Source organism: Pseudophryne corroboree, chromosome 4 (assembly GCF_028390025.1).
Source record: "Pseudophryne corroboree isolate aPseCor3 chromosome 4, aPseCor3.hap2, whole genome shotgun sequence".
NCBI classification, from domain to species: domain Eukaryota; kingdom Metazoa; phylum Chordata; class Amphibia; order Anura; family Myobatrachidae; genus Pseudophryne; species Pseudophryne corroboree.
In genome coordinates, this window is record NC_086447.1 from 81,436,460 (window position 1) to 81,886,276 (window position 449,817).

General features: G+C 46.6%; 1 protein-coding gene and 1 long non-coding RNA gene across 3 annotated transcripts; one reads left to right on the forward strand and one right to left on the reverse strand.

The window, feature by feature from the left end:
* Nucleotides 1-38,424: 38,424 nt before the first annotated feature.
* On the reverse strand, nucleotides 38,425-39,442 carry LOC134911126 (uncharacterized). The gene is made up of 2 exons (XR_010176335.1): nucleotides 39,339-39,442; nucleotides 38,425-39,202 (listed from the first exon to the last, which is right to left on the reverse strand). It is a non-coding gene; the product is annotated as an uncharacterized LOC134911126 (long non-coding RNA).
* A 57,182-nt stretch (nucleotides 39,443-96,624) lies between these two features.
* On the forward strand, nucleotides 96,625-367,831 carry LOC134908939 (cytochrome P450 2K1-like). 2 transcript variants are annotated; one of them, XM_063915201.1, is made up of 10 exons: nucleotides 96,625-96,685; nucleotides 229,989-230,193; nucleotides 237,782-237,944; nucleotides 276,177-276,326; nucleotides 282,061-282,221; nucleotides 292,873-293,049; nucleotides 305,364-305,505; nucleotides 310,888-311,072; nucleotides 311,661-311,802; nucleotides 366,298-367,831. In XM_063915201.1, the coding sequence occupies exons 2-10, from the start codon at nucleotides 230,011-230,013 to the stop codon at nucleotides 366,474-366,476; spliced, it is 1,482 nt and encodes a 493-aa protein (XP_063771271.1). In that variant the 5' UTR covers nucleotides 96,625-96,685; nucleotides 229,989-230,010; the 3' UTR covers nucleotides 366,477-367,831. The 2 variants fall into 2 exon arrangements, with proteins under 2 accessions (XP_063771271.1, XP_063771272.1); XM_063915202.1 differs by lacking the exon at nucleotides 96,625-96,685 and adding an exon at nucleotides 145,139-145,175.
* Nucleotides 367,832-449,817: the final 81,986 nt, after the last annotated feature.

Consider the following 449,817-nt stretch of genomic DNA (forward strand, 5'->3'; position numbering starts at 1 on the left):
TTCCAGTCGAGTTTGGATAACCATGCACGGGTCAGTGAGATCTGTGCATGGTTATCTATGGGAAAGGGTCTGTTTAGTGTAAAATCTGCAAAAAAAATTGCGTGGGGTCCCCCCTCCCAAGCATAACCAGCCTCGTGCTCTTTGAGCCTGTCCTGGTTGAAAAAATATGGGGGAAAAAATGACAGGGGTTCCCCCATATTTAACCAACCAGCACCGGGCTCTGCACCTGGTCCTGGTTCCAAAAATATGGGGGACAAAAAGCGTAGGGGTCCCCCGTATTTTTGAAACCAGCACCGGGCTCCACTAGCCAGGTACATAATGCCACAGCCGGGGGACACTTTTATACTGGTCCCTGAGGCCCTGGCATTACATACCCAACTAGTCACCCCTGGCCGGGGTACCCTGGAGGAGTGGGAACCCCTTAAATCAAGGGGTCCCCCCCTACAGCCACCCAAGGGCCAGGGGTGAAGTCCGAGGCTGTCCCCCTATCCAAGGGCGGCGGATGGAGGGCTGATAGCCTTGTGAAAAAATGTGAATATTGTTTTTAGTAGCAGTACTACAAGTCCCAGCAAGCCTCCCCCGCAAGCTGGTACTTCGAGAACCACAAGTACCAGCATGCGGTGGATAACCGGGCCCGCTGGTACCTGTAGTACTACTACTAAAAAAATACCCCCAAAAAAACAGGACACACACACACCGTGAAAGTATAAGTACTTTGCAAAATAATAAAACGGAAACCCGACCACGCACGCCGTGGCACCCTCCTGATTGGCTGTGTGCTCGGTCAGCGGTTGACCGAAAGTGAACCTCACTGCAAAGTTCCCACCATCGGCTACAATGGAGCGCATAGGCGCTACATTGTATCACTGCCGTGTGCTGCCTGACAGACACTACAGGAGCACACAGCCAATCAGGAGGGTGCCACGACATGGCGCTCCCTGATTGGCAGAAGGGACCCTCTTTGACAGGAGTCAGGGGGGGTCCCGGCAGTCGGGGAAAGAGGTCCCATGTGTAAACATGGGACCCCTTTCAGTGCGTGGTCGGGTTTCCGTTTTATTATTTTGCCAAGTACGTGGATTATACAAAGGACAGATTCTACACTGGATTATGTGAGTATAATTTTTTTCACAGGTACCCCGAGGATTCTACATGGAGAAGAGGACCGAGCCTCGTGGGAACATAGGTAAGTATGTGTGTATGGAGGTGTGCATGTATGTAATAAATTTATACTTTCACGGTGTGTGTGTGTCCTGTTTTTTTGAGGGTATTTTTTTAGTAGTAGTACTACAGGTACCAGCGGTCCCGGTTATCCACCGCATGCTGGTACTTGTGGTTCTCGAAGTACCAGCTTGCGGGGGAGGCTTGCTGGGACTTGTAGTACTGCTACTAAAAACAATATTCACATTATTTCACAAGGCTATCAGCCCCCCATCCACCGCCCTTGGATTGGGGGAACAGCCTCGGGCTTCACCCCTGGCCCTTGGGTGGCTGGAGGGGACCCCTTGATTTAAGGGGTTCCCACTCCTCCAGGGTACCCCGACCAGGGTAGACTAGTTGGGTATGTAATGCCAGGGCAGCAGGGACCAGTATAAAAGTGTCCCCCGGCTGTCGCATTATGTACCTGGCTAGTGGAGCCCGGTGCTGGTTTCAAAAATATGGGGGACCCCTACGCTTTTTGTCCCACGTATTTTTGGAACCAGGATCAGGCGCAGAGCCCGGTGCTGGTTGATTAAATATGGGGGAACCCCTGTCATTTTTTACCCCATATTTTTTCAAACAAGACCGGCTCAAAGAGCCCGAGGCTGGTTGTGCTTAGGAGGGGGGACCCCACGCAATTTTTTTCAGATTTTTTAAGCTTTTAATCAACTTTTTAAGGTACACAATGAAGCCCTGCATTGATCTCACAGATCCGGCGGGGATTCCTTGTGTTTTGTCAGGCAGTGTTTTACTCATCACTCCCGAAAAACACTGCCTGATATTACGAATCACTTCGACATCTGAAAAATCTATTGTGCAAAACTCGGCAGCTTAGTGAATGATCGTATCAGGATTCAAAAAGTTGCAGTAAAATGCACCCAATACCATTCGAGTTCAAACACCCTTCAAAACGGCCTAAACACGAATCTTTGTAAATATACCCCCATGTCTATTGTATGTCAAATGTATTCCAGATTTAGCAAAGACATAGGAAAATGCAGAGGGGGCTTCCAGTTGCCTGGAAACCCCCCCTTTTCCACAACTTGGTCAGTGGCCTGGGCATCTGAGTGCTCAATCACTGCACCAGAGAGAGAATCTGGTAATTGGCATACCATGATCATTAGGTCTGACATACTGAATTACATAAACTGCACTTTGGGGCAGACTATAGCTAATTATTACATGCTAATTATGCATCCCTTGTGGGCTGGCGACAATTGCATTAAATTCAAACGTTTGGAAAAAAGACCTCCAGAATTTTTGCATTTGCCCCTGTAAGGGTTCATTTTTTAATGGAATACTACCCACTCATGCTTGCTTTAGCTGCTTCTAAGAGATGGCAGCACTTTGTTAATTATGCTTTTTGGTAATCTTGTGGCAGGGAAAGATCTATCCGGTAGCAGGTTTCACCTTGTTTGAAGTGGTCCTGTTATTCATTGTCATTCCCTCCAAATTCCATGACAGCTTTGCTTTTTGGCTTCTTACATTGCTTCCATTATCTTTGGTGATTCCAACATCCCTATGGACACCCCCACAAGATACCCTGCCTCTAAACAACTTAACCTCAAATCGTCACTTGGTCTTTCCCAGTGGACCTCCTCTCCATGTCATGTGAATGGGAACTCGCTAGACTTAGTTTTCACTCAGAAAATACACAAATGAAGTGCGCTGTCAGCGGCAGCCTGTACGGGGAAGGTCAGTTCCCTAGGAAATACAGGTAAAAAGAGAAATATGTACTGGCACCGGCCGAGATCGAATGTGAGATAAATAACTCAATTAGTAAAGTTATAAAATGTTATTATTATATTTAATAAGCATTCATCAAATAGAGGTTATATCACCCCTCAAAAGGTAAAACATAAGCAATTGCTGTACAGAATAAAAAGCACTTAGTTTTCACTCACCTCTCTGACCATCAACTGCTCTATTTTAACTTAGCTTTCTCTGCTTCTCCGTCTCTAAGGCTACCATCACTAAGTGTAGCATTGAAGCTATCGACGCCACTTCCCTTTCCTTCCTGTTTGGCTCACTTCTCTCTACTATTCTCTCTCTCTCCTGCCCTGAACAAGCTACTTCCCTATACAATGCATCCCTTACTTCTGCTCTTGATTCTGTCGCTCCACTGACCACCCTCGCAAATCGACACTCCAAATGAACAGATATCTGCAACAATCTCACGTACCGCCGAGTGACAGTGGAGGAAATCACACTCAAAGGTACAAATTTATCCTCTCATCCTTCAGTGCTGCCCTTTCCCTCTCTTAACAGTCATACTTCAAGAACCTTATCTCCTCCCAGTCTTCAAACCCTCAGTGTCCCTTTGCCCCAGTCATCTTGCTCATCTGCCCACCCCCGCCTCAACTCCCCTCTTCACTCTCTGCTCTTGACTTTGCTACCTACTTCACATCCAAACTTGACTCCATACGACAGGGCATCACATCCCACCAGACCCTGAGCAGTCCTCATCCTCCATTCCATGACTTCCCCCCTCTTCTTCCTTCAAACTGACTTTGACATCTTTCTTCCCTCTATCTGGTGTGAAAGTCAATGCCCTCATCCATTCTCACCCCCTCCACCTCCCCACTTGACCCTATCCCCTTCCTCCTCCTCCGCTACCTCTATTTCTGCATGTTCTCCTCGGCCTTCAAGCATGCTCTTCTCTCCCCTATTCTTTAAAAACCTAACCTGGATCTAACCACTTTCTCCAAATACCATACCATCGCTCTCCTCCCTTTTGCCTCCAAACTGCTTTAGCGTATAGTATACCACCGTCTCACTGTCTTTCTTTCCACCAACTCCCTGCTTGACCCATTCAAGTCTGGTTTCTGACCGTTGCTTCTCTGTTTTCTTTCATGACTCCACCTCCCACCCCATTTTCTCTACCAGTGGGTGTCCCTCAAGGTTCTGTTCTTGCGCCTCTCATTTTCTCTCTCTAAACATCCTCTTTAGGTGAGCTCATTAGCTCTTTCGACTTACATACATCTATATGCTGATGATATTCAAATCTACCATTCCTCCCCTGACCTCTCCCCTGCTCTTCTCACTTTTATCTCCAACTATCTCTCTGCTATATCTTCCTGGATGTCCCAGCGCTTTCTTAAACTTAACATGTCTAAGACAGAGCTGATTATCTTCCCTCCTGCATAATCTCACCTCCCACAATTTCATTATCTGTTGATAATCTATCTCCTCTAATCCCCAAGTGTGCCATCTTGGAGTAATCCTTGACTACTCCTCTCCTTCAAACCACACATTCAGTACCTTTCACAAACCTGACGTTTCCATCTTAAAAACATTTCCAGGATCAGACCCATTCTCACCAGGGACGTGTGGTGAGGTAAATGGCTCAGGACGCACTGGTTAGCACCAGATTTACACACAATATATGAGCCAAAGTGTACATTTGGACATTATACCCAGGTACAGCACTATAAACTCTTGGAAATTTGGTGAGTTTTGACTAGAGAAGTGCGGAAAAGATAGGTGCCTCACCTGTCATAGATTTTTTTTCTCCAGAGTTTTGGCTTTAAAAATTATTAGAATAATACAAAGAATATATTTCAAATACATTCTTTGTATTTTTCTTTGAATTTGTATTTTTCCTATACTTTATACCAGGGGTGGGGAACCATTTTTCTAGCAAGGCCCATTTAGATATTTATAAATCCATCGAGGCCAATACAAAAATGATCAACTTAAAAATTAGCCTGCCCCGCAGTTGTTCTGCCCCTTAAAGGTACTGAGTGTACGCTCGCCAAAAAATTGGTGTGGCCAATTAAAATGGGACGTGATGCACATATGCCCCCAATAGTGCAGTACCAGATACACAAATGCCCCTGCAGTGCCAGATATACAAATGCCCCCACAGTGCCAGATATACAAATGACTCCACAGTGCCAGATACACAAATGCCCCCACAGTGCCAGAAACACAAATGTTCCCACAGTATCAGATCCACAAATTCCACCACAGTTCCAGACTCAAAAATGCACCCACAGTTACAGATCAACAAATGCCCCCACAGTGCCAGATATACAAATTCCCCCCACAGTGCCATATATACATATACCCCCACAGTGCCAGGTATACAAATGCCCCCACAGTGCCAGGTATACAAATGCCCCCACAGTGCCAGATACACAAATGCCCCCACAATGCCAGGTATACAAATGCCCCCACAGTGACAGCTCCACAAATGCCCCCACAATTCCAGATACACAACTGTCCCCACAGTGCCAGATACACAAATGCTCCCACAGTGCAAGATACACAAATGCCCCCACAGTGCCAGGTATACAAATGCCCCCACAGTTCCAGGTATACAAATGCCCCCACAGTGACAGCTCCACAAATGCCCCCACAGTGCAAGATACACAAATGCCCCCACAGTGCCAGGTATACAAATGCCCCCACAGTTCCAGGTATACAAATGCCCCCACAGTGACAGCTCCACAAATGCCCCCACAGTGCAAGATATACATATGCCCCCACAGTACCAGGTATACAAATGCCCCCATAGTGCCACATACACAAATTTCCCAACAGCGCCAGATCCACAAATGCCCCCCCTCCCTCCCCCCACTGTGCTACTCACCGCTGCTGCTCCATCCGGCGGCATGTCTCAGCTGCCAAGGGGACAGGGCAAGTAGAAGAGTGTGGCTATGTCGGGCGGGTCGCGGCGTGTAGGATATCAAGCCAGCCGCCAGTTCATGAGCCAATCAGAGCTCGTGGACTGGCAGCGGAGGTTCCTGATTGGCTGCCGGTCTGCGAACTCTGAATGGCTCACGAACGGGTGACTGGTTTGAGATCCTACTCGTCGCTGCCACCGGACATGTAGCTGCACTTTCCACCCTGCCCTGACAGCTGAGACACACCGCCGCTCAGTCAGTAGCTGACACAAGCATGTGGTCCAGAACAAATGGCTTTGTGGGCCTTATACGGCCCGCGGGCCAGAGGTTCCCCACTCCTGAACAGGAATCAAGGTCACAACACAGGGTGATTCCACATCACAAGTAGGCCTTCTAGGAGTGAGAGGGATGGGAAGGGTTTGGCAAGTGGTCTACGTACAGGGTTCAAGGCCAGGATCTGCATCCAAGGTAAACCTGCATGGGTACAGAGGACAAGGTTTAAAAAAAAGTATTCTGAACAGTGTTAACCACCCAGCAGCAAGAGTGGGCCTGATACCTTGGGGAAATGGCAAGTGTCATCACCATGTAGGAGTGGGGTCCAGCTACTCACCTGAATAGGCATCCAGGTCACAACACAGGGTGATTCCACATCACAAGTAGGCCTTCCAGGAGCGAGGGGGGGATTGGCAAGTGGTCTACATACAGGGTTCAAGGCAAGGATCTGCATCCAAGGAAAACCTGCATTGGTACAGAGTACAAGGTTTCAAAAAAATAGGATTTTGATAACCTACCGGTAAATCCTTTTCTCCTAGTCCGTAAGGATGCTGGGGACGACATCAAGACCATGGGGTATAGATGGGATCCGCAGGAGACATGGACACTCTAAAGACTTTTCATTGGGTGTGAACTGGCTCCTCCCTCTATGCCCCTCCTCCAGACCTCAGTTGTAGGAACTGTGCCCAGGGAGACTGACATTTCGAGGAAAGGAATTACTTAACTAGTGGTGAAGTATCTACCAACTCACACCCTCAACCATGCCGCACACAATGGCATTCAACATAACACATGCCAACAGGCATGAACTAATTGCAGCAACATGCTGAAACCAAGATAACACAACTTGTGTAACTGTAATAACTAAACTGCAGGTAAAGTACGCACTGTGACGGGCGCCCAGTATCCTCTACAGACTAGGAGAAAAGGATTTACCTGTAGGTAATCAAAATCCTATTTTCTCATACGTCCTAGAGGATGCTGGGGACGACATCAAGACCATGGGGTCTATACCAAAGCTCCAGTACGGGCGGGAGAGTGAGGATGACCCTGCAGCACCGATTGACCAAACTTTAGGTCCTCATCGGCCAAGGTGTCAAACTTGTAGAACTTAGCAAATGTGTTTGACCCTGACCAAGTAGCTGCTCGGCAAAGTTGTAATGCCGAGACCCCTCGGGCAGCCGCCCAGGATGAGCCCACCTTCCTAGTGGAGTGGGCCTTTACCAACGTTGGTAATGGCAATCCAGCCGTAGTATGAGCTTGCTGAATCGTATTTCTAATCCAATGTGCAATAGTCTGCTTGGAAGCAGGACAGCCAATCTTGTTGTGATCATACAGGACAAACAGAGCCTCTGTTTTCCATATTCGCTCTGTTCTAGCAACATAGGTTATTTAAAGATAAAACGGAGTGAAAGGAGCGCTTAAGATGTATGAAAAAAAAAAAAAAATAAGGGAAAAAGAAAATAATAATAAATTTAAATGAAAAAGAATTTTTCTGCAAACACCTGTGAAAAGAAAAAATGGTTAGTGAGAAATGTTTACAGCACTTTCGTGCTAATGTGAGTAGTCCTGTGTGGGAGTCCTTTTTATAAATGCCGGCACTTTTGTCCGTACTGCGGCTGCAGTTGGGACGTCTAGCTAACTATCCCTATTGCTGCCTACCTTTCAGTCACGTCCAGACTGTAATTCTTTCTTGCAGATCGCGTCCTGCCGGCTGGTCCCAATGCTGGTGCACGCGCTCCCGTCTTTACACCTGTTCGGCGCAGGTGGGATGACGTCAGGGCTTCACTCACAGATTGTTTTCCAACGCGTTTCGGACTTGCTGGTCCTTAATCCTGGCTGATAGAGACACTTCCCAAAAGGTTCTCTTTATATAGCTTTATTGTTTAATTGGCTTGATTGGAGAAGGCTCGTTAAGTTAAAAACAGCTGAATAAAATTTGTCAGAAGCTTTTTCTCACTCATTTGACACAGGTGTTTGCAATTTTAAAGGGAAAAAGGGTGATTGTATAAAATAAAGGTTATGAGAAATAATTTAAATCAATCAATTATGAAATTAATTATAAAAAATTCATTATAAAAAGGAATTAAGCTCAAAATCTATATTGAGACCAGTGGGTTCCAGAGTTTGTAACATAAAAGTCCATTTTGCTTCTGCTCTTTTGAGCTTGTCCACTATGTCTCCTCCTCTCTAATTGGGTATGATTCGTTGAATCCCCAAAAAAGATAAAAGTTTGGGATCTTTGTTGTGTTTGTCCGCAAAATGTTTAGACACACTATGGGTTTGTAGTCCTTTTTTAATATTATAAATATGCTCTGCTAATCGGATTTTGAGCTTTCTTTTAGTCTGACCAACGTATTGTAGGCCGCAAGGGCATTGCAGGAGATAAACTACTCCCTCTGTTTCACAAGTTATTCTGTCTTTTACTTTATAGCTTTTATTTGTTGTATTGCAGGTAAATGTGGTTTCAGATTTAGTTGATGATTTTTTCGCTGTCCTGCATGGTAAACATTTTAAACATGAGAAAAAGCCTTTAGTTTCTTCTCTTTGTCTGGTTTCTTCAGGAATAAAGCTTTTTACTAATTCCTGCTTGATTGAAGTTGCTCTTTTATAAATGATGCGTGGTTTATCTTGTATCATGGGTGCTAGATCCTTGTCCAGTGCTAAAATGTGCCAATGTCTGTTTAATATTTTTTCAAATGCTAAATATTGGCTGTTGAACTGGGTGATGAACAATAATTGAAAGTCTTTTTGTGTTCTTTGTTTATACTTCAAAGTCTCATTTCTGTCTATATTGGCTATCCGGTCAAGATGAGTATTCAATGCTTCTTCTTTGTAACCACTTTGAAGAAATCTCTTTTTCATCTGTATTGCTTGTTCATTAAATGTTTCTACCTGTGAACAGTTTCTTTTCAATCGTCGAAATTGCCCGCCTGGGATATTCTTTATCCAATTGATGTGATGATTGCTACATGTGGAGATGGTGTTATTGCCACTAACGTTCTTTGTATGAGTTCTTGTTTGAATAGTATTGTTTTGTATGAAAATCTCCAAGTCGAGGTATATGACCATGGTGTCACTGGTGACTGACGAAAACTCCAATTTGTAAGAGTTATTGTTGATATATTGCAGAAAATTGTGAAGTTCTTGTTGTGGACCATTCCAGATGAAAAACAGGTCATCTATGTATCTCTTCCAAGTTTGTATATATTGTAAATAGGGGTTGTTATTCCAGATATGGTCTTCCTCCCATTTTGACACATATAAATTCGCATACCCTGGTGCGAAAGAACTACCCATCGCGGTCCCCTGTATTTGGTTATAATAGATTCCATTGTTCCAGAAAAAATTGTGATGTAAAATGAAGTTAATGCAGGTTACTAAAAAATTAACTTGTGCATTAGGTAGTGATGTCTCTGTGGAAAGGAAGAATCTTATTGCTTCACACCCCTTTGTGTGGGGAATACATGTGTACAATGATCTGACATCACTTGTGCAAAGAATGAAATGATTTTCCCATTGGATTTCTTTTAGTATCTGTAAAATGTGTATTGTGTCCCGGAGATAGCTTTTTTGTGATTGTGCCACCTCTTGCAAAAAGGAATCTACATATCTGGATAAATTTGCAGACAGTGAGTTGATACCTGATACAATTGGACGCCCCGGAGGATGTTTTTGGTCTTTATGTATTTTGGGTAATTGGTAAAAAGTAGGTACGAGCGGGTGATTTATATATATAAAATCATATTCCTTTTTTGTTAATATACCAATTTCCAAACCTTCGTCCAATATTTCCTTTAATTCCTTCTGATATTGTTCTGTTGGGTTCCCTTTTAGTACTGCATACGTGGAATCGTCCTTTAGGAGGTCTGTGATTACGGCTTCATAATCTTCCTTATTTTGGATAACGAGGCCACCCCCCTTGTCTGCCGGCTTGATGATGATGTCCTTATTCTCTTTCAGCTCCCTCAGGGCATTTTTTTCGGATATTGTGAGGTTGAATTTCATTTTCTCTTTGCCGGTCATGGCTCTGATGTCCTTTTCCACTAGCTTTTGGAACGTTTCTATATGCGCACCTTTAACGTGATTTGGGAAAAATTTTGATGTGGTTTTCAATGTTGTGTGTTTAAATTGGTTTTCTGAGGATTGTACTTCAGTGTTATTTTCTTTGCGGGCGAAGAATTTCTTAATGCAGAGTTTTCGTATAAACCTGTGGGTATCGATGTATAGATCAAATTGATTTGCGCTTGAATGGGGGCAGAATTTGAGACCTTTCCGTAATAAGGATAATTGTTCATCTGTAAGAGAGATTCTGCTCAGGTTGTAAATCCCTTCATTTATGGGACCTTTCTTCATAAGTTTCTTCGACTTGCCACCCCGGACACCCCTTCTCCTGGGGAAAACACTGTTCTTTGTTTTTTCTGGCAGTTTGTTGGATTCAGTCTCTCTGGGGGTTTCTCTATGTCTGTGATAAACTCTAAAAAACTTTCCTCATCTTCAAATTCATCTTCTTCCATTGTGTAGGCTCTCTTCTTTGATCTTGCTCCATTTTTCTGTTCTTCTTCGGAGTTTCGTGATTCTATATTTTGCATGAGGGCCAGTGCATGAGATTTTTCTTCTGCAATGGCTGAGTTTATTCCTTTCTGATATGAATTTCTAATAAGATGTGCTCTTGGAGATTCTCTTGAATATGTGAAGTTCTTTGGGTTGTATGGTAAATAATCTTTCCTCTGGGATGATGAATGTGGGTATTTGTCAATTAAGGGATCTTTCCCCTTTCCTTGATTTGTCCTTTGAATATTTTGTTTTGATTGAAAATTCTGTTTAGTGTTCCTAATTTGATATTGATTCTGCGGTTTGAATGTTTTTCTGTATGTATTTCTATTTGTTTCCATTATTTGATTCATTTTTCTTCTCTCATTTTTTTGTATAGTTTGGTTTTCTATATGGTCTCTTTGGAACTTCCTTTGCTTTTGGCTAATGATGTCTTCTTCAAATTTTTGCATTTTTGCATTGGTTAATTTCATTAAATTCCTATAATCCTCCATTGATTTTAATGGTTCAAATTTGTCCTCAATTTTTTTGATATTGTCATTAATCCGTTCCAAAGAAATTTTTCTATCCTCATCGGCCAAGGTGTCAAACTTGTAGAACTTAGCAAATGTGTTTGACCCTGACCAAGTAGCTGCTCGGCAAAGTTGTAATGCCGAGACCCCTCGGGCAGCCGCCCAGGATGAGCCCACCTTCCTAGTGGAGTGGGCCTTTACCAACGTTGGTAATGGCAATCCAGCCGTAGTATGAGCTTGCTGAATCGTATTTCTAATCCAATGTGCAATAGTCTGCTTGGAAGCAGGACAGCCAATCTTGTTGTGATCATACAGGACAAACAGAGCCTCTGTTTTCCATATTCGCTCTGTTCTAGCAACATAGGTTATTTAAAGCCCTAAACCAATAGCTTGGTTTATGTGAGAAGCAGAAACTACCTTAGGAAGAAAATGTTGTCGAGTTCGCAACTCTGCCCTATCTTCATGGAAAATCAGGTAAGGGCTCTTGTGAGACAAGGCCCCCAATTCAGACACCCGCCTTGCGGATGCCAATGCCAAAAGCATCACCACTTTCCAAGTGAGAAACTTCAACTCTATCTTTTGTAGAGGCTCAGCCTCAAACCAATCCGATTGAAGGAACTGCAATACCACGTTAAGGTCCCATGGTGCCACTGGAGGCACGAATGGAGGCTGGATGTGCAGAACCCCTCTCACGAAGGTCTGAACCTCTGGAAGAGAAGCCAATTGTTTTTGGAAGAACACTGACAAGGTCGAAATCTGGACCTTGATTGATCCCAATCGTAGGCCTGCCTCCACACCATCCTGCAAAAAATGGAGAAAACGTCCTAAGTGAAACTCTTCCGAAGGAGCCTTCTTGGATTCACACCAAGACACATATTTTCTCCAAATATGGTGGTAATGTTTTGACGTTACTCCCTTTCTGGCCTGAATAAGGGTGGGATGACCTTCTTAGGAATACCCTTCCTGACTAGGATACGGCGCTCAACAGCCATGCCGTCAAACGTAGCTGCTGTAAGTCTTACTACACACACAGCCCCTGCTGCAGCAGGTCCTCCCGAGGAGGAAGAGGCCGAGGATCTCCTATGAGTAACTGCTGAAGATCTGGGTACCAAGCCCTTCTTGGCCAGTCTGGGGCAATGAAGATTGCTCGAACCCTTGTCTTTCTTATGATCCTGAGTACTTTTGGGATCAGCGGAAGTGGAGGGAAAACATACACTAACGGAAACACCCACTGGGTCACCAGTGCATCCACTGCTACTGCTTGAGGGTCTCTCGACCTGGAACAGTATCTCTGAAGCTTCATGTTGAGACGAGACACCATCATGTCTATTTGAGGAAATCCCCAAAGACTTGTCACCTCTGCGAACACTTCTTGGTGGAGGCCCCACTCTCCTGGATGGAGATCGTGTCTGCTGAGGAAGTCTGCTTCCCAGTTGTCTACTCCCGGAATGAATATTGCCGACAGAGCTTGTAGATATTTTTCTGTCCAGCGGAGGATTTTTGTCGCCTCTGCCATTGCCGCTCTGCTTTTCGTTCCGCCCTGCCTGTTTATTTATGCGATTGCTGTTACATTGTCCGCCGGGATCTGCACGGGACAGTCTTGAAGAAGATGTACCGCTTGTTCAAGGCCGTTGTAAATGGCTCTTAGCTCCAGAACGTTTATGTGAAGGCAGGCTTCCTGTTGTGACCAATGTCCGTGGAAGTTTTCTCCCTGAGAAACTGCTCCCCAGCCTCGGAGTCTTGCATCCGTGATTACTAAGACCCAGTCCTGAATCCTGAACCTGCGTCCCTCTAGCAGGTGAAAACTGTGCAACCACCACAGGAGTTAAATCCTGATTTTTGATGACAGTGTTATCTTTCTTTGCATGTGTAGGTTTGACCCTGACCATTTGTCCAACAGGTCCCACTGGAATACTCTGGCATGGAACCTGCCAAACTGTATTGCCTCGTAGGCCGCCACCATCTTCCCCAACAACAGAATGCACTGATGGATCGACACACTTGATGGTTTCAATATCTGTTTTACCATTTTCTGGATTTCCAGAGCCTTTTCCAGCAGAAGAAATACTCTCTGAACTGTGTCCAGAATCATCCCGAGGAAAGACAACCTTGTCGTTGGTTCCACCCGTGTTGTTGGAGTATCGACAGAGAGAGTGAGATGTTTTGTAACAACTGCTCCCTGGATCTCGCCTTTACCAGGAAATCGTCCAGATAAGGGATTATATTGACTCCTTTCTGACGAAGAGGGACCATCATCTCCGCCATCACCTTGGTGAATACCCTCGCCGCCGTGGAGAGACCGAAAGGTAACATCTGGAATTGGTAATGGCAATCCTGAACCGCGAATCTCAGATAAGCCTGGTGAGGAGGATAAATGGGAACATGCAGGTAAGCATCCTTTATGTCCACCGTCACCAAGTAGTCTCCCTCCTCCAGACTGGCATTTACCGCCCGAAGTGATTCCATCTTGAACTTGAACCTTTTCAGGAAGATATTCAGATCTCTTAGATTTAAGATCGGTCTGACCGAGCCGTTCGGCTTTGGAACAACAAAGAGGCTTGAATAAAAACCCTGCTCTTGTTGTGACAACGGTACCAGGACTATGACCTGGTCTTGACATCATTTTTGGATTGCCGCTGTTACTGCTTCTCTCTCTGGCGGAGAAGCTGGCAAAGTCGATTTGAAAAATCGGCATGGGGGAATGTCTTGAAACTCTAGTTTGGATCCTTGGGATACTATTTGCAACCCCTAGGGGTCCAGGCCAGATGGAATCCAATCCAGGCTGAAGAGTTTGAGACGTGTCCCCACCTGAGAGGCCTCCCGCAAGGGAGTTCCAGCATGACGCTGGGGATTTGGCAGAATTAGGGGTAGACTTTTGCTCTTGGGAACCTGGAGCCAGTGTGGGCTTCTTTCCCCTTCCACTTCCCCTTCCCCTACCTGCAAAGAAGGGGAAAACCTCTCGTCTTTTTGTATTTATTGGGCCGAAAGGACTGCATTTGCGGGTGATAGGTCTTTTTTGCAGGTGCAGGCGCAGAGGGAAAAAATTTTGACTTACCTGTGGTAGCCGCCGAGACTAACGCATCCATGCTATCGCCAAATAAGATTAAATGAAGAGGAGGAAGGTCGCACAAGTCTTCTTTGTTATTTTGAAATAACCCCCTTAGGTATTTTCTGTTTTATTCATATAAATAGTCTTTATTGGGGGGTGCTACCACAGGCAAGGTAAGATAATATGTATATAGGAAGAAAACAAGATTGCCATATAGTGGTGCACGTTATTACTCATAATAAAATGTAACTTTTAATTCATATTATTAAAAAGAACATTGCGAAATATAGGATAAAATAAAGAAGTGAAAGAATAGAAAAAGTGTTTAAAATATGTGACTTCCCACACACAGGGCGTCCACAAGCTATAGTTCTGTATGCCTATTATAGTATGTGTATATCCTTGTATTTTCTTGTGCTTATTAATAAATATTATTCAATTATCAGCAATTGTTTGTGTCTTGTTCTTTGTTCCCTTATTAGTACATATCCTAGGGTTCCACAGAGATTTGTATATTGATTCTTATTTCCAGTATAACCACTGTAAGGTATATGTTACAAGCAGTGGCGTCAGAACATTTTTTGGTTGGGGGGGCAAGATCTAATTTCAGTTTGGCGCCCATAATTATCTAAATGTTGCCCCCTCTGTTATACCTAATAACAAAAATGGGGAGAGACATGGCGAGAGAGAGACACGGAGAGAAAGAGAGACCTGGAGACAGAGACACATGGATAGAGAGAGATGGGGAGAGAGACACATGGATGGAGAGAGAGAGAGGTATATCATCATCAGCAGAATGTGTGCCCAGGACAGCAGTTACCTGGAGGTCTTCGGGAGGAGGTTGCAAGGTCTCTCCGGCCAGGCAGAGGTTCTGCAGGGGCTATGGCGGGCTCTCAGGGCGTCACTCACATGCAGACAGTGGTCCAGCAAAAATTTGGTGGCCTTGGGGGGAAGGGGGGGGTGTAGGGAGGAGGAGGGGAGGATAGGCAGTGACAAGGCGGATGATGTAGGATGGTGTAAGGCAGGGCGTAACTACAACTTTGTGGTTCCCATAGAAAAATCTTGACAGTGCCTCCCCTGTCCCCCGCCGTTGTCACTTCAATGCCCCTTAGGGGAGCAAGAGAGAGAGCGAGAGTGAAAGACAAAGCAGGTATCAGGGGTATAGAGAACCCCCTCACTAGGTGAGGGGGAAATACTGGCGATAAACGATATAGCGATCAACGATATAGTGCGTATACACTGATCGTTATCGTTCAACGATAACAATCAGTGTCGTCACTGCCGGCATTTCCGAACATGCATCTCAGCCAAACATTGACAGGTTAAGCTACATGTCAGCTCAATATTGATGATTGCTGAATGGCGTGCAGGAGCGCGCATCATTCATCGGTCACCAATATTGCCCACATACACACTGGATGATATAAGTCTAAAAATAAATGATTAAGACTTTGTCGTTTACTTTTTAGGCTAAAATAAAGTAAAGTAGCTAAGGTAAAGTAGTTGTGAAATAATTGGCATAGAATAGTTAATTTGGAGATACAAATGGCTTAGGGTTGCTGGTGCTTGTGCAGGTATGTGATTGTTGTGTGTTTGTGATAATACTCTATGAAATCTGTAATGAATTGGAACATTAGACAATCTGTAGAATAGCATCTATGGCAGGGGTGGGCAATTATTTCAGCTGGAGGGCCGCTTAACACTTCCAGTGAATGTTCGAGGGCCACACACAAGGGTGGGGACTAATATGAATAACAAATATTTGTAGGAGTAAGTCCTGGGCTGCGCAGAGACTGCACAAAGTAGATTTTTGCAGCTCTGCGTACACATACGATCGTACACTTGCACGGGTGAATTTACACTCCTCCTGGGGGCGGCGACTACCCGAACGCAGGACAGCAAAATTTGCAGCACAGTGATCAGGTCTGAATCAGCCCCTTAGTCAGCAGTTGCTGCAAAATAAGACCCGTTATAGGGCCCAATTCAGACCCGGTCGCTGCTGTGTATTTTCGCACAGCGGGTGATCGGGTCTGAACTGCGCATGCATTGCAGTGCGCAGGCACATCGGTCCGCCGCGCTGGGGAGCGTCAGGCAGTGATGGGATGGTGCGAACAAAGCGATCGCACAGGTGATCGCAAGGTGATTGACAGGAAGAGGCCGTTTGTGGGTGGCAACTGACCGGTTTAGAGGAGTGCACGGAAAAATGCAGGAGGGACCAGGCGTTTGGAGGGAGGGTTTCTGACGTCAGCTCCGGCCCCGATCATCGCACTGGAAGAGTAAGTCCTGGGCTGTGCAGAGACTGCACAAACTTCTGTTTCTGCAGCTCTCCTGCACATGCGATCGCTCCCCTGCACAGCGATTACCCCCTCCCCCTGTAGGCGGCGACTACCTGATCGTAGCAGTGCAAAAATCACACCCTAGCGATCAGGTCTGAATTAGGCCCATAGTTTTATATATATATATATATATATATATATATAACTATAACCATAAAAACATAGTATTATATATATATATATATATATCTATAAAAACACACACACCACAATATACATTACACCGCATACGTAGTTTTTTACAGGCAAAATACAAATGTCTAAAGGGGGGTACTCACGGAGCGATATTCTAAGCAATCTGACTAGATTGCTTAGAATATCGGCATGATCGCTCCGTGTGTAGCCCCCTCAGCGATAGCGATGCGCGGCCCCGCACATCGCTATCGCTGCTGCTAGATTGGCCTGCATGCAGGCCAATCTAGCGGGTCGCTCACTTCACCCGCTGGGTGAAGTGAGCGCCCCCCCCGTCTCCCCCCGCACGCTCAGCACAGATTGCGCTGTGCTGAGCGGCAGGAGAGATGTGTGCTGAGCGGTTCGCTCAGCACACATCTCTCCCAAATCGGCCCGCGGGTACTGGGCTTAAAAAACACATCCAGTAATAAAAAAATAAAAATAAAAAACTGCTGAAAACAAACAAACAAACAAACAGCATCCTGTGTAATGCTGTTATCAATCGTATTCACAGCTGGTTACTAGCTCCCCCCACCCGCTTCCCTGAACCCACATAGCAGTCTCAAACCTCCCCTCTCCCTTAAACCCATATAGTAGTCTCTACCCCCCTTCCCCCACCCCTGAACCCATATAGCAGTCACTACCCCCCTTCACCCCCTCCCCTGAACCTGTACAGCAGTCTCTCTACCCCCCTTTCCCTGAACACCCCCCCCCCCCCCACCCCCACCCCCGGACCCATATAGCAGCTTTACCTTTGATGTTTTTATTTCACTGTGGAAGATCTGCTGCCCAGATTATCCACCGCCTTCTCTGCCAGATCCGCTGCCCGCTGCGCTGCGCAGAGCCGCTGCTGCTACCCGCTGCCCTCTGCACTCTCTTGCCGTGGCTCCGCCCCCTATGCCGCCCAGCGCCTGATGTCACAGAGGAAATCCCGGTCAGCAGACCGGGTATTTCCTCAGCGGCGCCGCATCTCGGAGCTTCGTAGCGCAATGACAAGCGGCTCAGCCGGGCCGCTTGTCATTGCACAGTGGTATGGGACAGCGGGCCAGGCAGAATCGGTTCGCGGGCCGCATCCGGCCCGCGGGCCGCATGTTGCCCACCCCTAATCTATGGTATACATTCCTGGTATGGTGATTTATTACAGATTGTAGTGGTTTTGTATGGTGCATCTTGCTGAAGTATAGAAGTTAACACATACTTCCTTTTGTTACTGTTGTCATGTGCTTGTAGCAATGGCAAGCTGATACTTGTGGTTACCTGGTGATCTGGTCTTGTGATGGTTCATATAATATGGACAGCATACAATATGCTCTGGTTATTGAGATACTGTTTTGGCTTGGAATTGTGAAAGGTGATTAGATGGCTTGGAATTGTAATATCAGCACATATGCATTATGTTGAAGCTTATACGTTTTGCAATATAGTGGAGTCTTATGGCTTCTGCTATGTGATTATGATGTAGCAAAGAATGCCATGTGTTTGGACTTGCAAATCTAAAATGGCTGCTGCCATTCCCTTTTGAACCATATGTTACAGACTTTGGAATCATGGGAGTTTTCCCAAAATGGAGTCTAGCTTCTGTCCCATGCGGTCTGTGGACAATGCAGCCACATGCTGCCCCTCCACACACACACACACACACACACACACACACACACATACATATACCAAAACCAATTCCCTAAGATATTTCTTTAAGATATATATTGTTTCCAATATATATCAATAAATCTAGGATTTAGCCGAGTGCTTTGAGTAATATCTCCCCAGCAATAAATACACACATACAGTACAGTACATACATCTCTCACACTTCTTTCATCCTATTTGTTTCTTATATAGTTTGAATCTGTAAAACTATTATATGGTGACTTGCATTGTATTTGACCAATACTGTTTAATGATTAAAGTGAATTCTATGAGTAGCAATTGTTTGTTGAAATACATTCTTATGATTTACATTCTATATGACTGGCGTGCATTCTTCTATGAACAGAATATTCCTAATGATTTAAAGATATATATGTCTAGATGCAACCTCTGCGGGTTTGCTTATAAAAGGTACACAATTAGTGATGAATTATTATAAATCACTAAAGGGTTAAAATTATACATTTGCTTCAAAGATATGAAATATAGTTATATAATACAAGCAATAGAATCAGACAGCGAAAAGGAGGGGAATAGAGAAGGAAAAAGTATACCCCTTTTCACGACCCCTTATCATTGGCGCCCGAACAGGGACTGCTTTCAATTTAAAAGCAAAAAACCCATATTAACAAAAAAATTCTGTTTAAATCACTTGTATACAAAATATACTTTATATCTCTCCGTGCAAGATTTGTTTTTTTTTTCAGCACTAAGAAGTTTCCTCAAGACAAAGGATTTACACTGAAGTAACCAAGCAAGTATGGTTTTAATTTATAACTTTTATTTGTTACAGCAAATCCAGTTATCAAATGTATTATAGACTGTAGCACTCTCCCCAAGTTTATAAAGCAGACATTTTTCTGTTTAGATCATTGTGTTCACAGTTAATACAGCCAGAAATTATCACCATTGTTCTAATTGATGTACAAACAGTTCCTTTTCTGGCTGGTTGCGTGGAAATTAAGTCCTCAATTCTCTATAGAATCTGTGAATTTATTTTGCAAACCTGGAGTCACCCAGCATATGTAATACTCGGAACGTTAGACATGTAATATGCCCTTAGTACTAGGCATGTTATATGATAAGCAAAGATAAGGCGATCTGGGTCTGTTATGTACATGTACATAAGGAGACGTCTTTTTGTAACATTATTGACAGATGATAATGGATTCAACCTTTCAGTTTATAACAATGTTTGAGATACATATAATTGTTCTTAAAACTGTATATGGTAATATATGGGATACAAATAGACAGGTGGTATTAAAATCCTGCTCTTTGTGAAATCCCAGGTATATACAGGTATTTATAATGGAATATATATGTATATATTGGAGGAAAATATCCTCAAACCACCTAGTGGTAGTAAGCATGTATTGCAGCCCTCTGATCAGATTCTTAGGAATTGGAAAATGGGTGAGACAAGGTTCTTTTGGAAGATCTGGAAAAGTTTAATAGCTGACATATCTCTCATAAGGTGACACAGTATTGTATAAACATCATCACAACTGTTGTAACAGTACATATGGAAAGGTTGTATAAATCCCAAGTGCTTGTTAAGAGCTGGCACAAATGTGATTTTATTTTTTGTGTTCACAAATCTCTGTAAATCCTAGTTAAATTAAAATGTTCAGAATTAAGGATAATCCTGATGTTTATGGTTTTATACACCAGGACAGGGGGATGACCATGGGTCATAAAATATGAACATCCTGTTTAAACTGTCACAGTAATGATTGAAACGGTGGGAAGGTAAGTTATCCTTAAATGCATATAGTGGTAATTTTGATTTTTTTTTTTTTTTTTTACCTCTGGTGACCAATAGGGACACTCCCATACTTTAGGAGTTTTGGAACTCCAAGATATTGATGGTGTTAGATCAAATGGTAGGACAATTTGTGGCTTCTGTTAACCAGAAAATGGAGGAACGCCCTCATGTTAGAAAAGTGGCTTTGCAGAACAGGCACTGGATCAGCTGTTTGCAAAGAAACTATAAAATCATAATCACAAGGTAATCATAAGATATTGAGCTAATGGTTGCCTAATATCTGATATATGATTGGTCTGTTAACTTGAGTTGTTTCATCTCATCATTACCGGTCCACAGCAGGTAACAGAATGGTCTCATATTTAAATAGGTTCTACAGGACAATGTTGTGTTATTGGTAATCTATTTGGGTAAAACTTACTAACAGTTTGTGTGTTTGCAATAGATAGGAAAGACTTTAATTTTGACAGTAATTGTATTATGTATGCTAATGTTTCTATTTTCTCAGAACATCAAGGAACAGTCCAAAAATTTGTCAAATAGCCCAAGACTTCCTTGATTCTCCTTCCCAATTAATATACAGATTATTGGACAGGAGAAAGGGGGGGTGTTATATGAGTTAGTTCAGGATAAATATATGTGAAAATCCTGAATATCGGGACATTTTTGGAGAAATGTTTTATGAAAATGTGAAAAGCAAAGGCATCCTAGGATCTGGATGCCATCTAGTGGCTAAAATAATGTGAAGTTCAATCTGTAGCACTAGCAAATAGTGGCAAATGTGATTTGTAAAAATTTCAGAATGGAGTATACAAAATCATAAAGTATCATAGAGGGTGGGGAGGGACAACTAATGCTCTGGAAGAGTTTCTGTTTCTCGCATCTACAGGAAAACAAGTCAACAGAAGGATATCAAAAGACTACAAGTGGATCGGATGGAAGAGAAGACATCATGGGTAGGTAGAGAGACATCCAAACTGATACCTCTTTATTTCCTATGTAGATACAGATGAGAAGGACGAGCCCAGCTGTAGACAGACGATATATCCAAAGATGACTGCATGGACCCTTAGATGATCGGAAAGGACACAGACCAGAAGTACCGGACACAGATGACCTGAACCAGATGGTCCAAGGGATGATGACACCTTCAGAAGACCCCACCACACTATGAGAAGAAGACGTCAAAAAGAAACAACTAGGCCTTTAGTTTCCATTGTTGAGGGATATTAGGAAAGGGCTTGCCCACATATGCAGATTTTTTTGTCCTTGCATAATTATGCATAAATATAAAAACAAGGTTTTTTTCCATCTACCTATGGCGGTGCAAGGGAGAAATGCCTCTTCTCAACCCCTTCATTACTTTATACTTTGAACTGTAAAATGACTTTGTTGTAATCTTTTCCAAACTAAATCTTTTCTTTCTTTAGACACCTGTACTAACACAGAACACACACTTACACTAAAATGTTTTTGACTGTATGTCAGTTTAATCTGTCGAATGCCAGATCACTGTCAACAGGGGGATATGTTACAGAGTAACTCCATTATATACATTTTAGGGACATATATTGGCTTCTGTAACCTGAAGCCGAATTAACATCCTGTTAGGGTCTCCTGCCCTGTGCTGCCACGTCGTCATGGCAACCGGGAGACAAGTGCTAGCGGAGTAACCTGAGCGCAGCTGATACTCCGGTTCGGGTCTTTTGCTGTGCAGTGGTTATAGGCTCTGTGCACGGCAGGGGATCCGGTGCTGGTTTTTGTGCTCACAGTCTGTGAGGTCTGAGTGGGGCGTGGACAGCACCTGCTTTATAAGGCCTCTTTTCAGGTTAAGCAGATGCTGCTGAATCTTTGTTGGTTAGTCAGTTCCTGAAAGTTAACCAGTACTGTGTAGCTTTGTATTTGTTTGTTGCTTACTGCAAATAGGCCTGGGGATTTGGTATTACACTCTGCCAATCCAGACCTAGCAGTAAGACTGGAGTCAGTCGTTTAGCTTGCTGGGGTTCTGTTACTACTCTGTGAACTTAGCAAGTTTGCGGCTGTATTCTAAGACTTGCCTGTCTAATCCTGTCTCACTGTGCTAGGTGTCAGGGGTCAGTTTAGTGGCAGTAAGCTGAACCTGTGCACTGCAAGTGAGAATTAGGATTGTGGAGACTCTCCTTGTGTCTATCATTCCATCTCTGACCAAGGAGTTTACTGCCACACCCGTTGGTAACCCTTTAGGGTTTTGCTGTTGCCCTTAGCAACAGCATTTCGGGTTCTCTACGTATTAAAACACAACATCTTGCTTTTCCCATCTGAGCATTTCTAATACAAGGGAGATACCCAGTGCCTTAGCCTCTGGGCTTCTCTGTTCACTTTGTGTGTATTTTGTTACCCTATCACCTTCTGTGTACGTTATGTCATATTCCCCAGTCTGTCTGTGAGTCCATTTGTTTTGCATAACAGTTCAAACACCAGTACATTCCTGCAGGCACTGGTGTGCATAACATATTCAGCCAAATACTCCTGTTGAAATTTTGTGGGAATATGGAGCATACCCCTCAAAATACGTTGCAACAGGTGGTCGATCAGGTGCAGGTCCTGACTCGACAATTTAATGATTTGTCCATTAAAATGCACACCTCCCAGGCTGCTGGCGGAGCTCCCGCAGCAGCAGCACCTGCAGGGGTTAAGGAGCCGAAAGTAAATCTCCCGGATCGTTTTTCTGGAGATCGCTCGCAGTTCTTTTGTTTCAAGGAGAGCTGCAAGCTATACTTCCGGCTTAGGCCTCAGTCTTCTGGGTCGGAGATTCAGCGGGTGGGCATAGTGATTTCCTTGCTACAAGGAGACCCACAGGTCTGGGCATATGGGTTGCAGCCTGACTGTCCGTCGCTTAAAAGTGTTGATGCTTTTTTTACGGCACTGGGCATGTTGTATGATGACCCTGACAAGACGGCCTCAGCCGAGGCTCAGATTTCGATCCTTAAGCAAGGGCGAAGGCCAGTTGAGGTTTACTGTACGGAGTTTCGGAGGTTGGCCCATGATACCCAGTGGAATGACCCAGCCCTGAGACACCAGTACCGAAGAGGTCTTTCTAACCAGATAAAGGACCAACTGGTATAATATCCCTTGCCTGATAGCTTGGATCAGCTCATGCAGTTATCCATCCGGGTGGATAGACGGCTGAGAGAGCGTAGGCTTGAAAGGGAGTCTGAGATTTCCTTCCTTCCCAAGGGAACCTCAGACTCTGAGGAATTGTCCGAGGAGCCTATGCAGATTGGGGCTACCCGCCTCTCCTCGCGTGAGAAGACGCGGAGGAGACAGCAGGGGTTGTGTTTGTACTGTGGGAATAAAGGTCATGTGGTAGTATCATGCCCAGAAAAGCCGGAAAACTTCAGGGCCTGAGGGTGATGGGAAATATCCTGTCAGGCCAGAAGTCAGAATTTCCCAAGAAGACTTTTATCATTCCGGTGACCTTGAAGATCCTCGGTCAAACTGTCAAGACTGAGGCCTTTGTGGACAGTGGGGCCGACGGGGTTTTTATGGACCGCCAATTCGCCCTGAAACACTCTGTTCCCTTAGTACCCTTGGCGTCGGAAATTGAGATTTGTGGGTTAAACGGGGAACCATTATCCCAAGGTAAAATTACCTCTTGCACTAGCCAGATTTCTTTGTTTATTGGAGCCACACACTCTGAAAAATTGTCCTTTTATGTGACTGTCTGTACTTTTGCCCCATTGGTGTTGGGGTTACCCTGGTTAAGGGCCCACAATCCTCAATTTGACTGGGTCTCTGGGGAGATTCTTAGTTGGGGTACTGATTGTTTCAGGAGTTGCTTGAGCCTTCCAGTCAGGCTCTCGCAGCTAAGTTTGCCAGGATTGCCAGGGTGTTATGCAGATTTTGCGGACGTGTTCTCCAAAAAAGTTGCAGAGGTACTACCTCCCCATCGCCCCTATGACTGTGCCATTGTATTGTTGCCATATGCTAAGCTTCCCAAGAGCAGGTTGTACTCCCTGTCACGTCCTGAGACTCAGGCTATGGCAGAGTACATTCAGGAGAACTTGGCTAAGGGATTTATCAGACCTTCACAGTCTCCAGTTGGGTCGGGGTTCTTCTTCGTGGGTAAAAAGGACGGTTCGTTGCGACCCTGCATCGACTTCAGGGAATTGAACCGTATCACGATTAAAAACTCATACCCACTGCCTCTCATTTCGGTCTTGTTTGACCAGCTTCGTACTGCCACCATTTTTTCTAAGATTGACCTACGCGGTGCGTACAATCTAATCCGAATAAGAGAGGGGGATGAATGGAAGACTGCCTTTAATACCCACTCAGGGCATTATGAATATTTGGTGATGCCTTTTGGGCTCTGTAATGCCCCGGCAGTCTTCCAGGATTTCATGAATGATGTGCTCAGGGAATATTTGGATAGATTCTTAGTGGTATACTTAGATGACATCCTAATCTTCTCCCATTCCCTGGAGGAACATCGGAAGCATGTACGCTTAGTCCTCCAGAAACTCAGAGACCACCGGCTTGGGGCGAAGCTGAAGAAGTGCGAATTTGAAGTTCAGCAAATCGCATTTCTAGGATATATTATCTCCCCAGAAGGTTTCCAAATGGAGGGTTCCAAGGTGCAGGCAGTCCTGGATTGGGTGCAGCCCACTAGTTTGAAGGCGCTTCAGCGTTTCCTGGGCTTTGCGAATTTTTATAGACGATTTATCGCTGGATTTTCGTCTATAGTGGTGCCCTTGGTGGCACTCACTAAGAAAGGGGCGGATGTTGCTCACTGGTCTTGTGAGGCTAAAGCGGCTTTTGCCCGTCTCAAAAGGGCATTTGTTTCGGCCAAGGTGCTGCGACACCCAGATCCAGAGCGTCCTTTTGTGGTGGAGGTGGATGCCTCTGAGATGGGTATTGGGGCAGTGCTTTCTCAGATGGGAGTGTCTGATAATCGCCTTCATCCCTGTGCTTACTTTTCCCGTAAATTTTTGCCTGCCGAGATGAATTATGACGTGGGTAACCGGGAATTGTTGGCTATTAAGGATGCACTCGAGGAGTGGAGACACTGGCTTGAGGGGGCTAAGTTTGTGGTCTCAATTCTCACTGACCATAAGAATCTGGCATATTTAGAGTCAGCGAAGCGTCTCAATGCCAGGCAGGCACGATGGGCTTTGTTTTTTGCTCGCTTTAATTTTTTGATAACATATCGCCCTGGGTCAAAAAACATCAAGGCTGATGCGCTCTCGCTGAGTTTTGCTCCAATCCAGGAGACCACCGAGGAGCCGTTGCCCATTGTTTCCCCATCATGTATTAAAGTGGGCATTACCCAGGACCTCTTATCATTAGTCCTTAGAGCACAGGAGCAGGCTCCTCCAGACCTTCCGGTAGGTCTTTTGTTTGTGCCTCCTAGGTTAAGACAGCGAGTGTTCCTGGAATTCCATGCCAAGAAGTCGGCAGGTCACCCGGGTATTGCCAGAACTCGGGAGTTGCTATCTAGGGCGGTGTGGTGGCCCTCGGTGGCTAAGGATGTGGATCAGTGGGTTCGGGCATCTGACGTCTGTGCCCGAAATAAGACTCCTAAAGGGGTTCCTGTTGGCCCATTACATCCACTCTCTATCCCATCTAAGCCATGGACCCACATTTCAATGGATTTTGTGGTGGACTTGCCCAAATCCTCGGGGATGACAGCCATCTGGGTTGTCGTTGACAGGTTTTCGAAGATGGCGCACTTCGTTCCACTGGTTGGGCTGCCATCGGCCAGACGCCTGTCTGAATTATTTATGCTGCATGTTGTGCGTCTCCACGGGTTACCACTTGATGTGGTCTCTGACCGCGGATCCCAGTTTGTGGCCAAATTCTGGAGGGCATTTTGTTCCGATCTCCAGATTTCTGTCAGCTTGTCGTCAGGCTACCATCCGCAGTCTAATGGGCAGACTGAAAGGGTGAACCAGTCCTTGAAGCAGTTCCTCAGGTGTTATGTCTCCAAGTGTCAGACTGACTGGGTTGCTCATCTGTCCATGGCGGAGTTTGCCTATAACAACGCAGCTCACTCTGCTACAGGGATCTCTCCCTTCCTTTGTGTGTATGGGCATCATCCTAAGGCCAATTCTTTTGACCCCCTGGACTCCACACCTGGTGGTTCCTCTGTGGTTTCGGTCCTTAGAGGTATTTGGCGGAAAGTGAAGAAAGCCCTTGTGTCTGTGTCATTAGTGACCAAAAGGGTTTTTGATAAGCGGAAAAGACCCTGCAGCTTCAAATTAGGAGACTTTGTCTGGTTGTCTACCAAGAATTTGAAGTTGAGACAGCCATCTCATAAGTTAGGCCCCCGGTTCATCGGCCCTTATAAGATCACCAGGGTTATCAATCCGGTGGCATTTCAGTTAGATCTGCCCCGTTCTTTGGGTATCAATAAAACACTTCATTGTTCCCTTTTAAAACGGGCGATTAGTAATCCTTCTTCCAGTGGAAGACCTTCCCCTCTTCTGATACGTGGCCAGAGGGAGTTTGTTGTTGAAAGGATTCTTGACTCCAAGGTGGTTCGGGGTCGGCTGTCATTTTTGGTGCACTGGAAGGGGTATGGCCCGGAGGAGCGGTCGTGGGTGCGCAGTTGTGATCTCCATGCCCCCAGACTGATACGCTCTTTCTTCTCACAGTTCCCCGATAAACCCGGTGGTAGGGGTTCTTTGACCCCTCGTCAGAGGGGGGGTACTGTTAGGGTCTCCTGCCCTGTGCTGCCACGTCGTCATGGCAACCGGGAGACAAGTGCTAGCGGAGTAACCTGAGCGCAGCTGATACTCCGGTTCGGGTCTTTTGCTGTGCAGTGGTTATAGGCTCTGTGCACGGCAGGGGATCCGGTGCTGGTTTTTGTGCTCACAGTCTGTGAGGTCTGAGTGGGGCGTGGACAGCACCTGCTTTATAAGGCCTCTTTTCAGGTTAAGCAGATGCTGCTGAATCTTTGTTGGTTAGTCAGTTCCTGAAAGTTAACCAGTACTGTGTAGCTTTGTATTTGTTTGTTGCTTACTGCAAATAGGCCTGGGGATTTGGTATTACACTCTGCCAATCCAGACCTAGCAGTAAGACTGGAGTCAGTCGTTTAGCTTGCTGGGGTTCTGTTACTACTCTGTGAACTTAGCAAGTTTGCGGCTGTATTCTAAGACTTGCCTGTCTAATCCTGTCTCACTGTGCTAGGTGTCAGGGGTCAGTTTAGTGGCAGTAAGCTGAACCTGTGCACTGCAAGTGAGAATTAGGATTGTGGAGACTCTCCTTGTGTCTATCATTCCATCTCTGACCAAGGAGTTTACTGCCACACCCGTTGGTAACCCTTTAGGGTTTTGCTGTTGCCCTTAGCAACAGCATTTCGGGTTCTCTACGTATTAAAAACAAACAAAAGGATGCTCTGCGCTCTGATATCTTGTATTTAATTAATCAATTAATTAATTGATTAGGTGCAGTCTAGCAGGGTGAATAATTGACTCAATGCAATTCAATTTAAAAAGCAGATACTTTTATCACAGAATGTATACACAGTTAAAACACGATAGATACATAGAAACAATTTAAATAAGAAAAGAAAAAAAGAAAGAAAAAAAGGAAACAATAGTTGCAACTTCTTACAACCACACTGATTAACGATATTATATCTATCTCAGAGATAGAGTAAAGGAGCAGTATGCAATATGTAAATATTAATAAGAACAAAGCTCTCACTGGATTTAATTAAATAATAGACAATAGTTTGTTATAATATCGTTAATCAGTGTGGTTGTAAGAAGTTGCAACTATTGTTTCCTTTTTTTCTTTCTTTTTTTATTTTCTTATTTAAATTGTTTCTATGTATCTATCGTGTTTTAACTGTGTATACATTCTGTGATAAAAGTATCTGCTTTTTAAATTGAATTGCATTGAGTCAATTATTCACCCTGCTAGACTGCACCTAATCAATTAATTAATTGATTAATTAAATACAAGATATCAGAGCGCAGAGCATCCTTTTGTTTGTTTTCAATCCAATATATTTCAGTTTAACCAACTGCTTTTGCTCAGCAGCTCTATAGTGCAATACCCATGTTTTGTGATTATTTTTGCTTAATATATACATCAACATAGCGCCGAGGTTTACAGTTTGAGCTTAGTCTCTAACTGTATTCATAGATCTCTACGTATTAAAACACAACATCTTGCTTTTCCCATCTGAGCATTTCTAATACAAGGGAGATACCCAGTTCCTTAGCCTCTGGGCTTCTCTGTTCACTTTGTGTGTATTTTGTTACCCTATCACCTTCTGTGTACGTTATGTCATATTCCCCAGTCTGTCTGTGAGTCCATTTGTTTTGCATAACAGTTCAAACACCAGTACATTCCTGCAGGCACTGGTGTGCATAACACATCCCTACACTGTAGCCTTGGCCAATTAGCATTTAAATAACCAAGCTCACATGGCCAGCTCAGCTCACTGATACAGCTAGCCCACATGCTGTGAAAGACACACCCACAGGTATGAATATACTGTACCCACTTGAAATCAGAGCTCACTCACACAGAATCAACCTACGGTAGCTCTCAGAAACATGGCTTGCTCATCACCAGGACTGATCTCCTTACTAAGGCTAAGTATCATACTCTCAATATCTCATAGATAATTGGCATAGAATAGTTAAATATGTGTTTGTGGTAAAGTAGTTGTGAAATGATTGGCATAGAATAGTTAATTTGGAGATACAAATGGCTTAGGGTTGCTGGTGCTTGTGCAGGTATGTGATTGTTGTGTGTTTGTGCTTATACTCTATGAAATCTGTAATGAATTGGAACATTAGACAATCTGTAGAATAGCATCTCTGGTATACATTCCTGGTATGGTGATTTATAACAGATTGTAGTGGTTTTGTATGGTTCATCTTGCTGAAGTATAGAAGTCAACACATACTTCCTTTTGTTACTGTAGTCATGTGCTTGTAGCAATGGCAAGCTGATACTTGTGGTTGCCTGGTGATCTGGTCTTGTGATGGTTCATATAATATGGACAGCATACAATATGCTCTGGTTATTGAGATACTGTTTTGGCTTGGAATTGTGAAAGGTGATTAGATGGCTTGGAATTGTAATATCAGCACATATGCATTATGTTGAATCTTATAGGTTTTGCAATATAGTGGAGTCGGGTGGTCTTCTGTTTGCCGGCGGTCGGGCTCCCGGCGCTCAGTATACCGGCGCCGGGAGCCCGACAGCCGGCATACCGACAATTATTTTCCCTCGTGGGGGTCCACGACCCCCATAGAGGGAGAATAAAATAGTGTGGCGCGCGTAGCGCGCCACCGTGCCCGTAGCGTGGCGAGCGCAGCGAGCCCGCAAGGGGCTCATTTGCGCTCGCCAAGCTGTCGGTAAGCCGGCGGTCGGGCTCCCGGCGCCGGGATGCTGGTCGCCGGGAGCCCGACCGCCGGCCACCCGTAGTGAACCCGTGGAGTCTTATGGCTTCTGCTATGTGATTATGGTGTAGCAAAGAATGCCATGTGTTTGGACTTGCAAATCTAAAATGGCTGCTGCCATTCCCTTTTGAACCATATGTTACAGACTTTGGAATCATGGGAGTTTTCCCAAAATGGAGTCTAGCGTCTGTCCCATGCGGTCTGTGGACAATGCAGCCACATGCTGCCCCTCCCCCCCCCCCCCACACACACACACATACATATACCAAAACCAATTCCCTAAGATATTTCTTTAAGATATATACTGTTTCCAATATATATCAATAAATCTAGGATTTAGCCGAGTGCTTTGAGTAATATCTCCCCAGTAATAAAAACACACATACAGTACAGTACATACATCTCTCACACTTCTTTCATCCTATTTGTTTCTTATATAGTTTGAATCTGTAAAACTATTATATGGTGACTTGCATTGTATTTCACCAATACTGTTTAATGATAAAAGTGAATTCTATGAGTAGCAATTGTTTGTTGAAATACATTCTTATGATTTACATTCTATATGACTGGCGTGCATTCTTCTATGAACAGAATATTCCTAATGATTTAAAGATATATATGTCTAGATGCAACCTCTGCGGGTTTGCTTATTAAAGGTACACAATTAGTGATGAATTATTATAAATCACTAAAGGGTTAAAATTATACATTTGCTTCAAAGATATGAAATATAGTTATATAATACAAGCAATAGAATCAGACAGAGAAAAGGAGGGGAATAGAGAAGGAAAAAGTATACACCCTTATCACGACCCCTTATCACCGTGCCAGGCTGGTCCCCCCCTCTCCGGTTACATACTGCCTGGCTGCAGGCAGGGTCGGCCCGAGCCTACTTTTTTGGAAAGCGAAAATATATTTTGGCTTCCCTTAGTGGAATTTATCGGAGCGTGGTTTCATGAGGAAGAGACGTGGCCACAGAATAGTACCAATTCACATTACATCTCACAGTAGTGTCAATTACGCACGTTACACCTCACAGCAGCATCCGCTAGTCACATTACACCTCACAGCAGCATCCGCTAGTCACATTACACCTCACAGCAGTATCCACTAGTCACATTACACCTCACAGCAGCATCAATTATGCACGTTACACCTTACAGCAGCGTACGTTAGTCACATTACACCTCACAGCAGTATCTGCTAGTCACATTACACCTCACAGCGGCGTCCACTAGTCATATTACACCTCACAGCGGCATCCGCTAGTCACATTATACCTCACAGCGGCGTCCTTTAGTCACATTACATCTCACAGCGGCATACGCTTGTCACATTCCACCTCACAGCGGTATACGCTAGTCACATTCCACCTCACAGCGGCATCCGCTAGTCACATTACACCTCACAGTGGCATACGCTAGTCACATTACCCTTCACAGCAGCGTCCACTAGTCACATTACACATCACAGCAGTATCCGCTAGTCACATTACACCTCACAGCGGCGTCCGCTAGTCACATTACATCTCACAGCAGTTTCTTCTAGTCACATTACACAGCACAGCGGCGTCCGCTAGTCACATTACACCTCACAGTGGCATACAATAGTCACATTACACCTCAGAGCGGCGTCCGCTAGTCACATTACACAGCACTGTGTCATCCGCTAGTCACATTACACAGCACAGCGTCATCCGCTAGTCACATTACACAGCACAGCGTCATCCGCTAGTCACATTACACAGCACAGCGTCATCCGCTAGTCACATTACACAGCACAGCGTCATCCGCTAGTCACATTACACAGCACAGCGGCGTCCTCTAGTCACATTACACAGCACAGCGGCGTCCGCTAGTCACATTTCACAGCACAGCGTCATCCGCTAGTCACATTACACCTCACAGCGGCATACGCTAGTCACATTACACCTCAGAGCGGCGTCCACTAGTCACATTACACAGCACTGCGTCATCCGCTAGTCACATTACACAGCACAGCGTCATCCGCTAGTCACATTACACAGCACAGCGTCATCCGCTAGTCACATTACACAGCACAGCGTCATCCGCTAGTCACATTACACAGCACAGCGTCATCCGCTAGTCACATTACACCTCACAGCGGCATACGCTAGTCACATTACACCTCAGATCGGCGTCCACTAGTCACATTACACAGCACTGCGTCATCCGCTAGTCACATTACACAGGACAGCGTCATCCGCTAGTCACATTACACAGCACAGCGTCATCCGCTAGTCACATTACACAGCACAGCAGCGTCCGTTACTCACAAGGGAGAGAGAGAAGCCTGTATCCAAGGGGATCCGGTCTGAAGATCGACAGTGCCTAGGTCGACAATGTTTAGGTCGACCACTATTGGTCGACAGTCACTAGGTGGACATGGATGGAAGGTCGACAGGGTTTCTAGGTCGACATGTGCTAGGTCGACAGGTCTAAAGGTCGACCGGCACAATGAATGGAGGTTTCCATGACCGTCAGACGCTGAGGACGCCTGAGGAAGCAGGAAGTGAAGCAGCCGGCAGCGGTATTTTACCTGACCGTCTGCCGCTCCTCTGCTGCAATTCTAGGTGCCTCGCACATTTTTGCGGGGGGCGACCTGCCCCCTTCCCCCCCCCCCCCCCATTCCGACGCCACTGGTTACAAGGTATAACTATATTTGATCCCTATACTGAAGAATCATCACGAGGCTCCCTAAGAGACCAATTTTATCATAAAGATCCCCAAAAGAATCAGTCTCAATAATTATATGACAGCAGATCTGGGTGACCACATTCACCTCGTATTATGTGTCCTTCCTGGAGGATTAAGCTTTGGTATAATCAAATATGATAAATGTTATGAAAAAGGTGTGTATTCTTTCACCCCAAAGACAGTCACCAATGAGTTCAATAATTTATATATGTATAGTATGACTCATTAGGGCTGGTGTGTTCCAATGGGATGAACAGTCTTTGCTTGACTATGGCCCTCATTCCGAGTTGATCGGTCGCAAAGCGAATTTAGCAGAGTTACACACGCTAAGCCTACGCCTACTGGGAGTGTATCTTAGCATCTTAAAATTGCGACCGAAGTATTCGCAATATTGCGATCACAAACTACTTAGCAGTTTTAGAGTAGCTCCACACTTACTCTGCCTGTGCGATCAGTTCAGTGCTTGTCGTTCCTGGTTTGACGTCACAAACACACCCAGCGTTCGCTCAGACACTCCCCCGTTTCTCCGGCCACTCCTGCGTTTTTCCCGGAAACGGTAGCGTTTTTATCCACACGCCCCTAAAACGCTGTGTTTCCGCCCAGTAACACCCATTTCCTGTCAATCACACTACGATCGCCGGAGCGATGAAAAAGCCGTGAGTAAAAATACTATCTTCATTGTTAAATTACTTGGCGCAGTCGCAGTGCGAATATTGCGCATGCGTACTAAGCGGATTTTCATTACGATGCGATGAAAAAGAACGAGCGAACGACTCGGAATGAGGGCCTATGTTCTTAAGATAAATACTATCCAGCTAAATACAGTTCGTATTTCACAGACATCCTGCTGCATAAAAGGAATCATTGTGAGTCATTTTGTCGTGTCACCAGTTAGAAAAATATATAATGCAGTGCTGAAATTCTATTAAATATTATTGCACCATATATGTGTCCTTTATTAATAGCACGACTATACAGTCTGGCTGTGGCTCATATATTACTATTATTATAATTACTTCGATATCATGGCTTATAAATGGTGTTATACCACATTTAAATCCTCTATCAGCAGCACAGTTCTACGGTTTAGTTGTAACTAATATATTGTTACAAATGTTTCAATGTTGTAGCTGGTTCCGTGGGATTAGTTTCCATCAACACAGAGCAAACAGCTCTTGAGAGATGCTTTCATAACGTCGCTGTATCAATGATTAGCAACATAGGGGCAGATGTATTAACCTAGAGAAGGCATAAGGAAGTGATAAACCAGTGATATGTGCAAGGTGATAAAGGCACCAGCCAATCAGCTCCAATATGTAAAGTAACAGTTACCCCATAGTTACACATTCTGCCTATGACTCATAACTTGCTGCGAGTGTTTCAGTATTGTAGCTATTTTGATGAAACCTGTTTCCATCAACACAGGCAGCTATTTGTGTGTATATTTACACCATATTAATGTTCTATATTAGCCACACGATTTGCTATAAGTATTTTAATGTTATAGCTGCTTCTTGTAATATTAATTTCCATCAACAATAACAGCGGCTGTTAGTAAATATTTTTGTTTTTATTTTTTCACAACATCCATGTCATTTACTGGTGACACCATTGTATAGTCTGACTGTAATTCATGTGTTGCTGTTACTATTATGACTCCTTTAGAAAAAGTATATACTTTCCATCAGCATAAGTAGCTGTTATATTCGATTTTATATTTAACTTCAGGATATAATCTATTGTTAAATGGTCCGTGTAAGTTATTTAGTATATTCCTTTTTTAACTCACAGAAATATACATATATCTCTTCCAACCTAATGGTTAACACAATGTTTTGCTTCTGTGGACAGAGCTAAATGCGGATATTCTGTTATATGTGTAATGAGTACTAAGTATCACATTACCATATGTTAAGTGCAATAGTGAGGCCATTAGCACATTGAGCCCCTACTCATATATGAGACTATCTGGAAACACACAATGTTTGAAACATTTGTAACAATATATTAGTTACAACTAAACCGTAGAACTGTGCTGCTGATAGAGGATTTAAATGTGGTATAACACCATTTATAAGCCATGATATCGAAGTAATTATAATAATAGTAATATATGAGCCACAGCCAGGCTGTATAATCGTGCTATTAATAAAGGACACATATATGGTGCAATAATATTTAATAGAATTTCAGCACTGCATTATATATTTTTCTAACTGGTGACACGACAAAATGACTCACAATGATTCCTTTTATGCAGCAGGATATCTGTGAAATACGAACTGTATTTAGCTGGGTAGTATTTATCTTAAGAACATAGTCAAGCAAAGACTGTTCATCCCATTGGAACACACCAGCCCTAATGAGTCATACTATACATATATAAATTATTGAACTCATTGGTGACTGTCTTTGGGGTGAAAGAATACACACCTTTTTCATAACATTTATCATATTTGATTATACCAAAGCTTAATCCTCCAGGAAAGATACATAATACGAGGTGAAAGTGGTCACCCAGATATGCTGTCATATAATTATTGAGACTGATTCTTTTGGGGATCTTTATGATAAAATTGGTCTCTTAGGGAGCCTCGTGATGATTCTTCAGTATAGGAATCAAATATAGTTATACCTTGTAACATATACCTTACAGTGGTTATACTGGAAATAAGAATCAATATACAAATCTCTGTGGAACCCTAGGATATGTACTAATAAGGGAACAAAGAACAAGACACAAACAATTGCTGATAATTGAATAATATTTATTAATAAGCACAAGAAAATACAAGGATATACACATACTATAATAGGCATACAGAACTGTAGCTTGCGGACGCCCTGTGTGTGGGAAGTCACATATTTTAAACACTTTTTCTATTCTTTCACTTCTTTATTTTATCCTATATTTCGCAATGTTCTTTTTAATAATATGAATTAAAAGTTACATTTTATTATGAGTAATAACGTGCACCACTATATGGCAATCTTGTTTTCTTCCTATATACATATCGCCAAATAAGGCCTCACCTTTATATGGGAGAGACTCCATGTTTCTTTTGGAATCTGCATCCGTGTTCCACTGGCGAATCCATAAGGCCCGCCTAGCCGATACTGCCATGGTAGCGGCCTGTGAACTAAAGGGTCCAATATCCTTCATTGCTTCAGCATGTAGGTGGCAGCGTCCTTGATATTCCCTAACTTAAGGAGTATCTCATTCGTGTCAATTTCTGATGACACGCTTTCTGACCATTTTTCAATAGCGCGACTCACCCATGCGCAGGCAATAGTGGGACTGAGCAGTGTACCATTGGTAACATAAATGGATTTCAATGTCGTTTCCATTTTGCGGTCTGCCGGCTCTTTAAGAGAAGCCGTGCCAGGAGCAGGAAGAATTACCTTCTTTGTCAACCTGGAAAGTGCACTATCTAACACAGGGGGTGACTCCCATTTTTTCCTGTCTTCAACCAGGAAAGGATAAGCTATCTGAATCCTTTTGGGAATACGAAATTTTTTATCAGGATTCACCCACATCCCTTCAAACAGAGCATTTAGTTCGTATGAAGGAGGGAACGTGACTTTGGATTTCTTTTCCTTACATAAATAAGCTTTCTCCTGAGGTACAGGAGTGCTTTCTGTAACCTCCAACACATCCTTTATAGCCACAATCACATATTGTATACTTTTTGCCAATTTATGATCTATCTCTCTGGATTCACTATCGTCGACACAAGAATCAGAATCCGTGTCAGTATCAGTGTTTACAACATTTGCAAATGGTCTCTTATGTGACCCAGAGGGGCTGCCCGCATAAGGAATAACAGCTTCATGAAAAATCACATCTTCCACAGATTTTCTCCAGCATGCAGCCTTAGATTCAGACTTATCCAATCTACGGTTAATCAGATGCATACTGCTCTTTCACCCATGCAGGCTCTTAGTGTGCCGGTAGTGCCACCACATTACAACTCTGTGTCCCTAAAATGGCTTCCTCCAAAGAGGAACTCCCTGCCTCAGACATGCCTCACACTTGTACAAACTGGGACTTATTTGGGGACAGACCCACAGTAAAATCGGTCAGAGGGACACAGTATAGGAGCAGCCAGCTAACAACCCCAGCGCCTGTATTTAATGTCTGTGAACACAAAATGCCCACTGACATGCAGCGCTCTTTACACAGTAAAATACATTTGTAAAGCACCCAAATCATTTTGTGCCCCCCTTATTTACTCCCTGAATACTTGTAGTCAGAAGTGGAGGAGGACCAACTATATCTCTGCAGCCTGAGGAGAGAGAGAGAAAATAGTGCTGAGCAGTGTGCTGGCTGCCTGAGGAAGAAGCTCTGCCCTTTTTACCTCAGAGACTGTTTGTAATATTTATACTGGCGGGGGTAGGGCTGTGCCTGGGCATCTTTTGCCACCTATTAGCCAGTTTATAGAGGTATAGAGGGCGGGGTGTGCTTCATTTGGATCTTTCCATGCAGGGTATAGCATACGCCTACACACGTGTCAGTTCTCCCATACATGCATTTGGCCCCTGTATGGCTCATCTCCCACTGTGTAACCTTGTAGTGCGCCCAACATGGCTGCCTTATCTGGTGTGCTTGTGGATGGGATGAAAAATGCGTGGACCTGATGTTTCTATTGGAACCCTACTCTGAACTTAAGGACTCTGCAATCTCCCCATTTTGTGTTCTCTTCTAGGCAGTGGCAAACGCAGGATTTGCATGGGGGGGTTTCAAGAACTGGGCGGAGCCAATCACGGGGGTGGGGACTGAGGTGACCCAGTATAAAACTAGTGTGTGTGTGTGTATATATATATATATATATATATATATATATAAATATCCCAAATGGGACTGGCACTCTCCTGTCTGGCGTGAGGGTACCCCGGTGCCTTCTGTAGTAACAACGTAGAAATCCAGAAAAAACAGCGGCACTCGAGGATTTTAGTGAAGCAAACAAAGTTGTATTTAAATAAAGTTACAAAAAGCCGACGTTTCGGGGCTTACATGCCCCTTTGTCAAGGTGTATAACGTTATACACCTTGACAAAGGGGCATGTAAGCCCCGAAACGTCGGCTTTTTGTAACTTTCTTTAAATACAACTTTGTTTGCTTCACTAAAATCCTCGAGTGCCGCTGTTTTTTCTGGATTTCTATATATATATATATATATATATATACACACACATACACATATACATATATTTATGTGTACACACACATACAGTACATATATATATATATATATATACACATGTATATATATATATATATATATCATATGTGTGTGTGTGTGTTTATATGTATGTATGTATATACATGTATATATATGTATGCACATGGATATATTATTATTATCCTTTATTTATATGGCGCCACAAGGGTTCCACAGTGCCCAATTACAGAGTACATGAATAATCAAACAGGAAAGCAGCAACTTACAGTTGATGACAGTATAGGACAAGTACAGGGTAAATAAACATAGTTACATCAGCAGATGACACTGGAATAAGTATCAGATGGCAGAAGACTGCTGGAGTTGATGCAGTTCAAGATTATTAAAGAAAGGATAAGCACATGAGGGAAATATATATATATATATGTACTATAATTAAAATAAACTTTTATTGCACTTACAAGTGCCACCAGAAAGACAGCAGGCTGCAGAGGACGCTAGACAGCCATTAATAATACTCATGCAGCTAAACAAAACAAAAAAAAATATTTTTTTTAATGGAGGGGGGTTTCTGGGTGCTCGGAAACCCCCCTTGGGTGCGCCACTGCTAGGGGTGGACTATTCCACCGTGGGTAATCGTACGCAGTGCGCCTAAGGTGGCTGCCGCACCTGGTGCCTTGTGATGGTGGAATACACAACCCCTGGAGGTTATTACTCAAAATGCCTACACCAATCATGCATTATTATTTCTGTGTCTTTGTCTGTGTGGTTTATCTTTTGATGTAATGCTTAAATCTTCTGTATTATGTGCATTGTGTGAGTTCTAGTTGGCCCCGCGGATGGCTGCCTCGGTGCTGCTCTGCCAAGCAGCCTTAGTTTTTAGTCTTAAATGTATAATATGTCTACTGTACAGTTGCATATGTGCAGTATGAACTCATATGTGTAATGTTTGTAATGTATGCTACGTTTTTTCCTCCATGTTGCTGCTTGGCGATGCATTGTACCACAAAGAATTCCTAGTGTACGTGAGTACACCTGGCCAATAAAGCTGATTCTGATGATTTTTTTTTTTTTTTTGCTGCCCAGGGCGCCCCCCCGTGCCCTGCACCCTGCAGTGCCTGTGTGTGTGGGCAGCAACGGTGCGCTGCGCTCCTGCCAGCCGCGTCATACCTCAGCCATCACTTACTTGATTGAAGTTCAATCTTCTCATACTCACCTGTCTTCTGACTTCTGGCTCTGTGAGGGGGGTGACGGCTTGCTGTGGGAGTGAGCATCTAGACACGGCTAGCGTTCAGTTCCCTTCAGGAGCTAATGGTGTCCTGTCAGCCAGAAGCAGAGCCATGAAACTCTGAGGAAGTTGGTTCTGCTTCTGCCCCCTCAGTCCCACGAAGCAGGGAGTATGATGCCAGCAGATCTCCCTGAAAATAAAAAACCTAACATAAGTCTTTTCAGAGAAACTCAGTAGAGCTCCTCAGAGTGCATCTAGTCGACGTGGGCACATTTCTAAAACGGAGGTCAGGAGGAGGGGCATAGAGGGAGGATCCAGTTCACACCCAATGAAAAGTCTTTAGAGTGTCTATGTCTCCTGTGGATCCCGTCTATACCCCATGGTCTTGATGTCATCCCCAGCATCCTCTAGAACGTATAAGAAAGTCACAAGGTCACAACACAGGGTAATCCCACATCTAGGAGCGTGGGTGGGTTTGGCAAGCGGTCAACGTACAGGGTTCAAGGCCAGGATCTGCATCCAAGGTTAACCTGCATGGGTACAGAGGACACAGTTTAAAAAAAGTTATTCTAAACAGTGTTAACCACCCAGCAGCGAGAGTGGGCCAGATACCTTGGGGCAATGACAAGTGTCACCACCATGTAGGAGTGGGGTCCAACTACTCACCTGAATAGGCTTCCTGGTCACAACACATGGTGATTCCACATCACAAGTAGGCCATCCAGGAGTGAGGAGGGGTTTGGCAAGTGGTCTACGTACAGGGTTCAAAGGCCAGGATCTGCATCCAAGGTTAACCTGCATGGGTACACAGGACAAGGTTTAGAAAAAAGGTATTCTAAACAGTGTTATCCACCCAGCAGCGAGAGTGGGCCCGATACCTTGGGGCAATGACAAGTATCAACACCATGTAGTAGTGGGGTCCAACTACTCACCTGAATAGGCATCCAGGTCACAACACAGGGTGATTCCACATCACAAGTAGGCCTTCCAGGAGTGAGGAGGGGTTTGGTAAGTGGTCTACATACAGGGTTCAATGCCAGGATCTGCATCCAAGGTTAATCTGCATGGGTACAGAGGACAAAGTTTAAAAAAAGGTAATCTAAACAGTGTTACCCACTCAGCAGCGAGAGTGGGCCCGATACCTTGGGGCAATGACAAGTGTCACCACCATGTAGGAGATTTTGGTCCAACAACTCACCTGAATAGGCATCCAGGTCACAACTCAGGGTGATTTCACATCACAAGTAGGCCTTCCAGGAGTGAGGAGGGATTTGGTAAGTGGTCTACATACAGGGTTCAATGCCAGGATCTGCATCCAAGGTTAATCTGCATGGGTACAAGGACAAAGTTTAAAAAAAGGTAATCTAAACAGTGTTACCCACTCAGCAGCGAGAGTGGGCCCGATTCCTTGGAGCAATGACAAGTGTCACCATCATGTAGGAGTGGGGTCCAACTACTCATCTGAATAGGCTTCCATGTCACAACACAGGGTGATTCCACATCACAAGTAGGCCATCCAGGAGTGAGGAGGGGTTTGGCAAGTGGTCTACGTACAAGGTTCAAGGCCAGGATCTGCATCCAAGGTTAATCTGCATGGGTACAGAGGACAAAGTTTAAAAAAAGGTAATCTAAACAGTGTTACCCACTCAGCAGCGAGAGTAGGCCCGATACCTTGGAGCAATGACAAGTGTCACCATCATGTAGGAGTGGGGTCCAACTACTCATCTGAATAGGCTTCCATGTCACAACTCAGGGTGATTCCACATCACAAGTAGGCCTTCCAGGAGTGAGGTGGGGTTTGGTAAGTGGTCTACTAACAGGGTTCAATACCAGGATCTGCATCCAAGGTTAATCTGCATGGGTACAGAGGACAAAGTTTAAAAAAATGTATTCTAAACAGTGTTACCCACTCAGCAGCGAGAGTGGGCCCGATACCTTGGAGCAATGACAAGTGTCAACATCATGTAGGAGTGGGGTCCAACAACTCACCTGAATAGGCATCCAGGTCACAACTCAGGGTGATTCCACATCACAAGTAGGCCTTCCAGGAGTGAGGTGGGGTTTGGTAAGTGGTCTACATACAGGGTTCAATACCAGGATCTGCATCCAAGGTTAATCTGCATGGGTACAGAGGACAAAGTTTAAAAAAATGTATTCTAAACAGTGTTACCCACTCAGCAGCGAGAGTGGGCCCGATACCTTGGAGCAATGACAAGTGTCAACATCATGTAGGAGTGGGGTCCAACAACTCACCTGAATAGGCATCCAGGTCACAACTCAGGGTGATTCCACATCACAAGTAGGCCATCCAGGAGTGAGGAGGGGTTTGGCAAGTGGTCTACGTACAAGGTTCAAAGCCAGGACCTGCATCCAAGGTTAACATGAATGGGTACAGAGGACAAGGTTTAGAATAAGGTATTCTAAACAGTGTTAACCACCCAGCAGCAAGAGTGGGCCCGATACCTTGGGGCAATGACAAGTGTCACCACCATGTAGGAGTGGGGTCCAACAACTCACCTGAGTAGGCATCCAGGTCACAACACAGGGTGATTCCACATCACAAGTAGGCCATCCAGGAGTGAGGAGGGGTTTGGCAAGTGGTCTACGTACAGGGTTCAAGGCCAGGATCTGCATCCAAGGTTAACCTGCATGGTAACAGAGGACAAGGTTTAAAAAAAGGTATTCTAAACAGTGTTAACCACCCAGCAGCGAAAGTGGCCCCGATACAAATATGCGCAGCGAGCACAGCAATATATGTTAACACACGCATTTACACGGACATGGCACAGAGATGGATTCGACACTTATTTCATACAGTACATAATTATAATAATATCAAGCACCAGACATCATGGAGATTTAAAATTACTTAATGAATTAATGTCATGAATGTGTATTATTGGAACGGAACCAGATACACCCGTCATGTTTACTATTGAAACAAGCAGATTGGTGTGTAGATTAATTTGATACTTGTTGTGAAGTTGTGGGACATTGCTGCGGATAGTTATGATTATATGTATAAAAGCTAAAATCACTTTGTTAGAACAATGAATGATACAGTGAACAGGGAACTGAAGCCAACCCTTTTTAGCAGTTTTCAGGGCTGGACCTGATCAAAAAAACAAACAAACAAAGTGGGAGCGCTGCTGGAATTACTACAAAATAAAACTTTCTTTAATCGTATAATTAATACTCATTAGCGGTGTAAAAAATCAATGAACTTTTAATTATTAACATGAAAAAACAAAGATAAAAGAAAAAAAAGAAAAAAAGAAAATAAAAAGAATAACAATATTAATGACACCAATAATAAAATTCTTTGGAGAAAGGATCCCTTAATCACACAGTCTCTATAATAGAGTTACCTGGGTCCCACGGCACTGGTGCTGTTCCTCTATTTAACTCCTACTGGACCTGCCAGCGTTTTTCAACAATGGAGGAGGATATTTTTCCGTATGTGCTCCGTGGTCCCGTTCTCTTCACTGACGTCAGTACTGTGTGTGGGTGATGTGCTCAGCGGCACTCCGGTGCTCTCGTGTTACGCGTTTCTCCGCCTTTAAGCTCGGCGGCTTCCTCAGACATTCTTCCAAAGGACATTCTATTCAGCTGGATCCGTACTGCTACATTGTGGTACATGTGGACGATAGTGTATCAAATGATTTAAATCTTCATGAAAAATGGAACTATGTTTCTTTTTGGCTAGCAACAAGTAACCATCTGAAATACCCTATGGGACTATGCTACTAAGCGAGGGCATTGTGCAATACTAATATAGCCTGCACAGGTTTTTCATATGTTTTATGTTAATTAGACAAAACAATTCTGATCTGGTATTCCATCTCAGCAATATATTTTATTATTGGTGTCATTAATATTGTTATTCTTTTTATTTTCTTTTTTTCTTTTTTTCTTTTATCTTTGTTTTTTCATGTTAATAATTAAAAGTTCATTGATTTTTTACACCGCTAATGAGTATTAATTATACGATTAAAGAAAGTTTTATTTTGTAGTAATTCCAGCAGCGCTCCCACTTTGTTTGTTTTTTTGTTTCTATCATAATCACGAGGGGCGCAAAACATCCCTCACTGTGGGTAGCAGCAGCAGTATTACTATTAAAATACCCCTGAAAGGGAATTGTAAGAAAGCAATTTCTCCACCGGTGAGTCAGCGCAATACCTTATTGTTTTAAAATATTCTTCTGGACCTGATCAGCATATACAAAGAGAATAGTAACTGAATCGTGCAGGAGAGACCCCTCCCCCAGGAACTAGTCAAACAGGAAAGTAGTTTCTGGCTAGAGAAGAGGTCAGGGTTCAGTTGCTTGTGATCTCAGAGGACAGATGTACTGTAGCTCACACAGCTACTTAGCACCCAGAAGCATGGCTGGATCATCCCCAGGCCCCTAGCGAAAGGCTACGTATTGTATACTCATGGCTTAATGGCATAGAATAGTTTAAATATGTGTTTGTGGTAAAGTAGTTGTGAAATGATTGGTATTGAATAGTTAGTGGAGATACAAATGGCTTAAGGTTAATGATGCTTGTGCAGTTATGTGATTGTTATGTGTTGGTGATAATACTCTATGAAATCTGTGATGGTAGCTGGGACATTAGACAACCTGTAGCATAGCATTTGTGGTATTTGTTTGCCTATGGTGATTTAAAATAGATTGTGCTGGTTTGTTATAATATATCTTGTCAATCATGAATACCGCCATGCAGTTACTTGTGAATATGGGTCTTGTAGCAATGGCATGCTGGGATGTGTGGGTTACATTGTGATCTGGTGTTGTGATGGTTCATATAACATGGACTGTATGCAATAAACTGAGTTTGTTTGGAATGTGAAATTAAATAAGATGGTTCTAGGAAGTTGGATTGGAATGTGGAATATAATTAGTTGGATTGGAATGTGGAATATAATTAGTTGGTTTGTAGAAGATGGCTGCTGCTGGGTGTTTTCTCCTCCCCCTTTGAACCATGTGTTGCAGTCTTTGGAATCATGGGAGTTTTTCCCAAAATGGAGTCTAGCTTCTGTCCCATGCGGTATTGTAGGGACCATTGTGTTGTTGCTGGGTGTTGTGTATATAGGGACAGCCAGCCTGGGTAAGCTCAAGTATTCTCTCCACAATGATTCTCAGCATTGACTAACTGCGCAGCGATTGTTTCTCACATGTGTAAGTTTCTCTGCAACCATATTGTCTTTATTGTTATTATAAGCCATTCTCTCTCTCTCTCTCTCTCTCTCTCTCCCTCTCTCTCTTTCCCCTTAAATGTAATTGTGCAGCTATTGTATTTTATGTGTAGTGATTCGGTTAGGTATTCTATGTTATTTTGGTAGTGTATAACTTGTATTGTTTATTCTTTTGCAATTGAACGTTCATTCTCTTCCTTAAAGGCGTTAGAACCTTAGAACGGTATTTGATTGATTATTATATTACTAAAGGGTTCTCAGAGCATCACAGCCGCTCATACAGCTTTTAAGCTAACAAGGTTACACTGCATTACATCTACACATTATCACTGCACAAAGGTTTACATTATAAGTACATTCCTTAAGGTATAGTTATTCTAGTTTAATTCTGTAAGTATCTGCAACGCCTGTGTTCACACCCTGTGCACAGCGTCTGCTACGCTAAGGGCGTACCCTTGCGGTACTTTTTGCGCCAATTGCGTACTGTGTACCCTAATCTTTTAGAGTGTTTTAAATAGGATAAATATATAGGCTTTATCACAGTCTATAGAGAATCTCGTTTTGGTTTCGTGAGTGGCGGCTCTGCCGCGTGCTGCGGCCTAGGCCGCTTCATATTGTTTTCTGGTTTTGGAGCATTTGCGGAGGTATCCGCTTCCACAGTCCTCTCCAGTACTCAGCGGTGCCGTTTAGGAGAGTGAACAAGTGGAGTATTTTGGTTGTTCTTTTCCCTGGCGGTAATCCGCGCATACTTTAGTTTTAGGTTTGTTAGTAGCCCCTGGCCTTGTTGTTTAGTTAGAGGGCCCCTTGTTATCACCCTGTCTCGGTTCACTCTTTGTCTCTCATTAAGACCTGAGGGGGCATCGGAGTTGGGCAGATGTAATCCGCCCTTCAAACGCGGCTGCCATGGGCTCAAGAAACCATAGTCTCGCAAGAGTGTACTGACAGCACGGGCGAGACAACGGAGATAGGGTGCCAGGGGCTATTCTCATTCCTTTCCCCATTCCCAGCATTACGTTCTTGTATTCAGGTCCGTTCATATAAGATCACCCCAGACCTGAGTATTAGAATCATAACATTATCACCGGCCCAAAACTTTAAAAAAAAAAAAAAAGGGGGGGGGTTTAATTTTTCCCCATTCTGTTTTGGTGAAGAGTAAAAACCGGCTTCATGAATCCGGCAGGGTTAGGACCAAATCCCGGTCAGCTTTTGGTTAACCAAATTCAAGAACTAACTCAGATGGTTCAGGACCTTACTCTTCGGGTGAGATCGCAGGAAGATCTTTTGCGAGCCTCCCCGAGGGTGGTACCAGAACCAAAGATGCATTTACCCAATCGTTTTTCGGGTAACCGAAAAGATTTTTTTAATTTTAAAGAAGCTTGTAAGCTATATTTTCATTTAAGGCCTAGTTCCTCTGGTACTGAATCTCAGCGGGTTGGGATTATTATGTCATTGCTCCAGGGGGATCCACAGACCTGGGCGTTTGGGTTAAAAGCTGAAGATTCTGCTTTGTTATCAGTAGACACCTTTTTTAAATCATTAGGTCTGTTGTATGATGACCCAGATAGAGAGGCGTCAGCTGAGAGTCACCTGCGTGCTCTTAAACAAGGTAAAAATCCAGCAGAGGTGTATTGTACCGAATTTCGCCGTTGGTCAAACGACTGTGGCTGGAATGACCCGGCCCTGCGCAGTCAGTTTCGCCTCGGTTTATCTGAACTTATTAAAGACAGTCTCCTTCAGTACCCCGCTCCTGAGACTCTCGATAAACCCATGGAGCTTGCTATTAAGATAGATCGTCGTCTCCGAGAGCGGAGGGCTGAAAGAGGAACAACTTTTAGGCCTAGTCCTTGTGTTTATACCTTTCCAGAGGACGTCGAAGAGCCCATGCAGATGGGTCTCTCCCGGCTGTCCCCAGAGGAAAAAAACAGAAGATTAAGTTCTGGTCTCTCTTTGTACTGTGGTGGTAAGAGAGATATTGCTCGTAACTGACAAAAATGGAGTACCATCAGATGAGCGCAGTACTGAAAATAGTGCTGCCTAGGTCCAATAAAAGGAGATAAACACTAGTCTCCAACCAATGCAAACAAAAAAGAAATGTCATTGGACCCCTGGCGCACCATAATCGTGGATGCTAGTTAGTACTTTACGTTCTAAATAATGGAACCAACATGTGCTATTTTAACACAACATTCTCAATATTTATTAAGACACAATCCCAGACTGGGTAGATAAAATAAGATTTTACTCACCGGTAAATCTATTTCTCGTAGTCCGTAGTGGATGCTGGGCACTCCGTAAGGACCATGGGGAATAGCGGCTCCGCAGGAGACTGGGCACAACTAAAGAAAGCTTTAGGACTACCTGGTGTGCACTGGCTCCTCCCACTATGACCCTCCTCCAGACCTCAGTTAGGATACTGTGCCCGGAAGAGCTGACACAATAAGGAAGGATTTTGAATCCCGGGTAAGACTCATACCAGCCACACCAATCACACCGTATAACTCGTGATACTATACCCAGTTAACAGTATGAACTATAACCTGAGCCTCTCAATAGATGGCTCACAACAATAACCCTTTAGTTAGGCAATAACTATATACAAGTATTGCAGACAATCCGCATTTGGGATGGGCGCCCAGCATCCACTACGGACTACGAGAAATAGATTTACCGGTGAGTAAAATCTTATTTTCTCTGACGTCCTAGTGGATGCTGGGAACTCCGTAAGGACCATGGGGATTATACCAAAGCTCCCAAACGGGCGGGAGAGTGCGGATGACTCTGCAGCACCGAATGAGAGAATTCAAGGTCCTCCTCAGCCAGGGTATCAAATTTGTAGAATTTAGCAAACGTGTTTGCCCCTGACCAAGTAGCAGCTCGGCAAAGTTGTAAAGCCGAGACCCCTCGGGCAGCCGCCCAAGATGAGCCCACTTTCCTCGTGGAATGGGCTTTTACTGATTTAGGATGCGGCAGTCCAGCCGCAGAATGTGCAAGCTGAATTGTACTACAAATCCAGCGAGCAATAGTCTGCTTAGAAGCAGGAGCACCCCGCTTGTTGGGTGCATACAGGATAAATAGCGAGTCAGTTTTCCTGACTCCAGCTGTCCTGGAAACATAAATTTTCAAGGCTCTGACTACATCCAGTAACTTGGAATCCTCCAAGTCCCTAGTAGCCGCATGCACTACAATAGGTTGATTCGAGTGAAAAGCTGATACCACCTTAGGGAGAAACTGGGGACGAGTCCTCAATTCTGCCCTATCCAAATGGAAAATCAGATAAGGGCTTTTACATGACAAAGCCGCCATTTCTGATACACGCCTGGCCGAAGCCAAGGCCAATAACATGACCACTTTCCACATGAGATATTTCAGATCCATGGTTTTAAGTGGCTCAAACCAATGTGATTTTAGGAATCTCAACACCACGTTGAGATCCCAAAGTGCCACTGGAGGCACAAAATGGGGCTGAATATGCAGCACTCCCTTTACAAATGTCTGAACTTCAGGTAGTGAAGCCAGTTCTCTCTGGAAGAAAATCGACAGAGCCGAAATCTGGACCTTAATGGAAGCCAATTTTAGGCCCATAGTCACTCCCGACTGTAGGAAGTGCAGAAATCGACCCAGTTTAAATTCCTCTGTTGGGGCCTTCCTGGCCTCATACCAAGCAACATATTTTCGCCATATGCGGTGATAATGTTTTGCGGTCACATCTTTCCTAGCCTTAATCAGCATAGGAATGACTTCCTCCGGAATGCCTTTTTCCTTTAGGATCCGGTGTTCAACCGCCATGCCGTCAAACGCAGCCGCGGTAAGTCTTGGAACAGACAGGGCTCCTGCTGCAGCAGGTCCTGTCTGAGCGGCAGAGGCCATGGGTCCTCTGAGATCATTTCTTGAAGTTCTGGGTACCAAGCTCTTCTTGGCCAATCCGGAACCACGAGTATAGTTCTTACTCCTCTCCTTCTTATTATTCCCAGTACCTTGGGTATGAGAGGCAGAGGAGGGAACACATACACCGACTGGTACACCCACGGTGTTACCAGAGCGTCCACAGCTATCGCCTGAGGGTCCCTTGACCTGGCACAATATCTTTTTAGCTTTTTGTTGAGGCGGGACGCCATCATGTCCACCTGTGGCCTTTCTCAATGGTGTACAATCCTTTGGAAGACTTCTGGATGAGGTCCCCACTCTCCCGGGTGGAGGTCGTGTCTGCTGAGAAAATCTGCTTCCCAGTTGTCCACTCCGGGAATGAACACTGCTGAAAGTGCTAACACATGATTTTCCGCCCATCGGAGAATTATTGTGGCTTCTGCCATCGCCATCCTGCTTCTTGTGCCGCCCTGTTGGTTTACATGGGCGACCGCCGTGATGTTGTCTGACTGAATCAGTACCGGCTGGTTTTGAAGCAGGGGTCTTGCTTGACTTAGGGCATTGTAAATGTCCCTCAGTTCCCGAATATTTATGTGTAGGGAAATCTCCTGGTTTGACCATAGTCCCTGGAAGTTACTTCCCTGTGTGACTGCCCCCCAGCCTCGAAGGCTGGCATCCGTGGTCACCAGGACCCAGTCCTGTATGCCGACTCTGCGGCTCTCTTGAAGATAAGCACTCTGCAGCCACCACAGCAGAGACACCCTAGTCCATGGAGACAGGGTTATCAGCCGATGCATCTGAGATGCGATCCGGACCACTTGTCCAACCGGTTCCACTGAAAAGTTCTTGCATGGAACCTACCGAATGGAATTGCTTCGTAGAAAGCTACCATTTTTCCCAGGACTCGCGTGCAGTGATGCACCGACACCTGTTTTGGTTTCAGGAGGCCTCTGACTAGAGATGACAGCTCCTTGGCCTTCTCCTCCGGGAGAAACACTTTTTTCTGGTCTGTGCCCAGAACCATTCCCAGGAACAGTAGACGTGTCGTAGGGACCAGCTGTGACTTTGGAATATTTAGAATTCAACCGTGCTGTTGTAGCACTTCAGAGATAGTGCTACCCCTACCAACAACTGCTCCCTGGACCTCGCCTTTATCAGGAGATCGTCCAAGTATGGGATAATTAAACTCCCTTTTTTCAAAGGAGTATCATCATTTCGGCCATTACCTTGGTTAATACCCTCGGTGCCGTGGACAGGCCGAACGGCAACGTCTGGAATTGGTAATGACAATCCTGTACCACAAATCTGAGGTACTCCTGGTGAGGATGGTAAATGGGACATGCAGGCAAGCATCCTTGATGTCCAGATATACCATGTAATCTCCCTCGTCCAGGCTTGCAATAACCGCCCTGAGCGATTCCATCTTGAACTTGAATTTTTTTATATATGTGTTCAAGTATTCCAATTTTAAAATGGGTCTCACCGAACCATCCGGTTTCGGTACCACAAACATTGTGGAATAGTAACCCCGGCCTTGTTGAAGGAGGGGTACCTTTATTATCACCTGCTGGAAGTACAGCTTGTGAATTTCCGCCAGTACTACCTCTCCTTTTTCCGAGGGCAGCAGGCAAGGCTGATTTGAGGTAACGGCGAGGGGGAGTCGCCTCAAACTCCAGCTTGTATCCCTGTGATACAACTTGCAGAACCAGGGATCTACCTGTGAGCGAGCACACTGTTCGCTGAAGTTCCCGAGATGCGCCCCCACCGCACCTGGCTCCACCTGTGGAGTCCCAGCGACATGCGGTGGACTCAGAGGAAGCGGGGGGAAGATTTTTGTTTACCTCTTCCCTTGTCTCTGTGCAGAAAGGAAGCGCCTTTGACCTGCTTGCTTTCCTGAAGCCGAAAGGACTGTACTTGATAATACAGTTTTCTTAGGCTGTGAGGAAACCTGAGGTAAAAAAATTTCTTCCCAGCTGTTGCTGTGGATACGAGGTCCCAAAGACCATCCCCAAACAATTCCTCACCCTTATAAGGCATAATCTCTATGTGCCTTTAAAGTCAGTATCACCTGTCCACTGCCGGGTCCCTAATACCCTCCTGGCAGAATGGACCTTGCATTAATTCTGGATGCCAGCCGGCAAATATCCCTCTGTGCATCCCTCATATATAAGACGACGTCTTTTAATATGCTCTATGTTAGCAAAATATTATCCCTGTCTAGGGTATTATATTATCTGACAGGGTATCAGACCACGCCGCAGCAGCACTATCCATGCTGAGGCAATTGCAGGTCTCAGTATAGTACCTGAGTGTGTAAATACTCAGGTACTATACTTCAGGATAGCCTCCTGCTTTTTATCAGCAGGCACCTTCAAAGTGGCCGTATCCTAAGACGGCAGTGCCACCTTTTTTGACAAACGTGTGAGCGCCTTATCCACCCTAGGGGATATCTCCCAACGTGACCTATCCTCTGGCGGGAAAGGGTACGCCATCAGTAACTTTTTTGAAATTACCAGTTTCTTATCGGGGGAACCCACGCTTCTTCACACACTTCATTCACTCATCGTATGGGGGAACAAAACACTGGCTGCTTTTTCTCCCCAAACATGAAACCCCTTTTTTAGTGGTACTTGGGTTAAAGTCAGAAATGTGTAACACATTTTTTATTGCCGAGATCATGTTACGGATGTTCCTAGTGGATTGTGAATATATATCTCAACCTCGTCGACACTGTAGTCAGACTCCGTGTCGACATCTGTGTCTGCCATCTGAGGTAGCGGGCGTTTTTGAGCCCCTGATGACCTTTGAGACGCCTGGGCAGGCGCGGGCTGAGAAGCCGGCTGTCCCACAGCTGTTACGTCATCCAGCCTTTTATGTAAGGAGTTGACACTGTCGGTTAATACCTTCCACCTATCCATCCACTCTGGTGTCGGCCCCAGAGGGGGCGACATCACATTTATCGGCATCTGCTCCGCCTCCACATATCCTCCTCAAACATGTCGACACAGCCATACCGACACACCGCACAAACACAGGGAATGCTCTGACTGAGGACAGGACCCCACAAAAATCCTTTGGGGAGACAGAGAGAGAGAGTATGCCAGCACACACCAGAGCGCTATATAATGTAGGGATTAACACTATAACTGAGTGATTTTTCCCAATAGCTGCTTGTATACACAATATTGCGCCTAAATTTAGTGCCCCCCCTCTCTTTTTAACTCTTTGAGCCTGAAAACTACAGGGGAGAGCCTGGGGAGCTGTCTTCCAGCTGCACTGTGAAGAGAAAATGGCGCCAGTGTGCTGAGGGAGATAGCTCCGCCCTTTTTTCGCTGACTTTTCTCCCACTTTTATATGGATTCTGGCAGGGGTATTTATCACATATATAGCCTCTGGGACTATATATTGTGATTATTTTGCCAGCCAAGGTGTTTTTATTGCTGCTCAGGGCGCCCCCCCCCCCCCCCCCCCCCCCCGCGCCCTGCACCCTTCAGTGACCGGAGTGTGAGGTGTGCATGAGGAGCAATGGCGCACAGCTGCAGTGCTGTGCGCTACCTTGTTGAAGACAGGAGTCTTCTGCCGCCGATTTTCCGGAACACTTCTTGCTTCTGGCTCTGTAAGGGGGCCGGCGGCGCGGCTCCGGGACCGAACATCAATGGCCGGTTCCATGCAGTCGATCCCTCTGGAGCTAATGGTGTCCAGTAGCCTAAGAAGCCCAAGCTACCACCAGTTAGGTAGGTTCGCTTCTTCTCCCTTTAGTCCCTCGCTGCAGTGAGTCTGTTGCCAGCAGATCTCACTGTAAAATAAAAAACCTAAAATATACTTTCTCTTTAGGAGCTCAGGAGAGCCCCTAGTGTGCATCCAGCTTTGCCGGGCACAAGATTCTAACTGAGGTCTGGAGGAGGGTCATAGTGGGAGGAGCCAGTGCACACCAGGAAGTCCTAAAGCTTTCTTTAGTTGTGCCCAGTCTCCTGCGGAGCCGCTATTCCCCATGGTCCTTACGGAGTGCCCAGCATCCACTAGGACGTCAGAGAAAACACAATAAAACAGATGTGCAAAATATGGGGTGAAGTGGATGGGACCCAGGTGACTTCATAAAGTGCTTAAAGTGCTAAGAGTCCTTCTTAAATGGTAGACAATCTCTCACCATCATCCAATGTTGCGGTGGGCTAGCTCTAGAAGGTAGCTGCAGTCCTAGGCTGAATGGCCCAGCACCACCGCACTGTGCGTATCAGCTCAAAGTCTCCTGTCCCAAGATGCACCCCCTGCTTCTCCTCGTCCAAATAACGCGTTTCGGTCCTTTAATGGCCTTTCTCAAAGATGGATGAGGAGTATTCATGAGCCCTGCTTTTTATACCGTCACCAATAACTGTATAATCACTGGTAAACTGTTTATCCTGTTACTTCCGGATTTATCAACGGAAGTAAAGCGCGTGCGTTTCAGGATCAATATCCTGAAATATCATGTGTGCGTTCCACCGGCGATTTCCCAATGGTCTAACGCGACTTCCGGGTGTTTCCTCCGCAAGTCACGTGTTTGCGGTTCATACGTAACCGGAAGTGACGTACTTGCGGTCCAGACGTCATTTCCTTCACAACGAATGCCGGCTTACTGTGCGTTCCACCATATGTAAAACGACAGATGGTGATCATTTCGTATCCATTATTCCATGTACAGATTAGTGACAGTAAAATACACCCCATCTATACCAAACTAGGTGGTACTTTATATTCCCAACCTGTCCATCCCTATTACCAAGATGGGGTGCATAACTGTCACATATATATCAATCCAATGGGTCCATATAATAGGTGAAAAAGAGAGAGAGATAAACATAAACATAAACAAAGGATTAATACATCATAGATAAAACATATTTAAAATTTCATATTAAAAAATACTAAAAAAGAGACTTCCGCTTCCGGTCTCAAGCAGAACGCAGCCTAGCACCGCTGCTCCGTTCTGTACCCGACGAAGAAACTTTTTCAAGGCGATAAAAAGCCTCTACCACCTCTCGCTCAGCAGCACAGGGGATCAGTGAGCCCAGATGGAGAAGTATTTGGCTTCTCCACCCGCTAACAAGCCGCCGCTGCCCCGCCAAGAGAAGCGCCGCGCTGATCCCATCATGGCGCCGGACACTGACACAGCGCCCAGCGTCCCTGCACACAAGAAAGCTGCAGCCGCAGCATCAGAGGACCCTGACTCTCCTCAGGTAAGGCGCTCCCCTGACTCCCCTGTTACATACAGGGATATAGTGGAAGCAATTCAAAATACTATGACACCTTTACTGACACAAGCAGTGTCAGAAATTACACAGCAATTACAGCATCTACAGGGCCGGGTCTCTGATGCAGAAAATCATATAGGCACTATTTCTCATGACCTATCAGAAGCACAGTGCCATATTATACGATTGCAAAAAGAAAACCATCAGCTTTGGAATAAAGTTGATGATATTGAGAACAGAACACGAAGATGCAATATCAGAATAGTAGGAATCCCAGAATCGGTGAAAGGTGCTGATATAACATCCTTTATAACTATCACCCTCCCAAAGCTCCTGGAGATAGAAGCAGAATGTAAAGACCTAGTAATTGAAAGGGCCCATAGAGTGGGTCCCCCCCCTAAACCTCATGACAAAAGGCCTCGAGTTATCATCTTCAAATGCCTAAGCTATTTACATAAGCTTGCTATTTGGAAGGCATCCAGACAGATTCCAGAACTGATATGGGAGGGCAAGCGTCTACGTCTCTTTCAAGACTTTTCGGTCGAACTTTCCAGGGCAAGGAAAGCCTTTTCCCCTATCTGCTCAAACCTTGTCTCAGAGAAAAGAAGATTTGCACTTATGTACCCAGCGCGCTTACGCATCTTCTATGATGATAAACACTATGATTTCAACACCCCGGATGATGCACGAGCCTTTCTGAGAGAAGAGAATCGTCGGACACCTGAGGATATCTCTGACCCACCATCTTCACAAAAATAGACGTTGCTTTCCCTCCCATGCTCAGCTAGATCCTGTTACCTTATAATGTATTAGGCGAGTTTATAAATTTGAACGTTATCAGAGATGTACACATTAGGCAGACTACCTCCCTTGCAATTCAGTCACCAAATCTTCTAACCATATAGGTCACACACATAACTCTCGCTCCTTCCTCTCTTCCCTCACCCCTATCCCCCCCACCCTTTTTTCTCCATGCACCCTCTCCCCCTCCCTTTCTTACTCTTTCTTATATGAAACACTCTCCTACTATAACTGACTTCACAGTATGTACTACACCATCATCTCGCACCATGATCTTTATTTTTTTTTCTATTGCTGTCAGACACTTGCTTTCACACTTCAATACACAAGTTACACCTATATTAAACCCAGAGAGGTAACATGAATCACCAATTCGGGTACTAGAACACCTGACATGCTCCGTTACGTCCCGTTCTAGTTACACAAGCACCTTAAAAAGTGCTGTATGGTCTTTATTGTTTTTTCCCATGCTGCGGAAGCAATATACCACAAGGTATAGGAAAGCATTACTTATCATGAGGAACACACTCATGGAAAATTTGTTTTTGATTGTTGTTACGTTGTCTTGTCTCCCCCTTCCTTCTTGTTCTCCCTCCTTATGTCTCCCCATTGTAGCTAGGATTGCCAGCAAGTTTATAAAAGTATACAGTGTGCTGCTGATGTTGTCCAACGTCGAAATCACATGTCTACACTAAAGATTGGGTCGGTCAACATGGGAGGTTTCAACTCTCCAGCAAAGCGACGTAAGGTATTGGTTTATCTAAACAGACAGAAATTAGATATAGCCTTTATTCAAGAGTCTCACCTCACAGCAAAGGAAACAGCCAAATTACAGATGCTCAATTGGCGGCTCCTAGCATCTGCACCTTTTAATTCTAAATCCAGGGGAGTGGTCATTCTGATTTCTAAAAATATCCCATATGAAATATTATCCACTGAAGTAGACCTAGATGGCAGGTATGTTATAGTCTCGGTTAAAATATACTCCACCACTTATAGTCTATGCTCTTTATATGCCCCTAATTCTAAACCCAAATCTTTCCTCTCTACATTAATACAGAAGCTCTTACCCCATGCCTCCTCTAAGATAATTCTAGGAGGTGATTTTAATTTAATATCTCATCCGTATCTAGATAAATCCCAAAATAAATTATCACTCCAGCCATTACCTAAATTGGGAATACCATACTTCCTAAATTTGCTCCGACTGGTTGACGTGTGGAGAGCCCTCAACCCTACTGAACGTGAATACACATGCTTATCCTCCGCACATAATACCCTTTCCCGTATAGACTATATCACGCTATCTGATACCCTCTTTACCCAGGTCATAGACTCGGGCATTGAGCCAATAATAATATCAGACCATGCCTTGGTTTGGCTCACATTGAGGACCCAAAATGAAATGTCTACACACAGGACTTGGAGATACGCTACTCACCTAAATAATTCACCCAAATTTGTTGCTTACCTTCACCAAGCTTGGGAAGAATACCATGAGCATAACACACAATTACTAGCAACAGACCCGTCACTTTATTGGATGTCTGCAAAAGCAGTCCTAAGAGGTGCCATCATGTCATACGAATCCCAGGTGAAGAAAAGAAATTCTGAACAATATATATCACTCCAGCAATCCCTCTCTAGCGCCTACTCTACTTATAGCCAATACCCCTCTCCTACCAATAAATCCTTATACTTATCAGCTAAAATTAAATTTGATGAATTGCTACAATTACTGTCAGATAAATACCAATTCTCCTCTAATTTCCGCTATCATAGATTTGGAAATAAGACTAGCAAATTCCTAACTAATATACTAAATGGCACTAGACCCCCTATGAGAGTGCATCCATTACTCCTCCCAGATGGAACACACACCACCTCCAACAAACAAATCACTCATATAATGAGAAATTTTTTCGCCGATATATATGCCTCCACCCAATCCTCAGTATCCCCTAGTCTTCCTGAAAAATCTTCTGAAACACTAACAAATAACACTCCCTGCAGCTCCGATGACCCCCATACCATATGGCAGGAACTTTTATACCCCCAGATCCCCCGAGATCTAATCCCACCACTAATTACGCCAATCACAGTAGAGGAGGTTAGAGAGACCATCAAATCCTTAAAACCAGCAAAAACGCCTGGTCCGGATGGATTCTGCTGAGAATTTTATAAATTATTTATTGATCGTCTGTCCCCAATATTAACTTCATTCTATAATAACATTTTGTCTAACACCTCACTTCCTTTATATTTCAATTCAGCAATAATTAAATTACTACCAAAACCAGGAAAAGATCCCGCCCTCCCAGGTTCCTATAGACCTATCTCATTATTAAATTGTGATTACAAACTTCTCACAAAAATTCTTGCAACCAGACTAAATCCCCTCCTTCCCGCAGTGATCCACCCGGACCAGACAGGATTCATTAAAGGCCGACACTCAGTCACGAATATGAGATCGATGGAAAAATCATCCTTTCTATAGATGCCGAGAAGGCTTTTGATCTAGTACTGTGGCCCCATCTGTTCCTTACACTGGAGCGCTTTGGATTCTCCCACACCTTCATAACCTTCCTTAAGACAATATATACACTTCCATCCTCACAAATTGCATGTAATGGCTTTCTCTCTCCCCCGTTCCCAATACAGAAAGGTACAAGGCAGGGATGCCCTCTATCCCCCCTCCTCTTTGCCTTGGCAATCGAACCACTCGCAATTGCACTCCGATCAGCAACGCAATTTTCAGGTATACGCATTTCCACCTCAGAATTAAAACTCTCATTATTTGCTGATGACATGATCCTCTTTGTATCCAATCCGATAAAGTCAGTACCAATAATCCTAGATATCATTACCTAATTTAGCCCCATCTCAGGATATAAAATAAATATTTCCAAGTCTTTAATCCTACCCATCCACCCATTAAGCACCACACTAAGAGCTCATGCAGCCCTATCCCAATTTCAGATTCAACCCTCGCAAATCACATACCTAGGAGTCCAAATTACAAACACCCCCTCGACACTCTACCCAGCTAACTTTACCCCTCTCTTCTCAAAAATCTTCACTCAATTAGAGTCCTGGACTAAACTTCCTTTATCACTGTTTGGCAGAGCAGCAGTCCTAAAAAGTGTTATCTTTCCAAAAATATACTATGTTTTACAAATGCTGCCATGCCTACTCACAAAACAAGACAATCGCAATCTAGAAAAAGCCTTTTCTTCCTTCCTATGGAATGGTAAGAGATCGAGAATTGCAATAAAAAAACTCTATAAACCAATGGCCTCAGGTGGCCTGAATCTCCCTAACTTCTCCCTATATGCACTCACAACTCATTTCCGTTATATCGCGGACTGGCTTATGGAAACGTCCGTTCATTCAGACAAAACTTTGGAACAACACATTTTCCACCCATATTCTCCTGGGGCACTTCTCCATACGCCAACCAGTCTCATACCCAAGCACATTTTACAACATACTCTATTTCGTGATACATACAATAGCTGGATTAGAATAAATAAAATCCTTAAATCATCCCACACCAGATCCTCATTCATCCCGCTCTGGGGTAACCCTAACTTCCAGCCATCCATCTTAAACAGTAAATTTCATCAATGGTCTGAGAAAGGACTCAACCTAGCAACAAAGTTATTTGATCCAGGAGGACTCATTCTACCCTTTTCTTCTCTCAAAGTGTCTTATAATCTACCCAATTCCCATTTTTATTTATACCTTCAAGCTCGTCACTTTGCATTATCCCTTAAAATATCCAACTCAAGCCACAGAATGACACACCCCCTGGATACATTACTTAACTCACTTTACAAGAAAAGTCACTTTATCACATTCTGACTACTCCCCAGAAGGAAAATTATCTAGAAACTCTAACTCGCGCCTGGTGTGCTGATATTCCCCCAATTTCTGGAAAAGATTTATTCAATAATCGCACTCCTCGAATAATGAGCATTCTCCAATCAGTATATCTGCAGGAAGTTCACTTCAAATCCATACACAGAATATATATAGCTCCTGCCCAAAGAAGGTATATGTCAAATTTAGAATCAGGCAGGTGCCCGAAATGCACTATGTCAAATGCAAAGTTTTTCCACTCCTTCTGGTCCTGCACAAAGATATTAAAATTCTGGAGAAAAGTTCTAGCTTTCCTTAATTCCTCCCTTAATGTTAAATTAGAGATGAACCCCCTGGCTTGTCTTTGTTTGAACTTGGAGAGTTGGAGCCTTCCCACATCAGACCATAATCTCACCATGGCAAAGAAACTCATCCTTATACACTGGATTGAGAAATTCTCCCCAACCATTCAGGAACTAAAGCACAAATTATTGCAATTGATCTATTTTGATAAGAGAGCAATCTCTCTCAACTCCAATGGCCAAGTGAGGAAATTCACACAAAAATGGGGAAGATACATTACATCACTAGATGATGAAACAAAAAAAGATATCTGGTATAATCTGACCACTAATACCGACAAACCGCAAATAGGTTCTTAATCATTTCTGTAAATACTAAGCACTTATATACTTACTATTGTATTTTGATTCTACAGGCCTCTCCCTTCTCCTCCATCCCCCCCTCCCCCTTCAATGTCTTCGTTTGTACTCATGTATCTCAGAGAAACGTTATTGTTACCCTGATTATGATTCTTTACTGTTATTCTATCTTGCTAAAACATGCAATGATTTAGAAGTTTGATAATAGTTTACACCAAACAGATACAACTACTATAAAAATTGCATAAGAATCTGAATGTAACCCCTCACTGTTTATAATTATATTGTATGACGATTGTTCAAGTTGCAACGATAATTTACATCAGTCCTCATGGACAAATCAATATTGAAACTCCCTTTGTATTGTTATATGCGATATATATTTGTTAAAATTGAATAAAAAAACCTTTAAACCAAAAAAAAATTACTAAAAAAGTTAACTTTACATATATGCTAAAATGTACACAGTACGCTGAAAGAGAACAAAAAGGGGGGGTCAGAGATCATAAAAACCATTTCAACTCGAAGTCGACGTTGAGTCCATTTGGTTTTAAAGTATTTAACATGTAGATCCACTTCATCTCGCACTTCGCTAATCTGGTTTCCACATTGTTACTTCTCCAATTGGACCTGATCTGCTGTATACCCAGATACCTCTTAATCTGGCCTTCACATTTACCGTGAACGGTCCTAAAATGTTCTGATAGAGGGTGGGAATCCAGGCCTTTCCGAATGTTATATACGTGCTCCGCTGCTCTTGTTTTCAATGATCTCGATGTTTTCCCTATGTATACATGCCCACACCCGCACTCAAGCAGGTAAATTACATTTTTTGAGTGGCATGTGATAAAATCATTGATTTTAAACACTTTGCCCTTATATTCGAATTCTGTAATCTTTCTTACTATGTCTTTTTTTGTGGAGGTTCGGCACATGATGCAGGACCCACAGCGATGAAACCCTTTATTACACGTTCTCACTTTGTTTTTGTCTTGTAGACTACTTTGTACTACATGGTCCTTGATGGATTTGGCTTTCTTATAAATGAATACCGGTTTGGGCGGTAAATACCTTCCCAAAACGGGATCATCTAATAATATACGCCAATTATTTTTAAAGATTTTTTCTATTTTTCTGTAGTTTCCACCGTACTGGGTGATAAAAGCCCATTGGTAGGGATTATCTCCTCGGGGTTGTGTCTCCTTTACTTTCAAAAGATCTTTTCTTTCAATTTTTTCGACCTTCCTCTTTGCTACTTCCAATACTGATGGATCATAACCTTTTTCTAAAAACCTATTTGACATTTCCTCTATTTGTGAATTTAAAATGTCAGGATCTGTGCAATTTCTCTTCAGCCGTTTGTATTGGCCTACAGGAATATTCTCTAGCCATCTGTGATGATGTTCACTATTTATATGAAGATATGCATTAGAATCCGTAGGTTTACGGTGCATCTTAGTGCAAATGACCTGATCTTGAATGTATATCCTTAAATCTAAAAATACCAGTTCTTCTTTACTTTGGGTGTATGTTAAAACAATGTTAAACTGGTTGGTGTTTAAAATTTCTTTAAAAGATTCCAAAGATTCATCATCACCATTCCAGATGCAAAAAATATCATCAATGAACCGCCACCAGCAAACCAGGCCCGCCCCCTGCCCTCTCTCCTGATCAATGGTAAGGCTCTCCCAGTAGGCCATATAGAGATTGGCATAACTAGGGATGAACCTGGTGCCCATGGCGGTTCCCCTTATTTGTAAGTAATAGGATCCATCAAAATAAAAATAATTATTTCGAAGAATAAAATCAATTGCTTCCAACAAAAAGGACTTTGTTTCCTCTTTAAAATCGCTCTTATTTAAAAAATATTCGATGGCTATTTTACCTTTTTCCCAATCGATGATTGTGTATAAGGTACTCACATCCGCACTAATTAAAGTGCTATTGGTTTCCCACGGTATCTCTTCTAGTTTCCTAAGAATATCTCCTGTGTCTTTCAAATAAGCACCAGTGGTTACTACCAGGGTCTGTAAGAAGGAATCTACCATTGCAGAGAGATTAGACGTTATACTATTGGTTCCTGTAATTATTGGTCGCCCGGGAGGGTTTTTTTCATCCTTGTGCACCTTAGGTAGCACATAGATGGTAGGAGTCGAAGGATCACTCACATTGATAAACTCCTGCTCGCTCTCGGTGATCGCTCCACTATCCACTGCCCTTTTTGTTAAAGTCTTCAAATTTTCAATTATACTTTTTTGTGGGTCAGATTTCAATTTCTTATATGTATTCTGATCTCCAAGCTGTCTATAGATCTCCTTTAGATAGTTTTCTTTAGTCATAACGACAACTCCTCCCCCCTTATCGGCTGGCTTGATTATGATTTCGTCATTAGATTGTAATGACTCCATCGCCTGAAATTCTTTTTTTGTCAGATTCCTTTTCTTTGACCGTGGTATAGTTCTAAATTTAAGCCCCTTTGAAAGTACGCTTTGTTCATGAGGGGTCAAAACATGACTACTGAGATTAAATATTTTACTCTCAGTGTGACACTGAGAGTAAATTTTTAATCGCAGTAGTCATGTTTTGACCCGTCATGAACAAAGCGTACTTTCAAAGGGGCTTAAATTTGCCCCATCCAGTGACCCCAACCCATTTGATCTTTTTATTGACCTTCAAAAATATATTAGGAAGATCACTTTGAAAAAAATCTTTTTGGATAAGGAGCAGTCAGAAAAGGAGGAATCCACTGAAGTTTCAAAATTTAAGAAAAAGTCCAGCTTCTATTCACAGCATATAAAAGGCGGGAGCATTAATTGCTTTAACTCCATCGAATCTAAGGAATTTAGAACTATACCACGGTCAAAGAAAAGGAATCTGACAAAAAAGAATTTCAGGCGATGGAGTCATTACAATCTAATGACGAAATCATAATCAAGCCAGCCGATAAGGGGGGAGGAGTTGTCGTTATGACTAAAGAAAACTATCTAAAGGAGATCTATAGACAGCTTGAAGATCAGAATACATATAAGAAATTGAAATCTGACCCACAAAAAAGTATAATTGAAAATTTGAAGACTTTAACAAAAAGGGCAGTGGATAGTGGAGCGATCACCGAGAGCGAGCAGGAGTTTATCAATGTGAGTGATCCTTCAACTCCTACCATCTATGTGATACCTAAGGTGCACAAGGATGAATAAAACCCTCCCGGGCGACCAATAATTACAGGAACCAATAGTATAACGTCTAATCTCTCTGCAATGGTAGATTCCTTCTTACAGACCCTGGTAGTAACCACTGGTGCTTATTTGAAAGACACAGGAGATATTCTTAGGAAACTAGAAGAGATACCGTGGGAAACCAATAGCACTTTAATTAGTGCGGATGTGAGTACCTTATACACAATCATCGATTGGGAAAAAGGTAAAATAGCCATCGAATATTTTTTAAATAAGAGCGATTTTAAAGAGGAAACAAAGTCCTTTTTGTTGGAAGCAATTGATTTTATTCTTCGAAATAATTATTTTTATTTTGATGGATCCTATTACTTACAAATAAGGGGAACAGCCATGGGCACCAGGTTCGCCCCTAGTTATGCCAATCTCTATATGGCCTACTGGGAGAGCCTTACCATTGATCAGGAGAGAGGGCAGGGGGCGGGCCTGGTGTGCTGGTGGCGGTTCATTGATGATATTTTTTGCATCTGGAATGGTGATGATGAATCTTTGGAATCTTTTAAAGAAATTTTAAACACCAACCAGTTTAACATTGTTTTAACATACTCCCAAAGTAAAGAAGAACTGGTATTTTTAGATTTAAGGATATACATTCAAGATCAGGCCATTTGCACTAAGGCGCACCGTAAACCTACGGATTCTAATGCATATCTTCATATAAATAGTGAACATCATCACAGATGGCTAGAGAATATTCCTGTAGGCCAATACAAACGGCTGAAGAGAAATTGCACAGATCCTGACATTTTAAATTCACAAATAGAGGAAATGTCAAATAGGTTTTTAGAAAAAGGTTATGATCCATCAGTATTGGAAGTAGCAAAGAGGAAGGTCGAAAAAATTGAAAGAAAAGATCTTTTGAAAGTAAAGGAGACACAACCCCGAGGAGATAACCCCTACCAATGGGCTTTTATCACCCAGTATGGTGGAAACTACAGAAAAATAGATTTTTTTTTTTAAAGAATTGGCGTATATTATTAGATGATCCCGTTTTGGGAAGGTATTTACCGCCCAAACCGGTATTCATTTATAAGAAAGCCAAATCCATCAAGGACCATGTAGTACAAAGTAGTCTACAAGACAAAAACAAAGTGAGAACGTGTAATAAAGGGTTTCATCGCTGTGGGTCCTGCATCATGTGCTGAACCACCACAAAAAAAGACATAGTAAGAAAGATTACAGAATTCGAATATAAGGGCAAAGTGTTTAAAATCAATGATTTTATCACATGCCACTCAAAAAATGTAATTTACCTGCTTGAGTGCGGGTGTGGGCATGTATACATAGGGAAAACATCGAGATCATTGAAAACAAGAGCAGCGGAGCACGTATATAACATTCGGAAAGGCCTGGATTCCCACCCTCTATCAGAAAATTTTAAGACCGTTCACGGTAAATGTGAAGGCCAGATTAAGAGGTATCTGGGTATACAGCAGATCAGGTCGAATTGGAGAAGTAACAATGTAGAAACCAGATTAGCGAAGTGCGAGATGAAGTGGAGCTACATGTTAAATACTTTAAAACCAAATGGACTCAACGTCGACTTCGAGTTGAAATGGTTTTTATGATCTCTGACCCCCCCTTTTTGTTCTCTTTCAGCGTACTGTGTACATTTTAGCATATATGTAAAGTTAACTTTTTCAGTATTTTTTAATATGAAATTTTAAATATGTTTTATCTATGATGTATTAATCCTTTGTTTATGTTTATCTCTCTCTCTTTTTCACCTATTATATGGACCCATTGGATTGATATATATGTGACAGTTATGCACCCCATCTTGGTAATAGGGATGGACAGGTTGGGAATATAAAGTACCACCTAGTTTGGTATAGATGGGGTGTATTTTACTGTCACTAATCTGTACATGGAATAATGGATACGAAATGATCACCATCTGTCGTTTTACATATGGTGGAACGCACAGTAAGCCGGCATTCGTTGTGAAGGAAATGACGTCTGGACCGCAAGTATGTCACTTCCGGTTACGTATGAACCGCAAACACGTGACTCGCGGAGGAAACACCCGGAAGTCGCGTTAGACCATTGGGAAATCGCCGGTGGAACGCACACATGATATTTCAGGATATTGATCCTGAAACGCACGCGCTTTACTTCCGGGGATAAATCCGGAAGTAACAGGATAAACAGTTTACCAGTGATTATACAGTTATTGGTGACGGTATAAAAAGCAGGGATCATGAATACTCCTCATCCATCTTTGAGAAAGGCCATTAAAGGACCGAAACGCGTTATTTGGATGAGGAGAAGCAGGGGGTGCATCTTGGGACAGGAGACTTTGAGCTGATACGCACAGTGCGGTGGTGCTGGGCCATTCAGCCTAGGACTGCAGCTACCTTCTAGAGCTAGCCCACCGCAACATTGGATGATGGTGAGAGATTGTCTACCATTTAAGAAGGACTCTTAGCACTTTAAGCACTTTATGAAGTCACCTGGCTCCCATCCACTTCACCCCATATTTTGCACATCTGTTTTATTGTGTTTTATCTACCCAGTCTGGGATTGTGTCTTAATAAATATTGAGAATGTTGTGTTAAAATAGCACATGTTGGTTTCATTATTTAGTACGTAAAGTACTAACTAGCATCCACGATTATTGTGCGCCAGGGGTCCAATGACATTTCTTTTTTATATTGCTCGTAACTGCTCGAACAAGTCGGGAAACGCTCTGACCAAGTGAATTGTGAGGGGGTTCACTTAGGTCTGCAGCTTATCTCCTCAAATGACTCTCTCTTAGTTCCTGTTAAGATTTCCTTTGGCAGTCTCAGTTCATTGGTGTCGACCTTTGTCGACAGTGGAGCTGCAGGAAATTTTATGGATTTAACTTGGGCTAAGGCCTTAGGCATTCCACAGATACCGTTGGATAAACGTATCACCATGCACGGGTTAGATGGGGGTCCACTTTCCAATGGGATAATTACTCACCGCACACCTCCAGTATTACTTACCGTAGGAGCCTTACATTCTGAAGATATAGAATTCTATCTTACACATTGTCCAGCAGTTCCTGTAGTTTTGGGTCACCCTTGGCTTGCCTTTCATAATCCCACCATTGATTGGCGGTCCGGGGAGATTTCCCAATGGGATCCTTTTTGTGTTAAGGAATGTATTTCTTATCCAGTCCGGGTTGCAGCAGTCGTCCCAGAGCTTATTCCTGTGGAATATCAGGATTTTGCCGATGTGTTCTCTAAAGGCAATGCGGACATTCTGCCTCCCCATCGGTCCTACGACTGTGCAATTGAGTTAGTACCAGGTGCCACTTTGCCTAAGGGGAGATTATATGCCCTGTCAGGGCCAGAAACCACGGCCATGAATAATTATATTCAGGAAAGCCTTAAAAAAGGTTTTATTAGGCATTCAAAATCTCCGTTGAGTGCAGGATTTTTCTTTGTTGAGAAAAAAGATGGGTCGCTTAGACCATGCATTGATTTTAGGGCTCTGAATAAGATCTCTGTGAAAAACACCTATCCTTTGCCATTAATTTCAGTGCTTTTTGATCAGTTACGCTCCGCCATGATCTTTTCTAAAATTGATCTTAGGGGAGCTTACAACCTCATCCGAATAAAATCTGGGGATGAGTGGAAGACGGCTTTCAGCACTCAGTCGGGTCACTATGAATACCTGGTGATGCCGTTGGGCCTGTCTAATGCTCCAGCGGTTTTTCAAGACCTCATTAACGATGTTCTCCGTGACTTCCTTGGGAAGTTCGTGGTCATTTATTTAGACGACATTCTGATATACTCTGAGTCTATGGATCAACATGTTACCCAGGTGCGTCTGGTTCTTCAAAAATTACGAGAGAATCATTTATATGCCAAGCTTGAGAAGTGTGATTTTCACATCACAGAGGTGTCTTTCTTGGGGTACATTATTTCCCCCCAGGGATTTTTCATGGAACCGAAAAAACTCCAGGCCATCCTTAATTGGGTGCAACCCACTAATTTAAAAGCAATTCAGCTCTTTTTAGGGTTTGCTAATTATTATAGACGGTTCATTCATACTTTTTCTGACCTGGTCGCTCCCATAGTAGCTTTGACTAAAAAAGGAGCGGATCCCTCCAATTGGTCGCATGAAGCTGAGTTAGCCTTCCGGGCCTTGAAGCAGGCCTTTGTCTCGGCTCCTGTCCTCAGACATCCTAATCCGAGCTTCCCTTTATTGTGGAGGTTGATGCCTCAGAGGTTGGAGTGGGGGCTATCCTTTCTCAGGAAGATCCGGAGTCTCAGGAGTTACATCCTTGTGCCTTCATGTCCAGGAAATTCTCCTCCGCTGAATCCAACTATGACGTTGGTAATCGGGAATTACTGGCAGTAAAATGGGCTTTTGAGGAATGGAGGCATTTGTTGGAGGGAGCTAGGCATACTATTACTGTTTTTACTGACCATAAGAACCTGCAATATATTGAGTCAGCTAAACGGCTTAATGCTCGGCAGGCACGTTGGGCGTTGTTTTTAGCTTGTTTCAGGTTTATAATCACCTTTAGGCCTGGTTCCAAGAATACGAAAGCTGATGCCCTGTCACGTTGCTTTCTTCCGGTTCACAATAGCAATCCTGTTACTACCCCCATAGTTCCATCCTCAGTCATCCGGGCAGGCCTCACACAGGATTTATTTACTCAGTTAAACCAGCTTCAACACCAAGCTCCTAGACTTACTCCTGCTGGTCGTCTTTTTGTTCCTGAAATTTTAAGAGGCACTGTTTTAACTGAGTTTCATGACAACAAAGTGTCGGGGCATCCGGGTATCACTAAGACCTTGGAGTTAGTCTCTCGCTCAGTGTGGTGGCCTAGTCTTTCTAAAGACGTTAAGGAATTCGTCCATTCCTGTCAGGTTTTGTGCACAGCATAAGGTTCCTCGTTCGTTGCCTATCGGGCAACTCATGCCTTTAGCCGTTCCTCTCAGGCCATGGTCTCATATTTCCATGGATTTCGTGGTGGACCTTCCTCTTTCAGCCGGATTGCGAGTCATTTGGGTGGTAGTGGACCGTTTTAGTAAAATGGCTCATTTCATTGCTCTTCCCCGATTACCCTCTGCTCAAGGGTTGGCAGTTTTGTTCCTCCATGTGTTCAGGCTCCATGGTTTGCCCACTGATGTCGCCTCTGATCGGGGTCCACAATTCATCGCACGATTCTGGAAACGTTTTTGTGCCTCTTTGAAGATGAAACTGTCTTTAACATCTGGTTACCATGCACAGTCTAATGGTCAAACCGAACGAGTCAACCAGTCATTAAAACAGTACTTACGCTTGTATTCGGCCAAACTCCAGAATGATTGGTCCGAGTTTCTTCCTTTGGCCGAATTTGCTTATAATAACTCTTGTCATTCCTCAACCAAGGAGTCCCCTTTCTTTTCAGTCTTTGGTTTTCATCCTAGAGCCAACTCTTTTTTCCATCATTCTCCAGTTTCCTCGTTGACCTTAACCTCCCACCTCAGAGCAATTTGGAGAAAAGTGCACCTTGCCCTCAGAAAAGCGGCCTTCCGAGAAAAGAAGTTTCTGATAGGCTCCGACGTCCTTGTACTTTTAAGGTGGGAGATAAAGTATGGTTGTCAACTCGCAACATCAAGCTTCGACAACCGTTGGTTAGACTGGGACCCAAATTTATTGGACCATTTCTTATCATTAAGAAGGTCAACCCAGTTGCTTTTCGGCTACGCTTGCCAAGATCTCTCAGAATTGGAAATACTTTCCACTGTTCCCTGTTGAAACGATATGTTTCTTCCAGGAGATTTCCTCAGAGGACCTCCCAGGGTAGATCTCTAGTGGATGTGCAGGGACAACAGGAGTTCCTGGTAGAGAAGGTTTAAGATTCAAAAGTGTCCCGGGCCGGCTTTATTTTTTGGTTCACTGGAAAGGCTATGGTCCGGAGGAAAGGTCTTGGGTCCTGGATAAGGATCTACATGCCCCTAAACTCAAGAGGTTATTTCTTCAGGAATTTCCTCAGAAACCTGGCTTTAGGGGTTCCTTGACCCCTCCTCAAGGGGGGGTACTGTTAGGCGCTGCGTTGCCCGGCGCCTAGCAACTAGGGACGCCGTACGCGCTGAGCCGCCGGGTCCCTAGCAACGCTAGGACGCTGTGCGCACTGAGCCGCCGGGTCCCTAGCAACGCTAGGACGCCGGGCGCGCCGAGCCGCCGGGACCTTAGCAACGGGGACTCCACAGGCGGACCGCGTTCCCCGTTGCTGGGTTAATTAATTAGTGTGCACACATGTTTCTCTGGTCGTGCAGCAAGGCAGCTGCACTACATTTATTGTAATCAGGTTCTGTACTCTGATTGGAGGATTTCCTGCTAAATGCCTTCTCAGGATCTCACACAGACACCGGTGATAGTTTCCTGCATGCTGCTCATGTTTGGTGAACGTCTGTTCCTGGTCTGCTGTGCCCGGTCTTTCCAGTCCTCTGAGTTCCTGAGTCTTGGTGTTTGTCATCTCATCCCAAGGAGTTCTCCTGGTCCTCAGTTACCTGTGACAGTCTATAGAGAATCTCGTTTTGGTTTTGTGAGTGGCGGGTCTGCCGCGTGCTGCGGCCTATGCCGCTTCATATTGTTTTCTGGTATTGGAGCATTTGCGGAGGTATCCGCTTCCACAGTCCTCTCCGGTACTCGGCGGTGCCGTTTAGGAGAGTGGACAAGTGGAGTATTTTGGTTGTTCAGTTCCCTGGCGGTAATCCGCGCATACGGTAATTTTAGGTTTGTTAGTAGCCCCTGGCCTTGTTGTTTAGTTAGAGGGCCCCTTGTTATCACCCTGTCTCGGTTCACTCTTTGTCTCTCATTAAGACTTGAGGGGGCATTGGAGTTGGGCAGACGTAATCCGCCCTTCAAACGCGGCTGCCATGGGCTCAAGAAACCATAGTCTCGCAAGAGTGTACTGACAGCATGGGCGAGACAACGGAGATAGGGTGCCAGGGGCTATTCTCATTCCTTTCCCCATTCCCAGCATTACGTTCTGGTATTCAGGTCCTTTCATATAAGATCACCCCAGACCTGAGTATTAGAATCATAACACCTGCATGGGTACAGAGGACAAACTTTAAAAAAAAAGGTATTCTAAAAAGTGTTAACCACCCAGCAGCGAGAGTGGGCCCGATACCTTGGGGCAATGACTAGTATCACCACCATGTAGGAGTGGGGTCCAACTACTCACCTGAATAGGCATCCGGGTCACAACACAGGGTGATTCCACATCACAAGTAGGCCATCCAGGAGTGAGGAGGGGTTTGGCAAGTGGTCTACGTACAAGGTTCAAGGCGAGGACCTGCATCCAAGGTTAACCTGCATGGGTACACAGGACAAGGTTTAGAAAAAGGTATTCTAAACAGTGTTAACCACCCAGCAGCGAGAGTGGGCCTGATTACTTGGGGCAATGACAAGTGTCACCACTTGGGAGTGGGGTCCAACTACTCACCTGAATAGGCATCCAGGTCACAACACAGGGTGATTCCACATCACAAGTTGGCCATCCAGGAGTGAGGAGGGGTTTGGAAAGTGGTCTACATACAGGGTTCAATGCCAGGATCTGCATCCAGTTTTAATCTGCATGGGTACAGAGGACAAAGTTTAAAAAAGGTAATCTAAACAGTGTTACCCACTCAGCAGCGAGAGTGGGCCCAATACCTTGGGGCAATGACAAGTGTCACCATCATGTAGGAGTGGGGTCCAACTACTCATCTGAATAGGCTTCCAGGTCACAACACAGGGTGATTCCACATGACAAGTAGGCCATCCAGGAGTGAGGAGGGGTTTGGCAAGTGGTCTACGTACAGGGTTCAAGGCCAGGATCTGCATCCAAGGTTAACCTGCATGGGTACACAGGACAAGGTTTAGAAAAAGGTATTCTAAACAGTGTTATCCACCCAGCAACAAGAGTGGGCCAGATACCTTGGGGCAATGACAAGTGTCAACACCATGTAGTAGTGGGGTCCAACTATTCACCTAAATAGGCATCCAGGTCACAACACAGGGTGATTCCACATCACAAGTAGGCCATCCAGGAGTAAGGAGGGGTTTGGCAAGTGGTCTACGTACAGGGTTCAAGGCCAGGATCTGCATCCAAGGTTAACCTGCATGGGTACACAGGACAAAGTTTAGAAAAAGGTATTCTAAACAGTGTTAACCACCGAGCAGCGAGAGTGGGCCTAATTACTTGGGGCAATGACAAGTGTCACCACCATGAAGGAGTGGGGTCCAACTACTCACCTAAATAGGCATCCAAGTCACTACACAGGGTGATTCCACATCACAAGTAGGCCATCCAGGAGTGAGGAGGGGTTTGGTAAGTGGTCTACATACAGGGTTCAATGCCAGGATCTGCATCCAAGGTTAACCTGCATGGGTACAGGGGACAAGGTTTAAAAAAAGGTATTCTAAACAGTGTTAATCACCCAGCAGCGAAAATGGGCCCGATACCTTGGGGAAATAACTAGTGTCACCATCATATAGGAGTGGGGTCCAGCTACTTATCTGTATAGGCATCCAGGTCACAACACACAGTGATTCCACATGACAAGTAGGCCATCCAGGAGTGAGGAGGGGTTTGGCAAGTGGTCTACGTACAGGGTTCAAGGCCAGGATCTGCATCCAAGGTTAACCTGCATGGGTACACAGGACAAGGTTTAGAAAAAGGTATTCTAAACAGTGTTAACCACCCAGCAGCGAGAGTGGGCCTGATTACTTGGGGCAATGACAAGTGTCACCACCATGTGGGAGTGGGGTCCAACTACTCACCTGAATAGGCATCCAGGTCACAACACAGGGTGATTCCACATCACAAGTAGGCCATCCAGGAGTGAGGAGGGGTTTGGTAAGTGGTCTACATACAGGGTTCAATGCCAGGATCTGCATCCAGTTTTAATCTGCATGGGTACAGAGGACAAAGTTTAAAAAAGGTAATCTAAACAGTGTCCCACTCAGCAGCGAGAGTGGGCCCAATACCTTGGGGCAATGACAAGTGTCACCATCATGTAAGAGTGGGGTCCAACTACTCATCTGAATAGGCTTCCAGGTCACAACACAGGGTGATTCCACATGACAAGTAGGCCATCCAGGAGTGAGGAGGGTTTTGGCAAGTGGTCTACGTACAGGGTTCAAGGCCAGGATCTGCATCCAAGGTTAACCTGCATGGGTACACAAGACAAGGTTTAGAAAAAGGTATTCTAAACAGTGTTATCCACCAAGCAGCAAGAGTGGGCACGATACCTTGGGGCAATGACAAGTGTCAACACCATGTAGTAGTGGGGTCCAACTACTCACCTGAATAGGCATCCGGGTCACAACACAGGGTGATTCCACATCACAAGTAGGCCATCCAGGAGTGAGGAGGGGTTTGGCAAGTGGTCTACGTACAGGGTTCAAGGCCAGGATCTGCATTCAAGGTTAACCTGCATGGGTACACAGGACAAGGTTTAGAAAAAGGTATTCTAAACAGTTTTAACCAACCAGCAGCGAGAGTGGGCCTGATTACTTGGGGCAATGATAAGTGTCACCACCATGTGGGAGTGGGGTCCAACTACTCACCTGAATAGGCATCCAGGTCACAACACAGGGTGATTCCACATCACAAGTAGGCCATCCAGGAGTGAGGAGGGGTTTGGTAAGTGGTCTACATACAGGGTTCAATGCCAGGATCTGCATCCAGTTTTAATCTGCATGGGTACAGAGGACAAAGTTTAAAAAAGGTAATCTAAACAGTGTTACCCACTCAGCAGCGAGAGTGGGCCCAATACCTTGGGGCAATGACAAGTGTCACCATCATGTAGGAGTGGGGTCCAACTACTCATCTGAATAGGCTTCCAGGTCACAACACAGGGTGATTCCACATGACAAGTAGGCCATCCAGGAGTGAGGAGGGGTTTGGCAAGTGGTCTACGTACAGGGTTCAAGGCCAGGATCTGCATCCAAGGTTAACCTGCATGGGTACACAGGACAAGGTTTAGAAAAAGGTATTCTAAACAGTGTTATCCACCCAGCAACAAGAGTGGGCCAGATACCTTGGGGCAATGACAAGTGTCAACACCATGTAGTAGTGGGGTCCAACTATTCACCTAAATAGGCATCCAGGTAACAACACAGGGTGATTCCACATCACAAGTAGGCCATCCAGGAGTAAGGAGGGGTTTGGCAAGTGGTCTACGTACAGGGTTCAAGGCCAGGATCTGCATCCAAGGTTAACCTGCATGGGTACACAGGACAAAGTTTAGAAAAAGGTATTCTAAACAGTGTTAACCACCGAGCAGCGAGAGTGGGCCTAATTACTTGGGGCAATGACAAGTGTCACCACCATGAAGGAGTGGGGTCCAACTACTCACCTAAATAGGCATCCAAGTCACTACACAGGGTGATTCCACATCACAAGTAGGCCATCCAGGAGTGAGGAGGGGTTTGGTAAGTGGTCTACATACAGGGTTCAATGCCAGGATCTGCATCCAAGGTTAACCTGCATGGGTACAGGGGACAAGGTTTAAAAAAAGGTATTCTAAACAGTGTTAATCACCCAGCAGCGAAAATGGGCCCGATACCTTGGGGAAATAACTAGTGTCACCATCATATAGGAGTGGGGTCCAGCTACTTATCTGTATAGGCATCCAGGTCACAACACACAGTGATTCCACATGACAAGTAGGCCATCCAGGAGTGAGGAGGGGTTTGGCAAGTGGTCTACGTACAGGGTTCAAGGCCAGGATCTGCATCCAAGGTTAACCTGCATGGGTACACAGGACAAGGTTTAGAAAAAGGTATTCTAAACAGTGTTAACCACCCAGCAGCGAGAGTGGGCCTGATTACTTGGGGCAATGACAAGTGTCACCACCATGTGGGAGTGGGGTCCAACTACTCACCTGAATAGGCATCCAGGTCACAACACAGGGTGATTCCACATCACAAGTAGGCCATCCAGGAGTGAGGAGGGGTTTGGTAAGTGGTCTACATACAGGGTTCAATGCCAGGATCTGCATCCAGTTTTAATCTGCATGGGTACAGAGGACAAAGTTTAAAAAAGGTAATCTAAACAGTGTTACCCACTCAGCAGCGAGAGTGGGCCCAATACCTTGGGGCAATGACAAGTGTCACCATCATGTAAGAGTGGGGTCCAACTACTCATCTGAATAGGCTTCCAGGTCACAACACAGGGTGATTCCACATGACAAGTAGGCCATCCAGGAGTGAGGAGGGTTTTGGCAAGTGGTCTACGTACAGGGTTCAAGGCCAGGATCTGCATCCAAGGTTAACCTGCATGGGTACACAAGACAAGGTTTAGAAAAAGGTATTCTAAACAGTGTTATCCACCAAGCAGCAAGAGTGGGCACGATACCTTGGGGCAATGACAAGTGTCAACACCATGTAGTAGTGGGGTCCAACTACTCACCTGAATAGGCATCCGGGTCACAACACAGGGTGATTCCACATCACAAGTAGGCCATCCAGGAGTGAGGAGGGGTTTGGCAAGTGGTCTACGTACAGGGTTCAAGGCCAGGATCTGCATTCAAGGTTAACCTGCATGGGTACACAGGACAAGGTTTAGAAAAAGGTATTCTAAACAGTTTTAACCAACCAGCAGCGAGAGTGGGCCTGATTACTTGGGGCAATGATAAGTGTCACCACCATGTGGGAGTGGGGTCCAACTACTCACCTGAATAGGCATCCAGGTCACAACACAGGGTGATTCCACATCACAAGTAGGCCATCCAGGAGTGAGGAGGGGTTTGGTAAGTGGTCTACATACAGGGTTCAATGCCAGGATCTGCATCCAGTTTTAATCTGCATGGGTACAGAGGACAAAGTTTAAAAAAGGTAATCTAAACAGTGTTACCCACTCAGCAGCGAGAGTGGGCCCAATACCTTGGGGCAATGACAAGTGTCACCATCATGTAGGAGTGGGGTCCAACTACTCATCTGAATAGGCTTCCAGGTCACAACACAGGGTGATTCCACATGACAAGTAGGCCATCCAGGAGTGAGGAGGGGTTTGGCAAGTGGTCTACGTACAGGGTTCAAGGCCAGGATCTGCATCCAAGGTTAACCTGCTCGGGTACACAAGACAAGGTTTAGAAAAAGGTATTCTAAACAGTATTATCCACCCAGCAGCGAGAGTGGGCCCGATACCTTGGGGCAATGACAAGTGTCAACACCATGTAGTAGTGGGTTCCAACTCCTCACCTGAATAGACATCCGGGTCACAACATAGGGTGATTCCACATCACAAGTAGGCCATCCAGGTGTGAGGAGGGGTTTTGCAAGTGGTCTACGTACAGGGTTCAAGGCCAGGATCTGCATCCAAGGTTAACCTGCATGGGTACACAGGACAAGGTTTAGAAAAAGGTATTCTAAACAGTGTTAACCACCCAGCAGCGAGAGTGGGCCTGATTACTATGGGCAATGACAAGTGTCACCACCATGTAGGAGTGGGGTCCAACTACTCACCTGAATAGGCATCCAGGTCACAACACAGGGTGATTCCACATCACAAGTAGGCCATCCAGGAGTGAGGAGGGGTTTGGTAAGTGGTCTACATACAGGGTTCAATGCCAGGATCTGCATCCAATTTTAATCTGCATGGGTACAGAGGACAAAGTTTAAAAAAAAGGTAATCTAAACAGTGTTACCCACTCAGCAGCGACAGTGGGCCCAATACCTTGGGGCAATGACAAGTGTCACCATCATGTAGGAGTGGGGTCCAACTACTCATCTGAATAGGCTTCCAGGTCACAACACAGGGTGATTCCACATCACAAGTAGGCCATCCAGGTGTGAGGAGGGGTTTGGCAAGAGGTCAACGTACAAGGTACAAGGCCAGGACCTACATTCAAGGTTAACCTGAATGGGTACAGAGGACAAGGTTTAGAAAAAGGTATTCTAAACAGTGTTAACCACCCAGCAGCGAGAGTGGGCCAGATTACTTGGGGCAATGACAAGTGTCACCACCATGTAGTAGTGGGGTCCAACTACTCACCTGAATAGGCATCCAGGTCACAACACAGGGTGATTCCACATCACAAGTAGGCCATCCAGGAGTGAGGAGGGGTTTGGCAAGTGGTCTACGTACAGGGTTCAAGGCCAGGATCTGCATCCAAATTTAACCTGCATGGGTACAGAGGACAAAGTTTAAAAAATTTATTCTATACAGTGTTAACCACCCAGCAGCGAGATTGGGACCGATACCTTGGGGCAATGACAAGTGTCACCAACATGTAGGAGTGGGGTCCAACAACTCACCTGAATAGGCATCCAGGTCACAACTCAGGGTGAATCCACATCACAAGTAGGCCTTCCAGGAGTGAGAAATGGGGTTTGGTAAGTGGTCTACATACAGGGTTCAATGCCAGGATCTGCATCCAAGGTTAATCTGCATGGGTACAGAGGACAAAGTTTCAAAAAAGGAAATCTAAACAGTGTTACCCACTCAGCAGCGAGAGTGGGCCTGATACCTTGGAGCAATGACAAGTGTCACCATCATGTAGGAGTGGGGTCCAACTACTCATCTGAATAGGCTTCCAGGTCACAACACAGGGTGATTCCACATCACAAGTAGGCCATCCAGGAGTGAGGAGGGGTTTGGCAAGTGGTCTACGTACAGGGTTCAAGGTCAGGATCTGCATCCAAATTTAACCTGCATGGGTAAAGAGGACAAAGTTTTAAAAATGTGTTCTATACAGTGTTAACCACCCAGCGGCGAGAGTGGGCCCGATACCTTGAGCCAAAGAAAAGTGTCACCACCATGAAGGAGTGGGGTCCAACTACTCACCTGAATAGGCATCCAGATCACAACACAGGGTGATTCCACATCACAAGTAGGCCTTCCAGGAGCGAGGAGGGATATGGCAAGCAGTCTACGTACAGGGTTCAAGGCCAGGATATCCATCCAAGGTTAAACTGCATGGGTACAGAGGACAAGGTTTAAAAAAAGGTATTCTAAACAGTTTTAACCACCCAGCAGCGAAAATGGGGCCGATACCTTGGGGCAATAACTAGTGTCACCACCATATCGGAGTGGGGTCCAGCTACTTATCTGTATAGGCATCCAGGTCACAACACAGGGTGATTCCACATTACAAGTACGCCTTTCAAGAGTAAATGTGGGTTTGGCAAGTGGTCTACTTACAGGGTTCAAGGCCAGGATCTGCATCCAAGGTTAACCTGCATGTGTACAGAGGACAAACTTTAAAAAAAGGTATTCTAAAAAGTGTTAACCACCCAGCAGCGAGAGTGGGCCCGATACCTTGGGGCAATGACAAGTGTCACCACCATATAGTAGTGGGGTCCAACAACTCACCTGAATAGGCATCCAGGTCACAACACAGGTTGATTCCACATCACAAGTAGGCCATCCAGGAGTGAGGAGGGGTTTGGCAAGTGGTCTACGTACAGGATTCAAGGCCAGGATCTGCATCCAAGGTTAACCTGCATGGTAACAGAGGACAAGGTTTAAAAAAAGGTATTCTAAACAGTGTAAACCACCCAGCAGCGAAAGTGGGCCCGATACCTTGAGGCAAAGAAAAGTGTCACCACCATGAAGGAGTGGGGTCCAACTACTCACCTGAATAGGCATCCAGGTCACAACACAGGGTGATTCCACATCACAAGTAGGCCTTCCAGGAGTGAGGAGGGATATGGCAAGCAGTCTATGTACAGGGTTCAAGGCCAGGATCTCCATCCAAGGTTAACCTGCATGGGTACAGAGGAAAAGGTTTAAAAAAAGGTATTCTAAACAGTGTTAACCACCCAGCAGCGAAAATGGGCCCGATACCTTGGGGCAATAACTAGCGTCACCACCATATAGGAGTGGGGTCCAGCTACTTATCTGTATAGGCATCCAGGTCACAACACAGGGTGATTCCACATTACAAGTACGCCTTTCAAGAGTAAAGGTGTGTTTGGCAAGTGGTCTACATACAGGGTTCAAGGCCAGGATCTGCATCCAAGGTTAACCTGCATGGGTACAGAGGACAAACTTTAAAAAAAAGGTATTCTAAAAAGTGTCAACCACCCAGCAGCGAGAGTGGGCCCGATACCTTGGGGCAATGACTAGTATCACCACCATGTAGGAGTGGGGTCCAACTACTCATCTGAATAGGCTTCCAGGTCACAACACAGGGTGATTCCACATCACAAGTAGGCCATCCAGGAGTGAGGAGGGGTTTGGCAAGTGGTCTACGCACAGGGTTCAAGGCCAGGATCTGCATCCAAATTTAACCTGCATGGGTACAGAGGACAATGTTTTAAAAATGTATTCTATACAGTGTTAACCTCCCAGCAGCGAGAGTGGGCCCGATACCTTGGGGCAATGACAAGTGTCACCACTATGTAGGAGTGGGGTCCAACAACTCACCTGAATAGGCATCCAGGTCACAACACAGGGTGATTCCACATCACAAGTAGGCCATCCAGGAGTGAGGAGGGGTTTGGCAATTGGTCTACATACAGGGTTCAAAGCCAGGATCTGCATCCAAGGTTAACCAGCATGGTAACAGAGGACAAGGTTTAAAAAAAAAAGGTATTCTAAACAGTGTTAACCACCCAGCACCGAAAGTAGGCCCGATACCTTGAGCCAAAGAAAAGTGTCACCACCATGAAGGAGTGGGGTCCAACTACTCACCCGATTAGGCATCCAGGTCACAACACAGGGTGATTCCACATCACAAGTAAGCCTACCAGGAGTGAGCAGGGATATGGCAAGTAGTCTACGTACAGGGTTCAAGGCCAGGATCTCCATCCAAGGTTAACCTGCATGGGTACAGAGGACAAGGTTTAAAAAAAGGTATTCTAAACAGTGTTAACCACCCAGCAGCGAAAGTGGGCTCAATCCTTGGGGCAAAAACAAGTGTCACCACCATATAGGAGTGGAGTCCAGCTACTTATCTGTATAGGCATCCAGGTTACAACACAGGGTGATTCCACATCACAAGTACGCCTTTCAAGAGTAAAGGTGGGTTTGGCAAGTGGTCTACTTACAGGGTTCAAGGCCTGGATCTGCATCCAAGGTTAACCTCAGGGTTCAAGGCCAGGATCTGCATCCAAGGTTAACCTGCATGGGTACAGAGGACAAATTAAAAAAAAAGGTATTCTAAAAAGTATTAACCACCCAGCAGCGAGAGTGGGACCGATACCTTGGGGCAATGACAAGTGTCACCACCATGTAGGAGTGGGGTCCAACAACTCACCTGAATAGGCATCCAGGTCACAACACAGGGTGATTCCACATCACAAGTAGGCCATCCAGGAGTGAGGAGGGGTGTGGCAAGTGGTCTACATACAGGGTTCAAGGCCAGGATCTGCATCCAAGGTTAACCTGCATGGTAACATAGGAAAAAGTTTAAAAAAAGGTATTATAAACAGTGTTAACCACCCAGCAGCGAAAGTGGGCCCGATACCTTGAGGCAAAGAAAAGTGTCACTACCATGAAGGAGTGGGGTCCAACTACTCACCTGAATAGGCATCCAGGTCACAACACAGGGTGATTCCACATCATAAGTAGGCCTTCCAGGAGTGATGGGGAGTTTGGCAAGAGGTCTACGTACAGGGTTCAAGGCCAGGATCTGCATCCAAAGTTAACCTGCATCTGTACAGAGGAAAAACTTTAAAAAAAGGTATTCTAAAAGGTGTTAACCAGGACAATGTTTTAAAAATGTATTCTATACAGTGTTAACCTCCCAGCAGCGAGAGTGGGCCAGATACCTAGGGGCAATGACAAGTGTCACCACCATGTAGGAGTGGGGTCCAACTACTCACCTGAATAGGCTTCCAGGTCACAACACAGGGTGATTCCACATCACAAGTAGGCCATCCAGGAGTGAGGAGGGGTTTGGCAAGTGGTCTACGTACTCTGTACCTCAGACACCGCAGATGGTAGAGTGCCGTGAATTAAAACCTATTGTTTATATAACATTTTGTGGTCACACTTTCTCACCCCATTTTTTGATATGGAAGTTAATTCTTGTCAGCTAATTCTGCAGGTGCTACAGTAACTGATATGCATTCTACTGTAGCTCTTTAAGCCAATGAGCGAGCAGACCTAAACCCATGACAAAAAAGAGCAGTTTGTATATAAAATCTGTGCGATACCTGTTGCATTGTCAGTGTGGGGACTGGCCAGAAGGGGAGACTTTGCTGTGGTTGGTCAGCATAAAATATGATGGCAATATTTTGGAACCAACAATCCCTGAATTTAAATGAAAAAAAATTAATGAATTCACATTTTAAATTTTTAGCAATACAAGTTATGCCTCCACTGAAAACTCTTCCTTTTCATCCAGTTAGACAGTACTGCCCTAAGCAGGTATGGGATCAGTATGATTTACCTAAAATCAAAATCCTGACGGTCAAAATACCGACATGGTCAAAATACTGACATTTAAAATGTCAACACGGTCAAAATACTGACATTTAAAATGTCAACAAGTAAAACAAAATGGGTATGTATGTCGACATGGACACCGTATAAGTGTACCGTGTCCCCTCGCATGGCTCGCTGCGCTCGCCATGCTTCGGGCACGGTGTCCCGCTGCGCTCGTCACACTATTATATTTCCCCTCCACATCCACTGGGATGGTAAAATGTGAACAAGTTGGTTTCAATGAAAAAATCATGAAAATCTCATGTCGATTTTTTGACCTGTCGACATTTTAATGTGGGTATTTTGACCATGTTTGTATTTCTCTTACATCTTAGAGGATGCTGGGGTCCATATTAGTACCATGGAGTATAAACAGGTCCACCAGGAGCCATGGGCACTTTAAGACTTTGATAGTGTGGGCTGGCTCCTCCCTCTATGCCCCTCCTACCAGACTCAGTTTAGAAAATGTGCCCAGAGGAGCTGGTCACAGCTAGGGGAGCTCCTACAGCTTTTTTGTTTTTATTGTTTTCTTTAAGATGTTAGGCACAGGGAGGCTGCTGGCAACAGCCTCCCTGCTTCGTGGGACTTAGGGGGGGGGGAAGTAGTGTCCAACCCTCAGAGGTTAATGGCCACTATCTCCGCTGACAGGACATTAAGCTCCTGAGGGTGATGATCATTAGCCCCCGAGGCGACTGCTCACTCCCGCAGCTTGCCGACACCCCGTAACAGAGCCAGAAGATCGCGGTGGGGAGTGTGACACTGGTGACCTGACAAGCGGGGAGCCAATGTGATAGGTGGCAACAAGGTGGGAGCGCAGTACTGACACTGCACTCTGGAAGGCTCAGCGGTACATCAGGTATGGCGCTGTGAGGGACGCCCTGGGCCACCGCAAATACCCTCAAAACTGGTCATTTCTACTATCAGGGGCATTAGTTCTGCTGCTAGTTTATAATACCTCAGGCCAGTATAATACAGTAAAGTGCAGGAAGACGCGCCATGTTTGGGGTCGGAGCTACTCCCCAGAGCGGACCCAGCAGCTCACCAGCGCCATTTTCTTCCTGCAGTTCATCACTGAGAGACGCTGACAGGAAGCACTGACCCTCCACACGACTCCAGCTATCCTGTGCGGTACCAGGGGGTTGTAGAAGGGGGGGGGGGGGACTGTATTTTACTGTGTAATCTATTAAGGGGACACAGTCAGTGTCAGGCAGTTACTCTGTCACTGTATACTGGGGCGCTGTGTGTGCTGGCTCCAATCTCTGTTTCTCTGAAGGTACTTGGGGGAAACTGTGTGTGACATTTTCCTCATACTTGCCTACTTTTGAAAACTAGTTTCAGGGAGATTCCAGGTGGTAGCAGTATGACACGCCATTGCAGGGGTGTGTCATGCTCCGCCCAAAGGATGTATATAACTCCACCTATGGGCGTGTTTATTGCCACTCAGGGCTGTGTCCTGCAGTGGCAGGTGAAAGCTATAGTATTAAAAGCAGCAATAAAGAAAGAAAAAAAAGAGTAGTAATATAGGTGCACTATAAATTAATGTACCATGTACATTTGTTAGAAGGGACGGAAATAGAAAATCTATGGACACTGGTGTGGGATTGTGTGTTTATATTATGGTGAGAGGTCTTGTGTCTCACCACAATTGCCCACATTCTGGTGAGATCAGCTCCCTCCAAGGGAGAAGAAAACAAGACCTGCACATTCTGCAGCTGCAGTAGAGATTTGGAACTCTGGATTTTGTGGATTACCAAGCAGGAACTCATCACTAGGAACAGGAAAAGTTTAAAACTCCCGCTCACCCAGAGTTCCGTGCACTGATATATACATATATAATTGCCGTGTGATCTGGCTCTCCTTTAATATCATGAGAGGGAAAAAGGGAGTTGGAAACTACTGCACTAGTATTTTATTCAATGGTTTATATTGGATACCCCTCCATATATAGTACTGCCTTATGTCTGGTCAGATTCAGGGGGTGCTGCCACACAATATATTGTTGCCAAGATAGAGAACTGGTTTTATAAAGGAAAGAAAAGGATTGAACTTGGGGTGGCGCACTAGTATTGAGTAAACATATTTAAAATATAACTTTTATTTCATCTTCATAAAAAAGCCAAGAACTGTGAAATTATTAAAATCAATAAAGACAAAAGTGAGACATGGTGCAACATATAAAGTTAAAAACACACACTCTTCACATCCACTGTGCTGTGCAATGTTTTATACATGCAGTAAATATATTCTAGGTTCTATGACCTTGTTAATAGTTGGTTAGTGTTGTCAGGATGTGATCACAATATCGAGTTAGGTGCAGACTTGCTACAAGTAGACAGCAATGTGATATGATTGATCTATTGGTATTAAATAAATTCCATATCTTTATTCGACTTGAGTCATCTGTGCCAACCACCTACACCACACTTTAACCTCTATATGAGGCATGCATTTCTAGGGAATATATCCTGTGTAACAGTAGGTATAACCAAATGTATCCTAAAGTAAATCCTTCATACGGTGATTCGTGTGGAACAGAGGTATGCGCTCTCAGTCTCAGCTGTCAGCGCACCTGTAATATGCCTCTGTCAGCACCAATTGCATTGGTATATCAAGATCGGACTGGTAATTATCCACAATCAGTGCTTATGACTACTACTTAACATGGAATATATTTGTAGTCATAAGGTATATAGCTTGATGATAATCCGAAAACCACTCTTTATTAGTGAAGTTAGTCAGTGCTCTCAGTCTCTGCTGTCAGCACTTATTGAGGGTGTTCAACATATATGGATTTATAGGCAAAGCTTCCACTTGTCAAATTTTATAAACTGTCCCACAAATTAAGGTCTATTAACCACAGTGTAAAATTCACACTGATACACCGAGAAATTCCTCAATTAAGAAATATGATATCTCTGGTGCTCTCAGTCTATGCTGTCAGCACTCACAATTATTGAGGAAATATATAATGAAGGTAGCTTTTATACTTTTAAGATAATTTAATTATGCTGGATGGACCCATCCTTAATCATATGGTTGTATATCAAAACTGTTACACCTTTAATTTCTTCACACCATATCGTTACAATCAGTATTATATATAACCGTAGTAACTGCTTATTGCCTATATAGGCCGTATTAAATGTGAGATTGCATGAATTTAGTATGCTAGTGGGTGTAGGTATTTGACACCATAATATCTGGTCACCAGTAATAGTGTAAACACTCACAGATCTCTATTTTAAATGTTCAGTACCCTCAATCTCTGTAATTAGTATAGGGGTTTCATCTATGCCGACTGCAATGATGTGTACACTTTATCATATACTGTCTCTTGATAATAGCTTCTCTGTGCCGGTTGATAATTCACAATGGTCACAGAGACCTCCAACGGTACTATTAAAGTATCAGCTTCAATACATTCAATTGATGTTGATGAATGCTCGATTTATCACCATTTGAGGTTTCTAATTAACTGCTGATTCTCAACAATGTGTGTAGCATTCTTTATTCGTTATTCACTATCTGGGCCATATCAAACATAAATAAGCCCTGTATGTTTGTAGCTGGTTACAATTACTAAACACTGTTAGACATTATTGCATAGAGGTAGCTACCTGGCGGTTGTAAATCTAAACATGGTTAGTTGTCATTATGTTGCAATCACATGTAGGAGTTAAATAGGGTTCCTCTGTGTGCTTATACTGAACGCTGATAAGTTGATACAATGTTGCTAAGCTCTATTGCTATCTGAACTTGGCTGTTGGAGTTAATAGAGCCTGTGCTGCACCTAGAAGTATGTCACTATCTCATGGAGAAATCGCTGTATCGATACACATTATCTGACTAACACATAAAGCTATAACATGCACATTGGATTAAACACATGGATAAGAGTGTGAATCGCCGACGCGCGTTTCACAGTTTTAGTTTCGTCAGGGCCCTGACTACCTCTATGCAATAATGTCTAACAGTGTTTAGTAATTGTAACCAGCTACAAACATACAGGGCTTATTTATGTTTGATATGGCCCAGATAAAACAGCACAGTGGATGTGAAGAGTGTGTGTTTTTAACTTTATATGTTGCACCATGTCTCACTTTTGTCTTTATTGATTTTAATAATTTCACAGTTCTTGGCTTTTTTTTGAAGATGAAATAAAAGTTATATTTTAAATATGTTTACTCAATACTAGTGCGCCACCCCAAGTCCAATCCTTTTCTTTCCTTTCTAAAACCAGCTCTCCTTTAATATACCTTACTGCACCGGGTGCCTCCGTGTGGAACCATGCATACATACTATGAACGCCGCACTCCTGGTGTCTCTATGAACTTCTTTCGTAGGCAAATTATAAACAACGTTTCAGTGACATTTATTTGGTCATTTTCCTCAGGTCAAATTGAAAAATGACCAAATAAATGTAATTGAAACACCGGGAGTGCCGCGTTCATAGTATGTATGCATGGTTCCACACGGAGGCACCTGGTCCAGTAAGGTATATTAAAGGAGAGCCGGATCACACAGAGATTTTATATATATATATATATATATACACACGGTAACAACAGCCCGGCACTCGGTTTTGAAACCAAACGTTGCCCTGGTGCCTTCAGTGTAAAGTCCAATAGCGTTCAAGAAAGCTGCGGCACTCAAGGTCTTGGAAAAAGTCAAATATATTTAAATCATCAGAGAAAAATCCATCGACGTCTCGGGGACTCTAACCCCTTTGTCAAGATGTGAACAAGTGTGTATGAGTGAAAGAGACTCACCTTAAGTAGGAGAAAGCCCGCCGACCACAGTGACGTGCAGCCGCTCCGGAGCCCGCCGTGTGCTCTGTGCCGCGCGAAGTGATGACGCGTCAGCGCGTCAGGGTATAGTCAGAGAAGTTCGTTGCTAAGCAACTCCAAGCAGGAAGTAGACACCCGGGGTGATGCGGCTAGTGATTGAAAACAAAGTTCTGAGTGACACCACAGATTGATAGCAGATAACAGACATGTGCTGTAGAAATGTAAATAGCTAAACAAAAATAAAAATTGTAAGGTACATAGACAAATGGAGGGACTGATACAGGCGGACCGTGCCTCAGTGTTGGTAAACGATCAAGAATGGAGCACCCTGTGTTATACAGAGGCAAATGTAAAAGGACAGAGCCCATATTAATTAGTACATCAATATGTGGCATATAGCACCCTACTGCATATACATACAATAATAATCATATATGAACAACCTATATCTAACATATAACAAAAAAATGTCCTGAACAATCCAATCGATTGTGGACCGTATAATGGGTCACATAAATAATATGCGTGGATGTACAGGTCACAGTGTGTCGGATATAGATCTTCTTGTTGGTTGTAGGCACCGTGAACACCGCCCCTGTCAACATATGAGTGCAGGTTGTGCAACCCAGGCAACGGTAACAAACAGGTTTTCTAGAAATGAACGTGTCTTTCTGAGACGTATCTGTAGATTTGGGGAAGTTAGATATATCAGTGTGTACTAGCATATCCCGTAGATTACGTCCCCTTGGGTAGCTCATCATGGGGGTTTTATGTTTGAAGGGGAGTTGTGGGTCAGTGGCAACTATGGGCCATAGAGACCTGTTGGCTCGGTTCAACACAGGGCTAGAGGTGTCGAAAGCCGTAATCCACGGAATCCTTCTCTCTAGTGGTCTCTTTTTGGATTGCATGAGTCCAGTACGTGGCATTTTCATCACCTCCTTCTTGGTGGCTTCCAGAGTGGAGCATTCATAGCCTCTGGCTGTGAACTTGTGTATCAGCTTGTCGAGCTTGTCCTCCAGGCCTACTGATTGATTATGTATTCAGGCTGTCCTGATCATTTGGGACCTAGGAAGTCCCTGCTTCAAAGAACGAGGGTGATGGCTGTTTGCTTGAAGAAGGGTGTTCTTGTCGGTGGGCTTGTGATAGACACTTGTTCACAGTTTACCTTCAAGTATGGTAACAAGAACATCCAAGTAGTTAATGGATGTGGCAGACAGTTGGGTAGGTAATTTTGATGGGAGATGGCCTGGCATTGATGGAGGCCAATAATTCCTTTAGGGCAGTCTCATCCCCTGTCCAGATGATGAACAGGTCGTCTATATACCTGGTGAAGAGTGCGTTGTGAGTTGACAACTCTTGATCTTGAAAAAACATATTGACTTCCTCTTTCAGCATGTATACGTTGGCGTATGATGGGGCCACATTGCTGCCCATCGCACAGCCGTTTCTTTGTTGATAGAACCGGACGTCGAATAAGAAGTAATTTCTGGTAAGGGTTAATTCAAGTAAATTCATGTAGAGATCTAGGTCTACGTCGGTCATCCTTTCTTCAACCAGGAACATTCTCATTGCTGCCAGACCATCCCCATGCGGTATGCTGGTATATAGACTACAGATGTCGACTGTGCAAAGAAGTGCCCCTTCAGGAACCGGACCGAATGCTTCCAAAATGTGTAAAAATGAAGTGGTGTCCTTTAGGCAAGTGGATTGTCTGAGTACCAGTGGTTGTAATATACTATCAAGGAATTGCGAGATAGGTTGATACAGTGACTGCCGCGCCGAAATGATAGGTCGTTCGGGCGGGGTATTTAAATTTTTATGGATTTTAGGCACTGTAAATAGAATGGGAACCACCGGATGCTGCTGTGTAGGAGCTCTGAGTAATTTATCTGAAATAAGTTCCTGTGAGTGCGCTGCGGTTAAGATGCCGTCTAATTTTCGCTTGAAGGTACTCGTGGGATCAGAGGTCAGCAGACTATATGTGTTGGAGTCAGACAACTGCGTCAGGATTTCTGACCTGTAGTAGGCGAGTTCAAGGATCACTACCCCCCCCACCCTTATCTGCTGGGCGGATAATGATATCTGTATAAGAACCAAGGTTTCTGAGTGCTATCTGTTCCTGTTTGGATAAATTGTAATGTTGCCGCTGTGCTGCCTTAGAATATTTGTCCACCGACTCATCCATTAATCGTATATATGACTTAATGGAGGGATTGGAAGAAGGGGGATCAAAAAGAGAGTGACTCCTTTTGTTGAGGAATGGCTGAAAAACAGGAGTGGTGAGTGAATTCTGCTCTGGCTGCTGGGCAAAGTATTCCTAACGACGTAGTATCCTTGCAAATTGGAAGAGGTCTATTTTACAAGTGAGATCATTATGTGGATTAGTAGGTACAAATGTGAGGCCGTTATTGACAACTTTCACCTCTGTGGGTGTAAGTGTATGATTGGAAAGGTTATATACTAAGTCTTGTTTTTTACAGCACGGTCTCTTGAGTCTCGTGTTCTGGCTGCCCCGACGGGTGGCCGCCCTTTTGTCTTTAAAGACTGGGGTGCTGCTTGATCCAAAGGGGCCGCGTGTGTCTCTAATGAACCATCTGAGTCGGCCACTGTGAATTCACTGTCGCTGTTCGACGAAGCTGCCGACCTGGGATTATTTTCTCTGCGACGGCGCCATCCTTGTCTGGACCTTGGGTAGGTCTTTTGGGAGCCGCTGGGTCCACCTCCCATTAGCCAATGGTACACCCTGTTGTTCTCATAGTCTTCCTGAACGATGTTCTGTTTGTTCTTTTTGACCTTTATTAGGTCTCTGCGGTAATTGTCGCACTGGGTACGTAGCTTGGACAACCAGTCATGGGCCTCATCTTGTTGTAGGGTCTGCAAATGGTCAGATTCGAATATAGCGATTTTCTCTTTGACCAATTTTATCTCTCTACTCGCCTCCTCAATCACCAACAGCATTAAGTCGAGACTGCACTTGTTAGTGATTCCTACCCATTTTTTGCAGAACTCTGGGTTAAATCTCCCTATGGTGGGTGCATTTTTAACCCTAAAGCTCCGGGGGATCATGCATTCCCTGTGGTAATCCGACAGGGATATGCCATGCAGAAGAAAATCGTTTTCTCTGCGTTTAAGCTTGTATAGCTGTTGGTACAGGTCATCTAGACCATACGGTTGCTCTGTAGATGATAATTGCTCCTTGAAGCGGAGCCTGTCGGCATCCTCGTCCGTAAAGATGTATAAATCCCCTTTGTTAATATTGAGGTGTTTATAACCTCTGACCTCATCCATATTGGCTGCTGAGGTGCTGGGGTTCATGCCTGTAAACTTGTTGCAATCTGTAGCTGTGAAGCAGTGTAGTAAATTGCAGTGCAGTGCACAGTATTATGTGCTGGAGAAATGCAGAAAACGTGTTCAGTCCCCAGTGAAGCACCGGAAAACCTTGTGCTGGTGACGTTAGTGTAGCACTGCAGTGTTAGCCAGTGGTAGCTCATTCATCCGACCAGAGATACAATACAGTTGAAGAAGTAAATAAGGGCTCGGTGCCCTGGCTCTAGCAGATACAGTCCCAATGACCGTGTCTGTATGGATACACGGTAACAACAGCCCGGCACTCGGTTTTGAAACCAAACGTTGCCCTGGTGCCTTCAGAGCAAAGTCCAATAGCGTTCAAGAAAGCTGCGGCACTCAAGATCTTGGAAAAAGTCAAATATATTTAAATCATCAGAGAAAAATCCATCGTCGTTTCGGGGACTCTAACCCCTTTGTCAAGATGTGAACAAGTGTGTATGAGTGAAAGAGACTCACCTTAAGTAGGAGAAAGCCCGCCGACCACAGTGACGTGCAGCCGCTCCGGAGCCCGCCGTGTGCGCTGTGCCGCGCGAAGTGATATTGGGTCACTCTTCAGTTAAGGGATACTGTCACCAAAGGACAACTACATGGAGCTAGTACCTAACCGAATGTACTCCATATGATTCTTTCATTTAAACCCGAAGGGTGAATGGTATTCAGTTTGTAGATCCAGGTTGATTCTTTCCTGAGGAGTAAACCCTCTCTGTCGCCCCCGCGCAGGGGCGTTGTTCACGGTGCCTACAACCAACAAGAAGATCTATATCCGACACACTGTGACCTGTACATCCACGCATATTATTTATGTGATAGTATGCCCTTGTGGCTTATGCTACGTAGGGAAAACCATCAGGACCCTAAGAGAACGTATGGCCCTTCACCGCTCTGCGATCAAGGCAGCACTATCCGGCAAGACTTCAGACCAACCTGTGGCCAGACACTTTTTTGAGGCTCAACACACTCTGTCTGGTCTTAAACATATTATAATTGATCAGGTACCCAAATCCCTGCGCGGGGGGCGACAGAGAGGGTTTACTCCTCAGGAAAGAATCAACTTGGATCTACAAACTGAATACCATTCACCCTTCGGGTTTAAATGAAAGAATCATATGGAGTACATTCGGTTAGGTACTAGCTCCATGTAGTTGTCCGTTGGTGACAGTATCCCTTAACTGAAGAGTGACCCAATATACGGTCCACAATCGATTGGATTGTTCAGGACATTTTTTTGTTATATGTTAGATATAGGTTGTTCATATATGATTATTATTATATGTATATGTAGTAGGGTGCTATATGCCACATATTGATGCACTAATTAATATGGGCTCTGTCCTTTTACATTTGCCTCTGTATAACACAGGGTGCTCCATTCTTGATCGTTTACCAACACTGAGGCACGGTCCACCTGTATCTGTCCCTCCATTTGTCTATGTACCTTACAATTTTTTCTTTTGTTTAGCTATTTACATTTCTACAGCACATGTCTGTTATCTGCTATCAATCTGTGGTGTCACTCAGAACTTTGTTTTCAATCACTAGCCGCATCATCCCGGGTGTCTACTTCCTGCTTGGAGTTGCTTAGCAACGAACTTCTCTGACTATACCCTGACGCGTCATCACTACGCGCGGCACGGCGCACACGGCGGGCTCCGGAGCGGCTGCACGTCACTGTGGTCGGCGGGCTTTCTCCTACTTAAGGTGAGTCTCTTTCACTCATACACACTTGTTCACATCTTGACAAAGGGGTTAGAGCCCCCGAAACGTCGATGGATTTTTCTCTGATGATTTAAATATATTTGACTGTTTCCAAGACCTTGAGTGCCGCAGCTTTCTTGAACGATATATATATATATATATATATACATATATATATATATATATATATATATATATACACACAATTTTCCAAGTGCAGGACTCCTGTACTTATCAAATATATCACGGTTTAGACAGGCAGGTACAGTAACGTTTCAGTGCCACTTTATTTAGGCACTTTCATCAGACAATACAAAATACTGTTAGGGTCTCCTGCCCTGTGCTGCCACGTTGTCATGGCAACCGGGAGACAAGTGCTAGCGGAGTAACCTGAGCGCAGGTGATACTCCGGTTCGGGTCTTTTGCTGTGCAGTGGTTACAGGCTCTGTGCACGGCAGGGGATCCAGTGCTGGTTTTTGTGCTCACAGTCTGTGAGGTCTGAGTGGGGCGTGGACAGCACCTGCTTTATAAGGCCTCTTCTCAGGTTAAGCAGATGCTGCTGAATCTTTGTTGGTTAGTCAGTTCCTGAAAGTTAGCCAGTACTGTGTAGCTTTGTATTTGTTGTTGCTTACTGCAAATAGGTCTGGGGATTTGGTACTACACTCTGCCAATCCAGACCTAGCAGTAAGACTGGAGTCAGTCGTTTAGCTTGCTGGGGTTCTTTTACTACTCTGTGAACTTAGCAAGTTTGCGGCTGTATTCTAAGACTTGCCTGCCTAAATTCTGTCTCACTGTGCAAGGTGTTCAGGTGTCAGCTTAGTGGCAGTAAGCTGAACCTGTGCACTGCAAGTGAGAATTAGGATTGTGGAGACTCTCCTTGTGTCTATCATTCCATCTCTGACCAAGGAGTTTACTGCCACACCCGTTGGTAACCCTTTAGGGTTTTGCTGTTGCCCTTAGCAACAGCATTTCGGGTTCTCTACGTATTAAAACACAACATCTTGCTTTTCCCATCTGAGCATTACTAATACTAGGGAGACACCCAGTTCCTTAGCCTCTGGGCTTCTATGTTCACTTTGTGTGTATTTTGTTACCCTATCACCTTCTGTGTACGTAATGTCATATTCCCCAGTCTGTCTGTGAGTTCATTTGTTTTGCATACCTATCCGTTCAGACACCAGTACATTCCTGCAGGCACTGGTGTGCATAACAGTTCAAACACCAGTACATTCCTGCAGGCACTGGAGTGCATAACAGTTCTGACACCAGTACATTCCTGCAGGCTCTGGTGTGCATAACAAATACAAAGTGACTCACCAAAATAAGTGTTCCCTCCACATGGACGCCAAACGCCGGAAGCCGACATCCAGGACCTCCCACCTGGCCGGCCTCACGTCATCAATGACGTAATCCCAACACACGCCTCACCTCGGCGGGCTGAGATCTCACTAAAACCCCACATACATATCAAAAAGTGCTAGTGCATAATAAACATTAAAAAGTTCAAAATGTTCAAAATAGCCCAAACCTAAGGCGCCCAATAATCAGATACTCTTTATGTCATACCATGAATCGGTATATTAAACTCTTTATGAACATGTTTAAGTTACCATCCTATGTTGGTTGCAATTTACTGGCCTCACGTACCTAAACAGATGTATTATAATATATCACTATTTATATTAATCAGGATATCCTCACTACTGCTCATGAGTATTACAGAAACCAATTAAGCCCTAGATGTTTGTTGAGCCCCTTAGGGCTAAATGTGTCTAGTCTAAAAATCCATTCGGACTCACACTGCATTAATTTCAGTGATCTATTGCCACCTCTAATTAGAGGTGGTATGTGGTCAATCATCCAATACCGCAATGTACTTAATGGGTGTTTAGCACGACTAAAGTGTCGAGCTACCGGCTGCTCGCTGTCCCCTTTAAGGATAGCGGCTTTTATGGAACTACGATGTGCTGCCATCCTTTCTTTAAAGGCTCGTTCTGTCTTACCGACATATGATTTGCCACAAGGGCAAATAATCTGGTATACTGTGAATTTTGTATTACACGTGAGTGTATGTCTGATTTTATATTTATACCCTGTAGTAGGGTGATGAAAAGTGTCACCCGCTATAAGGTACTGGCATGTTGTACATGCACATCTAATGCATCCCATATTCCTACTCCTAGTGGCATAGTTAGATCTTACATCAGTTTTTACCAGTATGTCGCGGAAATTACGGCTCCTAGTATAGCAACTCATGAGTTTGGTATTATTCAACTTTAACTCTTCATCTGTCTGGATCATAGGCCACCATTTTTTGGAGATCTTACTAATGTCATTGCTATGTTGATTGTATTCCTGCACCCAAGGAATCATGGTAGTACTTTTTCTTGTATGATTTTGTTCAATAACCCAATACCAGACACAATAAATCAAGTAGAAAATCAAGGTCTGGACCAGTATAAAGTGGATTGCCATTAAGAAAGCACCTAACTGACGCTATTCCTTCTTCATGCGGGATGACTGTATAAAGGCTTGATGTATCAAGCCTTTATACAGTCATCCCGCATGAAGAAGGAATAGCGTCAGTTAGGCGCTTTCTTAATGGCAATCCACTTTATACTGGTCCAGACCTTGATTTTCTACTTGATTTATTGTGTCTGGTACTCACTAAAAATTATTTTATGTTTGACGGGAAGTACTACCTGCAGCGTATAGGTTGTGCGATGGGGTCCAGTGTGGCCCCATCGTACGCTAATATCTATATGTTCCAGGTGGAGACTGACGTCTTTTTTTCTAATCCTGAGATTGCTAGTAATGTGGTTTTCTATACCAGATTTATAGATGACTTATTGATATTTTGGAGAGGCAGTCAAGAGTCATTTGTGTCTGTGAATGAAGGACATAATAGTCAAGAATGTCCTATTAAATTCACATATACTATCAGTAAGACAGAAGTCCATTTTTTGGATGTTTGTATAAAGAAACATGAAGGTAAAATTACTACCTCCCTATATACAAAAATAACAGACCGTAATAACCTGCTCCACTGCAAGAGTTTTCATCCAAGACCTCTTAAACGAGGCCTTCCTTTTTCCCAATTGCTTAGGGTAAAAAGAATTACATCTGACCCGCAGTTGGCAGATGAGCAGATGAACACCATGATTAAGAAATTTCATGAAAGAGAGTACTGCTTAGAAGATTTAATACAGGCTAAGGAGAAAGTACTTCAACTAGATAGAGATGAATTATTGAAGCAAAATCATACAAGAAAAAGTTCTACCATGATTCCTTGGGTGCAGGAATACAATCAACATAGCAATGACATTAGTAAGATCTCCAAAAAATGGTGGCCTATGATCCAGACAGATGAAGAGTTAAAGTTGAATAATACCAAACTCATGAGTTGCTATACTAGGAGCCGTAATTTCCGCGACATACTGGTAAAAACTGATGTAAGATCTAACTATGCCACTAGGAGTAGGAATATGGGATGCATTAGATGTGCATGTACAACATGCCAGTACCTTATAGCGGGTGACACTTTTCATCACCCTACTACAGGGTATAAATATAAAATCAGACATACACTCACGTGTAATACAAAATTCACAGTATACCAGATTATTTGCCCTTGTGGCAAATCATATGTCGGTAAGACAGAACGAGCCTTTAAAGAAAGGATGGCAGCACATCGTAGTTCCATAAAAGCCGCTATCCTTAAAGGGGACAGCGAGCAGCCGGTAGCTCGACACTTTAGTCGTGCTAAACACCCATTAAGTACATTGCGGTATAGGATGATTGGCCACATACCACCTCTAATTAGAGGTGGCAATAGATCACTGAAATTAATGCAGTGTGAGTCCGAATGGATTTTTAGACTAGACACACTTAGCCCTAAGGGGCTCAACGAACATCTAGGGCTTAATTGGTTTCTGTAATACTCATGAGCAGTAGTGAGGATATCCTGATTAATATAAATAGTGATATATTATAATACATCTGTTTAGGTACGTGAGGCCAGTAAATTGCAACCAAAATAGGATGGTAACTTAAACATGTTCATAAAGAGTTTAATATACCGATTCATGGTATGACATAAAGAATATCTGATTATTGGGCGCCTTAGGTTTGGGCTATTTTGAACATTTTGAACTTTTTAATGTTTATTATGCACTAGCACTTTTTGATATGTATGTGGGGTTTTAGTGAGATCTCAGCCCGCCGAGGTGAGGCGTGTGTTGGGATTACGTCATTGATGACGTGAGGCCGGCCAGGTGGGAGGTCCTGGATGTCGGCTTCCGGCGTTTGGCGTCCATGTGAAGGGTACACTTATTTAGGTGAGTCACTTTGTATTTTGTATTGTCTGATGAAAGTGCCTAAATAAAGTGGCACTGAAACGTTACTGTACCTGCCTGTCTGAGCCGTGATTTATTTGATAAGTCCAGGAGTGCTGCACTTGGAAAATTGTGAGGATACATGTTGTGAGGGCACCCGGACGAGTACTGCAATTAGAAGGAGAGCCGGACCATACGGATATATATATATATATATATATATATATATACCCCATAGCAATGAATGGGACAGCAACAGCAGGCAGACACGCTGCCTCCCGCAGCCAAGATGTACAGGGACACATCTGTAGTAGTGTCCCTCATTCATGTTATGACACACAGTAGTCACACATAATGCCCACTGCAGTCGTGCACCTTACACACATAATGCCCACAATAGTAGTGCTGCTTATACACATAATGCTCACAGTAGTAGTGTCGCATATACACATAATGCCAACAGTAGTAGTCCCCCTTATATACATAATACTCACAGTAGTAGTGCCACTTATACTCATAATGCTAACAATAGTAGTACCCCTTATTCACATAATTCCCACAGTAGTAGTGCCGCTCAAACACATAATGTCCACAATAGTAGTGCAGCTTATACACATAATGCCCACAGTAGTGTTGCATATACACATAATGTCCACAGTAGTAGTGTCCCTTATACACATAATGCCCACAGTAGTAATGCCACTTATACTCATAATGCCAACAGTAGGAGAATCAGGCGCAGAAAGGTGCAACCGGGAGTGGACAGTGGAAGAAGCAGAGGAAGGAGAGTGGGAGGCGATGTGATGGAACAGAGGATGAAGCAGTTAAGGAAAGAACTTAAAGAGGACAAAAAGGTGTAGAGATAGGAGAAAGGGGAGGTAAAAGAAGAAGCTTTTAAAAAGGAATCTTTTCCTATCCATGCCAGGGAGAGCCGTGGGGCCTTCGATGGGGCATTGGATGCTAGAAGGCTAGCAGGAAAAAATAAATCTTATCTACAGCAGCAGCAGCACTTGGGGATTGGCGCTGAAGCGCCTTGATGCTGCTGCTTTTCTGCTGCCTATCATATAGATTAACAGGCACAGCATCGGTGAATAGCAGCAGAGTTGGGGGTGTTACAGGCTTTGCTGGCGGTTGGGGTGTCGGCGGTCAGAATTCCGACCGAGGCCAACAGGGGCTAAGTAACTATACTTATCCTCCCCCAATACCACTCTAACCCTCTCTTTATGCCTCTTAACCCTGCCCCCCTCCCCCTGCAGTCTTACCTTAACCCTCCTTGGTGGTGCATAAACCTAAACCTCCCTCCCCCCGCAGCCTAACTCTAACCCTCCTCGGGGGTGCCTAAACCTAACCCTCCCTGGGGGTGCATAAATCTACCCCCCACCCCACGGCATAACACTAACAGTGTGTGCACACTTCCGTTTGTTCGGGATGCGGGTGTCAGGATTCCAGTGTCGGCATTTCGCCACCGATCTTCTGCATGTGTGTCGGGGTTCCGACGCCAAGATTCTGGCTGCCCGCATCCCGAACGCATCTTGATAGGGAATAGTGCGTCTCCAGCAAGACGCCTCCCTGCATTGCTGCCCTTGCAGGGGAGCTGGGTAGATTTAATACTTAACATGGGCCCTCATTCCGAGTTGTTCGCTCGGTAATTTTCTTCGCATCACAGCGATTTTCCGCTAATTGCGCATGCGCAATGTTCGTACTGCGACTGCGCCAAGTAAATTTGCTATTAAGTTAGGTATTTTACTCACGGCATTACGAGGTTTTTTCTTCGTTCTGGTGATCGTAATGTGATTGACAGGAAGTGGGTGTTTCTGGGCGGAAACTGGCCGTTTTATGGGAGTGTGTGAAAAAACGCTGCCGTTTCTGGAAAAAACGTGGGAGTGGCTGGAGAAACGGAGGAGTGTCTGAGCGAACGCTGGGTGTGTTTGTGACGTCAAACCAGGAACGAAACGGGCTGAGCTGATCGCAGTGGCAGAGTAAGTATCGAGCTACTCAGAAACTGCTTAGAAATATCTAATCACAATTTTGAGAATCTTTTGTTCGCAATTTTGCTAAGCTAAGATTCACTCCCACTAGGCGGCGGCTTAGCGTGTGCAATGCTGCTGAAAGCAGCTTGCGAGCGAACAATAGGGAATGAGGGCCATAGAATGTAATTTTAATGGGAAAATATTGCACTTGTCATATTGGTGGATGAGCTTTGAAAATGGTAACGGGACCGCCGGAATCTCGTACTGATCCCATGGTGGCTACACAGAGCTCTTACCTGTAGGAGCTCTGTACTGGATCCTCATGGTGGTAGAGGGAATGTAATAGCGTATATGGTCCGATGGTGGATATATTTCGCACTCTGAAAAAACGTGATATTTGTTTATTGTAATAATAATCTGAGTGTGACCCATTAAGAAAATGATCAGGCTCTTTTTTGCGTAGCACCAGTAATACCCCTTTCAGACCGCCAGCTACAAACGCGTGTTATTGGCACATGAATGTGCGGTCTGAAAGGTACCAGGGTTGAAATACCGGTTTGAGCGACCCAGTATTCCAACTCAGGTAGCGAGCAGAGTTGAAAATATGTTCAACCCAGCTTGCTGTGCGGTGTGAACGGGAGCCGGGTCGATGCGACCCATTTCCCTTTCACTATGTGTTGACGGGCGGCGCTTGGAGATCATGTGGGCGATTGAGGTGGGTCGCACACTGGAAGCTCCCATGTCAGGCTCCGGGGTGCGACCCACCTCGGGCGGTCTGAAAGGGGTATAACTGAAAATATACAGTAGCTGTTCTCCTGCTTCATCACCCCCATATGAAAGGAGATTTTATTTGAATAAAATATTCTTAGCCTCCATATAAAAAATAATTTTTGTATCATAAATGTAAAGCATATAATTCACTAAATATTAAAAATGTATACATCCAACGGAATCTCTTTAAGCAATTCTATAAGTGGTCGAGTGGTGTAGTGTAACTGAACCATTTGTAAGGGTCTTACCACAGGAGTCTGGAGGAGATTCATTCTGGTGGTCTCACTGCGGGCCGTGGGAGGGGTGGAGCCTGTGAGAGGGGCGGGGCCTCGTCTTTTGGATGGTGCCGCTGCTGTCAGGGAAAAATAATCCCAGTCCCTGAGGAGAGGAACGGGGAATCGCGGGCCGTGGAGGGGGCGGAGCCTGCATGAGGGGTGGGGCCTCGGTTGTGGGATGTAAAAACAAAGTTTCCTGTGTCTGAGGGGGATTGTCACTGAATGAATGGCTATGAGACAGCTGCTGCTGGAGCAGGGAGAGCGCCTCTCTAACAGCGCCTCCCTGCATTGCTAACCCCGCACCACCTTCGACCTCTGTGCATACAAAATGCAATTGGCAAAGCTGTTGCAGGATCCATGCTCTGCCTGCATCTCCTGTCCCGCACTGTGGATGGTTGCAGTGACGAGTCTCTGCTCACTGCGCTCAGACTGCCTCTGCACTGACAGCCACAGCTACCCACAATGACGGCAGCCTTGCCATCTCCCGGCGTGCGCCAGTGCCCTCTCCCTCACTCTCTCTGCAATTCTAAACTCGCGCATGCGCAGTCCAGATTTTCACGGAGGGACCAGTAAAAACCGTGAGTCTTAGCAAGGTTTCCGTGGCAGCGGGAGGCTCAAGGAAAAAACGGGAGCCTCTCGCTGAATGCGGGAGGGTAGGCAAGTCTGATTTTCCTGTGTTTGTGTGCAAATTTTCACATAACCATATCCAGCGACTCTGTGTCTTGTGCGGCAGAATATGTATCTTCTCCAGAGGAATCCATTCCATGTACTTAGGAATGGACAGTACGTGGAAAGGACTTTTGTTAATCTAAGGGCGAGATACATACCAGCCCACACTAAACCACTTAACAGCATGAACAAAACAGCATCAGCCAGAGACTGATCTCAACTGTATCATAACTAGAGATGAGCGGGTTCGGTTTCTCTGAATCCGAACCCGCACGAACTTCATGTTTTTTTTCACGGGTCCGAGCGACTCGGATCTTCCCGCCTTGCTCGGTTAACCCGAGCGCGCCCGAACGTCATCATGACGCTGTCGGATTCTCGCGAGGCTCGGATTCTATCGCGAGACTCGGATTCTATATAAGGAGCCGCGCGTCGCCGCCATTTTCACACGTGCATTGAGATTGATAGGGAGAGGACGTGGCTGGCGTCCTCTCCGTTTAGAATAGATTAGAGAGACACTTGATTTACTAATTTTGGGGAGCATTAGGAGTACTCAGTACAGTGCAGAGTTTTGCTGATAGTGACCACCAGTTTTATTTATAATCCGTTCTCTGCCTGAAAAAAGCGATACACAGCACACAGTGACTCAGTCACATACCATATCTGTGTGCACTGCTCAGGCTCAGGCCAGTGTGCTGCATCATCTATTATCTATATATAATATTATATATATCTGATTATCTGTCTGACTGCTCAGCTCACACAGCTTATAATTGTGGGGGAGACTGGGGAGCACTACTGCAGTGCCAGTTATAGGTTATAGCAGGAGCCAGGAGTACATAATATATTTTCTCTATCGTCCTAGTGGATGCTGGGGTTCCTGAAAGGACCATGGGGAATAGCGGCTCCGCAGGAGACAGGGCACAAAAAGTAAAGCTTTAGGATCAGGTGGTGTGCACTGGCTCCTCCCCCTATGACCCTCCTCCAAGCCAGTTAGATTTTGTGCCCGGCCGAGAAGGGTGCAATCTAGGTGGCTCTCCTAAAGAGCTGCTTAGGAAAGTTTAGCTTAGGTTTTTTATTTTACAGTGAGTCCTGCTGGCAACAGGATCACTGCAACGAGGGACTTAGGGAAGAAGAAGTGAACTCACCTGCGTGCAGGATGGATTGGCTTCTTGGCTACTGGACATCAGCTCCAGAGGGACGATCACAGGTACAGCCTGGATGGTCACCGGAGCCTTGCCGCCGGCCCCCTTGCAGATGCTGAAGTAAGAAGAGGTCCAGAATCGGCGGCAGAAGACTCCTCAGTCTTCTAAAGGTAGCGCACAGCACTGCAGCTGTGCGCCATTTTCCTCTCAGCACACTTCACACGGCAGTCACTGAGGGTGCAGGGCGCTGGGAGGGGGGCGCCCTGGGAGGCAAATGAATACCTATTTTGGCTAAAAATACCTCACATATAGCCTCCGGAGGCTATATGGAGATATTTAACCCCTGCCAGAATCCGTTAAGAGCGGGAGACGAGGCCGCCGAAAAAGGGGCGGGGCCTATCTCCTCAGCACACAGCGCCATTTTCCCTCACAGAAAGGCTGGAGGGAAGGCTCCCAGGCTCTCCCCTGCACTGCACTACAGAAACAGGGTTAAAACAGAGAGGGGGGGCACTAATTTGGCGATATGCTTATATATATATTAAGATGCTATAAGGGAAAACACTTATATAAGGTTGTCCCTATATAATTATAGCGTTTTTGGTGTGTGCTGGCAAACTCTCCCTCTGTCTCTCCAAAGGGCTAGTGGGTCCTGTCCTCTATCAGAGCATTCCCTGTGTGTGTGCTGTGTGTCGGTACGTGTGTGTCGACAGGTAGGAGGACGATGTTGGTGAGGAGGCGGAGCAATTGCCTGTAATGGTGATGTCACTCTCTAGGGAGTCGACACCGGAATGGATGGCTTATTTAGGAAATTACGTGATAATGTCAACACGCTGCAAGGTCGGTTGACGACATGAGACGGCCGACAAACAATTAGTACGGTCCAGACGTCTCAAAAACACCGTCAAGGGTTTTAAAACGCCCGTTTACTTTAGTCGGTCGACACAGACACAGACAGGGACACTGAATCCAGTGTCGACGGTGAATAAACAAACGTATTCCTTATTAGGGCCACACGTTAAAGGCAATGAAGGAGGTGTTACGTATTTCTGATACTACAAGTACCACAAAAGAGGGTATTATGTGGGATGTGAAAAAACTACCATAGTTTTTCCTGAATCAGATAAATTAAATAAAGTGTGTGATGATGCGTGGGTTCCCCCCGATAGAAAATTATGGGCGGTATACCCTTTCCCGCCAGAAGTTAGGGCGCGTTGGGAAACACCCCTTAAGGTGGATAAGGCGCTCACACGCTTATCAAAACAAGTGGCGGTACCGTCTATAGATAGGGCCGTCCTCAAGGACCAGCTGACAAGGCTGGAAAATATAATAAAAAGTATATACACACATACTGGTGTTATACTGCGGCCAGCGATCGCCTCAGCCTGGATGTGCAGAGCTAGGGTGGCTTGGTCGGATTCCCTGACTAAAAATATTGATACCCTTGACAGGGACAGTATTTTATTGACTATAGAGCATTTCTATATATGCGAGATGCACAGAGGGATATTTGCACTCTGGCATCATGAATAAACGCGATGTCCATAACTGCCAGAAGATGTTATGGACACGACAGTGGTCAGGTGATGCAGATTCCAAACGGCACAGTATGGCCGTATAAAGGAAGAGGACTTGTTTGGGGTCGGTCCATCGGACCTGGTGGTCACGGCAACTGCTGGAAAATCCACCGTTTTTTACCCTAAGTCACATCTCTGCAGAAAAAGACACCGTCTTTTCAGCCTCAGTCCTCTCGTCCCTATAAGATCATATCTGCCCAGGGATAGAGGAAAGGGAAGAAGACTGCAACAGGCAGCCTATTCCCAGGAACAGAAGCGTTCCACCGCGTCTGACAAGTTCTCAGCATGGCGCTGAGACCGTACAGGACCCCTGGATCCTACAAGTAGTATCCCGGGGGTACAGATGGGAATGTCGAGACGTTTCCCCTTCGCAGGCTCCTGAAGTCTGCTTTACCAAGTCTCCCTCCGACAAGGAGGTAGTATGGGAAAAAATTCACAAGCTGTGTTCCCAGCAGGTGACAATTAAATTACCCCTCCTACTACAGAAAAGGGGTATTATTCCACACTATATTGTGGTACTGAAGCCAGAAGGCTAGGTGAGACTTATTCTAAAAAATTTTTTTTTTTTGAACACTTACAAAGGTTCAAATTAAGATGAAGTCACTCAGAGCAGTGATAACGAACCAGGAAGAAGGGGACTATATAGTGTCCCGGGACATCAGGGATGCTTACCTCTATGTCCCAAATTTGCCCTTCTCACTAAGGGTACCTCAGGTTCGTGGTGCAGAACTGTCACTATCAGTTTCAGACGCTGCCGTTTGGATTGTCCACGGCACCCCGGGGTCTTTACCAAGGTAATGGCCGAATTGATGATTCTTCTTCGAAGAAAAGGCGTCTTAATTATCCCTTACTTGGACGATCTCCTGATAGGGGCATAGTCCAGGGAACAGTTGGAGGTCGGAGTAGCACTATCTCGGATACTGCTACAATCAGCACGGGTGGTTTCTAAATATTCCAAAATCGCAGCTGATCCCGACGACACGTCTGCTGTGCCTAGGGATGATTCTGGACACAGTCCAGAAAAAGGTGTTTCTCCCGGAAGAGAAAGCCAGGGAGTTATCCGAGCAAGTCAGGAACCTCCTAAAAACAGTGCATCATTGCACAAGGGTCCTGGTAAAAATGGTGGCTTCCTACGAAGCAATTCCATTCGGCAGATTTCACGTAAGAACTTTTCAGTGGGATCTGCTGGACAAATGGTCCGGATCGCATCTTCAGATGCATCAGCGGATAACCCAATATCCAAGGACAAGGGTGTCTCTCCTGTGGTGGTTATAGAGTGCTCATCTTCTAGAGGGCCGCAGATTCGGCATTCAGGATTGGATGCTGGTAACCACGGAGCCCAGCCTGAGAGGCTGGGGAGCAGTCACACAAGGGAAAAATTTCCAGGGAGTGTGATCAAGTATGGAGACTTTTCTCCACATAAATATACTGGAGCTAAGGGTAAATTTATAATGCTCTAAGCTTAGCAAGACCTCTGCTTCAAGGTCAGCCGGTATTGATCCAGTGGGAAAAACATCACGGCAGTCGCCCACGTAAACAGACAGGGCGACACAAGAAGCAGGAGGGCAATGGCAGAAACTGCAAGGACTTTTCGCTGGGCGGAAAATCATGTGATAACACTGTCAGCAGTTTTTCATCCCGGGAATGGAAACTGGGAAGCAGACTTCCTCAGCACGACCTCCACCCGGGAGAGTGGAAACTTCATTGAGAAGTTTTTTCCACATGATTGTAAACCGTTGGGAAATACCAAAGGTGGACATGATGGCGTCCCGTCTGAACAAAAAACGGGACAGGTATTGCGCCAGGTCAAGAGACCCTCAGGCAATAGATGTGGACGTTCTGGTAACACCGTGGGTGTACCAGTCGGTGTATGTGTTCCCTCCTCTGCTTCTCATACCTAAGGTGCTGAGAATTATAAGACGTAGAGGAGTAAGAACTATACTCATGGCTCCGGATTGGCCAAGAAGGACTTGGTACCCGGAACTTCAAGAGATGCTTACAGAGGTCTTATGGCCTCTGCCGCTAAGAAGGGACTTGCTTCAGCAAGTACCATGTCTGTTCCAAGACTTACCGCAGCTGCGTTTGTCGGCATGGCGATGGAAAGCCGGATCCTAAGGGAAAAAAGGCATTCCGGAAGAGGTCATTCCTACCCTGGTCAAAGCCAGAAAGGAGGTGACCGCACAACATTATCACCACGTGTGGCGAAAATTTGTTGCGTGGTGTGAGGCCAGGAAGGCCCCACAAAGAAATTTCAACTCGGTCGTTTCCTGCATTTCCTGCAAACAGGAGTGTCTATGGGCCTCAAATTGGGGTCCATTAAGGTTCAAATTCGGCCCTGTAAATTTTCTTCCAGAAAGAATTGGCTTCAGTTCCTGAAGTCCAGAAGTTTGTCAAGGGAGTATTGCATATACAAACCCCTTTTTTGTGCCTCCAGTGGCACTGTGGGATCTCAACGTAGTTCTGGGATTTCTCAAATCACATTGGTTTAAAACCAGTCAAATATGTGGATTTGCAGCATCTCACATAAAAAGTGACCATGCTCTTGGCCCTGGCCTGGACCAGGCGAGTGTCAAATTGGTGGTTTTTTCTCAAAAAAGCCCATATCTGTTTGTCCATTCGGACAGGGCAGAGCTGCGGACTCGTCCCCAGTTCTCTCCCTAAGGTGGTGTCAGTGTTTCACCTGAACCAGCTTATTGTGGTGCCTTGCACCTACTAGGGACTTGGAGGACTCCAAGTTGCTAGAAGTTGTCAGGGCCCTGAAAATATATTCCAGGACAGCTGGAGTCAGAAAATCTGACTCGCTGTTTATACTGTATGCACCCAACAAGTTGGGTGCGCCTGCTTCTAAGCAGTCGATTGCTCGTTGGATTTGTAACACAATTCAACTTGCACATTCTGAGGCAGGCCTGCCACAGTCTAAATCGGTTAAGGCCCATTCCACAAGGAAGGTGGGCTCATCTTGGGCGGCTGCCCGAGAGGTCTCGGCATTACAACTCTGCCGAGCAGCTACGTGGTCAGGGGAGAACACGTTTGTAAAATTCTACAAATTTGATATCCTGGCAAAAGAGGACCTGGAGTTCTCTCATTCGGTGCTGCAGAGTCATCCGCACTCTCCCGCCCGTTTGGGAGCTTTGGTATAATCCCCATGGTCCTTTCAGGAACCCCAGCATCCACTAGGACGATAGAGAAAATAAGAATTTACTTACCGATAATTCTATTTCTCGGAGTCCGTAGTGGATGCTGGGCGCCCATCCCAAGTGCGGATTATCTGCAATACTTGTACATAGTTACAAAAATCGGGTTATTATTGTTGTGAGCCATCTTTTCAGAGGCTCCGCTGTTATCATACTGTTAACTGGGTTTAGATCACAAGTTGTACGGTGTGATTGGTGTGGCTGGTATGAGTCTTACCCGGGATTCAAAATTCCTCCCTTATTGTGTACGCTCGTCCGGGCACAGTACCTAACTGGCTTGGAGGAGGGTCATAGGGGGAGGAGCCAGTGCACACCACCTGATCCTAAAGCTTTACTTTTTGTGCCCTGTCTCCTGCGGAGCCGCTATTCCCCATGGTCCTTTCAGGAACCCCAGCATCCACTACGGACTCCGAGAAATAGAATTATCGGTAAGTAAATTCTTATTATATAGTGAGTGACCACCAGACACACAGTGCAGTTTATTTAATATATCCGTTCTCTGCCTGAAAAAAGCGATACACACAGTGACTCAGTCAGTCACATACCATATCTGTGTGCACTGCTCAGGCTCAGGCCAGTGTGCTGCATCATCTATATATATATTATATATCTGTCTGACTGCTCAGCTCACACAGCTTATAATTGTGGGGGAGACTGGGGAGCACTACTGCAGTGCCAGTTATAGGTTATAGCAGGAGCCAGGAGTACATAATATTATATTAAAACAGTGCACACTTTTGCTGCAGGAGTGCCACTGCCAGTGTGACTAGTGACCAGTGACCTGACCACCAGTATATATAATATTAGTAGTATACTATCTCTTTATCAACCAGTCTATATTAGCAGCAGACACAGTACAGTGCGGTAGTTCACGGCTGTGGCTACCTCTGTGTCGGCACTCGGCAGCCCGTCCATAATTGTATATACCACCTAACCGTGGTTTTTTTTTCTTTCTTTATACATACATACTAGTTACGAGTATACTATCTCTTTATCAACCAGTCTATATTAGCAGCAGACACAGTACAGTGCGGTAGTTCACGGCTGTGGCTACCTCTGTGTCGGCACTCGGCAGCCCGTCCATAATTGTATATACCACCTAACCGTGGTTTTTTTTTCTTTCTTTATACATACATACTAGTTACGAGTATACTATCTCTTTATCAACCAGTCTATATATTAGCAGCAGACACAGTACAGTGCGGTAGTTCACGGCTGTGGCTACCTCTGTGTCGGCACTCGGCAGCCCGTCCATAATTGTATATACCACCTAACCGTGGTTTTTTTTTCTTTCTTTATACATACATACTAGTTACGAGTATACTATCTCTTTATCAACCAGTCTATATATTAGCAGCAGACACAGTACAGTGCGGTAGTTCACGGCTGTGGCTACCTCTGTGTCGGCACTCGGCAGCCCGTCCATAATTGTATATACCACCTAACCGTGTTTTTTTTTTCTTTCTTTATACATACATACTAGTTACGAGTATACTATCTCTTTATCAACCAGTCTATATATTAGCAGCAGACACAGTACAGTGCGGTAGTTCACGGCTGTGGCTACCTCTGTGTCGGCACTCGGCAGCCCGTCCATAATTGTATATACCACCTAACCGTGGTTTTTTTTTCTTTCTTTATACATACATACTAGTTACGAGTATACTATCTCTTTATCAACCAGTCTATATATTAGCAGCAGACACAGTACAGTGCGGTAGTTCACGGCTGTGGCTACCTCTGTGTCGGCACTCGGCAGCCCGTCCATAATTGTATATACCACCTAACCGTGGTTTTTTTTTCTTTCTTTATACATACATACTAGTTACGAGTATACTATCTCTTTATCAACCAGTCTATATATTAGCAGCAGACACAGTACAGTGCGGTAGTTCACGGCTGTGGCTACCTCTGTGTCGGCACTCGGCAGCCCGTCCATAATTGTATATACCACCTAACCGTGGTTTTTTTTTCTTTCTTTATACATACATACTAGTTACGAGTATACTATCTCTTTATCAACCAGTCTATATATTAGCAGCAGACACAGTACAGTGCGGTAGTTCACGGCTGTGGCTACCTCTGTGTCGGCACTCGGCAGCCCGTCCATAATTGTATACTAGTATCCAATCCATCCATCTCCATTGTTTACCTGAGGTGCCTTTTAGTTGTGCCTATTAAAATATGGAGAACAAAAATGTTGAGGTTCCAAAATTAGGGAAAGATCAAGATCCACTTCCACCTCGTGCTGAAGCTGCTGCCACTAGTCATGGCCGAGACGATGAAATGCCAGCAACGTCGTCTGCCAAGGCCGATGCCCAATGGCATAGTACAGAGCATGTCAAAACCAAAACACCAAATATCAGTAAAAAAAGGACTCCAAAACCTAAAATAAAATTGTCGGAGGAGAAGCGTAAACTTGCCAATATGCCATTTACCACACGGAGTGGCAAGGAACGGCTGAGGCCCTGGCCTATGTTCATGGCTAGTGGTTCAGCTTCACATGAGGATGGAAGCACTCAGCCTCTCGCTAGAAAACTGAAAAGACTCAAGCTGGCAAAAGCACCGCAAAGAACTGTGCGTTCTTTGAAATCCCAAATCCACAAGGAGAGTCCAATTGTGTCGGTTGCGATGCCTGACCTTCCCAACACTGGACGTGAAGAGCATGCGCCTTCCACCATTTGCACGCCCCCTGCAAGTGCTGGAAGGAGCACCCGCAGTCCAGTTCCTGATAGTCAGATTGAAGATGTCAGTGTTGAAGTACACCAGGATGAGGAGGATATGGGTGTTGCTGGCGCTGGGGAGGAAATTGACCAGGAGGATTCTGATGGTGAGGTGGTTTGTTTAAGTCAGGCACCCGGGGAGACACCTGTTGTCCGTGGGAGGAATATGGCCGTTGACATGCCAGGTGAAAATACCAAAAAAATCAGCTCTTCGGTGTGGAGGTATTTCACCAGAAATGCGGACAACAGGTGTCAAGCCGTGTGTTCCCTTTGTCAAGCTGTAATAAGTAGGGGTAAGGACGTTAACCACCTCGGAACATCCTCCCTTATACGTCACCTGCAGCGCATTCATAATAAGTCAGTGACAAGTTCAAAAACTTTGGGTGACAGCGGAAGCAGTCCACTGACCAGTAAATCCCTTCCTCTTGTAACCAAGCTCACGCAAACCACCCCACCAACTCCCTCAGTGTCAATTTCCTCCTTCCCCAGGAATGCCAATAGTCCTGCAGGCCATGTCACTGGCAATTCTGACGAGTCCTCTCCTGCCTGGGATTCCTCCGATGCATCCTTGCGTGTAACGCCTACTGCTGCTGGCGCTGCTGTTGTTGCCGCTGGGAGTCGATGGTCATCCCAGAGGGGAAGTCGTAAGCCCACTTGTACTACTTCCAGTAAGCAATTGACTGTTCAACAGTCCTTTGCGAGGAAGATGAAATATCACAGCAGTCATCCTACTGCAAAGCGGATAACTGAGTCCTTGACAACTATGTTGGTGTTAGACGTGCGTCCGGTATCCGCCGTTAGTTCACAGGGAACTAGACAATTTATTGAGGCAGTGTGCCCCCGTTACCAAATACCATCTAGGTTCCACTTCTCTAGGCAGGCGATACCGAGAATGTACACGGACGTCAGAAAAAGACTCCCCAGTGTCCTAAAAAATGCAGTTGTACCCAATGTCCACTTAACCACGGACATGTGGACAAGTGGAGCAGGGCAGGGTCAGGACTATATGACTGTGACAGCCCACTGGGTAGATGTATGGACTCCCGCCGCAAGAACAGCAGCGGCGGCACCAGTAGCAGCATCTCGCAAACGCCAACTCTTTCCTAGGCAGGCTACGCTTTGTATCACCGCTTTCCAGAATACGCACACAGCTGAAAACCTCTTACGGCAACTGAGGAAGATCATCGCGGAATGGCTTACCCCAATTGGACTCTCCTGTGGATTTGTGGCATCGGACAACGCCAGCAATATTGTGTGTGCATTAAATATGGGCAAATTCCAGCACGTCCCATGTTTTGCACATACCTTGAATTTGGTGGTGCAGAATTTTTTAAAAAACGACAGGGGCGTGCAAGAGATGCTGTCGGTGGCCAGAAAAATTGCGGGACACTTTCGGCGTACAGGCACCACGTACAGAAGACTGGAGCACCACCAAAAACTACTGAACCTGCCCTGCCATCATCTGAAGCAAGAAGTGGTAACGAGGTGGAATTCAACCCTATATATGCTTCAGAGGTTGGAGGAGCAGCAAAAGGCCATTCAAGCCTATACAATTGAGCACGATATAGTAGGTGGAATGCACCTGTCTCAAGTGCAGTGGAGAATGATTTCAACGTTGTGCAAGGTTCTGATGCCCTTTGAACTTGCCACACGTGAAGTCAGTTCAGACACTGCCAGCCTGAGTCAGGTCATTCCCCTCATCAGGCTTTTGCAGAAGAAGCTGGAGGCATTGAAGAAGGAGCTAAAAGGGAGCGATTCCACTAGGCATGTGGGACTTGTGGATGCAGCCCTTAATTCGCTTAACAAGGATTCACGGGTGGTCAATCTGTTGAAATCAGAGCACTACATTTTGGCCACCGTGCTCGATCCTAGATTTAAAGCCTACCTTGGATCTCTCTTTCCGGCAGACACAGGTCTGCTGGGGTTGAAAGACCTGCTGGTGACAAAATTGTCAAGTCAAGCGGAACGCGACCTGTCAACATCTCCTCCTTCACATTCTCCCGCAACTGGGGGTGCGAGGAAAAGGCTCAGAATTCCGAGCCCACCCGCTGGCGGTGATGCAGGGCAGTCTGGAGCGACTGCTGATGCTGACATCTGGTCCGGACTGAAGGACCTGACAACGATTACGGACATGTCGTCTACTGTCACTGCATATGATTCTCTCAACATTGATAGAATGGTGGAGGATTATATGAGTGACCGCATCCAAGTAGGCACGTCACACAGTCCGTACTTATACTGGCAGGAAAAAGAGGCAATTTGGAGGCCCTTGCACAAACTGGCTTTATTCTACCTAAGTTGCCCTCCCACAAGTGTGTACTCCGAAAGAGTGTTTAGTGCCGCCGCTCACCTTGTCAGCAATCGGCGTACGAGGTTACATCCAGAAAATGTGGAGAAGATGATGTTCATTAAAATGAATTATAATCAATTCCTCCGCGGAGACATTGACCAGCAGCAATTGCCTCCACAAAGTACACAGGGAGCTGAGATGGTGGATTCCAGTGGGGACGAATTGATAATCTGTGAGGAGGGGGATGTACACGGTGATATATCGGAGGGTGAAGATGAGGTGGACATCTTGCCTCTGTAGAGCCAGTTTGTGCAAGGAGAGATTAATTGCTTCTTTTTTGGGGGGGGTCCAAACCAACCCGTCATATCAGTCACAGTCGTGTGGCAGACCCTGTCACTGAAATGATGGGTTGGTTAAAGTGTGCATGTCCTGTTTTGTTTATACAACATAAGGGTGGGTGGGAGGGCCCAAGGACAATTCCATCTTGCACCTCTTTTTTCTTTTCGTTTTCTTTGCATCATGTGCTGATTGGGGAGGGTTTCTTGGAAGGGACATCCTGCGTGACACTGCAGTGCCACTCCTAGATGGGCCCGGTGTTTGTGTCGGCCACTAGGGTCGCTAATCTTACTCACACAGTCAGCTACCTCATTGCGCCTCTTTTTTTCTTTGCGTCATGTGCTGTTTGGGGAGGGTTTTTTGGAAGGGACATCCTGCGTGACACTGCAGTGCCACTCCTAGATGGGCCCGGTGTTTGTGTCGGCCACTAGGGTCGCTAATCTTACTCACACAGCTACCTCATTGCGCCTCTTTTTTTCTTTGCGTCATGTGCTGTTTGGGGAGGGTTTTTTGGAAGGGACATCCTGCGTGACACTGCAGTGCCACTCCTAGATGGGCCCGGTGTTTGTGTCGGCCACTAGGGTCGCTAATCTTACTCACACAGCTACCTCATTGCGCCTCTTTTTTTCTTTGCGTCATGTGCTGTTTGGGGAGGGTTTTTTGGAAGGGACATCCTGCGTGACACTGCAGTGCCACTCCTAGATGGGCCCGGTGTTTGTGTCGGCCACTAGGGTCGCTAATCTTACTCACACAGCTACCTCATTGCGCCTCTTTTTTTCTTTGCGTCATGTGCTGTTTGGGGAGGGTTTTTTGGAAGGGACATCCTGCGTGACACTGCAGTGCCACTCCTAGATGGGCCCGGTGTTTGTGTCGGCCACTAGGGTCGCTTATCTTACTCACACAGCGACCTCGGTGCAAATTTTAGGACTAAAAATAATATTGTGAGGTGTGAGGTATTCAGAATAGACTGAAAATGAGTGTAAATTATGGTTTTTGAGGTTAATAATACTTTGGGATCAAAATGACCCCCAAATTCTATGATTTAAGCTGTTTTTTAGTGTTTTTTGAAAAAAACACCCGAATCCAAAACACACCCGAATCCGACAAAAAAAATTCGGTGAGGTTTTGCCAAAACGCGTTCGAACCCAAAACACGGCCGCGGAACCGAACCCAAAACCAAAACACAAAACCCGAAAAATTTCAGGCGCTCATCTCTAATCATAACTAGAGATGAGCGGGTTCGGTTCCTCGGAATCCGAACCCGCCCGAACTTCTGTTTTTTTTACACGGGGCCGAGCGACTCGGATCTTCCCGCCTTGCTCGGTTAACCCGAGCGCGCCCGAACGTCATCATCCCGCTGTCGGATTCTCGCGAGGCTCGGATTCTATCGCGAGACTCGGATTCTATATAAGGAGCCGCGCATCGCCGCCATTTTCACACGTGCATTGAGATTCATAGGGAGAGGACGTGGCTGGCGTCCTCTCCGTTTATAGAGAAGAGAGTGAGACAGTAGAGAGAGACACAGTAGTAATTTTGGGGAGCATTAGGAGGAGTACTAGTTACTTGCTGAAGTGATAGATAGTGTGACTGTATTATCTGACTTGTGGGGGAGACACTGACAGTGGGGAGCAGTTAGAGTCTGAGAGCAGGACTCAGGAGTACATATAACGTACAGTGCACACTTTTGCTGCCAGAGTGCCACACTGCCATTGTGACCACACTGACCACCAGTATAATATATATTGTGATTGTCTGCTTAGGAGTACTACTTGCAAGTTGCTGATAGTGTGACCAGTGACCTGACCACCAGTTTAATAATCACCACCAGTTTAATATATATATATATATATATATATATAATTGTATATAATATATATATATAATATTGTATACCACCTACCCGTGGTTTTATTTTTCTTTCTTTCTTCTTTATACATACTACTATAGTAGCTTACTGTAGCAGTCTGCGGTGCTGCTGAGCTGACAGTGTCCAGCAGGTCCGTCATCAGTCATTACATAATAAATATATATACCTGTCCGGCTGCAGTACTAGTGATATTATATATATATATATTGATTTCATCTCATTATCATCCAGTCTATATTAGCAGCAGACACAGTACGGTAGTCCACGGCTGTAGCTACCTCTGTGTCGGCAGTCGCTCGTCCATCCATAATTGTTTACCACCTACCCGTGGTTTTTTTTCTTTTCTTTCTTCTTTATACATACTACTATAGTAGCTTACTGTAGCAGTCTGCGGTGCTGCTGAGCTGACAGTGTCCAGCAGGTCCGTCATCAGTCATTATATAATAAATATATCTACGTGTCCGGCTGCAGTACTAGTGTGATATAATATATATTGATTTCATCTCATTATCATCCAGTCTATATTAGCAGCAGACACAGTACGGTAGTCCACGGCTGTAGCTACCTCTGTGTCGGCAGTCGCTCGTCCATCCATAATTGTATACCACCTACCCGTGGTTTTTTTTCTTTTCTTTCTTCTTTATACATACTACTATAGTAGCTTACTGTAGCAGTCTGCGGTGCTGCTGAGCTGACAGTGTCCAGCAGGTCCGTCATCAGTCATTACATAATAAATATATCTACCTGTCCGGCTGCAGTACTAGTGTGATATAATATATATTGATTTCATCTCATTATCATCCAGTCTATATTAGCAGCAGACACAGTACGGTAGTCCACGGCTGTAGCTACCTCTGTGTCGGCAGTCGCTCGTCCATCCATAATTGTATACCACCTACCCGTGTTGTTTTTTTTTTTTTCTTTCTTCTTTATACATACTACTATAGTAGCTTACTGTAGCAGTCTGCGGTGCTGCTGAGCTGACAGTGTCCAGCAGGTCCGTCATCAGTCATTACATAATAAATATATATACCTGTCCGGCTGCAGTACTAGTGATATTATATATATATATATATTGATTTCATCTCATTATCATCCAGTCTATATTAGCAGCAGACACAGTACGGTAGTCCACGGCTGTAGCTACCTCTGTGTCGGCAGTCGCTCGTCCATCCATAATTGTATACCACCCACCCGTGGTTTTTTTTTCTTTCTTCTTTATACATACTACTATAGTAGCTTACTGTAGCAGTCTGCGGTGCTGCTGAGCTGACAGTGTCCAGCGGGTCCGTCATCAGTCATTACATAATAAATATATCTACCTGTCCGGCTGCAGTACTAGTGTGATATTATATATATATATATATATATATTGATTTCATCTCATTATCATCCAGTCTATATTAGCAGCAGACACAGTACGGTAGTCCACGGCTGTAGCTACCTCTGTGTCGGCAGTCGCTCGTCCATCCATAATTGTATACCACCTACCCGTGGTTTTATTTTTCTTTCTTTCTTCTTTATACATACTACTATAGTAGCTTACTGTAGCAGTCTGCGGTGCTGCTGAGCTGACAGTGTCCAGCAGGTCCGTCATCAGTCATTACATAATAAATATATATACCTGTCCGGCTGCAGTACTAGTGATATTATATATATATATATATATATTGATTTCATCTCATTATCATCCAGTCTATATTAGCAGCAGACACAGTACGGTAGTCCACGGCTGTAGCTACCTCTGTGTCGGCAGTCGCTCGTCCATCCATAATTGTATACCACCCACCCGTGGTTTTTTTTTTTTCTTTCTTCTTTATACATACTACTATAGTAGCTTACTGTAGCAGTCTGCGGTGCTGCTGAGCTGACAGTGTCCAGCGGGTCCGTCATCAGTCATTACATAATAAATATATCTACCTGTCCGGCTGCAGTACTAGTGTGATATTATATATATATATATATATATATATATATATTGATTTCATCTCATTATCATCCAGTCTATATTAGCAGCAGACACAGTACGGTAGTCCACGGCTGTAGCTACCTCTGTGTCGGCAGTCGCTCGTCCATCCATAATTGTATACCACCTACCCGTGTTGTTTTTTTTTTTTTTTCTTTCTTCTTTATACATACTACTATAGTAGCTTACTGTAGCAGTCTGCGGTGCTGCTGAGCTGACAGTGTCCAGCAGGTCCGTCATCAGTCATTACATAATAAATATATATACCTGTCCGGCTGCAGTACTAGTGTGATATTATATATATATATATATATATATATATTGATTTCATCTCATTATCATCCAGTCTATATTAGCAGCAGACACAGTACGGTAGTCCACGGCTGTAGCTACCTCTATGTCGGCAGTCGCTCGTCCATCCATAATTGTATACCACCTACCCGTGTTTTTTTTTTCTTTCTTCTTTATACATACTACTATAGTAGCTTATTGTAGCAGTCTGCGGTGCTGCTGAGCTGACAGTGTCCAGCAGGTCCGTCATCAGTCATTACATAATAAATATATCTACCTGTCCGGCTGCAGTACTAGTGATATTATATATATATATATATTGATTTCATCTCATTATCATCCAGTCTATATTAGCAGCAGACACAGTACGGTAGTCCACGGCTGTAGCTACCTCTGTCGGCAGTCGCTCGTCCATCCATAATTGTATACCACCTACCCGTGTTTTTTTTTTTTTCTTTCTTCTTTATACATACTACTATAGTAGCTTACTGTAGCAGTCTGCGGTGCTGCTGAGCTGACAGTGTCCAGCAGGTCCGTCATCAGTCATTACATAATAAATATATCTACCTGTCCGGCTGCAGTACTAGTGATATTATATATATATATATATTGATTTCATCTCATTATCATCCAGTCTATATTAGCAGCAGACACAGTACGGTAGTCCACGGCTGTAGCTACCTCTGTCGGCAGTCGCTCGTCCATCCATAATTGTATACCACCTACCCGTGGTTTTTTTTTTTTCTTTCTTCTTTATACATACTACTATAGTAGCTTACTGTAGCAGTCTGTGGTGCTGCTGAGCTGACAGTGTCCAGCAGGTCCGCCATCAGTCATTACATAATAAATATATATACCTGTCCGGCTGCAGTACTAGTGATATTATATATATATATATTGATTTCATCTCATTATCATCCAGTCTATATTAGCAGCAGACTCAGTACGGTAGTCCACGGCTGTAGCTACCTCTGTGTCGGCAGTCGCTCGTCCATCCTTAATTGTATACCACCCACCCGTGTTTTTTTTTTTTTCTTTCTTCTTTATACATACTACTATAGTAGCTTACTGTAGTAGTCTGCGGTGCTGCTGAGCTGACAGTGTCCAGCGGGTCCGTCATCAGTCATTACATAATAAATATATCTACCTGTCCGGCTGCAGTACTAGTGTGATATTATATATATATATATATAATATATATTGATTTCATCTCATTATCATCCAGTCTATATTAGCAGCAGACACAGTACGGTAGTCCACGGCTGTAGCTACCTCTGTGTCGGCAGTCGCTCGTCCATCCATAATTGTATACCACCTACCCGTGTTGTTTTTTTTTTTTTCTTTCTTCTTTATACATACTACTATAGTAGCTTACTGTAGCAGTCTGCGGTGCTGCTGAGCTGACAGTGTCCAGCAGGTCCGTCATCAGTCATTACATAATAAATATATATACCTGTCCGGCTGCAGCACTAGTGTGATATTATATATATATATATATATTGATTTCATCTCATTATCATCCAGTCTATATTAGCAGCAGACACAGTACGGTAGTCCACGGCTGTAGCTACCTCTATGTCAGCAGTCGCTCATCCATCCATAATTGTATACCACCTACCCAAGTTTTTTTTTTCTTTCTTCTTTATACATACTACTATAGTAGCTTACTGTAGCAGTCTGCGGTGCTGCTGAGCTGACAGTGTCCAGCAGGTCCGTCATCAGTCATTACATAATAAATATATCTACCTGTCCGGCTGCAGTACTAGTGATATTATATATATATATATATATTGATTTCATCTCATTATCATCCAGTCTACTTTAGCAGCAGACACAGTACGGTAGTCCACGGCTGTAGCTACCTCTGTCGGCAGTCGCTCGTCCATCCATAATTGTATACCACCTACCCGTGGTTTTTTTTTTTCTTTCTTCTTTATACATACTACTATAGTAGCTTACTGTAGCAGTCTGTGGTGCTGCTGAGCTGACAGTGTCCAGCAGGTCCGTCATCAGTCATTACATAATAAATATATATACCTGTCCGGCTGCAGTACTAGTGATATTATATATATATATATTGATTTCATCTCATTATCATCCAGTCTATATTAGCAGCAGACACAGTACGGTAGTCCACGGCTGTAGCTACCTCTGTGTCGGCAGTCGCTCGTCCATCCATAATTGTATACCACCCACCCGTGGTTTTTTTTTTTCTTTCTTCTTTATACATACTACTATAGTAGCTTACTGTAGCAGTCTGCGGTGCTGCTGAGCTGACAGTGTCCAGCGGGTCCGTCATCAGTCATTACATAATAAATATATCTACCTGTCCGGCTGCAGTACTAGTGTGATATTATATATATATATATATATATATATATATATATATTGATTTCATCTCATTATCATCCAGTCTATATTAGCAGCAGACACAGTACGGTAGTCCACGGCTGTAGCTACCTCTGTGTCGGCAGTCGCTCGTCCATCCATAATTGTATACCACCTACCCGTGGTTTTTTTTTTCTTTCTTCTTTATACATACTACTATAGTAGCTTACTGTAGCAGTCTGCGGTGCTGCTGAGCTGACAGTGTCCAGCAGGTCCGTCATCAGTCATTACATAATAAATATATCTACCTGTCCGGCTGCAGTACTAGTGTGATATTATATATATATATATATTGATTTCATCTCATTATCATCCAGTCTATATTAGCAGCAGACACAGTACGGTAGTCCACGGCTGTAGCTACCTCTGTGTCGGCAGTCGCTCGTCCATCCATAATTGTATACCACCTACCCGTGGTTTTTTTTTTTTCTTTCTTCTTTATACATACTACTATAGTAGCTTACTGTAGCAGTCTGCGGTGCTGCTGAGCTGACAGTGTCCAGCAGGTCCGTCATCAGTCATTACATAATAAATATATCTACCTGTCCGGCTGCAGTACTAGTGATATTATATATATATATATATTGATTTCATCTCATTATCATCCAGTCTATATTAGCAGCAGACACAGTACGGTAGTCCACGGCTGTAGCTACCTCTGTGTCGGCAGTCGCTCGTCCATCCATAATTGTATACCACCTACCCGTGGTTTTTTTTTTCTTCTTTATACATACTACTATAGTAGCTTACTGTAGCAGTCTGTGGTGCTGCTGAGCTGACAGTGTCCAGCATGTCCGTCATCAGTCATTACATAATAAATATATATACCTGTCCGGCTGCAGTACTAGTGTGATATTATATATATATATATATATATATTGATTTCATCTCATTATCATCCAGTCTACATTAGCAGCAGACACAGTACGGTAGTCCACGGCTGTAGCTACCTCTGTGTCGGCAGTCGCTCGTCCATCCATAAGTATACTAGTATCCATCCATCTCCATTGTTTACCTGAGGTGCCTTTTAGTTGTGCCTATTAAAATATGGAGAACAAAAATGTTGAGGTTCCAAAATTAGGGAAAGATCAAGATCCACTTCCACCTCGTGCTGAAGCTGCTGCCTCTAGTCATGGCCGAGACGATGAAATGCCAGCAACGTCGTCTGCCAAGGCCGATGCCCAATGTTATAGTACAGAGCATGTAAAATCCAAAACACCAAATATCAGTAAAAAAAGGACTCCAAAATCTAAAATAAAATTGTCGGAGGAGAAGCGTAAACTTGCCAATATGCCATTTACCACACGGAGTGGCAAGGAACGGCTGAGGCCTGGCCTATGTTCATGGCTAGTGGTTCAGCTTTACATGAGGATGGAAGCACTCAGCCTCTCGCTAGAAAAATGAAAAGACTCAAGCTGGCAAAAGCACCGCAAAGAACTGTGCGTTCTTCGAAATCCCAAATCCACAAGGAGAGTCCAATTGTGTCGGTTGCGATGCCTGACCTTCCCAACACTGGACGTGAAGAGCATGCGCCTTCCACCATTTGCACGCCCCCTGCAAGTGCTGGAAGGAGCACCCGCAGTCCAGTTCCTGATAGTCAGATTGAAGATGTCAGTGTTGAAGTACACCAGGATGAGGAGGATATGGGTGTTGCTGGCGCTGGGGAGGAAATTGACAAGGAGGATTCTGATGGTGAGGTGGTTTGTTTAAGTCAGGCACCCGGGGAGACACCTGTTGTCCGTGGGAGGAATATGGCCGTTGACATGCCTGGTGAAAATACCAAAAAAATCAGCTCTTCGGTGTGGAAGTATTTCAACAGAAATGCGGACAACATTTGTCAAGCCGTGTGTTGCCTTTGTCAAGCTGTAATAAGTAGGGGTAAGGACGTTAACCACCTCGGAACATCCTCCCTTATACATCACCTGCAGCGCATTCATAATAAGTCAGTGACAAGTTCAAAACTTTGGGTGACAGCGGAAGCAGTCCACTGACCAGTAAATCCCTTCCTCTTGTAACCAAACTCACGCAAACCACCCCACCAACTCCCTCAGTGTCAATTTCCTCCTTCCCCAGGAATGCCAATAGTCCTGCAGGCCATGTCACTGGCAATTCTGACGATTCCTCTCCTGCCTGGGATTCCTCCAATGCATCCTTGCGTGTAACGCCTACTGCTGCTGGCGCTGCTGTTGTTGCTGCTGGGAGTCGATGGTCATCCCAGAGGGGAAATCGTAAGACCACTTTTACTACTTCCACCAAGCAATTGACTGTCCAACAGTCCTTTGCGAGGAAGATGAAATATCACAGCAGTCATCCTGCTGCAAAGCGGATAACTGAGGCCAGTGAAGTCAGTTCAGACACTGCCAGCCTGAGTCAGGTCATTCCCCTCATCAGGCTTTTGCAGAAGAAGCTGGAGACATTGAAGGAGGAGCTAACACGGAGCGATTCCGCTAGGCATGTGGGACTTGTGGATGGAGCCCTTAATTCGCTTAACAAGGATTCACGGGTGGTCAATCTGTTGAAATCAGAGCACTACATTTTGGCCACCGTGCTCGATCCTAGATTTAAAACCTACCTTGGATCTCTCTTTCCGGCAGACACAAGTCTGCTGGGGTTCAAAGACCTGCTGGTGAGAAAATTGTCAAGTCAAGCGGAACGCGACCTGTCAACATCTCCTCCTTCACATTCTCCCGCAACTAGGGGTGCGAGGAAAAGGCTCAGAATTCCGAGCCCACCCGCTGGCGGTGATGCAGGGCAGTCTGGAGTGACTGCTGATGCTGACATCTGGTCCGGACTGAAGGACCTGTCAACGATTACGGACATGTCGTCTACTGTCACTGCATATGATTCTCTCCCCATTGAAAGAATGGTGGAGGATTATATGAGTGACCGCATCCAAGTAGGCACGTCACACAGTCCGTACTTATACTGGCAGGAAAAAAAGGCAATTTGGAGGCCCTTGCACAAACTGGCTTTATTCTACCTAAGTTGCCCTCCTTCCAGTGTATACTCCGAAAGAGTGTTTAGTGCCGCCGCTCACCTTGTCAGCAATCGGCGTACGAGGTTACTTCCAGAAAATGTGGAGAAGATGATGTTCATTAAAATGAATTATAATCAATTCCTCCGTGGAGACATTGACCAGCAGCAATTGCCTCCACAAAGTACACAGGGAGCTGAGATGGTGGATTCCAGTGGGGACGAATTGATAATCTGTGAGGAGGGGAATGTACACGGTGATATATCGGAGGATGATGATGAGGTGGACATCTTGCCTCTGTAGAGCCAGTTTGTGCAAGGAGAGATTAATTGCTTCTTTTTTGGTGGGGGTCCAAACCAACCCGTCATTTCAGTCACAGTCGTGTGGCAGACCCTGTCACTGAAATGATGGGTTGGTTAAAGTGTGCATGTCCTGTTTATACAACATAAGGGTGGGTGGGAGGGCCCAAGGACAATTCCATCTTGCACCTCTTTTTTCTTTAATTTTTCTTTGCGTCATGTGCTGTTTGGGGAGTGTTTTTTGGAAGGGCCATCCTGCGTGACACTGCAGTGCCACTCCTAGATGGGCCCGTTGTTTGTGTCGGCCACTAGGGTCGCTTATCTTACTCACACAGCTACCTCATTGCGCCTCTTTTTTTCTTTGCGTCATGTGCTGTTTGGGGAGTGTTTTTTGGAAGGGCCATCCTGCGTGACACTGCAGTGCCACTCCTAGATGGGCCCGGTGTTTGTGTCGACCACTAGGGTCGCTTATCTTACTCACACAGCTACCTCATTGCGCCTCTTTTTTTCTTTGCGTCATGTGCTGTTTGGGGAGTGTTTTTTGGAAGGGCCATCCTGCGTGACACTGCAGTGCCACTCCTAGATGGGCCCGGTGTTTGTGTCGGCCACTAGGGTCGCTTAGCTTAGTCATCCAGCGACCTCGGTGCAAATTTTAGGACTAAAAATAATATTGTGAGGTGTGAGGTATTCAGAATAGACTGAAAATGAGTGGAAATTATGGTTTTTGAGGTTAATAATACTTTGGGATCAAAATGACCCCCAAATTCTATGATTTAAGCTGTTTTTTAGTGTTTTTTGAAAAAAACACCCGAATCCAAAACACACCCGAATCCGACAAAAAAAATTCGGTGAAGTTTTGCCAAAACGCGGTCGAACCCAAAACACGGCCGCGGAACCGAACCCAAAACCAAAACACAAAACCCGAAAAATTTCAAGTGCACATCTCTAATCATAACCCTTATGTAAATAACAACTATATACAAGCCTTGCAGAAATTGTCCGCACTGGGACGGGCGCCCAGCATCTTCTACGGACTAGAAGAAAAAGATTTACCGGTAGGTTTAAAATCTTATTTTCTCTTACGTCCTAGAGGATGCTGGGAACTCTGTAAGGACCATGGGGTTTATACCAAAGCTCCAGACCGGGCGGGAGAGTGCGGATGACTCTGCAGCACCGATTGAGCAACATGAGGTCCTCATCAGCCAGGGTATCAAACTTGTAGAATTTTGCAAAACTGTTTGAACCCGACCAAGTAGCTGCTCGGCAAAGCTGCAATGCCGAGACGCCTCGGGCAGCCGCCCAAGAAGAGCCCACCTTCCTAATGGAATGGGCCTTTTTACCGAATTTGGCAGCGGCAATCCAGCCGTAGAATGAGCCTGCTGAATCGTGTTACAGATCCAGCGAGCAATAGTCGGCTTAGAAGCAGGAGCGCCAACCTTGTTGACTGCATACAGGACAAACAGTGCCTATGTTTTCCTAACCCGAGCCGTCCTGGCTACATAGATTTTTAAGGCCCTGACTACATCAAGGCACTTGGAATCCTCCAAGTCACCTGTAGCCACAGGCACCACAATAGGTTGGTTCATATGAAATGACAAAACCACTTTAGGCAGAAATTGAGGACGAGTCCTCAACTCTGCTCGATCCACATGGAAAATCAGATAGGAGCTCTTGTGAGATAAAGCCGCCAATTCGGACACCCGCCTCGCAGATGCCAAGGCCAACAACATGACCACTTTCCAAGTGAGAAATTTTTATTCAACTGTTTGAAGAGGTTCAAACCAGTGTGATTTAAGGAACTGTAACACCACGTTAAGGTCCCATGGTGCCACTGGGGGTACAAAAGGAGGTTGGATGTGCAGCACTCCCTTTACAAAAGTCTGGACTTCTGGGAGAGAAGCCAATTCCTCCTGAAAGAATATAGATAAGGCCGAAATCTGCACCTTAATGGAGCTTAACTTTAGGCCCATATCCACTCCTGTCGAAAATGGAGAAAACGACCCAGCTGAAAACCTTCCGTAGGAGCATTCTTGGCTTCACACCAAGATACATATTTCTTCCAGATACGGTGATAGTGCTTCGCCGTTACCTCCTTCCTAACTTTGATTAGAGTAGGGTTGACTTCCCCCGGAATACCTTTCCTAGCTAGGATTTGGTGTTCAGCCGCCATGCCGTCAAACGTAACCGTGGTAAGTCTTGGAACACACAGGGCCCCTGTTGCAACAGGTCCTCCCTGGGAGGAAGAGGCCACGGATCTTCTGTGATCATTTCCTGAAGATCTGAATACCAGGCCCTTCGAGGCCAATCTGGAACCATGAGTATTGTCTGCACTCTTGTTCGTCTTATGATTCTCAATATTTTTGAAATAAGTGGAAGTGGAGGGAACACATAGACCAACTGAAACACCCACGGTGTCACCAGGGCGTCCACCGCCACTGCCTGAGGGTCCCTCGACCTGGAACAATACGTCCGAAGCTTTCTGTTGAGGCGTGACGCCATCATGTCTATTTGAGGAAGTCCCCAACGACTTGTTACCTCTGCAAAGACCTTTTGATGAAGTCCCCACTCTCCTGGATGGAGATCGTGCCTTCTGAGGAAGTCTGCTTCCCAGTTGTCTACTCCCGGAATGCAGACCGCTGACAGAGCGCTTACATGATTTTCCGCCCAGCGAAGAATCCTGGTGGCTTCTGCCATTGCTGCTCTGCTCCTTGTCCCGCCTTGGCGGTTTACATGCACCACGACTGTGGCGTTGTCTGACTGGATCAGAAGAGCGGGTAGGTTGCGAAGAAGATTCTCCGCCTGTTGCAGGCCGTTGTATATGGCCCTTAATTCCAGCACATTGATGTGTAGACAAGCCTCCTGGCTTGACCATATTCTCTGAAAATTTCTTCCTTGTGTGACTTCTCCCCATCCTCAGAGGCTTGCATCCGTGGTCACAAGAACCCAATCTTGAATGCCAAACCTGTGACCCTCCGTACTGTATCCAACCCGCATTGTATTTGACCCACACTGTATCCAACCAACACGGTATTTGACCTGCGCTGTATCTAACCCACACTGTATTCAACCTGCGCTGTATTAGTGATGAGCGGGTTCGGTTTCTAGGAAACCAAACCCCCCCGAACTTCAGCCTTTTTACACGGGTCCGAGCCGTACTCGGATTCTCCCGTGTGGCTCGGGTAAACCGAGCGCGCCCGAACGTCATCATCCCGCTGTCGGATTCTCGCGAGATTCGGATTCTATATAAGCAGCCGCGCGTCGCCGCCATTTTCACACGTGCATTGAGATTGATAGGGAGAGGACGTGGCTGGCGTCCTCTCCCTTTTATAGTTAGGTAGTTGATCTGATTGCTACTGCTTAACTTATTGTGGGGAGGATTGGGGAGCAGCTGTTAAGAGGAGTACAGTGCAGAGTTTTGCTAGTTTTTTTTTATCCGTTCTCTGCCTGAAAAAAACGCTCCATACCATATCTGTGCTCAGCCTCAGTGTGCTGCATGATATATCTGACTGTGCTGAGTGCTCACACTGCTTAATTGTGGGGGAGACTGGGGAGCAGCTATAGCAGGAGTACAGTGCACAGTTTTGCTGACAGTGACCACCAGTATACGTTTGTCTGCCTGAAAAACACTCCTGTGGTGTCTTTTTTTTTAAACTATAAACTCAGTCTGCTGACAGTGTCCACCAGGTCCATTATACTGTATATAGCAGTACGGTAGGCCACTGCTGTACCTACCTCTGTGTCGTCACTCGTCGTCCATAAGTATACTATCCATCCATCTACATTGTATACCTGTGGTGTCTTTTTTTCTTTATACTATAAACGCAGTCTGCTGACAGTGTCCACCAGGTCCATTATACTGTATATAGCAGTACGGTAGGCCACTGCTGTACCTACCTCTGTGTCGTCACTCATCATACATAAAGTATACTATCCATCCATCTACATTGCATACCTGTGGTGCCTTTTAGTTGTGCGCATTAAAACATGGAGAACAAAAATGTGGAGGTTAAAAAAATAGGGAAAGATCAAGATCCACTTCCACCTCGTGATGAAGCTGCTGCCACTAGTCATGGCCGAGATGATGAAATGCCATCAACGTCGTCTGCCAAGGCCGATGCCCAATGTCATAGTATAGTACAGAGCATGTAAAATCCAAAACACAAAAGATCAGTAAAAAAATGACCCAAAAATCAAAATTAAAAGCGTCTGAGGAGAAGTGTAAACTTGCCAATATGCCATTTACGACACGGAGTGGCAAGGAACGGCTGAGGCCCTGGCCTATGTTCATGGCTAGTGGTTCAGCTTCACATGAGGATAGAAACACTCATCCTCTCGCTAGAAAAATGAAAAGACTTAAGCTGGCAAAAGCACAGCAAAGAACTGTGCGTTCTTCTAAATCACAAATCCCCAAGGAGAGTTCAATTGTGTCGGTTGCGATGCCTGACTGTCACGATCCAGGTATCTGGACGCCATTACTTACCCTTCAGATGCCTCCTAAGGCTGGCTCAGCGTTCCAGGACCGGATCCCATCTGTTATACTGATGTCCACATTCCTGCCTCCTCTCCTGTCACTCTGAGACGCGGTCACCGCAACGCCTGTTACATCCGGAATGGCGTCTCCCGCGGCCTCCGCCGCTGTTCCTAAGTTTCTACATGCAGAATGTCAGAGTGGTGATTACATCAGCCGCGGCCTCCGCTGTGCCCGCGTGGTTAAATGTGCACTTATCAGTCTGGCGTCTCCTGTCTCCTGTGGCCGGCGCCGCCATCACTGTTTTAATTCCCACATGGATTACAAACCAAACTTCCCTCCAAGTGTCTGCATGGGAGCAGCCATCTTGGATTCTGTCATCTGTTCATTTCCACCAATCTGCTCTCTGCATTGTTAATCTGCATAATTGCCTAGCCAATGCCTTCCTTGCTGCAGGTATAAGTATGTTGTGCTTGAGCAAGGAAGGCGTCAGTGCTTTGGTTGTCAAACCTAGTTCCAGTTTGTCTCTCTCCTGTGGTTGTTTTCCAGGTTCCAGCTCCTATCTCCACACTTCCACTAAAGAGACCCGCACCAGCATTCCACCTGCGGTGTTGCCTGACTCTCCTATCCATTTGGATTCATCTGCTTCCAGCTACAGATCCACCTGCTTTCAGCATCCAGCTTCCAGCAGAGGTCAGCTCTTCTTAAAGTGCCGGTACCCTTTTCTGCAGATTATCATTTATCACCGGCATTATTATTTCACCGCTCTCAATCTCCAAACATCATTCCATATTTCATCGCTCTCAAGCTACATATTATTATTTAACTGGTTCCAGCCAGTATTCACTGCGTGTCAACATCAGTCTGGTTTCAGCCAGTATCCACAGCAGCCGTTTTACCCACAGCAGCCCAGCTTTTCCTGGAACACCAGCTGGTACGATCCTGGGCTATTTCCATTGCTACAGTCGGGCCTGGTAAGGACTTTCCACCTAGAAGATTATTACAACTATCTCATGCTACCAGAGCCCTGTGGTCCTTGCCACCCTGTAGTACCCAGGAACTGTATTATTTCCCTGCTGACTTTTATGTTTTCTTATTTGCTGCTGTGTTACGGAGTTTGTCATAATAAACATCATTGACTTTTATCCTGGTTGTCGTGGTCACGCCTTCGGGCAGTTATTCTACATGTTACTTACATGTCTAGGGGTCTGATACAACCTCCCAGGTTCCGTTACATCTCAGCCCCTACAACTGAGGCTGCCTCCCGTCAGCTCAGGCCCTCAGTTGTGACAGTAAGCACTGACCATATGAATCCAGCCGGAGACCAGGATCAAGCGGCTAGGCCGATGCAAGAACTGGCAGCCCGACTTGAACATCAGGAGGCTGCACAGGGCCACATCATCCGCTGTCTCCAGGATCTCTCTACTCGGCTGGATGGGATTCAGACAACCCTCCGTGGATCAGACGCGTCCGGTGCGTCAACCACAGTGACTCCAGCTATAACCCCACCCACCTTACCCATTTCTGCTCCACGTCTTCATCTTCCAATGCCAGCAAAATTTGACGGATCTCCAAGATTCTGCAGGGGATTTCTCAACCAGTGTGAGATTCAGTTTGAGCTACAATCTGGCAATTTTCCCAGTGACCGTACAAAAATTGCCTACATTATCTCTCTTCTCAGTGGCTCAGCCCTTGATTGGGCATCACCGTTATGGGAGAGGTCCGACACCCTGCTATCCTCCTACAGTGCATTCGTGTCAACATTCAGGCGTATCTTCAACGAGCCAGGCCGGGTAACTTCAGCTTCATCTGAGATTCTCCGTTTACGCCAGGGATCACGTACTGTAGGACAATATCTTATACAGTTCCAGATCCTAGCATCCGAACTGGCATGGAACGACGAGGCCCTGTATGCTGCATTCTGGCATGGCTTATCTGAGCGTATTAAAGATGAGTTAGCTACCAGAGACTTACCTTCCAAGTTAGATGAGCTAATCTCACTCTGCACGAAAGTTGATTTACGTTTCAGAGAGAGAGCAACTGAGCGTGGAAGATCATCTGCTCCAAAATCTTCTGCTCCTCCTCATCGCCAACTGTCACCATCTAAAGACGAGCCCATGCAAATTGGCCGTTCCCGTTTAACTCCTGCTGAACGCCGAAGTCGTCTCTCCGAGTCTCTTTGTCTTTATTGTGCAGCTCCGTCTCACACCATTAATGCCTGTCCCAAACGTCCAGGACTCCAGACCCTAGCTCGCCAAGGAGAGGGCTGGCTAGGAGTAATGATCTCCTCTCCATCTCCTCATGATTGTAATCTCCCAGTCTCGCTCCAAATTGCTCAACGTTACCGGAACGTCATTGCCCTCCTTGATTCCGGAGCAGCTGGGAACTTTATTACCGAAGCCTATGTTAAACGGTGGTCCCTACCCACCGAGAGACTTCCTTCGTCCATCTCCTTAACTGCCGTGGATGGCAGCAAGATTTTTGATGCAGTTATTTCTCTATGGACTCTACCAGTTCATCTGAGAGTGGGAGTTCTTCATTCCGAATTTATTTCTTTTTTAGTGATTCCAAGAGCCACACATCCTGTGGTCCTGGGCCTTCCATGGCTCCGTCTTCACAATCCTACAATTGATTGGACGACTACGCAAATTCTGGCATGGGGTTCTTCCTGTGCTGAGACATGTTTGTTTAAAGTATTGCCTGTCTGTTCTTCCTCCCCCAGGTCGTCTGATGTTCCACCTCCTCCATATCAAAATTTCACGGATGTGTTCAGTAAAGCTTCTGCTGATATCCTTCCTCCTCATAGAGAATGGGACTGCCCGATTGATCTCGTTCCAGGGAAGGTTCCACCTCGAGGCCGAACTTATCCGTTGTCTCTGCCTGAGACGCATTCTATGGAGGAATACATTAAAGAGAACCTAGCAAAGGGGTTCATTCGACCTTCCTCTTCTCCAGCCGGCGCAGGCTTCTTTTTCGTAAAGAAGAAGGATGGTGGTCTGCGGCCGTGCATCGACTACAGAGGTTTGAACGACATTACCATCAAGAACCGCTATCCTTTACCCCGGATTACTGAGCTCTTTGATAGAGTTAGCGGAGCTACCATCTTCACAAAGCTGGACTTGAGAGGTGCATACAATCTCATCCGGATCCGTGAGGGTGACGAGTGGAAGACCGCCTTTAACACCCGCGACGGACATTATGAGTACCTCGTCATGCCCTTCGGATTGAGCAATGCTCCAGCTGTCTTCCAGCATTTCGTCAATGAGATCTTCAGAGACATCTTATACCGCCATGTCGTGGTCTATTTAGATGATATCCTCATCTTTGCCAATAATTTAGAGGAACATCGTTTTTGGGTAAAAGAGGTTCTGTCCCGTCTCCGTGTCAATCATCTCTATTGCAAATTAGAGAAATGTGTCTTTGAAGTCAAATCCATTCCGTTTCTAGGTTACATTGTGTCCGGTTCCGGACTAGAGATGGATCCTGAGAAACTACAAGCAATCCAGAATTGGCCGATACCCTTAACCCTCAAAGGGGTCCAGAGGTTCTTAGGGTTCGCCAATTATTACAGAAAGTTTATACGAGACTTTTCCACCATTGTGGCGCCTATTACTGCATTAACTAAGAAGGGTGCTAACCCGTCCAAGTGGTCTGAAGAAGCTATGCAAGCTTTTCATCTCTTAAAACAACGGTTCATCTCTGCACCAGTTCTGAAACAATCCGACATCGACTCTCCTTTCATCTTAGAGGTGGATGCCTCCTCCGTTGGAGTAGGAGCGGTGTTATCTCAGAGGGCTAAAGATGGCCATTTACATCCTTGCAGTTTCTTCTCCCGGAAGTTCTCCCCAGCTGAGCGCAACTATGCCATTGGCGACCAGGAGTTGCTAGCCATCAAGCTCGCTCTAGAGGAGTGGAGATATCTGTTGGAGGGAGCTTCTCATGCAATTACCATACTTACCGACCACAAGAATCTTTTATATCTGAAAGGCGCACAATGTCTCAACCCTCGTCAGGCCAGATGGGCACTTTTCTTTTCCAGGTTCGACTTTAAACTCCAGTTCTGTCCGGGCTCTCAGAATCGCAAGGCCGATGCCCTTTCCCGCTCATGGGAGCAAGAAAATGAGTCAGTCTTCAGACAAGCATCCTATTATAAATCCGTTGGCATTCTCCACGGTAGGGATGGACTCTACGCCCCCACCAGGGAAAAGTTTTGTGAAGCCGATGCTAAGGAAGAAGCTCATGCATTGGGCCCATGCTTCCCGTTTTGCCGGACATACAGGTATCCAAAAAACCCTGGAGTTTATCTCTAGGTCCTATTGGTGGCCAACTCTGAAAAAGGACGTCATGGAGTTTATTGCATCTTGCCCAAAGTGTGCCCAACATAAGGTATCCCGCCAGTCGCCTGCGGGGCAACTGGTTCCACTATCCGTTCCCCGTCGACCATGGACCCATTTGTCGATGGATTTCATTACAGACTTACCCATGTGCAACAAGTTCAATACCATCTGGGTGGTAGTTGACCGGTTCACCAAGATGGCACACTTCCTTCCTCTCACCGGTCTTCCGTCAGCTTCCAAGTTGGCTCAAGTGTTCATACAAGAGATCTTCCGACTCCACGATCTTCCTGAAGAAATTATCTCAGATCGAGGAGTCCAATTCACAGCCAAATTCTGGCGAAGTTTATGTCAAGTCCTCCAAGTCAAGCTAAAGTTTTCCACGGCTTACCATCCTCAGACCAATGGTCATACTGAGAGGGTGAATCAGGACTTGGAGGCCTTCCTCCGCATCTATGTGTCTTCCTCTCAAGATGACTGGGTTCAATTACTTCCCTGGGCCGAGTTCTGTCATAACAACCAGTATCATTCCTCATCTTCTTCAACACCATTCTTCACTAACTTTGGATTCCACCCTAAAGTCCCTGAGTTCCAACCGCTTCCAGCAACTTCTGTTCCAGCAGTGAATATCACCTTGCATCAGTTTGCAAATAACTGGAAGAGTGTACGATCAGCTCTGCTCAAGGCATCGTTCAGGTACAAGAAGTTTGCGGATAAGAAGCGTAGAGCGGTTCCTGCTCTCAAGGTGGGTGATCGGGTATGGTTATCCACGAAGAATTTGAGGTTAAGAGTTCCCAGTATGAAGTTAGCACCTCGCTACATCGGTCCTTTTAAAATTGAACAAGTCTTCAATCCTGTTGCTTACAGACTTCAGTTAACTCCCTTCTTAAAAATACCCAGGACATTCCATGTTTCCCTGTTGAAACCGCTGATCCTGAATCGGTTTCATTCCTCACTTCCTCCAACTCCGAAAGTCCAAACTCAACGAGGCGTTGAGTATGAAGTGGCCAAGATCCTGGACTCACGTCACCGTTACGGTCAACTAGAGTATCTTATTGACTGGAAGGTTTACGGCCCTGAGGAATGCTCATGGACCAATGCTTCTGATGTCCATGCTCCTGCCTTGGTCCGGAGATTCCATTCCAAGTTTCCTCAAAAGCCAAAGAAGTGTCCTGGGGCCACTCCTAAAGGGGGGGGTGCTGTCACGATCCGGGTATCTGGACGCCATTACTTACCCTTCAGATGCCTCCTAAGGCTGGCTCAGCGTTCCAGGACCGGATCCCATCTGTTATACTGATGTCCACATTCCTGCCTCCTCTCCTGTCACTCTGAGACGCGGTCACCGCAACGCCTGTTACATCCGGAATGGCGTCTCCCACGGCCTCCGCCGCTGTTCCTGAGTTTCTACATGCAGAATGTCAGAGTGGTGATTACGTCAGCCGCGGCCTCCGCTGTGCCCGCGTGATTAAATGTGCAATTATCAGTCTGGCGTCTCCTGTCTCCTGTGGCCAGCGCCGCCATCACTGTTTTAATTCCCACATGGATTACAAACCAAACTTCCCTCCAAGTGTCTGCATGGGCGCAGCCATCTTGGATTCTGTCATCTGTTCATTACCACCAATCTGCTGTCTGCATTGTTAATCTGCATAATTGCCTAGCCAATGCCTTCCTTGCTGCAGGTATAAGTATGTTGTGCTTGAGCAAGGAAGGCGTCAGTGCTTTGGTTGTCAAACCTAGTTCCAGTTTGTCTCTCTCCTGTGGTTGTTTTCCAGGTTCCAGCTCCTATCTCCACACTTCCACTAAAGAGACCCGCACCAGAATTCCACCTGCGGTGTTGCCTGACTCTCCTATCCATTTGGATTCATCTGCTTCCAGCTACAGATCCACCTGCTTTCAGCATCCAGCTTCCAGCAGAGGTCAGCTCTTCTTAAAGTGCCGGTACCCTTTTCTGCAGATTATCATTTATCACCGGCATTATTATTTCACCGCTCTCAATCTCCAAACATCATTCCATATTTCATCGCTCTCAAGCTACATATTATTATTTAACTGGTTCCAGCCAGTATTCACTGCGTGTCAACATCAGTCTGGTTTCAGCCAGTATCCACAGCAGCCGTTTTACCCACAGCAGCCCAGCTTTTCCTGGAACACCAGCTGGTACGATCCTGGGCTATTTCCATTGCTACAGTCGGGCCTGGTAAGGACTTTCCACCTAGAAGATTATTACAACTATCTCATGCTACCAGAGCCCTGTGGTCCTTGCCACCCTGTAGTACCCAGGAACTGTATTATTTCCCTGCTGACTTTTATGTTTTCTTATTTGCTGCTGTGTTACGGAGTTTGTCATAATAAACATCATTGACTTTTATCCTGGTTGTCGTGGTCACGCCTTCGGGCAGTTATTCTACATGTTACTTACATGTCTAGGGGTCTGATACAACCTCCCAGGTTCCGTTACATCTCAGCCCCTACAACTGAGGCTGCCTCCCGTCAGCTCAGGCCCTCAGTTGTGACAGTAAGCACTGACCATATGAATCCAGCCGGAGACCAGGATCAAGCGGCCAGGCCGATGCAAGAACTGGCAGCCCGACTTGAACATCAGGAGGCTGCACAGGGCCACATCATCCGCTGTCTCTCTACTCGGCTGGATGGGATTCAGACAACCCTCCGTGGATCAGACGCGTCCGGTGCGTCAACCACAGTGACTCCAGCTATAACCCCACCCACCTTACCCATTTCTGCTCCACGTCTTCATCTTCCAACGCCAGCAAAATTTGACGGATCTCCAAGATTCTGCAGGGGATTTCTCAACCAGTGTGAGATTCAGTTTGAGCTACAATCTGGCAATTTTCCCAGTGACCGTACAAAAATTGCCTACATTATCTCTCTTCTCAGTGGCTCAGCCCTTGATTGGGCATCACCGTTATGGGAGAGGTCCGACACCCTGCTATCCTCCTACACTGCATTCGTGTCAACATTCAGGCGTATCTTCGACGAGCCAGGCCGGGTAACTTCAGCTTCATCTGAGATTCTCCGTTTACGCTAGGGATCACGTACTGTAGGACAATATCTTATACAGTTCCTGATCCTGGCATCCGAACTGGCATGGAACGACGAGGCCCTGTATGCTGCATTCTGGCATGGCATATCTGAGCGTATTAAAGATGAGTTAGCTACCAGAGACTTACCTTCCAAGTTAGATGAGCTAATCTCACTCTGCACGAAAGTTGATTTACGTTTCAGAGAGAGAGCAACTGAGCGTGGAAGATCATCTGCTCCAAAATCTTCTGCTCCTCCTCCTCGCCAACTGTCACCATCTAAAGACGAGCCCATGCAAATTGGCAGTTCCCGTTTAACTCCTGCTGAGCGCCGAAGACGTCTCTCCGAGTCTCTTTGTCTTTATTGTGCAGCTCCGTCTCACACCATTAATGCCTGTCCCAAACATCCAGGACTCCAGACCCTAGCTCGCCAAGGAGAGGGCCGGCTAGGAGTAATGATCTCCTCTCCATCTCCTCATGATTGTAATCTCCCAGTCTCGCTCCAAATTGCTCAACGTTACCGGAACGTCATTGCCCTCCTTGATTCCATAGCAGCTGGGAACTTTATTACCGAAGCCTATGTTAAACGGTGGTCCCTACCCACCGAGAGACTTCCTTCGTCCATCTGTTTAACTGCCGTGGATGGCAGCAAGATTTTTGATGCAGTTATTTCTCTAAGGACTCTACCAGTTCGTCTGAGAGTGGGAGTTCTTCATTCCGAATTTATTTCTTTTTTAGTGATTCCAAGAGCCACACATCCTGTGGTCCTGGGCCTTCCATGGCTCCGTCTTCACAATCCTACAATTGATTGGACGACTACGCAAATTCTGGCATGGGGTTCTTCCTGTGCTGAGACATGTTTGTTTAAAGTATTGCCTGTCTGTTCTTCCTCCCCCAGGTCGTCTGATGTTCCACCTTCTCCATATCAAGAGTTCACGGATGTGTTCAGTAAAGCTTCTGCTGATATCCTTCCTCCTCATAGAGAATGGGACTGCCCGATTGATCTCGTTCCAGGGAAGGTTCCACCTCAAGGCCGAACTTATCCGTTGTCTCTGCCTGAGACGCATTCTATGGAGGAATACATTCAAGAGAACCTAGCAAAGGGGTTCATTCGACCTTCCTCTTCTCCAGCCGGCGCAGGCTTCTTTTTCGTAAAGAAGAAAGATGGTGGTCTGCGGCCGTGCATCGACTACAGAGGTTTGAACGACATTACCATCAATTACCGCTATCCTTTACCCCTGATTACTGAGCTCTTTGATAGAGTTAGCGGAGCTACCATCTTCACAAAGCTGGACTTGAGAGGTGCATACAATCTCATCTGGATCCGTGAGGGTGTTAGGGTCTCCTGCCCTGTGCTGCCACGTCGTCATGGCAACCGGGAGACAAGTGCTAGTGGAGTAACCTGAGCGCAGCTGATACTCCGGTTCGGGTCTTTTGCTGTGCAGTGGTTATAGGCTCTGTGCACGGCAGGGGATCCGGTGCTGGTTTTTGTGCTCACAGTCTGTGAGGTCTGAGTGGGGCGTGGACAGCACCTGCTTTATAAGGCCTCTTTTCAGGGTAAGCAGATGCTGCTGAATCTCTGTTGGTTAGTCAGTTCATGAAAGTTAGCCAGTACTGTGTAGCTTTGTATTTGTTTGTTGCTTACTGCAAATAGGCCTGGGGATTTGGTATTACACTCTGCCAATCCAGACCTAGCAGTAAGACTGGAGTCAGTCGTTTAGCTTGCTGGGGTTCTGTTATTACTCTGTGAACTTAGCAAGTTTGCGGCTGTATTCTAACACTTGCCTGTCTAATCCTGTCTCACTGTGCTAGGTGTCAGGGGTCAGTTTAGTGGCAGTAAGCTTAAACCTGTGCACTGCAAGTGAGAATCAGGATTGTGGAGGCTCTCCTTCTGTCTATCATTCCATCTCTGACCAAGGAGTTTACTGCCACACCCGTTGGTAACCCTTTAGGGTTTTGCTGTTGCCCTTAGCAACAGCATTTCGGGTTCTCTACGTATTAAAACACAACATCTTGCTTTTTACATCTGAGCAGTTCTAATACAAGGGAGATACCCAGTTCCTTAGCCTCTGGGCTTCTCTGTTCACTGTGTGTGTATTTTGTTACCCTATCACCTTCTGTGTACGTTATGTCATATTCCCCAGTTTGTCTGTGAGTCCATTTGTTTTGCATAACAGTTCAAACACCAGTACATTCCTGCAGACACTGGAGTGCATAACAGTTCTGACACTAGTACTTTCCTGCAGGCACTGGTGTGCATAACATATTCAGCAGCCTAATACTCCTGTTGAAATTTTGTGGGAATATGGAGCATACCCCTCAAAATACGTTGCAACAGGTGGTCGATCAGGTGCAGGTCCTGACTCGACAATTTAATGATTTGTCCATTAAAATGCCCACCTCCCAGGCTGCTGGCGGAGCTCCCGCAGCAGCAGCACCTGCAGGGGTTAAGGAGCCGAAAGTAAATCTCCCGGATCGTTTTTCTGGAGATCGCTCGCAGTTCTTTTGTTTCAAGGAGAGCTGCAAGCTATACTTCCGGCTTAGGCCTCAGTCTTCTGGGTTGGAGATTCAGCGGGTGGGCATAGTGATTTCCTTGCTACAAGGAGACCCACAGGTCTGGGCATATGGGTTGCAGCCTGACTGTCCGTCGCTTAAAAGTGTTGATGCTTTTTTTACGGCACTGGGCATGTTGTATGGTGACCCTGACAAGACGGCCTCAGCCGAGGCTCAGATTTCGATCCTTAAGCAAGGGCGAAGGCCAGTTGAGGTTTACTGTACGGAGTTTCGGAGGTTGGCCCATGATACCCAGTGGAATGACCCAGCCCTGAGACACCAGTACCGAAGAGGTCTTTCTAACCAGATAAAGGACCAACTGGTACAATATCCCTTGCCTGATAGCTTGGATCAGCTCATGCAGTTATCCATCCGGGTGGATAGACGGCTGAGAGAGCGTAGGCTTGAAAGGGAGACTGAGATTTCCTTCCTTCCCAAGGGAACCTCAGACTCTGAGGAATTTTCTGAGGAGCCTATGCAGATTGGGGCTACCCGCCTCTCCTCGCGTGAGAAGACGCGGAGGAGACAGCAGGGGTTGTGTTTGTACTGTGGGAATAAAGGTCATGTGGTAGTATCATGCCCAGAAAAGCCGGAAAACTTCAGGGCCTGAGGGTGATGGGAAATATCCTGTCAGGCCAGAAGTCAGAATTTCCCAAGAAGACTTTTATCATTCCGGTGACCTTGAAGATCCTCGGTCAAACTGTCAAGACTGAGGCCTTTGTGGACAGTGGGGCCGACGGGGTTTTTATGGACCGCCAATTCGCCCTAAAACACTCTGTTCCCTTAGTACCCTTGGCATCGGAAATTGAGATTTGTGGGTTAAACGGGGAACCATTATCCCAAGGTAAAATTACCTCTTGCACTAGCCAGATTTCTTTGTTTATTGGAGCCACACACTCTGAAAAATTGTCCTTTTATGTGACTGTCTGTACTTTTGCCCCATTGGTGTTGGGGTTACCCTGGTTAAGGGCCCACAATCCTCAATTTGACTGGGTCTCTGGGGAGATTCTTAGTTGGGGTACTGATTGTTTCAGGAGTTGCTTGAGCCATCCAGTCAGGCTCTCGCAGCTAAGTTTGCCAGGATTGCCAGGGTGTTATGCAGATTTTGCGGACGTGTTCTCCAAAAAAGTTGCAGAGGTACTACCTCCCCATCGCCCCTATGACTGTGCCATTGATTTGTTGCCAAATGCTAAGCTTCCCAAGAGCAGGTTGTACTCCCTGTCACGTCCTGAGACTCAGGCTATGGCAGAGTACATTCAGGAGAACTTGGCTAAGGGATTTATCAGACCTTCACAGTCTCCAGTTGGGTCGGGGTTCTTCTTCGTGGGTAAAAAGGACGGTTCGTTGCGACCCTGCATCGACTTCAGGGAATTGAACCGTATCACGATTAAAAACTCATACCCACTGCCTCTCATTTCGGTCTTGTTTGACCAGCTTCGTACTGCCACCATTTTTTCTAAGATTGACCTACGCGGTGCGTACAATCTAATCCGAATAAGAGAGGGGGATGAATGGAAGACTGCCTTTAATACCCACTCAGGGCATTATGAATATTTGGTGATGCCTTTTGGGCTCTGTAATGCCCCGGCAGTCTTCCAGGATTTCATGAATGATGTGCTCAGGGAATATTTGGATAGATTCTTAGTTGTATACTTAGATGACATCCTAATCTTCTCCCATTCCCTGGAGGAACATCGGAAGCATGTACGCTTAGTCCTCCAGAAACTCAGAGACCACCGGCTTGGGGCGAAGCTGGAGAAGTGCGAATTTGAAGTTCAGCAAATCGCATTTCTTGGATATATTATCTCCCCAGAAGGTTTCCAAATGGAGGGTTCCAAGGTACAGGCAGTCCTGGATTGGGTGCAGCCCACTAGTTTGAAGGCGCTTCAGCGTTTTCTGGGCTTTGCAAATTTTTATAGACGATTTATCGCTGGATTTTCGTCTATAGTGGCGCCCTTGGTGGCACTCACTAAGAAAGGGGCGGATGTTGCTCACTGGTCTTGTGAGGCTAAAGCGGCTTTTGCCCGTCTCAAAAGGGCATTTGTTTCGGCCAAGGTGCTGCGACACCCAGATCCAGAGCGTCCTTTTGTGGTGGAGGTGGATGCCTCTGAGATGGGTATTGGGGCAGTGCTTTCTCAGATGGGAGTGTCTGATAATCGCCTTCATCCCTGTGCTTACTTTTCCCGTAAATTTTCGCCTGCCGAGATGAATTATGACGTGGGTAACCGGGAATTGTTGGCTATTAAGGATGCACTCGAGGAGTGGAGACACTGGCTTGAGGGGGCTAAGTTTGTGGTCTCAATTCTCACTGACCATAAGAATCTGGCATATTTAGAGTCAGCGAAGCGTCTCAATGCCAGGCAGGCACGATGGGCTTTGTTTTTTGCTCGCTTTAATTTTTTGATAACATATCGCCCTGGGTCAAAAAACATCAAGGCTGATGCGCTCTCGCGGAGTTTTGCTCCAATCCAGGAGACCACCGAGGAGCCGTTGCCCATTGTTTCCCCATCATGTATTAAAGTGGGCATTACCCAGGACCTCTTATCATTAGTCCTTAGAGCACAGGAGCAGGCTCCTCCAGACCTTCCGGTAGGTCTTTTGTTTGTGCCTCCTAGGTTAAGACAGCGAGTGTTCCTGGAATTCCATGCCAAGAAGTCGGCAGGTCACCCGGGTATTGCCAGAACTCGGGAGTTGCTATCTAGGGCGGTGTGGTGGCCCTCGGTGGCTAAGGATGTGGATCAGTGGGTTCGGGCATGTGACATCTGTGCCCGAAATAAGACTCCTAGAGGGGTTCCTGTTGGCCCATTACATCCACTCTCTATCCCATCTAAGCCATGGACCCACATTTCAATGGATTTTGTGGTGGACTTGCCCAAATCCTCGGGGATGACAGCCATCTGGGTTGTCGTTGACAGGTTTTCGAAGATGGCGCACTTCGTTCCACTGGTTGGGCTGCCATCAGCCAGACGCCTGTCTGAATTATTTATGCTGCATGTTGTGCGTCTCCACGGGTTGCCACTTGATGTGGTCTCTGACCGCGGATCCCAGTTTGTGGCCAAATTCTGGAGGGCATTTTGTTCCGATCTCCAGATTTCTGTCAGCTTGTCGTCAGGCTACCATCCGCAGTCTAATGGGCAGACTGAAAGGGTGAACCAGTCCTTGGAGCAGTTCCTCAGGTGTTATGTCTCCAAGTGTCAGACTGACTGGGTTGCTCATCTGTCCATGGCGGAGTTTGCCTATAACAACGCGGCTCACTCTGCTACAGGGATCTCTCCCTTCCTTTGTGTGTATGGGCATCATCCTAAGGCCAATTCTTTTGACCCCCTGGACTCCACGCCTGGTGGTTCCTCTGTGGTTTCGGTCCTTAGAGGTATTTGGCGGAAAGTGAAGAAAGCCCTTGTGTCTGTGTCATTAGTGACCAAAAGGGTTTTTGATAAGCGGAAAAGACCCTGCAGCTTCAAATTAGGAGACTTCGTCTGGTTGTCTACCAAGAATTTGAAGTTGAGACAGCCATCTCATAAGTTAGGGCCCCGGTTCATCGGCCCTTATAAGATCACCAGGGTTATCAATCCGGTGGCATTTCTGTTAGATCTGCCCCGTTCTTTGGGTATCAATAAAACATTTCATTGTTCCCTTTTAAAACGGGCGATTAGTAATCCTTCTTCCAGTGGAAGACCTTCTTCTGATACGTGGCCAGAGGGAGTTTGTTGTTGAAAGGATTCTTGACTCCAAGGTGGTTCGGGGTCGGCTGTCATTTTTGGTGCACTGGAAGGGGTATGGCCCGGAGGAGCGGTCGTGGGTGCGCAGTTGTGATCTTCATGCCCCCAGACTGATACGCTCTTTCTTCTCGCAGTTCCCCGATAAACCCGGTGGTAGGGGTTCTTTGACCCCTCGTCAGAGGGGGGGTACTGTTAGGGTCTCCTGCCCTGTGCTGCCACGTCGTCATGGCAACCGGGAGACAAGTGCTAGTGGAGTAACCTGAGCGCAGCTGATACTCCGGTTCGGGTCTTTTGCTGTGCAGTGGTTATAGGCTCTGTGCACGGCAGGGGATCCGGTGCTGGTTTTTGTGCTCACAGTCTGTGAGGTCTGAGTGGGGCGTGGACAGCACCTGCTTTATAAGGCCTCTTTTCAGGGTAAGCAGATGCTGCTGAATCTCTGTTGGTTAGTCAGTTCATGAAAGTTAGCCAGTACTGTGTAGCTTTGTATTTGTTTGTTGCTTACTGCAAATAGGCCTGGGGATTTGGTATTACACTCTGCCAATCCAGACCTAGCAGTAAGACTGGAGTCAGTCGTTTAGCTTGCTGGGGTTCTGTTATTACTCTGTGAACTTAGCAAGTTTGCGGCTGTATTCTAACACTTGCCTGTCTAATCCTGTCTCACTGTGCTAGGTGTCAGGGGTCAGTTTAGTGGCAGTAAGCTTAAACCTGTGCACTGCAAGTGAGAATCAGGATTGTGGAGGCTCTCCTTGTGTCTATCATTCCATCTCTGACCAAGGAGTTTACTGCCACACCCGTTGGTAACCCTTTAGGGTTTTGCTGTTGCCCTTAGCAACAGCATTTCGGGTTCTCTACGTATTAAAACACAACATCTTGCTTTTTACATCTGAGCAGTTCTAATACAAGGGAGATACCCAGTTCCTTAGCCTCTGGGCTTCTCTGTTCACTGTGTGTGTATTTTGTTACCCTATCACCTTCTGTGTACGTTATGTCATATTCCCCAGTTTGTCTGTGAGTCCATTTGTTTTGCATAACAGTTCAAACACCAGTACATTCCTGCAGACACTGGAGTGCATAACAGTTCTGACACTAGTACTTTCCTGCAGGCACTGGTGTGCATAACAGAGGGTGATGAGTGGAAGACCGCCTTTAACACCCGCGACGGACATTATGAGTACCTCGTCATGCCCTTCGGATTGAGCAATGCTCCAGCTGTCTTCCAGCATTTCGTCAATGAGATCTTCAGAGACATCTTATACCGCCATGTCGTGGTCTATTTAGATGATATCCTCATCTTTGCCAATAATTTAGAGGAACATCGTTTTTGGGTAAAAGAGGTTCTGTCCCGTCTCCGTGTCAATCATCTCTATTGCAAATTAGAGAAATGTGTCTTTGAAGTCAAATCCATTCCGTTTCTAGGTTACATTGTGTCCGGTTCCGGACTAGAGATGGATCCTGAGAAACTACAAGCAATCCAGAATTGGCCGATACCCTTAACCCTCAAAGGGGTCCAGAGGTTCTTAGGGTTCGCCAATTATTACAGAAAGTTTATACGAGACTTTTCCACCATTGTGGCGCCTATTACTGCATTAACTAAGAAGGGTGCTAACCCGTCCAAGTGGTCTGAAGAAGCTACGCAAGCTTTTCATCTCTTAAAACAACGGTTCATCTCTGCACCAGTTCTGAAACAACCCGACATCGACTCTCCTTTCATCTTAGAGGTGGATGCCTCCTCCGTTGGAGTAGGAGCGGTGTTATCTCAGAGGGCTAAAGATGGCCATTTATATCCTTGCAGTTTCTTCTCCCGGAAGTTCTCCCCAGCTGAGCGCAACTATGCCATTGGCGACCAGGAGTTGCTAGCCATCAAGCTCGCTCTAGAGGAGTGGAGATATCTGTTGGAGGGAGCTTCTCATTCAATTACCATACTTACCGACCACAAGAATCTTTTATATCTGAAAGGCGCACAATGTCTCAACCCTCGTCAGGCCAGATGGGCACTTTTCTTTTCCAGGTTCGACTTTAAACTCCAGTTCTGTCCGGGCTCTCAGAATCGCAAGGCCGATGCCCTTTCCCGCTCATGGGAGCAAGAAAATGAGTCAGAGTCTTCAGGCAAGCATCCTATTATAAATCCGTTGGCATTCTCCACGGTAGGGATGGACTCTACGCCCCCACCAGGGAAAATTTTTGTGAAGCCGATGCTAAGGAAGAAGCTCATGCATTGGGCCCATGCTTCCCGTTTTGCCGGACATACAGGTATCCAAAAAACCCTGGAGTTTATCTCTAGGTACTATTGGTGGCCAACTCTGAAAAAGGACGTCATGGAGATTATTGCATCTTGCCCAAAGTGTGCCCAACATAAGGTATCCCGCCAGTCGCCTGCGGGGCAACTGGTTCCACTATCCGTTCCCCGTCGACCATGGACCCATTTGTCGATGGATTTCATTACAGACTTACCCATGTGCAACAAGTTCAATACCATCTGGGTGGTAGTTGACCGGTTCACCAAGATGACACACTTCATTCCTCTCACCGGTCTTCCGTCAGCTTCCAAGTTGGCTCAAGTGTTCATACAAGAGATCTTCCGACTCCACGATCTTCCTGAAGAAATTATCTCAGATCGAGGAGTCCAATTCACAGCCAAATTCTGGCGAAGTTTATGTCAAGTCCTCCAAGTCAAGCTAAAGTTTTCCACGGCTTACCATCCTCAGACCAATGGTCATACTGAGAGGGTGAATCAGGACTTGGAGGCCTTCCTCCGCATCTATGTGTCTTCCTCTCAAGATGACTGGGTTCAATTACTTCCCTGGGCCGAGTTCTGTCATAACAACCAGTATCATTCCTCATCTTCTTCAACACCATTCTTCACTAACTTTGGATTCCACCCTAAAGTCCCTGAGTTCCAACCGCTTCCAGCAACTTCTGTTCCAGCAGTGGATATCACCTTGCATCAGTTTGCAAATAACTGGAAGAGTGTACGATCAGCTCTGCTCAAGGCATCGTTCAGGTACAAGAAGTTTGCGGATAAGAAGCGTAGAGCGGTTCCTGCTCTCAAGGTGGGTGATCGGGTATGGTTATCCACAAAGAATTTGAGGTTAAGAGTTCCCAGTATGAAGTTTGCACCTCGCTACATCGGTCCTTTTAAAATTGAACAAGTCATCAATCCTGTTGCTTACAGACTTCAGTTACTTCCCTTCTTAAAAATACCCAGGACATTCCATGTTTCCCTGTTGAAACCGCTGATCCTGAATCGGTTTCATTCCTCACTTCCTCCAACTCCGAAAGTCCAAACTCAACGAGGCGTTGAGTATGAAGTGGCCAAGATCCTGGACTCACGTCACCGTTACGGTCAACTAGAGTATCTTATTGACTGGAAGGTTTATGGCCCTGAGGAACGCTCATGGACCAATGCTTCTGATGTCCATGCTCCTGCCATGGTCCGGAGATTCCATTCCAAGTTTCCTCAAAAGCCAAAGAAGTGTCCTGGGGCCACTCCTAAAGGGGGGGGGGGGGGGGGGGTGCTGTCGCGATCCGGGTATCTGGACGCCATTACTTACCCTTCAGATGCCTCCTAAGGCTGGCTCATCGTTCCAGGACCGGATCCCATCTGTTATACTGATGTCCACATTCCTGCCTCCTCTCCTGTCACTCTGAGACGCGGTCACCGCAACGCCTGTTACATCCGGAATGGCGTCTCCTGCGGCCTCCGCCGCTGTTCCTAAGTTTCTACATGCAGAATGTCAGAGTGGTGATTACGTCAGCCGCGGCCTCCGCTGTGCCCGCGTGGTTAAATGTGCACTTATCAGTCTGGCGTCTCCTGTCTCCTGTGGCCGGCGCCGCCATTACTGTTTTAATTCCCACATGGATTACAAACCAAACTTCCCTCCAAGTGTCTGCATGGGCGCAGCCATCTTGGATTCTGTCATCTGTTCATTTCCACCAATCTGCTCTCTGCATTGTTAATCTGCATAATTGCCTAGCCAATGCCTTCCTTGCTGCAGGTATAAGTATGTTGTGCCTGAGCAAGGAAGGCGTCAGTGCTTTGGTTGTCAAACCTAGTTCCAGTTTGTCTCTCTCCTGTGGTTGTTTTCCAGGTTCCAGCTCCTATCTCCACACTTCCACTAAAGAGACCCGCACCAGCATTCCACCTGCGGTGTTGCCTGACTCTCCTATCCATTTGGATTCATCTGCTTCCAGCTACAGATCCACCTGCTTTCAGCATCCAGCTTCCAGCAGAGGTCAGCTCTTCTTAAAGTGCCGGTACCCTTTTCTGCAGATTATCATTTATCACCGGCATTATTATTTCACCGCTCTCAATCTCCAAACATCATTCCATATTTCATCGCTCTCAAGCTACATTTTATTATTTAACTGGTTCCAGCCAGTATTCACTCCGTGTCAACATCAGTCTTGTTTCAGCCAGTATCCACAGCAGCCGTTTTACCCACAGCAGCCCAGCTTTTCCTGGAACACCAGCTGGTACGATCCTGGGCTATTTCCATTGCTACAGTCGGGCCTGGTAAGGACTTTCCACCTAGAAGATTATTATAACTATCTCAAACTACCAGATCCCTGTGGTCCTTGCCACCCTGTAGTACCCAGGAACTGTATTATTTCCCTGCTGACTTTTATGTTTTCTTATTTGCTGCTGTGTTACGGAGTTTGTCATAATAAACATCATTGACTTTTATCCTGGTTGTCGTGGTCACGCCTTCGGGCAGTTATTCTACATGTTACTTACATGTCTAGGGGTCTGATACAACCTCCCAGGTTCCGTTACATCTCAGCCCCTACAACTGAGGCTGCCTCCCGTCAGCTCAGGCCCTAAGTTGTGACACTGACCTTCCCAACACTGGACGGGAAGAGCTTGCGCCTTCCACCATTTGCACGCCCCCTGCAAGTGCTGGAAGGAGCACCCGCAGTCCAGTTCCTGATAGTCAAATTGAAGATGTCAATGTTGAAGTACACCAGGATGAGGATATGGGTGTTGCTGGCGCTGGGGAGTAAATTGACAAGGAGGATTCTGATGGTGAGGTGGTTTAAGTCAGGCACCCGGGGAGACACCTGTTGTCCGTGGGACGAATATGGCCATTGACATGCCTGGTCAAAATACAAAAAAAATCAGCTCTTCGGTGTGGAATTATTTCAACACAAATGCGGACAACAGGTGTCAAGCCGTGTGTTGCCTTTGTCAAGCTGTAATAAGTAGGGGTAAGGACGTTAACCACCTCGGAACATCCTCCCTTATACGTCACCTGCAGCGCATTCATCATAAGTCAGTGACAAGTTCAAAAACTTTGGGCGACAGCGGAAGCAGTCCACTGACCAGTAAATCCCTTCCTCTTGTAACCAAGCTCCCACCAAGCAAACCACACCACCAACTCCCTCAGTGTCAATTTCCTCCTTACCCAGGAAAGCCAATAGTCCTGCAGGCCATGTCACTGGCAAGTCTGATGAGTCCTCTCCTGCCAGGGATTCCTCCGATGCATCCTTGAGTGTAACGCCTACTGCTGCTGGCGCTGCTGTTGTTGCTGCTGGGAGTCGATCAGCATCCCAGAGGGGAAGTCGGAAGACCACTTGTACTACTTCCAGTAAGCAATTGACTGTCCAACAGTCCTTTGCGAGGAAGATGAAATATCACAGCAGTCATCCTGCTGCAAAGCGGATAACTGAGGCCTTGGCAGCCTGGGCGGTGAGAAACGTGGTTCTGGTATCCATCGTTACTTCAGAGCCAACTATAGACTTGATTGAGGTACTGTGTCCCCGGTACCAAATACCATCTAGGTTCCATTTCTCTAGGCAGGCGATACCAAAAATGAAAAAGAGTCACCAGTGTCCTAAAAAATGCAGTTGTACCCAATGTCCACTTAACCACGGACATGTGGACAAGTGGAGCAGGGCAGACTCAGGACTACATGACTGTGACAGCCCACTGGGTAGATGTATTGCCTCCCACTGCAAGAACAGCAGCGGCGGCACCAGTAGCAGCATCTCGCAAACACCAACTCGTTCCTAGGCAGACTACGCTTTTTATCACCGCTTTCCAGAATACGTACACAGCTGAAAACCTCTTACGGCAACTGAGGAAGATCATCGCAGAATGGCTTACCCCAATTGGACTCTCCTGGGGATTTGTGGCATCGGACAACGCCAGCAATATTGTGCGTGCATTACATCTGGGCAAATTCCAGCACGTCCCATGTTTTGCACATACCTTGAATCTGGTGTTGCAGAATTATTTAAAAAATGACAGGTGCGTGCAAGAGATGCTGTCGGTGGCCAGAAGAATTGCGGGCCACTTTCGGCGTACAGGCACAGCGTACAGAAGACTGGAGCACCACCAAAAACGCCTGAACCTGCCCTGCCATCATCTGAAGCAAGAGGTGGTGACGAGGTGGAATTCAACCCTTGATATGCTTCAGAGGATGGAGGAGCAGCAAAAGCCCATTCAAGCCTATACATCTGCCCATGATATAGGCAAAGGAGGTGGAATGCACCTGTCTCAAGCGCAGTGGAGAATGATTTCAACGTTGTGCAAGGTTCTGCAACCTTTTGAACTTGCCACACGTGAAGTCAGTTCAGACACTGCCAGCCTGAGTCAGGTCATTCCCCATATCAGGCTTTTGCAGAAGAAGCTGGAGACATTGAAGGAGGAGCTAAAACAGAGCGATTCCGCTAGGCATGTGGGACTTGTGGATGGAGCCCTTCATTCGCTTAACCAGGATTCACGGGTGGTCAATCTGTTGAAATCAGAGCACTACATTTTGGCCACCGTGCTCGATCCTAGATTTAAAACCTACGTTGGATCTCTCTTTCCGGCAGACACAAGTCTGCAGGGGTTCAAAGAACTGCTGGTGAGAAAATTGTCAAGTCAAGCGGAACGCGACCTGTCAACATCTCCTCCTTCACATTCTCCCGCAACTGGGGGTGCGAGGAAAAGGCTACGAATTCCGAGCCCACCAGCTGGCGGTGATGCAGGGCAGTCTGGAGCGACTGCTGATGCTGACATCTGGTCCGGACTGAAGGACCTGCCAACGATTACTGACATGTCGTCTACTGTCACTGCATATGATTCTCTCACCATTGAAAGAATGGTGGAGGATTATATGAGTGACCGCATCCAAGTAGGCACGTCAGACAGTCCGTACGTATACTGGCAGGAAAAAGAGGCAATTTGGAGGCCCTTGCAGAAACTGGCTTTATTCTACCTAAGTTGCCCTCCCTCCAGTGTGTACTCCGAAAGAGTGTTTAGTGCCGCCGCTCACCTTGTCAGCAATCGGCCTACGAGGTTACTTCCAGAAAATGTGGAGAAGATGATGTTCATTAAAATGAATTATAATCAATTCCTCCGTGGAGACATTCACCAGCAGCAATTGCCTCCAGAAAGTACACGGGGACCTGAGATGGTGGATTCCAGTGGGGACGAATTAATAATCTGTGAGGAGGGGGATGTACACAGTGAAAGGGGTGATGAATCGGACGATGATGATGAGGTGAGTAAAGGGTAAATAAAGTGTATGATTGCGCTTACACTGTACAAGGATGTAACAATCTGGGTGTGAGGCTCTCATGGATTTCAAATGAAGATGAACAATGAACCAGAGAGGAAAACCTTTCAATGATAGAAAAAAACAACACAATAGTGCAAGTATGCCAAAATAAAGTGCAGTTCCCTTTAATGGTCAGTATATCAAACTCACAAACGTAGGTTTTTTGAAAGCATGTCAGAATGTGATGATTCACAGTTATGGATAATGGATGAATCGTTCTTCTTCCTTATGATAGGATGGGAAGAGCTGGAAGATAATAAAAAGTGCAATAGTGCAAAAACCTTGGCCCTCATTCCGAGTTGATCGGTCGCAAGGCGAATTTAGCAGAGTTACACACGCTAAGCCTACGCCTACTGGGAGTGTATCTTAGCTTCTTAAAATTGCGACCGATGTATTCGCAATATTGCGATCACAAACTACTTAGCAGTTTCTGAGTAACTTCAACCTTACTCTGCCTGTGCGATCAGTTCAGTGCTTGTCGTTCCTGGTTTGACGTCACAAACACACCCAGCGTTCGCCCAGACACTCCCCCGTTTCTCCGGCCACTCCTGCGTTTTTTCCGGAAACGGTAGCGTTTTCAGCCACACGCCCCTAAAACGCCATGTTTCTGCCCAGTAACACCCATTTCCTGTCAATCACACTACGAACGCCGGAGCGAAGAAAAAGCCGTGAGTAAAAATCCTTTCTTCATTGTAAAATTACTTGGCGCAGTCGCAGTGCGAACATTGCGCATGCGTACTAAGCGGATTTTCACTGCGATGCGATGAAAAAGAACGAGCGAACGACTCGGAATGAGGGCCCTTATGTGCAAAATAGCAATTTTAATTAGCACCAAGATGCACTCACAAACATAGAATAAAACAGAGCTTGTAATAAAAGGCTGGTAGATGGAGTCTATACTTATCGAGAGATAAGTCTCATGGAGGTCCCACAGAGTTCTGGATGCTCGAGGGGGTTCTCAAAGAAGCTCCAGGTCCAGAATGTCCGGGTATAGCCACAGCTGCTTAATGCATTTCGAACCAACGGGTTCTTCCTCAGAAGCGTTAAGGTTGAGGTTAATAATACTGTAGGATCAAAATTACCCCCAAATTCTGTGATTTTAGTTGTTTTTATGCTTTTTTCCAAAATCATCCAGATCCAAAACCAAAACACGAAAGGGTGGTTTTGGCAAAACCAACCAAAAACCAAAACACGAGCGGGGGATTAGAACCAAAACCAAAACACAAAACACGAAAAGTGCCGGCTTTTTAGGGGACTTTTCAGTTTGTTTTATTTAGTATTGAATAGATTGATCACCTGTGTGGTTAATGGGCATATTCTGTCACCCCACCCATATTGTGTTTCTGGACCCTCTGTTTTTTTATCTGTATAGATGACAGTATGGCAGCAGTCACTGCAGAGTGAGGGCTGCCACCTTGTATCACATGCAGTAAGGTGTAATCAGCCAGTTCTCCTATGATTCAGGACAAGCCTCAGGGGTGACAAGATTCGCCAACACAGCTGACAGCCACGGCATCATATGAGCACGCTGTAGGATCAGCTGCGCTCTGTCAGTTTGTTTTACTTGTGTTTGCTTAATGCTTTGGCGTCCTTTCAGGCAATATATAAACAGCACTGTCTACACAGACCCCTGAAGAAAGCTGCCAGAGGGTAGTTGAAACAACTGTCTGGCACTTGCCGTGATACTGTGATCCCTGCAGTTCATGCACTAAATCTTTCTACATACTTATGCTTACAGGTGAGTGCTGGTCACTGCTTTGTCCGGATAGAGGAGGTAAGTGTTACTGTATACAGCTTGGGATGTAACTAGGTGAGTGGAAAGCATGTATGATTTTTCAATTTAATGGTGTGGTAACATATTGTACCTCAGGAACCGCAGATGATGGTGTGGTCACATACTGTACCTCAGGCACCGCAGATGATGGTGTGGTAACATATTGTACCTCAGGCACAGCAGATGATGGTGTGGTCACATACTGTTCCTCAGGTACCGCAGATGATGGTGTGGTCACATACTGTACCTCAGGCACAGCAGATGTGTGGTGTGGTCACATACTGTACCTCAGGCACCGCAGATGATGGTGTTTACATATTGTACCTCAGGCACCGCAGATGATGGTGTGGTCACATACTGTACCTCAGGCACCGCAGATGATGGTGTGGTAACATATTGTACCTCAGGCACAGCAGATGATGGTGTGGTCACATACTGTACCTCAGGCACCGCAGATGATGGTGTGGTAACATATTGTACCTCAGGCACAGCAGATGATGGTGTGGTAACATATTGTACCTCAGGCACAGCAGATGATGGTGTGGTCACATACTGTACCTCAGGCACCGCAGATGATGGTGTTTACATATTGTACCTCAGGCACCGCAGATGATGGTGTGGTCACATACTGTACCTCAGGCACCGCAGATGATGGTGTGGTCACATACTGTACCTCAGGCACCGCAGATGATGGTGTTTACATATTGTACCTCAGGCACCACAGATGATGGTGTGGTCACATACTGTACCTCAGGCACAGCAGATGATGGTGTGGTCACATACTGTACCTCAGGCACCGCAGATGATGGTGTTTATATACTGTACCTCAGGCACAGCAGATGATGGTGTGGTCACATATTGTACCTCAGGCACCGCAGATGATGGTGTTTACATACTGTACCTCAGGCACCACAGATGATGGTGTGGTCACATACTGTACCTCAGGCACCGCAGATGATGGTGTGGTCACATACTGTACCTCAGGCACCGCAGATGATGGTGTGGTCACATATTGTACCTCAGGCACAGCAGATGATGGTGTGGTCACATACTGTACCTCAGGCACCGCAGATGATGGTGTGGTCACATACTGTACCTCAGGCACCGCAGATGACGGTGTGGTCACATACTGTACCTCAGGCACCGCAGATGACGGTGTGGTCACATACTGTACCTCAGGCACCGCAGATGACTTTGTGGTCACATACTGTACCTCAGGCACCGCAGATGACGGTGTGGTCACATACTGTACCTCAGGCACCGCAGATGACGGTGTGGTCACATACTGTACCTCAGGCACAGCAGATGATGGTGTGGTCACATACTGTACCTCAGGCACAGCAGATGATGGTGTGGTCACATACTGTACCTCAGGCACCGCAGATGATGGTGTGGTCACATACTGTACCTCAGGCACCGCAGATGACGGTGTGGTCACATATTGTACCTCAGGCACAGCAGATGATGGTGTGGTCACATATTGTACCTCAGGCACCGCAGATGATGGTGTGGTCACATACTGTACCTCAGGCACCGCAGATGATGGTGTGGTCACATACTGTACCTCAGGCACCGCAGATGATGGTGTGGTCACATACTGTACCTCAGGCACCGCAGATGATGGTGTGGTCACATACTGTACCTCAGGCACCGCAGATGGTAGAGTGCCGTGAATTAAAGCCTATTGTTTATATAACATTTTGTGGTCACACTTTCTCTCCCCATTTTTTGATATGGAAGTTAATTCTTGTCAGCTAATTCTGCAGGTGCTACAGTAACTGATATGCATTCTACTGTAGCTCTTTAAACCAATGAGCGAGCAGACCTAAACCCATGACAAAAAAGAGCAGTTTGTATATAAAATCTGTGCGATGCCTGTTGCATTGTCAGTGTGGGGACTGGCCAGAAGGGGAGACTTTGCTGTGGTTGGTCAGCATAAAATATTATGGCAATATTTTGGAACCAACAATCCCTGAATTTAAATGAAAACAATTAATGAATTCACATTTTAAATTTTTAGCAATACAAGTTATGCCTCCACTGAAAACTCTTCCTTTTCATCCAGTTAGACAGTACTGCCCTAAGCAGGTATGGGATCAGTATGATTTACCTAAAATCAAAATCCTGACGGTCAAAATACCGACATGGTCAAAATACTGACATTTAAAATGTCAACATGGTCAAAATACTGACATTTAAAATGTCGACAGGTAAAACAAAACTGGTGTGTATGTCGACATGGACACCGTATAAGTGTACCGTGTCCCCTCGCATGGCTCGCTGCGCTCGTCACACTATTATATTTCCCCTCCACATCCACTGGGATGGTAAAATGTGAACAAGTTGGTTTCAATGAAAAAATCATGAAAATCTCATGTCGATTTTTTGACCTGTCGACATTTTAATGTGGGTATTTTGACCATGTTTGTATTTCTCTTACGTCCTAGAGGATGCTGGGGTCCATATTAGTACCATGGAGTATAAACCGGTCCACCAGGAGCCATGGGCACTTTAAGACTTTGATAGTGTTGGCTGGCTCCTCCCTCTATGCCCCTCCTAACAGACTCAGTTTAGAAAATGTGCCCGGAGGAGCTGGTCACAGCTAGGGGAGCTCCTACAGCTTTTCTGGTTTTATTGTCTTTTTAAGATGTTAGGCACAAGGAGGCTGCTGGCCAGAGCCGGCCATAGGCATAGGCAAACTAGGCAATTGCCTAGGGCATTTGATATGCCTAGGGGCATCAGCAGCTTCTGTTGATTAAAATGATATGCGGCATGCCTATATTCTGTGTGTAGCATTTCATATGCAGATACAGCCACAGTCGCAGACAGTATATAGGCATGCTGCATATCATTTTAATCAGCAGAAGCTGCTTGTGCATTCTAGCCACATAGCAATGCATATAAGATGCATTTTCATACAAAAGGTGCCCAACGTTAGCATTGAGGCAAGATTTATGAGGACACATCTGTATCAAAGCAGAGGCAGAGGTCACAGTGTCAGTGGCAGTGTGAGTGCTGTGTGCAGGTGGGTTGGTTGTGCAGTAGTGTTCAGAATATGTGTAATGAGCATTATATGTGTCATGTAAAAATGCATTAATAATGTGCAACATATGTATAAGGGGGATGCGGTCAACATCCCGCTGGACGGGATCTCGGCGGTCGAAATACAGACGCCGGAATCCCGACCGGCACAATCCCGACATATTCTCCCTCCGTGGGTGTCCACGACACCCATAGAGGGAGGATATAATAGTGTGCCGAGCGTGGCGAGCGAAGCGAGCCCGCAAGGGGCTGCGTTCCGCTCGCCACCCCTGTCGGAATTGTGTGGTCGGGATTCCGGCGTCGGTATTTCGACCGCCGGGATCCCGTCCAGCGGGATTACGTACTGATCCCTTGTAAGGGGCACTATGTGTGTCATTATGTGTATAAGGGCATTAATAATGTGCGGCATATGTGTAAGAGACATTATGTGTAAAAGGGCATTAATAAAGGTTGTCATAATGTGTAAGGCGCATTATGTTTATAAAGACATTAATAATGTGTCTCATACTGTATGTGTAAGGGGCATTACTCTGTGGCATTATGTGTATAAGGTGCTCTACTATGTGGCGTTGCGTATAGAAAGGGCACTACTGTGTCGTCTAATGTGAATAAAGAGCAATAGGGTGTGCTGTCTGGTGAATAAGGAGCAATTCAGTGTGATGTAATGTGAATAAGGGGCTCTACTGTGAGGAGTAACGTTTATAAGGTAAAGTGATATTACTGTGGGATGTAATATGAATTATGGACACTATCGCATGATCAAATGTGAATAAAGTTGCAGTACTGTGTGGCATAATTGGAATTGGGGTTACTATTGTGTGGCCATGATCCTTGCCAGCAAAAACACACCCCTTTTTGGGCTGAGCGCCAAATGTGTGAACTGTTCCTATTTAAAATATAGGGGGTACAAACACCAAAATAAGGACTGCTATGGGTGAGGGGTGATGGTGCTGGGAAAGAGGTGCAAGGTCAGAGGCGGAACCAGTGGTGGTGCTAGGGGCACCAGCAAAAACCTTGCCTAGGGCATCATATTGGTTAGGGCCGGCTCTGCTGCTGGCAACAGCCTCCCTACTTCGTGGGACTTAGGGGGGGGGGGGGGGAAGTAGTGTCCAACCCTCAGAGGTTAATGGCCACTATCTCCGCTGACAGGCCATTAAGCTCCTGAGGGTGATGATTATTAGCCCCCGAGGCGACTGCTCACTCCCACAGCTTGCCGCCACCCCGTAACAGAGCCAGAAGATCGCGGTGGTGAGTGTGACACTGGTGACCTGACAAGCGGGGAGCCAATGTGATAGGTGGCAACAAGGTGGGAGAGCAGTACTGACACTGCACTCTGGAAGGCTCAGCGGTACATCAGGTATGGCGCTGTGAGGGACGCCCTGGGCCAGCGCAAATACCCTCAAAACTTGTCATTTCTACTATCAGGGGCATTAGTTCTGCTGCTAGTTTATAATACCTCAGGCCAGTATAATCCAGTAAAGTGCGGGAAGACGCGCCATGGTTGGGGTCGGAGCTACTCCCCAGAGCGGACCCAGCAGCTCACCAGCGCCATTTTCTTCCTGCAGTTCATCACTGAGAGACGCTGACAGGGAGCGCTGAACCTCCACACGACTCCAGCTATCCTGTGCGGTACCAGGGGGTTGTAGAAGGGGGGGGGGGGGGGGGGGGAGACTGTATTTTACTGTGTAATCTATTAAGGGGACACAGTCAGTGTCAGGCAGTTGCTCTGTCACTGTATACTGGGGCGCTGTGTGTGCTGGCTCCAATCTCTGTGTTTCTCTGAAGGTACTTGGGGGAAACTGTGTGTGACATTTTCCTGTGTTTGTGTGCAAATTCTCACATAACCATGTCCAGGGACTCTGTGTCTTGTGCGGCAGAATATGTATCTACTCCTGAGGAATCCATTCCATGTACTCAGGAATGTAATAATAAGATTTTAAATCTACCGGTAAATCTTTTTCTCCTAGTCCGTAGAGGATGCTGGGGACTCCGTAAGGACCATGGGGGTATAGACGGGCTCCGCAGGAGACATGGACACTCTAAGACTTTAGATGGGTATGAACTGGCTCCTCCCTCTATGCCCCTCCTCCAGACCTCAGTTATAGAACTGTGCCCAGAGGAGACGGACAGTACGAGGAAAGGACTTTTGTTAATCTAAGTGCGAGATACATACCAGCACACACCATACACACTGTGCAACATGGTATATACTAAACCACTTAACAGCATGAACAAAACAGCATCAGCCAGAGACTGATCACAACTGTAACATAACTCTTATGTAAGCAACAACTATATACAAGCCTTGCAGAAATTGTCCGCACTGGGACGGGCGCCCAGCATCCTCTACGGACTAGGAGAAAAAGATTTACCGGTAGGTTTAAAATCTTATTTTCTCTTACGTCCTAGAGGATGCTGGGGACTCCGTAAGGACCATGGGGTTTACACCAAAGCTCCAGACCGGGCCATCAGCCAGGGTATCAAACATGTAGAATTTTGCAAAAGTGTTTGAACTCGACCAAGTAGCTGCTCGGCAGGGCTGTTTCTAGACAATTTGGCTCCCAGTGCGAGATTTCAAAATGCCCCCCCCCCCCCTATAAAAACAAATAGCGTGCCCCCGCATATAGCTCTAAAAAGAAAAAGCATGCGCGCGCGCTCCCAACAAGGGTGTGTGGCCTGATTAAAATAGGCGTGGTCTCATTAAAGTGGGCGTGGCCTCATCTGATATCATCACGCCCACCACAGGAGAAAAAAATTTAAAATAAAAAAGTCCCCATTTTACACATTACAGCAGACAAGTGTGCCCATTTTACACAGCGCGGCAGGCAGGTATCCCCATTTTACACAGTGCGACAGGCAGGTATCCCCATTTTACACAGCGCGGCAGGCACGTGCCCCCATTTTACACAGCATGGCAGGCAGGTATCCCCATTTTACAAAGCGCGGCAGGCAGGTATCCCCATTTTACACAGTGCGACAGGCAGGTATCCCCATTTTACACAGCGCGGCAGGCACGTGCCCCCATTTTACACAGCATGGCAGGCAGGTATCCCCATTTTACAAAGCGCGGCAGGCAGGTATCCCCATTTTACACAGTGCGACAGGCAGGTATCCCCATTTTACACAGCGCGGCAGGCACGTGCCCCCATTTTACACAGCATGGCAGGCAGGTATCCCCCATTTTGCAAAGCGCGGCAGGCAGGTATCCCCATTTTACACAGTGCGACAGGCAGGTATCTCCATTTTACACAGCGCGGCAGGCACGTGCCCCCATTTTACACAGTACGCAGGCAGGGGCCCCCATTTTACAAGTGCGGCAGGCAGGTATCCCCATTTTACACAGTGCGGCAGGCAGGTATCCCCATTTTACACAGTGCGGCAGTCAGGTATCCCCATTTTACACAGTGCGGCAGGCAGGTGCCCCCATTTTACACAGTGCGGCAGGCAGGTATCCCCATTTTACAGAGTGCGGCAGGCAGGTATCCCTATTTTACACAGCGCGGCAGGCACGTGCCCCCATTTTACTCAGTACGGCAGGCAGGTGTCCCCATTTTACACAGTGCGGCAGGCAGATATCCCCATTTTACACGGTGCGGCAGGCAGATATCCCCATTTTACACGGTACGCAGGCAGGTGCCCCCATTTTACACAGTGCGACAGGCAGATATCCCCATTTTACACAGTACGCAGGCAGGTGCTCCCATTTTACACAGTGCGGCAGGCAGGTATCCCCATTTTACCCAGTGCGGCAGGCAGGTATCCCCATTTTACACAGTGCGGCAGGCAGGTATCCCCATTTTATACAGTGCGGCAGGCAGGTGTCTAAAGGGGGTGGAAGGAAGGGGGAGAGAGAGATAGAGACAATACTTACATCTTCCCGCTCCTCGGGTCCCGCCGCCTCACGTCCCTCGCGCCCGCCGCCTCCTCCTTCCAGGCTTATCTCCTCCTCCCTCTCCCCGAGCGCTATTTCTCGGGGGCGGGGCTTCACGGAATGACGCTTTTGTGTCGTGACGTCACGATGCAAACGCGTCATTCCGCGAAACTCCGCCCGCCGAGCAGGAGCGCTCCGCTCGGGGAGAGGGAGGAGAGGGGATAAGGACACACAAAGTGCCACAGCGGGCGCCCTGTGCGGTTGCACGGCTCGCCCGCCGCCAGAAACGGCACTGCTGCTCGGCAAAGCTGCAATGCCGAGACGCCTCGGGCAGCCGCCCAAGAAGTGCCCACCTTCCTAGTGGAATGGGCCTTTACCGAATTTGGTAACGGCAATCCAGCCGTAGAATGAGCCTGCTGAATCGTGTTACAGATCCAGCGAGCAATAGTCTGCTTAGAAGCAGGAGCGCCAACCTTGTTGACTGCATACAGGACAAACAGTGCCTCTGTTTTCCTAACCCGAGCCGTCCTGGCTACATAGATTTTTAAGGCCCTGACTACATCAAGGGACTTGGAATCCTCCAAGTCACCCGTAGCCACAGGCACCACATCAGGTTGGTTCATATGAAACGACGAAACCACTTTAGGCAGAAATTGAGGACTAGTCCTCAACTCTGCTCGATCCACATGGAAAATCAGATAGGGGTTCCTGTGAGACAAAGCCGCCAATTCAGACACCCGCCTCGCAGATGCCAAGGACAACAACATGACCACTTTCCAAGAGAGAAATTTTAATTCAACTGTTTGAAGAGGTTCAAACCAGTGTGATTTAAGGAACTGTAACACCACGTTATGGTCCCACGGTGCCACTGGGGGTACAAAAGGAGGTTGGATGTGCAGCACTCCCTTTACAAAAGTCTGGACTTCTGGGAGAGAAGCCAATTCCTTCTGAAAGAATATAGATAAGGCCGAAATCTGCACCTTAATGGAGCCTAACTTTAGGCCCATATCCACTCCTGTCTGTAGAAAATGGAGAAAACGACCCAGCTGAAAATCTTCCTTAGGAGCATTCTTGGCTTTACACCAAGATACATATTTCTTCCAGATACAGTGATAGTGCTTCGTCGTTACCTCCTTCCTAGCTTTGATTAGAGTAGGGATGACTTCCCCCGGAATACCTTTCCTAGCTAGGGTTTGGTGTTCAACCGCCATGCCGTCAAACGTAACCGTGGTAAGTCTTGGAACACACAGGGCCTCTGTTGCAACAGGTCCTCCCTGGGAGGAAGAGGCCACGGATCTTCTGTGATCATTTCCTGAAGATCTGAATACCAGGCCCTTCGAGGCCAATCTGGAACCATGAGTATTGTCTGCACTCTTGTTCGTCTTATGATTCTCAATATTTTTGAGATAAGTGGAAGTGGAGGGAACACATAGACCGACTGAAACACCTACGGTGTCACCAGGGCGTCCACCGCCACTGCCTGAGGGTCCCTCGACCTGGAACAATACGTCTGAAGCTTTCTGTTGAGGCGTGACGCCACCATGTCTATTTGAGGAAGTCCCCAACGACTTGTTACCTCTGCAAAGACCTCTTGATGAAGTCCCCACTCTCCTGGATGGAGATCGTGCCTGCTGAGGAAGTCTGCTTCCCAGTTGCCTACTCCCGGAATGAAGACCGCTGACAGAGTGCTTACATGATTTTCCGCCCAGCGAAGAATCCTGGTGGCTTCTGCCATTGCTGCTCTGCTTCTTGTCTCACCCTGGCGGTTTACATGCGCCACGACTGTGGCGTTGTCTGACTGGATCAGAAGAGCGGGTAGGTTGCAAAGAAGATTCTCCGCCTGTTGCAGGCCGTTGTATATGGCCCTTAATTCCAGCACATTGATGTGTGCCTCCTGGCTTGACCATATTCTCTGAAAATTTCTTCCTTGTGTGACTGCTCCCCATCCTCAAAGGCTCGCGTCCGTGGTCACAAAAACCCAATCTTGAATGCCGAACCTGTGACCCTCTAGAAGGTGAGCACTCTGGAGCCACCACAGGAGAGAGACCCTGGCTCTGGGGGACAGGCTTATCCTCCTATGCATCTGTAGATGGGAGCCTGACCACTTGTCCAGAAGGTCCCACTGAAAAGTTCTTGCATGGAACCTGCCGAACGGAATGGCCTCATAGGCGACCACCATCTTTCCCAATACTCGAGTGCATTGATGAACTGACACTCTTTTTGGTTTCAGCAGGTCCTTGACCATGTTCTGGAGTTCCTGGGCTTTTTCCATTGGGAGAAAAACCCTCTTTTTTTCTGTGTTCAGAATCATGCCCAAAAATGACAGCTGAGTTGTTGGAACCAACTGCGACTTTGGTAGATTTAGAATCCAGCCGTGTTGTTGTAGTGGTAGAATGCAAGATATAGTAAACCTACTAAATCAGGCGCTAACACAATGTATATTTTAAATTTCTAAAATACACCTCTTAGAATGTTTGGTTTAAAACAGCAGCTCCTATATGGCAACTGGATGCCTTACACAGAAAAATACCCAACTGTGTTTCCAAAGAAACGTCAAGAAGCGCTAATAATATTGTTAGGCGCCGAGGGTCCGCCCGTCAGTGCGGCCCGGCGCCTAGCAACTAGGGACGCCGCAGGCAGACAGCCGCCGGCTCCCTAGCAAAGCTAGACGCCGGGCGCACGGAGCCGCTCAGACCCTAGCAACGGGGACGCCACGGTCAGACCGCGTTCCCCGTTGCTGGGTCTTAATTAATCAGTGCTTGTGTATTCTGGCCGTGCAGCATGCAGCTGCACGGCATCATTATGTGATTACCCTGTCTGGATCATGATTGGAGGGCTCCCAAATTTAAGCACTCTCAGGACTTCTCACAGACGCCGGTGATAGCTTCCTGTTTGCTGTGTCAGTTACAGAGAGTTTCCAGTCCTGCTCAACCCGGTTGTTCCTGTCCTCAGTGATCCAGTACTCGGAATTTGTCATCTATTCCTGGAGTCCGACCGAGCACCTTTAACATCCTGTGGTGTTCGTGAGTCGCGGCGTAGCCGTGTGTTGCGGCTTGACCGCTACTATTTATTATTTAGTTTATTGTGTTCTGGAGCTTTTGCGGAGGATTCCGCTCCCACTAATCCACTCTGGTATCCAGCGGTGCTGGATAGGAGTAACGGATCAGTGGATCTTTGGTTGTCCTTTTCCCTGGCGGTTTGTCCGCACATACTTTTGGTTTAAGTTAGATAGCTTGTAACCCCTGGCCTGGTTGCTTAGTCAGAGGGCCCCTTGTTATCACCCTGTCTCGGATTTCCCTTTGTCTCCCATTAAGACCTGAGGGGGCATCGGGGTTGGGCAGACATAATCCGCCCTTCGAACGCGGCTGCCATGGGCTCAAGCAACCATAGTCTCGCAGGGGATTTCTGATAACACGGGCGAGACAACGGAGTTAGGGCGCCAGGGGTTACTAGGCTTTCCTGCTCCCGTACCAGCATATCCTTCCAGTACTCAGACCTCTGCCATAAAGATCTCCTCTGGTCTGGAGTACGGGAATCATAACATTATCACCGGCCGAACTAAAATTTAAAATTAAACAGGAGTTAATTTTTTTTTTCCTTATTCTGTTGGGAGATTTGTCAGCCTCATGAATCCCTCCGGTGTTGGGCCAAATCCTGGCCAGCTTTTAGTTAGCCAGATTCAAGAGCTTACTCAGATGGTTCAGGATCTGTCCCTTCGGGTGAGGTCACAGGAAGATCTGTTACGGACTTCCCCGAGGGTCATTCCTGAACCAAAAATGCATCTGCCTGACCGTTTTTCTGGGGATAGAAAGCAGTTTTTTAATTTTAAAGAGTCTTGTAAACTGTATTTTCGTTTAAGACCAGTCTCCTCAGGTACGGAATCTCAGCGGGTAGGAATTATTATTTCTTTGCTACAGGGGGATCCTCAGACCTGGGCTTTTGGCTTAAAGACAGACGATCCGGCTTTATTGTCTGTAGACGCCTTTCTGGGGTCTTTAGGGCTATTGTATGACGACCCTGATAGAGAGGCATCCGCCGAGAGTCAGTTGCGTGCTCTCAGACAGGGTAGGAATCCCGCAGAGATTTATTGTACGGAGTTTCGCCGTTGGTCGAACGACTGTGGATGGAATGACCCAGCCCTGCGCAGTCAGTTTCGCCTCGGCTTATCCGAGTCTATAAAAGACAGTCTCCTTCAGTATCCCGCTCCTGAGACTCTCGATAAACTCATGGAGCTCTCTATTAAAATTGATCGTCGTCTCAGAGAGCGGAGGGCTGAAAAAGGAGCATCTGTCGGGTCTTCTCCTTGTGTTTTTTCCATTCCTGTGGACATAGAGGAGCCCATGCAGATAGGCCTCTCCAAACTGTCTCCTGAAGAAAGAACCAGAAGGCAAAATTCTGGTCTTTGTTTATACTGTGGGGGTAAGGGACATTTTGCCCGTAGTTGTCCGAACAAGTCGGGAAACGCCTCGACCAAGTGAGTTGTGAGGGGGTTCACTTTGGTCTGCAGCTTATCTCCTCAAATAATTCACTGTTGGTTCCAGCTAAAGTTTCCTTTGGCAGCCTCTGTTCCTCGGTCTCGGCTTTTGTGGACAGTGGAGCTGCAGGGAACTTTATGGATTTAACATGAGCTAAGGCCTTAGGTATTCCTGTTAGCCTTGGGTAGGTGTATCACCATGCATGGTTTAGATGGGAGTCCCTTGTCCAATGGGGTTATTTCTCTCTGTACACCTCCTGTTCTACTTTCGGTAGGAGCTCTGCATTCTGAAAAGATTGAGTTTTTCCTTACCCATTGCCCAGCAGTTCCTGTGGTTCTGGGTCACCCTTGGCTGGCCTTTCATAATCCCATCATTGATTGGCAGTCGGGGGAGATCTTACAATGGGGTACCATCTGTAATAAGGAATGTATTACGCTTCCCATCAGAATAGCTGCTGTCATTCCCGCACCCATTCCTGTGGAATACCAGGATTTTGTTGATGTATTTTCCAAGGGCAATGCGGATATTCTGCCTCCCCATAGGCCTTATGATTGTGCTATCGAGTTAATTCCTGGTGCCACTTTGCCTAAGGGAAGGTTATATGCATTGTCCGGACCTGAAACTGTGGCCATGAATGAGTATGTTAAAGAAAGCCTAGGGAAAGGATTTATCAGGCCATCTAAATCCCCTTTAAGTGCAGGCTTCTTCTTCGTGGAGAAGAAGGATGGATCACTCAGACCTTGCATTGACTTTAGAGCCTTGAATAAAATCTCAGTAAAGAATACTTACCCTTTGCCGCTGATTTCTGTCCTCTTTGATCAGCTACGTTCGGCTGTGATTTTTTCTAAGATTGACCTGAGAGGAGCATATAACCTCATCAGAATCAAGTCAGGGGATGAGTGGAAAACGGCATTCAGTACTCAATCAGGCCACTATGAGTATCTGGTTATGCCATTCGGCCTGTCCAACGCTCCGGCAGTTTTCCAGGATCTCATTAACGATGTGCTCCGTGAATTTCTTGGAAGATTCGTTGTAGTCTACTTAGACGATATTTTGATATATTCTGACTCTATTGAACAACATGTTACCCAGGTGCGTCAGGTTCTAAAAAAATTACGTGAAAATCACCTATATGCCAAGCTGGAGAAGTGTGAATTTCATGTCACGGAGGTATCCTTTTTAGGGTACATTATTTCCCCTCGGGGATTCTGTATGGAACCAAAGAAGCTCCAAGCCATCCTTAGTTGGGCGCAACCCACCAATTTAAAAGCAATTCAGCGCTTTTTAGGGTTTGCGAATTACTATAGAAGATTTATTCACTCTTTCTCTGACCTAGTTGCTCCCATTGTGGCACTGACTAAAAAGGGAGCAGATCCTACCAACTGGTCACGTGAAGCGGAGTTATCTTTTCAGGCCTTGAAACAAGCCTTTGTCTCAGCCCCGGTCCTCAGACATCCCAACCCAGAATTGCCTTTCATTGTTGAGGTTGATGCCTCGGAGGTTGGAGTAGGGGCTATCCTATCTCAGAAGGATCCGGATTCCCTGGAATTACATCCTTGTGCCTTTATGTCCAGGAAATTCTCATCTGCTGAATCCAACTACGATGTTGGTAACCGGGAATTACTGGCTATTAAATGGGCTTTTGAGGAGTGGAGGCATTGGCTTGAAGGAGCCACTCATACCATTTCAGTTTTGACTGATCACAAAAATCTTCAATACATTGAATCAGCTAAACGGCTGAATGCCCGGCAAGCTCGTTGGGCTTTATTTTTTACTCGTTTCAAGTTCATTATCACCTTCAGGCCAGGTTCCAAGAATACCAAGGCAGATGCCCTGTCACGCAGTTTTCTTCCAGTTCAAGACAACAGTCCTGTTACTCCCATACTTCCGTCTTCAGTCATTCGGGCAGGTCTCACACAAGATTTATTTACCCAGTTAAAGCAGCTTCAACATCAAGCTCCTGGAAATACTCCTGCTGGTCGTCTTTTTGTCCCCGAGTTTTTGAGAGCAACGGTTTTGACGGAGTTTCATGATAGCAAGGTTGCCGGGCATCCGGGGATCGCTAAAACTTTTGAATTAGTTTCCCGCTCGGTATGGTGGCCTGGTCTTTCCAAAGACATTAAGGAGTTTGTTTTTTCTTGTCAGGTCTGTGCACAGCATAAGGTTCCCCGTTCCTTGCCTATCGGTCAACTTATGCCCTTGAATGTTCCTCTTAGGCCATGGTCTCATATTTCCATGGATTTTGTGGTGGACCTCCCTCTGTCAGCCGGATGCCGAGTCATATGGGTGGTAGTGGACCGTTTTAGCAAAATGGCCCATTTCATTGCTCTTCCCCGATTGCCATCTGCCCAGGGATTGGCAGTCTTGTTCCTCCGCCATGTTTTCAGACTCCATGGGTTACCCACTGATATTGTTTCTGATCGGGGTCCACAATTCATTGCACAATTTTGGAAGTCTTTTTGTGCATCATTAAAGATGAAATTATCTTTAACGTCTGGCTACCATCCCCAATCCAACGGGCAGACTGAGCGAGTTAATCAATCATTAAAACAATATTTGCGTTTGTACTCGGCCAAACTCCAAAATGACTGGTCTGAGTTTCTTCCGTTTGCAGAGTTTGCTTACAACAATGCCTGTCATTCCTCCACCAATGTATCTCCATTTTTTACAGTTTTTGGTTTTCACCCCAGAGCTAATTCCTTTTTTCAACATTCCTCTGTCTCCTCACTGACCTTGACCTCTCATCTCAAACTCATTTGGAGAAAAGTGCACCTGGCTCTCAGAAAAGCGGCATTTCGGGAGAAAAAATTTTCTGACAGGCTCCGGCGGCCGTGCACTTTTAAAGTTGGAGATAGGGTATGGTTGTCGACTCGCAACATTAAACTTCGACAAACCTCAGCCAGATTGGGTCCTAAATTTATTGGACCATTTCATATTATCAAAAAAGTCAATCCAGTGGCTTTCCGGTTACGTTTACCAAAAACTTTACGGATCGGAAATGCCTTCCATTGCTCCTTGTTAAAACCATATGTTTCGCCCAGTAGATTTCCTCGCAAGATCTCTCAGGGGAAATCGCCAATAGATGTACAGGGTCAGCAGGAGTTCTTAGTGGAGAAGGTTCTCGATTCCAAGTTGTCCCGGGGTCGGCTTTATTTTTTGGTACATTGGAGAGGTTATGGTCCAGAAGAAAGGTCTTGGGTCCTGGATGAGGATCTCCATGCCCCGAGGCTCAAAAGGGCATTTTTTCGAGAATTTCCTCAGAAACCTGGCTTTAGGGGTTCCTTGACCCCTCCTCAAGGGGGGGGTACTGTTAGGCGCCGAGGGTCCGCCCGTCAGTGCGGCCCGGCGCCTAGCAACTAGGGACGCCGCAGGCAGACAGCCGCCGGCTCCCTAGCAACGCTAGACGCCGGGCGCACGGAGCCGCTCAGACCCTAGCAACGGGGACGCCACGGTCAGACCGCGTTCCCCGTTGCTGGGTCTTAATTAATCAGTGCTTGTGTATTCTGGCCGTGCAGCATGCAGCTGCACGGCATCATTATGTGATTACCCTGTCTGGATCATGATTGGAGGGCTCCCAAATTTAAGCACTCTCAGGACTTCTCACAGACGCCGGTGATAGCTTCCTGTTTGCTGTGTCAGTTACAGAGAGTTTCCAGTCCTGCTCAACCCGGTTGTTCCTGTCCTCAGTGATCCAGTACTCGGAATTTGTCATCTATTCCTGGAGTCCGACCGAGCACCTTTAACATCCTGTGGTGTTCGTGAGTCGCGGCGTAGCCGTGTGTTGCGGCTTGACCGCTACTATTTATTATTTAGTTTATTGTGTTCTGGAGCTTTTGCGGAGGATTCCGCTCCCACTAATCCACTCTGGTATCCAGCGGTGCTGGATAGGAGTAACGGATCAGTGGATCTTTGGTTGTCCTTTTCCCTGGCGGTTTGTCCGCACATACTTTTGGTTTAAGTTAGATAGCTTGTAACCCCTGGCCTGGTTGCTTAGTCAGAGGGCCCCTTGTTATCACCCTGTCTCGGATTTCCCTTTGTCTCCCATTAAGACCTGAGGGGGCATCGGGGTTGGGCAGACATAATCCGCCCTTCGAACGCGGCTGCCATGGGCTCAAGCAACCATAGTCTCGCAGGGGATTTCTGATAACACGGGCGAGACAACGGAGTTAGGGCGCCAGGGGTTACTAGGCTTTCCTGCTCCCGTACCAGCATATCCTTCCAGTACTCAGACCTCTGCCATAAAGATCTCCTCTGGTCTGGAGTACGGGAATCATAACAAATATATGTATTCAGGATATGTTTTAATATTGCTTTGAACCATAAAAACAAAATATCAAGGTTCAACCAAATAAATAAATGGTAACAAGGTTGTATAATAGCAACAATAAAAATGTATAATCAATATAGCTTGCTTATTATTTGTGTGCAGTACTGCAGTCCATTATTAAAGGAGACGTGCTGGAATTATCCACTGATTAATATAACTCAAGTGCACTGGAGAAACTTCCCCTAGTTTTAGGGGGAATTGAAAATGCTTAGTTCGAGCCACTGAATTACGGGGCACTGGTCTCACCCAATACTGGAGGTCTCCGCTGATTCCCGTCAATAGCGTGTTGCAGCTTGTACTATATGCAGCTGGAATGCTCTTATCTCAATGTATCCGGCAGAGAAGCCGCAATTTCCATAAGTAAGTCTGCAGACAGGGCTTTTCTAGCACAGCGGTGGGCACGTGTGGTGTAGTGTCCAGCCAGGCACCAGTTGGGGAGGATCAATTCAGCAAAAGCAGGGTTGAGATTAGTAAACAGAGGTCTCCTTTCAGGGGGTAGCAGTTACCACGGTCCTCAACGCGTTTCTCTGCCCAATGTAAGCGGCAGTTTCATCAGGAGGTGTAGATACCAAACAGGCAGGTAGAGTAGTATTTAAATCGGTTCCAGCCAATCAGCTATAGGGTGTTATTAAACACACCTGAGTAATCAGTCCAAAATGCATAGTTAATGGTAAGTTCATTCACATGTTATAATGATTTAAGGTGCTTTTATAAAAAAATCTCAAAACAGCATATAAAATTCAGAAGTGTTTAAGAGAATATTACATAGTAACATTAGTATTAGTATAATATTGGTAGATGGTGAGAAAGCAAAGAAAGCATCTATAACCCCATTTAAATTAAAATAAAGAGTGTATACACCCGATTGTACTTAATATATCCCACTAGTGTTGGGCATTGGTATATTCACCCTGCTTTACAAAGCAAATCGATCATATTTCTGAAAATATTTATATAGAAGTTTTATTAATTATTTTTGCTTTTTATCTATTATTTGTTATTTCCGAAATGGGGTTTCAACTTTCACATTTTTCTCACCATTCCCCAGAGGTATAAATAAATAAAAATCCTTTGTGTTACGTAGACATGGCATCACAAAGGAGAGGAGCAATTATCATTACTATTTTTACTTTTATTTCTATCTTTATTGTTATCTGCACATATATATTGCTGTAGCCCTTGGAAATCTATATAGTAAGAGGACCTGAATCAGCCATAAGGCTGCCGTGGCTCAGCCACAGCACACAGGGCCACCAGTTCAAGCCCGACTCGGGCGCACACAACACGCACAGACCCTTTATAGATATAGATAGTTATTGTATATTGTTTTTCTCTATCGTCCTAAGTGGATGCTGGGGTTCCTGAAAGGACCATGGGGGATAGCGGCTCCGCAGGAGACAGGGCACAAAAGTAAAGCTTTTACAGGTCAGGTGGTGTGTACTGGCTCCTCCCCCTATGACCCTCCTCCAGACTCCAGTTAGATTTTTGTGCCCGGCCGAGAAGGGTGCAATTCTAGGTGGCTCTCATAAAGAGCTGCTTAGAGAGTTTAGCTTAGGTTTGTTATTTTACAGTGATTCCTGCTGGCAACAGGATCACTGCAACGAGGGACAGAGGGGAGAAGAAGTGAACTCACCTGCGTGCAGGATGGATTGGCTTCTTGGCTACTGGACATGAAGCTCCAGAGGGACGATCACAGGTACAGCCTGGATGGTCACCGGAGCCACGCCGCCGGCCCCCTCACAGATGCTGAAGCAAGAAGAGGTCCAGAATCGGCGGCTGAAGACTCCTGCAAAGTCTTCTTAAGGTAGCGCACAGCACTGCAGCTGTGCGCCATTTTCCTCTCAGCACACTTCACACGGCAGTCACTGAGGGTGCAGGGCGCTGGGGGGGGGGGCGCCCTGGGAGGCAAATGAAAACCTTTAAAAAGGCTAAAAATACCTCACATATAGCCCCAGAGGCTATATGGAGATATTTACCCCTGCCTAAATGTACTAAATAGCGGGAGACGAGCCCGCCGGAAAAGGGGCGGGGCCTATCTCCTCAGCACACGGCGCCATTTTCTGTCACAGCTCCGCTGGTCAGGAAGGCTCCCAGGTCTCTCCCCTGCACTGCACTACAGAAACAGGGTATAACAGAGAGGGGGGGCAAAATAAATGGCAATATATTAATATAAAAGCAGCTATAAGGGAGCACTTAATCATAAGGCTATCCCTGTCATATATAGCGCTTTTTGGTGTGTGCTGGCAGACTCTCCCTCTGTCTCCCCAAAGGGCTAGTGGGTCCTGTCTTCGTATAGAGCATTCCCTGTGTGTCTGCTGTGTGTCGGTACGTGTGTGTCGACATGTATGAGGACGTTATTGGTGTGGAGGCGGAGCAATTGCCAAATATGAGGATGTCACCTCCTAGGGGGTCGACACCAGAATGGATGCCTTTATTTGTGGAATTACGGGATAGCGTCAACTCGCTTAAGCAGTCGTTGCCGACATGAGGCGGCCGGACACTCAATTAGTGCCTGTCCAGGCGCCTCAAACACCGTCAGGGGCTGTAAAACGTCCCTTGCCTCAGTCGGTCGACACAGACCCAGACACAGGCACTGATTCCGGTGGTGAAGGTGACGAATCAACCGTATTTTCCAGTAGGGCCACACGTTATATGATTTTGGCAATAAAGGAGATGTTACATTTAGCTGATACTACAGGTACCACTAAACAGGGTATTATGTGGGGTGTGAAAAAACTACCAGTAGTTTTTACCGAATCAGAAGAATTAAATGACGTGTGTGATGAAGCGTGGGGTGCCCCGATAAAAAACTGCTAATTTCAAAGAAGTTATTGGCTTTATACCCTTTCCCGCCAGAGGTTAGGGAGCGCTGGGAAACACCTCCTAGGGTGGACAAAGCGCTAACACGCTTATCAAAACAAGTGGCGTTACCCTCTCCTGAGACGGCCGCACTTAAAGATCCGTCAGATAGGAGGATGGAAAATATCCAAAAAGGTATATACACACATGCAGGTGTTATACTACGACCAGCTATTGCGACTGCCTGGATGTGCAGTGCTGGGGTAGTTTGGTCAGAGTCCCTGATCGAAAATATTGATACCCTGGACAGGGACAATATTTTACTGTCGTTAGAACAAATAAAGGATGCATTTCTTTATATGCGTGATGCACAGAGAGATATCTGCACACTGGCATCACGGGTAAGTGCTATGTCCATTTCGGCCAGAAGAGCTTTATGGACACGACAGTGGACAGGCGATGCGTAGAGGAGTTATTTGGGGTCGGTCTATCGAATTTGGTGGCCACGGCTACGGCCGGGAAATCCACTTTTCTACCTCAAGTCACTCCCCAACAGAAAAAGGCACCGACCTTTCAACCGCAGCCCTTTCGTTCCTTTAAAAATAAGAGAGCAAAGGGCTATTCATATCTGCCACGAGGCAGAGGACGAGGGAAGAGACAGCAACAGGCAGCTCCTTCCCAGGAACAGAAGCCCTCCCCGGCTTCTACAAAAGCCTCAGCATGACGCTGGGGCTTCGCAAGCGGACTCGGGGGCGGTAGGCGGTCGTCTCAAGAATTACAGCGCGCAGTGGGCTCACTCGCAGGTAAATCCCTGGATCCTGCAGATAATATCTCAGGGGTACAGGTTGAAATTAGAGACAGAGCCACCTCGCCGTTTCCTGAAGTCTGCTTTACCAACGTCCCCCTCAGAAAGGGAGACGGTTTTGGAAGCCATTCACAAGCTGTATTCTCAGCAGGTGATAGTCAAGGTACCTCTTCTACAACAAGGGAAGGGGTATTATTCCACTCTTTTTGTGGTACCGAAGCCGGATGGCTCGGTAAGGCCTATTCTAAATCTGAAGTCCTTGAACCTGTACATAAAGAAGTTCAAGTTCAAGATGGAGTCACTCAGAGCAGTGATAGCGAACCTGGAAGAAGGGGACTTTATGGTATCCTTGGACATCACGGATGCGTATCTCCACGTTCCAATTACCCCTCACACCAGGGGTACCTCAGGTTCGTTGTACAAAACTGTCACTATCAGTTTCAGACGCTGCCGTTTGGTTTGTCCACGGCACCTCGGGTCTTTACAAAGGTAATGGCCGAGATAATATTTCTTCTTCGAAGAAAAGGCGTATTAATTATCCCATACTTGGACGATCTCCTAATAAGGGCAAGGTCCAGAGAACAGCTAGAGATGGGTTTAGCACTATCTCAAGAGGTGCTAAAGCAGCACGGATGGATTCTGAATATTCCAAAATCCAAATTAATGCCGACAACTCGTCTGCTGTTCCTGGGGATGATTCTGGACACAGTTCAGAAAAAGGTTTTTCTTCCCGAAGAAAAAGCCAAGGAGTTATCTGACCTGGTCAGGAACCTCCTAAAACCAGGAAAGGTGTCTGTACATCAATGCACAAGAGTCCTGGGAAAAAATGGTAGCTTCTTACGAAGCAATCCCTTTCGGCAGATTCCATGCAAAGGGATCTGTTGGACAAATGGTCAGGGTCGCATCTTCAGATGCACCTGCGGATAACCCTGTCGCCGAGGACAAGGGTATCCCTTCTGTGGTGGTTGCAGGAGGCTCATCTATTGGAGGGCCGCAGATTCGGCATGCAGGATTGGATCCTGGTGACCACGGATGCCAGCCTGAGAGGCTGGGGAGCAGTCACACAGGGAAGAAATTTGCAGGGAGTGTGGTCGAGCCTGAAAAAGTCTCTTCACATAAGCATTCTGGAACTAAGAGCAATCTACAATGCTCTAAGCCAGGCGGAACCTCTGCTTCAAGGAAGACCGGTGTTGATCCAGTCGGACAACATCACGGCAGTCGCCCATGTAAACAGACAGGGCGGCACAAGAAGCAGGAGGGCAATGGCAGAAGCTGCCAGGATCCTTCGCTGGGCGGAGAATCACGTGATAGCACTGTCCGCAGTATTCATCCCGGGCGTGGACAACTGGGAAGCAGACTTCCTCAGCAGACACGACCTTCACCCGGGAGAGTGGGGACTTCATCCAGAAGTTTTCCACATGCTATTAAACCGTTGGGTAAAACCAATGGTGGACATGATGGCGTCTCGCCTCAACAAAACACTGGACAGGTATTGCGCCAGGTCAAGAGATCCGCAGGCAATAGCTGTGGACGCGCTGGTAACACCTTGGGTGTACCAGTCGGTATATGTGTTTCCTCCTCTGCCTCTCATACCAAAGGTATTGAGGACTATACGGCAAAGAGGAGTAAGACTAGTGGCTCCGGATTGGCCAAGAAGGACTTGGTACCCGGAACTTCAAGAGATGGTCACGGACGATCCGTGGCCTCTACTTCTGAGAAGGGACCTGCTTCAGCAGGGTCCTTGTCTTTTTCAAGACTTACCGCGGCTGCGTTTGACGGCATGGCGTTTGAATGCCAGATCCTAAAAGGAAAAGGCATTCCAGAAGAAGTCATTCCTACCTTGATAAAGGCAAGGAAGGAAGTCACCGCGAAGCATTATCGCCGTATTTGGCGAAAATATGTTGCGTGGTGCGAGCAGCGGAGTGCTCCGATGGAGGAATTTCAACTGGGTCGTTTTCCTACATTTCCTGCAATCAGGATTGTCTATGGGTCTCAAATTGGGATCTATTAAGGTTCAAATTTCGGCCCTATCAATATTCTTCCAAAAAGAATTGGCCTCAGTCCCTGAGGTCCAGATTTTTATCAAAGGAGTACTGCATATACAGCCTCCTGTGGTGCCTAAGGTGGCACCGTGGGATCTAAATGTAGTTTTAGATTTCCTCAAATCCAATTGGTTTGAACCACTAAAGAATGTGGATTTGAAATATCTCACATGGAAAGTGACTATGTTACTGGCCCTGGCTTCGGCCGGGAGAGTATCTGAACTGGCGGCTTTGTTTTATAAAAGCCCTTATTTAAATTTCCATTCGACATAGGGCAGAGCTGCGGACGCGTCCGCATTTTCTCCCTAAGGTGGTATCAGCGTTTCACCTGAACCAGCCTATTGCAGTGCCTGCGGCTACAGACGACTTGAAGGACTCCAAGTTGTTGGACGTTGTCAGAGCCTTAAAAATATACATTTAAAGGACGGCTGGAGTCAGAAAATCTGACTCGCTGTTTATACTGTATGCACCCAACAAGTTGGGTGCACCTGCTTCTAAGCAGTCGATTGCTCGTTGGATTTGTAACAAAATTCAACTTGTACATTCTGTGGCAGGCCTGCCACAGCCTAAATCTGTTAAGGCCCATTCCGCAAGGAAGGTGGGCTCATCTTGGGCGGCTGCCCGAGGGGTCTCGGCATTACAACTCTGCCGAGCAGCTACGTGGTCAGGGGAGAACACGTTTGTAAATTTTTACAAATTTGATACCCTGGCAAAGGAGGACCTGGAGTTCTCTCATTCGGTGCTGCAGAGTCATCCGCACTCTCCCGCCCGTTTGGGAGCTTTGGTATAATCCCCATGGTCCTTTCAGGAACCCCAGCATCCACTTAGGACGATAGAGAAAATAAGAATTTACTTACCGATAATTCTATTTCTCGGAGTCCGTAGTGGATGCTGGGCGCCCATCCCAAGTGCGGATTATCTGCAATACTTGTACATAGTTATTGTTAACTAATTCGGGTTATTGTTTAGGAAGCCATCTTTCAGAGGCTCCTCTGTTATCATACTGTTAACTGGGTTTAGATCACAAGTTGTACGGTGTGATTGGTGTGGCTGGTATGAGTCTTACCCGGGATTCAAAATCCTCCCTTATTGTGTACGCTCGTCCGGGCACAGTACCTAACTGGAGTCTGGAGGAGGGTCATAGGGGGAGGAGCCAGTACACACCACCTGACCTGTAAAAGCTTTACTTTTGTGCCCTGTCTCCTGCGGAGCCGCTATCCCCCATGGTCCTTTCAGGAACCCCAGCATCCACTACGGACTCCGAGAAATAGAATTATCGGTAAGTAAATTCTTATTTTGTAGCCCTTAAGAATCTATATAGTAAGAGGACCTAAATCAGTCATATGGCTGTCGTGGCTCAGCGAACAAGCAACTGAGCCACCGCACACAGGGCCATCAGTTCTAGCCTGACCCGGGCACACACGGCTCGCACAGATTTTTTAGAGATATAGTTATTGTATATTATTTATATAAACAGCAATAAAAGTAAAGATAACAAAAAATAATAAAAAAAGCAGGTATTACACCTGAATGTATAGGTAATAGAGCAATGCTTCATTTAAAAGATTTATATAAGATGCGTGAATTAACACTACGTCTTTTCAATCACGCTACATACAAAGACAGTCAAAAGTTCTATGAGCCTATTTTCCTTTTCTCCTATACATTTCTGGGGGGACTCATCTCCACAATGTACGAGTCACTCCTTTCGAAAATTAGTAGTATTATTTGAGAGAACATAGAACCAAAAGAAGACCAATAAAGAAAGGAGAGCTAGGACCGAAAAATGCAATGCCATATGGAGAGGGAGGAAAGGGGAAAGGAAGAGGTAGTGTTATGATTCCAGCACTCTGGTCTGAGGTGATCCTATTGCAAGGACCGGAGCACTGGAACGGAATGCTGGGGAAGGGAGCGGGAATAGAAAGTAGCCCCTGGCGCCCTAACTCCGTTGTCTCGCCCGTGTTGTCAGAAATCCCCTGCGAGACTATGGTTGCTTGAGCCCATGGCAGCCGCGTTTGAAGGGCGGATTATGTCTGCCCAACTCCGATGCCCCCTCAGGTCTTAATGGGAGACAAAGGGAAATCCGAGACAGGGTGATAACAAGGGGCCCTCTGACTAAACAACCAGGCCAGGGGCTACAAGCTAACTGACTTAACCTGAGGTATGTGCGGTAACCCGCCAGGGAAAAGGACAACCAAAATCCACTAGTCCGTACTCCTACCCAGCACCGCTGGATACCAGAGTGGATCTGTGGGAGCGGAATCCTCCGCAAAAGCTCCGAAACACAAATAATAAATGATAAATAATAAAGCGGCCCAAGCCGCAACACACGGCTACGCCGTGACTCACGAACACCACTGGTTGTTCAAAGGTGCTCAGTCAGGACTCCAGGAACAGATGACGACTTCCGAGTACCGGACAACTGAGAACAGGAACGACCGGATACAGCAGGACTGGAAACACTCACAGCAAACAGATTCAGCATGCAGGAAGCTATTACCGGCGTCTGTGAGAAGCCCAGGAAGTGTATTTAACAGGGAGTCCTCCAATCAGCTGTTTGGAGGCTGATTGGATTAGATGCCATACAGCTGCCAAGCTGCATGGCCAGGGAAACAGATATCTCATTAATTAAATTGAACCCAGCAACGGGGAACGCAGTCCGTAAGTGGCGTCCCCGTTGCTAGGGTCCGTGCGGCTCCGTGCGCCCGGCGTCTAGCGTTGCCAGGGAGCCGGCGGCTGTACGCGCACGGCGTCCCTGGTTGCTAGGCGCCGGGCCGCACCGACGAGCGGACCCCGGCGCCTAACAGTACCCTCCCCTTGAGGAGGGGTCAAGGAACCCCTAAAGCCAGGTTTCCGAGGAAATTCCCGAAAAAATGCCCTCTTGAGCCTCGGGGCATGGAGATCCTTATCCAGGACCCAAGACCTTTCCTCTGGACCATAGCCTCTCCAGTGTACCAGAAAATAAAGCCGACCCCGGGACAATTTGGAATCGAGAACCTTCTCCACCAAGAACTCCTGATGACCCTGTACATCTACTGGTGATTTCCCCTGAGAGATCTTCCGAGGAAATCTACTGGAAGAAACGTAAGGTTTCAACAAGGAGCAATGGAACGTATTTCCGATCCGGAGAGCTCTTGGTAAACGTAACCGGAAAGCAACTGGATTGATTTTTTTAATAATATGAAATGGTCCAATAAATTTGGGGCCCAATCTAGCTGAGGTTTGTCGAAGTTTAATGTTACAAATCGACAACCATACCCTATCTCCCACCTTAAAAGTGCAAGGCCGCCGGAGCCTGTCAGAAAAAATTTTCTCTCGAAATGCCGCTTTTCTGAGAGCAAGGTGCACTTTTCTCCAAATGAGTCTGAGATGAGAGGTTAAGGTTAGCGAGGAGACAGAGGAATGTTGAAAAAAAGAATTAGCTCTGGGGTGAAAACCAAAAACTGAAAAGAATGGAGACACATTAGTGGAGGAATGACAAGAATTGTTGTAAGCAAATTCCGCCAAAGGAAGAAACTCGGACCAATCATTCTGGAGTTTGGCTGACTACAAACGCAAATACTGTTTTAATGATTGATTAACTCGCTCGGTCTGCCCGTTGGATTGGGGATGGTAGCCGGACGTTAAAGACAATTTCATCTTTAATGAGGCACAAAAAGACTTCCAAAATTGTGCAATGAATTGTGGACCCCGATCAGAAACAATATCAGTGGGTAACCCATGAAGTCTGAAAACATGACGGAGAAACAAAACAACCAATCCCTGGGCAGATGGCAGTCGGGGAAGAGCAATGAAATGGGCCATCTTGCTAAAACGGTCCACTACCACCCATATGACTCGGAATCCGGCTGACAGAGGGAGGTCTACCACAAAATCCATGGAAATATGAGACCATGGCCTGAGAGGAACATTTAAGGGCATAAGTTGCACGATAGGCAAGGAACGGGGAACTTTATGCTGTGCACAGACCTGACAAGAAAAAACAAACTCCTTAATGTCTTTAGAAAGACCAGGCCACCATACTGAGCGGGAGACTAATTCCAAAGTCTTAGAGGTCCCCGGATGCCCGGCAACTTTGCTATCATGAAACTCAGTCAAAACAGTAGCTCTCAAAAACTCAGGGACATAAAGACGACCAGCAGGAGTATTTCCAGGAGCTTGATGTTGAAGCTGCTTTAACTGGGTAAATAAATCTTGTGTGAGGCCTGCCCAAATGACTGAAGACGGAAGTATGGGAGTAACAGGACTGTTATTATGAACTGGAAGAAAACTGCGTGACAGGGCATCCGCCTTGGTATTCTTGGAACCTGGCCTAAAGGTGATAATAAACTTGAAACGAGTAAAAAATAAAGCCCAACGAGCCTGCCGGGCATTCAGCCGTTTAGCTGATTCGATGTACTGAAGATTTTTGTGGTCAGTCAATACTGAAATGGTATGTGTTGCTCCCTCAAGCCAATGCCTCCACTCCTCGAAAGCCCATTTAATAGCCAGTAACTCCCGGTTACCAACATCGTAGTTGGATTCAGCGGATGAGAATTTCCTGGACATAAAGGCACAAGGATGTAATTCTAGAGAGTCCGGATCCTTCTGAGATAGGATAGCCCCCACTCCAACCTCCGAGGCATCAACCTCAACAATGAAGGGCAATTCTGGGTTTGGATGTCTGAGGACTGGGGCTGAGACGAAAGCTTGTTTCAAGGCCTGAAAGGATAACTCAGCTTCACGTGACCAGTTGGTAGGATCCGCTCCCTTCCTAGTCAGTGCCACAATGGGAGCAACCAGGTCGGAAAAAGAATGAATAAATCTTCTATAATAATTTGCAAACCCTAAAAAGCGCTGAATTGCTTTTAAGTTGGTGGGTTGCGCCCAACTAAGGATGGCTTGGAGCTTCTTTGGTTCCATACAGAATCCCCGAGGGGAAATAATGTACCCTAAAAAGGATACCTCCGTGACATGAAACTCACACTTCTCCAGCTTGGCATAAAGGTAATTTTCACGTAATTTTTGAAGAACCTGACGCACCTGGGTAACATGTTGTTCAATAGAGTCAGAATAGATCAGGATGTCGTCTAAGTAAACGACCACGAATCTTCCAAGAAAATCACGGAGCACATCGTTAATGAGATCCTGGAAAACTGCCGGAGCGTTAGACAAGCCGAACGGCATCACCAGATACTCGTAGTGACCCGACTGAGTACTGAACGCCGTTTTCCACTCATCTCCCGACTTGATTCGGATGAGGTTATATGCTCCCCTCAGGTCAATCTTAGAAAAAATCACAGCCGAACGCAGCTGATCAAAGAGGACAGAAATCAGCGGCAGAGGGTAACTATTTTTAACTGAGATTTTATTCAGAGCTCTAAAGTCAATGCAAGGTCTGAGTGATCCATCTTTCTTCTCCACAAAGAAGAAGCCTGCACTTAAAGGGGATTTAGATGGCCTGATAAATCCTTTCCCTAGGCTCTCCTTAACATACTCATTCATGGCCGCAGTTTCTGGTCCGGACAATGCATATAACCTTCCCTTTGGCAATGTGGCACCAGGAATTAGCTCAATAGCACAATCATAAGGCCGATGGGGAGGCAGAATGTCCGCATTGCCCTTGGAAAATACATCAACAAAGTCCTGGTATTCCACGGGAATGGGTTCGGGAATGGCAGCAGCTATTCTGACGGGAAACGTAATACATTCCTTATTACAGATGGTACCCCATTGTGAGATCTCCCCCGACTGCCAATCAATGATGGGATTATGAAAGGCCAGCCAAGGGTGACCCAGAACCACTGGAACTGCTGGGCAATGGGTAAGGAAAAACTCAATCTTTTCGGAATGAAGAGCTCCTACCGTAAGTAGTACATGGGGTGTACAGAGGGAAATAACCCCATTGGACAAGGGACTCCCATCTAAACCATGCATGGTGATACACCTACCCAAGGTTAACTGAGGAATACCTAAGGCCTTGGCCCACGTTAAGTCCATAAAGTTCCCTGCAGCTCCACTGTCAACAAAAGCCGACACCGAAGAACTGAGGCTGCCAAAGGAAACTTTAGCTGGGACTAACAGGGAGTTATTCGAGGAGATAAGCTGCAGACCAAAGTGAACCCCCTCACAATTCACTTGGTCGAGGCGTTTCCCGACTTGTTCGGACAATTACGGGCAAAATGTCCCTTACCCCCACAGTACAAACAAAGACCAGAGTTTTGCCTTCTGGCTCTTTCTTCTGGAGACAGCCTGGAGAGACCCATCTGCATGGGCTCCTCTATGTCTTCAGGAATGGAAAATACACAAGGAGTAGAGCTGACAGGTGCTCCTTTTTCAGCCCTCCGCTCTCTGAGACGACGATCAATCTTAATAGAAAGTTCCATGAGTTTATCGAGCGTCTCAGGAGCGGGATACTGAAGGAGACTGTCTTTTATAGACTCAGATAAGCCGAGGCGAAACTGACTGCGCAGAGCTGGGTCATTCCAGCCACAGTCGTTCGACCAACGGCGAAACTCTGTACAATAAACCTCTGCAGGATTTCTACCTTGTCTGAGAGCGCGTAACTGACTCTCGGCGGATGCCTCTCTATCAGGGTCATCATACAAAAGCCCTAAAGACCCCAGAAAGGCGTCTACTGACAACAATGCCGGATCCTCTGCTTTTAAACCAAAAGCCCAGGTCTGGGGATCCCCCTGGAGCAAAGAAATAATAATTCCGACCCGCTGAGATTCAGTACCTGAGGAGATTGGTCTTAAACGAAAATAAAGTTTACAGGACTCTTTAAAATTAAAAAACTGCTTCCTATCACCAGAAAAACGATCAGGCAAGTGCATTTTTGGTTCAGGGACTACCCTCGGGGAAGTTCGTAAAAGATCTTCCTGCGACTTCACCCGAAGGGAAAGATCCTGAACCATTTGAGTAAGTTCTTGAATCTGGCTAACTAGAAGCTGGCCAGGATTTGGCCCTAAACCAGTGGGATTCATGAGGCCGACAAATCTTACAAAACTGAATAAGGGAAAAAATCAAACCCAGTTTAATTTTAAGTTTTGGTGTGGCCGGTAATAATGTTATGATTCCAGCACTCTGGTCTGAGGTGATCCTATTGCAAGGACCGGAGCACTGGAACGGAATGCTGGGGAAGGGAGCGGGAATAGAAAGTAGCCCCTGGCGCCCTAACTCCGTTGTCTCGCCCGTGTTGTCAGAAATCCCCTGCGAGACTATGGTTGCTTGAGCCCATGGCAGCCGCGTTTGAAGGGCGGATTATGTCTGCCCAACTCCGATGCCCCCTCAGGTCTTAATGGGAGACAAAGGGAAATCCGAGACAGGGTGATAACAAGGGGCCCTCTGACTAAACAACCAGGCCAGGGGCTACAAGCTAACTGACTTAACCTGAGGTATGTGCGGTAACCCGCCAGGGAAAAGGACAACCAAAATCCACTAGTCCGTACTCCTACCCAGCACCGCTGGATACCAGAGTGGATCTGTGGGAGCGGAATCCTCCGCAAAAGCTCCGAAACACAAATAATAAATGATAAATAATAAAGCGGCCCAAGCCGCAACACACGGCTACGCCGTGACTCACGAACACCACTGGATGTTCAAAGGTGCTCAGTCAGGACTCCAGGAACAGATGACGACTTCCGAGTACCGGACAACTGAGAACAGGAACGACCGGATACAGCAGGACTGGAAACACTCACAGCAAACAGATTCAGCATGCAGGAAGCTATTACCGGCGTCTGTGAGAAGCCCAGGAAGTGTATTTAACAGGGAGTCCTCCAATCAGCTGTTTGGAGGCTGATTGGATTAGATGCCATACAGCTGCCAAGCTGCATGGCCAGGGAAACAGATATCTCATTAATTAAATTGAACCCAGCAACGGGGAACGCAGTCCGTAAGTGGCGTCCCCGTTGCTAGGGTCCGTGCGGCTCCGTGCGCCCGGCGTCTAGCGTTGCCAGGGAGCCGGCGGCTGTACGCGCACGGCGTCCCTGGTTGCTAGGCGCCGGGCCGCACCGACGAGCGGACCCCGGCGCCTAACAGTTAGAGACATAAATTAAATGTTTATACGTTGTTAAGCTCAATGTTTTCATTGAGTCCTAGAGGGAACAAGGTGCGAAGATACAGATCCAGTAGGCTTCCCTATTACAGAGGTGATTATATCTATCCCCACCTCGAAAAGTCTGTTATATATGTTCCACTCCCTGTATGGATAGAACCCCACAATCTCCTTCATGCAGTGTATTTATATGTCTTGGTACACTGTGATTTGTTGATTTGTTACGAATTAACCTTCTGTGTTCTAGAAACCTAGTGCTAAGTGGGCGAGTAGTTCTGCCCACATATTGGCTCCCACATTTACAGGAAATTAAATATACAACAAAAGAGGTTTGGCAGTTTATATTGCCAACTATGTCGAAGGATTCCTTAGTTCTGGATGATATAAAGTGTTGGCCCTGCTTGACATAACTACAGGTAATACATTTTAACCTGTTGCATCTATAGCAGCCTGTTCTAGTACCACTCGTATTGGAACTTAGAGCTTTCTGCTCATTAGATATAGAGAAATGGCTAGGAGATAGATAATTTTGAAGATTCTTAGTTTTCTTAAAAATGATTCTAGCTTCATTTTCCAAGGAATCTGCTAGGATTCTGTCCATTTTTAAGGTTGAAAAATTCTTCTGTACTATCTTCCGAATTATATTTGAAGCATTATTAAATTTTGTAATAAAGATAGGATCATTGTTAGTAGGTGCCGACAAAGGGGGAGGTTTGGTGGTTTTCATCACTAGAAGATCTTCCCTGTCTCTTTCAAAAGTTTCAGAGAGTGCTTTATCCAGAACCTCACGAGGGTATCCCTGATCTCTAAATGATTGTGTTAGCTCATTGCTCTGAATTAAAAAATCAGAGTCACTTGAGCAATTTCTCTTCAGCCTTAAATACTGGCTTTTTGGGATATTAGTTAGCCAGGGACGATAATGACAACTCGAAAAGTTCAAAAAAGCACTACAGTCAACCTTTTTCTTATGAGTTTTTGTAGACAGTGTACCTGTTGTGAGCTGTGCATGTAGTGCAATATCCAGAAAGGTAATATCTGTGTAGTGAACAGTGCTGGTAAAAGTGAGACCGTAAGTGTTAGTGTTCAAATAATTAACAAAAGATGTGACTGAAGAGGTATCCCCATCCCAAATTATGAAAAGATTATCTATGTATCTGCCATAGAGCACCAGGTTCGCCCGAAAGGGACTGTCCCAGATATATTGTTCCTCAAGACGTCCCATGTACAGATTAGCAAAACTTGGGGTGAACCTGGTGCCCATGGCAGTACCATGTGTCTGCAAATAGTAATCACCATTAAACGTGAAATAATTACGTGTTAGTATGAAATGACTAGCATCCATAATGAATTGATTCAAGTGAACAGAGATAGAGGAATCAAGATCTAAATAGTGTTTAATTGTTTGCAAACCTTTGTTGTGTGGAATATTGGTGTAAAGTGATTCAGCATCGCAGGTGACTAATAGATAGCTCTTCTGCCAATGAATTATCTTAATCATGTGTAAAAAATGAGTAGTATCTCTAATGTAAGATTTGAGATTTTTGACAAAGGGTTGCAAAAATGAATCCACAAATGCTGAAAGGTGAGAAGTGAGAGATCCCACTCCCGAAATGATAGGACGGCCAGGTGGTGATGTGAGTGATTTATGTATTTTGGGGAGGTGGTAATAAGTGGGAGTGATAGGGTGTGCATTAAATAAAAAGTGATATTCCGTTCTAGTTATTGCACCACATGACAGAGCCCCCATAAGTATCTCCCTAAGTTCACCTTTGTAGCTCAAAGTGGGATCACTACGGAGCTTTTGGTAGAATTTGGTATTATTCAGTTGCTGGTATGCCTCCTGTAAATAATCAGAAATATTTTGGATGACAATCCCTCCCCCTTTGTCGGAAGCCTTAATCATGATGGTGTTATCTCTTTGTAGAGTCCTTAAAGCAAGTCTCTCGTTAGGATGTAAGTTATCTCTGACTTTACCACCCCTGCCTTTTCTAGCTTTTTTCTTTTTTCCTATATTCTCACAGAGGTTCCTAAAGTCCTATAGAGTACTAGTATAGAAGGTTTCAATGTAACCACTTTTGTAGTAAGTTGGATAAAATTCACTTTTCTTGCGAAAGAGGTTAACATTGTTAGTGTTGTTCGCCACAAATATGGAAACCATTTGTGTTAAACTTCCCTCTAATTGTAAATGTGTCAAGGGCAAGTTGATCACTTGAATCAAGTATTATGGGAGTCCCCATAATACCTTTATTTCTTAAAGTTTTATTGTGAAAGTACCTCTTTCTACAGAGATCACGTGTGCATCTGTTTAGTTCGATGTAGAGGTCGAAGAAGTGAGGATCTTTTGATGGTGCAAACTTTATCCCTTTAGCCAAAATGGCTTTTTCACTCTCAGATAATATTCTGGAGGACAGGTTATATATCCCTTTATTTCTCAATTTTGTTTTGAGTTTTTTACGGGATTCATTTCTTCCTCCTCTACATCCTCTGAGTTTGATTCCCTTTTTCTTTTTGGTGACTTGGGTTCTAAGTGACTGAATCTGTTTTGATTTTTCCAGATGGGGTACAGTTCTTGTTCTAAAAAATTAGAGGAGTCAGAAGTGTTTCTTGACTCTTCATATCTCATAGACATTTGATGAGGATTTTTAGGTCTAGCCCCCTTTTTGGCACATTCCCTCATATGTCCCGGCATCGTAGTTTGGAGTGAAAGAGGTGATGGTGGTCTTCTCTCATTTCTAGAATCACCTCTAGAGTAACGTCTATAGGGGGGTGGGTTAGTTTTAAAGCCATATCTAGGTTTAGTGTTCTTATTTTTATTACTAGTATTAGAAGTAACCGGAGACTCTTTTTGAAAGAAAGATTGTTTATACATATCCATAGTTCTCCTCCCACCTCTATTGTAAGTGTGCACTATATTATTAGAGTAGTCATATCTATCTCTATCTAGTTTTTTATTTTTATTTGAAATAATCTCCTTTTCGAATTCCTCAACCCTTTGGTTCAGAATATAGTCACAGTTATTAAAATCCGACCTTATATCAAAGGGTTTTAGCATATTCTGCACCTTTTCTATTTCTAAACAAATATTGGTAACTTTAGAATCTCGGTGTCAGGAATCGACTCCCCGCTGTTATGTCGGTCCGCCGGAGCGGACTCCGTCTGGGGTCACTGCACGTTGCTGTCACCTGTCGCCCTGCTCGTGGATGCACCCTCAGGCCTGGAAGCGCCCCTGGAGTCAACGGGCGTGTGAGCGCGCCGCGTTCCTGCCGGGCCGCGGCATGGGCGCCGCCATGACAGTATTCCCCAGTGTAAGTGCGGCGGCCAATCCGGAGCTTGGCCGCACCCCCTTGTCTCACTCCAGCCAATGCCTGCCGGTCAGGGGGTATATCAGGAGCTGCTGGGTGAGTCAGAGGTTGTCCTGAACTTTGTGTCACTCCTGCGACTCGTGTGTTTGGACCTGATATCCTGTTCCTCCGTGTTCCTGGATATTCTCCTGATCCTCCGTGTTCCTGGACATTCTCCTGTTCCTCCGTGTTCCTGGATATTCTCCTGTACCTGTTACCCCGTGGAACTACAAGCACCAGCATCACAGCAATACCTTTCTGGCTTCACACCTTCTACACCTGCAGTGTGCTCCAGCCTTCAGCAGTAGAGACTCCCTATCCAGGTGCATTCTAACAACTCACCTGTGATTCAGCCTGCAAGCTGATTGTGCTTCTCCAAAAGCACAGTGGACATTAACACCTAGTCTCCTGCATTGCTACCAGGTTTGCTACTATTATTCTCATCTCTGCTGGCTCCACGTTTTAACCATTCCGGTTCACTTCCATATTACAAACTCTGCCATAGACTTTCAGTTTACCATTTGCCATTACCATTTCTATTACCATTGCCGTTACCATTGCCATTTCCATTGCATTCGTTTGTTTTACTTTCTGCTGCATAATTATTATCTGGACTTTCTGTTATTAATAAACTACATTGTGCACATGCGCAGAAATCCCATACTGCCTCCTCACTTCATTCCTCCTACCTCCACTGACCCACTAGCGCCCCCTCCGGGGACACAAACAAAACCGTCTCTGACAGTAAGTTCAGGACCGATGGACTCGGACGGTGGTCAGAGTGTGGGGTCAGGGGCCTTACAAAATCTGGTCTCCCGTTTGGATGGACAAGAGGCTGTGCAGCAGCAGATATTCCAGTTTCTGCAAGGGATGTCCTCCCGGATTGATACGTTACAACAATCTCTGCTAAGTGCGCCTGCACCTCCAGTTCCTGTTACCCCTGCACATGCCAGTGTTGGGGGTTCTTCTTCTTCTCCGGCTGCATCTGCTCCTGTATCCCGTTTGCACTTGCCTGTGCCTAGCAGGTATGATGGCAGTCCGAAGTTATGCCGTGGGTTCCTCAACCAGTGTGAAGTCCAGTTTGAACTTTTACCTCACAATTTTCCCACGCCAAGATCCAAGGTTGCTTATATAATTTCACTGCTCTCTGGATCAGCCCTGAGCTGGGTGTCTCCTCTGTGGGAACGTGCCGACCCGTTGATGAACAACTATGCCGAGTTTGTTTCCATCTTCAGACGCATCTTCGATGAACCGGGTCGTGCAACATCAGCCTCCGCAGATCTTCTCCAGCTCCGTCAAGGGACTCGCAGTATGGGCCAATACGTCATCCAGTTCCAGACGCTAGCCACAGAGATCCAGTGGAATAACCAAACCTTGGTAGCAGCCTTCTGGCACGGACTCTCGGATCGGATAAAAGATGAATTGGCGACCCGTGATATTCCTGAGCAATTACCCGAGCTAATATCCCTATGTATCAAGTTGGACTCTCGCATCCGCGAACGCAACAATGAGCGTGCTCGTGCTGAGTGTCGCAAACCAAGAATGGTACCTCCTGTACAGTTGCAGCCTCCACCTTCTGATGAGCCTATGCAAATTAATAGGTCCCGCTTAACTGCTGAGGAGCGGTCAAGGAGACTCCGTGAGAGACTGTGTCTTTACTGTGCGGCAGCAGGTCACCAAATAAGTTCTTGTCCAGTGCGTTCGGGAAACGCCAGATCCTGACTTGTAAGGGAGGAGTCAAGTTGGGATCTTTCAAGCAAGCTCCTTCAACCCAAGATCTCATTCTTCCTGTGACCTTAGAGACGGCGGCTGGACTCCAATCTGCAACTGCATTGGTAGACTGTGGTGCAGCGGGGAATTTCATCACTCAAGCTGCGGTAGACAAGTTTCATCTGCCAGTCTATGAACTTCCATGTCCAGTCTACATTACGGCAGTAGATGGTAGTCGTATCTCTAAGGGGTATATCACTCAACAAACCAGGCCAGTGATACTGGGGGTTGGGTTCCTGCATTCTGAGTTAATAAAGTTTTTAGTTATTCCTCAGGCAACTCAGGAGATTGTGTTAGGTATGCCCTGGCTCCAGCTACATAACCCGCAGATTGATTGGGCTACATTACAGCTAACTGCTTGGGGGTCACATTGCCGTCAGTCTTGTTTAGCCCAAGTTGTTCCTGTCAAGACTTCTGAAATCAAGACCCCGTCTACTCTTCCTACGGCCTACCAAGACTTCGCTGACGTCTTCAGCGAAAAGGCCGCTGATGTCCTACCGCCCCATAGAGAGTGGGATTGCCTTATCGACCTCATTCCTGGCAAAAAACCACCTAGGGGACGCACCTACCCGTTATCTGTTCCTGAGACTGAAGCGATGAGTGATTACATCAAAGAAAACCTTCAGAAAGGATTCATCCGTCCTTCATCATCACCTGCTGGGGCAGGCTTCTTTTTTGTTAAAAAGAAAGATGGAGGACTACGTCCATGTATTGACTACCGGGGACTTAATGACATTACCATTAAGAACAGCTATCCGTTGCCTCTTATTACCGAGTTATTTGATAGGGTCAAAGGAGCCCGCATCTTTACCAAGTTAGATCTCCGCGGTGCATATAATCTCATCAGAATCCGCAGCGGTGATGAATGGAAGACGGCTTTCAATACTCGGGATGGCCATTACGAGTACCTGGTAATGCCATTCGGGTTGAGCAATGCTCCAGCAGTGTTCCAGCACTTTGTTAATGAAATCTTCCGTGACGTTCTGTACAAATATCTCGTAGTTTACCTGGACGATATCCTCATCTTCTCTCAAGACCTCTCTTCTCATCGTCTCCAAGTCCGTGAAGTTCTCCGACGTCTTCGTGAGAACCGTCTCTACGGCAAGTTGTCTAAATGCACCTTTGAAGTTGCCTCTATACCCTTCCTGGGGTATATAATTTCTGGATCGGATCTCCAGATGGACCCGGCAAAATTGGAAGCCATTGCCAATTGGTCCATTCCGAACACTCTCAAGTCCATTCAACGATTCCTGGGCTTTGCCAATTATTATAGGAAATTCATCCGAGGCTTTTCAACTCTCATTGCTCCTATTACTAGCTTAACTCGAAAAGGGGCAGATCATTCCAACTGGTCAGAAGATGCCCTGGCTGCGTTTCAAAAAATCAAGATGGCTTTTATGACCGCACCAGTTTTGTTACAGCCTGATGTTGATAAACCATTCGAGTTGGAGGTGGATGCTTCCACAGTTGGAGTGGGAGCTGTTCTCTCTCAGTTAGGAGCTGACGGGAAGATCCATCCCTGTGGATTCTTTTCCCGCAAATTTCTTCCTGCAGAAGTTAATTATTCCATCGGAGATCAAGAGCTTCTGGCGATTAAACTGGCCCTTGAGGAATGGAGGTATCTCCTGGAAGGGGCGAAGTTTCCATTTAACATCTATACTGATCATAAAAACCTGCTCTATCTGAAGGCAGCTCAGTGCCTTAATCCTCGCCAGTCCCGATGGGCTATGTTCTTCTCCCGTTTTAATTTTAAGCTCCATTTCCGCCCAGGTTCTCAGAATACCAAAGCAGATGCCCTGTCTCGATCCATGGAATCCGAGGACGAGATGTCCGATTCAGCACCACGCTCCATCCTGGATCCTGTGGCATTTGCCTCATCACAAGTTTCTCCAGCTCCGCCTCCTGGTAAGATTTTTGTTGCTCCTGAACTCCGTTCTAAGTTGCTGTCTTGGGCCCATCAGTCTAAGTTTACTGGGCATCCTGGTGTCCTAAAGACTTTTAAATTTCTCTCCGGGACATACTGGTGGCCAAAAATGAAAGTTGACATCAAAGACTTTGTAGCGTCTTGTCCTAAATGTGTGCAGCACAAGACTCCTCGTCAGTCTCCAGCAGGTCAACTACAGCCATTATCCATCCCCAGCCGTCCCTGGTCACATCTGTCGATGGATTTCGTCTCTGACCTTCCCTCCTCCCAAGGATACAACACCATCTGGGTAGTGGTCGACAGATTCACCAAAATGGCTCATTTTGTTCCACTCCAAGGACTTCCTTCAGCTCCAAAACTGGCTCAAATCTTCCTGCGGGAGATTTTCCGTTTACATGGACTACCCACTGAAATAATATCTGACCGTGGAGTCCAGTTTGTGGCAAGGTTTTGGAGAGCTCTCTGTTCTGCCATGCAGGTCCATCTCAAGTTCTCGTCAGCATATCATCCTCAGACGAATGGGCAGACAGAGAGGGTAAACCAGGAGTTGGAAACTTTCCTGAGACTGTACGTATCATCTTCCCAAGATGACTGGGTGGATTTGCTCCCGTGGGCCGAATTCGCTCACAATTTCCGCTACCACACAGCTACTGAAACCACTCCGTTCTTCGCTGTTTATGGGCAACATCCACGAGTTCCTGATTTTCAAGACCTTCCTAGCATCGATGTTCCTGCTGCCACTACTGTCCTCAGTCAGTTCTCAACCATCTGGAGGAAGATTCATACTTCACTCAAAAAGGCTTCTGCTCGGTACAAATTCTTTGCCAACCGCAAGAGACGTGCAGTTCCCAGCTTGAAACCTGGGGATAAAGTCTGGCTGTCAACCCGGAATCTTCGTCTTAAAGTGCCTTCGATGAAGTTTGCACCACGCTTCATCGGTCCTTTCTCCATCGAAAGAGTTCTTAATCCTGTGGCTTACAAGCTCAAGTTACCCTCTTCATTACGTATTCCTAATGCTTTCCATGTCTCTCTCCTCAGACCATTAGTCCTGAATCGCTTCCAAAGAGCTCTTCCAGCTGGCCCCAGCATTCCAACTCAGCGGGGCATAGAGTTCGAGATAGAGAAGATCCTGGACTCCCGTCACCGGTATGGTCGTCTGCAATATCTCATCGACTGGGCCGGCTATGGCCCTGAGGAGAGGAGTTGGGTGAACTCTGCTGATGTCCACGCTCCCAGGTTGGTCCGTGTTTTCCACAGGTCTCATCCTTCCAAGCCACGTGGGTGTTCGGTGCCCACCCATAAAGGAGGGGGTACTGTCAGGAATCGACTCCCCGCTGTTATGTCGGTCCGCCGGAGCGGACTCCATCTGGGGTCACTGCACGTTGCTGTCACCTGTCGCCCTGCTCGTGGATGCACCCTCAGGCCTGGAAGCGCCCCTGGAGTCAACGGGCGTGTGAGCGCGCCGCGTTCCTGCCGGGCCGCGGCATGGGCGCCGCCATGACAGTATTCCCCAGTGTAAGTGCGGCGGCCAATCCGGAGCTTGGCCGCACCCCCTTGTCTCACTCCAGCCAATGCCTGCCGGTCTGGGGGTATATCAGGAGCTGCTGGGTAAGTCAGAGGTTGTCCTGAACTTTGTGTCACTCCTGCGACTCGTGTGTTTGGACCTGATATCCTGTTCCTCCGTGTTCCTGGATATTCTCCTGATCCTCCGTGTTCCTGGACATTCTCCTGTTCCTCCGTGTTCCTGGATATTCTCCTGTACCTGTTACCCCGTGGAACTACAAGCACCAGCATCACAGCAATACCTTTCTGGCTTCACACCTTCTACACCTGCAGTGTGCTCCAGCCTTCAGCAGTAGAGACTCCCTATCCAGGTGCATTCTAACAACTCACCTGTGATTCAGCCTGCAAGCTGATTGTGCTTCTCCAAAAGCACAGTGGACATTAACACCTAGTCTCCTGCATTGCTACCAGGTTTGCTACTATTATTCTCATCTCTGCTGGCTCCACGTTTTAACCATTCCGGTTCACTTCCATATTACAAACTCTGCCATAGACTTTCAGTTTACCATTTGCCATTACCATTTCTATTACCATTGCCGTTACCATTGCCATTTCCATTGCATTCGTTTGTTTTACTTTCTGCTGCATAATTATTATCTGAACTTTCTGTTATTAATAAACTACATTGTGCACATGCGCAGAAATCCCATACTGCCTCCTCACTTCATTCCTCCTACCTCCACTGACCCACTAGCGCCCCCTCCGGGGACACAAACAAAACCGTCTCTGACACTCGGTATGTAACCACCTCTGTAATAGGGAAGCCTACTGGATCTGTATCTTAGACACCTTGTTCCCTCTAGGACTCAATGAAAACATTGAGCTTAACAACGTATAAACATGTAATTTATGTCTCTACCTCTTCCTTTCCCCTTTCCTCCCTCTCCATATGGCATTGCATTTTTCGGTCCTAGCTCTCCTTTCTTTTTTGGTCTTCTTTTGGTTCGATGTTCTCTCAAATAATACTACAAATTTTCGAAAGGAGTGACTCGTACATTGTGGAGATGAGTCCCCCCAGAAATGTATAGGAGAAAAGGAAAATAGGCTCATAGAACTTTTGACTATCTTTGTATGTAGCGTGATTGAAAAGACGTAGTGTTAATTCACGCGTCTTATATAAATCTTTTAAATGAAGCATTGCTCTATTACCTATACATTCAGGTGTAATACCTGCTTTATTTTACTATTTTTTGTTATCTTTACTTTTATTGCTGTTTATATAAACAATATACAATAACTATCTATATCTATAAAAAATCTGTGCGAGCCGTGTGTGCCCGGGTCAGGCTAGAACTGATGGCCCTGTGTGCGGTGGCTCAGTTGCTTGTTTGCTGAGCCACGACAGCCATATGACTGATTTAGGTCCTCTTACTATATAGATTCTTAAGGGCTACAAAAACAATATACAATAACTATCTATAAAGGGTCTGTGCGTGTTGTGTGCGCCCGAGTCGGGCTTGAACTGGTGGCCCTGTGTGCTGTGGCTCAGTTGCTTGTTCGCTGAGCCACGGTAGCCTTATGGCTGATTCAGGTCCTCTTACTATATAGATTTCCAAGGGCTACAGCAATATATATGTGCAGATAACAATAAAGATAGAAATAAAAGTAAAAATAGTAATGATAATTGCTCCTCTCCTTTGGGATGCCATTTCTACGTAACACAAAGGATTTTTATTTATTTATACCTCTGGGGAATGGTGAGAAAAATTTGAAAGTTGAAACCCCATTTCGGAAATAACAAATAATAGATAAAAAGCAAAAATAATTAATAAAACTTCTATATAAATATTTTCAGAAATCTGATCGATTTGCTTTGTAAAGCAGGGTGAATATACCAATGCCCAACACTAGTGGGATATATTAAGTACAATCGGGTGTATACACTCTTTATTTTAATTTAAATGGGGTTATAGATGCTTTCTTTGCTTTCTTACCATCTACCGATATTATACTAATACTAATGTTACTATGTAATATTCTCTTAAACACTTCTGAATTTTATATGCTGTATTGAGATTTTTTTATAAAAGCACCTTAAATCATTATAACATGTGAATGAACTTACCATTAACTATGCATTTTGGACTGATTACTCAGGTGTGTTTAATAACACCCTAGAGCTGATTGGCTGGAACCGATTTAAATACTCCTCTACCTGCCTGTTTGTTATCTACACCTCCTGATGAAACTGCCGCTTACATTGGGCAGAGAAACGCGTTGAGGACCGTGGTAACTGCTACCCCCTGAAAGGAGACCTCTGTTTACTAATCTCAACCCTGTTTTTGCTGATGCCTGGCTGGACACTACACCACACGTGCCCACAACTGGTGCCTGGCTGGACACTACACCACACGTGCCCACCGCTGTGCTAGAAAAGCCCTTTCTGCAGACTTACTTATGGAAATTGCGGCTTCTCTGCCTTATACATCGAGATAAGAGCATTCCAGCCGCATATAGTACAAGCTGCAACACGCTATTGACGGGAATCAGCGGAGACCTCCAGTATTGGGTGAGACCAGTGCACCGTAATTCAGGGGATCGAACTAAGCATTTTCAATTCCCCCTAAAACTAGGGGAAGTTTCTCCAGTGCACTTGAGCTATATTAATCAGTGGATAATTCCAGCACGTCTCCTTTAATAATGGACTGCAGTACTGCACACAAATAATAAGCAAGCTATATTGATTATACATTTTTATTGTTGCTATTATACAATCTTGTTACAATTTATTTATTTGGTTGAACATTGATATTTTGTTTTTATGGTTCTAAGCAATATTAAAACATATCCTGAATACATATATTATTAGCGCTTCTTGATGTTTCTTTGGAAACAGAGTTGTGTTGTTGTAGTACTCTGAGGGAGAGAGACACGCTTTTTAGTAACTGATCTCTTGGTCTTGCCTTTATCAGGAGATCGTCCAAGTATGGGATAATTGTGACCCCCTGCTTGCGCAGGAGCACCATCATTTCCGCCATTACCTTGGTGAAAATTCTCGGCGCCGTAGAAAGCCCAAACGGCAACGTCTGAAACTGGTAATGACAATCCTGTACAGCGAATCTCAGGTACGCCTGATGAAGCGGATATATGGGGACATGAAGGTATGCATCCTTTATGTCTAGTGACACCATAAAATCCCCGCCTTCCAGGCTGGAGATCACTGCCCAGAGAGATTCCATCTTGAATTTCAACCTCTTCAAATATAGGTTTAGAGATTTTAGATTCAGAATTGGTCTGACCGAGCCATCCGGCTTCGGGACTACAAATAGGGTTGAATAAAACCCTTTCCCCTGTTGCACTAGGGAAACCTTGATAATCACTTGCTGTTGACACAGCTTTTGTATGGCAGCTGAAACTATTTCCCTCTCTGGGGGAGAAGCTGGCAAGGCGATTTGAAAAATCAGTGTGGAGGCAGATCTTCGAACTCCAGTTTGTAGCCTTGGGATACAATTTCGACCACCCAAGGATCCAAATCCGACTGAACCCAGACTTGGCTGAAGAGTCGAAGACGTGCCCCCACCGGTGCGGACTCCCGTAACGGAGCTTCAGCGTCATGCGGTGGATTTGGTAGAAGCCGGGGAGGATTTTTGTTCCTGGGAACTAGCCATAGCTGGTGTTCTTTTCCCTCTACCTCTACCTCTGGCGAGGAAGGAAGAGCCACGCCCCTTTCTGAACTTATGAGACCGAAAGGACTGCATCTGGTATTGAGGTGTTTTCTTTTGCTGAGGGGGAACGTAAGGCAAAAAAGAAGACTTACCCGCGGTAGCTGTGGAAACCAGGTCCGCGAGGCCCTCCCCAAATAAAACTTCACCTTTGTAAGGCAAAGCCTCCATATGTCTCTTTGAGTCAGCATCACCTGTCCATTGACGGGTCCACAAGGACCTTCTAGCAGAAACTGCCATGGCATTGGCTCTTGAACCCAAAAGCCCAATATCTCTCGCAGCCTCTCTCATATATAGCGCTGCGTCCTTGAGGTGACCTAAGGTCAACAAAATACTATCTTTATCTAGGGTGTGAATGTCAGATGACAAGTTATCTGCCCATGCTGCAATTGCGCTACCCACCCATGCCGACGCTACTGCAGGTCTGAGCAGGGCTCCCATAGTTGCATAAATTGATTTTAAGCTAGTTTCCTGCCTGTGATCCGCAGGATCCTTTAGGGCCGCTGTGTCCGGGAACGGTAGTGCCACCTTTTTGGACAAGCGCGTCAAGGCCTTGTCCACCGTGGGCGAGGATTCCCACCATAACCTGTCCTATGAGGGGAAAGGAAACGCCATAATAATTCTCTTGGGAACCTGCAGTCTCTTGTCTGGAGTCTCCCAAGCTTTTTCAAATAAAGCGTTCTGCTCATGAGATGGGGGAAACGTTACCTCAGGTTTCTTTTCCTTAAACATGCAGACCCTCGTGTCAGGGACAGAGGGGTCCTCTGTGATATGCAAAACATCTTTTATTGCAATAATCATATATTGAATACTCTTGGCCACTCTTGGGTGCAACCTTGCATCATCATAGTCGACACTGGAGTCGGAATCCGTGTCGGTATCAGTGTCTGCTATCTGGGAAAAGGGACATTTATGGGACCCTGGAGGGTCTTGTGACATAGTAAAAGCCATGGATTGACTCCCTGCTTTGTCCTTGTACTCTGCTTTGTCCAATCTCTTATGTAATAAAGCCACATTAGCATTTATAACATTCCACATGTCCAATCAATCAGGTGCCGGCTGTGCCGATGGAGACACCACCACCATCTGCTCTGCTTCCTCCCTAGACGAGCCTTCTACCTCAGGCATGTCGACACACACGTACTGACACCCCCACACACACTGGGATATATGAATATGGGGACAGACCCACAATAAGGCCCTTTGGAGAGACAGAGAGAGAGTATGCCAGCACACACCCAGCGCCACTAGATACTGAAATAAAGTCCCAGCCTGTACAGCGCTATATATATATAATTAGCACCAAATAAATGTGCCCCCCTCATTTTTGTCCCCTCTTACTTGATCAGCAGTGGAGAGTCCGGGAGCAGCTTCTCTGCAGCATGCTGTGGAGAAAATGGCACTGGTTAGTGCTGGAGGATCAAGCTCCGCCCCTCGATGGCGGGCTTCGGTCCCACTATTTTTATTATACTGGCAGGGGATTTATTATATACTGCCTCCGCAGTATCTATATACGTGTGTCAGTCTTATGCGAGGTAAAAATTGCTGCCCAGGGCGCCCCTCCCCCTGCGCCCTGCACCCTTGCTGTGCCTGTGTGTGTTGTGGGGGCAATGGCGCGCAGCGCGACCGTTGCACTGTACCTCATGAAGATCTGAAGTCTTCTGCCGCCTTTGAAGTCTTCTTGCTTCCTATACTTACCCGGCTTCTATCTTCCGGCTCTGTGAGGAGGACGGCGGCGCCGCTCTGGGACGAACAGCAAGGACGACACCTGTGTTCCGACCCTCTGGAGCTAATGGTGTCCAGTAGCCTAAGAAGCAGAGCCCATCAGTCCAGGAAAGTGGGTCTGCTTCTCTCCCGTCAGTCTCACAAAGCAGGGAGCCTGTTGCCAGCAGTGCTCCCGGAAAATAAAAAACCTAACAAAAATCTTTTCAGAGAAACTCAGTAGAGCTCCCCTGTAGTGCATCCAGTCTCCTCTGGGCACAGGATCTAACTGAGGTCTGAAGGAGGGGCATAGAGGGAGGAGCCAGTTCACACCCATCTAAAGTCTTAGAGTGCCCATGTCTCCTGCGGAGCCCGTCTATACCCCATGGTCCTTACGGAGTCCCCAGCATCCTCTAGGACGTAAGAGAAATTTTGTCTCAGCCTTCCGAATCCGAGCCCCAGTGGGTGGCTTCTATTAAGGGCATGATATCCCAGATTTCCACTAGAATTGCACATTATGAGACTGAATCACAGATTTTAAAACAATCTGTGGAGGTTTTGTCTGGTTCTGTCCTCACTACCTCAAAATTAGAGATGAGCGGGTTCGGTTTCTCTGAATCCGAACCCGCCAGAACTTCATGTTTTTTTTCACGGGTCCGAGCGACTCGGATCTTCCCGCCTTGCTCGGTTAACCCGAGCGCGCCCGAACGTCATCATGACGCTGTCGGATTCTCGCGAGGCTCGGATTCTATCGCGAGACTCGGATTCTATATAAGGAGCCGCGCGTCGCCGCCATTTTCACACGTGCATTGAGATTGATAGGGAGAGGACGTGGCTGGCGTCCTCTCCGTTTAGACACTTGATTTACTAATTTTGGGGAGCATTAGGAGTACTCAGTAGTGTACAGTGCAGAGTTTTGCTGATAGTGACCAGTGACCACCACTTTTATTTATAATCCGTTCTCTGCCTGAAAAAAGCGATACACAGCACACAGTGACTCAGTCACATACATACCATATCTGTGTGCACTGCTCAGGCTCAGGCCAGTGTGCTGCATCATCTATATATATTATATATCTGTCTGACTGCTCAGCTCACACAGCTTATAATTGTGGGGGAGACTGGGGAGCACTACTGCAGTGCCAGTTATAGGTTATAGCAGGAGCCAGGAGTACATAATATTATATTAAAATTAAACAGTGCACACTTTTGCTGCAGGAGTGCCACTGCCAGTGTGACTAGTGACCAGTGACCTGACCACCAGTATATAATATTAGTAGTATACTATCTCTTTATCAACCAGTCTATATTAGCAGCAGACACAGTACAGTGCGGTAGTTCACGGCTGTGGCTACCTCTGTGTCGGCACTCGGCAGCCCGTCCATAATTGTATATACCAGTGACCTAACCGTGGTTTTTTTTTCTTTCTTTATACATACATACTAGTTACGAGTATACTATCTCTTTATCAACCAGTCTATATATTAGCAGCAGACACAGTACAGTGCGGTAGTTCACGGCTGTGGCTACCTCTGTGTCGGCACTCGGCAGCCCGTCCATAATTGTATATACCAGTGACCTAACCGTGGTTTTTTTTTCTTTCTTTATACATACATACTAGTTACGAGTATACTATCTCTTTATCAACCAGTCTATATATTAGCAGCAGACACAGTACAGTGCGGTAGTTCACGGCTGTGGCTACCTCTGTGTCGGCACTCGGCAGCCCGTCCATAATTGTATATACCACCTAACCGTGGTTTTTTTTTCTTTCTTTATACATACATACTAGTTACGAGTATACTATCTCTTTATCAACCAGTCTATATATTAGCAGCAGACACAGTACAGTGCGGTAGTTCACGGCTGTGGCTACCTCTGTGTCGGCACTCGGCAGCCCGTCCATAATTGTATATACCAGTGACCTAACCGTGGTTTTTTTTTCTTTCTTTATACATACATACTAGTTACGAGTATACTATCTCTTTATCAACCAGTCTATATATTAGCAGCAGACACAGTACAGTGCGGTAGTTCACGGCTGTGGCTACCTCTGTGTCGGCACTCGGCAGCCCGTCCATAATTGTATATACCAGTGACCTAACCGTGGTTTTTTTTTCTTTCTTTATACATACATACTAGTTACGAGTATACTATCTCTTTATCAACCAGTCTATATATTAGCAGCAGACACAGTACAGTGCGGTAGTTCACGGCTGTGGCTACCTCTGTGTCGGCACTCGGCAGCCCGTCCATAATTGTATATACCACCTAACCGTGGTTTTTTTTTCTTTCTTTATACATACATACTAGTTACGAGTATACTATCTCTTTATCAACCAGTCTATATATTAGCAGCAGACACAGTACAGTGCGGTAGTTCACGGCTGTGGCTACCTCTGTGTCGGCACTCGGCAGCCCGTCCATAATTGTATATACCACCTAACCGTGGTTTTTTTTTCTTTCTTTATACATACATACTAGTTACGAGTATACTATCTCTTTATCAACCAGTCTATATATTAGCAGCAGACACAGTACAGTGCGGTAGTTCACGGCTGTGGCTACCTCTGTGTCGGCACTCGGCAGCCCGTCCATAATTGTATATACCACCTAACCGTGGTTTTTTTTTCTTTCTTTATACATACATACTAGTTACGAGTATACTATCTCTTTATCAACCAGTCTATATATTAGCAGCAGACACAGTACAGTGCGGTAGTTCACGGCTGTGGCTACCTCTGTGTCGGCACTCGGCAGCCCGTCCATAATTGTATATACCACCTAACCGTGGTTTTTTTTTCTTTCTTTATACATACATACTAGTTACGAGTATACTATCTCTTTATCAACCAGTCTATATATTAGCAGCAGACACAGTACAGTGCGGTAGTTCACGGCTGTGGCTACCTCTGTGTCGGCACTCGGCAGCCCGTCCATAATTGTATATACCACCTAACCGTGGTTTTTTTTTCTTTCTTTATACATACATACTAGTTACGAGTATACTATCTCTTTATCAACCAGTCTATATATTAGCAGCAGACACAGTACAGTGCGGTAGTTCACGGCTGTGGCTACCTCTGTGTCGGCACTCGGCAGCCCGTCCATAATTGTATACTAGTATCCAATCCATCCATCTCCATTGTTTACCTGAGGTGCCTTTTAGTTGTGCCTATTAAAATATGGAGAACAAAAATGTTGAGGTTCCAAAATTAGGGAAAGATCAAGATCCACTTCCACCTCGTGCTGAAGCTGCTGCCACTAGTCATGGCCGAGACGATGAAATGCCAGCAACGTCGTCTGCCAAGGCCGATGCCCAATGGCATAGTACAGAGCATGTCAAAACCAAAACACCAAATATCAGTAAAAAAAGGACTCCAAAACCTAAAATAAAATTGTCGGAGGAGAAGCGTAAACTTGCCAATATGCCATTTACCACACGGAGTGGCAAGGAACGGCTGAGGCCCTGGCCTATGTTCATGGCTAGTGGTTCAGCTTCACATGAGGATGGAAGCACTCAGCCTCTCGCTAGAAAACTGAAAAGACTCAAGCTGGCAAAAGCACCGCAAAGAACTGTGCGTTCTTTGAAATCCCAAATCCACAAGGAGAGTCCAATTGTGTCGGTTGCGATGCCTGACCTTCCCAACACTGGACGTGAAGAGCATGCGCCTTCCACCATTTGCACGCCCCCTGCAAGTGCTGGAAGGAGCACCCGCAGTCCAGTTCCTGATAGTCAGATTGAAGATGTCAGTGTTGAAGTACACCAGGATGAGGAGGATATGGGTGTTGCTGGCGCTGGGGAGGAAATTGACCAGGAGGATTCTGATGGTGAGGTGGTTTGTTTAAGTCAGGCACCCGGGGAGACACCTGTTGTCCGTGGGAGGAATATGGCCGTTGACATGCCAGGTGAAAATACCAAAAAAATCAGCTCTTCGGTGTGGAGGTATTTCACCAGAAATGCGGACAACAGGTGTCAAGCCGTGTGTTCCCTTTGTCAAGCTGTAATAAGTAGGGGTAAGGACGTTAACCACCTCGGAACATCCTCCCTTATACGTCACCTGCAGCGCATTCATAATAAGTCAGTGACAAGTTCAAAAACTTTGGGCGACAGCGGAAGCAGTCCACTGACCAGTAAATCCCTTCCTCTTGTAACCAAGCTCACGCAAACCACCCCACCAACTCCCTCAGTGTCAATTTCCTCCTTCCCGAGGAATGCCAATAGTCCTGCAGGCCATGTCACTGGCAAGTCTGACGAGTCCTCTCCTGCCTGGGATTCCTCCGATGCATCCTTGCGTGTAACGCCTACTGCTGCTGGCGCTGCTGTTGTTGCCGCTGGGAGTCGATGGTCATCCCAGAGGGGAAGTCGTAAGCCCACTTGTACTACTTCCAGTAAGCAATTGACTGTTCAACAGTCCTTTGCGAGGAAGATGAAATATCACAGCAGTCATCCTACTGCAAAGCGGATAACTGAGTCCTTGACAACTATGTTGGTGTTAGACGTGCGTCCGGTATCCGCCGTTAGTTCACAGGGAACTAGACAATTTATTGAGGCAGTGTGCCCCCGTTACCAAATACCATCTAGGTTCCACTTCTCTAGGCAGGCGATACCGAGAATGTACACGGACGTCAGAAAAAGACTCACCAGTCTCCTAAAAAATGCAGTTGTACCCAATGTCCACTTAACCACGGACATGTGGACAAGTGGAGCAGGGCAGGGTCAGGACTATATGACTGTGACAGCCCACTGGGTAGATGTATGGACTCCCGCCGCAAGAACAGCAGCGGCGGCACCAGTAGCAGCATCTCGCAAACGCCAACTCTTTCCTAGGCAGGCTACGCTTTGTATCACCGCTTTCCAGAATACGCACACAGCTGAAAACCTCTTACGGCAACTGAGGAAGATCATCGCGGAATGGCTTACCCCAATTGGACTCTCCTGTGGATTTGTGGCATCGGACAACGCCAGCAATATTGTGTGTGCATTAAATATGGGCAAATTCCAGCACGTCCCATGTTTTGCACATACCTTGAATTTGGTGGTGCAGAATTTTTTTAAAAACGACAGGGGCGTGCAAGAGATGCTGTCGGTGGCCAGAAAAATTGCGGGACACTTTCGGCGTACAGGCACCACGTACAGAAGACTGGAGCACCACCAAAAACTACTGAACCTGCCCTGCCATCATCTGAAGCAAGAAGTGGTAACGAGGTGGAATTCAACCCTCTATATGCTTCAGAGGTTGGAGGAGCAGCAAAAGGCCATTCAAGCCTATACAATTGAGCACGATATAGGAGATGGAATGCACCTGTCTCAAGTGCAGTGGAGAATGATTTCAACGTTGTGCAAGGTTCTGATGCCCTTTGAACTTGCCACACGTGAAGTCAGTTCAGACACTGCCAGCCTGAGTCAGGTCATTCCCCTCATCAGGCTTTTGCAGAAGAAGCTGGAGGCATTGAAGAAGGAGCTAAAAGGGAGCGATTCCGCTAGGCATGTGGGACTTGTGGATGCAGCCCTTAATTCGCTTAACAAGGATTCACGGGTGGTCAATCTGTTGAAATCAGAGCACTACATTTTGGCCACCGTGCTCGATCCTAGATTTAAAGCCTACCTTGGATCTCTCTTTCCGGCAGACACAGGTCTGCTGGGGTTGAAAGACCTGCTGGTGACAAAATTGTCAAGTCAAGCGGAACGCGACCTGTCAACATCTCCTCCTTCACATTCTCCCGCAACTGGGGGTGCGAGGAAAAGGCTCAGAATTCCGAGCCCACCCGCTGGCGGTGATGCAGGGCAGTCTGGAGCGACTGCTGATGCTGACATCTGGTCCGGACTGAAGGACCTGACAACGATTACGGACATGTCGTCTACTGTCACTGCATATGATTCTCTCAACATTGATAGAATGGTGGAGGATTATATGAGTGACCGCATCCAAGTAGGCACGTCACACAGTCCGTACTTATACTGGCAGGAAAAAGAGGCAATTTGGAGGCCCTTGCACAAACTGGCTTTATTCTACCTAAGTTGCCCTCCCACAAGTGTGTACTCCGAAAGAGTGTTTAGTGCCGCCGCTCACCTTGTCAGCAATCGGCGTACGAGGTTACATCCAGAAAATGTGGAGAAGATGATGTTCATTAAAATGAATTATAATCAATTCCTCCGCGGAGACATTGACCAGCAGCAATTGCCTCCACAAAGTACACAGGGAGCTGAGATGGTGGATTCCAGTGGGGACGAATTGATAATCTGTGAGGAGGGGGATGTACACGGTGATATATCGGAGGGTGAAGATGAGGTGGACATCTTGCCTCTGTAGAGCCAGTTTGTGCAAGGAGAGATTAATTGCTTCTTTTTTGGGGGGGGTCCAAACCAACCCGTCATATCAGTCACAGTCGTGTGGCAGACCCTGTCACTGAAATGATGGGTTGGTTAAAGTGTGCATGTCCTGTTTTGTTTATACAACATAAGGGTGGGTGGGAGGGCCCAAGGACAATTCCATCTTGCACCTCTTTTTTCTTTTCTTTTTCTTTGCATCATGTGCTGATTGGGGAGGGTTTTTTGGAAGGGACATCCTGCGTGACACTGCAGTGCCACTCCTAGATGGGCCCGGTGTTTGTGTCGGCCACTAGGGTCGCTAATCTTACTCACACAGTCAGCTACCTCATTGCGCCTCTTTTTTTCTTTGCGTCATGTGCTGTTTGGGGAGGGTTTTTTGGAAGGGACATCCTGCGTGACACTGCAGTGCCACTCCTAGATGGGCCCGGTGTTTGTGTCGGCCACTAGGGTCGCTAATCTTACTCACACAGTCAGCTACCTCATTGCGCCTCTTTTTTTCTTTGCGTCATGTGCTGTTTGGGGAGGGTTTTTTGGAAGGGACATCCTGCGTGACACTGCAGTGCCACTCCTAGATGGGCCCGGTGTTTGTGTCGGCCACTAGGGTCGCTAATCTTACTCACACAGCTACCTCATTGCGCCTCTTTTTTTCTTTGCGTCATGTGCTGTTTGGGGAGGGTTTTTTGGAAGGGACATCCTGCGTGACACTGCAGTGCCACTCCTAGATGTGCCCGGTGTTTGTGTCGGCCACTAGGGTCGCTAATCTTACTCACACAGCTACCTCATTGCGCCTCTTTTTTTCTTTGCGTCATGTGCTGTTTGGGGAGGGTTTTTTGGAAGGGACATCCTGCGTGACACTGCAGTGCCACTCCTAGATGGGCCCGGTGTTTGTGTCGGCCACTAGGGTCGCTAATCTTACTCACACAGCTACCTCATTGCGCCTCTTTTTTTCTTTGCGTCATGTGCTGTTTGGGGAGGGTTTTTTGGAAGGGACATCCTGCGTGACACTGCAGTGCCACTCCTAGATGGGCCCGGTGTTTGTGTCGGCCACTAGGGTCGCTAATCTTACTCACACAGTCAGCTACCTCATTGCGCCTCTTTTTTTCTTTGCGTCATGTGCTGTTTGGGGAGGGTTTTTTGGAAGGGCCATCCTGCGTGACACTGCAGTGCCACTCCTAGATGGGCCCGGTGTTTGTGTCGGCCACTAGGGTCGCTAATCTTACTCACACAGTCAGCTACCTCATTGCGCCTCTTTTTTTCTTTGCGTCATGTGCTGTTTGGGGAGGGTTTTTTGGAAGGGCCATCCTGCGTGACACTGCAGTGCCACTCCTAGATGGGCCCGGTGTTTGTGTCGGCCACTAGGGTCGCTAATCTTACTCACACAGCTACCTCATTGCGCCTCTTTTTTTCTTTGCGTCATGTGCTGTTTGGGGAGGGTTTTTTGGAAGGGACATCCTGCGTGACACTGCAGTGCCACTCCTAGATGGGCCCGGTGTTTGTGTCGGCCACTAGGGTCGCTTATCTTACTCACACAGCGACCTCGGTGCAAATTTTAGGACTAAAAATAATATTGTGAGGTGTGAGGTATTCAGAATAGACTGAAAATGAGTGTAAATTATGGTTTTTGAGGTTAATAATACTTTGGGATCAAAATGACCCCCAAATTCTATGATTTAAGCTGTTTTTTAGTGTTTTTGGAAAAAAACACCCGAATCCAAAACACACCCGAATCCGACAAAAATAATTCGGTGAGGTTTTGCCAAAACGCGTTCGAACCCAAAACACGGCCGCGGAACCGAACACAAAACCAAAACACAAAACCCGAAAAATTTCAGGCGCTCATCTCTACTCAAAATCCCCTGGTGTATCCAAGAAACGTGCGCTTGCTCAGATTATGCAGGTCAACACGGACACCGACTCTGACACGGCAGGGGGTGATGTGGATATGCAGAGGGGTGAGGCTTCCCTGGCAAGAGGGGTGCAACTCATGATTGAGGCCATTAGGGATGCGTTACACATTACTGACAAACCCCCGAAACAGGTAGAGGAGGCTTACTTTACAGACAATAAGAAAGTCTCCCTGACCTTCCCGGCGTCTTAGGAATTAAACGCCTTATCCTGCTTCAGGAGTGGCGTTAAGGCTCACTATTGCCTGTGCATGGATTTCTAAAGCCATAGTAAAGTGGTCAGGCACATTACTAGAGGACTTAGATTCTATTGATAGAAGTGACATTGAGTTGTTTTTACGTGACATACAGGATTCTGCGGGTTTCATGGTGGAGGCCATGAAGGGCCTGGGTAATGTAACTGAAAGGACATCACCCATGGCTGTTTCAGCACGCAGGGGTCTCTGGCTACGCCAATGGTCTGCAGATGCGGAATCCAGGAGAAGTGTGGAGAACCTACCCTTCACAGGTCAGTCTCTATTTGAAGACAGGTCAGTCTCTATTTGGGGAGGCATTGGATGCATGGATCTCCATTGCAACCGCTGGTAAGTCAACCTTTCTTCCCTCAGCCTCTCAGACGACGAAGAAACCTTTGTCTATGTCCTCTGTGCAGTCCTTTCGGTCTGCCAAAGCTAAAAAGTCCAAGACGTCTACCACTTTCTTCAGAGGTGGGCGAGTAGATCCAAAAAAAACGGCACCTGCAGGTTCCCAAGACCAGAAACCTGCCTCTGTGTCCTCAAAATCCTCAGCATGAAGGTGGACCTCCCTGCCTGGAGAACGGGCAGGTGGGAGCAAGGCTCAGACGTTTCAGTCACGTCTGGGTGTCGTCCGGTCTGGAACCCTGGGTACTGGACATTGTGTCCCACCCCACAGGTTCTTCAAATCAGGCCTGCCAGCTTTGCTGACAGACAGGGCTATCCTTCAGGACGCCATTCACAAATTGAAAAGGTCAGATGTAATTGTTCCTGTTCCTTCTTATCTGGTAAACCAGGGTTACTATTCAAACCTGTTTGTGGTCAGGCCGATTTTGAACCTGAAGTCGCTAAACCCTTATCTAAGGGAATTCAAGTTCAAAATGGAGTCTCTCAGAGCGGTGATCTCAGGGCTGGAGGAGGGAGAGTTTCTAGTGACCTTGGACATCAAGGATGCGTACCTCCATATCTCGATTTGTCCGCCACACCAGGCTTATCTCAGATTTGCACTGTTCAGCCTCTCCACAGCACCGAGGGTGTTTACCAAGGTAATGGCAGAGATGATGATTTTCCTCCGCAGGCAGGGGGTGAATATAATTTGTTACCTAGACGAACTGCTGATAAAGGCATCTTCCAGGGAAAGGTTGTTGCAGTCCATTGCTCTCGTGACTCGACTGCTCAGGGAACATGGATGGATCCTGAATCTTCCAAAATCACATTTGGTGCCGACGAGGAGATTGTCTTTCCTGGGGATGATCCTCGACACGGAAGTGCAGAGGGTATTTCTACCGATAGAAAAAGCGTTGGTGCTCCAAAGTATGGTCCAAGATATCTTGAAGCCTACCCGGGTATCGGTTCATCAGTGCATTCGCCTTCTGGGGAAGATGGTTGCATCCTATGAGGCTCTTCAGTACGGAAGATTTCATGCACCGTCCTTCCAACTGGATCTCTTGGACAAGTGGGATTTCATCTGCACATGCACCAGAGAATACGTCTGTCAGCACAAGCCAGGATTTCCCTCCTGTGGTGGCTACACTTGCCACACTTTATAGAGGGCCGTAAGTGGCAGGCTGAATGCAGGGCCAATGTATCGGGGTGCGGGAACATGCAAACTCGTATGTTTCCTGCAATTCCAAAACTCGCAATGGCAAAACTCACATACAGATGTTTTGCCATTGCAGACATACAATTCGGGCAATGTAAAAGGGTGCAAGTTTACAGCTCATACCTAAAAACAGTGGTACTTACCGATAAATCCCTTTCTCTAATCCCACAGGGGACACTGGAGCCTTCATGACAGTGGGGTATAGATGCGTGCTAACTGGGTGCTGGTACTTAAAATTTAGAGAGTGTGGCTAGCTCCTCCCTCTCTATACCCTTCCTACAAGCCAGTCTTAGGAAACTGTGCCAGATGAGAGCTGGAAGAACAAAACTTTAGAGAAGGAGGTGAAAACAAGGACACATAACAAATACAACACACAACAGGTGCGAAACAGTAGAAAACAGTAAAAGAAGAACAGACAACAGACATGACATATAATGACCACAACCATGGCAGGAAGGAACAGTACACGGCTGGCGTCCAGTGTCCCCTGTGGAATCTGAGAAAGGGTTTTATTGGTAAGTACCAAAATCCTGTTTTCTCTTTCATTCCCTAGAGGACACTGGAGCCTTCATGACAGTGGGGATATCCCAGAGTTCCCATCACAGGCAGGAGAGCACTGAGAACCCTGCAAGATAGCACGACCATTATGCAAAGCAGAGGCTGCAAATTTGTCAAACCAGTAAAACCGAAGGACCCACTGAGCATGTGGAATGCTCTGTAATGGAAGCCGGTGGCTCCGTAGAGGAGGCTGCATAACCCTGTCTAATGGTCAGATGTATCCAACGTGCAAATGTCTGCTTTGACGCCAGCCAACCAGGATTAGCAGAAACATGAAGGATAAACAGGGAGTCCAATTTAGGAAAAGAAGCAGTCCTGTCCACATAGATCCTGAGAGCTCTGGCAACATCCAGGGATCTGGAAAACAGGTGAGTCTTCCAGAAAAACCAGTTCCACAATAGGTTGGTTTATGTGGAAAGCCGAGACCACCTTAGGGCGAAATTACATTTTCGTACGGAGTTCAGCCCTATACGCATGGAAGACCAAGTATGGCAACAGGAAAGAGCACTGAGCTCCGACACCCCCTTGAAGATGCCAGGGAGAGGTGAAAGACAATTTTCAAGGAAAGGAACTTTAACTCAACTCTCCTCAAAGGTTTGAACAGAGCAGATTGTAAGAACGAGAGGACAATATCCAGGTCCCACGGGGCCGTGGGTAGAACAAAGGGTGGTTGAACCCCCTGTAGAAAAGTCTGAACATCTGGAAGCAAGGTAAATTTTTTATGGAAGAAAATGAACAACTCGGAAATCTTCAGGGATCCAAGACGTAGGCCTGCTGAGAAACCTGCCTCCAGAAAAAGCAAGAGCCTAAACATCTTGAAGGTAGTAGGCGATAACCCATGCCGCTCTCACCAGGTCACATAAGCCTTCAAGATATGGTGGTAGTGTCTGTAAGTAACCTCCTTCTGAGCCCGAATCATGGTAGGGACCACTTCTGATGGGATACCCTATTGACTTAAGATTGCCCTTTCAACAGCCAAGCCGTCAAACCTAGCCACCTGAAGTCTGGAGATACGAAACGTCCCTGTTGTAGAAGATCCTCTTGCAGGGGTAGAGGCCATGGATCATCCACCAGTAGTAGGTGAAGGCTTGAATACCAAGCTCTGCATGACCAATCTGGAGCCACTAACAGAACCTTGGCATTCTCCTTCTTGATGCAGTGTAGAAGACGAGGCAGAAGAGGAAATGGTGGAAAATAGGTAAACAAACTCGAACCGCCAGGGTGTAGCGAAAGCATCCACCACTATGGCGGCCATATCTCTTGTCGGAGAGCAGTACAGCGGCATTGATGACTTTGTCGGGATGCCATGAGGTCAATCTACAGAAGACCCCAACGATGAACCAGTTGAAGAAACACCTGGGGAAAAAGAGCCCACGCCCAGGGAAGTATGTCCTGAAAACTGAGGTAGTCGGCTCCACAATTGTCCATGACGAGAATAAATATTGCTGATATTGCCACAGCATATTCCTCCTCCCAGAGGAGAATGCGGCTTACCTCCCTCATTGCCGCCCAACTTCTGGTGTCTCCTTGTTGGTTTATGTATGCCACCACCATGGCATTGTCCGACTAGACTCTGATGGCTTGTACCGACAACTGGTAATGCACTAGCAGCAGAGCATAGATCACTGGGCCTAATTCAGACCTGATCGCTCCTCTGCAAATTTGCAGAGGTTTGCGATCAGATAGTCACCGCCCAGAGAGAGAGTGAAAACCCGCCCTGTGCAAGTGTGCAAATGCATGAGTACACTGTGCGAAAACTTCGCCAGTCAGTGGACAGCTAAATCCATTTGCATCTCACTCACCATCAAATGTTTTTTCCAGTCTGTGCAGCCTGTGCGGTCAGTTACCACCCTCAAACGTCTGCTTCCTGTCAATCACCTTGCGTACAGCTAGTGATTTTTTGCATCATTCTGTTGCTGTTTGGGCTTGCGCGTGCGCATTGCGGTGCATAGCCATGCAGAGTCACTCGATAATCGGCCACTGTGCGATTTCGCACAGCAGCGATCAGGTCTGAATTAGGCCACTGCCCGCAGTTCCAGAATGCTTATGGGCAGCATTTCCGTTGTGTCCAGCATCTCTGGAAGTGATTTTTCCAAGTCACTGCCCTCTATTCTCTGAGACTCGCGTCTGTGGTGAGGAGAATCCAATCCCACACTCCAAACCATTTTTTCTCCAGCAGGCGGGACAAATTCAGCCACCAGAGGAGAGATTGATGCGTTTTGAGGGCTAACATCAGTCGCTGGTTAAGGAACAGGTGGTATATTGACCATTGAGGCAGGAGATCCAGCTGAAAAGGTCTGGAGCAGATAAGGCTGTAGGGCCTCGAAAGCCGCCACCAACATTCCGAGGAGTCGCATGCACAAGTGCACCGATATTCACTGATGTTGTAGGATCAGCCGAACCATGTCCCTAATGGATGTCACTTTTTCCTGGAGGAGGAAGACCTTCCGTTGCACTGTGTGAAGGATCATCCCTAGAAACTGAAGTCTCTGTGTTGGCTGCAGATGTGGCTTTGGAAAATTCAGGATCCACCTGTGTCGTATGAGGAGCCTGTGAGTTACTACTATATCTTGGAGCAATTGGTTCCAGTAGAGAGCCTTCAGGAGATTGTGACTCCCTATGTCCGAAGGAGAGCCATCATCACAGCCATGACTTTTGTGAACACTTTGTGGCCAATGACAGGCTGAAGGGTAAGGCCTGGAACTGATAATGTGAGTTCCGAGTAACGAACCATAGAAACTTCTGTTGTGGTGGCCAGATGGGTATGGGTTTACACTAGTAAACGACAGAGATAAGTTCCAAGGTGGCCACAAAATTGCGGGATTTGGGCAGTTGAGGATTATTAAAGTAAGAAAAGTATAAGCACATGAGGGAAGAGGGCCCTACTCGTGAGAGCTTACATTCTAAGGGGAGGGGCAGACAGACAGGGGTGACACAGATGAGGTACCTAAAGAGCGTGGAACAGAGGGTTAGGATGAGATTTGGCTGGGTTTGGTAAAGAAGTGGGTCTCAAGAGCCCAGTAAAGCAGGGTAACCATTGTAAGATACCTGTTTTTATTTCAGTGTGGTCAAAGAATCAATAATATTTGCATAACCAGTATTGGAGGGAGAGATTTATTTGTTTGGTGGTTTGGACTCGCAGAAAAATAAGCTGTCTATTAATTTATTGTGCTTGACATTAACTATAAACTTTAAGATAGCTTATCAACTAAAATAAAGACACGGACACAACTGCGTTGGATTAAATGGTCATTGAATTTATTAATTGGAATGACCTCACTCGTAGTGGGTGGCCAGGAAGACGCTACCACTAACCAGCTCTAGTCACGATCTTACAAAATGGCGGCGACTAAACGCCCCAACTGTCATGGGTGCGACTGAAACGCCCTGTCTATATATATCAGCATAACCTGTGTTGTGAAGGTCTCACCACCCCTTCCTATAGCAGAGTGAGGACGCTCCCAGAGGAAGCGCCCCTTTCCCCCCAACAAGGGCAGGACACACTCGCCGTCCTTCAAAAGGGGTAAGTGCCCCACAACACCACTTATGCTACAAGTGACCGCTGGCCAGTAGCGCCTTCACACCACTGCCAGTTTCAGAGAAACACAGCCCGCCAACCCAATACGAATGAAATCCAACCAGAACCAACTAACAAAACAAGAACAAAAGACAAACTAAAAACAACTCCCATCCCTATCTACAAAGATAACAAACTAATCCAGACAAGAAAACAGAGCCCTCAGAGAAACTCCAAACCCAAGATGGGAGAGATGTACACCATCCTTCCTAAAATAAAAGGGACTCTGGAGCACCAATAGCGGATGTCTAACTGCCAAACCGCCAGCAGCCAACACAAACTTCGACACAGCAAAGTTAATCTTCTTCCTAGCCCTGTCAAGCGCTGTGACGTTCCGGGATCCCCTCCAGACAAACCGAGGAATAATGTCAAGCGTACACCAGGCCAAAGCAAGCTAAGTTCCCCCAAATCCGCCTGAATCCGAATAATAAGATCTATACTCTTAAGGTGACCCACATCGTTACCACCCAGGTGCAGCAGGAACCATTGGGGACGCCCCTAACGCTGCTCCTGCTGAAACAACAGATCCAAAAGTCCAGACCACTTGAGATCTCTCACACCTAACCATCGCACTCTGCGACCATCTAACAACTCAGACGACCTATCAGCAAGGGGATGACGCTCGGCCCAAAACACGTAAGAATGCCAACTACCCAAATCTGTTCGGTGGAATCAGTGGACACTGTAAAAGAAATAAGTAACTTAGCTGTCAGGCAGTGCCCATAAAACGGGGGAGTAGAAAAGTTAGACCGAACCAAACAGTTAGTAACAAAAAACCCAAGTGAAGGGGAAAACTTAAAAAACCCCTCAGAGGAAAAAATTAAAAAAATCCCTTCACACCTCCAATTGTGGAACGCTAACCATTCCAAAAATAGCAGGTAAACAACGTTTTTGGGTTAGAGCAAGTAGCGCAACATTAAACCTTATCCAATCTAATATAAGACTTAAACGCGGCAGACTTCCATCGACCCATTTCCTGAATGGCTGACGGTGGAAGGCCGCGCGCCGCAGCGCAAGTTGCAGCACCGATGCGGAAGGAATGTGTCCCATATTCAGCGCTATTAGGAACCCAGGGCGGCCAAACAGTGCTTCAACACAGCGGCAAACTGAAACAGAGTAAGAGTCAATGCATCCCCGTGCAGCAGTACTTGAGCACCACAATTAGGCCGTAAGGGCAAATACATTTGCGCGAGCAGTACAGGGCACAAGTCGTCATCCTCCTGAGCCTTCAAAGTCACCCAGCGCCCTCGACCCAGCTGGTCGGTCTTGGAACGGGGTAACCTACACATAACGACACCGTCCTTGAGCACCAGGTCCCTGAAAAGCATGCCTGTATCAGTGGACCATTTATTAGCGGCCACCAGCTCGATAACCCGAAAGGCCCCAAAAAATGCGAAGGAAAAGGCTACACGGAAAAGGGACGCCTGAAACGTGGAATCAGTCACCGCCGGCAGAATCGCCATGAGCTCAACTGCATGTCAATAGGTCTGCGCGTATCTGACTGGGATGGACTTAACCTTGCCCAACCCCTGAGCGGCTTGGATAAAGTAAACAACCTGGTGGGGTCCGTCCCCTGCTGCAACCGAGCATGGAATGAAATCCCCGCCAAAGCCGCGGACATGGATGCCTTGGACCTACCACTCTGGTAACACTCCCAAACAAAGGCCAACAAAACATCCTCCTCTGACTTACCCCCGGCCCCACACCTAAGCTGGTGCGCCTGCTACTCACGCCAAGCCGCAGCATATGCCCGAAGGAGCCAAGGAATTCAGCGACAAGCCGGCTACGCCAGTTCTATAATCTGCCAAACAGAAGTTGGACATGTCAAGCCTAGGGCCTCCGCCCCCGGGGCCAACATGCGAAACCTGGCAAAGTCGAAACGCGACAGCGCATCAGCAATGCCGTTCTCGACCCCAGGCACGTGCTTCGCCATGAAATTGATGTTAAAACGTAGACATTGTAACACCAAAAATCTCAACAGCCGCAAAGCCTGTGGCGATGATGCACATTGATTGTTTACCGCCTTCACCACCCCCAAATTGTCGCACCAAAAGACGATCGTCTGGTTCGCCAACTTGGAGACCCACAACTCCACCGGAACAATTATCGGAAACAGCTCCAATAAAAGTAGGTTAGCAGTAAAACCACGAGATACCCAAGACTGGGGCCAGGCCGAAACACACCACTCGCCTTGGAAAAAAGCACCAAAACCCGTAGAACCTGCAGCATCTGTGAACAGCTCCAGGGAAGAATTAGCGATGGGCCGGAGGGGCCACAACAATTCTGAATTAAAGGTAACCAACTTCTAAGGTCGTCATTAATCTCACGAGACAGACGAATGGTGTGATGCGGCCCAGTCACTCCAGCCGTGGCCCTCTCGAGCTTACGACAAAAAACCCTCCCAATGGGAATGACTCGGCAAGCAAAAGGAGCCTAAAAGAGACTGCACCTGATACCCAGATAAGAAAGGCAACACGTGGGTCCTTCTGTCTTATCGTGGGCAACAGGCACTCCCAGGACCCTGAACAAGGCGACCGCCGAAAAAAGGAGCTCCTGGCAAATACTGCTGTCTCTTGGGCCTACAAAAAGAAAGTCATTGAGATAGTGGGCGATCCCAACGTGCCCAGTTCCCTCAGAAATGCACCAATGCAGGAACGAGCTGAATTTCTCGAAATAGGTGCAAGAGACAGAGCAACCCATCGGCAAATATTTGTCCACATAGAAAAACCGCCTAACCGAAAACCCATGAACCTGAAAGAGTCAGAGTGAAGGGGAAGAAGGCGAAAAGCGGACTCAACATCTAACTTGGCCAGCAGTGCTGCGGGCCCAAATCCCCGAATCAACTCAAGTGCCTCATCAAACAACTGATACCTGACCGTGCAAAACTCCTCAGGAATGGCGTCGTTAATGGAGCCCCCATGTGGGTAGGACAAATGCTGAATCAAGCGGAATTTGCCCGTTGCCTTCTTGGGAACTACCCCCAAGGGGGATACGCATAACCCGGGCAGAGGCTCACATGTGAAAGGGCCGCACATGCGACCTAACTTCACCTCCACCTTCTGCCTGACCACATGGGGAAACTCCCTTGCCGACTTCAAATTCCTGCGAGACACGACCTGAACTGATTCCGAAATGGGCAAACAAAAACCGCAACTAAACCCGGCTAACAAGAACTCGGCATCCGCCCTCTTGGGGTAACGGTGCAACCATTTAGCCAACTCCGGTACAACTACAGGTGAGGGTGCCCTATTTTGCACTGCCGTCAGCAGCGCCCTGGTCGGCCTGCTTAACCCCGCCTCCGGATTTACAATCCTTGGCAGGGTGATTGGCTCCACAGATGCAGCAGGAGTGACGAAAACGACAGGCCACACCCCTAGTGCATTTAGAGTCGTTAAACGCGAAATACTTGCCCTTCGCTGCCGTCCCGGGGTCATTCTTACCCCCCGAAAACGTCCTTTTGGTCTACCCCTCAACCGTACTACCCCCTTGGTAGGAAACCTCCATCCAAACCTCGACATCCTTAAAACCCAAAGGTAACGTCGGATTGCCATCCTGATTTTTACAGAATTTTTTCATCATAATCTCTCCAGAAGGAACCTTTGTACTTTAAGAACATCTCGTTAATCAAAAACATGTATTTCACCACATTCAGATGTTCGTCGGGGCGAGTTTTCAGGTAAACAGCAGAAAAGACTAAGATACCTCTCAACCAGTGATGAAAACTCCGGAAAGCATTTTCACCGATACCCCGCGCCTTCTTAGCCTTTTCGAAGTCCTTCCTCATGTCGTCCGTGAGGGTGAACAGGTCGATAAATTTCCCTTTAACTATTTTCTCCTTCATCCTCTTCCGTAACCCCCGAGTAACAGCAGTGTTGGCATAGCGCACCATTTCCGAAAACAACGGCGGCTTGTCCCGAGCCACCGCCTTTTTCTGCACCTTATCCTTACCCACCACCTTGGCGACTTTGCGAACAACTAATTTTCGCATGCTTGCGCGGGCGTTTGGGCGAATCAGATCCCTTGCTGCTACCAGAGGATTCAGATGATGACACAACAGATGAATCAACCGCAACATCATGCTCACCAGAACATGAAGACCAGGGGTGTCGGCCATCTCAGCCGCCTGCGAGAGACCAGGAAACGAAGTACTGGCAACTGCCGGAGATGGGTCCGCGTCTCCACGCCTCCCAGGTCCGTCCTGCACAGGAGCAGCCTGAGGGGCCGAAGAGCTGTCTGCGCTAACCTCGGGAACAGAAACAAGCGGTATTAAGTTACCAGTAACGGGGTGGAGGGAAAGGCACTAACGGTCCTCCCCCCAACAAGGATCCACCTGTTACCTGACCGACTATCTAGGACCCCTTGATTGTCCAAGTTCTACTTTAGATATTTCTACAGGTTACAATGTGACACTGTTCCTAGATTACAGCGTGATATCACTTCACGTTACTGAAGAACCTCCATGTGAACTTCCGCTGTTACTGAGGCTCCGGCCTCACCTCCCCCATGCGTTTTGGGCCGTTGATTATTATTACTATTTCTTGTTCTATTACTACGAGATTTCTTATATTTTTCACTATCCGAAGATTTCCTCATGTTGATGAGGTTTAAGGTTAACAGCTTATTGCGTACACTCAGTTCAGCTTATACATGTATATTGTTTAACACAATGTTTTCTCTCATTATCATTATGCCTTTGGCGGTGGCTCCCTTATCCGCCCCATACCCGCCCCTGGCTGTTTGGCCTCTTGGGTACCCAATCCTCAGATGGATCGGTTACCCCAATGCGGGTTTTTTTTAATGTTTTTCTATTGTTATTATAGTTTTTTTTCTCCATGCTCTGCCCCTCTCTTTTTCCTCCCTACTCCCCTTTCTCCCCTTTCACTGACCATTCTGGACTCAACGCATTCCATCATAACACATATCCCCTATGAAGTCCACCGGCAAAATTAAAGTTGCTTCGATTAACGCGAAGGGTCTCAATGTACCGGAGAAAAGATCATCCCTTTTGAGGTCCCTTTGGGCTGATAGAGTGGATGTTGCAATGGTCCAGGAGACGCATTTTTAAATCAAACAGTACTACTCCCTTTTATATAATCTAGAAAATCGACCGGACGACACCGCCCCCCCATACGACTTTTTACATGCGAAGGCGTACCTAGAAAAAGTGTCCTACCCCGTCCTATCACCTCTAGACAGGGAAGCATTGGAACTACCCTTTACTCAACAGGAACTGGAGACTGCCCTGACCATGACCCCGTCTGGTAAGAGCCCAGGACCAGATGGCTTCACTCTCACCTATTATAAACAATTCAGGGATCTCACATCCCCTTATCTTCTCCAAGCCTTTAATTCAATATCCGCAAATACCCACTTTTCTAGCCAATCCTTAGAGGCGCATATCTCCATTCTGCCCAAGCCCGGCAAGGACCCCTCGGTGTGCTCAAGCTATAGACCCATATCTCTCCTAAACGTCGATGTCAAGCTCTTCGCAAAATTATTGGCAAACAGACTGAACTCTTTCCTGCCTTCCCTAATCCACAGCGATCAGGTGGGGTTTGTCCCGGGCCGCGAGGCCAAGGATAATACCACTAAGGTACTGAGCCTGATTCATATTGCATCCCGGGGCGGCCCACCCACAGTGTTGTTATCCACTGGTGCTGAAAAGGCTTTTGATAGGGTCAGTTGGGGTTTTATGAGGTCCGTGCTGGAGCATATTGGATTGGGTCCTCGGATGCTTGATAGGATAATGGGTCTTTATAGATCTCCCACAGCACGGGTCCGAGTGAACGGATCTTTATCCGACTCCTTCCCCATAGGTAATGGGACACGACAAGGTTGCCCACTATCTCCTCTACTCTTTGTCCTCTGTATCGAAGCTTTCGCTAGAGCTATTAGGGCCAATGACGGACGGCATCACGGGCTTGACGATTGGTGATACGGAGCACAAACTTTCCCTGTTTGCGGATGACCTACCAGCCACAATAACGCACCCGATCTCCTCCCTCCCCCACTTTATGTGAGAGCTATCCCACTTCGGTTCACTCTCCAACTTTAAGATCAACATGTCCAAATCATGCGCCTTGAACATCTCCTCCCCCCCCCCCCGACACCGTAGCCAAACTTAAACGATCCTTCCCCTTTAATTGGAATGCCTCTCATTTGTCCTACCTAGGAATACAGCTGCCAAATGACCTATCTCGCTTATACAATTTAAACTTTACCCCCCTCCTTCGAACACTCAGGGCTGACTATAGCAGATGGTACCTCTCAAACCACTCTCTTGGCTGGGGAGGGTGAATGTTGTAAAGATGAATACTCTCCCCAAACTACTCTACAAACTACAGACCCTCCACATACAGATCCCAGACTCCTGGTTCAGATCCATCCAACTTTTAATACAACAATTCATCTGGTCTCGGAGACGGCCAAGAATAAGCCGATCCATTATGATCTGCTCCACCCGATGTGGTGGTTTCCAATTGCCTGACATCAGAGGCTACTATTGGGCAATATTGCTCAATAGGGTTCTGTATTGGACGAGGACTCGAGAAACAAAGCAATGGGTGGCTATAGAGGGACTATACATGCAACAATTCCCAGAGATCTTTCCCTGGCTCCCCTCCCTGCCCAAACCCCCCCTCCCCCCACCCAACTATTACAGCGACCCTATCCTTTTGGAAAAAGGCGCACCGCTGGCCCTTCCTCTCTTCCGATTTTGGCCCACTGACCTCTTTTCTAGCTAACCCCGACTTCCAGCCCGGTTTAACACCCTCCCACTTTCGTGACTGGGCCCTCGAGGGCCTCTTTAGAGTGGGCCAGATGGCAATCTCCTCAGGAGTTAAACAATTTTCAGAAATACGGTCAAAATGGGAAATCCCGCAGCGTGACTTTTGAAAGTACCTACAGCTTAGACACTTTTTGCACTCTGAGCGTAGATATCTCCGGGCCTCACGTGAGTTAACATAGTTCGAGAGGATGTGCGTCGCCACATGCCCCCCCCCCCCCCCCCCCAGCACACCATCTCCTCACTTTATAGACTACTACAGACCCCAGACGCCCATGCCCTTCAAGCTGGCCTGGGAAAGAGATCTCTGGATTTCCCTAACAGATAAAGACTGGCAGATGATATTCCTCAAATCCCACAAAAGCTCAGTCTGCATACAAGTTAGGGAAACCCAATATAAGCTCTTAATGAGATGGTACAGGCATCCCTCTCTCCTCCACTTCATGTATCCTGGAGTGACGGACAGATGTTGGAGATGTCTCAGCGCCACAGGTTCCCTAATACATATCTGGTGGAACTGTCCCTTACTAAAACCATTCTGGAGGGATGTTATATCCACCTCTCAAGATATACTCCATACTCCCGTCCCCACAGACCCAGCCTTCTGGTTACTTTCCCACTCCTCAATCTCACTAGCTCAGCATAAAACATCGCTACTTCGACACCTGTCTAATGCAGCGAGGGCAGTCATCCCCACACTATGGAGATCTCAACTCCCACCCACTAGGAAACTATGGTTTAACAGAATTAATCACTATATGAATATGGAAAATATCCTCCTGGTCTCCAGAGATAAACTCTCGGAGTTCATGACCATATGGATGCCCTGGATAGAGTATATGTCCTCCAAAGACTATAAGGATTATGTCTATGCCGTCAAATGATTTCAACGCACAATCGATCGAATAGATAGCTTGTACCACACCTCCTCCCCAACTCGATAACTCCCCCCAGTTTGGTCACACTATGTTTTCTCTCTACTATTCCTCTCATTTCTTTCCTCTCTCTTTTCTACAGCTTCTCTACAATGCCATTTAAGATTACAATTGCATTATAGTATGGATAGATGGCGAAAGGATACCAGATGGATGTTACAGAAACACCTACTAATGCTAGTGCCTATACTAACCCCCAGCGATGGGGATGATACGCTACCCTACTCTTTAAGGCTATGATGTATTAGACCTTCATTTGTGTCCTGATGATTTTCTTCCTCTTTTGTTAAAATGTGATGCAATCCTTAAACTGTTATACTGTCCTAAATAAAAACAGATTATACAAAAAAAGTTACCAGTAACGTCATCCAAACCAACCAATGGACCGGGGAGGGGGCGCGACGCTTCCCCGCCCGGGGCCCCCAAAGGTAACGGTGTACCCGACACGGACGGTACCGCCTGAGCTGGCGGTGCATGGGATGGGGGAAAGTATGGAGGCACGATACCTGCCTGGCTAACGCTGGGAAAGTGACCATTTGGGGACCCAAAATCACCCTGCAAAGGATACCCGTAGGGCCCCAGCTGCGCTGGGGGATAAGGCGGTTGACAGTACGGAAATTGATGGAAGGGTGGCGCCGGAAGGGAAGTGGACTGGAACCCTCCCCCGAAAGAAGAAACATTAGGGGGGTGGCCGAAAGCTTGCCCCATCCCAGAGGACCAGACTGACTGGACCACCTGTGGGGTGGAAACTAGTGGGGTGAAACTTTGAGAAATTGCTGGGGCAAACGGAAATTGCAAATAAGGTAGGCCCATACCGCTGGGGGAGGAGAATGCCGGCAAGCCAAGGGTGCCTGTAGTAAAACTATCCCCTGAAAGCTGTAAAGGACGCATGTTGGCCTGGAAAAGACACAGAGGCTGCTGCAGAGCCTTGTACAGAAAAGGCCTGCAGTACCTCCAAGTGTCCAGCAGATGGCTGCCCCTCCCCACCCAGCATAGCACTAGCAGCTTGCTGAGGTTCAAGGGAGCTGCAGCCAGGCACTAAAATGGCCACCGTGGGGGGAGCCTGCCCTCGGAGCACAGTACTCCCCCCAGCTAGATCATTCAAATGCCCGCTGACACCCCCGGCCACTGGGGCCCTGTGATGCCCACCAGCAGCCAGGGGTGCATCAGGGGCCACAATAGCACCGGGCATAGGACCCACGGGGGGCCGGCTATGCTCCGGGGTAGCCGCGCCCGCACCCACCCCTATAATTGAAACTAGAGCGGCCGGGGGTACCGAATCCCCGCCGTGCATGTAGCCCGCAGCAGCACCGGTGACCGCCGTCCCATACCCGCTGATCGCGGGAGAGACGCGGCCGGCCGTTGCTGCAGGCACAGGGACACTCGCGGCCGGGGGTGCCGAATCCCCGCCGCGAGACATCAGCCCCCCAGCGCCAGCGGGCGCCGTGCCAGACGCGCTGACCGCGGGACGCATGGACCCACCGGGCGCTGCAGTGTGCACGGAGACGGGAGGCGCTGACGGATCATGCGCCGTCGCGTCTCCCGCTCCGGAGCTGAGAGCGGGCCTGGCAGGGAGAGCAGCAGGGCGGAGGATGAGCTCAGCCCCCGGCGGGGGAGCTGAGTCCACCAGCTGCTGGGGACGGGGAGCAGAGCGCTTGGGCCTGGGCATGCTTCAGGGGACACACGAGCTGGGCACTTTGGAATGGCAGGGAGGGGGGCAAGAGAAGGCAGCAGGGGGGGCAACAAATAATTTAAAACTGTACAAAAGTATAAAATGAAAGTAGATAGGAAAGGGATAGATAAAGAAATAGGGAATAACTGAAAAGGAGGGAATAGAGGAAAAATCAGAGCAAGAAATCTCCAGGGGTAGAAAGAGTGAAATAGACAGCAATAATACAGCCTGCACTTATCACTTCCACCCGACAAGAGGAAGCAAATCTGGAAGTTTCTCCCCTTCATGCACGAAATCACCTCCGGTTCCGGTATGAATGGTCGACCATGTTATGGTCGACAGTCATTAGGTCGACCACTATTGGTCGACATGGACACATGGTCAACACATGAAAATGGTCGACACATGAAAGGTCGACATGTGAAAAGGTCGACATGAGTTTTTTTACTTTTTTTGGTGTCGTTTTTTGCGTAAAGTGACTGGGAACCCCAATTAGTGCACCGCATCCCCTCGCATGGCTCGCTTCGCTTGCCATGCTTCGGGCATGGTGCCTTCGCTCCGCTACCGCTTCGCTCGGCACACTTTACCGTTCCAATCGTAGTCCATGTGGATCGTAAAGTATGGAAAAGTTCCCCAAAAGAAAAAAAAGTAAAAAAACTCACGTCGACCTTTTCATATGTCGACCTTTCATGTGTCGACCATTTTCATGTGTCGACCATGTGTCCATGTCGACCTTGACAATGTCGACCAATAGTGGTCGACCTAATGACTGTCGACCATAACATGGTCGACCATGTGAACGGATACCATCACCTCCCCTACACTCACCGATAGGCTGGCCCTAACCAATTACAACTCACTCAAAACTCTGATCTGCCTAGCAACAAAGACATCTTCAACCAATCACAAAAATGTAAGACTCTTATATAGATTTCCTGCCTAGCCAGGCACTCTCCTTATCAAGTCTAGTGGTGTTTGAAGTGAATCCTATGTATTTCTGTCTTCTGTCCATGATGTTTTTTTTATAGTTGAGTGATACAGTTCTCATTTACTGGACACCTCACTTGGCCCATTCTGTGATTTTGGGTGCGATTGAAAATCACCCCTAATCGCTCCTATTCACCGGAATTAAAACCGCCTTTTTACTAAATCAACTTTTCTAGGCTATTTTATAGTACATACTATAGCTGACAGAGAAAATAGTGCTCACCAAGTATTACATATGGGAGCTTGTGCTATGAAACCCCCAGGTGCAGTCACAGAATATGAATATTCATACGATGGTATTTATTCTGAGAGAAGGTATACAGAATAAACTGATGCATGATATACTTATGAATGCAGACAAACAGGAACATGTATCAATGATAAAGATAAATTGCAGACAGAAGGTAAATACTGGGAGTCCTGAACATACAGTACACATTGGCCCTCATTCCGAGTTGTTCGCTCGCTAGCTGCATTTAGCAGCATTGCACACGCTAGGCCGTCACCCTCTGGGAGTGTATCTTACCTTAGCAGAATAGCGAACGAAAGATTAGCAAAACTGCTACTAAATAATTCTTTGCAGTTTCTGAGTAGCTCCAGACCTACTCACAGATTGCGATCAGCTCAGTCCATTTAGTTCCTGGTTTGACGTCACAATCACGCCCTGCGTTCGGCCAGCCACTCCCCCGTTTCTCCAGCCACTCCTGCGTTTTTGCCTGACACGCCTGACACGTCGTTGCCCGGCGACGGCAGCAACGCCATGATTGAAGAAAGCGGTCGCAGCAGCGACCGCAAGAAGATTGACAGGAGGAAGTTGTTCCGGGGCATCAACTGACCGTTTTCTGGGAGTGGTGCGGCGAATGAAGGCGTGTCCAGGCGTTTGGAGGGCGGATGTCTGACATCAATTCTGGATTGATCGCACAGGGAAAGTAACTATTACCCTGGTCTAGTTCTATACAAAAAAAAATTTCGTATACCAGGGCTGCACAAGCATTCGCAGCCTTGCTATGCAAAAAAGCTCTCCCCCATAGGCGGCGTCGAGTTGATCGCACGGGCAGAAAAAAGTTGCTACGTGCGATCAACTCGGAATGGCCCCCCATGTGCTGTGCAGGGGGGGGGGGCAGATATAACATTATAACATGTGACAGCCGACCGCCCGTACACAAGCTACAGCAGCCAGCTGTACCTACCTCTGTGTCGTCACTCGTCATCCATTAAGTATACTGTCCATCCATCTACATTGTATACCTGTGGTGCCTTTTTTTTTAGACTAGTTTAGCAGTTTGCTGACAGTGTCCACCAGGTCCATTATACTGTATATAGCAGTACGGTAGGCCACTGCTGTACCTACCTCTGTGTCGTCACTTGTCATCCATTAAGTATACTATCCATCCATCTACATTGTATACCTGTGGTGCCTTTTTTTTTTACTAGTTTAGCAGTTTGCTGACAGTGTCCACCAGGTCCAGTATACTATACATATAGCAGTATGGTAGGCCACTGCTGTACCTACCTCTGGTTCGTCACTCGTCATCCATTAAGTATACTATCCATCCATCTACATTGTATACCTGTGTTGCCTTTTTTTTAGAATAGTTTAGCAGTTTGCTGACAGTGTCCATCAGGTCCATTATACTGTATATAGCAGTACGGTAGGCCACTGCTGTACCTACCTCTGTGTCGTCACTCGTCATCCATTAAGTATACTATCCATCCATCTACATTGTATACCTGTGGTGCCTTTTTTTTTAGACTAGTTTAGCAGTTTGCTGACAGTGTCCACCAGGTCCAGTATACTATATATAGCAGTACGGTAGGCCACTGCTGTACCTACCTCTGTGTCGTCACTCGTCATCCATTAAGTATACTATCCATCCATCTACATTGTATACCTGTGGTGCATTTTAGTTGTGCGCAGTATATATAGTAGTAAGCCATTGCTATTGATACTGGCATATAATTCCACACATTAAAATATGGAGAACAAAAATGTGGAGGTTAAAAAAATAGGGAAAGATCAAGATCCACTTCCACCTCGTGCTGAAGCTGCTGCCACTAGTCATGGCCGAGACGATAAAATGCCATCATCGTCGTCTGCCAAGGCCGATGCCCAATGTCATAGTAGAGAGCATGTAAAATCCAAAACACAAAAGTTCAGTAAAATTACCCAAAAATCAAAATTAAAAGCATCTGAGGAGAAGTGTAAACTTGCCAATATGCCATTTACAACACGGAGTGGCAAGGAACGGCTGAGGCCCTGGCCTATGTTCATGGCTAGTGGTTCAGCTTCACATGAGGATGGAAGCACTTATCCTCTCGCTAGAAAAAAGAAAAGACTTAAGCTGGCAAAAGCACAGCAAAGAACTGTGTGTTCTTCGAAATCACAAATCCCCAAGGAGAGTCCAATTGTGTCGGTTGCGATGCCTGACCTTCCCAACACTGGACGTGAAGAGCTTGCGCCTTCCAACATTTGCACACCCCCTGCAAGTGCTGTAAGCAGCACCCGCAGTCCAGTTCCTGATAGTCAAATTGAAGATGTCACTGTTGAAGTACACCAGGATGAGGATATGGGTGTTGCTGGCGCTGGGGAGTAAATTGACAAAGAGGATTCTGATGGTGAGGTGGTTTGTTTAAGTCAGGCACCCGGGGAGACACCTATTGTCCATGGGAGGAATATGGCCATTGACATGCCTGGTCAAAATACAAAAAAAATCAGCTCTTCGGCGGGGAATTATTTCAACACAAATGCGGACAACAGGTGTCAAGCCGTGTGTTGCCTTTGTCAAGCTGTAATAAGTAGGGGTAAGGACGTTAACCACCTCGGAACATCCTCCCTTATACGTCACCTGCAGCGCATTCATCATAAGTCAGTGACAAGTTCAAAAACTTTGGGTGACAGCGGAAGCAGTCCACTGACCACTAAATCCCTTCCTCTTGTAACCAAGCTCCTGCAAACCACACCACCAACTCCCTCAGTGTCAATTTCCTCCTTACCCAGGAAAGCCAATAGTCCTGCAGGCCATGTCACTGGCAAGTCTGACGAGTCCTCTCCTGCCTGGGATTCCTCCGATGCATCCTTGAGTGTAACGCCTACTGCTGCTGGCGCTGCTGTTGTTGCTGCTGGGAGTCGATCATCATCCCAGAGGGGAAGTCGGAAGACCACTTGTACTACTTCCAGTAAGCAATTGACTGTACAACAGTCCTTTGCGAGGAAGATGAAATATCACAGCAGTCATCCTGCTGCAAAGCGGATAACTTAGGCTTTGGCAGCCTGGGCGGTGAGAAACGTGGTTCCGGTATCCATCGTTAATTCAGAGCCAACTATAGACTTGATTGAGGTACTGTGTCCCGGTACCAAATACCATCTAGGTTCCATTTCTCTAGGCAGGCGATACCGAAAATGTACACAGATGTCAGAAAAAGAGTCACCAGTGTCCTAAAAAATGCAGTTGTACCCAATGTCCACTTAACCATGGACATGTGGACAAGTGGAGCAGGGCAGACTCAGGACTATATGACTGTGACAGCCCACTGGGTAGATGTATTTCCTCCCGCTGCAAAAACAGCAGCGGCGGCACCAGTAGCAGCATCTCGCAAATGCCAACTCGTTCCTAGTCAGGCTACGCTTTGTATCACCGCTTTACAGAATAGGCACACAGCTGAAAACCTCTTACAGCAACTGAGGAAGATCACCGCAGAATGGCTTACCCCAATTGGACTCTCCTGTGGATTTGTGGCATCGGACAACGCCAGCAATATTGTGCGTGCATTACATCTGGGCAAATTCCAGCACGTCCCATGTTTTGCACATACCTTGAATTTGGTGGTGCAGAGTTATTTAAAAAACGACAGGGGCGTGCAAGAGATGCTGTCGGTGGCCCGAAGAATTGTGGCCCACTTTCGGCGTTCAGGCACAGCGTACAGAAGACTGGAGCACCACCAAAAATACCTGAACCTGCCCTGCCATCATCTGAAGAAAGAGGTGGTAACGAGGTGGAATTCAACCCTCTATATGCTTCAGAGGATGGAGGAGCAGCAAAAGGCCATTCAAGCCTATACATCCACCCACGATATAGGCAAAGGAGGTGGAATGCACCTGTCTCAAGCGCAGTGGAGAATGATTTCAACGTTGTGCAAGGTTCTGCAACCCTTTGAACTTGCCACACGTGAAGTCAGTTCAGACACTGCCAGCCTGAGTCAGGTCATTCCCCTCATCAGGCTTTTGCAGAAGAAGCTGGAGACATTGAAGGAGGAGCTAAAACAGAGCGATTCCGCTAGGCATGTGGGACTTGTGGATGGAGCCCTTAATTCGCTTAAGCAGGATTCCCGGGTGGTCAATCTGTTGAAATCAGAGCACTACATTTTGGCCACCGTGCTCGATCCTAGATTTAAAACCTACGTTGTATCTCTCTTTCCGGCAGACACAAGTCTGCAGAGGTTCAAAGACCTGCTGGTGAGAAAATTGTCAAGTCAAGCGGAACGTCACCCGTCAACAGCTCCTCCTTCACATTCTCCCGCAACTGGGGGTGCGAGGAAAAGGCTAAGAATTCCGAGCCCACCCGCTGGCGGTGATGCAGGGCAGTCTGGAGCGAGTGCTGACATCTGGTCCGGACTGAAGGACCTGCCAACGATTACTGACATGTCGTCTACTGTCACTGCATATGATTCTCTCACCATTGAAAGAATGGTGGAGGATTATATGAGTGACCGCATCCAAGTAGGCACGTCAGACAGTCCGTATGTATACTGGCAGGAAAAAGAGGCAATTTGGAGGCCCTTGCAGAAACTGGCTTTATTCTACCTAAGTTGCTCTCCCTCCAGTGTGTACTCCGAAAGAGTGTTTAGTGCAGCCGCTCACCTTGTCAGCAATCGGCGTACAAGGTTACTTCCAGAAAATGTGGAGAAGATGATGTTCATTAAAATGAATTATAATCAATTCCTCCGTGGAGACATTCGACAGCAGCAATTGCCTCCAGAAAGTACACGGGGACCTGAGATGGTGGATTCCAGTGGGGACGAATTAATAATCTGTGAGGAGGGAGCAGTGCCAGATTAAGGTCCACATGGGCCTGGAGCTGAAAATCAAGAAAGGCCTGTTGTGTGCCGATGCAGGCATTATGACAAGCGCTGTGTCGGTATGACTAGTGATGTGTGGGCGTGGTCTATATAGGGTGTGTGGCCTGTGTCGTGGTTTCTCCATATTTCTATTAGTGTTAATCCTGCAAACCTAGCCGCAGTAAATTAAATTAATAAAGCAGAGATCATTACAGTGCTGACCATATAATACAGAAAGCAAGGCACTGGCAGCCATATAATACAGACAGAAATTGGAGTGAATGCCACATAATACAGAGTGCATTACAGTGACTGCTAGATAATACAAAGAGCATTACTAGTGTTCCTTCGGACTCCGGGGTCATATTTGCAAGCGCGCCCTGAAACGGGGGCGTGCTCATGTAAATTAGGGGGAGTGGCCATGGAAACACCAGTTTAGTGGGCGGTGCGGCCCACAGACGTTGCTATAGGGGGCGTCTGTGGCCGGCGACGTCACTGTTGGGGGCGTGAATTGATGCCATGCGCATGCGCACTGCATCTTTACACGCTGGGAGGGCAGGAAGCGGACGGCTGTTCTAGCAGGGGGGCAAAAGGGGCAGGGCGGATTTTGCCTTTCAAAAAATCGGGCAGGGCGCGGCGCCCTGCTAAAACAGCCTAGAGTGAGCACTACATTACAGTGACATGCATATTATACAGATAGCATCAGTGGCCATTGATAAAACAGAGAGTACCATAGTGCCTGTCATGTTTTACACCAAGCATCCAATTGACCACCACACAATACAAAGAACATTGTAAACCCATATAAAATAGACAACTCCAACTACCACCATAAAATACAGAAGACATCACAGCCACACACCATGGCCTGTGGAATTAAATAAATCAGACAGCAAGTAAGTATATCTGTGGTATCTATCTATAATCAGTAGTTATTGAAATTCATGGCACCTCTCAAGAGTGATGTATTCAAACAGGGATAGCCCACCAAAAATAAAGGGCCGTTACTTTGTGGGGAAGGGGCGTGGCCACAGAATAGCACCAATTCACATTACACTGCACAATAATAAGATTTTACTTACCGGTAAATCTATTTCTCGTAGTCCGTAGTGGATGCTGGGGACTCCGTAAGGACCATGGGGAATAGACGGGCTCCGCAGGAGACAGGGCACTTTAAGAAAGAATTAGGAATACTGGTGTGCACTGGCTCCTCCCTCTATGTCCCTCCTCCAGACCTCAGTTAAGGAAACTGTGCCCGGAAGAGCTGACAGTACAAGGAAAGGATTTTGGAATCCAGGGTAGGACTCATACCAGCCACATCAATCACACCGTATAACTCGTATAACTCGTGATAACCTTACCCAGTTAACAGTATGAACAACAACAGAGCATCAGACCAACCTGATGCAACCATAACATAACCCTTATTTAAGCAACAACTATGTACAAGTATTGCAGAAGAAGTCCGCACTTGGGACGGGCGCCCAGCATCCACTACGGACTACGAGAAATAGATTTACCGGTAAGTAAAATCTTATTTTCTCTAACGTCCTAGTGGATGCTGGGGACTCCGTAAGGACCATGGGGATTATACCAAAGCACCCAAACGGGCGGGAGAGTGCGGATGACTCTGCAGCACCGAATGAGCAAACTCAAGGTCCTCCTCAGCCAGTGTATCAAACTTATAGAACCTTGCAACGGTGTTTGAACCCGACCAAGTAGCTGATCGGCAAAGCTGTAATGCCGAGACCCCTCGGGCAGCCGCCCAAGAAGAGCCCACCTTCCTTGTGGAATGGGCTTTTACTGATTTAGGAGGCGGCAATTCAGCCGCAGAATGAGCCTGCTGAATCGTGTTACAGATCCAGCGAGCAATAGTTTGCTTTGAAGCAGGAGCACCCAGCTTGTTGGATACATACAGGATAAACAGCGACTCAGTTTTCCTGACTCTAGCCGTTCTGGCTACATAAACCTTCAAAGCCCTGACTACATCCAGTAACTCGGAATCCTCCAAGTCACGACTAGCCACAGGCACCACAATAGGTTGGTTCATATGAAAAGATGACACTACTTTTGGCAGAAATTGCGGACGAGTTCTCAATTCTGCCCTGTCCATATGGAAAACCAGATAGGGGCTTTTATGTGACAAAGCCGCCAATTCTGACACACGCCTAGATATTTTAACTCCACGGTTTTAAGTGGCTCAAACCAGTGTGATTTCAGGAAACTCAACACCACGTTAAGATCCCAAGGTGCCACTGGAGGAACAAACGGGGGCTGAATATGCAGCACTCCCTTTACAAAAGTCTGAACTTCAGGAAGAGAAGCCAGTTCTTTTTGAAAGAAAATGGATAAGGCCGAAATCTGGACCTTAATGGACCCCAATTTTAGGCCCAAAGTCACTCCCGACTGTAGGAAGTGAAGGAAATGGCCCAGCTGGGATTCCTCTGTAGGAGCCTTCCTGGCCTCACACCAGGCAACATATTTTCGCCATATACGGTGATAATGTTTAGCCGTCACGTCCTTCCTAGCCTGCTAGGATCCGGCGTTCAACTGCCATGCCGCAAACGCAGCCGTGGTAAGTCTTGGAACAGACAGGACCCCTGTTGTAACAGATCCTGTCTGAGAGGAAGAGGCCATGGGTCCTCTGTGAGCATTTCTTGCAGTTCTGGATACCAAGTCCTTCTTGGCCAATCCGGAACAATGAGTATTGTTCTCACTCCTCTTTTTCTTACGATTCTCAGCACCTTGGGTATGAGAGGAAGAGGAGGAAACACATAAACCGACTGGAACACCCACGGTGTCACTAGTGCGTCCACAGCTATCGCCTGAGGGTCTCTTGACCTGGCGCAATACTTCTTTAGCTTTTTGTTGAGGCAGGATGCCATCATGTCCACCTGTGGCAGTTCCCAACGACTTGTAATCTGTGTGAAGACATCTTGATGAAGTCCCCACTCTCCCGGGTGGAGGTCGTGTCTGCTGAGGAAGTCTGCTTCCCAGTTGTCCACTCCTGGAATGAACACTGCTGACAGTGCTTTCACGTGATTCTCCACCCAGTGAAGAATTCTGGTGGCTTCCGCCATTGCCACCCTGCTCCTTGTGCCGCCTTGGCGGTTTACATGAGCCTCTGCAGTGATGTTGTCTGACTGAATCAGCACTGGTTGGTTGCGAAGCAGGGGCTCCGTTTGACTTAGGGTGTTGTATATGGCCCTTATTTCCAGGATATTGATGTGCAGACAAGTCTCCTGACTTGACCACAGACGCTAGAAATTTCTTCCCTGTGTGACTGCCCCCCACCCTCGGGGGCTTGCATCCGTGGTCACCAGGACCCAGTCCTGAATGCCGAACCTGCGACCCTCGAGAAGGTGAGCACTCTGCAGCCACCACAGAAGAGACGCCCTGGCCCTGGGGGATAGGGTGATCAGCCGATGCATCTGAAATGCGATCCGGACCACTTGTCCAACAGATCCCATTGAAAGGTCCTCGCATGGAACCTGCCGAAGGGAATGGCCTCGTATGATGCCACCATCTTTCCCAGAACTCGCGTGCAGTGATGCACCGACACCTGTTTTGGTTTTAAGAGGTCTCTGACCAGTGTCATGAGTTCCTGAGCCTTCTCCGTCGGGAGAAAAACCTTCTTCTGGTCTATGTCCAGAATCATGCCCAGGAAGGGAAGACGCGTCGTAGGAATCAGCTGCGACTTTGGAATATGCAGAATCCAACTGTGCTGTTGTAACACTTCCCGAGAGCGTGCTACGCTGATCAGCAACTGCTCTCTGGACCTCGCCTTTATGAGGAGATTGTCCAAGTATGGGATAATTGTGACTCCTTGCTTTCGCAGGAGCACCATCATTTCCGCCATTACCTTGGTAAATATTCTTGGTGCCGTGGAGAGACCAAACGGCAACGTCTGGAATTGGTAATGACAATCCTGTACCACAAATCTGAGGTACTCCTTATGAGGTGGATAAATGGGAACATGAAGGTAAGCATCCTTTATGTCCAGAGACACCATAAAATCCCCCTCTTCCAGGCTTGCGATGACCGCTCTGAGCGATTCCATCTTGAACTTGAACTTTTTCAGGTAAATGTTCAGGGATTTTAAATTCAAAATGGGCCTGACCGAACCGTCCGGTTTCGGCACCACAAACATTGTGGAATAGTAACCCCTTCCCTGTTGAAGGAGGGGAACCTTTACCGCCACCTGCTGGAGATATAATTTGTGAATTACCGCTAACACTGTTTCCCTCTCTAAGGGGGAAGCAGTCAGGGCCGATTTGAGGTATCGGTGAGGGGGTATCACTTTGAATTCCAGCTTGTATCCCTGAGACACAATCTGTGTAGCCCAGGGATCCACCCGTGAGTGAACCCACTGGTGGCTGAAATGTCGGAGACGCGCCCCCACCGATCCTGGCTTCACCTGTGGAGCCCCAGCGTCATGCGGTGGATTTATTGGAAGCCGGGGAGGACTTCTGTTTCTGGGAACTAGCTGTATGGTGCAGCTTCTTTCCTCTACCCCTGCCTCTGGCCAGAAAGGATGCACCTCGGACTTTCTTGCCTCTTTGTGATCGAAAGGACTGCATTTGGTAATATGGTGCTTTCTTAGGTTGTGAGGGAATATATGGCAAAAAATTTGACTTCCCAGCCGTAGCTGTGGAAACTAGGTCAGAGAGACCGTCCCCAAACAATTCCTCACCCTTATAAGGTAAAACCTCCATGTGCCTTTTTGAGTCGGCATCACCTGTCCATTGCCGAGTCCACAGGACCCTTCTGGCAGAAATCGACATTGCATTTATTCTAGAGCCCAGTAGGGTAATGTCTCTCTGGGCATCTCTCATATACAGGACAGCGTCTTTTATATGCCCCAGGGTCAGTAATATAGTATCCTTGTCCAAGGTATCAAGTTTCTCAGATAAGGTATCTGTCCAAGCTGCGACAGCACTACACATCCAGGCCGACGCAATTTGGCGCCCTTAGTAGGGTACCTGAATGTGTATAAATAGACTTCAGGATACCTTCCTGCTTTCTATCCGCAGGATCTTTTAGGGTGGCCGTATCCTGTGACGGCAGGGCTACCTTCTTAGATAAGCGTGTCAAAGCTTTGTCTACCCTAGGGGAGGATTCCCAGCGTAACCTGTCCGTTGGCGGGAAAGGATATGCCATAAGTAACCGTTTGGAAATCTGCACTTTCCTATCTGGAGATTCCCAAGCTTTTTCACATAACTCATTTTACTCATGTGAAGGGGGAAAGGTCACCTCTTGCCTTTTTTCCCCATACATATAAACCCTCTTGTCAGGGACTGGGTTTTCCTCTGAGATGTGTAATACATCCTTCATTGCTATAATCATGTAGCGGATGGCTTTAGCCATTTTGGGCTGCAACTTTGCATCATCGCCATCGACACTGGAGTCAGAATCCTTGTTGACATCTGTGTCAACAATTTGGGATAGTGGGCGCTTCTGAGACCCTACCGGCCTCTGCGCTGTAGGGTCAGGCATGGGTTGAGACCCTGACTGTCCCAAGGCTTCAGCTTTATCCAACCTTTTATGCAAGGAATTAACATTATTATTTAAAACCTTCCACATATCCCTCCAATCGGGTGTCGGCGCCGTCGGCGCGACCCCACATTCATCTGTACCTGCTCTGCTTCCACATAGCCTTCCTCGTCAAACATGCCGACACAAACGTACCAACACACCACACACACAGGGGATGCTCTATTTGAGGACAGAACCCCCACAAGGCCCTTTGGAGAAACAGAGAGAGAGTATGCCAGCACACACCCCAGCGCTATATGACCCAGGAATTACACAGTAACTTAGTGTTTACCCAGTAGCTGCTGTATACACTGATTTTGCGCTAAATTTATGTGCCCCCCCTCTCTTTTTACCCTCTTTCTACCGTGTATCTGCAGGGGAGAGCCTGGGGATCTTCCTCACAGCGGAGCTGTAGAGAGAAAATGGAGCTGGTGAGTGCTGAGGATTTTGTGTAAAATAATGGCGGGGGCTCATGCATATATACAGTGCCCAACTGTATATATGCTCTTTTATGCCAAGAGGTACTTAATTGCTGCCCTGCACCCTACAGTGACCGGAGTGTGCGGGTTTAATGTGGGAGCAATGGCGCACAGCTGCAGTGCTGTGCGCTACCTCATATGAAGACTGGAGTCTTCTGCCGCCGCTTTTGACGTCTTCTTACTTCTCACGCCGGCTTCTGGCTCTGCGAGGGGGACGGCGGCGCGGTTCTGGGATCGGACGACCAAGGGTGCGTTCCTGTGTTTGATCCCTCTGGAGCTAATGGTGTCCAGTAGCCTAAGAAGCATGACCTATCCACAGTGAGTAGAGCTGCTTCTCTCCCCTCAGTCCCATGTAGCAGAGAGTCTGTTGCCAGCAGATCTCTCTGAAAATAAAAAATCCTAACAAAATACTTTCTATTCGGCAAGCTCTCTAAAGTGCACCCAGCTCGTCCGGGCACAGATTCAAACTGAGGTCTGGAGGAAAGACATAGATGGAGGAGCCAGTGCACACCAGTATTCCTAATTCTTTCTTAAAGTGCCCTGTCTCCTGCGGAGCCCGTCTATTCCCCATGGTCCTTACGGAGTCCCCAGCATCCACTAGGACGTTAGAGAAATATACTGTATATATATATTTTTTTAAACACATAATGCCCTGAGTAGGTCAATATATACACATACTCCCCCCAGTAGTGCCAGATACACAATGCCCATTAACAGTGCCAGTTACACAATGCCCTCAGCAGTGACAGTTACACAATGCCCCCAGTAGTGCCAGTTGCACAATGCCCGCAGTAGTACAAGATACAGAATGCCCCCAGTACTGTCAGATACAGAGTGCCCCCAGTACTGCCAGTTATGCAATGCCCCAGTAGTGCCAGTTACACAATGCCCCCAGTAATGCCAGATACACAATGCCCCTAGTATAGTGCTCACCTCCGCTGCTCCTGCTGCCGATTAACATGTCTGAAGGGAGGGGAGGAGAATGCAGCGTGTCTCTCCTGCCCCTCACCGTGTCAGTCACATTTCCGGCAGCGTGGCAGCAGCCAATCATGAGCCACCGCTGCGGTCTGCGAGTTCTGATTGGCTGACAGATGAGCTATATTTTAAATGGCCGAAAAAGCGCAAGCTACTGTATGCACACAGGAGAGATGCGTGCTGTGCTCTCCTCCCTTCAGACACGGGAAGTGGCTGTAGCAGCAGGGAAGGCCACAGACGTCCCGCAACGCCGTTCCTGATGATGTCACTTTATAAAAGACCTTCAGGAACAGCGTTCTGGGGTTTTCCAGCCCAAAAATAGCCCTAGATAAAAACAAAACAGAGAGAGCGTGGAAAAGAGAAGGAGAGAGAGGGGGAGGGATAGGAAATAGAGAGAGGGGGGGATGGATAGGAAATAGAGAGAGCAAGAGGAGGGGGAGGGGAGGCATCGGGAATAGAGAGAGAGAGAGAGAGAGGAGGGAGAAGGATAGGGAATAGAGAGAGTGAGAGGAGGGGGAAAGGATAGGGAATAGAGAGTGAGAGGAGGGGGAGGGATAGGGAATAGAGTGAAAGGAGGGGGGAAGGATAGGGAATAGAGAGTGAGAGGAGGGGGGGAGGGATAGGGAATAGAGAGTGAGAGGAGGGGGGAGGGATAGGGAATAGAGAGTGAGAGGAGGGAGAGGAATAGGGAATAGAGAGAGTGAGAGGAGGGGGCAAGGATAGGGAATAGAGAGTAAGAGGGGGGGGGGAGGGATAAGGAATAGAGAGAGTGAGAGGAGGGGGAAAGGATAGGGAATAGAGAGTGAGAGGAGGGAGAGGGATAGGGAATAGAGTGAAAGGAGGGGGGAAGGATAGGGAATAGAGAGTGAGAGGAGGGGGGGAGGGATAGGGAATAGAGAGTGAGAGGAGGGGGGAGGGATAGGGAATAGAGAGTGAGAGGAGGGAGAGGAATAGGGAATAGAGAGAGTGAGAGGAGGGGGCAAGGATAGGGAATAGAGAGTAAGAGGAGGGGGGGAGGGATAAGGAATAGAGAGAGTGAGAGGAGGGGGAAAGGATAGGGAATAGAGAGTGAGAGGAGGGAGAGGAATAGGGAATAGAGAGAGTGAGAGGTGGCAGAGGGATAGGGAATAGAGAGAGTGAGAGGAGGGAGAGGGATAGGGAATAGAGAGAGTGAGAGGAGGGAGAGGGAATAGAGAGAGTGAGAGGAGGGAGAGGGAGAGGGAATAGAGAGAGTGAGAGGAGGGAGAGGGAGAGGGAATAGAGAGAGTGAGAGGGATAGGGAATAGAGAGAGTGAGAGGAGGGAGAGGGATAGGGAATAGAGAGAGTGAGAGGAGGGAGAGGGAATAGAGAGAGTGAGAGGAGGGAGAGGGAGAGGGATAGGGAATAGAGAGAGTGAGAGGAGGGAGAGGGAGAGGGAATAGAGAGAGTGAGAGGAGGGAGAGGGAAAGGGAATAGAGAGAGTGAGAGGAGGGAGAGGGATAGGGAATAGAGAGAGTGAGAGGAGGGAGAGGGAATAGAGAGAGTGAGAGGAGGGAGAGGGAGAGGGAATAGAGAGAGTGAGAGGAGGGAGAGGGAGAGGGAGAGGGAATAGAGAGAGTGAGAGGGATAGGGAATAGAGAGAGTGAGAGGAGGGAGAGGGATAGGGAATAGAGAGAGTGAGAGGAGGGAGAGGGAATAGAGAGAGTGAGAGGAGGGAGAGGGAGAGGGATAGGGAATAGAGAGAGTGAGAGGAGGGAGAGGGAGAGGGAGAGGGAATAGAGAAAGTGAGAGGAGGGAGAGGGAATAGAGAGAGTGAGAGGAGGGAGAGGGATAGGGAATAGAGAGAGTGAGAGGAGGGAGAGGGATAGGGAATAGAGAGAGTGAGAGGAGGGAGAGGGAGATGGATAGGGAATAGAGAGAGTGAGAGGAGGGAGAGGAAGAGGGATAGGGAATAGAGAGAGTGAGAGGAGGGAGAGGGAATAGAGAGAGTGAGAGGAGGGAGAGGGATAGGGAATAGAGAGAGTGAGAGGAGGGAGAGGGAGATGGATAGGGAATAGAGAGAGTGCGAGGAGGGGGGGAAAGCAGCACTGGATGAAGTAGAACATATAGGAGTGGACACAAAACATACAAACTGCAGTGGGAGGGGTTGGGGGGTGTAAGTGGTGGGATAAAAAGTGTAAGCTACTGTGCACACTCACCTAAATTGTAGTGTGAGTGGGATCCGCAGTGGGTGAGGAAGCAAGGTGGAGCCAACACAGCAGAGCGAAGTTGTGAGACAGTCATCACATCACTGTGGTTGTGGCTGCTACAAGACCACTAAGCCTGCAGATCCTCTCTCCCCCGTATCCTAGCTCTGTACTGAAGGCGGGCGATAGATCGTCCGTGGCTGTGGCCTCCAGGGGAAAGGGGGGTGATATATAGTGGCCGCTTGGTGCAGAGAGGGAGGGGGCGGAGCTTCAGATGACCTGGGGGCGGAGCTAAAGAAGGCTGTGCGTGAAGCTTCAAGTGGCTTGGGGCGGAGCTCTGAACGGCCCGCTGGCGGAGCTTCAAGATGCTTTGTGGGTGGGCGGAGATCGGGATATCTGCTGTTGATCGCAGGGTGAGCAGGGGTGGGGGGCGGGCGGCCTGACCGGGAGGGGAGCAGGCCATTTAGTGGTGTGTCTGTGTCTGTTTTGTTTTTTTTCACCCGTTACAATTGACTGCACAGCACTGCAGGGGAGGCTGTGGGCCTATTTTCATGGGAGGGCCTGGAGCTGTTAGTTAGCATTGTTAATCCGGCCCTGGGAGGGGGATGTACACAGTGAAAGGGGGGATGAATCGGACGATGTGGAGGAGGTGGACATCTTTCCTCTGTAGATCCAGTTTGTGCAAGGAGAGATTGATTGCTTCTTTTTTAGTGGGGGCCCAAACCAACCAGTCATTTCAGTCACAGTCGTGTGGCAGACCCCAACACTGAAATGATGGGTTGGTTAAAGTGTGCATGTCCTGTTTATACAACATAAGGGTGGGTGGGAGGGCCCAAGGACAATTCCATCTTGCACCTCTTTTTTCTTTCATTTTTCTTTGCATCATGTGCTGTTTGGGGACTATTTTTTTGAAGTGCCATCCTGTCTGACACTGCAGTGCCACTCCTAGATGGGCCAGGTGTTTGTGTCGGCCACTTGGGTCGCTTAGCTTAGTCACACAGCTACCTCATTGCGCCTCTTTTTTTCTTTGCATCATGTGCTGTTTGGGGAGTATTTTTTTGAAGGGCCATCCTGCCTGACACTGCAGTGCCACTCCTAGATGGGCCAGGTGTTTGTGTCGGCCACTTGGGTCGCTTAGCTTAGCCACACAGCTACCTCATTGCACCTTTTTTTTCTTTGCATCATGTGCTGTTTGGGGACTATTTTTTAAATCTGCCATCCTGTCTGACACTGCAGTGCCACTCCTAGTTGGGACAGGTGTTTGTGTCGGCCACTTGGGTCGCTTAGCTTACTCACACAGCTACCTCAATGCGCCTCTTTTTTTCTTTGCATCATGTGCTGTTTGGGGACTATATTTTTGAAGTGCCATCCTGCCTGACACTGTAGTGCCACTCCTAGATGGGCCAGGTGTTTGTGTCGGCCACTTGTGTCGCTTAGCTTAGCCATCCAGCGACCTCGGTGCAAATTTTAGGACTAAAAATAATATTGTGAGGTGTGAGTTGTTCAGAATAGACTGAAAATTAGTGGAAATTATGGTTATTGAGGTTAATAATACTTTGGGATCAAAATGACCCCCAAATTCAATGATTTAAGCTGTTTTTTAGGGTTTTTTGAAAAAAACACCCGAATCCAAAACACACCTGAATCCGACAAAAAAATTACGGTGATGTTTTGCCAAAACACGTCCGAATCCAAAACACGGCCGCGGAACCGAACCCAAAACCAAAACACAAAACCCGAAAAATTTCCGGTGCACATCACTACTCTAAAGTCATCTCTTTCCTTCAGTGGGCCAACATATGTACAAACCAGTACAATACACTCACATAAACACATACACATAAACTGCAAACCTTGCACTTTCCGATGTGTATAAATATTTGAAACTTGAAACTTTGGGGGTTATTCAGAGTTGATGGCAAACCAAAAAAGTTAGCAGTTGGGCAAACCATGTGCACTGCAGGTGGGGCAGATGTAACATGTGCAGAGAGAGATAGATTTGGGTGAGGTGTGTTCAAACTGAAATCTAAATTGCAGTGTAAAAATAAAGAAGACAGTATTTACCCTGCACAGAAACAATATAACCCACCCAAATCTAACTCTCTATGCACATGTTACATCTGCCCCACCTGCAGTGCAACATGGCTTGGCTTGGGTATGCGTTACCACCGCTGGGCATCCCGACGGTCAGCATACTTGCTCAGCCCAGGTTCTATTCCCACTCTATTGGTGCCGCTGACACCCACGAGTGGGAATATTCCCTGCTAGTCGGCATACGAGTGTCGGGATTTAGAGGGGAGTGGGATGTAGCCGTCGGTAATGTGACCGGCAGTCTCCTGACCGCCGGTCACATAATTACATCCCCATGGTTTTTCCCAATTGCTAACTTTTTCGGTTGGCTAACAACTCTGAAAAAAAAAATCACCTTTATTTTATAGTCGACACTGTCGGTCTGTCCCCATGAGTCAGTAAAAGTCTCTTCTCATTTGCTTTAAATGAATAGGGATTGTGAATTAAATGTTTGGCTAAGTCACAACGCAAAATACAAAACACCAACTCATAATAAAACTGTTGGTTAAATATGAATTTTAGATATAGATGTGTTATATAATCTTGTCTAGCCCCATTTCTAACACAAATTCCTGTTTTGTCTTAGTGATCTCGGCTTTGCTGAAGTCATGGATTTCTCTCATCCGATCACAATTCTCCTGTACATTATAACGTGTGTTTTTGTGGCTGCTGTCTTATACAAGCGGAAGTCACGCATTCATCCGAATTATCCTCCTGGACCATGGCCTTTCCCAATCATAGGAAACATTCACATTTTGAACTTCAAGAGACCCCACGTAACAATCCAAAAGGTAATGGAATAAGTCAGGGGTTCCTCAGGACCCCACACAGTGCATGTTTTGCAGGTAACCCAGCAGGTGCACAGGTGTATTAATTAGTCACTGACACATTTTAAAAGGTCCTCAGGTGGAGCTAATTATTTCACTTGCAATTCTGTGAGGAGACCTACAAAACATGCACCGTGTGGGGTCCTGAGGACTGAGTTTGAGAACCTGTGGAATAAGTGATGAGATTAATGCAGGGGTAGCCAACCCTGGTCCTCATGAGCTACCAACAGTTAACGTTTTCCAGGTCTCCTTACAGAATCACAAGTTAAGTCATTTGCTCCATCTGTGGATCTTTTAAAATGTGTCAGTGAGTAATGACTACACCTATGCACCTGTTAGGTGAGCTCGAAAACATGAACTGTTGGTAGCTCTCGAGGACCAGGGTTGGCTACCACTGGATTAATACATATGTAAAGCTGCAGATTAGGAATAAATTACCTTCCTTATAAGGACACGAGCACTGAGATACTGTTCTAACTGGTAAATACACAAAGAACCAACCAAACAGTTCCTGACTACCTCATTGGAACTAGAAATAGTCACTGACAGCCAATGTCCACACACCTCTACCATCACATAACGTATTTCAGTGTCTGGTAAATCTACACTGGAACATTGCTAAAGTTATTACTTTGAAACTTGAAACATGCTTTGGGCAGTGTTAAAAGGAAAATTGTTGTAATTGGTAACAACATTTGAATAGTTTAAATGATTTGGGCATATATTCTATACTGGCCTACTTTTTTGACTCCTCTCCAGAAGAACCCTGGAAAGGAGGAGCAGCAGGCTAATTTGGGGGCAGGGCTACACTGTCACCTCATTAGACCCTTCCTCCAGGTTGGGAAAATGGCCACAATTTGTGAGTCCGCGGGTCGGGTACGGGGCTAAATAATGTGATTCATTTCTTTTAGCCCCGCCTCTTTCACACTGTCGCTACATTGCAATGATTCCATCCCCATACTGACCGCTTTATTAAGAAGTCTGCAGGATACAAGAGAGCCACTTACCTTTCCAGGGCTGTGGGACACTACACAAAAAATCAGTCTCCCGCAGATTCCGGGAGTGTAGGCAAGCATGATATATTCTCCACCGGAGATCAGACAAGCCTTTGATTTCACATTTACTGTATCCCTGAAGGTTTAGAGAATTGTTTTACTTCTTTGTTTGGTCATAACAAGGTCTTATGCAGTAGTTTAAAGACTGTAAAATATAATTAGGGGTTTCTAAAAAAAAAACATGCAGATGTCTAGATTTGAAACTTGGCCTGAAGAATGCAGATATTGGGGGAAGGGAATGTGCTTTATAGACATATGGTTTATAGTCTTGGTACAATTACAGAATAAAGCTTATTGTTTCATCTTTTCAACACAGTTATTTGGGAATAGATAAGGTGCTACTGTATTTGTCACCAACAGCAACAGACCCTCCAACATGACCCATTCCATTAGATACAAAATGCTCTGTCTCTGGACTTCCCTATTCATTTATGATTTCCATCACCTGTGCTGAACAAGTTACATGAGAAGAAAGGTGTTTCTTCACAGGTGATTGCAATAAGAAATTAACAGGGAAGTCCAGGAACAGAGCATTTTGTACCTAATGGAATGGGTCACGTTGGAGGGTATGCAGCAATTAATAAAAAATGTTTTATTACAAAACTGCAGTGTTTCCAAATTCTGGAGATTGGGGACCACTGGCAATACATGTTTTCTATATCTCCTGGTTAGTGCACAGGTGTTTCCACTACTGGCTGGCACATGGATCCACAGCTGGAGCTAATTATGAGCCTGAATAAGTGTTTGCAGTTTGCACTCAGCGGATCTGCTAAATATTTTCTAATGACTCAGTTGCTGTTCCTTGTACAGAGACTCCCAATTATTTCCTGCTTGTGTGCAAAGATGCCCCTTTGGTCGCACATTAATGTACCATTAGACCTCTAAGTATCTTTATTTAGAGTGACCATATCATACCCTCCAACATGTCCCGCCCCACTAGGTACAAAATGCTCCGTTTCTGGACTTCCCTCTTAATTTATTATTGCCATCACCTAGGTCATGTTGGAGGGTCAGCCATATTATCCCTTTTACCTGGGACACTCATGGATTACACAGGTTCTGAGGCTGGCTGACTTCAAGCCTACATTCGTGCTGGTTTTAATCAGCCACAGAACCTGTGTAATCCATGAGCATCCCAGGTAAAAGGAATAATATGGTCACCCTACTTTATTGATGCTCAGAATGTTGCAACTAAGCCACCCGAGCAGTTGCAACACGCCTACGTTTCATATGTATCCTCACTTTACCTCCCATAAACGCTCACTATCAATAACACTGTGGCCAAATTTACACTGCGACCGCAAGATCATCGAGATGCATGTGCAGCGCGACAACAATAACCGCTCAAGTGTGCAAACATCAGGACATACTTGCCTACCTGACCCTCTCCATGAGGGAGACAATGCTCTGTTCCTGGACTTTCCTGGTAATGTATGATTACCATCACCTGTGGTGAGCTAGTTAATTGATAAGAAAGGTGTTTCACCCCAGGTGATGGCAATCATACATTACCAGGAAAGTCCAGGAACAGAGCATTTTCTCCCTCATGGGGAGGGTCAGGTAGGCAAGTATGAGCAGATGTACTAAGCCTTGGAGAGAGATAAACTACCGACCAATCAGCTCCTGTCATATTTCAAACCCAGCCTGAAACACAGCAGTTAGGATCTGATTGGCTGGTACTATATTTCTCTCCGCTTTTATAAATCTAAAAGGCTTCGTACATCTCCTCCTACAGTATGTCACTTGTGATAATGAGAAGATCTGATGCTGGACTCCGGAGCGGTAAGTATTAAAAGATGGGTGCAATGTGTGCGGTGTGGGCCCGCATTACCCGCACACATTACACCCATTCTAGAAACGCCAATGACTATACAGTCCTTATGGCCAGTATACAGTACAGTAAGTCCCATTAGATTAGTGCTTAGCAAAGTCCGAGTGGTGAATACACAGTACTGGTCAATGACCACTATATAGTATACTGTAACCCATAGCCGGACATGTCCAGCAGACCAATAATTTGTGGTTGGTCGTGGCTACATATACTGTAGTACTATGTGATTATCAGCCCGATCTGCCAATGGTGGTCATTCCGAGTTGTTCGCTCTGTAAATTTCTTCGCATCGCAGCGATTTTCCGCTTAGTACGCATGCGCAATGTCCGCACTGCGACTGCGCCAAGTAAATTTGCTATGAAGTTAGGTATTTTACTCACGGCTTTTTCTTCGTTCTGGCGATCGTAATGTGATTGACAGGAAGTGGGTGTTACTGGGCGGAAACAGGCCGTTTTATGGGCGTGTGGGAAAAAACGCTACCGTTTCTGGGAGAAACGGAGGAGTGTCTGGACGAACGCTGGGGGTGTTTGTGACGTCAAACCAGGAACGACAAGCACTGAACTGATCGCACTGGCAGAGTAAGTCTCGAGCTACTCAGAAACTGCACAGAGCAGTCTTTTCGCAATATTGCGAATCTTTCGTTCGCAATTTTAAGAAGCTAAGATTCACTCCCAGTAGGCGGCGGCTTAGCGGCCCTCATTCCGAGTTGTTCGCTCGCAAGCCGATTTTAGCAGCATTGCACACGCTAAGCCGCCGCCTACTGGGAGTGAATCTTAGCTTCTTAAAATTGCGAACGAAAGATTTGCAATATTGCGAAAAGACTGCTCTGTGCAGTTTCTGAGTAGCTCTGCCAGTGCGATCAGTTCAGTGCTTGTCGTTCCTGGTTTGACGTCACAAACACACCCAGCGTTCGCCCAGACATTCCTCCGTTTCTCCAGCCACTCCCGCGTTTTTCCCAGAAACGGTAGTGTTTTTTCCCACACGCCCATAAAACGGCCAGTTTCCACCCAGTAACACCCACTTCCTGTCCATCACATTACGATCGCCTGAACGAAGAAAAAGCCGTGAGTAAAATACCTAACTTCATAGCAAATTTACTTGGCGCAGTCGCAGTGCGGACATTGCGCATGCGCACTAAGCGGAAAATCGCTGCGATGCGAAGAAATTTACAGAGCGAACAACTCGGAATGACCACCAGCGTGTGCAATGCTGCTAAAATCGGCTTGCGAGCGAACAACTCGGAATGAGGGCCAATAATCAGCAAATCAGGTCTATTATTGTATAATGTATGCCCAGCATTAATACTTTCACTCTCCTACTTTATCACTCTCAAAGCTTTGATAAATCTTCCCCATGGCCAGAAATTTATCTTTATGGAAATGAACCTATCCAAATTAATATTACAATGTAATTAATGAGCATTTTGGAAAGAACGGTCAAAACATGACCATTAAATACCAGTGTGAGCGATTCTCTTCTGGTTGCATTACTATGCTCAGTTGTTAGAACAGCCACACGTGTCCAAATTATGGGCCTAATTCAGACCCGATCGCTGCAGCCTGAAGCTCTTTCTGTAGTGCGCACGTGCAGCGGCCGCACTGTGCATGCGCACACATGAGATGCTGTGATCACCTCAGCCAGATTGACAGGCAGAGGCTTTCACGGAGCGGGAGAGGGTGTGCCAGCAGTGGTCTAACGCCGTTGGGAGGGCAGGCATGTCCGGACTGTTGCTGGCGGAGGCCATGGTGGCTGCGTGACGTCACGTGCAGCCGCTGCAACCCAAAACATGGTGGGTTGCCTGCCATCTCTGCAGGGTGGGGGGGGGTATGGCTTGTTGTGCATGGAGGACTAGTCCTGTGCTGGGCGTTCCTCTGCATGTCGGCAGTGCCAGATTAAGGTCCACATGGGCCTGGAGCTGAAATGTATGAAGGGCCTATGCCCTATTGTGTGACTTGGCAGGAGGTGTGACAAGCACGGTGGTGGGGGTGGTCTAAATAGGGTGTGTGGCCTGTGCCATGGGTGTGGCTATCTCTATGGAGGTCATAGCTAGTGCCTACCTTCAACCATTTAATAGAGGAGCAGAACAACAGACCTATACACACAGTGGTCGTCGAAGTGGGAATTTTGAAGTGGGGGTATGGGAAATGAAACGGGATTATTGTTGCGTGTGCCTAAAAAGGGGAAATGGCCACTGAAAAGGAGTGTGTCCTTAAAAGTACAAGCATTAGTGTGCCCCCTCCCCTCCTAGTCTGTATATGCATTATTGTGGGTAGAATCTATATCCCCAGCGTCTTAAGGACCCAGATGAGACATCAGCTGAGGGCAGAAGTTGTTTTATGCCATTGCAGCATTTGATTTTTTTCTCCAATCTAGATTTGTTGTAAACTACTTTCTTGGGGAAGGGGGTTAGATTGGCTCCATTGTACCTTCACGGGCTCGCTTCACTCGCCACACTTTGGGTCCAGAGGCTCACTTCACTCGGCACAGGTTACTATTCCAATAGACGGTGACGTTGACCCAGTGTATTATGGTAAAGGTCCTTTCAGCAAAGGGGATCTATGTGCTACCAATTAATGTGCCCCCCCTCCCCTCCTAGTCTGTATATGCGTCAGTTTGCGCCCCCACCCCTCCTAGTCTGTATGTGTAATAGTGTGCCGCCCTCCCCTCCTAGTCTATATATGCGTCAGTGTGCCCCCTCCCCTTCTAGTCTGTATGAGTATTAGTGTGCTCCCTCTCCCCTCCTAGTCTGTATATGCTGTAGTCAGGGCTGGTTCTAGACATTGTGGCTCCCAGGGCCAACGTTTCCTTTGGCGACCTCCTCTCCCCATTGAAAAAAAGGGATAGTGCATGCCTAAAGGTGTGTACACACGGTAAGATTTTTTCATCCGATTCTGACTATATAGTCAGAATCGGAAGAAAAGATAGTGCAGATCGCAAGGTGACAGTCACCTTGAGATCCCGATCCGATGCGCGGCCCCGCGCGGTCGGCATCGGCAGAAAAAATAGGCTGTGCAGGCAAGTCAATCCTGACTATCTCTATAGAAGAGATAGTCAGGATTGACACTTAGCCAAAATCGCACAGAACCAGGATCGCAAGCACACTCATTATGTGCTTGCGATACTGGCTAAGTGCCGACCCGGCCCCCCGTCGCACAGTGAGAATCGGATAAGTCCGAATCTCACCGTGTGTACACACCTTAAGGCGTGTGAAAAAGATATTGGGGCGTGGCTTCACCAAAAGAGGTGTGGCCACATTATTGTACCAATTCACATTACACCACACAGTAGTGTCTGTCAGTCACATTACACCACACAGTAGTACCTCTTATACATGCCAGGTACAGCCCCTTATACACATTGCACCAGGCAGAGCCCCTTTTTATACACATTGCACCAGGTAGCCTCTTATACACATTGCAACAGGCAGCCCCTTATACACATTGCAACAGGCAGCCCCTTATACACATTGCTACAGGTAGCCCTTTATATAGATTGAAACAGGTAGCCCCTTATGTATATTGCGACAGGTAACCCCTTATATAGACTGCGGCAGGTAGCCCCTTATATACATTGCACCAGGTAGCCCCTTATACACATTGCGACAGGTAGCCCTTTATATAGACTGAAACAGGTAGCCCCTTATGTACATTGCGGCAGGTATCCCCTTATATAGACTGAGACAGGTAGCCCCTTATATACGTTGCACCAGGAACCCCCTCTTTTATTACACTAAACCAGGTAGCCTCTTTTATACATTGTGACAGGTAGCCCTGAGAGAGAGTGGGGGGGGAGAGAGAGAGAGAGAGAGAGAGAGAGGAAGGCAGAGACATCAAGAGAGAAAGAGGGAGAGATCGAGAGAGAGAGAGAGAGAGAGAGAGAGAGTTTGTGCGCGGTCACTTACAAGCATCAGCATCGACTGCCTGCAGTTTGTTCCCCCCAGCTCCTTGTTGCGCTGTGCTCTTCATTGTGACTTTACTTCTGCCCAGCGTGAAGCAGGGCAGAAGTGAGTAGCGGCGGGGGGTGCGGAAGACGGCCGGGCAAGGGGGGGGGGGCAGCGTGGTGTGGGGAGCAGTCAGCAGGCGGCGGCTGGGGGGTGCTGGCCAAAGCAGTGTGCAGTGCGGGAGGCGGCCAGCACGGGAGGCCATCAGTGCAGTTACGGTATGGGAGGCGGCCCGCACAATGTGGGTGGACGTGAGGCAGCCCGCGGGTTGTGGAGTGCGGGAGGCCGCCAGCGCGGTGTGGGGTGCAGCCAACAAGCTTGGAGGTGGTGAGGCCTTTACGTTGCTTTGTTCCTCCTACGGTCCTCCCCCTCTGGCCTGGCCGTCCTCCTCATCAGCAGCATTAAACTCAGGGGGGAGGAGCTGAGAGGGGATAGCGGCTCCTCCTCCATCCCGGCCTGGAAGTTCGTGTCACATAATCTGCACTGGCTGGCAGCGGCATGAGTCACTGTGACTCATTGTAATGCCGACGGTTTGGGGCCTCTTCACTGCGGTGGGCCTATTTTCAATGGGGGGCCTGGAGCTGCAGCTCCATCCGCCCCATTGTTAATCCGGCCCTGCATGTCGGGGATTCTGATCGTGGATGTGCTCATTTTAGCTGAATTGGGCCCTATATACAATAAAGAGTCACCTTTAATGTCCTCACTTTTGCTTGTTTTTCATTTCAGCTGGCTAAGAAGTACGGTTCGGTGTTCAGCATAGAAATAGGGTGTCAGAAGATGGTTGTCTTGTGCGGGTGTGAGACTGTGAGAGACGCTCTGGTGAACCATGCAGAGGAGTTTTCCGAAAGACCCACCATACCAAGTTTTGAAAATCTAACAAAGGGTTATGGTAACCATTGCTTAACTGATTCACTTTTTATTTCACAGGCTACCAAAATATATAAGGGATTAAACCAAACACAAGCCATGCCCATTTCTATTTATACTACATGTGATGGAAAGTGTAATTGAAAAAGAAAAAATTTCAATTGTGTAGCTACTTTAAAATCATACTTTGCTAAAAATAAGGACCGCTGGGGACTATCCTGGCAGTGAAACGCCAAATGTTATCTTGCACCAACCAAAATTCATATTTGGCATTTGAGTCCCTACCTTGTTAGTAAAATGAGAGTGAAGCACATGTTCAAATGTATGAGATGCCACCGCTAATCTTATTTACACAACATTCATTAAGTTCCAATCAGTGGCGGATATAAGGGGTGGCGAATGGAGTGAATGCCCCTCCTCCCCATCCTAGCAGAGTCTGTCCTTGTGTGAAGCTGTGCTCCAGCGCTGTGACGGTGTGTCCGCTCCTAGCACCAGGTGAGCAGTGGCCGGAGGGGGATCTGTGTCCCCGTCAGGATGCGGCAGGAGACAGCGCTGGGATCAGGTGTCTGATCCCAGCGCTGGTGGTACTGGTGGTGCTGCAGGGTGTGGCGATGGACGGCGCTGGGGTACAGCAACAGGTAGTGGCGTAGGAGCGGCACTCTTTGCATGGTGCCGATCCTGCAGCCAATCAGAAGCGCCGGCGGCAGGATTCAAAGGTTGGAGCCCTCTGTGAGCTAATCATGGCTCACGGAGCAGCAGCCAATCACAATCGGCTGCGGGTTGCCAATCAGCACTCGCCGCATCATATTATTATTATTATTATTATTATTATTATCCTTTATTTATATGGCGCCACAAGGGTTCCGCAGCGCCCAATTACAGAGTACATAAATAATCAAACAGGAAAACAGCAACTTACAGTTGATGACAGTATAGGACAAGTACAGGGTAAATAAACATAGTTACATCAGCAGATGACACTGGAATAAGTATCAGGTGGCAGAAGACTGATGGATGTGGTACAGTTGAAGATTATTAAAGTAAGACAAAGGATAAGCACATGAGGGAAGAGGGCCCTGCTCGTGAGAGCTTACAATCTAAAGGGGAGGGGTAGACAGACAGATGGGGTACACAGAGAATGTGAAAAAGAGGGTTAGGATGAGATTTGGCTGGGTTTGGTGTAGAAGTGGGTCTTGAGAGCCCGTTTGAAGTTTTGTAGAGAGGTGAAGAGTCTGAGGGGGAGAGGTAGGGAATTCCAGAGAAGTGGTGCAGCACATGAAAAATCTTGGAGGTAGGAGTGGGAGGAAGTAATCCGTATGCAGGAGAGTCGTCGTGCATTAGCAGAGCGAAGAGGATGGGTGGGAGTGTAAAGGGAGATAAGGTCAGAGATGTAGGTGGGAGAGGAATGGGTGAGGGCTTTGTAAGCGAGTGTGAGAAGCTTGAAATTAATTCTGAAAGGGAAGGGGAGCCAGTGAAGGTCTAGTAGGAGAGGATAGGTAGACGTAGTGCGTTTGGTGAGGAAAATGAGCCAGGCAGCAGCATTGAGGATAGATTGGAGTGGAGAGAGGTGTTTGTCAGGAATGCCAGTCAGGAGGAGATTACAGTAGTCCAGTCTGGAGATGACCAGTGAGTGGATAAGAGTCTTAGTAGCATCCTGGGTCAGAAAGGGTCTGATCCTGGAAATATTTTTTAGATGAAAACGGCAGGTTTGTGAGAGGTGCAGAATGTGTGGTTTGAAGGAGAGGGAGGAGTCAAGGATTACTCCAAGACAGCGCACTTGGGGGCTAGAGGAGATAGTAGTGCCATCAATAGATAATGAGATTGTAGGAGGTGAGGTTATGCGGGAGGGAGGGAGGGAGGGAGGGAGGGAGGGAGGGAAGGTGATCAGCTCGGACTTAGGTTTAAGAAAGCGCTGGGACATCCAGGAAGAGGTAGCAGAGAGACAGTTGGAGATATGAGAGAGGAGAGCAGGGGAAACATCTGGAGAGGAAAGATAGATTTGGGTGTCATCAGCATAGAGATGATATTGGAAGACAAAAGAACTAATGAGCTTACCTAGTGAGGATGTATAGAGAGAGAAGAGAACAGGACCAAGGACAGAACCTTGGGGTACACCTACAGTTAGTGGAAGTGAGGCGGAGGTGGAGTCATGAGAGGAGACAGAGAATGAACGGTCAGAGAGGTAGGAAGACAGCCAAGAGAGGGTAGTGTCACGCAGACCAATGGAGTGAAGGATTTGCAGTAGGAGAGGATGGAACAAAGTGTCAAAAGCAGCTGAGAGATCAAGTAGAATAAGTATAGAGTAGTGTCCCTTAGATTTAGCTGCATGGAGGTCATTGCATACTTTTGTAAGGGCAGTTTCAGTGGAGTGGAGAGGACGGAAGCCAGACTGGAATGGGTCAAGTAGTGAGTGTGAGGAAAGAAAGGAAATAAGGCGGTTGTAGACAATACGCTCAAGGAGTTTGGAGGCAAAAGGGAGGAGAGAGATGGGTCGGTAGTTGGAGAGAGTGTTTGGATCAAGGGTAGGTTTTTTAAGAATAGGAGAGATGAGTGCATGCTTGAAGGCAGTGGGGACAGTGCCTGATGAGAGGGAGAAATTGAGAAGGTGGGAAAGATGGGAACAAGCAGAAGGAGAGAGGTAGCGGAGGAGGCGGGAGGGGATAGGGTCAAGTGGGGAGGTGGTGAGGGGACAGGAATGAATGAGGGCCATGACTTCCTCTCCAGATGCATGGGAGAAAGATGTCAGAGTTGGTGGGAGAGATGGGGAGGGGTGGTAAGGGATGGGAGAAAGCTGGTTACTGATGGTCTGGTGTGATGTGATGTCCTTACGTATGGAGTCAATTTTGGATGTGAAGTAAGTGGCAAAGTCAAGAGCAGAGAGTGAGGAAGGGAGACGAGGTGGAGGTGGGCAGAGGAGTTAGTTGAGAGTGGCAAAGAGGCGCCGGGGGTTGGAAGACTGGGAGGAGATGAGGTTCTTGAAGTATAACTGTTTAGCAAGAGAAAGGGCAGCAATGAAGGATGAGAAGTGATGCTCCGCAGTACGTGAGCATTTTTGCAGATATCTGGTGCATTTGGTGTGCCAGGGTTGAGGTGTTAATTTGCGAGGGTGAATAGTGGTTGGTGGAGCAACAGAGTCAAGAGCAGAAGTGAGGGATGCATTGTATATGGAAGTGGCTTGTTCAGGGCATGAGAGAGAGAATGTGGTGTCAATAGCCTCAATGTTACGCTTAGTGATGGTAGCCTTGGGAGGTAGGTATGGGGAAGTCGAGAGAGATAGGTTAAAGGAAAGCAGGTGGTGGTCAGAGAGGGGAAATGGGGAATTGAAAAAATCAGAAATATCACAGCGGTGAGTGAAGACCAGGCACCTGAGCTAGGAGGGGAAACTGCAGGAGGTGGGCAGGGAGGGAGGTCAGTGTGATGTGGATGGGGGTGTGGGGAGGTGACAGGGAAGGGATGGATGGAGCAGGGCTGAGTTGTGGGGTAGCAGGACCATGGGGTAGATGTGAGTGAAAGAGGGGTAACAGGAAAGGAGGGGAAAGAATACAGAGAGATGGAGGGGAGACAGAGGAGGGGAGGGAGGAGGTGGTGTAGGAGACTAGGAGGGGAGGATAAAGACACATGATTAGGTAGACACTGAGTGATGTGGGGAGTATAAGGAAGCCTTGACATAGGCCCTCATTCCGAGTTGATCGGTCGCAAGGCGAATTTAGCAGAGTTACACACGCTAAGCCGCCGCCTACTGGGAGTGAATCTTAGCTTCTTAAAATTGCGACCGATGTATTCGCAATATTGCGATTACTAACTACTTAGCAGTTTCAGAGTAGCTCCAGACTTACTCTGCCTGTGCGATCAGTTCAGTGCTTGTCGTTCCTGGTTGACGTCACAAACACACCCAGCGTTCGCCCAGGCACTCCCACCGTTTCTCCGGCCACTCCTGCGTTTTTTCCGGAAACGGTAGCGTTTTCAGCCACACGCCCCTGAAACGCCGTGTTTCCGCCCAGTAACACCCATTTCCTGTCAATCACATTACGATCGCCGGAGCGAAGAAAAAGCCGTGAGTAAAAATACTTTCTTCATAGTAAAGTTACTTGGCGCAGTCGCAGTGCGAACTTTGCGCATGCGTACTAAGCGGATTTTCACTGCGATGCGATGAAAAAGAACGAGCGAACAACTCGGAATGAGGGCCATAATAGTGTTTAGTAGGTAAATAGGTTGTGGGAAAGTGGAAGTAGGAGTGGAGACTGTAAGGGATTCAGAGCCGAAGAATTGCAGAAATGCAGGTGAGAAAAGCAGTGTCGGCTCAATGGGTGTTGATTTAGTATGAAATGAATCAGAAGCGTAGATAAAGTGGGTGTTGAAATGTATTTGGACCGTAAGAAATTAAAAGAATTGTGAGGTTAGAGAAGCAATTCTGTACGATTTTCAGTGTTTGCGGGTAAGATTGCATTGGTGCAGTTGTGCATTAAAAACAAAATTACAATAATACAGATACAAGCATTTGTTGGTGAAATGGATGGTTTATGAAATGTCCATGTCTGGCGTCAGGCGCCAGTCAGGAGTCCCGGTCTGGTGTCAGGCAGGAGCCGAAGAAGACGTACAGCATGGAAGAAAGAAGGTAGTAGTTCCTCAGGCTGCGGAAGAGTCCTGAATACGTGACCATCAAGAAAGAATCTCTTTAGCGCCAGCTGGATGTGGAGAAGACGCGGCGGTGTCACTGGCCAGGATGTGCCAGCAGGCCAAAGACAGAAGTTGAGGACCAGGAAGTGCAGCAGTGGTGGAAAGCAAAAGAGCTGTGAAGCTCCCCTTTGCAGCCTTCTTCAATGGGGCAGGCAGGCCCTCAGTGAGGTGCCCCTGTCACCCCCTTCCCCACTAAACCACCAACGATCAAGCATTAAGCCCATGGGGTCAAATCAAGCACTATGCCTGTGGCGCACTAGGCGGGTCCTTTGGCCCGAGGCGGAGAGGTCGAGCACTAGGCCTGTGGCTAAATTCAGGCCTGTGGGCACTTCAGAGGGCACTAGGCCCTATCAGTTAAGTGTTGCCCCCGTAGGTGTATAAGGTGACACTGGGCATTAGGCCCAGGTCACCCAACCTGCCCCATGGTAGGCGCGCACTAGGCCCGAGGCTAAAAGTCAGACCTTAGGCCTGTTGACAGATAGGGATAGGGTGACCACTCCCGTGCCATTTTTTCAATCACGGGAATCGGGATTGAAAAATGATCGATCCTGGGATACCCGGGATTGCCTGCTTTTCAATGTGTCGTCCCCCCTGCCCTGACCAGCCCAGGTAACTCACCGCAATCTGGACGGGAGGGAGGATGGGACACTTCATGTGAGATCCAGTGGCCAGTGCAGGGCGGCAGTGAGGTCCGGCGGCTGGGCGGGCAGTGCGGCGGTGAGGTCCGTTGGCTGGCCAATCCCGAAATCCCCTGGATTGGAAGCTCCAATCCCAGGATTGAATAATGCCCAATTTTAGGCCGGGATTCCGCCGATACCGGGATTGCCCACCCTAGTTAGGGGGCACTAGGCCCTATTAGTTTGAGTGCCCACATGTAGGCAGGCCATTCAAATGATGGAGATGCTCTTGGAAATAGGCGTGCCCTGGCGAGGAACAGGTTGCCTTAAAAGACACTGTAAAGGGGAGGAGTTGGACAAGAAAGGGGAGGTGCCGGGACAGGAAAGAGTCAGAGATAAAAAAAATAAGATTTTACTCACCGGCAAATCTATTTCTCGTAGTCCGTAGTGGATGCTGGGGACTCCGTAAGGACCATGGGGAATAGACGGGCTCCGCAGGAGACTGGACACTCTAAAGAAAGATTTAGGACTATCTGGTGTGCACTGGCTCCTCCCCCTATGACCCTCCTCCAAGCCTCAGTTAGGAACTGTGCCCGGAAGAGCTGACACAATAAGGAAGGATTTTGAATCCCGGGTAAGACTCATACCAGCCACACCAATCACACCATATAACACGTGATAGGAACCCCGGTTAACAGTATGATAACAATTGGAGCCTCTGAAGAGATGGCTCACAACAAAACCCGATTTTTGTAACAATAACTATGTACAAGTATTGCAGACAATCCGCACTTGGGATGGGCGCCCAGCATCCACTACGGACTACGAGAAATAGATTTAGCGGTGAGTAAAATCTTATTTTCTCTGACGTCCTAGTGGATGCTGGGGACTCCGTAAGGACCATGGGGATTATACCAAAGCTCCCAAACGGGCGGGAGAGTGCGGATGACTCTGCAGCACCGAATGAGAGAACTCCAGGTCCTCCTCAGCCAGGGTATCAAATTTTGTAGAATTTAGCAAACGTGTTTGCCCCTGACCAAGTAGCTGCTCGGCAAAGTTGTAAAGCCGAGACCCCTCGGGCAGCCGCCCAAGATGAGCCCACCTTCCTTGTGGAATGGGCTTTCATTGATTTAGGCTGCGGTAATCCTACCGCAGAATGCGCCAGCTGAATAGTGCTACAAATCCAGCGCGCAATAGACTGCTTAGAAGCAGGAGCACCCAGCTTGTTGTGTGCATACAGGATAAACAGCGAGTCAGTTTTCCTGACTCCAGCCGTCCTGGAAACATAAATTTTCAGGGCCCTGACTACGTCCAGCAACTTGGAATCCTCCAAGTCCCTAGTAGCCGCAGGCACCACAATAGGTTGGTTCAAGTGAAAAGCTGAGACCACCTTCGGGAGAAACTGAGGACGAGTCCTCAATTCTGCCCTATCCATCTGGAAAATCAGATAAGGGCTTTTACAAGACAAAGCCGCCAATTTTGAAACCCGCCTGGCCGAAGCCAGGGCCAACAGTATGACCACTTTCCACGTGAGATATTTTAAATCCACAGTCTTAAGTGGTTCGAACCAATGTGATTTCAGGAATGCCAAAACCACATTGAGATCCCCAAGGTGCCACTGGGGGCACAAAAAGGAGGCTGAATATGCAGAACTCCTTTGACAAAAGTCTGAACTTCAGGCAGTGAAGCCAGTTCTTTCTGGAAGAAAATCGACAGAGCCGAAATCTGGACCTTGATGGACCCCAATTTGAGGCCCAACGTCACCCCTGCTTGCAGGAAGTGTAGGAATCGACCCAGTTGAAATTCCTCCTTCGGGGCCTTCATGGCCTCACACCAAGCAACATATTTCCGCCAAATGCGGTGATAATGTCTTGCGGTGACATCCTTCCTGGCTTTGATCAGGGTAGGGATGACTTCCTCCGGAATACCCTTTTCCTTTAGGATCCGGTGTTCAACCGCCATGCCGTCAAACGCAGCCGTGGTAAGTCTTGGAATAGACAGGGTCCCTGCTGCAGCAGGTCTTGTCTGAGCGGCAGAGGCCAAGGGTCCTCTGCCAGCATCTCTTGAAGTTCTGGGTACCAAGCACTTCTTGGGCAATCCGGAACCACGAGTATGGTTTTCACTCCTCGCATTCTTATTATTCTCAGTACCTTGGGTATGAGAGGTAGAGGAGGAAACACATAAACCGACTGGTACACCCACGGTGTCACTAGAGCGTCCACAGCAATCGCCTGAGGGTCCCTTGACCTGGCGCAATATCTTTTCAACTTTTTGTTGAGGCGGGACGCCATCATGTCCACCCGTGGTCATTCCCAACGGTTTACCCGCATTTAGAAAACTTCTGGAAGAAGTCCCCATTCTCCCGAGTGTAGGTCGCCCATCGGAGAATCCTTGTGGCTTCTGCCATCGCCATCCTGCTTCTTGTGCCGCCCTGTCTGTTTACATGGGCGACCGCCGTGATGTTGTCTGATTGGATCAGTACCGGCTGGTTCTGAAGCAGGGGCCTTGCTTTGCTTAGGGCATTGTAAATGGCCCTTAGCTCCAGAATATTTATGTGAAGCGAAATCTCCTTGGAAATTTCTTCCCTGTGTGACTGCACCCCAGCCCCGAAGGCTGGCCTCCGTGGTCACCAGGACCCAGTCCTGTATTCCGAATCTGCGGCCCTCTAGTAGATGAGCCCTCTGCAGCCACCACAGCAGCGACACCCTGTTTCTTGCTGACAGGGTTATCCGCTGTTGTATCTGTAGATGGGACCCGGACCATTTGTCCCACAGGTCCCACTGGAACGTCCTTGCGTGGAACCTTCCGAATGGAATTATGCTTCGTACGAAGCTACCATTTTTCCCAGGACTCATGTGCATTTATGTACCGACACCTGTCCTGGTTTTAGGATGTCTCTGACTAGAGATTACAACTCCTCGGCTTTTTCCACTGGAAGAAACACTCTTTTCTGGTCTGTGTCCAGAATCATTCCCAGGAACAGAAGACGTGTCGTTGGGACCAGCTGTGACTTTGGAATATTGAGAATCCAGTCGTGCTGTTGTAGCACTTCCCGAGAGAGTGCTACCCCCACTACCAACTGTTCTTTGGACCTCGCCTTTATCAGGAGATCGTCCAAGTACGGGATAATAAAAAACTTCCTTCTTGCGAAGGAGTATCATCATTTCGGCCATTACCTTGGTAAAGACCTTCGGTGCCGTGGACAACTCCAACGGCAGCGTCTGGAACTGATAGTGACTGTCCTGTACCACACATCTGAGGTACTCCTGGTGAGGAGGCTAAATGGGGACATGCAGGTACGCATCCTTGATGTCCAGGGAGACCCTGTAATCCCCCTCGTCCAGGCTCGTAATAACTGCCCTGAGCGATTCCATCTTGAACTTGAATCTTCTGATATAAAAGTTCAAGTATTTTTATTTTAAGATGGGTCTCACCGAACCGTTCTGTTTCGGTACCACAACCATTGTGGAATAGTAACCCCTTCCTTGCTGAAGGAGGGGCACCTAGACAATCACTTGTTGTGATTATAGTGTTGAATAGCCACCAACATCGCCTCCCTGGCAGAGGGAGGTGCCGGTAAGGCAGATTTTAGGAAACGGCGGGGGGAAGAACGTCTCGAACTCCAGCCTGTACCCCTGAGATACTACTTGAAGGACCCAAGGATCCATGTGAGAGAGCCCACTGGGCGCTGAAATTTCTGAGACGGGCCCCCACCGTACCCGGGTCCGCCTGAGCAACCCCAGCGTCATGCTGTGGACTTACCGGACGCAGGGAGGACTTCTGCTCTTGGGAACTAGCTGTGTGCTGCAGCTTTTTCCTCTACCTTTGCCTCTCGGCAGAAAGGATGAGCCTCTAGCCCTCTTGCTTTTCTGGGGCCGAAAGGACTGTACTTGATGATACGGTGCTTTCTTTTGTTGTGGGGTAGCCTGTGGCAAAAAAGTCGATTTCCCAGCAGTAGCTGTGGAAACGAGGTCTGAAAGACCATCTCCAAACAGTTTTACCCCCTTATAGGGCAAAACTTCCATGTGCCGTTTCGAGTCGGCATCGCCTGACCATTGCCTAGTCCATAACCCCCGCCTGGCGGCAATGGACCTAGCGCTTATTTTTGATGCCAGCCGGCAAATATTCCTCTGTGTATCACGCATGTATAAGACCACGTCTTTTATATGCTCTATTGTCAGCAAAATATTGTCCCTATCCATAGTTATTTTCCGACTGGGAATCTGACCACGCAGCGGGAGCACAGCACATCCATGCCGAAGCAATGGCTGGTCGCAATATAATGCCCGAGTGTGTGACTATATCTTTTAGGGTAACCCCCTGCTTTTTATCAGCAGGTTCCTTCAGGGCGGCCGTATTCGGAGACGGTAGTGCCACCTTTTCTGATGAGCGTGTAAGCGCTGTATCTACCCTATGGGGTGTTTCCCAACGTGACCTATCCTCTGGCGGGAAAGGGTACGCTGCCAATAACCGTTTAGAAATTATCAATTTCTTATCGGGGGAAGTCCACGCTTCCTCACACACCTCATTTAATTTCTCAGATGCAGGAAAAACTACTGGTAGTTTTCTCTCACCAACATAATACCCTTTTATGTGGTACCTGGGGTATTATCATAAATGTGTAATACATTTTTCATTGCCTCAATCATGTAACGGGTGGACCTATTTGGAGGGTACACTAGTCTCATCGTCGTCGACACTGGAGTCGGTATCCGTGTCGACATCTGTTTCTGCGAATCTGAGGTAGCGGGCGTTTTTAGAGCCCCCCATGACATTTGAGACGCTGGAACAGGCACAAGCTGAGTAGCCGGCTGTTCTGTGTCGTCGACCTTTTGTGTAAGGAGTTGACACTTTCACGTAATCCTTCCATAAGTCCAACCACACCGGTGTCGACCCCGCAGGGGGTGACATCACATTTACAGGCATTCGCTCCGCCTCCACATCATTATCCTTCTCATACATGTCGACACAGCCGTACCGACACACAGCACACACACAGGGAATGCTCTGACAGAGGACAGGACCCCACAAAGCCCTTTGGGGAGACAGAGGGAGAGTATGCCAGCACACACCAGGGCGCTATATATCACAGGGATATCACATATAAAGAGTGTTTTCCCTTATAGCTGCCTATATATATTGTATACTGCGCCTAAATTGTGCCCCCCCCCCTCTCTTTTTAACCCTTTCTGTAGTGTATTGACTGCAGGGGAGAGCCAGGGAGCTTCCCTCCAGCGGAGCTGTGAGGGGAAAAATGGCGCCAGTGTGCTGAGGGGGATAGCTCCGCCCCTTTTTCGCGGACTTTCTCCCGCGTTTTTATGGATTCTGGCAGGGGTTAAAAAGCACCTATATAGCCTCTGGGGCTATATATGGTGCCAGTTTGCCAGCCAAGGTGTCAGTGTTGCTGCTCAGGGCGCCCCCCCCCCCAGCGCCCTGCACCCATCAGTGACCGCAGTGTGTGATGTGCATGAGGAGTAATGGCGCACAGCTGCAGTGCTGTGCGCTACCTTGGAGAAGACAGAAGTCTTCAGCCGCCGATTTTCCGTACCACCTTCTTGCTTCTGGCTCTGTAAGGGGGACGGCGGCGCGGCTCAGGGAACGGACGACGAGGTCGGGTCCTGTGTTCGATCCCTCTGGAGCTAATGGTGTCCAGCAGCCTAAAAAGCCCAAGCTACCACCACTTAGGTAGGTTCGCTTCTTCTCCCCTTAGTCCCTCGATGCAGTGAGCCTGTTGCCAGCAGGTCTCACTGAAAATAAAAAACCTAACAAACACTTTCTTCCTAGGAGCTCAGGAGAGCCCCTAGTGTGCATCCAGCTCAGCCGGGCACAGAAATCTAACTGAGGCTTGGAGGAGGGTCATAGGGGGAGGAGCCAGTGCACACCAGATAGTCCTAAATCTTTCTTTAGAGTGCCCAGTCTCCTGCGGAACCCGTCTATTCCCCATGGTCCTTACGGAGTCCCCAGCATCCACTAGGACGTCAGAGAAATTAAACCTCCCCCCCCCCCCCCCCCCCCCCCATAAAAGTAAAGAGATGTGTACCGGAAATTTTTTGGGTTTTGTGTTTTGGTTTTGGATTCGGTTCCGCGGCCGTGTTTTGGATTCGGACGCGTTTTGGCAAAACCTCCCTAAACATTTTTTGTCGGATTCGGGTATTTTTTTTTAAAAAAACCTCAAAAACAGCTTAAATCATTTTGATTCTATAATATTATTAACCTCAATTTCAATTTCCACTAATTTCCAGTCTATTCTGAACACCTCACACCTCACAATATTATTTTTAGTCCTAAAATTTGCAACGAGGTCGCTGGATGACTAAGCTAAGCGACCCAAGTGGGCGGCACAAACACCTGGCCCATCTAGGAGTGGCACTGCAGTGTCAGACAGGATGGCACTTAAAAAAATTGAGGGTTGAATTCCACCTCGTTACCACCTCTTGCTTCAGATGATGGCGGGGCAGGTTTAGGAGTGTTTGTAGGTGCTCCAGTCTTTGTTTTTTAAATAATTCTGCCCCACCAAATTCAATGTATGTGCAAAACATGGGACGTGCTGGAATTTGCCCACATGTAATGCACGCACAATATTAGTGGCGTTGTCCGATGTCACAAATCCCTAGGAGAGTCCAATTGGGGTAAGCCATTCTGCGATGATGTTCCTCAGTTTCCGTAAGAGGTTGTCAGCTGTGTGCCTCTTATGGAAAGCGGTGATACAAAGCGTAGCCTGCCTAAGAACGAGTTGGCGTTTGCGAGATGCTGCTACCTGGTGCCGCTGCTGCTGTTCTTGCTGCGGGAGGCAATACATCTACCAAGTGGGCTGTCACAGTCATATAGTCCTGAGTCTGCCCTGCTCCACTTGTCCACATGTCCGTGGTTAAGTGGCCATTGGGTACAACTGCATTTTTTAGGACACTGGTGACTCTTTTTCTGACGTCTGTGTACATTCTCGGTATCGCCTGCCTAGAGAAGTGGAACCTAGATGGTATTTTGTACTGGGGACACACTACCTCAAGAAATTCTCTAATTCCCTGTGAATCAATGGTGGATACCGGACACACGTTTAACACCAATACAGCTGCCAAGGCCTGAGTTATCCGCTTTGCATCAGGATGACTGCTGTGATATTTCATCTTCCTCGCAAAGGACTGTTGGACAGTCAGTTCCTTACTGGAAGTAGTACAAGTGGTCTTCCGACTTCCCTTCTGGGATGACAATCGACTCCCAGCAGCAACAACAGCAGCGCCAGCAGCAGTAGGCATTACAATCAAGGATCCATCTGAGAAATCCCAGGCAGGAGAGGACTCGTAAGACTTGAGAGTGACATGGCCTGCAGGACTATTGGCGTTCCTGTCTAAGGAGGAAATTGACACTGAGGGAGTTGGTGGTGTGGTTTGCAGAAGCTTGGTTACAAGAGGAAGGGATTTAGTGGTCAGTGGACTGCTTCCGCTGTCACCCAAAGTTTTTGAACTTGTCAATGATTTCTGATGAATGCGCTCCAGGTGACGTATAAGGGAGGATGTTCCTAGGTGGTTAACGTCCTTACCCCTACTTATTACAGATTGACAAAGGCAACACACGGCTTGACACCTGTTGTCCGCATTTCTGTTAAAATAATTCCACACCAAAGAGGTGATTTTTCTTTGTAATTTGACCAGGCATGTCAATGGCCATATTCATCCCACGGACAACAGGTGTCTCCCCGGGTGCCTGACTTAAACAAACCACCTCACCATCAGAATCCTCCTTGTCAATTTCCTCTTCAGCGCCAGCAACACCCATATCCTCATCCTGGTGTACTTCAACAGTGACATCTTCAATTTGACTATCAGGAACTGGACTGTGGGTGCTCCTTCCAGCACTTGCAGGGGGCGTGCAAATAGTGGAAGGAGCCACCTCTTCCCGTCCAGTGTTGGGAAGGTCAGGCATCGCAACCGACACAATCGGACTCTCCTTGGGGATTTGTGATTGAGAAGAACGCTTTTGCCAGCTTAAGTCTTTTCATTTTTCTAGCGGGAGGATGAGTGCTTCCATCCTCATGTGAAGCTGAACCACTACCCATGAACATAGGCCAGGGCCTCAGCCGTTCCTTGCCACTCCGTGTCGTAAATGGCATATTGGTAAGTTTACGCTTCTCCTCAGACGCTTTTAATTTAGATTTTTGGGTCATTTTACTGAGCTTTTGTTTTTGGGATTTTACATGCTCTCTACTATGACATTGGGCATCGGCCTTGGCAGACGACGTTGATGGCATATCATCGTCTCGGCCATGACTAGTGGCAGCAGCTTCAGCACGAGGTGGAAGTGGATCTTGATCTTTCCCTATTTTACCCTCCACATTTTTGTCTCCATTTTTTAATGTGTGGAATTATATGCCAGTAATATATCAATAGCAATGGCCTACTGTACGGTACTATGGGGATAATTCTGAGTTGATCGCAGCAGCACGTTTGTTAGCAATTGGGCAAAACCATGTGCACTGGAGGGGGGGCAGATATAACATTTGCAGAGAGAGTTAGATTTGGGTGGGTTATTTCGTTTCTGTGCAGGGTAAATACTGGCTGCTTTATTTTTACACTGTAATTTAGATTTCAGTTTAAATACACCCCACCCAAATCTAACTCTCTCTGCACATGTTACATCTGCTCCACCTGCAGTGCACATGGTTTTGCCCAACTGCTAACAGATTTGCTGCTGCGATCAACTCAGGATTAGGCCCTATATGTATACTACTGGTCACCAAAATGCTGCACTGTCCTACTATATACTGCCCACAATAATGCAGCACAGAGATAGTATACTTGACACAGAGCTGCAAGATACAGCAATGGCCTACTGTACTGTACTATATGTATACTGCTGGTCACCAAAATGCTGCACTGTCCTACTATATACTGCTCACAATAATGCAGCACAGATATGGATAGTGTACTTGACACAGCTGCAAGGTACAGCAATGGCCTACTGTACTGTACTACTATAATTATATACTGGTGGTCCCCACAATGCAGCACACTGAGCACAGACATTTGCAGCACACTGAGCACAGATATGGAGCGTTTTCAGGCAGAGAACGTAGATATTTTCAGCACACTGAGCACAGATATTTGCAGCACACTGAGCACAGATATTTGCAGCACACTGGGCACAGATACAGAGCTTTTCAGGGAGAGAACGCAACCACGTCCGTTCAATCTCCAATGCACGAGTGAAAATGGCGGCAATGCACGGCTCTTTATATAGAATACGAATCTCGCAACAATCCGACAGCGGGATGATGATGTTCGGGCGTGTTCGGGTTAACCGAGCAAGGCGGGAAGATCCAAGGCTGCCTCGGAACCGTGTAAAATAGGTGAAGTTCGAGGGGGGGTTCGGATCTCGGAGAACCTAACCCGCTCATCTCTATTAAAAATTTGCAGCAACCTGCATCTCGCGTCAATTTTGGGGGCTGAGTTGGCAAGCTGCTGGCGAAATGCATTGAGTCAAAGCATTCCACTCACCGCCTGCATGATTTCATAAAAGAAAAGAACCCCCTACCTTTCAAATCAAAACCAGAAGTAGCGCTTACAGCCTAGACCTGTGGTTCCCAAATGCGATCCTCAAGGCATCCCAATGGTCCAGGTTTTAAGGATATCCATGCTTAGGCACAGGTGACTACTTAATTAGTAACTCAGTTAGTTTGATTATACCATCTGTGCACAAGCAGGGATATCCCTAAAACCTGGACTATTGTGGTGGCTTGAGGACAGCATTTGGGAACCACTAGCCTAGGCTGATACAGTAGTTATTGGAGTCCCCTCCAATTTTACTACTTACTATTGAACTAAGAGGACCACTATATTTAAACATTTGTGTAGTCGCACGCAATTCCAGTATATATAGTGTCGGCAATGTATTACTTTTAACTTGTTTATTTTAATTTTAATACAACATTCAAGCAGTGGCTGCACCCCCAACACTGTTAGTCATGGCTGGATTAATGCTAGTGGGGGCCCCAGGGCAACAAATGTATGGGGCCTCCACTAATAAGAATAGGAATTTAATACCTACGGGTAATTCCTTTTCTCCTAGTCCGTAGGGGATACTGGGATGACATTAGTACCATGGGGTATAGATTGGGTCCAATGGAGCCTGGCACTTTAAGAAAACATTAGTGTGTGCTGGTCCCTCCCCTCTATGCCCCTCCTAGCACACTCAGTCTAGGAAACTGTGCACGAGGGGGCGGACATACTTTGAGAGAAGGAATAAACACGAAAGTGGTGAGGTAACGAACCAACACACAATAAATAGCCGTGCTAACCAGAACAGAGGAAAGCAATGCTAACTACAACAAAGGATAGCAACGCTAACCAACAGGAATAGGGACAGCAATAGCAGACCCAAACAAGAATACTTACAACCAGGTAAGCAGGAACACGAAGCACTGAGGCGGGTGCCCAGTATCCCCTATGGACTAGGAGAAAAGGAATTGCTGTTAGGTATTAAATTCCTATTTTCTCTTACATGCTAGGGGATACTGGGATGACATTAGTACCATGGGGAAGTCCCAAAGCTCCCAGAATGCGTGGGAGAGTGTGAGACCCCTTAAAAACCGCCTGACCAAACTGGAGGTCATCTCTGTCCAAGGTATCGATAATATAGAACTTCACGAACATGTTCGAACCAGACCAAGTAGCTGCACGGCACAACTGTAAGGCCGAAACACCCCGGGCAGCCGCCCAGGAAGAACCCACCGACTTGGTGCAATGGGCCTGAATAGAACTCGGCAGCAGCAAAGCTGTCGAAGAATAGGCTTGTTGACTGGTCAACCTGAGTCAACGAGCAATGGACATCCAATTTTGGCAGTATCATAAAGGACAAAAAGCAAGTCAGACTTCCTGTAACGAGCGGTCCTCTTGACGTAAATTTTCAAAGCTCTCACAACGTCCAAGGACTTTGGAGCAACCGATGTGTCAGACAGTATCGGAACCACTATTGGTTGATTAATGTGAAAAACCAATACCACTTTAGGCAAAAACTGCGGGCGAGTTCTGAGCTCCACCCTATTCTCGTGAAAAATCAAATATGGGCTCTTATAGGATAAAGGACCCCAATTCTGACACACGTCTTGTAGAGGCTAAAACCAGTAACATGACAGTCTTCCAAGTCAGATACTACAAATCCACCCTTTGTAAGGGCTCAAACCAGTTAGACTGGAGAAAATTCAAGACCACATTGAGATCTCACAGAGCCGTGGGAGGGACAAAGGGTGGTTGAATACAGAGAACACCTTTAAGGAACGTCTGTACTTCCGGAAGTACAGCCAGCTGTTTCTGGAAGATGATGGAGAGATCCGAAATCTGAACTTTGATGAAACCTAACCGTAGGCCCATATCGACTCCTGCTTGTAGGATGAGCAGAGAATGGGTATGTTGAAACTCCACAGGAGAATATCTTCTACCATCACACTAAGAAATATATTTCTTCCAGATATGGTGGTAATGTTTTGACGTGACCACTTTTCGGGCCTGGACCATAGTTGAAATAACCTTGGAGGGAAGTCCTTTACTGGCTAGAATTTCCCTCTCAACCTCCAAGCTGTCAAATGTAGCCGCAGTAAGTCTGGATAGACGAATGGCCCTTGTTGAAGAAGGTCCTTAAGTAGCGGCAGAGGCCAGAACTCCTCCGATACATGGTCAGGAGATCTGCATACCAGGCCCGTCGGGGCCAATCTGGGGCAATTAGAATTGCCTGAACTCTTTCCCATTTGAGTCTTTTTAGAACTCTTGGAATGAGAGGGATCCCTCGTTCTGGAACAGTAACAATGGAGCTTCTTGTTGAGACGAGAAGCCGTAAGACTCTTTTTTGGGTGCACTCTTAGGCTGATTAACAATGATCAAGATATAGTAAGTATATTAAAACTTGACTTTTAATGAGAATAAGTAAAAGCTGGTATCCAAAATTACACACACAAACTTACAAACAACATAAATATGTATATCAAATATATCTAGCCGCACAATGGCTAGAGCGAACAACCCCTAATATTGGGAGATGGAAAAATGCCTGTTCTCATACAGTATGTGGAAATTAAGTGTCAAAAAACAAATAACATCACTATCTATAAGTAACAGAACGATGGATAAACTGCACAGGCCAAATATTGTTGCAATGCTAGATACAAAAGCAATAGCACGATTTACTGTGCTAGTGGTCCAACAAAGTCTCCCCAGTTCTAAGATATTAAATGCTGTGTGCAAAATAATACGATATCAATTTAACCCTGGAAGGAAAAACGACCACAATATCTGACGGCACCGTGGCTGCTGAACCTGTCCGGTGGGCGATAGGGAGGCCGTGAGTCTGGGAGACAGCTGCAGGAGGGTAGGATAGCAGATCGGAAGACCGGTTTCGCCCGCTAACAGATTTGATCACTTCCGGATAGAATTTTGTGCTGTCCGGCGGGTTTAAAAGGATGCGTCCGGGCAGTGACGTCTTGTGATTACGTGCGTTAGGGTGCGGTGTCCTATGGTAATCTCAATAGGTTCTCCTGACATACACAGCGGTGCATGCGTAGGTGCATGGGTAGGGGTGGTGCTGAGGTTGCCTAGCTGCGGCGTTCTGTAGAGGCACCTCTTGGAGACAATGTTACATTCCGTGTTAGACTATTAGGGAGCGGGATTCAATTCTTTTCACCCCTTTCCACAATCGTTCTGTTTCTGCCCTCAGGGACGTTGTATATTTATTGCAGCTCGCTACAGAGTAGCCGGAGTAGCAAGGCACCCAACCCTTTACACAGTAAAACTGATTACTATGGGCGCAATATGCGCGATAACGGAGATCATTTTAGAAAGGAAATTGGGCGTAATATATATCATTTGAATCTCACCCTTAGAGTAGCTATAGTGATAATAACACAGCTCTGATACTTGGATTGGCTGCTATAATTAATTACATTTTTATCAGAAAACGTATCAAAGTCTGTCACAAACGCATAAAAGAAATTGCTTTAGTATGATACTTAAATTATATATTGAACGGTGTCGACAAAATAGACAAAACAATAACAAGAAAATAGCAGCGCTAGGTAGATCTCAAATGGATGGATGAGTACACAACAATTCAAATTTAGGTATTTTTAATAATGATAAAATTTATAAAAATGAATATAAACTTGAAAAGCTGCCTGGAACACCAATGATGGATTTTATACCTTCCCCTCCTTTGTTAGAGGAATAAAAAAAATGCAATGCAAGGGACTATTTGGGCACAGTCCTAACCGGACAGTTAATAACCACATTCACCGCTGGAGGTGCATCCAAAGATAAGTGATCGAACCACAGCAACGGTTCTCAAAGTCCTCACCAGTCACACGGTACCTTTTTATGGAAGTGGTGATCTTGTCCTGATGTGCAGTATAGCGTCCCAGTTGAAGTGCTTGAAATGTCCTTGGTCCAGTTCGGAGGGGGGTAGAGTGGCAAAAGGTTATCCGAGTGGAGCAGCAAGTCAAACCAACGCGTTTCGCTGCTATTGAGCAGCTTTACAAGGTGACATAACTAGGAAACTGGTGTTCCTTTTTATACCCTTAATGAGGGTCAATTAGGCACCACCTGTGCAACTCATCCATCCAATACGCTTAAAAATACAAAAAAAACTCTTAATTTAAATGTATCCTATTTAATAATGAGACTCAAAGGCAGACCTTATTATCAATTTCTTATTATTGTCTATCCATTCAGTGGAAAAACTGATTTCAAATATCTTACTCCGACCAGAATTATAGATTTTGCATAATTTCCGGTAACTGGAACGCATACAGGCCCACGTGACTTCCTGCACGTGGACCGCATATGTCACTTCCTCCCGGAACTGGAATTTAATAAAGGATATAGAGAACTGTGTTATTTTTTATCTTAAAGTACTCAAAACACAGGTCATTGATCCCATTTCAGCACCATGAGGATACCAGGCGGCCCGCGCCGCCAGACCGCCACAACTACACTGTTTACGTAGTGGAGAGGCGGACGCACTTCGTTCGTCGGTCACGTGACTTCCGGTCCGTGAACCGCAAGTCATAGTATTCATATCATAAGGAAGTGAATGCGCTTCATTCAGCGGTCACTTGACTTCCGGTCCGTGAACCGCAAGCTGCCCTACTACCGTATCTCCCTAACTCAGGGTCTGTGGACCACAGGGAAACATTTCCACCCCGGACCACTAGCTTGCAGTTCACTGACAAGAAGTCACGTGACCGATGAACGAAGTGCGTCCACCTCTACACTCCGTAAACAGTGTAGCTGTGGCGGTCTGGCGGCGCGGGGAGCCTAGTATCCTCATGGCACTGAAATGTGATCAGTGACCTGTGTTTTGAGTACTTTAAGATAAAAGATAAAAAATAACACAGTTCTCTATATCCTTTATTAAATTCCAGTTCCGGGAGGAAATGACATATGCGGTCCACGTACAGGAAGTCACGTGGGCCTGTATGCGTTCCAGTTACCGGAAATGATGCAAAATCTATAATTCTGGTCGGATTAAGATATTTGAAATCAGTTTTTCCACTGAATGGATAGACAATAATAAGAAATTGATAATAAGGTCTGCCTCTGAGTCTCATTAATAAATAGGATGCATTTAAATTAAGAGGTTTTTTTTTGTATTTGTCAGAGTCGGTTTAGCTTGTATCCCCGGAGGGGGCGCTAGTGGGTCAGTGGAGGTAGGAGGAAAGAAGTGAGGTGGCTGGATTGGATTTCTGCGCATGTGCACAATGTAGTTTTATTAACAAAGGAAGTCCAGATAATAATGCAGCAGAAAATAAACAAAAGAATGCAATGATAATGGCAATGGTAATAGCAATGGTAATGGCAATAGTAATGGCAATGGTAATGATACAGCTTGGAAGCTGAAAGTCTATGGCAGAGTATAATATGCAGATATGGAACCAGAATAGTTTAAAACGTGGAGCCAGCAGAGGTGGAAGTAATGGTAGCAAACCTGGTAGCATTGCGGGAGACTTGATGTTAATGTCCACTGTGCTGTTGGAAATGCACAGGCAGCATGCAGGCTGAATCGCAGGTGAGATGACGAGATGCACCTGGAGAGAGAGTCTCTACTGCTGAGGGCTGGAGCACACTGTAGATGTGGAAGGTGTGAAGCCAGAAAGGTATTGCTGTAATGCTGGTGCTTGTAGTTCCACGGAGGTAACTGAAGAACAGGAGAATATCCAGGAACACGGAGGTACAGGAGAGCATGTACAGACGCACGGGTCGCAGGAGTGACACAAAGTTCAGGACAACCACTGACTCACCCTGCAGCTCCTGATATACCCCCTGATCGGCAGGCATTGGCTGGAGTGAGACAAGGAGGTGCGGCCAAGCTCCGGATTGGCTGCCGCATTTACACTGGAGGATACTGTCATGGCGGCGCCCATGTCGCGGCCCGGCAGGAACGCGGCGTGCTCACATGCCCGCTGACATCAGGAGCGCTCCCAGGCCTGAGATGACATCCAACGACAGGATGACGGATGACAGCGACATGCAGTGACCCCGGACGAAGTCCGCACTGACGGACAGATGTAACTGAGGTGAGTCGATTCCTGACAGTACCCCCTCCCTTATGGGTGGGCACTGAACACCCACGTGGCTTGGAAGGATGAGACCTGTGGAAAACACGGACCAACCTGGGAGCGTGGACATCAGCAGAATTCACCCAACTCCTCTCCTCAGGACCGTAGCCGGCCCAGTCGATGAGATATTGCAGACGACCATACCGGTAACGGGAGTCCAGAATCTTCTCTATCTCGAACTCTACACCCCGCTGAGTTTGTATTCTGGGACCAGCTGGAAGAGCTCTTTGGAAGCGATTCAGGACTAATGGTCTGAGGAGAGAGACATGAAAGGCATTAGGAATTCGTAAGGAAGGGGGTAATTTGAGCCTGTAGGCCACAGGACTGAGAACTCTTTCAATGGAGAAAGGACCGATGAAGCGTGGTGCAAACTTCATCGAAGGCACTTTAAGACGAAGGTTCCGAGTGGAAAGCCAAACTTTATCACCAGGTTTCAGGCTAGGAACCGCACGTCTTTTGCGGTCGGCAAAGAACTTATACCGGGCAGAAGCTTTTTTGAGAGAAGTATGAATCTTCCTCCAAGTTGACGAGAACTGACTAAGAACAGTAGTGGCAGCAGGAACATCGATGCTAGGAAGGTCTTGAAAATCCGGAACACGTGGATGTTGTCCATAAACAGCGAAGAACGGAGTAGTTTCAGTAGCAGTATGGTAGCGGAAATTGTGAGCGAATTCAGCCCACGGGAGCAGATCCACCCAGTCATCTTGGGAAGATGATACGTACAGTCTCAGAAAGGTTTCCAACTCCTGGTTTACCCTCTCTGTCTGCCCATTCGTCTGAGGGTGGTAGGATGACGAAAACTTGAGATGGACTTGCATGGCAGAACAGAGAGCTCTCCAAAACCTTGCCACAAACTGAACTCCACGGTCAGATATTATTTCAGTGGGTAGTCCATGTAAACGGAAAATCTCCCGTAGGAAGATTTGAGCAAGTCTTGGAGCTGAAGGAAGTCCCTGGAGTGGAACAAAATGGGCCATTTTGGTAAATCTGTCGACCACTACCCAGATGGTATTAAATCCTTGAGAGGAGGGAAGATCAGAGATGAAATCCATGGACAGATGTGACCAGGGACGACTGGGAATAGATAATGGCTGTAACTGACCTGATGGAGACTGACGAGGAGTCTTGTGCTGCGCACATTTAGGACAGGACGCCACAAAGTCTTTGATGTCGACTTTCATCTTCGGCCACCACTATGTCTCGGAGAGAAATTTGAAAGTCTTTAGGACACCAGGATGCCCAGTAAATTTATACTGATGAGCCCAAGCCAGCAACTTAGAACGGAGTTCAGGAGCAACAAAAGTCTTACCGGGAGGCGGAGCAGGAGAAACTTGTGATGAAGCAAACGCAACAGGATCCAGGATGGAACGTGGGACTGGATCGGACGTCTCGTCTTCAGATTCCATAGATCGGGACAAAGCATCTGATTTGGTATTCTGAGAACCTGGGCGGAAATGAAGCTTAAAATTAAAACGAGTGAAGAACATAGCCCATCGGGACTGGCGCGGATTAAGGCACTGAGCTGCCTTCAGGTAGAGCAGGTTTTTATGATCCGTATAGATGTTGAATGGAAACTTCGCCCTTCCAGGAGATACCTCCATTCCTCAATGGCCAGTTTGATCGCCAGAAGCTCTTGATCTCCAATGGAATAATTAACTTCTGCAGGAAGGAACTTGCTGGAAAAGAAACCACAGGGATGAACCTTCCCATCAGCTCCCATCTGAGAGAGAACAGCTCCAACTCCTACTGTGGAAGCATCCACCTCCAACTCGAATGGCTTATTAACATCTGGCTGCAACAAAACTGGGGCGGTCATGAAAGCCAGCTTGATTTTCTGAAATGCAGCCAAAGCATCTTCTGACCAGTTGGAATGATCTGCCCCTTTCCGAGTTAGGCTGGTAATAGGAGCAATGAGAGTTGAAAAACCTCGGATGAATTTCCTATAATAATTGGCGAATCCCAGGAATCGTTGAATGGACTTGAGAGTATTCGGAATGGACCAATTGGCAATAGCTTCCAATTTTGCCGGGTCCATCTGGAGATCCGATCCGGAAATTATATACCGCAGGAAGGGTATGGAGGAAACTTCGAAGGTACATTTGGATAATTTGCCGTAGAGACGGTCTCACGGAGACGTCGGAGGACTTCACGGACTTGTTGACGATGAGAAGAGAGATCTTGAGAGAAGATGAGGATATTGTCCAGGTAAACTACAAGATATTTATACAGAACGTCATGGAAGATTTCGTTAACAAAGTGCTGGAACACTGCTGGGGCATTGCTCAACCCGAATGGCATTACCAGGTACTCATAATGGCCATCCTGAGTATTAAAAGCTGTCTTCCATTCGTCACCGCTGCGGATTCTGATGACATTATAGGCACCGCGGAGATCTAGCTTGGTGAAGATGCGGGCTCCCTTGACTCTATCAAACAACTCGGTAATGAGGGGTAACGGGTAGCTGTTTTTAATGGTAATATCATTAAGTCCCCGGTAGTCAATGCATGGACGTAGTCCTCCATCTTTCTTTTTAACAAAAAAGAAACCCGCTCCAGCAGGTGAAGATGAGGGACGGATGAATCCTTTCTGTAGGTTTTCTCTGATGTATTCACTCATCGCCTCGGTTTCAGGAACAGATAACGGGTAAGTGCGCCCCCTAGGTGGTTTCTTGCCAGGAATAAGGTCAATGGGGCAATCCCACTCTCTATGGGGCGGCAGAACATCAGCGGCCTTTTCACTGAAGACGTCAGAGAAATCTTGGTAGGCCACAGGAAGAGTAGACTGGGTCTTAACCTCAGAAGTCTTTACAGGACAAACTTGGGCTAAACAAGACTGACGGCAATGTGAACCCCAGGAAGCGAGTTGTAACGTAGCCCAATCAATCTGCGGATTATGTAGTTGGAGCCAGGGCATACCTAACACAATCTCCTGGGTTGCCTGAGGAATAACTAAAAACTTTATTAACTCAGAATGCAGGAACCCAACTCCCAGTATCACTGGCCTGGTTTGTTGAGTGATATACCCCTTAGAAATACGACTACCATCTACTGCAGTGATGTAGACTGGACATGGAAGTTCACAGACTGGTAAATGAAACTTGTCCACCGCAACTTGAGTGATGAAATTACCCGCTGCTCCACAGTCTACCAACGCAGTTGCAGATTGGAGTACAGCCGTCGTCTCTAAGGTCACAGGAAGATTGAGATCTTGGGTTGAAGGAGCTTGTCTAGAAGATCCCAACTTGACTCCTCCTTTACAAGTCAGGATCTGGCGTTTCCCGAACGCACTGGACAAGAATTAATTTGGTGACCTGTTGCCGCACAATAAAGACACAGCCTCTAACGAAGTCTCCTTGATCGCTCCTCAGGAGTTAAGCGGGACCTATTAATTTGCATAGGCTCATCAGAAGGTGGAGGCTGAAACTGTACTGAAGGTACCATTCTTGGTTTGCGACACTCACTACGAGCACGCTCACTGTTGCGTTCGCGGATGCGAGAGTCCAACTTGATACATAGGGAGATTAACTCCGGTAATTGTTTAGGGATATCACGGGTTGCCAGTTCATCTTTAATCCGATCCGAGAGTCCATGCCAGAAGGCTGCTACCAGGGCTTGGTTATTCCACTGAATCTCTGCGGCTAACGTCTGGAACTGGATGACATATTGGCCCATACTGCGGGTACCTTGACGAAGCTGGATAAGATCTGCGGAGGCTGATGTTGCACGACCCGGTTCATCAAAGATGCATCTGAAGACTGACACAAACTCGGCATAGTTGTTCATCAGCGGGTCAGCACGTTCCCACAGAGGAGACACCCAACTCAGGGCTGATCCAGAGAGCAGTGAAATATTATAAGAGACCTTGGATCTTGGCGTGGGAAAATTGTGAGGTAAAAGTTCAAACTGGACTTCACATTGGTTGAGGAACCCACGACATAACTTCGGACTGCCATCATACCTGCTAGGCACAGGCAGGTGCAAGCGTGACACTGCAGCCGGTGAAGAAGAACCCTTGCATGTGCTGGGGTAACTGGAACTGGAGGAGCAGGCACACTTAGCAGAGATTGTTGTAACGTATCAATCCGGGAGGACATCCCTTGTAGAAACTGGAATATCTGCTGCTGCACAGCCTCTTGACCATCCAAACGGGAGACCAGATTTTGTAAGGCCCCTGACCCCACACTCTGACCACCGCCCGAGTCCATCGGTCCTGAACTTACTGTCAGAGTCGGTTTAGCTTGTGTCCCGGGAGGGGGCGCTAGTGGGTCAGTGGAGGTAGGGGGAAAGAAGTGAGGAGGCTGGATTGGATTTCTGCGCATGTGCACAATGTAGTTTTATTAACAAAGGAAGTCCAGATAATAATGCAGCAGAAAATAAACAAACGAATGCAATGATAATGGCAATGGTAATAGCAATGGTAATGGCAATAGTAATGGCAATGGTAATGATACAGCTTGGAAGCTGAAAGTCTATGGCAGAGTATAATATGCAGATATGGAACCAGAATAGTTTAAAACGTGGAGCCAGCAGAGGTGGAAGTAATGGTAGCAAACCTGGTAGCAATGCAGGAGACTTGATGTTAATGTCCACTGTGCTGTTGGAAATGCACAGGCAGCATGCAGGCTGAATCGCAGGTGAGATGACGAGATGCACCTGGAGAGAGAGTCTCTACTGCTGAGGGCTGGAGCACACTGCAGATGTGGAAGGTGTGAAGCCAGAAAGGTATTGCTGTAATGCTGGTGCTTGTAGTTCCACGGAGGTAACTGAAGAACAGGAGAATATCCAGGAACACGGAGGAACAGGAGAGCATGTACAGACGCATGGGTCGCAGGAGTGACACAAAGTTCAGGACAACCACTGACTCACCCTGCAGCTCCTGATATACCCCCTGATCGGCAGGCATTGGCTGGAGTGAGACAAGGAGGTGCGGCCAAGCTCCGGATTGGCTGCCGCATTTACACTGGAGGATACTGTCATGGCGGCGCCCATGTCGCGGCCCAGCAGGAACGCGGCGTGCTCACATGCCCGCTGACATCAGGAGCGCTCCCAGGCCTGAGATGACATCCAACGACAGGATGACGGACGACAGCGACATGCAGTGACCCCGGACGGAGTCCGCACCGACGGACAGATGTAACTGAGGTGAGTCGATTCCTGACAGTATTTTTAAGTGTATTGGATGGATGAGTTGCACAGGTGGTGCCTAATTGACCCTCATTAAGGGTACATAAAAAAGAACACCAGTTTCCTAGTCATGTCACCTTGAAAAAGCTGCTCATTAGCAGCAAAACGCGTTGGTTTGACTTGCTGCTCCACTCGGATCACCTTTTGCCACTCTACCCCCCCTCCGAACTGGACCAAGGACGTTTCAAGCACTTCAATTGGGACGCTATACTGCACATCAGGACAAGATCACCACTTCCATAAAAAGGTACCGTGTGACTGGTGAGGACTTTGAGGACCCTTGCTGAGGTTCGATCACGTATCTTTGGATGCACCTCCAGTGGTGAATGTGTGAATTAACTGTCCGTTTAAGACTGTGCCCAAATAGTCCCTGCATTGCATTTTCATTCCTCTAACGAAGGAGGGGAGGGTATAAAATCCATCATTGGTGTTCCAGGCAGCTTTTCAAGTTTATATTCATTTTTATAAATTTTATCATTATTAAAAATACCTACATTTTAATTGTTGTGTACTCATCCATCCATTTGAGATCTACCTAGCGCTGCTATTTTCTTGTTATTGTGATATGGTTAGTAGGTTTGACTATATTCTACATTGAGCAGCTGCATTTGAACAACACACCCAAAAGTGCCTGATTCTACTGCAGGTATTGTTTCTTTGTCTTTAAAAATAGACAAATCCCCTGTTAGGCACCACCCGGGGCAGACATACAGAATACTGCTCAATTGGATACATTTGTTACAATTAACAAGTGGATACGAGTCAGAGTATATATCGGAATTCTGGATTAAATCTGTGTCAAAACAAAATGAAATAAATGTGTTTAAATTAAATACATAAGTATTAATTAAATATAACATTATATATAATTAAGATTGTATAGAAATAGACGCATAAAATAAATGGTTGTTAAAAGATATACAGTATGAATTAAGAATAGAAATGAAGGTCAGGGACAAAGGTAATCAATCCCATAGGGAAGACACAATGGCCCTCATTCCGAGTTGTTCGCTCGCAAGCTGCTTTTAGCAGCTTTACACACGCTAAGCCGCCGCCTACTGGGAGTAAATCTTAGCTTCTTAAAATTGCGAACGAAAGATTTGCAATATTGCAAAAAGACATCTCTGTGCAGTTTCTGAGTAGCTCCAGACTTACTCTGCCAGTGCGATCAGTTCAGTGCTTGTCGTTCCTGGTTTGACGTCTCAAACACACCCAGCGTTCGCCCAGACAATCCTCCGTTTCTCCAGCCACTCCCGCGTTTTTCCCAGAAACGGTAGCGTCTTTTCCCACACGCCCATAAAACGACCAGTTTCCGCCCAGAAACACCCACTTCCTGTCAATCACATTACGATCACCAGAACGAAGAAAAAAACGTGAGTAAAATTCCTAACTGCATAGCAAATTTACTTGGCGCAGTCGCAGTGCGGATATTGCGCATGCGCACTAAGCGGAAAATCGCTGCGATGCGAAGAAATTTACAGAGCGAACAACTCGGAATGACCACCAATGTTATTAATGCCGAGATGGACCCATCTAAATGATGGAAAAAACTACTAAGCATCATAGGCAGTGCCGTTTCTTGCGGCGGGCGAGCCGTGCAACCGCACGGGGCGCCCGCCGCGGCACTTCTTGTGTTTTTTGACCCCCATCCTCCCTCCTCCCTTGTGCCCAGATTGGCGGGCGGAGTTTCGCAGAATGACGAGGGTGCGTCGTGACGTCACAATGCACCCGCGTCATTCCGCGAAACTCAGCCCCCCGAGCTGGGTACTCGGGAGGAGGCCAGGAGGGGGAGCCAAGCGCCGCAAAGACGAGGGAGAGGCTGCAAAAGAGCGGGAAGAACCGCTTCAAACATAAGTCAGCCTCTCCTCTCATTCTCTCCCCCCCCCCCCCCCGCCATCATGTGTAAAATGGGGACACTTGCCTTGCATATTGTGTAAAATGGGGAATCTTGCTTGCCGTACTGTGTAAAATGGGGACACTGGCCTGCCGTAATGTGCAAAATGGGGACACTTACCTGCCGTAATGTGTAAAATGGGGACATGTGCCTGCCGTAATGTGCAAAATGGGGACACCTGCCTGCTGTAATGTGTAAAATGGGGACACCTTCCAGCCGTAATGTGTAAAATGGGGACACGTGCCTGCCGCACTGTGTAAAATGGGGACACTTGCCTGCCGCACTGTGTAAAATGGGGACACTTGCCTGCCGTACTGTGTAAAATGGGGACACTTGCCTGCCGTAATGTGTAAAATGGGGACACCTGCCTGCTGTAATGTGTAAAATGGGGACACCTGCCAGCCGTAATGTGTAAAATGGGGACACGTGCCTGCCGCACTGTGTAAAATGGGGACACTTGCCTGCCGCACTGTGTAAAATGGGGACACTTGCCTGCCGTACTGTGTAAAATGGGGACACTTGCCTGCCGTAATGTGTAAAATGGGGACACCTGCCTGCTGTAATGTGTAAAATGGGGACACCTGCCAGCCGTAATGTGTAAAATGGGGACACGTGCCTGCCGCACTGTGTAAAATGGGGACACTTGCCTGCCGCACTGTGTAAAATGGGGACACTTGCCTGCCGTACTGTGTAAAATGGGGACACCTGCCTGCCGTAATGCGTAAAATGGGGACAACTGTCAGCCGTAATGTGTAAAATGGAGACACTTGCCTGCCGTAATGTGTAAAATGGGGACACGTGTCTGCCGCACTGTGTAAAATGGGGACACTTGCCTGCCGCACTGTGTAAAATGGGGACACTTGCCTGCCATGCTGTGTAAAATGGGGACACGTGCCTGCCGTACTGTGTAAAATGGGGACACTTGCCTGCCATACTGTGTAAAATGGGGACACTTGCCTGCCATAATGTGTAAAATGGGGACTCTGGCCTGCCGTAATGTGTAAAATGGGGACTCTTGCCTGCCGTAATGTGTAAAATGTGGACGCCTGCCTTCCGTAATGTGCAAAATGGGGACTCCTGCTTGCCGTAATGTGGAAAATGGGGACACTTGCCTGCCGTATTGTGTAAAATGGGGACTCCGGCCTGCCGTATTGTGGAAAATGGGGACTCCGGCCTGCCGTATTGTGGAAAATGGGGACTCTTGCCTGCCGTAATGTGAAAATGGGGATTCTTGCCTGCCATATTGTGTAAAATGGGGATTCTTGCCTGCCGTAATGGGGATCTAATTTATCAAGGGCATTGCGGTGTATGGCATAATATATATATTTTTATTTTTTTTCCTGTGCTCAATGTGATCTGTTGGTGCAAGGTCAAAAACTGGGGTGTAAGGTAGTCTTTTCAGATGAGGCCATGCCCATTTTACAGAGACCACGCCCATTTTATCTAGGCCACGCCCCTTTGTTGGACGGTGTGTTTTTTTAAATATCTATGGGGGGCGCATTTTTTGTTATGTCAATGGGGGGGCGCATTTTTAAATCTCACACTGGGAGCCAAATTGGCTAGAAACAGCCCTGATCATAGGTGCAACTATCGGTTCTTGGGGTCGATTGTCATTATAAGAAGTGAGCAGAAGGGTCAAGTTTAACTAATTGGGGTGCCATCATGGTCTTGACAGTAAACTAGAACACCAACTTATAGAAAGAGGGATCATTACAGTGTGCGTGATGTGTGTTCAGACCCGCTCTGTAACATAATTGTGGAGGAATGTGTGTATGGACCCACTCCCGCACATGAATAGTAATGTGTGTGCCCTGTAATGTGTGAGATAAAATGCTACAGGGGAGAAAACAACTAGACCGGGTGAAATACTCCAGTCTTATCTCCACCTAACGTTGGCAGCAGATCCACCTTTATTCTATTTTCTCACTTTATCTGGTAAAAATAATTTCCTTACAGTGATCTCTCATCAGTGATCCAGGGAGCTGATGCGTTTGGACAACCTACTATCATAGCACACTGTAAGACGCCCAGTACCGCCCGATCTTGGAAGCTAAGCAGTGTTGGGCTTGGTCAGTACTTGGATGGGTGACCGCCAGGGAATACAGAGTTTAGTAGAACTCTCTATTTAGCCCCTTATTCATTGCCTAACACTGACAGCAGAATCACTGCTCTTATCTTCCTTCAATCTATTCACTTTTCTACATTGTTATTGGTCTGGCACAAAAAGTCTATCATTTGTGATTTTTGGGGCTGAACTAACTGGCACAAATCCAGTGCCTCTATTTTTTATATCAGCTTGCGGAATTGGCAGCTTTGGGCTCATAACTAAATTTAGGATCATACCTCCCATCATAATTGAAGACCAAAGATATATTTTTTATATTTATGTTATTTGTATGTTTGTGTGTGTGTAATTTTGAATATCCAGCTTTTAATTATTCTCATTAAAAAAGTTAAGTTTTATTATACTTACCTATATCTTGATCATTGTTAATCAGCCTAAGAGTGCACCCAAAAAAGAGTCTTACTCCTTCTCCACTCACGTTCTACAGTACTTTTATAGACTCAGGGTCCACCGCCACATAGAGTTTATCTGGGAATATTCCCCCCGATTGTCTTATTTTGGTCTCTCATAAAATTTGTAACTGGTGCGGAATCTTCCCTCTTACATGTTTGAGATGAGAAGCTATCAGGTCTATTTGTGGACAGCCCCACCGGTGAACCAGTTGTTGAAACACCTGAGGGTGAAGGCCCCATTTCCCGGATGGAGGTCGTGCCTACTGAGGAAGTCAGTTTCCCAGTTGTCCACTCCTGGAATGAATATGGCTGAGATGGCCCTTGCGTTGGCTTCCACCCTGAGTTGTATCCTTGACACCTCTCACATCACGGCCCTGATTCTTGTTCCTCCCTGTTGGTTTATGTACGTCACCGCCGTGGAATTGTCCAACTGCACTTGTATGGACTGAGTTTAGAGAAGATAGGATGCCTACAGGAGAGCATTGTAAATTGCCCTGAGTTCCAGGACGTTGATTGGTAGTGAATATTCCAGACTCGACCACCTTCCTGAAACTGAGCTTCCTTGGTCACAGCCCCCCAACCCCGGAGGCTGGCATCTGTTGTTAGCAGGACCCAAGAGTGGGTACTGAAGCTCTGACCCTCCACCAGGTAAGAGATCTGGAGCCACCATAACAGGGAAATCTGTGCCTTCAGCAATAGGGTTATACACTGGTGCATCTGCAGGTGAGACCCTGACCAGAAAATCCAGCTGAAACGGCGGGCATGAAATCTGCAATACTGGATTGCCTCGAAGGAGGCCACCAGCTTGCCCAGTAGATGGATGCAAAGATGAATCGAGACCTTGCGAGGTCTGAGCACCAAGCGGACCATAGCCTGAATTGTCAAGGCCTAGTCCATACCTTCTGAGCCACTGTGGTCAGTATCATCCCCAGGAACTGAATTCTCATTGATGGTTCCAGGTGAGACTTTTGGAAATTTAGGATCCACCCATGTTCTGTAAGAAGGAGACTAGTCAAGTTGATGCTGTGTATCAGATGCTCCCTGGACACCACCTTTATCAGGTGATCGTCCAAGTAGGGGACTATGTTGATTCCCATCATGTGCAATTGCAGCATCATCTTCGCCATAACCTTTGTGAATACCCGTGGAGCTGTGTAGAGACCAAAGGGTAAGGCCTGAAACTGGTAGTGGTGGTCCAGTATAGCGAACCAGAAGTAAGCCTGATGAGGAGGCCATATAGGGACATGCAGGTATGCATCCTTGATATCCAGGGATACCAGAAACTCCTCCTCCAGACCAGAGATCACTGCCCTTAGGGATTCCATCTTGAACTTGAACATACAAAGATCTTGGTTCAGGGATTTGAGGTTCAAGATTGCCCATACTGAGTGTCCAGCTTCGGAACTACAAATAGACTTGAGTAAAACCCCTTCCTGTGCAGTGGAGGAGGTACTGGAACAATAAATCTTGTTAGAAGCAGTTTGAGAATGGCTTCTTGCAAGGTAACTGTTGCTACAGGTGAAGCTGGAAAGTTTCACATTAGAAAACAATTCCTCCTCTGGTTCTGTCTCCTTATCCGGAATGTTGAGGACTTCTCTAGTAGAATAAATCAGGGTCTCAACACCTGGGGACAGAGAATTGTCATCTTCCACATCTACCTGTCCTCCATCCATCTCTGGTATTTCAGTATCAGAGTCAGACTGGAGCACCTGTGGGAGCGTGTGTTTATGAGAGATCAACAGATGGGGCTGAGGAGCCTGTCTGTGGTCAGCAGCCTTAAACAAAAAATAATCTACTGATTGTTTAAGGGTCTGCCTTTCCTGTCTGACGGTTGCTAACTCTGAATTAATATTAGTAATCATGCCCTTGAATGATTCTAACCACTCAGGTTCCTGCATACTACTACCTTGTGAGAGTAGAGAACACTGGGTACATAGGAGAGACCCCTTCCCCTGGAGAAGGTGTAAACTTAGTGTTACATGAGGGACACACAGTCTTTATCCCAGCCATTCTTATTGCAGAAATTGACACAGAGTTAGGTGAATAAACACAGTGCAGTGACAATACAGAGAGTGAAACAGCACAAAAAACCCCAGACAGCCCGTATGGAATAACACAGGGAGGATTGGGACCAGCACACAATACCACAGGCAAAGCAGTGCGCCACTGGATATATATATATATATATATATATATATATATAGTATGTATTTCGTAAGGCAGCTGTGTTACAACAGCTTATACTGTATGTTCCCCCTTCTATAAAGCCCCCTGGTACCAGTACAATTAGTGATTCAGTCTGTGGAGGAGCAGCTCTGGCACGCAGCCAGGCAGGCAGCAGCAGCAGGAAGTGGTGCCTTTTAGACAGTCGCACGGTCCATCACAGTTTATGCTGGCTTTAAAAGTGAAATTTTGTGTAAAAAAGGATTTTAATAACCCCCTTTACCTCAGCGCCAGTCTGGGGTCCGCAGCGGGCACCGCAGCTCGCAGCCAGGTGACTGCCGTGCCCTAATGCCACCACTTGGTACTGTGGACCCGCTATCCGGGTCCCCGGTGTAATCACTCACCGCACCGCATGTATTTCAGCAACCAGTGCTGCCTGCAAATAACAAACTAAATAAAAGTTTTGAAGAAGATTCTCTGGAGCTCCAGGGGAAAGCACCCGGCTCCTTGGGCACATTTATCTAAACTTGGTGCGCTAGGAGGGGCATAGAGGGGAGGATCCAGCACACACTAATGTTTTCTTAAAGTGCCAGGTTCTATTGGACCCGATCTATACCCCATGGTACAAATGTCATCCCAGTACGCCCAGGACATAAGAGAAATTAACTTTGCACCCCACCGCTGTTGCTACTTTGCTCTTTAGGGGTGCAGAAGAGAGTGTGAGGGGAGTGAGAAACAAAGAGGGTGTCAGGGAGAGAGAGAGAGAGAGAGAGAGAGAGAGGAGGAAGCAATGGAGAGAGAGAGGGGAGAATGAGATAGAGAGAGACGGTATCAGGGAGAAAGAGAGAAGAGCTAGATAGAGAAAGAGGGTGTCAGAGAGAGAGAGAAAGGGTGTCAGGGAGAGATAGAGAGTAGTGGGAAAGAGACAGAAAAAGAGAGTGTGTCAGGGAGAGAAGGGGGGTCATGGGGAGAGAGGGGTGAGTGAGAGAGAGAGGAGCCAAGAAGAGGGTTTCAGGGAGAGAGAGAGGGTGAGAGAATTTTGGGAGCAAGAAAGGAGAGAGACATGGTGTCAGAGAGAGAGGGAAAGGGAGGAGGAGCAAGAGACAGGGTGTCAGGGAGAGAGAGAGGGGAGAAACAGTGAGAGGGAGGGGGAGTGAGCATCAAGGAGAGAGGTGTCAAGAGAGAGAAAGAGGGGAGCAAGAGATGGAGGGGGGGGCAAGTGAGAGAGAGAAGGTATCAGGGAGGGCGGGAGAGAGACAGAGGGGGGAGCAAGAGAGAAGAAGAGTATTAGAGAGAAAGAGGGAGAAGCAAAGAGAGGAGCAGATAGAGGAGAGCAAGAGGGAGAGAAAGGGTGAGCGAGAGAAAGAGAGGGGGGGTAGTAAGGAAAGGGAGAGATGCTAGGCTTCAGCACAGGTCTCTGATGGGGGCAGGCACTTAATGGCATTAGGCCCTGCCCCCTTTCCACCCAGGAATTGCGGCACTGCAGTTTCAAACTCTGATGGTCATCCCTGTGCTATGGTTTAGTATGATTAGTATATTATGGATTAGTAATCCAGCAGGTAATCAGAGCCTGGGGATCCGTTGGGAGGAAGGGTTGAGGGGCGAAGCTAGGCTCCATACCTGACATTAAGCATGGGGAGAAAAAAACAGCCATCATGGTGTCATGGTGGAGAACCACTGGTTCTATGCCATCGACAGCAAAACTATTTGACATCGGCCATCAACCATCAATTATTTATAATCATCGATGGCCAAATAGGGGTAGAGTGGGCCGGCCGCACCAGGGCAATATTTGCCACAGTTTATTTATGTTTTGTTTTTTTAGCCATCTTGAATAAAACGTCTAAAATGGACAGGATTAATATGGGTAGGCCAACAAAACACTTGGAATACTTGATAACTACTGCATCAAATTGGGGGTCACTGACCTTTCAAGCACAAGTGTTTGATGCACAGTAGTTTCCATAAAATGGCAAAGTTGCCAACTATATTACCTTTTTAATTTAACTATATGGATTGACTTTGTGCAGATATACATACAGTATATGCATACATCACTTTACATGACTTTTAAATGTACTTTTTCTGAATTCTTAGTGGGGGAGATTCAAATGTTTGAAAAGTCGGTTGGGTGTCTATTAGATAGGAAAAAACAGACTCCCAACTGACTTTTCAAACATTTGAATCTCCTCCAATGAATATACTTTAAAGGTAACAAAGGCACACAAAAAAGAACCCTCTAAGCAATCTATCGCATAAAATCAGAGGTCATTTAACTTTTAGACCAGGGATGGGGAACCTCAGGCCCGCGGGCCATATAAGGCCCGCGAAGCCACTTGATCCAGCCCGGCCAGGCTCAACTAACCAAGGGAGATGCCGGGCGCCCGCTGAGATTTTGTTACCACTCCTGAGCTCCGGCTTCTGGCAGTGTACATGTGCGGCGCTATGGGAGAGACATCATGACGTCTCTCCCATAGTTCCGTGGAGTGGGCGGCCAGGTAAAAGGCAGCGGTCCGGAAGCAGGAGCTTGGCTTAGCGGTGCTACTAGGGGGAACATCTAATAGGGTACAACAACTGACTGGAGTCATATATAATGGGGCACAACAACAGACTGGGGGAATATCTAATGGGGCATAGCAACTGTCTGGGGGTATATCTACTGGGGCATACCAACTGACTGGAGGCATATCTAATGGGGCATAATAACTGACTGGGAGCATATCTAATGGGGGGCAGGCTAATTTTTAAGTTGATAATTTTTGTATGGCCCCCGAAGGATTTTATAAATATCCAAATGGCCCTTGGTAGAAAAAAGGTTCCCCACCCCTGTTTTAGACCAAAGCCTGGAATTCATAATTATTTCTAGAAGATGGAATAATCAGAAAATACAATATTTGTCATATATTTATTAAATAAAACTTGATTAAACACTTAAGTAGGAGGTATTGCCACAACATTTTACATACAGTAGCTGTAGGTCTGTGGACAAGGACGGGTCCCTATTTGTATAGACTTACATATGGTAGAGGGGAACCAGGAGCACTAATATGCCCACAATTTATATTTACATTAATCCGTGGTGAACATAAGTGATTAACAAAAAATAAATAAATACAATGGTGCAGAGTGGGAAGGGGAGGGCTGAGACTTGCTTTAAAAAATGTCACCCCCTTCCTTGTATTTACATACTGTACATTATGTGGCACTCCACCCCAGAGCTGGGCATTTAATACTAGGGGGCCCTCATTCAGATGTGCTAATGCAGCAGTAGGCATCATGCCTCCAGCTGCAGTACTGATACAACTATGTCCAAGGATGGGGTGATGTTGGTCACAATACCGACGGCTGCATCCCAAACCCCCTAAATCCCGACAAGCATTGGCTGGCTGCGTGACCCAAGGGGTTGCGCAAGCCGCCTGCCACAATACCTACCAAGAGGCCAGTAAAAAATATCCATCCTCTGACAGAGAACCTGGCCTACTGTGTACCCGGAGACACTCCTCTGTTTGGAGAAATGGAGGCCGTCGCTGCCCCCCAAACAGCATCAGACTGTCAATCACTGACAGTCTGATGCCGCCTTATGTCTGGCGCCACAGACAGGTACGGCGCACATGCAGTACGGGTCTGGTCCATGCACAAAGTACTGAATATCGGTACTTTGTTGCATGAACCGCTACTCATACACATCTCAATAAGAACCATAGTGCGCAAGCCTTCTACGTGTACATAAACAGGGAGCATGGACACGTCACGCAAAAATTTCACTTCACATGTCCCCAGCATCATGCACACAGCAGGTGGCACCTTTTCTCCATCCCACAGGTGGGACAGTACCCGAAAAACAGGACGGTCCCACCAAAACGTGATGGTTGGCAGGAAATGCATGCATTCATACGCATATACACACACACACACACACACACACACACACGCACTAGCTATATATATATAGGTTTTGGTTCTTGCTGTTCCTCACTACACGCTCTACATGGGTTAACTTACCTGAAGAAAAGGCTTTGCCTTGAAACGTTGTAAGACTTCCATGTTTTGATTGTTTGCACAGTTTTTTTGGATTTGCTATGTTTTGCACATAAAGTATTTACAAAGTCCTTGGAGTGCCGCCTCTGTCCCTTCCAGATATACCTGAGCCACAGGTGGGAAAGGCATGCTACCTATATATATATATAAATATATACACACAGCATATATATATATATATAAACACACAAAAGCATACATACAGCCTCACATGTATACACATGCATATAAACTGTTACACACTGAGTTACACACTTATACACATACATTTACACAGTCACACAGACACATTCACAAACATAGGGGGTCATTCCGAGTTGTTCGCTCGTTATTTTTTTTTCGCAACGAAGCGATTAGTCGCTAATGCGCATGCGCAATGTCCGCACTGCGACTGCGCCAAGTAAATTTGCTATGCAGTTAGGAATTTTACTCACAGCTTTTTCATCATTCTGGTGATCATAATGTGATTGACAGGAAGTGGGTGTTACTGGGCGGAAACTGGTCGTTTTATGGGTGTGCGAGAAAAAACGCTACCGTTTCCGGGAAAAACGCAGGAGTGGCTGGAGAAACGGAGGAGTGTCTGGGCGAACGCTGGGTGTGTTTGTGACGTCAAACCAGGAACGACAAGCACTGAACTGATCGCAGATGCAGAGTAAGTCTGAAGCTACTCTGAAACTGCTAAGAGGTGTGTAATCGCAATTTTGAGAATCTTTCGTTCGCAATTTTAAGAAGCTAAGATTCACTCACAGTAGGCGGCGGCTTAGCGTGAGTAAATCTGCTAAAAGCAGCTTGCGAGCGAACAACTCGGAATGAGGGCCCATATACACCTTACCCCAAACAATCACACACTTATACACATATTATACAAATACTGTAGTGTGCTCCTCTCCTCCTTAGTATTAACTCACTATCACATATTGACTGGGTGGGCCATGGGCACATGTCTGTATCTGCTCCTACTGCCTTCTCTCCCTCTCCTCTCACATGCTGCCTGCAGTGAAACTGAAAGCAGTGCCGTGTAGCCCCGCCCCCCGGCTCGGATTTCAACCCCCTGCCCGCTCCCTCTTCTCTCTTTGGAATTTATGCAGCTTGCGGTGCACTTTGCACTGCAGCTGCACACTGAACTGTGGGGCCCCTAGCAGCAGGGGGGCCCAGGGTAATGTACCCCCTGTGACCCCCCCCCCCCTTCCCTTAATCCGGCTCTGCTCCACCCCATCAAAATCAGTTTAAATTGATTTGATTATTGTTTAATTGACAACATACTGTACTGTATATATTCCATGCTTCTATAATGCTAGTCCCCACTTTTCCTGGTACTTATAAATTAGAGATTTCATGATTGCAAGAAATCTGTGGATTTTCTTATAGCCCCATCACTGAAGTACGAGTGAGACTCATCCTTAACTCTTGAAATTGACTGGAGGATGAGTTCCACTCGTTCTTAGCAGCAAAGGCTTTAACTTTGATATTAGGCATGATTATCCAATTAAAGTTGAATATTTTGAGTATCTAATATTTATAGCCTAAATTTTCCTGATAAAACGATATTATAGCCTTCATTTTACCTTAGGTGTTGCATTTTCTAATGGGCATAGCTGGAAAGCGATGAAACGATTTACCATCTCTACACTACGAGACTTTGGTGTGGGAAAGAATATCATAGAAGAGAAGATCAATTACGAATCTGATTGTTTAGTAAAAATTATTCGGTCCTTTAAAGGTCAGTAGTTTTCCCATGTGTACTTTTTTTTCTAAGTATAATCATTAAAGGTCAGTACACTATACAACAACAAAGACAATGTATAAACACACAGCAGTGGATCTAAAGCAGAAAACGACAGAGCAGGATTACGCAAACAGTGATGCTCTTACCCTCGCTAAACAGTCATACTTCGAGAACCGCATCTCCTTCCAGTCTTCTGTGTGCCGGAGCCTCTTTGTCACTTTTAACTCCCTCCTTTGTCCACCCCAACCTCATCTCCCCTACTCTCTGTCTGCCCTTGACTTTACAACTTACTTCCCATCCAAAAATGACTCCATACATCAGGACATCACATCCCACCAGAGCATCAGCAACCAGCCACCTCCTTATCCCTATCTCCCCTCCCCATCCCTCTTACCAACTCTAACATCTTTCTCCCATGTACTGAATCTGGTGAGGAAGTCATGGCCCTCATCCATCCCCCCCCCCTCCACCTCACCACATGACCCTATCTCCTCCCGCCTCCTCTGCTACTACTCGCCTTCCGTCTGTTCCCATCTTGCCCACCTCCTTAATCTAATCCCTCTCATCTGGCACTGTCCACTCTGCCTTCAAGCATGTACTCATCTCCCCTATTCTAAAAAATACCTATCCTTGATCCAAACACCCTCTCCAACTACCGACCCATCTCTCTACTCCCATTTGCCTCCAAATTCCTTGAGTACTCACTGCTTGACTCATTCCAGTCTGGTTTCCGTTCTCTCCACTCCACTGAAACTGCCCTCACAAAAGTTTGCAATGACTTCCATGCAGCCAAATCTAAGGACCACTACTCTCTGCTTATTCTTCTTGACCTCTCTGCTGCTTTTGACACTGGACCATCCTGTCCTTCTGCAAATTCTTCACTCTCTTGGTCTGCATGATACTGCCCTCTCCTGGCTGTCCTCCTACATCTCTGACCACTCCTTCTCTGTATCCTCTCATGATACCACCTCCCCCCATGTCCACTAACAGTAGGTGTCCCCCAAGGTTCTGTTCTTGGTCCTCTCCTTTTTTCCTCTCTATAATTCCTCTTTAGGTGAGCTCATTAGCTCTTTTGACTTACAATATAATCTATGCTGATGATACTCAAATCTACCTTTCTTCCCCTGTCCTCTCCCCTGCTCTCGTCACTCGTATCTCCAACTGTCTTCTTGGATGTCCCAGTGCTTTCTTAAACTCAGCATGCCTAAGACTGAGCTGATCATCTTCCCACCTTCCCACACACCCTCATCTTCCACAATTTCATTATCTATTGATGGCACTACTATCTCCTCTAGCCCACAAGTGCGCTGTCTTGGAGTAATCCTTGACTATTGCCTCTCCTTCAAACCACACATTCAGCACCTCTCACAAATCTGACATTTCCATCTCAAAAACATTTTGAGGATTAGACCCTTTCTCACCCAGGATGCTACCCAGGATTACAAAGAATGCAATAAAAGATGCAAAACAGTAATAAGAGCAGCTAAAATTGTAAAAGAAAAGCAAATCATTATAGAGAGTAAAGCCAATCCTAAAAGTTTTATAAATACATAAACAGTAAAAGGTTTAAAAAAAAGGAGAATGTAGGCCCAATACTGGGAGCTTTGATAAACAATGACAAAATAAAAGCGGATATACTGAACAACTTTTTTTCATCAGTATTCACCAGGGAGGATCAGACGGTGACAGTAGTGCATAATGACAGTGAAGGTAATGATCCTTGGCTAGATGCTTAAGTGAGGAAGTCCTGGAGAGACTAAGCAATATAAAGATTAATAAATCACCAGCCCAGATTGTGTTCACCCGAGGGTTATTATAGAGCTTAAGGCACAGCTTGCAAGGCCCTTATACTTGATTTTCTATAGTTCAATTAGATCAGGTATGATACCGAGGGATTGCCGTATAGCTGAGGTAGTGGCATTATTTAAAAAGGTATCTAAAAATCATCCTGGGAACTATAGACCAGTTAGTTTAACCTCTATAGTGGGTAAAATATTGGAATAAATTTTGAGGGGGGTAGCATAGAGGATCATCTGTGAAATACTAAGTTTATTAGCAAGAGTCAGCATGGGTTTGTGAGGGACACGTCGTGTCAAACTAACTTAATTAGCTTCTACGAGGAACTGAGCAATAATCTTGACCAGGGAAAAGCATTGGATGTGTTTTATTTAGATTTTGCAAAAGCCTTCGATACAGTGCCTCACAGGAGACTGATAATCAAATTAAGGGAGCTAGGCCTAGGAAATGCTATTTGTACCTGGATAAGTAATTGGCTGGATAACAGGGTACAACAAGTAGTAGTCAATTGAATGTTCTCCAGCTGGGCACCAGTAGTCAGCGGAATACCACAAGGGTCCGTACTTGGCCCACTCCTGTTCAATGTATTTATTAATGATCTAGAAATAGGCCTGGGAAGCACAGTGTCAATCTTTGCAAATGATACTAAACTGTGTAAGGTAATTAATTCAGAAATCATTGTGGAGTCTCCACATAATGACTTATTTAAACTTAAGCTGGGCATCTAAATGGGGAATGAGGTTCAATATTGAAAAATGCAAAGTTATGCATTTTGGGATTAAAAACAAACTTGCATCCTACACACCTATAAAAAAAGATATCGGGGAACTAGAAAGAGTTCAAAGACGAGCTACTAAATTGATTAAAGGGTTAGAGACACTGGAGTACGAGGAAAGGCTTATTAGGTTAAATATTATGTATACACTAGAAAAGAGGCGTCTAAAAGGAGACATTATTAATATCTTCAAATATGTAAAGGGTAATTGCAAGGAGTTAGCAGGGGATCTGTTTATTAAAAGAACTCTGTATAGGACACGTGGGCACTCGCTGAGGCTAGAGGAGAGAAAATTCCATACACAACGTAGGAATTGTTCTTCACGATAAGGGCAATAAAGATTTGGAACTCCCTGCCAGAGAAGGTAATAATGGCGGACTCTGTAAATGCATTTAAAAATGGATTGGACAGTTTTCTAGCTGAGAAAAGTATCCAAGGCTATAGCATTTAATATATTGACATTAAGTATCTGGAAGTGGTACGAAATATATTTGTCAATTGGTACTAAACCATTAATTCAGCTGGTGCATTATAATGTGCACAGCTTAACACAGAATACAGGTTGAACCCGATGGGCATTTTGCCTCTTTTCAACCTCATTAACTATGTTATACCCCTTTTACACTCGCAGGAAAGTTCATTCCCGGGAATGTGTCCCAGTATATTTGCCGGGACACATTCCCGGGAATGACCCTTTCACATTAGCGGGCTGACCCGGCATATTGCCGGGTCAGTGACGTCACCGCTGAGTCTCCCAGAGGCGGTGCTTGGAGATAATCTTCTCCAAGCACCGCCTCCTCCTATGAAGAGAACGGGTTCCAGGTCGCCTTGACCCGGTATACCCGTTTACACTGGCAGCTTCCCGGGACGGTCCCGGGTTCAACCCTGCTTTAGACCTGGGATGAAATCCCGGGATGCTCGTCCCAGGAAAATGTCCCTGTACCCATTTACACTGAGAGAAATCCCGGGATGATGCGCGTTCACGTGCAATATCCCGGGATTTTTCTGCGAGTGTAAAAGGGGTATTACTATGTTACTATGTTACTAAGACCCTTATCCACTCACTGCAGGGACGTGGACTACTGTAATCTTTTCCTATCTGGAATCCCTGACAAATGCCTCTCTCCAATCCAATCTATTCTCAGTGCTGCTGTGAGGATCATCTTCCTCACCAAACGCACAACATCCACCTCCTCTCTCCCACAAGCCCTTCACTGGCTCCTTTTCCCTTTCAGAATCCAATTCAAGCTTCTCACACTCACAAAGCACTCACCGACTCCTCTCCCATTTACATCTCTGACCTTATCACCCTCTACACTCCCACCCTTGATCTTCGCTCTGCTAATGCACGCCGACTCTCCTACCTACTGATTACCTCCTCCCATTTCTACCTCCAAGATTTTTCACGTGCTGCTCCCTATCGCTGGAATTCTCTACCTCTCAGACTCAGTCCCAGGCAAAAGAGTAAGGAAACAAACGACCGGGACCCAGGGGAGTAGGCAGAATACCGAAGCGAGAGTGAAGTGTATCGCAGGACAGGATTCCAGAGGAGAGGAGTAGAGGGGTTTTTGTTTTACCTTCCACCTTACCCAACAATTATTGCACTTCTAAAAACGTTTTTTTGTTCTTTTACTTTTCACATAATGCAGCAATGTAAAGGGGAGGGAAAACTTTGCTTTAATAAATTAAGGTTTATTTGCCTTCCCCTCAGCAATGGGGGGATTTGGGGGGTTCCTGGCACCTCAGAATGTTCCAACCCACCAGTTTGATTTACTACATTTTTAAATGTTTTTAAAAAATGTAATCTTTTATACCATCATTTCTGACTTTCTGTCTACTCTCTCTGGGGGGTGACACAGCATAGGTGGGCAGTGGGCTGGGTGTGACAGCGTGATCACATTATCATGGCCCCGTTCCCACTATGCAATGGAGAGATTACTGGCATTGCAAAGCGGGCGGCTGGGTTATGATCACGCAATTCATTGTGAAGTGGGCATCGCCAGGTGGATTGCGGGCAGCTGCGAGAGACTTGAATGCTCTGCTGGGCAGCTGGGAGCACCAGGAGCCTACCGGACGTTAGCGGGAGAGCATGCAATTATTATTATTTTTACATTTATTTTCCCCAACACATCTCACACTTTATCTGCTAAGACTGGTCTGTACATTGGGGGTCATTCCGAGTTGATCGCTAGCTGCCATTGTTCGCAGCGCAGCAATCAGGCTAAAAATCGGCATTTGTGCGCATGCGTATGCACCGCAATGAGCACGCACGACGTATGGGTACAAATTCCTTTTTGGTTTTGCACAGGTTCTAGCGAAGCTTTCAGTCGCACCGCACAACGCAAGAAGATTGACATGAAGTGGGGGTTTCTGGGTGTCAACCGACTGTTTTTAGGGAGTGCTTAGAAAAATGCAGGCGTGTCGGGGAAAATGCAGGCATGGCTGGGCGGGTGTGTGACGTCAAAAGCCGTCCCACCGTCGTTAGAATCAACGCACACGAAGAGTAACTACAGGGCTGGTCTTGTTTTGCACAAAAAGATTTTGCAGGCGCTCTGCTGCACAGGCGTTCGCACTTCTGCAAAGCGAAACATACACTCCCCAGTGGGCGGCGGCAATGCGTTTGCACGGTTGCTAAAAACTGCTAGCGAGCGATAAACTCGGAATTACGTCCATTATATTGAATTCTGCTGCAGTACATTATACTCCAAGCCTCTGCAGTCAGTTACATTGCCCTCCGCATCTTTCAGGCTGTGACTGTGATCCCGTATACAGCTGCAGAGTCTCTGGCGTCTTACCTCCTGCGGCCATGTTGCACAACCCTAGGACTACACAGAACTTTGATAATCAACTGTACACAGACACTGGGATTTTGCAAAGCTGCCGGTGGGCGCCTCAATACAAATTCAGCTGGCTGCGACATTTGCATATTTTTACAGTCGCTGCGTCCACATTCGCAGCTGCAAATGCATTTATGTACATTCCTGAATCAGGTCCATTCTGCAGCCACTTTCACCCAGTTTCCCGATATATACTCATTCTAATTGCAACTGTAGTGTCAGCTGCACCCATCCTGTAAGGGCTGATAATAGATCACGTGTACTAATACTTCCTAAAGTACAGTTCTTGCAATTAACTATTTTTTTGCAATAATTCTAGGAAAACCATTTGATAACACCATGATACTGAACACTGCTGCAGCCAATATAATTGTATCCATCTTGATCGGTCAACGCTTTGAGTATGACGATCCAAAACTTCAGAGGCTTATGACATTAGTGATGGATAGTGTCAGAATGCTGGGCAGCCCAAGTGTCTTCGTAAGTTCATCTTTATTGCAGTTTTTTTATTTAATTTACAGGGCTGTTAAAATTAAAGAACCTAGAGCACTCTGGAGTGAGATCTATGTATGGGGAAGGTGAACATTTGGTGAAACAATGCACTTGAAGAGCACTAGACTTGGTAAGACATCACTATATCAAAGAACAGGTCATTAGCCGCTACTTTCCGACATTTTGGCTACTCTGATCAACGAACTTCACTGCACGATGCAACTTTTGATTGCGAGTTCTTTTGAAGAACAAAGTGCGTCAGGAAAAGATGTCATACCCTGTAAGATCTGAGAGACCGCATTAGATGTCATGTGCTGGTTATTCCACCTGACTTGTTCTGCCATAGATAATGCTGTCTTCAAATGGAGATGTTTTTGACCACAATGGAGGACACACAGAGCAATTGTAGCACTCTTCAAGGGATTTGTATTGTGACACCGCCACATGGCGACAAAGTTTGTAATTATTAATATTTTTTCAATGGTTTCTTTCTTGTGTCACCTGCACATCTGCTGTTTGTGTGCAAAGCGCCCAAATGCCGTCTGATTGGACTCCCAACTTTAGTTTCCCAGCTTTATAAAAAAATGTTGCAAGTAAAGTGAAAAGAGTCTCGGTACAAACAGTGGCCCTCATTCCGTGTTGTTCGCTCGCTGCTAATTTTAGCAGAATTGCTAATAGGCTAAAATCTGGCAGTTCTGCGCATGCGTATGCATCTCAGGGCGCACGCGCTAAGCAAATTTACACAAAACTATGCTATTTTACTCACAGGCGAACAAAGCTTTTCAATCGCTCTGCTGATTGACAGAAAGTGGGAGTTTCTGGGCGGAAACTGGCCGTTTTCAGGGAGTGTGCTAATAAACGCAGGCGTGCCAGGTAAAAACGCAGGAGTGTCTGGAGAAACAGAGGAGTGGCTGTTCGGACGCTGGGCGTGTTTGTGACATCAAACCAGGAGCTAAACGGACTGAGGTGATCGCAATCTAGGAGCAGGTCTGGAGCTACTCAGAAACTGCAAGGAAATTGCTTTCGTTAGCTATTCTGCTATGCTAAGATACACTCCCAGAGGGCGGCAGCTTTGTGTTTGCATTTCTGCTAAAAGTAGTTAGCGAGCGAACAACTCGGAATGAGGGCCAGTGAGTGCTTCTCTAATATGTGTGGATCATAAATGGGGTGCGAACAATGCAATATTAAAACACATTTATTTGTAAAACAATTGCAAATTGAACGGCACGTGTATACAAAATATCATAGTCAATGAAAAAGCATAGGCCCTCATTCCGAGTTGTTCGCTCTGTATTTTTCTTCACATCGCAGCGATTTTCCGCTTATTGCGCATGCGCAATGTTCGCACTGCGACTGCGCCAAGTAAATTTGCTATGCAGTTAGGAATTTTACTCACGGCTTTTTCATCGTTCTGGTGATCGTAATGTGATTGACAGGAAATGGGTGTTACTGGGCGGAAACTGGCCGTTTTATGGGTGTGTGAGGAAAAACGCTACCGTTTCGGGGAAAAACGCGGGAGTGGCTGGAGAAACGGGGGAGTGTCTGGGCGAACGCTGGGTGTGTTTGTGACGTCAAACCAGGAACGACAAGCACTGAACTGATCGCAGATGCCGAGTAAGTCTGGAGCTACTCAGAAACTGCTAAGAGGTGTGTAATCGCAATATTGCGAATCCGTCGGTCGCAATTTTGAGAAGCTAAGATTCACTCCCAGTAGGCGGTGACTTAGCGTGTGCAAAGCTGCTAAAAGCAGCTTGCGAGCGAACAACTCGGAATGAGAGCCCTAATACAGACATAGGGCACAATTTCAGATTGAACACACCCCTACCAAATCTAACTCTCTCTGCACACGTTACATCTGCCTCCCCCCTGCAGTGCACACTGGGCCTAATTCTGAGTTGATCGCAGCATCAAATTTGTTAGCAGTTGGGCAAAACCATGTGCACTGCAGGTGGGGCAGATGTAACATGTGCAGAGAGAGTTAGATTTGGGTGTGGTGTGTTTAATCTGCAATCTAAATTGCAGTGTAAAAATAAAGCAGCCAGTATTTACCCTGCGCAGAAACAAAATAACCCACCCAAATCTAACTCTCTCTGCACATTTTATATCTGCCTCCCCTGTAGTGCACATGGTTTTGCCCAACTACTAAAAAATTTCCAGCTGCGATCAACTTGGAATTACCCCCATGGTTTTGCCCAACTGCTAGCAAATTTGCTGCTGCGATCAGGTCTGATTTAGGCTCACAGTGGAAAAATCATTCACTGGTAAGTGAGGTGCGAACGGACTTACAGCTGTCCGCTGACTGAGGGGATTTTTTGCAGCTTGGCGTACACATGGGATCGCACACTCACATGGCGAGTTTACACTCCCCTTGGGTGGCGACTATCTGATCGCACAACAACAAAATTAGTAGCCCAGTGGTCAGGTCTGAATTAGGCCCATAAATGTTATAAAGTCCTAGTTAATAGCACGACAAGGCATGTTCTGATTTGTGAAACAGTATAAAGGCCCTTATTCAGCTTCAGTAGCATATTTTGCTAAGGTAGTCATTCCGAGTTGATCGCTAGCTGCATCCGTTCGCTGTGCAGCGATGAGGCAAAAAAAGGCACTTCTGCGCATGCGGCGCAATGCGCACGCATGACGTACTATTACAACGAACTATGTCGTTTCACACAGGGTCTAGCGAAGCTTTTCAGTCACACTAGTGGCCACAGAGTGATTGACATGAAGAAGGCGTTTCTGGGTGTCAACTGACCGTTTTCAGGGAGTGTTCGAAAAAACGCAAGCGTGCCAGGAAAAACGCAGGCATGGCTGGGCGAACGCTGGGTGGGTTTGTGACGTCAAAACAGGAACTGAACAGTCTGAAGTGATCGCAAGCGCTGAGTAGGTCTGAAGCTACTCTAAAACTGCACAAAATTATTTTGTAGCCGCTCTGAGATCCTTTCGTTCTCACTTCTGCTAAGCTAAAATACACTCCCAGTGGGCGGCGACTTAGCGTTTGCACGGCTGCTAAAAACTGCTAGCGAGCGATCAACTCGGAATGACCACCTAAATCTCAAAATCTGCTATTGAAAAATCTCATGCTGGAGCTGCCCAGAACAGAGCAAGGCCGCCCAGCGCTGAGATCACATTTAATAATGTAACGCAGGCATCGCAACCATCGGGCTACTGGTGTTCCCCCTGCATAGGCTGCGCATGCAGGCGTTCCGGCACCATGTTTCCCCCCTGCATCGCCGTGTGTGATGTCACGCAGCCGCCCCTAAAACTGTCCGGACACGCCTGTCTGAAATCAGCAAGCCAAAGCCATAAGAATCAGTCATCAAATTGCAGACAATTTTCAATGACCCCAATTTTGCAGGTCTGTGTAATAAATAGATGCTAAAGGATAATAAGAATTTACTTACCGATAATTCTATTTCTCGTAGTCCGTAGTGGATGCTGGGACTCCGTCAGGACCATGGGGAATAGCGGCTCCGCAGGAGACAGGGCACAAAAGTAAAAGCTTTAGGATCAGGTGGTGTGCACTGGCTCCTCCCCCTATGACCCTCCTCCAAGCCTCAGTTAGGATACTGTGCCCGGACGAGCGTACACAATAAGGAAGGATTTTGAATCCCGGGTAAGACTCATACCAGCCACACCAATCACACTGTACAACCTGTGATCTGAACCCAGTTAACAGCATGATAACAGCGGAGCCTCTGAAAAGATGGCTCACAACAATAATAACCCGATTTTTGTAACAATAACTATGTACAAGTATTGCAGACAATCCGCACTTGGGATGGGCGCCCAGCATCCACTACGGACTACGAGAAATAGAATTATCGGTAAGTAAATTCTTATTTTCTCTGACGTCCTAGTGGATGCTGGGACTCCGTCAGGACCATGGGGATTATACCAAAGCTCCCAAACGGGCGGGAGAGTGCGGATGACTCTGCAGCACCGAATGAGAGAACTCCAGGTCCTCCTCAGCCAGGGTATCAAATTTGTAGAATTTTGCAAACGTGTTTGCCCCTGACCAAGTAGCAGCTCGGCAAAGTTGTAAAGCCGAGACCCCTCGGGCAGCCGCCCAAGATGAGCCCACCTTCCTTGTGAAATGGGCATTTACATATTTTGGCTGTGGCAGGCCTGCCACAGAATGTGCAAGCTGAATTGTACTACACATCCAACTAGCAATCGTCTGCTTAGAAGCAAGAGCACCCAGTTTGTTGGGTGCATACAGGATAACAGCAAGTCAGTTTTCCTGACTCCAGCCGTCCTGGAAACTATATTTTCAGGGCCCTGACAACATCTAGCAACTTGGAGTCCTCCAAGTCCCTAGTAGCCGCAGGTACCACAATAAGCTGGTTCAGGTGAAACGCTGACACCACATTAGGGAGAAACTGGGGACGAGTCCGCAGCTCTGCCCTGTCCGAATGGACAATCAGATATGGGCTTTTGTGAGACAAAGCCGCCAATTCTGACCCTCGCCTGGCCGAGGCCAGGGCCAACAGCATGGTCACTTTTCATGTGAGATATTTCAAATCCACAGATTTGAGCGTTTTAAAATGTGATTTGAGGAATCCCAGAACTACGTTGAGATCCCACAGTGCCACTGGAGGCACAAAAGGGGTTTGTATATGCAGTACTCCCTTGACAAACTTCTGGACTTCAGGAAGTGAAGCCAATTCTTTCTGGAAGAAAATTGACAGGGCCGAAATTTGAACCTTAATGGACCCCAATTTGAGGTCCATAGACACTCCTGTTTGCAGGAAATGCAGGAATCGACCGAGTTGAAATTTCTTCGTGGGGCCTTCCTGGCCTCACACCACGCAACATATTTTCACCACATGTGGTGATAATGTTGTGCGGTCACCTCCTTCCTGGCTTTGACCAGGGTAGGAATGACCTCTTCCGGAATGCCTTTTTCCCTTAGGATCCGGCGTTCCACCGCCATGCCGTCAAACGCAGCCGCGGTAAGTCTTGGAACAGACATGGTACTTGCTGAAGCAAGTCCCTTCTTAGCGGCAGAGGCCATGAGTCCTCTGTGAGCATTTCTTGAAGTTCCGGGTACCAAGTCCTTCTTGGCCAATCCGGAGCCACGAATATAGTTCTTACTCCTCTACGTCTTATAATTCTCAGTACCTTGGGTATGAGAAGCAGAGGAGGGAACACATACACCGACTGGTACACCCACGGTGTTACCAGAACGTCCACAGCTATTGCCTGAGGGTCTCTTGACCTGGCGCAATACCTGTCCAATTTTTTGTTCAGGCGGGTCGCCATCATGTCCACCTTTGGTCTTTCCCAACGGTTCACAATCATGTGGAAGACTTCCCGATGAAGTCCCCACTCTCCCGGGTGGAGGTCGTGCCTGCTGAGGAAGTCTGCTTCCCAGTTGTCCACTCCCGGAATGAACACTGCTGACAGTGCTATCACATGATTTTCCGCTCCGCGAAGAATCCTTGCAGTTTCTGCCATTGCCCTCCTGCTTCCTGTGCCGCCCTGTCTGTTTACGTGGGCGACTGCCGTGATGTTGTCCCACTGGATCAATACCGGCTGACCTTGAAGCAGAGGTCTTGCTAAGCTTAGAGCATTGTAAATTGCCCTTAGCTCCAGTATATTTATGTGGAGAGAAGTCTCCAGACTTGATCACACTACCTGGAAATTTTTTCCCTGTGTGACTGCTCCCCAGCCTCTCAGGCTGGCATCCGTGGTCACCAGGACCCAGTCCTGAATGCCGAATCTGCGGCCCTTTAGTAGATGAGCACTCTGCAGCCACCGCAGAAGAAACACCCTTGTCCTTGGAGACAGGGTTATCCGCTGATGCATCTGAAGATGCGATCCGGACCATTTTTCCAGCAGATCCCACTGAAAAGTTCTTGCGTGAAATCTGCCGAATGGAATCGCTTCGTAAGAAGCCACCATTTTTCCCAGGACCCTTGTGCAATGATGCACTGACACTTTTCCTGGTTTTAGGAGGTTCCTGACTAGCTCGGACAACTCCCTGGCTTTCTTCTCCGGGAGAAACACCCTTTTCTGGACTGTGTCCAGAATCCTCCCTAGGAACAGCAGATGTGTCGTCGGAAACAGCTGCGGTTTTGGGATATTTAGAATCCACCCGTGCTGTCGTAGAACTACTTGAGATAGTGCTACTTCGACCTCCAACTGTTCTCTGGACCTTGCCCTTATCAGGAGATCGTCCATTTTCTTTGAAGAAGAATCATCATTTCGGCCATTACCTTGGTAAAGACCCGGGGTGCCGTGGATAATCCAACCGGCAGCGTCTGAAACTGATAGTGACAGTTCTGTACCACGAACCTGAGGTACCCTTGGTGAGAAGGGCAAATTGGGACATGGAGGTAAGCATCCCTGATGTCCCGGGACACCATATAGTCCCCTTCTTCCTGGTTCGCTATCACTGCTCTGAGTGACTCCATTTTGATTTGAACCTTTGTATGTAAGTGTTCAAATATTTCAGATTTAGAATAGGTCTCACCGAGCCGTCTGGCTTCAGTACCACAATATAGTGTGGAATAATACCCCTTTCCTTGTTGTAGGAGGGGTACTTTGATTATCACCTGCTGGGAATACAGCTTGTGAATTGTTTCCAATACTGCCTCCCTGTCGGAGGGAGACGTTGGTAAAGCAGACTTCAGGAACCTGCGAGGGGGAGACGTCTCGAATTTCCAATCTGTACCCCTGGGATACTACTTGTAGGATCCAGGGGTCCTGTACGGCCCCAGCGTCATGCTGAGGACTTGGCAGAAGCGGTGGAGGGCTTCTGTTCCTGGGAATGGGCTGCCTGCTGCAGTCTTCTTCCCTTTCCTCTATCCCTGGGCAGATATGACTGGCCTTTTGTCCGCTTGCCCTTATGGGGACGAAAGGACTGAGGCTGAAAAGACGATGTCTTTTTCTGCTGAGATGTGACTTAGGGTAAAAAAGGTGGATTTTCCAGCTGTTGCCGTGGCCACCAGGTCCGATGGACCGACCCCAAATAACTCCTCCCCTTTATACGGCAATACTTCCATGTGCCGTTTGGAATCTGCATCACCTGACCACTGTCGTGTCCATAAACATCTTCTGGCAGATATGGACATCGCACTTACTCTTGATGCCAGAGTGCAATTATCCCTCTGTGCATCTCGCATCTATAGAAATGCATCCTTTAAATGCTCTATAGTCAATAAAATACTGTCCCTGTCAAGGGTATCAATATTTTCAGTCAGGGAATCCGACCAAGCCACCCCAGCGCTGCACATCCAGGCTGAGGCGATCACTGGTCGCAGTATAACACCAGTATGTGTGTATATACTTTTTAGGATATTTTCCAGCCTCCTATCAGCTGGCTCCTTGAGTGCGGCCCTATCTGGAGACGGTACCGCCACTTGTTTTGATAAGCGTGTGAGCGCCTTATCCACCCTAAGGGGTGTTTCCCAACGCGCCCTAACTTCTGGCGGGAAAGGGTATACCGCCAATAATTTTCTATCGGGGGAAACCCACGCATCATCACACACTTCATTTAATTTATCTGATTCAGGAAAAACTACAGGTAGTTTTTTCACACCCCACATAATACCCTTCTTTGTGGTACTTGTAGTATCAGAAATATGTAACACCTCCTTCATTGCCCTTAACATGTAACGTGTGGCCCTAAAGGAAAATACGTTTGTTTCTTCACCGTCGACACTGGAGTCAGTGTCCGTGTCTGTGTCTGTGTCGACCGACTGAGGTAAATGAGCGTTTTAAAGCCCCCGACGGTGTTTGAGACGCCTGGACAGGTACTAATTTGTTTGCCGGCCGTCTCATGTCGTCAACCGACCTTGCAGCGTGTTGACATTATCACGTAATTCCTTAAATAAGCCATCCATTCCGGTGTCGACTCCCTAGAGAGTGACATCACCATTTCAGGCAATTGCTCCGCCTCCTCACCAACATCGTCCTCATCCATGTCGACACACACGTACCGACACACAGCACACACACAGGGAATGCTCTGATAGAGGACAGGACCCCACTAGCCCTTTGGGGAGACAGAGGGAGAGTTTGCCAGCACACACCAAAACGCTATAATTATACAGGGACAACCTTTATATAAGTGTTTTCCCTTATAGCATCTTAATATATAATCATATCGCCAAATAAGTGCCCCCCCTCTCTGTTTTAACCCTGTTTCTATAGTGCAGTGCAGGGGAGAGCCTGGGAGCCTTCCCACCAGCAGTTCTGTGAGGGAAAATGGCGCTGTGTGCTGAGGAGAATAGGCCCCGCCCCCTTTTCGGCGGGCTTCTTCTCCCGTTTTCCTGACAACCTGGCAGGGGTTAAATACATCCATATAGCCCCAGAGGCTATATGTGATGTATTTTTAGCCAGTATAGGTATTTTCATTGCTGCCCAGGGCGCCCCCCCCAGCGCCCTGCACCCTCAGTGACCGTTGGTGTGAAGTGTGCTGAGAGCAATGGCGCACAGCTGCAGTGCTGTGCGCTACCTCATGAAGACTGAGAAGTCTTCAGCCGCCGATTTCTGGACCTCTTCTCTCTTCAGCATCTGCAAAGGGGTCGGCGGCGCGGCTCCGGAGACCCATCCAGGCTGTACCTGTGATCGTCCCTCTGGAGCTAGTGTCCAGTAGCCTCAGAAGCAAATCCATCCTGCACGCAGGTGAGTTCACTTCTTCTCCCCTAAGTCCCTCGTTGCAGTGAGCCTGTTGCCAGCAGGACTCACTGAAAATAAAAAACCTAATAAAACTTTTACTCTAAGCAGCTCTTTAGGAGAGCCACCTAGATTGCACCCTTCTCGGCCGGGCACAAAAATCTAACTGAGGCTTGGAGGAGGGTCATAGGGGGAGGAGCCAGTGCACACCACCTGATCCTAAAGCTTTTACTTTTGTGCCCTGTCTCCTGCGGAGCCGCTATTCCCCATGGTCCTGACGGAGTCCCAGCATCCACTAGGACGTCAGAGAAAAATAAAATATCTAGGGATGGGCATGACGCATCGCATTGTGAAAGTAATGCATCCCACCACTCACCGCATACATTGCATATGAATATTTTAGCAAAGGGACGCTCTCCCATTGAGAGCTGTCCTTTGCGATGTGGGGACTTCCAGGTTTAGGACCCAGGGTCCGTTTGCGCATGCTTCAGGTGACGCACATGCCGCAGGTGGTCCTGGGGGAATCTGATTGGATTCCTTTCTGGGGTCAATGCGATGGAAGCCCGTATGCTTCTAAAGTGTAACACAATTGAAAGATTATGTTACTCAGCATATCCAAGATTTGGATTGTATTGCATTCTGGAGCTTGGAGCATATACGGAAAGCTGCATTTTCAGAGGTTTGGCCGCATTTTTAGCATTGCTGCATCGGGATCCGGTCAATTTACCTACAATCAAAATCCCGACAGTCAAAATACTAACATCCATTGACTGACAAAATCCAGACATTTAAAATACCAACAAGGTCAAAATACCTACAATACATTTAAAATGTCAACAGGTCAAAAGTCGACATGAGTTTTTCATGATTTTTCATTAAAACCGACTTGTTCATACTTTACCATTCTATTGGAACTGGAGGGGGAATATAATAGTGCCCGAATCATAGCAAGCGCATCGAGTCATGTGAGGGGACGCGGTACATTTATGCAGTGTCCATGACGACCTATGTCGACATACACACCAAAAACAATGAAATACTTGACTTTTTGACCTGTTGACATTATAAATGTTGGTATTTTGACCTTGTCAGTATTTTAAATGTTGGTATATTGACCTTGGTGGGATTTTGACCTTGTTGGGATTATGACCGTCGGTCAATTGTTGTCGGCATATTGACAGTTAGGATTTTGATTGTAGGTATTTCATACTAAACCCGCTGTATCCTGCCCCTAATCACAATAGAAATGACAGAACATAATATACAATGGGGGAGATTCAAATGCTTGAGAAGTCAGTTGGGAGTCTTTTTTTTCCTATCTAATAAACAGTAAAAAAACAGACACCCAACCGACTTTTCAAACATTTGAATTCCACCCAATGTACGAGTTATAATAATACTCTTCTGTCAACACAAAAAACACTGCTTTATACAGTAACATGTACATTGGGGGTCATTCCGAGTTGATCATAGCTACGATTAAGCACTCATACATGCGGGGGGACGCCCAGCACAGGGCTAGTCCGCCACGCATGTCAGTGCCAGGCCACCCCGCAGAAATGCGAAAGCATCGCATAGCGGCAATGCTTTTGCATTTAAGTAGTAACTCCTGGCCAGCGCAGCTTCTACGGCTGGCCGGGAGAACCTCTTCGCTGCCCGGGTCGCAGCGGCTGGGTGTGATGTCACTCAGCCGCCGCGGCCCGCCCCCCTAGTGGTCTGGCCAGGCCTGCATTTGCTGGACCGTGCCCCCTAAATGGCGGCTTAATGCCGCCGCCCAGCCCCCTCCCGCCCAGCGACCGCCTCTGCATGTCAATAAGGCAGAGACGATCGCTAGGCAAGGACGGCCTTTGTCCATCTGGCATGTGCGGGCACACTGCGGTGCCAGCGCATGTGCAGTACTGACCCGATCGCACTGCTGCGATAAACTGCAGCATGTGATTGGGTCAGAATGACCCTCATTGTTCTTTAGTACACTATGCAATTTTTTCTACAGTATTTATCATTTTCTTTCTATAAGATGTACAATGCTTTCCCATCTCTGATGAGCTGGTTTCCTGGAGGTTTCAAAACTGTGCAAGAGAAGATAGATGAATTTCACTCGTTTATCAGGGAGACGTTGACGAGCAGGAAGAATCACCTGGATGTAAACGACCAGAGGAATCTTATCGACCGGTTCCTTGTCAAACAAAAAGAGGTACAGTTAAACCGAACCCGCTCATCAGTTACTGTTCTCTTGTTCTACAATAACAAATGTCAACATGTGGCTCTAAGGCTTAGGGGCCCTGCCTGGCATAATAAGAGTAGGTGACACGGCATTGCATACAGGAAGGAAGTACAGCAGTCACCACAATACTACTTTCCAGTGTATTCATTGCACTACAGTATATCAGGGTCAGGCAACGTGTGGCATGGCAGTTGCTGTGATACTATACATCTATTAGCATGCTCTAACACCAAAACTGGTACATTGCATGCTGGGATGTGTAGTTGTACAGCAGATCATGGCAAGTAGTTTGAAGATTTATAACATCTACCAGCCCACCGTTTTGCAGTAGATGAAAGTGGTTATAAGTAGAAGCCCGCCAATGTGAGCTGGGGGCACTACAGTGTGACATAATGTGAGCGGGGGGCACTATAATGTGACATAATGTGACCTGGGGGCACCACAGTGGCATAATGTGAGCTGGGGGCACTACAATGGGACATAATGTGTGTTGGGTACACTACAATGTGACATAATGTGAGCTGGGGCACTTCAGTGACATAATGTGAGCTGGGGGCACTACACTGACATAATGGGAGCTGGGGGCACTACAGTGTGACATAATGTGAGCTGGGGGCACTACAATGTAACATAAAGTGAGCTGGGGGCCTTACAATGTGACATAATGTGAGCTGGGGGCAAAACAATGTGACATAATGTGAGCTGGGGGCACTACAGTGTGTCATATTGTGAGCTGGGGGCACTACAGTTTGACATAATGTGAGCAGGAGGCTCTACAATGTGACATAATGTGAGCAGGGGCACAACAATGTGACATAATGTAAGCTGGGGGCACTACAATGTGACATAATGTGAGCTGGGGGCACTACAATGTGACATAATGTGAGCTGGGGGCACTACAATGTGACATAATGTGACCTGGGGGCACTACAGTGTGACATAATGTGAGCTGGGGGCACTACAGTGTGACATGATGTGAGCTGGGGGCACTACAGTGACATAATGTGACCTGGGGGCACTACAGTGTGACATAATGTGAGCTGGAGGCACTACAATGTGACATAATGTGAGCTGGGGGCACTACAATGTGACATAATGTGACCTGGGGGCACTACAGTGTGACATAATGTGAGCTGGGGGCACTACAGTGTGACATGATGTGAGCTGGGGGCACTACAGTGACATAATGTGACCTGGGGGCACTACAGTGTGACATAATGTGAGCTGGAGGCACTACAATGTGACATAAAGTGAGCTGGGGGCACAACAATGTGACATATTGTGAGCTGGGGGCACTACAGTGTGACATAATGTGAGCTGTGGGCACTACAGTGTGACATAATGTGAGCTGGGGGCACTACAATGTGACATAATGTGAGCTGGGGGCACTACAATGTGACATAATGTGAGCTGGGGGGCACTACAGTGTGACATAATGTGAGCTGGGGGCACTACAGTGTGACATAATGTGAGCTGGGGGCACTACAGTGTGACATAATGTGAGATGGGGGCACTACAATGTGACATAATGTGAGCTGGGGCACTACAAAGTGACATAATGTGAGCTGGGGCACTACAAAGTGACATAATGTGAGATGGGGCACGACAATGTGAGCTGGGAGCACTACAATGTGACTTGGGGGCATGACATTGTGACATGTGAACTGTGGGAACTGCAATGTGGTATAATGTGAAATTGGAACTATAATGTGACATAATATAAATTAGGAGAACTACAATGTGACACAATGGGGGAGATTCAAATGTTTGGAAAGTAATTTGGGAGTCTGTTTTTTCCTATCTAATAGACAGGAAAAAACAGACACCCAACCTACTTTCAAACATTTGAATTTCACCCAATGTGAGCTGGGGGCATTACAATGTGACATAATGTGAACTGGGGGCACTACAATGTGACATAATGTGATTTGGGACACTACAATGTAACAATGTGTCCTGGGGGCACTAAAATGTGACACAGTGTGATTTGTGGGCACTACAGTGTGACATAATATGACCTGGAGGAATTGCAATGTGGCATAATTTGAACTACTTTGCATTAGAGATGTGCACTTGAAATTTTTCGGGTTTTGTGTTTTGGTTTTGGGTTCGGTTCCGCGGCCTTGTTTTGGGTTCGACCGCGTTTTGGCAAAACCTCACCGAATTTTTTTTGTCGGATTCGGGTGTGTTTTGGATTCGGGTGTTTTTTTAAAAAAACACTAAAAAACAGCTTAAATCATAGAATTTGGGGGTCATTTTGATCCCAAAGTATTATTAACCTCAAAAACCATAATTTCCACTCATTTTCAGTCTATTCTGAACACCTCACACCTCACAATATTATTTTTAGTCCTAAAATTTGCACCGAGGTCGCTGGATGACTAAGCTAAGCGACCCTTGTGGCCGACACAAACACCTGGCCCATCTAGGAGTGGCACTGCAGTGTCACGCAGGATGGCCCTTCCAAAAAACACTCCCCAAACAGCACATGACGCAAAGAAAAAAAGAGGCGCAATGAGGCAGCTGTGTGAGTAAGCTAAGCGACCCTAGTGGCCGACAGAAACACCTGGCCCATCTAGGAGTGGCACTGCAGTGTCACGCAGGATGGCCCTTCCAAAAAACACTCCCCAAACAGCACATGACGCAAAGAAAAAAAAGAGGCGCAATGAGGTAGCTGTGTGAGTAAGCTAAGCGACCCTAGTGGCCGACACAAACACCTGGCCCATCTAGGAGTGGCACTGCAGTGTCACGCAGGATGGCCCTTCCAAAAAATACTCCCCAAACAGCACATGACGCAAAGAAGAAAAAAAAGAGGCGCAATGAGGTAGCTGTGTGAGTAAGCTAAGCGACCCTAGTGGCCGACACAAACACCTTGTCCATCTAGGAGTGGCACTGCAGTGTCACGCAGGATGGCCCTTCCAAAAAATACTCCCCAAACAGCACATGACGCAAAGAAGAAAAAAAAGAGGCGCAATGAGGTAGCTGTGTGACTAAGATAAGCGACCCTAGTGGCCGACACAAACACCTGGCCCATCTAGGAATGGCACTGCAGTGTCACGCAGGATGGCCCTTCCAAAAAATACTCCCCAAACAGCACATGACGCAAAGAAGAAAAAAAAGAGGCGCAATGAGGTAGCTGTGTGAGTAAGCTAAGCGACCCTAGTGGCCGACACAAACACCTGGCCCATCTAGGAGTGGCACTGCAGTGTCACGCAGGATGGCCCTTCCAAAAAATACTCCCCAAACAGCACATGACGCAAAGAAGAAAAAAAAGAGGCGCAATGAGGTAGCTGTGTGACTAAGATAAGCGACCCTAGTGGCCGACACAAACACCTGGCCCATCTAGGAATGGCACTGCAGTGTCACGCAGGATGGCCCTTCCAAAAAACACTCCCCAAACAGCACATGACGCAAAGAAGAAAAAAAGAGGCGCAATGAGGTAGCTGTGTGAGTAAGCTAAGCGACCCTAGTGGCCGACACAAACACCTGGCTCATCTAGGAGTGGCACTGCAGTGTCACGCAGGATGGCCCTTCCAAAAAATACTCCCCAAACAGCACATGACGCAAAGAAGAAAAAAAAGAGGCGCAATGAGGTAGCTGTGTGAGTAAGCTAAGCGACCCTAGAGGCCGACACAAACACCTTGCCCATCTAGGAGAGGCACTGCAGTGTCACGCAGGATGGCCCTTCCAAAAAATACTCCCCAAACAGCACATGACGCAAAGAAGAAAAAAAAGAGGCGCAATGAGGTAGCTGTGTGACTAAGATAAGCGACCCTAGTGGCCGACACAAACACCTGGCCCATCTAGGAATGGCACTGCAGTGTCACGGAGGATGGCCCTTCCAAAAAACACTCCCCAAACAGCACATGACGCAAAGAAGAAAAAAAGAGGCGCAATGAGGTAGCTGTGTGAGTAAGGTAAGCGACCCTAGTGGCCGACACAAACACCTTGCCCATCTAGGAATGGCACTGCAGTGTCACGGAGGATGGCCCTTCCAAAAAACACTCCCCAAACAGCACATGACGCAAAGAAAAAAAGAGGCGCAATGAGGTAGCTGTGTGAGTAAGATAAGCGATCCTAGTGGCCGACACAAACACCTGGCCCATCTAGGAGTGGCACTGCAGTGTCACGCAGGATGGCCCTTCAAAAAAATACTCCCCAAACAGCACATGACGCAAAGAAAATTAAAGAAAAAGATGGAATTGTCCTTGTGCCCTCCCACCCACCCTTATGTTGTATAAACAGGACATGCACACTTTAACCAACCCATCATTTCAGTGACAGGGTCTGCCACACGACTGTGACTGAAATGACGGGTTGGTTTGGACCCCCACCAAAAAAGAAGCAATTAATCTTTCCTTGCACAAACTGGCTCTACAAAGGCAAGATGTCCACCTCATCATCATCCTCCGATATATCACCGTGTACATCCCCCTCCTCACAGATTATCAATTCGTCCCCACTGGAATCCACCATCTCAGCTCCCTGTGTACTTTGTGGAGGCAATTGCTGCTGGTCAATGTCTCCACGGAGGAATTGATTATAATTCATTTTAATGAACATCATCTTCTCCACATTTTCTGGAAGTAACCTCGTACGCCGATTGCTGACAAGGTGAGCGGCGGCACTAAACACTCTTTCGGAGTACACACTTGTGGGAGGGCAACTTAGGTAGAATAAAGCCAGTTTGTGCAAGGGCCTCCAAATTGCCTCTTTTTCCTGCCAGTATAAGTACGGACTGTCTGACGTGCCTACTTGGATGCGGTCACTCATATAATCCTCCACCATTCTTTCAATGGGGAGAGAATCATATGCAGTGACAGTAGACGACATGTCCGTAATCGTTGTCAGGTCCTTCAGTCCGGACCAGATGTCAGCATCAGCAGTCGCTCCAGACTGCCCTGCATCACCGCCAGCGGGTGGGCTCGGAATTCTGAGCCTTTTCCTCGCACCCCCAGTTGCGGGAGAATGTGAAGGAGGAGATGTTGACAGGTCGCGTTCCGCTTGACTTGACAATTTTCTCACCAGCAGGTCTTTGAACCCCAGCAGACTTGTGTCTGCCGGAAAGAGAGATCCAAGGTAGGTTTTAAATTTAGGATCGAGCACGGTGGCCAAAATGTAGTGATCTGATTTCAACAGATTGACCACCCATGAATCCTTGTTAAGCGAATTAAGGGCTCCATCCACAAGTCCCACATGCCTAGCGGAATCGCTCCGTGTTAGCTCCTCCTTCAATGTCTCCAGCTTCTTCTGCAAAAGCCTGATGAGGGGAATGACCTGACTCAGGCTGGCAGTGTCTGAACTGACTTCACGTGTGGCAAGTTCAAAGGGCAGCAGAACCTTGCACAACGTTGAAATCATTCTCCACTGCGCTTGAGACAGGTGCATTCCACCTCCTATATCGTGCTGAATTGTATAGGCTTGAATGGCCTTTTGCTGCTCCTCCAACCTCTGAAGCATATATAGGGTTGAATTCCACCTCGTTACCACTTCTTGCTTCAGATGATGGCAGGGCAGGTTCAGGCGTTTTTGGTGTTGCTCCAGTCTTCTGTACATGGTGCCTGTACGCCGAAAGTGTCCCGCAATTCTTCTGGCCACCGACAGCATCTCTTGCACGCCCCTGTCGTTTTTTTAAAAATTCTGCACCACCAAATTCAAGGTATGTGCAAAACATGGGACGTGCTGGAATTTGCCCATATTTAATGCACACACAATATTGCTGGCGTTGTCCGATGCCACAAATCCACAGGAGAGTCCAATTGGGGTAAGCCATTCTGCGATGATCTTCCTCAGTTGCCGTAAGAGGTTTTCAGCTGTGTGTGGAAACCGGTGATACAAAGCGTAGCCTGCCTAGGAAAGAGTTGGCGTTTGCGAGATGCTGCTACCGGTGCCGCCGCTGTTGTTCTTGCGGCGGGAGTCCATACATCTACCCAGTGGGCTGTCACAGTCATATAGTCCTGACCCTGCCCTGCTCCACTTGTCCACATGTCCGTGGTTAAGTGGACATTGGGTACAACTGCATTTTTTAGGACACTGGTGAGTCTTTTTCTGACGTCCGTGTACATTCTCGGTATCGCCTGCCTAGAGAAGTGGAACCTAGATGGTATTTGGTAACGGGGGCACACTACCTCAAGAAATTGTCTAGTTCCCTGTGAACTAACGGCGGATACCGGACGCACGTCTAACACCAACATAGTTGTCAAGGCCTCAGTTATCCGCTTTGCAACAGGATGACTGCTGTGATATTTCATCTTCCTCGCAAAGGACTGTTGGACAGTCAATTGCTTGGTGGAAGTAGTAAAAGTGGGCTTACGTCTTCCCCTCTGGGATGACCATCGACTCCCAGCAGCAACAACAGCAGCGCCAGCAGCAGTAGGCGTTACATGCAAGGATGCATCGGAGGAATCCCAGGCAGGAGAGGACTCGTCAGAATTGCCAGTGACATGGCCTGCAGGACTATTGGCATTCCTGGGGAAGGAGGAAATTGACACTGAGGGAGTTGGTGGGGTGGTTTGCGTGAGCTTGGTTACAAGAGGAAGGGATTTACTGGTCAGTGGACTGCTTCCGCTGTCGCCCAAAGTTTTTGAACTTGTCACTGACTTATTATGAATGCGCTGCAGGTGACGTATAAGGGAGGATGTTCCGAGGTGGTTAACGTCCTTACCCCTACTTATTACAGCTTGACAAAGGCAACACACGGCTTGACAAATGTTGTCCGCATTTCTGGTGAAATAATTTCACACCGAAGAGCTGATTTTTTTGGTATTTTCACCAGGCATGTCAATGGCCATATTCCTCCCACGGACAACAGGTGTCTCCCCGGGTGCCTGACTTAAACAAACCACCTCACCATCAGAATCCTCCTTGTCAATTTCCTCCCCAGCGCCAGCAACACCCATATCCTCCTCATCCTGGTGTACTTCAACACTGACATCTTCAATCTGACTATCAGGAACTGGACTGCGGGTGCTCCTTCCAGCACTTGCAGGAGGCGTGCAAATGGTGGAAGGCGCATGCTCTTCACGTCCAGTGTTGGGAAGGTCAGGCATCGCAACCGACACAATTGGACTCTCCTTGTGGATTTGGGATTTCGAAGAACGCACAGTTCTTTGCGGTGCTTTTGCCAGCTTGAGTCTTTTCATTTTTCTAGCGAGAGGCTGAGTGCTTCCATCCTCATGTGAAGCTGAACCACTAGCCATGAACATAGGCCAGTGCCTCAGCCGTTCCTTGCCACTCCGTGTGGTAAATGGCATATTGGCAAGTTTACGCTTCTCCTCCGACAATTTTATTTTAGATTTTTGAGTCCTTTTTTTACTGATATTTGGTGTTTTGGATTTTACATGCTCTGTACTATGACATTGGGCATCGGCCTTGGCAGACGACGTTGCTGGCATTTCATCGTCTCGGCCATGACTAGTGGCAGCAGCTTCAGCAAGAGGTGGAAGTGGATCTTGATCTTTCCCTAATTTTGGAACCTCAACATTTTTGTTCTCCATATTTTAATAGGCACAACTAAAAGGCACCTCAGGTAAACAATGGAGATGGATGGATACTAGTATACTTATGGATGACGAGCGACTGCCGACACAGAGGTAGCTACAGCCGTGGACTACCGTACTGTGTCTGCTGCTAATATAGACTGGATGATAATGAGATGAAATTAATATATATATATATATATAATATCACTAGTACTGCAGCCGGACAGGTATATATATTTATTATGTAATGACTGATGACGGACCTGCTGGACACTGTCAGCTCAGCAGCACCGCAGACTGCTACAGTAAGCTACTATAGTAGTATGTATCAAGAAGAAAGGAAAAAAAAAAACACGGGTAGGTGGTATACAATTATGGATGGACGAGTGACTGCCGACACAGAGGTAGCTACAGCCGTGGACTACCGTACTGTGTCTGCTGCTAATATAGACTGGATGATAATGAGATGAAATTAATATATATATATATAATATCACTAGTACTGCAGCCGGACAGGTATATATATTTACTATGTAATGACTAATGACGGACCTGCTGGACACTGTCAGCTCAGCAGCAGCGCAGACTGCTACAGTAAGCTACTATAGTAGTATGTATCAAGAAGAAAGAAAAAAAAAACCACGGGTAGGTGGTATACAATTATGGATGGACGAGCGACTGCCGACACAGAGGTAGCTACAGCCATGGACTACCGTACTGTGTCTGCTGCTAATATAGACTGGATGATAATGAGATGAAATTAATATATATATATATATATTATATCACTAGTACTGCAGCCGGACAGGTATATATATTTATTATGTAATGACTGATGACGGACCTGCTGGACACTGTCAGCTCAGCAGCACCGCAGACTGCTACAGTAAGCTACTATAGTAGTATGTATCAAGAAGAAAGAAAAAAAAAACCACGGGTAGGTGGTATACAATTATGGATGGACGAGCGACTGCCGACACAGAGGTAGCTACACCCGTGGACTACCGTACTGTGTCTGCTGCTAATATAGACTGGATGATAATGAGATGAAATTAATATATATATATATATATATAATATCACTAGTACTGCAGCCGGACAGGTATATATATTTATTATGTAATGACTGATGACAGACCTGCTGGACACTGTCAGCTCAGCAGCACCGCAGACTGCTACAGTAAGCTACTATAGTAGTATGTATCAAGAAGAAAGAAAAAAAAACCACGGGTAGGTGGTATACAATTATGGATGGACGAGCGACTGCCGACACAGAGGTAGCTACAGCCGTGGACTACCGTACTGTGTCTGCTGCTAATATAGACTGGATGATAATGAGATGAAATTAATATATATATATATATAATATCACTAGTACTGCAGCCGGACAGGTATATATATTTATTATGTAATGACTGATGACGGACCTGCTTGACACTGTCAGCTCAGCAGCACCGCAGACTGCTACAGTAAGCTACTATAGTAGTATGTATCAAGAAGAAAGAAAAAAAAAACCACGGGTAGGTGGTATACAATTATGGATGGACGAGCGACTGCCGACACAGAGGTAGCTACAGCCATGGACTACCGTACTGTGTCTGCTGCTAATATAGACTGGATGATAATTTCATCTCATTAATATATATATATATATAATATCACTAGTACTGCAGCCGGACAGGTATATATATTTATTATGTTATGACTGATGACGGACCTGCTGGACACTGTCAGCTCAGCAGCACCGCAGACTGCTACAGTAAGCTACTATAGTATGTATCAAGAAGAAAGAAAAAAAAAAAAAAACACGGGTAGGTATACAATTATATATATATATATACAATTATATATATATATGTTAAACTGGTGGTGATTAATTAAACTGGTTGTCAGGTCACTGGTCACACTATCAGCAACTTGCAAGTAGTACTCCTAAGCAGACAATCACATTATATACTGGTGGTCAGTGTGGTCACAATGGCAGTGTGGCACTCTGGCAGCAAAAGTGTGCACTGTACGTTAAAATATGTACTCCTGCTCTCAGACTCTAACTGCTCCCCACTGTCTCCCACACAAGTCAGATATACACAGTCACACTATCACTTCAGCAAGTAGTAGTACTCCTCCTAATGCTCCCCAAAATTACTAAAGTAAATACTGTGTCTCTCTCTACTCTAGTCTCACTCTCTTCTCTATAAACGGAGAGGACGCCAGCCACGTCCTCTCCCTATCAATCTCAAAATAGCGGCGACGCGGGGCTCCTTATATAGAATCCGAGTCTCGCGATAGAATCCGAGCCTCGCGAGAATCCGACAGCGTGATGATGACGTTCGGGCGCGCTCGGGTTAACCGAGCAAGGCGGGAAGATCCGAGTCGCTCGGCCCCGTGTAAAAAAAACTGAAGTTCGGGCGGGTTCGGATTCCGAGGAACCGAACCCGCTCATCTCTACTTTGCATAAGAGGTACAACCTCAATGAAGAGAGATGTCTCTCTAAGAGAATTGGGCACTCTTCAAAATGTGTTATGGGGCCCAAATGTTGAGCCCCTGTGTGATGCTGCTGGTGATTGTTACTGCTGTATCCACATACCTGTCATTATGCAGTTTTCATGTTGTCTTATTGTATCTTTATGCATACGGCAGGAGCTAGGGACATTGTGGCACCATGTAGATAAGCGATGTTACTAGTGATGAGCAATCCCTGCACTGTGGCTGATTTCTCCAAAGCAGTTTGGAATTAGTGAAATTGGTGTGGAGTTTGTATGTTCTTGTCATGTTGGTGTGAGATTGCCAGTTTGGGTATGTGCTTGTGTCCCCCTGGTAGGGGAATCAGATTGCAAATCCTGTGGCAGGGTCCCATATGCCAGATCCATTCTCTATTCTCTGGCTGCAGAATGCTGTAGAATCAGCGCCGGTTCTACACCTTGTGGCGCCCAATGCGAAACTTTCCACTGCCCCATCCCCCGCGTTTCAAAAATTAGGGGTGTGGCTTCATAGGGGAGGGGCGTGCTCACAGTTATGCCCCAAGTAGTTGTACCCTCCAGTTGATTTGCCCCCCCTAGATTTGCCCCCTGTAGCTGTGCCCTCTGTTGCTGTGCCCCCTGTTGCTTTGCCCCCAGTAGTTGTGTCCCCTGTCGCTGTGCCCCCAATAGTTGTGCCCTCTGCTGCTGTGCCCCCTGTTGTGCCCTCTGTTGCTGTGCCCCGTTGCGTTGCCCCCAGTTGCTTTGCCTCCAGTAGTTGTGCCCTCTGCTGCTGTGCCCCCTGTAGCTGTGCCCCCAATAGTTGTACCCCCTGTAGCTGTGCCCCCAATTGTTGTGCCCTCTGCTGCTCTGCCCCCTGTTGTGCCCTCTGCTGCTGTGCTTCCTGTTGCTGTGCCCCCGATAGTTGTGCCCTCTGCTGCTGTGCCCCATTGTGCCCTCTGCTGCTATGCCCCCTGTTGCTTTGCCCCCAGTAGTTGTGTCCCCTGTCGCTGTGCCCCCAATAGTTGTGCCCTCTGCTGCTGTGCCCCCTGTTGTGCCCTCTGTTGCTTTGCCCCAGTAGTTGTGCCCTCTGTTGCTGTGCCCCGTTGCTTTGCCCCCAGTAGATTTGCCCCAGTAGTTGAGCCCCCAGTTGCTTTGCCTCCAGTAGTTGTGCCCTCTGCTGCTGTGCCCCCTGTTGCTGTGCCCCCAATAGTTGTGCCCTCTGCTGCTGTGCCCCCTGTTGCTGTGCCCCCAATAGTTGTGCCCTCTGCTGCTGTGCCCCCTGTTGCTGTGCCCCCAATAGTTGTGCCCTCTGCTGCTGTGCCCCCTGTTGCTGTGTCCCCAGTAGTTGTGCCCACTGCTGCTGTGCCCCCTGTAGCTGTGCCCCCAATAGTTGTGCCCTCTGCTGCTGTGCCCCCGATAGTTGTGCCCTCTGCTGCTCTGCCCCCTGTTGTGCCCTCTGCTGCTGTGCCCCCTGTTGTGCCCTCTGCTACTGTGCTTCCTGTTGCTGTGCCCCCCGATAGTTGTGCCCTCTGCTGCTGTGCCCCATTGTGCCCTCTGCTGCTCTGCCCCCTGTTGTGCTTGCTGCTGTGCCCCCTGTTGTGCCCTCTGCTGCTGTGCCCCCTGTTGTGCCCCCTGTTGCTGTGCCCCCAATAGTTGTGCCCTCTGCTGCTGTGCCCCCTGTTGCTGTGCCCCCGATAGTTGTGCCCTCTGCTGCTGTGCCCCATTGTGCCCTCTGCTGTGCTGTGCCCCCTGTTGTGCCCTCTGATGCTGTGCCCCCTGTTGCTGTGCCCCCCGATAGTTGTGCCCTCTGCTGCTGTGCCCGTTGTGCCCTCTGCTGCTGTGCCCCCTGTTAACACACACACACACAAAAATAAAAATAAACAATATTTACTACTGCCCCGCTCCTGCTTCCTGACCGCTGCTACCGCTGGTGCCACTCCGTCTGGCTGCCGGCTCCTCTCTATGGGAGAGACGTCATGACGTCTCTCCCATAGCAGCGCCGCACAGACACTAGAGGTCAATCCTGACCCCTAGTGTCTATCACTGGAGCCGGCTGCAGCGGATACCCACACAGCCCACGGCGTCTGCTGCAGCATGGGAGCGGGGTGCGGGTAGGTGGCGTGCCTGTGGGGTGACTGTGGACGCACCAAGGACCGCTCCTGTGTAGAATATGTACTGTAGGTGCTACACAAATAATGAATAATAATAAGTTAAAACTATTCAAAATAGATTACAAAAGAGGCAGATTAGACGGCTCAGTTGGATGCTTCAATATATTGTTATCATGTACATATTATAAATCTTCTATCTAATATATATATACTGTATATTGTGCTTCTTTCAGGAAAAACCAAATCCGGAATTATATTTCCATGATAACAATTTAACAGTTCTTGTAACGGACTTATTTGCTACTGGAACGGAGACGACCTCCGCTACCCTGAGATGGGGCCTCCTGCTCATGATGAAATATCCTCAAATTCAAAGTAAGCTCTTACTAGGAATTTACTCATTATAGAGGCAAATGTACTAAGCCTTGGAGAGAAATAAAGTGGAGAGAGAGAAACTGCTGTTAAATCATAACCGGACTGGACTCAGTAGAGTTCTTTATAGAGATGTGCGGCTGGCACTTTTCGTGTTATGTGTTTTGGTTTTGGTTCTAATTCCACTTTCGTGTTTTGGTTTTGGATCTGGATGATTTTTTTTTTAAAAAAACATAAAAACAGCTAAAATCACAGAATTTGGGGGTAATTTTGCTCCTACGGTATTATTAACCTCAATAACATTCATTTCCACTCATTTCCAATCTATTCCGAACACCTCACGATATTGTTTTTAGTCCAAAAGTTTGCACCTAGGTTGCTGAATGACTAAGCTAAGCAACACAAGTGGACAACACAGACACCTGGCCCATCTAGGAGTGGCGCTGCAGTGTCAGACAGGAGGGCAGATATAAAAAAAGGCCCCAAACAGCACATCATGCAAAGATGAAAAAGAATTGCAATGAGGTAGTTGTATGACTAGCCAAGCGACACAAACAATTGGACCATCTAGGCGTGGCACTGCAGTGGCAGACAGGAGGGCAGATGTAAAAAAAGGCCCCAAACAGCACATCATGCAAAGAAGAAAACAAAGTGCACCGAGGTTGCTGTATGAACAAGCTAAGCGACACAACCACCTGGCCCATCTAGTATTGTCATGCAGTGGCTGAATGTCGAGAGTGGGCCGCAATTGTTCAGTCCACTGACAGCATCTCCAGCACGCTCTAGTCATTTAAAAAAAAATCTGCAATTGGTGGACTTATACGGCAGTACCCCAGGACTAATACAGCAGTACCCCTGGACTCATACAGCAGTGTCAGACAGGATGGCCCTTTTAAAAAACTAGGCCCCAAACAGCACCTCATGCAAAGATGTCGAAGAGGTGCAATGAGGTAGCTGTATGACTAAGCCAAATGACACAAACAATTCCAACTGGAATTATTTGTCCAACTCAAAGGAATTAATTGGCAAAATCACTGGAATTATACGTCCAAATCACTGGAATTAATTGGCAAGATCACTGTAATTATACGTCCAAATCACTGGACTTAATTGGCAAGATCACAGTAATTAATAATTATACATCCAAATCACTGGAATTAATTGGCAAAATCACTGTAATTGTACGTCCAAATCACTGGAATTAATTGGCAAAATCACAGTATTTAATAATTATACGTCCAAATCACAGGAATTAATTGGCAAAATCACTATAATTATACATCCAAATCACTGAAATTAATTGCCAAAATCACTATAATTAATAATTATACATCCAAATCACTGGAATTATACTGCAGAATCACTGGAATTATACATCCAAATCACTGGAATTAATTGGCAAAATCACTGGAATTAATAATTATAAATCCAAATCACTGGAATTAAATGGCAAAATCTCGGTATCCAAATAGGTTTAGGTAGTGGCAAGCTGCGCTTTACTCTTAATAGTGTTAGTGTAGGGTAGCTGTTATTGGAAAAATAGAACGATTGTTAAGGGTACTCCTTCCCCCAACACAGTTTATATAGCACAAAACAAATATTTACCAGCGCTTTCCCCTATATTAACTTAATAAATTCAGTTCATAGAAACCGCTTTATAAATATAAAGTTTTTATTCATATGTTCTGTCTTATGAGTGTTGTTAACATTTGTCAAAAAATACTAAAAATGCTTGTGATCACAAGAAAATGATATTAAAATATACCGGTGTACTTTCAACTCACAGACATAAATTACACACAGACAGACATACAATAAACACATGAAACTCTAAACGGATACAATTGTTTCAGTTGTCTCGGGAGTTGATACACTTAGTAGCGTTTTACTCTTCTCCCTTTATTTGAGCCTGTTAAGATTATACGGCTCCCTTATTTCATTAAAGTGCTTGTGTCTCAGTATTTGGTTTCCGTTATAGGTTAATTTTGTTATCTATGTCCCGTTTATAATAATGGAAAATGGCCCGTTTCAAATATCAGTCACAGTTCAAAGTCAATTAGTTTGTTACTGCGTCCCATAAGCTGCTCCGTAACAGCATAAATGTAGTCTGCCGGCAGACTTGTCTCCGCTTACCACGTCCTCCTCCTCCTTTGGTCCTGGGCTCCCGGTGTCCGGCGTCAGGCGGGGATCTGCGGGCTGGCGGCCATCGATACTCTCTGCAGTCAACGCGTTTCACCTTGCGGCTTCGTCAGGATGCTCGAGTTGATCGATTCCATTACGGAGCTGTCTTTTATCTCATGTGTGTTTCAACTTTAATTGGCATTCCTGTTCTTTAATTAGTGGTTCAATGTCCCTCTGGATCTATCACAGCTGACCAGGCCAGGGAATACTTAACTCTTTGTTCTTTGTATAAGGATGCAGGTTTCCCTCACAGAGATTCTGCAGTTTCTCCCCAGGCAGTCTGAACAAAGAGTTAAGTATTCCCTGATCAGCTGTGATAGATCCAGAGGGACATTGAACCACTTTACTCTTTCCATTTTATCTCTCTCCAAGACTTAGTAAATAGACCTGCGTTTGTAATTGTCCTCATGCAGAGTTGAGAACAGATTGGTGTGGAGCAAGATGGGAGAGAGTGAGGCCAGTGGGGAAAACATTGCGCCGTGAGATGACTAGTGAGTGGATAATAAGTTTAGTCGCACTCTGGGAGATGAATGGCCTGATGCGAGCGAAATGTTGCATAGCTGGAATCAACAGAATTGAGCCAGTGACTGGATGAGGGGTGAAGTAGAGGGAGGAGTCAAGAGTGAAGTCCAGTCAGTAGAGTTGGGGAACAGGGATGATGATAGTGTTGTCAACAGTGATAGAAATATGGGGGGGAGGGGGGGTGTAGACTCTGGATGGGGGAAAGATGAGTTCAGTTTTGTCCAAGTTGAGCTTCAGAGAGCACTTAGCCATCAAGGCAGAGATGGCAGAGAGGCAGCTGGATACCCGAGAGACTACAGAGGGAGAGAGATCAAGAGAGGAAAGGTATAGTTGCATATCATCCGCATAGAGGTGGTATTGTAGGCTGAAGGAGCTTATGAGCGCACCCAGGGAAGAGGTGTACATTGAAAAGATAAGGGGGCCAAGGACAGAACCCTGATGTGGAGCCAGAGGCAGACACAGAGAATGAGTGGTTAACAAGGTAAGAGGTGAGGCAGGCAATGACAATGCTAGAGAGGCCAACTGACTGAAGGGTGCGGAGGAGGAGAGCATGATCCACAGTGTCGAAGGCTGCATAGAGATCCAGGAGGATGAGCAGAGTGTGACCCCTGGATTTGACCAAAAACAGGTCATTGGTGACTTTGACCAGGGCAGTTTCAGTGGAGTGGAGTGGGTGAAAAAAAGAGTCTGAAAAGGATCAAGGATGGAGTGGTCAGAGAGGAAGCTGGTGAGACGGCTGAATACCAGCCGCTCAAGTAGTTAGCGGGTGAGGAAGGGTCAAGGTTGGGTTTTTTGAGAATAGGTGAGACAAGAGCATGTATGAATGGTAAGGGAAAGATGCTGCTAGAGATTGATAGGTTGAAAAGGTGAGCAAGGTGGGAGCAGGCAGTGGAAGAGAGGGAATGCAGGAGGGGCCAGGGGCCAGGTAGAGGGGGGAGAAGAAAGATGAGGGATTGTACCTCTTTGTCTGTGGATGGGAAAAAGAAGCAAAAGATGAGATGGTAGGAGGTGAGAAGATGGTGGGAGAAAGGGGGCTGCCAAGGGGAGATGGGAGGAGAGTTTGTGTCATATTGCCTCAATTTTTTAGAAGAGGCAAAGTCACTGGCAGTGAGAGAGGGTGGGAGAAGAAGAGGGGGGTGCAAAGGAGAGTGTTGAAAGTATTAAAGAGTTGGCACGGAATGGAGGACTGAGAAAAGATGAGTGATTGGAAAAAAGGGCGAGTGCAGAGCTATAGGAAGAGAAAATAAACTGTCAAAGAGCAAGATTTCCTTTAGAGGCACTCGGCAGTGCGAGAGCATTTTTGCAGGAATCTGGTCAGTTTGGAGTGCCAGGGTTGGGGTTTAGAACAGCGGAGAGGAACAGAGGAGATGGGAGCAACAGAATCAAGTGCAGAGGTGAGGGTGGAGTTATAGAAGGAGACTGTCAGGTTCGGGCAGGCCATAATGGATAGAGAAGAAAGGAGAGTATTGATGGAGGGCAGGACAGCAGTCTCAAAAGATCGGAGATTGCAACTCATTATGGTGGGTCGGGGTGTCGGGAGGAGAGGATATGAGAGGCTTAAAGAGAGTAGATGGTGGTCAGAGAGGAGGAAAGGTGAGCTGGAGAAGTCAGAAGAATCACACCGGTGGGTGAAGACAAGGTCAAGGGAGTGGCCAAGATGGTGAGTGGGGGTAGAGGTCCATTGAGAAAGGCCAAAGGAGGAAGAGAAGGCAAGAAGATTAGTAGATGCTGGTTTAGAAATGTCAATAGGGATGTTAAAGTCACCAAGGATGATAGAGGGGATCTCTGTGGAGAGAAGAGGAAGTGGGGAAGCCAGGCAGCAAAGTTGTCGAGGAATGGGGAGTAGCAGCCGGGAAGGGGGGGGGGGAGGGGGAGCATTAGATGACCGCCACCTGAAGGTGAATGAAGGAGAAAAGAGGGGGATAGAGTGGACCTCAAAAGTGGAGAAAGTGAGGGAGGGTTCGGGTGGGATGAATCGAAAGGTGCATTTTGGAGTATGGATGTGCTATCAGAATCTATGGATGGGTATGGGAACCTGACCCTTACGTTGCCGGTGGTAACATGACCGATGGCATGCTGACACTAAGAATTCCGGCACCCGGTGAGTCAGTATGCCAACCCTGTCCTCCCCTAATACTCCCTTCCCTCAGCCTAACCCTAATCCTCCGTTCTAGAAGCCAAAACCTACCCCTCCCCCTAGTGCTAGCCTCCCACCCAAACCTAACCCTTCCCAACATGATTAAGTTCGGGATGACGACTGTCTGGATTTCTTCGTCCGGATTCTGATGGGTGTCGGGATTCTGGCAACGATCTTCTGACTGTCGGCATCCCGTACGTCGGGATGCCAAATACATCCCGAATCTGCCTATCATAATAGGTGGATAAACACACAATGAGAGCTACCATCAGCATGCATGCAGCTAATTGAATCCATTCCCATTATATCAAATATTACAGTCAGGGGGCTATGTACAGTAGGAACACCTTAAATTATAGGGACTCCGGTTAGCAGCCACCACTCCCTTAGAGTACCCAAGACTGATTCTTTGTTGCTGACAGGTTTAACCAATATCAAGAACAAGTTTTTCCAGTAAGTGATTTTTTTTTATGAATAAGTCTATTTCACTGACATCTGCTTTATTCATTTCCATTTTAAACCTGGAAACGTGACCTTTACAACAGAAAATGTTCAAACTGAAATTGAAAAGGTAATTGGGGCGGCTGAGCCTCTAATGCTACATCGCAAGCAAATGCCGTATACTGACGCGGTCATCCATGAGATTCAGCGGTTTGCAAATATTGTACCTACTAATGGCCCACGTATGACTACTCAAGATGTCACATTCAAGGGTTTCTTTCTACCAAAAGTAAGTAGAAAACAATATATTTTATTAATTACAAGTAGAGGACAAAATGTAACATATGCAATTTTTATAAAATATATAAGCACTTGGGATCTCAGAGCAATGACACACTGTCGCTTTGGGTCCTCAAACTATGTTACACTGACACTTGGGGTGCTTGACTTATGTAAACTTGACACGTGGTTTAATTGAACAATGGCACACTGACATCTGGGATTCTAGAACAATATCACACTTGCACTTGGGGTCCCAGACCAATGACACACTGACACATGGGGTCCCAGAACAATGATACACTGACACTTGGGGTCCCAGAACAATGACACACTGACACTTGGGGTCCCAGAACAATGACACACTGACACTTGGGATCCCAGAACAATATCACACGAGACTTGTGGTCCACTGACGCCTACTTAAAAAATGCTGAACACTATTGATCCTGGGTTTTCGTTGATAGATCAAACCATAATTACATATAAAAACAATCCATACAGTAGGTACTGTCCATATAATCATATAAATCTCATGTTGTTCAAATATTGTAACACTAATCAATGTATTATATGTTTCACTCAAAAATCTTTTCAGGGGACTTATATAATGCCATTGCTGTCATCTGTACTACAAGACAAAGAGTACTTTGAGAGACCTGATGAATTTTACCCTCAACACTTCCTGGATTCTGATGGAAATTTAGTTAGCAATGAAGCATTTTTGCCATTTTCTGCTGGTGAGTAATGCCAGGGGCAGTGGACACCTAAATACAGTACAATGGGCCCGATTCAGACCTGGATGTAGCCGCGTGATTGCTTGCAGCGGCCATATCCAGGTGGTCTGTGCACCGGCCGTTGTGCATGTGCGCAACCTTACATATTGTATGATTGACAGCAGCGGCCGTCGGAAGGGCGTCGTTGTGGCGTTGGGGGGGGGGCATGTTGGGAGCACTTTCGGGGCGGCTGTGTGACGTCTGCTCTGGAAGAAAAATGCCTGCCGACCGCCTGACACTTGCTGGGTGGCCTTGCCCTGTGCTGGGCAGTCCCCAGCATGTGTGGAGATGAACGCAGATCTGGCTGCGTATGCAACCATCTGCGTTCATCTCTGAATAACCCCCAATGTCTCAGTAGGTCACAGACATTGTTACCATAGAGCTAGCTGGCTGGAATATGAAGTATTACAAAGTGTTGGAATAGCTCTGTCACAATCCATGTAGTTTCTCCTCCATGCCTGGGGTGGCGCTCTCTGCTCTGGTGCTCAGCGTTCTGCTCTGTATCTGCAGCTTGATTAGTAGCTGTTTCCACAGCTGTGAGCAGCACCTGAACTCACTACTTAGGCCAGCCACACAGGCTCCCTGTTGCCAGTTCATCGAGTCAAGATTGTTACAGCTCCTGGTCCTGGTCATGCTGATCTCTGCTGCTAAATCGACCAAAGAACTGCCAGTGCTCTTGTTCCCGGCGAGTTTCTCCGCAGTCTACCCCAGTGTCTCCGGTGCTTCCAGCATTAACTGCTGCACAGCTTCCAGCGTTCTCAAGCAGCTTCTGGACTTTAATGTGTCTCGGTCATCAGCGTGCTGGGAGTCAGTGTCTGCATCAGAGTCTTTAAGTATTATTTTCAAGTTCCTAGAATCATCAGTGTCTCCAGTCACCGTGTACTACTCTGCAAACCACCAGTGTCTTTAATTGTTATTCTCGAGTTCCTAGAATCATCAGTGTCTCCAGTCACCATGTACTACTTTGCAAACCACCAGTGTCTTTAATTGTTATTCTCGAGTTCCTGGAATCATCAGCGTCTTCAGTCACCGTTTACTACTTTGCAAATCACCAGTGTCCTTAATTATTATTCTCAAGTTCCTGGAATCATCAGCGTCTTCAGTCACCGTTTACTACTCTGCAAACCACCAGTGTCTTTAATTATTATTCTCAAGTTCCTGGAATCATCAGCGTCTTCAGTCACCGTTTACTACTCTGCAAACCACCAGTGTCTTTAATTATCATTCTCAAGTTCCTGGAATCATCAGCGTCTCCAGTCACCATTTACTACTCTGTAATCCACCAGTGTCTTTAACCATTATTCTCAAGTTCCTTGAATCATCAGGGTCTTCAGTCATCGCTTACAACTTTGCAAATCATCTGTGTTTTCAATCATCATTCACAAGTTCCTTAACTCATCAGCATCTTCAGTCACCATTTACAAGTCTGCAAATCACCAGTGTCTTCAATCATCATTCACAAGTTCCTTAACTCATCAGCATCTTCGGTCACCATTTACAAGTCTGCAAATCACCAGTGTCTTAAATCATCATTCACAAGTTCCTTAACTCATCAGCACCTTTAGTCACCGTTCACAAGTTTACAAATCATCAGTGCCATCCTGTGATCCAGCTACAGTACAATCCTGCAGTCCTGTTACAGTGCAATTCTGCAACCCTGGTACGTGCATACTCTACCACAGTCTACATCATTCTCATGTACTCAGTCTCCTGGCATCCCATGTCCCCTCAGTTTTCCCTTTGTGTTCTCTAGTTATTCCTGCTTTATATTTATTGTTTACAGTTGTACATTGCTTTAATAAACTAGTTATTATTCCGTGAACATCAGTCCCTACTAATATGTTTCCACAATGGGAGATCCAAACGAATTCTGACAGTATGAACTGGCCACAAACAAACAGCAGGGGAGATAATTGCAGTCTGCCTGAGGGAGTTTTCTCACAGCTCGTTAACCCCTCAGCTCTCGGGACATCACCTTCTTTAGATTTGTTACAACTGGGGGTTTTAAAGGAGAAGTTAGACCAGCTACAGACTTTAGTGTCCGGTATTCTATGCGTTCTTCCTGAATTCCTGGGGAGACTGGTGGACCCCAGTAAAATAGCTCCAGAAAAGGAGTTTTCTTCTGACCCATGGACTAGGCATGCTAGGGGCACCTCCCCTCAGACAAAAGGCAAGTTCCAAAGTTTCCCTCGACCTAGCCTCTCTGAAACAGAACGCCAGTATCGTAGAGACTATAAACTTTGCCTGTATTGTGGGGGTCAAGGACATTTTATTTTAACCTGTCCCATTCGAAAACCAAGAAATGGGGGCAGAATGTATCTCCAATCTTTAAATACCATCTGTCACAAAACTGGTCTTCCACCTAGAGTTTCCAAGCCTGTCGCCCCAGGAGGGGGTTCTTCAGAGTGTCCAGCCCCAAGAAGGGGTTCTTCAGAGTATCTTGCCCCAAGAAGGGGTTCTTCAGAGTGTCCAGCCCCAGTGAGGGGTTCTTCAGAGTGTCCAGCCCCAGTGAGGGGTTCTTCACAGTGTCCAGCCCCAGTGAGGGGTTCAGAGCGTCCATCCCCAGTGAGGGGTTCAGAGGGTCCAGCCAGAGAGACTACAGAGCGCTGCCCAGCCAAAGAGACTACAGAGTGCTGCCCAGCCAGAGAGACTACAGAGCGCTGCCCAGCCAGAGAGACTACAGAGCGCTGCCCAGCCAGAGAGACTACAGAGCCCAGCCCAGCCAGAGAGACTACAGAGCGCTGCCCAGCCAGAGAGACTACAGAGCGCTGCCCAGCCAGAGAGACTACAGAGCGCTGCCCAGCCAGAGAGTCTACAGAGCGCTGCCCAGCCAGGGAGTCTACAGAGCGCTGCCCAGCCAGGGAGTCTACAGAGCGCTGCCCAGCCAGGGAGTCTACAGAGCGCTGCCCAGCCAGGGAGTCTACAGAGCGCTGCCCAGCCCGAGAGTCTACAGAGCGCTGCCCAGCCCGAGAGTCTACAGAGCGCTGCCCAGCCCGAGAGTCTACAGAGCGCTGCCCAGCCCGAGAGTCTACAGAGCGCTGCCCAGCCCGAGAGTCTACAGAGCGCTGCCCAGCCCGAGAGTCTACAGAGCGCTGCCCAGCCCGAGAGTCTACAGAGCGCTGCCCAGCCCGAGAGTCTACAGAGCGCTGCCCAGCCCGAGAGTCTACAGAGCGCTGCCCAGCCCGAGAGTCTACAGAGCGCTGCCCAGCCCGAGAGTCTACAGAGCGCTGCCCAGCCCGAGAGTCTACAGAGCGCTGCCCAGCCCGAGAGTCTACAGAGCGCTGCCCAGCCCGAGAGTCTACAGAGCGCTGCCCAGCCCGAGAGTCTACAGAGCGCTGCCCAGCCCGAGAGTCTACAGAGCGCTGCCCAGCCCGAGAGTCTACAGAGCGCTGCCCAGCCCGAGAGTCTACAGAGTGCTGCCCAGCCCGAGAGTCTACAGAGTGCTGCCCAGCCCGAGAGTCTACAGAGTGCTGCCCAGCCCGAGAGTCTACAGAGTGCTGCTCAGCCCGAGAGTCTACAGAGTGCTGCCCAGCCCGAGAGTCTACAGAGTGCTGCCCAGCCCGAGAGTCTACAGAGTGCTGCCCAGCCCGAGAGTCTACAGAGGGCTGCCCAGCCCGAGAGTCTACAGAGGGCTGCCCAGCCCGAGAGTCTACAGAGGGCTGCCCAGCCCGAGAGTCTACAGAGGGCTGCCCAGCCCGAGAGTCTACAGAGGGCTGCCCAGCCCGAGAGTCTACAGAGGGCTGCCCAGCCCGAGAGTCTACAGAGGGCTGCCCAGCCCAGCCCCGTGAAGTGGGGGCTCTTGCCTCAGGCCAGCCCCGTGAAGTGGGGGCTCTTGCCTCAGGCCAGCCCCGTGAAGTGGGGGCTCTTGCCTCAGGCCAGCCCCGTGAAGTGGGGGCTCTTGCCTCAGCCCAGCCCCGTGAAGTGGGGGCTCTTGCCTCAGCCCAGCCCCGTGCAGAGGGGGCTCTTGCCTCAGCCCAGCCCCGTGAAGAGGGGGCTCTTGCCTCAGCCCAGCCCCGTGAAGAGGGGGCTCTTGCCTCAGCCCAGCCCCGTGAAGAGGGGGCTCTTGCTTCAGCCCAGCCCCGTGAAGAGGGGGCTCTTGCTTCAGCCCAGCCCCGTGAAGAGGGGGCTCTTGCCTCAGCCCAGCCCCGTGAAGAGGGGGCTCTTGCCTCAGCCCAGCCCCGTGAAGAGGGGGCTCTTGCCTCAGCCCAGCCCCGTGAAGAGGGGGCTCTTGCCTCAGCCCAGCCCCGTGAAGAGGGGGCTCTTGCCTCAGCCCAGCCCCGTGAAGAGGGGGCTCTTGCCTCAGCCCAGCCCCGTGAAGAGGGGGTTCCTGCCTTAGTTCAGCCCCGTGAAGAGGGGGTTCCTGCCTTAGTTCAGCCCCGTGAAGAGGGGGCTTCTGCCTTAGTTCAGCCCCGTGAAGAGGGGGCTTCTGCCTTAGTTCAGCCCCGTGACGAGGGGGCTTTTGCCTTAGTTCAACCCCGTGACGAGGGGGCTTTGAGCATTATGTCAATCTCAGAAGAAGAATCTAGCACTCGCGTTTCTCACAACACAGGCCATATATCTAGACACATAGGCACTGTTGTAGTCCTGGGTTCCAATCCTACTACTAACTTGTTGGCTCACGATTTGGCTACAGCCCAGTCCCCCAGGACTTCCAGGAAGGACCAAATCCAAAAAGTACCATCCAAGCCTCTAGTCAAAGTTCGGTTAGGATCATCATATATTTCTGACCAGTCTCCTGAAAGTCTGTCCCCTCCTCAGTGTCCTGATGATCCATCTCCAGTGTTTCTAGAAAATCAAGTTTCCACTTCACAGAATTCATCCAATGCTCCATCTTTGGATTACTTTGATGGAGATTTAACGCAATACTACGCACTAGTTAATCGATATGTTTCTATGATGGAGACAGATCCTTCCCTCGGAATTACTCCATCCAACGTAGTTAAATTTTTATTCCTGACCTTCAGAGGAGAAGCCGCGGCTTGGGCTAGTCCACTAATTGAGACCAATGACCCAGTTCTTCTCAATCTTGTGGCCTTCAGTGAAATGGTAATTAAGAAATTCAATTCATGGTCTTACCAGTCTTCAGTCCCAATTGAGGTTCCTGCCCAGCCGGGGTCATCTAAGGTTCCTATCTATCTTGGTTCATCCGAGAATCCTGTTGCCAGCTTAGAAACTCCAGCAATCAGCTTACCTGTTGGTTTTCTTCAGCTCCAGTCTATTGTTCCTACTGGGAAATCCACAAAAAGAAGAAAGAAGAACAAGGGAAAATCTAAGTTTAAAGCCTCTGTTGGACTTCCTTGGCTGCATGAGGATACCCTGATATGCCCTCTACCTTTTGATTCAGACTCTGACATGTGTTGAGCGTCTGGAATCCGCTCCTTAGGGAGGGGGTACTGTCACAATCCATGTAGTTTCTCCTCCATGCCTGGGGTGGCGCTCTCTGCTCTGGTGCTCAGCGTTCTGCTCTGTATCTGCAGCTTGATTAGTAGCTGTTTCCACAGCTGTGAGCAGCACCTGAACTCACTACTTAGGCCAGCCACACAGGCTCCCTGTTGCCAGTTCATCGAGTCAAGATTGTTACAGCTCCTGGTCCTGGTCATGCTGATCTCTGCTGCTAAATCGACCAAAGAACTGCCAGTGCTCTTGTTCCCGGCGAGTTTCTCCGCAGTCTACCCCAGTGTCTCCGGTGCTTCCAGCATTAACTGCTGCACAGCTTCCAGCGTTCTCAAGCAGCTTCTGGACTTTAATGTGTCTCGGTCATCAGCGTGCTGGGAGTCAGTGTCTGCATCAGAGTCTTTAAGTATTATTTTCAAGTTCCTAGAATCATCAGTGTCTCCAGTCACCGTGTACTACTCTGCAAACCACCAGTGTCTTTAATTGTTATTCTCGAGTTCCTAGAATCATCAGTGTCTCCAGTCACCATGTACTACTTTGCAAACCACCAGTGTCTTTAATTGTTATTCTCGAGTTCCTGGAATCATCAGCGTCTTCAGTCACCGTTTACTACTTTGCAAATCACCAGTGTCCTTAATTATTATTCTCAAGTTCCTGGAATCATCAGCGTCTTCAGTCACCGTTTACTACTCTGCAAACCACCAGTGTCTTTAATTATTATTCTCAAGTTCCTGGAATCATCAGCGTCTTCAGTCACCGTTTACTACTCTGCAAACCACCAGTGTCTTTAATTATCATTCTCAAGTTCCTGGAATCATCAGCGTCTCCAGTCACCATTTACTACTCTGTAATCCACCAGTGTCTTTAACCATTATTCTCAAGTTCCTTGAATCATCAGGGTCTTCAGTCATCGCTTACAACTTTGCAAATCATCTGTGTTTTCAATCATCATTCACAAGTTCCTTAACTCATCAGCATCTTCAGTCACCATTTACAAGTCTGCAAATCACCAGTGTCTTCAATCATCATTCACAAGTTCCTTAACTCATCAGCATCTTCGGTCACCATTTACAAGTCTGCAAATCACCAGTGTCTTAAATCATCATTCACAAGTTCCTTAACTCATCAGCACCTTTAGTCACCGTTCACAAGTTTACAAATCATCAGTGCCATCCTGTGATCCAGCTACAGTACAATCCTGCAGTCCTGTTACAGTGCAATTCTGCAACCCTGGTACGTGCATACTCTACCACAGTCTACATCATTCTCATGTACTCCGTCTCCTGGCATCCCATGTCCCCTCAGTTTTCCCTTTGTGTTCTCTAGTTATTCCTGCTTTATATTTATTGTTTACAGTTGTGCACTGCTTTAATAAACTAGTTATTATTCCGTGAACATCAGTCCCTACTAATATGTTTCCACAATGGGAGATCCAAACGAATTCTGACAAGCTCCTAATGTCAAAAATCTTCCATCAGATACATTGTAGGTGGACAAAGTATGGGTCAGGATTCGGGTTTGTAAGTGTCAGGTCTTGTGCACACCTACTGTATCTGTAGTTATTGTGCTTTGCGGGTGCTAAATAATGCATAAAACCTCGTTAGAAATATAGTGAAGGTTTTCTTAATAGTGTCTTCCCTCAGGATTAGCACGGGATCACGGCATTCGAAATACTGACGGTAGGATCCCGCTTATTAAAAGGGCAACAGGTGTGAGTAAGGGTAGTTTTCCTCTCTCCCCACCCCCCTAACCCTCCCTACCTTCAGCCTAACCCCAGGGGTTAAAGTGAGCAGGTACGGGGCGGAACTGCGTTCCGTCAGTTCCTCCGGCTCACCTCACCCGATGTGTGCTCAGCGCCAGGGGAAGATGCCGGGCGCCCACTGAGATTGTGTTACCAGCGGGCGCCCTGCTCTCTCTTCACAGCGGAAACCGGCGGCAGGAGCTCACTACTGAGATCCGGATTCCAGCTCTGTTAGTGTGCACTATGGGAGAGACGTCGTGACATCTCTCTCATAGTGCTGAGGAGCGGACGACAGGAGGATCACAGCGGTCGGATGCGGGAGCGGCGCTTGGTAAGTATGGTGTTTTTGTTTTTTTAACATATGTGTGACTGTATTAGCAGTGTGTCTACTTGGGGCAAGCTGCAGGGGGTCAATCTACTGGGGGCAAGCTACAGGGAGCAAGCTATTGGGGGCAAACTACAAGGGGGAATCTACTGGAAGCAAACTACAAGGGGGCAAGCTACTGGGGGGCAAACTACAAGGGGGGAAAGATACCGAGGGCAATCTACAAGGGGGCAAACTACTGGGGACAAACTACAGGGGTGCATTACTACTGGGGGCATAACTACAGGGGCGCATTACTACTGGGGGCATAACTACAGGGGGGCATTACTACTGGGGACATTACTACTTGGGGCAAACTACTGGGGGCAGAACTACAGGGCCATTACTACTGGGGGCACTGGGAGCATAACTACAGGGGTGCATTACTACTGGGGGCATAACTACAGGGGCATTACTACTGGGAGCATAACTACAGGGGCATTACTACTGGGGGCATAACTACAGGGGCTAAACTACTTGGGGCATTACTACTTGGGACAAACTACATGGGGCTAAACTTCTGGGGCATTACTACTGGGGGGCTAAACTACATGAAGAAAACTACACAAGGACTAAACTACAGGGGCTAAACTACTAGGGGCATTACCACTGGGAGGCTAAACTAAAGTGGGGATAAACTACTGGGGTCATAACTGCAGGGGCATTACCACTGGGGGCTAAATTACTGGGGCCATAACTACTGGGGCTAAACTACAGGGGGCTAAATTACTGAGGGCATTACTACAGTCAACATTACTACTGGGTGCAATACTACACAGGGGCATTACTAATGGGGGCGCTACTAATGAGGGCACTGTAAAGGGGGCACTTCATATGGGGCATCACTCCTGGGGACATAAGGGGCACTACTACTGGGGGCATTGCATAAGGGGCACCATTACAATGGGCTCTATATAAGGGGCACTACCACTGTGGGCACTACCAGTATAGTGGACATTGCATAAGGAGCACTATTACTGTGGGCATTGTGTATTACGGGGTGCTACTACTGTGGGCATTATGTGCATTAGGGGTGCTACTACTATGGGCATTAATACTATTGTGTGACCATGCCCCTTTCTTTTTGAGACCACGCCCCATGCAATACCTTTATTGCATGAGCACCGGGAGGAGGGGGGGTGGGTGAGTTCCACCATCTCTCTAGGACCACTTGAAGCACTGCCTTACCATAACCTTCCCCCTTAGTGCCTAACCCTAACCACCACAGGTTAGATTTGGGTGTGCTTAACTGAGTGGCCAATGTTTTTTTTCACTATTTAAAGCCCACCCGAACCTATCCTGTCCCTGGACCACTTGTAGGGGTCCAGGAAAATGTAAAAGGAGGGCCCATTCAACACAATTGAAGTATATTTCCACATGGAGTATCGTTACACTTACGTTTGTGCGCTTGCACAGAAGTGGGAGCAGGCACTGACTATAGAATCTCATCCCCAAACACACTGAAGAGGAACGTGCATTCCTCTAATGCAATGAACTGGGAAAAATATTATTTGTTGATTTTTAGATACAATTTTCAAGGATCACTCAAAAATTAAAGGTTTTATAGCATGGAATACCATCATGATCCCATAATAAAACTTTGGGGATTTATTAACAACAGTGGTGGTCATTCCGAGTTGTTCGCTCTGTATTTTTTTTCGCATCGCAGCGATTTTCCGCTAACTGTGCATGCACAATGTTCGCACTGCGACTGTGCCAAGTAAATTTGCTATGCAGTTAGGTATTTTACTCACGGCATTACGAGGTTTTTTTCTTCGTTCTGGTGATCGTAATGTGATTGACAGGAAGTGGGTGTTTCTGGGCGGAAACAGGCCGTTTTATGGGAGTGTTTGAAAAAACGCTACCGTTTCTTGGAAAAACGCGGGAGTGGCTGGAGAAACGGAGGAGTGTCTGAGCGAACGCTGGGTGTGTTTGTGACGTCAAACCAGGAACGACAAGCACTGAACTGAACGCACTGGAAGAGTAAATCTCGAGCTACTCAGAAACTGCACAGAGAAGTCTTTTCGCAATATTGCGAATACTTCGTTCGCAATTTTGATAAGCTAAGATTCACTTCCAAAGGGCGGCGGCTTAGCGTGTGCACTGCTGCGAAAAGCGGCTAGCGGGCGAACAACTCGGAATGAGGGCCAGTATGAATTTTTTTTAAATGTTTTTTTTAATTAAATATTGGCTTTTTGAGAAAATCTAAATTTTGTTTTTGAAAATGTTAAAATGTTTAATTTTTAGGGAAACATACTGCTGTTATAGGAAAGACCATAAAAAGAGGTTTAAAACGAGATCTTGCCCAACTCTCTAGCTCATTTAGGTGAGCTGCAAATACAATTTAAAAAAAAATGTTAATAGCACATTTTTCATAAAAAAATTGCAACTTTTTAAGGCATATTACATCAAAACCGTTAAACATATCAGCCTAAGATTTGGGGGTTTTCTTTACAACCATGTCAGCATTTATTATACCAAATGTCATCATCTTCTGAAAAGGTCAGTCTGAAAACTGTGTTGAATTGGTTTGGAATAACCCTTCTGTACTTTATTTAGTATGATCCACAACGCATATCTGTACTTTATTTATTAAGATGCACTACGCATTTCTATACTTTATTTAGTAAAATCCACAATGTATTTCTATAGTTTATTTATTAAGATCCACTACACATTTCTATACTTTATTTAGTAAGATCAATAAAGCATTTCTAGACTATATTTACTAAGATCCACTACGCATTTCTATACTTTATTTATTAAGATCCACAACGCATTACTAGACTTTATTTACTATGATCCACAAAGCATTTCTAGACTTTATTTAGTAAGATCCACAATGTATTTTTATACTTTAGATGTAAAACTTATACTGTTGGTATTGGCAAAAGTACAGTAAGCCAAAAGAACACTGAAAATGCTTACTACTATGTATAATGAATACTATACAAACAGGGCTGGACTGGCCCTCAGGATCACAGGGGAAAACCCTGGTGGGCCCCAGTGTCCGTGGGCCCCACCTCCTCCTCTAAGGATCAGGTTCCAGGCTGTGCACTTGAATTACACATAATACATATGTTACCTTATACTGCACAGGACTGGGGTGTATTTTCTACAGCGCATTGGTGTTATTAATCTGGTACATTGTATGTGCTATCAGTATTTACTATATATACTTATCAAGAGGCCCAGATCATGAACTTTCTAATGGTTTTTCCAAACTTCTGTGAAGACTGGCCACACCCCTACACATAGGTCCTACCACTGCATATCCCTTGGTGGGTCCTTCATGCCCCAGTCCAACACTGTATACAAAAAGGGAACAAAAGAACGGGGTGCACTATTGAGACCTAATATTCTTCGTTACTTTGTTATACCTTTTCTTTTAGACATTTTTATTGATAGGCATTAAAATATCTCCATACTCTGGGAATCTTCATAAAAGGTGGAAAACATATATACATATATATATATATATATATATATATATACATATATATATATATACACAATGCGGGCGGTGTGCGGCACTCAGGCTGACAAGGAAGAAATCACCACTGTCCAAACTTCTTCAACGTTTCAATTTTACTAAGAAAATTGTCATCAGGAAAATATACAATACAAAATCGTGCTTACCTTATACCCTTCACCAAATTGCTGTGTTTGGCGCCCGTTCGGCGGGGACCCATTCGGCTGCTGCGGCGCAGTGTGATGACGTCATCGCATAGAGCGCGATGCGCGTCAGTGGGAGACCCGTCACCATGGTAACCCGGTGTAGCTCTCCTGTGTGTAAACATGCAAAGCATAAAGGCATATGGAGAGGATCCTAAACCATGGAAAAGTGCAATCATGCTTGGTATCTTGAAGGCCACACATAGATATAAGGTGCCACATAGTTGTAGCCTCCTGACTAGAAAAAAAGAATACTGGGGCCGCTGCTTAGGATCTATGGAGGACTATACAATCAAGAATAGGGGCTAGGAATATAGTTAGAACGCATACTAAATAAATTAAAGCAATCGGCTGGCACTTGATGTGACAGACAGCTTACTCAAAGAGAGATAAACAAGTGACTGGGTGGGATCTAACCAGGGGACACCGGCTGTGAATGTTAATAAACAATAGTAACCAGTAATGTACCGATCATGTACAGGACATTCCCAAGGTCCCCATAGGAGGTTAGAAGAAACATGCTATCCAAGAACTGACATGGACACAGAAACTTCCACAGAGGGTCAGAGTACCAACAGTGATCAGGAATCATTCCCTAATCGCCAGAAGGGAACTGCCCCTTTAGAAGTTGTAACTCGTACAGTAAGACCCCGCAAAGCAAAGCAACCAGACGAGGGGGCCAGTACAAGCGTGACTGCAGGTGGAAAGAAACCACCCGCACCAAACAAGTGGAAGTGATTATAAATCTATCACACCATGAACTATCTAATAGTGAACGAAGCCTCCTATCTAAGGGTCTATCATTTATACCATCAGCTCCGTTTGATGACCTGAAATGGCAGGTGGCGAAAAATCAACTGCATCGCAAGCTTAAATATAAAGAATATTTCGCTGACAACCAGATGGAAACCAGCAGTATTATACCGAAGAAATTGTTACAATTTAAACCAGCCTCCACTTTTGACCCACTATCAAATACCGCTAGTATCAAGACGTACATGCGTTTAGTGGATCAGGAGACACTACAATTGCCACTTTTAAATAAGACCCATAAACGTAACCTATCAAAGTCTGAATTTATAGCCCTCCAAAATCTATCCAACAATACTCAATTGATTATTCGACCAGCAGAAAAGGGCGGGGCTATCGTCCTGCAAGACATCTCCGACTATCGGATGGAAATTTACCGTCAACTGGATGAACCAGGGGTATACACTAAATTGAATGGCAATCCTACTATACCATTCATGAAAGAGCTTAAAGAAGCATTGTTATTGGCATATGACGCAGGGATCATCACGGAAGAGGTCATGGCACTACTACTCCCTGAACATCCAATGGTACCCATCCTATATACAGTCCCAAAGATCCACAAGGGTGTCAATCCACCACCGGTGAGGCCGATCATTTCGGCGAGGGGGTCGCTATTTCAGCCTACATCAGTTCTACTAGACTCCATACTACAGCCATATGTACAACAACACCCGCATACCCTTATGGACACAACTGCTCTACTTAATCAATTGAATGAATTAGACAATATACCACAAGATACCTGGTTGGTAACGGCTGATGTAACCAGCCTATATACGATAATTCCACACCCTGAGGGCCTTAACGCTGTAAAGAAAGTACTGTCTGATAAATTGGAATTTGACCCTGCTCATGTTGAAATTTTGTTACACCTATTAGAGCTTGTGTTAACGAAGAATTTCTTTTTGTTTGATAACGCATTTTTTCTCCAATTACGTGGGTGTGCCATGGGATCGGCCGTGGCACCCACGTATGAAAACATATACATGTTCGATGTTGAGCAGGACATCTTTTTCTCTGACGCCACAGTTTCAGCCAATATCATCCTATACAAGAGACTCATAGATGATCTTTTGATCATCTGGAAGGGCCCTCAAGAAGCACTACAGAACATCTTGGACACACACAATGCGTCCAAGAGCCCTGTTAAACTGACGTATAAAATGGATCTGAATACCGTCGACTTCCTGGACGTCAAAATCTCTATCACTAACTCAGGCATCAGTACTACAGTGTTCTCAAAACCAACAGACAGGAACACATTTCTCCACAACTCCAGTTGTCATCCTAAAGGGTTAAAATTAGGCCTCCCATACTTGCAGATGATCAGAATTCATCAGATTAACACAGATAAAGATATGGCATCAGCTCAAATGGATGACCTCATTAGTCGATTCATTCTGCGAGGCTATGATTTTAAACAACTGAATATCACTAAGTCTAAAGTATTATCAATGGACAGAGGTGTATTACTATGGAAGAAAGCAAAGAATACTGCAGGATTAAAACTACCATGGAAAAGTACCTTTAACATTGCCTCAGACGAGACGAACAAAATCACGAAAAAGTACTGGCATCTTATCCAAACTGATAAGTTGAATTTACAGAATACCAAGATCATGCCTTGTTACCAACGATCCAAAAATCTTAGAGATATGCTAGTTAAAACGGACATTTCTCTCAAAACAAAATCCTGTCAGTACAACCTTTCTGACAACCCGTAAACTCGGCTGCTTCCATTGTACTTGCACGACATGCCAACATCTCATTCCAGGAGACACCTTTTGCCATCCACATTTGGGCCACAAAATACATATTCAACACCATCTTACATGTGAATCCACTTTTGTGATCTACCAAATCATCTGCCCATGCGGCCTTAGTTACGTCGGCAAAACCAAGAGAAAATTTAAGGAAAGGATGACAGCCCACAGATCGGCCATTAGAATGGCTCTATCCAAAGGGACCAGTGAACAACCGGTGGCACGCCACTTCGCAACCTTTAAGCATTCCTTGGCCAGCCTGCGTTACCGCATGATCGACCACATCCCTACTAGGATCAGAGGCGGAGATAGACACAAGGCTCTCCTGAGATGTGAATCTAGATGGATCCAGAAATTGGATGTGATTACACCACGAGGACTAAACGAAGCATTACCATTAGCATGTTTCTTCTAACCTCCTATGGGGACCTTGGGAATGTCCTGTACATGATCGGTACATTACTGGTTCACAGCCGGTGTCCCCTGGTTAGATCCCACCCAGTCACTTGTCTATCTCTCTTTGAGTAAGCTGTCTGTCACATCAAGTGCCAGCCGATTGCTTTAATTTATTTAGTATGCGTTCTAACTATATTCCTAGCCCCTATTCTTGATTGTATAGTCCTCCATAGATCCTAAGCAGCGGCCCCAGTATTCTTTTTTTCTAGTCAGGAGGCTACAACTATGTGGCACCTTATATCTATGTGTGGCCTTCAAGATACCAAGCATGATTGCACTTTTCCATGGTTTAGGATCCTCTCCATATGCCTTTATGCTTTGCATGTTTACACACAGGAGAGCTACACCGGGTTACCATGGTGACGGGTCTCTCACTGAAGCGCATCGCGCTCTATGCGATGACGTCATCACACTGCGCCGCAGCAGCCGAACGGGTCCCCGCCGAACGGGCGCCAAACACAGCACTTTGGTGAAGGGTATAAAATAAGCACGATTTTGTATTGTATATTTTCCTGATGACAATTTTCTTAGTAAAATTGAAACATTGAAGAAGTTTGGACAGTGGTGATTTCTTCCTTGTCAGCCTGAGTGCCGCACACCGCCCGCATTGTATTTACCCCATTGGAAAGTGAAGGCACCAGGGAACTTTGAAACAGTTATTGGAGTGCCGGACCCTCTGCACCATATATATATATATATATATATATATTGTGACAAGAACACTGGGATAGTGTTTGAGGGCAGGTATGTTTGTCCCAGGTTCTTGTCTTACATGTTTTAGAAAATGAAAACTTCTAGGAAAATGCTTTTGTTTTGTTAGAACCTTTTCAGTTTGCTGGAAAAGCTGGATAAGGACCCTGAGAGGGAGATAGGGTGAGTTCCAGACATTGGGCCCAGTTCGGATCTTTGGCCTCACAGAGGGCTAATCAGGGCTTTCAGCTGTGCAAGAGTCTTATAGGGTTTCTAGCCTGATTAATGTGTGCAGACTGCCTGGGAAGACTGCAGGATCTCTGTGAGAGAAGCACGCTTCCTGATACAAGTGAGCTATACAGTGTTTACTGGAGAACTCTGTTTTTGTTTAGTGATAGTTAGGAACATCTTGTGTTTAGTTAGTGCTGGACAGGCAAGGTATTTTCTTTTGGTGTTTGTTTTATTTTCTGTATAATAAAACTGGCTGGGGCCAGTTATACCAGAAACTGGACTTGTGTGGTTCCTCAGCTGCGTGCTGCCATTTACCCCAGGAAACGGCACTTTGTACCCACAGTGTTACAACTTGGTGGAGAATGCGAGCAAGCCATTCTGCGCATAAGTGAAAGCAGCATCTTTGTGAGGCCTGCAGAAAATGGTGGTTTATGCAGATACAGCCCAGTGCGAAGTTACTGAGACTCGCCCTGAGGATTTGATATATGTCCTGGGTGAAAGCAGCTACAAAGCCACCTGAAAAGTCTGTCGACATGGAGGAACTGCTCAAAGCCTTGCTGCAAGCTACAGCGGCTGAGCAGGAGGACAACAGACAGCAGCAGGTGGCAATGGAGGAAAATTGGAGACTACAGCAGGAGGCCAACAGACAACAGCGTCAGGATAGAGAGGCCTTAACAGAAGTGGTGCAGAGCCTTGCAGCCCGGATTGGAGATATGGCCGTCAGTGCTCCGACCAGCTCTAGTTCTATACGGGCCAGTCACTTCCTGCAGAAAATGACAGAGGCTGATGATGTGGAGGCCTACCTGACCATGTTTGAAAGGACTGCCGAGCGTGAGAACTGGCTGGCACCTTTTCTGTCAGGTGAGCCCCAAAAAGCGTACTTTGATTTAAGCCCTGCTGAGGCTCGGGACTATGATAAACTAAAGACTGAGATCCTGACCTGCCTGGGAGTCACGCTGTCAGTACAAGCACAACGGGTGCACCATTGGGTGTACGCCATGGAGAAGCCTCCTCGCTCCCAGATACACGACCTTATTCAGCTAACAAAAAAATGGTTACAGCCAGAGACATTAACTGGTCCCCAGATGGTTGAAAGAGTCGTCATGGACCGCTACTTGAGATCTTTGCCCATGGTCCTGCGCAAGTGGGTGAGCCATGGAAACCCGGGTACTGCTGACCAATTAGTGGACATGGTAGAGAGGTATTTGGCAGCAGAGGAACTACTGATGACCACCCAGCAGCCCATAGATCCTCGACAGCGTCCTTCAGTAAAGACTGGTAAGACTGTTCCATGGGAAAACGTTGCTGGGCGGTTTAGAGAACGCAAGGCTGGAGAGACTGTAAACACTGGCCCTGGAGACAGGCCAATGGGGCTAGAACAGTCTATGCTGCCCAATCGTGTGGTTAAATGTTTTAGGTGTGGTATGCCAGGTCATGTTATTGCCAATTGCCCAGTCACGCAAGAACCCATGCAATGTGATGCTGCCTTTGAATGTCGCAGAATGTCTTTCTTTGCTAGGTTAGCCTGTACTGTGGTACCTTCACCTGAGCTGGAAAAACAAATGTGTGATGTGTTCTTAGAGGGTAACCGGGTAGAGGCCTTGCTAGATTCAGGAAGTTTAGTTACCCTCGTGAAAGCTGGGTTAGTGAACCCCTTAAAGGTCCAGCAAATACCTATTGGGGTAACTTGCATACATGGGGATACCCAACATTATGTCACTGCTGAAGTGAATATAGAAACTTGTTGTGGGTCAGCAAATGTTAAAGTAGGACTGCTCCCCACCTTGGTGCATGAGGCCATAATAGGGAGGGATTTTCCTCATTTTTGGAAACGGTTATCAACAGATGTGAGAAGTAAAGAGCCAGTTGATAATAGAGGTGATTTTATGGATGTACGTGTGTCTTCGGAACTTTCTGACCCTTTGCCTTTTGCTAGTTTGGCTGGGGAAGTGACAGATGGGGAGTCCAGTGAGGACCCTCTTGCTGGGAACAGAGACATAGTAGTTAGAACTGAAAGCGTGCCTGGCCTGGAGGTAAAAAAGGATCTGTTTGCGTCTGAACAGTTAAAGGATCCTACCTTAATAAAGGCTAGAGAGAATGTTAAGGTTGTTAATGGGGAACCTGTGGTACCAGGTGACAGGGTTACATATCCCCACATGGCCATCTGTAATGAGCTCTTGTACCACATTGTCAAAAGGGGTGAGGATGTGGTGGAACAGCTGGTAGTTCCCCAGCCTTATCGGAGAACGGTACTAGATTTAGTTCATAGTCACGTTACCGCAGGACATTTAGGGGCAGAAAAAAACACTGAAAGAGTTTTACAAAGGTTCTTTTGGCCAGGGGTTTATAAAGAAGTGTCTGAATATTGTTCTTCCTGTCCTGTTGTCACAACTGAGGGCCTGAGCTGACGGGAGGCAGCCTCAGTTGTAGGGGCTGAGATGTACCGGAACCTGGGAGGTTGTATCAGACCCCTGGACATGTAAGTAACATGAAAAATAACTGCCCGAAGGCGTGACCACGACAACTTGGATAAAAGTCAATGATGTTTATTATGACAACTCCGCAACACAGCAGCAGTAAAAGAAAACGTAAAAGTCAGCAAAGAATAAATACAGTTCCTGGGTACTACAGGATGGCAGGAGCCACAGGGCACTGGTAGTGTGAGATAGTTCTTATGATCTTCTAGATGGAAAGTCCTTACCAGGCCCGACTGTAGCAATGGAGATAACCCAGGATTGTGCCAGCTGGTGTTCCAGGAAAAGCTGGGTTGCTGAAGATAAAACAGCTGCTGTGGATACTGGCTGGAACCAGACTGTTGTTAGCACGGAGTGGATACTGGCTGGAACCAGTTAAATAATAAATGAACTTGGGAGCGATGAAATATGAACTGAAATGTAGAACTTGAGAGCGGAGAAATAATAATACCGGTGGAGAGTGGTAAAGTGTAGAAAGGACACCGGCCCTTTAAGGGAAGCTGTACTCTGCTGGAAGCTGAGCTGGAAGCAGGTAATGTTGTAGCTGGAAACAGATGAATCCACAATGGATTGGAGAGTCAGGCTACACCGCAGGTGGAATGCTGGTGCGGGTCTCTATGGTGGAAGTCTTGAGACAGGAGCTGGAACCTGGAAGACAATCACAGGAGAGAGACAAACAGGAACTAGGTTTGACAACCAAAGCACTGACGCCTTCCTTGCTCAGGCACAGTGTATTTATACCTGCAGCAAGGAAGGGATTGGCTAGGCAATTATGCAGATTAACAATACTGACAACAGATTGGAGGAAATGATCAGCTGACAGAATCCAAGATGGCTGCGCCCATGCAGACACTTGGAGGGAAGTTTGGTTTGTAATCCATGTGGTAATGAAAACAGTAATGGCGGCGCCGGCCACTGGAGACAGGAGACGCCAGGCTGACAAATGCACATCCAACCACGCGGACACAGCGGAGGCCGCGGCTGACGTAATCGCCACTCTGACACTCTGCATGCAGAAGCTCAGGGACGGCGGCGGAGGCCGCGGGAGACGCCATGCCAGATGTAATAAGGCGTTACTGTGACAGCGTCTCAGAGAGACAGGAGAGGATACAGGAATGTGAACATTAGGATAACAGATGGGATCCGGTCCTGGAGCGCTGAGCCAGCCTTAGGAGGCATCTGATGGGTAAGAAATGGCGTCCAGATACCCGGATCGTGACACCTGTATGCCAGTATCATGCCCCTAGACCCCATTTCAGGAGCCCACTAGTTCCCATGCCTATTATAGAGGTCCCGTTTGACAGAATAGCCATGGATCTCGTGGGGCCTTTGTTAAAGTCTGCTCGGGGCCATCAGTATATCCTGGTAATTATGGACTATGCCACTCGATATCCTGAGGCTGTCCCTTTACGCACTATCACAACCAAGGTGATAGCTAGGGAGCTGGTGCAGGTTTTTAGTAGAGTGGGAATACCAAAAGAAATTTTGACTGACCAAGTTACTCCATTTATGTCAAGGATCATGTAAGAATTGTGCAAATTATTTAAGGTCACTCACCTCAGGACGTCCATCTACCATCCCCAAACTGACGGGTTGGTGGAAAGGTTTAATAAAACATTAAAAAGTATGTTAAAAAAGGTTGTTGAGAGAGATGGAAAAAACTGGGATTGTTTGTTGCCCTACTTGTTAATGGCCATCAGAGAAGTTCCTCAGTCCTCTATGGGGTTTTCTCCATTTGATTTGTTGTATGGTAGACACCCCAGAGGGCTGTTGGACATTTCCAAAGAGACGTGGGAAGGACAGCCCACTCCTTATAGAAGCGTTATTGCACATGTAACACAAATGCAGGATAGGATTGCGGCCGTGGTACCTATTGTCAGAGAGCACATGGAACAGGCCAAAAGTGCTCAACAGAGGGTCTATAACCGGAGTGCCAAGATACGGGAATTTGCTCTCCTGGAGATAGAGTTCTTGTTTTGGTACCCACTGTGGAAAGCAAATTCCTAGCTAAATGGCAGGGTCCTTTTGAGATAACGGAAAAAGTGAATGAGGTTAATTACAAAGTATAACAGCCGGGAAAGAGAAAACCCGAACAAATCTACCATGTTAACTTAATCAAACCCTGGAAAGATAGGTTGTCTCTGTCAGCGGAGCCTTGCCCTTCGGTGTCTTCACCTCGGTTGCTTCCTGCAGTAAAGGTGTCAGAGACATTATCAGCTGACCAGAACAATCAGGTTAAAGAATTTCTCATCCAAAATAGGGAGATATTTTCAGAGCTGCCTGGTCGAACGACCATAATAAAACATGACATTGTCACAGAACCAGGGGTAAGGGTTCATTTAAAGCCATATAGGATTCCTGAAGCTCAGCGAGAAGCTGTTTCTAAAGAAGTTAAAACCATGTTAGAAATTGGAGTCATAGAGGAATCTAACAGTGAGTGGTCCAGTCCCATAGTTCTCATCCCAAAGCCCGATGGTAGCATACGCTTCTGTAATGACTTTCGTAAGTTAAATGAGGTGTCCAAGTTTGACGCATACCCCATGCCCCGTGTGGATGAGCTTATAGAAAGGCTGGGAACAGCCAGGTTTTTCACCACGTTGGACCTGACCAAAGGTTACTGGCAAATACCTTTATCTGATAGCGCAAAAGAAAAAACAGCCTTTTCGGTTCCGGAGGGGCTGTACCAGTATAAGATGTTACCCTTTGGGTTGCATGGGTCTCCAGCAACCTTTCAACGGGCGATGGATAAAATTTTGAGGCCCCATAGAAATTTATGCAGCTGCCTATTTGGATGATGTGGTAATTCACAGTACAGACTGGGGGTCCCATTTGGTTAAAGTACAAGCAGTACTGGATTCAATCAGAGAGGCAGGGTTAACTGCTAACCCAAAGAAGTGCTGCCTCGCAATGGAGAAGGTCAAATATTTGGGCTTCACCATAGGCAGAGGTCTGATTAGGCCCCAATTGAATAAAATTGATGCTATTCAAAACTGGCCTCGTCCAGTGAATAAAAAACAGGTAAGGGTTTTTTTGGGAATAACTGGGTACTATAGACGGTTTATTCCCAATTTTGCGGCCACAGCGGTGCCGTTGTCAGACCTTACCAAAGGGAAGCAGTCAAATATGGTGAAATGGAACCCTGATGCAGAAAAAGCGTTCCAAGCATTAAAAGTGGCTTTGTGTTCACAACCGGTATTGATAACACCAGATTTTTCAAAAGAATTTGTGGTACAGACAGATGCCTCAGAGGTAGGGATAGGGGCTGTGTTGTCCCAAACCAGAGATGGGGACGAACACCCTCCCTATCATTTATTTGAGTAGGAAACTCAATGAGCATGAAAAAAGGTATGCCATTGTGGAAAAGGAGGCTTTGGCCATTAAGTGTGCACTAGATACCTTGTCTTGGGTAGACAATTCAGACTAGTGACAGATCATGCCCCTTTAAAATGGATGGATGTAAATAGGGGCAAGAATGCTTGTGTAACTAGATGGTTTCTAGCATTGCAGGATTTTAAGTTTACTGTCGAACATAGACTGGGTACACAATTGGCCAACGCAGATGCATTGTCCCGCATCTTCTGTTTGGGGGCTACAAGTGTTCCGGCCGCTAGGTCGAAACAGGGGAGGGGGATATGTGACAAGAACACTGGGATAGTGTTTGAGGGCAGGTATGTTTGTCCCAGGTTCTTGTCTTACATGTTTTAGAAAATGAAAACTTCTAGGAAAATGCTTTTGTTTTGTTAGAACCTTTTCAGTTTGCTGGAAAAGCTGGATAAGGGCCCTGAGAGAGAGATAGGGCGAGTTCCAGACATTGAGCCCAGTTCGGATCTTTGGCCTCACAGAGGGCTAATCAGGGCTTTCAGCTGTGCAAGAGACTTATAGGGCTTCTAGCCTGATTAATGTGTGCAGACTGCCTGGGAAGACTGCAGGATCTCTGTGAGAGAAGCACGCTTCCTGATACAAGTGAGCTATACAGTGTTTACTGGAGAACTCTGTGTTTTTGTTTAGTGATAGTTAGGAACATCTTGTGTTTAGTTAGTGCCGGACAGACAAGGTATTTTCTTTTGGCGTTTGTTTTATTTTCTGTATAATAAAACTGGCTGGGGCCAGTTGTACCAGAAACTGGACTTGTGTGGTTCCTCAGCTGCGTGCTGCCATTTACCCCAGGAAACGGCACTTTGTACCCTTACAGTGTTGCAATATATATATATATATATATATATATATATATATATATATATATATATATATATATAGTAAAGAAAAGTGTAAGAAAAGAAATGTGTTTAATTAAACTGAATATACTGCGGTCGCTGATATTTAATATACTCATATTCATGTACTGGCATCAGCGTGATAATGGTATTAATTTCCAATGAGTCACTAGCCGGCAGCTACTCTCATAGAGATATTGTTACAGCCAAGAACAATAATTTGTTAGGGTCTCCTGCCCTGTGCTGCCACGTCGTCATGGCAACCGGGAGACAAGTGCTAGCGGAGTAACCTGAGCGCAGCTGATACTCCGGTTCGGGTCTTTTGCTGTGCAGTGGTTACAGGCTCTGTGCACGGCAGGGGATCCGGTGCTGGTTTTTGTGCTCACAGTCTGTGAGGTCTGAGTGGGGCGTGGACAGCACCTGCTATATAAGGCCTCTTCTCAGGTTAAGCAGATGCTGCTGAATCTTTGTTGGTTAGTCAGTTCCTGAAAGTTAGCCAGTACTGTGTAGCTTTGTATTTGTTGTTGCTTACTGCAAATAGGCCTGGGGATTTGGTACTACACTCTGCCAATCCAGACCTAGCAGTAAGACTGGAGTCAGTCGTTTAACTTGCTGGGGTTCTTTTGCTACTCTGTGAACTTAGCAAGTTTGCGGCTGTATTCTCAGATTTGCCTGCCTAAATCCTGTCTCACTGTGCAAGGAGTTCAGGTGTCAGTTTAGTGGCAGTAAACTGAACCTGTGCACTGCAAGTGAGGATTAGGATTGTGGAGACTCTCCTTGTGTCTATCATTCCATCTCTGACCAAGGAGTTTACTGCCACACCCGTTGGTAACCCTTTAGGGTTTTGCTGTTGCCCTTAGCAACAGCATTTCGGGTTCTCTACGTATTAAAACACAACATCTTGCTTTTTCCATCTGAGCATTACTAATACTAGGGAGACACCCAGTTTCTTAGCCTCTGGGCTTCTCTGTTCACTTTGTGTTTATTTTGTTACCCTATCACCTTCTGTGTACGTAATGTCATATTCCCCAGTCTGTCTGTAAGTTCATTTGTTTTGCATCCCTATCTGTTCAGACACCAGTACATTCCTGCAGGCACTGGTGTGCATAACAGTTCAAACACCAGTACATTCCTGCAGGCACTGGTGTGCATAACAGTTCAGACACCAGTACATTCCTGCAGGCACTGGTGTGCATAACATATTCAGCAGCCCAATACTCCTGTTGAAATTTTGTGGGAATATGGAGCATACCCCTCAAAATACGTTGCAACAGGTGGTCGATCAGGTGCAGGTCCTGACTCAACAATTTAATGATTTGTCCATTAAAATGCACACCTCCCAGGCCGCTGGCGGAGCTCCCGCAGCAGCAGCACCTTCAGGGGTTAAGGAGCCGAAAGTAAATCTCCCGGATCGTTTTTCTGGAGATCGCTCGCAGTTCTTTTGTTTCAAGGAGAGCTGCAAGCTATACTTCCGGCTTAGGCCTCAGTCTTCTGGGTCGGAGATTCAGCGGGTGGGCATAGTGATTTCCTTGCTACAAGGAGACCCACAGGTCTGGGCATATGGGTTGCAGCCTGACTGTCCGTCGCTTAAAAGTGTTGATGCTTTTTTTACAGCACTGGGCATGTTGTATGATGACCCTGACAAGACGGCCTCAGCCGAGGCTCAGATTTCGATCCTTAAGCAAGGGCGAAGGCCAGTTGAGGTTTACTGTACGGAGTTTCGGAGGTTGGCCCATGATACCCAGTGGAATGACCCAGCCCTGAGACACCAGTACCGAAGAGGTCTTTCTAACCAGATAAAAGACCAACTGGTACAATATCCCTTGCCTGATAGCTTGGATCAGCTCATGCAGTTATCCATCCGGGTGGATAGACGACTGAGAGAGCGTAGGCTTGAAAGGGAGACCGAGGTTTCCTTCTTTCCCAAGGGAACCTCAGACTCTGAGGAATTTTCCGAGGAGCCTATGCAGATTGGGGCTACCCGCCTCTCCTCGCGTGAGAAGACGCGGAGGAGACAGCAGGGGTTGTGTTTGTACTGTGGGAATAAAGGTCATGTGGTAGTATCATGCCCAGAAAAGCCGGAAAACTTCAGGGCCTGAGGGTGATGGGAAATATCCTGTCAGGCCAGAAGTCAGAATTTCCCAAGAAGACTTTTATCATTCCGGTGACCTTGAAGATCCTCGGTCAAACTGTCAAGACTGAGGCCTTTGTGGACAGTGGGGCCGACGGGGTTTTTATGGACCGCCAATTCGCCCTGAAACACTCTGTTCCCTTAGTACCCTTGGCATCGGAAATTGAGATTTGTGGGTTAAACGGGGAACCATTATAAGGTAAATTTACCTCTTGCACTAGCCAGATTTCTTTGTTTATTGGAGCCACACACTCTGAAAAATTGTCCTTTTATGTGACTGTCTGTACTTTTGCCCCATTGGTGTTGGGGTTACCCTGGTTAAGGGCCCACAATCCTCAATTTGACTGGGTCTCTGGGGAGATTCTTAGTTGGGGTACTGATTGTTTCAGGAGTTGCTTGAGCCTTCCAGTCAGGCTCTCGCAGCTAAGTTTGCCAGGATTGCCAGGGTGTTATGCAGATTTTGCGGACGTGTTCTCCAAAAAAATTGCAGAGGTACTACCTCCCCATCGCCCCTATGACTGTGCCATTGATTTGTTGCCAAATGCTAAGCTTCCCAAGAGCAGGTTGTACTCCCTGTCACGTCCTGAGACTCAGGCTATGGCAGAGTACATTCAGGAGAACTTGGCTAAGGGATTTATCAGACCTTCACAGTCTCCAGTTGGGTCGGGGTTCTTCTTTGTGGGTAAAAAGGACGGTTCGTTGCGACCCTGCATCGACTTCAGGGAATTGAACCGTATCACGATTAAAAACTCATACCCACTGCCTCTCATTTCGGTCTTGTTTGACCAGCTTCGTACTGCCACCATTTTTTCTAAGATTGACCTACGCGGTGCGTACAATCTAATCTGAATAAGAGAGGGGGATGAATGGAAGACTGCCTTTAATACCCACTCAGGGCATTATGAATATTTGGTGATGCCTTTTGGGCTTTGTAATGCCCCGGCAGTCTTCCAGGATTTCATGAATGATGTACTCAGGGAATATTTGGATAGATATTTGGATAGATTCTTAGTTGTATACTTAGATGACATCCTAATCTTCTCCCATTCCCTGGAGGAACATCGGAAGCATGTACGCTTAGTCCTCCAGAAACTCAGAGACCACCGGCTTGGGGCGAAGCTGGAGAAGTGCGAATTTGAAGTTCAGCAAATCGCATTTCTTGGATATATTATCTCCCCAGAAGGTTTCCAAATGGAGGGTTCCAAGGTACAGGCAGTCCTGGATTGGGTGCAGCCCACTAGTTTGAAGGCGCTTCAGCGTTTCCTGGGCTTTGCGAATTTTTATAGACGATTTATCGCTGGATTTTCGTCTATAGTGGCGCCCTTGGTGGCACTCACTAAGAAAGGGGCGGATGTTGCTCACTGGTCTTGTGAGGCCAAAGCGGCTTTTGCCCGTCTCAAAAGGGCATTTGTCTCGGCCAAGGTGCTGCGACACCCAGATCCAGAGCGTCCTTTTGTGGTGGAGGTGGATGCCTCTGAGATGGGTATTGGGGCAGTGCTCTCTCAGATGGGAGTGTCTGATAATCGCCTTCATCCCTGTGCTTACTTTTCCCGTAAATTTTCGCCTGCCGAGATGAATTATGACGTGGGTAACCGGGAATTGTTGGCTATTAAGGATGCACTCGAGGAGTGGAGACACTGGCTTGAGGGGGCTAAGTTTGTGGTCTCAATTCTCACCGACCATAAGAATCTGGCATATTTAGAGTCAGCGAAGCGTCTCAATGCCAGGCAGGCACGATGGGCTTTGTTTTTTGCTCGCTTTAATTTTTTGATAACATATCGCCCTGGGTCAAAAAACATCAAGGCTGATGCGCTCTCGCTGAGTTTTGCTCCAATCCAGGAGACCACCGAGGAGCCGTTGCCCATTGTGTCCCCATCATGTATTAAAGTGGGCATTACCCAGGACCTCTTATCATTAGTCCTTAGAGCACAGGAGCAGGCTCCTCCAGACCTTCCGGTAGGTCTTTTGTTTGTGCCTCCTAGGTTAAGACAGCGAGTGTTCCTGGAATTCCATGCCAAGAAGTCAGCAGGTCACCCGGGTATTGCCAGAACTCAGGAGTTGCTATCTAGGGCGGTGTGGTGGCCCTCGGTGGCTAAGGATGTGGATCAGTGGGTTCGGGCATGTGACATCTGTGCCCGAAATAAGACTCCTAGAGGGGTTCCTGTTGGCCCATTACATCCACTCTCTATCCCATCTAAGCCATGGACCCACATTTCAATGGATTTTGTGGTGGACTTGCCCAAATCCTCGGGGATGACAGCCATCTGGGTTGTCGTTGACAGGTTTTCGAAGATGGCGCACTTCGTTCCACTGGTTGGGCTGCCATCGGCCAGACGCCTGTCTGAATTATTTATGCTGCATGTTGTGCATCTCCACGGGTTGCCACTTGATGTGGTCTCTGACCGCGGATCCCAGTTTGTGGCCAAACTCTGGAGGGCATTTTGTTCCGATCTCCAGATTTCTGTCAGCTTGTCGTCAGGCTACCATCCGCAGTCTAATGGGCAGACTGAAAGGGTGAACCAGTCCTTGGAGCAGTTCCTCAGGTGTTATGTCTCCAAGTGTCAGACTGACTGGGTTGCTCATCTGTCCATGGCGGAGTTTGCCTATAACAACGCGGCTCACTCTGCTACAGGGATCTCTCCCTTCCTTTGTGTGTATGGGCATCATCCTAAGGCCAATTCTTTTGACCCCCTGGACTCCACGCCTGGTGGTTCCTCTGTGGTTTCGGTCCTTAGAGGTATTTGGAGGAAAGTGAAGAAAGCCCTTGTGTCTGTGTCATTAGTGACCAAAAGGGTTTTTGATAAGCGGAAAAGACCCTGCAGCTTCAAATTAGGAGACTTCGTCTGGTTGTCTACCAAGAATTTGAAGTTGAGACAGCCATCTCATAAGTTTGGCCCCCGGTTCATCGGCCCGTATAAGATCACCAGGGTTATCAATCCGGTGGCATTTCAGTTAGATCTGCCCCGTTCTTTGGGTATCAATAAAACATTTCATTGTTCCCTTTTAAAACGGGCGATTAGTAATCCTTCTTCCAGTGGAAGACCTTCCCCTCTTCTGATACGTGGCCAGAGGGAGTTTGTTGTTGAAAGGATTCTTGACTCCAAGATGGTTCGGGGTCGGCTGTCATTTTTGGTGCACTGGAAGGGGTATGGCCCGGAGGAGCGGTCATGGGTGCGCAGTTGTGATCTTCATGCCCCCAGACTGATACGCTCTTTCTTCTCGCAGTTCCCCGATAAACCCGGTGGTAGGGGTTCTTTGACCCCTCGTCAGAGGGGGGGTACTGTTAGGGTCTCCTGCCCTGTGCTGCCACGTCGTCATGGCAACCGGGAGACAAGTGCTAGCGGAGTAACCTGAGCGCAGCTGATACTCCGGTTCGGGTCTTTTGCTGTGCAGTGGTTACAGGCTCTGTGCACGGCAGGGGATCCGGTGCTGGTTTTTGTGCTCACAGTCTGTGAGGTCTGAGTGGGGCGTGGACAGCACCTGCTATATAAGGCCTCTTCTCAGGTTAAGCAGATGCTGCTGAATCTTTGTTGGTTAGTCAGTTCCTGAAAGTTAGCCAGTACTGTGTAGCTTTGTATTTGTTGTTGCTTACTGCAAATAGGCCTGGGGATTTGGTACTACACTCTGCCAATCCAGACCTAGCAGTAAGACTGGAGTCAGTCGTTTAACTTGCTGGGGTTCTTTTGCTACTCTGTGAACTTAGCAAGTTTGCGGCTGTATTCTCAGATTTGCCTGCCTAAATCCTGTCTCACTGTGCAAGGAGTTCAGGTGTCAGTTTAGTGGCAGTAAACTGAACCTGTGCACTGCAAGTGAGGATTAGGATTGTGGAGACTCTCCTTGTGTCTATCATTCCATCTCTGACCAAGGAGTTTACTGCCACACCCGTTGGTAACCCTTTAGGGTTTTGCTGTTGCCCTTAGCAACAGCATTTCGGGTTCTCTACGTATTAAAACACAACATCTTGCTTTTTCCATCTGAGCATTACTAATACTAGGGAGACACCCAGTTTCTTAGCCTCTGGGCTTCTCTGTTCACTTTGTGTTTATTTTGTTACCCTATCACCTTCTGTGTACGTAATGTCATATTCCCCAGTCTGTCTGTAAGTTCATTTGTTTTGCATCCCTATCTGTTCAGACACCAGTACATTCCTGCAGGCACTGGTGTGCATAACAGTTCAGACACCAGTACATTCCTGCAGGCACTGGTGTGCATAACATAATTAGGCTATTTAATTGTAGAGTATCAATCATTTATACACATTAATATAGTTATGTGTAAATAGCCTTATAGTATGTTGTATATACCTCTATTGTTTTTTAATTCTAATTAGCTAATTGGTTATTCACAGTCATAATTGGACTCTGTTAAGAGAATTGCCTAAGGTACTTTAAGCTTATTATACACATATATTCACAGCCAGTAATTTAATTAGGTTGTTTCTCTTAAACAATTCTTTTGTTAATCACTTGTTTTATTCAGTTATATTCTTTGTGAGTTGGATTGGAATTTGGATTTTAAATCTGAATTTTGGATTGCAAAAAATTACATGATTTTTAGCTGTTTCTTATCGATTTTTAACAATGATTATCGATTTTTATAAATTTTTAACAGAACTAAAAACTGGATCACACACTAGAGGGTGGTTTTGCCAAAACCAAAACATGATGTTGAGTTAGAACTAGGGATGAGCTGGTTTGGTTCCCTGTGAACCGAACCCCTTCCCCCCCCCCCCCCGAACATAATGTCTCTAGCCCGACCCCGAGTCCGGCTCGCGTTTTCCCACCAAACTCGGAAACCATAACGAGGCAAAACGTCATCATCCCGCTGTCTGATTCTCTTGGGTTTTGGATTCCATATAAGGAGCCGCATGTCACCGCCATTTTCAGTGTCTGTGCGGGAAAGTGGCGTGGTGCGCGGGGTGGTGGCCTGCTCTTTTGTGTCATTCCAGTGCTGTCTTGTGCTACCATAAGTCCAGTGGTGGTGTCCTGTACTGCCATAAGTCCAGTGGTGCTTCCGTATAAGTCCAGTCCAGTAGTGCTGTGTTGTGCTGCATCAGTCCAGTGGTGGTGTCCTGTGCTGCCATAAGTCCAGTGGTGCTGCCGTATAAGTCCAGTTCAGTGGTGCTGCCATATAAGTTTAGTCCAGCGGTGTTGCCTTATAAGTCCAGCGGTCCTGCCTTATAAGTCCAGCAGTCCTGCCGTATAAGTCCAGTGGTGCTGCCATATAAGTCTAGGGGTACTGCCGTATATGTCCAATCCAGTGGTGCTGCCTTTTAAGTTTATTCCAGTGGTGCTGCCATATAATTCCAGTGGTACTGCTATATACGTCCATGGATACTGCCGTATAAGTCCAGTCCAGTGCTGCTGCTGTATAAGTCCAGTGGTGCTGCCGTATAAGTCCAGGAATATTGCCGTATAATCCATGGGGTACTGCGGTATAAGTCCAGTGGTGCTTATGTATAAGTCCAGTGGTGCTGCCGTATAAGTCTTGGGGTACTGGCATATAAGTCCAGTCCAATGGTACTGCCGTATAAGTCCAGTGGTGCTGCCGTATAAGTCTAGGGGTACTGCCGTATATGTCCAGCCCAGTTGTGCTGCCGTATAAGTTCAGTCCAGTGGTGCTGCCGTATAAGTCCAGTGGTACTGCCATATAAATCCAGGGATACTGCCGTATAAGTCCAGTCCAGTGGTGCTGCTGTAAAAGTTCAGTGGTGCGGTCGTATAAGTCCAGGAATACTACCATATAAGTCCAGGAATACTGCCATATAAGACCAGGGGTACTGCCGTATAAGTACAGTGGTGCTCCCGTATAAGTCCAGGGGTACTGACGTATAAGTCCAGTACAGTGGTGCTGCCATATAAGTCCAGTCCAGTGGTGCTGCCGTATAAGTCCAGTCCAGTGGTGCTGCCGTATAAGTCCAGTCCAGTGATGCTGCCATATAAGTTCAGGGGTGCTGCCGTAAAAGTTCAGGGGTGCTGCCGTAAAAGTCCATGGGTACTGCCATATAAGTCCAGGGCTACTGCCGTATAAGTCCAGGGCTACTGCCGTATAAGTCCAGTCCAGGGGTGCTGTCGTATAAGTCCAGGAGTACTGCCGTATAAGTCCAGTCCAGTGGTGCTGCAATATAAGTCAAGCGGTACTGCCATATAAGTCCAGGGGTACTGCCGTATAAGTCCAGTCCAATGGTGCTGCCGTATAAGTCCAGTGGTGCTGTCCTGTGCTGTATATTATTTACTCCAAATAAAGAGGTTATTATAACCAAACAATTTTTACAGGGTTTGCCCTGTGTGGAGTAGGGGTATGCTCTCCTGTACTGAACAAAAATTTTGAGGATAAAATAGGGAAAGTTCAAGAACCACTTCCTCCTGCTGTTGCTGCTGCCACTGCTGTTGTTGCTGCTGGGAGTCTATCATCATTCCAGAGGGGAAGTCGGAAGACCACTTGTACTACTTCAACTAAGCAACTGACTGTCAAACAGTCTTTTGTGAGGAAGATGAAATATTACAGCAGTCATCCTGTCGCAAAGTGGATAACTGAGGCCTTGACAGCTATGTTGGTGTTAGACGTGTGTCCGGTATCTGCCATTAGTGCAGCTGGTTTTAGACAATTGATGGAGGTAGTGTATCCAGGGTACCAAATCCCATCTAGATTCCTCTTCACTAGGGAAGCGATTACAGGACTGTACAGGGACATTAAGAAAAGTGTCCTCAGTGTACTGAAAAATGCAGTTGTACCCAGTATCCACTTAACCACGGACATGTGGACAAGTGGAGCAGGGAAAACTAAGGATTACATGACTGTGAAAAACCACTGGGTAGATGTATTGCCTCACGCAGTAACAACAGCAGCGGCACCTGTAGCAGCATCTCAAAAAATGCCAGCTCGTTCCAAGGCAGGCTAAGCTGTGTATCACCGGTTTCCGTAAGAGGCACACCGCTGACAACCTCTTACAGAAACTGAGGGACATCATCGCACAATGGCTTACCCCACTTAGACTCTCCTGGGGATTTGTGATATCGGACAATGCCACCAATATTGGCCCTCATTCCGAGTTGTTCGCTCACAAGCTGCTTTTAGCAGCATTGCACACGCTAAGCCGCCGCCTACTGGGAGTGAATCTTAGCTTAGCAAAATTGCGAACGAAAGATTCTCAAAATTGCGAATAGAAATTTCTAAGCAGTTTCTGAGTAGCTCGACACTTACTCTGCCACTGCGATCAGTTCAGTCAGTTTCGTTCCTGGTTTGACGTCACAAACACACCCAGCGTTCGGCCAGACACTCCCCCGTTTCTCCAGCCACTCCCGCGTTTTTCCCAGAAACGGCAGCGTTTTTTCACACACACCCATAAAACGGCCAGTTTCCGCCCAGAAACACCCACTTCCTGTCAATCACACAACGATCACCAAAACAAAGAAAAACCCTCGTAATGCCGTGAGTAAAATACCAAACTTCTTAGCAAATTTACTTGGCGCAGTCGCAGTGCGAACATTGCGCATGCGCAGTTTGCGGAAAATCGTTGCAATGCAATGAAAAAGAACGAGCGAACAACTCGGAATGAGGGCCATTGTGCGGCATGACATCTGGGCAAATTCCAGCACGTCCCATGTTTTGCACACACAATTAATTTAGTGGTGCAGATTTTTTTGAAAAATGACAGGGGTGTCCAGGAGATGCTGTCGGTGGCCTGAAAAATTGCGGGCCACTTTCAACATTCAGCCACTGCGTGCCACTCCTAGATGGGCCAGGTGTTTTTGCCTCCCACTTGGGTAGCTTAGCTTAGTCATCCAGCTACCTCATTGCACCTCTTTTTCTTCTTTGCATGATGTGCTGTTTGGGGCCTAGTTTTTAAAAGTGCCATCCTGTCTGCCACTGCAGTGCCACTCCTAGATGGGCCAGGTGTTTGTGCCGCACACTTGTGTCACTTAGCTTAGTCATCCAGCAACCTCGGTGCACCTCTTTTTTAATTTGCATCATGTGTTGTTTGGGGCCTAGTTTCTAAAAGTGCCATCCTGTCTGACACTGCAGTGCCACTACTAGATGGGAGAGGTGTTTGTGCTGCACACTTGTGTCACTTAGCTTAGTCATCCAGCAACCTCAGTGCACCTCTTTTTTTCTTTGCATCATGTGCTGTTTGGGGCCTAGTTTTTAAAAGTGCCATCCTGTCTAACACTGCAATGCCACTCCTAGAAGGGCCAGGTGATTGTGCCGCCCACTTGTGTAGCTTGCAAAGTCATTCAGCTACCTTGGTACACAGGCTCGGACTGGCCCTCAGGGGTACAGGGGAAACCACCGGTGGGCAAACCACCGGTGGGCCCTACTGCCTGGGGACCCACCTCCTCCTCTAGGGATCAGGTTCCAGACTGTGCACTTGAATTATATATTATATACGTATTTTACCTTATACTGCACAGGATTATGATGTATTCTCTACAGTACATTGCTGTCATTAATCTGGCACATTATCATGCATGTACTAGCATTAATTACTATATAAATTATCAAGGAGGCCAGACCAGGTACTCTATAATTGTTAGCCAAACCCCTTTGGAGGCTGGCCACACCCCTTTGGAGGCTGACCACGCCTCTAATCATGGGCCCCTACCACTGCATGCCCCCCGGTGGGCCCTTGATGCGCCAGTCCGACACTGTCGGTGCAACCTTTGGCCTAAAATCAATATTGTGAGGTGTTAAGAATAGACTGGAAATGAATGTTATTGAGGTTAATAATACTATAGGATCAAAATTACCCCAAAATTCTGTGATTTTAGCTGTTTTTGTGTTTTTTGAAAAAAATCATCCAGATCCAAAACCAAAACCCGAAAGGGTGGTTTTGGCAAAACCAATCCAGATCCAAAACACAAATGAAGATCGAGATCCAAAACCAAAACACAAAACACGAAAAGTGTCCGCCGCACATCTCTAATCTAGAACCAAAACCAAAATACGGGACTGCACACACATCTCTAGCAGAACCTGCTAAAATGGTCTTGATAAATAGGCCCCTGACCTACATATTTTTATTAAGACTTAAAGCAGCCAGTTGCATTGTGGTTGTAGAGCTCCATTGTCTGCAGCTTGTGTCTAGCTACCGCATTGAACTACAGTACAAAGAGCTCTGGGGAGGTAATAAATCTCGAATCCTCCAGTATACAGTGCTCCAGGACAACTCACAAAGAGTACAATTGAATAATACAAGTGATTAACAAATAAGTGTTTAAGAGAAAGAACCTAACAAAATGACTGTATGTTAATATAATATATTTCCTATATAACAGCCCAGATCTGTGACTCTGTGACTGTGTGGATAACGCTGGGAGTGGCTAGGAGCTCTCATTGGGTTAGCAGCAGGTCTATCACACCCAGTCCACAGCTGATTGGGCGAGAAACACCCTCCCACACAGGTTACATCCAATGGGAGGCTCTGCCCTTTGGCTGCTGTGTGTTCCCAGAGCAGGATTAACAATGGGGCTGATGGAACTGCAGCTCCCGGCCCACACCCCAAAATAGGGCCACTGCATCTGCAGCAACATACCCTCCAACAATTTACACATACAAATAACATCAAATTCGAGAAGGGGGCGGGGCCATGGGTAAAGTGGTGTGGCCACGCCCTTTTCCTATACTTTCTATGGAAGTTTGGAGAGCCAAAAATTGATACAGACCATAAAAAAAGGTACTGTACCTGCCAAAAAGGTGCAGCTGGAGGGTATGCCACTGCATCTGCAGCAAGTCTCTACGCTATAGATAGGGGAGAAAAATCCTTTTACTGCAGCGTCCTATATCCTGCTGCCAGTCCGCCTGCCCCCTCCAGCATCAACATTACCCACTCCCTAGCCAGAGCGCAGGTGGAATAAAAGCTGCTGCAGCCACCGGCATAGATGTGTATGACAGCGTCACAGCGGAAGGCTTTCATAGCCCTCCCTGCGCCGCATACTCTCTAAGCCCCGGAGCCTCCTCTGTGCATGATGTCACAGAAGTGCCTCCCCGCCACATCCCCAGAGGCCCTGACTCCGCAACACAGCACCTGGGCTGCCAGCCTGGAAGTCCCGAGATGGCTAATGTAACGGATAGAGTGGGTGCAGTGGCGGAACTAGCGAGCGGTGGGCCCAGGTGCGACAAAATGCTTTGCCCCCCCCTACCCCCCATCCCATCCAAGTCCACCCCCTCACCCCTGGAGAGGATCTGGTGAGGGGGGACCTGCTCAGGGCCAGAGAAATGGATACCTAGCAACAGTGCCGTAACTAGACATTTTAGCACTGTGTCAAGAAACGGCATCGGAGCCCCACCCCTGCATGCAAAACAGGGGCAGTGTGCGCCGTTGGCGCGCGCAAAAATACATAGTGGCGTGGCTTCGTGGGGAAGGGGTGTGGCCACAAAATAATACCAATTCATAAAACGGTGCACAGTAGTCTCCATTATTAAAATTACACCGCACAGTAGCACCACTACACCAGGTAGAGACCCTTTTACACCTTACGGCGGACAGATTCGTCTTTTTACACATAACGGCAGACAGCGTCCCCTTTTTACACATAACGGCAGACAGCGTGCCCTTGTTACACATAGCGGCAGACAGCGTACACTTTTTACACATAATGGCAGACAGCGTACCCTTTTTACACATAACGACAGACAGCGTGCCCTTGTTACACATAGCGGCAGACAGCGTACACTTTTTACACATAATGGTAGACAGCGTGCCCTTGTTAAACATAGCGGCAGACAGCATACACTTTTTACACATAATGGCAGACAGCGTCCCCCTTTTTACACATTACGGCAGACAGCGTCCCCCTTTTTACACATTACGGCAGACAGCGTCCCCTTTTTACACATTACGGCAGACAGCGTACACTTTTTACACATAACGGCAGACAGCGTCCCCTTTTTACACATTACGACAGACAGCGTCCCCCTTTTTACACATTGCGGCAGCCAGATTCCCCATTTTTACACATTGCGGCAGGCAGATTCCCCATTTATACACATTGCGGCAGGCAGATTCCCCATTTTTACACATAGCGGCAGGCAGATTCCCCATTTTTACACATTGCGGCAGGAAGATTCCCCATTTTTACACATTGCGGCAGGCAGATTCCCCCTTTTTACACATTGCGGCAGGCAGATTCCACCTTTTTACACATTGCGGCAGGCAGATTCCCCCTTTTTACACATTGCGGCAGGCAGATTCCCCCTTTTTACACATTGCGGCAGGCAGATTCCCCATTTTTACACATTGCGGCAGGCAGATTCACCATTTTTACACATTGCGGCAGGCAGTCCCAAGAAAGAAAGAAAGAAAGAAAGAAAGAAAAATTATACTTACCCACTCCGCTGGCTCAGGCTCCTCGGTGCAGCTTCTGACGATTCCCGGGCAGGAGAGAAGGAGGAGGAGGGAGGTGGAGGAGGGAGCCGCAGCAGCACTGTGTTATTGGTGGAGGCGCTGCTGCTGCTGCCCCTCTGCTTCACTATAGGCTGTTCTCGGAAGACAGCCTATAGTGAAACAGAGGGACAGCAGCAGCAGCGCCTCCACCAGTAACAAAGCGCTGCTGCTGCTCCCTCCTCCTCCTTACCCCCGTGCCGCTGCGCTCCTCTCCTCTCCGGGAGGCTGTGTGCTGCGGGCAGCGGTTGCCCGCAGCACACAGCGGCATGTAATGAGTCAGTTTGACTCATTACATGCTTTGGGCCCCTGGACAGAGGCGGGCCCCAGTGCAACGCACTGGTTGCACTGGCGGTAGTTCCGCCTCTGAGTGGGTGATATCGCGGAGGGTAATGTCTGGACGCTGAATCAATGTAAAAGGTGACAGTGCTGCGCAGTGCAGTGGGTGTGCAGTGTCACTGACACTGCACAGCACTCTCACCTTTTACATTGATCCAGTGAGTCAGTCAGTTCTGCCAGCCAGTCACTATTGTTGCGCCGGTGTCCTAACGCACCGCATTACAGGGCAGTAGAGTCACTAAATAAACTACAGCTCCCAGCAGCCCTTAGCGCCAAAGCATTCTGGCGCTAAGGGCTGCTGGGAGCTGTAGTTTATTGAGTGCATCTTCTTCCCTGCAATGCGGCGCACTGGGACACTGGCGCTAAACATAGTGACTGGCTGCTTGGCTGCTGTGCAAGTTTCCGAGAGAGCTACTGCCAAAGGGAGGACAGTAGCTTAGCTGCTTCCAGGAGGAGAAGCAGGAGAAGCATTACCTGCCCCTCCCCCACTCACAGTACCTCTGGACCCCATCCGCAGCCCCCCCACACCCTCCTCCACCACCACCCGCGTTGGCTCCAGACCCCCTCCCCCACCTGCAGCAACCCCACACCTCCCCCACCCGCAGTGGCACCAGACCCCCACCAATGGCACCCGCCCCTCCCCCACCCACGGCACCACCGCACCAGCCCCTCCCCCACCCGTGGCACCCCTGCAACCATCCCTCCCCCACCCGCTGCACCTCCAGACCCCCTCCCTCATCCGCATCTCCCCCTCACCCGCCACTATCCCAATCACAGCACCTACTAGGTTATTCATCATGCCCTGCATGCACTGTGCACGCCGTTGCAAGGGGCTATGACCTCTTAACCATCGCACGGCCTTTGTTTGTGCCATATTTTATGATTGGAGGTAATACTCCATATAATAAAAATATTGCACACCACAAGGGCGTGCAAGGGTCAAGGGGGCGTAGCAGTGACGTGCGGTGGGCTGAGGCAGGTGAGGCAGAGCCTTTCCTGCCATACTAACGTTTGTGCTAACGTTTTGACGGTATAAAGTATATGGAAACAAAGAATTAGTTTGAAATATCTTCTTTGCATTATTCTAATAAATTTTATAGCCAAAACTCTGGAGTAAAAAGTCTATGGCAGGTGAGGCAGTGCCTCACCTGGTTATCTTATCCGCACATCTCTGATTAACACTAAACAAATTTCCAGGAGTTTATACTGCTGCACCTGTGTATAATGCCCAGATGTACTCTTTGTCTCATATATTGCATGTAAATCTGGCTCTGGTGCTAGTCAGTGGCTCCTAAGCCATTTAGCTCACCGCACATCCCTGGGGCATAGCCCCTTATGACGGTGTAGGGCACGATGAATCACCTAGTACATAATAATAAGCTTAAAGCACTTAGGTAATTTCTTAACAGAGTCCAAATATGTTTGTGAATGAGGTGTAAACAGGGGTGGATTGGCCCACCAGGACACCATGACAGATTCCGATGGGTCGGTCACATATCCCCCCTCAGCCAGTCCGATTCACACTCAGGCTGGGCTGGCTCACACTGCTTCCAATACTTGCGGTTCATTGGAACGCAATCCGGAAGTTAGGGTGGCGAGCACTTCATAAGGGTCTGCAACGATCAGTAATACAATCCCCCAAATCCTTAAATATTGAATATTATGCAAATGCCTATAAACATTTTTTAAAGTTAATTTCTCTTACATCCTAGAGGAGACTGGGTCCCACATTAGTACCATGGGGTATAAACAGGTCCACTAGGAGCCATGGGCACTTTAAGAAATTGATAGTGTGGGCTGGCTCCTCCCTCTATGCCCCACCTACCAGACTCAGTTTAGAAAATGTGCCCGGAGGAGCTGGTCACGCTTGGGTAGCTCCTGAAGAGTTTTCTGCATTTATTTTCTCATTTTTTATTTTTATTTTTATTGATTGGCACCAGACTGCCTGTTTCATGGGACTTAGGGGGGGGTAGCCCAACCTCCCTAGGGTTAATGGTCCCGTTCCCCGCTGACAATACACTGAGCTCCTGAGGTTCCTATTTGCAAGCCCCACCACGGCGAGCATACAGACCCGCAGCACGCCACCTCCACTTTGAGGCAACTTGGATTAATCCTGACAAGAAGTTTCAGATCCCAAAACGGTTACTCACATCCTTCCCGTTTCCTCTGGATGATAGGAAAAAATGAGAAAACCTACCGATAGTTGACGCATCAGTTTCTAGACTGTGAAGTAAGATAGTTTTACCTGTTCCTGGGGCAGCTTCCTTGAAGGATGCTGCAGACCGCAAGATTGAGACCACTCTCAAATCTCTGTACAGAGCTGTCTGTAGACCTGGGCTATAAGAGTTTCAGGAACTCCCACCTCACAGATTCTTCAAATCAGGCTTCCCAGCTTCTCAAGAAGCAAGTGTGACTTTACAGGAAGCAATTCAAAAACTGGTACAGACTTAGGTCATTGTTCCAGTTCCACTTCAGCTGCAGACTCAGGGTTATTATTCCAACCTTAAAAAACCACTAATAATGTCTGGCGCTATTGTATGTATATATATATATATATATATATATATATATATATATATATATATATAATATATATATATATATATATTTGCGGATGGGTGCCTGTATCCACAATCACACCCACTCTGCACAGGTATCAAGGATATAATCCAATATTCTTATCTCTTATACCTCGTAAAATCTATCCAGCAGCAACAAAGGTGATATGGCCTGTGGATATGGCCAACACAATCCACCCGATTTTAAAAAAACGGGTGTATACTAAAACAAACAGAAAAACCCCTTGCGCTATTTAGACTCAATTAGAGGCAACAAAGCATGAATGAACTCAAGAAGATTATAATTACAAGATAATTTTATTATCTATAAAATTGATCAAATGTGAACACATGAATAGTTCATTAACAACTGTAATATGCGCATATAAATAAAACTAAAACATTACTAATAATAAAACTACTATTGAGCATAAGAGGTGGATCATATAACTAGCAGTGACCACAGTGGGCTAAACATTGATAACGTCCTTGTTTTTAATTTTCAAGTAGGACATTCTCATCAGATGTGCTCATGAATAATTCATGATTAGATATCATGTGGTGTATTATATTTGAAGCCTTTGTTTATATATCTCTTGATGAATAAACTTATCCAATTGCTCACATAGACTGATGGTTCTTTACTTGTGGGATAACCGCTCAAAAGTAATGGAGGAATTGATACACACCCGAGACTCTAGTGCATCGCAAGCACCTGTATATACAAAGCTCCCGTCTCAATTACCACGAATGGCGTCCTCCGTCTCCCACTGAAACTGGCTCTCGTGCACACACCTTTACTGATTTTGGAGAGAGAAGTATCAGTCCGGCTCCCGGAGCTCTGCGCACTGCAGGCGCTGGAGGTTGATTCAGCTCCCGTCTTCAAGCCGCCGCGTATAGCGTCCTCTCGTCTCCTGCTTGTCAGTCTCAGACACCACTGCACTTCAATGCGGGCAAACAGCCAAGGTCCACCGGGTCACAAATAGGGCACTTTCTCTGACGTGTTTCGCTTCTAATTGAAGCTTCCTCATAGAGTAAAAAACTTTATAGCAATGTAGCCCTTTTTAAATAGCAGCCTCAAGTTGGATTGGTGTAATCATCCACCTAGATATATAGCACCTGTCTTAGATCCACCTCCTGATCCACCTCCTTGCTCACCTATTCCTTAATTAAATGAATATTGCTATTAACTATTAACTTCTCATATGCCCGCCTGTCTATATAGAAACACCTATTTTAAACTGTGTTAGCAGTATATATACACATATATAAATAGAAATGTCTACTGGTAATAAAACATCCTTTTCTTTCCCGATAATTAATCACAGTCACAAACAATAATCCTGATAGTAATAATATATAAAAATAAAGCGTGATAAATAAATAATAAAAAATAATAATTAATGATAAGTAAATGATGAATAATGGGATAAATGATCCTTTCACATTAGAGAATAAACCTTCTAGGTATCGAACTCATATCACTTGCTATGGTAAACCAACACTCTACCTCAAAGCCACCCTCATCCCTAGTTCAACACAGCAATATATATAGAAACATCATATATTGGACACATAATTATTTTATTCAAAAATTTCAATATAAACAATCACCATCACATCCTAGTGTTATATACAAACAATACTCCATAAATTCAAATGATTAGAGTATATATATATAAAAAAGTAGGCACCATAATAGTGCTATTCATTGATTAATTTATTTTACTTTAAACTTAATTTATTTTAAAGCAACAAGGACTCGATCCTGCGATCTCAAATCTATAGCCACACACATGTACCTCTACTGTATATACCCATACCTAAAAGCTCTAGTGATCTCTAATATTATAAGGTGATCGTTCTATTTCTAATAAAACATTATAGAAACATTATAGAAAGCTGCCCCCACATTTGGACTGTTAACTGAATTAAGTAGTGATGATTATATACTTAGTTGATACCCCCCCATGAACGCGGGACCTGAAAATGGCCGGTATCTGCTGGACCACCATTCCCCCCCACGTATAAAGGAGGACCCAACATTCCTTAATTGGCGAATGATTCAAAGTCTATACATTCATTCAATCCTGCGGGAGCTAACGTTCTTAACTGAGAAATCCACAAAGCTTCCTTCTCACACAACTTGCGATATCTGTCACCCCCTCGAATAGTAGTCTTAACATGGTGGACCCCTATCACACGCAATCCATCAATCTTACCTTGGCAGATACTAGAGCACCTCACTGCGTCTGCCGGCGGACATCATATGCTTTGTGTTCCCTGACACATATGTAAATACAAGTAAGTGGAGGCGATATTCAACTTGAATAAAGTGACTTTTTGCCCACATCAACGAACATCTCAAGAGGTTTTGCCTAAGTAATAACCAGATTCTAAAACAAGGACATTCAAATAGCTTAGGATTTACTATTGAGTATATACTAAAGGATTAATTACCCTTTAAGTGGATAACTCTGTGGGGACATTCAATCCAATTATATGTTTAATGTTGTATGTTGTGTTGTCTGAATGTCAGTATACCGGTATTAGGATTCACAAATATATATATCTTTTACCCATATATATATATATTTTTTACTTATTTCTTATAGGAAGGAACCAATGTGTACTTTTTGATTGCTTAAATTTTAATAAAATATTCATTACATGAATGCTGTGTCTATCAATCTATTAGAAGTGTCAACATCTGATACCAGAGCGCTTGGAGATTTTTTCCCTTGGCTTTTTAACAAATATAGGGAATAAGTGGATTCCCTTTCTATTTCTCTAGCAGCTTGGTCCATCAGTCAGCGGTAAGCGCTGTCCTTCCATTTTTGTTTTTCATCAATCTTACCTTGATGGACATTAGAGAAGTGTTGGGACACACTGTGGTGAGAGAACTGTTTGAGGATATTTAGTCTATGCTCCCTAAATCTAGTTTTGAGCGAACAGGTAGTGCGACCCACGTACTGCAGGCCACAAGGGCACTGCAGTACGTAGATGCAGTATGTGGTGTCACAGTTGATAAATTCACGTATCTCAAATTTCTCTTTTGTGGTATTGGATTCGATACTCAGAGCTCTGTTATCTATAAAACCGCATGTAATACAACGACTTTTGCCGCATTTAAAGCATCCTAATGTGGGGGTTGCCAGCCACAGATTACTAGAGGAGACTACTGGGTTACTTTCTTTTCTTTAAAACACTTGGTGCTAATATATTTTTTAAATTCTTATTTTTCTTAAAAATAATTCTAGGAGTCAAAGTGATTGCTGATCGTAATATAGCATCCTGTTGTAAAATCTTGAAATTACTTTTTATTATTTTCTTGATTTCATGTGATTGACTATTATACTTGGAAACATAACACATTTTGGTCAAATCGCCATTTTTATCAGTATTAAACATTTGTGGTTTCTTTTTATTTTCATTAATTGTTTCCTATCAATGGTCTCTACTTTTTTATGAGCTATCTTCACTAGGGCTTTAGGATATCCTCTATCAATAAAATCATTAGCCATAGTATCCGCCTGATTTTTATAATCACCTAGGGAAGAACAATTCCTACGAAGTCGACTAAATTGACTAAACGGCACATTTTTTAACCACGGTTTGTAGTGATTACTGGAATAATGTAAAAAAAATTTTGTATCAACAGTTTTTTTTATAATTTTTAGTGGTAATCTGTCCGCCCTCAGAGGAGATGTGGGATTCCCAAGAAACCTCAAAGAATTCATACTTTCTTCTATCACATTTATTTTAAAACACAATTATTTTTTATTTGAGGGTGAGTATTTTCTTCAAATACTGGGGACGGCCATGGGTACTAGGTTCGCACTGAGCTTTGCCAACATATATATGGGCATGTTTGAGGATCAGTTTATATGGGGAGGCCCATATGGCGCAAACCTAGTATTCTATGGCCGTTACATAGATGATTTGTTTTTTATTTGGGATGGGGATGAGAATTCTGCAATTAATTTCGTCACGTATCTTAATAAAAATGATTATAATTTAAAATTTACACATTCATACAGTAGAGACACCGTTAATTATTTGGATCTCACTATCTCCTCTGAGGGCGGACAGATTATCACTAAAAATTATAAAAAAAACTGTTGATACAAACAATTTTTTACATTATTCCAGTAATCACTATAAACCGTGGTTAAAAAATGTGCCGTTTAGTCAATTTAGTCGACTTCGTAGGAATTGTTCTTCCCTAGGTGATTATAAAAATCAGGCGGATACTATGGCTAATGATTTTATTGATAGAGGATATCCTAAAGCCCTAGTGAAGATAGCTCATAAAAAAGTAGAGACCATTGATAGGAAACAATTAATGAAAATAAAAAAGAAACCACAAATGTTTAATACTGATAAAAATGGCGATTTGACCAAAATGTGTTATGTTTCCAAGTATAATAGTCAATCACATGAAATCAAGAAAATAATAAAAAGTAATTTCAAGATTTTACAACAGGATGCTATATTACAATCAGCAATCACTTTGACTCCTAGAATTATTTTTAAGAAAAATAAGAATTTAAAAAATATATTAGCACCAAGTGTTTTGAAGAAAAGAAAAGAAAGTAACCCAGTAGTCTCCTCTAGTAATCTGTGGCTGGAAACCCCCACATTAGGATGCTTTAAATGCGGCAAAAGTCGTTGTATTACATGTGGTTTTATAGATAACAGAGCTCTGAGTATCGAATCCAATACCACAAAAGAGAAATTTGAGATACGTGAATTTATCAACTGTGACACCACATACTGCATCTACATACTGCAGTGCCCTTGTGGCCTGCAGTACGTGGGTCGCACTACCCGTTCGCTCAAAACTAGATTTAGGGAGCATAGACTAAATATCCTCAAACAGTTCTCTCACCACAGTGTGTCCCAACACTTCTCTAATGTCCATCAAGGTAAGATTGATGGATTGCGTGTGATAGGGGTCCACCATGTTAAGACTACTATTCGAGGGGGTGACAGATATCGCAAGTTGTGTGAGAAGGAAGCTTTGTGGATTTTTCAGTTAAGAACGTTAGCTCCCGCAGGATTGAATGAATGTATAGACTTTGAATAATTCGCCAATTAAGGAATGTTGGGTCCTCCTTGATACGTGGGGGGGAATGGTGGTCCAGCAGATACCGGACATTTTCAGGTCCTGCGTTCATGGGGGGGTATCAACTAAGTATATAATCATCACTACTTAATTCAGTTAACAGTCCAAATGTGGGGGCAGCTTTCTATAATGTGTCTATAATGTTTTATTAGAAATAGAACGATCACCTTATAATATTAGAGATCACTCGAGCTTTTAGGTATGGGTATATAGAGTAGAGGTACATGTGTGTGGCTATAGATTTGAGATCGTAGGATCGAGTCCTTGTTGCTTTAAAATAAATTAAATTTAAAGTAAAATAAATTAATTAATGAATAGCACTATTATGGTGCCTACTTTTTTATATATATACTCTAATCATTTGAATTTATGGAGTATTGTTTGTATATAACACTAGGATGTGATGGTGATTGTTTATATTGACATTTTTGAATAAAATAATTATGTGTCCAATATATGATGTTTCTATATATATTGCGGTGTTGAACTAGGGACGAGGGTGGCTTTGAGGTAGAGTGTTGGTTTACCATAGCAAGTGATATGAGTTCGATCCCTAGAAGGTTTATTCTCTAATGTGAAAGGATCATTTATCCCATTATTCATCATTTACTTATCATTAATTATTATTTTTTATTATTTATTTATCACGCTTTATTTTTATATATTATTACTATCAGGATTATTGTTTGTGACTGTGATTAATTATCGGGAAAGAAAAGGATGTTTTATTACCAGTAGACATTTCTATTTATATATGTGTATATATACTGCTAACACAGTTTAAAATAGGTGTTTCTATATAGACAGGCGGGCATATGAGAAGTTAATAGTTAATAGCAATATTCATTTAATTAAGGAATAGGTGAGCAAGGAGGTGGATCAGGAGGTGGATCTAAGACAGGTGCTATATATCTAGGTGGATGATTACACCAATCCAACTTGAGGCTGCTATTTAAAAAGGGCTACATTGCTATAAAGTATTTTACTCTATGAGGAAGCCTCAATTAGAAGCGAAACGCGTCAGCGAAAGTGCCCTATTTGTGACCCGGTGGACCTTGGCTGTTTGCCCGCATTGAAGTGCAGTGGTGTCTGAGACTGACAAGCAGGAGACGAGAGGACGCTATACGCGGTGGCTTGAAGACGGGAGCTGAATCAACCTCCAGCGCCTGCAGTGCGCAGAGCTCCGGGAGCCGGACTGATACTTCTCTCTCCAAAATCAGTAAAGGTGTGTGCACGAGAGCCAGTTTCAGTGGGAGACGGAGGACGCCATTCGTGGTAATTGAGACGGGAGCTTTGTATATACAGGTGCTTGCGATGCACTAGAGTCCCGGGTGTGTATCAATTCCTCCATGACTTTTGAGCGGTTATCCCACAAGTAAAGAACCATCAGTCTATGTGAGCAATTGGATAAGTTTATTCATCGAGAGATATATAAACAAAGGCTTCAAATATAATACACCACATGATATCTAATCATGAATTATTCATGAGCACATCTGATGAGAATGTCCTACTTGAAAATTAAAAACAAGGACGTTATCAATGTTTAGCCCACTGTGGTCACTGCTAGTTATATAATCCACCTCTTATGCTCAGTAGTAGTTTTATTATTAGTAATGTTTTAGTTTTATTTATATGCGCATATTACAGTTGTTAATGAACTATATATGTGTTCACATTTGATCAATTTTATAGATAATAAACTTATCTTGTAATTATAATCTTCTTGAGTTCATTCATGCTTTGTTGCCTCTAATTGAGTCTAAATAGCGCAAGGGGTTTTTCTGTTTGTTTTATTATTCCAACCTGTTTGTAGTTCCGAAACCGGACGGTCTGGTAGGCCCATTTTAAATCTCAAGTCGTTGAACCCGTACTTACGGGTGTTCAAGTTCAGGATGGAGTCTCTGAGAGCGGTGATCTGAGGTCTAGAGGAGGGGGAATTCTTGGTGTCTTAGAATATCAAGGATGCGTACCTTCATATTCCAATTTGGACACCTCATCAGGCCTATCTAAGGTTTGCCTTACAGGAGTGTCACTACCAGTTCCAGGCCCAGATATTTGGCCTCTCTACGGCACCAAGGGTGTTCACCAAGGTAATGGCAGAGATTATGTTTCTCCTCCACAAACAGGGAGTGAACATAATACCATACCTGGACAATCTGCTGATAAAAGCACCATCCAGGAAGAGGTTGTTAGATGACATTGCCCTCTCAACCTGACTACTCTAGGATCACGAGTGGATTCTGAACCTACCAAAATCTCATCTGGAACCAACAAGGAGGCTTCCGTTCCTGGGAATGATACTGGATACAGAGGCACAGAAGGTATTCCTTCCATTGGAAAAGGCATTGATGATCCAGTCGATGGTGCGGGGTGTTCTAAGGCAATCCTGGATATCGGTGCATCTATTCATTCGCCTTCTGGGAAAGATGGTAGCCACTTATGAGGCGCTGCATTACGGAAGGTTTCATGCAAGGCCCTTCCAGCTGGATCTGTTGGACAAATGGTCCGGATCGCATATTCACATGCACCAGTGGATCCGTCTGTCACCAAAAGCCAGGATTTCTCTTCTGTGGTGGCTTCAGAATTTTCACCTGACTGAGGGCCAAAGGGTCGGAATTACAAATTGAATTCTGCTAACATTGACGCAAGCCTCAGAGGTTGGGGAGCAGTCACCCAGGGGGAACAGTTCCAAGAAAGATGGTCAAGTCAGGAAGCCATTCTTCCAATCAACATTCGGGAACTAAGGGCCATATACAATGCCCTTCTACAGGCATCGCATCTTCTATAAGATCAAGCCATTCAGGTTCAGTTGGACAATGTGACGGCAGTAATGTACATAAACTGACAAGGCAGACCGAAGAGCAGAGCAGCAATGTCAAAGGTAACAAGGATTCTCCTCTGGGCAGAAAAACATGCTGTGGCATTGTCCACGATCTTCATTCTGGGAGTAGATATCTGGGAGGCAGACTTCCTCAGCAGACACGACCTCCACCCAGGAGACTGAGGACTTCACCCGGTGGTGTTCGGGTGCTTGACACGTCGGTGGGAAATTCCACAAATCGACATGATGTCCTCTCGTCTCAACAAGAAGCTCAAGTGGTATTGTTCCAGGTTGAGGGACCAGCAAGCACTGGCGGTGGACACTCTGGTGACTCCATGGGTCTACCAGATGGTGTACGTGTTTCCACTAGAGATGTGCACAGGAAATTTTTCAGGTTTTGTGTTTTGGTTTTGGATTCGGTTCCACGGCCGTGTTTTGGATTCGGACGCGTTTTGGCAAAACCTCCCTGAAAATTTTTTGGCGGATTCGGGTGTGTTTTGGATTCGGGTGTTTTTTAAAAAACAAACCCTCAAAAACAGCTTAAATCATAGAATTTGGGGGTCATTTTGATCCCATAGTATTATTAACCTCAATAACCATAATTTACACTCATTTCCAGTCTATTCTGAACACCTCACAATATTATTTTTAGTCCTAAAATTTGCACCAAGGTCGCTGGATGACTAAACTAAGCTACCCAAGTGGGCGGCACAAACACCTGGCCCATCTAGGAGTGGCACTGCAGTGTCAGACAGGATGGCACTTAAAAAAATTAGCCCCAAACATCACATGATGCAGAGATAAATTTAAAAAAAGAGGTGCAAGATGGAATTGTCCTTGGGCCCTCCCACCCACCCTTATGTTGTATAAACAGGACATGCACACTTTAACAAACCCATCATTTCAGCCACAGGGTCTGCCACACGACTGTGGCTGAAATGACTGGTTGGTTTGGGCCCCCACCAAAAAAGAAGCAATCAATCTCTCCTTGCACAAACTGGCTCTATAGAGGCAAGATGTCCACCTCCTCCTAATCATCCGATTCATCACCCCTTTCACTGTGTTCATCCCCCTCCTCACAGAGTATTATGAATTCATCCCCACTGGAATCCACCATCTCAGGTACCTGTGTACTTTCTAGAGGCAATTGCTGGTGAATGTCTCCACGGAGGAATGGATTATAATTCATTTTGATGAACATCATCTTCTCCACATTTTCTGGAAGTAACCTTGTATGCCGATTGCTGACAAGGTGACCGGCTGCATTAAACACTCTTTCGGAGTACACACTGGAGGGAGGGAAACTTAGGTAAAATAAAGCAAGTTTGTGCAAGGGCCTCCAAATTGCCTCTTTTTCCTGCCAGTATACGTACGGACTGTCTGATGTGCCTACTTGGATGCGGTCACTCATATAATCCTCCACTATTCTTTCAATGGTGACAGAATCATATGCAGTGACAGTAGACGACATGTCAGTAATCGTTGGCAAGTCCTTCAGTCCGGACCAGATGTCAGCACTCGCTCCAGACTTCTCTGCATCACCGCCAGCGGGTGGGCTCGGAATTCTTAGCCTTTTCCTTGCAGCCTAAGTTGCGGGAGAATGTGAAGGAGGAGCTGTTGACGGGTCATGTTCCGCTTGACTTGACAAGTGTCTCACCAGCAGGTCTTTGAACATGTGCAGACTTGTGTCTGCCAGAAAGAGAGATACAACGTAGGCTTTAAACCAAGGATCGAGCACGGTGGCCAAAATGTAGTGCTCTGATTTCAACAGATTGACCACCCGTGAATCCTGGTTAAGCGAATTAAGGGCTCCATCCACAAGTCCCACATGCCTAGCGGAATCACTCAATTTTAGCTCCTCCTTCAATCTCTCCAGCTGCTTCTGCAAAAGCCTGATGAGGGGAATGACCTGACTCAAGCTGGCAGTGTCTGAACTGACTTCACGTGTGGCAAGTTCAAAGGGTTGCAGAACCTTGCACAAGTTGAAATCATTCTCCACTGTGCTTGAGTCAGGAGCATTCCCCCTCCTTTGCCTATGTCGTAGGCAGATGTATAGGCTTGAATGGCCTTTTGCTGCTCCTCCATCCTCTGAAGCATACAGAGGGTTGAATTCCACCTCGTTACCACCTCTTGCTTCAGATGATGGCAGGGCAGGTTCAGGAGTGTTTGCTGGTGCTCCAGTCTTCGTCACGCGGTGGCTGAATGCCGAAAGTGGCCCGCAATTCTTCGGGCCACCGACAGCATCTCTTGCACGCCCCTGTCATTTTTTAAAAAAATTCTGCACCACCAAATTCAATGTATGTGCAAAACATGGGACATGCTGGAATTTGCCCACATGTAATGCACGCACAATATTGGTGGCGTTGTCCGATGTCACAAATCCCAAGGAGAGTCCAATTGGGGTAAGCCATTCTGTGATGATCTTCCTCAGTTTCCGTAAGAGGTTGTCAGCTGTGTGCCTCTTATGGAAAGCGGTGATACAAAGCTTAGCCTGCCTAGGAATGAGTTGGTGTTTGCGAGATGCTGCTACTGGTTCCGCCGCTGCTGTTCTTGCTGCAGGAGGCAATACATCTACCCAGTGGGCTGTCACAGTCATATAGTCCTGAGTCTGCCCTGCTCCACTTGTCCACATGTCCGTGGCTAAGTGGACATTGGGTACAACTGCATTTTTTAGGGCACTGGCGTCTGACGTCTGTGTACATTCTCGGTATCGCCTGCCTAGAGAAGTGGAACCTAGATGGTATTTGGTACCGGGGACACAGTACCTCAAGCAATTCTCTAATTCCCTGTGAATTAACGGTGGATACCGGACACATGTTTAACACCAACACAGCTGCCAAGACCTGAGTAATCTGCTTTGCAGCAGGATGACTGCTGTGATATTTCATCTTCCTCGCAAAGGACTGTTGGGCAGTCAATTGCTTACAGGAAGTAGTACAAGTGGTCTTCCGACTTGCCCTCTGGTTGACGATCGACTCCCAGCAGCAACAACAGCAGCTCCAGCAGCAGTAGGCGTTACACTCAAGGATCCATCAGAGGAATCCCAGTTAGGAGAGTACTCGTCAGACTTGCCAGTGACATGGCCTGCAGGACTATTGCCATTCCTGTCTAAGGAGGAAATTGACACTGAGGGAGTTGGTGGTGTGGTTTGCAGGAGCTAGGGTACAAGAGGAAGGGATTTAGTTGTCAGTGGACTGCTTCTGCTGTCACCCAAAGTTTTTGAACTTGTCAATGACTTCTGATGAATGCCCTCCAGGTGACGTAAAAGGGAGGATGTTCCTAGGTGGTTAACGTCCTTACCCCTACTTAATACAGCTTGACAAAGGCAACACACCGCTTGACACTTGTTGTCCGCATTTCTGTTAAAATAATTCCACACCGAAGAGGTGATTTTTTTTGTAATTTGACCAGGCATGTCAATGGCCATATTCATCCGACAGACAACAGGTGTCTCCCCGGGTACCTGACTTAAACAAACCACCTCACCATCAGAATCCTCCTTGTCAATTTCCTCCTCAGCGCCAGCAACACCCATATCCTCATCCTGGTGTACTTCAACAGTGACATCTTCAATTTGACTATCAGGAACTGGACTGTGGGTGCTCCTTCCAGCACTTGCAGGGGGCGTGCAAATGGTGGAAGGAGCCACCTCTTCCCGTCCAGTGTTGGGAAGGTCAGGCATCGCAAACGACACAATTGGACTCTCCTTGGGGATTTGTGATTTAGAAGAACGCACAGTTCTTTGCTGTGCTTTTGCCATCTTAACTCTTTTCAGTTTTCTAGCGGGAGGATGAGTGCTTCCATCCTCATGTGAAGCTGAACCACTAGCCATGAACATAGGCCAGGGCCTCAGCCGTTCCTTGTCACTCCGTGTCATAAATGGCATATTGGCAAGTTTACGCTTCTCCTCAGACGCTTTTTATTTAGATTTTGGGTAATTTTACTGAACTTTAGTTTTTTGGATTTTCCATGCTCTCTACTATGACATTGGGCATCGGCCTTGGCAGACGACGTTGATGGCATTTCATCGTCTCGGCCATGACTAGTGGCAGCAGCTTCAGCACGAGGTGGAAGTGGATCTTGATCTTTCCCTATTTTACCCTCAACATTTTTGTTCTCCATTTTTTAATGTGTGGAATTATATGCCAGTAATATATCAATAGCAATGGCCTACTGTACTGTACTATATATGTATACTGTTGGTCACCAAAATGCTGCACTGTAATACTATATATACTGCTCACAAAAATGCAGCACAGATATGGAATGGATACTTGCAGTGACAGAGCTGCAAGATACAGCAATGGACTACTGTACACAACTATGTACTGTTGGGTCACCAAAATGCTGCACTGTAATACTATATATACTGCTCATAAAAATGCTGCACAGATATGGAATGGATACTTGCAGTGACACAGAGCTGCAAGATACAGCAATGGCCTACTGTACACAACTATATACTGTTGGGTCACTAAAATGCTGCACTGTAATACTATATATACTGCTCACAAAAATGCTGCACAGATATGGAATGGATACTTGCAGTGACACAGAGCTGCAAGATACAGCAATGGCCTACTGTACTGTACTACTATAAGTATAATTATATACTGGTGGTCCCCAGTCCCCACAATGCAGCACACTGATCAGATATTTGCAGCACACTGAGCACAGATATGGAGTGTTTTCAGGCAGAGAACGTAGATATTTTCAGCACACTGAGCACAGATATTTGCAGCACACTGAGCACAGATATTTGCAGCACACTGAGCACAGATTACGGAGCTTTACAGGGAGAGAATGCAGCCACGTCCTCTCCGTTCAATCTCCAATGCACGAGTGAAAATGGCAGCGACACGTGGCTCTTTATATAGAATACGAATCTCGCGAGAATCCGACAGCGGGATGATGACGTTCGGGCGCGTTCGGGTTAACCGAGCAAGGCGGGAAGATCCGAGGCTGCCTCGGAACCGTGTAAAATGGGTGAAGTTCGGGGGGGTTTGGTTCTCGGAGAACCGAACCCGCTCATCTCTAGTTTCCACTACTCCCATTGATCCCAAAGATTCTCAAAAGAATAAAAATGGAAAAGGTTCAAGCAATTGTCATTGCTCCGGACTGGCCAAGAAGGGCCTGGTATGCGGATCTACTGGAGATGCTCCTAGAGGACCCGTGGCCTCTACCTCTTCAAGAGGACCTTCTCCAACAGGGGCCGTTCGTCTATCAAGACTTGCCATGGCTACATTTGACGGCATGGAGATTGAGCGTCAAATTCTTGCCCAGAAAGGGATCCTGGATAGGGTTATTCCAACCCTGATCCAAACCAGAAAGGGGGTAACGCCTAAACCATACCAACGTATTTGGAAAAAATACGTCTCTTGGTGTGAACACAGGAAATTCCCTACGGTGGAATTTCAACTAGAACATTTTGTCCTTTTTCTACAGTCAAGTGTGGATGTGGGCCTACGTTTGAGCTCCATAAAAGTCCAGATTTCTGCCTTATCCATTTTCTTCCAGAAACAATTGGCTTCTCTCCCTGAGGTTCAGACATTTTTGAGGGGGGTTCAGCACATCCAACTGCTCTTTGTGCCTCCTACGGCACCTTGGGATCTCAACATGGTGTTGCAGTTCCTTCAGTTGGACAGGTTTGAGCCTTTACAGGACGTTGACGTCAAGTTTCTTACGTGGAAGACCATCACGTTGTTGGCCTTAGCTTCTGCGAGGTGTGTGTCGGAGCTGGGGGCGTTGTCTCACAAAAGCCCCTATTTGATTTTTTATGAAGATAGGGCTGAACTCAGAACTCATCAGCAATTTCTTCCAAAGGTGATGTCTGCGTTTCGTATCAACCAACCTATTGTGGTTCCGGTGGTTACTGACACCTCTGCTACTTCAAAGTCCTTGGATGTTCTGAAGGCTTTGAAGATCTATGTGAAGCAGACAGCTCATCACAGGAAATCGGACTCGCTGTTTGTTCTCCATGATCCCAATAAAATTGAGTGTCCTGCTTCAAAGCAGACAATTGCACGCTGAATCAGGCTTACTATCCAGCATTCTTAGTCCACGGCAGGTTTGTCGTGTCTAAAATCTGTACAGGCCCACTCTACTGGGTCGGTGGGTTCTTCCTGGGCGGCTGCCCGGGGTGTCTCAGCTTTACAGCTCTGCCGAGCAGCTACTTGGTCAGGTTTGAACACGTTTGCTAAGTTCTACAAGTTCGATACTTTGGCCTCTGAGGACCTTCAGTTTGGTCAATCAGTTCTGCAGGAACCTCAGCACTCTCCCACCTGGTTAGGGAGCTTTGGTACATCACCATGGTACTAATGTGGGATCCAGTATCCTCTAGGATATAAGAGAAAATAGGATTTTAATTACCTACCGGTAAATCCTTTTCTCGTAGTCCATAGAGGATACTAGGCGCCCGCCCAGTGCTTCGTTTCTTCCTGCACTGTTACTTGGTTAAGTATTGTTGGTTCAGCAGTTGCTGTTCCTGGTTTAAAGTTTGGTTAGCTAGGCTTTCCTCTGGTTGTGTGTGCTGGTTTGGAATCTCACCACTATCCTTTTATATCCTTCTCTCAAAGTATGTCCGTCTCCTCGGGCACAGTTTCCTAGACTGAGTCTGGTAGGAGGGGCATAGAGGGAGGAGCCAGCCCACACTATCAATTTCTTAAAGTGCCCATGGCTCCTAGTGAAAAAGATAAAGAGGTAAATGTAACAGCATGTGAGGTGCACGTACCTGCAAGTTTTCGGCTACTCGGGACAGATTTAAAGAGGCAAAAATCTAAAAGACAAAACAAGGTTGGCTGTGCCTTTTAAACTATTGGTACTTTAATTCTAACAGCTAAATCGCTAAAACTGACAGGTACCTTCAACCCATGAGCTGTCTGTCAACACCCATTGTGTTTCCTATGGGTGTGATACGGGAGGCCGGCGGTCGGGATGTCCCTCCCCTGTCCCCTACCCTGACCTGCCTGGGGTGGCGGTAGATAGTGGAGGTGGCAGCTAGGGTTAAGTCACGTGGCAGCCAGGGCTAAGCATCGGGGGCGAAGGGGGGGGGGGCATGGTGGTGTATACGGCTAACCCTCCTTCTAGTTCCTAACCTTAACCCCTCCCCTGGGCCTTAACCCTCACCCTGATACTTACCTTGGGGACATCTGCAGTCGGCATTCCGACACCGGGAGTCAGAGTGGTGTCGGGATTCCGGCATTGATCACATGACCACCAGCATACCGAAAGGCGGGATGCTGGTCGCATCCAGTTTACTATAAGACCCAACTGAAATAAAGGGTTCTACTGCCTTTGTGATCGCTCTATGGGGGTAATTCAGACCCGATCATAGTAGCAAATTTGTTAGCAGTTGGGCAAAACCATGGGGGTAATTCTGAGTTGATCGCAGCAGCAAGTTTGTTAGCAATTGGGCAAAACCATGTGCACTGCAGGTGGGGCAGATATAACATGTGCAGAGAGAGTTAGATTTGGGTGGGTTATATTGTTTCTGTGCAGGGTAAATACTGGCTGCTTTATTTTTACACTGCAAATTAGATTTCAGTTTGAACACACTCCACCCAAATCTAACTCTCTCTGCACGTTATATCTGCCCTTCTGCAGTGCACACAGGGCCTAATTCAGACCTGTTCGGTTTTTTGCAGTCCTGCGTTTACATAGTCGCCGGTCTAAACTGCGCATGCATATGCACCGCAATGTGCAGGCGCGTCACACAGGTACAAAGCGGATCGCTACTCAGCGATGGGTTTGTGCGACGGATCCGTTCACACAGGTGTTCGCAAGGAGATTGACAGGAGGAAACCGTTTGTGGGTGTCAACTGACCATTTTCTGGGAGTAGTTGGAAAAACGCAGGTGTGTCCATGCGTTTGCAGGGAGGGTTCCTGACGTCAATTCCGGTCCCAGACAGGCTGAAGTGTTCGCAGCAGCTGAGTAAGTCCTGGGATACTCAGAGACTGCACAAAATCTGTTTGTACAGCTCTGCTACACATGTGTTCGCACACTTGTAAAGCGAAAATACACTCCCCTATGGGCGGCGACTATGCAAACGCAGGACTGCAAAAAAAAACAAGCGAGCGAACAGGTCTGAATTAGGCCCACGGTTTTGCCCAACTGCTAACAAATTTGCTGCTATGATCAGGTCTGAATTACCCTCTATATTTCTGCTCCTCTCTACATAGTAAATAGTAAATGAGGGTCCACGTGCAGGAGAAAAAGAATTTTCTTATACTATATCTCCATGTGATTGTTTTGTTTTTTTTACATTTGTGCTTTTTTATGTTTCAGGTAAAAGAGGTTGTGTTGGAGAGAATTTGGCTAAAATGGAACTGTTTCTGTTCTTTACAAGACTGCTGCAGAATTTCACTTTCCAGGCTTCTCCTGGGGCTAAGCTGGACCTCCGTGCTGCTGTTGGTTTCTCTGCCAATCCAGAAAAACACAAGATCTGTGCGATTGCACGCAACTAATGTGGAACAAGTCACCACTATCAGCATTTATTAGCTCTGGCCATATAGCAGTGGCAAAAATATACATTCAAACAGGCATAGTTGCTGGTCTGAAATATGTCATATTGGCATGACCCCCTTGCCACCCCTATTCTGCCTTTCTGGTCGTATATGTTGCATCCATAATGCATCTCACTCTACAATGGCACATTTGGGACTGTTCACTTTCTGGACATGTGCAAGCAAAATACACCATGTCTATTGTATGTCAAATGTATTCCAGATTTAGCGAAGGCATAGGAAAATGCAGAGGGGGCTTCCAGTTGCCTGGAAACCCCCCCTTTTCCACAACCTGGTCAGTGGCCTGGGCATCTGAGTGCTCAATCACTGCACCAGAGAGAGAATCTGGTAATTGGCATACTATGATCATTGGGCCTGCATATGTCTGACGTACTGAATTACATAAACTGCACTTTGGGACAGACTATAGCTAATTATTACATGCTAATTATGCATCCCTCGTAGGCTGGCGACAATTGAATTAAATTCAAACGTTTGAAATAAAACCTCCAGAATTTTAGCATTTGCCCCTGTAAGGGTTAATTTTTTAATGGAATACTACCCACTCATGCTTGCTTTAGCTGCTTCTAAGAGATGGCAGCACTTTGTTAATTATGCTTTTTGGTAATCTTGTGGCAGGGAAAGATCTATCCGGTAGCAGGTTTCACCTTGTTTGAAGTGGTCCTGTTATTCATTGTCATTCCCTCCAACTTCCATGACAGCTTTGCTTTTTGGCTTCTTACATTGCTTCCATTATCTTTGGTGATTTCAATATCCCTATGGACACCCCCACAAGATACCCTGCCTCTAAACAACTTAACCTCAAATCGTCACTTGGTCTTTCCCAGTGGACCTCCTCACCATGTCATGTGAATGGGAACTCGCTAGACTTAGTTTTCACTCACCTCTCTGACCATCAACTGCTCTATTTTAACTTAGCTTTCTCTGCTTCTCTGTCTCTAAGGCTACCATCACTAAGTGTAGCATTGAAGTTATCGACGCCACTTCCCTTTCCTTCCTGTTTGGCTCACTTCTCTCTACTATTCTCTCTCTCTCCTGCCCTGAACAAGCTACTTCCCTTACTTCTGCTCTTGATTCTGTCGCTCCACTGACCACCCTCGCAAATCGACACCTCAATCCTGGCACTCCAAATGAACAGATATCTGCAACAATGCTCACGTACCGCCGAGTGACAGTGGAGGAAATCACACTCAAAGGTACAAATTTATCCTCTCATCCTACTGTGCTGCCCTTTCCCTCTCTTAACAGTCATACTTCAAGAACCTGATCTCCTCCCAGTCTTCAAACCCTCAGTGTCCCTTTGCCACAGTCATCTCGCTCATCTGCCCACCCCCGCCTCAACTCCCCTCTTCACTCTCTGCTCTTGACTTTGCTACCTACTTCACATCCAAACTTGACTCCATACGACAGGGCATCACATCCAAACAGACCCTGAGCAGCCCTCATCCTCCATTCCATGACTTCCCCCCTCTTCTTCCTTCAAACCGACTCTGACATCTTTCTTCCCTCTATCTGGTGTGGAAGTCAATGCCCTCATCCATTCTCACCCCCTCCACCTCCCCACTTGACCCTATCCCCTTCCTCCTCCTCCGCTACCTCTATTTCTGCATGTTCTCCTCGGCCTTCAAGCATGCTCTTCTCTCCCCTATTCTTTAAAAACCTAACCTGGATCCAACCACTCTCTCCAAATACCATACCATCTCTCTCCTCCCTTTTGCCTCCAAACTGCTTTAGCGTATAGTATACAACCGTCTCACTGTCTTTCTTTCCACCAACTCCCTGCTTGACCCATTCAAGTCTGGTTTCTGACCGTTGCTTGCTTCTCTGTTTTCTTTCATGACTCCACCTCCCACCCCATTTTCTCTACCAGTGGGTGTCCCTCAAGGTTCTGTTCTTGGGCCTCTCATTTTCTCTCTAAACATCCTCTTTAGGTGAGCTCATTAGCTCTTTAAACTTACAAACATCTCTATGCTGATGATATTCAAATCTACTATTCCTCCCCTGACCTCTCCCCAGCTCTTCTCACTTTTATCTCCAACTATCTCTCTGCTATATCTTCCTGGATGTCCCAGCGCTTTCTTAAACTTAACATGTCTAAGACAGAGCTGATTATCTTCCCTCTCTCCTGCATAATCTCACCTCCCACAATTTCATTATCTGTTGATAATCTATCTCCTCTAGTCCCCAAGTGTGCCATCTTGGAGTAATCCTTGACTACTCCTGTCCTTCAAACCACACATTCAGTACCTTTCACAAACCTGACGTTTCCATCTTAAAAACATTTCCAGGATCAGACCCATTCTCACCAGGGACGTGCGGTGAGGTAAATGGCTCAGGAGGCACTGGTTAGCACCAGATTTACACACAATATATGAGCCAAAGTGTACATTTGGACATTATACCCAGGTACAGCACTATACACTCCTGGAAATTTGGTGAGTTTTGACTAGAGAAGTGCGGAAAAGATATGTGCCTCACCTGCCATAGACTTTTTTCTCCAGAGTTTTGGCTTTAAAAATTATTAGAATAATACAAAGAATATATTTCAAATATATTCTTTGTATTTTTCTTTGTATTTGTATTTTTCCTATACTTTATACCAGGGGTGGGGAACCATTTTTCTACCAAGGCCCATTTAGATATTTATAAATCCTTCGAGGCCAATACAAAAAATTAGCCTGCCCCCCAGTAGTTCTGCCCCTTAAAAGGTACTGAGTGTGCGCGCGCCAAAAAATTGGTGTGGCCAATTAAAATGGAACGTGATGCACATATGCCCCCAATAGTGCAGTACCAGATACACAAATGCCCCTGCAGTACCAGATATACAAATGCCCCCACAGTGCCAGATATACAAATGACCCCACAGTGCCAGATACACAAATGCCCCCACAGTGCCAGATCCACAAATGCTCCCACAGTATCAGATCCACAAATTCCACCACAGTTCCAGACCCACAAATGCCCCCACAGTTACAGATCAACATATGCCCCCACAGTGCCATATATACATATACCCCCACAGTGCCATATATACATATACCCCCACAGTGCCAGGTATACAAATGCCCCCACAGTGCCAGATACACAAATGCCCCCACAGTGCCAGATACACAACTGTACCCACAGTGCAAGATACACAAATGCCCCCACAGTGCCAGGTATACAAATGCCCCCACAGTTACAGGTATACAAATGCCCCCACAGTGACAGCTCCACAAATGCCCCCACAGTGCCAGATACACAACTGTCCCCACAGTGTCAGATACACAAATGCCCCCACAGTGCCAGATACACAAATGCCCCCACAGTGCCAGATACACAACTGTACCCACAGTGCAAGATACACAAATGCCCCCACAGTGCCAGGTATACAAATGCCCCCACAGTTACAGGTATACAAATGCCCCCACAGTGACAGCTCCACAAATGCCCCCACAGTGCCAGATACACAACTGTCCCCACAGTGTCAGATACACAAATGCTCCCACAGTGCAAGATACACAAATGCCCCCACAGTTACAGGTATACAAATGCCCCCACAGTGACAGCTCCACAAATGCCCCCACAGTGCCAGATACACAACTGTCCCCACAGTGTCAGATACACAAATGCTCCCACAGTGCAAGATACACAAATGCCCCCACAGTGCCAGGTATACAAATGCCCCCATAGTGCCACATACACAAATTCCCCCACAGTGCCAGATCCACAAATGCCCACCCCCACCCACTGTGCTACTCACCGCTGCTGCTCCATCCGGCGGCATGTCTCAGCTGCCAAGGGGACAGGGCAAGTAGAAGAGTGTGGCTATGTCGGGCAGGTGAGCCAATCAGAGCTCGTGGACTGGCAGCGGAGGTTCCTGATTGGCTGCCGGTCTGCGAACTCTGATTGGCTCACGAACCGGTGGCTGGTTTGAGATCCTACTCGGCGCTGCCACCGGACATGTAGCTGCGCTTTCCACCCTGCCCTGACAGCTGAGACACACCGCCGCTCAGTCAGTAGCTGACACAAGCATGTGGTCCAGAACAAATGGCTTTGTGGGCCTTATACGGCCCGCGGGCCAGAGGTTCCCCACTCCTGAACAGGAATCCAGGTCACAACACAGGGTGATTCCACATCACAAGTAGGCCTTCCAGGAGTGAGGGGGATGGGAAGGGTTTGGCAAGTGGTGTACGTACAGGGTTCAAGGCCAGGATCTGCATCCAAGGTAAACCTGCATGGGTACAGAGGGCAAGGTTTAAAAAAAAGTATTCTAAACAGTGTTAACCACCCAGCAGCGAGAGTGGGCCCGATACCTTGGGGCGATGACAAGTGTCACCACAATGTAGGAGTGGGGTCCAACTACTCACCTGAATAGGCATCCAGGTCACAACACAGGGTGATTCCACATCACAAGTAGGCCTTCCAGGAGCGAGGGGGGATTGGCAAGTGGTCTACATACAGGGTTCAAGGCAAGGATCTGCATCCAAGGAAAACCTGCATGGGTACAGAGTACAAGGTTTTAAAAAATAGGATTTTGATAACCTACCGGTAAATCCTTTTCTCCTAGTCTGTAGAGGATGCTGGGGACGACATCAAGACCATGGGGTATAGACGGGATCCGCAGGAGACATGGGCACTCTAAAGACTTTTCATTGGGTGTGAACTGGCTCCTCCCTCTATGCCCCTCCTCCAGACCTCAGTTGTAGGAACTGTGCCCAGGGAGACACATTTTGAGGAAAGGAATTACTTAACTAGTGGTGAGATATCTACCAACTCACACCCTCAACCATGCCGCACACACGGCATTCAACATAACACACGCCAACAGGCATGAACTAATTGCAGCAACATGCTGAAACCAAGATAACACAACTTGTGTAACTGTAATAACTAAACTGCAGGTAAAGTACGCACTGTGACGGGCACCCAGTATCCTCTACGGACTAGGAGAAAAGGATTTACCTGTAGGTTATCAAAATCCTATTTTCTCATACGTCCTAGAGGATGCTGGGGATGACATCAAAACCATGGGGTCTATACCAAAGCTCCAGTACGGGCGGGAGAGTGCGGATAACCCTGCAGCACCGATTGACCAAACTTTAGGTCCTCATCGGCCAAGGTGTCAAACTTGTAGAACTTAGCAAATGTGTTTGACCCTGACCAAGTAGCTGCTCGGCAGAGTTGTAATGCCGAGACCCCCCGGGCAGCCGCCCAGGATGAGCCCACCTTCCTAGTGGAGTGGGCCTTTACCGACGTCGGTAACGGCAATCCAGCCGTAGTATGAGCTTGCTGAATCGTATTTCTAATCCAACGTGCAATAGTCTGCTTGGAAGCAGGACAGCCAATCTTGTTGTGATCATACAGGACAAACAGAGCCTCTGTTTTCCATATTCGCTCTGTTCTAGCAACATAGGTTATTTAAAGCCCTAAACCAATAGCTTGGTTTATGTGAAAAGTAGAAACTACCTTAGGAAGAAAATGTTGTCGAGTTCGCAACTCTGCCCTATCTTCATGGAAAATCAGGTAAGGGCTCTTGTGAGACAAGGCCCCCAATTCAGACACCCGCCTTGCGGATGCCAATGCCAAAAGCATCACCACTTTCCAAGTGAGAAACTTCAACTCTATCTTTTGTAGAGGCTCAAACCAATTCGATTGAAGGAACTGCAATACCACGTTAAGGTCCCATGGTGCCACTGGAGGCACGAATGGAGGCTGGATGTGCAGAACCCCTTTCACGAAGGTCTGAACCTCTGGAAGAGAGGCCAATTGTTTTTGGAAGAACACTGACAAGGTCGAAATCTGGACCTTGATTGATCCCAATCGTAGGCCCGCCTCCACACCATCCTGCAAAAAATGGAGAAAACGTCCTAAGTGAAACTCTTTCGAAGGAGCCTTCTTGGATTCACACCAAGACACATATTTTCTCCAAATACGGTGGTAATGTTTTGACGTTACTCCCTTTCTAGCCTGAATAAGGGTGGGGATGACCTCCTTAGGAATACCCTTCCTGACTAGGATATGGCGCTCAACAGCCATGCCGTCAAACGTAGCTGCGGTAAGTCTTGGTACACACACAGCCCCTGCTGCAGCAGGTCCTCCCGAGGAGGAAGAGGCCGAGGATCTCCTATGAGTAACTGCTGAAGATCTGGGTACCAAGCCCTTCTTGGCCAGTCTGGGGCAATGAAGATTGCTCGAACCCTTGTCTTTCTTATGATCCTGAGTACTTTTGGGATCAGCGGAAGTGGAGGGAAAACATACACTAACGGAAACACCCACTGGGTCACCAGTGCATCTACTGCTACTGCTTGAGGGTCTCTCGACCTGGAACAGTATCTCTGAAGCTTCTTGTTGAGATGAGACGCCATCATGTCTATTTGAGGAAATCCCCAAAGACTTGTCACCTCTGCGAAGACTTCTTGGTGGAGGCCCCACTCTCCTGGATGGAGATCATGTCTGCTGAGGAAGTCTGCTTCCCAGTTGTCTACTCCCGGAATGAATATTGCCGACAGAGCTTGTAGATGTTTTTCTGCCCAGTGGAGGATTTTTGTTGCCTTTGCCATTGCCGCTCTGCTTTTCGTTCCGCCCTGCCTGTTTATGTATGCGACTGCTGTTACATTGTCCGCCGGGATCTGCACGGGACAGTCTTGAAGAAGATGTACCGCTTGTTGAAGGCCGTTGTAAATGGCTCTTAGCTCCAGAACGTTTATGTGAAGGCAGGCTTCCTGTTGTGACCAATGTCCGTGGAAGTTTTCTCCCTGAGACTGCTCCCCAGCCTCGGAGACTTGCATCCGTGGTTACTAAGACCCAGTCCTGAATCCTGAACCTGCGTCCCTCTAGCAGGTGAAAGCTGTGCAACCACCACAGGAGCGAAATCCTGGTTTTTGATGACAGGATTATCTTTCTGTGCATGTGTAGGTATGACCCCGACCATTTGTCCAATAGGTCACACTGGAATACTCTGGCATGAAACCTGCCAAACTGTATTGCCTCGTAGGCCGCCACCATCTTCCCTAACAACCGAATGCACTGATGGATCGACACACTTGATGGTTTCAATATCTGTTTTACCATTTTCTGGATTTCCAGAGCCTTTTCCAGCAGAAGAAATACTCTCTGAACTGTGACCAGAATCATCCCGAGGAAAGACAACCTTGTCGTCGGTTCCAACTGTGACTTTGGGTAATTTATGATCCACCTGTGTTGTTGGAGTATTGACAGAGAGAGTGAGATGTTTTGTAACAACTGCTCCCTGGATCTCGCCTTTATCAGGAGATCGTCCAGATAAGGGATTATATTGACTCCTTTCTGACGAAGAGGGACCATCATCTCCGCCATCACCTTGGTGAATACCCTCGCTACCGTGGAGAGTCCGAAAGGTAATGTCTGGAATTGGTAACGGCAATCCTGAACCGCGAATCTCAGATAAGCCTGGTGAGGAGGATAAATGGGAACATGCAGTAAGCATCCTTTATGACCACCGTCACCAAGTAGTCCCCCTCCTCCAGACTGGCATTAACCGCCCGAAGTGATTCCATCTTGAACCTTTTCAGGAAGAAATTCAGATCTCTTAGATTTAAGATCGGTCTGACCGAGCCGTCCGGCTTCGGAACAACAAAGAGGCTTGAATAAAAACCCCGCTCTTGTTGTGACAATGGTACCAGGACTATGACCTGGTCTTGACATAATTTTTGGATTGCCGCTGTTACTGCTTCTCTCTCTGGCGGAGAAGCTGGCAAGGTCGATTTGAAAAATCGGCATGGGGGAACGTCTTGAAACTCTAGTTTGGATCCCTGGGATACTATTTGCAACACCCAGGGGTCCAGGCCAGATAGAATCCAATCCTGGCTGAAGAGTTTGAGACGTGTCCCCACCCGAGCGGCCTCCCGCAAGGGAGTTCCAGCGTCATGCTGGGGATTTGGCAGAATTAGGGGTAGACATTTGCTCTTGGGAACCTGGAGCCAGTGTGGGCTTCTTTCCCCTTCCCCTACCTGCAAAGAAGGGGGAACCTCTCATCTTTTTGTATTTATTGGGCCGAAAGGACTGCATTTGCGGGTGATAGGTCTTTGCGGGTGATAGGTCTTTTTTGCCGGTGCAGGCGCAGAGGGCAAAAATGTTGACTTACCTGTGGTAGCCACCAGGCTATCGCCAAATAAGGCCTCACCTTTATATGGGAGAGACTCCATGTTTCTTTTGGAATCTGCATCCGCGTTCCACTGGCGAATCCATAAGGCCCGCCTAGCCGATACTGCCATGGTAGCGGCTTGTGAACTCAAGGGTCCAATATCCTTCATTGCTTCAGCATGTAGGCGGCAGAGTCCTTGATATTCCCTAACTTAAGGAGTATCTCAATCGTGTCGATTTCTGATGACACGCTTTCTGACCATTTTTCAATAGCGCGACTCACCCATGCGCAGGCAATAGTGGGCCTGAGCAGTGTACCATTGGTAACATAAATGGATTTCAATGTCGTTTCCATTTTGCGGTCTGCCGGCTCTTTAAGAGAAGCCGTGCCAGGAGCAGAGAGAATTACCTTCTTTGTCAACCTGGAAAGTGCACTGTCTAACACAGGGGGTGACTCCCATTTTTTCCTGTCTTCAACCAGGAAAGGATAAGCTATGTGAATCCTTTTGGGAATACGAAATTTTTTATCAGGATTCACCCACATCCTTTCAAACAGAGCATTTAGTTCGTGTGAAGGAGGGAAAGTGACTTTGGATTTCTTTTCCTTACATAAATAAGCTTTCTCCTGAGGTACAGGAGTGCTTTCTGTAACCTCCAACACATCCTTTATAGCCACAATCACATATTGTATACTTTTTGCCAATTTATGATCTACCTCTCTGGATTCACTATCGTCGACACAAGAATCAGAATCCGTGTCAGTATCAGTGTTTACAACATTTGCAAATGGTCTCTTATGTGACCCAGAGGGGCTGCCCGCATAAGGAATAACAGCTACATGAAAAATCACATCTTCCACAGATTTTCTCCAGCATGCAGCCTTAGATTCAGACTTATCCAATCTACGGTAAATCAGATGCATACTGTTACGTAGCTCTTTCACCCATGCAGGCTCTTGGTGTGCCAGTAGCGCCACCACATTACAACTCTGTGTCCCTAAAATGGCTCCCTCCAGAGAGGAACTCCCTGCCTCAGACATGCCTCACACTTGTACACACTGGGACTTATTTGGGGACAGACCCACAGTAAAATCGGTCAGAGGGACACAGTATAGGAGCAGCCAGCTCACAACCCCAGCGCCTGTATTTAATGTCTGTGAACACAGAATGCCCACTGACATGCAGCGCTCTTTACACAGTAAAATACATTTGTATATAGGGAATCCGAGGGAGTCTTTACGGGATATTATGGGACTGTTAAATGATTTTGGCAAAGTATCGGGCTTTCAGGTCAACCTGGCCAAATCTGTGGGTTTATATTTAAAAACCGGGAAGAGAAGTCCAGGATGGGGAGGTCAATTGCCTATCAAGTGGGCTCCCACATATATCACATACCTGGGCGTCAGGCTTCCTAAATATCCATCTGACTTATATAGGCTAAATGTTAAGAGGGCAATTGACGACATAGCAAAAGAGCTGGAGGCTTGGAAAGGCTTGATGCTCTCGTACATGGGACGAGCTAACTTGATCAAAATGTGTACGTTCCCCAGACTGTTATATATCCTGCAATCCCTCCCTGTGCTGCTTAGTAGATCTGACTTGGCACACATAACTAAACTGTTCAGACAATTCATATGGAAGGGTAAAAGGCCGCGTATCGCTATGCATAAATTACAACAGCCTAAAGCTAATGGGGGAATTCATTTTCCAAACATTCAGACTTACAACCATGCTTCTTTATTGAGATTTTTAAGAGACTGGTTACACGATAGTGATACTTATGCTAATACACAGCTAGAGGCACAATTTATAGGGTCCAGAAATCTGATATCTTTCCTCCACGGGGTGGAGGCGGAGTTCGATCAGGAATTGAGAGATAACCCTCTTTTGTGGACGGTGTATCGTTTGTGGCATATTCTTAGACGTGCTAGGAATTTAGGTGGACACAAATCTTTGTTTCTGACGTTCCTGGGCAATCCGGAGTTCCAGCATGGAGAGGCGGTCTTTCCTTTCACGATGTTTAGTAAAAGGGGCCTGCAAAACATACGGCACGTTATTGATAAGGGTGGAGGGAAGCCACTAACATTTGCAGAGGCGCGGGAGATTTACCCATTTGTTTCTGATTTCCCGCTAGCATTTTTTCAGATGCAACATTATGCCAGTTCAGTGATTACAACTCTTTCGGCGGCAGACTTCACTAATGATCTAGATACTATGCTACTGACCCCTCCTGCCCCGAAACGAGCTCTGTCCATACACTATAAAAGACTTACCACTCTACTAGATCATTCTCTGTCACAATCTGGAATGCAAAAATGGACATCTGATTTCCCTAGGCTTACATGTGAAATACTTTTAAACAGCTTGCTCCAATCCTGCAAATTATTGCCTTCGATACAGTACCAGGAAATGTTTTATAATATTATCCATAGGGCCTATTTCTCCCCGTATAAGCAATATGTGGCAGGAATGACGGATTCTGATAGATGTCTGAAATGCCACATACCCAAATCTGATCTCATGCACTGTTTTTGGCGGTGCCCGATGATCCGCCATTTTTGGCTGCAAATACGGCGATATGCCATGAATGAGCTGATTAATTTTATTCCCTTCACAGCGGAATGGGCAATTTTCGGGATACTCCCGTCGGGGCAGAGGGTTACAAAGGGATGCAAACGGTTACTCTTGGCAATAAGTGCGGCGGCTCGAAAGGCGATTTTACAGTCCTGGATCCTTAAGGATCCTCCCACCCTACGTCTATTTAAAAAGAAATTACACCACCTATTTCAAATGCACTGGATTGAAACTACTATTCAGAAAGAAAAATTGGTGGGGCAGTTTTTTGAGTCCTGGGAAAGCTATATTGCCACCCTCCCCACTGATTTTCAAATCAGAATAAAGAATTCATTGAAAGGAACAATGTGGTATGAGACTATATCGGCTGTTGGTGACCCTCCCATAGTGGTAGCAAATTGAGAGCTGGTGGCGTTGCATGGTCCTGGCCTCCTCATGACCCCGTAGCATGGAGACTAGCAGGATTTTTCTTTGGTTCTACTATTTATACACTATTTACGTGGATATGTAACCAGGGGTACTACCATGGGTACATGACACAGTTTATCACCGCACCCGATAGTACACTGTAGATCTGGTATTAATTGACACTGATGATTTTTCTACTCATTGTATCTGGTTACTTGCATGTACCTACTTGTATGTGTGTATGTATATATACAGATGAATATATGTATATTTTTCTTTTCTTTTTTCTTTTTTTTTTTCATTGCTGAAACTGCTGTTCTTTTATTGTGAAGTGATGCATTGACAATAAAAATTGTTACGTTAAAATACATTTGTAAAGCACCCAAATCATTTTGTGCCCCCCTTATTTACACCCTGAATACTTGTAGTCAGAAGTGGAGGAGGACCAGCTATATCTCTGCAGCCTGAGGAGAGAGAAAATGGTGCTGAGCAGTGTGCTGGCTGCCTGAGGAAGAAGCTCCGCCCTTTTTACCTCAGAGACTGTTTGTAATATTTATACTGGCGGGGGTAGGGCTGTGCCTGGGCATCTTATGCCACCTATTAGCCAGTTTATAGAGGTATTTTGCTGCCCAGGGCGCCCCCCCCCCGCGCCCTGCATCCTGCAGTGCCTGTGTGTGTGGGCAGCAATGGTGCGCTGCGCTCCCGCCAGCCGCGTCATACCTCAGCCGTCACTTACTTGATTGAAGTTCAATCTTCTCATACTCACCTGTCTTCTGACTTCTGGCTCTGTGAGGGGGAGACGGCGTGCTGTGGGAGTGAGCATCTAGACACGGCTAGCGTTCAATTCCCTTCAGGAGCTAATGGTGTTCTGTCAGCCAGAAGCAGAGCCATGAAACTCTGAGGAAGTTGGTTCTGCTTCTGCACCCTCAGTCCCACGAAGCAGGGAGTCTGATGCCAGCAGATCTCCCTGAAAATAAAAAACTTAACATAAGTCTTTTCAGAGAAACTCAGTAGAGCTCCTCAGAGTGCATCCAGTCGACCTGGGCACATTTCTAAAACTGAGGTCTGGAGGAGGGGCATAGAGGGAGGAGCCAGTTCACACCCAATGAAAAGTCTTTAGAGTGCCCATGTCTCCTGCGTATCCCGTCTATACCCCATGGTCTTGATGTCATCCCCAGCATCCTCTAGAACGTATAAGAAAAGGTATTCTAAACAGCGTTAACCACCCAGCAACAAGAGTGGGCCCGGTACCTTAGGACAATGACAAGTGTCACCACAATGTAGGAGTGGGGTACAGCTACTCACCGGAATAGGCATCCAGGTCACAACACAGGGTAATCCCACATCACAAGTAGGCCTTCCAGGAGCATGGGGGGGGGGGGGGGGGGGTTTGGCAAGCGGTCTACGTACAGGGTTCAAGGCCAGGATCTGCATCCAAGGTAAACCTGCATGGGTACAGAGGACACAGTTTAAAAAAAAAGGTATTCTAAACAGAGTTTACCACCCAACAGCGAGAGTGGGCCCGATACCTTGGGGCAATGACAAGTGTCACCACCATGTAGGAGTGGGGTCCAACTACTCACCTGAACAGACATCCAGGTCACAACACAGGGTGATTTCACATCACAAGTAGGTCTTCCCGGAGTCAGGGGGGGGTTTGTCAAGTGGTCTAAATACAGGGTTCAATGCTAGGATCTACATCCAAGCTAAACCTGCATGGGGCATTAAAAGGATAGGGGGAATGGGATATGCTCTGCACTAGCTGAATATTTATTATTGTTAACTTACAAGGAGAGGCCCCGATTAATATCCATCAATATATAAGTCACCTTTTATTGGATGTTCGAGGGTGCACCCAGAGACAATTGTATTATGCAAGAGAAAAAAGAAGAGCGAAGAATGTCTCTTTGTTGGCGCACGTAAATATTTTCTTTTAAAATGTAACTTTTAATAAATCCATTTAAGATTGTTCAAAAAAACGAAATTAGACAATACAATACAACAAATACCACATTAATTACATACAGTGAGTGAAATAATTGAATAAAGTGAATTTTAAAACCAAGGCTCGCTACCTGTGTCATTTGTTATTCAATTTTATTGATATAATGAGGATCACTAAGGCTCTAAGTGCTCTAAGATAATTGTACTGATAAGAATGTAGTCAGTCAATGAGTTCAGTATCCGGACATGTGACCAATAAATTCTAGAGAGTAGCTATATTAGAATTGGTGTAATGTAATATTTAATAGGAGTATAATATTATTTAATTCCCATAAAATGTATTATTGGGGACACTTCTCACACAGAAGTAAAATTATATATTTGATAATTAAAGGTTCATTCCATGTAATATCCCTTCTTCAAAGGTAGGTTGGTGTGCTTAATGGTTGGGAATTCTCTCCATATATTGTCACTTCATCAATAACTTATTCATGAATATGGTTAATTCCCACAGCCATAGGTAATTTGGATACACCAATATTCAGTGGCTTATTAGCTGTAGATGATTATGTATTACCTTTGTTGCTGACAGCCATGCACAGTAGAGATATGTAATTGTAACTGAATCTCTCATAAACGGATACTTTCAACAAGTGGCTGTAACATATGTTGCCTTCGTCACTTGGCAGCAATAGATACTTTCAGCAGATAGCTGTATCATTCATTGCTGCACACAGTGTGCCTATTGAAGCAGAATCACCAAGCCTGTCCCCGACAGTTGTGAAAGACCCAACCTAATGGAACCTCAAAATCCTGCTGATCAGTAAGAATTATCTATATTAAATTTATCACTCTCAAACATTCTGTGTGTGTATATTTTTTGCAATAAATAGCTGCACCATTTAACAAATAAACACAGTATAGTTATCAAAATAATTGAGCCATTTATCAGCTATTGTTTGCTGTTAAACAGAATATGGCCAAAGAGATATCAAATATAGACTTAGTGGGTACACAAATATTCAGTGACTTATTGAGAGCTCAGTAATTATAATAATTGTTTACTTCCTTTATTGCTGACAGATATGCACAATAACAATATGTATGTAACTGTAGCTGAATCTATTGGGAACAGATGTTTTCAGCAAATACTGTAACTGTGTCGCCCACTGTTGCATACAATGTAACTATAGAGGTGAGATTATTACATAATATGGTGTGCTAGTATAAGTACATCCAAGTGTTCAGTAGCTTATTAAGTGCTCAGTGGTTGTAGTAATTATAATCATACTTGCCTACCTAAAAAAAAAAAAAAAAAAAGTGTAAACTGGCGCTAGGTGTTTCCCCAATAATAAAAACTGTGGATTAATTTCAATAAAATAACATGTAATTTATTAATTACTTAACTGAACATGACATGCTAAAAAACAGGAATAAATTCCAATAAAACACAAGTGGTTAGGGCATTGATGGAGCTCAAAAACAGATTTTTTTTCCAATGATGGCTGCTAATGAGTGTCCACAAAGGATCCCGGACTGAAATGATAAGCAGAGTTCCCTGGGGAGAAGAAATGCAGCTGGTGTTACCCTTTTCGATGGAGGCTTCCAGAAAGTTGCAATTGTCAGCAGGCAAGCTGTGCTGTTGATATGAATACTGGGTCCCTCCAATCGGTGCTGTATAAGGTCAATCCCACAAGGAAACTTTTCAAAGTAGTTTGTTCAAAAGTCCATATCTGGATCCATTTGAAGAGCAGGATACTGATGTAGTAGCAGCATACACACTTAACGCATTTCCCTAGGCTCGGTCACCTAGCTTCATCAGAAGTCTTGCCTACCTGACCCTCTCCATGAGGGAGAAAATGCTCTGTTCCTGGACTTTCCTGGTAATGTATGATTGCCATCACCTATGGTGAGCTAGTTAATTGATAAGAAAGTACCCTTTTACACCACATATGCCGCACATTAATGCCCTTATACACATAATGACACACATAGTGCCCCCTACACATATGCCGCACATTATTAATGCCCCTATACACATAATGACACACATACAGTAGTACCCTGTTACACATATGCCGCACATTATTAATGCCCTTATACACTTAATGGCACACATAGTGCCCCTTACACATATGTTGCACATTATTAATGCATTTTTACATGACACACATAATGCTCCTTACACATATTCCGAACACTACTGCACAACCAACCCACTCACATGCACACAGCACTCACACTGCCACTAACACTGTGACCTCTGCCTGGATACAGATGTGTCCTCATAAATCTTGCCTCAATGCTAACATCTGGCACCTTTTTTGTTAATGAAAATGCATCCTATTTGCATTGCTATGCAGCTAGGATGCACAAGCAGCTTTTACTGATTAAAATGATATGCAGCATGCCTATATACTGTGTGAGACTGTATCTGCATATGAATTGCTACACACAGAATATAGGCATGCCGCATATCATTTTAATCAGCAGAAGCTGCTGATGACCCTAGGCATATCAAATGCCCTAGGCAATTGCCTAGTTTGCCTATGCCTATGGCCGGCTCTGCAGATTTAACATGTACAATGTAACTGTTGAAGTGAGATCACCAAATAGTGTGGTGTATTAACATAGGCACATCCAAGTGTTCAGTCACTTATTAAATGCACAGTGGTTATAGTGATTATTTGCTGCCTTTATTACTGGCAATTATGCACAATGAAAGTATGTAACTATAGCTGAATCCTTTAAGAACAGATATTTTCAGCAAGTTTTATAGCTGTATCATTCATTGTTGCCTATAATGTAATTACTGAGATGAGATCACCAAGTGGTGTGGTGTACTAGTATAGGCACATCCTATCAGCAGTATTATACAGCAGTATTGAATATGACGCTACTGAATGCTGCAGCTATCAGATTTCACATTCTACAGCATTTGCACACACATGTTCCTATATAGTGAGATAGGGCCCCTCATATGAAATCACATTCAATTAATATATTGATATAGACATTGAGTGGCTCTCATAGGTTAATAAGGGAAATACTGTATCCCACATCCAATGCTGCATTCAGATCGCAAATGCCGGATCCTACCCGGTAAGAGAAACAAAGGGGTACAAGTGTTCAGTCACTTATTAAATGCTCAGTGGTTATAGTGATTGTTCGCTTCCTGTATTACTGGCAGTTATGCACAATGAAAGTATGTAACTGTAGCTGAATCCCTTGAGAGCAGATAGTTTCAGCAAGTATTGTGACTGTATCATTCACTGTTGCATACAATGTAACTACTGAGATGAGATCATCTAGTAGTGTGGTGTACTAGTATAGGCACATCCTGTCAGCAGTATTATATAACAGTATTGAGTATAACGCTACTGAGTGCTGCAGCTATCAGATAAGGGATACATTGTATCCTTCCGGCTCACTTGAATTAATTTACTCCTATCAATATTGATATAAAACAACCCTATCTAATTCTTGTGCTAGATCCATTAGTGTCAAAGAAATCTATCCTTTAAATGCAATTCATTTTATAATTATAAAGATCAGGTAGCGGCCATAGCACCGCCGACACGTGTTTCGTTTTTAAAAACTTTTTCCAGGCTAACCCGATTGCTTATACTGGTTACACTATATTGGTAACCAGTGACCAATCCGTTGCTTGCTATACGATCATGTGCTCCCCCTAGCCAGTCACGCCGCTCCCATGTTAAACATAGGAGAAGCGCTCGTAGCTTCCCGCTCTAGGTCACTGGGATAGCGTAACGCCGATCCCGTGACTATCGCGGCCAATCACGTCACTCTCCTGTCAAACATAGGAGAGACGCTGGTAATTGTCTAGTCCAGTGGTTCCCAAACTGTGTGCCGTGGCACCCTGGGGTGCCGCGGGACACTTGCAGGGGTGCCTCGGGTTGGTGGTCCAGAACCAATTCAAAATATTTATTATCCATGTAATAGGAAAAACTAGTACTTGTGGCTGCCAGTCATAAAATATGTGTACAAACAGAAGCAAATCTTGTCCCTCACCACATAACTGAACCTAAGTATGACATATAAACATAATTTACTTAATTTCATATTTTTTTTATACATTTCCCAATTAGAAACTTTTGGACTAGGGGTGCCGTGATAAAAATTCTGATACTCTAGGGCGCCGTGATTCAAAAAAGTTTGGGAACCACTGGTCTAGTCCCAGTTAATACCGCCCCTCGTCATGCCGATCACGTGCATTATACAGCCAATGGTGATCACTCTCATTCTAAATATAGGGAATTGATCACGTGTGAACCATTGGCCAATAAACCGTTTATTATGTTAAGTATAGAAAAACAGTATGTGCATAAACATTCCGTGGGTATCCTGTTTATATTGATACATAGTATTTAATTGATACACACTGCAGAAGAATCAAAAATAGTTTAAATATAATAAGTCAAAAAACTACCATATAAAAATAAAAATAAATATATTGTATTGGTATAATTATAGTATTCAGTGTGACTGAGCGGTCACGTGATCTTGATCGGCCAATCCTCTCTCTCCTACAGTAGATATAATGTATTATTGATTGTATTCGCGTGAATCCTTAGTATAATACATATCTTCACCCTTTAATAAGTTAATCATTATCCTGAGGCTTAAGCAATCTTCTTATTGAATAATATTGGAAGTATATTTATTGTGTTTATTAATAACAGTTTTTATGTTAAATTAGTTTAGCTAAAATTAATATCTTATTATCCAAATTTAGTATATAAAAGATCCCTTAATCTCGAAGATCATATATTGTGTTGTGAAAGCAGACTAATTTGATGATGTAATTGTGACTGCTATTTTTGTGATGAAATTCTAGGGGTGAAAAAGGTAGGAGTGAAGGAGGGAGGAAGGGAAAAAGAAGGGAAAAGGGAAAGGGGGGAAAAATAATATTGATGAGGTGCTAATTATGTGTGTATTAATATACATATATTTTATTGTGATAAATAAATAGTGATAGCAGTAAAGATGTCCTGAAGTGGCAAAATTTAATTGAATGAGCTCTGAAAAGGTGAACACACCAAAAATATCAAAATCTCATGGTGTGAGATTATAAACCATTACGTGCCAAAACATGTGAAAAAACTATATAAATAAATCCAAGTGAATTGGGTGCAAAAAAAACTACAAAAAGAAGTGTTTACTTGGATAGTTGCACAATTCAGTGTCATATGGCCATAATTATATCATGTTGACAATAATTGTTACAGCCTCAATATAATAAGTCCATCACATAGATAGATGGACCTATAATTCACCTATCAATTAGGATATTGTAACTAAATTCCTCTAAGTGAGATTACTATTGATAAGGTAAGTAAAGATATGTAAAAAGGTAGGTGTGATAGGACAGGAATACAGGTAGAGTAATCACTTTCTGCCTATTCCATAGTCTTAATAGTGATATTTATAAATTTGGGTAATGAATAGCAAAAATTCTTCAATCAACCATTACTGGGGAGAGAACGGATTGTCACTTTCTTATATTGTTTGAGACCCTATAATCGTAACCATAAACAATTGATGAAAAATATATGGTGTCATTCTAAGGAGAAGCGGTATAGCGGTTCTGCTCATTCGGTTCTTAGAGGATTGAGAGTCCATCAGATTGGTAAGGAATATTTGATGTTATTTTAAAGAAAAGCAGTATATCTGTTCTGCTCATTCAATCCCTTGGGGGATTGAGAGTCCATCAGAAAGATCATCTTTGTCTCAAATTTCAACAGTTCCTTATCCACATCACATCCTCTAATACCAGGTTTAATTTGTTTCATACCAAATGCGGTTAGCCCCTTAGGGTTACCATCATGATGGTATAGGAAGTGATTGGCCACCGGAGACAGAGTTCTAAATCTAAGTTTATCCTGTTTGGCATTTCGTATACTTCCTACATGTTCAAGTAGTCTCATTTTGAATGCTCTTATCGTTTTACCGATATAGATTTTATTACATGGACAGGTAAGGTGATATACTACCCCTATTGATTTACAGTCAATATATCCGTCAATAGTCCATTTCTTTCCAAATTTGTCCATGTAAGTTTCTTTCGGTATCATAAATTGACAGGCTTTGCATTGCCTAAATTGAAAAGGTGGTTTGGAAGTAGATAAGTGACTTTGCACTAAGATGTCTTTTAAATTACGTGCCCTTCGCCAACTCATCTGTACTGTCGGTGGAAGAATATCTCTGAGGTCTAGATCTGTTTGTAGAATGGGCCAATGTTTTTGTAGAATAGATTTGATCTCCCAACTTCTATTATTAAAGGTTCCAATGAATCTAATCGGTTCCTCTTTGTTGACTTTTTTCTTTGGAATCAGTAGGGAATCCCTGGAGTAGTTGCGTACTTGTTGTTTGGCTGTTCGGATATTCGCATTACTATAGCCCCTTTGTTTCAGGCGATCACAAAGTTGTTGTTCCCTCTCCTGGTAAGTCGTAGTATCCGAACAGTTCCTTTTTGTTCTTAGCATCTCTCCCTTAGGGATCCCTTTGATAGTTGATGGGAAGTGAGAGCTTTGAGCATGTAATATGCTGTTTGTAGCTGTTTTTTTACGATATATATCCGTTGTTACTTGTCCTGAATCATCAATTTGAATGGTCAAATCCAGGAAGTTGACTTTATGCTGACTGCATTCCCCCCGTCAATTTGAGGTTGTAGTCGTTGGTAATTGAGAATGCCAATAAATTCTTCTAAAATGCTCTGATCACTTTCCCATAGCAACAGAATGTCATCTATGTACCTGAAATAAAGTAGGATGTGTTCAGTGTATTTTTCAAGATGTTCACCAAACACGACCTCTTTCTCCCATCTCCCCAGGTACAGGTTAGCATACGACGGGGCACATGCTGTCCCCATCGCTGTACCTCTAACCTGGAGGAAAAACTTGCCATCACAGGTAAAGTAGTTCTTTGTCAATATGAAGTTGAGCAAAGTTAGGAGAAAAGAACTGAATTCTTCATATTTTCCCATCTCCAAGAAGAATTTGACCGCTTCTAGACCTTTCCGATGGTCAATACTGGTGTAAAGGCTTTCCACATCATATGTGGCTAGCCATGTGCCTGGTTTGACACTTAGTCCTTGGATCTTGGTTAGGACATCCATCGTGTCCCTAGTATATGATGGTAGTGCCAGGACATGATGACGAAGGAATTGATCTACATAAATACTTGCTCGCTCAGTTAGACTTCCAACTCCCGACACAATAGGTCTTCCTGGTGGTATCTTATAATTTTTGTGTATCTTCGGGAGTAAGTATAATGTTGGAATAATTGGTTTGTCTGTTTTCAAGAAATCAAAATCTCTTTTCGGAATAATGCCCTCCTCCAGAGCTTGATGCATAATTCTGTTGTATATTTCTTGAACATCTGAGGTAGGGTTGAATGTAAGTTGCCGATAGCAAGATATATCCTTAAGTTGTTTGTTAATTTCATCTATATATATATATATGGTCCTTGGCCAAAGAACAACGTTACCCCCCTTGTCAGAGGGTTTGATGATCGTGTCATCCCATCAGGAGATCTGCTGTAATGCGAGTCTCTCACCTTTGGTTAGGTTGTCAGCAAAGGAGACGGAATGTGCTTGGTTGAAAAATAACTTATCAAGGTCTTTTGAGACAAGGTCTAGGAACACTTTAACTGTTGGACAGATTTGAAAATCCGGATAGAAGGTAGATTTGTTTTTAATTTTTGTAGCATCAAAAGGCTGCAGATTTTGATCCATTCCTTCATTTTCCAGTTGAAGTTCTTCCAGTAAGTTATCATATCTTAATCCTCCAAAGAGATAGAGGACATTGTAATAGCATTACTATCTGATAGAGCTTGATTCTGTAACTTTTGCTGCGTGCAGAAAAATTTCTTTAGAAGGAGTTTTCTAGAAAAGAGGTGGAGATCTTTTTCACACTCAAACCTGTCAGGTTTTTGCACCGGGGAGAAAGAAAGGTCTTTAGATAATAAAGAGATCTGTTCAGTGGTGAGGATTTTGTCCGTCAGGTTTATAATTCTTAGATTATCATCTTTTATTTCCTGTACCTCCTCTGCTCTCTTCGCTCTTCTCGCCATCCACGCTCTTCTCTTTTCCTCCTTCCTCCCTTTGCCCCTCCTGATCTTGTATGGTCTAGTCCTATTCCATCCATGATCTCCCTGGGAGTTACATCTAAAAAATTCCTCCAAACTTTATAGGACATATATTGTGGGCCTTCTCCCTCTGAAGATTCCACATCTGAGGTGGTATAATTCGTTGCATTCTGACCTCTATTGTATGGTAAGCGTGTTTTCCACAGATATACATTATTTTGCGCAAAATCAATCTTGTCTCTATGAAATTTTCTGCGTTTCCTCTGTATGATGCCTTCTTCAAACTCCTCGATCTCTTTCTTGAACTTGTATGTTGTCTGGAATTTCTCCAATGATTGAAATCTTTTCAACCTGTCTCCTAGTGTATTTATCTCCTGTGCGTATTGGTTGAGTAAAATCTCATCATGGCGAATCAGGATTTTAATAAGTTCTCTTGAACACTGAGTAAGAGTTTTTTCCCATTCATTTTTCAATTCTACATTGGCCAGTTCATATGTTGGAAATATTTTTGGTCTCAGACCTCTAGGTGTTATGTTATGACTAATATAACTATCAAAAGTTGTCTTGTTCCACCATGTCTTACTCTGGCGCATAAGTGTTTGTTTCAGTACGTACAGGTCTTCCAACCAGTCTCTTTTTGATGAATCTCCTGGTTCTATATCTGAGCCAAACACTAGATCTAGGCCATTTTTCAGTTTTTCACGTCTCTCGTCTAGATCTTTAGCCAGATTAAAGGAGGTCATGTTGAATTCAGTCGCAATCGAGATAAGGGTTTACTAATATTTCAAAATAATTTATGTGAATATTTTAGTAAAGCTGTGCTAGAGACAGAAAGGTTGAATATACAACCACCTTGTTTAGAGCATTAAAAGGATAGGGGGAATGGGATATGCTCTGCACTAGCTGAATATTTATTATTGTTAACTTACAAGGAGAGGCCCCGATTAATATCCACCAATATATAAGTCACCTTTTATTGGATGTTCGAGGGTGCACCCAGAGACAATTGTATTATGCAAGAGAAAAAAGAAGAGCGAAGAATGTCTCTTTGTTTGCGCACGTAAATATTTTCTTTTAAAATGTAACTTTTAATAAATCCATTTAAGATTGTTCAAAAAAACGAAATTAGACAATACAATACAACAAATACCACATTAATTACATACAGTGGGGTATATTTACTAAGCTCCCGATTTTGACCGAGATGCCGTTTTTTCTTCAAAGTGTCATCTCGGTTAATCTCGGTAATTTACTAAACACTAATCACGGCAGTGATGAGGGCATTCGTAATTTTTTGCAAGTTCAGGTAAAAAATTACGAATGAATACACCATCGGTCAAAACGCGGCTGTTTAAGTATGAATCTCGGTCATTTACTAAGAAGTGCAAAGCCAAAAAAGAACAAACACTGCCGTGAAAAATTACAACTCGTAAAAAAGTGCTAAAAAAAAACAGACCTTTTTTTTTTATTCGTGATTGGATAGGCATGCACGGATCCATGAGATCCGTGCATGTATATCAGTGGGAAGGGGTGGGAAAGTGCTTATTTTTTCAAAAAAAATTGCGTGGGGTCCCCCCTCCTAAGCATAACCAGCCTCGGGCTCTTTGAGCCGATCCTGGTTGCAGAAATATGGTGAAAAAAATGACAGGGGTTCCCCCATATTTAAGCAACCAGCATCGGGCTCTGCGCCTGGTCCTGGTCCCAAAAATACGGGGGGGAAAAAGAGTAGGGGTCCCCCGTATTTTTAAAACCAGCACCGGGCTCCACTAGCTGGACAGATAATGCCACAGCCGGGGGTCACTTTTATACAGCGCCCTGCGGCCGTGGCATCAAAAATCCAACTAGTCACCCCTGGCCGGGGTACCCTGGGGGAGTGGGAACCCCTTCAATCAAGGGGTCCCCCCCCCCCAGCCACCCAAGGGCCAGGGGTGAAGCCCGAGGCTGTCCCCCCCCATCCAATGGGCTGCGGATGGGAGGGCTGATAGCCTTTGTTGTAAAATAAAAGATATTGTTTTTAGTAGCAGTACTACAAGTCCCAGCAAGCCTCCCCCGCATGCTGGTACTTGGAGAACCACAAGTACCAGCATGCGGCGGAAAAACGGGCCCGCTGGTACCTGTAGTACTACCACTAAAAAAATACCCAAAAAAACACAAGACACACACACCGTGAAAGTATAATTTTATTACATACATACACACATACATACATACTTACCTTATGTTCCCACGCAGGTCGGTCCTCTTCTCCAGTAGAATCCAAGGGGTACCTGTTGAATAAATTCTACTCACGAGATCCAGGGGTCCAGGCTCCTCGGCAAATCCAGGGATAATCCACGTACTTGAATAAAACAAAAAAACGGTTGCCCGACCACGAACTGAAAGGTGACCCATGTTTGCACATGGGTCACCTTCCCACGAATGCCAGAAACCCACTTTGCCTTCTGGCTAAGTGGGTTTCTTCAGCCAATCAGGGAGTGCCACGTTGTAGCACCCTCCTGATCGGCTGTGTGCTCTTGTCCTCACTGACAGGCAGCACACGGCAGTGTTACAATGTAGCGCCTATGCGCTACATTGTAACCAATGGTGGGAACTTTCTGCCCTGCGGTTGACCTAAAGTGACGTCACCGCTGAGCAGAAAGTTCCCACCATTGGTTACAATGTAGCGCATAGGCGCTACATTGTAACACTGCCGTGTGCTGCCTGTCAGTGAAGACAGGACCACACAGCTGATCAGGAGAGTGCTACAACGTGGCACTCCCTGATTGGCTGAAGAAACCCACTTAGCCAGAAGGCAAAGTGGGTTTCTGGCATTCGTGGGAAGGTGACCCATGTGCAAACATGGGTCACCTTTCAGTTCGTGGTCGGGCAACCGTTTTTTTGTTTTATTCAAGTACGTGGATTATCCCTGGATTTGCCGAGGAGCCTGGACCCCTGGATCTCGTGAGTAGAATTTATTCAACAGGTACCCCTTGGATTCTACTGGAGAAGAGGACCGACCTGCGTGGGAACATAAGGTAAGTATGTATGTATGTGTGTATGTATGTAATAAAATTATACTTTCACGGTGTGTGTGTCTTGTGTTTTTTTGGGTATTTTTTTAGTGGTAGTACTACAGGTACCAGCGGGCCCGTTTTTCCGCCGCATGCTGGTACTTGTGGTTCTCCAAGTACCAGCATGCGGGGGAGGCTTGCTGGGACTTGTAGTACTGCTACTAAAAACAATATCTTTTATTTTACAACAAAGGCTATCAGCCCCCCCATCCGCAGCCCATTGGATGGGGGGGGACAGCCTCGGGCTTCACCCCTGGCCCTTGGGTGGCTGGGGGGGGGACCCCTTGATTGAAGGGGTCCCCACTCCCCCATGGTACCCCGGCCAGGGGTGACTAGTTGGATTTTTGATGCCACGGCCGCAGGGCACTATATAAAAGTGACCCCCGGCTGTGGCATTATCTGTCCAGCTAGTGGAGCCCGGTGCTGGTTTTAAAAATACGGGGGACCCCTACTCTTTTTGTCCCCCGTATTTTTGGGACCAGGACCAGGCGCAGAGCCCGATGCTGGTTGCTTAAATATGGGGGAACCCCTGTCATTTTTTTCCCATATTTCTGCAACCAGGATCGGCTCAAAGAGCCCGAGGCTGGTTATGCTTAGGAGGGGGGACCCCACGCATTTTTTGGGGGGATTTTACATTGTTTAATTAAAAATAAAAAATAAAAAGAACCCCAGCACGGATCACACAGATCCGGCCGAGATTGATTGTAAAAAAAAACGGCAGTGTTTTGCTAATCACTGCCGTAAAATTAGGAAAAAAAAAACGAATGACATCGACATCGGAAGAAAAGAAAAACACGAATACGACAGCTTAGTAAATCCATCGTAATAAATTCAAAAAGTTGCAGTTTTACACTCTCGATGTCATTCGTGATTGAACTTTGACCTATTTTCGGAAATTACGAATGTTAGTAAATATACCCCAGTGAGTGAAATAATTGAATAAAGTGAATTTTAAAACCAAGGCTCGCTATCTGTGTCATTTGTTATTCAATTTTATTGATATAATGAGGATCACTAAGGCTCTAAGTGCTCTAAGATAATTGTACTGATAAGAATATAGTCAGTCAATGAGTTCAGTATCTGGACATGTGACCAATAAATTCTAGAGAGTAGCTATATTAGAATGGGTGTAATGTAATATTTAATAGGAGTATAATATTATTTAATTCCCATAAAATGTATTATTGGGGACACTTCTCACACAGAAGTAAAATGATATATTTGATAATTAAAGGTTCATTCCATGTAATATCCCTTCTTCAAAGGTAGGTTGGTGTGCTTAATGGTTGGGAATTCTCTCCATATATTGTCACTTCATCAATAACTTATTCATGAATATGGTTAATTCCCACAGCCATAGGTAATTTGGATACACCAATATTCAGTGGCTTATTAGCTGTAGATGATTATGTATTACCTTTGTTGCTGACAGCCATGCACAGTAGAGATATGTAATTGTAACTAAATCTCTCATAAACGGATACTTTCAACAAGTAGCTGTAACATATGTTGCCTTCGTCACTTGGCAGCAATAGATACTTTCAGCAGATAGCTGTATCATTCATTGCTGCACACAGTGTGCCTATTGAAGCAGAATCACCAAGCCTGTCCCCGACAGTTGTGAAAGACCCAACCTAATGTAACCTCAAAATCCTGCTGATCAGTAAGAATTATCTATATTAAATTTATCACTCTCAAACATTCTGTGTATATTTTTTGCAATAAATAGCTGCACCATTTAACAAATAAACACAGTATAGTTATCAAAATAATTGAGCCATTTATCAGCTATTGTTTGCTGTTAAACAGAATATGGCCAAAGAGATATCAAATATAGACTTAGTGGGTACACAAATATTCAGTGACTTATTGAGAGCTCAGTAATTATAATAAGAATTTACTCACCGGTAATTCTATTTCTCGTAGTCCGTAGTGGATGCTGGGCACTCCGTAAGGACCATGGGGAATAGACGGGCTCCGCAGGAGACTGGGCACTCTAAAAGAAAGATTAGGTACTATCTGGTGTGCACTGGCTCCTCCCTCTATGCCCCTCCTCCAGACCCCAGTTAAGGAAACTGTGCCCGGAAGAGCTGACACAACAAGGAAAGGATTTGGAATCCAGGGTAAGACTCATACCAGCCACACCAATCACACCGTACAACTTGTGATAACCTTACCCAGTTAACAGTATGAACAACAACTGAGCCTCAGTAACAGATGGCTCATAACAATAACCCTTTAGTTAAGCAATAACTATATACATGTATTGCAGAGGGTCCGCACTTGGGACGGGCGCCCAGCATCCACTACGGACTACGAGAAATAGAATTACCGGTGAGTAAATTCTTATTTTCTCTGACGTCCTAGTGGATGCTGGGAACTCCGTAAGGACCATGGGGATTATACCAAAGCTCCCAAACGGGCGGGAGAGTGCGGATGACTCTGCAGCACCGCATGAGCAAACTCAAGGTCCTCCTCAGCCAGGGTATCAAACTTGTAGAACTTAGCAAACTTGTTTGACCCCGACCAAGTAGCAGCTCGGCAAAGCTGTAAAGCCGAGACCCCTCGGGCAGCCGCCCAAGAAGAGCCCACCTTCCTTGTGGAATGGGCTTTCACCATTTTGGATGCGGCAATCCAGCCGCAGAATGAACCAGCTGAATCGTGCTATAGATCCAGCGAACGATAGTCTGCTTCGAAGCAGGAGCGCCAACCTTGTTGGCTGCATACAGAATAAACAGCGAGTCAGACTTTCTGACTCCCGCCTTTCTGGAAACATAAATTTTCAAAGCCCGGACTACGTCCAGCAACTTGGAATCCTCCAAGTCCCTAGTAGCCGCAGGCACCACAATAGGCTGGTTCAAATGAAACGATGATACCACCCTAGGAAGAAATTGGGGACGAGTCCTCAATTCTGCCCTGTCCATATGGAAGATCAGATAAGGGTTTTTACATGACAAAATCGCCAATACTGACACACGCCTAGCCGAAGCTAAGGCCAATAGCATGACCACTTTCCACGTGAGATATTTTAGCTCCATGGTCTTAAGTGGCTCAAACCAGTGGGATTTCAGGAAATCCAACACAACGTTAAGATCCCAAGGTGCCACCGGTGGCACAAAAGGAGGCTGAATATGCAGCACCCCCGGAACAACGTCTGAACTTCAAGCAGTGAAGCCAGTTCATTTTTAGAGAAAATATATATAGGGCCGAAATCTTGACCTTTAGGATCCTAATTTTAGGCCCATAGTCACTCCTGACTGTAGGAAGTGCAGGAATCGACCCCGCTGGAATTCCTCTGTAGGGCCTTCCCGGCCTCACACCAAGCAACCTATTTTCGCAATATACAGTGAAAAAGTCTTGCTGTCACGTCTTTCCTAGCCTTTATCAGCGTAGGAATAACTGCATACGGAATGCCCTTTTCCGCTAGGATCCGGCGTTCAACCGCCATGCCGTCAAATGCAGCCGCGGTAAGTTTTGGAACAGACAGGGCCCCTGTTGTAACATGTCCTGTCTGAGAGGCAGAAGCCCGGAGTCCTCTGAGAGCATTTCCTGAAGCTCCGGGTACCGAGTCCTTCTTGGCCAATTCGGAGCAGAGAATATTGTGTTCACTCCTCCTTTTATTACAATTCTCAGCCCTTGGGTATGAGAGGAAGAGGAGGGAATACAGAGACCGACTGGAACACCCACGGTGTTACTAGTGCGACCACAGCTATCACCTGAGGGTCCCTTGACCCGGCGTAAAACCTTCTTTAGCTTTTTATTGAGGTGGGACGCCATCTAATCCACCTTAGGCAGTTCCCATCAATTCGCAAACTGCGTGAAGACTTCCTGATGAAGTCCCCACTTTCCCGGGTGGAGGTCGTGCCTGCTGAGGAAGTCTGCTTCCCAGATGTCTACTCCCGGAACGAACACTGCTGACAGTACGCTTACTTGATTCTCCGCCCAGCGAAGAATTCTGGTGGCTTCTACCCTCGCCACCCTGCTCCTTGTGCCGCCTTGGCGGTTTACATGAACCCCTGCGGTCTGACTGGATCAGAACCGGTTGGTCGCGAAGCAGGATCTCCGTTTGACTTAGGGTGTTGTATATGGCCCTTAGTTCCAGGATATTGATGTGAAGGCAAGTCAGTTGACTTGACCACAGACCTTGGAAATTTCTTCCCTGTGTAACTGCACCCCACCCTCGGAGGCTTGCATCCGTGGTCACCAGGATCCAGTCCTGAATGCCAAATCTGCAGCCCTCGAGAAGGTGAGCACTCTGCAGCCACCACAGGAGAGACACCCTGGCCCTGGGGGATAGGGCGATTAACCGATGCATCTGAAGTCGTGATCCGGACCACTTGTCCAGTAAGTCCCATTGGAAGGTCCTCGCATGGAACCTGCCTAAGGGGATGGCCTCGTATGATGCCACCATCCTTCCCAGGACTCGACTGCAGTGATGCACTGACACCTGTTTTGGTTTTAATAGATTCCTGACCAGTGTCATGAGCTCCTGAGCTCTCTCTATCGGGAGATAACCCTTTTCTGGTCTGTGTCTAGGATCGTGCCTAGGAGAGGCAGATGAGCTGTAGGAACCAACTGCGACTTTGGAATATATAGAATCCAGCCATGTGGCCGTTACACTTCCAGAGAAAGTGATACGCTGTTCAGCAACTGCTCTCTTGATCTCGCTTTTATGAGGAGATCGTCCAAGTACGTGATAATAGTGACACCTTGCTTCCGCAGGAGCACAATCATATCCGCCATTACCATGGTGAATATTCTCGGGGCCGTGGAGAGACCAAACGGCAACATCTGAAATTGGTAATGACAATCCCGTACCGCAATTCTGAGGTACGCCTAATGAGGTGGATAAATGGAGACCTGAAGGTATGCATCCCTTATGTCCCAATTCACAATAAAGTCTCCCCCTTTTTAGGCTTGCACTGACCGCTCTTAGCGATTCCATCTTGAACTTGAACCTTCTCAGGTATATGTTCAGGGATTTTTAATTCAATATGGGTCTGACCGAACCGTCTGGTTTCGGGATTACAACATGGTCTAATAATAACACCCTCTTGTTGAAGGAGGGGACCCTTGACCACCACCTGTTAAAGATACAATTTGTGAATTGCAGATAACACTGGCTCCCTCTCTTGGGGGAAAGCCCGCAGGGCCGTCGGTGAGGGGGCATCTTCTCACAGTCCAGCTTGTATCCCTGAGACACAATATCTATTGCCCAGGGATCGAACAGGGAGTGAACCCACTTGTGGCTGAACTTACGAAGGCGTGTCCCCACCGGGCCTAGCTCCGCCTGCTGAGCCCCAGCGACATTGGTGGATTTTTGTAGGGGCAGGGGAGGACTTCTGTTCCTGGGAACTAGCTGCCCGGCTCTGACAAGAAAGGACGCCCCTCAGACTTTCTTGTTTCTTTATACGAAAGGCTGCATTTAATAATGTCGTGCTTTCTTAGGCTGTGCAGAAATATAAGGCAAACTAGCAGAATTACCAGCTATAGCTGTGGAGACCAGGCCCGAGAACCCTTCTCCACACAATCCTCAGCCTTCCATATGCCCCTTAAGTCGGCATCATCTGTCCAATGCATATTCTAGAGGACACGTCAAGCAGAGATCGACATAGCTTTGACTCTAGGACCCAGTATACTCATGTCTCTTTGGGCATGCTTTATAACTATATATCTATCACTTAAGACAGCATCTTTAATATATTTATATTGCATACTAGGGTCTCATCTCTGCTGATAAGGTACCTGATAAGGTACCTGTCCACGCTGCCACAGCGCTATAAACCCATGCCGACACAATGGCCGGTCTGGGTAGTATACTAGAATGTGCACGCTATCTGCAGGATCCCTGAGAATAGCAAGTGCTACCGTCTGTGCAAACAGGACACCCCAGGGGAAGATTCTCAACATATCCTGGCCCTAGTGGGGAAAGGATACAGTCTGAGAATTCTCTTGTGGGAAGCTGCCGTCTCTTGTATGGAGATTCCCGCTCTTTTTCCTCATGAGAGGAGGGAAATTTACCTCAGCATTCTTCCCCTTAAACATGTGTACTCTCGTGTCAGGGACAGATGAGTCATCAGTGATATGCAAATCATCTATTATTTCAATAATCATATATTGAATACCTTATAGCCATCTTGGCTGTAACTTTGCATTATCGTAGTCGACAGTGGAGTTAAACTCCATGTCGATACCAGTGTTTGTTATTATGGATAGTGATCATTGTGAGACTCTGAAGGTCTCTGTGACATAGGGACAGACATGGGTAAATTTCCTGTCTGTTCCCTAACCTTTTGTGCAATAAATTCACCTTAGCACTTACACATATCCAAACAGGTGTCGGCGTTGTCGACGGAGACACCCTCTCACACACATATCCGCTCTATCACCTCCTTAGAGGAGCCTTTTACCTCAGACATGTCGACACGTACCGACACACCACACACACAGGGGATGCTCTATTTGAGGACAGTTCCCCCACAAGGCCCTTTAGAGAGACAGAGAGAGAGTATGCCAGCACACACCCCAGCGCTATATAACCCAGGGATTACACTACAACTCAGTGTTTACCCAGTAGCTGCTGTATATACAAATTTTGCGCCTCAATTTATGTGCCCCCCCCCCTCTCTTTTAACCCTTTGTGTACCAGGATACTGCTGGGGAGAGCCTGGGGAGCTTCCTTCCAGCGGAGCTGTGAAAAGAAAATGGCACTGGTGTGCTGAGGAAGAAGGCACGGCCCCCTCAGCGGCGGGCTTCTGTCCTGTTTCTGACTAAAAATGGCGGGGGTTTTACACATATACAGTTTTCCAGACTGTATTAGGTGTATATATTGCCAAAAGGTATACTTATTGCTGCCCAGGGTGCCCCCCCCCCAGCGCCCTACAGTGACCGGAGTGTGTGGTGTGCAGTGGGAGCAATGGCGCACAGCTGCAGTGCTGTGCGCTACCTTAATGAAGACCGGAGTCTTCTGCCGCCGATTTTATCTCCTTCTTCTGTCTCTTGGCTCTGTAAGGGGGACGGCGTCGCGGCTCCGGGAACGGACGATCGAGATCGGGCCCTGTGTTCGAACCCTCTGGAGCTAATGGTGTCCAGTAGCCTAAGAAGCACAAGCTAGCTGCAAGCAGGTAGGTTTGCTTCTCTCCCCTCAGTCCCACGTAGCAGTGAGTCTGTTGCCAGCAGATCTCACTGAAAATAAAAAACCTAACAAATACTTTCTTTCTAGCAAGCTCAGGAGAGCCCACTAGGTGCATCCAGCTCTGGCCGTGCACAGATTCTAACTAGGGTCTGGAGGAGGGGCATAGAGGGAGGAGCCAGTGCACACCAGATAGTACCTAATCTTTCTTTTAGAGTGCCCAGTCTCCTGCGGAGCCCGTCTATTCCCCATGGTCCTTACGGAGTGCCCAGCATCCACTAGGACGTCAGAGAAAATAATTGTTTACTTCCTTTATGGCTGACAGATATGCACAATAACAATATGTATGTAACTGTAGCTGAATCTATTGGGAACAGAGGTTTTCAGCAAATACTGTAGCTGTGTCGCCCTCATGGGTACAGAGGAAGAGGTTTAATAAAAGTAATTCTAAACAGTGTTAACCACATAGCAGCGAGAGTGGGCCCGATACCTTGGTGCAATGACAAGTGTCAGGGTTCAAGGCCAGGATCAGCATCCAAGGTTAATCTGCATAGGTACAGGGGACAAAGTTTAAAAAAAGGTATTCTAAACAGTGTTAACCACCCAGCAGTGAGAGTGGGCCCGATACCTTGGGGCAATGACAAGTGTCAACACCATGTAGGAGTGGGGTCCAACTACTCACCTGAATAGGCATCCAGATCACAACAAAGGATGATTCCACAACACAAGTAGGCCTTCCAGGAGTGAGGAGGGGTACAGAGGACAAGGTTTAAAACAAGGTATTCTAGACAGTGTTAACCACCCAGCAGAGCGTGATTCCACATCACAAGTAGGCCATCCAAGAGTGAGGAGGGGTTTGGCAAGTGGTCTACGTACAGCGTTCAAGGCCAAGATCTGCATCTAAGGTTAATCTGCATGTGTACAGAGGACAAGGTTTAAAGAAAGGTATTCTAAACAGTGTTAACCACCCAGCAGCGAGAGTGGGCCCGATACCTTGGGGCAATGACAAGTGTCACCAACATGTAGGAGTGGGGTCCAGCTACTTATCTGTATAGGCATCCAGGTCACAACACAGGGTGATTCCACATCACAAGTACGCCTTTCAAGAGTAAAGGTGGGTTTGGCAAGTGTTCTACGTACAGGGTTAAAGGCCAGGATCTGCATCCAAGGTTTATCTGCATGGGTACAGAGGACAAGGTTTAAAAAAGTTATTCTAAACAGTGTTAACCACCCAGCAGCGAGAGTGGGCCCGATACCTTGGGGCAATGACAAGTGTCACCAACATGTAGGAGTGGGGTCCAGCTACTTATCTGTATAGGCATCCAGGTCACAACACAGGGTGATTCCACATCACAAGTAGGCCTTCCAGGAGTGAGGAGGGGTTTGGCAAGTGGTCTACGTACAGGGTTCAAGGCCAGGATCTGCATCCAAGGTTAACCTGCATGGGTACAGAGGACAAGGTTTAAAAAAAAAAAGGTATACTAAACAGTGTTAACCACCCAGCAGCGAAAGTGGGCCTGATACCTTGGGGCAATGACAAGTGTCACCAACATGTAGGAGTGGGGTCCAGCTACTTATCTGTATAGGCATCCAGGTCACAACACAGGGTGATTCCACACAAGTATACATTTTAAGAGTAAATGTGGGTTTGGAAAGTGGTCTACATACAGGGTTCAAGGCCAGGATTTACATCCAAGGTTAACCTGCATGGGTACAGAGGACAAGGTTTAAAACAAGGTATTCTAAACAGTGTAAACCACCCAGCAGAGCCCGATTCCACATCACAAGTAGGCCTTCCAGGAGTGAGGAGGGGTTTGGTAAGTGGTCAACGTACAGGGTTCAATGCCAGTGTCAGGATTCTGATTTTGTCTATCCGCGGCGGGGGCGCTAGTGGGTCAGTGTTGGTGTGACATAATACACGAGGAGACCGAAGAATAGTCCTGCGCATAGGCGCTGATATTTATTATGTCACAGGGATCACAAAGCAATTGAATAACAGGTGCAGTGGAATGCAAAACCAGAAATAACAGGAAATAAATATTCAAAAGTCACTGGTAACTATGATTGAAACAAACAGAACTCCGGTAATTGTAAAAAGCACACAGTCTCAGTATAACTCAGGATGAAATAATTTTGGAAAAACAGAACGCTGATAAATGTACAGTCTCTATGAAGCACAAGTCCAGATAGCCTAACGGGCTTAAGCAGGAGACAGTCTCTAAGCAAATAGATGTTAACTGCTGAGATGCACAAATGGTAATAATAAAACACCTGAGGAGAGTCTCTTACTGCTGGTGGATTGTGGCTGGCTGTGGCTGGAGTTTGTAGTTCCACAGGAACACTGGAACAGGGAGATGACTTGGAGATGCTAGAAATAGAAGACTGCTGGAAACAAAGGATTGAAGACTGGAACCTGGAACTGGAACTGCTGGGACCTGTAGTTCCACAGGTCCAATACACAGGGGTATCTCTGCAGACAGTGGACTGCAAACAGGAGCCACCTGTTCACAGAATGTGACGTGTTGTCCAAGGCGATGAGACTGAGCCAGGAACTGGAGTATATACCCCTTGGTCTGTGATGATTGGATGTTGCATCTCTGTGAGTACACACCCTGCTGGATTAGGTATTCAGATCAGCTGTGGGTTAGCTGAAGCACTGTGTACTCCAGGCTGCAGTAGACTGAAAACTGGAACTGGAATAGAACTGAACTGCTGGAACCTGTAGTTCCACAGTAGTGATGCGACGGAGAATGCAGATTCCTGACAGTCAGGATCTGCATCCAAGGTTAATCTGCATGGGTACAGAGGACAAAGTTTGAAAAAAGGTATTCTAAAAAGTGTTAACCACCCAGCAGCGAAAGTGGGCCCGATACCTTGGGGCAATGACAAGTGTCACCACCATGTAGGAGTGGGGTCCAGCTACTTATCTGTATAGGCATCCAGGTCACAACACAGGGTGATTCCACATCACAAGTACGCCTTTCAAGAGTAAAGGTGGGTATGGCAAGTGGTCTACATACAGGGTTCAAGGCCAGGATCTGCATCCAAGGTTAACCTGCATGGGTACAGAGGACAAAGTTTAAAAAAAAAATGTATTCTAAACAGTGTTGACCACCCAGCAATGAGAGTAGGTCTGATACCTTGGGGCAATGACAAGTGTCACCACTGTCACTGGCCTAGACTGAGGGTGTTGTGACCTCGGGGATTCTTCCGATGGTTGGGAAGAGGAACCACAACTGAGCTGGAAAAGGAAGGGCTTGATATAGGATCTCCTCATACAGTTCGCTGACAGTGGAGTTTGTTGAAATATGTAAGAGCTTTATTGCAAAGGAAAACAACTTAAAGTCGAATGCAAAAGGAATAAATGAAGGGAATGTCCAGACCCACTGAAGGGTTAAGTGAGCAGTATGGGGAATGCTGGTAATTGAAGAAACTGTGGATGATGTTTAAAAGTCACTGATAACTTGTGGAACTTATGAATGATGATAATTAGCAAAGATGGTTGAAGAACTTGTGACTGGTGACAGAGACGCTAATGATGTGAGAAACTGAAGGGCAGGGGTTTTAGACGCTGTGGATTTGTAGAACTTGTGAACGGAGACTGAGACGCTGATGATGTGAGGAATTGAAGTGCAGGCGTTTTAGACGCTGTGGATTTGTAGACCTTGTGAACGGAGATTGAGACACTGATGGTGTGAGGATTTGTAGTGCAGGGGTTTCTGACGCTGTTGATTTGTAGAACTTGTGAACGGAGACTGAGACGCTGATGATGTGAGGATTTGAAGTGCAGGGGTTTCTGACGCTGTGGATTTGTAGAACTTGTGAACGGAGACTGAGACGCTCTTGAATTGTAGAACTTGTGAACGGAGACTGAGACGCTGATGATGTGAGGATTTGAAGTGCAGGGGTTTCTGACGCTGTGGATTTGTAGAACTTGAACGGAGACTTGAGACGCTGATTACTAGTAGCACGGATGACTGGAACGTAGAGAGATTACCAGCCGCTGAATACACTGAAGCTGGAGCAGTGAACTGGCAGCTGGAAATGCCGGGGACACGGGAGTACGACTGCAGGGATCCTTGCCGGGAACGAGAGCACTGGCATCTACGTCAGGGAAAGACGATACTCAGGCACTGAAGCTCTGTCCGGCGTCTGACTTTAAATCTCCCACCAGCGCTGGATTGGCGGAGCAGTCTGATGACGTCACCTGCCCCCCGTCCACGTGATGCCGGGTGTCATGGCGGCGCCCATGCCTCGGAGAACCGCCGGTAGCCGCGCCAACCAGACGCCGGAGCCCGTGACCCACCAAAGGCAGAGGCCGCAACACCGACCAGCAGACACGCAGGGGTAAGCGCGGCGAACGCCGCCTCTGGTGTGTGACAGTCACCATGTAGGAGTGGGGTCCAACTACTCACTTGAATAGGCATCCAGGTCACAACAAAGGGTGATTCCACATCACAAGTAGGCCTTCCAGGAGTGAGGAGGGGTATGGCAAGTGGCTTACGTACAGGTTTAAGCCAGGATCTCCATCCAAGGTTAACCTGCATGGGTACAGAGGACAAGGTTTAATAAAAGGTATTCTAAACAGTGTTAACCACCCAGCAGAGAGAGTGGGCCCGATACCATGGGGCAATGACAAGTGTCACCACCATTTAGGAGTGGGGTCCAACTACTCACCTGAATAGGCATCCAGGTCACGACAAAGGGTGATTCCACACCACAAGTAGGCCTTCCAGGAGTGAGGAGGGGTTTGGCATGTGGTCTACGTACAGGGTTCAAGGCCAAGATCTGCATCCAAGGTTAATCTGCATGGGTACAGAGGACAAAGTTTAAAAAAAGGTATTCTAAACAGTGTTAACCACCCAGCAGCGAAAGTGGACCCGATACCTTGGGGCAATGACAAGTGTCAACACCATGTAGGAGTGGGGTCCAACTATTTATCTGTATAGGCATCCAGGTCACAACACAGGGTGATTCCACATCACAAGTTCGCCTTTCAAGAGTAAAGGTGGGTTTGGAAAGTGGTCTACGTACAGGGTTCAAGGCCAGGATCTGCATCCAAGGTTAACCTGCATGGGTACAGAGGACAAGGTTTAAAACAAGGTATTCTAAACAGTGTTAACCACCCAGCAGCGAGAGTGGGCCGATACCTTGGGGCAATGACAAGTGTTACCACCATGTAGGAGTGGGGTCCAACTACTCACCTGAATAGGCATCAAGGTCACAACACAGGGTGATTCCACATCACAAGTAGGCCTTGCAGGAGTGAGGAGGGGTTTGGCAAGTGGTCTACGTACAGGGTTCAAGGCCAGGATCTGCATACAAGGTGAACCTGCATGGTAACAGAGGACAAGGTTTAAAAAAAGGTATTCTAAACAGTGTTAACCACCCAGCAGCGAGAGTGGGCACGATACCTTGGGGCAATGACAAGTGTCACCACCATGAAGGAGTGGGGTCCAACTACTCACCTGAATAGGCATCCAGGTCACAACACAGGGTGATTCCACATCACAAGTAGGCCTTCCAGGAGTGAGGAGGGGTATGGCAAGTGGTTTATGTACAGGTTTAAGCCAGGATCTCCATCCAAGGTTAACCTGCATGGGTACAGAGGACAAGGTTTAATAAAAGGTATTCTAAACAGTGTTAACCACCCAGCAGAGAGAGTGGGCCCGATACCATGGGGCAATGACAAGTGTCACCACCATGTAGGAGTGGGGTCCAACTACTCACCTGAATAGGCATCCAGGTCACGACAAAGGGTGATTCCACACCACAAGTAGGCCTTCCAGGAGTGAGGAGGGGTTTGGCATGTGGTCTACGTACAGGGTTCAAGGCCAAGATCTGCATCCAAGGTTAATCTGCATGGGTACAGAGGACAAAGTTTAAAAAAAGGTATTCTAAACAGTGTTAACCACCCAGCAGCGAAAGTGGGCCCGATACCTTGGGGCAATGACAAGTGTCAACACCATGTAGGAGTGGGGTCCAACTATTTATCTGTATAGGCATCCAGGTCACAACACAGGGTGATTCCACATCACAAGTTCGCCTTTCAAGAGTAAAGGTGGGTTTGGAAAGTGGTCTACGTACAGGGTTCAAGGCCAGGATCTGCATCCAAGGTTAACCTGCATGGGTACAGAGGACAAGGTTTAAAACAAGGTATTCTAAACAGTGTTAACCACCCAGCAGCGAGAGTGGGCCGATACCCTGGGGCAATGACAAGTGTTACCACCATGTAGGAGTGGGGTCCAACTACTCACCTGAATAGGCATCAAGGTCACAACACAGGGTGATTCCACATCACAAGTAGGCCTTGCAGGAGTGAGGAGGGGTTTGGCAAGTGGTCTACGTACAGGGTTCAAGGCCAGGATCTGCATACAAGGTGAACCTGCATGGTAACAGAGGACAAGGTTTAAAAAAAGGTATTCTAAACAGTGTTAACCACCCAGCAGCGAGAGTGGGCACGATACCTTGGGGCAATGACAAGTGTCACCACCATGAAGGAGTGGGGTCCAACTACTCACCTGAATAGGCATCCAGGTCACAACACAGGGTGATTCCACATCACAAGTAGGCCTTCCAGGAGTGAGGAGGGGTTTGGTAAGTGTTAGGCGCGGCGGTCTTCGGCCGTGCCCTGACTGAGCAGCGGTCACGGCCGCCGCGCCTCTCTCCTTCCCTGTCCCCCGCACGGCGCCTAGCAACGCCAGGACGCCGTGCGCACGATAGCCGCCAGGTCCCTGGGAACGCAGGACACCGTGCGTGCAGGGCCACCGGGTGCATAGCAACGGGGACGCCACAGGTGGACCGAGTTCCCCGTTGCTAAGAATAGTTAATTAGGTTGCTCGTGCAGCAGGGCAGCTGCACGGCAACTAGTAATTAGGGTCTGGGGGCTGGTCCTGCTGGCCCTCCTGTTATTGGCCAGCAGGGCCTTTTTATGTGAGCCAGCACACTGCAGCCCCGCCGGTGATAGCTTCTTGTATGCTGTTCCTGCCTTGCAGAACTCTGTTCCTGTCAGCCGTGTTTGGTGGTTCTTGCTCCCTGCCCTTTGGTACTTTGGAGGTCCGAAGCCGGTCCTGGGAATCCTTCTAGTCCTTGCGAACCTGTCTGTCATCTGGGGTTCTCTCCCGGTTTCGTGAGTAGCGGCTTCTGCTGCGTGTTGCGGCCTATGCCGCTTAGTGTTTACTTTACTGTGAATTGGTGCATTTGCGGAGGTTTCCGCTTTCACTGTCCTCCCCGGAACTCGGCGGTGACGTGTAGGGGAGTGGACAGTGGTTTCTTTGTAGTTCTTTTCCTTTGGTGGCGTGCCGCACATACGTTTAGTTTTTAGGTAGTTTATAGCCCCTAGCGTGGTTGTTTCAGTTAGAGGTCCCCTTGTTATTACCCTGTCTCAGTTCACGCCTTGTCTCTCTTTAAGACCTGAGGGGGCAATGGAGTTGGGCAGACCTAATCCGCCCTTCAAACGCGGCTGCCATGGGCCCAAGAAACCATAGTTGTTCAGGCGTGAATTGATAACACGGGTAAGACAACGGAGGTAGGGTGCTAGGGGCTATTTCCTTCCCATTTCCCAATCCCAGCATTCCGTCTTGGTGCTCAGGACTCACTACATAAGATCTCCCCTGTCCTGAGCATCAGGACCGTAACATTATCACCGGCCTACATTAAAAAAAAAAAGGGGGTTTAATTTTTCCGTTGTATTGGTGGGCCTAGAAATTCGGCCTCATAAATCCGGCAGGTTTAGGGCCAAACCCCAGTCAGCTTTTGGTTAACCAAATACAGGAATTAACTCAGATGGTTCAGGACCTTACTTTTGGGTGAGATCGCAGGAAGATCTTTTGCGAGCCTCCCCGAGTATGGTTCCAGAACCAAAGATGCATTTACCTGACCGTTTTTCGGGTAACCGAAAGGATTTTTTTAATTTTAAGGAAGCTTGTAAGCTTTATTTTCGTTTAAGGCCCCGTTCCTCTGGTACTGAGTCTCAGCGGGTCGGGATTTTGATGTCTCTACTTCAGGGTGATCCACAGACCTGGGCGTTTGGGCTAAGAGCGGATGATGCTGCTTTGTTATCAGTAGACGCCTTTTTTAAATCCTTAGGCCTCTTATATGACGACCCAGATAGAGAAGCATCAGCTGAGAGTCACCTGCGTGCCCTTAAGCAAGGCAAAAATCCTGCAGAGGTGTATTGTACCGAATTTCGCCGTTGGTCGAACGACTGTGGCTGGAATGACCCGGCCCTGCGCAGTCAGTTTCGCCTCGGTCTATCGGAAGTGATTAAAGACAGTCTCCTTCAGTACCCCGCTCCTGAGACTCTAGACAAACTCATGGAGCTCGCTATTAAAATTGATCGTCATCTCCGAGAGCGGAGGGCTGAAAGAGGAACAACTTTTAGGCCTAATCCATGTGTATATACTTTTCCTGAGGACGTCGAGGAGCCCATGCAAATGGGTCTCTCCCGGCTGTCCCCAGAGGAAAGAACCAGAAGGTTAAGTTCTGGTCTTTGTTTGTATTGTGGTGGTAAGGGACATATCGCACGTAACTGCCCGAACAAGCCGGGAAACGCTGTGACCAAGTGAATTGTGAGGGGGTTCACTTGGGTCTGCAGTTAATCTCCTCTAATAATTCTCTAATAGTTCCGGTAAAGATTTCCTTTGGCAGTCTCAGTTCGTTGGTGTCGGCCTTCGTCGACAGTGGAGCTGCAGGAAATTTTATGGATTTAGCTTGGGCTAAGGCTTTAGGCGTTCCACTGATACCCTTAGATAGACGTATCACCATGCACGGCTTGGATGGGGGTCCGCTTTCCAATGGGGGTATTACCGCACACCTCCAGTATTGCTGACAGTGGGGGCCCTACATTCAGAAGAAATAGAATTTTACCTTACACATTGTCCGGCAGTTCCAGTAGTTTTGGGTCACCCCTGGCTTGCCTTTCATAATCCCACCATAGATTGGCGGTCTGGGGAGATTTCCCAATGGGGTCCTTTTTGTGTTAAGGAGTGTATTTCCCATCCTGTCCGGGTTGCGGCAGTTACCCCAGAACTTATTCCTCTGGAATATCAGGATTTTGCTGATGTGTTCTCCAAGGGTAATGCGGACGTTCTGCCTCCCCATCGGTCCTATGACTGTGCTATAGATTTAGTTCCCGGGGCCACTTTACCTAAGGGGAGATTATATGCCCTCTCCGGGCCAGAAACCATGGCTATGGATAATTATATCCAGGAAAGCCTGAAAAAAGGCTTCATTAGGCCTTCGAAATCTCCTTTGAGTGCAGGATTCTTTTTTGTTGAGAAAAAAGATGTGTCGCTCAGACCATGTATTGATTTTCGGGCTCTGAATAAAATTTCTGTTAAAAACATCTACCCTTTGCCTTTGATTTCAGTACTTTTTGATCAGTTACGCTCTGCCGTTATCTTCTCAAAAATCGATCTTAGAGGAGCTTACAATCTCATCCGAATAAGATCTGGGGATGAGTGGAAGACGGCTTTCAGCACACAGTCGGGTCATTATGAATACCTGGTGATGCCCTTTGGGCTGTCAAATGCTCCTGCGGTATTTCAAGACCTCATCAATGATGTTCTTCGTGACTTTCTTGGAAAGTTCGTTGTCGTTTATTTAGACGACATTTTGATTTATTCTGAGTCTATGGAACAACATATTACCCATGTGCGTCTGGTTCTTCAAAAACTATGGGAGAATCATTTATACGCAAAACTAGAGAAATGTGATTTTCACATCACGGAAGTGTCCTTCTTGGGGTATATTATTTCTCCCCAGGGATTTTTCATGAAACCGAAAAAACTCCAGGCCATCCTTAATTGGGCGCAACCCACAAATTTAAAAGCAATGCAGCGCTTTTTAGGGTTTGCAAACTATTATAGGCGGTTCATTCATACCTTTTCTGATTTGGTCGCTCCTATAGTAGCATTGACTAAAAAAGGAGCGGACCCTTCCAATTGGTCGCCTGCAGCCGAGTCTGCCTTTCGGGCCTTAAAGCAGGCCTTTGTCTCGGCTCCTGTTCTCAGGCACCCTAACCCGGAGCTCCCCTTTATAGTCGAGGTAGATGCCTCAGAGGTTGGAGTGGGGGCTATCCTATCTCAGGAAGATCCGGAGTCTCAGGAATTACACCCTTGTGCCTTCATGTCCAGGAAATTCTCCTCCGCAGAATCCAACTATGACGTTGGTAATCGAGAATTGCTGGCAGTTAAATGGGCTTTCGAGGAGTGGAGGCATTGGCTGGAGGGAGCTAGGCATACTATTACAGTGTTTACTGACCATAAGAACCTGCAGTATATTGAGTCAGCTAAACGGCTTAATGCTCGGCAGGCACGTTGGGCATTGTTTTTTACTCGTTTCAGGTTTATTATCACCTTCAGGCCCGGTTCCAAAAATACTAAAGCTGATGCCCTGTCACGTTGTTTTCTTCCGGTTCACAATAACCATCCTGCTACTACCCCCATAGTTCCATCATCTGTCATCCGGGCAGGCCTTACACAGGATTTATTTACTCAGTTAGTCCAGCTTCAACAGCAGGCTCCTAAACCGACTCCTGCTGATCGTCTCTTTGTCCCTGAATTTCTGAGAGGCACTGTTTTAGCTGAGTTTCATGACAACAAAGTCTCTGGTCATCCAGGTATCACTAAGACCTTGGAGTTAGTCTCTCGCTCGATGTGGTGGCCTAGTCTTTCTAAAGATGTAAGGGAATTTGTCCATTCCTGTCAGGTTTGTGCAGGGCATAAGGTTCCTCGTTCATTGCCGATCGGGCAACTCGTACCTTTAGCCGTTCCTCTCAGGCCATGGTCACATATATCCATGGATTTCGTGGTGGACCTTCCTCTTTCAGCCGGATTTCGAGTCATTTGGGTGGTAGTAGATCGTTTTAGTAAGATGGCTCATTTCATTGCTCTTCCCCGATTACCCTCTGCTCAAGGATTGGCAGTCTTGTTTCTCCGTCATGTGTTCAGGCTCCATGGGTTGCCCAGGGATATTGTCTCTGATCGGGGTCCGCAATTCATTGCTCGTTTCTGGAAACGTTTTTGTGCCTCATTAAATATGAAACTCTCTTTAACATCTGGGTACCATCCACAATCTAACGGACAAACCGAACGAGTTAACCAGTCATTAAAACAGTATTTACGGTTGTATTCGGCCAAACTCCAGAATGATTGGTCTGAATTTCTTCCGTTAGCCGATTTTGCTTATAATAACTCTTGTCATTCTTCCACCAAGGAGTCCCCATTCTTTTCAGTCTTTGGCTTTCATCCTAGAGCCAACTCTTTTTTTCCTCATTCTCCAGTCTCCTCGTTGACCTTAACCTCCCATCTCAGAACAATTTGGAAAAAGGTGCACCTTGCCTTGAGAAAAGCTGCCTTCCGAGAAAAGAAATTTTCTGATAGGCTCCAACGTCCTTGCACTTTTAAGGTGGGAGATAAGGTATGGTTGTCAACTCGCAACATCAAGCTCCGACAACCTTCGGCTAGATTGGGACCCAAATTTATTGGACCATTCCTTATCATTAAGAAGGTCAACCCAGTTGCTTTTCGGCTACGCTTGCCGAGATCTCTCAAAATTGGCAATACTTTTCACTGTTCTCTTTTGAAACAGTATTTTTCTTCCAGGAGATTTCCTCGGAGGACTTCCCAGGGTAGATCTCCGGTGGATGTTCAGGGGCAACAAGAGTTCTTGGTGGAGAAGGTTTTAGATTCTAAGCTTTCTCGGGGTCGGCTCTATTTTTTGGTCCACTGGAAAGGTTATGGCCCTGAAGAAAGATCTTGGGTGTTGGATAAAGATTTACATGCTCCCAAGCTGAAGAGGATTTTCTTTCAGGAGTTTCCTCAGAAACCTGGCTCTAGGGGTTCTTTAACCCCTCAAGGGGGGGGTACTGTTAGGCGCGGCGGTCTTCGGCCGTGCCCTGACTGAGCAGCGGTTACGGCCGCCGCGCCTTTCTCCTTCCCTGTCCCCGCACGGCGCCTAGCAACGCCAGGACGCCGTGCGCATGATAGCCGCCGGGTCCCTGGCAATGCAGGACGCCGTGCGTGCAGGGCCACCGGGTGCATAGCAAAGGGGATGCCACAGGTGGACCGCGTTCCCCGTTGCTAAGAATAGTTAATTAGGTTGCTCGTGCAGCAGGGAAGCTGCACGGCAACTAGTAATTAGGGTCTGGGGGCTGGTCCTGCTGGCCCTCCTGTTATTGGCCAGCAGGGCCTTTTTATGTGAGCCAGCACACTGCAGCCCCGCCGGTGATAGCTTCTTGTATGCTGTTCCTGCCTTGCAGTACTCTGTTCCTGTCAGCCGTGTTTGGTGGATCTTGCTCCCTGCCCTTTGGTACTTTGGAGGTCCGAAGCCGGTCCTGGGAATCCTTCTAGTCCTTGCGAACCTGTCTGTCATCTGGGGTTCTCGCCCGGTTTCGTGAGTAGCGGCTTCTGCCGCGTGTTGCGGCCTATGCCGCTTAGTGTTTACTTTACTGTGAATTGGTGCATTTGCGGAGGTTTCCGCTTTCACTGTCCTCCCCGGAACTCGGCGGTGCCGTGTAGGGGAGTGGACAGTGGTTTCTTTGTAGTTCTTTTCCTTTGGCGGCGTGCCGCACATACGTTTAGTTTTTAGGTAGTTTATAGCCCCTAGCATGGTTGTTTCAGTTAGAGGTCCCCTTGTTATTACCCTGTCTCAGTTCACGCCTTGTCTCTCTTTAAGACCTGAGGGGGCATCAAAGTTGGGCAGACCTAATCCGCCCTTCAAACGCGGCTGCCATGGGCCCAAGAAACCATAGTCGTTCAGGTGTGAATTGATAACACGGGTAAGACAACGGAGGTAGGGTGTTAGGGGCTATTTCCTTCCCATTTCCCAATCCCAGCATTCCGTCTTGGTGCTCAGGACTCACTACATAAGATCTCCCCTGTCCTGAGCATCAGGACCGTAACAGCAAGTAGTCTACGTACAGGGTTCAATGGCAGGATCTGCATCCAAGGTTAATCTGCATGGGTACAGAGGACAAAGTTTAAAAAACGGTATTCTAAAAAGTGTTAACCACCCAGCAGCGAAAGTGGGCCCGATACCTTGGGGCAATGACAAGTGTCACCACCATGTAGGAGTGGGGTCCAGCTACTTATATGTATAGGCATCCAGGTCACAACACAGGGTGATTCCACATCACAAGTACGCCTTTCAAGAGTAAAGGTGGGTTTGGAAAGTGGTCTACGTACAGGGTTCAAGGCCAAGATCTGCATCTAAGGTTAATCTGCATGGGTACAGAGGACAAGGTTTAAAAAAAGGTATTCTAAACAGTGTTAACCACCCAGCAGTGAGAGTGGGCCCGATACCTTGGGGCAATGACAAGTGTCAACACCATGTAGAAGTGGGGTCCAACTACTTATCTGTATAGGCATCCAGGTCACAACACAGGGTGATTCCACATCACAAGTTCGCCTTTCAAGAGTAACGGTGGGTTTGGAAAGTGGTCTACGTACAGGGTTCAAGGCCAGGATCTGCATCCAAGGTTAACCTGCATGGGTACAGAGGAAAAGGTTTAAAACAAGGTATTCTAAACAGTGTTAACCACCCAGCAGCGAGAGTGGGCCGATACCTTGGGGAAATGACAAGTGTTACCACCATGTAGGAGTGGGGTCCAACTACTCACCTGAATAGGCATCAAGGTCACAACACAGGGTGATTCCACATCACAAGTAGGCCTTGCAGGAGTGAGGAGGGGTTTGGCAAGTGGTCTACGTACAGGGTTCAAGGCCAGGATCTGCATACAAGGTGAACCTGCATGGTAACAGAGGACAAGGTTTAAAAAAAGGTATTCTAAACAGTGTTAACCACCCAGCAGCGAGAGTGGGCACGATACCTTGGGGCAATGACAAGTGTCACCACCATGAAGGAGTGGGGTCCAACTACTCACCTGAATAGGCATCCAGGTCACAACACAGGGTGATTCCACATCACAAGTAGGCCTTCCAGGAGTGAGGAGGAGTTTGGTAAGTAGTCTACGTACAGGGTTCAATGCCAGGATCTGCATCCAAGGTTAATCTGCATGGGTACAGAGGACAAGGTTTAAAAAAAGGTATTCTAAACAGTGTTAACCACCCAGCAGTGAGAGTGGGCCCGATACCTTGGGGCAATGACAAGTGTCAACACCATGTAGGAGTGGGGTCCAACTACTTATCTGTATAGGCATCCAGGTCACAACACAGGGTGATTCCACATCACAAGTTCGCCTTTCAAGAGTAAAGGTGGGTTTGGAAAGTGGTCTACGTACAGGGTTCAGGGCCAGGATCTGCATCCAAGGTTAACCTGCATGGGTACAGAGGACAAGGTTTAAAACAAGGTATTCTAAACAGTGTTAACCACCCAGCAGCGAGAGTGGGCCGATACCTTGGGGAAATGACAAGTGTTACCACCATGTAGGAGTGGGGTCCAACTACTCACCTGAATAGGCATCAAGGTCACAACACAGGGTGATTCCACATCACAAGTAGGCCTTGCAGGATTGAGGAGGCGTTTGGCAAGTGGTCTACGTACAGGGTTCAAGGCCAGGATCTGCATACAAGGTGAACCTGCATGGTAACAGAGGACAAGGTTTAAAAAAAGGTATTCTAAACAGTGTTAACCACCCAGCAGCGAGAGTGGGCACGATACCTTGGGGCAATGACAAGTGTCACCACCATGAAGGAGTGGGGTCCAACTACTCACCTGAATAGGCATCCAGGTCACAACACAGGGTGATTCCACATCACAAGTAGGCCTTCCAGGAGTGAGGAGGGGTTTGGTAAGTAGTCTACGTACAGGGTTCAATGCCAGGATCTGCATCCAAGGTTAATCTGCATGGGTACAGAGGACAAGGTTTAAAAAAAGTTATTCTAAACAGTGTTAACCACCCAGCAGCGAGAGTGGGCCCGATACCTTGGGGCAATGACAAGTGTCACCACCATGTAGGAGTGGGGTCCAACTACTCACCTGAATAGGCATCCAGGTCACAACACAGGGTGATTCCACATCACAAGTAGGCAATCCAGGAGTGAGGAGGGGTTTGGCAAGTGGTCTACGTACAGGGTTCAAGGCCAGGATCTGCATACAAGTTTAACCTGTATGGTAACAGAGGTCAAGGTTTAAAAAAAGGTATTCTAAAGAGTGGTAACCACCCAGCAGCGAGAGTGGGCACGATACCTTGCGGCAATGACAAGTGTCACCACCATGAAAGAGTGGGGTCCAACTACTCACCTGAATAGGCATCCAAGTCACAACACAGGGTGATTCCACATCACAAGTAGGCCTTCCAGGAGTGAGGAGGCGTTTGGTAAGTGGTCTACGTACAGGGTTCAATGCCAGGATCTGCATCCAAGGTTAATCTGCATGGGTACAGAGGACAAAGTTTAAAAAAAGGTATTCTAAAAAGTGTTAACCACCCAGCAGCGAGAGTGGGCCCGATACCTTGGGGCAATGACAAGTGTCACCACCATGTAGGAGTGGGGTCCAGCTACTTATCTGTATAGGCATCCAGGTCACAACACAGGGTGATTCCACATCACAAGTATGCCTTTCAAGAGTAATGGTGGGAATGGCAAGTGGTCTACATACAGGGTTCAAGGCAAGGATCTGCATCCAAGGTTAACCTGCATGGGTACAGAGGACAAAGTTAAAAAAAAAAAAGGTATTCTAAACAGTGTTAACCACCCAGCAGTGAGAGTGGGCCCGATACCTTGGGGCAATGACAAGTGTCACCACCATGTAGTAGTGGGGTCCAACTACTCACCTGAATAGGCATCCAGGTCACAACACAGCGTGATTCCACATCACAAGTAGGCCTTCCAGGAGTGAGGAGGGGTTTGGCAAGTGGTCTACGTACAGGGTTCAAGGCCAAGATCTGCATCCAAGGTTAATCTGCATGGGTACTGAGGACAAGGTTTTAAAAAAGTTATTCTAAACAGTGTTAACCACCCAGCAGCGAGAGTGGGCCCGATACCTTGGGGCAATGACAAGTGTCATCAACATGTAGGAGTGGCGTCCAGCTACTAATCTTTATAGGCATCCAGGTCACAACACAGGGTGATTCCACATCACAAGTAGGCCTTCCAGGAGTAAGGAGGGTTTAGGCAAGTGGTCTACATACAGGGTTCAAGGCCAGGATCTGCATCCAAGGTTAACCTGCATTGGTACTGAGGACAAGGTTTAAAAAAAGGTATTCTAAACAGTGTTAACCACCCAGCAGCGAGAGTGGGCCCGATACCTAAGGGAAAATGACAAGTGTCACCACCATGTAGGAGTGGGGTCCAACTACTCACCTGTATAGGCATCCAGGTAACAACACAGGGTGATTCCACATCACAAGTACGCCTTTCAAGAGTAAAGGTGGGTTTGGAAAGTGGTCTACGTACAGCGTTCAAGGCCAAGATCTGCATCCAAGGTTAATCTGCATGGGTACAGAGGACAAGGTTTAAAAAAAGTTATTCTAAACAGTGTTAACCACCCAGCAGCAAGAGTGGGCCCGATACCTTGGGGCAATGACAAGTGTCACCACCATGTAGGAGTGGGGTCCACCTACTCACCTGAATAGGCATCCAGGTCACAACACAGGGTGATTCCACATCACAAGGAGGCCATGCAGGAGTGACGAGGGGTTTGGCAAGTGGTCTACATACAGGGTTCAAGGCCAGGACCTGCATCCAAGGTTAACCTGCATGGGTACAGAGGACAAGATTTAAAAAAAGGTATACTAAACAGTGTTAACCACCCAGCAGCGAAAGTGGGCCTGATACTTTGGGGCAATGACAAGTGTCACCACCATATATGAGTGGGGCCCAGCTACTTATCTGTATAGGCATCCAGGTCACAACACAGGGTGATTCCACATCACAAGTATACCTTTTAAGAGTAAATGTGGGTTTGGAAAGTGGTCTACATACAGGGTTCAAGGCCAGGATTTACATCCATGGTTAACCTGCATGGGTACAGAGGACAAGGTTTAAAACAAGGTATTCTAAACAGTATTAACCACCCAGAAGAGCGTGATTCCACATCACAAGTAGGCCATCCAAGCGTGAGGAGGGGTTTGGCAAGTGGTCTACGTACAGGGTTCAAGGCCAAGATCTGCATCCAAGGTTAATCTGCATGGGTACAGAGGACCTGATTTAAAAAAAAGGTATTCTAAACAGTGTTAATTACCCAGCAGCGAAAGTGGGCACGATACCTTGGGGCAATGACAAGTGTCACCACCATGTAGGAGTGGGGTCCAGCTACTTATCTTTATAGGCAACCAGGTCACAACACAGGGTGATTCCACATCACAAGTACGCCTTTTTAGACTAAAGGTGGGTTTGGAAAGTGGTCTACGTACAGCGTTCAAGGCCAAGATCTGCATCCAAGGTTAATCTGCATGGGTACAGAGGACAAGGTTTAAAAAAAGTTATTCTAAACAGTGTTAACCACCCAGCAGCGAGAGTGGGCCCGATACCTTGGGGCAATGACAAGTGTCACCACCATGTAGGAGTGGGGTCCAACTACTCACCTGAATAGGCATCCAGGTCACGACACAGGGTGATTCTACACCACAAGTAGGCCTTCCAGGAGTGAGGAGGGGTTTGGCATGTGGTCTACGTACAGGGTTCAAGGCCAAGATCTGCATCTAAGGTTAATCTGCATGGGTACAGAGGACAAGGTTTAAAAAAGGTATTCTAAACAGTGTTAACCACCCAGCAGCGAAAGTGGACCCGATACCTTGGGGCAATGACAAGTGTAACCACCATGTAGGAGTGGGGTCCAACTACTTATCTGTATAGGCATCCAGGTCACAACACAGGGTGATTCCACATCACAAGTACGCCTTTCAAGAGTAAAGGTGGGTTTGGAAAGTGGTCTACGTACAGGGTTCAAGGCCAAGATCTGCATCTAAGGTTAATCTGCATGGGTACAGAGGACAAGGTTTAAAAAAAGGTATTCTAAACAGTGTTAACCACCCAGCAGCGAAAGTGGGATCGATACCTTGGGGCAATGACAAGTGTCAACACCATGTAGGAGTGGGGTCCAACTACTTATCTGTATAGGCATCCAGGTCACAACACAGGGTGATTCCACATCACAAGTTCGCCTTTCAAGAGTAAAGTTGGGTTTGGAAAGTGGTCTACGTACAGGGTTCAAGGCCAAGATCTGCATCTAAGGTTAACCTGCATGGGTACAGAGGACAAGGTTTAAAACAAGGTATTCTAAACAGTGTTAACCACCCAGCAGCGAGAGTGGGCCGATACCTTGGGGCAATGACAAGTGTTACCACCATGTAGGAGTGGGGTCCAACTACTCACCTGAATAGGCATCAAGGTCACAACACAGGGTGATTCCACATTACAAGTAGGCCTTCCAGGAGTGAGGAGGGGTTTGGTAAGTAGTCTACGTACAGGGTTCAATGCCAGGATCTGCATCCAAGGTTAATCTGCATGGGTACAGAGGACAAAGTTTAAAAAAAGGTATTCTAAAAAGTGTTAACCACCCAGCAGCGAAAGTGGGCCCGATTCCTTGGGGCAATGACAAGTGTCACCACCATGTAGGAGTGGGGTCCAGCTACTTATCTGTATAGGCATCCAGGTCACAACACAGGGTGATTCCACATCACAAGTAGGCCTTTCAAGAGTAAAGGTGGGTTTGGAAAGTGGTCTACGTACAGGGTTCAAGGCCAAGATCTGCATCTAAGGTTAATCTGCATGGGTACAGAAGACAAGGTTTAAAAAAAGGTATTCTAAACAGTGTTAACCACCCAGCAGCGAGAGTGGGCCCGATACCTTGGGGCAATGACAAGTGTCACCACCATGTAGGAGTGGGGTCCAACTACTCACCTGAATAGGCATCCAGGTCACAACACAGGGTGATTCCACATCACAAGTAGACCTTTCAGGAGTGAGGAGGGGTTTGGCAAGTGGTCTACGTACAGGGTTCAAGGCCAAGATCTGCATCCAAGGTTAATCTGCATGGGTACTGAGGACAAGGTTTTAAAAAAGTTATTCTAAACAGTGTTAACCACCCAGCAGCGAGAGTGGGCCCGATACCTTGGGGCAATGACAAGTGTCACCAACATGTAGGAGTGGGGTCCAGCTACTTATCTGTGTAGGCATCCAGGTCACAACACAGGGTGATTCCACATCACAAGTAGGCCTTTCAGGTGTAAGGAGGGTTTAGGCAAGTGGTCTACATACAGGGTTCAAGGCCAGGATCTGCATCCAAGGTTAACCTGCATGGGTACAGAGGACAAGGTTTAAAAAAAGTTATTCTAAACAGTGTTAACCACCCAGCAGCGAGAGTGGGCCCGATACCTTGGGGCAATGACAAGTGTCACCACCATGTAGGAGTGGGTCCAACTACTCACCTGAATAGGCATCCAGGTCACAACACAGGGTGATTCCACATCACAAGTAGGCAATCCAGGAGTGAGGAGGGGTTTGGCAAGTGGTCTACGTACAGGGTTCAAGGCCAGGATCTGCATACAAGTTTAACCTGTATGGTAACAGAGGTCAAGGTTTAAAAAAAGGTATTCTAAACAGTGTTAACCACCCAGCAGCGAGAGTGGGCACAATACCTTGCGGCAATGACAAGTGTCACCACCATGAAAGAGTGGGGTCCAACTACTCACCTGAATAGGCATCCAGGTCACAACACAGGGTGATTCCACATCACAGGTAGACCTTCCAGGAGTGGGGAGGGGTTTGGTAAGTGGTCTACGTACAGGGTTCAATGCCAGGATCTGCATCCAAGGTTAATCTGCATGGGTACAGAGGACAAAGTTTAAAAAAAGGTATTCTAAAATAAGAATTTACTCACCGGTAATTCTATTTCTCGTAGTCCGTAGTGGATGCTGGGGACTCCGTAAGGACCATGGGGAATAGACGGCCCCGCAGGAGACTGGGCACATCTAAAGAAAGATTTAGGTCTATCTGGTGTGCACTGGCTCCTCCCCCTATGACCATCCTCCAAGCCTCAGTTAGTGTTAGGGTCTCCTGCCCTGTGCTGCCACGTCGTCATGGCAACCGGGAGACAAGTGCTAGCGGAGTAACCTGAGCGCAGCTGATACTCCGGTTCGGGTCTTTTGCTGTGCAGTGGTTATAGGCTCTGTGCACGGCAGGGGATCCGGTGCTGGTTTTTGTGCTCACAGTCTGTGAGGTCTGAGTGGGGCGTGGACAGCACCTGCTTTATAAGGCCTCTTCTCAGTTTAAGCAGATGCTGCTGAATCTTTGTTGGTTAGTCAGTTCCTGAAAGTTAGCCAGTACTGTGTAGCTTTGTATTTGTTTGTTGCTTACTGCAAATAGGCCTGGGGATTTGATATTACACTCTGCCAATCCAGACCTAGCAGCAAGACTGGAGTCAGTCGTTTAGCTTGCTGGGGTTCTGTTACTACTCTGTGAACTTAGCAAGTTTGCGGCTGTATTCTAAGACTTGCCTGTCTAATCCTGTCTCACTGTGCTAGGTGTCAGGGGTCAGTTTAGTGGCAGTAAGCTGAACCTGTGAACTGCAAGTGAGAATTAGGATTGTGGAGACTCTCCTTGTGTCTATCATTCCATCTCTGACCAAGGAGTTTACTGCCACACCCGTTGGTAACCCTTTAGGGTTTTGCTGTTGCCCTTAGCAACAGCATTTCGGGTTCTCTACGTATTAAAACACAACATCTTGCTTTTCCCATCTGAGCATTTCTAATACAAGGGAGATACCCAGTTCCTTAGCCTCTGGGCTTCTCTGTTCACTTTGTGTGTATTTTGTTACCCTATCACCTTCTGTGTACGTTATGTCATATTCCCCAGTCTGTCTGTGAGTCCATTTGTTTTGCATACCTATCCGTTCAGACACCAGTACATTCCTGCAGGCACTGGTGTGCATAACATATTCAGCAGCCTAATACTCCTGTTGAAATTTTGTGGGAATATGGAGCATACCCCTCAAAATACGTTGCAACAGGTGGTCGATCAGGTGCAGGTCCTTACTCGACAATTTAATGATTTGTCCATTAAAATGCACACCTCCCAGGCTGCTGGCGGAGCTCACGCAGCAGCAGCACCTGCAGGGGTTAAGGAGCCGAAAGTAAATCTCCTGGATCGTTTTTCTGGAGATCGCTCGCAGTTCTTTTGTTTCAAGGAGAGCTGCAAGCTATACTTCCGGCTTAGGCCTCAGTCTTCTGGGTCGGAGATTCAGCGGGTGGGCATAGTGATTTCCTTGCTACAAGGAGACCCACAGGTCTGGGCATATGGGTTGCAGCCTGACTGTCCGTCGCTTAAAAGTGTTGATGCTTTTTTTATGGCACTGGGCATGTTATATGATGACCCTGACAAGACGGCCTCAGCCGAGGCTCAGATTTCGATCCTTAAGCAAGGGCGAAGGCCAGTTGAGGTTTACTGTACGGAGTTTCGGAGGTTGGCCCATGATACCCAGTCGAATGACCCAGCCCTGAGACACCAGTACCGAAGAGGTCTTTCTAACCAGATAAAGGACCAACTGGTACAATATCCCTTGCCTGATAGCTTGGATCAGCTCATGCAGTTATCCATCCGGGTGGATAGACGGCTGAGAGAGCGTAGGCTTGAAAGGGAGATTGAGATTTCCTTCCTTCCCAAGGGAACCTCAGACTCTGAGGAATTTTCCGAGGAGCCTATGCAGATTGGGGCTACCCGCCTCTCCTCGCGTGAGAAGACGCGGAGGAGACAGCAGGGGTTGTGTTTGTACTGTGGGAATAAAGGTCATGTGGTAGTATCATGCCCAGAAAAGCCGGAAAACTTCAGGGCCTGAGGGTGATGGGAAATATCCTGTCAGGCCAGAAGTCAGAATTTCCCAAAAAGACTTTTATCATTCCGGTGACCTTGAAGATCCTCGGTCAAACTGTCAAGACTGAGGCCTTTGTGGACAGTGGGGCCGACGGGGTTTTTATGGACCGCCAATTCGCCCTGAAACACTCTGTTCCCTTAGTACCCTTGGCATCGGAAATTGAGATTTGTGGGTTAAACGGGGAACCATTATCCCAAGGTAAAATTACCTCTTGCACTAGCCAGATTTCTTTGTTTATTGGAGCCACACACTCTGAAAAATTGTCCTTTTATGTGACTGTCTGTACTTTTGCCCCATTGGTGTTGGGGTTACCCTGGTTAAGGGCCCATAATCCTCAATTTGACTGGGTCTCTGGGGAGATTCTTAGTTGGGGTACTGATTGTTTCAGGAGTTGCTTGAGCCTTCCAGTCAGGCTCTCGCAGCTAAGTTTGCCAGGATTGCCAGGGTGTTATGCAGATTTTGCGGACGTGTTCTCTAAAAAAGTTGCAGAGGTACTACCTCCCCATCGCCCCTATGACTGTGCCATTGATTTGTTGCCAAATGCTAAGCTTCCCAAGAGCAGGTTGTACTCCCTGTCACGTCCTGAGACTCAGGCTATGGCAGAGTACATTCAGGAGAACTTGGCTAAGGGATTTATCAGACCTTCACAGTCTCCAGTTGGGTCGGGGTTCTTCTTCGTGGGTAAAAAGGACGGTTCGTTGCGACCCTGCATCGACTTCAGGGAATTGAACCGTATCACGATTAAAAACTCATACCCACTGCCTCTCATTTCGGTCTTGTTTGACCAGCTTCGTACTGCCACAATTTTTTCTAAGATTGACCTACGCGGTGCGTACAATCTAATCCGAATAAGAGAGGGGGATGAATGGAAGACTGCCTTTAATACCCACTCAGGGCATTATGAATATTTGATGATGCCTTTTGGGCTCTGTAATGCCCCGGCAGTCTTCCAGGATTTCATGAATGATGTGCTCAGGGAATATTTGGCTAGATTCTTAGTTGTATACTTAGATGACATCCTAATCTTCTCCCATTCCCTGGAGGAACATCAGAAGCATGTACGCTTAGTCCTCCAGAAACTCAGAGACCACCGGCTTGGGGCGAAGCTGGAGAAGTGCGAATTTGAAGTTCAGCAAATCGCATTTCTAGGATATATTATCTCCCCAGAAGGTTTCCAAATGGAGGGTTCCAAGGTACAGGCAGTCCTGGATTGGGTGCAGCCCACTAGTTTGAAGGCGCTTCAGCGTTTCCTGGGCTTTGCGAATTTTTATAGACGATTTATCGCTGGATTTTCGTCTATAGTGGCACCCTTGGTGGCACTCACTAAGAAAGGGGCGGATGTTGCTCACTGGTCTTGTGAGGCTAAAGCGGCTTTTACCCGTCTCAAAAGGGCATTTGTTTCGGCCAAGGTGCTGCGACACCCAGATCCAGAGCGTCCTTTTGTGGTGGAGGTGGATGCCTCCGAGATGGGTATTGGGGCAGTGCTTTCTCAGATGGGAGTGTCTGATAATCGCCTTCATCCCTGTGCTTACTTTTCCCGTAAATTTTCGCCTGCCGAGATGAATTATGACGTGGGTAACCGGGAATTGTTGGCTATTAAGGATGCACTCGAGGAGTGGAGACACTGGCTTGAGGGGGCTAAGTTTGTGGTCTCAATTCTCACTGACCATAAGAATCTGGCATATTTAGAGTCAGCGAAGCGTCTCAATGCCAGGCAGGCACGATGGGCTTTGTTTTTTGCTCGCTTTAATTTTTTGATAACATATCGCCCTGGGTCAAAAAACATCAAGGCTGATGCGCTCTCGCGGAGTTTTGCTCCAATCCAGGAGACCACCGAGGAGCCGTTGCCCATTGTTTCCCCATCATGTATTAAAGTGGGCATTACCCAGGACCTCTTATCATTAGTCCTTAGAGCACAGGAGCAGGCTCCTCCAGACCTTCCGGTAGGTATTTTGTTTGTGCCTCCTAGGTTAAGACAGCGAGTGTTCCTGGAATTCCATGCCAAGAAGTCGGCAGGTCGCCCGGGTATTGCCAGAACTCGGGAGTTGCTATCTAGGCCGGTGTGGTGGCCCTCGGTGGCTAAGGATGTGGATCAGTGGGTTCGGGCATGTGACATCTGTGCCCGAAATAAGACTCCTAGAGGGGTTCCTGTTGGCCCATTACATCCACTGTCTATCCCATCTAAGCCATGGACCCACATATCAATGGATTTTGTGGTGGACTTGCCCAAATCCTCGGGGATGACAGCCATCTGGGTTGTCGTTGACAGGTTTTCGAAGATGGCGCACTTCGTTCCACTGGTTGGGCTGCCATCGGCCAGACGCCTGTCTGAATTATTTATGCTGCATGTTGTGCGTCTCCACGGGTTGCCACTTGATGTGGTCTCTGACCGCGGATCCCAGTTTGTGGCCAAACTCTGGAGGGCATTTTGTTCCGATCTCCAGATTTCTGTCAGCTTGTCGTCAGGCTACCATCCGCAGTCTAATGGGCAGACTGAAAGGGTGAACCAGTCCTTGGAGCAGTTCCTCAGGTGTTATGTCTCCAAGTGTCAGACTGACTGGGATGCTCATCTGTCCATGGCGGAGTTTGCCTATAACAACGCAGCTCACTCTGCTACAGGGATCTCTCCCTTCCTTTGTGTGTATGGGCATCATCCTAAGGCCAATTCTTTTGACCCCCTGGACTCCACGCCTGGTGGTTCCTCTGTGGTTTCGGTCCTTAGAGGTATTTGGCGGAAAGTGAAGAAAGCCCTTGTGTCTGTGTCATTAGTGACCAAAAGGGTTTTTGATAAGCGGAAAAGACCCTGCAGCTTCAAATTAGGAGACTTCGTCTGGTTGTCTACCAAGAATTTGAAGTTGAGACAGCCATCTCATAAGTTAGGCCCCCGGTTCATCGGCCCTTATAAGATCACCAGGGTTATCAATCCGGTGGCATTTCAGTTAGATCTGCCCCGTTCTTTGGGTATCAATAAAACATTTCATTGTTCCCTTTTAAAACGGGCGATTAGCAATCCTTCTTCCAGTGGAAGACCTTCCCCTCTTCTGATACGTGGCCAGAGGGAGTTTGTTGTTGAAAGGATTCTTGACTCCAAGGTGGTTCGGGGTCGGCTGTCATTTTTGGTGCACTGGAAGGGGTATGGCCCGGAGGAGCGGTCGTGGGTGCGCAGTTGTGATCTTCATGCCCCCAGACTGATACGCTCTTTCTTCTCGCAGTTCCCCGATAAACCCGGTGGTAGGGGTTCTTTGACCCCTCGTCAGAGGGGGGGTACTGTTAGGGTCTCCTGCCCTGTGCTGCCACGTCGTCATGGCAACCGGGAGACAAGTGCTAGCGGAGTAACCTGAGCGCAGCTGATACTCCGGTTCGGGTCTTTTGCTGTGCAGTGGTTATAGGCTCTGTGCACGGCAGGGGATCCGGTGCTGGTTTTTGTGCTCACAGTCTGTGAGGTCTGAGTGGGGCGTGGACAGCACCTGCTTTATAAGGCCTCTTCTCAGTTTAAGCAGATGCTGCTGAATCTTTGTTGGTTAGTCAGTTCCTGAAAGTTAGCCAGTACTGTGTAGCTTTGTATTTGTTTGTTGCTTACTGCAAATAGGCCTGGGGATTTGGTATTACACTCTGCCAATCCAGACCTAGCAGTAAGACTGGAGTCAGTCGTTTAGCTTGCTGGGGTTCTGTTACTACTCTGTGAACTTAGCAAGTTTGCGGCTGTATTCTAAGACTTGCCTGTCTAATCCTGTCTCACTGTGCTAGGTGTCAGGGGTCAGTTTAGTGGCAGTAAGCTGAACCTGTGCACTGCAAGTGAGAATTAGGATTGTGGAGACTCTCCTTGTGTCTATCATTCCATCTCTGACCAAGGAGTTTACTGCCACACCCGTTGGTAACCCTTTAGGGTTTTGCTGTTGCCCTTAGCAACAGCATTTCGGGTTCTCTACGTATTAAAACACAACATCTTGCTTTTCCCATCTGAGCATTTCTAATACAAGGGAGATACCCAGTTCCTTAGCCTCTGGGCTTCTCTGTTCACTTTGTGTGTATTTTGTTACCCTATCACCTTCTGTGTACGTTATGTCATATTCCCCAGTCTGTCTGTGAGTCCATTTGTTTTGCATACCTATCCGTTCAGACACCAGTACATTCCTGCAGGCACTGGTGTGCATAACAGTTAGGACACTGTGCCCGGAAGAGCTGACACAATAAGGAAGGATTTTGAATCCCGGGTAAGACTCATACCAGCCACACCAATCACACCGTATAACTCGTGATAGGAACCCCGGTTAACAGTATGATAACAACGGAGCCTCTGAACAGATGGCTCGCAATAACAACCCGATTTGTGTAACAATAACTATTTACAAGTATTGCAGACAATCCGCACTTGGGATGGGCGCCCAGCATCCACTACGGACTACGAGAAATAGAATTACCGGTGAGTAAATTCTTATTTTCTCTGACGTCCTAGTGGATGCTGGGGACTCCGTAAGGACCATGGGGATTATACCAAAGCTCCCAAACGGGCGGGAGAGTGCGGACGACTCTGCAACACCGAATGAGAGAACTCCAGGTCCTCCTCAGCCAGGGTATCAAATTTGTAGAATTTTGCAAACGTGTTTGCCCCTGACCAAGTAGCAGCTCGGCAAAGTTGTAAAGCCGAGACCCCTCGGGCAGCCGCCCAAGATGAGCCCACCTTCCTTGTGGAATGGGCTTTTACAGATTTAGGCTGCGGTAGTCCCACCGCAGAATGCGCCAGCTGAATAGTGCTACAAATCCAGCGCGCGATAGTCTGCTTAGAAGCAGGAGCACCCAGTTTGTTGGGTGCATACAGGATAAACAGCGAGTCAGTTTTCCTGACTCCAGCCGTCCTGGAAACATAAATTTTCAGGGCCCTGACTACGTCCAGTAACTTGGAATCCTCCAAGTTCCTAGTAGCCGCAGGCACCACAATAGGCTGGTTCAAGTGAAAACGCTGATACCACCTTCGGGAGAAACTGAGGACGAGTCCTCAACTCTGCCCTATCCATATGGAAAATCAGATAAGGGCTTTTATAGGACAAAGCCGCCAATTCTGACACACGCCTGGCCGAAGCCAGAGCCAACAGCATGACCACTTTCCACGTGAGATATTTCAAATCCACAGTCTTAAGTGGTTCAAACCAATGTGATTTCAGGAACTCCAAAACCACATTGAGATCCCAAGGTGCCACTGGGGGCACAAAAGGAGGCTGAATACGCAGAACTCCTTTGACAAAAGTCTGAACTTCAGGCAGTGAAGCCAGTTCTTTCTGGAAGAAAATCGACAGGGCCGAAATCTGGACCTTAATGGACCCCAATTTGAGGCCCAATGTCACCCCTGCTTGCAGGAAATGCAGGAATCGACCCAGTTGAAATTCCTCCGTTGGGGCCTTCCTGGCCTCACACCAAGCAACATATTTCCGCCAAATGCGGTGATAATGTTTTGCAGTGACATCCTTCCTGGCTTTGATCAGGGTAGGGATGACTTCCTCCGGAATGCCCTTTTCTCAGTACCTTGGGAATGAGAGGCAGAGGAGGAAACACATAAACCGACTGGTACACCCACGGTGTTACTATAGCGTCCACAGCGATCGCCTGAGGGTCCCTTGACCTGGCGCAATATCTTTTTAGCTTTTTGTTGAGGCGGGACGCCATCATGTCCACCTGTGGTCTTTCCCACAGGTTTACCAGCATTTGGAAGACTTCTGGATGAAGTCCCCATTCTCCCGGGTGGAGGTCGTGCCTGCTGAGGAAGTCTGCTTCCCAGTTGTCCACTCCCAGAATGAACACTGCTGTCAGTGCTAACACATGATTTTCCGCCCATCGGAGAATCCTTGTGGCTTCTGCCATTGCCCTCCTGCTTCTTGTGCCGCCCTGTCTGTTTACATGGGCGACCGCCGTGATGTTGTCTGATTGGATCAGTACCGGCTGGTTCTGAAGCAGGGGCCTTGCTTGGCTTAGGGCATTGTAAATGGCCCTTAGCTCTAGAATATTTATGTGAAGCGAAATCTCCTGATTTGACCACAGTCCTTGGAAATTTCTTCCCTGTGTGACTGCGCCCCAGCCCCGAAGGCTGGCATCCGTGGTCACCAGGACCCAGTCCTGTATTCCGAATCTGCGGCCCTCTAGTAGATGAGCCCTCTGCAGCCACCACAGCAGCGACACCCTGGTCCTTGCCGACAGGGTTATCCGCTGTTGCATCTGGAGATGGGACCCGGACCATTTGTCCAACAGGTCCCACTGGAAAGTCCTTGCGTGGAACCTTCCGAATGGAATCGCTTCGTACGAAGGTACCATTTTTCCCAGGACTCGTGTGCATTGATGTCTGTGTCCACAATCATTCCCAGGAACAGAAGACGTGTCGTCGGGACCAGCTGTGACTTTGGAATATTGAGAATCCAGCCGTGCTGTTGTAGCACTTCCCGAGAAAGTGCTACCCCCACTACCAACTGTTCCTTGGACCTCGCCTTTATCAGGAGATCGTCCAAGTACGGGATAATTAAAACTCCCTTCTTGCGAAGGAGTATCATCATTTCGGCCATTACCTTGGTAAAGACCCTCGGTGCCGTGGATAACCCAAACGGCAGCGTCTGGAACTGATAGTGACAGTCCTGTACCACGAATCTGAGGTACTCCTGGTGAGGAGGGTAAATGGGGACATGCAGGTACGCATCCTTGATGTCCAGGGAGACCATGTAATCCCCCTCGTCCAGGCTCGCAATAACCGCCCTGAGCGATTCCATCTTGAACTTGAGCCTTTTGATATAAGTGTTCAAGGATTTTAAATTTAAGATGGGTCTCACCGAACCGTCCGGTTTCGGTACCACAAACATTGTGGAATAGTAACCCTTCCCTTGCTGAAGGAGGGGTACCTTGACAATCACTTGCTGTGAATACAGTTTTTGGATAGCCACCAACACTGCCTCCCTGGCAGAGGGAGTTGCTGGTAAGGCAGATTTTAGAAAACGGCGGGGGGGGACATCTCGAATTCCAGCCTGTACCCCTGAGATACTACTTGAAGGGCCCAGGGATCCACCTGTGAGAGAGCCCACTGTGTGCTGAAATTTCTGAGACGGGCCCCCACCGTACCCGGATCCGCCTGTGAAGCCCCAGCGTCATGCTGTGGACTTACCGGACGCGGGGGAGGACTTTTGCTCTTGGCAACTGGCTGTATGCTGCAGCTTTTTCCCTCTACCTTTGCCTCTCGGCAGAAAGGATGCGCCTCGAGCCCTCTTGTGTTGATGGGGCCGAAAGGACTGTACTTGATAATACGGTGCCTTCTTTTGCTGTGGGGTAGCCTGTGGCAAAAATGTTGATTTCCCAGCCGTAGCTGTGGAAACGAGGTCTGAAAGACCATCCCCAAACAGTTCCACCCCCTTATAAGGCAAAACTTCCATGTGCCTTTTTGAATCGGCATCACCTGACCACTGCCGAGTCCATAACCCCCTTCTGGCGGCAATGGACATTGCGCTTATTTTTGATGCCAGCCGGCAAATATCCCTCTGTGCATCACGCATGTATAAGACAGCGTCCTTTATATGCTCTACTGTCAGCAAAATAGTGTCCCTATCCAGGGTATCAATATTATCCGACAGGGAATCTGACCACGCAGCAGCAGCACTGCACATCCATGCTGATGCAATCGCTGGTCGCAATATAATGCCCGTGTGTGTATATATAGCTTTTAGGGTAGCCTCCTGCTTTCTATCAGCAGGATCCTTTAGGGCGGCCGTATCCGGAGACGGTAGTGCCACCTGTTTTGATAAACGTGTAAGCGCTTTATCTACCCTAGGGGACGTTTCCCAACGTGACCTATCCTCTGGCGGGGAAGGGTACGCTGCCAATAACCGTTTAGAAATTATCAATTTCTTATCGGGGGAAGTCCAGGCTTCCTCACACACCTCATTTAATTCCTCAGATGCAGGAAAAACTACTGGTAGTTTTTTCTCACCGAACATAATACCCTTTTTTGTGGTACCTGGGGTACTATCAGAAATGTGTAATACATTTTTCATTGCCTCAATCATGTAACGGGTGGACCTATTGGAGGGTACACTAGTCTCATCGTCGTCGACACTGGAGTCGGTATCCGTGTCGACATCTGTGTCTGCCATCTGAGGTAGCGGGCGTTTTAAAGCCCCTGATGACATTTGAGACGCTGGAACAGTCACAAGCTGAGTAGCCGGCTGTCCTATGTCGTCAAACCTTTTATGTAAGGAGCTGACACTGTCACGTAATTCCTTCCATAAGTCCATCCACACAGGTGTCGACCCCTCAGGGGGTGACAACACATGTACAGGCATTTGCTCTGCCTCCACATCATTTTCCTCATCATACATGTCGACACAGCGGTACCGACACACAGCACACACACAGGGAATGCTCTGACAGAGGACAGGACCCCACAAAGCCCTTTGGGGAGACAGAGGGAGAGTATGCCAGCACACACCACAGCGCTATATACCACAGGGATATCACCTATAAAGAGTGTTTTCCCTTATAGCTGCATATATATATTATACTGCGCCTAAATTTGTGCCCCCCCCTCTCTTTTTTACCCTTTCTGTAGTGCAGGACTGCAGGGGAGAGCCAGGGAGCGATCCTTCCAGCGGAGCTGTGAGGGAAAATGGCGCCAGTGTGCTGAGGGAGATGGCTCCGCCCCTTTTTCGGCGGGCTTTCTCCCGCTTTTTGTGTTATTCTGGCAGGGGTAATTTACACCTATATAGCCTCTGGGGCTATATATGGTGTCAGTTTTGCCAGCCAAGGTGTTAATATTGCTGCTCAGGGCGCCCCCCCCAGCGCCCTGCACCCATCAGTGACCGAAGTGTGTGGTGTGCATGAGGAGCAATGGCGCACAGCTGCAGTGCTGTGTGCTACCTTGGAGAAGACAGAAGTCTTCAGCCGCCGATTTTCCGGACCTTCTTGCTTCTGGCTCTGTAAGGGGGACGGCGGCGCGGCTCCGGGAACGGACGACGAGGTCGGGTCCTGTGTGCGATCCCTCTGGAGCTAATGGTGTCCAGTAGCCTAAGAAGCCCAAGCTACCACCACTTAGGTAGGTTCGCTTCTTCTCCCCTTAGTCCCTCGCTGCAGTGAGCCTGTTGCCAGTAGGTCTCACTGTAAAATAAAAAACCTAAACTATACTTTCTTTCTAGGAGCTCAGGAGAGCCCCTAGTGTGCATCCAGCTTGGCCGGGCACAGAAATCTAACTGAGGCTTGGAGGAGGGTCATAGGGGGAGGAGCCAGTGCACACCAGATAGACCTAAATCTTTCTTTAGATGTGCCCAGTCTCCTGCGGAGCCGTCTATTCCCCATGGTCCTTACAGAGTCCCCAGCATCCACTAGGACGTCAGAGAAAAAGTGTTAACCACCCAGCAGCGAGAGTGGGCCCGATACCTTCGGGCAATGACAAGTGTCACCACCATGTAGGAGTGGGGTCCAGCTACTTATCTGTATAGGCATCCAGGTCACAACACAGGGTGATTCCACATCACAAGTAGGCCTTCCAGGAGTGAGGAGGGGTTTGGCAAGTGGTCTACGTACAGGGTTCAAGGCCAAGATCTGCATCCAAGGTTAATCTGCATGGGTACTGAGGACAAGGTTTTAGAAAAGTTATTCTAAACAGTGTTAACCACCCAGCAGTGAGAGTGGGCCCGATACCTTGGGGCAATGACAAGTGTCACCAACATGTAGGAGTGGGGTCCAGCTACTTATCTTTATAGGCATCCAGGTCACAACACAGGGTGATTCCACATCACAAGTAGGCCTTCCAGGAGTAAGGAGGGTTTAGGCAAGTGGTCTACATACAGGGTTCAAGGCCAGGATCTGCATCCAAGGTTAACCTGCATGGGTACAGAGGACAAGGTTTAAAAAAAGGTATTCTAAACAGTGTTAACCACCCAGCAGCGAGAGTGGGCCCGATACCTTGGGGCAATGACAAGTGTCACCACCATGTAGGAGTGGGGTCCAACTACTCACCTGTATAGGCATCCAGGTCACAACACAGGGTGATTCCACATCACAAGTACGCCTTTCAAGAGTAAAGGTGGGTTTGGAAAGTGGTCTACGTACAGTGTTCAAGGCCAAGATCTGCATCCAAGGTTAATCTGCATGGGTACAGAGGACAAGGTTTAAAAAAAGTTATTCTAAACAGTGTTAACCACCCAGAAGAGCGTGATTCCACATCACAAGTAGGCCATCCAAGAGTTAGGATGGGTTTGGCAAGTGGTCTACGTACAGGGTTCAAGGCCAAGATCTGCATCCAAGGTTAATCTGCATGGGTACAGAGGACCTGATTTAAAAAAAAGGTATTCTAAACAGTGTTAATCACCCAGCAGCGAAAGTGGGCCCGATACCTTGGGGCAATGACAAGTGTCACCACCATGTAGGAGTGGGGTCCAGCTACTTATCTTTATTGGCATCCAGGTCACAACACAGGGTGATTCCACATCACAAGTACGCCTTTCAAGAGTAAAGGTGGGTTTGGAAAGTGGTCTACGTACAGCGTTCAAGGCCAAGATCTGCATCCAAGGTTAATCTGCATGGGTACAGAGGACAAGGTTTAAAAAAAGTTATTCTAAACAGTGTTAACCACCCAGCAGCGAGAGTGGGCCCGATACCTTGGGGCAATGACAAGTGTCACCACCATGTAGGAGTGGGGTCCAACTACTCACCTGAATAGGCATCCAGGTCACAACACAGGGTGATTCCACATCACAAGGAGGCTATCCAGGAGTGAGGGAGGGTTTGGCAAGTGGTCTACGTACAGGGTTCAAGGCCAGGATCTGCATCCAAGGTTAACCTGCATGGGTACAGAGGACAAAGTTTAAAAAAAAAAGGTATTCTAAACAGTGTTAACCACCCAGCAATGAGAGTAGGTCCGATACCTTGGGGCAATGACAAGTGTCACCACTGTCACTGGCCTAGACTGAGGGTGTTGTGAACTCACGGATTCTTCCGATGGTTGGGAAGAGGAACCACAACTGAGCTGGAAAAGGGAGGGCTTGATATAGGATCTCCTCATACAGTTCGCTGACAGTGGAGTTTGTTGAAATATGTAAGAGCTTTATTGCAAAGGAAAACAACTTAAAGTCGAATGCAAAAGGAATAAATTAAGGGAATGTCCAGACCCACTGAAGGGTTAAGTGAGCAGTATGGGGAATGCTGGTAATTGAAGAAACTGTGGATGATGTTTAAAAGTCACTGATAACTTGTGGAACTTATGAATGATGATAATTAGCAAAGATGGTTGAAGAACTTGTGACTGGTGACAGAGACACTAATGATGTGAGAAACTGAAGTGAAGGGGTTTTAGACGCTGTGGATTTGTAGAACTTGTGAACGGAGACTGAGATGCTGATGATATGAGGATTTGAAGTGCAGGGGTTTTAGACGCTGTGGATTTGTAGACCTTGTGAACGGAGACTGAGACACTGATGATGTGAGGATTTGAAGTGCAGGGGTTTCTGACGCTGTGGATTTGTAGAACTTGTGAACGGAGACTGAGACACTGATGATGTGAGGATTTGAAGTGCAGGGGTTTCTGACGCTGTGGATTTGTAGAACTTGTGAACGGAGACTGAGACGCTGATGATGTGTGGATTTGAAGTGCAGGGGTTTCTGACGCTGTGGATTTGTAGAACTTGAACGGAGACTTGAGACGCTGATTACTAGTAGCACGGATGACTGGAACATAGAGAGATTATCAGCCGCTGAATACACTGAAGCTGGAGCAGTGAACTGGCAGCTGGAAATGCCGGGGACACGGGAGTACGACTGCAGGGATCCTTGCCGGAAACGAGAGCACTGGCATCTACGTCAGGGAAAGACAATACTCAGGCACTGAAGCTCTGTCCGGCGTCTGACTTTGAATCTCCCGCCAGCGCTGGATTGGCGGAGCAGTCTGATGATGTCACCTGCCCCCCGTCCACGTGATGCCGGGTGTCATGGCGGCGCCCATGCCTCGGAGAACCGCCGGTAGCCGCGCCAACCAGACGCCAGAGCCCGTGACCCACCGAAGGCAGAGGCCGCAACACCGACCAGCAGACACGCAGGGGTAAGCACGGCGAACGCCGCCTCTGGTGTGTGACAGTACCCCCTCCTCCAGGAGTGGCCCCTGGACACTTTCCAGGTTTGGTTGGATGTCTGGAATGGAACATCCGCACCAGTCGGGGAGCCGAAACTTCAGTAGCTTTGACCCAGCTCCTTTCCTCAGGGCCAAAACCTTTCCATTCCACCAAATACTGTAGATTCTTGTGAAGATAGCGGGAATCAAGAATAGCTTTGATCTCGAAGTCCGTACCCTCTTCAGCCTCTGCAGAGGTTGACCTTGGGGACTTGGAATGAAACCGGTTCAAAACAAGAGGGCAAAGAAGAGAGACATGGAAGGCATATTGTATCCGGAGATGGGAAGGCAACCCCAATTTGCAGGCAACTGGAATCAAGACTTGTAACACGGGATAAGGACCGATGAACCTTGGAGCGAACTTCATAGTGGGCACCTTTAAATGGAGATTGCGGGTAGAGAGCCATACCCTGTCACCAACCTTGTATTGAGGAGCTGCCCATCGCTTCCTATCCGCAAAGAACTTATAACGACCGGAAACCCTCTTGAGATTGGCATGAACTCGACTCCAGATTTGACTGAAATGTCGGAGGGTAGAAGCTGTCGCAGGAACTTCTTCTGGAGGACAAATGGGTAATTCCGGAACTTGGGGATGAAATCCGTAATTAATAAAAAATGGAGACTCACCAGTCGAGGAGTGATATAGATGGTTATGGGCGAACTCGGCCCAAGGCAACAACTGCATCCAATTATCCTGTGAGGGAGAGAGGTAAATACGGAGAAAAGTCTCTAAATCTTGATTGATACGTTCAGTTTGCCCATTGGTCTGTGGACGATAAGCAGATGAAAACTTGAGTTTTATTTGTAGAGCAGAGCAGAGGGCTCTCCAGAATCTTGCCATAAACTTTACCCCTCGATCCGAGACTATTTCCAGAGGTAACCCGTGCAGGCGGAAGTGTTCCCGAATGAATAACAAAGCCAACTTAGAAGCTGATGGTAATCCGGTCAACGGAACAAAATGTGCCATCTTAGAGAATCGGTCGATAATCACCCAGACGATGTTATGACCCTTAGAGAGAGGTAGTTCAGTAACAAAGTCCATAGATATATGAGTCCAAGGCCTCTTAGGAATGGACAGTGGGTGCAACAGTCCCGCAGGAGGCAGACGTAGAGTTTTGTGCTGAGCACATTGAGGACACGAGTTGACATACTCTTGGACGTCCTTCTTCATAGTGTCCCACCAGTAAGATCTTCGCAGAAACTCCCACATCTTTTAAACTCCCGGATGGCCAGAAAACTTAGAAATGTGCGCCCACTGCAACAATCTTGGTCGAAATTTAACTGGCACAGACATTCTTCCAGGAGGAGGACCCAACGCAGTGGGAGCCGCAGAGATAGAGACAGGACTAAGGATCAATGCCTTTTCACCGGTATTCTCCTCATCCGAAGCCATTACGGAACGGGATAGGGCATCCGCCTTGGTGTTAAGAGTTCCAGCCCGGTACTTAATGATAAACGAAAACCGAGCAAAGAAGAGCGCCCATCTTGCTTGACGGGATTCAAGCACTGGGCCGTCTTTAGATACAGTAAATTCTTGTGATCCGTAAAAATCGTAATTAAATGTTTAGCACCCTCCAAAAGAAATCTCCATTCTTCTAAGGCAGATTTAATTGCCAGCAGCTCTTTGTCTCCAATGGTGTAATTTAATTCAGCAGGGGAGAACTTGCGAGAATGGAAACCACACGGATGTAACTTCCCATCTGGAGCGTACTGCGAAAGTACGGCACCTATGCCCACCGTAGAAGCATCAACCTCCAGAAAGAATGGTTTTAGGAAATCTGGCTGCTGAAGTACCGGAGCGGTCATAAAGGCTGCCTTCAACTGCGCGAACGCTGCTACTGCTTCAGAGGACCAAAGGCTTGGGTCAGCCCCTTTCTTGGTTAGAGCAGTAATAGGCGCCACAATAGTAGAGAAACCCCTTATAAATTTCCGGTAGTAATTTGCGAATCCTAGAAATTGTTGTACTGCTTTCAGGGAAAGAGGCTGAGTCCAGTACCGAATGGCAGTAAGTTTCTCCGGATCCATACGCAACTCCATTCCTGAAATAATGTAGCCCAGAAATGGAATAGATGGGACCTCAAAAGTGCACTTGGAAATTTTGCCATAAAGATGGTTCTCTCGCAACCGAAGGAGTACTTCCTTAACTTGAATTCTGTGTTCAGAGAGATTCTTCGAAAATATCAGGATGTCGTCCAAATATACAACCGCATTTTGGTACAACATGTCCCGGAAAACTTCGTTAATGAATCCCTGGAAGATGGCGGGGCATTGCTGAGGCCAAACGGCATTACAAGGTACTCATAATGCCCGTCCCCAGTATTGAAGGCCGTCTTCCATTCGTCCCCTTGTCGGATACGAATTAGGTTATATGCTCCCCTTAAATCGAGCTTAGTAAAGACTCGAGCTCCACGAACTCTATCGAAAAGCTCTGTGATGAGCGGCAGAGGATACTTGTTCTTAATGGTGACTTCGTTTAGACCACGATAATCGATACATGGCCTCAGGCCTCTATCTTTTTTCTTCACAAAGAAGAAGCCTGCTCCCGCTGGGGAAGTGGAGGGACGGATGAATCCCTTTTGCAGATTAGACTTGATATATTCTGACATGGCTTGAGTCTCGGGAACTGACAAAGGATAGGTACGGCCTCGAGGTGGCATTTTCCCCGGAATAAGCTCGATAGGACAATCCCAGGGTCTATGCGGAGGTAATTTATCGGCCGCCTGTTCCGAGAAAACATCTGTGAACTCCCGATAAGCCTCTGGAATAGACTCTACGTCCGACTTAGCCGATGCACGAAGTGGGAAAACAGGAGTAAGACAATTCGAGTGACAGAAAGGGCTCCAAGAAATTATCTGTGTCGACCTCCAGTCGACGTGAGGGTTGTGAAGCTTGAGCCAGGGAAGACCAAGGACGAGATCGTGAGACATCTCCCGAATCACAAGGAACTCCAGATGTTCTTGGTGCAAAGCTCCCACTTGCAGCTTAATTGGCATAGTATGACTTGTAATCAAAGCATTAGGAATTTGGATACCATTAATAGCAGTTATCGTAATAGGTCGTTCGACCGACTGTAACATCAAGCCCAAACTCTGGGCGCAGGAAAGGGAAATAAAATTCCCCGCAGCTTCTGAGTCCAACAGAGCCTTAACGGTTTTGACTTCTGACTCAGAAAACAAAGATACTGAAAGTAGACAGTTCACTGCCGGAGAAGACTGAGAAACAACCCCTAGCTTGACTTCTCCGGAACAAGCTAGGACTGCCCGTTTCCCGGGCGAGACTTGCAAGACTTGAGGAAATGATCCGCGGCTCCACAGTAGAGGCAAAGTCTACCCTCACGCCGACGCTGACGCTCTTCTGGGGACAGCCGAGACCGATTAATCTGCATGGGTTCGTCTGGACTGGAATTGACTGTCTGCTTAGAAGGAAGAGATCGGAGCCTTGACCGGTCAGACCGACTACGTTCACCAGCTCGTTCCTGCATACGAAGATCCCCCTTCACACCGAGTGAGATCAACTGTTCCAAGGAATCTGGCAAATCTCTAGTAATCAATTCGTCTTTTAAACGATCCGATAGCCCGTTCCAATAAGCAGCCCGAAGGGCATCATTATTCCAGCTCAGTTCAGAAGCTATAGTTTGAAAGTGAATTACATACTGTCCCACAGTACGAGAGCCTTGTCGAACTCGGAGCAAGTCAGCTGAGGCAGCAGTCGTCCTACCAGGCTCATCAAAGATCCTTCGGAATGAGGCCAAGAAGTTGGTATAATTGGAAACTAACAGATCAGAACGCTCCCACAACGGTGACACCCACTCCAACGCTGAACCTTCAAGTAATGAGATAATGTATGCCACTTTAGACCGATCAGTAGGGAAGTTGTGTGAGAGGAGTTCGAAATGTACCTCACACTGATTGAGGAATCCACTGCAATTCTTTGGATTCCCGTTATAACGAGGAGGAGTGGGAAGCTGAAGGCGTGACCTGGTTCCAGACAAGGAGGAAACATTGCCAGAGACAACCACTGGAGCGGATACTGGAACTGGAGCTGGAACCACTGAAGCCAGCGAAGTCTGAATTTGATCCAGCCGACCAGATAACTCCTGTAGATAATGCATTACCTGATTCTGTGCTGCTTCCTGACTCTGTACTCAGGAAACTAGGTCCTGCAAGGCGCTTGCCTCTGGGTTCCGATTCCCCGGGTCCATGTGGCCTGAGTATACTGTCACTGGCCTAGACTGAGGGTGTTGTGAACTCACGGATTCTTCCGATGGTTGGGAAGAGGAACCACAACTGAGCTGGAAAAGGAAGGGCTTGATATAGGATCTCCTCATACAGTTCGCTGACAGTGGAGTTTGTTGAAATATGTAAGAGCTTTATTGCAAAGGAAAACAACTTAAAGTCGAATGCAAAAGGAATAAATGAAGGGAATGTCCAGACCCACTGAAGGGTTAAGTGAGCAGTATGGGGAATGCAGGTAATTGAAGAAACTGTGGATGATGTTTAAAAGTCACTGATAACTTGTGGAATTTATGAATGATGATAATTAGCAAAGATGGTTGAAGAACTTGTGACTGGTGACAGAGACGGTAATAATGTGAGAAACTGAAGTGCAGGGATTTTAGACGCTGTGGATTTGTAGAACTTGTGAACGGAGACTGAGACGCTGATGATGTGAGGAATTGAAGTGCAGGGGTTTTAGACGCTGTGGATTTGTAGACCTTGTGAACGGAGACTGAGACACTGATGATGTGAGGATTTGAAGTGCAGGGGTTTCTGACGCTGTGGATTTGTAGAACTTGTGAACGGAGACTGAGACGCTGATGATGTGAGGATTTGAAGTGCAGGGGTTTCTGACGCTGTAGATTTGAAGAACTTGTGAACGGAGACTGAGACGCTCTTGAATTGTAGAACTTGTGAACGGAGACTGAGACGCTGATGATGTGAGGATTTGAAGTGCAGGGGTTTCTGACGCTGTGAATTTGTAGAACTTGAACGGAGACTTGAGACGCTGATTACTAGTAGCACGGATGACTGGAACGTAGAGAGATTACCAGCCGCTGAATACACTGAAGCTGGAGCAGTGAACTGGCAGCTGGAAATGCCGGGGACACGGGAGTACGACTGCAGGGATCCTTGCTGGGAACAAGAGCACTGGCATCTACGTCAGGGAAAGACGATACTCAGGCACTGAAGCTCTGTCCGGCGTCAGACTTTGAATCTCCCGCCAGCGCTGGATTGGCGGAGCAGTCTGATGACGTCACCTGCCCCCCGTCCACGTGATGCCGGGTGTCATGGCGGCGCCCATGCCTCGGAGAACCGCCGGTAGCCGCGCCAACCAGACGCCGGAGCCCGTGACCCACCGAAGGCAGAGGCCGCAACACCGACCAGCAGACACGCAGAAGTAAGCGCGGCGAACGCCGCCTCTGGTGTGTGACAGTTACCATGTAGGAGTGGGGTCCAACTACTCACTTGAATAGGCATCCAGGTTACAACAAAGGGTGATTCCACACCACAAGTAGGCCTTCCAGGAGTGAGGAGGGGTATGGCAAGTGGTCTATGTACAGGGTTTAAGGCCAGGATCTCCATCCAAGGTTAACCTGCATGGGTACAGAGGACAAGGTTTAATAAAAGGTATTCTAAACAGTGTTAACCACCCAGCAGCGAGAGTGGGCCCGATACCATGGGGCAATGACAAGTGTCACCACCATGTAGGAGTGGGGTCCAACTACTCACCTGAATAGGCATCCAGGTCACGACACAGGGTGATTCCACACCACAAGTAGGCCTTCCAGGAGTGAGGAGGGGTTTGGCATGTGGTCTACGTACAGGGTTCAAGGCCAAGATCTGCATCTAAGGTTAATCTGCATGGGTATAGAGGACAAGGTTTAAAAAAAGGTATTCTAAACAGTGTTAACCACCCAGCAGCGAAAGTAGACCCGATACCTTGGGCCAATGACAAGTGTTACCACCATGTAGGAGTGAGGTCCAACTACTCACCTGAATAGGCATCAAGGTCACAACACAGGGTGATTCCACATCACAAGTAGGCTTTGCAGGAGTGAGGAGGGGTTTGGCAAGTGGTCTACGTACAGGGTTCAAGGCCAGGATCTGCATACAAGGTGAACCTGCATGGTAACAGAGGACAAGGTTTAAAAAAAGGTCTTCTAAACAGTGTTAACCACCCAGCAGCGAGAGTGGGCACGATACCTTGGGGCAATGACAAGTGTCACCACCATGAAGGAGTGGGGTCCAACTACTCACCTGAATAGGCATCCAGGTCACAACACAGGGTGATTCCACATCACAAGTAGGCCTTCCAGGAGTGAGGAGGGGTTTGGTAAGTAGTCTACGTACAGGGTTCAATGCAAGGATCTGCATCCAAGGTTAATCTGCATGGGTACAGAGGACAAAGTTTAAAAAAAGGTATTCTAAAAAGTGTTAACCACCCAGCAGCGAAAGTGGGCCCGATACCTTGGGGCAATGACAAGTGTCACCACCATGTAGGAGTGGGGTCCAGCTATTTATCTGTATAGGCATCCAGGTCACAACACAGGGTGATTCCACATCACAAGTACGCCTTTCAAGAGTAAAGGTGGGTTTGGAAAGTGGTCTACGTACAGGGTTCAAGGCCAAGATCTGCATCTAAGGTTAATCTGCATGGGTACAGAGGACAAGGTTTAAAAAAAGGTATTCTAAACAGTGTTAACCACCCAGCAGCGAAACTGGGCCCGATACCTTGGGGCAATGACAAGTGTCAACACCATGTAGGAGTGGGGTCCAACTACTTATCTGTATAGGCATCCAGGTCACAACACAGGGTGATTCCACATCACAAGTACGCCTTTCAAGAGTAAAGGTGGGTTTGGAAAGTGGTCTACGTACAGGGTTCAAGGCCAGGATCTGCATCCAAGGTTAACCTGCATGGGTACAGAGGACAAGGTTTAAAACAAGGTATTCTAAACAGTGTTAACCACCCAGCAGTGAGAGTGGGCACGATACCTTGGGGCAATGAAAAGTGTCACCACCATGTAGGAGTGGGGTCCAACTACTCACCTGAATAGGCATCCAGGTCACAACACAGGGTGATTCCACATCACAAGTAGGCAATCCAGGAGGGAGGAGGGGTTTGGCAAGTGGTCTACGTACAGGGTTCAAGGCCAGGATCTGCATACAAGGTTAACCTGCATGGTAACAGAGGTCAAGGTTTAAAAAAAGGTATTCTAAACAGTGTTAACCACCCAGCACCGAGAGTGGGCCCGATACCTTGGGGCAATGACAAGAGTCACCACCATGAAGGAGTGGGGTCCAACTACTCACCTGAATAGGCATCCAGGTCACAACACAGGGTGATTCCACATCACAAGTAGGCCTTCCAGGAGTGAGGAGGGGTTTGGTAAGTGGTCTACGTACAGGGTACAATGCCAGGATCTGCATCCATGGTTAATCTGCATGTGTACAGAGGACAAGGTTTAAAAAAGGTATTCTAAACAGTGTTAACCACCCAGCAGCGAGAGTGGGCCCAATACCATGGGTCAGTGACAAGTGTCACCACCATGTAGGAGTGGGGTCCAACTACTCACCTGAATAGGCATCAAGGTCACAACACAGGGTGATTCCACATCACAAGTACACCTTTTAAGAGTAAAGGTGGGTTTGGAAAGTGGTCTACATATAGGGTTCAAGGCCAGGATGTGCATCCCGGGTTAACCTGCATGGGTACAGAGGACAAGGTTTAAAAAAATTTATTCTAAACAGTGTTAACCACCCAGCACCGAGAGTGGGCCCGATACCTTGGGGCAATGACAAGTGTCACCACCATGTAGGAGTGGGGTCCAACTACTTATCTGTATAGGCATCCAGGTCACAACACAGGGTGATTCCACATCACAAGTACGCCTTTCAAGAGTAAAGGTGGGTTTGGAAAGTGGTCTACGTACATGGTTCAAGGCCAAGATCTGCATCTAAGGTTAATCTGCATGGGTACAGAGGACAAGGTTTAAAACAAGGTATTCTAAACAGTGTTAACCACCCAGCAGTGAGAGTGGGCCCGATACCTTGGGGCAATGACAAGTGTCACCACCATGTAGGAGTGGGGTCCAACTACTCACCTGAATAGGCATCAAGGTCACAACACAGGGTGATTCCACATCACAAGTAGGCCTTGCAGGAGTGAGGAGGGGTTTGGAAAGTGGTCTACGTACAGGGTTCAAGGCCAGGATCTGCATACAAGGTGAACCTGCATGGTAACAGAGGACAAGGTTTAAAAAAAGGTATTCTAAACAGTGTTAACCACCCAGCAGCGAGAGTGGGCACGATACCTTGGGGCAATGACAAGTGTCACCACCATGAAGGAGTGGGGTCCAACTACTCACCTGAATAGGCATCCAGGTTACAACACAGGGTGATTCCACATCACAAGTAGGCCTTCCAGGAGTGAGGAGGGGTTTGGTAAGTAGTCTACGTACAGGGTTCAATGCCAGGATCTGCATCTAAGGTTAATCTGCATGGGTACAGAGGACAAAGTTTAAAAAAAGGTATTCTAAAAAGTGTTAACCACCCAGCAGCGAAAGTGGGCCCGATACCTTGGGGCAATGAAAAGTGTCACCACCATGTAGGAGTGGGGTCCAGCTACTTATCTGTATAGGCATCCAGGTCACAACACAGGGTGATTCCACATCACAAGTATGCCTTTCAAGAGTAAAGGTGGGTTTGGAAAGTGGTCTACGTACAGGGTTCAAGGCCAAGATCTGCATCTAAGGTTAATCTGCATGGGTACAGAGGACAAGGTTTAAAAAAAGGTATTCTAAACAGTGTTAACCACCCAGCAGTGAGAGTGGGCCCGATACCTTGGGGCAATGACAAGTGTCACCACCATGTAGGAGTGGGGTCCAGCTATTTATCTGTATAGGCATCCAGGTCACAACACAGGGTGATTCCACATCACAAGTACGCCTTTCAAGAGTCAAGGTGGGTTTGGCAAGTGGTCTACATACAGGGTTCAAGGCCAGGATCTGCATCCAAGGTTAACCTGCATGGGTACAGAGGACAAAATTTAAAAAAAAAAGGTATTCTAAACAGTGTTAACCACCCAGCAGCGAGAGTGGGCCCGATACCTTGGGGCAATGACAAGTGTGACCACCATGTAGGAGTGGGGTCCAACTACTCACTTGAATAGGCATTCAGGTCACAACAAAGGGTGATTCCACATCACAAGTAGGCCTTCCAGGAGTGAGGAGGTGCATGGCAAGTGGTCTACGTACAGAGTTTAAGGCCAGGATCTGCTTTCAAGGTTAACCTGCATGGGTACAGAGGACAAGGTTTAAAACAAGGTATTCTAAACAGTGTTAACCACCCAGCAGCGAGAGTGGGCCCGATACCTTGGGGCAATGACAAGTGTTACCACCATGTAGGAGTGGGGTCCAACTACTCACCTGAATAGGCATCCAGGCCACAACACAGGGTGATTCCACATCACAAGTAGGCCTTGCAGGAGTGAGGAGGGGTTTGGCAAGTGGTCTACGTACAGGGTTCAAGGCCAGGATTTGCATACAAGGTTAACCTGCATGGTAACAGAGGACAAGGTTTAAAAAAAGGTATTCTAAACAGTGTTAACCACCCAGCAGCGAGAGTGGGCACGATACCTTGGGGCAATGACAAGTGTCACCACCATGTAGGAGTGGGGTCCAACTACTCACCTAAATAGGCATCCAGGTCACAACACAGGGTGATTCCACATCACAAGTAGGCCTTCCAGGAGTGAAGAGGGGTTTGGTAAGTGGTCTACATACAGGGTTCAATGCCAGGATCTGCATCCAAGGTTAATCTGCATGGGTACAGAGGACAAAGTTTAAAAAAAAGGTATTCTAAAAAGTGTTATCCACCCAGCAGCAAGAGTGGGCCCGATACCTTGGGACAATGACAAGTGTCACCACCATGTAGGAGTGGGGTTCAGCTACTTATGTGTATAGGCATCCAGGTCACAACACAGGGTGATTCCACATCACAAGTACGCCTTTTAAGAGTAAAGGTGGGTTTGGCAAGTGGTCTACGTACAGGGTTCAAGGCCAGGATCTGCATCCAAGGTTAATCTGCATGGGTACAGAGGACAAGGTTTAAAACAAGGTATTCTAAACAGTGTTAACCACCCAGCAGCGAGAGTGGGCCCGATACCTTGGGGCGATGACAAGTGTCACCACAATGTAGGAGTGGGGTCCAACTACTCACCTGAATAGGCATCCAGGTCACAACACAGGGTGATTCCACATCACAAGTAGGCCTTCCAGGAGTGAGGAGGGGTTTGGCAAGTGGTCTACGTACAGGGTTCAAGGCCAAGATCTGCATCTAAGGTTAATCTACATGGGTACAGAGGACAAGGTTTAAAAAAAGGTATTCTAAACAGTGTTAACCACCCAGCAGCGAAAGTGGGCCCGATACCTTGGGGCAATGACAGGTGTCACCACCATGTAGGAGTGGGGTCCAACTACTCACCTGAATAGGCATCCAGGTCACAACAAAGGGTGATTCCACATCACAAGTAGGCCTTCTAGGAGTGAGGAGGGGTATGGCAAGTGATCTACGTACAGGGTTCAAGGCCAGGATCTCCATCCAAGGTTAACCTGCATGGGTACAGAGGACAAGGTTTTAAAAAAGTATTCTAATCAGGGCTCTTTGAGTCGGTCCTGGTTGTAAATATACAGGGAAAAAACTGACTGGGGTTCCCCCATATTTAAACAACCAGCACCGGGCTCTGCACCTGGTCCTGGTGCAAAAAATACGGGGGACAAAAAATGTAGGGGTCCCCCGTATTTTTAACACCATCACCGGTCTCCACTAATCAGAGAGATAATACCACAGCCGGGGGACACTTTTATATTGGTCCGTGCGGCCCTGGCATTAAGTCTCCAACTAGTCACACCTGGCCCGGGTACCCTGGAGGAGTGGGAACCCCTTAAATCAAGGGGTCTCCTCCCTCCAGCCACCCAAGGACCAGGGGTGAAGCCTGAGGCTGCCTCCCCCCCCCCCCCCTCCCCCCATCCAAGGGCGGCGGATGGGAGGCTGGTAGCCTTTTATGTAAAAAAAAAAAGAATATTGTTTTTTGTAGCAGAACTACAAGTCCCAGCAAGCCTCCCCTGCAAGCTGGTACTTGGAGAACCACAAGTACTAGCATGCGGGGGGGAAATGGGCCCGCTGGTACCTGTAGTTCTACTACAAAAAAATACCCAAATAAAAACAGAACACACACACCTTGAAAGTACAATTTTATTAAACATACATGCACACTTACATACATACATACACACATACTTACCTATGTTAACACAAAGCAGTCGGTCCTCTTCTCCAGTAAAATCCTGGGGTACCTGTAAATAAAATTATACTTACAAAATATCCGGTGTAGAATGGTCCTCTTCTTAACAGTTATAATCCAGGAACTTGGTAAAATAAAAAAATGAGAAACCCGAACCACGCACTGAAATGGGTCCCATGTTAACACATGGAACCCCTTTCCCCATCTGCTGGGACCCCCCGTGACTCCTGTCAAAGAGGGTCCCTTCAGCCAATCAGGGAGTGCCACGTCATGGCACTCTCCTGATTGGCTGTGCGCACCTGAACTGTCAGTCAGGCTGCGCACTGTAGATACAATGTAGCGCAGAGCCGCTCCATTGTATCCAATGGTGGGAACTTTGCGGTCTGCAGTAGACCGTGAGGTTAAGTGGGGCCAACCACAAGAGTGACCTCACTTAACCTCGCGGTCTACCGTTTCAAAATACCGGTATTCTTTAAACGGTAAATTCAAGGTGGCCCTTTCAGACCGCAGCTAGAACCATTTTGGAAGGCTTAAAAAACTGCAATTTACCGGGTTATAACTGCAGTGTGAAAGGGGTATATGTTGGCTGGTGGGAGGTAATGAAGTTTATTAATGTAATGTGGATGTTAATGAGGGGCATAAATGTTATGTTGTTGATCTTTATTAAGCATGAGTCTGGAGGGGATTATAATTGTTATGTTGTGGTTCTTTATTAAATGTGGGTGCTATTAAACAAAATTAGGGTATTATAAGTACCCTCACCCATCCATGGGACGGCATTGTTTTATGTAGTGTAATGGTGTGGTTGCTCAGTAGGGAAAACATCATTAGCACTTCTGTAAGGGACGTAGTTGGCATCCCCATGCTCTATATGCCGGCGATCAGAATCGGGCGCCATAATCCCGACAGTCAGCATCCCAAACATAAGTATGCTGGAGAGAGAGTTAGGGTGCATTGGAGAAGGGGGGGGTTAGGTTTAGCCACCGGGGGGAGGGTTAGGGTTAGGCCGCGGGAAGCATACTTGCCTACCTGACCCTCTCCATGAGGGAGAAAATGCTCTGTTCCTGGACTTTCCTGGTAATGTATGATTGGCATCACCTGTGGTGAGCTAGGTAATTGATAAGAAAGGTGTTTCACCACAGGTGATGACAATCATACATTACCAGGAAAGTCCAGGAACAGAGTATTTCTCCCTCATGGAGAGGTTCAGGTAGGCAAGTATGGCGGGAAGGGAGAGTTAGGGTTAAGGGGAGGGTAAGGATGAGGGTTAGCCTTTGTACCTAAATGTGTCGGGATTATAACCATCTGGATGCGGCTGGTGGTATTCTGACTGGCAGCATCCTCACTGTTGGGATCCGGTACCCAAACCTTATGTAGTAATAATAATAAGCAACAGCATCATCATATATACAGTATGTATTCTTTACGCCTGGTAAATGCAATTTACTGTTCATAGTATAAAATATAATATAAGCCATGGAGCTGTAAGAGACACAGGGTCTGCCACGTTCTCAGCCATTAGCGCCCAGTACAGCAGAGGTGAAGCTGTATGGGGGGCTCTCAGTTACTGCATAGTACTCTGTGATACAGAGAGCATCTGAGAACATGCGTCTGATGCTGTGCTAAAAAAGAGAAAGTACAATGTTTGGTCTGTATATGTAACAAGCAATTTTATTTGTTAATACCATTTGTATAAACCCTTACCCCAAGCTCTATCCCTAGACATAATGGGGGTAATTCTGAGTTGATCACAGCAGCAAGTTTGTTAGCAATTGGGCAAAACCATGTGCACTGCAGGGGGGGGGGGGGGGCAGATATAACATGTGCAGAGAGAGTTAGATTTGGGTGGGTTATATTGTTTCTGTGCAGGGTAAATATTGTCTGCTTTATTTTTACACTGCAATTTAGATTTCAGTTTGAATACACCCACACCCAAATCTAACTCTCTCTGCACATGTTATATCTGCCCCTCCTGCAGTGCACATGGGGGGTAATTCCAAGTTGATCGCAGCAGGAATTTTTTTTAGCAGTTGGGCAAAACCATGTGCACTGCAGGGGGGGGCAGATATAACATTTGCAGAGAGAGTTAGATTTGGGTGGGTTATTTTGTTTCTGTGCAGGGTAAATACTGGCTGCTTTATTTTTTCACTGCAATTTAGATTGCAGATTGAACTCACCCCACCCAAATCTAACTCTCTCTGCACATGTTATATTTGCCTCCCCTGCAGTGCACATGGTTTTGCACATAGGCGTGAGCAGCACATTTTATTAGGGGGTGCACCGTCAGAGGGGTGTGTCTAGCCCTGCCTTTTGGGCGTGTCTAGCACCATCTATTGATGGTCGAAGCAGTACAAAATATTCACCCTTGTACCAATCCTAATAAAGCAGATACATTGTCAGATGTTGTGGTGTGCACCAAACAAGCACCCCTGATGGCACTCACTGCAATTACACTGCTCCTCCTCAGCCTGGTCTGCCCCCCACCCCCTCTTTCCCCTGCAAGCTGCAGTAACTCACTGACACTGACAGTCGCAGACTAGCACTGCTGCTGCTGGAAAAACGAGTGACGTGTCAATGCTGCTGCCGGCCGTCTGCCAGTATTGAATTTGTCTTCATAAGAGGAACACCGGCTGCATGCTGCTCCTCATCAGTGGCTGGCGTTGACATAGCATAGAAGGAGAGTGGTGGGCGTGTGACGGATGGGCGTGCGAGCAGCATGACGTAATCACATCACATCACGCTGTTTTTGTACATGGAGGTGGAGCCGGGAGTTTGAAAGCCGGTGGCAGTGGCACCCTTGATTAACCCAGGCGTCCGGTCAGTAATACAGTCCTGACAGGGTGCAGCACAGAGGGGACAGTAATCAGCCTGCTCGGCGATCGCTGCATCAGGCATGTGAGATCAGGGTGCCAGACATTAGGGGGTGCCTGGTGCGCACACCTATGGTTTTGCCCAACTGCTAAAAAATTTCCTGCTGCGATCAACTTGGAATTACCCCCATGCTTTTGCCCAACTGCTAACAAAATTGCTGCTGCGATCAACTCAGAATTAGGCCCAATGACCTGTATGTTAGGAAGACAGTTCTCATTTCGGCATGCATTATTTTGATATAATATATTTCTAACATTCATCACGTCTACACGGCAGTCATGTGACCATCAGTTTCCGGCAGCGTGATCGATATGCCGACGTTCTGCTAAGTATACCTGCCCTGTCCCTAATCCCTAAACCTAACCCCTCATCTAGTACCTAACCTTAACCAACCCCCCCCAACCCCACACACACACACCCTCCGCTGCAGCCTAACCTAAAACTTCCCCTGCAGCCTAACCTTAATACTCCCGGCAATGCCTAACCGCTAGCCTTCTGAAAATGATGACGTTTCACATGGCGACATTCCATGCAGATGATGATTTTTTAAACATGTCAACATTTCTAAGGACGTCAGACTGGTACCGGGTGACATGTTGAACTATGTTGATATTCTACTGTCGACATTGCAGTATCAAAATTATGAACGTCGACATGGTAAATGTTGGCCACGTGACTCTATATCACTTCCATGCATATCACAAATGTGTGAGAGAGAGTTTTTTTACGCTAACATTGTGCTCATAGATTATTAGAAAACTGGAGTGAAATTGGTCTCACCTTAGACTGTGCAATGGTAAGTCCTGCAGGCGTAGTCACAGATACAGACTGGGAGCACATACAGTGCAGACTACCGACATGCAGCTGATTGCCGACTGTGACATCAGCACTAACTCTGTGACATCACAGGATCTATTTATGATGTAATGCAGTCACATGATCAGCCTGGTGAGAGCTGGGAAATAAATACAGTTTATTATATACTAAAACATTTTCAGATAATAACGTCTAATCCATACTAATTTCCCCAGCAGTGACTGCTGTCATTTTATTTAGATATTTTGTGCTAATATGTGGATGATGTTGAAGATGAAAATTATTTCAGTTTATATAAATGTACAAAGATGCTTTTATCATGTGATTTTGTTACTAGAGCAATTCCTTGAATAGTCCCCATATTTATTATATATTGTATTTGCCGATCTGTCTCTTGTTGGAGTTTTTACTGATAATAAATACACTGGTTTCACCACTCTGGTCACACATAGGATCATGTCCGCTAGGGCCGCAAATGCTCATTAGTCCAGCTGAGTACGACATCTGACTGAAAAGGCTTTCCACACCGCTGCCATATGTGGCAATATAGAATATCACTCTTCCGCTTTGGGTGGCACCATTATGTTTCCATTGCTTGCTTGTACTACTATATGACTACAGCTCTGTTTATCCACCTACGAGAAAGCTTTATTTTAATCTGTAACATTGAAAGCTTTTTGCAGGGGGAGAGTTTGCACAGACTCCATGTTGCTACTCCTCAAGGGAAGCTTCATTCCTTGTAAGATGGTCACCAAGGCAACTACTGATCATGTGCAGAGCCATCTTAAGACTGTGTGAAAGTACCATAGTGAAATACAGTGTTCCACTTGGCTCCAGTGAGACCCATGTTTACCTGCTATATAATCGCTGCTCCAGCATCCTGCACCACTTCCCGGTGGGTGTGGTATTGAAAGTCGACAGTAACTAGGTCGACAATGTCTAGGTCGACCACTATTGGTCGACAGTAACTAGGTCGACAGGGTGTGTCTAGGTCGACAGGGTCTTTAGGTCGACATGTTGTAGGTCGACAGGTCAAAAGGTCGACATGAGTTTTTAATGTTATTTTGGTGTCGTTTTCTTCGTAGAGTGACCGGGAACCCCAATTAGTGCACCGCGTCCCCTCGCATGGCTCGCTTCACTCGCCATGCTTCGGGCATGGTGCCTTCACTCCGCTACCGCTTCACTCGGCACAGATTACCGTTCCAATCGTAGTCCACGTGGATCGTTAAGTATGAAAAGGTTAAAAAAAAGAAAAAAATTGTGAAAAACTCATGTCGACCTTTTGACCTGTCAACCTAGAACATGTCGACCTAAAGACCCTGTCGACCTAGACACCCTGTCGACCTAGTTACTGTCGACCAATAGTGGTCGACCTAGACATTGTCGACCTAGTTACTGTCGACTTTCAGTCCGGATCCCCTTCCCGGTACCTACATACATACACTGACCGGCTACGCTCCATCTACCAGTGTGTATAACAGTGAGTACAGCTGTACCTCTTTTGTCTTCAATAAAACCACTCCACTGGTTAAGTAACTGGGCTGTTTGTAGTTATAAGGCATCCACTGGTGGGTACAGAAAATCTGCTACAGTCTCATGCCTGTACACTCCAACACATATAGTACGCCAAGCTCTAACCCTAGACATAATAACCTAACCACACACCTATATCAACTTCAAAAACTAACCAAGTCTTACAAATCTACCCGCTAGCTGCCACACAAGCTGACAACCTAGGAAGACCCTCCTCAGTGTAATTATTAACAATAGATGAAAAAGTGGATCACATAAACACAGCAAAGGACAGGCCCACAGGGTACAAGAGAAATCCCCAGTGGCCCCCACTGCCTCAGTCACCTACAATTAAGTTACTCCAGTGGAAAGTGCTTAGTTTGATATATATATATATATATATATATATATTCTTTTACAATGGCATGTATTTAGCCTTTACTAGGCCTAGTTCTAGTCATCATGCATACACTATTTGCTATATATATTTATAAGGAGATCCCGTCCATGCACTTTCTAATAGGTAGACAAGCCTCATTGGTGGCTGGCCACACCCACTCGGGTGCTCACCACACCCCTTTTATAATGGCTCATATTGCTGCAACTAGAAGAAAAAAGATATCCCCTATTATAGGCACACGCGGACTAATATATCCTCTTATAGTCAAATACCCAAAGGTAGATGACCAATAATGTTAAAATATAACTTTTATTATTGTCATTAAAACATTAGCGAAATATAGTGCAAGTGTAATAATTGGTGTAAAAAATAATAAAGTGAGTTTAAGAAGCTTTGTCACTGTGTTTAATTCTTGATTCACTATCTTTCTTATTCTTCAACTACGTTTCAATATTTGTTGCAATGTCAGCTACTGAGTGTCTTTCACTGATACATTTGTGTTTCAGGGTAAACACCTACTGTCAATAGTTTTATTGTAACACCACTATCCTTATTTAATTATTTGCTTGCAGTGTGGCCGCATCACTGACTCATATTGCACCCTTACTTATAAAGGATTTGATGGTGGACCTTGTAGCTGAGTGCACTGAAAGTGCCTTGTAGTGTCCAATGTCAATAAGTAATATCCGCTTCAGGGAGTGTTCTCATTATGTGGTCTATTCATGAAGCAGTGAAAAGTGTGGAGAAGTAAGCCAGTGGAGAAGTTGCCCATGGCAACCAATCAGCTGCTACGTATAATTTTATAGAATGCATTTTATAAATGTTACCTCAACACTGACTGGTTGCCATGGGCAACTTCACCACTAGCTCACTTCTCCACACTTTTCACTGCTTCATGAATAGACCCCTATGTTTCTATTCTAAAGTCATTATAATATCACTGTGTGATGAAATGTATGTGGTAAATTGTTATCATTTATTGTCATAGGTTGTCCCTGTTTCACAGGTATATAATCCACATACATAAGAAACTTCAAATGTTCTCTCTCTATGTAATAGGTGTGTCTACTAGTAATATATCAATAGGTCGCAGTGCTTTATTCAATAGCACTGTGCTATACTCTAGGTCTTATTGATAGTTTTTATTCCATTTATAAA

Excerpts from the sequence above, each read along its gene's own strand:
- LOC134908939 (XM_063915201.1), top strand. The coding sequence starts at position 230,011 with ATGGATTTCTCTCATCCGATCACAATTCTCCTGTACATTATAACGTGT. Across the intron at positions 282,222-292,872 it reads TGGGCAGCCCAAGTGTCTTC|ATGTACAATGCTTTCCCATC; the intron begins GTAAGTTCATCT and ends TCTTTCTATAAG. Across the intron at positions 293,050-305,363 it reads TCCTTGTCAAACAAAAAGAG|GAAAAACCAAATCCGGAATT; the intron begins GTACAGTTAAAC and ends TGCTTCTTTCAG.